This window comes from Schistocerca serialis, chromosome 2 (genome assembly GCF_023864345.2).
Source record: "Schistocerca serialis cubense isolate TAMUIC-IGC-003099 chromosome 2, iqSchSeri2.2, whole genome shotgun sequence".
NCBI classification, from domain to species: Eukaryota; Metazoa; Arthropoda; class Insecta; order Orthoptera; family Acrididae; genus Schistocerca; species Schistocerca serialis.
This window is the reverse complement of record NC_064639.1, coordinates 911639466-912131606: the sequence shown is the minus strand read 5'-3', so window position 1 is coordinate 912131606 and position 492141 is coordinate 911639466. Positions and strand designations below refer to the sequence as shown.

Genomic DNA, 492141 nt, shown 5'->3' with positions numbered 1-492141 from the left:
TGACTCTTCCTTCTCAAAAATAACTCTATTGGTGTCTTTCCTTTAACCTTCGTTGGCCCAGATCGGTTCAGAGTATGAGTAGCTGCATGTACAGCTTCTCCACTTAAAGATTTTGGAATATGCTTTGCTGACTGAAGCCGTGAGCGTACCATTTCGCAGATAATCCTGTTTTCACGCTCAGCAACTCCATTTTGCTGTGGTGTATACGGCACAGTCAAAGAATGTCTCAATCTAGTTGACTCTGCATATCTTCTCACATCATTAGTGTCATACTCCTTGCCACCATCAGTCTGCAGTTCTCTAATAGTAAATTGAGCTTGTGTTTTCACCAACTCAATAAATATTGGCAACTCCTCCTTTACCTCATCCTTTTTCCGCAAAATATATGTCACTCTGAAGCTTGAGAAGTCATCTTTAAAAACAAGAAAATATCGCTGGCCAACTAAATCGTTTTCCTCCATTGGACCACAGACATCAGCGAAGATTAATTCACCTGGGCTAGTTGACTTGTCAACTCTGAACCAAAAACTAGTCTATGATGTTTACCTAGCGTACAACCTTCACACAATTCTTTGTCTAACCTTACATTGATATCATGAGCAGTCAAAAGTGATTGGACATGTTGTTTGTTCTGGTGCCCAAACCTTTCATGCCACAATTGAAGAGTATCAGAAACTTGCTTTACTACACACGACTTCCCTTAATTAATCACTTTCACTGCCAAGCGATAAAGTTCATTCTTGCTTTTAGACAATGCAATAGCAATTGGAACATTGTCTCTATAAAATGACCATACTTTGATCAATACCTTTCTCTGTGGCCTTTTTAACAGAAAATAAATTACAAGTACCATCTGGACAATACCATACATCTTCAAAATATCGTCCTGTCCACTCACTTCCATTAAAAGTTTCAACATCAATACGGCCACTCCCAAATGCTTCGATATGCACATTATTTTTAGCACTGTACATTTTCTGTGGTACATCAAAAGAAGTGTATAAAACATACCAGTATTGACGATTTTTATCGTGATGTGTCGCGCCACTGTCAATATACCACTCGTCACATTCTGATACATCTACATTTCTAGGTAAATTACATACTTTCTACAAAGTTTCTTCTGGAATTTCTCGTGACAATGTTTTCACAGTTGATAACATTGCAGAACTACCACCATCACTAGGACAGTTATTGGAGATATGACCTTTGCTTTTGCATTTAAAACACACTTTGCCTATTTTGCAGTTTTTCGAAATGTGTCCAATCTTACCACATGGAAAACATTTCTTCACATCACGGTTGCTTGAATTTTGCACCTTTTTCACATTACACAATTTAATTTTGCTTCATTGCCGTGTAGATACACTTCCCTTGGTTCTTGAAAACTTTGCAGCAGCTACATTTGTTTCTTCTCTGTCTTGAATTCGCAGCTCATAATTCACCTTTCCTATAGTTTATGTTTTGTCAGCTTTTGGTAGATCATGCCAAGTTACGTAAACGAGATCAAATTCTTTTGGCAGTGTCTGAAGCAAACATGCACACAAATCAGCTTCCTCTATTGTTTATTTAGCATAGACATCTTTACTTGTACTTCTAAAATTTTGCTAAATGACCTTGCTTACCGCCCGACCGTTCCCATTCGATATTGTGAAACTTATGTCGCAACAGGTCGATATTTTCAGCGGACTGAATATCATAAATCTGGTGTAATTTATCCCAGACATCTTTTGCAGTTTGAAATGTAGCTACTCGAAGTAGCGGTTTTGTTTCCAGTGACAAAACAAGACGTTTCTTCGCTTTTGAATTCGCCTTTGTCCAAGCACTTAATTTCGTTACATAATCTTCAGCATTTGTTTCCAGTTTCATAAAAGACCCGCATACAATTAAAGAGCGTCACATTCCAAGACAGCCTTAATGAGAATACACCAGGTAGCCCAATTTTCTTCGCCATTTAATTTTTCAACCTGTTGTTTTTCTTCAGTCATGATGTTTTGCTCCTATTTTCTGTTTACACTTACAAACACGTCGAATAACTTCGTAAACTGTCTGCAAAAAGGCTGATCACGTCACAAGCCGTCTGCTTGAATTAGTCGATTCTGACGCTATTAAACACATCTCAATTATACATCAAATCAATGCTAATCGGAACCATACTCTGCTGCTACCATGTTAGGATATATATATATACACAACCTCTAAATGATTGCGTAGAGATTTATTATAGTGCCAGAACTTAACATAAGATCAACAACAGAACAACTATATATATTTTTAAACTTCACAGATCTCTAATACAAAGAATACATACATCAAACATTAACTTTGCATAAAAGATACTTGCACACATGCAACAGAAGCAAATATGAACTTGTAATATTATGTACAATCCTATACACAACAGGAAGTATTTTGAGCCTGGTTAAGAGTGGACAGCCTTGTTCCAAACGACCTGTCCTGCAAATTAAACGCAAAACTGTCTTTTGTATTGTTTAAATGTTACCGACATGGGGAGAATGTACTATCAGAACAACATGTTTTAGCGTTTTTAATGCACCATGGATTTAACAATAAACATAACTGTGAGACACAGAGTCAGATATCTTCTGGGATGCAGCTCATGCATAACAATGGCAATTAAAATATAAATAAAACATTTCAATCATGATTCTGTCCAATTCTCGAACTTCCACTCGTCCCGTGGTCTACTGTGATAAGATGGTACTACCTTCAAGACCAATCTTGCTGCTGTAATTCACTCTCGCGACAAAAATTAGGGTCACTTTATTACGATACGTTTCGTTTGTTTGGCATTTAATTCTTGATTAATTGTCTTCATTATTTTTATCTTGATGTTACTGTCTTGCGTCCAAACTGGTAAAAATATGGTAAAGCTTTTATCTGCTATTCTAATTTGCAAATAGGAACTGAATTGCTCATTTGCAATGTATCATTACCGCCTCTCATAAACAAATAAAATGTTGTACTGGATTCGGTCAAGTAATATTTTTTGAAGGACAATATTTTCGTCTTTGTCTTATACCTTTACTTAAAAATCAGCATAAATGTTTATATATCCTTAGATACAAGTAGTTTACGGGATCTTGTAAACTAGTTCAAACGCAAGAGGAGATTGTGCAGTGGTAGAATTTAATGCTATTTCCTCCAGTGTCAATTTTAAAGCAGATCAACAGCTTACTGTTGCGTCTAGTTCGCGGTTTCTTGCGTATCTCTTGCACTTACGTGGCGCTTCTCAAATGTCACATTATTGTTCGAACTAGCTCGATACTGTATCGAAAACTGCGACGTATAGGGATATCTCGACTCCGCAGAAAAGAGAGTATCGTTTGCCCAACACATGCTCTCCCCAACTTCAGCCGGTTTCACACACGCAGCTAATGTGGCGCCACAACATGTGGCTTTCTGTAGTGACATAGTGAGCTACCATTCATTGAGGATGTCACAAATTCTTCATAATTGGACAGCTTTCAATACAGCGTCAATTGAAACCATATGGATGGGTATGAATGTTACGGTGCAGTTTATGGCTTTAGATCTATGGCAAGGGTGAAATACAAGGATGACGAAACCTAAATGTTGGATACGAAAATAGATTTCGCACAGGGATAAATCGAGGCCCATAAACACATTTATAAAGGAAATAACACTCAGAGACGAAAATGCTGTCTGCAACAGTAAACTAATCAACAGGTAGCATGTAAATATCACCTACAGACAGACCACTCCTGCAAGATTTTAGATTTTCTTTTTATTCGTCGATACAGGTATAGGTTTCGAACAAATAATTTTTAGTTTAATAGCTGCCACATCGCACTCAGGAACTATTTCCTGCACATAATCCACAATTTATACAATGCTTGGTCTTATAAATCAAGAAGTTTATACAACTCGCGTTTTTGGTTATATATATCAACCTTATTTGTTTATTCATCCAAATATCTTTTAAGATTGTGGTATACATCATTGGTTTGCAAATATTGCCCTACCCCCCCTCCACACACACATGTTTGTGCAGAAAATCAAACATAGGTTGCTGTTCTTGTAGTTACAGAAGCTGCAAAAGAGTACCTGCCATTGTTGTAACTTTTTTCAGTAATGAAATGAAAACACACTGCAATCGAATGGAGTACAGCAGCAATTACTCCATGAAAACTATGATAGAATACTAGTGTTTCGAAATACTGCCACATGGGAGCTTTGGTGGAAGGAATGTAGTGCAACAAAGTACAACCAAGTTGAACTTTTTGTGATCTGACAAAAGTTGCGTCTCTGAAGTTGTGCCACTAAAAATCGGCTGTTCACACATGCAACTGCTTTGTAGCTGTAGTATGTAACTAGCTGCAGCGACACTTTTGTTGTGTATGTGAACCCAGATTTCAGCATAAGTCAGTCAACTGGCCTATTGATCCACCCCAAAGGTCTATTGTTATGTCACCTGGCATGGTAGTCAGACACGTTTCCACAGGTGTAGAAAAGGCCATTTCGGTTTCTGCCCTCATGCACCTCCCCATGGTACCATCCAAGAACTACAGCTGCTGCTGCTAAATGGAGCTCTTCTCATTCTGCATTCGTAGCAAGAAGCAAGTTTTGTACCATGTCACAGTGTAGGTAAGTGAAATTAGTCTCATTGCCAAAAAATGACTTTTTGCTTTAACTATGAAAAAAACATTGTAAAGAACTAACATTTTTTTAAACTTTGTGGTAGACTTTAGGAATTTCATTTCAACATTGAATACTACTAAAGTAACAAAGTATAGCAGTAGTAGTTGGTGCTGTTGTTGTTGCCGTTCTTTTACTCATTCACAGATCATTTCTACGAAGATATTGGTCATGTGTTGGTATTACAATATATGAACAGCAAAAGTAACGTATTTCATACATACATGTATTTACATACTTACAGGTCTGTTTTGACAAGGATGGGATTAGTAGTTAACTGTGACCTTTTAGTAGGAATTATTCTGGCATTTACCTGAAGTAATTTAGGGAAACAACAGAATACCTAAATCAGGGTGGTTGGATGAAGATTGGAGCCTCTACCATTCTTCCAAATACGAGGTCAGTCTGCTTAAAACAGTTTAGTAACGTTTTTGTTTTACCTTAAAGTAGAATACCGTTTTACAAAGAAATTATTTAATATAGTAAAATGGCAGTGCTATACTGTTCATTCATTTCTCACTTCCAGTCAATGCACACATGACACAGTCTATACACACATTTTTCATACTGACAATCAGACAATGTCAGGGCCATAGTTACTATGTCTGTTTTCATTTTAGGTACCTCAGCTTCTCATTTACTAGTCTGAAAAATTGAGTCATCATCCTCTGTGATGAGTAAGATGTTGAGCTCAGGAAGAAGATACAGTGATAGTATTGCACTGTGGTGACATCACTAATCCACATCCCACACTGACTGAGCAATAGTTGGTGTGGTTACATTTGTTTACTCCTATTCTTGTTTTGTTGTTGTGTGAGCAGAAGTGAATGTTATCTGTTAAATAACTGAGCAGTCATTTCATCAGAATAATATATAATACTCAAGATCCCATATTATCTTAGCCTCTGAAGAATCACTTTCTGTAATCTGCAACATCAAGACTGTCCAGCATTTACCAAACTCACCAGTGTCACCACAAAATGCACATACACTACGCAACACCATATCCATGTTTTAACGTTAACCCACTGCCTTCCATCTGCAATATCTTCCTCTAGAGAAGCTTCTTGTGGCGCAACTAGAGTTCTTCTGAAAGCAGGTAATGTGATCAGGGCAGTAGTCTGTTGACCTCTCCAATCCACATGTTTAATTAAAAAGCTAATTTGTGGAAAATTCCATGGTTTCATGTAGTGTATTTATTATTGAGTAATTCTGTGAATGGCTGTTGGTTGGCAGGTAGTTTATGCATGTGGCGTCGGTAATAGTTCAGCGTGCCTAGGAATCTGCGAAGCCTCTTGTAAGTTCTGAGAAAGGGCATCTATTGTACCGCTTTGATCCAATTGAGGAATGATGACAGGCCTACCTTGGACACCATGTATCCCAGGAACTTAACCTAACATTCTCCCAATGCACATTTTGTTTCATTTATAATTATGCTATACTTCATAGGTGGTGGAAAAGATGTCTTTTACAGGTGTGCGATATGCTGTTGCACTAAAGTAGAGAATACTAGAATGTCATCCATGTAGCAATGTAAGAATCACAATTCTTGAAGCACTACGTTCGTGAACAGTTTTCAAGTTTAGGTGGCGTTTCTAAGGCCACATATCATAAAATAGTACTCAAACAAGTCCAATGGTGTGATCACTGCTGTTTCTTTAATGTCAGATGGAGTCATGGAAATTTGAGAAAGCACTTTGGTGCATTATTTCACACTGAATACTTTGGTATTGGTAATGTTGACGTTAAAAATCAGTCAAGTTGGGTATGAGGTACTGATCTGGAACTTTTTAGGAGGACTTCTATAATCAAGGTGGTTGAGGAACCGTCCACTATCACAAGAATAGAAGCCTGAGTGCCACAGGGCTCAATACTGGACCTTATTTTGTAACTTGTATACACCTCAGACCTCCCAATTATGGTATGAGTCACAAAAGTGATCACTGCGGACGACAAAGTCCTCTTCACTCGAAGCAGCACATAGGCTCCAAAGCCAAAAAAAGCTAAGGTATGATATTGACAAAAACGTCGCCAGCCAGTGAAAGCACCAGATATATTTTTGCAGAGCCAACACTGTGATCTCCAAAAGTTTTATATCTTCAAACTACATTCGACAGGAAACAGACGTGTACTCATCACAGCAATGAAGTGCCCAAAAAGATTTCACAGAGTCAGGGAGTCCAGCACCCGCACATTAGCGACAGCTCTGATTTTCTAGTAGTGTGTGGCCTCAATTCCTGTTGTTCATTCATGAGACCAATCATGGACTACAGCTTCACCATTTGGGGCGACACAGCAAATACACATTTCCACAAGCTGCAGTATTTTCAGAATAAGGTGCTGTGAAGAATCTGTCATGTAATAGCGAGCTTTCCCGTTAAGTTCCACTATAAAGCAGTTGAAGATCCCGAAGTGCAGCAACGAGAAGAAACGCACATCCACAACAATTTGGAAGCCGGAAAGACTACCAAGGGCGCTACAAATGGTCCATAGCTTTACTGAACCATTAGTAAGACGATGTGAAAGGGAGACGACCTAGTCTTAACTTCACAACCTATAAGACACATAAATAAAGCAATATAGTCAGTATTACACATAGTGTGAATCGCACTCAGTGCCTTTGGGTAAACAATACCTATTCCCACAACCCCAAGAAGGTAGAAACTGGCTGCCTGAACCCAACTTCTGATCTGTGCATGATGTCATGAGTTATGAACAGTGGCAATGTTGTGAAGATGGCCCACTAAACTGATACCATTCTATGTTATGAGATGTACAGATCGTATCTGAGCTTAGAGCGCTGTGAGATCAGCGACGTTTTTTAAACTTTTCCTCCATTCATGTAAAGGCAGCTGATTTGTCTATGAAGGTTCGTTATCTATCTAATTTGTTGTTATAAAAGGAAATTTAAATGTAACTTAACAGATTGAAGTCACATAGTACCCTGCAAAACGTAATATATTGGTAAAGAGTAGTGTGAGATCTACAAGAAGTACATTTTAGTATTAATTAAATGATATTTTTCAGATACCAGACAAGAGCCGTGTTGTAGAATATTTAAGCTGTTATCGTTCCAGTTGCGATATAAGCTACACCACACTATTCCAGTTCTGAACAGATACTGGCATGTACTTTCAGTGGTTGAAAACAATCCTAAGAAAAAAACTCATTAATTTCACATCGATCCGTGATCTGTGGTAACGATTTTGAAGAAGACGATATAATAAACTTCGATATGTTACAACATATTCTATGAAACGAGAAGAAATGTCCAACTGCATGATCAAAATTGAGAGCTGTTGCAGTACCAAGAGTTTTCGCCAGTCTTCCTAATTACTGAAGCAAACCTCCAAACTCTGACTCTATGAAACACCCAAATGGGAGATGATTGAAGCGAGAGTAAGATCTTCGTAAGACAAATGAAGAGTTGCTTGCAGAAGATGTGAATAAAAGTTTTACAGGCGTGTGAAAATGTAGATATCATTGTGAGAAGTAACATGTGGTACTAACCTATAATTAAAAATTCAGTATGTCTATATAGGTCATAGATAGGAGGCATTCCAAATATTCAAGACAGGAATATTTTTTAAAAATTCAATATATTCGAAAATTTCAAAATTGAGTTATGTGTGATAATACCATAGTGTCAACCTATTACATCAACTCCTAAACCAAGTTTTAGCAAAAGTCGACTACTGCTGTGTGTATGAACACTCCAAGGTTATAGCAAAAACACGGTATATGCATTCTTACAGTTACAGAAAAGGTCGACCAATGCAATATAATTACTCTCTTATGTCTTGGTAGCAAGCAGTTATCAATAATGGACTATAGTGGTTGCTTTAGGCCGTGTTACCCATTGTTGTAACAACATTTACTGGCAGGAATAGTGTTGCAACCACACTTCACTGTCGTCGGAACACCTGCAGCTTACTTTTAGACAAGCATTCACTCGACACTCAACGTGTACATCTACAAAGAAGTACTGTAAGCGGAAGCAGTATGGATGATGATTCCTGTGACTGTGAAAATGGCTTACAGGTTAAAGTATATTCTGATGGGAGAAAATCCCAATTCAAAAAGAGCCTACATCGACATGAAATGCATCACTAGAAATGTAGTAAGTGTGGTAGACTGGAGTGTTAACATTTGCAAATTATATCTCTGATCTTTGTTTACATTCTTATGTTTTGCTTGTTCATTAAACTTATAAATACATCGTTTCTTGTCTTTTATGGTCCTTGTACCATAAATCATAAACCATATTAGTGATCAGGACGTGATAAATAAGAAGTGGAACGCATTTTTGGTTAGTGAAGTGTAAAAATGATCGGCGTCAGCAACGACGCAAATCCAACGCCCGCGTCAGTACAGAACGATCTGGATATTACTCGTGTTTCAGTGAATATTCGGCCCGTCTGGAAGAAAAAAGTAAAAGTTATGGTTTCGTCAAGTTGAAGCGCAGTTTACCACGTTGGGTATCACTAAAGAAACCACGAAATTCAATCATGTTGGTGCGTCACTGGAAGCTGATTTTGTAGAATTAATTTCCGACTTTTTGACTCTACCATTATCTACTAGTCTGTTCACAGAGCTTAAAACAAGACTAATTCAGGAATTTGAAGCGTCAGAAAATAGAAAAGTAACGAAATTATTAACAGAAGTGGAATTAGGTGATAAAAAACCAACTCAGCTCTTACGTGAGATGCGAACTTTAGTTGGTATGCAAGTCAAGGACGATTTTTTGAAAACCATATTTATGCAGCGGCTTCCTGTTACCGGATGTTCTATACTAGCAACAAGTTACATGATCCTGACACCTTAACCACTATGGCTGACAAAATTGTCCAATTCTCATAAATGTGGTCGAATATATGTGCTCAAAGCTTGCAGGCATCATCCACTATTGTAGCCAGTAAAGTAAATGGTACCAGTAACGATAGAATCTCAAAACTAGAAACGCAGATTGCTGAATTAACATTGACAATCAATGAGTTTAAAATATTGTCACGTTCAAGAGGCAGCTCACGTTCATCTCACTCCTCGCCAAGTAGGTCATGAGACAGGTCACGGTCAGCCCAGCGCTTAAATCCTAATGGAGCACTCTGTTGGTATCACTTTAAATATCGCCACAGGTCACAGAAATGTCAGAGCCCATGCTCGTTTCGACCACCTTCCACCCAAAATTCCAACAAACAGTTGAACTCAAAAGCTACATACTAGCGGCGGCAGGTGATCGGAACCATCTTTTACGCCGTCTATTTCTCACAGTCAGTGGTAGCGGAAGTCCTTACCTAATTGACACTGGAGATGAAGTTTCTGTCATTCCGCCTTCGAATAGTTATCGCCGAAAGAATACAGATCGTAAAGTTTATGCTGCAGATGTCACTGGTATTAATATTTGCGGAGAGCGTCTATTATTACTCAGTTTGGGTTTATGGCACAACTTCACATGGAATTTCGTAATTGTAGATGTGCAATCGCCGATTGTCGGAGCCGACTTCATTCACCATTATAATCTCTTAGTAGATCTCAAGAACAGCACTCGTTGACCTGGTAACGTCAGCAGAAGCATCTGGCTCATTGATTAAGGTCTCGGGCCTAGAAACAGTTCATGTAATGCCACCACATCAAAAATGTGCTGCCTTCTAAAGAAATTTCCCAACCAGCTCCAAGAGAACTTCCATTTTGACACCCCAGATACCACTGCTTTTCATACGATTGTCACATAATGACATCCTGTAGCAGCAAAGGCAAGACAAACACCACCAGACAAACTTGAAGCAGCTAAAGCAGTGTTCCAACAGATGATTAATATCAAAATCTGCCAGCTATCGACAAGCGCCTGGGCAAGCCCCCTCCACTTAGTTCTCAAGAAAGACGGATCCTGGAGGCCTTGTGGAGACAACCGTGCTCTCAACAAAATCACCAAGCCTGACGCGTATCCTATTCCTAACCTTCAAGATTTTAACAGCCAACTGTATGGAGAACAAATATTTTCAAAAATTGATCTGGTCAGAGCTTATCATCACATCCCTGCACGTCCAGACGATGTACCTAAGACCACTGTGATAGCTCCATTTGGTTTGTTTGAGTTTTTGCGACTTCCGTTTGGACTCCGAAACGTAGCATAAACTTTTCAAAGGTATATCGACAATATACTGAGAGACCTCGATTTCATGTACTGTTATATAAATGACATTCTAGTGGCATCACAAGACGAAGAAGAGCACAAGAAGCATCTTCAATTGCTTTTCGAATGCCTCAGTAAATTAAATATGAGAATCAATCTGAACAAATGCATTTTCGGTTCAATAGAAGTACCTTTCCTAGGATATGTAGTAACTGCAGAGGGAATTAGACCACTACCAGATCGAGTACAAACCATTGTTGACTATCCGCTACCTACAACAAAAGAGCTGCGCCGATTTCTTGGTCTCATTAATTTTTACCGAAGAGCACTACCAAATTCAGGCACTAAACAAGCAGAGCTTTTGAACCTACTCCATGGGACTAACAGATATGATAACAGGAAAATTAATTGGACAGAAAATCTTTAACAAGCCTTTAATGACTTCAAAAATAGTTTGGCCAATTGAGCGCTTCTGGCTCATTCATCTTGGAATTCACCTCTAATTTTATGGATTGACGCCTCAGATTATGCTATTGGTGCACCTTTACAATAAATGAAAGATAATAATCTGCAACTATTAGCATTCTTCTCCAAGAAACTGACAAATGCAGAGAGGAATTACTCAATCTATGACAGAGAGCTCCTCACTGCCTACTCAGCAGTGAAGCACATTCAGTACATCCTTGAAGGACATGATTTCCTAATTTACACCGACCACAAGCCACTCTCCTTCATCTTCAAACAACGTTTCGACAAAGCTTCTCCACGTCAGATCTGACACATTAGTTCAGTCAGACAGTTCACCACAGACATTCATTATATTACGGAAAAGGAGAACCTCGCAACCGACGATTGTTCACAAATTGCTTCAATCACTAGACCTCCAACTGTTACCATGGAACAAATTGCGGAAAGCCAACAATATGACGAAGAGCTTCCACACACCAAGCATACTAAATCCCTTACATTTCAAACAATAATGTTGCCAAATGGTAAAGAACTTGTTTGTGACATAGCTGGAGATATGATTCGTCCATATGTACCTCAACAACTACATCAAGCAATTTGCAACTCGCTACACAATCTAGCTCACCTGGTGTTCAAGCATCTATTAATTTGGTAAGACAGCCCTTCTTTTGGCCATCGCTAAAAAAAGGCGTGAAGGCCTGGACTTCAGCATGTATTTCTTGCCAATGAAGTAAAGTCTGGAGACACAACAACAGCGCAGTGGGACATTATCCTCAAACGACAACAAGATTCAGTCACATTAATGTGGACATAGTTGGGCCCCTATCTTCATCACAAGGATATCGCTGCATACCAAAAATTATTGATCGTTTTTCCCGATGGCCAGAAGCAGTCTCATTAGCTGACAACACAGCAGAAGCAGTCTAGTATTTTATGGTCCTTCTACCATATACCATAAACCATAAATGGAACCTATCGTTAAATGCAATCATGGACTTGAGGTTTCACTTTCAAAGGCCAAATAAATGAAAGAATGCAAAGCTACTGAACACTCCTATGAAGATATTTCCTGCTTTCATCATCATGTGACATCATTCAATAAAACGGATCAAGATGAGTTTCTGTTTAAATTTCTTAATACTTCTTCACCTCAGTGCAGAGTAATGGATACACAGAATACAAAAAGGAAAAAAAAAACAGTGACAGTGAAATATTTCATTAGAGAAAGGATTGGCGAAGTTCCTGTTTGTGCAAATACTTTCCAAGGAGTGTCTGGCATGTCAAAGAATAGGTTATCCTATCCAGTAAGCAGGTTCCATGTAGGATGAAGATTGCCAAAGGGAAGGAGAGGAGGTGATGGAATGGGGAAATCTACGAGAGGGAGTGTGTGTGCCTTAGAACTCACAGTCAATAAAATGTTCAAGGTATTCTCTGGAGAAAGAAAAAAAATTTAGGACTGAAGTGATGCTCCTTAAAAAAATACAAGCATATAATGTGATTCCTCAATTTCCTTTGTACACTCACACCAGGCTGTTCACCCGAGATTTATTTTGTTACAAGCTTATATTTTACAAAACTTTCAATCTGTCATTCAGGATGCGTCATACTGACACATGCTATACTTGTAAGATTTGTTTAAGGAAAATAAAAACAGAAACATGTCTGCAGAATGTAGTAGCACATGCTGTTATAAAACATAGCAACACGTTTCACTTCCCTTTTACCAGATCGATGAAAAATATGCGAGTGAAAAGAAGACTTTAATTAGCAGTAGCATAAAGAGCATCTACTGTGCCCAGGTTTGTTTGAATTCATGTGCAGATATGAGAAAAAAAATACGGGCACGGCGCATAAAGCGACGATGGATGCATAATTTGGAATGGGCAGTGAGGGGTCACTTGCACTTTGCAGTGCTGTCGACTCCAAAGAAGAAAGGGTCCTAAAGACAATGATCGAGAACTAAACAGAAATGACTGTTGTTATGTATACTCTATGCCATGCTATCTCGAATTACTGTAAGTACAAGCTTACGGTTTTGGTCAAACATTGAAGCACCATGTATGAACATGTTGTCCATAAAGCTTTGTTAATTATCAGTTATTGTGAGATGAGAACTTATTTGAATATAGAAGAATTACAGAAACCTTCTTTTGTGATTTCAGAGTGAGTTGTTTGAATGTACAAGCTCTCTGATAGACATCGCCACTCTGCAATCAGAAAAGAAGTCGGCAGTCAAATACACGGCACTGCATAGCAGGGCCATAACATCAAGAAAAAACAAGATGGCGATAGGAATTTCCGAAAAGAAGATTACTGTTAGAATAGGGAACGCGTAAAGACTTGGCATTTCGCAATATATCGATCACTTAAAATCAGTCCACAACAACAAAAACACCTCAAGAAAAAGAATGAACTACGAACTATACAAACATTACATAAAATTCGTGCAAAGTGGGTTTATGATGTAATGAAGGAATATAATCGTACTGTTATTAAAGTCTGCTTTGACATGCAGGAAAATCAACCTATTCCAAAATTACCAGTTAGTGATGTTTTCTATGCTAGACAAGGATGGTTATACAATCTGAGTATCATGATCCAAACAAATGGCTTGGCTTCTGCTTTCATTCGGTATAATCGGCCCCAATTGAACAGCTCTGTCAGGAGGCTCAATACAGAGCTAAATTAGCTGCTTCGGGTGGCTACCTTGTCATATGTAGGTTTGGTTCCTGTTGATGGTATTGGTATGTGGGACTTTACAAGACATGGCCAGCATTGCACTATGAAAGGGAAGGGTAAATTGGCTGGGATGGTAGCAAAGTCTTTAAGGTGTGGCTCTGAAACTCATGGGAGTACCCCTTTTATTAGCATAAGGACTGTGTCCAACGATTCAACATTGAATGAAATTATGCTTACTGAGAAGCTCAGACAGGCAAATATTAGAAACGTTAAAATGTCGCAAAATTCACATAAAAGTACAGTGGAAAATAATGTTAGTATGTCACAAGATTCTTATAAGATTAAAAAACAAGGTAGATGAGCTTCTTGTTTGTTTAGAAGATTTAGAAATCCAGGGTGGAATAGACATACTGTGCCTGTCTGAATATCACAAAGTCACAGATATGGAAAATGTAAATGTAGGTGGATAAAAGCTTTCAGCACATGTAAGTACAAACACTATGGAGAGAGGAGGAGTTGCCATATATATTAAAATCTATCATAGTGTGAAAAAATTGAGAAACTAAAAAATTTTGTGTAGGGCAACATACAGAAGCAAGTGCACATGATCTTAAACTGAATAATGGTACTCTTATAATTGTAGCCATATATAGGTCCCACTGAGAAATTTCAGCTATTTTTGGAAAACTTTGATTCTTTGTTATGCTGTCTGTCAACAGAGTGAAGAAAATTATTGTCTGTGTAGATTTCAGTGTAGATTTTCCGAAAGACTCCGTTAGAAAGCTTGACCTTGAAGTATTACTTGGTTCTTTCAATCTGACATCAGTTCTTGATTTTCCTACGTGGGTAGTACAGGAAAGCAGCACACTGATTGATAATCTTTTATAGGCCAAGATAAATTTAATCAAATAAAAAATTTTCCTGTTAAGAATGGTCTGACTGATCAAATACACAGCAAGGTACAGTATTTATGACATTGCTCCTTACAGTAATACAAAGTATTGCAGTCAATTAATTATTTAATAACTTATAATTTTAGGTAAAGCTTGCCACAGTTAGACTGGAATGCGGTGTACAGGGAACCTGATGCTAATTTAAAATTTAACCTATTTCAAGGTACCTTTGTGAGTATATCTGAAAACAATTTCCCTAAGAAAACAGTGGAAAAAAGTTTTAAGAAACCATCTAAAAAAACCATGGCTTACTAAAGGGATAAAAATATCTTGTAAACAAAAAAGGGAAATGTATCTTATAGCTAGAAAGAGTAATGATCCAGAAACAATGAAACATTATAAACACTACTGCATGGTATTAAGAAAAGTTACAAAAAATTCAAGAAATATGTGCATTATGTCTGAGATTAACACATCTGATAAAAAAATTAAAACCATTTGAAATATTCCTAAAAGGGAAACTGTGCAATCGATTGCTCAGGAAGACTATATTTCTATAAAACTCAATGAAAAGTTTGTTAACAAAAAGTCAGAAGTAGAGAAAATTAATTCTAGCTATTCATTAGAAAATGCGAGGCAGTACATGAAAGAGGCAATACCTATACAATTTGATAAAACTAAATTCAATCCACCGATCCTACTGAAATCAAGAAAATAATAAATTCACTCAAAAGTAAAAGCTCACACAGGGTTGATGGCATTTCCAACAGTGTACTAAAACTTGTCCCCAATAGATAAGAAGGGCGTTTTTCCAGAGAGACTGAAATACACTAGTGTTAAACCATTGCATGAAACGGGGGATAGCTTTGATGCCAAAAACAACTACTCAATCTCACTGCTTACAGCTTTATCCAAAATTCTAGAAAAAGTAATGTATTCAAGAGTAGTATCACATAGTTGTAAAAATGAAGTACTAACAATATGTCTATTTGGTTTTCAGAAAGGCTTTTCAACAGAAAATACTATATATGCTTTCAGCGATCACATATTAAATGCTTTGAATAACTGAACATCATCCATTGGGATATTTTGTGATCTCTCAGAGGCTTTTGTCTGTGTGAATCATGAAGTTCTTTTAGATGAGCTTACCACTCTAATTCATTAAGATGCAAAGCTAGTTCTTTTTGCTGATCATACAGTTATAGTAATCATATTCAACAAACAAGAATCAGCTGAGAAAACTTTAAATAATGCCATTCAGAAAATTATTAAATGGTTCTCTTCATATGGACTCTCACTAAATTTTTAGAAAACACCATACATATATGTCAGTACAGTGAATGGCATAGCACCATTGATAAATACAGACTTTGAACAGAAGTCTATTGTTAAGGGAGAAAATTCAACATTTTTGGCTGTGTGCATTGATGAGAACTTGAATTAGAAGAAATACATTGATGATCGGCTGAAATGGTTGGGTTCAGCTACTTATACTATTAAGGTTATTGCAAATTTTGCAATATATTAGCAAATTAGCCTGCTATGCCTGTTTTCATTCACTGGCATCATATTTTGGGATAAGTCATCATTAAGAGAAAAAGTATTCATTACACAAAAGCGTGTACTGAGAATAATAGCTCGGGGCCACCCAAGATCACCTTGCAGACATTTAATTAAGGAACTCAGGATATTCACAGTACCTTCATAATAGATATCTTCACTTATGAAATTTGTTATTAATAACGTATCCCAATTCACAAATAATAGCGAAATGCATAGCCAGAACACTAGAAAAAGGATGATCATAACTATTCTGTATTAAATCTGACTTTGGGACACAAAGGGGTGAATTACGATGCCACAAAATCTTTGGTCATCTGCCAAATAGCTTTAAAATTCTGACAGATAGCCAACCAACATTTAAAAACAAATTAAAAGAAGTTCTGAATGACCACTCCTACACAATAGATGCGTTTTTAGATACGAAGTAGTAACTGTAAGAAAAATAATCATATTGAATAAAGAAAACTTATTTTAAACTGACACATTTCACATCATTATGATATGTCGTATTCATCTTCTATGGAACAACATTAATGTAATGTAATGTAATATAATGTAATGATCCATACTAAAGAGCAAAGCAGGGCAACTTCGTTTTCTACACCTGCTTAGAGACAGAGTTTTCAAGAGGATACAGTCAAGTTGCTTCAGATTTGCTGATTTCCTGAACTTTCTTTCTGAGTCAGATAAAAAGACAGCCAATTGATGGCACCAATACTACACATCTGTTCTCATATTCCCGTGGCAGTCAAAATAATAACAGTTGTGTGATGACGATTCTTATAGCATTCTTGGAAAAGACGTCAGTGCCTCCCTGGTTCGTGGTCATAGCTACTTGCCTCCAGACCCAGTGTTTGGTGTAACTGAGAAGGCTTACAGAAAAAAAGGAAGCATCTTGTCTCCTAGAGATTATTACGATATTTTAGAAGAGCATGGTACTCTCAAAGTTCTCAACATAGTCTGCTCTGTTAAAAACCTAAAATATAGTACTCAAAAAGTACTGAAACCCAAGCCACCATTCAAAGTCAGCAGCCAGCGTGTCAACTTATACACTCCTGGAAATTGAAATAAGAACACCGTGAATTCATTGTCCCAGGAAGGGGAAACTTTATTGACACATTCCTGGGGTCAGATACATCACATGATCACACTGACAGAACCACAGGCACATAGACACAGGTAACAGAGCATGCACAATGTCGGCACTAGTACCGTGTATATCCACCTTTCGCAGCAATGCAGGCTGCTATTCTCCCATGGAGACGATCGTAGAGATGCTGGATGTAGTCCTGTGGAACGGCTTGCCATGCCATTTCCACCTGGTGCCTCAGTTGGACCAGCGTTCGTGCTGGACGTGCAGACCGCGTGAGACGACGCTTCATCCAGTCCCAAACATGCTCAATGGGGGACAGATCCGGAGATCTTGCTGGCCAGGGTAGTTGACTTACACCTTCTAGAGCACGTTGGGTGGCACGGGATACATGCGGACGTGCATTGTCCTGTTGGAACAGCAAGTTCCCTTGCCGGTCTAGGAATGGTAGAACGATGGGTTCGATGACAGTTTGGATGTACCGTGCACTATTCAGTGTCCCCTCGACGATCACCAGTGGTGTACGGCCAGTGTAGGAGATCGCTCCCCACACCATGATGCCGGGTGTTGGCCCTGTGTGCCTCGGTCGTATGCAGTCCCGATTGTGGCGCTCACCTGCACGGCGCCAAACACACATACGACCATCATTGGCACCAAGGCATAAGCGACTCTCATCGCTGAAGACGACACGTCTCCATTCGTACCTCCATTCACGCCTGTCGCGACACCACAGGAGGCGGGCTGCACGATGTTGGGGCGTGAGCGGAAGACGGCCTAACGGTGTGCGGGACCGTAGCCCAGCTTCATGGAGACGGTTGCGAATGGTCCTCACCGATACCCCAGGAGCAACAGTGTCCCTAATTTGCTGGGAAGTGGCGGTGCGGTCCCCTACAGCACTGCGTAGGATCCTACGGTCTTGGCGTGCATCCGTGCATCGCTGCGGTCCGGTCCCAGGTCGACGGGCACGTGCACCTTCCGCCGACCACTGGCGACAACATCGATGTACTGTGGAGACCTCACGCCCCACGTGTTGAGCAATTCGGCGGTACGTCCACCCGGCCTCCCGCATGCCCACTATACGCCCTCGCTCAAAGTCCGTCAACTGCACATACGGTTCACGTCCACACTGTCGCGGCATGCTACCAGTGTTAAAGACTGCGATGGAGCTCCGTATGCCATGGCAAACTGGCTGACACTGACGGCGGCGGTGCACAAATGCTGCGCAGCTAGCGCCATTCGACGGCCAACACCGTGGTTCCTGGTGTGTCCACTGTGCCGTGCGTGTGATCATTGCTTGTACAGCCATCTCGCAGTGTCCGGAGCAAGTATGGTGGGTCTGACACACCGGTGTCAATGTGTTCTTTTTTCCATTTCCAGGAGTGTATAATAAAGCAAAGAAAATTGTTAACATTTCGGCAAGTGATACATACTCTGGAGAGCCAGTGTAAGTTGACATTCCGAGACAATAGAAACCATGCCATTAAACAGTACTAACATCCATTCTTTTACAAGAACAAAATATCGTAAGCAAAGAAAAGAAGAAAGATGAGCCTGCCTTGCTAAAAGATAACTGAAATACCAGATGACACAAGGGAGTGTTACAAAGATGTCCTACATAAACAACGTATAGATGTAAGAGAGAACCCTTGATAACAACAATGTGCCTGTAACCTGCAATACTTTTTGTGTTATTCATTTCATACTCCATTTAGCATTGATAACAATGATATATGGTAAATAATTATACTAATAAATTAATAATTCCTTTTGTGTGTATTATGCCACTGTTTTTCTCTTATTTGTATTCTCAATAAAGACAAGAATTATAAATTTAAAAAATGAGACATATAATAATATGTGCAAAAATGTGCATTTTGTAAGAATGCAAGCATATGATAAATGCAACAGCACATAAAAAGAAGTTGTAGAGAAAACTACACAGAATTATAGAAGGTAGCACAAGTGATTCCAGCAATAATTATAAGCATTTATCGACTTTTAATATACTGTTATAAAAATTAAATTTTAACCCATTCATTACAATTCTTTATTAATGTCAGTGAGATGTAGTAATTGCATAAAAACTCAAATGCTCAAATATATCTGTGTCGGTGAAAACAGAAAAACTCATATTATGAAAAACTATACCTGTTGCAGTTAAGAGGTTTCGAAAAATACCCCTCTGTTAGTGTGTAAATCGATAGTTGTATGTGTAATACTGGAAATGACCACCATCTGCAATGGATATTGACTGTAAGCTAGAATATAGCTCTGTGGTCACAGGTAGAGAACATTCTGCAGAGATACATAACCATCGAAACATGTAGTGAAAGTTGTGAGCATTATTGTATCGCAAAACTAAAAAACTGTATTGCAGATTTGGAGCAAAATTTTACTGAAGACAATGGCAACAGTACTCATGTCAGTTTCTTATGTGAGCAAATTATATTATGAAGTATAAATGTATTCTCTCACAATGTTGTTATTCTCTTTCTTAATATATGAATAGCCCAATGCAGCCTACAATGCCCTTCGTTAAATTTTTTTCTATATCTGCCCCTTCCAAAGCAAACACAAAAATTTACCTCTTCCATTTCGCCACAAAAGAAATCGAAAATTGTCATTTGCTTAAGGCTTAGCAACCAGGTTACCTGAAGAGAAAAGAATATGTACGAGGTGTGACAATAAAGTTATAAGACTGATTGTCTTTGCAAGATGTGACAACCCTGCAGGGTTGCATAGGCAAAATATCTTTGACCTTGGTCTACAAGCTGATACTAGTCCTAGCAGCACACCAATGCAACTGCTCAGTCATGAGTTGCGCTGAAATAAGTATTAAGTTAACATGTGTTTCTATCTCTCGTAATGAAATGGAACCGTATAATATTGCGCAACACTATGCCATCTCTTTTTCGTTAAAGTGGCTGAAAACGGGACGACATCTTACGGTAAGCTTCAGAAGGCTTTTGGAGAGCAGGTTATGTCAAGAGCTCAAGTTTTTCGTTGGCATAAAATGTTTAGTGAAGGCAGAACGATTGTTGAAGATAAAGACCACAGTGGACGACCATCAACCTCACAGATGGTTGTCAACTTGGCAAGGGTGCGTGAACTCATGCGATCTGATCGAAGATTATCCGTGAAAATGATTGCAGAAGAACTGTACATCAATCGAGAATCGATTCATCTACTAATAACTGAAGATCTTGGTATGAGAAAGATTTGCGCAAAAATGGTCCCCAAAAATCTCACACCAAAACAGCGAAAACACCTCAAAACAAATTTCATTACTACCACAGCCACCTTATTCACTAGATATCGCTCTATGCTACTTTTTTCTATTTCCAAGAGTCAAAACAGTGGTCAAGGGACACCATTTTCAAACAAGACAAGTTGTCCAAAAAGCTGTGACGAGGGTCTTGGAGTACATTACAGAAAATGAGTTCCAGAAATGGCAGAAGCGCTGGAAAAAGTGTGTGCAATCAGAAGGGAACTACTTTGAAGGAGACAACACTAAACTTGAAAAAAAAAACGGTAAGCAACATTTTTTTCACATCAGTCTCATTACTTTATTGTCGCACCTCGTATTTTGTAGTTGGATGATATCCATATTAATCCAAAATTTCGGTTCAATGGACTGAAGCTACAACAGTATTGACTTTTCAACTAGTAAATTACATTTGATAGCATGAAGAAAAGTGGTTCGTAACATCCAGTGAAAGCATGTCTTGGCAAGAACGTATTTCCACTGTTTGGTCAAAATTTTGATCAAGTTTTAGAAGTGAAGTTTTCTGATGTTGTTAACTTGAGCAGAGCAAAACGATGAGACACCTCCATTATAAAAGCAGCTCCAAAGCTCAATTAGAAAACTGTGTTTCCCAATGGAGTTAAACTTCAAATTGTGAACTTCGTCAATGATGATTTTTCATGATACAACTGTTGCTGCTTTGCTGTTTTACGATGTGCAGAGTGTGTGCACATCCCACTTTTTTACAAATAATTACAGATTGGTGGAAGATAGTGAATGTGAGAAACCCTGTTCACAGATTTGTTGGTAATGATTCCGGGCTACATTTCCAGAAAGTTTCAAATGTTGGTTAAGCATGTGGCAGTCACTAAATGCAAAGCGCTCAACACTTTTAAGAGAAACACATAAAGCATTGCACAACTCTAACGAATTTCTTCTTTAAATTATTATTCAGTTATGTCTTAATAATTTGATATTTTATGTCTGGAAACATTTGGAATAATTTAGAAGCAAGATTTGGATTGAATGGACAACAGTCTTGAGCAAATTACCACATCTCATACATTTTAGAATGTGAAAAACATTTGTCAAGAGTTTACTTGGTATGCATTCACCACATTGTGGGTGTATTTCCTGCAACCACTAGATTTTGAATGGTTACTTTGGAATTGTCCATTCTGACCAAGTTGATGTGGATGACAGTACTTTTGTAGCAAACACAGAATTTGAAGAGTCATATGTCAAAGTCATGTTTATTTTTGTAAGTATGTCGCACAGAAGCTGTATAAAAGAGGTCCTGTGAAACTTGTGTTGCAGTTCTAAAGTCAACTGAATGCTACAGTCTTTATTTTGACACTCTAAATATGGGTGGCTTAACGTTGCCATCCTCAGTTGTTACAAAATTATAACCAAGTTTGAAGTACTGTTTGCATGGTAATGTCTGATTCCCATAAATCACACGTTTTAAAAATGTACAACCAAAAGCAGATTCCTAAGTTAATTTGGAAAAATAATTCTTTTTTCAGACTCAAGTATCAACTTCCGACTTCATGATACTTGTTTGTGAAGTAATACTCGAAGTGACATATATGAAGATGTATCCAGTATAGTATGAAATACAAAAAATTATAGCTTATAGTCAAAATGAAGGTAACAAAATTAAGATGAAGGTTGATAAATTTCAAAGAAAATAAAAAGCTAATTAGTGGTGTGATTTTGCAACCTGTACTCAAGTAATTTTATAATTTGCTTTCACATACCTGATGCTCAGGAAATGTGCTGGACTGGTATGTGAACCCGGATTTTCCGCTTACTGCAAGCAGTAATCCTATTAGGCTATCGAAACACACTTCACAGCCAGAGCCACACTTCAATATTTCGTCAACCATGTGTCTACAACCTGCACTTGTACATCCATTGTGTATATTCGTGTACAGGTGTGATATTTTTAATTGAAAGTCGTTCGTCTTATGTTGGTGGATAAATATGATACATACATACATACATTAATGATTGTTCCATAGATCATGAATTCGACATTTCGTAATGATGTGGAACATGTCACTTTAACATAGATTTTATTTACATCAATTAATTAATTAATTAATTTTTTACATATCTAAGAATTCAGCTATTGAGTAGAAGGAGTCGTCATTCAGAAACTCTTTTAATTGGCTTTTAAATGTTGGTTGGTTATCTGTCAGACTTTTAATACTATTTGGAAAATGACCGAAGATTTTTATGGCAGCATAATTCACCACTTTCTGTGCCAAAGTGAGATTTAATCCAGAATAGTGAATATCATCCTTTCTTCTAGTGTTGTAGCCATGCACTTCGCTGTTATTTTCTAATTGGGATTGGTTATTAATGACAAAGTTCATAAGTGAACATATATATTGCGAAGGTACTGTTAATATCCCGAGCCTGAGTTCCTTAAATAAATGACTGCAAGGTGATCTTGGGTGGGCTCCAGCTATTATTCTGATTACACTCTTTTGTGCAATGAATACTTTCTCTCTTAATGACGAATTGCCCCAAAGATGATGCCATGTGAAAGCAGTGAATGAAAATGGGCATAGTAGACTAATTGATTGATATGTTTATCACCAAATTTTGTAATAAGCCTAATAGCATAAGTTGCTGAATCTAACCGTTTCAGCAGATCATCGATGTCTATCTTCCAATTCAATTTCTCATCAACCCACACACCCATAAGTTTCGAATATTCTGCCTCAGCAACAGACTTCTGTTTTTAGTCTGTATTTATCAATGGTGTTATGCCATTTACTGTACAGAAATGTATAAACCGTGTTTTCTCAGAATTTGCAGATAACCACTTAATAAGTTTCTGAAAGACATTATTTGTAATTTCCTCAGATGATTCTTCCTTCTTGGGCGTGATTATTAAACTTGTTTCATGAGCAAAAGCAACTAATATTGCATCTTCATGAATAGAGTGGCAAGTCCTTAATATATATTGCAGTGATTGTGTTATTCAGAAGTAGGTGCAATGGTTCTCTGGACATTCATGCATACAGTTGATGGTTATCCACCTTCGCAATTATAAATACATTTCAAGTATTTCATCATGGCTGTAGTCATTCCAGTGCGATTTCGTAATGGCTGCAGCCACTGCAGTGCCATTACATCCTACTTGCAAACAACACAGACGCTACAGTATCATATATCTGATCTTTTTTTTTTTGGTTCTTCTAAGTTTTCAGACTATGTTGAGTGATTGCAAATGGATTTACAGGTATTTCATTGAAAGTAGGCTGCTTTTTTTCTTCATCAAAATAGACATGTTACTATCTCTTAAGTGACAGAATACAGAATCGCAAGTTACTATCATCATTTACATTTATTGGTACAGAAAACTTGTTTCTAATGTATGATGTAAGTGCACACATATTATTCAGTTCTATGCTTTACAGCTGCTCAGTATTCTATTTTTGTCTATGATAAATTTTATTTGTTAAAATTCCACTCTTGGCCATTCAAATAGGTAGAGCAATAGTGATTTGTTCTTGTGCAAAACTGTTAATCATAGAATTGGGCTAATGGACGTCCATACCACATGTCCTACCAAGCACTTAACTGCTGTGTATTATAATTTTAGACACTTGTTAAAATTCCATTCATAGCTATATGAATCGGAAAAATATTAGTGATTCATTCTTGTGTGCATGTTGTAATCATACAATTGAACTTATGACAAAGTAAACATGCAACAGGACGTACATTCTGGAAATCCAGCTGCCTGTTTGACAATTGTGCATTGTTGCCACACCAGCGACTCTCAGCTGTGACTGGTCCTGACAACACCTACTCTGCACAAACCAGAGCCTTCTACATGACACCACTGCACAACTGTCAAATAGATAACTGTAATCCCAGAAAGTCTGTCTTGTTGCACATTAAAAATAAAGCTGTACAGAAGAACGAATCACTGATTTTTCCCAATTACATATTCACGGATATACTTGTAACACATGTCAAAACTCATGAAACACAATAATAGAACAGTGTGCACAATGTGGAAATCAAGTACTGTATATGATAGGAGGTGTCATATGCTCATACATAATTGCAATACTACAATTAACACATGTGTACCAGAAGGAATTAGCAATACAATTCTCATGTAAATGGGCAAGAATGGAATGTTATCAAAGGACGAAAATTAATATATACGAAAACTAAGTGTTATGCAGCTGTCATTTATAGTGCAGATTGTGTGGGATACATATACGTAAGATGTTAAAAATTGTTTTTTAACATGGCAACAACTGTACAAGACGATGACAAAATGTTCTCATGTGTTAAAAATAAGACACACAAAGTGGTTTGTAATGTTATTATACAATCACTTAATTCAAAGGAATATCATTATCAGTTTCCTCAGTGTAAACAGTAAAAAGTAGTGAGAAGCCTGTTCTGTCAAGCAACATTTACCTAGTAGGTGTTTTGGTAGATATATTCCAAATGTATCTATATCCAGAAGCAGTTACTTAAATGGAATGCAGAAAACATGTGTAACATGAATGCAACTTTCCTGTAAGTAACGGTTTGAAACGTCTTGTAAGAGAATTAGGTTTTGTGTGGTGTTGGCGTATACTTTGCTTTATGCTGTTTTATCAGGAAAACCAAAAGGTAAAATTAGACTCAGATAACCTCACACAATCAATGACTTTTAACATACAGAAATACTTTATTGCACAAATCAGAAACTACATATTCCGTTAACAATGTAGATCCAGAAATAAAGACAAAGAGTGTTCAGAGATAACAGACTATTTGAATGGTAACATATATCACAGTCGATTGGTAGATTGTGCGGACTGTTGGCTATGGAATCTGTGCAGCAGTGGTCTAGAGTGATGGTGTGGCAAGATGTGGGAAGTGCAGGTGAGGTTTGTGTAACCAGTCCTGCGATGCTTTGGCGGTGTGTTGTCTGGTGTGGAGGAAAGTGGGGTCCACACTGGCTTGATTCAGTTGATGAAGCTTTAGTCTGTGCTATTCTGCAGTATGTCCTTGGTATGGGCTCTTTATCAGAACGCTGGAAAGAGATTCATGTATGGTGGCTGAAGTGGTCATATGTCTAGAACAGTATGGAACATGATATGGGTGCTGTCGATGAAAGCTTTATGGACGAAAATGGGGTGTTCACTGAGGGGCAAAGTGTAGGCCATAGGAACTTTGCAGTGTGACCTTAGAGTTGCTACACCAACTGCAGCAGTTACATCGACACTAACAGAGATATAGAAGTGAGGTAGTCTGCCATAATCTGTAATGGTTCTCCAAAAACCATTTAAGTTAACGAAGCTCCAGTACCAGGTTTGTATACAGTGTGCAGGTCTATAAGGACCTATGGAAGGGCTTCCTTCCATTTCTGACAGTGGCACATGAGAGCTGTCTTTAAGGCTCGATGCCATCAATCTACCATGTCATTGCTTCTAGGATGGTAGCTTGCTGTATGATGATGTTAGAAACTGCACGGTCTGAAAATTTTTGAAAGAGATTCGATTGGAATTGCCAACTCTGATCCATAATGGAGTGCAGGGGGCAACCGAATTATGCTATCCAGATGACGATTAACGTTTTTGTAGTCACCTTGGCAGAAATGTCTGCAATGGGTACAACTTCTGCCTTTGAGTACATTTTTCTGCTGCTGTGGGCAGGTAAAAAAATGAGAGTATGGCATCATTGGCCCAGAGGCCGCCAAGTGCAAGTCTTATTTCAGTCGACGCCACATTGACCGCCTTGCGCGCCGGTGATGAGGATGAAATGACGATGACAACACACACCCTGTGCCATGGCTCACTTGCATGGGAGATGAGCACGTTACCACCCAGCTAAGCAGGAGGACTGTGGACAGGTATTTGTAACCATCTGAAAGTAGAAGGGATGGCCAGAGAGGTCAACTTATAGAAGCGGAAATTTTGCTGGAGATTCTTGAAAATGTACAATACGAAAGTCCGCATCATGTAGCAAGCCACTGGCAGTCAATAATATTTACCTGTTTCCGAGCGGCTAACAGCGAGTTACAGCTAGACAGCGAGAATCTCGCTCCTACATGCTGCACTGTTGCCGAACTTCGCGACAACCAAATTATTCATCCAGCTGTCAGTTCTTTTCCCTGTTTTCTTTTTTTTTTTTTTTTTTTTTTTTTTTTTGTAGCAGTATAGGTGTGAAGTATGTGTACAAATGTTTAAGTGCGATTAAAGAGAGTTAGGCGACGGCAATAAATGTGATGTGCTTCATAAGCAGGAGAGAGGGATTATATACCACATTTATAACGTTTTCAAATGTCAATTTGAAAACAGGTCTTCTACCATTGACATTTTAAGACACAAGAATGGACTCGAGAACCAGAGAACTGTAAAGAGAATTGTAAACGAAAGTGTCAGAAAAGTAGGAACAGCAGAAAAAGATGGTTTTGTGTCGCCTGGAAAGCATCAAATGGATGGGTTTAACAACAATGTTTTAAAGTGCTCCATATGTATGATGAAAGCCCGACAAAACAAAAACGTGTTACAGTTACACAGGAGAAAATTTTCGATACTAAGTGCTTTGTCAATGTAAAGCATTTTAAAAGATGATGGTTCCAGACATGTTAAGAAGAGAGTGTTTAGTTCAAAGAAGTGACATAGGTGCAGCATGAACTATATCCCATAGAAAGATTCACGATACAAGAGGAGTTAGGTCAAAGTCTATTACCTTGATGAAACATGGGTCAATTACAATCATTCCAGGAAGATATGCTAAAAAATGAGTGATGGTAATGACGGTTTTAAAGTTCTCATAGGAACAGGTTCTCAGATAATTATTCTGCGTGCTGATTCTTCTTCTGTTTTTTTCTGAGAATAAACTTGTATTAAATATAAGAAAAACAGCAAAGACTACCAGTCGGAAATGAAGGCTGTCAGTTTCTTGACGTGATTCACAATTCTTGTCATATCTTGCTTCGAAGTCGGCCATTGGCAGTTATAATTCAACTGTTGCAGAGAAAACACAAAGCACAAACACGAGAAAAGCGGATATTTTTCCCTGGCTTAAAAAATGGTTCAAATGGCTCTGAGCACTATGGGACTCAACATCTTAGGGCATAAGTCCCCTAGAACTTAGAACTACTTAAACCTAACTGACCTAAGGACGTCACACACACCCATGCCTGAGGCAGGATTCGAACCTGCGACCGTAGCAGTCCCGCGGTTCCGGACTGCAGCGCCAGAACCGCTAGACCACCGCGGCCGGCGCCCTGGCTTAAAAATAAAAATATTAAGCACAGTATAAACCAGACTCTAGCTGATCTCCTGCAGCTCGTTAATTTATGCAAGTCATGTGACAACGTACAAACGTGAATGCTCTGCACTTGAATGTGGTCTAACAGTTTTACGTTTACCCATGTGTCATTGTCAGTGTAGCTCCATCGAATTAATTTGGGCAAAGGGTGAAGGCTATGTGGGAGACACAAACAAAACATTCAAGATAATATATTTTACACTACATCACTTGTGCATGAGGCAATAGAAAATATCCCAACTGTAACCTGGGCACAGTCTGTGCAGACTGCTGAAAGGCGACAGAAAGAAGAGTTTGACAGGGAAGCAGTGATGGACATAAGCCTTGAACCTATCATCATAAATTTATAATCAGATTGTTTGGAAACAGACTCAAATAGATGTGACGATGATATTACGATGTAGACTTTGGAACAAATTAATAATATATCTTCGTTTTAAAGACTCATATTTTAAAAAAAAATGCGTTTGTCAACATATCAGTTGTATACGTCGTAATAAGAACTTCCTAGCCTTTTTGATTAGGAGTTTGTATGCTTTGAATTATGTAGACTATAATGTTCAACATAGTGCCCAAAAAGAAATTAAGAAATTCGTCACAAGTCCGATGTTTCCATATATAAACCCCTGTCATGTACAAGGCCTGAACTGGATCAGGCCCTAAAATGACAGTAACTGTTACTTCTCGAGATATTGGTGGTTTTCGATGTTATCGGTCAGCATTCGGTGGATTTATTTGCAGATGTTGGTTAATTGTTTCTTTGTTCAATGGATTATAAATGCTGTCTCCCACGGTAATGTCGAACGATTTAGTTTAGACTTATAATGCATGTTAAAAGCGAAAAATATGACAACTTACTGACCATTATTACGATACTCTTTTTACATTAGCCTTTTCTACCACTAATTCTTTTTTACGCTCAGTGATTATACTTAACTATAGTCAAACACATCCGAACACACACACACACACACACACACACACACACACACACACACACACACACACACACACACACCTTACAGATTTTTAAAAAATTGTATTGAGTAGAAGAAGTTGTCCAAGCAAATATAATGATTTCGATTTGTGCTTGAAGCTATTTTTGTTGTAGTAAACGATAATTATTGGAAGCAATTAAACAACACTCATTATAAGAAAAATTATACTTCGATTCTTCACAAAGCTGTGTCAGCTGTTCTCGCCTCCCGATGTCACGAAGAGTAAATCTTTGGAGCAGCGGACGCAATGTCGTCAAGACATGAATTAGTATGTCTCTCATGACGATTGATCGAAATTTCTTTTAATATGAAGAAGAGAATTCTTAAATCTTGGGTCTGAGAGTGGGTTTTGTGTAGATATAATACAGGGGCATCAAACGAAATAGCATCAGACGAAGTAGCACTTGCAAACGAAAAATCCATTCGAAAATTACTTTCGAATCACAAACGCAAATTCCAAGTGCTTATTAAGTGGTATATAGAGCTCTATTAATAAATTCAATACTTATGTGAGGGAGCTAACACATTAACTCCTGCACCCAACATTAGTTAAAGGTGTTCTACGCCGAATTTGGGATTACGCTTTCTCCAAGTGCACTAGAAGACACTGTAATATAGTTGGTGATTGGGCTTGATGTTCCTTTATTAATAACTACAGTTAAGCTGAATTTATTCCGCTACTGGAAACGTTGTTCCTTCCTTTCTTGAATCCATTGAGCAGACCATTGAAGTTGTCAGAATCTGACTAAAGTAACAGGAATTGCATTATTATTCACCATTTGAAGATTGGAGTGCGCTTCTGTGAAACTACAAATTGACTGACTGATTACTCAATAATCCTTGTGTACACAAATATTCTTGCATCAGATAACAGAAATATCACACACATTTAACACAAAAATTCAGAATTCTGTGCTGTTAATTTGCAACGCTGAAATCTTTAGCTACCAGCCACCCTGAATGTGAAAATGATATTATATTCTTGTTAAAATAAACACCATGTTGTTATGGTTCTAGGCCCAAATCTTTTAGAAAAAAATGACACATCATGTTTTCGGTTCTCAACATATGAATGAAATCTTTCACCACATCATTTTGTAGTCACTATTGCCAATCACTTACCATATAGCATAAAATGATTTTTTTGTATTGATGAAGTACATTAATAAAATTATTTTTGTCCAACTTTCAAAAACTATTGTATTTTAAGTGAAGTGCAGGAAATTTAATCTATAACACACATAAATGAACATGACACTTTTTTGCATAACTAGACTATGTATTTGTTACATATATTTCAAACTCAGTCTTTTTGGGTGCCACATGGACCAGCAGACTATTTACTCTAGTAAGATTTTAACACAGTGTTGCTAATGTGGGCATTGTGAAAGCTTGTTTTTGCTTTTGCAGTAAATATATCCCAACTGGTCATGTGATCCCCCATACAATCCACAATTTCAAACAATGCTCAGACTTGTGTATTTGTAGCACTCGATTTCGTTTTTCTATTAAGAAGGTCACTCCTCGTGTAGTTGAATCATAGTCTGCTGATATGCTCTACGAGCCTTGTCACTCCTTATCTGAGCTTGTTATGATGTGAAGTTCAGATGGTCACCACAAAGCCCTGGCTGTCGACTGTTACTAGCTGTTACTGAGTAGAGAGTCCATGGTATTAATCTTTTCGATTCAGCGTTTGGAGTTCCAAAATTCCGTTTTTTGTATGCTTCTATAGCAATGTAAGCTATTTGCTATAGAACTATTGGAAAAGATTTTTAAATACCACAGCACTAAGAAAAATTGGATGGTTTTCCCCACTCTTACAATAAAAACATTCTGTTTTTTCTAGTTTTAGCACTATATCCATTTCCAAATGATTCCTTATGTCATAAGTTTGCAAGTACAGGAATGAGCTTGCCATAAAATCCGACACTGCCTTTAGCAAATTCATGCAGGGCATTGACATGCTGTTTTCCGTGATGTCGTGAGAATATTTCAAACCCATTAATGGAGATTTTTGCTAATTGGTTGAAATCATGTGGTTGAAGGTTTAACAGTATATTTCCTTTAATAGTTTCATTACGACTTATCCACTGACAAAGGGAAAGGATGAACATTATTATGCTGTGTATCTGGAAAATAAATACACAATTCTTTACAAGCAAGCTGAGTTTCAAATTTTCAAATGTAAAATTTATTGTTTCTTAATTATTATTACAAACTGATTTATTAGGGAAAGATTTAAAATTTAATTTTCTACGAATGTAATCCTGGTAATCCTGACACACATTAAAAGCCTTGTGTCATGCTGGCGACAATGACCAGCACTGATGACAAAGCCTCAAATCTAATTAGAAGCACACTGCTGAAGTTTCAAATATTGCATATGTTGTTACAGTAGATTACATTGGGTATGGCTGGCCCCACAAACTCCTCCTAGTCTGCGTGATATGTTATATCCTCAGATGTTATGAAGAATGTTATAACTCCAGATCGAAAGGAGGCAAGTGTTGACAGGATTTGACTGTTACCCAGCCATAGGAGTAACAAGTCATGTTGCAAAATACTGACACAAATTAGATTGTTGATGGTGAATAGTAACCAGCCAACAATTTATTTTACACTCATCAAAAAAAGTTTTTCATAACCTCGTTTCCGAGAGTTCTGGAACCTGTACAGATAATTAGAATGGAGATAAAAATAAACATCATTTCCGCTCTTTTTATTGCTCATGAAAACCACACATTGCAAGTTCTACCACCATACAGCGAGACTTTCCGAGGTGGTGGTCCAGATTGCTGTATGCACCAGTACCTCAAATACCCAGTAGCACGTCCTCTTGCATTGATGCATACCTGTATTCATCGTGGCATATTATCCACAAGTTCATCAAGGCACTGTTGGTCCAGATTGTCCCACTCCTCAATGGCGATTCAGCGTAGATCCCTCAGAGTGGGTGGTGGGTCACGTTGTCCATAAACAGCCCTTTTCAATCTCTCCCAGGCATGTTCGATATGATACTTGTCTGGAGAACATGCTGGCCACTCTAGTCGCACGATGTCGTTATCCTGCAGGAAGTCATCCACAAGATGTGCACGATGGGGGCGCGAATTGTCGTCCATGAAGATGAATGCCTCTCTAATATGCTGCCGATATGATTACACTGTTGGTCAGAGGATGGCATTCACATGTCGTACGGCCATTACAGTGCCTTCCATGGCCACCAGAATCGTACGTCGGCCCCACATAATGCCACCCCAAAACAGCAGTGAACCTCCACCTTGCTGTACTCGCTGGACAGTGTGTCTAAGGCCAGCAGAGTGACTGGGTTGCCTCCAAACACTTCTTCGACGATTTTCTGGTTGAAGGCATATGCGACACTCATCGATGAAGAGAACATGCTGCAAATGCTGAGCAGTCCGTTTGGCATGTTGTTGGACCCATCTGTAACGATGCTGCATGGTGTCGCAGTTGCAAAGAGGGACCTCGCCATGGACGTTGGGAGTGAAGTTGCACATCATGCAGCCTATTGCGCATAGTTTGAGTCGTAACACGACGTCCTGTTGTTGTAACCACAGGAACAAGCCAAGTCTAATTGCAGTACCTTGAGAATAGTACGCAGGAAGAAGTTAAAGTTGTAGCACTGGACGCCAGGCGTGGCCGAGGGGTCAGCCGAGGCGGCAGTCAAACTGCTGGGCAGCGGCGCTTGATAAGAAAGCAAACAGCCAGCAGATACAAACGAAGGTCTGTGTAGGGACTCATGATAAGCAATCAATTAAAAAGTATCAACAGTAAGCATTCCTGGCTAGAGAGAGAGGTCTGGGAGTGGAGAGAGAAAGAAAGAGGGCCCTTGGTGGGGACCGCACTACGTCATGAGGAGCCAATGAAGGGCTCAGGATGCAGTGCGTGACCATATAGGGAGAGGCGCCTCTGCCCCTCCACTCAGCCTCTGAAGAACAATAGCAACAACAATGTTTTAACGATACCAAATAAGGACACGTTGCCTTCGACACTACGTCAGGCCAAGCACTGGCGGGGTCGAAGGGGAAACGCTAACAAAACCCGAGAGCACGCCGCTCTGAGGTCTTGTCATGTCGGGTCTTGTCTGGTGAGGGCGAAGAGTTAGAACGTGATAGCAGCAGCCGACATGGGCTGAGGGACGGGCTGTAGGCAGGCAGCTGCAGATAGTCGCTGGAGCACATCAGGGCGTAGCCGCGGGACTCTTAACGTAGGGTGTTAGGAAACGTTGCAGAACTTCTAGTAGGCAGTCGGAACGGTGGAGTCAGTCACCGTCTCTGTGTTAGACTTGGCCCTCCTGTGAATGCAGTCACCGCGCAGTTAGTGTGAGCTGTATTCAGTTAGAATAAACTGCAATTTGTTAAAGTTATCAAGACTTTAATTTCTACCACCTTCCTAGCCTTGTGAAAACCAGGGATTTATACATCTTAGCCAGATCAAAAGTCTCCCTCTCACTACGGTCAACCGGCTAAAATCCCATCCACGAACCGTGTCGCCCAATCCCTCGCAATACCCACGCTTGGGACGCGACATAAATAAAAACTTTTTGGTGCCAGGTGTGGGGTGTTATCACAAAGGCGCATAGGCTCCTACATCCAGGAGTAATTAGATTTTGCTACAGCGACTGTGGCAATTGGCAGGAAGTTGTGGCGACTCACAACTTTCAGCATTAGTAGCACCAGTACGTCAGAGTCCAGAAAGGTAGTCCTCGCGGGTGCAGGGCGACGCAGGACAGCGGCAGCGCGACGCGGAGCGACGAGGCACAGAGGTGCCTGAGCGTGCCTGAGCAGCCAGCGTTCGAGTCCGGGGGGCCGGGCCGAGCAGCAGCAGAAGCGGCAGCAGCCGTAGCAGCGGCAGCCGAGGAGAGCGACGGGGTCGGCACAGCCCAGCAGAGCGGCGGCCGGCGCATCGCAGCAGCGCGGGACAGCGCGGGCGCAGAGACAGCGCGGGACAGCGCGGGCACAAAGAGAGCGCGGAGCAGCGCGGAACAGCGCGGGCACAAGGAGAGCGCGAAGCAGCGCAGGACGACGCGAGTCAACAGAGCAGACGGCGCACCACAAGAGAAGCGGTACTTGTAAAACTGTATTAAGAATATTGTATTTTGTTGTGTAAAGTATTAACTTAGTTAAGATGCCCCTAACTAATGAAGTTGCGTCATCCTCCACTAGTGGTAAGATGTCAGTAAAGGAGGCCCTATGTATTGTGTCGAAAGTGTTCGAAGGGAACAAGAAGGATTTAAGAGAATTTATCGAAAATGTAGATGCAGCTTTTGAATTAGTAAAGCCTGAGGAACACGAAACGTTATTGAAGTTCGTTAAAGCAAAGATAACCGGTGAGGCCAGGTCGAGATTGCAGGTGCGTGAACGCACAGGTACGTGGCAAGAGGTGAAACGCGTTTTAGAGGAAAATTATGCCAGTAAGCGTACTATAGACTACTACGCATGTAAAATTTTCCAAGCCAGACAGGGACAAGGGGAACCAATAGCAATGTGGGCAAGCAGAATTGATGAAATGCAGAGAGACTTTCGAGAAGCAGTAAGTAGAGTTACGGCCAGAGAAAACTTGAAAGGTGCAATAGAACTAGTTGATTCCTTAGGAAGAGCGTGCTTTATACAGGGTTTAAGTAATGACAGAATACAAACAATAGTGAGAAGCAGAGGCGATGAAATTACATTGACAGCAGCAGTGGAGTTGGCACTGCAGGAGGAGAGTGCGATATTGTCCATGAAAGAGCGGGGACTAGCCCCGAGGGTAACGTACACTCGAAATAAAGAGGCTGTAAAAAACGTGAGAGAAAGTAAACAGTTAAAATGTTTCCATTGTGGGCTGAGAGGTCACATAGCGAGCAAGTGTAGGAAAAGCAGGCCAGAGCATAGAATACGAGCCATGACGGGTAGAGAATTTACAAACTTTTGTTATGGGTGTGACAAGCCGGGACACACAGACATGGAATGCAGGGTGCGGTTAAGGAAAGTTCACCCGATAGATGTAAGGGAATTCAGATGGAATCACAGAGAAACCTATGGAGGGTTACGAGAGTGGAGATGTCCACAGTGTAATTTACCAGGGAACTGCGGAGTTCCGTGCACAAGAGTAAAAGATGTCGCGTGCTTTAAGTGTAAGCGGCAGGGCCACTACGCGAAAGATTGCCACGAAGGGCCCTGGCACGCCTGGAGAAAAGGCAGGGTGCCAGTATCGAGTAAAACAGGAAAGGTGGTACAGGGAAACTAAGAGGCGGCAAGGCCGCGCAGTTGGGCCTTGTTGCGATAGGTAAACCCACAGTGAGGGTAATCGACTGTGCAACAGAAAACGACGTGGTCGTATTGTACTGCGTAGAACTAAGGAAGTATTTAAAGTTACTAATAGACACAGGAGCACAATTGTGTTTGCTAAAGAGGACGGGTATTCCGGTAAAGAGTATGCTTGGAATTAATGAAACAGAAAAGCTTCGGTTAAAAGGTGTAACGAGTGAAGCCGTTAGCACAATAGGCACGGTACAAATAAACTTAAGTATAGACGGATCTGAAAAGGTGAAACAGAAATTTCACGTGTACGGTAGAGGTCTAGACATTCCGTACGACGGATTGATAGGGAGAAATTTCTTAACACAGCATAGAGTCAAGCTGGACTATGCGGGTAAAGTAATAAGACTTAAAGGGCGAGATATACCCTTAGTAGTAGAGGAAGAACCAAAGGGACAAGAGATAGAAGCGGATTCAGAAATAGGCGGGGAGATAGGGCCCCGGGAAGAAAGAATAATGTTGTTGAAAGTGGACGGAAAGGTACCACGGGGAATCGAAAGAGAAATGGTCATACCGAGGCAGGAGATTGCACAAGGGGTACATGTACCTGAGTCCTTAGTAAAAGTGCGAAATGGGAAATGCATAGTAAGTGCATTGAACGTGTCAGAGGACAGAGTTCGACTAGGAAATGTCAGATTAATAACGGAAGAGTTAGAAAGAATAGCGAAAGTACGCGAAGTAAAATGTAGCACTGATGCAGTAGGTAAGACGGAAAGTCGTGCTAGTGTATTGCGAAGGCAGCTCAGAATGGATCATTTGAACGTCGAAGAAAAGAGCGCTCTAGCAGAGGTCTGCACGGAGTACGGAGATGTATTTCATCTACCGGGGGACAAGCTGTCCTATACTTCTGCAGTGAAACATAGCATACCGATTGCGCCGGAACACGCGGGGAAGGTAGTGAACGCTAGACCGTACAGTATCCCTGAAGCGCAAAAGGAAGTGCTAAAAGAGCAGATAGAACAAATGCTGAAGGATGACATACTTGTCGAAAGCAAGAGCGCATGGAACGCACCGTTACTGTTAGTTCCAAAGAAGTTAGATGCAAGTGGCAAGCAGAAATAGAGAATAGTAGTGGACTACCGACAATTAAATGACATCACGGTAGGCGATGCATTTCCACTGCCGAATATCTCCGATATCCTGGATCAATTAGGGCAAGCCAAGTACTTCTCGACGCTTGACCTTGCAAGCGGGTACCATCAAATATTGACGGACGAGAAGGACAGAGAGAAAACGGCATTCAGCTCAAACTATCAACATTACGAATACAAAAGAATGCCGATGGGACTGAAAGGAGCCCCAGGATGTTTCCAGAGACTAATGAACACAGTATTGGCAGGTTTACAAGGTGTTAAATGTTTTGTCTATTTGGACGACATAGTATGTTATGGGAAAAACCTGCAGGAGCATAACGAAAAACTCCGGGAAATATTTGACAGGTTGCGAGAGCACAATTTGAAGTTGCAACCGGACAAGTGTGAATTTCTGAGGAAGGAGGTAATCTTCCTAGGTCATTGTATCACGGACAAGGGAATATCACCGGATATGGCAAAGGTGGAGAAGGTGAAGTTCTTCCCACAGCCGAGAACAACAAAAGAACTAAAAGGGTTTCTACGATTGATAGGGTACTATCGACATTTCATTGCAAATTTCAGCAAAATTGCGAAACCTCTCCATGAGCTCTTAAAGAAAGGAGTAGAGTACCAATGGGGAGAACGACAGAAGAATGCGTTTGAGGAACTGAAAGAGAAATTAGTGAATCCTCCGTTACTTCAGTATCCTGACTTAACGAAACCGTTTATAATCACAACGGATGCGAGTAACGCAGCGTTGGGCGCCGTGTTATCGCAAGGGAAAAAGATTGGCGAAGACTTGCCGATTGCATATGCATCCAGAGCACTGAACAAAGCAGAACTGAACTATAGCACAACGGAAAAAGAGTTGTTGGCCCTAGTGTACGCGGTAAAACAGTTTAGACCATACGTGTATGGGCGAAAATTCACAGTGGTGACAGACCATAAGCCACTAACATGTATATTTAGTGTGAAGGATCCGAGTTCGAGGCTCCTAAAGTGGAGACTGAAGCTCGAAGAGTACGACTACGAGGTAGTATATAAGCCAGGAAGGCTAAACAGTAATGCGGACGCGTTAAGCCGGATAAGGCAGGAAGGAAAGGAAGAGATAAGTTTAAAGCGAAATGTGGAGGCAGAAAGAACCTCAGTAGCACAAGAAAAGGCGGAACAGAGTTCCGTAAACGTGCGGCAAGCGCAAGTGTCAGGTGAGATAGACCAGGAAACAAATAGTAATGAGGAAATTAGCCCCGAAGAAAAGGAAAGTATATTAAAGGAGATGCACGATAATCCCTTGGGAGGGCACCAGGGAATGCATAGGACATTTGAGAGGATAAAAGCGTAAAAGCAGTGGCGCGGAATGAAGCGGGACGTTGAAAATTATATTAGGAAGTGTCCATCATGCCAAAAGAACAAAAATACGCAGATGAAAACAAGGATGCCTTTAGAAATTACAGACACAGCTGAAACAGTATTTGAAAAATGTGCAATGGATATAGTGGGTCCACTAGATGTATCTAGTACAGGGAAAAGGTACATGTTAACATTCCAAGACGATCTGAGTAAATTCACAGTAGCAGTCCCTATTGACAAGCAAGACGCTGAAACTGTAGCAGAAGCATTTGTAGAAAATATAGTACTAAGATATGGGATTCCATCAGTTTTGTTAACAGATCAAGGATCGAATTTTCTGAGTGACATGTTTAAAAGTGTATGTTAATTGTTGAAGGTAAAACGTATAAATACTACAGCGTACCACCTTGAGTCAAATGGTGCTCTAGAAAGGAGCCATAGAACGATTGTAGAATATCTCAGACACTTTGTAACAGGAGATCAAAGTTCGTGGGACAAATGGGTGCCGTATGCAATTTTTGTGTTCAACACTACACCACACAGCAGCACAGGTTATATACCATTCGAGTTAATGTACGGAAGAAAGGTTAACATACCAGGAGTACTGCAGCAAGGAACACCGCAGGTAAGTTACGATTATGATTCGTCTGTAAATAAGTTAAGAGCAAGAATGCAGGAAGCTCATAGAGTGGCTAGGGATTCTATTATAAGGAGTAAGGTAATCAGTAAAGGACAGTATGATCTGAAACAGAACCCAAAAGAATTTAATGCAGGGGACAAGGTGTTATTACACGACGAATCAGTGAGACGTGGTAGATCTCGGAAACTAGATTCGCAATGGAGAGGTCCAATTGAAGTGTTAAAAGTGGAAGGTCCTAACGTAGTTATAAGAGTTAAGGGAAATAAAGAAACAAAAGTACATGCCAACAGGCTGAAATAGTTCTTTTAAATTTAAGGTATGGCACTCAAGTGGCAAGTGGTGCAACTCGTCATAGTGGTAGCAACATACAGCTTCGTTGCATCAGGATACGAAACGAACGATTTCAAAGTAACCTCAATACCAAGTCCATCAGGACTATATTACGATCACGTAGGACAAATAGAGATATACAGTACCACATGGAGAATAGTCACATATGTTAACTTAGATGTAATAACAGAAAGATTTCAAAAAGCAGAGAGGTACGGTAAGGCAGCGGTACAGAGGTGCCGCGACACATTGAAACAATTAAACGTTGGATTAATAGAATGTAGAGTATTAGATCAGCAAGTTACACATCACGTAGAAAAGATTACAGGGCTACAGCAACTCGTACAGCAACTCACAAAACACGAAACCAGAAGAAAGAGAGGAGTATTCAACTTCGTCGGACAGGTAAGTAAGATACTGTTCGGAACATTGGACGAAGCAGACGCAGCGTACTATAAGGAAAGAATAGATGCTATGGAAAAAAACTCTGAAGGGTTGCTGAGGTTAACTAAGGAACAAGTGGCAGTGGTAAGGGCCACATTAGCGGGAGTAAACAGAACAGTATATACACTAGAATCAAATGAACACATTCTAAGGACAGGCATGCAGAGACTAGAAAGGTTCATGAAAGAATACGTGAAGGAAACAGATATGGGTTTCAAACGGGTAGCAACTTTTGCCACTGTAACGGTACAAGTATTACAATTAGCGGCAGTGCTTGGCCAAATCGAAGAAGAGTACGAGCAAATGATAAATGCCATTGTAAATGCTCAAAAGGGAATACTTCAGCCTCACATCATTAATCCAGTGCAAATTGTGAAGTATCTAAGTTTAATCCGAGACGAATTAAAGACGTGAAGTTTCCTGTTCCTCTCGCGGAGTCGTCAGGCTACCTCTTGTTAAGAATAATCGATCTAGATGTTTTCATTTCCGGTAGCATACTAGGGTACGTAATTAATATCCCCTTAATAGACAATAATAATTTCAATTTGTACAGAGTTCTCCCATTACCAAAGGAGATTCCAAATATGACAGGAAGGTATATATACATACAGCCAGAGAAAGAATTTCTACTGATAGATGAATCCAAAAGGCAGTACGCGAAACTTTCTGCAGATGATCTAAAATGTAAAGAATTGAGTAAGAACAGAAGACTGTGCAGACAGTCATTCGCATTGCTATCGACATTCGACCATGAGGAATGCGAAGCCAAATTATTACAACCGGTAAGAGAAATTCCGGAAGATTGTGTACGAAAAATTGTCGCACTGAATCAGAGCCTTTGGACCCATCTAAACAGTAACGAATGGCTATATGTAGCTCCTAAGGAAGAAGGACTGACAGTATTATGTGGAAAGGAACCCCCGAAGGATTTATTAATGAAAGGGGTAGGAAAGATAAGTTTTTATAGCAAATGTAAAGGGTATGGAACGAGAGTATTCATACAAACAGATAGAGTGATTCATAGTAACGTAACAAAGAAAGATATAATCCCTCAAATTAATTTAGAATTTGACTGTTGTGTAGTAAACGAAGAAAAGAAGAATGTCTCAATGCTAACGTTAGATTTACCACTGGAGCAGGTAGTAACACAATTAGACGACTTGAAAGTCGCTGGGAAAAGGTTGGACGATATCCAGCGGATGGCAGAAAGGCAGGAGGAGGAACTAAAATACTCCAGATACTTTACCCATTATTCAGTAACTACATACATAACTATAGCAATAGTTATTGTCATTGTAATAACATGTTGTTGTAAAAATTGTAAATGCTGTAAAGAATGTTTCAAAAGTTTATGGAAGTACTTTGACGATAGTAACTGTTGTGGAAAAGTATGTATAAGAAACACTATAGTAAATCAATATCCAGAGACTAGCTTAAGTAGAAGACAAGCTAATAAAGACACTGAAGAGGTAGTAATATACGAAAGATGTGGGAAAAACCAAGAAGATTCAGTTCTGTTCAGAAACAGGCGTTAAGTCAATTCAAAAGGTAAAATACACTCCTGGAAATGGAAAAAAGAACACATTGACACCGGTGTGTCAGACCCACCATACTTGCTCCGGACACTGCGAGAGGGCTGTACAAGCAATGATCACACGCACGGCACAGTGGACACACCAGGAACCGCGGTGTTGGCCGTCGAATGGCGCTAGCTGCGCAGCATTTGTGCACCGCCGCCGTCAGTGTCAGCCAGTTTGCCGTGGCATACGGAGCTCCATCGCAGTCTTTAACACTGGTAGCATGCCGCGACAGCGTGGACGTGAACCGTATGTGCAGTTGACGGACTTTGAGCGAGGGCGTATAGTGGGCATGCGGGAGGCCGGGTGGACGTACCGCCGAATTGCTCAACACGTGGGGCGTGAGGTCTCCACAGTACATCAATGTTGTCGCCAGTGGTCGGCGGAAGGTGCACGTGCCCGTCGACCTGGGACCGGACCGCAGCGACTCACGGATGCACGCCAAGACCGTAGGATCCTACGCAGTGCCGTAGGGGACCGCACCGCCACTTTCCAGCAAATTAGGGACACTGTTGCTCCTGGGGTATCGGCGAGGACCATTCGCAACCGTCTCCATGAAGCTGGGCTACGGTCCCGCACACCGTTAGGCCGTCTTCCGCTCACGCCCCAACATCGTGCAGCCCGCCTCCAGTGGTGTCGCGACAGGCGTGAATGGAGGGACGAATGGAGACGTGTCGTCTTCAGCGATGAGAGTCGCTTATGCCTTGGTGCCAATGATGGTCGTATGCGTGTTTGGCGCCGTGCAGGTGAGCGCCACAATCAGGACTGCATACGACCGAGGCACACAGGGCCAACACCCGGCATCATAGTGTGGGGAGCGATCTCCTACACTGGCCGTACACCACTGGTGATCGTCGAGGGGACACTGAATAGTGCACGGTACATCCAAACCGTCATCGAACCCATCGTTCTACCATTCCTAGACCGGCAAGGGAACTTGCTGTTCCAACAGGACAATGCACATCCGCATGTATCCCGTGCCACCCAACGTGCTCTAGAAGGTGTAAGTCAACTACCCTGGCCAGCAAGATCTCCGGATCTGTCCCCCATTGAGCATGTTTGGGACTGGATGAAGCGTCGTCTCACGCGGTCTGCACGTCCAGCACGAACGCTGGTCCAACTGAGGCGCCAGGTGGAAATGGCATGGCAAGCCGTTCCACAGGACTACATCCAGCATCTCTACGATCGTCTCCATGGGAGAATAGCAGCCTGCATTGCTGCGAAAGGTGGATATACACGGTACTAGTGCCGACATTGTGCAAGCTCTGTTGCCTGTGTCTATGTGCCTGTGGTTCTGTCAGTGTGATCATGTGATGTATCTGACCCCAGGAATGTGTCAATAAAGTTTCCCCTTCCTGGGACAATGAATTCACTGTGTTCTTATTTCAATTTCCAGGAGTGTATATTAAAAGTGTCTTATAAAAAGATGTAATCAATTTTAGTGTTTTGTCCATTTTGAAACTGTACGTATTTGTTGAATGAAAATGGTATTTTGTATCAATGATTTTAAAAATGTACCTTGATTGTATTTGTATCAAAGATTTGGAAAGAAAAAGTGTATCTTGATAAACGTATGTATAAAATGATTGTCTCTCACAAAGAACTCAATGGAACTAAGTGTATATGAAAGAAAAGAAAAGAAAAGATGTGAAATGTTGATGTAACAAAAGAAAATGTAACCAAATAAAATGAATCACAATTGACGCTACTCTGAGGAGTAACGCCAATTTCCCTGGCGGGGGAGGTGTTGTAACCACAAGAACAAGCCACGTCTAATTGCAGTACCTTGAGAATAGTACGCAGGTAGAAGTTAAAGTTGTAGCGCTGGACGCCAGGCGTGGCCGAGGGGGCAGCCGAGGCGGCAGTCAAACTGCTGGGCAGCGGCGCTTGATAAGAAAGCAAACAGCCAGCAGATACAAACGAAGGTCTGTGTAGGGACTCATGATAAGCAATCAATTAAAAAGTATCAACAGTAAGCATTCCTGGCTAGAGAGAGAGGTCTGGGAGTGGAGAGAGAAAGAAAGAGGGCCCTTGGTGGGGACCGCACTACGTCATGAGGAGTCAATGAAGGGCTCAGGATGCAGTGCGTGACCATATAGGGAGAGGCGCCTCTGCCCCTCCACTCAGCCTCTGAAGAACAATAGCAACAACAATGTTTTAACGATACCAAATAAGGACACGTTGCCTTCGACACTACGTCAGGCCAAGCGCTGGCGGGGTCGAAGGGGAAACGCTAACAAAACCCGAGAGCACGCCGCTCTGAGGTCTTGTCGTGTCGGGTCTCGTCTGGTGAGGGCGAAGAGTTAGAGCGTGATAGCAGCAGCCGACATGGGCTGAGGGACGGGCTGTAGGCAGGCAGCTGGAGATAGTCGCTGGAGCGCGTCAGGGCGTAGCCGCGGGACTCTTAACGTAGGGTGTTAGGAAACGTTGCAGAACTTCTAGTAGGCAGTCGGAACGGTGGAGTCAGTCACCGTCTCTGTGTTAGACTTGACCCTCCTGTGAATGCAATCACCGCGCAGTTAGGGTGAGCTGTATTCAGTTAGAATAAACTGCAATTTGTTAAAGTTATCAAGACTTTAATTTCTACCACCTTCCTAGCCTTGTGAAAACCAGGGATTTATACATCTTAGCCAGATCAAAAGTCTCCCTCTCACTACGGTCAACCGGCTAAAATCCCATCCACGAACCATGTCGCCCAATCCCTCGCAATACCCATGCTTGGGACGCGACACTGTGGCTGCATGAAAAGCATTATTCAACATGGTGGCGTTGCTGTCAGACTTCCTCTGATCCATAATCCGTAGGTAGGAGTCATCCACTGTAGCAGTAGCCCTTGGGCGGCCTGAGCGAGGCGAGCTATCGACAGTTCCTGTCTCTCTGTATCTCCTCCATGTCCGAACAACATCGCGTGGGTTCACTCTGAGACGCCTGGACACTTCTCTTCTTGAGAGTCCTCCCTGATACAAAGTAACAACCGTGGTATTGGCCGTCTAGTCGTGGTTGAACTACAGACAACACGAGCTGTGTACCTTCTTTTGGTGGAATGACTGGAACTGATCGGCTGTTGGAGCCCTGCGTCTAATAGGCGCTGCTCATGCATGGTTGTTTACATCTTTAGGTGAGTGTAGTCAAAGGAACAGTGTCTGTGATACAATATCCACAGTCAACGTCTATCTTCAGGAGTTCTGGTAACTGGGGTAATGCAAAAAGTTTTTTGATGTTTGTAGATTGTTTTAATATAGTTGTAGGCATAAGACAATAACTGTGCACACAAAGATTTACGAAACTTCCTGGCAGATTAAAACTGTATGCCAGGCTGAAACTCCAATTTCGAACCTTTGCCTTTTTAAGGAAGTACTCTACCGACTGAGCTGCCAAAGCACGACTCGCGACCCACCCTCAAAGCTTTACTTCCGCCAATACTTCATGTCCTACCATCCAAAATTCACAGAACTTGCAAGTCTAGTACTCCTGGAAGAAAGGATATTGTGGAGACATGGCTTAGCCACAGCCTACAAAGCCTTATGATGCATTTCTTGTGTAAAGCTAGTATGTTGTTTTAGTTTCTTGTGACCTTATTCTTTTCCAACGCTCTTCGTGTGGAATGCACGTCTCTTCTTTTTGAATTCCTGCTTGCATAAATGCATTTAATCGAATATTTGTGCCACTTTCTTCAGTAGGGCTTGCACTTCTTTTAAATTTTAGACACAACAGATTATTTGGAGATTGCTTGTCAATTTTTCGTCTAGATATTGCGAAATGTAACGAGACAACACACTTTAAATATACAGGGAATGCTTTCAGAATCTTCTGTTGGAGCAAGATTCATCGGCTGCCTCGGTAAAATGATGACTGCATACCAATGCTTAATTTGACAGCGTGTTTGTTATGAAGTCTTGTTGAGAAACCACCCATAACCATACATTTCGTAGATCATTATCAACTGGAAAGACAAGGTAGCTTATGCCATGAATTTTCCTTTTTCAGTCTTACAGAACAGCATACAGCAACGAGGCACCTGTAAGGAATAAAGAGTGTATTTCAGTTATATGCCACAGAAGCGCAGTATCAATGTATCTTTAGCGCAAATATTCAACACTATCAGTAGAATCCAAGATTGTTGTATGAATGCAAATACTACAATAATATTTTCAACACTGTATGTTTTCTGTATTGTTTACCTTCGTGTTAAAAGATGACTGCAGTTAGACGATAATCTTCAAACACAATAAATCCAGCAAATCATCAATTACATATTTGCTGCACACAGCCTACAAAAGCATGTATCATTTTGACACTAACAATTACACAGTCCAGGAATACTTGGGTATAGCCCACTAGTATGATCATGGGTTATGGCCTGGGGAACTGTCAGTGTGTTGCATCACTTGTGTGAAAAATTGCAAACTCCATCAAAAATAGTTCAAATGGCTCTGAGCACTATGCGACTTAACTTCTGAGGTCATCAGTCACATAGAACTTAGAACTAATTAAACCTAACCAACCAAAGCACATCACTCACATCCATGCCCGAGGCAGGATTCGAACCTGCGTCCGTAGCGATCGCTCGGTTCCAGAGTGCAGCGCCTAGAACCGCACAGCCACTCTGGCCGGCGCAATCTCCATCGCCACGGTCACTCGATTCCAGAAAGTGCCACAGCTGTTAGAGTATACTAGCAGGATATGGTTCAATAAACTGTACATTTGTTGCTAACAACTACTTTTTTAGGCTTTTTAAATACTACAAAAGACCTATGATCAATTTGTTGACACGAAAAGAAAAACTATGAGATGGTGTTACAAAATTTAGCCATGAGATGGCAGTCAAAAGATGCTAATCGGTGGTGGAGGAAGGAATGTGGCATTGCATAGTTAAAGTGACTTTAACCTTTATGGCACGTCTAAAGGTGGTGACACTCAAATGACGCCAATGGAATTTGGGTGTTTCCACAAACAACTTTACACTAAGATACAACTTTTCACATCCTATAATCATATGTGCATTTTCACACTCTTTGATAACACTTTTAATCAAAATTTCTGCAAGCCACTCTTCATTTCTCTTACAAAAATCTTGCCCTTGCTTCAGTATTGTTTCATTAGGATCTTTTGACGACTCAGATTTAGTTTTTTTACTTAAATAATGTTGTAGATTGGGAAAAATTCTCTGAGTCACACCTGCATGTAAGTTCGGTGGGGTTCTTGGGAAATTCTGCTGATTTACTTTCTTATCTTGAAAAGTGTTACTGTTTATTAATGTCCTCTTCTGCAATCTACATCTACATGGATACTCTGCAGATCACATTTAAGGGACTGGCACATGGTTCATATGTTTTGCATAGACCATGAATCTCTAGCAAATTATCCAGCTTTTCCTCAAAACTGCCACATTCTTGTCCCTGTCTGTTGAGAACTGGAATTCCACAGTGCAATTCTTATCGCAACAGCAATGACAAATTTTTGCTTATCCAGTAGAAATGTATTTGTATGGCATCTGAAAAATGTTATTTAATAATAATAAACAATTATTATAAAGGCCGATTCACACAAGGTGTCAACTGACCACCATGTCACATCAGTATCAGGCTGTTTTCACAGTGGATGTCATGTTACGTCACTTCTCATAGTGGAATATGGAATTGTGAAAGTGGTGTTAATGAGATACCATCCATCATTTAAAAGGTCAGAATACTGTGTCGGAATTGAGAAACTAACGACGAAAAAGTCTGTTAATGGCCAAAGCAGACTTCATAACAAATATTCTTGATCAGTTTTGTATTGTAAATTGCTGAGAAGGGAACAACGTTTCAAAACAGCATTATTTACTTGCTAGCGAATATATATATACAAACACATTGTAGAGGTAAATTTAGGTGAGGAGTCTCCAAGTAGAATAATGGAGACCACAAATACCAATAATCTACACTTCATTGCAGGATGGAGACACATCCACATACACGCATACACAACAGTAGCCAGTAATGAACTAAGTCAATGCAGAGCTGTAGTGCTGGCACAAAGAGTTTCCTCGCTGGATACCGTTATAACTGCCAGATCGCCATAGAGACCCCCACCCCCCTCCTGGGAGTGTAGAGTACCTGGTGTGGGGGAGGGGGTGGACGATGTTATGGCACAACTTTCCTTACAGGTGCACAACCCTCTGTGCAGTGATTGACTGCTCACACAGAGAATGGGGTTGCTGAGTGTTAGAGGCTGAAGAATGGGAGGTGATGGTATCAAGGCGCCTGTGTCTTGCTCTAAAGGTGGAAGCTGGGGCTGAAAGAGTTTTCTAGTGATCATGACTTGAGAAATCTGTGTTGAAAATGTGAAAATGATTATATCGGGGTCGTTATCCAACAAAAGTCTGAATTTTGAGGAGAATGTTTCTGGAGGGTGTGCTGTCAGGGACTCATTGCTTATCTTGATGTTCTTTTATGATGAGAAGATTGTCGGTTAGTTTGACTGAGATCTCTTTAGTTCAGAACTGATGCAAGTCCATCACACTATAATTTTGATGTCATCCAGATTAATGTTCAGGATGTTGTCTGTGTGGTTACTGATATTTTAAGGAGTACTGGTAGCATTGAGCAGGGTCCAGACCAGTTTAAGTCTGTTGACCGCAACAGTAGTTTAGATTAGATTAGTACTTGTTCCATAGATCATGTATACGGCACTTCGTAATTATGTGGAATGTGTCAGGTTAATAAAAGGTGTCTATACAGGATACTACATTAAACAAAATATTACAAGACACTTAATATTTTTTTGGGTGGGGGTGAGGAAATTACCCACTTACTATATCAAAAAATTCATCTAATGAGTAGAAGAAGTTGCCATTCAGAAATTCTATTAATTTCCTTTTAAATGCTATATGGCTATCTGTCAGATTTTTGATGCTATGAGGTAAGTGACCTAAGACTTTTGTGGCAGCATAATTTACCCCTTCTGAGCCAAAGTTAGATTTAACCTTGAGTAGTGAAGATCATCTTTTCTCCTAGTGTTGTAGCCATGTACACTGCTATTACTTTTGAATTCGTTCAGATTGTTAATAACAAATTTCATAAGTGAATATATATATATATTGTTAGGCTACAGCTAGCTCTTTAAATAAGTGTCTGCAGGATGATCTTATGTGAGATCCAGCAATTATTCTCATTACACGCTTTTGTGCAATGAACACTCTTTTACTCAATGATGCGTTACCCCAGAATATGATATCATACGAAAGCAGAGAATGAAAGCAGGTGTGGTAAGCTAATTTACTGAGATGTACACTCTTTGACATAAAACTTGACCGGCGGCCGGCCGCTTCAGAGGCTAAGTCCGCGCCAATCGCGACATGGGACAAAAAAACTGGCCAACTCCCTAATTCTCTAAGTCCGGTTATCTGCACAATCTGGCAACACTGTAGACTGCGGCACTTCCTGGAGGAAAACTTGTCCCATGATAGAGAAACTCTAGGCTGATTACGCCTGTGGTCTAGCGGTAGCGTGCGTTGTTTCTGTTCATAATGTCAGTGGATCGAGAGCAGCTGGCATAAAATATTTTTATAGCCTCTTCTGTCTGAATGATGAAGACGTGAATGTAATGGTAGCGCAGATTCAATCTATTTCGCTCTGTGACACACCGATATAAAAATTTTATCCAGTAACGATTTTGCGGCAGATTTCCTGCAGACTGTCCTCCTCTGGACGCCGTATGCGGCAAAGCTCCGGGATCCATTTGCTGGCTACTGGCAGCGGCCGTGGCGACAGCAGCGGCGCTGCACTCCCCCGTTCTTTATCGAAAGCGCCTGCTACCGCTCATCGCTTTTGATGATTTAAAACGCTTTATTATTAAATGTTGCTCCACAGAAAATTTCTACAATTTCCATTCACGCTCAAAAGCAACGGAGACAGACGCCCTGATTAGTAGGCGGGTATTATATTACATTAATCGGCAAGAGCTGAGTATGGCCCGAAATTAATTTTATAGACTGGGACGAAATGAAACCACCTCACTACATTCGATGAATTTATAAATGCTTCATACCTCGTTTCTTTTCCTTTCAAACTCAATTATTTGTGCAACTTTTGGTCAATGTTTGGATGTTTTCGTCAAGCCAGAGTGAGCGTCTGTGGTGTAAAGTGTATTACAGTTCTTGTTTCATTCCTTATGGTAAGTCTATGCGATAAACTGTGTGAATACCTTGCAATGCATGCTCTGTAGCAGTGCAGGAACACTGCACATTTGGAGTTCATGAAGTATTTATTGTTTATCGGAAGTGATAGTTAAGGTCATCAGATTTAAACCAGAAAAATTTGTCGTTTTCAAGGTTTCAGAGAACGGAAAGGAATTGCTAACGCCGGTGTTAGAAAACGTCTACAGTTAAATGCTATTGCAAAAATTTAGAAGAAGGGAACTATATTAATGAACATGTGCACTTCATAAACAACCTTCTGACATGTTAGACCTATATGACGAACAAAGCTCAAATTTATATCGTTGACAGTCGGTTTGAATCTTTTCAGGGTCTATTTTACAGTGAAGCACCTTGGAATTTGCAAAGCAGAAATCCATGATATTAACTTAATTTACTAAGTCGAAACCGGACGAAGATTGATGTTTAAAGGCATTCTTCAGATTTCGCACAAGAAATTTTTACTAGCAGTTTGCAACTCCATTAATTAAAATGGAAAATAAAAGTTTGTAGTCAGCGGCTTCTACCGTGATTCGTACTGCTATGTTTTATAGTACAAGCACTGCAACGCACAAGGGAACCTCTGAGCTAACGACACACTGGCTGCCAGAGGCGGAATATAGTCACTGCGATGTTGCCTGAGCCTCAAAACGCAACCTTAAACACACGAACAGAGGAGGTGGAGATTACTGTTTTAACGTCCCGTCGACAACGATGTCATTAGAGACGGAGCACAAGCTCGGATTAGGGAAGGATGGGGAACGAAATCGGCCGTGCCCTTCCTAAGGAACCATCCCGGCATTTGCCTGAAGCGATTTAGGGAAATCATTGAAAACCTAAATCAGGATGGCCGGGCGCGGGATTGCACCGTCGTCCTCCCGAATGCACACACAAACAGGTGTTACTTATGTGAAGAACGCCGTTCTTGGAGTCCAGAAATTAAATATACTTTCTAATTGTGTCATCTTGCAGTGGATTATATCGTACGAGTCTTCGATGTGGAAAACGAATGTCAAGTGAATTTAGCGAGGTAACGCCGACCTACACCCGGAAGTAAATGCACTATCAGAGTGTTGACAAATACTTGCTACGACGCTGCCATTTCTAGGCTCTCTGACGAGGCAGCTCTTCAGCGAAATGCTTGCCGTGATTCTCCGATACGGTTTTTCAGAGTGGAGACGCGCGCGCACGTTTGGTTTTTATGCGGCGTTCTCCCCTGATAGTTTCTGACGTCGCCTTGTGGGCTATGTATACATATGAGACATTCAATTATCATTAATCCAGAATCATACAAGTTTCAGCTTCCGGCGTGGAAGAAGGCTGTTGACGCCGACATTATATCATTTCAATGTAGGGAAAACAAAACGGATCATTCAATGTTTCTCATTCAACATAAAGCATGTGAGATAATTTTCCGTAACGTTCATAATCATCTAAAAATACAAACGAAGTAAAAATACACCGGAAGCTTATTCGAATTGAATATAACGCTTTGCACCTCGATGTCGAATTTGTCCACTTGCAATCTTTTGCAGCATACACATAGAATGTCATGATTACCACGAGAATGAAGAAATATGTTGGTAAGGATGGAAGCAAGAAGAGACGCAGTCAACAAATATTCTATTCCTCATGGCATTCATTTCATTTGACATGTAAGAAGAGGTAAAGCGGGAATTTACTTTCGTTAACACGAAAGATATGCCGCACATATTGATAACGAGGAAGTCTGCGTCTTCATACGTTTCCTCCTTGAAATCTGTATGCTCTATTATATACTAAGTAGCCCGATCATTGTTTCAGTAATGTTACCCTCTTGTTTGACCCCGTAACGATGAACAGATTCCAAATGCATGTCTCCCTTCCTGGGTTGTTTTTTGTGTTTTATTGCTTGGAATTCCTGAAGCAGACCACTGTGCCTTTCCCCCTCGTGGGTTAGGTCTCAAAACTAAACCGCTTTGTATCCAATGGCATAATTTATTCAGACAGCATCAGCATAAGACTATCAAACAAAGCCTTCCATTTACAGTTGCAGCACTCTAACCAGCACTGACCAAAGTGTAATCCACGGTCATGGTCCTAAATTACCAGCTGTCTGCTACTGTGGCAAAGTCCGTACTACACTTTCGATTCCGCAGGACCATTTTATCTGGTAACACTGTGTAGTTGCACAGTTGTGCTACCAGGTCTGTCCTCACACTGTCAACTTTATGTATCTCACTTCTCCTGTAGCGTAGATCACGAGGAGCCGAAGTAAATGAGTGTATTCTGCATGACGTAACATTCAGTATTCCCTTCTTTCATAGCCACTCTTCATGTGCATCGATACCAAATAGGAATGCGAAAACTCTTGCGAGTGAGAGAATGACAATAACAATCGTAACAAGAACAAGCAAATAATGAATGATGTTTATTCCAACGCAGAACGAGAATGGCTTTAAATATAAAAATCTGTATCTATATCCATATCTATTGATCTTTGAGTTGGCACAATGCAAATATATTCTTAGCATTTAGTTACTGAATTTAGTTCTGGATGTTTGCAGAGAAAAGGAAAAGTCGGTACTTCTCGCTAGTGTAATATAATGTGAACCAGCAACTACCCTTTCCGTAGAACACGACTCAAGCAGGTCCTCAAGTAGGTAGCAAGGCACTGCTGCATTCTGTTCCCTGACATTGCTCTGATGACGGTTAATGCAGATAGTTCCGATTATGAAATACAAAACGTATTGCAGGTTAGTTCCTAGGATAGTAACATTAAATTTGCGTTGTAGACGGCACATGAACGTGACGCCTATCCATATTACTCATCAATATAAAAAGACAATATTTTGGGAATTTAGCAGGATTACTCAAAATGAATTCTGAAATTGGGTGACTGACTGCACGGGTGCTAAACGTCGTCAAGAGTATACGATGTCCTAATCGCATTAGGAATATGAAGATCGTCTTCGACAGCTCGCAACTTTCATATTGCTATCTCCACCCTACTCCAGACAGCCCTCGGTGGAGTTGCACTACGTTGCCGATGTTATGGAAGGCCTTCAAACCGACAACGGACCACATATTGAAAAATACAAGCGAATTCTCTTGCAGCGTAAGCTTATTGTAACTAATCTAAAAATTATTGGAGAGGAACATTGTCCTATTCAAAAAAAGTAAAATGTTACACACTGTTGACGTCAAACGGACATTATCTATGTCCTGTCTTGTGTCCTACTCATCTATAATATCAAGTGTACTATGAAAATGATTATATATAATGGATGATAGGGTAATGCATTGATACCAGATGGTGGGGGCCGGCCGGTGTGGCCGTGCGGTTCTAGGCGCTTCAGTCTTGAACCGCGTGACCGCTACGGTCGCAGGTTCGAATCCTGCCTCGGGCATGGATGTGAGTGATGTCCTTAGGTTAGTTAGCTTTAAGTAGTTCTAAGTTCTAGGGGACTGATGACCTTAGAAGTTAAGTCCCATAGTGCTCAGAGCCATTTGAACCATTTGAACTATTTAACACAAAATGACATTAAAAATTAAAGTTATTCACGAGCAGCTAGTTGAGAATATGTATGAACATTAAATGACACGACGAACTGAAATAATATGACGAAGAGTTCAGCGCTCACTGGGAATAGAGCCCCACACATATCGTTGTTGACTACACACAAAGAGACGTCAGCTACCGAATTTTTCTCCACCAGCTGCTCAGAATAGCATCTTGAACTTACAGTCATCTCGCAAATAGTTCTGTGTCTCACTGGGAGTTAAAAACGTCAGATATCGTTAGTGTTGACAACGAATGAAAATACATTAAAAATCAAAATTATTATCCACCAGCAGATAGGTGTTCTCCTGATAGAGCTTGATAATACATAATTAAATCTTTAGTGCCGGGCCAGGATTCGATCCCATTCACGCGTAATATGTGAAGGTGTTGAGGAATCTGCAGATTTGAACAAACAACAAATTGTAGCCGAGCTGTATTGCCATGAAGGGATCAAATTCAGCGTTAAGGGCGGTCTGAGTTGCATTCCCAGTTTAGAACCAATTTTATCGACATACAGAAGCTCAAATAAAAGATGGAATAAGTGTCCTGTGACCATACATAGCGTTTGTGTCGTCACTTGAAATAAATAACTAGTATAAGAAAGGTTACTGGTGATAGAGTTTCTACACGTCGCCACTCCAGACTTTATTGTGGTTCAACCTACCGTCTACGTGGTAAAGAAGGAATATCATCTTTAATGTGAATTTTCAGACCACGCAGCCATTATATCTCCTTCACTTGGTGTAGCCAGGAGAGAATGGAATCTGTCTCTCCCTATCTAAAATCATTGACGGAAGTGGGAATGGAACCCAGACCATAGGTATAACAACCTACCATCCGTCCAACAGACCACGAAATCCTCTTCTCTGCGAGTCATTTTTCTATCGTAACGCAGTTGCGCCACACTGGATGAGAATTCTGACACACAGGCTCCCTGTAGTAATTTGCAGCATGTTCAGTAAATTCATTTACTTGGTTGACCGAATCACCATGAACTAGCTGCCTCGGCTACCCAGTGCATACATTCGACTATTTTGTTATCACAGAAATAAAATCACGTAACTGCCACCTACACACAACTGCCAACAGTGTAGGATGCAGAAGTTTAAATAGGAAGTGTTCCTTTCCACTTGAGCTATTCTATTGCGCTATCTGTTACTAGAAAACGTCGTTCAGTCCAAAAGAAAAGCTGTAACTGTTTGTCTCTCAGAAGTCAAGACCTGGCCATATGCATAATCTCACAGTGCTGTGGAATCCAAAAGTTCTGGAGGAATAGTTGCCGAGCTCTGGAGCTTATGTAGCTACGTGTCAGCTTGTAGCATAGATAAGATGTCGCGAGTTCGAATACATTCAGTGCTACATTTTTTAAAACGCAATTCTGCTCTATGCTGAAGGTATCAATCTAATGGAACTTTGAACATAATTCCCTTCACTTCTCAACCCAAAGTAGTCGCATGTGGAAAAAGGGCTAACTACTGTGACATTTTGTTCTATTCAGGTTTAATAGACAGCAGGCAGCAGATGCATCTCGAAGATGTGCAGGGAGAGCGCATCGTGCCATAATATGTCAGAAAAGTATTTTCTACATTAGCCGTCGTGTGGTAGTGATATTTTACTCTTCTTCAAACTTTGTTTGACAGCTTTAACTCAGAACAAGTTTTCTACATGCATGTAATCAATAAACTGCATGTGCATTGTCAGACTGTCATAGGTAACATCAGAGAATTCGCATATATCGTTGATGATTAATTTCTCTCTCATGTTTACTATTGTTTTAACAACACTAAAGGCAACCTTACGAAAATTGTGCACTGTATTATAAGAAATGAAATAAAACTAACCATGATAACCTTACGACGAAAGTATCTGTACACAAGCATGCCTCTATCGACACGAATTAGTAAAATACTACTCACTTAGATTTTGATTGGGTCTGTGTTTAATTGGTATGCTGTGTCATACTCAAGAGGTATGCAAATGTGGCAATTCATAAATATAGTTACGTATTCCTAGAAACCCAAAATTCGCTTGGCAGCAGCGGAAAGAGGCCTTACCTGTTGTGCAGCATTGTAAGTTTTTCAACATTGCACTATGAGCTGAAAGCATTTTCTTGCGATTTCCTTATTGATGTTTGATCTGACTGCTTGTAGCTCTTTCACAGAAGGGATAAAAACGTTACAGTCAGTGAGACTGGAACTGCGAACCATAACAGACGCTTTTTCACAGGTCAGCACGTTACCAGAGAGCTGGCGAGGAGGTATAAGTCTGAGCTTCCTATTACGAGGGCAATAGGAACTCGAACTCGTAAACCGCTATTTGAAGGTCGAGATTAGTTGCGGTTTCCACCTGCAACGACTTTCCTGGGCTGAAAACCGTAAATTTTCAATCTTTTGTTACCCTTCAAGCGATAATAACTCAGATTATTCAATGGAAATGACAGGTAAAATGAAGTGAACTTTGAGGCTTAATTCCGTGCACACCAGGAAGTAGCTCGTCGATCACAGAGTTGCCAAACATACGTTGCCTTGTTGCCAAATCTCAGTTACAGTACCAGCAGGAAGAAGACGAACCGATGTGATCCTACAGCGGTCTGGGAAGTGACCATAGCTGGTGTCTCCAAGTCGCGGCTGCTACGGCCTGGAATACGTAATGTGTCTGATTCGCTTTCTGTAACTAGGTTTAGGGACTGGAGCGTAGTTACTAATAATAGTCAGAACTGACTGCAAACTGAGCATCATAAATCAGTAACTCTCATTGTTGTTTTTATATTTCTTTCGTAAGTGTACTCAAAACTAAGAAAGTCATTCACAGGCGTTTTCGTGCCTCGCCGATAGTCGAGCACAACATACAAATAAAAATAAAAAAGAATGTGTGTGTGTGTGTGTGTGTGTGTGTGTGTGTGTGTGTGTGTGTGTGTGTGAGAGAGAGAGAGAGAGAGAGAGAGAGAGAGAGAGAGAGAGAGAGAGATAAATAAAAAGCAATGAGAGAGAGTGTAAAAAATTGTTGTAAAGAAATTGAATCATGGTATATTGATGATTAGCCATGAAGAGTCATGAATTACCGAAATTTTGGCCCATACCAGTAACCAAATCTAAACTTGAAAATAAAAGACGACAATTTTTGTAATAAACCGTGACTCCTATCAAGACCCTTTCGTCCCTGTTATCTAACCACGAAAGATGTCTGATATACCTCCATTCTGAAGTAACAAAGTGTGCATGCATTTAAAGATGAAGTGCATGATGTGAAGTTCTGTGACGGAGATACGAACCCAACACGTAATCCGATTGTTAACTAAGAAAAATCAAATGTTACGTATCGGTTTTTCTTACGAGCCGCTAGGTGTCTGAATCTAAAATAAGGATACAAACTTTTGTGCCTAAGCGACAATCGAACTGCACACCTACCGTGCATCCACGAATATAGCTTAAGTATCAGTTGCTTACTCATGAACAGTAAGATGTGCGCGTGTTTGACCAGAAATAACGACACCTGTTGCGATTGTTGGAAACACATGAACAGACATTGAAATTGCGCGTTAATTTTCACTAGCAGGTGGGTGTGCACTTGATAAAGCTAGAAATGAAATTATGAATATTTTTGTACTGGATCAGGTTTCAGACCAACATACTTACCTTTGGAGGAGACCTAGAGAAGATTGCAGTCTTGGGAAAAGGAACGAAATGACTGAACTATACTGTTCCGAGAGATTCAGATCCTCGAAAGAGGAGATACGAATTCGAATCACAGTCCAGCACCAAATTTTTAAACGTCTCTAGTTCAATCAAGTACAAGTGAAATAAGAGCCCTGTCCCTTTAAATGGCTATCGGTTCATCAAATAAAATAAAATTTTCTAATGTAAGTAAGCTTACTGGCGACTGTATTTCTGTTTACCATGACTTCCGCTGTGTCATTTCCCAACGTAAACCGGCTCTGCCCAGTTGGTAATGAAGGAACATGATGTTTAATGCGGATTCTGGATTATAACGTCTTTCTCTTGAGGTTACCACAGGTAAAATAAATCTGTTTGTGCCTCTTAAAAGTAAATGCCTGAACCCACGCATTGCACCTGTGGTAGCTCGTTCCACCATACCATTGTGGCCACATTACCCAGCCCCAAGAGTTTGCTGTAACGGATGATGTGCTTAGCTTACAAAATTAGTCACGGTGGAAAAAATGCGAGTCTATTAAATGGTCAAGTAGAAGCAAGCTTCTGACGCAGAGATTATGCTATTCTCATGTCAGCAGGATGTAAAGACTCTTCTAGGCATCATAGGCTGGATGTGAAGCCATTTTGATTTTTCACAAATTCAGCAAATTTCTTAGTTCGAGAAAATCCACTGTGAAGTGTGAAGTTGCCGGATAATTCGATTATTACTGTTATTATTACTATCATTTTATTCATACCGCTGCTGGAACACGACCGTAGTCTTCAGGTAAAATGCGAGACCAGCTAATATGACGTCTGGCGACCGAAAGCACATATCGACAAAATTTTTATCGCCCCTTTCCTCTCGGTGCTGAAGTTATGAGTGTAATTCAAGCGAATCTACAATACCATATTAGCTGGTCTCGCGTTTTACCTCAAGACTACGGTCGTAGTCAAGAGTAATGTACTAAGACTGGAGTCAAGACTTCCTCTGGGAAGTGCCGCAGTCTACATGTTGCTAGATCGATCATATTGCCAGACATAGAATTCTGAGAGGAGCACGATTGTATTGTTCACCTTACGTGAACGACTCGGCGGTCAATTTTTTGGTCTGAGACTGTATCTACAACACATATTGCACGCTTGAGACCCAGAAGAATTAAAAAAAAAAGTAGTTTATGAGAGCAACGTTAACCATAGCGTTCGAAGTATTCATAGTATTGTATACGTGTGTGTAAACGCCTTCCAATGACCACTCAAGAAAGACAAGGATACACAGTCTAGCTCCAATATTATAAATACGCCTCAGTTTGTGGATGAACTCAGAGTTGTTGTTGTTGTTGTGGTCTTCAGTCCTGAGACTGGTTTGATGCAGCTCTCCATGCTACTCTATCCTGTGCAAGCTTTTTCATCTCCCAGTACCTACTGCAACCTACATCCTTCTGAATCTGCTTAGTGTATTCATCTCTTGGTCTCCCTCTACGATTTTTACCCTCCACGCTGCCCTCCAATACTAAATTGGTGATCCCTTGATGCCTCAGAACATGTCCTACCAACCGATCCCTTCTTCTGGTCAAGTTGTGCCACAAACTTCTCTTCTCCCCAATCCTATTCAATACTTCCTCATTAGTTATGTGATCTACCCATCTAATCTTCAGCATTCTTCTGTAGCACCACATTTCGAAAGCTTCTATTCTCTTCTTGTCCAAACTATTTATCGTCCATGTTTCACTTCCATACATGGCTACACTCCATACGAATACTTTCAGAAATGACTTCCTGACACTTAAATCAATACTGGATGTTAACAAATTTCTCTTCTTCAGAAACGCTTTCCTTGCCATTGCCAGCCTACATTTTATATCCTCTCTACTTCGACCATCATCAGTTATTTTGCTCCCCAAATAGCAAAACTCCTTTACTACTTTAAGTGCCTCATTTCCTAATCTAATTCCCTCAGCATCACCCGACTTAATTAGACTACATTCCATTATCCTTGTTTTGCTTTTGTTGATGTTCATCTTATATCCTCCTTTCAAGACACTGTCCATTCCATTCAACTGCTCTTCCAAGTCCTTTGCTGTCTCTGACAGAATTACAATGTCATCGACAAACCTCAAAGTTTTTATTTCTTCTCCATGAATTTTAATACCTACTCCGAATTTTTCTTTTGTTTCCTTTACTGCTTGCTCAATATACAGATTGAACAACATCGGGGAGAGGCTACAACCCTGTCTTACTCCCTTCCCAACCACTGCTTCCCTTTCATGTCCCTCGACTCTTATAACTGCCATCTGGTTTCTGTACAAATTGTAAATAGCCTTTCGCTCCCTGTATTTTACCCCTGCCACCTTTAGAATTTTAAAGAGAGTATTCCAGTCAACATTGTCAAAAGCTTTCTCTAAGTCTACAAATGCTAGAAACGTAGGTTTGCCTTTCCTTAATCTTTCTTCTAAGATAAGTCGTAAGGTCAGTATTGCCTCACGTGTTCCAGTGTTATGTTTAGAATCCTACACCCTCATGTCATGTAGGCCCGCGGCCTTGCAATTTTTGGTTCCTAGAGTTAGGTTGATAATAATTGTGAAAATTTAGCAGCACTGTACCCATTGGTGTTAAACTCGTTTTCAACCAATGATTCCCACAGAATACTTAAGCAGTGTTATCAGACGAAAAGATCAACCTGACACAAACTGTGGGAAGTTTGTTTTACAACCTTCGTACCTGGATATTAAGCTTTTTCCTATTTGAGATATCTGTGAACGTTGCTGCTTAAGACGTTTTAAGCAGAAACTAAATTCCCTCAGCTTCGACAATGTTTAAAGAAATCGTCTTATTGGCACTAAATCGTGGTTTGTGAATTGTTTACCGGCCGTACTCTGCCGTATTTTGCCGGTTGGAAGGCAAAAGCTTACTGACAAACTTCACACAGAAATTACTGTTACAGTGTACTTATGGAGCCAAATGAGTGAATTGCGTATTTTCCGGTGAGAAAGAGCACTGGCAAACAGTCTTCGCTACATTAGGTTATTTAAACTGGTGTCACTCTGAGCTAGAATTTATGAGCAGCGACTAAGTGTAAGGTCGACGTTTCGGATGCGAGTTTTGCGACTGTGAAATACTTTCCTACATTATAGAAGCGAATATTAAATTTGAACTAATATTGCGAAAATTTTGTACTTGGACAGCTTAGAATGAAAATACTTCTGTTTATTTCAAAGGGAAACAATAGATTTTCTAAAACACTGTCTGTCATCCACAACTTGAAACAGGTCATGTCGACCAAATCATGTGGAAGAACTAACATCAACGTATATCGGAAGGCAGTAAGATCTCTTGCCTTTTGGTTTGTCAGTACTCGATAGCCATTTCTAGGCGAAAGTAAATGAAGAAAGGCAGTGCGTTTTTGTTACCAAGTAACGTCTTCGTCAATTACTTTAGTTTTAAAGTAATCTACGAGTAATTTCTGGTGTTTGATATTAACATGAAAAGGATTCCGTAGACAGGGAAAGAACCTGTTCTTGGGAAACTACATCTATAGTGACCAAAAGGCATTAAATGATGTTCAAGCACTTGTGTTACAGCAGCGGTATGAATAAAATGACATTAATAATAACAGTAATAATCGAATTATCCGGCAACTTCACACTTCACAGTGGATTTTCTCGAACTAAGAAATTTGCTGAATTTGTGAAAAATCAAAATGGCTTCACATCCAGCCTATGATGCCTAGAAGAGTCTTTACATCCTGCTGACATGAGAATAGCATAATCTCTGCGTCAGAAGCTTGCTTCTACTTGACCATTTAATAGACTCGCATTTTTTCCACCGTGACTAATTTTGTAAGCTAAGCACATCATCCGTTACAGCACACTCTTGGGGCTGGGTAATGTGGCCACAATGGTATGGTGGAACGAGCTATCACAGGTGCAATGCGTGGGTTCAGGCATTTACTTTTAAGAGGCACAAACAGATTTATTTTACCTGTGGTAACCTCAAGAGAAAGACGTTATAATCCAGAATCCGCATTAAACATCATGTTCCTTCATTACCAACTGGGCAGAGCCGGTTTACGTTGGGAAATGACACAGCGGAAGTCATGGTAAACAGAAATACAGTCGCCAGTAAGCTTACTTACATTAGAAAATTTTATTTTATTTGATGAACCAATAGCCATTTAAAGGGACAGGGCTCTTATTTTACTTGTACTTGATTGAATTAGAGACGTTTAAAAATTTGGTGCTGGACTGTGATTCGAATTCGTATCTCCTCTTTCGAGTATCTGAATCTCTCGGAACAGTATAGTTCAGTCATTTCGTTCCTTTTCCCAAGACTGCAATCTTCTCTAGGTCTCCTCCAAAGGTAAGTATGTTGGTCTGAAACCTGATCCAGTACAAAAATATTCATAATTTCATTTCTAGCTTTATCAAGTGCACACCCACCTGCTAGTGAAAATTAACGCGCAATTTCAATGTCTGTTCATGTGTTTCCAACAATCGCAACAGGTGTCGTTATTTCTGGTCAAACACGCGCACATCTTACTGTTCATGAGTAAGCAACTGATACTTAAGCTATATTCGTGGATGCACGGTAGGTGTGCAGTTCGATTGTCGCTTAGGCACAAAAGTTTGTATCCTTATTTTAGATTCAGACACCTAGCGGCTCGTAAGAAAAACCGATACGTAACATTTGATTTTTCTTAGTTAACAATCGGATTACGTGTTGGGTTCGTATCTCCGTCACAGAACTTCACATCATGCACTTCATCTTTAAATGCATGCACACTTTGTTACTTCAGAATGGAGGTATATCAGACATCTTTCGTGGTTAGATAACAGGGACGAAAGGGTCTTGATAGGAGTCACGGTTTATTACAAAAATTGTCGTCTTTTATTTTCAAGTTTAGATTTGGTTACTGGTATGGGCCAAAATTTCGGTAATTCATGACTCTTCATGGCTAATCATCAATATACCATGATTCAATTTCTTTACAACAATTTTTTACACTCTCTCTCATTGCTTTTTATTTATCTCTCTCTCTCTCTCTCTCTCTCTCTCTCTCTCTCTCTCTCTCTCACACACACACACACACACACACACACACACACACACACACACACACACACACACATTCTTTTTTATTTTTATTTGTATGTTGTGCTCGACTATCGGCGAGGCACGAAAACGCCTGTGAATGACTTTCTTAGTTTTGAGTACACTTACGAAAGAAATATAAAAACAACAATGAGAGTTACTGATTTATGATGCTCAGTTTGCAGTCAGTTCTGACTATTATTAGTAACTACGCTCCAGTCCCTAAACCTAGTTACAGAAAGCGAATCAGACACATTACGTATTCCAGGCCGTAGCAGCCGCGACTTGGAGACACCAGCTATGGTCACTTCCCAGACCGCTGTAGGATCACATCGGTTCGTCTTCTTCCTGCTGGTACTGTAACTGAGATTTGGCAACAAGGCAACGTATGTTTGGCAACTCTGTGATCGACGAGCTACTTCCTGGTGTGCACGGAATTAAGCCTCAAAGTTCACTTCATTTTACCTGTCATTTCCATTGAATAATCTGAGTTATTATCGCTTGAAGGGTAACAAAAGATTGAAAATTTACGGTTTTCAGCCCAGGAAAGTCGTTGCAGGTGGAAACCGCAACTAATCTCGACCTTCAAATAGCGGTTTACGAGTTCGAGTTCCTATTGCCCTCGTAATAGGAAGCTCAGACTTATACCTCCTCGCCAGCTCTCTGGTAACGTGCTGACCTGTGAAAAAGCGTCTGTTATGGTTCGCAGTTCCAGTCTCACTGACTGTAACGTTTTTATCCCTTCTGTGAAAGAGCTACAAGCAGTCAGATCAAACATCAATAAGGAAATCGCAAGAAAATGCTTTCAGCTCATAGTGCAATGTTGAAAAACTTACAATGCTGCACAACAGGTAAGGCCTCTTTCCGCTGCTGCCAAGCGAATTTTGGGTTTCTAGGAATACGTAACTATATTTATGAATTGCCACATTTGCATACCTCTTGAGTATGACACAGCATACCAATTAAACACAGACCCAATCAAAATCTAAGTGAGTAGTATTTTACTAATTCGTGTCGATAGAGGCATGCTTGTGTACAGATACTTTCGTCGTAAGGTTATCATGGTTAGTTTTATTTCATTTCTTATAATACAGTGCACAATTTTCGTAAGGTTGCCTTTAGTGTTGTTAAAACAATAGTAAACATGAGAGAGAAATTAATCATCAACGATATATGCGAATTCTCTGATGTTACCTATGACAGTCTGACAATGCACATGCAGTTTATTGATTACATGCATGTAGAAAACTTGTTCTGAGTTAAAGCTGTCAAACAAAGTTTGAAGAAGAGTAAAATATCACTACCACACGACGGCTAATGTAGAAAATACTTTTCTGACATATTATGGCACGATGCGCTCTCCCTGCACATCTTCGAGATGCATCTGCTGCCTGCTGTCTATTAAACCTGAATAGAACAAAATGTCACAGTAGTTAGCCCTTTTTCCACATGCGACTACTTTGGGTTGAGAAGTGAAGGGAATTATGTTCAAAGTTCCATTAGATTGATACCTTCAGCATAGAGCAGAATTGCGTTTTAAAAAATGTAGCACTGAATGTATTCGAACTCGCGACATCTTATCTATGCTACAAGCTGACACGTAGCTACATAAGCTCCAGAGCTCGGCAACTATTCCTCCAGAACTTTTGGATTCCACAGCACTGTGAGATTATGCATATGGCCAGGTCTTGACTTCTGAGAGACAAACAGTTACAGCTTTTCTTTTGGACTGAACGACGTTTTCTAGTAACAGATAGCGCAATAGAATAGCTCAAGTGGAAAGGAACACTTCCTATTTAAACTTCTGCATCCTACACTGTTGGCAGTTGTGTGTAGGTGGCAGTTACGTGATTTTATTTCTGTGATAACAAAATAGTCGAATGTATGCACTGGGTAGCCGAGGCAGCTAGTTCATGGTGATTCGGTCAACCAAGTAAATGAATTTACTGAACATGCTGCAAATTACTACAGGGAGCCTGTGTGTCAGAATTCTCATCCAGTGTGGCGCAACTGCGTTACGATAGAAAAATGACTCGCAGAGAAGAGGATTTCGTGGTCTGTTGGACGGATGGTAGGTTGTTATACCTATGGTCTGGGTTCCATTCCCACTTCCGTCAATGATTTTAGATAGGGAGAGACAGATTCCATTCTCTCCTGGCTACACCAAGTGAAGGAGATATAATGGCTGCGTGGTCTGAAAATTCACATTAAAGATGATATTCCTTCTTTACCACGTAGACGGTAGGTTGAACCACAATAAAGTCTGGAGTGGCGACGTGTAGAAACTCTATCACCAGTAACCTTTCTTATACTAGTTATTTATTTCAAGTGACGACACAAACGCTATGTATGGTCACAGGACACTTATTCCATCTTTTATTTGAGCTTCTGTATGTCGATAAAATTGGTTCTAAACTGGGAATGCAACTCAGACCGCCCTTAACGCGGAATTTGATCCCTTCGTGGCAATACAGCTCGGCTACAATTTGTTGTTTGTTCAAATCTGCAGATTCCTCAACACCTTCACATATTACGCGTGAATGGGATCGAATCCTGGCCCGGCACTAAAGATTTAATTATGTATTATCAAGCTCTATCAGGAGAACACCTATCTGCTGGTGGATAATAATTTTGATTTTTAATGTATTTTCATTCGTTGTCAACACTAACGATATCTGACGTTTTTAACTCCCAGTGAGACACAGAACTATTTGCGAGATGACTGTAAGTTCAAGATGCTATTCTGAGCAGCTGGTGGAGAAAAATTCGGTAGCTGACGTCTCTTTGTGTGTAGTCAACAACGATATGTGTGGGGCTCTATTCCCAGTGAGCGCTGAACTCTTCGTCATATTATTTCAGTTCGTCGTGTCATTTAATGTTCATACATATTCTCAACTAGCTGCTCGTGAATAACTTTAATTTTTAATGTCATTTTGTGTTAAATAGTTCAAATGGTTCAAATGGCTCTGAGCACTATGGGACTTAACTTCTAAGGTCATCAGTCCCCTAGAACTTAGAACTACTTAAAGCTAACTAACCTAAGGACATCACTCACATCCATGCCCGAGGCAGGATTCGAACCTGCGACCGTAGCGGTCACGCGGTTCAAGACTGAAGCGCCTAGAACCGCACGGCCACACCGGCCGGCCCCCACCATCTGGTATCAATGCATTACCCTATGTACAGGATGGCGGGTATGGGCAGGCGGTGGGCGTTATGGAATAATAGTGTAATTTTTAGAGAAAGGCCATTTATTGGCTAAAGCATGATGAAAGGGGCTACATAGGCCTAGGGAGGTGAGGGTGAGCCAGAGCTTACAATTTGGCGAACATTGTTCGCGAAGCTAACGAAAGTGGTCGTCTGCCAAAACTAAGTCCACAGTGCCGTAGCACCGGGAGAAGCGGGAGATGTTCAGTGCTACAGGGCGCGCATCCGACTCGCGGGTGAGCAAGAATACAAGAGAGCGGGCCCGGCGACGGGCGGCCGGGTATGTTCGACGCACCACGCGGCTTCCTCCACCCTGATTGGTCAGGACCGAGCAAACCGTGCGGGCGGCATGGAACTTTCCAGAGCGTTGCCTGCTAAGCGACGCCTGGGACGGCGTTACCTCGTCAGCACACGAGAGAGGCGCGTGAACAAGGTGCCCTTTCTCGGTGCTGACTTCCTGTTACTAGATCGTGGGACGAAAGAATTTACAGGCAGCTAACGCTGCCGGCCGTGGCTTGGCCGCAATGGAAAAATGAAGTTACTGGTTGGAGGCTCATATAATAAAGTAAAATCTCCTATTGTCTGGCTCATCCTTTACATTCCTCCCCCTTCCGTGGGAGCGGAGAACGTACGTGAATTCGCTCAATGTAATTATTATTTGAATGTAAACAAATTTAGCTTGCAAAACAAAGTAAACATTACTTGATTAAGAATGGCCCTCACGGAAGACGGCAGGGGTCTTAACCTATGGGAGGGTGTAGAGACTCTAAAGACCTCCTAGGGGTCGCAAAGGGACTTACATCAATAATATTGTGTGTATACAAGAATCATCATAAAACAACAGAACATCATAAAACATCAAAACATCATAAAATCATCACAAAATTAGAACAAAACATGACAGTGTCTGTTAGGTAGACATGTCAAGTGTTCTTGTTGCTAAGTTGACGTAAAAATGTCTTTTTTTCTTTTGTTAGAATAAGTTGAAAATATAAAGATATCACCACTGGTGAGTCACTGCGGGGGCGCCTGGCGCGAGGCGGCGTGGGGTGTTGTCCTCAGCGGGCAGCGCGCAGGCTGCCGGCGGGAAGGGGGCGTGGCCGTGGCCAGGTCCGTGCACTGGAACTCAGCGCAGGGGGAGTATGAGGGGAGATTCACACGTTTCAAAACACAGTTGAAAAGGGAGTTATTACTAAGGAAACACTTCACTACACTACACTAGTTTTTCCACATTAACTGATATCTCAGTTTCACTCTTAAAACTAAGGGAGGGCACATGCCTGATAGGTTCTTGTTTTCTCTTTTTTGTTTGGTTTAATTTGCGACTGTTTGCCATTCATTTAAGTGTGCCAACAGGCGAAAGTAAGAAATTTGTCCTTTCTCATGTTTTAGCAAGTCACCAATGGACGATAGGAGGTGAACATTTGATTTATTAGATAAAGCTGGAAAGTTAGCTGACAAGGGAATCATGAATGAGCTTTCAGGTATAAAAGCATAATTAAAGGGGTGCGAATACTAAGTAAGGCGTAGTGGCATGAAAGGTTATAAGTGGTGTTCCAACGGGAACCGTTTGCTAAAGACCTTCGCGGAGGCTACGTCAGAAAGGCGCGCGGCAGATAACTTCGAAAGCCAGCGCGTCGTCAGGGCTGCACGCGGCAGCTGAGGGGTCTATGACTGTCATATGCCGACTGTCAAATGCAACAAAATAGAAGTGGGATTACGCGTGACATAAAGCTAGATGAGCTGTTACAGTGGGTTCTGTTTAAAATTACATTATGCATTAGTAAGTTGGTTCGTAACCAAGTTCCTATGAAATCCATTTGAGCCCAAACATATTTCTTACATAAACATGAAAATATAAAAATGAAGTACACAAATATCATATTAAATTTACTGCATATTCCATATCAGTAAACAAAGTAAGTGCCTCTTTGGGCTGACTCTCTACGTGTAATAACGTTCACATTATGAGAAGTTTCTCATGCATCAACATTTTTGCTGAACATATCAAGTAAAATTGACAAAGAAAAGTGACACCAGTTTTGTGCAGGTGGGGCGTAGATTGTGTCGTTGGATGTCATCGCTGTTTCTAATGAGGCGAGAAGAACAAAACTCGACGAGAATTTAGAGATTTCCATAGTGGGAACAGAAAGTGTAAGGATTTGAATTAGAGACAACTAAGTTGAGCGTAATTTCTGAAGGACTTTCCCTTTATGAAGGTACAGTGCAAGGCGCGTCGTTTACACGACGTTATCGCCTACTTAACTGTGTAAATGACAATTCTGCGACTCCAAGATAGTTCCTGCGTATTTCTTCCAAAAACTCGACATTTCTCACAAGAAAAACTTCGTTGTGCGACCAAATTCGTCGTCTTTATCCTCTCAACATCTTGCGACAAACTTTACTGTGCGACCAAATTCACCGTCTTCATCCTCTCAACATCTTGCGACTAACTTTACTTTGCGACCAAATTCGCCGTCTTCATCCTCTCAACATTTTGCGACTAAACTCGCCGTCTCTGTAACTCCGTAGTGCTGGCCATCTCGGGCCCAGCTGGTTGCTTAAAACTCCCGTCTATCCTTGCTTGTATCGCAGTGTCCTGGGACACGTCATACAGTTAAATGCTACTACTTCAATAGTCGGTATTCCTTCGGAAAATACAATGGGGAAACAAAGAAGGCTCAAGGTTTTGAACAGAGATTTCCGCTTACTGGCGTTTAGCTGCGGGCTAGACGCGGTTCGCGTCTGACGTTGCCTGATCAGCTGTCGTCAGAGAGCACGGAACACTGTTCTCGTGAACTCTTCTTCGAGATGGAAGATCAAAGTCTGGGCTGAATAGTTTTGTGTCTGTTGAAAGTTGACAGATCAAAGTGGGTAGGATGGACTGTGCCGCGAAACTGAAAAGTGAAGAAACGACACAGACAGCTAAGGGACCGCGCGGGTGCCAGCCGCGTCACGTAAGGCACGTGCCCTTGCGGGTGTGCATGTGGTATGTCCCTCCAGATAAACATTCAAATACAAATCAAAATAAAGCATGGTTACATCCTAAACTACTCTTCCAAAACAATTTATCACCTAAGACATCATTATTATTAACCAGATAATTGGCAGTACTCGGGGACTTACTCTAGCATGCTTGAAATCCTACAAAATTATTATCTTCATCAGTATAGTAACACAGCGACACATGGAAACACTAGGTTGATACAAATACTAAATTACTGGTGCTGGCAAACTCTAGCTAAAACTGTCTAAACATTTGATAATAGCATAAATAAGACCTGGACAAAATGAACAATAGTAAAAATAATACATCGAATTAGTAATTAGACATAACTAATTGGATGTAAGTAACTGGACATAAGCAATTGGACATAATCAATTAGACACAAGCAATTTGACATAAGTAATTGGACATAAGTAATTGGCAACTCGTCATAGTGATATAAGCGGTGGCAAAACCGTAACAAAAGCAAAAGTTTAAAATATTATTTCCTTCAAACAAAACTTCCTTATCCTCCAGTTACATTTCGTAGCAAAATGAATGTAAGCATCCCTTGGTATTCCTTTATGCTCTCGTTTGTGTCTTCATACCAACTAATAGTCTTTGGTACTTTTACCTACAGGAAAACTGTCATTAAGCAATGGCAATGTTATGTGTAATGCTGTGGAATAGTGTAGTGTCACGTTAATACTTCCTGTAACAAGATTCTGATGAAAAATGATTTTATGTCTCCTTCAATGGACAGACCAATAATTATTAAACGTGTGATAAACCGTTTCCTGTGTTGATTTGTATTTGCAAATATTGACGATCATCAGTCACCCAACCAATCGTTCCGGTGTGTATTGGTTGTTCCTTTTGTTCATTCTCTCACTTACCTGCTTCCATATAACCAATATTGGCGGCTCGACGAAGCTAGTTGCATCTCGGAAGACGTCGATATGACTTACCTGTCGGTGCTTTGGTTTTTTATAAAATTAGAGTTCATTTGTCATATAAAGAGTGTGTAGGGAGCAAAGTAAGTTCCTGACTATTGAAAATGTGCATAAAGTTATTCATAGGGTTCGTTATATCATGGTTAAGAATTTCTGTGTTGAGATTCAGTGCAGCTTGAGGTGCTAAGGTGCGACACGCGTCGCGCTCGTGAGATTGTAAGTTGCTGACAGCACAGCTGACACTACGGCTGCTTCCGGTTTCACTGGCTGGGCGGCAGAACTGGCGTTCACGCGGGGTCCGTCCTCTTGCTACGCGTGGAGTTTATCTCTCGGTACTGTCACAAAATTTCCTTCCAAAGTTATCTTATGTTGTTCACGACAGTTATGCATGGAGAATGTTCTTTTCTAAGGGACTCTAATAACTTCAATCGCTAGAGGTCACAAAACTATCGGGTTACAACTATTTTACTTAAACACTCTGTTCTTCAAAATTTAGGTAAATGGCAGGTGTTAGGCTTCTATATAAACTATATTTTGCAATGGCATTCCAAACCCAACTCCTTGGCTAACGCGTTCCCCACACAGCGGTCGTTTACAGGACAGATATAGCGGCAAGTGCCGGCTTTCTTGACGCCATATAGATCCGTTTATTAACCGTGATGGTGATACAACATAGCCGGAGATCGATCTGAAATTCCAACATTTACCAATCCTGATGGTTTAGGCAATGCGTACCAGGAAACGTTCTCTCTCACGATTTTTGTTCCATACTGAAAATTCAAATAGACAATACACATAGATTCCCGTCTTTAGATAAGACTAATAAAATCTGTAGGGCAATATTAAGCTGGTGATTTTATTTTTATAACCATCCCTTTAGGTTTGCTGTTTAAACTGCAACGTACGAATATACGAATGTGTAGCGTGGCTGTGGCACGTGGCCTGCAGGGCTATGGTTGGGCGGTGAGGAGGGGCGAGGGGAGAGGTGCAGATGCTGCACGCACCAAGGACAGAGGCGGTGGGTGGGGAAGGGGGATCTGCAATGGCCGCTCTCTCGGCAGGCCGGTGGGTGGGGAGGGAGGGGGCCGCGTCGCCAGCTGACAGGGAGGGGCGGGACTCGGCGCATGTGAACAGCTGTAGACCACAGTGGAGGTATTTACGCACTCCTTCCGTGGCATTTAATATACAGAAATACGTGGTACCAAAAAACTTACCTCGTTGTCTGTTCAACATCGCATCATGAAAACAATAAAACAGCACTTCAGGAAGACTCCTTTTACTTTAGAGTAGCCTATTTGTTGTTAAACTTGGACGTATTTATTCTTGTTATTATCGTTGTGTGATCATTTAGCAAAACATACATGTAATAGGGCGTCTTTCAAAGTACAGGTAGACGGCTGCATGTAGTCACTGATCTACTGGCAGTTACGAAGGCGTATTAGTATCATGTTTTTATGGTAAAGCTTTAATACCTGTGTTCGTGCACTATTCACTAAATTAACAAGTGAAATGTGAATCTCTTTGAAATATACAAGATTAACTGATTCTTTCTCTACGTGTTCTTTTGACAAGGACAACTTTCCCCTTAATTCCATGATTAAAGAATGTTTGTGGTTTTAATTCTCGACTGCTACGGTAACATGACTGGAGACGTTAAATGACAAGACAAAATGATCACATAACTTCAGTCACTTCCATTAACATGTGACGTCATAAATTCTATTACCAGCTACCAACAGTTGCCAATTCTTATGTCTACTTATAACTAACATGCACAATTTAATTAGATGTATAGTAACTACGGTGTTTTCCCTCAATTAATTCTCTTGCTGCATGCAGGACTTTGCCAACTGTTTACATACCATCTCAGATCTACTCTCTGGAACGCAAATCATAGGGGTTTGACCTTAGAGCATATCTACGTTGCTGTCTAGGCGGTTGTATTACCTTCTTCCTTGCTTTTTTGGGTGGAACTACTGGCGTAATAGGCCTGGTTTCACTGTTAGGTGGGGGTGGCTCGGGTCCTTTATACAGTTTCAGTCTGTCAAAATGAACGATCACTGTGCGTTCCGCTAACTGAATTTCCGCATTTACTGGTGAAGTAAGCCGGATGATACGGTACGGTCCTTCATAAGTAGGTGTAAATTTTTTGGTTCTTCCCTTTTTTACGACTGGATTGCTCAGCATAACTAGGTCTCCTACCTTGTACTCAGGCATTTTTGCTTTTTGATTACTTCTCTTTAGCTGTTGGGCGGTGGCTCGGGCATTGTTCCCTCTTACTTTTTTCCAAATGGATTTTAGACGTCGAGCTAGACCTTTCACATCTTTGGATTTAATTCCAGGGGGCAGTCTGTCAATTTCAAAAGGCGAATTCATAGGGCGGCCATATACTGCTTCATAAGGTGAGTACCCTGTAGCTTCATGGACACGGCTGTTATAAGCTGACGTAACGTATTGAACATACTTATCCCAGTCAGAGTGATGTTTATTAACATAGTAAGACAGCATGCGCATAACGGTGCGGTGGACTCGTTCCAGGCGACCGTTTGCTTTTGGGTGGAACGGTGTCGTTCGCCACTTTTTAATTCGCAATAACCGACAAACTTCGGTAAATACCGCAGACATGAAATTCGTACCCTGGTCTGTGAGTACAGCTTCAGGGCTTCCGTATGGTAACACCAAATGGGTGACAAAAGCACGCGCTACTGTTTCAGCGGACATATCTGGTATAGGAATGAGAATCAAGAACCTAGAGAAATGATCTATAAGGGACAGAATATACCGATTATTTTGGGGGCTCACAGGGAAAGGACCGACAATATCTGCTGCTACTACTGCCCAGGGATAAGTGGCTTCTGGTACCTGCTGTAAAGGCACTTTCGTTCGAGGTGGTAAGGACCTCTTAACACAAGGTAGACAATTTTGTATATACTTTTGCACGTCTTTACGTCTTCCTGCCCAGAAATAACGGGCGGCTATTCGGCAGTTTGTGGCTCGAAGGCCGTTATGACATGCCTGCAGGCTATCGTGACACTGTGCGATAATCTTGGAACGTAATTCTTTCGGGATTACTGCCTGTTTACCCAAGTGGGTCTTTCGATATAAAATTCCATCTTCAACGGAAAATTCAGGCAAAGCCACATATTTCTGACATTCGACGTCTCTTTGCTGTGCCTCCCTTAATTCTTCAATAGAAACGTCATTAGCTACGATCACTCTGACCTTTCGGCTTAATGCGTCGGCGTTCTGATGTAACTTGCCCGGTTTGTGTTTCACCTCATACTCAAATTCGCTCAATTTCAAAGCCCAACGAGTTAGCCTACTACTAGGGTCTTTTAAGCTCAACATCCACTGTAACGCGGCGTGATCAGTGATGACAGTGAATTTTCTCCCATACAAATAACATCGGAAATAAGTTACACCAAACATGAGTGCTAGTAGTTCCTTCTCAGTTGTGCTGTAATTTGACTCTGCTTTATTAAGCTGTCGAGACGCATAACCATTTGGTCGTTCTTCGCCATCTATCTCTTGTGACAGGATGGCTCCTACAGCATAATCTGAGGCGTCCACTGACAGTATGAATGGTTTTTCAAAATCCGGGTACGCTAGTACAGGGGCTCTAGTTAAAACATGTTGAATTTGTTGCATAGCTTTATCACATTCTTTGGTCCAAATAAAACTAACTCCTTTTTTCAATAAATTAGTCAGGGGCTTAGCAAGGGTGGCATAATTATTCACGAAACGTCTGTAGTAGTTTGCAAGGCCTAAAAATGACTGTAGTTCTTTGACATTTGTCGGTGTTGGGAATTCCTTTACTGCGGTGGTCAAACGGGGGTCCGGTTTGACACCTTCTCCACTTATTATATGACCTAAATATTGTACTTGTGACTGGGCGAAAGCACACTTTTCTAATTTTACACTCAAATGAGCTCCTTTTAACCTTTGCAAAACATCCCTCAGTCTTTCTGCATGTTCTTTTACCGTTTTAGAAAAAATAATAATGTCATCTAAATACACCAAGCAGGTTGTAGGTTTCAACCCACGCAGCAGCAAGTCTGCAAATCTTTGAAAAGTGGCAGGGGCGTTTCTCAATCCAAATGGCATCCTTACAAATTCATACAATCCTGTAGGTACAACAAAAGCAGTTTTATGGCGGTCCTGGGGTGCAACAAGGATCTGATGGTACCCAGAACGCAAATCAAGGGTGGTAAAATACTTACAGTTGCCCAATCGGTCCAATGTTTCATCAATGCGCGGTAACGGATATGTGTCTGGTGTCGTTACCCGATTTACTGCCCGCATATCGACACATAGGCGATAGGCTTTCTCCCCATTTACTGATTTCTTTGGCACAACGACCACGGGGGACGCCCACGCACTCGACGAGGGTTGTATGATTCCTGCAGCTAATTGCTGCTGAATCGTATCTTCAACTACAGACTGCAAATGATATGGTATTCGGTAAGGTTTTTGTGCAATTGGCCGAGCTTCTCCGGTCGGAATTTCGTGCTGAACCAAATCCGTAGCCGGTAGAAACTGCCTCTCTTCAAACAACCACGAAAATTCCTCTAATACCGGCTGCAACATCCTTTTCTCCTCACTGTTTAAATGACCTAACTTCTCTGCTAACTGACTCCTTATCGTCGACGCGACATATCGCACTTCTCTAACTGAACATTTCTTTCCTTTCCTTCCTTTCTTATCTTTATTTCGCTGCTTCTCAGCTCCTCTTATTTCCTCAAAAATTTCCTGACCACTGGCAACAATAGTACCCTTCGGTATCACAACATCTTCTACACCAAAATTATCTATACTTACTGGTATCGCAAAACCCTTCTGTCTCCTTTCCGGTCGGCAGATACTTCTCTTTATATGTACTGACTGACGATCTAAAACATCATTCTGGGTGAGCGGGTCAACCAGAATGTCTGTATTAGGCTGTTCTTGATTTTTGACATCTATCCAGAGAATCTTTCCACTTCCGCCTTTTATCCTCACAGGGTCAGTGGTTTTTATCGCCCACATCTGCGGTTTTATAGGAGACTGTGAACGGCGCCTTTCGCAGCTCCCTCGCGTCTGACGGGGGTGCGCACTGCCAAATCGGTGAATTGCTTCGCCGAACTGCACAGTTCGCGTTCGATAATCCACTATCCCCTGATAACGGTGCAGGAAGTCATTCCCTAGTATGATGTCAAATTCACCCTTCTTTAGCCTTACTACCTCCATCATCTGACTGTATTTACCCTCGTCGATTTGCAGGTTCACTACACACGAACCTGCAGGGACAATTACTTCCTCTCCAAGGCCACTGATATGGTACCGGGGTGGCTGTAACACCCTTCGATCATTTTTCTCCACAAACAATACACTAACTTGAGCACCAGTATGAACTAAAATTCTAACTGATTTGTTCCCGAGTACGCCAAATAGACTAACGTGTTCCACCTCTTTACATTTTTCGGTCCTAACCGGGTGTATTATTTTTGTCGGGGGCGCGGGTGGGTGGCGGAACCTGCCCCCCAAGCGTTTCCCTGATTCGACCCCGCGTTGCGGCGGTGGCCGCGCATCTGATTAGAAAATGGAGACTTTGTGGGGCAAACATTATTAGCATGGCCTACTGTCTGGCAAATAGTGCAATACGGCGCGCGACAGCGCATTGCCGTATGGTTGGGCTTCCCACAACGCTGACAAAATACTTCTTTTGCTGGGACCGGTACTGGGTCCGATTGGCGCGGGGCGGCAGCGCAAAAACGCAACACCTCTTCGCGAAGCATTGCCAAACGAACAGCTTCAAACAGAGAAGTGGGGGAGGCTGCTTTGACTTCTCCTCCGATGCGGGGGTCAATACCGCGAACAAATGCATCAATTGCACGCGCTTCGGCTTCTGAGCGCAAAATTCTGTTTTCACTGGCATTTTCACCTAGCTTGTAGGTACGACAAGATACTGCTCGTATGCGATCTGCAAAGGCATCAAAATCCTCATTAGGCTTCTGCCTAAGGGTTGATAATTGATCTCTGTAATATGTGGTACCTCTGGTATCGGTATAACGCATAGTCAATCCGCGGGCCAATACTTCAAATTCGTGCGTGTCACGCAATTCGTCCACTGTTTCTATGAACATTCGGGCTTCCCCTGTCAACTTGAGTCTGGCTACATTGACCAATAGATCATCCGGCCAGGCACACGTGCGACCCACATCACGAATATTTTGTAAGAACATAGCTACATTTTCGTGGGACTTCCCAGAAAAGGTGGGAATGAAATCAGCCGCAGGAAAATTGCTTACAGTCGCCATGTTAGCAGAAATTGTGGCGTTTGTATTAGAGACAGAATTAGTGTTAGTTGCCTCTGTTTGAGCATTTGTTACAGGGGTGGAGCTAGCCACAGGTATGGAAGTTCGCGCACTAGCTTCTAGCGTCTGTTTCAAGACGCGGTTTTGCTCAAGTAGCTTCTGATTTTGTGCGAATAACTGGCGCATTTGTGCATTTATGGCCTCGAGCGGGTCTTGCGAGGCGGGTGCCTCTACGGGGGTATCCCGTTCCGTCGCTCGTGTTCCCATCGGCATGTTTACAATTTTAAGGGACGCTAGTGACCAGAAAAAAGTAATGATTGTTACAAAAAAAGGACGGCCACAAAGATTCTCAATCCAGCGGCGGAAGATCGTCGAAGCTATAGTTGTAAGCATCGCGGCGACTTACATGGTGATGGCGGCGGTGCGACGCATTGGTGGCGGCGACGGCGCGGTGCAGTGACTGCGGCGGCGGTGGTCGGTGGTCGGCGGGCGGTAGCGGGCGGCGGCGGCGGTGTCCGGACCCGTGGGCGGCGGCAAATGTGTTGGCGGCGGACGGCGCTGGCTCGGCCGGTCGGCGATGGCGGCAGGCCCTGGCGCGTCGGTGACAGCGGCGGGCGGCGGCGGCGTGGCGGATGACGGCGGCGGATGACGGCGGCCCGGCCGGTCGGGCAGCGCAGCGCAGGCCCCTCGAACTCAGGCAGCGGGCACCGCGGCGGCGTCCGGCTCACGTGGCTGACTAGCGTGGGCTGCCTCGCTGCAGCACGCGCCCTGTGCGTGTTTAGTGGAGCAGCCACGGCCCACGTGGAGCAAACGTGGCAACCGGTTGGCGCATTCCATGCGCGAGGTTCACGGCGTCTCGCCGGGAAAAATTTTGTGTAGTGACAAAGTCACTACGGGAACGTATCCAAACTTCTGACACCAATTGTACAGGATGGCGGGTATGGGCAGGCGGTGGGCGTTATGGAATAATAGTGTAATTTTTAGAGAAAGGCCATTTATTGGCTAAAGCATGATGAAAGGGGCTACATAGGCCTAGGGAGGTGAGGGTGAGCCAGAGCTTACAATTTGGCGAACATTGTTCGCGAAGCTAACGAAAGTGGTCGTCTGCCAAAACTAAGTCCACAGTGCCGTAGCACCGGGAGAAGCGGGAGATGTTCAGTGCTACAGGGCGCGCATCCGACTCGCGGGTGAGCAAGAATACAAGAGAGCGGGCCCGGCGACGGGCGGCCGGGTATGTTCGACGCACCACGCGGCTTCCTCCACCCTGATTGGTCAGGACCGAGCAAACCGTGCGGGCGGCATGGAACTTTCCAGAGCGTTGCCTGCTAAGCGACGCCTGGGACGGCGTTACCTCGTCAGCACACGAGAGAGGCGCGTGAACAAGGTGCCCTTTCTCGGTGCTGACTTCCTGTTACTAGATCGTGGGACGAAAGAATTTACAGGCAGCTAACGCTGCCGGCCGTGGCTTGGCCGCAATGGAAAAATGAAGTTACTGGTTGGAGGCTCATATAATAAAGTAAAATCTCCTATTGTCTGGCTCATAACCTAAGGACATCACTCACATCCATGCCCGAGGCAGGATTCGAACCTGCGACCGTAGCGGTCACGCGGTTCAAGACTGAAGCGCCTAGAACCGCACGGCCACACCGGCCGGCCCCCACCATCTGGTATCAATGCATTACCCTATCATCCATTATATATAATCATTTTCATAGTACACTTGATATTATAGATGAGTAGGACACAAGACAGGACATAGATAATGTCCGTTTGACGTCAACAGTGTGTAACATTTTACTTTTTTTGAATAGGACAATGTTCCTCTCCAATAATTTTTAGATTAGTTACAATAAGCTTACGCTGCAAGAGAATTCGCTTGTATTTTTCAATATGTGGTCCGTTGTCGGTTTGAAGGCCTTCCATAACATCGGCAACGTAGTGCAACTCCACCGAGGGCTGTCTGGAGTAGGGTGGAGATAGCAATATGAAAGTTGCGAGCTGTCGAAGACGATCTTCATATTCCTAATGCGATTAGGACATCGTATACTCTTGACGACGTTTAGCACCCGTGCAGTCAGTCACCCAATTTCAGAATTCATTTTGAGTAATCCTGCTAAATTCCCAAAATATTGTCTTTTTATATTGATGAGTAATATGGATAGGCGTCACGTTCATGTGCCGTCTACAACGCAAATTTAATGTTACTATCCTAGGAACTAACCTGCAATACATTTTGTATTTCATAATCGGAACTATCTGCATTAACCGTCATCAGAGCAATGTCAGGGAACAGAATGCAGCAGTGCCTTGCTACCTACTTGAGGACCTGCTTGAGTCGTGTTCTAAGGAAAGGGTAGTTGCTGGTTCACATTATATTACACTAGCGAGAAGTACCGACTTTTCCTTTTCTCTGCAAACATCCAGAACTAAATTCAGTAACTAAATGCTAAGAATATATTTGCATTGTGCCAACTCAAAGATCAATAGATATGGATATAGATACAGATTTTTATATTTAAAGCCATTCTCGTTCTGCGTTGGAATAAACATCATTCATTATTTGCTTGTTCTTGTTACGATTGTTATTGTCATTCTCTCACTCGCAAGAGTTTTCGCATTCCTATTTGGTATCGATGCACATGAAGAGTGGCTATGAAAGAAGGGAATACTGAATGTTACGTCATGCAGAATACACTCATTTACTTCGGCTCCTCGTGATCTACGCTACAGGAGAAGTGAGATACATAAAGTTGACAGTGTGAGGACAGACCTGGTAGCACAACTGTGCAACTACACAGTGTTACCAGATAAAATGGTCCTGCGGAATCGAAAGTGTAGTACGGACTTTGCCACAGTAGCAGACAGCTGGTAATTTAGGACCATGACCGTGGATTACACTTTGGTCAGTGCTGGTTAGAGTGCTGCAACTGTAAATGGAAGGCTTTGTTTGATAGTCTTATGCTGATGCTGTCTGAATAAATTATGCCATTGGATACAAAGCGGTTTAGTTTTGAGACCTAACCCACGAGGGGGAAAGGCACAGTGGTCTGCTTCAGGAATTCCAAGCAATAAAACACAAAAAACAACCCAGGAAGGGAGACATGCATTTGGAATCTGTTCATCGTTACGGGGTCAAACAAGAGGGTAACATTACTGAAACAATGATCGGGCTACTTAGTATATAATAGAGCATACAGATTTCAAGGAGGAAACGTATGAAGACGCAGACTTCCTCGTTATCAATATGTGCGGCATATCTTTCGTGTTAACGAAAGTAAATTCCCGCTTTACCTCTTCTTACATGTCAAATGAAATGAATGCCATGAGGAATAGAATATTTGTTGACTGCGTCTCTTCTTGCTTCCATCCTTACCAACATATTTCTTCATTCTCGTGCTAATCATGACATTCTATGTGTATGCTGCAAAAGATTGCAAGTGGACAAATTCGACATCGAGGTGCAAAGCGTTATATTCAATTCGAATAAGCTTCCGGTGTATTTTTACTTCGTTTGTATTTTTAGATGATTATGAACGTTACGGAAAATTATCTCACATGCTTTATGTTGAATGAGAAACATTGAATGATCCGTTTTGTTTTCCCTACATTGAAATGATATAATGTCGGCGTCAACAGCCTTCTTCCACGCCGGAAGCTGAAACTTGTATGATTCTGGATTAATGATAATTGAATGTCTCATATGTATACATAGCCCACAAGGCGACGTCAGAAACTATCAGGGGAGAACGCCGCATAAAAACCAAACGTGCGCGCGCGTCTCCACTCTGAAAAACCGTATCGGAGAATCACGGCAAGCATTTCGCTGAAGAGCTGCCTCGTCAGAGAGCCTAGAAATGGCAGCGTCGTAGCAAGTATTTGTCAACACTCTGATAGTGCATTTACTTCCGGGTGTAGGTCGGCGTTACCTCGCTAAATTCACTTGACATTCGTTTTCCACATCGAAGACTCGTACGATATAATCCACTGCAAGATGACACAATTAGAAAGTATATTTAATTTCTGGACTCCAAGAACGGCGTTCTTCACATAAGTAACACCTGTTTGTGTGTGCATTCGGGAGGACGACGGTGCAATCCCGCGCCCGGCCATCCTGATTTAGGTTTTCAATGATTTCCCTAAATCGCTTCAGGCAAATGCCGGGATGGTTCCTTAGGAAGGGCACGGCCGATTTCGTTCCCCATCCTTCCCTAATCCGAGCTTGTGCTCCGTCTCTAATGACATCGTTGTCGACGGGACGTTAAAACAGTAATCTCCACCTCCTCTGTTCGTGTGTTTAAGGTTGCGTTTTGAGGCTCAGGCAACATCGCAGTGACTATATTCCGCCTCTGGCAGCCAGTGTGTCGTTAGCTCAGAGGTTCCCTTGTGCGTTGCAGTGCTTGTACTATAAAACATAGCAGTACGAATCACGGTAGAAGCCGCTGACTACAAACTTTTATTTTCCATTTTAATTAATGGAGTTGCAAACTGCTAGTAAAAATTTCTTGTGCGAAATCTGAAGAATGCCTTTAAACATCAATCTTCGTCCGGTTTCGACTTAGTAAATTAAGTTAATATCATGGATTTCTGCTTTGCAAATTCCAAGGTGCTTCACTGTAAAATAGACCCTGAAAAGATTCAAACCGACTGTCAACGATATAAATTTGAGCTTTGTTCGTCATATAGGTCTAACATGTCAGAAGGTTGTTTATGAAGTGCACATGTTCATTAATATAGTTCCCTTCTTCTAAATTTTTGCAATAGCATTTAACTGTAGACGTTTTCTAACACCGGCGTTAGCAATTCCTTTCCGTTCTCTGAAACCTTGAAAACGACAAATTTTTCTGGTTTAAATCTGATGACCTTAACTATCACTTCCGATAAACAATAAATACTTCATGAACTCCAAATGTGCAGTGTTCCTGCACTGCTACAGAGCATGCATTGCAAGGTATTCACACAGTTTATCGCATAGACTTACCATAAGGAATGAAACAAGAACTGTAATACACTTTACACCACAGACGCTCACTCTGGCTTGACGAAAACATCCAAACATTGACCAAAAGTTGCACAAATAATTGAGTTTGAAAGGAAAAGAAACGAGGTATGAAGCATTTATAAATTCATCAAATGTAGTGAGGTGGTTTCATTTCGTCCCAGTCTATAAAATTAATTTCGGGCCATACTCAGCTCTTGCCGATTAATGTAATATAATACCCGCCTACTAATCAGGGCGTCTGTCTCCGTTGCTTTTGAGCGTGAATGGAAATTGTAGAAATTTTCTGTGGAGCAACGTTTAATAATAAAGCGTTTTAAATCATCAAAAGCGATGAGCGGTAGCAGGCGCTTTCGATAAAGAACGGGGGAGTGCAGCGCCGCTGCTGTCGCCACGGCCGCTGCCAGTAGCCAGCAAATGGATCCCGGAGCTTTGCCGCATACGGCGTCCAGAGGAGGACAGTCTGCAGGAAATCTGCCGCAAAATCGTTACTGGATAAAATTTTTATATCGGTGTGTCACAGAGCGAAATAGATTGAATCTGCGCTACCATTACATTCACGTCTTCAGCATTCAGACAGAAGAGGCTATAAAAATATTTTATGCCAGCTGCTCTCGATCCACTGACATTATGAACAGAAACAACGCACGCTTCCGCTAGACCACAGGCGTAATCAGCCTAGAGTTTCTCTATCATGGGACAAGTTTTCCTCCAGGAAGTGCCGCAGTCTACAGTGTTGCCAGATTGTGCAGATAACCGGACTTAGAGAATTAGCGAGTTGGCCAGTTTTTTTGTCCCATGTCGCGATCGGCGCGGACATAGCCTCTGAAGCGGCCGGCCACCGGTCAACTTTTATGTCAAAGAGTGTACTCGTATATCGCCAAAATTTGCAATGACCCTAATAGCATAAGTAGCTGAACTCAAACGTTTCAGCAGATCTTAAGTGTGTTCTTTCCAGTTCAACCCCTCATCAATGCATACAACTTGAAATTTGGAATATTCGACCTTAGCTACCGATTCATGATCGAAGTCTATATTTATTAATGGTGTCATTCCATTTACTGTGTGGAACTGTATATGCTGTGTTTTGTCAAAGTTTAATGAGAGCCCATTTTGGAGAGAACCACTTAATGATTTTCTGAAAAACGTCGTTTACCATATCATCAGTTGATTCTTATCCATTGGGTGTGATAGCTATACTTGTACCATCGGCAAAAAGTACCAGCTTTGCTTCTTCGTGAATATAGCATGGCAAGTCATTAATATATATTAAGAACAGCATAGGACCTAAGACCAAACCTTGCAGCACCCTATTCTTGATTGTTCCCCAGTTTGAGAAATCACCAGTTTTTTACATATTGTGTGAACTGCTTATTTCAACATTCTGCACTCTTCCAGTCAGGTATGATTTAAACCATTTGAGCACTGTCCCATTCATACCACAGTACTTGAGCTTATCTAGAAGTATTCCATGATTTACACAATCACAAGCCTTTGAGAGATCACAAAAAATCCCAAAGTGTGACTTCTGGTTACTCAGAGGATTTAATATTTCATTAGTGAAAGTATATATAGCATTTTCCATTGAAATACCTTTCTGGAAACCAAACTGACATTTTGTTAAAACTTTATTTTTACAAAGGTGTGAAGCTACTGTACAATACATTACTTTTTCAACAATTTTGATTAAGACAGTCAGAAAAGAGATTGGGCAGTAGTTGTTGACATCAGACGTATCCCCTTTTTTATGCAGTATTTTAACAATGGCATACTTCAGTCTATCTGGGAAAATGCCCTGCTTTGGAGAGGTATTACATATGTGGCTAAGGATTCCACTTATCTCTTGGGAATAAGCTTTTATTATCCTGCTGGAAATGCCATCAATCCCATGTGAGCTTTTATTCTTGAGAGAGTTTATTATCTTTCTAATTTCAGAAGGAGAGGTGGGTGGAATTTCAATTGTATCAAATTGTGTGGGTAAGGCCTCTTCCATTAACTGCCTTGCTTCTTCTAATGAACATTTAGATCCTATTTACTCTACAACACTTAAAAAATGATTATTCAATATGTTTTCGACTTCTGGCTTGTTGTTTGTCAAGTTTCCATTCGCTTTGATGGTAATGCTGTCATCCTGTACTCTTTATTGTCCTGTCTCCCTTTTAATAATATTCCAAATTCTTTTTATTTTTGTTATCAGAGGTATTAATCTCAGACACGACGCACTCAGTTCTAGATTTTTTAATAACCTTTCTTAATGTAGCGCAGTAGTTTTTATAATATTTGGCTGTTTCTGGGTCATTACTCTTCCTTGTTGTTAGACACAGTTCCCTTTTATGGTTACAAGATATTTTTATTCCTTTAGTAAGCCAAGGTTTTTTGCATGTTTTTTTATAATTAGATTTTACTACTTTCTTGGGGAAACAGTTTTCAAATTCTCTTACAAGTGTATCATGAAATAAGTTATATTTTAAATTAGCACTGGGTTCCTTGTACACCTCATCCCAGTCTAACTGCTGAAGATTTTCCCTGATATTTCTAATTGTTGAGTCATTAATTGAATGCACAACTTTGGAGGGCAATTCTGAGTTACTGAATGGAGCTATGTCATATGCTGTAACTAGTTGAGCACCATGATCAGAAATGCCATTCTCAACAGGACAAGAATTTATGTTATTAAACTTATCTTGGCCTAAAAAGTGTTATCTATCAATGTGCTGCTGTCCCCTACTACCCAAGCAGGAAAATTATTGACATATGTCGCATTGAAAGAACTGAGCAAGACTTCCAGGTCATTCTTCCAATTACACTCTTTCAGTGAATCAACACTGAAGTCCCCACAAATAATAATTTCCTTTCCCCTATCTGACAGATAGAACAACAAGGCATCCAAGTTTTCCAGGAATAAATGAAAGTTTCCTTAAGGTGACCTATAAACTGTTATAAAAGAGCCCTCCTTCAGTTTAAGTTGACAGGCACATGCTTCTATATGTTGCTCTAGACAAAACTTTTTTGTATCTAAGCTTTTTACACAGTGATAACTTTTGACATATATGGCAACTCCTCCTCTCACCTTATTCTCTCTACTCATATGTGCAGCTAGTTTATAGCCACTGATATTTACCTTTTCCATATCAGACACAATGTGATGCTCAGACATGCATAGTATATCTTTTACATTATCAGATTCAATGTCATCTAAACAAACCAGGAGGTCATCTACTTTATTCTTCAATCTTGGAATATTTTGGTGAAAAATGATAACATTATTTTTTACTTTACTTTTGTGAGAATTTACTTTTTTCTTTAATCCACCAATATTTCAGTTAAATATTGTAACATTATTATTTACTTTAGCACCTGCCTGGCTGAACTTCTCATTGGACACTGATTTTAATCTAAGAAAGAGGTACATCCATGAGTACTAGTGTCCCCCTTATGGATTTCGCTAACAACCTTGCCAGTTTACCATTCCCTTTCCTACTGAAGTGTAGGCCATGCCTTGTGAAATCCCCCCTATCAACAGCCTCGACAGGAACCACTCCAATGTCTGACAGAGTGGCCGCCCTACTCAACTGATCCGAAACCTGTCAGAGCGGTTCAACTGGGGCTGCTCATGATCCACAAAAGCAGACACCAGCCCAACATTGGTTTGGGTCGTTGCAGAGGCTCTTTTCACCAGGTCACACTCAATACTGTAGCCCTGATCCCTATCAACACTGTTTCCCATTCCACCCACTGTCATCACATGATCCTGCTTTGAGAAACCCTTGCACAAGGAACCTATATACTCTACCACCCAGCTAAGACATGCACTTGGCTTGAAAAAGTTTGTGACCTGGTACCTGTCACCTAAGTTTTCCTGCAAAATCTGGCCCACACCTCTTCAATGACTGCTACCTAGCAACAGAGCTTTCCTCTTACTTTCTACTTTTTTTTTAAACAGTTGGTTTCCTAGTGAGATTCTGTTGCATCTTAACTACATCTACTTCTGCTGGAGCCTCTTCCTTATTTAACTGCGGTAGCAAGGCAAATCTATTGGTTGTGTCAATTGGGAAACTGTCAGACACTATTCTCTTTCTGTGGCCCCTGTTCCCAGCTACCACTTCCCACTGCTGTTTACCCTCCTTCCCCCTTAACTTCTACAGTTCCTCCCTCGCTCTGTCCAAATCAGCCTGAAGGGACCAAATTTCCCCTTCTGTTCAGCTATAATCCTATCTCTTGAGCAAACCCTGCAAAAGAATGGAAGAGTCTCGTTTGCTTCCCCAATTCCCACGCCGCTACAACTTCCCCAATGAAACCACCTGTCACAACAGCTACACAAAACCCCTGAACTAACTTTCCTACTGCAGCTCACACACTTAGTATCCATGGTAGTTTGGAAATTAGTTAAGAGCTTTACTAAGTGATAACGATAATATTTTAAATACAGATGTAAAAGGACACTAAATATGTTCTGGAAACTAATACGTAAATATGTAAGTAAACTCTTAGCAAACGCACTTAAATATGCATGTTCAAAAATTAGGCCTAAACAGCCGAATGTAACCAAAACGAACTTTTTGCGATTACTGGAAGAATACGCAAATAAAAAAAACCTTTAATGGCAAGCCTGAAAAGCACCCTAATGAACGTATTTAAGCAGTTAAACTATAGCAAATGCACTTACAATTGCGGTATAACACTAAATATGCACACTCGAAAAATTAGGCCTAAGCAGCAGTAAGTAAACAAACGAACTTTTCGCAATTACTGGAACACTACGCAAATAAAAGAAAAACTTTTAATAGTGAGCTTGAAGAGTACACCAAAGAACGTATTTAATTTGTTAAAAGTGTTCAACTACAATTTATTACAGCCTAAATTACTTATCTTTCACGAGAGCTCTGTCTGCGTACGTGCGTCCTTGTGCAGGGCTACCAACACCTGCCGTGCAGCAAACTTCAAAGGTACCGTGTTCCCATCTAATCATTTTATGAGGTTCTGAGTAGGGCAGGTGTAATAACGGTTGGACAATCTCATCGTGCAGTATTACCTGACCAGGATCCTGTAGAGCTTTGTGGACGAAAATTTTCTGAGATCTATGTGCGTTCAAGGCGGTATCTTTTTGTGTGCAATATATTGCTTAACTTTGCGGACAAGCGGCGGCAATTTTTTGTCTGTGCACACTAGTGATCTTTCTGTGAAGTCGGCTGGAAGAGTGAGGGTTTAAGGAGTTCCACCAGAGATGCATGTAGATCTTCTTTATAAGCTGTACGTACGTGTAAAAGCTCCCAAGCAGTGCATTCATCTATTCCCCTTCCTGACACATGAGAGCAGTTTTTACCGTTAGGTGCCAGCTTTCTTCTACAAGACGATTATTTGCTTACCAGCTGTTGTTTGAAGGTGCTGGATACCTCATAAACGACAGAATTCAGTGGAAACTGTTGACTCGAATTGTGTCTTAGACTGTTGTTCATGTGGCAGGAAAACCGAAGGGGAAATCCAAACGTTGACATATGCTTTTGCAGTGGTTTTGGCAATGACGTTCAGAATTGGCGTAACCTCAATGAAGTGTATTACTCTGTCGATCGCTGAAAGAATAGAACCATAACAATTTGAATCAGGGAGGAGCCTAACAAGATCTTAAGTGCATGTACTGAAAATGGCCCTCAGAACAGAATAACCGCCGAGTCATAGTTGCGTATGCCATCCTAATTTGGGACACTGGCAAGCAGTGCATGCTCGCGTCCAAGAATTGCAGTCTTTCTTGAGATTTGGGCAGATGAAGCGGTCTGTGACAAGCTTTGTTGTTGGACGCATTGTAGGGTGTAAAAATCCATATAATTAATCAAAAATGGCTCATCTCATGGTGAGGGGTACTAGTGGACGAAGGCAGTATTGGGAGACATTGCATAGGACTGTTTTGATGTGCCAGGGACGTCACGGCGTTTGGTGTCACGGCGTTTGATGCCTGATCCCACTGCGTTGTCATGTTGGCGTTCACGTAAATGTGCATCCTCTGGCTGCAATATTGCAAGTCTGTCAAAATCAGGATCTATTGAAAGAGTGTTTATCCATAGAAGGAAACCAGCAATGACATTGTCTGCATAAAGTAGATGTCAGACATCTGTCTCGAATTGTGAGATGAAGTCGAAATGACAGAAGCACCATGGGCAACAGCCTTTTGTGGGTTTCGAAATGAATCTGCAAAGGGGTGATGATCCTTATAGACTGTCAAATATCAGCCCTCAATGTCAACTTTAAAGTAGCGTATTGATTTGTACATTGCTAACAGTTTTCTAATATAGGCGGACCACTTATGGTCTGAGTCTGTCACATTTTGGAAAAGAAACAGTGGTTGTTGTGTGCCTGCTATTGATTGTTGGAGAACAGCGCTGATCGCAAAATCATTTGCGTCCACGGTGATTGTCATTTGGGCACTGAGTAATGGATGAGCTAGCGTTGTAGGCTGATAGAGGCAGTCTTTAATTTTTTAAATGCTTGTTGCATCTGTGGAGTGCAGTTAATAGTATTCAACACATTGAGGTGTACCATCACTCGAAACAAAAGTATCAGAAACTAGTTTGAGATGCTCATTGTATTCTTCTTGGGAAGCAGAGAGAACTAAAATGTCATCCAAGTAAGTGTTGCCAAAGGGAAATTTGTGAAGAGCATTGTCATGAATCTTTGCCAGAAGTGTGACGCATTTTTAAGTCTATATAGGATTCATACATTCTGAAAGGGGTGATGATAGCTGTCTTTGGAATGTGCTCTTGGTTCATCTAGAAATATGCTTTCTTACAATCCAACACCATGGACAATGAGGAGCTGCAGATGACATGCAAGCATCAAATGACACTATCCCCTGTGAATAACTTCACATTCTTCAGCTCATCCTGCTTGCAACAACAATGGAGCTTTCACACAATCTTAGGAATTGCAAGAGTGTGTCTTGCAAGATATTGAGTTCAGTACTCCTTAGTAACAATGCCAACTCTTGCCTTTGCTTAAAAGTGAAAGTAACATTTTCATGTGGAATAGTGGTGGTATCGACAATGATCTTGTAACATTTTAATACAGACATACGATTTAAAGTTTCCGATAAGCGTAGAAGCTGAAGCAATAAATTAAAATGTGTGTCACAGCCAGGGCTTGAACCAGGACTCTTTCTTATTAGGCAGATGTTTCACCTATTACACCATCACAGTGTTATACCTATAAGACGTTCCACATAAGAATAAACCTGATGTAAACAAACACAAACGTGATGATTGGTCAGAAACCATAGCACACGTACACTGGTGTTGTCACACTCTTGGAAGTAGGTCCTACTTATGTAGTAGATATCTTATTAATAAGTCACTTTAAATGAAACTTCAAGATGTTCAAATGTATTAACAGCCATCAATGTTTTTCTTAATCACGATTTAGTTACGTAGTTTTTATTTCAAAAATCGTGTACAGTCACAGCCTCTGCAGCGACATGCTCTGATTCTCGCGCTGTTAATACGCAGTATGAAAATGGCTGAGGCTGCTTTCTGTTCCATAGTGAAACACGCATGTGAATCTGTTAAAAAGTGCCGAGAAGTAGGCTGTTCTTCACGTTTTTCACAAATTTATGGAGATAATCGGCTTTGAAGTGTTCCGAAAGTCGTATATAAAGCAACTGATAAACACACCAAGATTGGACGGGTAGCGCAGTTGGTAGCGTAATGAAATATGAATACAATGCGGTTATTTGTGCGTTGGTTCCAATCACCCCACAATCATTTTTTTCTCCTTCAATTTCAAGTACCTACATCTCGTAATTATAAAACTCATAATCATTTTTTATGAATAATGCACGTCTGCCTAATGCCAAATTCCTTCAGACTTCAAGAAGAATATAATAATTCCAATCCCAAAGAAAGCAGGTGTTGACAGATGTGAAAATTACCGAACTATCAGTTTAATAAGTCATAGCTGCAAAATACTAACGCGAATTCTTTACAGACGATTGGAAAAAACTGGTAGAAGCCGACCTCGGGGAAGATCAGTTTGGATTCCGTAGAAATGTTGGAAAACGTGAGGCAATACTGACCTTACGACTTATCTTAGAAGAAAGATTAAGAAAAGGCAAACCTACGTTTCTAGCATTTGTAGACTTAGAGAAAGCTTTTGACAATGTTAACTGGAATACTCTCTTTCAAATTCTGAAGGTGGCAGGGGTAAAATACAGGGAGCGAAAGGCTATTTACAATTTGTACAGAAACCAGATGGCAGTTATAAGAGTCGAGGGGCACGAAAGGGAAGCAGTGGTTGGGAAAGGATTGAGACAGGGTTGTAGCCTTTCCCCGATGTTATTCAATCTGTATATTGAGCAAGCAGTAAAGGAAACGAAAGAAAAATTCGGAGTAGGTATTAAAATTCATGGAGAAGAAGTAAAAACTTTGAGGTTCGCCGATGACATTGTAATTCTGTCAGAGACAGCAAAGGACTTGGAAGAGCAGTTGAACGGAATGGACAGTGTCTTGAAAGGAGGATATAAGATGAACATCAACAAGAGCAAAACGAGGATAATGGAATGTAGTCAAATTAAGTCGGGTGATGCTGAGGGAATTAGATTAGGAAATGAGACACTTAAAGTAGTAAAGGAGATTTGCTATTTAGGGAGTAAAATAACTGATGATGGTCGAAGTAGAGAGGATATAAAATGTAGACTGGTAATGCCAAGGAAAGCGTTTATCAAGAAGAGAAATTTGTTAACATCGAGTATAGATTTAAGTGTCAGGAAGTCGTTTCCGAAAGTATTTGCATGGAGTGTAGCCATGTATGGAAGTGAAACATGGGCGATAACTAGTTTGGACAAGAAGAGAATAGAAGCTTTCGAAATGTGGTGCTACAGAAGAATGCTGAAGATAAGGTGGGTAGATCACGTAACTAATGAGGAGGTATTGAATAGGATGGGGGAGAAGAGAAGTTTGTGGCACAACTTGACTAGAAGAAGGGATCGGTTGGTAGGACATGTTTTGAGGCATCGAGGGATCACAAATTTAGCATTGGAGGGCACCGTGGATGGTAAAAATCGTAGAGGGAGACCAAGAGATGAATACAGTAAGCAGATTCAGAAGGATGTAGGTTGAAGTAGGTACTGGGAGATGAAGAAGCTTGCACAGGATAGAGTAGCATGGAGAGCTGCATCAAACCAGTCTCAGGACTGAAGACCACAACAACAACAACAATGCACGTCTTCTTTTTCTAGCTAATTACATATTGGATATGTAATTCCCATTTCCATTTCAAATATAAATTCTTAATTGTCGATGTTTTATGAAAGACTGTTCATAAAAGTTGTTTAAATTAGGAAAACATAAGTTTAATTTTTAAGGCAAAAATGGAAATTCAAATCCTCATTATTTGGGCTATGTCCATCGTTTTATACCACAGAGATAGATCAGTATCGTAGAAACATGAAAAACAGTAATTTTCACAGCATTGAGCACATCATACAAATGCTGCATTTTTACGTTTGCTACGGTACCATGGCATATTTCAGTCTATTGGGGAAAACACCCTGCTCCAAAGAGCTATTACATACGTGGCTGAGAATCCTACTTATCTGTGGGGAACAAGCTTTAAGTACCTTGCTGGAAATGCCATCAATTCCGTAAGAGCTTAGACTTTTCAGTGAGTTTATTATTTTACTGATTTCAGAGGGAGAGGTTGGCGGAATTACAGTTGTTTCAAGCTGCACAGGTATAGCCTCTTGTATTAATAGCCTTGCCTCTTCTAGTGAAGATCTAGATCCTATTTTTTCCACAACATTTAAAAAATGATTATTGAAAATATTTTCTATTTCTGATTGTTTGTTAGTACACTTGTCATTCAGTTTTATGGCACTAAAGCCTTTCTGTGCTCTTGGTTGCCCTGTTTCCCTTTCAATAATATTCCAAATTGCTTTACTTTTATTATCAGAGTTACTGATCTCAGGCATGATACACATGCTTCTGGACTTTTTAAAAACTTTTCTTAGTACCGCACAATAGTTTTTATAATATTGAACAATTTCGGGGTCAGTACTCCCTCTTGCTGTTAGATACAGTTCTCTGTTACGGTTGCAAGATATTCTTATTCCTTTAGTTACCCAAGGTTTTTTATGTTTTCTTGGAATTATGTTTAACTATTTTCTTGGGAAAACAATTTTCAAATACCTTTAAAAATGTATCGTGAAATAAGTTATATTTCAAGTTTACATCGGGTTCCTTATACACTTCATCCCAGTCTAACTGCTGTAGGCTTTCCCTAAAGTTTGCAATATTTATATTGTTAATTGAATGCACTGCTTTGAAAGTCTGATTTGATATACTGCATGGAGCTACGTCATATACTGTAACTAGCCGTGCACCATGACCTGAAAGACCATTCTCAACAGGATAAGCATTTATGTCCTTAAACTTATCTTGGTCTATATAAAAAGTTATCTATCAATGTACTGCTGTTCTTTGTTATCAGAGTAGGAAAATCATCTACATCTACATCCGTACTCCCCAAGCCACCTGACGGTGTGTGGCGGAGGGTACCCTGAGTACCTCTATCGGTTCTCCCTTCTATTCCAGTCTCGTATTGTTTGTGGAAAGGATTGTCGGTATGCCTCTGTATGGGCTCTAATCTCTCTGATTTTATCCTCATGGTCTCTTCGCGAGATATACGTAGGAGGGAGCAATATACTGCTTGACTCTTCGGTGAAGGTATGTTCTCGAATCTTTAACAAAAGCCCGTACCGAGCTACTGAGCGTCTCTCCTGCAGAGTCTTCCACTGGAGTTTATCTGTCATCTCCTTAATGCTCTCGCGATTACTAAATGATCCTGTAACGAAGCGCGCTGCTCTCTGTTGGATCTTCTCTATCTCTTCTATCAACCCTATCTGGTACAGATCCCACACTGCTGAGCAGTATTCAAGCAGTGGTTCAAATGGCTCTGAGCACTATGGGACTTAACATCTATGGTCATCAGTCCCCTAGAACTTAGAACTACTTAAACCTAACTAACCTAAGGACAGCACACAACACCCAGCCATCACGAGGCAGAGAAAATCCCTGACCCCGCCGGGAATCGAACCCGGGAACCCGGGCGTGGGAAGCGAGAACGCTACCGCACGACCACGAGATGCGGGCTTCAAGCAGTGGACGAACAAGCGTACTGTAACCTACTTCCTTTGTTTTCGGATTGCATTTCCTTAGGATTCTTCCAATGAATCTCAGTCTGGCATCCGCTTTACTGACGATCAACTTTATTTATATGATCATTCCATTTTAAATCACTCCTAATGCATACTCCCAGCTAATTTATGGAATTAACTGCTTCCAGTTGCTGACCTGCTATTTTGTAGCTAAATGATAAGGGCTCTGTCTTTCTATGTATTCGCAGCACATTACACTTGTCTACATTGAGACTGAAATGCCATTCCCTGCACCATGCGTCAATTCGCTGCAGATCCTCCTGCATTTCAGTACAATTTTCCATTGTTACAACAGACATCATCTGCAAAAAGCCTCAGTGAACTTCTGATGTCATCCACAAGGTCATTTATGTATATTGTGAATAGCAACGGTCCTATGACACTCCCCTGCAGCACACTTGAAATCACTCTTACTTCGGAAGACTTCTCTCCATTGAGAATGACATGCTGCGTTCTGTTATCTAGGAACTCTTCAATCCAATCAAACTATTGGTCTGATAGTCCATATGCTCTTACTTTGTTCATTAAACGACTGTGGGGAACTGTATCGAACGCCTTGCGGAAGTCAAGAAACACGGCATCTACCTGTGAACCCGTGTCTATGGGCCCTCTGAGTCTCGTGGACGAATAGCGCGAGCTGGGTTTCACACGACCGTCTTTTTCGAAACCCATGCTCATTCCTACAGAGTAGATTTCTAGTCTCCAGAAAAGTCATTATACTCGAACATAATACGTGTTCCAAAATTCTACAACTGATTGACCTTAGAGATATAGGTCTATAGTTCTGCAAATCTGTTCGACGTCCCTTCTTGAAAACGGGGATGATCTGTGCACTTTTCCAATCCTTTGGAACGCTACGATCTTCTAGAGACCTACGGTACACCGCTGCAAGAAGGGGGGCAAGTTCCTTCGCGTACTCTCTGTAAAATCGAACTGGTATCCCATCAGGTCCAGCGGCCTTTCCTCTTTTGAGCGATTTTAATTGTTTCTCTATCCCTCTGTCGTCTATTCCGATATCTGTCATTTTATCATCTGTGCGACAATCTAGAGAAGGAACTACAGTGCAATCTTCCTCTGTGAAACAGCTTTGGAAAAAGATATTTAGTATTTCGGCCTTTAGTCTATCATCCTCTGTTTCAGTACCATTTTGGTCACAGAGTGTCTGGACATTTTGTTTTGATCCACCTACCGCTTTGACATAAGACCAAAATTTCTTAGGATTTTCTGCCAAGTCAGTACATAGAACTTTACTTTCGAATTCATTGAACGCCTCTCGCATAGCCCTCCTCAACTACATTTCGCTTCGCGTAATTTTTGTTTGTCTGCAAGGCTTTGGCTATGTTTATGTTTGCTGTGAAGTTCCCTTTGCTTCCGCAGCAGTTTTCTAACTCGGTTGTTGTACCACGGTGGCTCTTTTCCATCTATTACGATCTTGTTTGGCACATACTCATCTAACGCATATTGTACGATGGTTTTGAACTTTGTCCACTGATCCTCAACACTATCTGTACTTGAGACAAAACTTTTGTGTTGAGCCGTCAGGTACTCTGTAATCTGCTTTTTGTCACTTTTGCTAAACAGAAAAATCTTCCTACCCTTTTTAATATTTCTATTTATGGCTGAAATCATCGATGCAGTAACCGCTTTATGATCGCTGATTCCCTGTTCTGCGTTAACTGTTTCAAATAGTTCGGGTATGTTTGTCATCAGAAGATCTAATATGTTATCGCCACGAGTCGATTCTCTGTTTAACTGCTCAAGGTAGTTTTCAGATAAAGCACTTTAAAAAAATTCACTGTATTCTTTGTCCCTGCCACCCTTTATGAACGTTTGAGTCTCCCAGTCTATATCCGGCAAATTAAAATCTCCGCCCAGAACTATAACATGGTGGGGAAATCTACACGAAATATTTTCCAAAGTATCCGTCAGGTGCTCAGCCACAACAGCTGCTGAGCCAGGGGGCCTATACAGACATCCAATTACCATGTCTGAGCCTGCTTTAACCGTGACCTTCACCCAAATTATTTCACGTTTCGTATCTCCGTCAATTTCCTTCGATACTATTGCACTTCTTATCGCTATAAACACGCCTCCCCCTTCAATGTCCAGTCTGTCTCTGCGGTATACATTCCAATTTGAATTTAGGATTTCATTACTGTTTACGTCTGGTTTCAGCCTACTTTCTGTCCCTAAAACTATATGGGCGTTGTGACCGTTTATTAATGAGAGCAGTTCTGGGACCTTTCTATAGACGCTCCTGCAGTTTACTATTAGCACATTAATATTGTTATTCCCTGTTGCATTTTGCCTACTCCTACCTTGCCGCGTCTCAGGAGGCGTCTTGTCGGGCCTAGGGAGGGAATTCTCTGACCTAAAAAAACCCCATGTGCACTCCACACGTACTCCGCTACCCTTGTAGCCGCTTCCGGCGTGTAGTGCACGCCTGACCTATTCAGGGGGACCCTACATTTCTCAACCCGATAGCGGAGGTCGAGAAATTTGCACCCCAGGTCTCCGCAGAATCGTCTGAGCCTCTGGTTTAAGCCTTCCACTCTGCTCCAAACCAGAGGACCGCGATCGGTTCTGGGAACGATACTACAAATAGTTAGCTCTGATTCCACCCCGCGAGTGAGGCTTTCCGCCTTCACCAATTCTGCCAACCGCCTGTACGAACTGAGGATGACCTCTAAACCCAGATGGCAGGAGTCATTGGTGCCAACATGAGCAACAATTTGCAGTCGGGTGCACCCAGTGCTCTCTATCACCACCAGCAGGGCCTCCTCCACATCTCGGATGAGACTCCCCAGCAAGCAGACAGAGTGAACACTGGCCTTCTTCCCCAACCTTTCCGCTATTTCCCTAAGGGGCTCCTTCACCCGCCTAACGTTGGAGCTCCCGGTAACTAATAAACTCCTCCCCCCGTGTACCTGCTCGGACCTTGCTGAAGGAGCGGCCACATGTCCACTCACAGGCAGAGCGGGCGATGCCACATGGCCAGCCTCCACATTTACCCTCCGCCTCGTGCGTCGCGAACGCTGCTGAACCCGCCATTCCCGTTGGGGAGAGGGTGGCCCAACCGCGCCCGGTACCCGCGAAGATGTCTCGACGGCAGGGACAGTGGCTGAAGCATGTAACACCTGGGGTGTACCATGCGACGCACCAGACTCCCCACTGCCGCTACACTCCGAGGCAGCAGCCTGAAGATGGCTGACCGCGGCCATCAACACGTTCAGCTGTTCGCGAACAGTGGCCAGCTCCTCCTGCGTCCGTACACAGCAGTCACACATCCTATCAATCCTATGAAATCAGTTTACTGTAGAGAGTTAATCAACTTTTAAATAGACAGCTAATTCACTAAAGGCGGCTGATTGTTGACTAAACTGTGGTTGCTAGCCACTTCTTGTAGAAAACAATGAAAATAGCACTACCTGTATTGAAAACAAACACTAGCACTACTGGCACTATGGTTGACTAAAGGGACTCTCTCTGACTGTATTCAAAACAAACACGAAATCTATGGAACACTATTACTAGCACTCGACAATTAAAGCTTCGTAAAAGCGAAAACACACGGAAGACGAAGTGACAAGTAAGAAAAATACAGTTAATAATTAAATTAAGGTAGCTCGCTGCACAGCAGACGTGAAGCAGACGGCAGTTACGACGACACTGACACTACTGGCACTGGCACAATAAATGACGGAGCTCAAATTGAAAGAACTGAGTAATACTACAAGGTCATTCTTCCTATTACACTCTTTCAGGGAATCAACATTGAAATCCCCACAAATGATAATTTGCTTCCCCCTGTCTGACAGATAGCACAACAAAGCATCCAAGTTTTCTACAAATAGCTGGAAATTCCCTGAGGGCGACCTATACACTGTTACAATTATGAAAGTGCCATCATTTAGTTTAAGTTCAGTGCCACATGCTTCCATATGTTGCTCTACACAAAACTTTTTAGTTTCTAAATTTTTTACACTGTGGAAGCTTCTGACATATATGGCAACTCCTCCTCTCATCATATTATCTCTATTTACACGTGCAGCTAATTTGTACCCATTGATGCTAACCTTTTGCATATCAGTGACAATGTGATGCTCAGACAGGCATAGTACATCTATTACATTCTCAATTTCTATCTTCTAAACAAAGCAGAAGCTCATTAATTTTATTCTTCAATCCCCCAATATTTTGATGAAATATACTAACATTATTTTTCACTTTACTTTTGTGAATATCTTGAACTTTTTTAACATCTTTAGTATTTGCCTGACTGAGTTTCCCACTGGACACTGACGTTACACTAAAAAAGAGTTTCCACCATGAGATGTAGTTCCTCCCCCCTTTAAATTTCCTGCTATCAGCCCAGCCAGTTTACCCTTCCCTTTCTTGTTGAGGTGTAGGCCATGTCTAGTATAGTCCCACCTACAGAGTGAATCAACAGGAACCACACCAATGTGTGACCCTGCACCAGATCCAAGTAGCCGTCCCAACTCCAAATTAACTCTCCTGACATAAGAGTTCAAATGAGGTCGGTCGTAGTGCTCCAGAACCGACACAAACCCAACACTGGTATGACTCGATGTTGATGCAATCTTTGCCAGGTCACACTCTATGCTGTATCCCGGATCTCTGTCAGTACTGTTGCCCGGCCCCCCCACAATAACCACAGTATCTTCCTCAGTAAAGCCTCTACATAGTGAACCTAAATCCTCTGTAACCTAACCCCAGCCCAGCACTAGGTTTAAAAAAACTTGTGACCTGGTATTCTGACCCTAATTCATCCTGCAGAAGTTGGCCCACACCCCTAGCATGCGAACTACCTAGCAACAAGACTTTCTTTCTCTTTGCAATCTTCCCTACATTCTTATTCAATTTGCTGCTGAAAGCTTGTTGAGCCCTGTCTACATCTACTTCTGTGAGAGGCTCATCAGTTTCTGATTGAGGCAACAGGTCAAACCTATTTTGTACATTAATAACAAAGCTGTCAGAAGAATTTCTTGGCCTGTTCCTTATGCCTGTTGCCTCTTCCCACCCCTTAACCTGCCCAGTTCTCGCCTAGTCTCATCTAAATCAGCCTGAAGGGCAGCAATTTTCCCCTCCAGTTCCACAATCTTTCTATCTCTACTGCATAGCCTACAGAAACACTGATGAGTCTCGCTCATTTTCCCAATTCCCACACCACTACAATCGCCCCAATGAAAAAAGTTACTACATCCATCACACCAGACCCCGGAGCTAACGATTCTACGGCACGTCAGGCACTTTACACTCATGGTAAAAATCGATTTTAGTGACAGAAAGACAATTAAGTTACCGGAAAACAATGAAAATAAGTGTACGAAAAATTAGGCCTACTCGCGACTATGTAAACAATGGTTCAGAAGTTTTTTTACTGGAAATTACTGAAGAGATGACGATGCTCTACAGATATAAAGGGGCAGCAAACGTATTTAGCACACTAAACTATCAGTAAATGCACTAAAAATTGCGGTATGAAGTTTAGTTTGAAAGCTCAAAAGTTCGGCCTGGCCGCGATATGTAAAAAAACGAACTTTACGCGATTACTGTGAAAATACGCGAGTAAGACAAAAACCTTTAATGGTACGCTTGAAGAGCACTATAATTAACGTAATAAATTAGATTAAAGTGTTAAAACAGTTTATTACTACTTAAAATTCTTATCTTGTACGAGAGCTGTGACTCAGACGTCCGTATAGCAGACGCAGGGCTATAGAACAGCTCGTCATGAAAGAGAAAATGCTGCACCTGGATTCTGTTGTTGATAGACTCGTTATCAACGTAGCAGGTGACACTTCCAGAACTGAAATGTATTTCTCGGATTCGGATAAGGAAAGTGCTAAGACATTACCAGACGACTGACTGTAAGTAACACCTTCAGTAGCTTCAATATTTAACTAGATTAGATTAGATTAGATTAGATTAATACTAGTTCCATGGATCATGAATATGATATTTCGTAATGATGTGGAACGAGTCGAATTTTCCAATACATGACATAATTAGGTTAATTTAACAACATACTTAAGTTAATATAACAACTTTATTTTTTTTTTTATTTTTTGTTTTTCTTTATTTTTTATTATTTTTTTATTTTTTTAAATATTTTTGTTTTTTTCTGTTTTTTTCTTAATTTATATCTAAAAATTCCTCTATGGAGTAGAAGGAGTTGTCATTCAGAAATTCTTTTAATTTCTTCTTAAATACTTGTTGGTTATCTGTCAGACTTTTGATACTATTTGGTAAGTGACCAAAGACTTTAGTGCCAGTATAATTCACCCCTTTCTGTGCCAAAGTTAGATTTAATCTTGAATAGTGAAGATCGTCCTTTCTCCTAGTATTGAAGTTATGCACACTGCTATTACTTTTGAATTGGGTTTGGTTGTTAATAACAAATTTCATAAGAGAGTATATATACTGAGAAGCTACTGTGAATATCCCTAGATCCTTAAATAAATGTCTGCAGGATGATCTTGGGTGGACTCAAGCTATTATTCTGATTACACGCTTTTGTGCAATAAATACTTTATTCCTCAGTGATGAATTACCCCAAACTATGATGCCATATGAAAGCAATGAGTGAAAATAGTAGTAGTAAGCTAATTTACTAAGATGTTTATCACCAAAATTTGCAATGACCCTTATTGCATACGTAGCTGAACTCAAACGTTTCAGCAGATCATCAATGTGTTTCTTCCAATTTAATCTCTCATCAATGGACATACCTAAAAATTTGGAATATTCTACCTTAGCTATATGCTTCTGATTAAGGTCTATATTTATTAACAGTGTCATACCATTCACTGTACGGAACTGTGTGTACTGTGTCTTATCAAAATTCAGTGAGAGTCCGTTTACAAGGAACCACTTAGTAATTTTCTGAAAGACAGTATTGACAATTTCATCAGTTAATTCTTGTTTCTCAGGTGTGATTACTATACTTGTATCATCAGCAAAGAGAACTAACTTTGCCTATTCATGAATATAGAATGGCAAGTCATTAATATATAATAAGAACAACAAAGGACCCAAGACTGACCCTTGTGGAACCCCATTCTTGATAGTTCCCCAGTTTGAGGAATGTGCTGATCTTTGCATGTTACGAGAACTACTTATTTCAACTTTCTGCACTCTTCCAGTTAGGTACGAATTAAACCATTTGTGCACTGTCCCACTCATGCCACAATACTTGAGCTTGTCTAGCAGAATTTCATGATTTACACAATCAAAAGCCTTTGAGAGATCACAAAAAATCCCAATGGGTGGTGTTCGGTTATTCAGATCATTCAAAATTTGACTGGTGAAAGCATATATGGCATTTTCTGTTGAAAAACCTTTCTGGAAACCAAACTGACATTTTGTTAGTACTTCATTTTTACAGATATGTGAAGCTACTCTTGAATACATTACTTTCTCAAAAATTTTGGATAAAGCTGTTAGAAGGGAGATTGGACGGTAATTGTTGACATCAGATCTATCCCCCATTTTATGCAAAGGTATAACAATAGCATATTTCAGTCTATCAGGGAAAATGCCCTGTTCCAGAGAGCTATTACACAGGTGGCTGAGAATCTTACTTATCTGTTGAGAACAAGCTTTTAGTATTTTGCTGGAAATGCCATCAATTCCATGTGAGTTTTTGCTTTTAAGCAAGTTTATTATTTTCCTAATTTCAGAGGGAGAAGTGGGTGAGATTTCAATTGTATCAAATTGCATAGGTATGGCCTCTTCCATTAGCAGCCTAGCATCTTCTAATGAACACCTGGATCCTACTATATCCACAACATTTAGAAAATGATTATTAAAAATATTTTCAACTTCTGACTTTTTGTTCGTAAAGTTTTCATTCAATGGTAATACTGTCTTCCTCTGCTCTTGGTTGACCTGTTTCTCTTTTAATAATATTCCAAATTGTTTTAATTTTACTATCAGAGTTGCTGATTTCAGACATGATACACATACTCCTGGATTTTTTAATAACTTTTCTTAATATAACACAGTAGTTTTTATAATTTTTGATAGTTTCTGGGTCACTACTCTTTCTTGCTGTCAGATACATTTCCCTTTTCCGGTTACAAGATATTTTTATACCGTTAGTAAGCCATGGTTTGTTACAAGGTTTCTTACGAGTATATTTAACTATTTTCTTGGGGAAGCAGTTTTCAAATGCATTTACAAAAAGTCATGAAATAAATTATATTTTAAATTGGCATCAGGTTCACGGTACACCTCATCCCAGTCTAACTGCTGTAGGCTTTCCCTGAAATATGCAATTGTTAAATCGTTGACTGAACGTACTACTTTGGAGGACTGTTTAGTATTGCTGAATGGAGCTATGTCATATATTGTAACCAGCTGTGCACCATGATCAGAAAGACCATTCTCAACAGGCTGAGCATTTATCTGGTTAAACTTATCTTGGTCTATAAAGAAGTTATCTATCAGTGAGCTGCTATCCTTTACCACCCGAGTAGGAAAATCAATAATGGGTGTCAAATTGAAAGAACCGAGTAATACTTCAAGGTCATTTTTCCTATTACCCTCTTTCAGAGAATCTACATTGAAGTCCCCACAAATAATAATTTGCTTCCCCCTGTCTGACAGATAGCACAACAAGGAGTCCAAATTTTTCAGAAATAGATGAAAATTTCCTGATGGGGACCTATATACAGTTACAATTATAAATGTGCCTTTATTTAATTTAAGCTCACAGGCACATGCTTCTATATGTTTATCTACACAAAACTTTTTTGTTTCTATACTTTTTGCACAATGATAACTTTTGACATATATGGCAACTCCTCCTTTCTCCATATTTTCTCTCATTACATGTGCAGAGAGCTTATAACCACTTACATTTACCTTATCCATATCAGTAACAATGTGATGCTCAGACAGGCATAGTATATCTATTTCATTCTCAGCTTCTAAATCTTCTAAACAAACCAGAAGCTCATCTACTTTATTCTTTAAACTCCCAATATTTTGATGAAATATACTTACATTATTTTTAATTATACTTTTATGAGAACCTTTCCTTATTCTAACATTTGCAGTACTCTCCTGTCTGAGTTTCTCATTGTGCTTAGGCCTAGTTCCTATATCAGTGGTCACATGGTGTTCAGAGAGGCAGATTATGTCAATTGGGTTGGGTGACTTTAATTCATCAATGCAATTACCTAGGACTGAGATACAACTTGGTGGAGATAAAATTTCTGGTGATTGGTGAAAATTTATAATTGATAGCTGTGATTGGTGATCCAATGTGCTAGAATTGTGCTGTTTAATTTCTTTCCTAAACTGAAGATTTGTTTCAATCCTGACCTCTCGTAGAACTTGACATCTTTCTGTCTTACCTATCCTAAAAAAGGTGCTGCTCCAACACCTGTAACCACTGGTATTTTACCATTCATGGCAGTGCCTCCCCCCCTTAAATTTCCTGCTATTACCCCAGCCAGTTTCCCCTTCCCTTTCCTGTTGAGATGTAGGCCGTGCCTGGTATAGTCCCACCTACTGAGATAATCAACAGGAACCACACCAATATGAGCCTCCGCACCCGACCCAAGCAGCCGTTCCAAGTCCAAATTAACTCTCCCAACAGAAGAGTTCAAATGAGGCCGGTCATGGCGTCTCAGGACAGATACAAATTCAACATTGGTGTGTCTCGACGCAATCTTTACCAGGTAACACTCTATACTGTACCCAGGCTCTCTGTCGATGCTGTTCCCTGCCCCTCCCACAATAACCACGGTGTCTTCCCTGGTAAATCCTTTACAGAGTGAACCTAAATCCTCTGTCACCTGATCCAGACTAGCACTTGGTTTGAAAAAATTTGTGACCTGGTATTCTGGTCCTAATTCCTCCTGCAGAAGTTGGCCTACACCTCTGGCATGAGAACTGCCTAACAACAAAACTTTCTTCCTTTTCGATGACTTTCCTACATTCTTTTTCAATTTCCTATTGAAAGTTTGTTGTGTCCTGTCTACACCTACCTCTGCTTGAGGCTCATCAGTTTCTAACTGAAGCAACAGGTCAAACTTATTTTTGACATTCACCACAAAACTGTCAGACTTAGTTCTAGGTCTGTTCCTTCTGCTACCTGTTGCCACTTCCCACCTCTCTTTGCCCTTCTCCCTCCTTAACCTGTCCAGATCTTCCCTAGCCTGATCTAGCTCAGCCTGAAGGGCAGCAATTTCCCCTCCTGTTCCACTATCTTCCTATCTCTGCTGCAAATCCTACATAACCACTGATGAGCCTGATCCACTTTCCCAACACCCACGCCACTGCAGTACCCCCAGTGAAAAAAACTACTGCATCCATCACACTAAACCCCGGAACTAACAATTCTACGGCAAGTCAGGCTTTCTCACTCATGGCAAAAATAATACTTTAGCTAGAATAAATCAATTAAATTACCGAAAATCAAAAAAGACGTTACAAGAATTAAGCCTATTCACAAATGTATATAAGCAAGTTTCTGATTTAAAATTCCGCTTTTTTTCTGAGATCTGTATTAAAACAATGAAGGTATACGCTATTTATTATATATTTCACTCGATGGAATGAAAAAAGGGCAATTAAACGAGATACTTTAACTTTGATTCTCCAAAAACGTTACGAGAATTAGGCCTATAAACAAATGTATATAGGCAAGTTTCTGATATAAAGTTACGCTGTTTTTCTGAAATCTGTATTAAAACAATGAAGTTATACGCTATTTACGGTAGTTTACTTATTTGTTACCGAGAAACTAGTTAAATTACCTTGAAACAAGAAACAAACACGTTTACAAAATTTAAGCCTAAGCGCGACTTCGCGAAGTTACGATCTTTTCGTGTTTTCTGAAAAAATACGCAAAGAAAAGTCAAACCTTTAATGGCAAGACTAAACGATACACTAATGCACGTATTTAATTTGTTGTCAGCGTTAAACTACACGGTGAAATCCTTCAATACTCTCTTACGTTACACATAGCTTATGCAGAAAAATTACTCTGTGTGTAAGTCAGGAATTTTCACCATTCTTGTTTTTAATTACAATATTAAGTTAGCTAAAAACGATAACGTGTTGCGGTTTTCGCCTAGTCGTGTAAGGAGCGTATTGTGGGAGATCTGCAGTGTATTGTTACGTTCTGCTTAAAAATTAAATGGCATTCGAAGCTGTATTGTCCCTTCAGTCGTCCCTTTTTATGTTCGTACTGCAGCTGGCCACATCACTGCAGGCTAGCTTCGAATTTCATAAACACTTGTTAGCACTTGGTGTATAACATGACACTCGCATATTTTTCTAGGCATCTGTGTTACTGGTAAAGATCGTTTATTGACATCTTTATCCTAGCGAAGTTAAAATATTAACATTCGTTCAGTGCAAAAGCGAAATGTAGATTACTACCGTACGTAGGGTCATTTCTGTTTATATCACATCTGTGATGGGACTTACCCAACTATTTTTGCTTTTTTTAGTGTGCGATGATAACACAACGTTTGAAATCACTACAAATGGTGGTTTATGTGAGTCATTCATATGTTCGATATTCGTTTGATGGCTCTGGTTGTTTTCTTATGCCACAAGAATACTGTTAGTGTACAGTATAGTTTCCACAGAGGCTAATTCAAAGAAGAAAATTTTAATGGGGGAAAGTGTAGCATGTAAGCAACTTTCTTTTCACTATCAATGGTTCCTAATACATGAAGAATGAAAGCAATTTTAATAGCTTGCTGAGTGTATGTCTGCCATGTCAATTTGGGATCTAGCTATATGGTTACATGTCTGATAGAGCACACTTATTAACAATGTCACTGAGTTTGTGATGAAATATGTAAATAATAACAGTTTCAATGTTATTTGAAACATGGATGTCATGTGAAAAGAACAAGAGTGCCTATTATCCCTACTTCCTTTCTCATCTTAAATATGACTGCATATTCTGGGGTAATTTGGCAGCAGCTAAACAAATTTTCGCTGTACAAAACAAGGCCATTAGAATCATAAATGATTAAACATAGAAACTCTTGTAAGTGCTTCTTTGAGATTTTACGTATTCTACCGTTATGGTATATTTCATTATGGTGACTCATTTTTCTTTTTTAAAACTAACATAATGGGTAAGGAATAGCAGTCTATTTAAACAGTAACAGTCATAACCATAACGTTTTTGTTGCGGTTTTTGTTATCTTCTGTCCGAAAACTGTTTTGAAGTAGCTCTCCATACTGTTCTATTCCATGCAAACCACTTCATTTCCGAATAACTACTGCAGCCTTTCTCATTGTTAACCTGCTGACTTATTAATCTCTTTAATAGCATACACGATATAAAAAATAAGAAAATTCCAGCAGCAAATATAAAACAAGAAAGAGCAAGCAAAATGAGAATAAGTAAGCGAAATGGGAGTGCGCAAGCATAGCACATGTCTGAGCAGTTACTGTCACAATGGTGGAACACATGTAACTAGGTGTTCTTTGTAGCTGGGTGGGTATCTACATCTACATCTACATAGGTGCTCCACAAGCCATTGTAAGGTGCGTGGCGGATGGTACCCTGCGCCACTACTAGTCATGTCCTTTCCTGTTCCACTCACAAATAGAGCGAGCGAAAAATGACTATCCGTATGCCTCCTTATGAGCCCTGATTTCCCGTATCTTATCTTCGTGCTTCTTCCACGCAATGTATGTTGGTGGCAGTGGAATCATTTGGTAGTCACTTTCAAATGCAGTTTCTCTCAATTTTCTGAATGGTGTTTCTCGAATAGAACGTCACCTTCCCTCCACAGACTCCCATTTGAGAACCTGAAGCATCCCTGTAACACTTGCGTGTTGTTCCGACCCAACAGTAACAAATCTAGCAGATCGCCTCTGAATTCCTTCGATGTCTTCCTTCAATCTGACCTAGTATGGATTTCTAACACTAGAGCAGTTCTCAAGAATAGGTCGCACCAGCATCCTATATATGCTGTCTCTTTTACAGGTGAAACACTCTTTTCTAAAATTCTCCCAGTAAAATGAAGTCTACCATTTGCCTTCTCCACCACAGTTCTCACATGGTCGTTCCCTTCCATAACGCTTTGCAAAGTTACATCCAGATATTTAAACGACTTGACTGTGCCAAGCAGGACACTAGTAATATTGTATTCGAACATTACAAGTTTGTTCTTCCTACTCATCCGCATGAACAGTTTTCAACATTTAGGCTAGCTGCCATTCATCACACCAACTAGAAATTTTGTCTAAATCACCATGTATCTTCGTACAGTTAATCAACTTTGACACTTACTGTACTCTACAGCATCAACAGCAAACAACCACTGATGTCTGCCCACCCTGTCCGTGAGATCGTTTGTGTATATAGACAAAAACTGCAGTTATATTACGCTTCCCTGGGGCACTCCTGATGATACACTTGTCTCTGATGTACACTCGCCGTCGTGGACAACATATTGGTTTCTATTAGTTAATAAATCCTTGAGCCACTCACGTATCTGTGGAATTATTCCATTTGCTGCCAAAGGCCTGCCGCAGTGGTAACACCGGCTCTCATCAGATAATCGAAGTTCACCACTGTTGGGCTTGACTAGCACCTCTGCCCCTCCATATCTGCATCTGATGACAACTATTGGCTGAAGATGACACGCCTGCTGGCCAGTACTGCTGGGCCTTCAAGGCCTGTTTGGTTTTTTCCCCCATATGCTCATACCTCCGTTAACAGCCTGCATTGGGCCATCATGCAAATGCTTTCTAGAAATATGGAATCTGCCTGTTGCCCTTCATCTATAGTTCACAGTATCTCATGTGAGAAAGGGGAAGCTGAGTTTCGCAAAAGTGATGTGTTCTAAAACCGTGCTGATTCGTGGACATTAGCTTCTCAGTCTCAAGAAACTTTGTTATATTAGAACGGAGAATATGTTCAAGGATTCTGCAGTAAACCGAAGTTAGTTGTAATTTTGTAGTTCCGTTCTTTTACCCATGTTATAAACTGGAGTCACCTACCCTTTTTTCGTTCTTTCAAATCTTTCAGTTGTTTCTCTATGCAAGGTTTGCTTATTACTACACTCCTGGAAATTGAAATAAGAACACAGTGAATTCATTGTCCCAGGAAGGGGAAACTTTATTGACACATTCCTGGGGTCAGATACATCACATGATCACACTGACAGAACCACAGGCACATGGACACAGGCAACAGAGCATGCACAATGTCGGCACTAGTACAGTGTATATCCACCTTTCGCAGCAATGCAGGCTGCTTTTCTCCCATGGAGACGATCGTAGAGATGCTGGATGTAGTCCTGTGGAACGGCTTGCCATGCCATTTCCACCTGGCGCCTCAGTTGGACCAGCGTTCGTGCTGGACGTTCAGACCGCGTGAGACGACGCTTCATCCAGTCCCAAACATGCTCAATGGGGGACAGATCCGGAGATCTTGCTGGCCAGGGTAGTTGACTTACACCTTCTAGAGCACGTTGGGTGGCACGGGATACATGCGGACGTGCATTGTCCTGTTGGAACAGCAAGTTCCCTTGCCGGTCTAGGAATGCTAGAACGATGGGTTCGATGACGGTTTGGATGTACCGTGCACTATTCAGTGTCCCCTCGACGATCACCAGTGGTGTACGGCCAGTGTAGGAGATCGCTCCCCACACCATGATGCCGGGTGTTGGCCCTTTGTGCCTCGGTCGTATGCAGTCCTGATTGTGGCGCTCACCTGCACGGCGCCAAACACGCATACGACCATCATTGGCACCAAGGCAGAAGCGACTCTCATCGCTGAAGACGACACGTCTCCATTCGTCCCTCCATTCACGCCTGTCGCGACACCACTGGAGGCGGGCTGCACGATGTTGGGGCGTGAGCGGAAGACGGCCTAACGGTGTGCGGGACCGTAGCCCAGCTTCATGGAGACGGTTGCGAATGGTCCTCGCCGATACCCCAGGAGCAACAGTGTCCCTAATTTGCTGGGAAGTGGCGGTGCGGTCCCCTACGGCACTGCGTAGGATCCTACGGTCTTGGCGTGCATCCGTGCATCGCTGCGGTCCGGTTCCAGGTCACGGGCACGTGCACCTTCCGCCGACCACTTGCGACAACATCGATGTACTGTGGAGACCTCACGCCCCACGTGTTGAGCAATTCGGCGGTACGTCCACCCGGCCTCCCGCATGCCCACTATACGCCCTCGCTCAAAGTCCGTCAACTGCACATACGGTTCACGTCCACGCTGTCGCGGCATGCTACCAGTGTTAAAGACTGCGATGGAGCTCCGTATGCCACGGCAAACTGGCTGACACTGACGGCGGCGGTGCACAAATGCTGCGCAGCTAGCGCCATTCGACGGCCAACACCGCGGTTCCTGGTGTGTCCGCTGTGCCGTGCGTGTGATCATTGCTTGTACAGCCCTCTCGCAGTGTCCGGAGCAAGTATGGTGGGTCTGACACACCGGTGTCAATGTGTTCTTTTTTCCATTTCCAGGAGTGTATGTTGTCCATATGGGAAACTGTCCGATGGTCAAACTGTGGTATGCTTGTACGGATGCTCCTGTGTGAATGATTTCCTGAACGTGAAAATTAAAACTTTGTCTTTCGTTTTTCTATCTTCAATTGCTACACCACATTTGACAACAGACTGAATGAAAGCCTTAGCTCTTCTTAATGTTTTATATGGGAACAGAATTTTCTCTGTTTCTCAGCCAGATATTTTGCTTAGGCGTGACGGTGGTAGTTGTTAAAGCACTTGCCCACGAAAGGCAAAGGTCCTGAGTTTGAGTCTCGGTTTGGCACACAGTTTTAATCTGCCAGGAAGTTTCATATCAGCGCACACTCCGCTGCAGAGTGAAAGTCTCATTCTGATGGTCGTTGTTGTATGCTTTACAAATGCACGAATCCTTACTAACCTTGGTTTGTCGTTATTTTTGCGTTCTCTTTTGAAATGAGAGTGCAACAGCATCTGCTTCCTCAGCATCTTCAGAATTTCGTTATTAAACCATGGTGGGTCTTTTCAATCCTTTGCGCATTTACTAGGCCCTTAACTCTCCAGACCACTACAATCTGCTCAACTTTGCCCGTAATTCCTCTACATACATCTTACTGGAGCTAAATGATTTCAGTTGACTGTCTAAGAGAGATGCTAACAACTGCTTATCTGCTCTATCTAGCAGAAACACTCTCCTAGACTTCTCGAATGACATTAACTTTCGTAACTGTAGTTGCTTTAACGACATCGTGTTCGCCAATCCCGGTTTCTGTACTGAAATTGCCGATAAGGTCCAGCCTGTTTGTAGCTGCAGGGTCAAAGATATTGCATGTGGACCGCCTAGCTAGCTGCTCAAGATAGTTTTCAGAAAACGCTCTGTCTGTACCCCCTGCAGTGAATCCATAGACATCCCAGTCTATACTATATAGGTTAAAGTCGCCTCCAACTAGTACAGCATGCTATAGGTATTTGCGCACTACTGACCGTTAGACTTTCTTTGAATGACTCTAGAACTATCACAATGGAATCGGGTGGCAGTAAAAACATCCAACAATTAACTTGGTCTCACATACACCTGTTATACATGAGCAGATAACTTCACTGTCACACTCAACTTCAACCTCAAGAGAGACAATATTTTTGTCAACTGCAATAAAAACTCCCCTTTCTGTGGCCTGTAATCTGTATTTCTGATGTAAGTTCCACGACTCGCTAAATACCGTAGAGCTTTCCATTTAGAGTTTCAGCCGGTGTTGGTCCCAAGAATAATTTGAACACAAGAACTTTCCTGGAGGGCAGTAAATTCAGGAACTTTATTACGAATACTTTGATAGTTTACTGATAAAATATTGACAGTTAAAGTGTCTTTATGCTGAATGCCCTCTGCATATCAACTGGCGAGTGTTAATCAGAACACCTGAAACTACCGTCTAGCCTAAAAATCCCTGATGTGCACTCCACCCTGCTACCTGAGTAGCTGCTTTCTTTGTGTAGTGCTCCCCTAACCTATCGAGGGGAGTCCTATAAATCTCCATTAGACAACACAGGTCTAAAAATCTGTTGCCAAGACAGTCAGATAGTTGATGAAGCCTTTGGTTCAGACCCTCCACTTGGCTTCAAACCAAAGGACCCAATCAACACTGGGAACAATGCTGGAAATTACGAACTCTGCTTGCACCTCGTGGGCGAGGCCTGTTGTCTTCACCACCCCAGCAGTCGTCTGTGTGAACTGAAGATGGCCTCAGAACCTACACTGTGTATGATCAAGTGAAGTAAATTTCTGGTCCGAAATTCAGCGCAGCCGGGCATCTTGTTAGGGAGAGACACTCCCTGACTGACAGTCTATAGGCCCCGTTCCCACACAATGATCCGTCTGCGCAAATGCCTGCACACATCACATCTGTGCATACAGATCGTTGCTTGTGGACAGGAGTTTTGTGCAGACACGAGATGTTCGCAAACCTGGAAGTTGGAGTTGAAGGTTTGAGCAAAACTGCTCAAATCTTTACGTTCATATCGCATCTGTGCAAAGACGTTGGAGTGTGTGGACAGGATATCGCCGCGAATCTATCGCAAAAAATGTGTTTCAGTCAGCTATTGGTTCACTCAAAGTGTTTGTCCTCTGTGTCTGCAGAGTGAATTTTAAAATAGCAGGTACACGTCAGTGTTCCTGATAGTTCATTGTGAAACTTATTGCAATAGGAGTCATACATGTTTGTGGAAAATTAAAAGCAGGAAATATAGTGATAGGTATAAGAAGGCAGCTGCCTATACTTTTTTAACACAGAAATTACGAGCGGTTGACCTTATGGCAAACAGTGAAGCGATACAAAATAAAAGAAAATCGTTGAGGACTGTTTCCCATAAAGAGCTAAGCAAAGTAACGAAATCTATTCGATCTGGCGCTGGGAGATTTCTAGCATACTTGCACTCAACACTGTCCTACGCCATAATCTAATGTGAATCGTGGCATTGTAGAAAAGAAAGGGCCCTATTTGTTCTAAAAAAGGGTGCAGTCAGGATATTGTGTGAAGCTGATAATGCAACAGACTGGAACAGTACCTTCAGGGACATAGTTATTTTACACTTTTTTTGCTTCCTTGTATAATTCGTGTTTTAAATTATGGAAGCATTTTAACCGCCGTAGGCAGCCAGTTTTATTCCTTTAATGCATCATGCATGCAAATGTGTTGTTCTAAAAAAGGGTGCAGTCAGGATATTGTGTGAAGCTGATAATGCAACAGACTGGAATAGTGCCTTCAGGGACATAGTTATTTTACACTTTTTTTTACTTCCTTGTGTAATTCGTGTTTTAAATGATGGAAACATTTTAACCACCGTAGGCTGCCAGTTTTATTCCTTTAATGCACCATGCATGCAAATGTGACACACACACCACCAATGTCATACATTTGATAATGATTGAAGGCCGAAATTGGCCATGAATGTGATTTGGATGCATAGTGCATTAAAGGAATAAAACTGGCAGCCTATGGTGGTTAATATGGCTCCATCATTTAGATGATACATTGAGGTTGTGAACCTCTACCTTAAGAACAAGTAATTTGTTGTTCATAACGAGAATGATTTAGAGGTGAGGTGTAGAATTCACTAGCATAGTACTACAAGTAAAACTTTCGAGATATATTATGAATCCCTGTGCAGAGTTCAGAATGGAATTTTATATTCTAGTACAAAAGTTACTAGTAGACTTCATGACGGGGAACTGAAAATCCCGACTTACAAGGGAACCTCCCCATCGCAAACCCCTCAGATTTAGTTATAAGTTGGCACAGTGGATAGGCCTTGAAAAACTGAACACAGATCAATCGAGAAAACAGAAAGCAGTTGTGTAGAACTATGAAAAAAAAAGCAAAATATACAAACTGAGTAGTCCATGTACAAGATAAGCAACATCAAGGACAGCGTGAGCTCAGGAGCGCCGTGGTCCCGTGGTTAGTGTGAACAGCTGCGGAACGAGAGGTCCTTGGTTCAAGTCTTCCTTCGAGTGAAAAGTTTATTTTTTTTATTTTCAGACAATTATCAAAGTTCAGGCACTCACACATAATCAACTTTGCTCTCCAAAATTCCAGGACATGTTCAGATTTGCTTGGACATATGCAGGATTTGACGGTCTACACAAGGAAAAATTTGAAAACGTTAAAAACATATGTTTTGACAGAGCACAGGGAAAACTGTGCAACTGTGAAACTGTAGCATTCATTTGTTGCAGTTTATGTGACAAACTCTTATATTTTCATCATTTTTTTGGGAGTGATTATCACATCCACAAGAAAACCTAAATCGGGCAAGGTAGAAGAACCTTTTTACCCATTCATCAAATGTACAAGTTAGGTGGGTCGACAACATATTCCTGTCATGTGACACACATGCCGTCACCAGTGTCATATAGAATATATCAGACGTGTTTTCCTGTGGAGGAATCGGTTGACCTATGACCTTGCAATCAAATGTTTTTGGTACCCATTGGAGAGGCACGTCCTTTCGTCTACTAATCGCACGGTTTCGCGCTGCGGTCGCAAAACACAGACACTAAACTTATTACAGTTAACAGAGACGTCAATGAACGAATGGACAGATCATAACTTTGCGAAAATAAAGAAAGTAAACTTTCCACTTTTTTTATAAAAACATTTACTAAAAAAACAATTTTAGACATTCCAAATACATACTAAGTTAATGTACTAACCATGTACACATGTTATACATGAAGTTATTTAAACAAAACGGTTGGATCATTTCAATTACGTTGATGTTAAAGAAAGACAACAGAAGATCGTGTTACTGACTAAATTACCAGAAAGAATTAAGTTAAACATCAAAAAAAGTTTTTAAAGACATTCAAACTTCATCCTGAAGAAATAAAATCTGTTCTTTGAATTACATAAGCTCCAATCTTTACAGAAGCATAATTAGTTCTTTATGATGGATATCAGCAAGTTGGTGGGATAATTTTAAATATAAAACAATTTAATAATAAAATTAAACAGTTTCTGAAACACTTGAGAATGGCGGAAAGGAGATATATAATAAAGTTGACTAGCCTTCCAACTACACTTTCTGGACATTAATTGAATGTTAAGTATCTGAAGTGATCATACCTATATATTCAGTCTTTTACTGTGAAACTGACTTACACACCACAGTGCAAAAATGAACAGGGCAATGTGCCAGTCATTGAATATTACATTTATGAGATAGAATCTTATGATTTTAACCAATCAATAAGGACATTTCTATAAAACTGTCTATTTCAAGATTTATAATACAAGCCAATGTTGCACCTTTAATGTTTTGTGTTTTGACACTATTAGACACACAACCTCAATGTCACGTACGTTCTGTACATTAGCTTATAAATTTCAAAAACTACATTCTGAAATAGAAAAAGCACACATCATAAATATGCTGTAAAATCTTAAATAAGATCCTTAAGGTAACTACAATACATCACTGTCAACCCAGTCTTCTTTTTTATATTAACCAATGCCCATTCTTTCAAATACAATTTTTAACATATTACCAAACTTTTTCTTGTGATTCAAATACCTTCTAATTTTGTGGAATTCACACAGCATGTGTACCTTGAACTCTATGATGCTATCGGATCCTAATTTGTTAAGGACATAATTAACAAAATTTCCCAGTAACCAGTACACAGCGTTATTTTTTGCTTCTGGGAAATAGTGTGCTTCAGGTCTGTGTATCAAATGGTGTGCTTCAGGTCTGTGTATCAAATGGCTCTGAGCACTATGGGACTTAACATCTATGGTCATCAGTCCCCTAGAACTTAGAACTACTTAAACCTAACTAATCTAAGGACATCACACAACACCCAGTCATCACGAGGCAGAGAAAATCCCTGACCCCACCGGGAATCGAACCCGAGAACCCGGGCGGTCTGTGTATCAATGACAGCGATATATACTCAGGGGATGTTCTTGTAATCAGAGCTGTTTGCTCCCGGATCCACTTCCAACTATTCATGTTACCACTGCAAGTATATCTATAAATTATTGTGTCAACTAAATGGCATTGTTGACATAAATTTGTTTCACAGACTCTGATTGCGTGCGGTCTTTCATTGGTGATAACTATGTTGTTAACTGTCTTGTACCATGACGTTTTTATATCAGACGTGAGCACATTAGAACTAATGTTTTTCCAAATCTCAGTCCACTCAATTTTTGGAAACTGTCGTTCTATTTTGTTCCTTCCTTCGCTCTTCTTTCGTTACCGCATTATGGCTCTCGATGTTAAGTGTCGCGACTGCCTGAGTTCGACACCGACATAACTAAACTCAACATAGAAAATCCTCACATGCTGTAAGCGACTGTTGATATTCTGCACGTCAATTGGCGGAAGCAGGCTTCGAGGTTTAATGATCTCGAAAAGTTGGCTGGTTATGCTTTATCGCGAGTCTTTTATTAAATTAACTTACCTTTTAATAAAAAGTTCAGAGGATTTATCTGTTATATCAGTTAATCCTAGTCCACGATTTTTAGGATCTAAAGTAGCTACTTTAGCAGGTACTCTGAACACTTCACCTCTCCACAAAAAGTTGGTGATTTTGGACATTATTCTCCTCGCTATCATTCTCGGTATTGGAAACAGATGGGCAGTATAAAAAGCTTTAGCAAGGATGCATGAGTTGATATACTGTGTTCTTTGAACTTGGTTCATATATCGAGTTAAATTCTCTACAGTGGGTCCTTGCACTTTATCTGCTGCAACTTTCCAATTTAAAGCCGTCATTTTCATAGGGCATGCTGTCAGGTTGATCTCAAGTGTTTTATGTTGTCAGACTAATTTTGCCCACTCGACGTTGATGTTATCAAAACCTCTGAGATTTAACATCTTACTTTTTTTTCTGTTTCCATTGGCTCCAGATACTCTACAGTATGAATCAGTCACTGTTGCTAGCGTGGTTACCTCGTCATTATTCCTTATAATGAGCCCTATATCGTTAGCATAGGCTCTTAGAACTGTTTTATTTCCTGATAATATTAAGCCTTTTAATCTAGCATGGACATGTCACAGGAAAGGTTCCAGTGAAATGGCGAAGAGCGACATGGACAGAGGACTTCCTTGAGGAACACCTCATTATATTTGCATCAGCCAGGATTGTTGACAATTCACTGCTATTTTAGCATTTATTCCAGTTGCTATGTTCTTAATCAACTGTATGACCCTATCGTTGAAACCTATTTTCTTCAATGTCTGTAGAAGATATTCATGATTTACTACATCAAACGCTTTATAAAAATCTAAAAACAATAAAGCACACTTTATGTTTGTTCTGATGTTGACTAATAATTTTATCTGTAAGGCATGAAATTCTCTTGTTTACTACTCTAGCTATTAATTTATAATCAGAATTCAGCAGTGAAATTGGACGAAAATTATTTAAATCTTTGTTTCCATTATTTTTTGGCACCAGAACAATTTTACTCTCCTTAAACTCAGCCAGAATCATTTTACCCTGAATAATCTCATTTACAATGTCCGTGATTTTCGCACCTACTATTGGCCAGTAACAGATGTAAAACTCTGCTGGCAGACCATCCGGTCCTGGGGATGTTTTTGGTGATGAGGCGCACAGAGTCTCATACACGTCATCTTCACTGACAACCTCGAGAAAATTTTCGTTGTCATCTTCTGTCAGCTGTGGGGTTAGGATATCGAGGAATTCTTCTAAGGAAGTATCACTACTCTGATGTACAGAATATAGCTCGCAATAATAGCGATAAATCTCGTCCATGATACCCTGCTGGGTTCTGAGAATCGTGCTGTGTTTTGTTCGAATTTCATCAATAAAAGTTCTCCCGTTTTTCGTATGCTTCACTAAATGGTATAGGGAAGTAATTTCATCATCTAACATAGAATTTGCCTTCGATTTTATTTTCAACCCTTCCATTTGACTTCTCTTGATATTAAGTAACTTGGCTTTGACTTTTTTTATGTCTGCTATCCGAAGTGAAGAACCTGCTGAGACTTGATCATATAGATCTCTCAGAACAGAATAGTAATATTCCATAGTGCATTTCATTTCCATTGCGCTCTGAGCACTGTATTGAATAAGAACCTTCCTCAACTTTGGCTTTGCCATTTTAACCCACCAGTCAATAGCAGTGGCATATCTACTACAGGCACGCAGGCATATTGCCCATGTTTCTTTAATCAGGTCTTCTAAATCATGATTTACCAACAAGGAAGCGTTCAAATTCCACTGATTCTCGAATTGACGAACCGGCTGTCTTGTTAGATTTATGCAAGCAAAGACACTTAATGGTCTGAAAAGTATGTAGGAATGGTTTCTACTTTTGTCACGGAAGTTTCAAGATTTTTAGAAATATATAGTCTATCAATCCTGCTAAGTGATGTTACCGTGACGTAAGTGAACTCAACAATGGAAGGGTACTTGACTTCCCATATATCCTTTAATTCTAAACCAGTAACTAGTAGTTTTAGTTCACTTGAGAAATTAAAATTTGGTAACTGATCTTTTCGATTTAAAACACAATTAAAATCACCTCCAAGTAATAACTGTCTTGGAGTTTTCCTTAACAAGTATATCAGGTCATCTTTGAAGAAATGTGCCCTGTCAGCTTGATGAGAACGTTCTGAAGGGGCGTACAAGTTGATGATAGTCACATCATAGATATTTAGTCCTAGTCCCCTTCTGGATTCCAGTCGTTCCACCTCGCTTACTGTAATCCCTTCCCTCACCAAAATAGCTGTTCCAACACTTGTTTCGGGAGACACATTTATGTAATTGACAAAACTGGGAATTACCAAATCCGAAATTAGAACTTCTTGTAACAGGGCAATATCAGTCGCGGATTAGTACAAAAATTCCTTAAGCGCCGATAATTTCAAACCGGTCGTAATTTTATTTATGTTTATAGTGGTGACAGAATAAGACTGCGTCATTGTGCTGTCACTATATAGTTGATGAACTAATTTAATTTCCTGTGGTTCAGGGTTCAGTTAAGCTGTAACAGTTTTCTCGGAAGGCTGAACATAGATTAACACTTCCATCAGTTTATTAGTTACTGTCCCGTTTTTTTCTACTTCTGATGTTTTATCTTGTACCGCAAGCAGACTGATTTCCTGGTAAACTTTCTGATTTTTCCTCCAGTGATTCGTGTAGGACCGTTTCGGGCCGAACATTCTTTGAGCTTGGGTCGCCCCTACTGGATTTTCCCTTCTCTTGGTTACGAGCTACATTCTCATTTGGTTGCGTCGGCATTTTACTTCGCGGCTTATCTGGAGCAGCAGCAGCAGACGCTTTCGCAATTTCGGTTGCCGGCGCCTGCTCTGAGGTATTGACCGTGATTTCAGTTTGGCCACCACTTTCTCAGTCTTTATTAATTTCACTCACTTCCTGATCGAGGGAAACAAATGGAGACTGCAGTTTTGTAACCTCTCCCTGAATTTGTTTAATAGCAGATAGCTGCTGATCTTTGCAATCGGCTACTGTTTCTTGCAAATTAATGCTGTTTACACCCCCTTCATTTCCTGGTACCGTATGTGTATTATCTTTCTGTTCATTAGTTTCTATTCGCATTTTGCCTTCAGGTTCCTCTGCCTCCTCATCACACTGTTTTTGCTTGCGAAGTGAGGGAGAGGGACAAGACAGCTCGTCCTCTGAACAACTATCAGTTATCTCCAGAGGTCGTTTTTTCGGTTGCATTTCAGTTTCACGAGTAGTGGCAACAGGGTTTCCTTTTGTTGTTAATGGGGGAAATTGACTGTTATCGTGAAGGGAGACATCAGCTTGGCCCGCTGCGGTAACATCCTCAACCAGTTGATCCGGGCTATTCTTGGGTAACAGATCATTTAAGGTAAGCTTCTGACGCTGTATCAAATTACTTTTAAGAACAACAGTTCGCCGCGGACATTCCTGTCTGAAGTGGCCGGTTTCGTTACATATATGACAAGTAGCTTCCTGACCTGTATAAACAATTTGTGCCTTATACCCACAAACAGTTATGTGAGGCGGAATATTCGTCTTGAAGTCCATCTGTACACAGCGGACCCCGTTAAAACACTGCAGTTTAAAGCGAGGCGACCATCTTTCATTTGCAATTGATTTAACGTCTCCGTAGTTTGAAAGAGCTTCCTTAACCTTATCGTTTTCAATTTCAATGGGAAGATTCAAGACACGAACGGTTTTGTAATGAATGTCCACTCTATAGATGGAAACCTTACTTTTATAACCATTTCTATGCACAAAATCTACTTCATAGCCCCACTTTCGTAACACTTTATCAACAGTCGAAGCACTGATTAACTTGACAAAAATACGGTATTTTTCCTGATCCAGTTGCCAGGTATGGACGGTTTCAGAATTTAGACCAATCACCTGTGTAATCCAGTCATCTATTTCCAGGGATGTCGGCTGAACAGTATGGGATTCCTTGTCAAAAGCAAATGCCAGAGTATTCTTCCTGAGGTTTGTAGCCGTGATTAATCCAGCGAAGCAATTTCTGTTAAACAACTGAAATTCCAATTAGCAGTAGCAAGACCAGAAAGAGCGATCAGATCACAATGAATAGGAACGAACACGGAGATTAACGGACGGACGGCACTCGGCGAAGCACAAATACAGCGATGTAAACACGGAAGTGCAGCGCAACAGTTAACAGCGGCCACTCGCGAGCGCGGCTGAAACGGAACTGCGAAAATAGAGAAAGTAAACTTTCCACTCGAGGGAAGACTTGAACCAAGAACCTCTCGTTCCGCAGCTGCTCACGATAACCACGGGACCACGGCGCTCCTGAGCTCACATTATCCTTGATGTTGCCTATCTTGCCCATGGACTACTCAGTGTATATTTTGCTTATTTTTTTCATAGTTCCACACAACTTCTTCCTGTTTTCTCGATTGATCTGTGTTCAGTTTTTCAAGGCCTATCCACTGTGCCAACTTATAACTAAATCTGAGGGGGGTGCGATGGGGAGGTTCCCTTGTTAGAAACAAACTGAACTACAGCTCATTGCCCACATATGTAGCTTCCAAGAACATATTGTCTCTAAAAGTGTAAAAACGTGATATGTAACTTGTCAGAATTGAGGCACAGTACTTTACTTCACTTCATGAAATCACCCTTCAGGACAGTGTAAATAGCTCAAGATTTTTCTACACGATTTCACTCTATGCTTGTTTAGAAATTGCAGCAACAAATTCTAGATCCTTGTAGTTCATATTGCCAAGAATCCTAGTCACCGTCAGCCGCTCATGTGGAAAAATTTCTCTCCTCATACAAGTTTTTCCCGTCTTATACTAGGAGTTATCAGCGTCAGAAGATATTTGCGCGTTTCTAAATCAATCCTCAGCTGCTGTAGTCGTCGAGTTTCCCCCATAACTTGTGAAGTAAATTTGTATGCGAAAACTTTGTATGCCATTGCTTAAGCTGTTTCTGGCATCCTTGCTTTTTGTTTTCCGCAACACAGACCATAATAGGATTTCCTCCATTTCTGAATAAATGATTGAAACTTTGAGGCTATTGTGGGAGAATCTAGTCACTTGTCACTGAAATTTCTTTTCTACACCAACAGATGGCAGGCTAGCTATAGATTGGAACTTTCGTCATGTCAACATACCACTTTCGCAGCTATCTATTGCCTGCCCAGCCTATGGTGCAAATTTCTGCGCAGATAAATCGTTGCGCGCTAACTTGCCTGAATACAGTGCAAAATCGTTGTCACATACGATGTTCTGCTGTGTCTAATGTCTCTGATTCACAGAATCGTGGTATAGTACTGTGGCGGCGTTGGATTTGGTTGTTGTATGTGTTGATTTCCTCAAACAATTTGAGTTGTGCGTAATGTCATGTCGTATTGCTAATTTAATGGTCTCGTCATTACTCCGTCTACGTAGAGCAGGAAAATTTGTAACACCAGATCGTTTATCAAAGAGAAAATTTCATATAACCAGCAGTAAGTTTTTGCCTATGTAAACATTATGACTATGGTTAACATTTCCGCTTCAACATTTCTTGAGACATGTGGATAATTAAAAAATAAATAAATAAATAAAATCATCAATTGCTTCGAAAGGCGTCAGCAAGAGTGGTGGCTACGTGACAAAGTAAAGTATCAAGCGTAGCCCACTGGAGAGCCGGTTTGTATGCACATAACTCTTTTCCTCTGTATAGTGGGTAAATCAAACTGTCTTATTGTATATTTATTGATCCAGCTGTAACATGCAGTACAGATTCGTGTAAGTTTTAATGGACAGTTGCAAATAACGTAACATGCAGTAGACCTATAAACAAGAGGAAAATACGCAAAACGTTCTTACATTCATAATTTCATCGACATATGTTTTAAGAATTTCAGGTTGCACATATTTAGAAGTTCTTGTACAAAATGATAGCCATGCTTTATCAGGAATACCCGTAGTTTTTTTTTAAAGAATGGCTCGAAGAATTATTAATCTTTCCGGTGTTATTGTATAATGTGGCGCCACAGTGGGTAATAAGTTTCTGATAGGACTACGGCATCGAAAACATTTTTCTGGTATTTGACTGCCCAGTAAAACAATTATCTTTTATATACTTAACAGCACGCAGCCTACATCCGAAGTACGTTTGTTCTAAGACTATTATTGTCGCAGAAAATCAATCTCTCGTGAAATGGTGGATGGATGTGCTAGATATCCAACACGAAGGATTTCTATTCATACCTGTGTTAAAATTTTTGTTAAAGTTCATATCTACATCGTGTAAAAGTTCCATGTATTTTTCCTTAAGAGGTGTTCAGTGCAATATGACTGATAGGATAGTAAGAGGTGTGGTGGTATGTACCACTGTCCATGGCCAGTCGTGAAAGTCATTAGGTACAGGAGTTTGTTCTTAGCGAGATAAATAACATACAGTGCATTTGACAAATAATGTTTCCAGTGTCTTTTTTATACATAACTCATTTCTTGTCAAATTATGGGGAAAATGTGTGATGACAGTTTTTCAGCACATTAGGAGAGTGTGTGTGCGCCATGAAGATTCTAAATTTATGTTACTTCAGTGATCTTCAATAAATGTTGTGCAATGGTAGCAAATTTCTGGATCCTTGCTCTGTTATGCCAGGAACAACAGCATGTCAAACTGCAGCATTTTTTTTTCCCAGTTTCGAATAAGTGTCCTGTGTGCAAACAGCTCATGCACCTACACAAAGTTATAGACAGAGCTGAAACTAGGGTGAAGTTCATGCAATTGTCTTAGGCATATTCTGGAAAATTTTCTTTAAAACTGAAGGTGGTCAAATTGGGAGCATCTTCTAAATTGGGTCACTTGACATGGCATAACCCATTGAGGTAATTTTCAGGGTTGAAGTATATCCCCTCCCTCCCGCTTGTGGTGTCAGGACTGTAGGATAGAGTTGGTGAAGCCATCAGATGTGAAAGCCAAAGGAATGTTGTGAGTAGAGCTGTAGTGTAGCATAATTTTTATGTCCATGACATATTTAATGCACTTCCATCATTTGGTATATATTATGTACATATATCAGTGTGATGAAAAAGGATAGTTGCTACTTACCAAATACCTGGAAATGCTGTGTCGCAGATAGATACAACAGAAAGACTGTCAGAAAATGAAGTTTTTGGCCAACAAGGCCTTCGTCGAAGATAGAACACAACGTACACAAACACAGCTTGCACACACGACTGCTGTCTCTGGTTGCTGAGGCCACTTTGTGAGCCTCATGCGTCTCAGCATCTCTGCTATATGGTGAGTAGCAACTACCCTTTTTACAATATTGTTACACTCTACCCTGTATTTTCCATTATATACATATATTGTACATAAAGGATGAGAAATGGAGACTGAACAAGCTCTGCATTATCTTATATCTGGGTCAATCCATATCAAATGGTACAGCACTGGTTGCTTAACCATCTCAGAAAACTTTTATGTTTGCTGGGTGAATTCCCCAATGTTTAGTGGTCACAAAAATATTTTTTTTAAAACATTGTTTATTATTTTGAAATGGTGGCCATATTTGTTCCAGGCCGCATACGTTTTTTCGTATTTGCAAGCACCTACGTTTTTTACAATTATTCAGTAGTGGATTGTCCTAAGCCTTTCAGATACAATGCATTTAGTTCAACACACACTGGGCTACAAATTAACATCGTTATCACTTAGTTGAATGTATTCTTTAATATATTTTTAATAGTTCAAAGTTATCAGCCACAATAAAAAAACTCAATTTTTGAACAGTAGTTTTCCAAAGAAAGATTAATTTCTCAGCTTTAATATTTTTTTCTGGTAGTACCCTGTATAATATAGTTACTTTGTATAGAGTATCAATGGTGAACAGCTTACACTTAAAAAATACACTAGGCCTATTTTTTAAAAAAAGTTTTTTCTTAATTTTTCCATTTTGTGGCCTACAATCTCTTTGTTGGGGGACCAGATAAATATCTGAAATTTTCACAGTTAATAGACCTTTATGATATCAAACTTTAGTATAAATTTCAACTTTGAGATTCAATTGGAAGTTATGGAAAAAGATTACAAACAAGAGTAAAAAATACGTTTAACATCTGCGGCATCTGGTAGCCTAATCTAATAAAGTATACCAACTGCATAATGTAACACACCAAATTACTCTAGCTAATGATTATATGTCAAAACAGTGCTGTGATAATTGTTTCAGCAGGCTAACAATTGCATCTGCAAGCCTATACAAGTCTAATTGTTGTCTTCCCCCTCACACCAACAATTGTCTACTCACACTTATTTAGCTAGAATCTCTTGAAGTGTGCAGTTAAAAAATGATGTCTCTGTGTTATGTTGATGTTATTAATAAAGCATGTCATTAAAGTGTGTATGGAGTGTATCCTAAAGGCATTACTTTAATCCAAGATTACAGTGAAGAAGAAAAAGTGTTTTACTTAAGTAGGCCCAGAGGCCAAATCGACATGCAAGTACCATGAAATGAAATACTTAAAAAAATTTCATCACCTTTTTGGTCAGTCTTCCATGGACCCTTTTGAGAAACATAAGAAACATATAACAAAAGGTCTGCAAGAAATAACATTTGATCATTATTCTAAAAATAAAAGCCCTTTTTTCAATCTCATACCAGGAAAATCATTGTGTCCAACATGTTATTCTAAGATATTTGTAACTCGCAAGAGAAAGGATAGTGAAACCTCAGATACAGAATTTTGTGACTTATCAGCAACCATTAAAAAAGTAGATACAGCTTGTGAAATCCTGGGTATGTCGCCTGCTAGTAAAATTAGAAAACTAAGTCAAGATAAAAGAACAAGTGCCTTGAACACAAAAATTGAGAAATTGGCAGCTACAATCAAAAAGAATTTGGAAGTTTCATTTCAAAATACAATTTGTACTAAAGCAGACGGAAGTTCTAAAACTTCACCAACTGAATATGATTTGATAGAAAAACTAAACACTAAATGCAGTACTTCAAACAAAGTGGATAAAATTAAGATTATCAGTTTACTGCCGAATTCCTGGAGTTGAGCAAAAGTGATTAATTTAATGTGTCAGAACGTCTTGTTAAGTTAACAAGGCAATTAGTAAAATAACAAGGAATTTTAGCAGCATTACAAAAGAAAAGTGCATCTGATTTGGTAGCTGAAAAAACAATCAAAGTTATTAAGTATTATGACGATGACAGTAACAGCCGTTTGATGTCTGGCAAAAAAGACTGTGTTTCTGTGAAAGAAAATGGTTCTAAGAATCAAAGACAAAAAAGGTTATTAATGTGTAATGTAAATGAACTATTCACTGAATTTAAAAAAGAAAATCCTGATCTTAAAATTGGAAGATCAAGGCTTTGCGAGTTGAGACCAAAATGGTGTATTGTTGCAGGGTCATCTGGCACCCATAATGTTTGTGTTTGTTTCGATCATCAGAAAGTAAAGTTGATGACAGACGGGGCCAATGTATAAAGAACTTTTGGAAGTTATGATATGCAATATCGACAGTTACAATTGTATGATCAAGGGAAAATGTGAAGATTCTCCAGGCAAACAACACTTACTTGCCATATTTGAAGAATCCTAAGAAGATGATTTGATGCCTGATAATATAAAATACGAACATTGGGTGACACAAGACAGAACTGAATGATGACAGTCATAAAATCAAGAGAAGAGTTTTTTGAAGTGTTTGTGGCTAAGCTTGAAAATCTGAAAATGCATCATTTTATTGCAAAAACTCAAAGTAAATTTTTGAAAGACAAAAAGCAAACCTTGGCAGCTGATGAATGCTTAGTTCTTGCTGACTTTTTGGAAAATTATTCCTTTGTTGTTAAAGTTAAGTACCAGGGCACCACTGGGTAAACAAACAGGCCACAGTTCATCCATTTGTATTCTATTATAAAGATGAAGATAAACTAATGAGCCACAGATTTTGTGTCATAAATGACTACCTTGAACACAAGACTACAGCAGTGCATATTTTTCAACTAAAATTAATAAGCTACATTAAACAACACCATTAAAAAAAAAAAAAAAAAAAAAAAAAAAAAAAAAAAAAAAAAAAACTGATTTACTTTTCAGATGGGGCAGCAAGTCAATATAAAAACAAAACAAAAAATTATTAACATCTTTCATAAAGAAGATTTTGGGTTTGATGTAGAATGGCACTTTTTCGCTTCATGCCATGGGAAGAATGCTTGTGATGGTGTTGGGGGGTACAACAAAGCGAGCTGTCACAAAAGTAAGTCTGCAGTGAACTGATTACAATCATATAACACCTCAAGAAATGTTTGAATTCTATAAAAAAACATATCAAAGAAATTACCTATGTTTTTGTACAATGTGAGGAAATATAAGAAGTCTATGATAGTGTCTTGAAGGAAAGGTACAACATGTGTCAGAAGATTAAAGGCACTCGATCTTTTCATTGTTTTGTACCCCATTCACACAAGTTACTGAAGTGTAAGATCACATCAACATTGCCTGATAGTGAACTTCATCACTGTGTAAAACTTGTACAACTGTTTCTTCAAAATAAAGACATAATGGCTTGTGTTTATGATGAACAGTGGTGGATTGGCGAAGTTGATAATATTGACTGTCTAAACCAAGATCTACATGTTGTATTTTGTCACCCTCCAGGACCAAGGACATCTTTTAAGAAAATTGAGAAGGATCAAGTTTGGATACCACTTTAAAATTTACTAAGGAAGCTGTCTTCCATGGAATTTACAACTTTGACTGGGCGAACTTATAATCTAACACCCAAACTGAGTGAACAAATTTCTCAAATGTTCAGTGAGCGATGTACTAAAAACAAATAACAAGAGAACAATGTAATGTAATTAGTAGATATATTTTCAATTAAAAAATTAAGTAATCATAGATATGATTAAATTATATACAGTAACTGATATGTTTTATTCCATAAGCCTAGATACCGCAGATGTTAAAAAACATATTTTTGACTCATGTTTGTAATTTTTCTTTCCATAGCTTCCAATTGAATCTCAAAGTTGAAATTTATACTGAAGTTTGATATCATAAAGGTCTATTAATTGTGAAATTTTCAGATATTTATCTGGTCCCCCAACAAAGAGATTGCAGGCCACAAAATGGAAAAATTAAAAAAAAAAAATTTAACTAGTGTACCATTAAACGGGGTGATTTTGGACACAGTGGCGAATTGGGACAGTATGGCTTATTTGCTCTTTGCTACCGCATAGAAACAAATAGTTACTTATTTTAACATCAGTGTGCCAGTTATTTTAAGTGCAAGGTTGCATTTATCGCTTTCCACTACTTTTATTTTGCGTCAATTGTTTCCCTAGGTGAATAATTGACGAACAGTCTTAGTGTTAAAAATCCATGCATTATCATAAAGTGGAAACTTTATATTGTTGCGCCGAGTGGGAACTTATTGTAACTGTTATTGTCGACGTGCTCAGTAGCTAAAAGCATTGAGACAATTTCTGTACACGTTTGTAGAGTTTCTCATGCAAGGTTATAAAATAATGATGGTTTTTGTTTAACAGTGTACTGTGTGGGGTGATTTCAGACAATGCCAAGAACATACAAGAGCAGGAGAGGTGCTATAGTATGGTGTAATTATGACCGGGAACTTTTAGAGAAAGCTGTTCGTGATATTCAGAGTGGTAAATTATCGTACAGAAAAGCATGTGATTTGTATGGTATACCTAAATCAACCCTACAAAATAAAGTGCAGAAAGCACATCAGAAAAAACGGGAGGAGAGTCAGTGCTAAATAAAGAAGAAGAAATGTTGAAGCAAGGTATATTGAGGGCTGCACATTGGGGGTTTTCCTTCACTAAATTGGATATTAGATATTTAGTTAAAGGCTACCTTGATAAATCGAGCCAAAAAGAGAAGAAATTTCGTAATATCTTCGCAGGAGAAGAATGGGTGCATTTATTCCTCTAACGACAGTCAGAAGATCTTTCCATTCACTTAAGCGAAAATATTAAATGAGCTCATGCAGAAGTTAACAAAGAGACTGTTTATTTAAATTCTTGCAAAATAAACTTATATCATTTCATATCACTTATTCGTAATAAAGGGCTCCCTTAAAATGTGTAAAATGTCACCAAAATAAAATAAAAAGCATGTAGAATTTTAAAAAAGGCAGTAACTGTCCGAATTCGCCCTCTACATACTGTAACTTCGGACAGAGATTTAAAAAATGCATGTCCGAAATCACCCCAATCCATGGGGTGACTTCGGGCACTTTATTTAACTGCCTCAGATAAATATACCTACACATACAATTTCTGCTGAAGATAAGGTGGGTAGATCACGTAACTAATGAGGAGGTATTGAATAGGATTGGGGAGAAGAGAAGTTTGTGGCACAACTTGACTAGAAGAAGGAATTGGTTGGTAGGACATGTTCTGAGGCATCAAACGATCACCAATTTAGTATTGGAGGGCAGCGTTGAGGGTAAAAATTGTAGAGGGAGACCAAGAGATGAATACACTAAGCAGATTCAGAAGGATGTAGGTTGCAGTAGGTACTGGGAGATGAAAAAGCTTGCACAGGATAGAGTAGCATGGAGAGCTGCATCAAACCAGTCTCAGGACTGAAGACCACAACAACAACAATTTCTGGTTCTGGGATATTTTATTCGTTACACGTATACCCTACCACTTCCATAACAATCAATTTAATCTGACAATATATACAAAAGTTACAAAATAACAACAAAACCACTGGAAATCACCCTGTTTGACGGTGTTTTTTAAGTGTAAGCTGCTCACTGTTGATACTCTATAAAAAGTAACTGTACTATACAGTATAATAGCAGAAAAAATATTAAAGCTGAGAAATTAATCTTTCTTTGGAAAACTACTGTTCAAAAATTGAGTTTTTTTATTGTGGCTGATAACTTTGAACTATTAAAAATATATTAAAGAATACATTCAGCTAAGTGATAATGATGTTAATTTGTAGCCAGAGTGTGTTGAACTAAATGCATTTTATCTGAAAGGCTTAGGACAATCCACTAATGAATAACTGTAAAAAAGGTAGATGCTTGCAAATATGAAAAAACGTATAACAAATATGGCCACCATTTCAAAATAATAAACAATAATGTTTTTTTTAAAAAAAATTTTGTGACCACTAAACATTGGGGAATTCACCCAGCAAATATAACATTTTTTTGAGATGGTCAAGCAACAAATATTTTTTTCTTGGACCACTTGGTATGGATTGACCCATCTACTACTTCATTAAGTGATATTTTTTCTGCAGGCTTTCATTTAAATTGTACAACCGAGTGGGGTGGTGCAGTGATTACCATACTGGACTTACATTTGGGGACTGTTCAAATCTGTGTCCAGCCATCCTGATTTAGGTTTTCCGTGATTTCCCTAAATTACTTCAGACAGATGTCGGGATGGGGCCTTTGAAAGGGCATATCTGATTTCCTTCCCCGTCCTTCCCTAATTCAAGCTTGTGCTTGGTCTCTAATGACCTTCTTATCAATGGGACGTTAAACACTAATCTCCTCCCTCCTATGTTGTACATAATGAGATTCTGCTGTGGGAAGACGTTAAATTTTGCATTTGGTAGGATAATGGTTTATTTCACCATTCAGTCATCCAGATTTTGCATTTCCATGGTTTCTCTAAATTTTACAAAGCAAATGTCAGCATAATTTCTTTTAAAAGAGAACAGCTAACTTCCTTCCCCGGCCTGACCATATGGTGTTTGTTATGTCATTTTCAACGGGACATAAAACTGTGATCTTTCCTTCCTTTCAAATTTATGTCAAAGGTAATATAAGTTCATAGACTGTGTGTTTGCTCATTATCGTTGCTTTCCACCTCTGTGATAAACTGTTCCAAGAATATAGCTCAACTGTGTTAGTTTAATCTTCTTTCATGTACTGCAACAGGTGTTTTTACCCTATATCACAGTCTTTACAGTTGTAAAAGACATCTTGGTTATTGTGTGACTGGTTGCAAACTTTATTGGGAGTGTTCTTATTGTCTATATGCACTGAGCATTGTCTCCTGCAAAAAGGCTGGGGTGTGTTCTTATTTATTATCTCCACTATTTTTTTCATATAGATGATTGAAAAGTGAAATTTTGTATACCTCACTCATACCAACTTCTTTATCCAGAACCTGCCATTACTGATCTACTAGGCTAAATGAAGTGTGGTTCTGTATCCCCTTTTATCGCAGTTGGTAAGCTGTGTTTCAAACCCACAAAGGCATTACACTGACTTGTACGTGGGTAAAACTTTTTTGAAATCTTTATATTCCAGATTTAGATTTTACTTACTTTTTCAGAAATGGAAATCGGCCCTTTCCAGAGCCCAATTTTCTGATCAATCTATATTGTCATTACTAGTACTTTGTCTGCTGGCTTGTCAGGAATGGAAAGCTGACTGCAGATATTCTTTCCTTCTCTCCCCCCCCCCCCCCCCCCCTCCCCTTAATCCTTTCTTTCATTTCTCTTAAGATTGTGTTGGCTATTGTTGATTAGCTCAAAACTTTGTGGCATTTATGCTCAATTTGTCATTCTTCAGTGCATGTTATAGTTTATCGTTTATTGTCTCTCTCCCTCTGTACTCATTAGTCCTATTTATTGCAGGATTTATTCCTGCTTTTATTTATTAAAATGTAATTACAATTGATTGTGTGAATTAATTCACCTTTGTGTACCTGTAATTTATCATCCATTCTAAAATGCTTTCCTTTTCACTGAATTTACCATGCAAATATTTCCAGATTTTACATAACGTTTCATCTATTTTTGCAATTAAAGTCAGCCATCCCGAACTCATGATTTGCAGTATGTCAAAATTAATCAAAATAGCAATAATTTAAGTTTCACAACAAATATAAAATACTGGTTGCTCTCTGCAGTAAACACAGTAAATGCCACTTATTACAAACCAACACCAAACAATTCTGCAATACCTCTCATTAATAAATTTATGGAATTACAACTGTATTTAGTAATCACTTCTGAAGTATAATAGAAAGTATAGGGACAAACAATTCAAGAAAAAAATCATATCAGTATGTTAAAAAAGCAACTCTCATACAGTTCATTCACACGGATTTATCACTGACTTCTCCTTCTGTAATTAAGATAAACAAAAGCTCATCTGATTTTGACAGTATTTCCACTGGACTACTAAAGATTTGTTCCCATATAGTAAGCCCCGCCTTATCAGAAATATGTAATGCATCACTAACACGAGGCGTTTTTCCAGAGAGACTGAAATGTATTCTAGAATAGTATTTCACCTGAGCAACAATAATAGAATTGCTATATTGTGAATGCCATTTATGTATTCCCTCATCAAATTTTACAAACATTAAATAACAAAATACCACCAGTTGGTTTTTCTGTGGCCTATCTAAGGCATTTGGCTGTGTGAATCACACATAGATGAACTGAAGTTTTATGGGATTTATGACGTAGCGAACCAAAGGATGATGTCAAAACTAACAAAAAGAATGCAGAAAATTGTACTTAGTAATTCAACATATCCATGTCAATGATAGTCTGCCACAGTTGTAAAAATTATTTCTCAAAAGGAAAGTTCTAGCTGGTTTCAGGGCATATGTCCCATCTGCATATTAAAATGTATCATTAAAATATGTTAAAATAATGCACCCCCTGGTACATTACATGCAAGAGAATATAGTCTTCAATCGTAGGCCTGCCAGAAAGCCTCCTGCACACGGCAACGGGCCGGGCTTAGACGCGCGCCTCACTTGGATCCGCATGAAGACAGATGGGTGGTCTTTCGAGCACAATGCATCATAGACATCCATCAGACTAGTATGACATACAATTCAAAGTTGAAATGCTGGTGGGATGTACCTGTAACATTAGAGGGTTAACTGATTAAGCTGTCTGACAGTCAAAATTTAGATTGTTGTACCCACCAGCAATAGGTCTAAGAAACCACCAATTGTCATCCGCCCCTTGACAACTCTTTCCATTCCACAGAAGAATTTCTATTATTGTAATGTGTAAAAGGTGGCTGATAGGAATTACCCACCCCTGCAGATTTAAAAAATATGAACGCTTGTAAATTTTCAGCATGTTGTTGTATTTACAAATTAAATTGCAATGTGACTGTAGAATGACTCGTTCCACATCATTACAATTTATTGTGCAAATGATCCACGAAAATAACTACATATATACCAATACTGCTGTGGAACAGCCTTAAGACCGTTTTTTTAAATAATCGTCAAATCAAAGCTGGGGTGCTATTTCGATATCGGAGAGACTCGGCAATACTGAATCTTTAAGAAGGGAAAATGGGTTGAAGGTGTGAATTGAAGTTTGTATTTGTGAGGGCATTGGACTAGGGTGGTCTGTGCGGTTGTGGTAGCCGTGATGCTGTGGTGCTGTAGTGGGTAGCACATTTGCTGAGTAAGCAGGAGACATTGGCTCAAGTCCTGGCTGCGCACAAACTTAAATTCATTGCTTCAGCTTCTATCTGTATCAAAGGTAAAGTTGAGACTTGTATGTCTTCCGAGAAATCTAATTCCATCTGATCAATTCAGACAGGGATCAATGGAGGCATCCGATCCCACCTGTTGGCTTTGACCCGTGACATGAGGGTGTTGTGTTGTGTGACGTCATTACAGCGCAGAGTTTAGTTTATGAGTGTGTTGTGTTTGTAGATGTTGTCTTGTTGCGGTTGGTGGTGTCCTCTGGTGGTGTATTGGGTTCATTTGGGTGTCAGTGCTTGCAGTTTGCATTTATCGGTCGTGACTTATAGAACAGAAATTAGTTTCAGTGAGTTAAGAATTAAGTTTCTGTTGTGTAATGTTATTGCAGTGTCATTTGATGTTATTGGTATGCTGATTGTCACTCGGTAAGTCATTTAATTCAATTAGTGGCTTCTTTTGTTAGGTATGGATATTACTTCTAAGTTTAATAGTGCGTGTCTGCGGGCTGAAATGGGGGATGACATGTTGTCTGTTTTTAAGTTTATGCAACTTTATGGGCTTCTTACGGAGATAGTGAACTGCGGCGTATGCAAGCAGAATATGCAAGTTGGGGGTTAGTGTGTAGCGCCGGAACTTTTTTGTGGTAAGTGTTCGTTTTTTTTTTTTTTTGTCTATTGTTAGTGTGTTATGATGATCAGTGGGTTTTTTGTGTGTTGTTGGGTAGGTGTTATTTACTGCATGTGTTGGTTGTTGATGTTTTGGTATCAGCACTTGTGGTTGATTTATGTATATTAGGGGAAGTACAGGATTTCAATTTTTTTTTTGGTATTGTCAGTTGTATTTGAGCTGCATAGGTCATGTGGAGTGTTAGATTCCAAACTGTCATTGTAGCTGTGTGTGTTTTGGTATCGTGAGTTGCTGTTGACCTATATAGGTCAAGGGAAGTGTCCGATTCCAATTTTTGTTGTTTTAGGTGTTGGTTTTGTGGTAACGATAGTTGCGGTGTGTTTATAATTTTTGGAGTAGTTTGTTTTTATTTTGCGGTATCGACAATTGCGGTTGAGCTATGTAGGTGAAGGGAAGTGACCGATTCCTGTTGATATTGTAAGTGTAGCAGAACTTGGGAATTTTGTGGTGTTTTTATGTTGTCGTTTTGTGTGGTTTGGGACCATTGTGTGTGTCTGTATGTGTCTATGTTTAGTTTGTCCCCACCCAAAAACCCCCCAATTTCTCGTGCTGGTCCCGTTAGTTTGATTATATTTTTGGAGAGAGATGTGTGTGTTGGTTTTGTATTTATTTTCATGTTTGTTGTCGTTTATGTAATGACATCATATGTGCCATATTGGAAACATTGAGAATGGTCGTTTCCACCATATTGGTAACGTCATGGGTCAAAGCAGATGGGTAGGATCGGACGCTTCTGTATTCCCTCACACAGAACCTTTTATTGCTAACATTTGCTTCATATTTAATGTAATTATTAGTAACTAAAATTGGTAGTAGTAAGTGATGTAGTACCAGAGAGCAATTTTCATTGAAGTTAAAAGTGGAAGACATCACAGCTGTGTACACCAACGTAGTTCTCGCACTTTGAGGTATATACTAATGTGTGGATGGGGGCGGGAACTGGGGAAAGCAAGGTGGGAGCAGCTGCTTATGGTAGCCATTACCCTCCAGCATCTGCTGCAGTTTGTGTGTGTGTGTGTGTGTGGGGGGGGGGGGGGGGGGGACAGAGGAAAAAATTTGTCACCATAAGGGAAATGACATACTAGTACCATCTACAAGTACCTGTAGCCATGATAGTAACCTCAATTTGGCGAGGAAGAGAGACTGCAAGTTTATGCAGGTATGCTATATTGAGCTGAAACCACTCATCGATTGAAGTCCTGTGGAATTATCAAATTGTGATGATGCTGAGTGACATGCGTCAAATATAGTTGCAAATATTTTCCATATGATTAGAACCTGGTAATTTAGTAGGTGAGTTGAGGTGTGACTTGGGGCTTCAGACAGAGAACATATAAATGCAGCTGGATGAAGGGTGTGTCCACAGCATACTCATTATGAAGATATAGAGGAAAGGGCAAAACTTTCTCACTTAGACTGTTATAATAAACATCCTGGTTTATGTTCACAGTAATTGAATGATCAAGCCAGTAGTTGTCATGGTGGGGGAGGGGGTGAGACCGATCCCCAAAACAACATAGACCATTTCTGGCCTAAACTGTATGCTCTCCACACTGCAGGTTAAACTCCTCATTGGGTCCTTGATACACTAATCATCTTGAAGATAAGCTAAATCATGACTCTTTGTACCTCAGTGCAAACCTTTAGTCAACTGCTGTCTGGTTTCTGTGAGTCATTTAGCCCATTGAAGACTTGCGGTTTTATGCACCACTGTGAGCAACAATCATTTGTGAGATATCCAACTCCAAATGCCCATCGCCTGCATTTACCTTCCCCACGTTCACTTGGAAACTATTTGAGATGGACGTTCATTCACTGACAGCAGCAGTTCCCATTGGCTTTGAAATGATTGTCATAGACAAGACATAACACATTGGACAATCCACATTGATATATCAACAAAATGTAGAAGTGCCTATGCAAACATCCAAACACAATATTTCCTTTCTGCGACATCCCTGTGTTGACTCATTTTGCTGCAGATTCCGTACACACCATGTATCTGCTATGACTAATGTCACTAGTAGAGGATGACATGAATCTCTGTTACCAGTTCTACAACATATGCAGCACCCCATAATAATCACTGGGCTCATTTAAGGGGTGAATAGTAGGTTCATTGAGTGTAGATGGAGTTACTGCTTTTGTTGTCTAAAGTTATCCATGCTTTGTCTCATCTGAAGAAATATGTAAGTATATTAACAAGAAAGTACATATAATCAAAATTGTTAAGGCTTTCGTGGCCACTTGTTGACAAACTGCTCATTGGCTTCTGTCTCAGGTTCTTCGGCCGACGTTCATCTAGTGATTTTTCTGACGTTTCGCCAGCATGAGTGGCTGGCATTGTCAAAGCTTCACCCTCCATTGCCGGTGGTGAACTGGAGCCTAGCTCGCGGGCGCAGACTATATGTACCTGGCACACCAACGTCCGAGGGCTTCTCCGTGGTCATTTCCGGTGCGGTTCTCCTCTTGCTACCTGCGATGGTCGTTCGCTGCAGCTTCTCTGAACAAGCGCGTGTGATAGTGCTTCTCTACAGCCAGAACTTTCGTGTCGGCGAATTTTATTACGTGGTCGGTCTCATTGAGTGCGTGCTCTGCCATGGCCGATTTCTCCACCTGCCCCAACCTACAATGTCGGAATGACTGGACGATCCATCAACACCAGGATCAACGAGCATAAGCGACATTGTAGGTTGGGGCAGGTGGAGAAATCGACCGTGGCAGAGCACGCACTCAATGAGACCGACCACGTAATAAAATTCGCTGACACGGAAGTTCTGGCTGTAGAGAAGCACTATCACACGCGCTTGTTCAGAGAAGCTGTAGAAATACAAAAACACGCGAACAGTTTGAACAAGAAAGAGGAAAGCCTTAAGGTCAACGGATCCTGGCTTCCCGTACTGCAGCAAACGACCGTCGCAGGTAGCAAGAGGAGAACCGCACCGGAAATGACCACGGAGAAGCCCTCGGACGTTGGCGCGCCAGGTACATATAGTCTACGCCCGCAAGCTCGGCTCCAGTTCACCACCGGCAATGGAGGGTGAAGCTTTGACAATGCCAGCCACCCGTGCTGGTGAAACGTCAGAAAAATCATTAGATGAACGTCGGTCGAAGAACCCGAGACAGAAGCCAATAGGCAGTTTGTACATATAATCATTTAGATCTTACATGATTTATTAGTTTGTTTGTATTTGCAGGTGTTTCCCATGGAGAATATGAATGGAAAGATCCACAGTCTGAGGAAGAAGTGTATGTATTTTACTTTAAACTTAAGAAATTAAAGTTGTATCTAAAACATTTGATGAGCAATATCATAACAAAAACGAAAGATAAAAACATGCATTAATTTGTTTTCAGTGTTGCCTGCATTGATCAAAATACAGTCCTCACAAAGTTTATAAAGCTGGGGAAAATTAGGGACATGCGAAGCTGTACAGACCATAGGACTGATCTTAGAAGGTGGATTGAAGAAATTCAAACCTACAGTCCTAGCACTTGTAGAGTGAAAGAAAACTTTTGATGATGTTGACTGGAATATTCTTTTTGAAGTTCTAAAGGTTGCTGAGAGAGAAAGATTATCCACAAACATGTATAGACCAGAGAGTTGTTAGGAGTTGAAGGACATGAAAGATATGTGGTAGTTGAAAAGGGAGTGACACAATTTCACATGGAGCAAGCTGGGAAAGAAACCAAGGAGAAAGCTGGAGAGAGAGTTAAATTTCAGTAAAAATAAATAAATAAATAAATAAATAAAGTGTCGATGTTTGCTGATGACGTTATAATTCTGCTGGAGACAGCAAAGGATTTGGAAGAGCAGTCGATTGGAGTGTCTTGAAAGGAGGGTACAAGACAAACAACAAAAGTAAAATGTGAGTAATGGAATGTAGTTGAATTAAATTGTGCAGTGCTACAGGAATTAGTTTCAGAAATGAGACACTAAAAGTGAGAAATGAATTTTACTGTTAGGGCTGCAAAATAAGTGATGATGGTTAAGTACAGAGGATATAAAATGTGTATTGGCAATAACAAGAAAAACATTTCTGAAAAATTTAATTTGTTAACATCAATATAAATTTGAATTTTAAGAAGTATTTGAGGATGTTTGCATTGTAGCCTTGTACATAAGTGGAATGCGGGCAATAAACAGTTCAGGCTCAAAGAATTTGAAATGTGGAGCCATAGGAGAATGTTGGAGATGGGAAGATTGGATAACTACTGAGGTGGTTTTGAATCAGATTGGGAGAAAATGCATGTGTGGCACCATTTGACTGAAAGAAGAGATTAGTTATGAATAGGCTTTCACAGGATAGACTAACATGGAGCCCCGCATTAGAGCAGTATTCAGACGAAATACAACAGCAGCATTGAAAAAACAATTGTGGTGGAGCAATTCATAGTTAACCGAATAATCTAAATCTCATTGCATTACAGAAAGGCAGTGATAGTCATGTAGGTAAATAACCTACAATTTTTCATGAATTTAATTTTTTAAGTATTAGAATATTTTTATAGTGATAGTATAGGGTTCCGGTCCCAGATTCATACAGTATTCAGGAACAGCATGCAAGATGTCTGATGGTGAGGTCCTAGTTACATTTGAGAGTGCCAGGGAAACTTCATTTACAATAATACATTTATTAGGCAGTAATACTGGATTGTCTTTCAAAGCATCATGCCACAGTTGGATCAGCGGATTATGCCTCATCAGCAGCAGAAAGCCACCATGTGCAGGATGTGCAGTATGGCCAGTGCAACGAAGCATGGGGTGGTGGCAGCAGTATGTCACAGGATAGCTGTCAACTTGCGACATCTGTCTCTATGTATCAATCTCTAAAGTGGTCTTGTTGCATCGCAGATTTGCACTCAGGAGTTACTTGGGGTTGGCTGTCAGACACGCTTTTAGGAGACAGAACCCAGCCGCATTGGTGACTGCCACAGGAACAGGAGGAGCTGCAGCGGCACCCACTCATTCAAATGTGGATGACAAACAGCATACCAGGTCTCACGGATCAGACCTCCAGAAGGCCTACTGGGAAACGGTGGCCTCTGCGCCCCATCAGTTGTGCCTCGGAAGTTGGAAGTGCAGCTGGCAGCAGCAGCAACAACAATGTCCTTCCAGCTGGACTTGTGGTTCCATAAACGATTGAAGACAGCTAGTCGTGCCAAGGGTCAACATCCATAGCCTCTCCTCTTATTGGACTGCTGCAGCTGACACTATGGCTGAGAGTATGCATTGCGCAGTCGTTACTCAACAGCCAGTCATTTGTTAAGAAGGGTGGAGTATTCATGTTGGCACTTCATGTACGCTCTGTGGCAGTGCGGATGGCTATGATATCATGTTTCCTGGTTTTATCTCACTGTCAGCTCTCCTAGTGACTTCGGACTTCCGCACCTGTGCCTTTCAAATGCTTTTTTTTCTGGTTCAACACCTGAATACTTAATGTTGCCTTGTACCTAGCCTTCCTTACAAAACTCTGCTTTGTCACTGGTATGATGTTATATTTCACCTTCCATGATATCATTATGCTTTACTCGCAGATCTGCGTGCTCAGTCGTTCCCCAGTGCTGTGATAACTTCTATGTTTGCCGCAAGTTGCTCGACATTTCCCTCTACTGTGGTGTACTGGTCATTGATTCAGGTGGTTTGGCTTCCAGGAGCTGCCAAAGTGTCAGCTGAGGATACTATCTTGGGGAGTAACAGTATTGAAGTAGCCCCCGTTTCAAGATCTGGTTACAGATTCCAGATGTAGAAACATAGTAATTATCTTTTATGGAATGTTGTTGCTTCGTGTTGAGATGTAACTGATGTAATAGTCTCTTGCAGGAGTCATTAATGTGTCAGCTATATTACTCAAATCATGTCTGCTGACAATTTGAAAAATTTTCCACGAAAGAACCAGACAGTACAGTATACAGTCTCATAACTCATGCCATTTGAATAAAATTTTGAATCAACACTGTCTTTCAGTACTTGAATCCATATATGTTGGTGATTTTTTGAATGTATTTTTCTCAGTTTACATGTGTGGGATGTTTTCTTACTGCCTGTTAACACTTTTCTTTTGGTACACAAGAGTCCACAGAATTGTGCAGGCAGCCTAAACTCATTATCCCTAACCTGCCCATGTGTGAAAGTGCATATTATGACACACAAATACCTTCAAGTGAAGACATCTGCTGCTATACACTTTGATGCTCCTACTGCACACTCACAAAGTGGCTTTGAGAAGAAAGAAGGTAGAATATCGCAATTTGGGGCAAAGAACACATGAATGTTTTGACAGTAAGAAATGAAACCATGTTCTTTTGACATTAGAAATAAAGATTATCACAACAGCATTAAACAAAGTATGCAGTACATTAAAAGAATGTAGGCCACAGACAGTCGTGGAAAAAATTAAAAAGAAAATAAAAACTTTGTTCCCAGTGCTACTGAGAAATATGTCATGGAGACCTGAATGAAAAGTGGTGCTGGCAGTGAGGATGTTTACTTACAAAAAGTATAATTTGATAGACTACGATCCAGTGGCATGGATTCTTATAATTGCCCAAAACTTCTCAGACTAAGTAATTGATGTTCTCATTATCTTGTCTTGTGTTGTTAATTTCTGTTGCACAAGATCTAGTACAAGCTGATAAGTATACTCACTCATCCTTAATTTTGAAATGATTGTCTGTTGTTATACAGATGTTATTTTCGAAGAAATCTCAAGCTTCCCCACTCTTCCTGTCATTTCATCCTTAATTAATGTTTTATTCTTTTCATGTTTATTACTGCAGCATATAATGAAGTGGCCCCAGAGAACACAAGAACTACTAATTTACTTTTAGCACTTGACGCCACGATAGCATGCTTTCTCTGCAAGCTGTATTTGAGCACCTTGTGGCATGTGTAAGCACGTGACTTTTCCTTTTCACTATAGTGTGTGCTTTGTTGTGCACTTCAGGGAATGTGTTAATGGGCACTTACTGGGTAGTCTAGTTGTCATACTTATTATTGTTGATGAAGGGTGGTTTGATTGATTATTCCTGTTTTATATTTAACACTATTAATTATTTTTGTTTTGAATTTCAGAGTTAATGTGACATTCATAGATAAAGACGGAAAAGAAATAAAAGTAAGAGGGAAAGTTGGTGACAATGTCCTATATTTGGCTCATAGATATGGAATTGAGATGGAAGGCAAGTTGTGTTATTCTTTTTTATTAAATTTATTTCTCTATACTAATTTTAGTTGATCTGTGTGGGGGCACACACTAAAGTTGATGTTACCAAGATGTAAAAAGATGGAAGAAGCAGTGTAATTATGCGGTGACTGTTTAAATTTTGTATTAGTAGTAATAAGATGCAGGGATTGTGCTGGATGGATAATGGCTGAAAACTGAATTAAGTGAAAATTAAAATTGGAAATTAATTGAAAAATCATAGAAATGTTTAACAGTAGTAGCAATCGAAAAGGAGAGAAAATCACAGCAAAATGATACAGAAATTGAGGGAAGTGAACGTTGGAAGAAGTGTGAGAAGGTAAAAGAAGAGAGAATTTGGTTAATCATATAGGAGGAGGAGGATGATCATGAGCTAATTTTAGGTGCAAACAAGACAAAAATTTAATGGAAATGAAGACATAGATTCGCTTGTTAGTTGAATGTTCTTGTATGGCAAAATACCGTCAGGCTTGAATCACTTATTACTACAAGACTAATAATTCATAAACAGTGGTTGAGCCCACAGTGAATGGATTGTGTCTGTACGTGCTTATCGTTTAGTGATTGTTTTACCTGTGACATCTTAGTGTCAGTGTAGGCGCATGTTGTTGGTCATTAAGAATTAGTATTGTGTAAATTTATAAATTGGTATGGTGTGCATACTTGTTATGCTGGGAAATTGATACTGGTGTATTGTGAAGAGCTTGTGGATCACTACTGTGACCTAAAGAGAGATAGTACAAATATTCACTGTAATATAAGTGAAAATACGTATTTGAAACTATTGCATCTTTCATGACTTCAGCTTCTGTTAGTATCAATTTTCTTTTTCGCTTTGTTTCTTTTAAAATCTTGTACATTAAGTAGTATACAGGGTGTCTGAAAAGTCTTTCTCTGATTACATAAATTGATAACTCAGGCTAGAAGTAAGATACAAATATGAAACTGGTGTCTAATTGTTTACAAACTATCAAAGTTTTTTTTCACACATCAGTAAACTTCCACTTCCATTGTTGCCCAATGACAGTACATGTCGATATGACTTTGCGGTAGAAATGCTATCACGTATTGAGGACGATGATGGTTATCTCAGACGAATTGCCTTTTCCGACGAAGAATCGCCATAATGTGCGCATTTGGGGTTCACAATCCCCTGCGAGTTCGTGGAGTGCAGCAGAGGCAGTCCAAAGGTGAATGTTTGGTGTGCGCTATTACACGATCGAATTATCGGGCCATTCTTCTTTGCTGAGGCAGTGTATCTGGATATGTTGCAACTGTATGCTGTTCCTCAGCTGCTTCAGTATCACCCCGATATCTTGTTTCAGCAAGACGGTGCACTGCGTCATTGGGGTTTGGACGTCCGTGCCTATCTCGATATGACCTTTCCTGGGCGATGGATTGGTCGTGATGGGCCAACGGTTTGGCCTCCACGCTCTCCTAGCATAACCCCGTTAGACTTCTTTTTATGGGGTTACGTCAAGGACGAGGTCTACTGAACACATGTACCAGATCTTGAAATCCTGCGGCAACGAATAACCACAGTTGTTGAATCGATCCCTCCAGTGATGTTGGCTAATGTGTGGACGGAAATTGAATATTGCCTAGATGTGCTACGTGCTACCAAGGGTGCTCAAGTGGAAGTTTACTGACGTGTGAAAAAAACTTTGATAGTTTATAAACATTTAGACACCAGTTTCATATTTGTATCTTACTTCTAGCCTGAGTTATCAATTTATGTAATCAGGGAAAAACTTTTCGGACACCCTGTACATGTGAAAGGTGTTCAGCTATTCAAAACCCCATTTAAACTGTTTCTCTTTTTATACTAATTATTCAAGGTAATGTATTTGACGTGCTGGTTCTAGTTTTACTGGAAAATCAGTTACTGTACTTGCCCTTTCAAACCCACCAGCTACTATTGTGTACATTAATGTTTAATGTATATTAGCTGCAGGAGAAATATTTTTCCTCAGTGGAAATCTCACGTGCACATCTGCGAACGTTCATTTTCTTCTTTATGCACAAGTACTCCCACCTGTTGCACATCACTGTAAAAATAACTACAAGTGAATGAAGCAGTGTGCAGGAGCCTGTGACCACCAGACTTCATGGAAGTTGTTAGTTGTACTCCACTCCAAAACTTATTATTATTATTATAGATATTTTGCATGGTAATTGACTTGTCAGCTTATTTACTACAACTGTTTTAACATCTTCTGTTCTGTGAGAATGAAACTGACCCCATACTGATAGAGCAGGCTTCTTTAGTAGGCGTCCAGGTCACCTCGACTGAATTTTATCTATGAACGATCTCATTCCTCCTCCATTCATCCATCCAGCCTTTATTGTGTACATTGACAAATACTCCTTTTGGTAATTTTTCCTTAGGAAGCTTCTTTCTTTTAAAAGTCAAAAGTGGCAGCAATTTTGTGCCATCAGCACAGCTGGATAAAGTGACTGTGTACTAAGTCTCTTCCTACCCTGAGTTTTAACAGTAATGCTTTTTGTGCCTTGGGATCCACAATTCTGTTAGAAGGCACATCTAAGATTTGCGGAGTCTAATCTAAATTTCCAATTTATGAAAGTTCAGACTTTTCTGCTTCCACTAATGACAAATCAGTGAAATTTAACAATTTTTTGTTCGCATTTGTCTGGCCTCTGTGATATTTATGTCTTGGTCTGCATACAAAGCCAAGACCTCTTCATAAATCTTTAACACCCTGATGTTGATCCATTTAAGTCGAAAATCCCTTTGTTAGAGGATATTGCTTTTGCTTGATGATCATTTTTTAAAAAAACTGGAATTCCAGCTTGTCTGCTTTGTTAGTTGATATTGCTTCTGCTTGATGAATGATCATTTTCGTTAAAACTGAAATTCCTGCTTGTCTGTTCTCTAAAATCCAAGTAATGAGTTCTGCTTAAAGTATGGGCCACGTAGCAGTTCCAGTTGTCAGATTATGTTTACTGCAAGGTGCTTTCTTTAAAACATCTAGATTCCAGCAAGTTCTTATCACTTTTTTCAGTTGGAGGTGGCCTGAAATGCCTTTCTGCAGCCCTGTTTCTGTGCTCCTTAGCATATGCAGTCAATTGCAGCTTAAATGCAATAGTATAGTGATGCTGTTTTTCAGGAATATTTTGCAAATGAAACCACAGTATAGGTATGACATGAGTGGATCTTCATACTAAACACACACAACAATAACTGGTGCTTGAATGAACAATGTAAAAACTGTATACAATGGCGCAGGTGCATCCACTGAACTCTATACAACTGGAATGGTAAAAATTCACGAGGAAGCTAACAATGAATTGCTTCAAGCCGAAATGTAGAAATTTTGAATGAATGGAGATAATAGGTACCTACCTTAACTAGCTACTGCTGTGTAAGACATCCAGTTTTTGGGCCTACTTTTGAAGGGAAAAAAAGGGCATCTTATAACTAAAAGTTATACCTACTTGAACATTCCACATCATTGTGTGGTAAGAAAAACCTTGTTATCAAACATGTATTTCTGGTTGTAGTGACACCCCTAATTATAAAGATTGGCAGTTCAACTTGCAGATAACATGTTTAAATTTATGTGAAACTCGTTAATTTAAAAGATATTTAGTACTGAGTTTCAGAAATAGCTCCATTTTACGTTGGAGATTTTACCTCTATGCTTGCTAAAATCCGATCTTCGCCATTAATTTTTTGTAGACCTCAATTTTATGCACAACTGAACATACTGAATTTTTATTGATTCTTATAGTCCATCCTCAGCAGCAGAACCTAACCCAGTGATTTTTCAAATGATTGTGTAGTTCCCGAAATAACAGTTTGTTCATATTAAATAATTCGATGTCATTCAGGCAGTCGGTCTGTGCCCCGTCCCGAGCAAGCTATCAAGCTTGCAACACCCATGTCAAGTGTGCTCCCAGTGTTCTCATGCAGTGCCTATGTTCAATTTGTTCATGAAAATATGTGTATCATCTACAAAAATTTAGTAATTTCAATGTTTAAAAGCTTTTAGTTAAACTCAAGTTAATGAATATTTTGACTGCATTGTGTTGTGGTTGATATGAGGTGTGGACTATCATTGTCGTTAGAATAAGCGATTGTCGAGAGAGGTGACTTTCATTAAGGACAATATGGTGCACAGTATTTGTGTAGCTAGCTCATATCTCTCCCTCTCCCTCCCCCTCCCCCCCCTCCCCCTCCCCCTCCCCCTCCCCCTCTCATCGCTCATTGAGTGATGTGGCACAGTGGTTAATGCTCTGGACTCTCATTTTGGATGACAACAGTTCAAACCCACATCTGGCCATTCTGATTTAGTTTTTCCACAATTCCCCTGATTCGCTTCAGGCAAATGCCGGGATGGTTCCTTTGAAAGGGCATGGTCGACTTCCTTTCCTAATCTGATGGGACCGATGACCTTGCTGTTAATCCCTCTCTCAAATCATCCAGCCAACCAATCTCTCTCTCTCTCTCTCTCTCTCTCTCTCTCTCTCTCTCTCTCTCTCTCTCTCTCTCTCCCCCCCCCTCCCCCCCCTCCCCCCCTCCCTCCCTCCCTCCCTCCCTCCCTCTCCATCCCATCCCCATTCCTCTCCTACCCCCGTCTCACTGTGTAGACTGCAGTTTTTAATAATAAAATATGTAGAACAGTCATACCAAGTGTGTATGTCTTACATAGCAATATGGTAAGTTAGCACAGTTACGATAATAAGTTAGCACAATTACCTTAAATGCTTGTGCTAAGGCAATTCACTCAAAAGGTGGTTTGGACGCCACAAGGCTTAACTTGGGGTGGTTCTATTGAGTGAGTAATATGGAGGCCTTCAGTTTAACATGGGCTCCGAATCATGGCTAAACTTAGTCCATGTCACATTGTTGAAAATTACCGGAGTGAAAAGTGGCAGATAAAAATTGTGGGAAGAACTGAGGATTGAACCTCAGACCTTTGTATCTGTGATCTAGCACATAACCACTAAAACATAAAGCCTTTCTTTGTGGGTGTATCAAATTGAAAATTTACTTCAGAAAACTATAAAATTGCTGACATCAAATAGCTGGTTGTTATTTATTGTCGGGGGACGAAATTGCAGTACTACCAGTGGACATGTGTAAAAGTAAAACTCTGTACCTAGCATTTGGAATTATTTGGCCCTCATTTATGGATGAAAGAGGGACAGATTGGAGAAAGTTATAAACGAAGGCTAGATCACTCAGACCTGAGGATGAGAGGGGCACACCTATTGTGAGTATGAGGATAGACAAAGGGGGAGACAGCAGAGGGAGTAGGTGGTATAAGATGGCATATTGGTAAGCACTGTGGAAAATTAGTAAGAAATGAAGATGAATAGAGGGAGAGGACTGGAAAGTGGAATGAATAATGCAATTCACACACACACACACACACACACACACACACACACACACACACAGACAGACAGACAGACAGACAGAGAGAGAGAGAGAGAGAGAGAGAGAGAGAGGGGGGGGGGGGGGAGAAGCAGTGAGTAGGTGGGAGGAAAGAAAATAATGGGGAAAACAAATAAATAACATATATATTAATAAAGATCAGAAAGGAAGGTAGATTGGGGTTTAACGTCCTGTCAGAAAATGGAGGAGTGGTGGCGTTGTATGTTAACAGAGATAGTCAAGGACGAGGGCAGGATTTGAGGATACATTGGATAGGGGGTTCCTATTTCCAGTTTTCAGGGGAACTAGTTGGTAGCAGGCACTTGGATCCCATCAGTGATGCTGCAGGGCATGCCCAGCAACTGGGTACTGATTGTCCCCAAGGTGGGCAATTCCTTATTTTGTTGTTTGTATTATTTTTATAAAGATTTAAAAGCTAAAAGATATTACGAATAACATTAAGTGTGGGCATAAGTTGCTACTGTTGGGTAGAATTGTGATTCTTTGGAATCTTGATGCCATTTTCCTTTAAAACACATTTCATCTGTTTATGTAGCATGTGGGGACCATTGTGTGTTCTGCTAGTATTCTTTGCAATCATGACTTATTAGCCTACTCATTTATCTCCCTAATTGCTACTAAAGCCAACTTTTCCTCTCCTCCACAGGAGTTCCTTGCTGTGGTTGATCACTTCTCTCTGTAGTGTGTTATTTATTCATATACTGTGATCTTGTGTATTATTAGTTCTTTGTTTATAAATTTTCTAATCAGCATTCTGTGAACTTTGTGCTGATTAGCTGATTTAATCCAAGCAGTCTTGACTTGCATGATCTCACGGAGCCTGATAATAAGTAAAACAAATAATAAATATTACTTCTCATTTGCCATTGTTTTCAAAGCTCCCAAGTTCATCACTCTCAACCAGCAACTTTCCTTTTTCGTCAGGTTTCCTATAACCTCATTTCCCACCACTGTTTTCTATTTATGTTACTATAAGAAGTAGACACAGAGTGTTAATTTCCACCTTCATAAAATAAGGCTACGTTATTAATTTTTGGTTTGCAGGTACACATTGAAATCCCATGCCACAGTACTGTAGCATGCCACTGCACTAAGCAAAACCAAATGGCACAGCCTTTCTCTGGTTTAAAAATTGGCAGTATCTTTTTGTTTTGATTACTTTAGCAGAGTGCTATGGTATTGTGTTGTGGGATTTCAGTGTGTACCAGGACTGTGGACATGTACCTGCAAACAAATAATTCATTATGTAAATTTATTTTTTCAAGGTGAAAACTGAAACTACACCTTGTAGAATACCTTGCCATTTCACTCAAAATCTTGTAGCATTTATATCTTGTTTGAACCTTACCCCAGTTCTTGCCCTCATAAGTGTGTAGCCTGATTTTAGTTAATTCAGATCCACTTTACTCTTGTCATTTGGTATGTGCCTTTGTTTATTGGTATAGTAATTGCTTCCAACTTTATTTTACATTTATTCTATTTCCCATTGATCAATCTCCTTTCTCTCCTTCATACTAATAGGCCTCAGATGGGGAGAGAGAAACTGAAGTACAATTTGACATTGCTGCCTCAGTGACATATTGTTGTTCATGCCCAGCTTGCCACATTAAATTTGTCTTATCTTGACAAAGTTGTCCTTATTGCATTCATTCCATATTGATTCCTATTATTTTCATCACACAGTTAAGTTCATAGACATACTTCCTCTTGTCTGCACAAGAAACTTGTGCACTCCCAAGAAAGGTAATAAATCCTTCCATTTTATCACTTTGTGCAGCTTAGCAACTGCCTCATATACACAGATAACTGAATTTATTATCCTGAAATCATAATACTTGTTTCCAGCTGGTTACTGTAATTTTGCACTTAATTTCAAACAACTCATTTGATGATTGAAAAATCTATGGGTGTAGTGCTCTTTCATAGTATCCAGTGGGCACAGTATTTTGGTGATCAGACATGTTGCCATCGACAGGTGTCCTGACTAACTGACTTTGGGTGCAAGAGTAATTTATATCCCCTCCTCCTGTGAGCTGTTCTGTACGCTCATCACACCTAAGGGAGTGCATTGTTGTCTGAGGCAGCAACTGCATTGCCGTCTGGTCAGCGATGCCTGGCAAGGTGGCCCAGTGGCGGTAGCTTGGGTATAGTTACTCTGTCCACCCTAGCTGCCAGAGTTTTGTGTTTGCTCAGTGTCTTCTTCATTACACCCAGTACTGATTCTCAGGCCTTGCTGAGATTATAGCTGTAGTCCCAGTTTAAGATTGTCCCTGATACATATTTTCAGTGTCTGTCTAGTGATGCTGTCCCAATATTCTGAAGTTTGTGCTAATCCAGGCAGGGTTCATGTTCCATCGCATAAGTCATGGACATACAGAGCTCTGTGACCGCCAACTTGTTGGGATACATAACTTGAGTGTGCTGCTGATGTTCTTGGCATCGATGTTCAGGGGTGCACACTGTTTGTCAATCTACATGTTGCCACATTGGCACAGGATCTGTTATACCCCTGCCTTCCATAAACTGAGGTCATCTTTGACTCACCCCAGTAACACCAAACAACATGTTCCACATCCACGAGGATCTCCTCAGCACGAATCTATGGAACGGAAAAAAAAGAACCCTTGTTTTATTGGATGGAAAAAATACAGTTCGTACTGGGTGGGTGCCTTTCCATTGTGGGTCTGATTTTTTGTAGAAGCACGCTGTTGTGTGATAAAAAGCCAGTATGGCTTCCTCTTTCTCCATGACTGTGTGTACTGTTCAGTCAATAACTATGTCAAGAGAAACTGAACAATCACTCCTACGATCAGACCAAATCCCCTTGCGTCACTGATTATGTGCTGCTAAGAAATGTAAGGTTAACGGTCATGACTGTGTGCCTAATATCCTTCCCATGTCCCTGTTTACACTTAAAGACAATTGAATCATCAGTCAAACAATGGAAACTCCAGGTAGGAACATCTGAAAATGAAGGAAGAGAGAGATTGGTACTTACCGTAAAGAAGACACGTCAAGTTGCAGACAGGCACTATTAAGACACTCACATGTAGCTTTTTGGCCACACCTTTCGTCAGTAGAGATTACACACACACACACACACACACACACACACACACACACACAAAAGCACACTTCACGTGGCTGAAAGCTATATGTGCCTGTCTTTTAATTGTGCCTGTCTGCAACCTGACGTGTCTTCTTTACGGTAAGTAGCATTTGCTACATTGTTCAGTTATCAATCATTTAATTCAAATTTACAATTGAGGTGTCTAGTATCTAAAATGCCAGTCACAAAATTTACAGAGATGTGTTAAAGTTATTTATTTATAGTAGAAACAGAATAAAATTTTCACTCTGCAGCGGAGACATGGCTTAGCCACAGCCGGGGGGGATGTTTCCAGAATGAAATTTTCACTCTGCAGTGGAGTGTGCGCTTTCCTGGCAGATTAAAACTCTGCAATATCCTTTCTTCCAGTAGTGCTAGTCCTGCAAGGATTGCAGGAGAACTTCTGTGAAATTTGGAAGGTAGGAGACGAGGTACTGGCAGAAGTAAAATTGTGAGGATGGGCCGTGAGTTGTGCCTGGGTAGCTCAGTTGGAAGAGCACTTGCCCTCGAAAGGCGGAGGTCGCGAGTTCAGGTCTCAGTCTGGCACACAGTTTTAATCTGCCAGGAAGTTCCTAAAGAAGAAATTTATCACTAAGATGAAACAAGAATATACTTCAAAATCTATCATGTTTTCATGTTACAGAGCATTGAATTCTTTGTTGTGCAACAGAATGGGTGAAGGCTTGCAGGCAGTGAATTCAAACTGCCATTTCAAGGAATGAATAAAAATCTTCATGCCACAGCATTTTTCTTTGGAATCTTGCAACATGGCCATGTCTGTAGGCAAAATAATTACTTATGTTGTATATTGTTTGCTGTCATAATATTTCATTTGTATGTTGGCAACAGCAGTCCTTCGCACAAATTTTCGTATTCACAGACTTCATACTATAATTGGCACAAAAACAATCCTGTTTCATGAGTGCTTGTATTTTGTTGTTATTGTGGAGTGTAATGTGTATATTGCATCAGTGGTCTATGTGAAATGCCCGATATTGTAAACTAAATGAGAGCCAGTTGAACTAAAATAACAATGTTACTCAGTATGAATGAACAGTGTCTATCATAATAAGGGTTCTGTTAACATGTTTGATTATTTGCCTATCATTTTCTTCTTATTATGTTAAAGAGCTAAGTGAAATACAAACTTTCATTGAGAGAAATCCTATTTTGTATATGCCTCAGTTTTCTAATGTTGTTCTTTCTGTGTTATCCAATTTGTCAAAATGCTTTTGTATTGCTATAAAGGAAAATGATTGCAGTGTCACTTTATTTTCATTTAATTGCTTTTTAACAAAATTTTGGAATTTAAAAAGAGTACAGTTTCATAAAAAAGAGCAAAATTGTATAAAATAGTGAAAAAAAGGGCAAAGTCAAAACCTAAAATAACAAAAAAGGGGGTTGATCATGCATAAATTTTCACAAAACAAGAGGGCATTTGTGATCATTGTTTTGACTGAGAGTTTGCATCCTTATTGAAAAAAATAGGCTGTCTTTGACTTAGCTGGTTTTGTTGCTAGATGAAATGAAATGAAATCTTTCTAGCTCATCTGTGTAGTGGGCACTGCCCTTCAACCCATGGCTTCATCCTTTGTCGTGATGAGCCTACAGAATGTGTGGCATCATCATTACAGAATGCCATATTTTAACTGAATATTGTTTGTGTACTAATAAGAGGGCGTTAAATGGTTTGACTGGAGATGTGCTTTTTATTTGAAATGATGATTGAGCAGGTGTAGCACTAGTGCAGCCCAGTAGACTGCTTTTGATGTGTTAGCATGTCCCACTCAACTTCTCCAGTGCTATTGACGAGTAACATGGATATCATTGTTGACAACTGAGTGCTACTGACGAGTGTAGATATGCCATCGTTCAGGTACCTTGGATGCTGTTGATGAGTTTAATCATAATACAGACTTTCCACTTGGCTGCTTACTTATGTTCAGATACCCTTGTCTTTTGTGATCTCATTTTACTGCATTCAACTTTACTTTAAATCTTACTATTCACCAGGACTGATATCAGTGTTTTTCTTATCATCTGTTCAGTAAAGGAAATGACAAGTGTTTAGTTGTGAAACCATGAAGGTGTGATTGGCAGTACTGGGAGTGAATTACTCAGTGTCCTGCAGATTGTGGAAGCAACAGCCCCAGCTGTCTGTCAACAGGTGTGACACTGTATACAGTCTTGTTTCAACAAGTGGTCTAATTGATAGTGCTTTCAAATCCGAAGGATCTGAAAGTGATAGTAACTTTTAGAATGGGTTACCAAAAAAAGACCAGCCTTAGGTCTGTGCAGATTTGTAACAACTGTAAATTTACAGCAAAGCTTCAGGTCAGAAACAAATTTTGCACCTACACTATTGTTTGTCTTGGCTGTGACAAATCTTAATGTGGCAGGAGAAGACTTTGGAGATAGCGCTCCAGAAATATTCAGCATAGGGTGAGGCAGGCCACACAGGTAGCCCCGGACCGGATAGAAACCCAAACACACAGTCCGTAGCACAGGAAGATGCATTAGGCAATAATGATGCAGCATTCAGCTCGGCAAGTGGCAGGGACATCTATAGCAGCCAAAAGGTTAAAATTTTGGGGGTAATCATGACTCCCTCCCAGTTGTTGTTGTTGTTGTTGTTGTTGTAGTTGTGGTATTCAGTTCTGAGACTAGTTTGATGCAGCTCTCCATGCTACTCTATCCTGTGCAAGCTTCTTCATCTCCCAGTACCTACTGCAACCTACATCCTTCTTAGTCTGCTTAGTGTATTCATCTCTTGGTCTCCCTCTACGATTTTTACCATCCACGCTGCCCTTCAATAATAAATCGGTGATCTCTTGATGCCTCAGAACATGTCGTACCAACCGATCCCTTCTTCTAGTCAAGTTGTGCCACAAACTCTTCTTCTTCCCAATCCTATTCAATACCTCCTCATTAGTTATGTGATCTACCCATCTAATCTTCAGCATTCTTCTGTAGCACCACATTTCGAAAGCTTCTATTCTCTTCTTGTCCAAACTATTTATCGTCCATGTTTCACTTCCATACATGGCTACACTCCATGCAAATACTTTCAGAAACGACTTCCTGACACTTAAATCTATACGCGATGTTAACAAATTTTTCTTCTTCAGAAACGCTTTCCTTGCCATTGCCAGTCTACATTTTATATCCTCTCTATTTCGACCATCATCAGTTATTTTGCTCCCCAAATAGCAAAAACTCCTTTCCTACTTTCAGCGTTTCATTTCCTAATCTAATTCTCTCAGCATCACCCGACCTAATTTGACCATTCAATTATCCTCATTTTGCTTTTGTTGATGTTCATCTTATATCCTCCTTTCAAGACACTGTCCATTCGGTTCAACTGCTCTTCCAAGTCCTTTGCTGTCTCTGACAGAATTACAATGTCATCAGCAAACCTCAAAGTTTTTACTTCTTCTCCATGGATTTTAATACCTACTCCGAATTTTTCTTTTGTTTCCTCCACTGCTTGCTCAATATACAGATTGAAGAAATTGGGGACAGGAGAGTTGTTAAGGAGCACATTTGAATGATGAGTGGCTGGCTCTTTCTTTTTTGGTCAAATGTTTGAGTGTAACAAAAACATGACTCCTATAAATTGCGCAATAGATTCTTGTCGGATTTTTCACTGCCAAATGAGGAGTGGGTAATGGAGGAAAGGTTTTTGTATTTTCATAACCGAAAGAGTGGGAAATAGATAAATGCGGGAACAAAATGACCAGCGTGAGAGGTAGTTTGGCAAAAATATAGATTAAATTGCTTGCGAAAAAGGATGATTAAGAAAAACATAGTGATTTGAGGGGAAATTGAAGTGTTTTGTGAAAAAATCCGGCTACCTCTGTAAAAAAATAAAGAAAAACTAACTCTTCAGGGCCTAGACCTTTGCACATGTAGAGCCTTGACAACACTGAGACATTACCTGAGAGATGTTTACAAAATCACTTTCCTGGAAATGTCTTGAATTTGGTATGTAGTTCAAAGGCAGCCATTTTGACCATTAAATGTCACACCAATGCAACTATTTGTGTGTGGAACAGCTAAGCCTTGAAGAGATGAACTTTGGGACTTCAATTTAAATTTTCCCTGAAATCACTTAGTTTTTCTTAATTACCATGCTTTCAAGCAATTAAATCTCCTCTCTCTCTCCCTCTCCCTCCCCCCCCCTCTCCCCCTCCCTCCCTCCCTCCCTCCCTCCCTCCCTCCCTCCCTCCCTCCCTCCCTCCCTCCCTCTCTCTCTCTCTCTCTCTCTCTCTCTCTCTCTCTTTCTTTCTTTCTTTTTTCTCCAAAACTACATCTCGCTTTCCTTCCACACTGTTTGGCTACAAAAATTCAGACCAAAAACCTGTGTGTAATTTCTAGGATTCATGGTTTTGTTACACTCAAACCTTTGACAAAAAACACTCATGCATTCAAACAGAAACTTGCATTGTCAACACCACAATGCCTATCAAATGTCTGTCTGACTGCTGAAAAGCATGCTCTCCTTAGATATGGTACACTCGAGTTTCCATACATCATCTGAGTGCTTTATTTAAAGATGGTCCTTCACAAACCCAGAACATTGGCAGGTTTCAGCAATTCTACATGGTGCACAATTTCAAGTGGATCAACGTTATGAAATTTGTGCCGTTAATTACACATCTGCTGCCAGTGGGCTTAGTTTCAAAAGCATTTATCTACTCTGTTACTCATTTAAGACGAATTGGACTCTTTTTTTTGATAAATTTTCCATTCTGCCTTCAGCACTTTGACATTCAGTAGTGACGTTTGTCCTCGTAAGCCCTCACATTCAGCAATACGTTGGCTCTGTACTCAAACCAACTGTTTCTGGATTGTAGTGTTATCCTTGGCACACTCCTTACCCATTTATACGACACAGTTTCAGATAGTATTATTTTGGAAAAAACCCATAAAAACTTTTTTCAAACCAAAATATATTTTTACAAGAAAGAGCAATTCTTAAACAATTTTTCTACATAATTGCCTCCGTTGTTCAGACACTTGTCATAGTGGGAAACCAACTTTTCTATGCTCTCTGTGTAGAAAGATGCTGCAGTGAAGACAGCCACTGCTGATGACTTTTAGTCATCATCACTCTCCTCCAAAAATAATGCTTGCTTACGAACAAGTGGTAGTCAGAAGGTGCGAGATTGTGGCCCTGTGGTATATGGTCAAACTGGTCCCATCCAAATTGCTGAAAAAGGTTTTGTAGTGGCGCCATCAGAATGTGGATATTTGTTGTCAAGAAGTAACCCTGTGTGTTGACTGAGCATTCAACACCTTTTGTTTTGAATTGCATGTCAAACTTTTCTCAGTGTTTCACAGTATTGTACTCCATTGACAGTTTCACATCTGGGAGGGAACTCAGCAAAGAGAATGCCCTGTCTGTCTCGGAACACAGTACACATGATTTTTTTTCCTTTTTTTGTGCTGACTAGATATTTTTATTTTTTGGGGAATCGTGAGTGCCTCCAATCCATCGAGTGTTATTTTGATCCTGGAGTGACATGACAAACCCCAAGTTTCATCACTGGTCACAATTCTGTTTATGAAGTCCTCTCCTCCATCACTGTGCTGGGTGAAAAATGTCAAAGCACTATCAAGTCACTTCATTTTTTGGACATCTGTAAGCATTTTTGGAATCAAGTGAGAAAACAATTTGTGAAAATTTCAGTGATTTGTGACCATCTCATGCAAAAGAATTTTTGAAATTTGTGGAAACTCTTCACAAAGAATTCTTATTGTGAACTGTCAGTTTTCATGAATTTTCTTATTAACTTTCTCCACCAAATCAGCATTGATGACAGGAGCCCGCCCGCTCTATCCTTTGTCATGAACATTGACTTGACAAGAACGTTGACCTGTCATGAACATTGGTTTGTCCATCATTGAATTATCTGCCCCCTTTCTCACCGTTCCATTAGCCATTACATTTTACCATAAATCTGTACAAGTTGGCAATGAATTTCAGCTGGCTTAACATTCTTTGCATTCAAAAATCATATTATGGAACATGCTACAGTCAGTGAGTTCGAAGATTGCCATAAACATTTTGATCGATCACTAAGAAAAGGTAAACACATCGCAATCTGGCTGTAATGACATCATTGGGAAGGCAGTGAACCAGAGAGGTGATCGTGAATGTGCATAACCAAGACACTGTTGCTGCAGTGACTGTAGGATGAAATGGTACTTACTTTCCGGGTGTACCTCAAAACTCCCTACTACAACAAGCTGTCCATTTTGCCAATTGTACATTACAGTTGCTCCTGCCTAGTTTTATTACAATACTCATATCTCCTTTAGCTTCTTTGTATCCTTCCGCATTACTTCTACATATCTAAACCTGTCATTTGTCCATCTGGTCCAGTTGATCTACACTTTGGCCAAGCTCGGCCCGAGTGCTTATGCACAGGTTGACAAATAGAAAATTCATAACTCTGCTGTTGCAAATTACTTTTAATGCTAGAAATGTCATTGCTTCACTGTAATAGGGGTGTATTCGTTGCAACATATGCTCTGTCTTACTAAGGACATATACATGTAATTTGCTTAAGTAATTTTGTTTGTCCACCTGTCCTCTCCACAATGCAAAATGAGGCTTTCGTTTCCATTAATTTGGCGTGCCCCTATTGTGTTGTTTCTGTTTTTGTTCTAACAAAAGGCACAATTAATATGTGATGCTTAGAAAGATCAGTAGTTTCATTGCTCATCTTATCTCTATTAACTGCTGTTTTATTTTGTTGGCAGCTCTTGCTCCATTCTGTATTTTGTGTGGATAGCTAATTTGATTATTATATTATCTTCGTTTGTCAGCCGTTCCCTAATTTGAACAGCCATTTGTGCTGCCAGTGACTCTGCTTTGCCTGTAGAACACTCCTAAGTGCAGTAACTAGTATTCTGTCCAAGGAATACACACATTACCAGTAGTCCACTGATTTATAATATTTCAGTGTGTTATAAAGATGCATATATCATCAAAATAATTGAAGTGGTTAGATAAAAAATCTACTCACCAAGCGGCAGCAGAACACACACACATAAAAGACAGTTGTAATTGGCAAGTTTTTGGAGCCAATGGCTCCTTCTTCAGGCAGAAGAGTTGAAGGGGAAGAAAGAAGCGTATAGGAAAAGGACTGGAGAGGTCCAGGAAGAGTGGTAGATTTTGGGAAAGTCACTCAGAACCGTGGGTCTGTGGAGACTTACCTTACGGGATGGTAAGGTCTTTCCCTTCTCATCCCGTGCGGTAAATCTCCCCTGACCCACGGTTCTGGGTGACTTTCCTGAAATCTACCATTTTCCCTAGACCTCTTCCAGTCCTTTTCCTTTGCCCCTCTTCCTTCAACACTTCTGCCTGAAGGAGGAGCCATTGGCTCCAAAAGCTTGCCAATTAGAACCATCTTTTATGTGTGTGTTCCAACACCGCGTGGTGAGTAGATTTTTTATCTATCCAGTTAAATTATTTTGTCAATAATTGTTTTCATTGCATATATCATCAGTTTTTCAATGCAATTAGTGTGAAGAATATCTCTTACTATAGAAATAATATAACAGCATCAATTTTAAACCATGGGTTTGCTGCGTACTCTGGTGCACCGGGCACATGTGGTATCTGATAAGGACAGCCTTCCTAAAGAAATAGAACATTTGCAATCCGTCTTCAGGGAGAATGGATATTCTACATGCCAAATCCGCACAGCTGTAACAAAGAAGAAATGTAAAGAGAAACAAGAAGAAGAAGAAGAAGAAGAAGAAGAAGACAAAGAGGTGGTCAGGTCCAGGGCGTTTCTTCCGTATGTGGGTAACCTCTCCTCTAAAATAGGAAGGATTTTAAAGAAGCATTGTGTTAAAGTGATCTTCCGACCACCTACGAAAATATCGGCTTTGCTTGGCTCTGTGAAGGACGATCTGGGTCTGAGGAAGGCGGGTATTTATAAGATCCCTTGTCAATGTGGCAAATCCTACATTGGCCAAACTACTCGTACAGTACGGGAAAGATGCGTGGAGCACAAGCGCCACACACATCTACTACAGCCCAACAAATCAGCCATAGCAGAACACTGTATTTCGACGGGACACTCCATGGATTATTGTGGAACAAAAATTTTAGCGACAACTAGATCTTTTTGGGAATCCATTATCAAGGAGTCCGTGGAGATACGATTGGCAAAAGATCTTATTAATGGAGACGGCGGCTTTCAGATGGATAAAGCATGGGATCCTGTAATTTCTTTAATCGCTTCAGAGACATGGGTCTGCATCTAGTGCGACGGCTGACGAAAATTGATTTTATACTTTCGACTACCGCGCCTCAGCTGCGCGAAGGCGCTTTACGACAGATAGCGCAAATGTAGGTACACCACTACGCATGCGCGGCCCGCTTCTGCTGCAGAGCATGCCAAATTAGATAGGGGGCGCGGTATTAGCCTTCTCCACTGCGCAGGCGCCGCCGCGCCAATTTTCTTTATATATAGAACGACGCGCACCAGTAATCTTCAGTCTCGTACTCACCTGAAGATGGCTGCATGTTTGTTAGCCGAAATATCGTGCCAAGATGTCAACGTGATCCAGCTGCAAGCCCGAAATATGATGGACCAATCAATACGCTGGGAAAACTTCAAGATACACATTTTGTATCGTAATAATGATTTACTTATTATTTTCAACTAACAAAATAGACACCTCTGAACCTGTAAACTAAAAACAAAAAAGACATGAATTTAAAATGTAATGTATTAATTTAAAACATAAAAGAAAACTAGGTAATTAAGTATATTGATGATACTCTGACAGCACATTGTGTACGGCCTTTTTTTCCAAAATCAGTACCAGAGAAACCAGCTTTATTACAGATGAATGGATGTGGCATGAAAGCTTCCTTAATTTTTGTTGTAACATAAGTTTTCATTTTACAAAATTAAGTAATGGCGGTGGGGTATTTTGCAAAATTTCATGTTATTGTTAAGTTAGTTATACAGTTTTCAAGAATATTAATTACATTTCACCTTTTATGCGAAATGTGTTTTTTATATATCAGGGTTTTGTAGTTATTCCCTCTAAACCTAATATGCCAAATTACTTTTCAGGGTGTGTTTTACCCCTTAAAAATGAAATTGGGCAAAAATGAAAAAATACGTATTGCACATCTGCCAAGTTTCAGCAAGATTATTTATTTACACTTGAAAATTTTTCCTTGTCCGTGGATATTTTTGGTCTGGAGCAACCACAAATTTTGGGGTGACACAAACACTGACTCCCATCATGAGAGAAATGCTGTAACCATCAAATGTCCATGCATTGAAATCCACGCTGAGAGAAATGTCAACCATTAACTTTCAGAGTTAGATTCATGATGGTTGATACTTCAAATGTGAAGCTTCATTGTATGTGGAATGGAATCTCAGGAACACCAACACATCAGTTAAGTTCCAGGAGTCTTACTTTTTGTAAATTTCTAATATCATATGTATTTGCAATGATGAAAGAAATTAATTTTGGCTCACATCACCCATAATGTCTTGTGCAATTGCAGTTAACTTTGTCTTCCTTGTATCATTTGTGCACTTTTTCTTCAGGAAAACTGTGTCAATAAAAGAGCAAAGTATCTTTGAAATGAGCTCCCTGTAATTTTCGTAGATATGATCGAGTGTGAGTATTGTGTATTAATGAACACCTGGAACCAAATGGCTTTGACAATAAGTTTCAGCTGTCTCCTGAATTGTGTGAAGGAATTGCTCTTCCTCTGGAACCAGGAATCAAATTATTTTGTATCCTGTACTTTTGCAGCATATAATTGGCACTATTTGGATTCTTGGTCACTGGGTTTTCACAGTTTTTATTGTTGGATGAAAGTTGGCTTTAATCGTGTTCATCAGTTCATACAGGGAAAGTTGACAGTCCTTGTCATTATATTTCAGGGAAGAAGAATAGTATCTATGTCACTACCTCAGTTACATCCCTGAAAATATCAGGTCTTTTCTCTCTTCACTGTGTGATCAAGCATTAAAGTATTTTCATACAAAATGTATAATACTGTTCACCTGAGGCTAGTAAGTGTGAAACAAGTTGAAATGTGTTATGGCCTGTCCAACTTGTCAAGTTTCTCAGCTGATTCAACCATATTTTCCTATACTCTGATTCTTGAACACTTTACATTAAATTGCTTAGCCTAGGGAAGTTGGCTCTGTCATTAAGGAACTGTGCTGTTATTCTTGATCCACATAAGAACATCTAGTTTTTGTTGCAAAGGCAGCTATAACTGATGAATGTAACTGTTGGGTCTGATGTCTTTGTTGAACTCTCATTACATGGGTAGAAATAAACTTTTTATTGATGTATTGTGTCGGATACTTGTCATGAACTGTTATTGACATTTCCCCCTTGAGATGACTGCCTTTCCCATCCTTCCTTTTCAAAATTGTTTCACAAAATATTTCTAAGCCTATTTGTTTCACTTCCATCCTTAAACCTCTGTTCTTGAGCTCACTGTCCAAAATAAAACATGAAACTCCTCATGTTTTTAAAAACTGATTGCAAAATAACAAATGTGGGGAAAAGAAAAAGATTAACTGAAGAGGCTTCTTTAAAAGTTGGAACTGTGGAAATGATGATTGGGGAAGGAAAGAGATTCAGACAAGGCAGCTAGACTCTCTACTGAGAGACTTGAAATGCAAATACAGAAACAGAAATGGAGGGAGAAAATGACAGCAAAGGAAGTGAGAGAGAATACAGAAAAAGAAAGCAAGGCAGATAGCGAACAGTGCATCAAGGCATGCGTGCTCCAAAATGGTGCAGTGGACATGGAAGGTAATCAGGATAAAAATGGCAAAGAATTAGTCTTGTTTAATTCAGATATAATGCAGTTGCACAAACGACACATCATTTTCACTTTGAGGGGGGGAAAAAAAATACGAGAGTTGGAATTTTAATAGTGACAACTATTTATTTACAGCTCGTACAAAAGAGATATGTGTTTCAAAGTTTTACTGACCTTCAAAGTAGTTGCCAGTATTGTGTATAACCTGTTGCCAGTGATGTGGAAGTTGTGGAATCCTCTTAGCAGTGCCAGTTGTGCTGGCAGTTCGAGCGGCGCGGTGTGTTGCCCGACAGATTTGTAGCAGTTCTGAAGCGAGTGCCGTGAAATGTTTCCTTCAGTTTAGAAATCGAGTTGAACTTAGGAGGGCTTAAGTCAGGGGAGTGCAGTAGGTGGTATAGCACTTAGCAGCCCCATCAGCCAAAGAAATCGGTAACAGCTTGTACTGTACGCACTTGAGCGTTGTCCTGCAAAATGATGGTCAGGTCCTGCAGAAAGTGTCATCACTTCTGTCTGTAAGCTGGTTGTAGGTTGTGTTTCAAAAATGAACAGCATAGAGACAGAAGTGATGACACTTTCTGCAGGACTGACCATCATTTTGCAGCACGTACAGTGCAAACTGTTACTGATTTCTTTGACTGATGGGGCTGCTAAGTGCTATACCGCCTACTGCACTGCCCTGACTTAAACCCTCATGAGTTCATCTCGATTTCTAAACTGAAGGAAACACTTCACGGCATTTGCTTCAGAACTGCTACAAATTTGTCTGGCAATAGACCGCACCACTCGAACTGTCAACACAACTGGCACTGCTAAGAGTATCCTACGACTTCCACATTGCTGGCAACGGGCTATACACAATACTGGTGACTACTTTGAAGTTCAGTAAAACTATGAAACATGTATCTATTTTGTACGAGCTGTAAATAAATAGTTGCCAATATTAAAGTTAAAACCCTTGTATGTAGGAAAGGCTGTGGATTGGGGCGAGGCTAACCTTTTACATCCAGGAGTTTGGAGGAATGTAAGAAAGACATGAACATCCTAGAAGAGAGAGAAGAAAATTTAAAGAACACATAAATAATAATGAAATGTAAGAAATGGGCAGGGTAATGATGAAATGTAGGACAGAGAGTATGATAACATAAAACAAAACAAAAAAGTGTATTACAAAGGTTTCATTGTTAGTGTGAGCAGGAGGAAACTATGAAGAAGGGAGGGGAAGGGGATAAGATGGAGAAAGTTTTAAGAAAATATAATGAAGTCCATTAAGATTGCAAGAACCAAGTATATGCTTGGAAATCCATTAATTTACAAATCTTGGAAAGGCCAATAGTCAATGAAATTACTTTTGAGATGAATAATGCCCCAAAACCCCTGTTATATGCAATATCGCAATGTTATTTACAAGTAACCATTCGTGTTTATTTCTCCTCCTGTACTCTTCATCTTTAATATCTTTTTACTAGTTGTGGAACCCATCCACAGATCGTTTTCACTGGAATACTATCACAGAAGTGACTTGACTTGTGGTTATGTTTCAACTGCTTGTGCTTGGAGTTGAATTTTCTATTGTGATATGCTTTCCACAGCTGTAATAATAAATTCATCATCTTGACCCCTTTGCTACACAGTGTAGGCTATTTTCCTGTGTTAAAAAAATAGGGCTGTTGTTCTGAATGATTAGAACATTCAGATAGCATTTTTGGTCAATATACATATATCTGTTACTAAATGCAATCAGAGATTAAAAATCATTAATTTTCAAGATTTGGTCATATGAGTGAAAACACTTGGTTATTGCCTGAAGCTCAGTGATGTCACAAGTTAGGAGTAAGACATAGTGATATGTGTGTTATAGGAGTGTTAGTCAAAGTTTGTAGTATTTTTCATACTTTTTCTGCAAACAGTTTAGTTATTTAGTGACAGAAAATGTGTTTACAACTTTTAGGTAACAATGGAAAGTTTTTTTGTGAAGACTGGTAGTGGAAACCCTCCAAAATTTGATGTTTTTATGGTCTCTTTGTTCATCAAGAACAATCTAGATTTTTATTTTACTGAAATAAGAAACTGTCGTTGCATGTTGACTGGGATGACATACTGTGATGCAGCAACAAATTGCTGAATTGTCTTAAAACTGAGGGAATATGGAACTAGGATATTTCCTCAGACCTGCTGAAAAAGTTTTCCAGGGCGACTTATGAAAGCCTGCACAGTGAAACACAGCGGAAACTTTTTCATTCAGAAGATAACTCTGTTAATTGCTATGGTTGTTGCCAGAACTACTACTGTTTTCCAGGTACCTCTTTTCTCAAGTTTCAGATTTTCAAACAGCATAACTCTTAAGGGTAACTGCAAAGCATCATCATGTTTGCTTTAAATAGCTTTATCCACTGCAGTTTTTTTGTTCCTCCTGGACATTACTTTAAACCACTGGAGAATTATGTTCATAAAAAAAAATGCAGTTGACACACCACAACCTTAAAAGTGTCTGTTGTTCTACTGCTTACATAACTGCTGCTGAAACACAATGATTTAAAAATGCTTAAGAGCAGGACCAACTTTCATTTTATCATAATGCCCTGTTATTTGTTTTCCATTTAGGTTCCAAGCAGTGATCTATTTCTCTCTCTATCAACATCATACAGCTTTACAACTAGCTCAATGGAGACTAGTGGAGTGAGAAATTATTATCTTCAGCAACTTTTGTAGGAAGAATAATGTGGGTGGAAATTGTTAAATGGTTTCTCAGATTGTTCAGAATAAGAACTATGTCAGGCATGAAATACAGTTTCGTAACACCATCTTTGTGATTCATCTCAAATTGATTCAGTGTAAAGTGAAGGTATTAAATAAAAATAGATATTAAAATGTAATATGATATAGAATTTAAAGCTCTTACATAACTATATTATGACTAAAATAAATTGATGGGGACAGTAGTATTAAGCAAAGAGGACTGGGAGGGACAAAACCTTGCTCTGAATGAGAATCAATCTTGCAAACATTGCATTAGGATTCCAGCATGCTGCCTAGTATGCTACAAGCAACAATATGTTCATATGGAGTGTTTATGTATATCAAAATGATCCTCACAGAAATACACACATGCAGTGTCCATTATCTCATTTGGATCTCCACGAGCAAGTAGCAACCCCATTTTACATATCTTCTCATTTTTTTTAAACAATCAGAAACCATTTTTCAAGAGTTTTTTATGATGTATTTGTACTATTTGTATTTTATGATATATTTGTACCATAAGGAACTACACACCATTTGTAACCCATTTTCTGAAATGTAATTTCCAAAACAAGATATCACTGTGAATGAGCTTTATAACAGTATGAGCAGTGTGCTACCCAGTGACGTCGCGGTGTAGTGTTTCCTTTCCTTGGGGTTCTGCCGTGAAAATACAAAATAGAAAATCTGATTGGGTTTTGAATTTTGATGGAATAAGTTACGGATAAGGTGGACTTCGCATTACTGATTGAGATAGTGCTGTAATTTTACCGTGCATGGCAGACCGGGTCGGCAACACTACAAAAAGCGACTGTACGGAAATAGACTCAGAAATAAGTTGAACTTTACCTTATAATTCTGTTAGAAACGTTGTATTTATTATAATATAGTCTTCGTGGCTGCGTCTGGAATACTTCTTAATTTTCTTGTAGGATGTCCCTTTTCCCATTGTTTGCTGGTCCTCTTGTTCTCTGTCTGATGAAAATTTCTTTAAGTTGTCACTGTCAGGATTAATTTATAAATTTGGCGATAACCATTTCGAATCACTACTGAAATAACTTCGTTTTGTCATATAGTTTTAATTTCCACTTAAAAGCATATTTAACACAGCGCCGAAAAAACATTTCTTGAACGTATGAAGACAAGAGAGTAATCAGTTAGTTGTTAAAAACAAACACCTATGTAAAAAAATAATTATTTATAAAAATCGGTCACTGGCGCAGCGCTCTTCTGCACGTGCGATCGTAAATCATATCTTTGTATTGGCGGAGGTGCGATGTTGTTGTTGTTGTTGTGGTTGTTGTTGTTGTTGTTGTTGTTGTTGTTGTTATTTATATGAATGCTGAAATTCATGAGGAAAAAAGAATGTTTTGAGCATAAAATAACATAATTAATCTTTTAAGACAATTTCCAGAAAACAATCAAATACCCTATTATTGTTACTATTTGTCTCAGCTGATATTGTCACCTGTAATATCATTGATATGTTTTATTGGCAGGTGCTTGTGAAGCATCATTAGCTTGCACAACTTGCCATATTTATGTGCTTGGAGATTATTTGGACAAACTTCCACCTGCTGAAGAACAAGAAGAGGACCTGCTTGATCTTGCTCCCTTTCTTAAGGAAAACTCAAGACTAGGTAAGAAAACCTCATTATTCTGATTATCAAGTTGCATAGAGCAGCAGATTGTGACAGATATGTACAAAAGATGCTAAATTCAGTAGTTTTTGAAAGTTTGAATGCTTCTGTGGGCAAGGCTAAGGAAATAAATGGAGGAATAGGCAGTTTGTAAGAATCGAACTCGATCCATATCAATAAAAGTGAAACAGGATAGATTTTGAGGGAAACGACAATAAATGCTAACAACATACAAGATCTAAAAACATAAGAAGTTACAAGGGGATAAGCAACATGTTAGAGATATACCAAAAGTAAAAGACAACAACAAACAGAAGCCGAAGCCACACAAAAACAAAAAAACAAAAAAAAAGGGGGAATAAATATATCGTTTACTCTTTGGTGGTTTGAGCAGAAATGTAATTGTTGTGGTATTCAGTCCTGAGACTGGTTTGATGAAGTTCTCCATGCTACTCTATCCTGTGCAAGCTTCTTCATCTCCCAGTATGTACTGCAGCCTACATTCTTCTGAATCTGCTTAGTGAATTCATCTCTTGGTCTCCCTCTACGATTTTTACCCTCCACGCTGCCCTCCGATACTAAATTGGTGCTCTCTTGATGTCTCAGAACATGTCCTACCAACCGATCCCTTCTTCTAGTCAAGTTGTGCCACAAGCTCCTCTTCTCCCCAATTCTGTTCAATACCTCCTCATTAGTTATGTGATCTAACCATCTAATCTTCAGCATTCTTCTGTAGCACCACATTTTGAAAGCTTTTATTCTCTTCTTGTCTAAGCTATTTATCGTCCACGTTTCACTTCCATACATAGCTACACTCCATACAAATACTTTCAGAAACGACTTCCTCACATTTAAATCTATACTCGATGTTAACAAATTTTTCTTCTTCATAAATGCTTTCCTTGCCATTGCCAGTCTACATTTTATATCCTCTCTACTTCGACCATCATCAGTTATTTTGCTCCCCAAATAGCAAAACTCCTTTACTACTTTAAGCATCTCATTTCCTAATCTAATTCCCTCAGCATCACCCGACTTAATTCGACTACATTCCATTATCCTCGTTTTGCTTTTGTTGATGTTCATCTTATACCTTCCTTTCAAGACACTGTCCATTCCGTTCAACTGCTCTTCCAAGTCCTTTGCTGTCTCTGACAGAATTACAATGTCATCGGCAAACCTAAAGTTTTTATTTCTTCCCCATGGATTTTAATACCTACTCCGAATTTTTCTTTTGTTTCCTTTACTGCTTGCTCAATATAGAGATTGAATAACATTGGGGAGAGGCTACAACCCTGTCTCACTCCCTTCCCAACCACTGCTTCCCTTTCGTGCCCCTCAACTCTTATAACTGCCATCTGGTTTCTGTACAAATTTTAAATAGCCTTTTGCTCCCTGTATTTTACCCCTGCCACATTCAGAATTTGAAAGAGAGTATTCCAATCAACATTGTCAAAAGCTTTCTCTAAGTCTACAAAAGCTAGAAACGTAGGTTTGCCTTTCCTTAATCTTTTTTCTAAGATAAGTCGTAGGGTCAGTATTGCCTCACGTATTCCAACATTTCTACGGAATCCAAACTGATATTCCCCGAGGTCGGCTTCTATCAGCTTTTCCATTCGTCAGTAAAGAATACGCGTTGGTATTTTGCAGCTGTGACTTATTAAACTGATAGTTCGGTAATTTTCACATCTGTCAACACCTGTCAAATTATTAGAGACCAGTTACTGCTTAGGTACCATATCATAAACAAATAATTCAAAAGTAATACAGCTGACTGAATTTTAGTTGCTTGCTTATCACTAGTAATAAAACACACACACACACACACACACACACACACACCACCGGATGTTTCCTTTCAGATGATTGAGCATAAAACATGATACATCTGAAAAGGCCACTTGCTGCCATCCAGTGGATGTTCAGTTGCGGTACTGCTGTGCAAATTCCAGCTTTCCTTGCCGATGAACAGCAGTCAGCATGGGTGCATGAACCAACCAACCTGCTGCAGAGGCCCATACATAGCATTGTGCACTGAGTGGTCATTGAGGAGACACTCTTTGTAGGCCCTTGGTTCATCTGGGCAGTCAGTTGCTCAACAATTGAATATCTGTTTACATGCTCACATTTCTGCAACAGTCATTCACCCCTGTCTTCTAAGGCCTGTAGTGGACCACAGTTACCTCGTCACTGGTTTTGAATAGTGCCATTTTCCCATGCACAGTATTCTTTAATAAAGGTCGCATACGAAAAGTTTACAGACGTAGTCGTTTTGGAGATGCTTCCACCCTTGGCCCAAAAGCCAGTGATCATACCCTTTTGAACATCTGATAAATCTCTCCGTTTCCACAATACAATGACGACTGCAGTGTTTTCCATGTATCCCCGACACACTTTACATGCTGTCTGGCGCTAGTGCTGCCACCTGCATTCTGTGAGTGGTTATTGCCATTGATGTTGAACATAGGTAGTGGTCACTTTAATGTGATTGGACCATGTATAAACTAAGAGTAATTACAAATCATGTTCTTCAGTTTCACTTAAATTGTAATTACTTTCCTGTTGAGAAACTATCCAGTGATGATTTGTAGCTTTCTGTGTGGCTTCATAACTGAGTTGTCAGTATGCAAAACACTATGCAAGGGGCCCAGGTTCGAAAACCAGCTGGACCAGAGATTTTCTCCTCTCTGAGACTGGGTGTTGTGTTGTCTCCCTCATCACATCATCCTCATCAACATGCAAGTCACCTATGTGGCATCAACTAAAAGGACTTGCACCAGGTGACCTGTCTACCCGACGGGAGGCCCTAACCACATGACATTTCATTTAATTTCGTTTCATTTCTATCTTTCCCCATATCCAAAGAAAGGGAAAAATAGAAAATGAGGACCAGGACAGAGAACACCTTTCTCAATACATCTACATCTACACACATACCCCTCAAGGCACTGTATGGTGTATGACTGAGGGTGCTTTGTACCACTACTAGTGATTTCCTTTCCTGTTCCACTTGCCGAAGGAGTGAGGGTATAACGATTGTCTATGTGTGTCCATATGAACCCTAATTTCCCTTAACTTCAAGGGTCGTATGTGAAATGTACTTTGGTGGCAGTAGAATCGTTCTGCAGTTATGCTTCAAATGCTTGTTTTGTAAATTTTCTCAATAGTGTTTCATGAAAAGAACTGCACCTTCCGTCCAGGGATTCCCATTTGAGTCCATGGAGAATCTTTGTAATACTTGCAATGTGATCAAAGCTACCGATGCCAAATATAGCAGCATGCCTCTGAATCGCTTCAACATCTTCCTTTAATCCAAACTGATGGGGATTCCAAAACTTTCATTGCAACTAGGAAATCATTACCCCAAAGGACTTCCTAGTTGTTATAAGAGAGTTTTGGAATCCTCCACCAGGTTGGATTAAAGGAAGATGTTGAAGCAATTTAGAGGCATGCCTCCCAGAATAACTTTCTCCATGCACACAAGGTGTTAGTATTTCATAGCCCATGCGACATGACGAAACCCGCCCCCTTACAGAATGGAAAATAACTGTATGAATGAATGGCTTCTTGTGTAAAACATGTACTACATGGTGTGCCATTATCATTTACTCCAATAAACCACTGGTGAAGCAATACATTATTAAGATAGAATAGCTTGTCAACGCTTATGTGATGTATCAACTCAGTGATGAGTTGTCCAGCACTTTATAATTGTGTTCTTCATTTTGGGGCACACAAGAACAATAAATAGACTAAAAGAAACAACTTTTTCCCACTGAGATTGTCTATTCATTCGAAAAAAGTTTTATATTTTACTTATTGTTCACTTCTAGCCATTATGTCATTTTCAAGTGAGTATGTACATACAGGGTGGTCCATTGATTGTGACCGGGCCAAATATCTCACGAAATAAACGTCAAATGAAAAAACTACAAAGAACGAAACTTGTCTAGCTTGAAGGGGGAAACCGGATGGCACTATGGTTGGCCCGCTAGATGGCGCTGCCATAGGTCAAACGGATATCAACTTCATTTTTTTAAAATAGGAACCCCCATTTTTTATTACAGGGTGTATACGACCTGGGACAACCGGGAGATCCGGGAAAAAACTGAGAATTTTTTCATCCGGTAGAAAACCTGGAAAAACCCGGGAATTGTTTAGAATTCCGGGAATTTTTCATTGTTTTGGTTTCCAGTTAAATTTTTGTGATTTTGACTGGTAAGAACAAATACTCTAACAAAGGATATTACTGTATCCCGCTACTGCAGAATAATACTGCAGCAACAAAACATGAACAGGAGAAAAAAAAATAAAGAAAATAAAACTTAAGGTGCAAAGGAAACATGCCGTATACAGCAACAAAACAGTACTCATACAAGTGTCTGCCAACAGCAAAGTGTGTCAAAGGCTTTAGGAAGCCTATGCAATGCTTTGTAACAACAAATTGCCTCCAATGAGCATGGCGTGACAACTGTTTAAATTAGATTCATTTGAGCAGTTGCGGGCGGGCTCTTGTGCATGCACAGTTAAGTTGTGTATGAGAAGTACCTTCTCCCGCTTCTCGTTACAGATGTGTGGTTGGGCGCCACTACTTAATATTGCCCCGGTTCGGAAATTAGTAAATCTGGGGCTGATGCACAGAGCAGTCTGAGCTGTGGTGGGGAGGTGGTTCATCTCCACGTGACCTATGTTTGTGTTTAGTGATTTTGTTGTTTCCTCTTTGTTTATTGCTCTCACGTTAAATGACAACAAAACGGATTTTTGTGGCCGGGAGCTATCAAATGAATTAAAATACGTTCGCGTAATTACGGAAGGCTAAAATATGTTATTAGTTTTAGATTTTCTTTCCACCTTTCTGACAGTCAAACATTAATCGCCTTACAGAGCAATGAAGTTACTTTGGCCAGTTTGCTAAAGGGATTTGGCTTTTATTAATCTTTTCTGTTGAGGCAGTCAATTTATTTGAAACGAAGTGTTTAATTTCACACTATTGCCTAGTTTCAATTGTTTGCTGCATATCAAGTGCACTTATGGCATTATGCCATAATAAAGAACCAAACATGAGATAATACAGTACTGGTACTCCAAGAAAATTTGCATACGAATGTGCATTTTAAGCCGAATTATGTGTTTTAGTATGGTTCATGAAATTCCAACATTCTTGAAGTATCCTCTGATGTCTTGTTTCTTTTAAGATATAATGTAAGATCTTTTAATGTTTTACACGTACGAACATATGGGCTTCCTGTAGCATCGTAGCTGCGCAAGTGCGGTGACACTTGTTATCTGGCGCTCTCTTGCATTTGCTGAAATGAACCTATTTCTAACAGGTTGCGGGAAAATATTGCAAATGGTGGTTTGAAAAGCGTTACATTCAAAGTAGATTTCCTTTTATGTAAGATGAGCTATGTGCGATAATGTACTATGAATTTCTTAAATCACGAAGTGTTTGATTCTCATTTAAAAATCAACGTTTTGAGGACGACCATTTAGAAGAATTTCGAGCCCAGAAGATCAGACATTTACGTCACTATTAAAAATTTCACTGGCACATTTGTGTGATGTATCTTAAAGTATAACAAGCGCAAAAAAGATCAACATTATGTGTGGAAGCTTAGTTTCTCTTCCAGCTTATTAATCTTAGAGACCAATATTATAGGTGAACGGTATGTATATATTAATTTAAACCATTACCTCTTCTTATTTGTGTGTTCGTGCTACTTAAGAGTGATCTTGCTATTGGCTGACTACATCACGTGTCCTATGCTGTCATCAGCTGGTGAGATCACGTGACATAAGCTATGACTGGCTTACAAAAGCGCATCACAATCTCGATTTCAATGCTTCGGAAAGTAATTTGCAGTGTTTGCTGGAATTCAAATTAATACCTTTGTAATACGAAAATATGCAGCGTACATGTTGCTGCACATCAAAGGTCTTTCAAAACATGTTTTTCCACCCTGAGTTGTTTTTTCTAAAGGGCCGGGAAATTCTACTCCGGTATATAAAACCATTAACTTTCAAAGGATTGATGCGTTTTACAGTGCCAAATAAGAGTATAATGTCACTTAACAGGGAAAAAGTGTATTTTCACCTGGAAGAAAGTGTATTTTTAACTGGGAAATCCGGGAATTTTTTTTCCTTGTCCACGTATACACCCTGTATTACATATCCGGGAATTTTTTTCCTTGTCCATCATCATTCATGTACTATGTAAAGAAATATGAATGTTTCAGTTGGACCACTTTTTTCGCTTTGTGATAAGTGGCACTGTAATAGTCACAAACATATGGCTCACTATTTTAGATGAACAGTTGGTGACAGGTAGGTTTTTTAAATTAAAATACAGAACATAGGTACGTTCGAACATTTTATTTTGGTTGTTCCAATGTGATACATGTACCTTTGTGAACTTATCATTTCTGAGAACGCATGCTGTTACAGCGTGAGTATCTGTAAAGACCACATTAATGCAATAAATGATCAAAATGATGTCTGTCAACCTCAATGCATTTGGCAATGCATGTAATGACATTCCTCTCAAGAGCGAGTAGTTCGCCTTCTGTAATGTTCGCACATACATTGAAAATGCGCTGACGCATGTTGTCAGGCATTGTTGGTGGATCACGATAGCAAATATCCTTCAGCTTTGCCCACAGAAAGAAATTCGGGGACGTCACATCCGGTGAACGTGCTTCGACGACCAATCCACCTGTCATGAAATATGCTATTCAATATCGCTTCAACCGCACGTGAGCTATGTGCCGGACATCAATCATGTTGGAAGTACATCGCCATTCTGTCATGCAGTGAAACATCTTGTAGTAACAATGGTAGAACATTATGTAGGAAATCAGCATACATTGCACCATTTAGATTGCCATAAATAAAATGGGGGCCAATTGTCCTTCCTCCCATAATGCCACACCATACATTAACCCACCAAGGTCACTGATGTTCCACTTGTCGCAGCCATTGTGGATTTTCCGTTGCCTAATAGTGCATATTATGCCGGTTTACATTACCGCTGTTGGTGAATGACACTTCGTTGCTAAATAGAACGCGTGCAAAAAATCTGTCATTGTCCTGTAATTTCTCTTGTGCCCAGTGGCAGAACTGTACACGACGTTCAAAGTCATCGCCATGCATTTTCTGGTGCATAGAAATATGGTACGGGTGCAATCGATGTTGATGTAGCATTCTCAACACTGACGTTTTTGAGATTCCTGATTCTCGTGTAATTTGTCTGTTACTGATGTGCGGATTAGCTGCGACAGCAGCTAAAACACCTACTTAGGCATCATCATTTGTTGCAGGTCGTGGTTGACGTTTCACAAGTGGCTGAACACTTCCTGTTTCCTTAAATAACGTAACCATCCGGTCAATGGTCCGGACTCTTGGATGGTGTTGTCCAGGATACCGAGCAGCATACATAGCACACACCCGCTGGGCATTTTGATCACAATAGCCATACATCAACACGATATCGACCTTTTCCGCAATTGGTAAACGGTCCATTTTAACACGGGTAATGTATCACGAAGCAAATATCGTCCACACTGGTGGAATGTTATGTGATACCACGTACTTATATGTTTGTGACTCTTACAACGCCATCTATCACAAAGCGAAAAAAGTGGTGCAACTAAAACATTCATATTTCTTTACGTACTACACGAATATGTAATAAAAAATGGGGGTTCCTATTTTAAAAAAGAAACAGTTGATATCCGTTTGACCTATGGCAGCGTCATCTAGCGGGCCAACCATAGCACCATCTGGTTTCCCCCTTCAAGCTAGATGAGTTTTGTTCTTTGCAGTTTTTTCATTTGATGCTTATTTCGTGAGATATTTGGCCTGGTCACTATCAATGGACCACCCTGTATACAGTATACACATGTAGAGCATGTGTAAATGCGCACTTGAAAATATGCATTTCTGTGGGAAAAAACATTTTATTTCAGGTAAATTGGCAGTGGCAGTGGCAGTGGCAGTGGAAAAATACTGGTGTCTTTCAGTCACTTTAAATTAGCATACAATTACTAAGAGCTAAAACGAAATGAATGGCCATAGGTAAACTGTATGCAGCAGCAACACCTAATGTTTATCACTGAGCATTTTAGGGCTTTCACCATTTGGATCATTTGTGCTTCCCTACTCAAAAATTGCACTGTATCTCCTAAATGTACTTGATTTTTCATTCATTTGATTTTAATTTACATGTGGTTCTGGCTTCTTTACTCTGTTCCTCAACTCCCTACTTTTCCTTATTTATTTAGATTCTTTATTTTAAAAGTAATGAAGTGCGTGCAGGTGTACCCTCATTGGAGATTTTCTCTTCCCTGCTGTTTTAGCAGTATAAACCTTGTGGTTATTTCTCTAAATTGTTTCTTTCTAGTTAAGTTTGCCTTTTATTTTGTTGTCTATGTGATCCCATTTTCTTGTGAAGTGAGTAGATACAACCACTCTCCATACAGTGTAGTGGCATTGAGTGTTAGTTACATTCATGAAGAACTAGAATTTAGTTCAACATTGTGCTAGATTTTGTATTACTGTTGAACTCATCAGGAAGGTAGTGTGTCATTATTTGTGGTTACTCCCATTTCAACTGCACGGACCCTTGGAGTAGCAGTAGTTCCTAGGTTTGTGATGACAGCACATTGTGTGAAAACTGCTGTAAGTGCCCCCATACTTTGTTATAATGGTACTGTTTTTATTATGATACTTGATGGTGTTATTTATACCTGTACATTGCACATTGTGAAATACAATGTGAAGGGTGCATTTTTATACTAACTAATGTCTAGTCAGGGCGTGACACAGTTTATCTCTGTCATGCACATTTCAATGCTGCATAGGTTGCAACCATTCACTGTTCGCACTGCAACAGCATGTACATGAAAGTATACTAACTCCACAGGTAGCAAGGTGAGTTCCGAATAATGTATCACTGACTTGAAAATCCATTCGCGTATATCCTGAAAGTTCTTCAATGAAAATAACCACTTGAACTTTACATGTGATAACTGTCAGTCGTATGTGTGTGCCCAGAACTGATTTCTGATTGATCATTGTTTTATGAGTAAGTTCAGAATACTTTTTTATCTAGTGCTGCGGTAAAGATTATAAATACTGCCATATTGTTGGTAAGCACATTTATAAACAAGAGATGGTTCAATCCCGCGTCCAGCCATCCTGATTTAGGTTTTCCGTGATTTCCCTAAATCACTCCTGGCAAATTGCCAGGATGGTTCCTTTGAAAGGGCACGGTCGACTTCCTTCCTCTTCCTTGCCTAATCCAATGAGACCGATGACCTCACTGTCTGGTCTCCTTCCCCCAAACAACCCAACCCAACCTTATAAACAAGAAGCACAGATCAGTTTCATGTTACTGAAGTTTCTTAGTGCTATGGTGGACATTAACACTGCGATCTACAACACTTCCCATTTGTTAGCAAGTACAACAAATTTCCTTAAAAACATATGCTTTGGTCCAGTTCTTCTCAATACTTGAATCACATTGCTGCAAAGCATTAGTAGAAGTATTGCCAATTTCCACATAAAGTGATTTAATTACAGTATGTCTATTTCTATGTGGTTATGCCATTCCCGACACACACTGACTGCCTTGTGTCGTGCTGGCGACAGTGACAAGCTCTGATGACAATGCCTCAAATCAAATTACAAGCACGCTGCTGATATTTCAAATATTGCATAAGGGTGGATGATAGTACACTCATGTTGCTACAGTAGATTACATTTGGTATGGCTGGCCCCACAAACTCCTCCTAGTCTGCAAGATACATTATACCCTCAGATTTTAAGAAGAATGTTATAAGTCCAGATTGAAAGGAGACAAGTGTTGACAGGATTTCACTATTACCCAGCCATAGGCATAATAAGTCATGGATGCAAAATACTGACACAAATTAGATTGTTGATGGTGAATAACAACCAGGCAACAATTTATTTTGCACACATCAAAAAAAGTTTTTCATCACCACGTTTCCGAGAGTTCCGGAACTTGTACAGAAAATTGGAATAGAGATCAACATAAACATCATTTGCGCCTGTTTATTGCTCATGAAAACCACACATTGCATGTTGTAGCACCATACAGCGAGACCATCAGAGGTGGTGGTCCAGATTGCTGTACACACCGGTACCTCAAATACCCAGTAGCATATCCTCTTGCATTGATGCATTTCTATATTCGTTGTGGCATACTGTCCACAAGTTCATCAAGGCACTGTTGGTCCAGATTGTTCCACTCCTCAACGGTGATTCGGTGTAGATCCCTCATAGTGCTTGGTGGGTCATGTTGTCCGTAAACAGCCCTTTTCAATCTATCCCAGGTATATGCGATAGGGTTCATGTCTGGAGAACATGCTGGCCACTCTAGTTGAGGGTGTCGTTATCCTGAAGGAAATCATTCACAAGATGTGCATGATGGGGGCACGAATTGTTGTCCATGAAGACAAATGCCTCGCCAATATGCTGCCGATATGGTTGCACTATCAGTCGGAGGATGGCATTAACATATTTTACAGCTGTTATGGCGCCTTCCATGACCACCAGCAGTGTACATCGGCCCCACATAATGCCACCCGAAAACAGCAGTGAACCTCCTCCTTGCTGCACTCGCTGGACGGTGTTCCTAAGGTGTTCAGCGTGACCGGGTTGCCTTCAAACACGTCTTCGATGATTTTCTGGTTGAAGGCATATGCGACACTCATCGATGAAGAGAAAATGATGCCAGTGCTGAGCGGTCCGTTTGGCATGTTGTTGGGCCTATCTGTACCCATGCTGCATGGTGTCGTGGTTGCAAAGATGGACGTCGCCATGGACGTTGGGAGTGAGCTTGCACATCATGCAGCCTGTTGCACACAGTTTGAGTCATAACACATCATCCTGTGGCTGCACGAAAAGCATTATTCAACATTGTGGCATTGCTGTCAGGGTTCCTGCTAGTGATAATCCGTAGGTAGCAGTCATCCACTGCAGTAGTAGCCCTTGTGCAGCCTGAGCGAGATATGTCATTGACAGTTCATGTCTCTTTGTATCTCCTTCATGTTTGAAGAACATCACTTTGGTTCACTCCGAGATGCCTGAACACTTCCCTTGTTGAGAGTCCTTCCTCACACAAAGTAACAATGAGGACGTGATCGAACTGTGGTACTGACCATCTGGGTGTGGTTGAACTGCAGGCTACACGAGCTGTGTACCTCCATCCTGTTGGAATGACTGGAACTGATCGGCTGTCAGACCCCCTCTGTCTAATAAGGCGTTGCTCATGTATGGTTGTTTACATCTTCGGGCAGGTTTAGTGACATCTCTGAACAGTCAAAGGGACTATGTCTGTGATTCAGTATCCACAGTCAACGTCTATCTTCAGGGGTTCTGGGAACCTGGGTGACACAAAACATTTTTTGATGTGTGTATATAAGAGCCATGGTCTCCAACCATGTCTGTCTATGACAAAATTGTGCTGACACGAATTGTTTACAACCAAACTTGCAGAACATCAGTTAGGCTTCTGATGAAATGTAGAAACAAGTGAGGCGATACTCATTTAATATCTTACTATTGAACAATATTATGAGAAGGAAAGTTGATACTCACCGTATAGCAGAGATGCTGAGTGGCAGATAGGCACAACAAAAAGATTTACACACTTGAAGCTTTTGTCCAATGGCCTTTGTCAACAATAGACACACACATGCGCGCATGCGCCCACACACACACACACACACACACACACACACATATTCAAGCAAACACAAACACACGACTGCAGTTGTGTGTGTGTGTGTGTGTGTGTGTGTGTGTGTGTGTGTGTGTGTGGTGTTGTTGTTGTTGTTGTTGTTGACAAAGGCCATTGGCCAAAAGGCTTAAGTGTGAAAATCTTTTTGTTGTGCTTATCTGTGTCATAGTATCTCTGCTATATGCTGAGTAGCAACTTTCCCTCTCATAATATTATTACATTCCATCCTGGATTTTCCATTGTTTGATCAGGCTGTATACGACCCGGGACAACTGGGAGATCCCGGAAAAACCCGGGAATTTCTTCATCCAGGAGAAAACCGGGAAAAACCAGGGAATTTTTTAAAATTCCGGGAATTTTTCGTTGTTTTAGTTTTCAGTTAAATTTTTTTGGTAAGAATCGATACTCTAACAAAGGATCTTACTGTATCCTGCTACTGCATAATAATACTGCAACAATAGAACGAGAACGAGAAAAAATATGAAAATAAAACATAAATTGCATAGGAAATGTGCCGTATACAACAACAAAACATAGTGCTCATACAAGCTGTTTGCCAACAGCAAAATGTGTCAAAGGCTTTAGGAAGACTGTGCAATGCTTCATAACAACAAATTGCCTCCAATGAGCGTAACGTCACATTTCTTTACATCAGATTCGTCTTAGCAGTCACGAGCGGTCTCATGCGCATGTGGAGTTGAGTGGCGTATGAGTTGTACCTTCTCCCCCTTCTGACTACAGAAATGCGGCTGTTAGCTGTGTAAGTGTAAGCAGTCGCAGCAAGCAGCTAGATGCAACCGGGAAATATTTTACCGTCGCGCTGAAGCTGCCAGATTCACACATACACAGCAGGCGCGGATCTATGATGACGAGGTGGAAGGGGGAGGGGGGGGGGCAAACCGACGTATCTGACCAGTGAGAGAATTGCGGAGGGGGGCGGGCACCAAATTCATTTTCTTAAGGAGAAAATACGTTGTTTCACAAAGCTCCTAGTATCCAGCGCACGTTGGTCTATCGATTATTCATATGATTTTGAAAAGCGTACCTGTTGGTTTTTGAACACACTGTAAGTTGATTTTCGAATGAAACATAAGTTGATTTTTTGATGCATGCATAGTGTATGTGATGTCTGTCACGGGAATCCTTGTCGCATCTAGAAATAAAATTTCCAGCAGGCAGAAGGGGACCGGGCTATACTTGCTGAGCGGAGTGAAGCCGAACAAGTTATCACCAATCGCTGTCTGATTATGTTGTTGATTGGGTTTGCGAATAATCAGCATTTTTATAATTACTGGGGAAATCAATAGTCAGACTACCAGAGTGGAAATAAACGGCTAACAGAAATAACAGGTAAGAAAGTTTACGTATTATCTTCTCGGTGTATCAAGAAAATGAAATTTTCTGAGAAAATTTTTGGCCAGATCGCTACAGTAGTAAGGGCCAGTTGTACAGTCCCCGTCTAGCAGCCGCTTAAGTTCTATTCTGGAAGTAGCACAGAAAATGGTTTGTACGAAAATACCAACGCCTAACCGGAGAATAATCAGGGATAACTAAACCGGTGATTCTGGCTGGGTTAGTGAAGTTAACGGGCGTATCAGTTTTGACAAAGGCAGGAGTAGTTCCAGAATTAGTCATGACAAAATTGTTTGTTAGAACTAGGAAGGAGAAGAAACGAGCACATCACACAAATTAGGGAACAATGTGATGATTCCAAATTTATATAAAAATCTCGTACTACTACTTTTCGATCTCATGCTCAAGAAACTGGAGCGTATAAATGAAATGTGAAACTATTTTCTAACATAAAGCCTTTTGCTTGTAGTAGACTTAATAGGCATTGTATGTTGGCCTTCGTGAATTATATTCTGTCGTGTTATAAAAATGACCATTTGTACCAAGCCAGTCTCGTTCATTTGGTGTGTGTTACAATTTCTACAGTGTTAGAAAGGCCTATTTTGTTTTATCAAGCAGACAGTGACCAAATAGACGTAATCAGATCGAGAAACCACAGAAGCCTTGGGTACTATTTGTATTAACAGCTTACGCAGTATTAGACAACGATATTTCGATTTTTCATGTAGCAAAACGTTTGACGAACTATCATAGTATTGCCCCAGTTCGGAAATATCGTAGATCCGGGGTTGATGCGCAGAGCAGTCTGAGTTATAGTGGGGCACTGGGTAGTCTCCACATGACCCGTGTTTACATTTAGTGATTTTGCTGTTTCCTCTTCATTTACTGCTCTTACGTCAAATGAAAACGAAACGTATTTCTGTGACCGGGAGCTATCAAGTGAATTAAAATACATTCACATAATTACGGAAGGCTAATATATGTTATTAGTTTCAGATTTTATTTTATTTCCACTTTTCTGACAGTCATGCATTAATCGCCTTGTAGAACAACGCATTCAATGTGTTTGAAACGAAGTGTTTAGTTCCATACTATTGGCTAATTTCAACTGCTCGCTGCATTTCAAGTACACGTTTTCATCTTGTAGCACATATGGCATTATGCCATAATAAAGAATCAAAAATAAGTTAATACAGTACTGGTACTCCAAGAAAATGTACATCCCGAAACCCACACTGAAAAGCTTAATATCAGGTTGAGGCCTACTTCATTGGGAATCTGGACATACGAATGTGCTCTTTAAGTCTGCACTTTAAATGTGCCATTTTAATATGGTTTACGAAATTCCGATGCTCTTGGAGTATCCTCTGATGTCTTGTTTCTTTTATGACATAATGTAAGATCTTTTAATGTTTTACACGTACGAACATATGGGCTTCCTGCATCATAGTAACTGCCAAAGTGCGGTGGCGCCTGTTATCTGGCACTCTCTAAAACTTTACTTTCAGAGTAAATTTCCTTTTACCCAAGTTGAACTATGTGCGAGAATGCACGATGACTTTCTTAAATCACAGAGTGTTTGATGAAGAGCCATTTAGAAGTATTTCGAGCCCAGAAGATCAGACATTCATGTCGTTACTAATAGCAAATTGATGAGGTGCTATGGGAAGTTCTCTCTCCTCTGCGGTAGCTAATTTATTTGTGGAAAACTTTGAGGACAGGTCACTGGACTCGGCTAAAAATTTTCCTGCCACGTTTGTGTGATCTATCTTAAAGTGTAACACGCGCAAAAAATATCAACATTGTGTGTGAAATCTTAGCTTCTCTTGCAGCTTATTAACCTTAGAGACCAATATTATATGTGAAAGCTTTGCTTTTCCTGTAGCAACACTATGTATTTTAATTTAAAACATTAACTTTTCCTGTTTGTGTATCTGCGCTACTTAACAGTGATGTTGCTATTAGCTGACTATATCACGTGTCTTGGGGAATGAATATCCGCTGTCATCGGCTGGTGAGATCGCGTGACGTGAGCTATATGACTGGTTTACAAAGGCGCATTGCAATCACGATTACAATGGTTCCGAAAGTAACATGTGGTGTTTGGTGTAATTCCAATTTATGCTTCCGTAATACGTACGTGTTGCTGCACATCAAAAATCTTTCCAAAAAAGTGTGTTTTCATCCGGGAGAAAGTGTATTTATAACCAGGAAATCCGGGAAAAATCCGGGAATTTTTTTTTCTTGTCCGCGTATACACCCTGTTGATGTTACTTCTGAAGATAGACAGAAGGAAGTCAAACTTACTATTACTACATTTGTAAACTTATTTGAAAATGTTGACTGGAGTACACTGTTTGAAATTCTCAAGGCAGATGGGATGAAATACAGGGAGTGAAAGGTTGTGTACAGCTTGTATGAGTTGAAGGGCCTGAAAGGGAAGTGGCAGATGAGGAGGGAGTGAGACACAGTCAGTAGTCTATCTCCCATGTTGTTCAATCTGTACACTGAGAAAACAGCAAAGGAATCCAATTAGAAATTTGGAAATGGAATTTAATTTCAGAACAAATAAAAACTTCGAGGTTTATTGACCACATTCCTGTTCTGTCAGTGATTGAAGAGGACTGGGAAGATGAGTTTTACTTTTTATTCTGTAACATAACTGAGGTTGGCTGAAGTAGAGAGGACATAAAATGCAGACTGGTAATAGTAAGAAAAAGTTTCTCTGCGAAAGAGGAATTTGTTGTCATTGAATGTAAATTTGAGTATTAGGAAGTTTTTTCTGAAGGTATTTGTCTGGAGGTAGCCTTGTATGTAAGTCAAATGTAGACAATAAGCAGTTCAGAAAAGAAGAGAGGAGAATCTTTTCAAATATGGTATATCAGAAGAATACTGCAGATTAGATGAGTGGGACAGATTTTACTGAAGAAGTACTCTGTCAAATTGATGAGGGAAGGAAGTATCACAAGGTTTGCTTAAAAGAAGGGATCTTTTATTAGGGCACATCCTGAGGCATCAAGGAATCATTAATTTGTTAATGGAGAGTAGCTATGGGGTACAAAAATTGTAGAGGGAGACCAGAGCCAGACTACAATAAGCAGGCTAAAGCGCATGTAGGTTGCAGTAGCTCTAAAGATAGCTGCATCAAGTGTGTCTTTGATATGGAGACAACAACAAAAATGAAAAAGGCTGTATTGTGCAATGTTGGTGTGTGATTAGAAACCAAAATTCATTTGTTCTCTATCCATAGATTGCTTCTCGTTTTGGTATACACACATAATCCCTCTTAGAAAGACTGTACTTTACACTTTTTCCTTGTAATCAGTTTGTAGAGTAAGTTTTTACATAGTAACTTGTGTTGACACAATTCAACTATAAATAATTCTGCAGTTACCTAACCACAGTAAAGCATTAACTTTTTTAAAAAAAGCTGGTATACTGTTGTGTGGAATCATTAATTTGTTAATGGAGAGGGGCTATAGGGTGTAAAAATTGTAGATGGAGACCAAAGCGTGGCTACAATAAGCAGGCTAAAATGCGTATAGGTTGCAGTAGTTCGTACGAGGTGATGAGGCTTATGCAAGATGGACTAGTTTAAATAGCTGCATCAAACGTGTCTTCGATGTGGAGACAACAACAACAACAGTTAAGAAGGCTGTATTGTGCAATGCTAGAGTGTGATTAGAAACCAAAATTCATTTGTCCTCTATCCATTGACTGCTTCTCTTTGTAGTACACTGACTGTTGTTAACACTGTTTCCTCATAATCAGTTGTAGACATTTCAATTTGTAGAGTAAATTTTTACATATTAACTTGTATTGACACAATTCAGCTATAGATAATTCTGCAGTTATCTAAGCATAGTAAAGCATTATTTTTTATAAAAAAAAAGCTGGTATACTGTTGTGTTTCTTAGTATTTGAAAAGATTTGGGTGAATGATGATGTAGCAAATTAAATACAATGTTGTTGGTAGAGCACTTGCCTGCGAAAGGCAAAGGTCCCGAGTTCAAGTCTCGGCCCGGCACACAGTTTTAATCTGCCAGGAAGTTTCATATCAGCACACTCTCCACTACAAAGTGAAAATTTCATTCTACGATGTTGTTGTCTGCTACTTCAGCTGGGGTGGCTGCAGAGAGTACTTTCAAAGTACAGGGTATGGCAATGAAACCTGCCAATTTGAATGGGGCACTGTAAAGGGACTTGTAGTTGGTCAGTGGTGGGGATGGTCTCATTTGATATGGTGGATCGGAAAATGTGTTCACCACCTGCCTCTGAGGGATGAAATAGTGAAGGCAGCAGAGCATCAAGTAGGTAAAAAGACGAGGGCTAGTAGAAATCCTTGGGTAACAGAAGAAATATTGAATTTAATTGATGAAAGGAGAAAATATAAAAATGCAGTAAATGAAGCAGGCAAAAAGGAATACAAATGTCTCAGAAATGAGATTGACAGGAGGTGCAAAATGGCTAAGCAGGGATGGCTAGAGGACAAATGTAAGGATGTAGAGGTGCATATCACTAGGGGTAAGGTAGATACTGCCCACAGGAAAATTAGAGAGACCTTTGGAGAAAAGAGAGCCACTTGTATGAATATCAAGAGCTCAAATGGAAACCCAGTTCTAAGCAAATAAGGGAAAGCAGAAAGGTGGAAGGAGTATATAGAGGGTCTATACAAGGGCGATGTGCTTGAGGACAATATTATGGAAATGGAAGAGGATGTAGATGAAATGGGAGATATGATACTGCGTGAAGAGTTTGACAGAGCACTGAAAGACCTAAGCCGAAACGAGGCCTCGAGAGTAGACAACATTCCATTAGAACTACTGATGGCCTTGGGAGAGCCAGTCGTGACAAAACTCTACCATCTTGTGAGCAAGATTTACGAGAGAGGCGAAATACCCTCAGAGTTCAAGAAGAATATAATAATTCCAATCCATAAGAAAGCAGGTGTTAACAGATGTGAAAATTACCGAACTATCAGTTCAATAAGTTACAGCTGCAAAATACTAACGCGAATTCTTTAATGACGAATGGAAAAACTGGTAGAAGCCTACCTCGGGGAATATCAGTTTGTATTTCGTAGAAATGTTGTAACACGTGAGGCAATACTGACCCTATGACTTATCTTAGAAAATAGATTAAGGATAGGCAAACCTATGGTTCTAGCATTTGTAGACTTTGAGAAATCTTTTGAGAATGTTGACTGGAATACTCTCTTTCAAATTCTGAAGGTGGCAGGGGTAAAATACAGGGAGCAAAAGGCTATTTACAATTTGTACAGAAACCAGATGGCAGTTAGAAGAATCAAGGGACATGAAATGGAAGCATTGGTTGGGAAGGGAGTGAGACAGGGTTGTAGCCTCTCCCCAGTGTTATTCAATCTCTATAGTGAGCAAGCAGTAAAGGAAACAAAAGAAAAATTCGGAGTAGGTATTAAAATCCGCGGGGAAGAAATAAAAACTTTGAGGTTTGTTGATGACATTGTAATTCTGTCAGAGACAGCAAAGGACTTGGAAGAGCAGTTGAACGGAATGGACAGTGTCTTGAAAGGAGGCTATAAGATGAACATCAACAAAAGCAAAATGAGGATAATGGAATGTAGTCGAATTAAATTGGGTGATGCTGCACGAATTAGATTAGGAAATGAGATGCTTAAAGTAGTGAGTTAGTTTTATTATTTAGGGAGAATAATAACTGCTGCTGATCAAAGTAGAGAGGATATAAAATGTAGACTGGCAATGGCAAGGAAAGCGTTTCTGAAGAAGAGAAATTTGTTAACATCGAGTATAGATTTAAGTGTCAAGAAGTCGTTTCTGAAAGTATTTGTATGGAGTGTAGCCATGTGTGGAAGTGAAACATGGACGATAAATAGTTTGGACAAGAAGAGAATAGAAGCTTTCGAACTGTGGTGCTACAGAAGAATGCTAAAGATTAGATGGGTAGATCACATAACTAATGAGGAGGTATTGAATAGAATTGGGGAGAAGAGGAGTTTGTGGCACAACTTGACAAGAAGAAGGGACCGGTTGGTAGGACATGTTCTGAGGCATCAAGGGATCACAAATTTAGCATTGGAGGGCAGCATGGAGGGTAAAAATCGTAGAAGGAGACCAAGAGATGAATACACTAAACAGATTCAGAAGGATATAGGTTGCAGTTAGTACAGGGAGATGAAGCAGCTTGCGCAGGATAGAGTAGCATTGAGAGTTGCATCAAACCAGTCTCAGGACTGAAGACAACAACAACAACAACAACAACAACAACAACACCTGCCTCAGTAGCGACAATTCACTGCACAAGGAAGCAGCACACATTTTCCTTAGATGCCAACTTGTGTAATGGTCGGTTGATTGTTGTTGACAAGTGTACATTTCGTGTACATCTGAATTTTTCTGCTTGAAATTCTGTTCCTAACTGGCAGTCAATTGTTGTGTTGGTTGACACCTTAAGGCAACTGGAAATGTACGAAGAAGAGCAATAGATTTATCACAGTCTTTGAGGTGACAATACGATGGACAAGGGGGGATGACAAAGCAATGAGACGGTCATTTTTGTGATCTCCTCAGTGCTAGACATGCAAGCATACAGCTGCCCATTGTCTCTGATTGTTCTGTGAGCCGGATTCTTCATGATGACCCCAGTTTCCACCCAAACAAGTTGGCTGTGCTGAACAGGATTTGGTTGCATGGCAAAATTCATGTGAAGAATGGCTAGAAGAGTTGCCTCAAAATATGTCTTTTCATCTGTCTGGAACTGTGAATAAACAATAAACAAATCATCTGCTATTAAAGTGATAACATTCCCAGTAAACTTCAGGAGGGGCCCGTTCATTCAGAGTGCTTAATAATTTGGTGTGCATTGTTGAATGGTGGAGATCATTGCGCGCTCTCTCTCTCTCTCTCTCTCTCTCTCTCTCTCTCTGAAAAAACTCCATGCAGTAATTGTGAATGCTATGATTTGTGAACAAGATAACAGCTTTCTTGCCTTGTATTTAACAGATTTGTGACTGTGGCACACCATTCTGTACTGTAATGCATATTTTGCAGTAAAATTCCCTTGTTGTCTGATCTACTTGATGGTTGATCTTCTGTGGCCTGTGTGGTCCCCTGATGTAGCCACTTGTGACCTTTATGGAGATATCTATAACTCGTTGTTTATACCAATCATCCGAGGACTCTTGTACCTTTGAAGGAGAACATTTGCTCAAAAGTAGCCTGTTTGTAATTGACCGGCAACTTCAGAATTTGATTAAAACAATGGTGTAATTTGCTCGATATAATTTTTATAAAAGTGTAATTTTAAATTTCCAGTTATTAATAATGCAAAGCAGAAATCAGAATGTAAATACAATATTTTTTGTTTCATTGACCTTTTAAATTAGCAAGTTTTGTTGCTTCATCCTGCACACACAAAGCTAAAAAATATTGTTCACATGTTGAAACAAACTCTCTCTTTCATAAACTGTAGCAAAAACACTTAAATCGAGTAGCAACATTTTGAAAGAGCTTTAAATCCTGATGTATGGTACATAAGTTTGTATTTTGGATATCACAAGTAAAGTATGTGTAGTCTTTGAAAGCAAATAAGATAGTTACCATTTAAAGGTCTCTGAATTTAACACGTTGTGTTTACAGAAATATTATTACTATTTCACATGGGCAATTACTGGACCCTTCGTTTCAGATACAAATTTTTATGTAGTGACGATGAATAGAAAAAGCAACACCTGAAACTGAAATGAGCTTGGTCTCTGTCAACAGCTCTTTTATTTCCAGGAATGTTGTTGTTGTTGTGGTCTTCAGTCCTGAGACTGGTTTGATGCAGCTCTCCATGCCACTCTATCCTGTGCAAGCTTTTTCATCTCCCAGTACCTACTGCAACCTACATCCTTCTGAATCTGCTTAGTGTATTCATCTCTTGGTCTCCCTCTACGATTTTTACCCTCCACGCTGCCCTCCAATACTAAATTGGTGATCCCTTGATGCCTCAGAACATGTCCTACCAACCGATCCCTTCTTCTGGTCAAGTTGTGCCACAAACTTCTCTTCTCCCCAATCCTATTCAATACTTCCTCATTAGTTATGTGATCTACCCATCTAATCTTCAGCATTCTTCTGTAGCACCACATTTTGAAAGCTTCTATTCTCTTCTTGTCCAAACTATTTATCGTCCATGTTTCACTTCCATACATGGCTACACTCCATACGAATACTTTCAGAAATGACTTCCTGACACTTAAATCAATACTGGATGTTAACAAATTTGTCTTCTTCAGAAACGCTTTCCTTGCCATTGCCAGTCTACATTTTATATCCTCTCTACTTCGACCATCATCAGTTATTTTGCTCCCCAAATAGCAAAACTCCTTTACTACTTTAAGTGCCTCATTTCCTAATCTAATTCCCTCAGCATCACCCGACTTAATTAGACTACATTCCATTATCCTTGTTTTGCTTTTGTTGATGTTCATCTTATATCCTCTTTTCAAGACACTGTCCATTCCATTCAACTGCTCTTCCAAGTCCTTTGCTGTCTCTGACAAAATTACAATGTCATCGGCGAACCTCAAAGTTTTTATTTCTTCTCCATGAATTTTAACACCTACTCCGAATTTTTCTTTTGTTTCCTTTACTGCTTGCTCAATATACAGATTGAACAACATCGGGGAGAGGCTACAACCCTGTCTTACTCCCTTCCCAACCACTGCTTCCCTTTCATGTCCCTCGACTCTTATAACTGCCATCTGGTTTCTGTACAAATTGTAAATAGCCTTTCGCTCCCTGTATTTTACCCCTGCCACCTTCAGAATTTGAAAGAGAGTATTCCAGTCAACATTGTCAAAAGCTTTCTCTAAGTCTACAAATGCTAGAAACGTAGGTTTGCCTTTCCTTAATCTTTCTTCTAAAATAAGTCGTAAGGTCAGTATTGCCTCACGTGTTCCAGTGTTTCTACGGAATCCAAACTGATCTTCGCCGAGGTTGGCTTCTACTAGTTTTTCCATTCGTCTGTAAAGAATTCGTGTCAGTATTTTGCAGCTGTGACTTATTAAGCTGATAGTTCGGTAATTTTCACATCTGTCAACACCTGCTTTCTTTGGGATTGGAATTATTATATTCTTCTTGAAGTCTGAGGGTATTTCGCCTGTTTCATACATCTTGCTCACCAGATGGTAGAGTTTTGTCAGGACTGGCTCTCCCACGGCCGTCAGTAGTTCCAATGGAATACTGTCTACACCGGGGGCCTTGTTTCGACTCAGGTCTTTCAGTGCTCTGTCAAACTCTTCACGCAGTATCGTATCTCCCATTTCATCTTCATCTACATCCTCTTCCATTTCCATAATATTGTCCTCAAGTACATCGCCCTTGTATAGACCCTCTATATACTCCTTCCACCTTTCTGCTTTCCCTTCTTTGCTTAGAACTGGGTTTCCATCTGAGCTCTTGATATTCATACCAGTCGTTCTCTTATCTCCAAAGGTCTCTTTAATTTTCCTGTAGGCGGTATCTATCTTACCCCTAGTGAGATAGGCCTCTACATCCTTACATTTGTCCTCTAGCCATCCCTGCTTAGCCATTTTGCACTTCCTGTCGATCTCATTTTTGAGACGTTTGTATTCCTTTTTGCCTGTTTCACTTACTGCATTTTTATATTTTCTCCTTTCATCAATTAAATTCAATATTTCTTCTGTTACCCAAGGATTTCTATTAGCCCTCGTCTTTTTACCTACTTGATCCTCTGCTGCCTTCACTACTTCATCCCTCAAAGCTACCCATTCTTCTTCTACTGTATTTATTTCCCCCATTCCTGTCAATTGCTCCCTTATGCTCTCCCTGAATCTCTGTACAACCTCTGGTTCTTTCAGTTTATCCAGGTCCCATCTCCTAAAATTCCCACCTTTTTGCAGTTTCTTCAGTTTTAATCTACAGGTCATAACCAATAGATTGTGGTCACAGTCCACATCTGCCCCTGGAAATGTCTTACAATTTAAAACCTGGTTCCTAAATCTCTGTCTTACCATTATATAATCTATCTGATACCTTTTAGTATCTCCAGGGTTCTTCCATGTATACAACCTTCTTTCATGATTCTTAAACCAAGTGTTAGTTATGATTATGTTGTGCTCTGTGCAAAATTCTACCAGGCGGCTTCCTCTTTCATTTCTGTCCCCCAATCCATATTCACCTACTATGTTTCCTTCTCTCCCTTTTCCTACACTCGAATTCCAGTCACCCATGACTATTAAATTTTCGTCTCCCTTCACAATCTGAATAATTTCTTTTATTTCATCATACATTTCTTCAATTTCTTCGTCTTCCGCAGAGCTAGTTGGCATATAAACTTGTACTACTGTAGTAGGTGTGGGCTTCGTATCTATCTTGGCCACAATAATGCGTTCACTATGCTGTTTGTAGTAGCTTACCCGCATTCCTATTTTCCTATTCATTATTAAACCTACTCCTGCATTCCCCCTATTTGATTTTGTGTTTATAACCCTGTAGTCACCTGACCAGAAGTCTTGTTCCTCCTGCCACCGAACTTCACTAATTCCCACTATATCTAACTTTAACCTATCCATTTCCCTTTTCAAATTTTCTAACCTACCTGCCCGATTAAGGGATCTGACATTCCACGCTCCGATCCGTAGAACGCCAGTTTTCTTTCTCCTGATAACGACATCCTCTTGAGTAGTCCCCGCCCGGAGATCCGAATGGGGGACTATTTTACCTCCGGAATATTTTACCCAAGAGGACGCCATCATCATGCAATCATACAGTAAAGCTGCATGCCCTCGGGAAAAATTACGGCTGTAGTTTCCCCTTGCTTTCAGCCGTTCGCAGTACCAGCACAGCAAGGCCGTTTTGGTTATTGTTACAAGGCCAGATCAGTCAATCATCCAGACTGTTGCTCTTGCAACTACTGAAAAGGCTGCTGCCCCTCTTCAGGAACCACACGTTTGTCTGGCCTCTCAACAGATACCCCTCCGTTGTGGTTGCACCTACGGTATGGCTATCTGTATCGCTGAGGCACGCAAGCCTCCCCACCAACGGCAAGGTCCATGGTTCATGGGGGGGGCCAGGAATGTTATGTAGTTAATTAGTTAAGGCTTTGCAGGAATGTTATGTAGTTAATTAGTTAAGGCTTTGCAGGCACTTCTGCTATCTAGTCCAAGCTCATCTAAATGTTAGTTTTATGTACTATTGTATGATTATGTATTTTACTGGTTTGATTTACGCATTTCTTTATCATCAGGTTGCCAGATAATTTTGAAAAAGGAGTATGATGGCATGGTTCTTCAGCTTCCAAAAGCAACCCGAAACTTTTATGTTGATGGACACAAACCAAAACCTCACTAAAGTGTTCTCTTAACTATATGAACATATTTGTGCCTGTGTAGATATTTTGTGTGTGTTGGTTTTTATTTTTAATGTACTCTATGGCTACAGTTTTGTATAAATATGTTGTGCTCCAGCATAATGGGAATCTCACACAGAAAGCTAGTATAGACATAAATGTTGTAAATATATTGTAATGAAGAGTAATTGTAAAGTAATTTGCAACAGTATTTCATGAAAAGAAAATATTTTGTAAGAGATGTAAATATATGTATATTGCAAATTAAATGCGTTGTTTGTGAACTTTATTTAAGAAATGAACTAACATTCCATTCTGTCAAGTTTTAAACCTGAATTATCTTATGCAGTGTACCAGTGATCAATGTTTACAAGACACTAACTCTGGCCAAGTCATAGAAATTAGAACTATTAACGTATAAAGCATTTAGAATATGTGACACAATAATAAACCAATTATTGTGCCCAAGTAAGAGAATCACACCTCTATCTGTGTATCATGCAAGGGGTACTCTAATTTTGACATTAATATAATTCACATGAGTGTCAATGACTTCTCACAAAATAGTTGGCAATGAGAGTGGGCAGCCACATAAAAAGACTGAAAAATGCACCCCGTGCCTCACAAAAGCTCGCATGCATGCACACGTGCACGTACCCACCCGCCTGCCCACCCCCAGCTCCCCCCCCACACACACATGGGGTGGGAGGTGTATCTTCCAAGCTTCTACCTCATGACAACATAATTTACTTGTTTGGATCCTGGGTGGTTCCACAGCATGACATACTCCTTCCCAAGATCTTGTTGAATTAAAATCTACTTATCTTAAGTGTGCATTATATCCTTTTACACCACATGAGTATCCAGAGTCATGTTTGATTTGGGCTCATTTTTCACTCAAGGACTGCTTGATGTTTCTTCTTCTTCATCATGCCTGCTCAACAAAAATTTTTGTATTTAGTTGTTGCTCTCTCATTCATGGTTGGTCTATTTAACTTGTATGTCCATTTGGTTACTCAGAGCACTCCTCGTGCTTCGTATTTTCTGTGTTATCGTGTACTGTTTTTCTGTGACCAATGGGAAGGATAGATAGCTGCTCACCATATAGAGGTGGCTAAGCATAGACAGGCACAGTGAAAAAGAATGCTAGAAATGTTCAGCTTTTGGACTAAGTTCTTCATCATCAAAAGTAGAAAACACACACACACACATGCACACACACACACACACACACACACACACACACACACACACACACAAAACTTGCGAACACGTGACCTCTGTCATCTTTGAGTGTGTGAAGACAGTTGCGCTCTCTCTCTCTCTCTCTCTCTCTCTCTCTCTCTCTCTCTCTCTCTGTGTGTGTGTGTGTGTGTGTGTGTGTGTGTGTGTGTGTGTGTGAGAGAGAGAGAGAGAGAGAGAGAGAGAGAGAGAGAGAGAGAGAGAGAGAGTTTTCTATTTCTGATGATGAAGAATGTACCATCTCAATGCCTCCTCTATGTGGTAACTGTTAATCTATTCTCTCCACATTGTTGTTATTCCATCCTGGACTTCCCATTGTCTTGATAATTAAAGTTATTTTACATACTGATGTTTGAGCACTGTGAAGAAGATAAGTATTGTACACCCAAATCCAACAATGGAAAATCCAGGCTGGAATAATGACAATATTATGAAATGGAGAGATTGCTACTCACCATATAGTGGTGGTGCTGAGTTGCAGATAGACAGAACAAAAAGATTGTTAAACAAATAAGCTTTCAGCCAAAAAGGCAGATCCTTTATTTTTGGCAGTGATTGAGTTTATGCAATTAAGTGTAAGAAATTTTTGTTTAATTAAAACATCAGAGTGAATTAGAAATTCTAACATTTATGAATTTTCATTGATAAGTTATTATAAATATTGTGAATGTATTTGCTTGCATTGACTGGTGCTGTCCAAGTTTGTCACAAGTACATTATTTTATGCCATGTTGCCCACTAAAAATGTCCTCACATGAATGAGAAACTATGTCGGTGGATGCTGTGTGATGAATTCAGATCTAAAAGGACATAACTGTAAGTACAGTTTATTTGTTCCATATCCAAGGGTTCAATCATGTTTTTCATCAAAACCAATGAAAATGTGTCTCAATTGTAACATACAGCAATTTAATTTTTTTACACTATTCACTGAAAATCTTTTGACTTTGCATATTAAACAATGGACAGTCCAGGTAGGAATATCTACAATGTAGGAAGAGACAGATTGCTACTTACCATAAAGAAGACATGTCAAGTTGCAGACAGGCACAATTAAAAGACACTTACATAAAGCTTTCGGCCACAGCCTTCATCAGTAAAAGAGACACAACAAGCAAGCACTCCTCATGCACATATGACCGCCAACTCCAGCATCTCGCACTGGAGTACAACTATCACATGGGAAGCAAGCAGCAATCTGGAGAGACTGAGGAAGGGGAAAGGATGGTAGTGTATGGGTGAGGGAAGAGATGAGCACTGTCTGGTGGAGTGTGGAGGGACTAGACTGCCAACATATGCAGTGTTAGGTGGTTGGGGGGCAGGGAAGTCGGGAAAAGGAGCGGGGAAAGGTGGACAGACAGATTAGATTAGATTTACTTTCATTCCAATTGATCTGTAGTGAGGTCCCAAGTGAAATGATTTTTGAATGCTATGTGAAAGGATCATTTTACAACACTCATTTACTAAGATCATCCTAGTGCATTGAATTTAAAATTTTTTAAAAAATTGTTTTTTTATTTGTAATTTAATCAATATATAATAGAACTACTACAATACTTACTTACAATGGACATTTTACTGCACTGAAATGGTGCAGAAGTTAAATTGTACTTTACACACACACACACACACACACACACACACACACACACACACACACACACACACAAAATCAGTTGGTTCTACTGAAAAATTCATCAATGGAGTAGAAGGAGTTGGCCACTAATAAATCCTTTAGGTTTCTCTTAAACTGATTTTATTCATTGATTCTAAAGCTTTTTATGGCAGCTGGCTAGTTATTGAAAATGTGTGTTCCTGAATAATGCACACCTTTTTGTACAAGAGTAAGTGACTTTAAATCCTTGTGAAGAGGGCTGCAAATAAACCGTGTGGGAGACGAGAATAGGGAGGAGATGATAGGACAAATGGGATGAAAACTGTTGGGTGGAAGGTATGGGGATAATATATTACCATAGGTTGAAGCCGGGATGATTATGGGAATCGAGAATGTGTTTTAAGGATAACCCCAGTCTGCGCAGTTCAAAAAAGCTGGCAGTGGAGGGAAGGACCCAGATGGCATGGGTAGTGAAGCAGCCATTGAAATCAAGAGTGTTATGCTCAGCTGCATGTTGTGCCACAGGATGGCCTACTTTGCTCCTGGCCACAGTTTGACAGTGGCTGTTCATCCTGGTTGACAGCTGGTTGGTAGTCATACCAATATAAAAAGCTGTGCAATGATAGCAGCAGACCTGGTAAATGAAATGGCTGCTTTCACGGGTGGCCCGGCCCTTGATGGGGTAGGATTAAACTGTGACAGGACTGGAATAGGAAATGCTGGGTGGGTGAATTGGTCAGGTTTTGCACCTGTGTCTTCCCCTGCAATATGGTCCTTGTGGCATGCGGTTGGAATTGGGAGTGGCATAGAGACAAGACTAGATTGTTGTGGAGGTTGGGTGGGTGATGGAGCACCACTTTAGGAGGTGTGGGAAGTCTCTCAGGTAGGATGTGCCACATTTTGGGGCATGAAGATAGGTAATCAAAGCCCTGCTGAAGGATGTGGTTCAGTTGTTCCAGTCCAGGATTTTACTGGGTGATGAAGGGGACACTTCTTTGTGGCTGGTTCTTCGGGGTGGTGGGAGGATTGGGGGTGTGACAGGAAATGCCACAGCAGATCTGGTTGTGGACTAGGTCAGGGGGACAGTGCCTGTCTGTTAAGGCCTTGTTGAAACCCTCAGCATCCTGAGCAAGGGAGTTTTTGTCACTGCATATACGCCGTCCTGGGTGGCCAGATTGTATGGCAAAGAGTTTTTGGTGTGAAAGGGATGACAGCGATCAAAATGCAGGTTCTGTTGGTGGTTGCTGGGTTTAATGTGGACAGAGGTATGGATGGAGCCATCAGAGAGGAGGTGGTCAACATCTAGGATGGGGGTACAGTGGGTTGAGAAGGACCACATGTAGTGGATGGGAGAGATGTCGTGATTGGGAAGGAATGAAGGTAAAGTCTTGTGGCCCTGATTCCAGATCATGAAGATATCATCAATATACCTGAACCAAACTAGGGGTTTGCTGTTTTGTGAGGCTAGGAAAGTGTCCTCTAGATGGCCCATAAAATGGATGGCATGGAACGGTGCTATGTAAATGCCCATGGCTGTGCCGTGGGTTTTTTATGTACCTTCCCTTCAAATGAGTAGTAGTTCTGGGTTGGGATAAAATTAGTAAGTTGTGCGAGGAATGAGGTAGTGGGTTTGGAGTCTGAAGGACGTTGGGAAAGGTAGTGTTCAATAGCAGTAACACTATGGGCATGAGGGATGTTGGAGTGTATGGAGGTGGCGTCAGCAGTGACGAATAGGGATCCAGGACGTAAAGGGGTTAGGATGGTGGATAGTTGGTGAAGGAAGGGGTTGGTGTCTTTGACATGGGAGGCTAGATTGTGGGCCAGTTGGTCGGAGGTGCTGCTCAGTGAAGGCTGAAATTCTTTCGGTGGGGGCACAGTAATCAGCCACAATGGGATGTACACAAAAGGCCAGCTACATACATCTGTCTGCATTAAACCCGCTAACAAACAACAGTACTTACATTTTGACAGTTGCCATCCTTTCCATGTCAAACATCCCCTCCCATACAGCACTGGCATTTGAGGCAAACATATTTGTCCAGATACATCGGCACTCTTGCCTCAGACATCACTAGACATAATTATCACAAAGGCCTAGTTCGAAAGAAGATTTCCCGAGCCATCACATTCAATCCTGGTACTGCTGATTCCCCCCCCCCCCCCCCCCCCCCCCCCATGCCGCTGGTGGGGAGGCTTACGTGCCTCAGCGATACAGATGGCTGTACCGTAGGTGCAACCACAATGGAGGGGTATCTGTTGAGAGGCCAGACAAATGCAAATGTGTGGTTCCTGAAGAGGGGCAACAGCCTTTTCAGTAGTTGCAGGGGCAACAGTCTGGATGATTGACTGATCTGGTCTTGTAACACCTTCCAAAATGGCCTTGCTGTGCTGGTACTGTGAACGGCTGAAAGCAAGGGGAAACTACAGCCGTAATTTTTCCCGAGGGCATGCAGCTTTACTGTATGGTTAAATGATGATGGTGTCCTCTTGGGTAAAATATTCCGGAGGTAAAATAATCCCCCATTTGGATCTCTGGGCGGGGACTACTCAAGAGGACGTCGTTATCAGAAGAAAGAAAACTGGCATTCTGCGGATCGGAGCGTGGAATGCCAGATCCCTTAATCGGGCAGGTAGGTTAGAAAATTTAAAAAGGGAAATGGATAGGTTAAAGTTAGATGTAGTGGGAATTAGTGAAGTTCGGTGGCAGGAGGTACACGACTTCTGGTCAGGTGAATACAGGGTTATAAATACAAAATCAAATAGGGGTAATGTAGGAGTAGGTTTAATAATGAATAAAAAAAGTAGGAGTGTGGGTAAGCTACTACAAGCAGCTTAGTGAACACATTATTGTGGCCAAGATAGATATGAAGTCCATGCCTACTACAGTAGTACAAGTTTATATGCCAACTAGCTCTGCAGATGATAATGAAGAAATTGATGAAATGTATGATGAGATAAAAGAAATTATTCAGGTAGTGAAGGGAGACGAAAATTTAATAGTCATGGGTGACTGGAATTCGACAGTAGGAAATGGAAGAGAAGGAAACGTAGTAGGTGAATATGGATTGGGGCTAAGAAATGAAAGAGGAAGCCACCTGGTAGAATATTGCACAGAGCATAACTTAATCATAGCTAACACTTGGTTCAAGAATCATGAAAGAAGGTTGTATACCTGGAAGAACCCTGGAGATACTAAAAGGTTTCAGATAGATTATATAATGGTAAGACAGAGATTTAGGAACCAGATTTTAAATTGTAAGACATTTCCAGGGGCAGAGGTGGATTCTGACCACAATCTATTGGTTATGAACTGTAGATTAAAACTGAAGAAACTGCAAAAAGGTGGGAATTTAAGGAGATGGGACCTGGATAAACTGAGTGAACCAGAGGTTGTACAGAGTTTCAGGGAGAGCATAAGGGAACAATTGACAGGAATGGGGGAAAGAAATACAGAAGAAGAAGAATGGGTAGCTCTGAGGGATGAAGTAGTGAAGGCAGCAGAGGATCAAGTAGGTAAAAAGATGATGGCTAGTAGAAATCCATCGGTAACAGAAGAAATATTGAACTTAATCGATGAAAGGAGAAAATATAAAAATGCAGTAAATGAAGCAGGCAAAAAGGAATACAAACGTCTCAAAAATAAGGAAGTGACAGGAGGTGCAAAATGGCTAAGCAGGGATGGCTAGAGGACAAATGTAAGGATGTAGAGGCACATATCACTAGGGGTAAGGTAGATACTGCCTACAGGAAAATTAAAGAAACCTTTGGAGAAAAGAGAACCAAGTGCATGAATGTCAAGAGCTCAGATCGAAACCCAGTTCTAAGCAAAGAAGGGAAAGCAGAAAGGTAGAAGGAGTATAAAGAGGGTCTATACTAGGGCGATTTACTTGAGGACAGTATTATGGAAATGGAATAGGATGTAGATGAAGATGAAATGGGAGATATGATACTGCGTGAAGAGTTTGACAGAGCACTGAAAGACCTGAGCGAAAACAAGGCCCCAGGAGTAGACAACATTCCATTGGAACTACTAACGGCCTTGGGAGAGCCAGTCCTGATAAAACTCTACTTCAAGAAGAATATAATAATTCCAATCCCAAAGAAAGCAGGTGTTGACAGATGTGAAAATTACCGAACTATTAGTTTAATAAGTTACAGCTGCAAAATACTAAAGCGAATTCTTTACTGACGAATGGAAAAACTGGTAGAAGCCTACCTCAGGGAATGTCAGTTTGGATTTCGTAGAAATGTTGGAACACGTGAGGCAATACTGACCCTACGACTTATCTTAGAAAATACATTAAGGAAAGGCAAACCTATGTTTCTAGCATTTGTAGACTTAGAGAAAACTTTTGTCAATGTTGACTGTAATACTCTCTTTCAAATTCTGAAGGTGGCAGGGGTAAAATACAGGGAGCGAAAGGCTATTTACAATTTGTACAGAAACCAGATGGCAGTTAGAAGAATCGAGGGGCATGAAAGTGAAGCAGCGGGTGGGAAGGGAGTGAGATAGGGCTGTAGCCTCTCCCCAATGTTATTCAATCTTTATATTGAGCAAGCAGTAAAGGAAACAAAAGAAAAATTCGGAGTAGGTATTAAAATCCATGGAGAAGAAATAAAAACTTTGAGGTTTGCTGATGACATTGTAATTCTGTCAGAGACAGCAAAGGACTTGGAAGAGCTGTTGAACAGAATGACAGTATCTTGCAAGGATGATATAAGATGAACATGATATAAGATGGCGCCGATAGAAGAGTGTTGTGACACATCTCAGTCCTCAAAAAAGGTTAAATTAAATAGTTCATCGTGTAGGGAATGTTCGAAACGCGTCATGAAAGGCATCTTTTGTGTGAAGTGTAACTACTGGTTTCATGAAAAATGCGCGAAAGTGAATTTAAAACTCATAAAAGACGAGTTTCCATGGTCGTGTCCACATTGTTTGCGTATGGAGACGGCCGAACTCGTAAGTACCGTGAACTCAAAAGAAGAAATTATTAAATTGCTTCAAAGTGACATTGAAGCGCTGAAGGTGGAAATTTTAGCATTGAAACAAGAAAATTCTGAACTGGTTATTGAAAGAAAATCCTGCGTGTGTAGAAATCAACCCATTACTGAACAAAGTGGCAAACATCCGCATTTGTGTAATACGGCAAATAATACAACAGAGAACTCTGTCAGTGAAACAAGTGATAAGTATAAATGGAAAACAGTTTCCTATAATAAGAAGGGCAAACGTAAAAGTGCAACGAACAAAGAAGATGACAAAAACGATTTTCTGTTAATAGGTGATTCTATATTAAAAAATGTTATTGTGCCGGACTGCAAGGTCGATGTTCGACCTGGAATCCGATCGCATCAGCTCAACAAACACTTTAAGAATGTATTGTCCACGAAAAGAAACACGGGCGAAACTGGTAACAAAACTTTAAGTACCGACGATTACAGAGGTGTCTTAATCCACGTGGGCACAAACTCCATCCGCAGTAACAGTGAGGAAGAAATCGTGAATGAAACGCGGAATCTGATTAGATCGGCGAAAACTGTATACCCAACAGCCAGGCTGGTAATTAGTGGAATCATTCATCGAAGATCGGTAAGTGATACTTACATCAACAGGATAAATACCGGCATTAGGGAACAGTGCAACAGACTCGGTGCAGTATTCATTGACCCAAACAAATTCTTAAACTGCAAGTGTCTGGGAAAAGACGGCCTGCACTTGAATAGATTAGGCTCTGTGAACCTTAGTAAAATGTTCATAGACATGTGTAAAGTCCTAAGAAGCAAGGGAAACTAATTCATTGTGATAGGGGTGACAAAGAAAAAATTCAAACTGAAAATAAAAAGTTTAGGTACCAAACAAAGGATGCACGCGAAATAACTAAAAGAAAAAATGATCTATTGATGCACTTGAATATAAATGGCTTAGGGGCAGAACTACCAAATCGTAAATTCTCAAAAATCGACGAACTAAAAATTCTGCTTTCAGAATCCGTAAATATTAAAATAATCTGCCTAAATGAACACTGGTTAACAGAAGATAGTATAAAAGTACTAAATAGTATTAATAATTTTAAGGTAGCTGCTAGCTTTTGTAGAATAAGCAAATCTCGTGGAGGCTCCTGCATTCTTGTCAATTCTTCCATAAGTTATACAGTAAGAGATAGTTTTCATTATTTAAATGAAGAGAGCGTGTTTGAAAGTTGCTCTGTAGAGCTGAGTGATCTGAATACATTGGTTATAGCAATCTACAGAATTCCTGGATGTGCGGTAACAAAAGTGTTTTTAACCAAATTCGAATGCCTCCTGGAAAAACTCCAGAAAGAAAGTAAGAAAAAAGTTGTTATAGCAGCAGACTTCAACTTAAACGTCTTAGTTGAAAGCAATGATTCCACAAAATTTCGTGACTTAATTCAGAAATCTGGTTTCAAGCTAAATTTTTCTGAAGGCACTAGGGAAAACAGCAGATCAGTGACCTGCATTGATAATATTATTACTAACTACATATTTGACAGTGGAAATAAGCACAAATACTGCTTAGACTTGGGTATTTCAGATCACTCAGCTCTGTTTATTGAGCTCCCAAAAGCAAATAACCTAAAGTCTCCAGAAGTGTGTATAAAAAGGGATCTCAGTAAAAGTAAAATGGATTTATTCCGCAGTAAATTAAGTATAATAAGCTGGCCTGTAGACTACAATAGTTCAAGCTCGATTAACTATGACAAATTCTTAAATTGTTTCTTAGAGGTATTTAATGAATCATTTCCTCGTAGATATAAGCAAAAGAAGGTTAATGGTAAACTCAAATGGATTACAACAGGAATAAAGATCTCTAGTGCCAGAAAGAGAGAGCTCCACAATGAGTTAAAATCAAACAGAAATCCAGATTTTGTCATTTATGTCAAACAGTATAAAGCTGTATTTAGGAAAGTTGTAGCGGCAGCTAAAAAAATGGCAAATAATAAATTCATACGAGAACACAGAAATAAGACAAAAGCAGTGTGGTCAGTTGTTCAGTCTGAACTAGGAGCCAAAGTAAAAATTCATGAGATTTTGAAAATTAGACATGAAAATGAAATTATAGTAAACCCTGTTCAGATGTCAAGTTGTTTCAATGAATTCTTCCTAAACGTAGTAAGATCGGATGTGAATATGACATTCTATCAGGGCATCACAAATTTGGAAAACAGCCAGAACACATCTTTTAAACAATTTGAAAAAATAACCCAAAGGGATGTGGAAAAGGAAATATTGTCTCTAAAAAACAAAACCTCACATGGATGGGATGAAATAACAACATCTGTAATCAAGTATGTGTATGATATTATTTCCCAACCACTGTCAACTATTATAAATCAATCTTATGAACAGGGATGCTTTCCAGAGGTATTGAAGTATGGTGAGATCAAACCTCTATTCAAGAAAGGATCGACAGAAGATATGGGGAATTACCGCCCTATCTCTCTCTTGCCGGTCTTCTCTAAAGTGTTTGAAAAGATTGCAGCAAAACAAATTAATGACTTTCTTACTGTAAATGATATAATTTTTAAAAACCAGTTCGGATTCCAACAGGGTAAAAGCACTGCGAATGCTATAAATGAGTTTATCCAAAAAATATGCTCCACGTTAGATAAAGGTAGAAAGGTCACAGGTATATTCTGTGATCTGACTAAAGCTTTTGATTCAGTGAACCATGCATTACTCCTCCACAAATTACAGATGTATGGAATCAGAGACACTGCTTTAAAATGGTTTAGCTCTTACCTGTCAGGTAGGAAACAAAGAGTAATTTTGACTTCAAATGGAACCAATTATTCATCAGACTGGAAAACAGTTCCCCAAGGAGTCCCACAAGGTTTGATATTGGGTCCCTATCTGTTTCTTTTTTACGTAAATGACCTACCACTTGCTATTGATGTTCATTCAGTCTTATTTGCTGATGATACATCAGTTCTAATTGAAAATGAGGTATCTGAAAATATTCCAGAAAAAGCCAAAAACACTTTAGAAAAACTTGAATCTTGGTTCTATCAAAATGGTCTAAAACTAAATGTAACTAAAACCAAAATGATGCAATTTGAAGCTAAATCAGTAGAAAGGAGTGAAATAAAGATAACTTGCAATGATCAGGATATCACAGAAGCAAACCACGTGAAGTTCTTAGGCCTAAATCTTGACAAAAATTTAAATTGGAAGGTACACATAGATTACTTAGCAAATCAACTGAACAACTTAGCATTTGCAATGTGTATTTTGTCAGGTGCCACAAACATAGATACCAGAAAGATAGTTTATCACTGCTACTTTGAGTCAGTTATTCGTTATGGCATAATCTTCTGGGGAAATTCAGCAAATGTCACTAGGCTCCTAGTATTACAAAAGAAAGTAATTAGAAACATGTGTGTTGCAAAAAAACGGGAATCCTGTCGACCACTGTTAAAAAATTTAAAAGTACTATCTATCCCCTCACTTTACATATATGAGATGGTGGTGTTCCTATATAGAAATCAACATACACTAGACAATTTCCGTTTTGACCACAACTACAGCACTCGCCACAGAGATAACTTCAAACTTCCAACACATCGTTTAAAACTTTATGCCCAAACGCCAGAGTATATGGGGTTAAAAATTTTCAATAAAATAAAAGGCAGTAATATATTTAAAATGGAGATTGGTTCACTGAAAAGATTGCTCTTTATTCTCCTGGTGGAAAAGTGTTATTATTCTGTCGATGAATTCATTGAGGACAGCTTCACAATCTGAACACAGGGATTGTAATACATTTATTATTTTATGTACATGTGTAGCTGTAACTTAGAAATGTAAAATATAATGTAAACTTTTGTAGTTCTCTTAAAAAAGTGAAAAAAGTTTCTTTTGTAAACCTTGACATGTCTCCTGTACATCAAATCAAATGATTTGAAAATTGTATGTAATGAGATGAATAAACCACATAACCACATAACAAAAGCAAAAGGAGGATAATGGAATGTAGTCGAATTAAATCGGGTGATGCTGCACGAATTAGATTAGGAAATGAGACGCTTAAAGTAGTGAGTTAGTTTTATTATTTAGGGAGCAAAATAACTGATGATGATCGAAGTAGAGAGGATATAAAATGTAGACTAGCAATGGCAAGGAAAGCGTTTCTGAAGAAGAAAAATTTGTTAACATCGAGTATAGATTTAAGTGTCAAGAAGTCGTTTCTGAAAGTATTTGTATGGAGTGTAGCCATGTATGGAAGTGAAACATGGACGATAAATAGTTTGGACAAGAAGAGTCTAGAAGCTTTCGAACTGTGGTGATACAGGAGAATGCTAAATATTAGGTGGGTAGATCACATAACTAATGAGGAAGTATTGAATAGAATTTGAGAGAAGAGAAATTTGTGTCACAACTTGACTAGAAGAAGGGACTGGTTGGTAGGGCATATTCTGAGGCATCAGGGGGTCACCAGTTTAGTATTGGAGGGCAGCGTGGAGGGTAAAAATTGTAGAGGGAGACCAAGAGATGAATACACTAGATTCAGAAGGATGTAGGTTGCAGTAGGTACTGGGAGATGAAGAAGCTTGCACGGGTTAGAGTAGCATGGAGAGTTGCATCAGACAAGTCTCTGGACTGAAGAACACAACAACAACAACGACGTCAGATTAAGAGGAGCCTAAAGAATTTGTTGATGGCCAAATAATTCTATTACCCTGACAAATTTTTTAGTAGATCCAACTGATTACATGTTGCGGTGTGCTGTAATGGCGCTGATTGCAATAACCTGCTGTCAGAGAATTTAGCCATCATGTCCGGCCTCTGTATGTAGGTACAACTTCATCTACAACCAGTGGTGTTAATGAACTTCAGTATTACAGCAGGGGAGGTTGTGACACTGGTGCATGTAAGTACTGGCTGCCCAGTTAGCAAGAGGCATTGAATCAGTGACCACTATGGAGTAGACTACTGCTGTATGGCCCAGAGAAGCACTGTTGCTATACCACTGTCTGCTGATGTAGTCATTATTGTCAATAAAGCTACAGAGCCTGTTATATGGGCCAGCTTCAGCTCTGATGAGCTGAGAGTTGAACTAGGACTGTTCTAGCCACTGACCCACTTGGCATCTACTGTCGCCAGTTGCAGTCAGCCAGATAGTGAGGTGTGTCGTTCTCTCCCAGGATGACACCATCCTTGCTGCTAGCCACCGTCGGCAGAGCAGCAACGTGATACGGCTACCATTAGGCTGTGTAAGGCAAGGCTGCATGGCCTACAGTGACTCAGTGTCAGCTACTCCAAATGCCTAACAGGCACTGCTCCAAACCACACTGTACTGTATACAAGCTGTGGCTGGGTTCTTGACAGTACACACATGCTAGGGGCTGTGGATTCAAAGCCTGTCCCTCACCTGCTGTACATGGGCATTGGATCTCTGAGGGATGCTTAACCTAAGAGATTAATCAATAGTCCCAACCTGAGTATGGCTGAATTTGCAGCTGCTCCCCCCAAACTGCACGTTTGTGGTGAATGCATCGACCAGCCTGATAATATTACTTCTGCCCCCCCCCCCCCCCCCCCAATCTAATCTTTGTCTTTTTATCAACCAACCAGCTACATATACAATGTTTGAAATTAAGGGAAGCTTGTACTGAGGAGTATTCAAGAGAAAGAGCAACACATAACTTGACCCAGTGCAAAGAAAGAACTAGGAGTGTTTGTGAAGATCATCTAAACTGTGAATAGTTCTGTATCTTTCATTTTGCTAAATAAGCAGTTATCTGCAAATAACTTAGTCAAAATAAAGTAAGTGGTGTTCCTACGCCATGATAAATAGAAAATGTGGCTGTACATAACAACCAAGCTGTTCATTCTCACCTTACTGAAACTTATTTTGCTGTATTGCAAATCTCCTAATTCACCAAAAACACAAAGAAATGCTTCACTGAAAAATATGAGTCATAGCATTACTTGTAGATGTGTAAACTACTTTTTACATCTCATTCGCTAGGGAATGTGTTTAAAGAACAGCAAAAACAACTCTTATTCTAAAATATGGAAAAATAAAACATAATTCTTAATGCCATAATATAGAAATAAATGAAATGGAATAGAAAAATGGTAACACTTAGTACTATGAACAGTCTCTCAGATGACTACGACTTTTTGAAATGTGATATTTCACTCAGCCCTGTGAAGTGACTCTCCTGTGTACCTTTCTGTTGATAGCATATTTCGCAAGCTAGAACCCTTGCCTTGTTGTTGCACTTTGTTATTTTTGTTCCTTGAGAGGACTCAGACGTACCATAATGTTTCCGTGTCGTGTTTCTGTTGAATGCTACCTTTTCTCTATGGCAGGGAAACCTTCACCGTCTATGAAACGTGTTTCACACAAGACAGATATAGACGTTCAAGAACGACTCAGTGAATTCTCAGATGAAGACAACAATAACGACCTCGCTTTCAAGATATTTAGTGACTGCAATATTAATTTGGAGGAGAAAACTGAAAGTGATGAATGTGTGGCAGCTGATAACAAAGGAGAAGCTTACTTCTTTTGAAAGAATAGATGTCTTTGGTTGAGAAAACAACAACTGCTAATTCATTGTAAATACATCATCACCGCCTTGCAGTTGTAACAGATGGCAAAAAATCTTGGAGGACACCTTGCTGTTTGTAGGTATGGAATCCACTCTTTGCCCAAGATATTGTTGATAGAATCATTCTAAGCTTACAAGGAGAGGTCCCCAATGGTGGGGTCAACTTTTTGAAATCACCTATGTGGTTAAGATCCCAGGTATCTCTCACTGCAACTGTTCACCCTGGTGAGCCCTCATTTGTAGTAATTGATGAAAAAATTTCAGAATTGTAAATGACCCTCAGTAGATTAAAAAAGTTGAATTGCAGTGAGTGGTTGCATGTTGTAAGGGGTAGGGTAAGGGCTTCACATGCAGGAGGTTATGGATCCGAATCTCATCGCGTGCATTAATTTTTTAAAAAAATTTTGAGATCTTTATCAAAATTACTTTGATCATCATTTTTATTCAGTTAATTGATTTAAGTGTAATTTTTGTTTCAGTTCCTTTGCCACATAATTTTAATCAAAATATCAACTTCTTCATTTGTTGTCTTTTTCTTTCTAGCATTCTTTTTCCCATTGAAATCTTTGTTTATGTGTTTTTAATTAATGTTATGTATTAATTTTGATATAATTTCTTTCATTTTTACCATCATATGTTTTTGTCCAGATTATTGCATTAATTATATCTATTTCTCATTTTGCTTTACTTTCATTTTTCTTATAAACCTTTCTTTTGTTTAAATCTTCATCTGTTTTTTTCCCCCCATAGTGCAATGGGAATTTAGGATAAGTTTTAAATGTTTCTATGAAAGTTACTATGCAAAAAGAAATTGAATACTTTGTAACGAAAAATACATTTTTCACACTGTTGCACAGTCAGTAGAAATAGATTATTTCACATTTTGTTTTTTAGCCAATAGATCATAAGTATCAAATAATTGAATGTTATAATAGAAATTCACACTACAAAAATTCCGAGTTGAAAAAGAATGATATAAAAAAAATGAAACAAATGAAAAAATTCATATGGTGATTAAAATGATGTGACAAAGGAACAGATATAAAAAATTACTTTTAAACCAATTAACTGAATAAAAATAATGATCAAAGTAATTTTGATAAAGATCTAAAAATAAAAAAATAAAAATATTAGTGCAACTGACAAGATTTGAACCCACAACCTGCTACATGTGAAGCCCTTACCTATCCAGTACACCTTGCAGTCAGTCTATGTAATATGAATTTTTTAATGCTATTGAGCATCACACAAAATGCAGAATGTTTTTCATCAATTACTTGCAAACAAGGGCCCACCACAGTGAGTAGCTGCAGGGTATGATACCTGGCGTCTTAACCTATGTCATATATTTGGTTTCAAAAGTTGATCCCATCATTGAGGACCTCTCCTTGTTAGAGAACAGTATGCTAATGATCACTTATCGTATCTATAAAATACTGATGTCATTGAATTTAAGGCAGTAATAGGGCTATTTATGGATTCAGCCATTTTCAAATCGGAACAGTTCGGTTTATAGTATATTTGTAACTCATGGAACAGGTGTAGGTGTTTACAGATGCGTTGTTAATAAAGAAAGATTTTTTGTTTGTTTTTCTTAGTGAGTGTAGGTGAAAAGCTTGTACATTTCCAGGGTAGATCTGTTTTTACAACGTGTATGCCAAACATACTATCAAAATATGGCTTCAAAAATTAGTGTTTGACTGACGTGCAAATTAGTTGTAAAATGTGTACATTTATTTCAGACAAGGTAGCAGTGGTCACACTCTTACAAACCATGAAAAAGGTAACAGAGTTCCCACACAAGCTGTTCTGTTGTTGGTGAAAGCTACTGAAAACATGGAGAAGTATCACTGGTTACAATTTGTGCTCACTAGTAGAATTAGTCAATGAACATTCAAAACAAAAGAAGGAACAAATCTCACATGTCGGTATGCTGAAAAGAAAGAAAAAGGAGATTCCATAGAAATTTTTAACCAATAAGAATTAATGCATAAAGCCAACTGTCTGTGGTTTTACTGAAGACATAACACCTGTTTCTTTTGTGTTCAAAAAGCAAAAGCTGTGATACTAGTCTCTTCTATGCTGTGATACTAGTCTCTTCTATGCACCATTCAATAAACAATTACCTAGAGTCAGGAAAAACTGAGAGAATAATGTTTTATAACACGACTAAAGCTGGTGGGTACTGCCTCAACCAAATGTGCTCAACTTATTGATCATGTCACTGAACAAGAAGATGGCCTTTGGCCATTTTCTTCACTTTAGTGGATGTTGCTTGTAGTGTGCATTCTTATGTGTTGTATCAAGCTTATCCAAAGTCACAAGTAATGATGAAATTGGTCTTCATAAACACTAGTAAGAGACCTCCTTGAGCCTCTCATGATGCTCGCCACAAGAGTTGAGACATACCATCAAAAGAGTACTACACATACAAGATGAGCTTCAAACACAGAAAGAATTGTTTGAAAAATGAAAAACCAGTGCCTTTCGCTGTTCCCATTTGAAAACGAAAACAAGATATTCATGTCAACAGTACAATGTTCGCATTACTTTAGAATGTTCTAGGAAGGCCTGCATGAAATGCATGTCGGCTGAAGTTGCTTTAGAAATGGTTCAGGGCTTCATAATAATGCATAATTACTTTCTGCTACATGTTTTAAAACTTTCATAGAACAGTGCAGTGCAGTAGTTGCTCTGTGTTGAAATGATTAGCTGTAAACTCAAAGTTGATTTCACCTACAATTTCTCATAATCGAAATTAGTGTTTTCATATGGTTACATTGCAAATTTATAAGATTGTCAGCCCAGTGATAAATCATGAGTGGGTAGGGTCTTAACTATATACTGTTATTGTAGTAATACGTAAAATAGCTGAGGTTTAGTTGTCAATGCGTTTTAAGTACTGCATTGGTTTTAAAAATTCAGATTTCCATAAAGTCTCCTTCCAAGAAGTGTAATGAAAAACATGAAGTCATGAAACACACATATTCATCAAAACAGTGTTGTCATGTAGAAGTCTGGCTTTGGCAGCCATAGACTATGCTCAGGTATGTGTAAGTTGCATTTGTGTGTGTGTGTGTGTGTGTGTGTGTGTGTGTGTGTGTGTATATTGTCTATTGTGATGAAGGCCTGGTTGGCCGAAAGTTTTGTTTGACAGTCTTTTTGTTGTGCCTATCTGCTACTCATTGTCTCCACTATACAGTCAGTAGCAACTGTGCTTTTGATAAAATCGCCATTAAAAAATTAAAAAGGTGACCTGAGAGACCCTTGCATAGTGACTGATAGTAACATAATGACCATTGTACCTAAGGCATAACATTTCCCTAGAGCAATAGATTAAATAAAGCTGTTTGAGACACAGTATATACGTACATTTTGCGTATATCTTGTAAACATGTGATGAATTGCCTTCTCATAATTATCAGGTAAAGTTTAAGAGGAAGCATCTGTATATTGTAAACAAAAACTTCTTTCAGTTTTGGGAGGGGCTGTATTTCACATATGGATGGAATTGCCCTTCTGTTGATGAATGTTCTTTGTGTTGATGACACTTGCTGTATGACCAAGTCTATTTGGTTGGAGATGTGGCTTGCATGAGATTTCAGGTACACCTCTTTTTTCTACCACAACGTGTTGATCAGGTGGTGCTTTTTGTTAACTGTGGTCCGGAATATGAAACATTAGGCATGGAAACTAACTACAATCTATTGTAGAGCCCTCTAACACAAAACCGTGTCCAGTTCTTGGAAAAAAGCACACATCACAACTGTCTGCAAGAAGGGTAGTAGATATGATCAACAAAACTACCATCCAATGTCCTTGATATCCATTTGTTGTAGATTCTCAGAACATATTCTGAGCTCAAACATAATGAGATATCTTGAACAGAATGATATCCTCAGTGCCAACCAGCATGGATCCTGAAAACATTGATCAAGTGAAAACCAACTTGCACTTTTCTCACATGACATTTTGAAAGCATTGGATCAAGGCAGTCAGCTAGATGAGGTATTTCTTCATTTCTGAAAAGCGTTTGATTCAATACTGCACCTACACTTACTGTCAAAAGTATGATCATAAGGGATATCCGGTGAAAATTGTGACTAGATTGAAGACTTTTTGGTAGAGGGGACGCAGCATGTATCTTAGATAGAGTGTCATCATTAGATGCAGAAGTAAATTCAGGTGTGCCACAGGGAAATGTGTTGGGATCCTTGCTGTTGGTGTAGTATATTAATGGCCTTCCAGACAATGTTAATAGTAACCTCAGACTGTTTGCAGATGATGCAGTTATCTGTAATGAAGTACTGTCTGAAAGAAGCTGCATAAGTATTCAGTCAGATTTTGATAAGATTTCAAAGTGGCACAAAAATTGGCAACTTGATTTAAATGTTCAGAAATGTAAAATTTTTCACTTCACAAAATGAAAAAAAAAAAAAAAAAAAAACATAGTATCCTGTGACTATAAAGCAGTGAACCACTGTTGTAATCAGCCAACTCAAATACATACCTGGGTGTAACACTTTGCAGTGGTAGAATTTGGTTTATTGGTAGAACACTGGGGAAGTGCAGTAGTCTACAAAGAAGATTACTGACAAATCACTCATGTGACTGGTTCTAGAAAATTGCTTAAGTGTGTGGGACGCATACCAAATAGAACTAACGGGATAATGAATGTGTGCAAAGAAGGGCAGCATGAATGGTCACAGGTTTGTTTGACCCGTGGGAGAGTGTCACAGAGGTACTCAAGGAACCGAACTGGAATACCCTTGAAGATAGGTGTTACACCTTGTGCACCACTTGTTAGCAGCAGACACAGTGGCTGCGCCAGAGACTGAGACGGCGTGGAGTTTTACAATTATTTATTGAACTTTCTTTACAATTTCTTCCTCGTTGTTGCTGCCCAGCCCTGCGGATCCCTCCGCCTGGCTGCTGCTGTGTAGATTCTCTGACAATGTGTACAACACTCACCGCTGATCGCACTCGGGAGCCTCAGGCCACTAATGCTCCGCTGAAGCCAGGATGCCCTGTGGTTGAGATGAACTCGGCGCCCCAGTCCAGGCACGACCAATGGAGCCGCTTTGCCATGAGGTCAGCTGCCGACACCTGCTGCACTGGCAGCTGGGAAGCCATCAGTAGCGATGTCCGCAAGGTCCCGTCATGGACGGACCACACTCCGTGGGGCTGGGTTGCCGTGAAGTCCGGGCACCAGTCCCCGGCGGCACCTGTGACCAAGACTGTGCTGTGGCCAGTCCTGCTGGAAGTTCTCACTGTATTTAGTCAGCCATGGTGCCAACCGAACTCAGGCCAACCTCCAGAGCTGAAGTTGACTTCTGACGGCGAACGGATGACTCCTGCAAGCTGGAACAGACTTCCGGAATCGTCACCTACGAAGATTGAACATTCGGACACGGACCACATCCATCCTCAGATCCGAACTGCTTCCTAATGGCTTCTCCCTGTTGCTGCCTGCGCTCCACTATTTATATCCAGCAGCAGGACATTTTTTTTACCCTTGGTGGTAGGTTCTCGTTATTACTCCCGCAGTATGTTGCAGCGTAACTTAGCGTGCTGGCCTCACTTCCCCTTACTCAGCATTCTCCAGGCATCGCTCGGCACTTGGTCTGTGTGCGTCCTTGTGTCAGTCTGTCGGTAGACTGCTGCTGTCAGTAAGGCTATCTGTGCCTGCCTACTTTGCAATGCCTCGGTCGCCGGCGTGCCTCTGTTTTGCTATTCTCCACTGTGTGAAGCAACGCTTACTACGTGTGGCCGCAACATAGGTGTAAACTATCCCAAGAAAGTGTGTTAATGAGGTTTCAAGGACCAGCTTTGAATGATTACTATACCACAAACCCCTACATACTGCTCACATAGGGATTGTGAGGATAAGATTAGAATAATTACTGCAAAAAAAACACACACACACACACACACACACACACACACAGGCATTCAAACAGTCATTCTTCTTGTGCTCAACACATGAGTGGAATGGGTACAATGGAACGTACCTTCTGCAGAGTATAGATGTAGATGTAAATGTAGAAGTATGCCCTAGAGCATGTCTTAGTGTCTATAAAACAAAAATCATCGAGGATGTGAATACTGGCCATGAGAACATGCATTGTATGACAGAACTCCTGTTTCCCCACCACAGCTTCCTCATTTTGACACAGTAGCCATGGAGACCTGCTGCTTGTGGCCCTGGGTGGAGATATCTGTGGTGAAGAGTGCCACTGAATGGAGCCACGAAACAAACAATTCTGTGTCTTAATGTCTACATCATATTGGTTCTAACAGGGAGATCACCTTTCAGTCCCAAACATTCCACTCAAAACTAGTGACATACTTGGTACAATTGCTGCAGATAATTATTCTTTAATGTTTCCTTACACTGAAAATTGTATCAACATATCCATTTGTTGACAACAACAACAACAACAACAACAACAACAACAATAATAATAATAATAATGATCACGTATCTTCATTTCGTCATTCTATTTGTGCTTCCTCGCTGTTCCTGACTGCTGCCTGAGGAGTGGCTGTGACATGCTATTTCCTTGTCCAAGCTCATTCCCGAGCATAAACTTACATAATCTCTTAACTTGTGGTAGAACATATCATAAATATATGGTTTGAGGATTTTGCAATTTATTGTTGCAATATACATCTATATCTGATGTTTCATTCAAGAGCTATGTGAGTTTTAATTGAGTAGTGCATTAGAATTTGAGGTGGTGAGTAGCAACCATGTTCAACCACTGTCATGTAGTGTGGCAAGGTGCACTCGTGGGAGACCACAAGTTTGCTAAGTGGGCGTAAGAGAGTCCTAGAGAGGGCATAAAAGTGAAGCATCTCAAATGTTCTTGAAGTTTGATGTAGGAATACTTCTGTCAAAACTAAGAAGTAAGGTGCATTTAACTGGGAAGACACCCCTCAACTTATCCTTGGCCCTGAAGGGTGGAGGAGGAAAATAGCCCTTCCATAAAAATGTTTTGTAATAGGCGGACCAGTAGTACAATTATTACAAGATGTGCTGTGGGTGAAATTTTTTTGTGTCTGCTGTTCTGCAGCCTAGTAGACATAAGCATTTATCTTCCCATTCTTCATAGATCTTAAAAAGGTGGCTATTTGAACATCTTAGAGAAAATAGAAAACTACACACGTTTGGCAAGAAGTTCAAATTACATTTTAAATGAACAAACAGAACTTAGAAATTTGAGGGCGTGCGGAAAAGTAATGCATGTGACTTCTCTTAAACCCTTTTAAGTGAAACAAATGTTGTTACATTCTTCATCTTTACTCTTCATATCAACGTATTTATTTCTACATCTTCATGATTACTCTGCAATTCACAATTAAGTGCCTGATGGGGGTTCATCAAGCCGTCTTTAATCTATTTCTTTACCTTTACTCTCTCAAACAGCCTGCAGGAAAACAAGCACTTAAATCTTTCAGTGTGAGCTGTGATGGTCATTTCTTTGTAGGTGGAAGACACAAAAATATTTTCATATTCCTTGGAGAAAGTTGGTGAGTGAAATTTCATGAGAAGATCCTGCCACATTGAAAAAAGCCTTTGTTTCAATGATTGATAACCCAATTTATCTTTAAGCTATTTCTTTACCTTTCCTCTCTCAAACAGCCTGCAGGAAAACAAGCACTTAAATCTTTCAGTGTGAGCTGTGATGGTCATTTCTTTGTAGGTGGAAGACAGCAAAATATTTTCACATTCTTTGGAGAAAGTTGGTGAGTGAAATTTCATGAGAAGATCCTGCCACATTGAAAAAAGCCTTTGTTTCAATGATTGATAACCCAATTTGTCTATCATATCTGTGGCACTCTCTCCCCTCTTTCGCAATAAAACAAAACAAAACAAGCTGCACTTCTTTGAAGTTTTTCGATGTCCTCCGTCAATTCTATCCAATGGAGATACCACACTGCACAGCAATACTCCAGAAGAGAGCAGACAAATGTAGTGTAAGCAGTTTCTTTAGTAGCCCTGTTGCATTTTTCAAGTGTTATGGCAATAAATCACAGTCTTTAGTTTGGTTTCCCTGCAACATTATCCATGTAATCATTCTGGTTTAAGTTATTCTTAATTGTAACCTCCAAGTATTTAGTTGAGTTTACAGCCTTTAAATTTGTGTAGTTTGTTGTGTAGTTTAGGAATCATACAGATATCTTGTCTAAATCATATTGCAGTTGGCAATTTGATTTCTGTACGTAGTCACGCTGGCAACAAACACTCCCAACGAGACATTTGTTTGTTTACACAGTCATTGTAGAGTGTTTGACTTTGTTTTATGGAGCCACAGCCTCACCTCTGCTTGCACCACTCTATCACTATCAAAGGGAAGTCTTTGAAGGCATTCTTTAAATTTTGGAAACAGATGAAAATCAGATGGGGCCAAGTCTGAAAAGTATTGATGATGACTGATGACAGTGAACCCAAGGCATCGGATTCTTGCAGGTAAAGATGTAGGATAATAATAACATCTGTTTTACTTAAAAAGCTCTAGGAGTGTTCACATAAAAAAAATTCGGAGGCATTACTTTTTAGCATGCTCCCGTAAAAATATAATGAGAACTTCAACAAAATTCATAGATAACTTAGAACAAAAGAGAATCCTAAATTTTACATATGATATAGATTTAATAACAGACCATACCTTTGACACACAAACTGGTATGAAATATTTGACAAAACAAAAGCTTATCATATTTGAAAATTAATGTATAAGATTTTGTGTCTTTTAATTGTGCCTCTCTGCAACTTAACATTTCTTCTTCATGGTAAGTAGCAATCTATCTTTTCATACATTGTTAATAACAGCTTGATTGTATATAGGTACCACTTGATAATGCCACATTGCTTGAAACTGGTAGCGGCAAATAAAATATTGAAAATGCAGCTTTGGTGGACTACTATTCGATGGTATGAATTTTGTGCTCTGAGTGAGTTAATCGTGAGTTACAGGTGTGGCTCATAAAAATAACCAAAACTTGAAAAAATGACTCCACAGTCTGCCAAAAAGTTACAAACAGCAAACAGGAGTGAGTGTCCTCTTGTTCACAGCATATCAGGATAGGTGTTTTATGATGTCAGGCCATGTATCTGGTGGTGGCTCAGCCTCAGCAGCACTATAAGCTCTGTTGTTAGATAATCTGATGTTTGCAAAGTATGTGTAGTAGGAAGTTGCTCTGATTGTTGCTTACAAGGGAACCTCCCCATTGCACCCCCCTCAGATTTAGTTATAAGTTGGCACAGTGGATAGGCCTTGAAAAACTGAACACAGATCAATCAAGAAAACAGGAAGAAGTTGTGTGGAATTATGAAAAATAAGCAAAATATACAAACTGAGTAGTCCATGCCAACATAGGCAACATCTAGGATAATCTGAACTCAGGAGCGCCGTGGTCCCGTGGTTAGCGTGAGCAGCTGCGGAACTAGAGGTCCTTGGTTCAAGTCTCTCCTCAAGTGAAAAGTTTTTCTTTATTTTCACAAAGTTATGATCTGTCCATTCGTTCATTGACGTCTCTGTTCACTGTAATATGTTTAGTGTCTGTGTTTTGCAACCGCACCGCAAAACCGTGCAATTCGTAGACGAAAGGATGTGCCTCTCCAATGGGAACCGAAAACATTTGATCGCAAGGTCATAGGTCAACCAATTCCTCCACAGGAAAACATGTCTGATATATTCTATATGACACTGGTGAGGGCATGTGCGTCACATGACAGGAATATGTTGTCGACCCACCTAACTTGTACACTTGGCGAATGGGTAAAAAGATTCTTCTACATTGCCCGATTTAGGTTTTCTTGTGGATGTGAGAATTACTCCAAAAAAAGTGATGAAAACATAAGAGTTTGTCACATAAACTGCAGCAAATGAATCCAAAAGTTTCACAGTTGCACAATTTTCCTTGTGCTCTGTCAAAACATATGTTTCTAACGTTTTCAAATTTTTCCGTGTGTAGACCGTCAAATCCTGCATATGTCCAAGAAAATCTGAACATGTCCTGGAATTTTGGAGAGCGAAGTTGATTATGTGTGAATGCCTGAACTTTGATAATTGTCTGAAAATAAAAAATAAAATTTTACGCTCGAAGGAAGACTTGAACCAAGGACCTCTCCTTCCGCAGCTGCTCACGCTAACCACGGGACCGCGATGCTCCTAAGCTCAGATTAGCCTTGAAGTTGCCTATCTTGGCATGGACTACTCAGTTTGTATATTTTGCTTATTTTTTTCATAGTTCCACACAACTTCTTCCTGTTTTCTCGATTGATCTGTGTTCAGTTTTTCAAGGCCTGTCCACTGTGCCAACTTATAACTAAATCTGAGGGGGGCGCAATGGGGAAGTTCCCTTGTTAGAAGTTTTAACTGTGACAATGACTACAGATTCAGACATGGTTAGCTCAGATGAACAAAGCTTATGTCTTGCTATCATTCCATGTCTCCCACTGATACTCATCATTGTGTTAGATAATCACAGATCCCTTATTGTCATGATAGCATGTGTAAATTTACTCTTAGTGTTGATCAGGATGGTAAACAGTATGAGAACTGCCCTCATGTTTTGTTGTAAATTCCTGTGTGGCAGTGTATGCTGTTTAATATCCCACTAGGTCCAAACTTCATTTAAGTTACATTTGGAAGACAATTACTTTGAATCGGTGGCTTCTAAGAAGGCCCTGTGAATTGTGACATGAAGACATGAAGCACATTTGTTTTTGATTGGCAATTGTTGTGGTGATCCACATCATCTTAATTGGACAATGGGCCTCGAAAGTGTAGTTTTTTTGACCAGGTTCTTTGGTTCTTTGTATATTTATTTGTGGCCAGACAACCTCTTCCCAGACTCATCATTTAATACAAGGACTGTGTATGAGCTAGCAGTTGGAGCACAGTGACTGAACGAGTGTAGACCTGGTAAGCCAGGTGAGATTCAACAGGCTGCAGTGTCCCCGATCTGGATCGAGTTGCAGAAATCATCTTGTGGCTCCCCAATAACACTTGACTGTGGGTGCCTGTTGTTCCTCTAGTTAAGGCTACTGAAAGTTGTGTTCCAAAGAGACAATGTATTTTTGTGGCTTTTTCACTGTTCTGTTAAAAATCAATGTGTAAATTAAATGGGCAAGATGAAATAGACTACACACTGATTTCTTCATTATACAGGATGTTTCAAAAAGATTCATGTGATTTCACAAACTCTGTTTTCTGCATGAGTTAAGGTAGAAGAGTGGAACAAATTTTAACTTTCAGTTCGAAACTAGAAGTTACACTGGCAACGGTTGCAATCTGCCAGTTCAATCGGTTCTCAGGTGCAGTCATCCGTTTGTTAACCATTGTGTGTTGAGTTGAGGTGGTGTCAACCAACGCACATAAGCATTTATTTGTTCTCCATTTCAACAGGTCTAATTCAGTTACAACTATGTGGCATGGTTATATGTGAGAGTAGTCCACTGCACCACCTAAATTTTCAAAGCATTTGACTACAATTCTAATATTTTTTGGATGACACGAGACAGTGTGGAACTGGGGTGCAAAACTCACACGTCTCTTGCAGTTACTTATGTATTGTGTGCAGCTGATTCTCTTCTCTGGGTAATCAGCTATGTTGATCTCTAAATGCTTCTTCTCCCAAGACAATACCTGGTTAAAGGAATTTATTAAGCTACTTCTCTATTCTTGAAATAATTTGTGTACTCATGGAACACTTTCAATTCATTCATGGTATATTTTCAACTCTCAACACAAAGAAACATTTACTCTTTTTCACATAAGTATGTAAACTCTGGCAAGCCAACTGGTGTCTTTAAATGTCAGACTTGATAAAACAAGTACAATGTCATAGGTTGTAACAATCCAATAATTTATGGACATCACATGCATCCTGCCTCATGCAGAGATATGAAGTAAGATAAAAGTCTTTAGTTTCAAGCGAGTCCAATACATGACTGTGCATAGAAATCTGTATTCAATTGTTCATTAGTCTTTCTACAATCAACACAGACACTAGCACATCAAAGAATACTACATAATTATTCCTTGAGTTTTCATCACATCTTCAGTGGTGCTGGTGGCAAACACTTGTTGTTGTCAGTGACTCACCCCACTTACAGTCTTCTAATAACAAGCTTCTGACCTGCACATAGAAACAGGTGGATCGGTAGAAATGTTCTCACTCTCCTGCACTCGTACCTAAAATATCGGGTGTTCGAGACAGTGAAAGGCTGAGTGTTTCTAGAATTTACACAGAAATTCTTTAGGCACTACACAGTGCCAACAGTTTCAATACTCTAGTTCTTACTGTAAGGGAAAATCTTTCATGAACTGCACATGGAAACTCTTACTACCACATATCCTTTGTTCCCAAACTCCCCTGACCTCAGTCTGTCCTCTCTTCTCTGCTATCCCTCTTCCCCCTTCCAACCCCCTTCCCCACTACAGCTACCCTATGCTGCACCTAGCAGTGTTATCCGTCTCTACCATGCCTCTGCATGCTCCCATAGGCAGCACTAGCATCTGCCCTTACTCCTACCCACTATCCCTCCCCTCCCCGCTCCATGCCCCTTCCTTACCCCCAATATCCACCACATTGCTGCTCACATCAGATGGTATTGCATTTGAGAGAGAGATGATCTGTGAATTTTTGTGCCTTTCCATGATGGTGTTTTTCCATCCTGGACTTTCTATTGTTTAAAAATAATTAAAGTGTAGTTCCATCACGGCATTAAAATATTATGTAACTGTGATTTATTAATCTCATAATACAGATACCTAAATCATTTGATTCATGTACAGGAGACAATTAAAATTTTGTAATCAAAACTTAATCATCTACAGAGAACAGATATTCCTAACAGTATCATAATACTAATACAGTTCAGTCATATAAAAAAGGCTACTTAAGTCTAATAATAAATAACAAATTGCTCAAATTATCAGTTTGTCATCTATAAATTTGTGAACTGATTATTAGCGCTCTGCTAGAAGGTTTCATATTCAGTCCAATTCTTTTTTTACTGTGCGTATTTGGCTCAGACTGCCATGAGGCCACAGCTGGCCACAACAGAGCCATGTTCTAGATGCCGTGTGCTTGTTGGTGATCACTGCAGAGCCTCACACCTAATACCTGATACTGTGGTGTGACCTGGTGGTGAAACATCATCACAATGCATGTGGCAGTCAACGTGTTAAACATAAAATATACCAATTTACAGATGATACCAGCAGTTTAATCCAGTTACATAAAATGACAAGCCACAGTCTCATGCAGTTGCTATGGCAATTAAATACTATGGCGAGCCCAACTCGCATGTGTTTGCTTCACTATATAAATGCATGGGATTCAGTGGCTCTTAAATGTATTCTGAAATGAAGCACTAGCCATGCATATCACTTGGTAGCTGCTCTTAGTAAACAGCCTCCATGGTGAAGAGAAAAGTTCTTTGTGATGGGGAGGAGAGTTTACTACAACTGCTAGAATGTGCACAGCTACCCGAGTACTCTGTTCGCAACTGTCCAGTAATGAATACCACCACTATGAGACTATTTCCAATACACATACTCCCACTAGAAAAGAAAAAGAATGTCACAAAAGGTGTCTTATGTGCTGCTCAGGTGGGAAAAGAAGGAAAGTACATCACAGTGTTAAAAATGTGGTATTGCTTACATTTAGAAGGCTGTTTGTCACCTGTCGTACCCAACGATCATGATATGTATTAAATCTCATTTCGCAGCAACATGTGAAGCATTTAAAATGATGCCATTGGGCTGATAACAGTAAATATGACTGAAATATTTGAAGATGACAAAGCTGTCCCGAAGAATATTGTAGATTGCTTCAGTACTAACAACTTATTTTTAGACTGGAAAAGAAACTGTTGCAATGGACATATTTACTACACACAATAGGAGACCAGCTAATCCTCACATTGAACCTGTTTCCCTACATTGTGTTCAGTCAACTGCCAACCCTCTACTGGCCCACGGTGAATGTACAGGGGTGAGCCGGGGATGTGAGGTGGAGTGGGATGAGGGATGGAGAGAGGTGAGAGGCAGAGAGGGGATTGGAGGGAAGTGTCTGCTGGCTTGTGTGAGAGTCGAGAGCCATCTGTGGGCTAGCTGGAGGTGTAGGTAGAAGGAGCAGGTGGCAGACAGAAGGCAGATCATTTCACAGACTAGGGTGTGGTGTGAGTTAACAGCACACAAGTAGCTGATGTAGGGACACAAATTGAGCGGGGGTGCTGGGGCAGGACACACAACGGCGCACACACACACACACACACACACACACACACACACACACACACACACACACGCACAAAATTGGGCGATGGGTGGGCAGTGAGTTACCTTAGGTTTAGCAGGAAGATTATGGGAGTGAAGAATGTGCTGTAGGGATAGCTCTCATCTGCACAGCTCAGAATAGCTGATGGTGGTGGAGAGGATCCAGATGGCATCAGTTGTGAAGCAGTCATTGAAATCTCGCATGTTGTGCCATTGGGTGGTCCATCTTGTTTTTGACACCACTTTGGTAGGGGACATTAGATCTAGTTGACAGCTGGTTGGTTGTCAAACCAATGTGAAATGCTGTGCAGTGGTTGCAGCAGAGCTGGTATATAACATGGCTGCTTTCACAGGTGGCCCAACCTCTGATGGGGCAGGAGAAGCCTGTGATGAATGGATCAAGCAGGTCTTGCAGCTGGGTTTTCCATCCCTATGGCATGGGATTGGGGGTGGGACTGGCATAGGGATGGACTAGGATGTTGTGGAGGGTGGATGGCCGGCAGACCACCACTTTCGGAGGGGTTGGAAGTATCTTGGATAGGATGTCCATCATTTCAGGGCTTCATGATAGTTAATTAAAGCCCTGAAGGAGGACATGGTTCAGTCGTTCCAGTTTGGAGTGGTACTGGGTGACAAGTTGGGGCTCTTCTTTGTTCTTGGTTCTCGCAATGGATGTGAGGATCAGGTGTGTGTGAGGATATGGCACAAGAAATCCATTTGTGAATTAGGTCTGGAGGGTACTCCCTGTCTGTGAAGGCTTTGTGAGGCCTTCAGCATACTGGGCAACAGAGTTCTCATCACTGCAGATGCATCTACTACAGGTGGCCAGGCTGTATAGCAGGGATTTTTTGGTGTGGAAGGGGCAGCAGCTGTCAAAGTGCAGGTACTGTTGATGATTGGTGGGTTTGATGTGGATCGAAGCGTGGATGAAGTTATCTGAGAGGAAGAGATCGACAATTAAGAAGGTGACACGATAGGTGGAAGAGGACCAGGTGAGGGGATGGGAGAGAAGGTGTTGAAGTTGTGGAGGAATGAGTATAAGATGTCAGCCTTGGGTCCAGATTATAAAGATGTCATCAATAAACCTGAACCAGACAAGGGATTTGTGGTTTTGGGAAGCTAGGAATGTTTCCTGTAGGTGGCTCATGAAGAGGGGAGGGGGGAGGGGTGCCATGTGGTGGACGCTTGTGACTGTGCCATGAATGTGTTTGTGTGCCTTCCCTTTAAAGGTGAAGTAATTATGGGTTAGGATGTAGTTGGTTAGGTGTATAAGGAATGAAGTGATGGGACTGGAATCTGCAGGGAGCAGGGATTTGTGGTTTTGGGAAGCTAGGAATGTTTCCTGTAGGTGGCTCATGAAGAGGGGAGGGGGGAGGGGTGCCATGTGGTGGACGCTTGTGACTGTGCCATGAATGTGTTTGTGTGCCTTCCCTTTAAAGGTGAAGGCACATGGCAAGGCCCACTTTGCTAACCTTGAAACTGGGTTGCCCATCTGCAGATGCAAACTAATTCGATGTGACAATATGGTGACATGGTTTAATGATAAAACTTGATGATGTCTCAGCCTACATGTGCAGTCTATATAAGTGAGGGATGTTGGTGTAAAGGGAGGCTGCATCAACAGTGATGAGTAGGGATCTGGGAGGTAAGAATGTAGGCGATGGTGGAGAGCTGGTGCAGGAAATGATTGGTATCGTTAATGTGGGAGGCTAGGTTTTTGACAATTGGTTGAAGATTTTTATCAACAAAGGGCCGTGATTCTTCCCGTGAGGGCACTGTAAGCAGCCACAAAGGGATGCCCAGGTTTGTTAGATTTGTGGTTTTTGGGGAGCATGTAGAAGGTGGGTGTGCAGGCTGTTGTTGCAACGAGTGGGGAGATGGATTCAGGGGAGAGGATCTGGGAAGGGCCTAAGTATTTCAGCAGGGGTTGTACGTATCTGACACCCTAGTCTATGACACTGCATGCCCAGCCGTCTGCCACCTGCCTCCTCTATATGCAGCCCTAGCTAGCCCACAGATGGCTCCTTACTCTCCCATGAGCCGCAAGATGCTGCCTGCTGCCTCTCTCCATATTTCACAGAGCATTTCTCCAGTTTGTTACTCACACTATAGGTGCACAATACAGGCTTTGTTTGTGTTGTGGCAAGTGTCAATTTGTGTGTGCAAGTTGTTGATGCGATTTGTTGGGGGAGGCACGAAGCAGCCCACTTTGCTAACCTTGTAACTGGGTTGCCCATCTGCAGATGCAAACTAATTCGGTGTGACAATATGGTGACACGGGTTAATGATAAAACTTGAGGATGTCTCAGCCTACAGGTGCAGTCTATATAAGTACTATAACTGCTGTACCATCAGTATAATGCATATGCTCCACAATTTGATAATTTGTCTTGAACACCCTCTACTTTCTGCTTTGAAACAAAAATGTAGTTCCTTTCAGGTTGATGTAGAGGAGGCTTTTCTTTTCAACACAGAGAGTAAACAAAACAGAAATATGGAGGCACTGATATGGGGTGTGGCATAGGGCGGAGGTACGAAAGAAAATTTAAAGAAGAGACAGTGTTTATGGAAGAAGAGAGTGAGACACTGGTCAGAAGAAAGAAGGGAAAAGAAAGATGATGGTAGAGGGAATTTAAGGGTAAAAAAGGGAATGAACAAGAGATTTGAAGGTAACTACCTAGAATAATTGATATCGAGATATTATGAACAAAATAGATTAACAAGGAAAACTCATAGCCAATTTTGAGCAAGACAGTTTATTATTTTGATGGAAATGTGAGTAGGGTCAGTTTGTAAAATACAGGATTATTGTTAGTTGCATAGACTGTAAACAGATAATAGAAAGGATGGTATAATGTTGAGAGAAAAATGAACTTGTTAATAGTGGGTACCAGTATATAGGAAATGGTATTTAGATCTCTAAAAACATGAATAGCTCATAAATACAGCGTACAGAAGAAAAAGTTGGCAAGTTGGTTTCGAGGAAACCACCCGTATAGTAGTCACAAAAGAGCTACAGATGGAGAGGGGAGGGGTGGTTAGTGAGTGTAGATGCGCCTTATTAGTGGAAAATGGACTGGGGTTTATAAATGTTCATTTGGTGGAACAGAAACTCAGGGAATAGAGTATTTAATAAATATGCAACTGTGAGCTGGAATAATATGGAATAGAAAGGAATTTCCAATGACAATATACCTCTGAAATAGGTAACTTTGGCTGAGGTTTAACAATACTTTTAAAATTTATACATGCAGTTAGGAAGAGATGTTTGAGGTTTCAAAGCCGATGCAACAGTTGCAGTTTAGAAGAACTAAGGAAACTTTGTTATCTTGAATGATGCTTAACAGGAATGCATTCTGTAATGTGAGTCTGTGCTGGTATTGTAGTTCATTTTCTTAGCAAATACAATGAAAGTCCTGTCCATAGGAAAAAGAGAGAGTCTAAACAATTGAATATGTAAATCAAACAATGGAAAATCCAGGGTGGAATGTAACAATATTATGAAAAGGGAAGTAGCTACTCGCCATTTAGCATAGGTGCTGAGTCACAGATAGGCACAACAGAACAAAGCAGTGTTTGTCACAGTCTTTCTGTTGTGCCTATCTGCGACTCAGCATCTCCGCTGTATGGTTAGTAGCAACTTTTCTTTTCGCAATATTGAATATGTAAATCAAAACATGGAAGGAAAAAATCTCAGTAATACTGTAATAATGATAATGGTGGTACCGTAATACTGAAGTTTGATTTAAGAGAAAGAAATGGTAGCAGTGCATAACTTACAGCTGATTGAAATCACCATGCAACCCAAAAATCAAGAATAAAGTGGAAAGCAGAATGCAGATCATACGTAAGAGTCGAAGATTAGCAAAAGAGCAGTGGTAAATGAAGAGTGCAGAATAATGGAAAAGTAAATTAAAGAGAACATTATGAAAAGAAGCAGCAAACAATGTAATTTCTGAAAACTGATCTTTTCTGATGCTGGGCTGCCTACTCATGAAACTGAGCCCACAGCATCCTGAATGCGAGGAAGAATAGATTGATAAATGTGACATTTTGGTTTATAAAAATTAATACTTTCAACTGTCATCTTTCCTGCACTTCAGTAATTTTATGCAGAAGGCTTTCACAATATAATAATAGATGTATTCTCACTAATATAGTGAAAAAAAACTGAAGATTGAAAATTATTTATTTAAGAAAGGTTGAGAAATTTAGCTCAGCATGCAAAAGCTGCCAATGAATATTCTTGTCAAAAAAGCAGGTTACTAGAAAGTAACACCTGTAACTGCTTTTCTGTTTGGACATGTTTTATTGCCATTTTTATTAATGAGGGTACTGATTTTTCTGCTACTTCATTATATAAATACTCTTATAGTTTATTGATTTCTGCTCTTGATGTTTGCACTCATGTACATAAATTTCCAGTTACACAACTGTACTCATTTGCATAGTCAAGAGCATTTGTTGACATGGATATATTAGCATTTTACATAACATTCTACACAATGTCAGGTACATTTTGATACAAGGTGTTTCATGTCAATAATTTAGCATTTTTTCATGTATATGCCACAAGAACAATTAATATAAGGAGTCTGTTAGTGTTGTGATAGTATGTGACACATTTAATATTGCATACTTTAATTTTGTAAAAATGACATATTGTAACACATAAAGCTGCTGTATAATTAAATTAAATTAAAAATAAATTATGCAGTTACATGTTACAATATGTAGTTTCTAAGATCTGTCAAGTCTGTGGAAATCAATCAACATAAGGGATTTAATTTTCTAATTCATCTCAGAATTAGTCACGTTGAGAAAATATGCTTTTATGCCTGTCCACGTGTGTAGCAAGTAGCATACCCTACTGTATCATATAATGTTACTGTTGGTGCAGAGTCATTTCCTACATTTCTTTTTTCCATGAACAGGAAGTGGTCTGGCCATATCCTCAGGATGTTGCAATGTTCTTTGAGCCTAGTGTCCTTGTCTTTGCTAGTAACAGTGCCACTGTGTAAAAATGAAGCTGTCTTGTAATACAATCATTCTCATTTTCATATTCATTTTGAATTTTCTGGAAAAAAATGTTGCAGCAAATGACAGAAATAAATGTAGGTCACAAGAAGACTGCAAAAGCTGTATAAGGATGCCTCATTGCATTTGGTGTGCTGTGCCTGTAAGTTACACAAATCTTTGTGAATATTGCATCACTTCTGATATGACTGACATATTATAGAAAAATACAGTACAATGCAATGCTTTTTCACCTAGTGAACACATGAAAAAGTTATTTTCAAATCCTTTCACATGACATGCGTAATATATTTGCATTCATTTTAATTTGAACTATGTAGGTATCTTGTAAGATGTAGCTAGAAAATAAATGATACGTGTATTAATATAGGGTTAAATTGATGTTTGAAGCAGTAGTGGGAAGGAATATTTGACTTATTTTAATACAATGATAATATTATTTTTTCATATTTCTAATTTACCATTTCAATTTAACAGTTTTTCCCTTTGAATGTATTTACATTTTTATATAACATTGCTATTTTCTTATAGCTTCTTCCTTGTTATTAAAGTAATTTGCTTTTTACCTGCCTAATAAAAAATAATAAAAAATAAAAAAAATAGAGTGAGTGTTTGAAAGTAAATACATTGCTGCAGAAGACAAGCTATGCAGACTTTCAATATAACTTGTGAGGAATGATGATGGGCTTCTGGAATCAATGTTATGTTCTGAAAGGAAGAAACTGGTATGAATTTAGAGTGCTAGCAGTGATCAAGAGCTGCAACCATTACTGTACAGTCTCAAAAATGCTAATCATGAAGTAAATCTCCAGTATAAAAATAAAAGGAATCAGAAGCAATAATAGACATTGAATAAGCTATGTAACACAATTAAAGTTCAACCTTGGAGAATAGCTATGAAACAAATGTTAATTGCTTGAAATTATTGATTATCTTATTTAAAGATTTTTATATTTTCTTCATGAATGTAGACTGTGGTAATAGATATGCATTGTTACACAATTTCCTAACCACTGACACCTCAGGTTTTCATCTGTAAATGCTGTTTATCAGTGAAAGCCATTTTTGATGTATCTGCTGAACACTGTCTTTGTTTTTTAATTATTCATCCTCTTAAGTTGAAGATTCCACCAAATTAGCATTATCAGTGATCAGCTGGTTTATATAAGATTAAGAATGATGAATATGAAATTTCAGGTCTTCATGGAAACAGGCCTCCTTTAATCTACACAAAAATATGTGCTAAAATGAAAATACATATTGTTGCTAATCAGTACCTACATATCCTAAGAAAATCATGTGATATACTAATGAGAAAAAGCATGGAGTTGTGTCCACACTATGAAGTGCCCACTTTTTAAAGGGGGTTCTTTCCTAATATGCAGTTGGCAAATGTTAGTTTTAATGTATTTGATAAAAAGAATAAAGTATCTATAAAATAACACATCTTATGTTGGATGAAAAGATGGGGGGGGGGGGGGGGGGGGGGGGGGGGGAGATTTGGTGAGACATGACTCCTAGGTTTATTAAATATCTACTTCATCATTTATACTCTAGAGGCCACATTATAGTGTGTGTCAGAGAATACTTCTTGTAACACTGTCATTTTCTTCCCTTTCCTCTTCCATTCGTGAATAGAGCATGGGAGAACAAGTGTTGATAAACCTTTGTATGGGCTACAATTTCTCTGATTTTTTCCTAATGGCCATTTTGTTTAACATATGGATGGAAGTAATACAGTATCAAAGACGTCTTGAAACACATGCTTCTCAGAATTTTAGTGTTAAACCTCTCCATCATGCACAACACCTCTCTTGTAATGTCTGCCACTGGAGTTCGTTGAGCATCTCCATAATGCTCTTGGCATTACTAAACTATCCTGTAACAAAACATGCCACTCTTCACTGAACCCTCTCCCCCCCCCCCCCCCCTCTCTCTCTCTCTCTCTCTCTCTCTCTCTCTCTCTCTCTCTCTCTCTTTCTCCTTCTCTTCTGTTAATCCAATCTGGCAAGGGTCTTAGAATGATGAGCACTATCCAAGAATCAATCCTTTGAATATTTTATAAGTCTCTTATTTCATGGATGAATAACATTTCCTTAATCTTCTTCCATCAAATGTGAGCTTGGCATTTGCAATGATATTTATGTGGTTGTTCCAGTTTAAGTCACTCCAGACAACTACTCCTAGGTATCTTATGGCTGTTTCTGTTTGCAGCTGTTAGTCACTGATACCACAATCAAACAGTAATGAGTCTCTTCACCTGTTTAAGTACAACGCATTTCATTGTTTACATTCAGAGTCAACTGCCAAATCTGGCACCAGTCATAAATCTTCCACAGGTCTTCCTGCATTTCACTATAGTCTTCTGATTTGCAACATGCCTATAGAAACAGCATCATCCGTGAACAGCCTCATGCGGCTTCCAATGCTATCTACTAGATCATTTATATTTAAAGTAAATAATAACAGCACTACACAGTTTCTTGAGATACATTCAAAATACCTTTCTATCTGTACCTTTCTTCTCATTAAGAACAATATGTTGAGTTATATCTGCCAGGAAATCCTGAATCCAATCACAAATATGGTCTGATATTTAGTAAGCTTGTATTTTATTCACTAAATGATAGTGCAAAACTGTGTTGAGTGCCCTCTGAAAGTCCAGTAACAAGGCATCAGCATGGTTATCTTTGTCTATGTCACTCTTATTTTGGAAAATCCAGGATGGAAAGTAACAACATTATTAAAAGCAGAGATGCTGAGTCACAGATAGGTACAACAAAAAGACTGTCACAAATAAATAAAGCTTTCAACCATGAAGGCCTTCATCAACAACACACACACACACACACACACACACACACACACACACACACACACACACACATATGCAAACGTAACTCACACAGGCGACTGCATTCTCAGGCAACTGGAACCACAATTTTAGTGAGGCAGTGTGGTTTCAGTTGCCCAACACTGCGGTCGTATGTGTGAGTTGTGCCTGTCTGCAACTCAGCATCTCCACTATATGACGAGTAGCAACTTACCTTTTCATAATAGTGTCACTCTTGTTTTCATAGAAAAACGGACCCCTGCTTACAGAACCCATATAGATTTTTCTAGGCATGATTTCTTTTCCCTGTGTTATGGTTGAGCTTTGAACATGTTCCATAATTCTGGTACAGATTGATATTAGTGATGGAGGTCTATAACTATGTGATATTATCTGTCAACTCTCCTTCAACAAGAGTGAGCTGCACTTTTTCCAATCTCTTGGCTAGTGGGAAAATTAATCACATAAGAATCGCCATAAAATTGTAGTGAGAAGATAGATCTTTTATACAAGTAACTGTGTGTTTATGTTTTATTAAATTGCTTAGGCAGGAATTTAAAATAAGTAATAAATTTAATTTAAATAATAAAATCAATTAAATTGTAATATATTTCAAAGAAGAGAATCAATTGATTCTTATCTTATCCAAAGTAGATCATCAGTGACTTGTAAACGATTTTGTGTCTTCGAGTGACTGACCTAAAAACAGTGTCTACTGTAGTGCCAGATAAATCATGTATGGGAAACCACTTCTTTCATTGAAAAATATTTACTATCCCGACATTTAGATAACCCACTAACATTTGTGTATCACACAAGCATGTTTCTTCCATAAATAAACTTATAAACCAGTCTCTTTGATTAAATAAAGCAGCAAAATGTCAAGTAATCACAATATCTCATTGTGGAAACTGTCACAGAGTTGTGAGAAGATATTTGCAGTATGAAAACTGCCTATGTATTTTTCATGTTGTAGCCTGTGAAGAAATGACCCTGAATGCAAATATGACTGACATTTGCCACTAACTAGTTGTGCTTATCACAAAAGTGTTTTGACAAACCAAAAAGAGCAGGAACATTCTGACAAAATAGGGAAAAAATGCAAGCTGTGGCTATCAGAGTGTTAAAAGGACCCAGAAGATCCTTCAGCTAGGGATTAGTCATGGGAAGGGAATGTCCGAGTCTGTACAGAACTCCCTGGGTAGGGAATACTAGGTAACTAGTACTTTGAAGCCAAGTGCCAAGTGCAGAGCTCAGTGATGACACATGCAGTTTAGGTTCTCTGGAGAAAGATCTTGGTGAAGAACCACATACAGTGACTATTTGGGAGGATATAAAATGTAGGCTGGCAATGGCAAGGAAAGCGTTTCTGAAGAAGAGAAATTTGTTAACATCCAGTATTGATTTAAGTGTCAGGAAGTCATTTCTGAAAGTATTTGTATGGAGTGTAGCCATGTATGGAAGTGAAACATGGACGATAAATAGTTTGGACAAGAAGAGAATAGAAGCTTTCGAAATGTGGTGCTACAGAAGAATGCTGAAGATTAGATGGGTAGATCACATAACTAATGAGGAAGTATTGAATAGGATTGGGGAGAAGAGAAGTTTGTGGCGCAACTTGACCAGAAGAAGGGATCGGTTGGTAGGACATGTTCTGAGGCATCAAGGGATCACCAATTTAGTATTGGAGGGCAGCGTGGGGGGTAAAAATCGTAGAGGGAGACCAAGAGATGAATACACTAAGCAGATTCAGAAGGATGTAGGTTGCAGTAGGTACTGGGAGATGAAAAAGCTTGCACAGGATAGAGTAGCATGGAGAGCTGCATCAAACCAGTCTCAGGACTGAAGACCACAACAACAACAACAATCTTTTCCACATAACTATAATGGAAGTTTTCTGTGGAGTAAAAGGAGTTGTCAAGGAGAAACTTCCTCAGTTTGTTTTCAAATTCAACTTTGACATCTGTCAGACATTTTATGTCATTGGGTAAGTGGCCAAAAATTTTAGTTAGAACATTATGGACATCCTTTTGTGCTAGAGATAACCTTAATGTGGAGTAATGAATGTAATTTTTTCCTGTTATTGTATGAGGGTGGTTTGAAAAGTTCTTGGAATAACCATGAGAGGTCAGCGCTAGTGCAACGAGTTGTTCCTGTGATATTCATTGGACTGTTGCCTGTAAACACGTGCCATGTCAGTGCTCTTGGAAGATAGCTTTATCTGTGACATGGCTCTGTGGTTGTTCCCGCATAGTGATTTGCGAAGTTGAAAAAAATTGAGATTCGAGCAGTGATTAAGTTCTTCATAAGGAAAGGTATGAAAGTAAAGGACATTCATACCGATTTCCAGAATACACTGGGGGATTCTGCTCCTTCATATTCAACTGTTGCCAAGTGGACAAATGAATATAAATTTGCTCAAGAGTGCGTGGATGATGATCTTCACCATGTGTTATACTTACCGTTGGTGTAGTAAACCCAGATGTACAGAACTGAATATGCTGTGTCACTTTAAAATTGAGAATGAGACCATTTGCAGAAAACCAGTCAATGGTGCTGTTAATAACATTGTTTACTGTTTCTTCTGTTGCTGTATGTATGCTTGCATTGATTACAAAACTAGTGTTACCAAAAAAAAAAAAAAAAAAAAAAAAAGAAAAGAACTAGTTCTGTTTGTTGTTTAATAGAGGGCATGGAAAATCATTTACATATTTGAGTAGCAATAGTGGACCTATGATTGAGGAACTCCATTCATGATTTCTCCCCAGCAGAATAATCTTCCCTGATTACATTGCTTCAATGACTAGGTGCAACTTTCTTCATTCTTTTTAGATTCATATATATAATATTATCCATTGGTTGGCTATACCATCAACCCACAAAACCTCAGTTTATCTAGGAGAATGTTATAATTCACACAATCAGACACCTTAGATAGGTCACAGAAAATACCAACTGCTGCTATTTAATGTGTATAAAGTTTGCTGAGTAAAGGTGTAAATGACACTCTTTATGAAGCAACTCTTCTGAAATACAATCTGTGGTTTACTGAAGAAATTATTGTTTCTCAAGTGGGATTCTGTTCAATAATGTGTCACCTCCTCAAAAAATTTTGAAAAAGATATCATCAGTGAAACAGGTTGGTAGTTATAGACATCTCTCCTATCACCTTTCTTATAGAGGTGTTTAACAGTGGTGTATTTCAGTCTCCCTGGAAAAATTCCTTTTGTTAGTGATACATATTTCATGTGAAACATGGCATATTACATTGGAACAAATCTTTAGTCCTCTGTAGGAGACAACATCAAATCCAGATGAGCTCTTATTTTTGAGTGACTGTATAATTTTTTAAATTTTACAATGAGAAGTTGGTGATACATTCATATGAGTGAATTTTATGAGAGTTGCTGTGATTTTTCTCTTGAACTGTTTGTCCCTATATTTTCTACTATTTTTAACAAATGACTGTTAAACATATTTGCTACCTGTGACTAATCATTTGTAGCTTTCCATTGAATTTAATCATGATGTTATCCTGTTGTGTGGCTGATTTATGTCTCTTATTTCAGTACATTCCATATAACATGAAGTCTGTTGCTAGAAATACATATTTCTGACACAATGTGTATGTTCCTTGAATTTTTAATAACTCACACTAATGTGAAGGTGTGCCACTCTTTACGCCCCGAATTTATTTACTTGAATCAGGAGCATACTCATAGGATTCTATAAATTAATGATTTCAGGTAAGGAAATAAAAGGACTTTATGCATATACACAAATACGAAATTGAAATCAAACAGTCATTGCTCAGAAAAAGCAACTGTTATAGCATTTTCTTATGCTGTGAATAACTCTTCCTTGTTGCTAGGATCAGGGAAACATATCTGCTGATACAGATGTTTTGTTGTCTGTATTTCTCCACATGCACACAGTATTGGCCCTTGTAAGTATCCCCATTTCATTAGGTTGTCCTTAGATTTGCCATTGCCTGTAGGTAACCTGTTCATTGATCTCCATGTGGTCCAGTCCAAGTTGTGTCCCACTGTTAAGAATTCTGCTGGCATTATCAGAGCATGGAGATAACCTACACTGGCTATCCAGTGTGTTTCTCTGGCTTTCTAGGCTGATGTGTCTTAGTGCAGATGTTGACAGTAAAAAGCTCTTCCCAGACTTCAACATTGCATGGTCTACCTCTGAATGCTCCCAGTGAGATTAAACATGCGAAAATAATTTATACAAGCATTCAGGGTAACCAGAGCAGTTTATGTCCAATTCCTGTAATTTCCATTATTTTCTATTGTCATTTTTGGGGTAATTTTTTCTGAAAGACATAGCCACTGAACAACTATAGATACAGTTGTGCCAGTCAGTGGAGAAACCAAAAATAGCAGCTCTGATAACACAAGGAGTAACGTTCATAGTATATTTGAACTTTTCCATTAGAACATAAAAACTTTAAGGAAGAATGTTGTGCACATCTGTCACTACAGGCAACTGAAAAGTGTAAAATATTTCTGCAGATGTGCAGTGCATAACAGAACATCAATTGGAAGTCACAGAAATTGGACAGGCACACCTAGGTGGATATAAGTTAGGATACCAGTAAATAGTTAGAATGTGAGTAAAAGGGACTGGTTATGTATGCAAAAAATGGAATAAAACTCTTTGGCTGTAAACTTAAATTGGTAGTACATTGAACAGCTCTTTGAATGCTGTACTTAAATTACAGACTTGGAAGCATACAAGCTATCAATGCTGACAGTGTATGGGCCTCTAACAAGAAATGTTTTAAGTTTGATTGAGTAATTAGAGTGAATGCTAATAAGAGTTATTATAAATATTTGGTAAATAACTGTACTATCGACCAGTATCTCTTTTTCCAGCTTTTTAAAAAATATTAGAAAAGGTTGTGTTTAAGTGTCTTCTTAAGCATCTAACTGTAAACAATATATTGTCCCAGTCACAATTTGGGTTCCCCAAAGGTGATATAGAGAAGGCTTTCCACATGCACAGTGAGAATGTACTTCATTCATTAGACAACAAATCAGAGGCTACTGGCATTTTCTGTGACTGGTCAAAAGCCTTTGACTATGTGAATCACAGCATTCTCTTAAGTAAATTAGAGTATAATGGTGTCACCGGCAGGGCTGTGAAATGGTGCGAGTCACACCTAACTAACAGAAACAAAGAGTGTTGTTGCAAAATATCTGTGGAGTGAACAATTGCTCTTCATCTCACTGGAAATTAATTACATATGGTGTTCCTCAAAGTTCCTTCTTGAGTCCATTGCTTTTTCTTGTATACTTTAATGACCTCTCGTCTGTTACATTGCCAGTTTTAGGTTGTTTTGTTTGCAGATGATTCAAACATTGCAATAAATAGCAAGTCAAGTACAGATTTATAAATGGCTGCTAATCAAATGGTTTAAAGCTAATTCGCAGTCATTAAACTTTGAAAAGATGTGTTAGTCAGTTGGTCGTTTTTGGAATAACCATGCTGGGAGGCAGTGCAACAGCTAACACAAAGAGTATGAATTGGCATGAAATTTATATAATGAGAATAACTACTACTTGCAGTACTGGAATTAGAGCATGGATTGTTGTTGAAACTCAGTTAGTGCTATGAACAGTTTTCCTTGTAGCAGAAGAAAAATACAATGCAATGTACAAATACTGAAGTCACAAAAATGAATAATATACACGGGATAATTTTTCTTACTCTGTCCATGGAGATTTTTAGAATGTCTGATTTTGTAGCAAACTTGGTGCTTAACAAAAAGTCAATTGTTAGATTATTCACATATATATTTAATAGAAGTTACTATTAGGTTTCACTGATATCATTAATTTACCTCTAATTTTCTGTGGTTGCTGATCATACAGTCCATCCATTAAATCTAGATAATTAGCATATATATATTTTAAAGTGTCTTGCAGGATAGAAGAAATTACTGCCTCTTCTGACTGCAGGCAAAAGTCATGCTCATGAACAATCTTGGTGTAATAAATAAAAATATCCTTGTGGCTGTGATAACTTTTAATATATAATTTTGCTTGCATTTTTATACACACATACCATTCACTAAATACATCGTTGAGACATGAGTAAAAATTAAATTTCCTTTTTATGTGTGATCTTAAACATAAGCACTCTCAAGTGAGACTGAAACAAAAGTTGATAAAAAAATTGAATACTCTCTTGACATTGCTCTCCTGTTACAAAGATAATTTTAAAAGACTATCTTTGCCATCTTCTGTGCCAATATGCAAATTTCTTATTACTAATGAGTAAAAGAAAACATTTATACAAATTAATAATGAGAAAAAAATAAAAAGGTGTGATACTGGGAGGTAGTTGTTTAGCTATTACACAAACACCCACTGTATGCAGTTCAGAACTTGTAAGAGATTTCCTTCTGACATTTGTATAACATAGAAGACAAGTGGATCAAAGAGGTTGACACTGTCAGATTTCTGGGATTACAACTCAATAGTAAATTCAGTTGGGAAGAGCATACCACAGAATTGCTGAAGCACCTAATCAAGTGAGAATCATGTCAGAACTGGGAGATATAAATATAGAAAAAACTTGCATACTTTGCTTACTTTCTTTGTATTGTGTCATATGGGATCATATTCTGCAATGAGTTGTCAATCTGAGGAAAAGTTTTTAAGAGTGTAAAAGCATGTAATAAGACTCATTTGTGTTGTAAATTCAAGGACATCATGTAGAAACCTGTTCAAAGAACTGGTTGTTCTAACCACTGCCTCTCAGTATATTTATTCCTTAATGAAATTTGTAGCAAGTACTATTTTCAGCCAGTAGCTCAATACATACAAGGGGCAGCATGTAAACCCAACCCGCAAAGTCAACGAACTCTGACACTGCTCTTCTGTCAAGTTTGAATAAAACTCCTCTAGGATACCCAAATACACGCTCCTGCCCACTGTCATCTCAAAGAATATGGGACACATAACGCTTGTGGTGGAAACAGCACACTGGACACCAATCCTCTCATTATGCAAGGGTATCTGGTGGATCTCATGTTGATTTTCTGTTGACCAGTACCTATTGTTTTGGGAATTTATGCACCCAGACAGGTGGAACCTCACCTTGTCACTCATGATGAGCCTTAAGGGGGCCCAAGACACCACTGGCAACATTTACCAACAGCCATGAACAGAAGGGCACTCTCTTCTGCAGGTAAGGCTTTGTCAGTTATTGCAAAACACTTACCCAGTACAGTTTTAACTTCAGTCCCCTTAAAACATGTCTGCAACTTCTCTCACTCGTATGAACCTGTTGACTCAATGTCCTGGTTGACTTATGACGACTTCTTTTCATTATCTCCTACACCTGCCTCTTTTATTCAGGTGAACAGACAGTTGGTGGACTGTTCCTGGGAGCATTTTGAACTGAACCTGTACACCGCTACTTTTCAGTCAATTCCTGTATGGCTTTTTACTCACACAGAACGTCCTGGGAATTTCTCTTGAAACAAATTCTTTGTTTTCACAAAAGATCCAGTGTAAATGAACACTTCAACAATAGCAACATGCTCAGTTAATGAATACAGCTTAGTCACACACTCTCACTAACCTGGCTTCACACAACAAGGCTTACAATCTCCTGTCAAATGATCAGGGAAGTGAGTATTATATTTAAATGTTGTATGTTATACTTGTTCCATGCCCATGAGAATCATCTCATTTTTGGATCTATGGAACAAAAACTGAATCTAATCTAATCTAATCTAAACTACTCTAATCTATCCATAGTTATTTCAGTAATGATTTCACCTGAGTTAGTTCTGATCGAGGAATCAGACATTGAAGATTTCCATCTATGGCTTGATCCCCACAGTAATATGTCCAACAAGAATAAAGGGATTGTATGAATCTGGCAAAGCCCAGTATAAAATACATGCAAATCTTCTTAACCTTCTGGTGAAAAATAATAAAGTAAAATGAATGCAAATGACAGTAGTACTTGCAAAAAGACACTGCTCAGTGAATAAAAGAAGCATTGTGCAGAAGATGGATATAATCGTTTTCTGCATGCCATCTTTTATATGAATAGCAATGTATCTCTGTATACAGATTTATATTGCTTCCTGGATTATAAAATAGCAAGCTGGAACTAAACCATCTGTCATGATTTTGTTCCTGTAAAAACTTAAATTGTTCTCTTTCTTAAATGTCATCTAAATAATGCCTATTCATGTCTTATGTATACTGTTTATGCCCAAATCCTATGATAATTTTTGATCCACTGACTGGAGTAGTGTATTTTTACTGGAAATGTTATTTATTTATTTATTTTGATCCAACATCAACTGATTACAAAAAAAGGTTTTTTTTGTTCCAGTCTTCTGGATAAGTCAGAGTCTTTCTTACTAGGGTTACATATTATTGGCTGGCACTTTTATCTACACAACTTTTTCTAAATTTAGTTGAGAGAACAGAGTTACATATATGGACTATACATTAAAAAATTGTTATTGCCATACTTAGATTAAGGAATCTACAGCTTGTAGCACAGTATTCATATTTGACATTCAAATATTTACAGTTTGTGACACAGTCTAAGATCTGAGATTACATATATTTTTAGATAGATGGTCTTCCATCATACGAGTGTACTAAATCTAAAAACTCATCTATTGAATATGCAGGATTGTTTAGGAGCCATAATTTTAATTTCATTTTTAGTTTTGTAATGGGCAATTTGGAGATATTAGGATGGAAGCAATTCAGTAGTTTTATGCCTGCATAGTGAGGGCTTTTCTCATAAAGTGTTGTTCTATGAGAGATGATGTGGGGTCTCTCTCTACCTCTAGTGTTGTGATCGTGTATTTCTTTATTAAGTGTTTTGTTACTGTTTACTGCCATAATGATTATCTTCAGCACATACAGGTTTGAACAGTTAGTATTTTAAATTCTTTAAACAAATTTCTTCAGGACTCCCTGGCACATTTCTTTCCCATAATTCTAAGTGCTTTCTTCTATAGGGTATGTACTTTTTCATATTACCTTTACTGCTGGATCCCCATACCTCTATCCCATAACTTAGATGGGATTCAAATAGGGCAAAATATATTTGCCTCAGAGTGGTGATGTTACAAAAAGGTGTCAGTTTTCTTAGGACATATATGGTAGTACATAGCTTTTTGCAAATATCATTCACATGATCAGACCAGCTTAACTCTGCATCTAGTGTGAGGCCAAGAAATTTGGCTGAGTATTGTTTTTTAATGTATTCGTCACCCATTAAGATTTGGTTTTCATGAGTTTTGTGCCTCCCAAGATCAAATTCAATATAGGCAGATTTATTTGTGTTTAATTTTAGTTTGTTTTCATTAAAATACTGCAGAATTAAGCCTGCTGCTGTATTGGATTCCACTTCGATCTGTGAATAGCTTGGATTGCTGCATATTAACGTGGTATCATCTGCATATAAGATAGCTGTTGCATGGTTTGTTATGGACTGAATATCATTTACATAGATAATAAAAAGAAGTGGTCCTAATATTGACCCCTGTGGAATACCAAAATTTATGTCAGTGGTGTTTGTATGCTCCCTTTGTAGTGCTAATAGACACAAACTGCTTCCTATTTGTCAAGTAGGACCTCATCAGATTATGGGATGTGCCTCGAATGCCATAGTTCCACAGTTTGTCCAGCAATATGGTCATATCAACACAGTCAAATGCTTTGTGTAAGTCTAGAAAGATGCCACATACATGTTCTTTATTGTCTATTGCTTGAGTGACACCTTCGATTAAGTTGGATGCCGCTGTAATGGTGGATGACCCCTTGACAAACCCATACTGCCCCTTAGAAATCACTTTTTTGCATACCAGGAAGTTCCAGATTCTTATGTGTATTACTTTCTCAAAGATTTTGGATATTATTGGAAGAACAGAAATGGGTCGAAAGTTTTCTACTAAATTCCTGTTTCCTTTCTTAAAAATAGGCGCAACTTGGGCAATTTTCAACTCATCTGGAAATAGACCATCTTCCATATGAGAATTGATAACTGTTGATAAAGGTGATGCAATTTTATGTATACATTTCTTAAGAGTGTCCAGACTAAGACCATCATATCCTGCTGCATGGGAATTCTTTAAGCTACTCACTATTTTAATTATTTCTTCTTTACTTGTTGGCATCAAAAATATACTGGTGTTCCTCTGAATTTGTATTTATGATTTTTAAGCTGATTGTTTATGCTGGAGCCAACAGAAGCAAAGTAATTGTTAAGTAGATCTGCTATCTTATTCTGATCAGTTTCTATTGTGCCGTTTATCAGCAAGTGATTTTCAGTTGTATGGTTCCCAGATTTACCTATTTCTCTATTTACTAGTGACCAAGATGTTTTGGAGATATTATTTGAGTTCTGAATGACACTTTCAAAATGATTCTGTTTTTCTGAAATTAGGAGGTCTACATAGTATTTCTGATACTTTTTGAACTCTTCTTTTAATTTTTTATTGCTCAAGTCATTTAACATAGCATACTCATACCATCTTAGTTTTTCTCTAGCCTCAGTGACTGAACTTGATATCCAGTTTCGGGTTACAGCATGTGACTGAATTCTCTTTTTTTTAATGGGCAGGCTTGGTTAAGAATGTAGAATAGTTCACTTGAGAATTTACCATAACTATGAATTGTCGTTAGAACACTGTTCCAATCCACATTCCTTAGCATATTATTCAACTGAGTTAAAGGTAATGAATAATTGAACCTATGATAAATATGTGTAAGAGTAGATATGAGTTGAGCTAATAGGTAGCCTTAGAAATATTGACACTATCTACTAGTAAGATCAACATCCAGACTTTACGGTAGCATGTTTCAGTTTTTCTGAAACTCATTAACTTACTAAACAATTAATATTGAAGTTCATACACATCCAAAATTTCTATTGTATTAGCCATATGATTGGTAGATTTCAGCTTTTACCACTATACTTTTGTTGCCCTAATTTTCCTTGGCTGAATGGGACCCTCCATTAATTAATTAAGAAGTTACTGAAATGAACATAAATTATTGTAAATCTAAATATTACTGTCATACTTATAATCAGCGAATTCTCAATGTAGACACACAAAATTGTTCTGTCATTTTTTTCTTTGTTAATTAACTGTTTATTGTGTAAACTAAATTATTATTTGAGAATACATTTCAGTCTGGTAAGTAAAATATAACCTGGCAGTTTTTCAAACTGTTATGTAGTTTCCAAAATATTGAAATGTCCATATGTCACTCTCTATAAGGCAAACCCCACCTCAAAATCTTCAATCCTGCATGAGCTAGCATATGAACTAAAACTATGTAACAAGTCTGCTGTCAGCATTCATACACACAACATTAGTATAATGATGTAGGAGTAATTTTATATGTCATATCACTGTGATCCACCCTGATCAAAGTGCAGTTCACACATATCAATCAACTGTAAAATAATGCTTCAAGGCTGCTGCCCTGTTAATATTCAGGTGATAATTACACAGTGTTAGCTGTATACATTACTGTGCATTATTATTAGGCAACTGTGTCCACTATCTGTATTACTTGATAACAGCTTCGTAATGTCCATCTGTTAGCCTTAATGCACAAAAGTGTGCTGCATCTGCCACTGTTAGTCTGATTAGTAAGACACTGAAAGTGCCTGCCTGTGAAAAACATCTTATGTGAGAGCTGAAACTGATAATCACATGGCTAATAGTGAAAATAAATGAGGAACAAGTCACATTAATTAAAAACTGTGGGGTGTATGTTATTAGAATATTTCCCATAATGCCAATTTTACAGCAATCAAACAAACTTTCTTCGATTAGGCACCATGAGGAGATAGAATTCGCAGTATCTTCTTTTCATTAGAAAGAAGCAACGTATTTTTGTCCTAAAAGAATCTGACAAGCTGAAATCACAAACCAAATTTTAACTTATCACATTCCATTGCCACAACATATTTTCTGCAAGGAGTAAAATAATCCCATCGGATGTATATCCTTTAAAAACGGTAAAAGTAGTTTCAGATTTAACCATTGAGAAGGGATAAATATACTCAATAAAGATTTAACGGGCATGAAAGCTAGCATAAAAATTAATTTTTACTTGAAGAGTAAATGTCAGTGTTCACTTTTAGATGTGTTCTCTATACTAAATGTGTAATTACTGATTATGAGTAGAAAGGGATTAACAATTTAGGGGAATTTACAGATGAGTCCAAGGAAAGCAGAGCAGCAATGTAAGAATTGCTACATGTAATACAAAGTTTGTTTCAATAGTTAGATTAAATCCCTGGAGAAACCAGAAACTCTCTAGAGATTTTCAGTTGAAAGTGAAGTAAAGACTTATAGAGTGACATTAATAATCCATCTTTCTCTTCCTCTCTTTTCTGTATCAAGATGTCTCCTCTTGCATAAAAAAGTATGCTATGATGCTGAACATCCAAAATCAGAGTGTCTTGCATTTGAAGGTGCAGAGAAAAAGCAAAGTATCTTAAAACAGTTTTTCTAAAAGAAGGAACAAAATACTATGAATTTAATTTTATTTGCATAATGCATTTATCTTCACTGGTAGTTGGCAGTGATTTATCATCACAGTTTCTAGTCTTAATTGTATTTGAATGAACCTGTGGCTGTGAAGTCTGGAGATCCAGGATTTTAATTTCTCATTTCTAGTTTCAGCACTTACTACATGATGAAAGTTGATACCTTGTGCACCTATCTGAATTAGCTCTATCCTTTTCAAAATTTCCTTATTAATAGAATAATGTTGACAATTTCAAATTGTAATTTTGTGTGGACATTATTATTTTTATGGCTGAAGAAATACTGTGCAACTCTTTCCACAAAAAGAGTTTTCTGTGAAAGCTTTCATATGATATTCAACTAGGAAAGAGATGGTCAGTGGACATGTGGAGCAAAATCGAATTTTCCGATTAGCTGCTTTTGAAATTCTGTTATGTTTATCATTGTTATTTTAACACTCAAAAATTTAGGACGTATAAAAAGTTTAAAATGTTAAGAACATTATGTGTTATAAATTTTTTTCCACATGGTAGTGCCTGCGTGTATTCACCCACCCATTCACCCTCCCCCCCCCCCCCCCCCCCCCCCCTCCCTCCCACTCTCTACAGAGAGAGAGAGAGAGAGAGAGAGAGAGAGAGAGAGAGAGAGAGAGAGAGTACATACTCTCACTGTTTTGATTTTTTTAGGTTACCTCAGAAAATTTACCAAGTTATCGTTGTGAAGATCTAAATGAAGCAACAGATGACTGGTGCAATCAGAAATATGTAAAAAATCCATTAAATGAACAAGCCATTCCTGTTGAACACCAAAAACCGCTTGGAAAAATCAATGGTTCGGCAGTACAAATTACTCCGCAGAGAGTGGAACTGAAAATGAGAATCGGTATGTACATATTTATGGTAGTAATAGCAGTAGAAGTATGGCAAAAGTAGCAGGAGCAGTAGTAGGACTATTCATAGTAGTAGTAGTAGAAGTTATAGTTGTAATATTGATAATATCAAATGTACTCAGACCATAATCAACAAAAAAATGCAGAATTATTCAAGATTATCAGTCTTGAGCTATGAGACCATCATTAAGATGTCAAGCTAGAAGTAGATGATTAACAGCTATGTAACTGAATGAAGAAGAATGCTTAAAAAAGACAATGAAATAGTAGTTTACTGTTAAAAAATTAATATGTTAAATTTAACCCAACTAACAAGTAATAACAATGACATTTTATACCACTTTAACAATTTTAAATCATTAATTCAATTTTTAACATGTGCTTCTCTTTCTTAATGTGTAAGTTGATTGTTTACACATCCCTGAAAATTATCCACTATGGTGATATGACACACGTTTGCTGGTAATTGTTGTAGAAAGTGATACTGGGTGCCTATTTCTTGTAAATTAAATTAATAATAAAGTTTTGTTTTACATATGTTCTTATTTATTATTTATTTAATATTCATTTTTGTGTATGTTTCAAGGCATTTTATTTGTGGTCTTAAATAGCTTTAGCCTTATTAGGTAGTAGTGACTTAGTAGTTAGTTATTTAATTGGATAGATAAAAAATCTACTCACCATGCAGCATCAGAACACACACATAAGGAGGGAGGGGGAGAGAGGAGAAGGGGGAGGGAGAAGGGGGAGAAGGGGAAGGGGGATGAAGAGAATATTCACATGGGAGAGTGGTCGGAGAAGGCAGCGCACAGTCTGGATGGAGAAGGAGTGGTGTAGACAGAAGCTAGAAGGCAAAAGCTAAGGGGAGGCAGTGAGAACAGGTTAGTACAGGTTTAGTTAGACCAGGGAATTGGAGAGTGCTGGTTACATTGGAGAGACAATTCCTATTTTGTAGTTCAGACAAACTTATGATGACAAGTAACCAACAGTCTGCTCAAATGAATGGCCACTGCCATATTGTGGCACAACGTGAACTTGCCCATTCATTTGCCAAACATGCTGCACACCATGACAGTAATGACTACAATAGCTGCTTCAATATGCAGGCCATTTGGATACTCTCTTCCAGCACTATTTTTCTGAACTATGCATTGGTGATTGTGTCTCCAACATGTCCAGTACTGTCACAGCTCCCTGGTCTAAACCTCCACTGACCTGTTCCACCTGACTCATCTTATCTTTTCCCTTTTTCTCTTCTGTCCATGTCTGTCCTTCTCCATGCAGATAGTGCAACACCTTTCTCCACCACCCTTCCTTTCCCTCCCCCTCCCCTTTCTGCAGGTGCTCTCTCTCTCTCTCTCTCTCTCTCTCTCTCTCTCTCTCTCTCTCTCCTCCCCCCATCCTCCTCCCCCCCCTCCACCCCTCCATTTTTTCTTCCCCCTTTTCACTTTCCAACCCTCTCCCTTCTCATTTTACTCTGTTTCTCCCTCTTGAGCTTCATCTTTCTCTCTTTTTCCCTCCTTCATTTTTCCCTTCCCTTTCCGCATCTCACTATTCCTGCATCTCTATCTGCTCTACCCTCTGTACTCTTCTTGTCTTGTTGTGCGGCTGCAGAGTTATCTGTGCAAAGACCTTCCTCTTTCCTGCTACCTCCAGCTTGCATCCTCCCCTACCCCCACCCCATCTTCATCAGCTCAAGCAACTGCTTTCAGTAATAGAGCATCAATAATCAGTCGTGCCATGGCCATGGGAGTGTATGTTTGGGTGTCTGTGTGGATGCATGTGTTAGCTAGACAAAGACCTAGTGCTCAAAAACTGGTGTGAACATAGTTTCCTGTTATGTGTGTGTGTGATCCATGCATCAATCTGTTATAGGTGAGTGGTTGTCTTCCCTATATTTTACATGTGATTGTAGTTTTCTGTGTCTGGCAACTTCAGATATACATGTAAGGTACCTATGCCGAAAAACTCATTTATCATGTTAGTTAAGACAGCTTGAACACTATGTACTTATTCCTTCTATACCTAAACTGAATCACCAAGACATGCCAACATACATAAATGAATGATTTTCGTTTATGGCAGCTGTAGAGTCATCAACAGATTAGAAGTAATTTCAGGAGTATCGCAGGGTATTGGAACCCTTGCTATTCATGTTATCTATTAATGATCTGACAGACAACATTGATGGTAATCTCAGACTTTTTGCAGATGATGCTCTCATGTATAATGAAGTATTACTTGGATCTTGATAAGACTTCAAAGTGGTGCAAAGATTATCTACCTGCATTACCTCAAACCCCAGTCATGTGTTACATTCTGTACAACAGCCAGGCACATACTGATTGAACTGTTTGTATGCCCACAACATAGGGGTGATGAGGGGCTGTGGCAAGAAGGGTGCTATTGTGACAAATAGCTGCCAAGGAGCTGACCGGAAATGGTGGGAGTTAAAATAAGCCAGATTTTTACAAAATACTATGGTATAACTGGTGGAGGGTTAAAGAAGGGCACAGAAACATAAAATTATGGCTTCTGTCAACTCACACATATAGCTGGCTGTATCATTTTTGTAATGTGAAGTGGAGAATGGCAGGCTTTGTGTCCATTGACAGGATACTGGGAAAATGCAATAAGTCTTCAAATAAGATTACTTCCAAAATTCTTGCACAACCAGTTGGAGAATACTGTTCAAATGTTTGTCACCAATACCAAATAGGACTAACAAGGAATGTTGACTAATGAGTGATCATCATAAACATGCTGAAAACTTGAACTGGGAAATGTTAGAAGATAGACTCCAGTTAGCCTACAAAAGCCTGCTGACAAAGTACCAAGACCCAGAATTAATTGAGAATCTAGGATTATACTGCTACACGCTATGTGCCGTTCCCATAGATCAAACTCGTTACGGGGCTCAAGAGCCTTTTAAGCAGTTATTCTTTCACTTCATTAAAATGCACTTCAGGCAACCATATTTAAAAACAATTATCGCATACACTCTACCATGAAAATTAAGAAAATAAATGTTCAATGACAGCATGGAAAGGGTAGATTGCTACTATCAACATGGAGAGGAGGTGCTGAGTCACAGATAGGTCGAATGAAAAAGATTGCTGAAATATTAAGCTTTGGACAAAGTCGTACTTCTGAAACAGAAAAAACACACACACACACACCACACACATACACATCCACTGCCTCTGAGTCTTGGACCTCAACTATGACACTGTATGACATGAGCAACAGCCTGCTGGGGAGGGTAGTTTGGATAATGAGGTGGCATGGAGTGGGGAGGGGGGGGAGGGGGGAGGAGAGAAGTAGAGAAGAGGAAAAGACTAGTATGAGCATTGATGGGTACAAGACAAGACTGAAGTGGGAGGAGGGAAGAGGATAAGTGAGTGGAGGATGGGGCACAGACTATGAAACAGTCATTAAAGTGAAGCAAATCATGTTGGGCTGCAAGTTCAACAATGGAGTGGTCCAGCTGTTTCATGGCCACATTTTGGTGGTGGCCATTCATGTGGACATACAGCCTGTTAGTTGAATGAAATTTTCACTCTACAGCAGAGTGTGCGCTGATATGAAACTTCTTGGCAGATTAAAATTGTGTGCCGGACTGAGACTCAAACTCGGGACCTTTGACTTTCGCGGGCAAGTGCTCTACCAACTGAGCTACCCAAGCACGACTCACACCCCATCTTCACAGCCTTACTTCTGCCAGTACCTCGTCTCCTACCTTCCAAACTTTACAGAAGCTCTGGCTGTGAGGACAGGTTGTGAGTCGTGCTTGGGTAGCTCAGTTGGTAGAGCACATGCCCGAGTTCGAGTCTCGGTCCGGCACACAGTTTTAATCTGCCAGGAAGTTTCAAATCAGTGCACACTCCGCCGTAGAGTGAAAATTTCATTCAAGAAACACCCCCAGGCTATGGCTAAGTCATGTCTCTGCAATATCCTTTCTTTCAGGAGTGCTAGTTCTGCGAGGTTTGCTGGAGAGCTTCTGTAAAGTTTGGAAGGTAGGAGATGAGGTACTGGCAGAAGTAAGGCTGTCAGGATGGGGCGTGAGTCGTGCTTGGGTAGCTCAGTTGGTAGAGCACTTGCCCACGAAAGGCAAAGGTCCCGAGTTCGAATCTCAGTCCGGCACACAGTTTTAATCTGCCAGGAAGTTTCATATCAGCACACACTCCGCTGTATAGTGAAAATTTCATTCTAGAAACATCCCCCAGGCTGTGGCTAAGCCATGTCTCCACAATATCCTTTCTTTCAGGAGTGCTAGTTCTGCAAGGTTCGCAGGAGAGCTTCTGTAAAGTTTGGAAGGTAGGAGACGAGGTACTGACAGAAGTAAGGCTGTGAGGATGGGGCGTGAGTCATGCTTGGGTAGCTCTGTTGGTAGAGCACTTGCCCGCGAAAGGCAAAGGTCCCGAGTTCGAGTCTCAGTCCGGCACACAGTTTTAATCTGCCAGGAAGTTTCATATCAGCGCACACTCCACTGTATAGTGAAAATTTCATTCTAGAAACATCCCCCAGGCTGTGGCTAAGCCATGTCTCCGCAATATCCTTTCTTTCAGGAGTGCTAGTTCTACAAGGTTTGCAGGAGAGCTTCTGTAAAGTTTGGAAGGTAGGAGACGAGGTACTGACAGAAGTAAGGCTGTCAGGATGGGGCGTGAGTCGTGCTTGGGTAGCTCAGTTGGTAGAGCACTTGCCCGCGAAAGGCAAAGGTCCCAAGTTTGAGTCTCAGTCCGGCACACAGTTTTAATCTGCCAGGAAGTTTCATATCAGCGCACACTTCACTGTATAGTGAAAATTTCATTCTAGAAACATCCCCCAGGCTGTGGCTAAGCCATGTCTCCGCAATATCCTTTCTTTCAGGAGTGCTAGTTCTACAAGGTTCCCAGGAGAGCTTCTGTAAAGTTTGGAAGGTGGGAGACGAGGTACTGACAGAAGTAAGGCTGTGAGGACAGGGCGTGAGTTGTGCTTGGGTAGCTCAGTTGGTAGAGCACTTGCCTGTGAAAGGCAAAGGCCCTGAGTTCGAGTCTCGGTCCGGCACACAGTTTTAATCTGACAGGAAGTTTCAGCTTATTAGTTGTAGTTGTCATGCCTACATAGAAAGCAGCATAGTGGTTGCAGCTTAGTTTGTAGATCACATGGCTGCTTTCAGAGGTAGCTCTGTGTTTTCTGGGAGGAGATGCCTGTGACAGGACTTGCATAGGCATAATGGGAGGATGTATGAGAAAATTTCTGCATCTAAGTCTGTTGCAGAGATATTAGCTGTGAGGCAAGGGTTTGAGAGCAGGGGTGAATAGGGATGAACAAGGATATTGCATAGGTTTGGTGGGTGGCAGAATACCACTGAGGGAGGTGTGGGGTTGATTGTAGGAAGGATATGTCTCACTTCAGGGCATGACAAGAGGTACTTGAAACCCAGGCAAATGGTATGATTCAGTTGCTCCAGTCCTGGCTGGTACTGAGTCATGAGAGGAGCACACCTTTGTGATCGAACAGGGGCTATGTGGGAGTTGGTAGATGGCTGGAGAGATTAGGCATTGGAAATATGTTTCTCTACAAGGTTGGGAGGGTAGGTGGTCTGTGGAGGTTTCAGTGAGAACCTTGGCATATTTGAAGTGAAACTGCTCATCACTACAGATTTAACAACCATTGTTGTCTAGGCTATATGGAAAGGACTTCTTGGTGTCAAATGGGTGGCAGCTATCAAATTGCAGGCATTGTTAGTGGTTAGTAGGTATGATATGAATGGAGTTACTTATATAGCCATCCTTAAGGTGGAGGCCAACATCAAGAAAGATGGCTGTTGGGTTGAGGAAGGCCAGGTGAAGTGAATGAAGGAGATGGTGCTGAGGTTCTGGAGAAATGTGGATAGGGTAGGAGATTGTAAGCTTGGAGTCAGTCAGGCATTGGGAAAAGTAATGTTCAATAGCGGCAAGGACTTTTGGGATGTTAGTGTAGAGGCAGGTGGCATTGACAGTAATGAGCAGGGCTCCTTGTGGCAAAGCAGGGGTGACCAACAATTCGGTTCACAGGCTGTGCAACGGCTCGAGGACCATCGCGCTCAGCCTGGCTGGCAAGTTTCCACTACTGCCACACCATGCTGTCTGGGCATGAGGAAGGGGAAAAAAACAAATGTGCCACAAGCAAGTGCAGCTCACGCAGACACAGCCACCAACTCCAGGACCTTGGGCTAACCCGAATTGCTGTGTGTGTGTGTGTGTGTGTGTGTGTGTGTGTGTGTGTGTGTGTGTGTGTGTGTGTGTGTGTGTTTTACTTATGAAGGCTGTGGCTGAAAGTTTTTATGTGAATGTCTTTTAATTGTGCCTGACTACAGCTTGACATGTCTTCTTTACGGCAAGTATAATCAGTCTTTTCCTACATTGTTAAAACTTTCATTATTTTATTTAGTGATTTTAAAAATACTTATTTGTGATTTGCTCTTCTGCTGGTTTCTTCATAATTTCTGTTCATCATTACATGTAACAATGTCTGTTATAACAATAAAGAACTGCAAAATCTGCAATTTTCATAAATTATATATATCTTTCTAGAAACTTAGCTGTAACAAATTTGTTATGAGTTGTAATTTTTATGCTCTCACTGCATAATTTTGCCTTCATTACATGAATTAGTACTGTAGCTATTAAGTATTTAATTTTTGAAATGAAGTACTGTGATTTCTGATTGTTTGTACCTTTCTTTAGGTGAGACACATACAGTTGAATTTCATTATGGTGTTGTGGAAGATTATCCAGTTGATCTGTATTATGTTATGGATCTCTCCATGTCTATGCATAGTCATAAGAAGCGGCTGTCTGAATTAGGAGGTGCTCTGGCAGCAACTATGCAAAATATCACTGAAAACTTTCGAATGGGCTTTGGTAGTTTTGTAGACAAAGTGGAATTACCATTTACAAGCACTGTTGAATCAAGGTATGGCTCCAAAGACTCAAACGTGAATGTAATATCTGTACATATTTGAAATCATTTTATGTCCTCTTATTCTTTGAGTAATATTCATTTAATTGTTTATCAGTATTTTTTATTTTTTTTATAAATGTGTACAATAAGTGAAGAAGGTGGTATTGAGAGCATATTAGAGGTGATATTTTGGGTACATTCGTATTGTAATACATATTTCCAATAGATTGTTCATGGAAAAGCAACCAATGCCTTACTGCAAAAGTATATGTTTTATTCTAGAGTCACAATTTATTTATTTTGCTGAATGGCTACTGGTTTTGATAAACAGTACCATCTTCAGGATATCCTGTGCCATGCAATTGTCACACTGGCTTCCCAAGTAGCTATGTCAAATACCATTTTACAGTTAATAGTATTCCGAGCAGTGTCAGTTGTATGCTGGGGCTCTCAGCGAGGTTGTATCATACCTTCTCCACATGGTGTCGCAGCTCATCGACCAACCATGGCCGTGGTAATCACCCCACATAGGTAATGAGCAATTGTGAAAGGCTGCATTGATAGGCTTTCATATTAGGTGACCGCAAAGGACAATAAACAAACTTGCTGTCATTTGTACGTTATCATACTGTGTGGCACTGTAATCCAATTATTATATTCTGAACCCAATGATGCTGTATGTCTTAAGTGATGAGACAATATTATGGAAAGAGTAGTTGCTAATTACCATACAGCAGAGATCCTGAGTCGCAGATAGGCACAACAAAAAAGACTGTCACAAAATAAGCTTTTGGCCAACAAGGCCTTTGTCAACAACAGATGACAGACACATGCACACGCGCGCACGTGCCCACACACCCACCCACTCACACACACACACACACACACACACACACACACACACACACACACACACACACACGGCCACTGCTCCTGGTAGCTCTTTGTGATAGTCTTTTCATTGTGCCTATCTGGACTCAGCATCTACACTATACAGTGAGTAGCAACTATCCTTTTCATAATATTGTTACACTCCATCCTGGATTTTCCATTATAACTGATGAGACTATTTGAAGTCCATAGTTACTTTGTGCATCAACAAATTTTAAAAAAATAAGTCAAATGCATTTACGTATCATGGTGCTAGGGCCCCTATAATCTTAAAATCAATCATATATCAACCATTTAAAACTTAGTAAACAGTAGGATATATTAAATTAACTACCATTCATTTGCACACAGTCATATTGTATAGGTTATATCATAGGGAGGGGGAAGGAGAGAAGCAGACGAGGGGAGACAAAAAAGAGGAGTGATGCATTGAGATTAGTAACAAAGTCAGTAAATTGTGTATTGAAGATGTATCCAGTAAGTATCATGATGTGGCACTCTTGTATCCATTTTGTGAAAAGTTCTAGAATTGCTTGTCCCTCAGCTCATTTTGATCATTGAGTACCTTATCTTCTCTACTCTTCATGTGACTGTAAATTTCCACTTCCTCCAAGATGCTCATAGTGGGCCCTTAGGCCAATATGCAGAATTTCGAGATTATTCCATATGTCTTGTATTGCATGCTTATTTTGAATGAGATGTTTACCAAAAGTAGATTTTTCCTTAGTTGTCTCTACAGAATGTTCCTTGAACCTTGTCAGAAAGTAGTGTCCTGTTTGTCCAATGTAAAAACTATTACACTCTTTACAGGGAATTTGACACACCTACTTGGTAAGCCAGTGTGACAATTACATACCAGAGGATGGCCTGGAGATGATATGTGTGCCAAAACCAGTAGCCCGTCGGCAAAATAAATATATTACAATTATAGACTGAAGTATATACTCTTTTGATATTGTAATACAAGTATAATTAAATTAATTTTTATAATATGCTGGGTTAACTTGACTGAATACTCATGAACACATAATAAAAAAAATAACTAAGCTGTCTTGGATCTGAGAATCTGTTACGTTTCATTAGCAGAGAAGTATTGTTTGACAAAGATTACTATTTGTCAATTTGTGATCTGATAACCTACCAGACAGCTGTTGTCTTATTTTTTGAGCTTGAAATATGGATATTATTATGATGACTTTTGACTTCTTTTAACAACCCATGTTGCTGATTATGTGGTTGCATTTTTTCCCAAAATGTCTAAATTGTGATATAGCATTATTGTGTTTTAATGAATGATTGGAGTATTGCTTTCTGTCTACTGGGAGTTATAATGACTTTTGCTGTCCAACATTTATTTTTGTCTATATTACTCTTGTATTCTGTTGGAAACACTATATGAAAATAATGCTGCTAGACATTGTAGAAGCTGTCTCATATGCTATTTACTGCATTTTTGTTGAAGACATCCTTCTACATTTCCACTGATAGCTGAAAATTTAATTCTCTGGGTTTGTCATCACCACACTCTTTCTGTTCAGTTATTTTAGTTGTTGCCCCCCCCCCCCCCCCCCTTTTGTCAACATTTCTAGTAATGGACACAGGCTGAGCTTTGTGGCCATTGTAACTCATGTTTATTATGTTACTGTTGTAGTTGAGGTCACACAATCTGCTGCAGATTTACTTTCAGCTGTTATTCTAAATGGAGAGTTAACTGCTGATGTCTGCATTTAAATCTCTACAGATAACCAGTTAATATCTCATTACATATTATTATTAAGCAGCCTTTTAAAATAAGCAGTGAATATTTTCAAGTCTCCAAACATTAAAATCTACCAAATCAACTATAAACAGTTCAAAATCTTTGTCCCTAGCTAAGATTTGATGTTTTCTATTGCTGTAAATTCCAAGTATTCTTCCACAAAAGTAGCTTTTCAGCCCTACTTATTTTTTCTTCTACAATAAGAATTGGTGAGTTTATATCCAAAAATCACAGTTGACATAATCTGTTTTTGTTTATGCACTGTTTAGTTACACATATTTAGTTCACAATTCGCTAATTCAAATTGTACTTCTTTTGCAAAGACTGAACATTGTGATGGTATTTAAACACATTGGAACATTTATTTGTAGATGACATCTTATCATTAATCCTTGTTGTTTCTGATGGACCACTTAGTCTAAAAATGTTTTCTCCTATTTATTTTGGTGCTACAAGTTACCAGAAGATTTTGTAGTTGGTTATATTACATTTTCTTGTCACTGCTACAACTATATTGACATCTATTCTCTGAAAACCACTGTAAGTGCATGGCAAAGGAAATATTCCATTTTACCCGTTATTAGGTTTTCTTTCCATTCCAGTCACATATGGAGCAAGAGAAGAGTGATTGTTTAAATGCCTCTGTGCATGCTGTAATTATTCTAAACTCGTCCTCACAATCCCCATGTGAGTGATACGTAGGGTATTCTACATCTACATACAGACTCTGCAAGCTACCATACTGTGTGTGGTGGAGGGTACCCAATACCAATACTGATCATTTCCTTTCCTGTAACATTCGCAAATAGAGCAAAGGAAAAAGCTGCCTATATGCCTCCTTATGAGCCTTAATTTCTCTCATCTTCATAGTCCATACACAAAAAGCATGTTGATGGCAGTAGAATTGTTCTGTAGTTAGCTAATGCCAGTTCTCTAAATTTTCTGAATAGCATTTCTTGAAAAGAACGTTACTTTCCCTCCAGGGTCTCCCATTTTAGTTCCTGAAGCATTCCATGACACATGCATGTTGTTTAAACTTACTGGTAACAAATCTAGCAGCCTGCTTCTGAATTACTTCGATGCCTTCCTTTAATCTGTCTTGGTATGGGTCCCAAACATGGAAGCAGTACACAAGAATAGATCACACTAGTGTCCTACACAGGGTGTTACAAAAAGGTATGGGCAGACTTTCAGGAAACATTCCTCACACACAAATAAAGAAAAGATGTTATGTGGACATGTGTCCGGAAATGCTTAATTTCCATGTTAGAGCTCATTTTAGTTTCGTCAGTATGTACTGTACTTCCGCGATTCATTGCCAGTTGGCCCAATTGAGGGAAGGTAATAGTGACTTCATTGCTTGTGTTGACATGCGACTCATTGCCCTACAGTACTAGCATCAAGCACATCAGTACGTAGCATCAACAGGTTAGTGTTCATCACAAACGTTGTTTTGTAGTAAGTGCGATGTTTACAAATGTGGAGTTGGCAGATGCCCATTTGATTTATGGATTAGCACGGGGCAATAGCCGTGGTGCAGTACGTTTGTATCGAGACAGATTTCCAGAACGAAGGTGTCCCGACAGGAAGACGTTCGAAGCAATTGATTGGTGTCTTAGGGAGCACGGAACATTCCAGCCTATGACTCGCGACTGGGGAACACCTAGAACAACGAGAACACCTGCAATGGATGAGGCAATTCTTCGTGCAGTTGACGATAACCCTAATGTCAGCGTCAGAGAAGTTGCTGTTGTACAAGGTAACATTGACCATGTCACTGTATGGAGAGTGCTACGGGAGAACCAGTTGTTTCTGTACCATGTACAGCGTGTGCACGCACTATCAGCAGCTGATTGGCCTCCATGGGTACACTTCTGTGAATGGTTCATCCAACAATGTGTCAATCCTCATTTCAGTGCAAATTTTCTCTTTACAGATGAGGCTTCATTCCAACGTGATCAGATTGTAAATTTTCACAATCAACATGTGTGGGCTGACGAGAATCCGCACGCAATTGTGCAATCACGTCATCAACACAGATTTTCTGTGAATGTTTGGGCAGGCATTGTTGGTGATGTCTTGATTGGGCCCCATGTTCTTCCACCTACGCTCAACGGAGTACGTTATCATGATTTCATACGGGATACTCTACCTGTGCTGCTAGAACATGTGCCTTTACATGTATGATACAACATGTGGTTCGTGCACGATGGAGCTCCTGCACATTTCAGTCGAAGTGTTCGTACGCTTCTCAACAACAGATTCGGTGACCGATGGATTGGTAGAGGTGGACCAATTCCATGGCCTCCACGCTCTCCTGACCTCAACCCTCTTGACTTTCATTTATGGGGGCATTTGAAAGCTCTTGTCTATGCAACCCCGGTACCAAATGTAGAGACGCTTTGTGTTCGTATTGTGGATGGCTGTGATACAATATGCCATTCTCCAGGGCTGCATCAGTGCATCAGGAATTCCATGCGACGGAGGGTGGATGCATGTATCCTAGCTAACGGAGGACATTTTGAACATTTCCTGTAACAAAGTGTTTTAAGTCACGCTGGTACATTCTGTTGCTGTGTGTTTCCATTCCATGATTAATGTGATTTGAAGAGAAGTAATAAAATGAGCTCTAACATGGAAAGTAAGTGTTTCTGGACACATGTCCACATAACATATTTTCTTTCTTTGTGTGTGAGGAATGTTTCCTGAAAATTTGGCCGTACCTTTTTGTAACACCCTGTATACAGTTTCCTTTACAGATTAACCACACTTTCCCAAAATTCTCTCAATAAATCAAAGTTGACCATTCACCTTCCCCACCACAATCCTCACATGCTCATTCTATTTCATATTACTTTGAAGCATTATGCTCAGATATTTAAATGCTGTGATTGTGTCAAGTGGGACACTACAAATGCTGTGTCCAAACTTTATGCATATGTTTCTCCTACTCATCTTCATTAACTTATGTTTTTATATATTTACAGCTGGCTCCCATTCATCACACCAACTACAAATTTTGTCCAAGTCATCTTGTATCCTCCTACAGTCACTCAGCTTCGACATCTTCCCATACACCTCAACATCATTGGTAAACAACTGCTGATTGCTGCCTACCCTGTCCACAAGATCATTTATGTGTATAGAAAATAATGACAGTCCTATCACACTCCCCTGGAGCATTCCTGTTGACATCTTGGTCTCTGATGAATGCTTGCCTACAAGGACAACATACTGGGTTCTATTACTTAAGAAACCTTCAAGCTACTCACATATCTGGGAACCTATTCTATATGCTCGTACCTTCATCAACAGCCTGTAGTGTCACACCATGTCGAATGCTTTCCAGAAATCCAGAAATGTGGAATCTACCTATTGTTTCATTCATAGTTCGCAGTATATCATGTGAGAAAATGGCAAGCTGAGTTTCACACTAATGTCACTTTCTAAAACAAACCTGATTTGTGGGCATATGCTTCTTGACCTCATTAAAATTTATTATATTCGAACTGAGAATATGTTCAAAGATGCTGTAGATAACCGATTTTATGGATATTGGTCTGTAATTTTTCAGGTCCATTTGTTTAGCCTTCTTATACACAGTAGTGCACTTCTTTCCAGTCACTTGGGACATTGTACTGGGTGAGAGATTCATGATAAATGAAAGTTAAGTAAAGAGCCAGTGCTGTAGAGTAATGATTATAAAACCAAATTGTGATTCCATCCAGACCCGATGACTTATTTGTTTTCAACTTGTTTCTCTATGCCTGTGATGCTTATTATTATGTCATCCATATGTGAGTCTGTTCAGTGGTCAAACAATGGTATGTTTGTACAATTTTACTTCATGAATGATTTTTTTAAGGTGAAATTTAAAACTCTGGCTTTTGGTTTGCTATCTCCTACTGCTACACCATATTGGTCAACAGGTTACTGGATGGAAGCCTTAGTTCCACTTAGTGATTTTACATGGGACCGAAATTATTTTGGGTTCTTGGCCAGATTTATTGCTAAGGCATGATGGTGTTAGTTGCTGTATGCTTCACTTATAGATCTTTTCACAGAGAGATGTATCTCTACTAACCATTGTCTGTCCTCCTTAGTGTGTTCTCTTTTGAACTGAAAGTGCAACAACCTTTGTTTCCTCATCATTTTCTGAATTTCATTGTTAAACCATGAGGGGTCTTTTCAGTTCTTTAGGCACATAGATCTTCAAACCACACTTTACGCCCTATTTAAATTTTGCTCATAATTCCTCTGCATCTATCTTATTGGAACTAAGTGATGTCAATTCACTGTCTAGGTGAGACACTAACAACTGCTAACCTGCTCTTTCTAGCAGAAACACCCTCCCAGCTTTCTTGAATGACTTATTAACTTTCACAACCATAGTTGCTAAAATTACATCATGATCACTAATCCACGACTCTGTACTGAAGCTGTCAATAAGTTCTGACCTGTTTGTAGCTACTAAATCTTAGATATTCCCTTGATTGTGGTCTGCCACACTAGCTGCTCAAGACAATTTTTAGAAACATGTTCACAAGTACTTTGCAAGACTGTCTGTCAATAGCCTCCACAATGAATCTGTGGATGTCCTACTCTGTACTCAGTAGGTTAAAGTTGCCTCCAACTGTACTGCATGATCTGGGTATTTACTCACTACTGACCATAGACTATCTTCGAATGACTCTAGAACTGTCACAATGGATTCGAATGGCCAATGAAAACATCCAAAAATTAACTTGTTTTAAACTATACCTGTTGTTCGCAACAAATAACTTCACTGTCACACTCATCTTTGACCTCAGTAGAGACAGTATTTGTGTCAACTGCAACAAACACTCACTATTCTGTGGCATCTACTCTGTGTTTGCAATAAATGTTCTATGACTCACTAAATATCTCAGAGTTTCCTGCTTCAGTTTTCAGCCAGCTCTCGGTCCCAAGAATAATTTGTAGTCATCATTTAAAGCCAGTTCTTGAAACTTTGCCCGTAGGCTTTCTTTGGATAGTTTATGTCTATCTGCCAACTCAGTTTCTTCAGTATCTCTGTGAAACTCTCCCGTGGGTCAGACAAACCTGTGACCGTTTGTGGTGCCCGTCTATGTATAATTCAATATCCCCTGTAAGTCCTATCTGGTATAGAAACCACACACTTGAACAATATTATTGAATGAGTTATATGAGTTATTTGTAAGCAATCACCTTTGTAGACTGATTAACAGTAAAATCAGGCTTTTTCCAGATGATGCAGTTATCTGTAATACAGTACTATCTAAAAGAAGCTGCACAAGTATTCAGTTAGATCTTGATAAGATTTCAAAGTGGTGCAGAGATTGACAATTTGCTTTAAATGTTCAGAAATGTAAAATAGTGCACTTCACAAAACAAAAAACATATATCCTGTGACTATAATTTCAACGAGCCACTGTTGGAATTGTCCAACTCGTGCAAATACCTGGGTGTGACACTTTGTAGGTATATGAAATGGAATGATCACATAGTTTCAGTTGTGGCTAAAGCAGGTGGTAGGCTTTGATTTATTGGTAGAATACTGGGGAAGTGCAATCAATCTACAAAGGAGACTACTTACAAATTGCTTGTGTTACCATTTCTAGAATATTGTTCAAATGTGTGGGACCCATACCAGATATGAAGAACAGGGGATACTGAACATATACAGAGAAGGGTAGTATGAATGGTCAAGGGTTGTTTAAGCCATGGGAGTGTGCACAGAGACACTGAAGGCACTGAAGTGGAAGACTCCTGAAGATAGATGTAAATTATCCTGAGAAAGCCTATTAACAAAGTTTCAAGAGCCTCCGTTAAATAATTACTCTAGAAATATATTAAAACCCCCTATGTATCACTCACTTAGGGATCTTGAGGATAAGATTAGAATAATTACTGCACACACAGAAGTCTACCACCTGCTTTACCCACAACTGAGGCTATGTGATCTTCCATTTTATATCCCTTCAAAGTGTTACACCCAGGTATTTATGTGAGTTGGCCAATTCTAACTGTGACACATTGATATAGCATAGGGTACTACATTTTTTCATTTTGTGAAGTGTGCAATTTTACATTTCTGAACATTTAAAGTAAGTCACCAAAGTTTGCAACACGTTAAAATCTTGACCAGGTGTGTCAGAATATTTATGCTGCTTCTTTCAGACAGTACTTCATAATAGATAACTGAATCATCTGCAAAAAGTCTGGGGTTACTATTAATATTGTCTGTGAAGTCATTAATACACAACATAAACAGCCGGGATCCCAACACACTTCCTTGGGGCACACAAAAATTTACTTCTATGTTGCTGTGGTATTCAGTCCAGAAACTGGTTTGACGCAACTCTCCATGTTACTCTATCCTGTGCAAGCATCTTCATAACCCATTACCTACTGCAACCTACATCCTTCTGAATCTGTTTAGTGTATTCATCTCTTGGTCTCCCTCTATGATTTTTACCCTCCACACTGCCCTCCAATACTAAACTGGTGATCCCTTGATGCCTCAGAATATGTCCTACCAACCGATCCCTTCTTCTAGTCAAGTTGTGCCACAAATTTCTCTTCTCCCCAATTCTGTTCAATACCTCCTCGTTAGTTATGTGATCTACCCATCTAATCTTCAGCATTCTTCTGTAACGCCACATTTTGAAAGCTTCTATTCTCTTCTTGTCTAAACTATTTATTGTCCATGTTTCACTTCCATAGATGGCTACACTCCATACGAATACTTTCATATGTAAATTGTTAACAAATACTGTCAGAAATGACTTCCTGACACTTAAATCTATACTCGATGTTAACAAATTTCTCTTCTTCAGAAACGCTTTCCTTGCCATTGCCAGTCTACATTTTATATCCTCTCTACTGTGATCATCATCAGTTATTTTGCTCCCCAAATAGCAAAACTCAGTTAATACTTTAAGTGTCTCATTTTCTAATCTAATTCCCTCAGCATCACCCGATTTAATTCGACTACATTCCATTATCCTCATTTTGCTTTTGTTGATGTTCATCTTATATCCTTCTTGCAAGACACAAGCTGCTCTTCCAGGTCCTTTGCTGTCTCTGACAGAATTACAATTCATCGGCAAACCTCAAAGTTTTTATTTCTTCTCAATGGATTTTAATTCCTACTCTGAATTTTTCTTTTGTTTCTTTTACTGCTTGCTCAATATACAGATTGAATGACATCGGGGATAGGCTACAATCCTGTCTCACTCCCTCCCAAACCACTGCTTCCCTTTCATGCCCCTTGATTATTATAACTGCCATCTGGTTTCTGTACAAATTGTAAATAACCTTTTGCTCCCTATATTTTACCCCTGTCACCTTCAGAATTTGAAAGAGAATATTCCAGTCAACATTGTCAAAAGCTTTCTCTAAGCGCTAGATGCTAGTAACATCTAAGATAAGTTGTAGGGTCAGTATTGCTTCACATGTTCCAACATTTCTACGGAATTCAAACTGATCTTCCCCGAGGTCGGCTTCTACCAGTTTTTCCATTCATCTGTAAAGAATTCGCGTTAGTATTTTGCAGCCGTGACTTATTAAACTGATAGTTTGGTAATTTTCACATCTGTCAACACCTGCTTTCTTTGGGATTGGTATTATTATGTTCTTCTTGAAGTTTGAAAGTATTTTGCCTGTCTCATACATCTTGCTGACCAGATGGTAGAGTTTTGTCAGGACTGGCTCTCCCAAGGCCGTCAGTAGTTCCAATGGAATGTTGTCTACTCCCAGGACCTTGTTTTGACTTCAGTCTTTCAGTGCTCTGTCAAACTCTTCACACAGTATCATATCTCCCATTTTATCTTCATTTACATCCTCTTCCATTTCCATAATACTGTCCTCAAGAACCTCGCCCTTGTATAGACTCTCTATATACTCCTTCTACCTTTCTGCTTTCCCTTCTTTGCTTAAAACTGAGTTTCCATCTGAGCTCTTGATATTCATGCAAGTGGTTCTCTTTTCTCCAAAGGTCTGTTTAATTTTCCTGTAGGCCATTTTGCACTTCCTGTTGATCTCATTTTTGAGATGTTTGTATTCCTTTTTGCCTGCTTCATTTACTGCATTTTTATATTTACTTCTTTCATCCATTAAATTAAATATCTCTGTTACCCAAGGATTTCTATTAGCCCTCATCTTTTTACCTACTTGATCTTCTGCTGCCTTCACTATTTCATCTCTCAAAGCTACCCATTCTTCTTCTACTGTATTTCATTCACCTATTCTTGTCAATCGTTCCCTAATGCTCTCCCTGAAACTCTCTACGAACTCTGGTTCTTTCAGTTTATCCAGGTCCCATCTCCTTCTACCAGTTTTTCCATTCATCTGTAAAGAATTCACGTTAGTATTTTGCAGCCGTGACTAATTAAACTGATAGTTTGGTAATTTTCACATCTTGCAGTTCCTTCAGTTTTTTGCACTTTTCGAAGTTTCTTCAGTTTTAAACTACAGTTCATAACCAATAGATTGTGGTCAGAGTCCACATCTGCCCCTGGAAAAGTCTTACAATTTAAGACCTGGTTCCTAAATCTCTGTCTTATCATTATATAATCTTTCTGAAACCTTCCAGTACATCCAGGCTTTTTCAATGTATACAACCTTCTGTCATGATTCTTGAATCAAATGTTAGCTATGATTAAGTTATGCTCTGCGCAAAATTCTACCAGGTGGCTTCCTCTTTCATTCCTTACCCCCATTCTATATTCGCCTACTATGTTTCCTTCTCTTCCTTTTCCTACTATTGAATTCCAGTCACCCATGACTATTAAATTTTCATCTCCCTTCACTATTTTTATAATATCTTTTATATCATCATACATTTCATCAATCTCTTCATCATCTGCTATCTGTTGGCATATAAACTTGTACTACTGTGGTAGGCATGGACTTCATATCTATCTTGGCCACGATAATGTGTTCACTATGCTGTTTGTAGTAGCTTACCCGCATTCCTATTTTTTATTCATTATTAAACTTATTCCTGCATTACCCCTATTTGATTTTGTATTTATAACCCTATATTCACCTGACCAGAAGTTTTGTCCCTCCTGCCACCGAATTTCACTAATTCCTACTATATCTACCTTTAACCTATCCATTACCCTTTTTAAATTTTCTAACCCAGCTGTCCGATTAAAGGATCTGACATTCCATGTTCCGACCCGTAGAATGCCAGTTTTCTTTCTCCTGATAACAACGTCCTCCTGAGTAGCCCTACCTGTAGATCCAAATGGGGAACTATTTTACCTCTGGAATATTTTACCCAAGAGGATGCCATCATCAGTTAACCATACAGTAAAGCTGCATGCCCTCGGGAAAAATGACAGCTGTAGTTTCCCCTTGCTTTCAGCCATTCGCAGTACCAGCACAGCAAGGCCGTTTTGATTCATGTTACAAGCCCAGATCAGTCAATCATCGAGGCTGATGCCCCTGCAACTACTGAAAAGGCTGCTGCCCCTTTTCGGGGACCACATGTTTGCCTGGTCTCTCAACAGATATCCCTCCGTTGTGGTTGCACCTATGGTATGGTTATCTGTATCACTGAGGCACGCAAGCCTCCCCACCAATGTCAAGGTCCATGGTTCATGGGGGTGTTACTTCTACATCTGACAATAACTCTCCATCCAAGATTCCATACTGCACCCCCTATAAAAAAAAAATAAAAAAAAAATCCTCAATCCAGTCCCAAATTTCACTTGATACCCCATATAAGAGAACATTTGAGTGTAAGAAAACATGTTACGTTGCAGGCGGGCACAATTAAAAGACACTTACACAAAGTTTTCGTCCAGAGCATTCATCAGAAAAAGAAAAACACACACGAGCTATTCTGATAAGAAAGCACACTTCACACACACATGACCGCTAACTCCAGCAGCTCAGGCCAGAATGGTCTCGACAAGGTCTTGATAGACAGACACTATCCCCCAGCCCTAGTCAGCAAACAGATCTCCTTTGCCATTTCCCCAACCCTCCCAACATCCCCAAGAACCAGTGACAAAGGAGTGTCCCTTCATCAACCAGGTACCACCCCAGACTGCAACAGCGGAACCACATCCTTTGACAGGGCTTCGATTACATTTTGTCGTGGCCTAAAATGAGGGACATCCTACCCACGAACCTTCCCACCCCTCCTAAAGTGGTGTTCCATCACCCACCCAACCTCCAGAGCATCCTAGTCCACCCATAAGGCACTCCCAGTCCCGACCCCTTGCCACAATGTTCATATCTATGTGAAAGCCACAGCTCCAAGACTTGTCCAATCCACCCATCTAGCACAACCTATTCCAGTCCTGTCACAGGTTTATCCTACCCCATCAGGGGCCAGGCCATCTGTGAAAGCAGTCACACCATTTACCAGCTCTGTTGTAATCATTGCAGAGCTTTTTATGTTGATATGACTAAGAACCAGCTGTCCACCAGGATGAACAGTCACTGCTAAACTAGCTAGATCATTCTGTGGCACAACATGCAGCTGAGTATAACATGCTCAGTTTCAATGGCTGTTTCACTACCCAAGCCATCTGGATCCTCCCCTCCATCACCAGCTTTTCTGAACTGTGCAGATGGGTGTTACCCTTGCTCACATTCTCCCCTCCCATAACTATCCTGACCTCAACCTACAGTAACATACTATACCTGCACCCTCCAGCCGGTAGTCTCCACCCACTCTGTCCTATCGCCTCCTCCCCATTCTCATCTCTCATCCTCTTTGTTTGTCACCCTCTGCTAATGCGCCTGCCCATCTTTCCCTGCTCCTTCCTTCTTCACTCTGTTTTCCCCACCTCCCTGCCCCACAACCCCTGACACTGTGCCTGTTGGCATTCTGGTTCCTACACACTACTACACCAGAGTGTGCTCCTCTCTCCTTCCATCCATACACTGCTATCACTTCCCCTTCCCCATCCCCTCCAGACTGCTGTTTCCATCCCATATGATAGTTTTATTTATTTATTAATCCATCTGTAGACAATATACATTGTAAGGATGTCGTCAGTGAATGTACAAATTATGGTATGAAGTCTAAATATTTTCTTAACACATGCCATTTACATTGTTTAATAAGCATAGGTATTTTGACATAGAACTAACATACATAAATACAAAGCCCTGCATACATATTACGTAAATGAAAAAAGATAATTTATATTGTTCAAGTAAGTATACTAGGTCTGTTGATATGGAACTAGCAGACATAAATACATAGGTATAAATACATATTAAATGAATGAAAAAAAAAATGATGTCAGGTATAACTTATGTTACATGTTCCCAACAATTCTTTGGTTTTCATTTAAGATATTCATCCAAAATGTAGAAACAATGCTCTTGCAAAAACAGTTTTACAGTTTTTTTAAAAATAATACATACTGCTAATTTCTTTTATATTCTGTGGCAGTTTGTTATTGATTATCATGCCTCAATAATCAAGACTGTTTTGAGCTTTCAGCTTATTTTTGTATCTAAATGGAGACAATGATTCAACCTTGTGCTATGATCATGAATAATGTTATTCAAGCTATAATTTTCAAGATTTTTTCTGATATACATTATGGTCTGAAAAATAAACTCACAAGGGACAGTTAGAATGCCCAGGTTTTTAAATAATTCTTTGAAATGAGCCCATTTATTTAATTTTGTCACTATTCTTACAGCTCTCTTTTGTAATCTGAAAACAGTTTGCATAAGAGAGCTGTTGCAATCTGCTCCAAGCTGTCAGAGTTGGTGGTCATGTGTGCATGAGGTGTGCTTGCTAGTGTGAACGAATAGTGTGTGTGTCTCTGTTTCTGATAAAGGCCATGGCTGAAAGTGTTGTGTAAGGATCTTCTAATTGTGCCTGTCTGCAACTTAACATGTCATCTTTACACTAAGTAGCAGTCTGTCTTTCCGTACATTGTTGATATTCCTACTGGGAGTTACCATCGTTTGATTTTGCTGAATGTTTTTTCTTCCATTCTACAACCCTGTGGTGTTTCCCTTTGTTACTATTCTCTATAGCATTACCTTTCTCAGTGTCCATTCTTTGTCTTCTTTCCTGTGGTTATTCACCACCTTCTGAATTGCATCTACTTCTGAGCCACATTATATCAATGATCGTACACACACAGTGCAGGCTTCGTGACCTTGCGGACTGTTGATGCAGTATCTGGTACTCCAGATCCTTTCTTCTGATAGTTATAATTATATTCATTCCTATGTATGACACTTCATCCATCATCCTTACGGACTTTAGTATTATATTTTCCACACCCGTCTGTGCCACACGAACTTGTGAGCCTCACCCTAACCCATCGCCCTCCTCCCCTTTTCTCTTATCACAACACACACATACTGCCATACATCATCTGATCCTTTTCTTCCACATTTCTATAGGTTTTTAATGTATCTGCGCATGTTTTTACATGGTTTTATGATTTTACATGTTTTTATGTATTTGTGAATATTTTTATGTATCTGTGTGTATTCTTGCATATCTGTGCACTCCTCTCTTCCCCCATCCATACACTGCTATCTCTTTCCCTTCCCTGCTCCCTCTAGACTGCTGCTTCCATCCCACATGATGCTGCATTCTGGCCAGAGCTGCCGAAGTTGGTGGTCATACGTGCATGAGGTGTGCTTGCTTGTGGGAATGAATGGTTTGTGTTTCTCTTTTTCTTTTCAAGGCTATGGACAAAAGAGTTGTGTAAGTGTCTTTTAATTGTGCCTGTCTGCAACTTAACATGGCATCTTGACAGTAAGTAACAATCTACCTTTTCTTACATTGTTAAAGTTCCTACCTAGAGTTCCCATTATTTGCTTGTGACAATAAGCACAGATGTGCAATATTCGACACAGAAGGCATTCATGTGATTATTTTGACTAATTTTTGTGTTTTCATTTCTTTGCTAAGACTGTTTGGATGATGGCCATGCCTAGTACGAAATCTTTATGGAACACCACTGATATATTCTTAGAATCGTATGTCAATACATATGTGCTATAATGGAACAAAGTCTTTCAGATTGAATATCGGGTGATGCTGAGGGAATTAGATTAGGAAATGAGACACTTAAAGTAGTAAAGGAGTTTTGTTATTTGAGGAGCAAAATAACTGATGATGGTTGAAGTAGAGAGGATATAAAATGTAAACTGGCAATGGCAAAGAAAGCATTTTTGAAGAAGAGAAATTTGTTAACATCGAGTATAGATTTAAGTGTCAGGAAGTCATTTCTGACAGTATTTGTTAACAATTTACATATGAAAGTATTCGTATGGAGTGTAGCCATCTATGGAAGTGAAACATGGACGATAAATAGTTTAGACAAGAAGAGAATAGAAGCTTTCGAAATGTGGTGCTACAGAAAAATGCTGAAGATTAGATGTGTAGATCACATAACTAATGAGGAGGTGTTGAATAGGATTGGGGAGAAGAGGAGTTTGTGGCACAACTTGACAAGAAGAAGGGACTGGTTGGTAGGACATGTTCTGAGGCATCAAGGGATCACCAGTTTAATATTGGAGGACAGCGTGGAGGGTAAAAATCATAGAGGGATACCAAGAGATGAATACACTAAGCAGATTCAGAAGGATGTAGGCTGCAGTACGTACTGGGAGATGAAGGAGCTTGCACAGGATAGAGTAGCACAGAGAACTCCATCAAACCAGTCTCAGGACTCAAGACCACACACTGTTCAGTGTGTCTGGAGTAATTGTGGCTACAACTGCTTCAGTCCTTTTTCTTAAGTTGTTTAGGTCAGCTGGTAGTGAAGGCACATATGTATGATCCTAAAGGACCTAAGGTAAAAACGACATGGCATTAGGTCAGGTGAAAAGGCCATGCAAAATGATCTCTATTATCCAGTTCCTTGTGGCCAATCCAGTGGTCAGACACAATGTTGTTTAACCAATCCCATACTGAGATAGGCTAGTGAGGTGGCACTGCCATTAAAGTTGTTCTTCCAATTGAGGAAAGAGCATCAAGATAAGAAACATAAATTACAAAAATCGAACAGTGGAAACTCCAGGTAAGAAAGTCAACAGTGTAAGGAAAGACAGATTGCTACTTACGGTAAAGAATACACATTAAGTTGCAGACAGGCACAATTAAAAGACACTCGCATAAAGCTTTCAGCCACAGCCTCTCATCAGTAAAAGAGCGACAGCCCCCCCCCCTTCCCCCCCCACACACACACCCACCACCCACACACCCACACACCCACACACCTCATGCAAACATAACCACCAACTCCAGCATCTCAGGCCAGAATGCAACATCACATGGGATACAAGAAGCAATCTGGAGGGGGCAGGGAAGGGAAGGCGTAGTAGTGTATGGGTGGTGAGAGAGATGAATACTGTTTGGTGGAGTATGCAGAGACCAAACTGTGAACAGGCACAGCATCAGGAGGTTGTGGAGCAAGGAGATGGAGTAAAAAAAGAGCAAAAAAGGAGACAAGCAAGGAAAGATGGGTGGATGTGTTCGCAGGGGGGTTGCAAATCAATAGGATGGGAGATGATAATTGGGAGGGGATGAAACTTTTCACCAGGATGTGCCACAAAAAAAAAATATTCAATTTAGGGGAAGGGAAGATTCGTCTAAAAGGAACTGCTTCAGATTTTCTTTAAACTTTGGCATGTTTCCAACCAGTTCTTTAATGTGCGGTGGGAGGGCATTCAAAATCTTGGTGCCTCTGTATAAAACCCCCTTCTGGACCATACTTTTCGTTTTTAGCTCATAATGGATATCCTGTTTCCTTCGGGTGTTATAACTGTGGTATGAGCTATTGATTTTGAATAAGTTGCTGTTTTTTGAAACAAAGCACATCAGGGAAAAAACATATTGGGCAGGTGTTGTAAGGGTTTGTAGACCTCTAAACAGATCCCTGCATGAGTGCCTAGGATGTACTCCACACATAATTCTTATTGCTCGCTTCTTTTTTTGCTATTGGTTGATTTCCCCAAAATATTATATAGGCCATAAGTTGGTGAAAATAGCCATTACCATTTTGACCTTGATAAAAATTATCATTATCTCTGTTTCTGTAGTTATTACCATTGTGATATCTATCATTCCGGTTGTTATGGTGCATACTTTGTTCTACTGCTCTATCCACTCTGTCAACATATCATAAAAATTGTTCAAGACAATCGTCAGGTTCATGTACTAACTCCTATTGAACCTTTATGGTAATCTCCTTTTGAGTGCATCAGTCAATGTCATTTCATCAAATGGTTTCTCAAGGTGTGTTAATTTCTTAAGTTGATTCTTACAAAACTCTTTCAGAGTACCGTACCTATTCCTCTAATTAGGACCATTCAAAAACTCACTTTTAATTCTCCCTTGTTCAGCTTCTGACCAAAATTTATTTAAAAAAACGTTTTTCAGAACTTTGATATGTCTCCCATTGACTTAAATTTAAATGTATGCAAGACAGAGCTTCATCTTCAAGACATCTTTTAACAACTTTAATTTTTTGTTTGTCACTCATGCCTGAGACAAAACTATCTCTATAGTGGTGCAGAAAATCCACTGGATGTAAATTGTCTGATGGAGAACTTTTGATTGGAATGTTGGACCTCACAATACCATTGTTTGAACACAGATTTTTGTGAATACAACTTTCCTGAACTGCTGAAAGTTTTTGATTGAAAGCATTTACATTAATTTGCTTATTGTTTTCGACATTTAAATTTTTTTTTATCTGAACTACTAAAGTTCTGTTCCATTTTTTCCACAATGGCCTTCTGTTCAGCTCTGATGTCATTAACATTCTTCGTCTGTCATGCAAATTCACTTACTAGCACATTTTCCAAAACAATAAATTTATTTTCTAAGACATCAACTTTTTCATTCACACCTCTGACAATTCATTTTTTAGCTTCAGAATCTGATTACTAAGTTGGTCTATTTGGTATTGTACCCTGTCCATTTTACTATTGCTTTCAGTTTTCAGATTATATAATTGTTCTTGTAGTGACGTAAATTTTTTTTTTTTTTTCACCGGCTGTTGTGGCCGAGCGGTTCTAGGCACTTCAGTCCAGAACTGCGCTGCTGCTAAAGTCGCAGGTTCAAATCCTGCCTCGGTCATGGATGTGTGTGATGTCCTTAGGTTAGTTAGGTTTAAGTAGTTTTTAAGTCTAGGGGACTGATGACCTCATATGTTGAGTCCCATAGTGCTGAGAGCCATTTGAACCATTTTGAATATAAATTTTTCTGTTAACTGATCATTAACTGCCCTAAATTTGCTATTATTCATCTTCATTTCCACAAATTTTGCCAAAATCAACTGCAAAATATCAGTTTTAACTGTTTCTTTGCTGACTACACTTTCACTTGGTTTAAACATGTCCTCAGCTGTCAGTACATCACTGCTGCCCTCATGTTTATTCATTTTCCTAGAAATCAAATGGGTCAAAATTTAAAAAAAAATACTTTCATAAGTAGTTTGTACTTACCTTTTCTTTTTGATGTCTCTCATCGTAGATGTAAATTTCTCTTTCAATTCATGTGGCATTATTATCTGGTGTTTTCTGGCACTAGAGGAAGCAATGAGGTGCTGGTATGCAAGACTCACATGTCCCCTTCATCATTGGACATACTTAGAGGTGCTTTGCCAATCTTCTCCTCAGGATAGCCAGCTGCGCCAATCTGCCCAACTTTTTCTCCGAAGATATGATGCTGTTTGGAGGAATTTTCTCTACTCTTAAAATGATTGCATACACTCAGGATACTTTTAAATCAACCCTACTATATTTTACTTCCACAAACAGAACACCACATAACAGTTTCATATCGGTGAGCCATATTTCGTAAATCCAATGACTCCCGGTCCGTCACAAACTATTGATTACTTTTACAATAAATACAGTTCCAGGGGTAAGATGGATACTGCCTACAGGAAAATTAAAGAGACCTTTGGAGAAAAGAGAACCACTTGTATGAATATTAAGAGCTCAGATGGAAACCCAGTTCTAAGCAAAGAAGGGAAAGCAGAAAGGTGGAAGGAGTATGTAGAGGGTCTATACAAGGGCGATGTACTTGAGGACAAGGAAGAGGATGTAGATGAAGATGAAATGGGAGATATGATACTGCATGAAGAGTTTGACAGAGCACTGGAAGACCTAAGTTGAAACAAGGCCCCGAGTGTAGACAACATTCCATTAGAACTACTAACGGCCTTGGGAGAGCCAGTCCTGACAAAACTCTACCATCTGGTGAGCAAGATGTATAAGACAGGCGAAATACCCTCAGACTTCAAAAAGAATATAATAATTCCAATCCCAAAGAAAGTAGGTGTTGACAGATGTGAAAATTACCGAACTATCAGTTTAATAAGTCACGGCTGCAAAATACTAACGCGAATTCTTTACAGACGAATGGAAAAACTAGTAGAAGCCGACCTAGGGGAAGATCAGTTTGGATTCCGTAGAAATATTGGAACACGTGAGGCAATACTGACCCTATGACTTATCTTAGAAGCTAGATTAAGGAAAGGCAAACCTACATTTCTAACATTTGTAGACTTAGAGAAAGCTTTTGACAATGTTGACTGTAATACTCTCTTTCAAATTATGAAGGTGGGAGGGGTAAAATACAGGGAGCGAAAGGCTATTTACAATTTGTATAGAAACCAAATGGCAGTTATAAGAGTTGAGGGGCATGAAAGGGAAGCAGTGTTTGGGAAGGGAGTGAGACAGGGTTGTAGCCTCTCCCCGATGTTATTCAATCTGTATATTGAGCAAGCAGTGAAGGAAACAAAAGAAAAATTTGGAGTAGGTATTAAAATCCATGGAGAAGAAATAAAAACTTTGAGGTTCGCCGATGACATTGTAATTCTGTCTGGAAGAGCAGTTGAACGGAATGGATAGTGTCTTGAAAGGAGGGTATAAGATGAACATCAACAAGAGCAAAACGAGGATAATGGAATGTAGTCGAATTAAGTTGGGTGATGCTGAGGGAATTAGATTAGGAAATGAGACACTTAAAGTAGTAAAGGAGTTTTGCTATTTAGGGAGTAAAATAACTGATGATGGTCAGAGTAGAGAGGATATAAAATGTAGACTGGCACTGGCAAGGAAAGCATTTCTGAAGAAGAGAAATTTGTTAACATCAAGTATAGATTTAAATGTCAGGAAGTCATTTCTGAAAGTATTTGTATGGAGTGTAGCCATGTATGGAAGTGAAATATTGACGATAAATAGTTTAGACAAGAAGAGAATAGAAGCTTTCGAAATGTGGTGCTACAGAAGAATGCTGAAGATTAGATGGGTAGATCACATAACTAATGAGGAGGTGTTGAATAGGATTGGAGAGAAGAGAAGTTTGTGGCACAACTTGACTAGAAGAAGGGATCGGTTGGTAGGACATGTTCTGAGGCATCAAGGGATCAATAAATTTAGTATTGGAGGGCAGCGTAGAGGGTAAAAATCGTAGAGGGAGACCAAGAGATGAATACAGCAAGCAGATTCAGAAGGATGTAGGTTGCAGTAGGTACTGGGAGATGAAGAAGCTTGCACAGGACAGAGTAGAAAGGAGAGCTGCATCAAACCAGTCTCAGGACTGAAGACCACAACAACAACAACAACAACAACAACAGTTCCAAAAATCTCTCAAGGTTTTCAAAAGTCCACCATCCACAACTCTAGAGAATCAGTAAGTAAGTAAGTAAAAGTAAGTGTCTTTTCCTTTCTTTTACACAATTCGACTGTTCACAATAATGACTGATGTAGCACCGTCACGGAGTAAGGCGAGCTTGCTACTAGTGCTGGTCATGTAACTTCTGTGACGAGTGAGGCAACTATTTGCCCACGCTGGTCAACCATTCACCTTGTGGCATTGTCTTGATACACGTCCATCCTGCACATACAGAAAACCCACGTGAGGTAGACACTCTCCTGTTTCTCATGCTTGTACATAAAATATCGGGTGCTCGAGATGGTGGAAAGTGGAGGGTCTCTAGAATTTGCGCCAAATTCTTGGGTCTTCTTTCTTCACGTGCTTGGGACTTCATTCATATATAAACTGCAAATGACACAAATCACTGACCTTTCTTCTTCTGCAACAGACAAAACTTTGTTATCAGTCAACTGATCCCAGATGACATCCAAAATTGTAATCTTACCCTCCCACACATCACCAGTAGTTTTTCAGTCTCTCGAAAAGGATTAATTGCTTTGTTTCAAACACTTTGAGAGGAGTAAGATGTACAAATATTTTTGTGACTTATCTTCATTTTCTCGTAGTTGGCTGCAGTTCTACCTGTTTAGGGGTATATTTTTCAGGCTGAAATTCTTTAACTGTGTGGGTTCCAGTTGACATAATAACTGATGAAGTAATTTCTGTTTCTGCAATTTTTTTTCAATTTTATCCTATTCTTCTATGTCACACTGACTTCACAATCTCCAATTTAGAATTCAAATTCACATTTTTCTGCCAAAATTAAAACTATGTATGATTCCAGACAGAAGAAGTATCTTCACCAAGTTATATCATTATTTTTTAAATGACTCAAGAAATAAATTTAATAATTATCATTAGACTGTGGAATTGATTATATGAATTTTAAGTGTGCCAGATGTTTCGTGATTTCAAATATTTCTAAAAGAAGAAGAATTTTAACTGTACATACAGAGTTAGTATGTATCAATAGCAACAAATTAATTTCTTTTTATGCATTTTAGCCTGAAAAATACTACATTGTATACAAAATCAAATGAAATTAATTTAGTTAAACAGCTGAGATAATGTTCACCTAAGCAAGATTCAAAAATATTCCTGGTATCGGCTATTTATATATAGAAAGGTAATGTTAGAGGAGGGTGTCCCATTACAAATGCCATTGTTATTTCTTGGCAGGTTATCTCGCTGTGGTGGAGATAGTGTCAGGTGGGGTGGCTAGAAGGAGAGGGAGGTAGAGAGTGGCTTGGAGTGAGGTATCAGGTTTGCCGGCTAGGAGTGATGGAGGAGGGGTGGCAGGTATATGTGCTGGCATGATTTTAGTGGCCGGTGGGAAAACACTGAAGGCAACATGGGGACCTGAATTGGAGAGGGTGACAGGAGAGAGGAAGGGGAAACTGAGATTGAGACTGGGATGATTACAGGTGTGGAGGATGTGTTACAAGGATAACTTCCATCTGTATAGCTCAGAGAAGATAGTGGTAGAGGGAAGGATCCAGATGGCCAAGATTGTGAAACAGCCATTGAAACTGAGCATGTTGTGCTCAGCTTCATGTCATGCCAGTGGCTGGTCAACTTTGTTTTTGGTAACAGTTTGGTGGTGACCATTCATAATGATGAACAGCTGGTTGGTAGTCATACCAACATAAAAAGCTGTGCAGTGTTTGCAGCAGAGTTGGTATAAGACACGATTGGTTTCATAGGTGGCCTGGCCCCTGATGGTGTGAGATAAGACTGTGAAAGGACTGAAGTATGAGGTGCTGTGTGGGTGGATTGGGCACATCTTGCATTTGTGTCTGCCACAGGGATCATATCCGTGGGAGTGGCAGTGACACATAGATGGACCACAATGTTGTGTAGGTTGAGTGGGTCATGGAACACCACTTTAGGAGGAGTGGGAAGGTCCTTGGATAGGATGTCCCTCATTTCAGGGTAGGATGAGAGATAATCAAAGCCCTGGCTAAGCATATGGATCATTTTTCCCAGTCCAGGTTGATACTGGGTGACAAGGGGGCATTCTTTTGTAGTTGATTCTTGTCACTGGTGGGAGGCCTGGGGTTGTATGATGATATGGCACAGGAAATCTGTTAGTGGTCTAGGTTTGGGGAGGGGGCATTACCTTTTGGTGAAGGCCTTTGTGAAACCTTCAGCATACTAGGCAAGGGATTTTTGCCACTGCAAATATCTTGTACTTGGGTGTATAGGCTGTGTGGAAGATATTTTGTGGTGTGGAAGGGCTGGCATGTGTTGGAATGCTTGTACTGTTTGTGGTTAGTGGGCTTAATGTGGACAGAGATGTGGAGGGAGCCATCACAGAGGTTGAGGTCAACACTAGGAAGCAGGGTGGAGGAGGACCATGTGAAGTGTATGGGAGAAAAGTTGTTAAGGTTGCGAAGGAATGTGGATAGGACTGGAATAAGGCTAGGTCAGTGGATTGGGCAGGTCTAGGACCTGGATCTTACACAAGGGTATGATCCCTGTGGCAAAGGGTTGGGATTGGGAATGGCCTGGAGATGGACTAGGATGTTGTGGAGGTTTGGTAGGTGACTTGCCCAATCCACCCAACCAGCACCTCCTATTCCAGTCGCATCATGGGCTTATACTACCCCTCATCAGAGACCATCCGTGAAAGCAGCCATGTTATATACCACATCTGTTGCAATTATTGTTCAGCTTTTTGTATTTATGTGACTACCAACTAGCTGTCCAAGAGGATGAATGGCCACTGCCAAACTGTGACCAAGAGCAAAGTGGACCACTCTGTGACACAACATGCAGCTGCACATAACATACTCGATTTCACTGGCTGCTTCACAATCTGGGCCATCTGGATCCTATCCTGCACCATCAGCTTTTCTGAACTTTGCCATTGGGAGCTGTCCTTACAAGACTTATGCTCCTGAAATAAACCCAACCCCAGCCTACCAAAACCTACTGTCTCTACACCTTCCACTCATCTGTTTCCACCCTCTCTGTCCTGTCACATCCTCACAATAAGCCTTCACTCGCCCTTGTGTGCACTGCTCTCTGCCAGCATGTCCACCAATCTTTTCTTCTTATCTGCTCTTCTACTTTCCACTCCCCAGTTAGCCCCCTCCTTTCCCTCCCCCACAGCCTCCCGTTACTGCACCTTTAGCCCTGTTATCCCCATCTAGTTCCTGCATGCTCTGCCAGGCAGTACTGATTCCTCTTCCCCCATCTTTACCCTGCTATCCCTCCCCATTTCCAACATGCTCCAGATTGCTGCTCCCATACAATGTGTTTCTCTTCCAGTCTGGCCAGAGTTAGTGGTCATGTGTGTGTGTGGTGTGCTTACTTGTGTGAATTTGTGTACATTTCTCTTTTCTGAAGAAGTCTTTTTGCCAGAAGTTTATATGAATAGTCTTTTCATTGTGCCTGTCTGCAGCTCAACATGTCACCTTTATGGTGAGTACCAGTATATCCGAGACACTCTTTTATTTGCTTGAAGATTTGTTGCGTGCAAGGGGTCCACTCTAACTTGTGTCTGCCAGTTGTGTTTTTGCCCATGAGAACTCTCGTGAATGGTGCCTGAATGGTAGCTACATGAGGGAAATGATGTAATTTGTGAAAGTCCTATGGTAGTGGCATTTGGCATATAAGATTGGTTCACTGTTGTGTATGGTAAGTGCCAGCTTCGTTGAGTGTCAGTCTGCAAAAGATAACTTCAAGCTGCTGAAATTGGCATTTGTCATCATTGATCACTATGCTATTGGCGACGAGTGCCTCAAGAACTTGTTTAAGATGCAGTTCACAGAGTTTGGGTAGGTGAGAAGATCAGAATATCATCCAGGTAGATATAGCAAAAAGGGAGTTTTAACAGAATGCTGTCAATTAACCACTGCCAAGTCTGAGCTGCATTCTTAAGGCCATTTTGGATATATAGAATTCATATAAACCAAAAGGTGTCAGTCGCACTTCTGTGAATTTCCTCTGCACTCACTGATATCTCAAGATATGCTTTCAGGCAGGCTAAGATACTGGAACCTGAGGTGTAGGCAGTGCAATGAGTGAAGTCTTGCATGTCTGGTACAGAATATCTGTTACTGGTGTGTGGATGATTTCACACAGTCCCATTCTCCCATGTTTCTTGGGTGCCATCTACATGGTAGAAGCCCACAAACTACCAAAAGGTCTCACAGTCCCAGGCTGTAAAAGTTCATCATCTTTCACTCTGGTGGTCCAAAGCTTGTTTTGTAGTAACCAGTGCAACCTGTGGCAAACAGGAGGGCTTCGGTTGGTTGTAATCTTGTGTTGAAAGTTCAGATGCAACTAGCATGTTTCATAAATAATACCTGTGATTGTGCAGGAGGAATACTCGAAGTTACAGTGAAGGACACAAGAGGAGAAAGCATTTTACTGACCTTGGCCATATGTGGAGGCTGGGTGGACTTGGATGTTACCAGGGAGGACGCCATTGTCATGCTGAGATCGAGTGGGGATGGTATAGGGGAGTCATCCTGAACAGGGGTGAGTGAATGTAACAGCTGAGAACCATACAGATAGTGTTGTAGGGTGCTGAGTTCCTCCAACACCTGGCAGATTTTCCCTTAAATATAATGATTCCAGTTTCTTGCCAAAATATGCAGTTGAAATTGTTGCAGTTGGATGAGGGGTTTGATGCATTCTTGTAGGTATCATCCAATCAAGACATGGCAGAGATGTGCTGAGCATTGGTGGGCATAACCGAGGACACCAGTAACAGAGTGGCCACTCACCTGATGGGTCAGAGTGCCATGTGTCAGGTCCAATAACAGCCAAAAATGATGAAGCAAGCTGGCACCAAGCACCAGATCTCTTACATCTGCATTAAGGAAGTTCCATTAAACATTTCCCCATTATCGAGATTGAGGGTAGGAGACTCAGCTGTATACGTGGAGTTGTGTAGCAAGAAAGGTACTTGACACCGAAGGTAGACCTTGAGGTGAGGTACTCACATCAGAACCAGTGTCAGTGAGTAAATACTGTTGATTGAAGTCACATACAGCCTACAATGCAATGGTGGTGTGAAAGGTGTTTTGTTAACATGAGGGGAAGTAAGGTTCTTGCATGGCCTTCATGATCCAGTGCACTACTGAGAACTTCGCATCACTTTTGGGTAGTTGCATGGTGGGCAGCACTTCCACATGGCTTCAACAAATTGGATGTGGAACCAGCAGAACTGTTTTGGTATCAACATGTCAGCATGCAGGGCATGGTTGCCACTTGTGGGGATTTTCTTGTGGTCACATGAAGGTCAACATCCCCTGTGGTGGAGCTGATATCAAGTTTGATGGTGGTCAAGTGAGCACAGTCTGGCTTGGCTGCAGTGGGGCAATGGGTGCAATGTGGCTCCTATGGGCTATGTTCAAGGGCAATGTTATCAGCCAAATTTATACATTGCTGTTATTGTAGTATTGTAAAGACTCTGTATGCCAATTTTAACTTGTGATCCAGCAATTCATGTTGATGCAAAATCATCCCAAGTTGAACTTGAGGCGTTAGGATCCAGAGCATGTGATCCTGCATCAGTCTGAAACCCACTAGTGTGTCTAACTGGCACCAAAACTTTGAAGGTGTCCTGTCCCCCATTTTTTCTTCATGAATAAATATTGTACTTGTTGCTCCTGTGACTGTGAGTTGCATTGGAGAAGAGCAGATTTCACAGATTTGTTGTGTGTGGAGGGGAGGAGGGGGAGGAAGGGATAATGTCACTGATCACATCAGCGTGTTCACTGATGTGACTGCGTAATGGGACAAATTTGGCACTGCCACTAGGTGTATCATATGTACCAAGGCTGCTCTCAACAATTGTGAACCAGAAAGTGGGTTGATGTGGGCAAAATGATGGTGGTTTAGAGAGTGCATCATAATGGGCATGGTTGTTGTTGTTGTTGTTGTGGACTTCAGTCCTGAGACTGGTTTGATGCAGCTATCAATGCTACTCTATCCTGTGCAAGCTTCTTCATCTCCCAGTACCTACTGCAACCTACATCCTTCTGAATCTGCTTAGTGTATTGATCTCTTGGTCTCCCTCTACGATTTTTACCCTCCACGCTACCCTCCAATGCTAAATTTGTGATCCCTTGATGCCTCAAAACATGTCCTACCAACCGATCCCTTCTTCTAGTCAAGTTGTGCCACAAACTTCTCTTCTCCCCAATCCTATTCAATACCTCCTCATTAGTTACGTGATCTACCCACCTTATCTTCAGCATTCTTCTGTAGCACCACATTTCGAAAGCTTTTATTCTCTTCTTGTCCAAACTATTTATCGTCCATGTTTCACTTCCATACATGGCTACACTCCATACAAATACTTTCAGAAATGACTTCCTGACATTTAAATCTATACTCGATGTTAACAAATTTCTCTTCTTCAGAAACGATTTCCTTGCCATTGCCAATCTACATTTTATATCCTCTCTACTTCGACCATCATCAGTTATTTTACTCCCTAAATAGCAAAACTCCTTTACTACTTTAAGTGCCTCATTTCCTAATCTAATCCCCTCAGCACCACCCGATTTAATTTGACTACATTCCATTATCCTTGTTTTGCTTTTGTTGATGTTCATCTTATATCCTCCTTTCAAGACACTGTCCATTCCGTTCAACTGCTCTTCCAAGTCCTTTGCTGTCTCTGACAGAATTACAATTCATCGGCAAACCTCAAAGTTTTTACTTCTTCTCCATGAATTTTAATACCTACTCCGAATTTTTCTTTTGTTTCCTTTACTGCTTGCTCAATATACAGATTGAATAACATCGGGGAGAGGCTACAAACCTGTCTCACTCCTTTCCCAACCACTGCTTCCCTTTCATGCCCCTCGACTCTTATAACTGCCATCTGGTTTCTGTACAAATTGTAAATAGCCTTTCGCCCCCTGTATTTTACCCCTGCCACCTTCAGAATTTGAAAGAGAGTATTCCAGTTAACGTTGTCAAAAGCTTTCTCTAAGTCTACAAATGCTAGAAACGTAGGTTTACCTTTTCTTAATCTTTCTTCTAAGATAAGTCCTAAGGTTAGTATTGCCTCACGTGTTCCAACATTTCTACGGAATCCAAACTGATCTTCCCCGAGGTCCGCTTCTACCAGTTTTTCCATTCGTCTGTAAAGAATTCGCGTTAGTATTTTGCCGCTGTGACTTATTAAACTAATAGTTTGGTAATTTTCACATCTGTCAACACCTGCTTTCTTTGGGATTGGAATTATTATATTCTTCTTGAAGTCTGTGGGTATTTCGCCTGTCTCATACAACTTGCTCACCAGATGGTAGAGTTTTGTCATGATTGGCTCTCCCAAGGCCATCAGTAGTTCTAATGGAATGTTATCTACTTCTGGGGTCTTGTTTCGACTCAGGTCTTTCAGTGCTCTGTCAAACTCTTCACGCAGTATCTTATCTCCCATTTCATCTTCATCTACATCCTCTTCCATTTCCATAATATTGTCCTCAAGTACATCACCCTTGTATAAACCCTCTATATACTCCTTCCACCTTTCTGCCTTCCCTTCTTTGCTTAGAACTGGGTTTCCATCTGAGCTCTTGATATTCATACAAGTGGTTCTCTTCTCTCCAAAGGTCTCTTTAATTTTCCTGTAGGCAGTATCTATCTTACCCCTAGTGAGACAAGCCTCTACATCCTTACATTTGTCCTCTAGCCATCCCTGCTTAGCCATTTTGCACTTCCTGTTGATCTCATTTTTGAGACGTTTGTATTCCTTTTTGCCTGCTTCATTTACTGCATTTTTATATTTTCTCCTTTCATCAATTAAATTCAATATTTCTTCTGTTACCCAAGGATTTCTATTAGCCCTTGTCTTTTTACCTACTTGATCCTCTGCTGCCTTCACTACTTCATCCCTCAGAGCTACCCATTCCTCTTCTACTGTATTTCTTTCCCCCATTCCTGTCAATTGTTCCCTTATGCTCTCCCTGAAACTCTCTACAACCTCTGGTTCTTTCAGTTTATCCAGGTCCCATCTCCTTAAATTCCTACCTTTTTGCAGTTTCTTCAGTTTCAATCTGCAGTTCATAACCAATAGATAGTGGTCAGAATCCACATCTGCCCCTGGAAATGTCTTACAATTTAAAATCTGGTTCCTAAATCTCTGTCTTACCATTATATAATCTATCTGAAACCTTTTAGTATCTCCAGGATTCTTCCAGGTATACAACCTTCTTTTATGATTCTTGAACCAAGTGTTAGCTATGATTAAGTTATGCTCTGTGCAGAATTCTACAAGGCGGCTTCCTCTTTCATTTCTTCCCCCCAATCCATATTCACCTACTATGTTTCCTTCTCTCCCTTTTCCTACTGACGAATTCCAGTCACCCATGACTATTAAATTTTCGTCTCCCTTCACTACCTGAATAATTTCTTTTATCTCGTCATACATTTCATCAATTTCTTCATCATCTGCAGAGCTAGTTGGCATATAAACTTGTACTACTGTAGTAGGCATGGGCTTTGTGTCTATCTTGGCCACAATAATGCGTTCACTATGCTGTTTGTAGTAGCTAACCCGCACTCCTATTTTTTTATTCATTATTAAACCTACTCCTGCATTACCCCTATTTGATTTTGTATTTATAACCCTGTAATTACCTGACCAAAAGTCTTGTTCCTCCTGCCACCGAACTTCACTAATTCCCACTATATCTAACTTTAACCTATCCATTTCCCTTTTTAAATTTTCTAACCTACCTGCCCGATTAAGGGATCTGACATTCCACGCTCCGATCCGTAGAATGCCAGTTTTCTTTCTCCTGATAACGACGTCCTCTTGAGTAGTCCCCGCCCGGAGATCCGAATGGGGGACTATTTTACCTCCGGAATATTTTACCCAAGAGGACGCCATCATCATTTAATCATACAGTAAAGCTGCATGGGCATGGTGTCATCAGTGATTGGTTGTGCTGATGACCGAGATATTATCTGATGTAGTGCAATGGACAAGTGCTCAGCATCTGTATGCAGCACGGTACTAGGTGCAGTGGGAATGTCCAGAAATTGTCTGGCAGGCTGGACCACAAGATGCAGCGTGAATACATTGAATGAGCTTGGACATGGCATGGCCGACACATCAGCAGCAGTGAACACTTGTGAATGTGGCTGTTTGAGCAGCTGATTCACAGTATATGACTAACATGCATGCAGAGTAGAGTCCAGAATGAAAATGCCTAATAAATTGTCTGTAGAATTCCATTGTTCAAAACCATTGCTACATTTGTAACATTGCACTGATGGAAGTCATGTTCATTTTTGACAAGAACAAGTTGCCTTGGAGCCAACTGCAAGACACGAACTCTTTCATATGGAAATGCAGTCTATGGTAAATGCAGAATGGTTGCACTGTCCATGTGTAATACCCAAATCCAGAGATATAACAGCACAAAAATGAACCATATATGGTCATTGTGGGTCACCAATGTGGAATCTTATCCCAGGATAAGATAAGGGTGACAGTTAGTAACAACCAGGTGCTGGTTAGAACAGTCTTTATTTACCATATGGTGTGAATAGAAAAGCACCACACTACTTGCTAGCCATAATGCAAACTGAATCTACCTTACAAAAATATGCTTGGAAACGATGCAGCCAGTGATCAGAGAGGTTCCTCTCTAGCAGTGTCCCCAAAACTCTAAGAAAACAATGAGGCTGATTAATGAATAAAATATTGGAGATTTTAAAGAAAGCTTAAAAATGTTGACTTGGGTGGAGTTTTCAATAAACCTAATGCCCTTAAATTAAACATATTTCTTCACGACTTTGTATTGATTTTTGAAAGCAGCCTTTCTGAAAAGATAATTAAATGTAATAATGACGAGTAATTAATGAAACCCAGGATCACTTCAGGTATCAGAGACTCTACACAATAAAGAACAAACTTGTACAAAATAGCCACAGTATCTTGTGCTACTTCCTGCCATGCTGTTGCATATTGGTTTAATTTCATTTATCTGTGCACTCCTGTGTCTTCCCCATGGTCTCTCATCGAATGACTTCTATATGTACATTAATAATGACTTTTTAAAAATAGATTAGAAAATTGATGCAGATAGTACATTGAAGAAGCAATACAGAGGATATTTAATGAAATAAAAATTAATATCACATCCCCATCTGAAATAAGGAAGCCCATCATGACTCTAAAAAGCAGAAGGTCAATAGGGGGTGCATAATATTTCCAATAAAGCAATAAGAAGTTGTGGGCATATAATATGCAATGTACTGAGTCATATGTGTAATGCATTGTTAACTCATGGTGTTTCCCCAGAAAAATTGAAATGTGCCACTTTTAGGAATCTCTATAAGAAGAGTGACTCCACAGATGCCAATAACTACTGTTCATTGTCACTTATTACATTGTTTTCCAAAATTTTGAGAAAGTAATGTACTTCAGAGTTGTAACACAGCAGTGGGATACTTAGCCAATCACAGTTTAGATTTCAGGAGGTCCATTCCTATGAGTCAGGTATTTATACATTTACCGAGCATATAATAAAATCTTTAAAAGATAAAATATCATCAACTGGGACCTACTGTGACTTTTCAAAGACATTTGTTTGTGTTGATTGTAATGTTCTATTAGAGAAATTATGTTTATGTAGAATAAGTAGTTCAGCAAATGCCTACTTTATACATATTTAAGAAAAAGAATGCAGAAAGTTACCCTTGGCTGTTTGAGTAAAACAGAGATTGATGCTACACCACCTGCATGGGGAGAAATCACAATAGGAGTCCCACAGGGATCATTGGCTCCCTACTTTTCTTGTTTTATGTTATTGATCTGACATTTTATTTGAACCAGGAGGTAGAATTTGTCTTGTTTGCAGCTGATACAAGCATTATTTTTAGCTGATCAAAGAAGTAGCAACAGAGAAAATAGTAAATGATGTTTTCTGACAGTTACTAAATGATTTTACATGAATGGGCTATCTTTATACTTAGAAAGAATGTAATTTATCCCATTTTCTACTGTCAAAAATATCCCCCCTCCCCCTCCAACTACCCTGATTCACCAACAAGAAATAATAAATAGGGTAGAAGATTCTAAGTTCTTAGGTGTGCCTGTGAATGAGAATTTAAACTGGAAAAACCATATAACAGACTTGCTAAAACATTTAGTATCAGCTACCTTTTCCATAAGAATAATTGCCAATTTTGGGATACAGAAGTCAGTAAGCTGACACATTTTGCATGTTTTAATTTGTTGATGTCTTATGACACAATATTCTGTGCTAACATCTTGCTTAGGCAAATAGTATTCATTGCACAGAAGAGAAAATAATCTGGATTATGTGCTGTAATGGGACACCCTTTCCTAAAATAACCTTTTATAAATGCGACACCAGGATTAATCCCGAATCTGATATAGGTGAACATTCTTGGCTGTTTCACTGAAAGAATTTCATTTGATTTTGTATACAATGTATAATATTTCAGGCTAAAATGTATAAAAAGAAATTTATTTGTAACAGTCGTTGTTGTTGTTGTGGTCTTCAGTCCTGAGACTGGTTTGATGCAGCTCTCCATGCTACTCTATCCTGTGCAAGCTTTTTCATCTCCCAGTACCTACTGCAACCTACATCCTTCTGAATCTGCTTAGTGTATTCATCTCTTGGTCTCCCTCTACGATTTTTACCCTCCACGCTCCCCTCCAATACTAAATTGGTGATCCCTTGATGCCTCAGAACATGTCCTACCAACCGATCCCTTCTTCTGGTCAAGTTGCGCCACAAACTTCTCTTCTCCCCAATCCTATTCAATACTTCCTCATTAGTTATGTGATCTACCCATCTAATCTTCAGCATTCTTCTGTAGCACCACATTTCGAAAGCTTCTATTCTCTTCTTGTCCAAACTATTTATCGTCCATGTTTCACTTCCATACATGGCTACACTCCATACAAATACTTTCAGAAATGACTTCCTGACACTTAAATCAATACTGGATGTTAACAAATTTCTCTTCTTCAGAAACACTTTCCTTGCCATTGCCAGCCTACATTTTATATCCTCTCTACTTCGACCATCATCAGTTATTTTGCTCCCCAAATAGCAAAACTCCTTTACTACTTTAAGTGCCTCATTTCCTAATCTAATTCCCTCAGCATCACCCGACTTAATTAGACTACATTCCATTATCCTTGTTTTGCTTTTGTTGATGTTCATCTTATATCCTCCTTTCAAGACACTGTCCATTCCATTCAACTGCTCTTCCAAGTCCTTTGCTGTCTCTGACAGAATTACAATGTCATCGGCGAACCTCAAAGTTTTTATTTCTTCTCCATAATTTTAATACCTACCCCGAATTTTTCTTTTGTTTCCTTTACTGCTTGCTCAATGTACAGATTGAACAACATCGGGGAGAGGCTACAACCCTGTCTTACTCCCTTCCCAACCACTGCTTCCCTTTCATGTCCCTCGACTCTTATAACTGCCATCTGGTTTCTGTACAAATTGTAAATAGCCTTTCGCTCCCTGTATTTTACCCCTGCCACCTTCAGAATTTGAAAGAGAGTATTCCAGTCAACATTGTCAAAAGCTTTCTCTAAGTCTACAAATGCTAGAAACGTAGGTTTGCCTTTCCTTAATCTTTCTTCTAAGATAAGTCGTAAGGTCAGTATTGCCTCACGTGTTCCAGTGTTTCTACGGAATCCAAACTGATCTTCCCCGAGGTTGGCTTCTACTAGTTTTTCCATTCGTCTGTAAAGAATTCGTGTTAGTATTTTGCAGCTGTGACTTATTAAGCTGATAGTTTGGTAATTTTCACATCTGTCAACACCTGCTTTCTTTGGGATTGGAATTATTATATTCTTCTTGAAGTCTGAGGGTATTTTGCCTGTCTCATACATCTTCCTCACCAGATGGTAGAGTTTTGTCAGGACTAGCTCTCCCACGGCCGTCAGTAGTTCCAATGGAATATTGTCTACTCCGGGGGCTTTGTTTCGACTCAGGTCTTTCAGTGCTCTGTCAAACTCTTCACGCAGTATCATATCTCCCATTTCATCTTCATCTACATCCTCTTCCATTTCCATAATATTGTCCTCAAGTACATCGCCCTTGTATAGACCCTCTATATTCTCCTTCCACCTTACTGCTTTCCCTTCTTTGCTTAGAACTGGGTTTCCATCTGAGCTCTTGATATTCATACAAGTCGTTCTCTTATCTCCAAAGGTCTCTTTAATTTTCCTGTAGGCGGTATCTATCTTACCCCTAGTGAGATAAACCTCTACATCCTTACATTTGTCCTCTAGCCATCCCTGCTTAGCCATTTTGCACTTTCTGTCGATCTCATTTTTGAGACGTTTGTATTCCTTTTTGCCTGTTTCACTTACTGCATTTTTATATTTTCTCCTTTCATCAATTAAATTCAATATTTCTTCTGTTACCCAAGGATTTCTACTAGCCCTCGTCTTTTTACCTACTTGATCCTCTGCTGCCTTCAATACTTCATCCCTCAAAGCTAGCCATTCTTCTTCTACTGTATTTATTTCCCCCATTCCTGTCAATTGCTCCCTTATGCTCTCCCTGAATCTCTGTACAACCTCTGGTTCTTTTAGTTTATCCAGGTCCCATCTCCTTAAATTCCCACCTTTTTGCAGTTTCTTCAGTTTTAATCTACAGGTCATAACCAATAGATTGTGGTCAGAGTCCACATCTGCCCCTGGAAATGTCTTACAATTTAAAACCTGGTTCCTAAATCTCTGTCTTACCATTATATAATCTATCTGATACCTTTTAGTATCTCCAGGGTTCTTCCATGTATACAACCTTCTTTCATGATTCTTAAACCAAGTGTTAGTTATGATTATGTTGTGCTCTGTGCAAAATTCTACCAGGCGGCTTCCTCTTTCATTTCTGTCCCCCATTCCATATTCACCTACTATGTTTCCTTCTCTCCCTTTTCCTACACTCGAATTCCAGTCACCCATGACTATTAAATTTTCGTCTCCCTTCACAATCTGAATAATTTCTTTTATTTCATCATACATTTTTTCAATTTCTTCGTCATCTGCAGAGCTAGTTGGCATATAAACTTGTACTACTGTAGTAGGTGTGGGCTTCGTATCTATCTTGGCCACAATAATGCATTCACTATGCTGTTTGTAGTAGCTTACCCGCATTCCTATTTTCCTATTCATTATTAAACCTACTCCTGCATTACCCCTATTTGATTTTGTGTTTATAACCCTGTAGTCACCTGACCAGAAGTCTTGTTCCTCCTGCCACCGAACTTCACTAATTCCCACTATATCTAACTTCAACCTATCCATTTCCCTTTTTAAATTTTCTAACCTACCTCCCCGATTAAGGGATCTGACATTCCACGCTCCGATCCGTAGAACGCCAGTTTTCTTTCTCCTGATAACGACATCCTCTTGAGTAGTCCCCGCCCGGAGATCCGAAGGGGGGACTATTTTACCTCCGGAATATTTTACCCAAGAGGACGCCATCATCATGTAATCATACAGTAAAGCTGCATGCCCTCGGGATAAATTACGGCTGTAGTTTCCCCTTGCTTTCAGCCGTTCGCAGTACCGGCACGGCAATGCCGTTTTGGTTATTGTTACAAGGCCAGATCAGTCAATCATCCAGACTGTTGCCCTTGCAACTACTGAAAAGGCTGCTGCCCCTCTTCAGGAACCACACGTTTGTCTGGCCTCTCAACAGTCAATATGTACTAATGGTTAAAATTATTCTTGTTTTAGAAATATTTGAAATTAGAAATTCTAGCATACTTAAAATCCACATTATTAATTCCACAATCTAACACTAATTATTAAATTTATTTCTGGGTTCATTTACAAAATAATGATGTAGCTTAGTAAAGATTCTTCATTAGTCAAGGAAGTGTCTAAACTCTGTTGCTTTGTAAACTCTTTGGAATATTGTGGGTACTGCAGAATGTAGTAGTAGTGGACATGCCTCTGATGGAGACAGACATATTTATATGATCAACACTAACAATGTAATTTGGAATATTAAGTGGAAATTGTAAAAACAGTGTGATATTTATTAATGTGACAAAGAAATATACAGGGAAAGTTTCATCAGTTATTTAGTCATCAGGAACCCACAATGTTAAATCAAAATTTCAGCTGCAAGCATGTACCCCTAGATGTGAAACTTGGAGCCAACATCAAGAAGAGAAAATGAAGATAAGTAAAAAGTTTTTTTTGTGCATATCTAATGCCTCTTGAAGCTTTTGAAACTAATGAAGACGCTAAGAAAATCTAATAGTGATGTGTGGGAGGGTAAGATTATAGTGTGAAATTCACGCACATTCATCTCATAGGTATTCCATCAAGCAGCTGGGAATATGAATCATAACATCACAGTACACTTGTTCACTTATGAATCTTGTTGTCAACAATTCCCCTAAATTTGAGAATAACAGAGATATTCAGAAGTAAGACACTAGAAGAAAAAAATAATGCGCATTAACCCTTGAACAAATCAAACTTTTGCATAGAAAGGGGTGAAATATGCAGCTATAAAACTCTTTGACAATTTACCCATGCAAATAAAATGCTTGACTTATAACAGAAGTGCTTTCAAATGTAGATTAAAGACATTTTCTTTTGACAACTTTTTCTATACCATAGAGGATTCTTGAGTTGAATAATTAGCTGATACAAGGACAAAACAGAAAAAACCCTGAAAACCTGTAAGTGACCAGCTTATAGCTGTATAAATATTATTTATTATTGTTTTAGTTATCTATAAATGTTCTGTGTTTGTTCTGTTGACACATTCCAAATCATAACATACAATATGAAATTCATATATGGAACAAAAAACTAACTAATTAAATTGTGCATCAAGTACATACAATGTAAAACTGTCAAAGAAATGTACAGTAGAGCCCTGTTAATCCGAACTAATTGGGACCAGACCTTTTTTGGATTACCTATTTGTTCAGATTAGCTGGAATTATGGTGATGAGTTTCTAGAGTGAAGTATACCAAGCTGATAAGTAGGTACACCATGGTAGCAAATGGGAACAAATGTGGGAACTATGGCTCACTTCTCACTCCCTGCCATTGTTGTTGTGCATTGTTGAGACCTTTGTAGGGTCTGAGGTCAGTGCACTGCCAGTGGATTCGCAAAGCGCTTGGTTATATTAGTTATTGATTGCTGGCACACGTAATAGTTGTACTGTATTCATTCAGGTGTAGTGGTGTGTTTATTTTTGCCATGAGTAAACGGAAACATACAACATTAACTCTCAAAGAAAAACTAAATGCTTTGAAGCAGATAGACAATGGTGAGAATGTATCTAAACTGGCGATGGAACTGGGTGTTGTTAAAGCAACCATTTGTGATTGGAAGGAGAACTGAGTGAAGCTTGAATAGTGCTGTGCAACATCTTCGGGAAGAACATTGGAAATTCGGCATACTTTGAAACAGACCAAGTACGATAAAATGGATGAAGCTCTTTTCCTTTGGTTTATGCAGGAAAGAGAAAGGGGAACTCCTTTGAGTGGAGCACTGATTCAGGAGAAGGCTGTTTACCTGAACAAGTTAATAAATGGTGATGAGTCTTTTAGTGCGAGTACGGGTTGGTTGGACAGGTTCATAAAACGTCATGGAATCCATCAGCTAACAATTGCTGCAGAGAAGCTTTCTTCTGACCATGATGCAGTGAAGGAATACTTGGGTGAGTTTGAAAAAATGATAAGAGAGGGAAAGTATTCTCCTCAACAAATTTATAATGCTGACGAGACTGGCCTTAATTTTAAGGCATTGCCAACGAAAAGCCTGGCATCAGAAGCAGACGACCATTTCCTGGTTTTAAAATGTGCAAAGATTGTGTGACTTCATTAGTGTGCAGCAATGCTGCTAATCACAAGCTGCCTTTAATGCTTATCGGCAAATCTACTAGGCCCAGGGCTTTTAAAAACTGCAACATGAAGTCCCTGTCCATATATTATCGCAACCAGAAAAAAGCATGGATGGATGGTAAGCTGTTCAAAGAATGGTTTCATGGCCAGTTTGCTCCCTCTGTTCGACGGTTTTCTAAGGAAAATCATTTGTCTCCCCATGCAATCCTTTTGATTGATAATGCGCCATCTCATCCCAGCACTGAGGAATTATGTGATGGAGAAATTGTGGCAAACTTTTTGCCGCTGAATGTTTCACCACTTCTACAGCCGATTGACCAGGGCATACTGCAAACATTAAAACTGATTGACAGAAAACAATTTTTAAGAATCTGATCCAAGATGATAGCATTCCTTTAGTGAACAAAATAAAAAAGACCAATGTGAAGGATGTTGTTTATTGGGCCGCTGAGGCATGGCAGAATATTTCAGAAAATACTCCAAGAAAATCGTGGAGAAAACTGTGGAATTTCAGGACAACCTAGTTGAAAATGAAGAGGAAAATCTGTTACAAATGATACAAACAATCCCTGGATGCGAAGAAGCTAGTGAAGGACATGTGGATGAGTGGATGGGGCACGTGTGGGGTACCATACTGACACTGATTTAGTTGCTGCTGTGACTCAAGACCAGGAAGAAGTGGGCTACTATGACGGAAGTGACAATGAGCCTGAAAGCAACAAAGGAGAGCTGGTGCCACACAGTGACGTAGCAGAAGCTCTTGACCTCGCGCTACATTATTTGGAGCAACAGTCCACTGCTACACCTGCTGATCTGATGTTTATGAGACAATGGCGCAACTATGCATCATATAACAGACAGTCTTCATTATGCCAAAAAACAATGACTGAGTTTTTGTCATCTAAAAAGTAGGGATAAAATGTCCACTGTATTTTAGTAAGTTTTGCAGCTTTTCTTTCATTGTTATGCATTGTTTAAACCTAATGTTTTCTTGCCAATTTTTCTAATACATGTTTACTGTACTGTGTAAATTAAAATAGTGTATATGTACAGCAGTTTACCTCACAGTTTTCCATACTTAGACTAACTTTTTTCATGTTCGCATTAATCGAAAGTTTGGATTACCAGGATTCGGATTAGTGGGACTCTGCTGTAGTTTGGGGCTGATCAACAATTGTATATTGTAAGCTGATAACATTTAACTACACAAGTAAAAATATTATCCTTATAAACAGTAATTTAAAGTCATCACATATTGGTACTCATTTATAAGCACATTCCAGTTTTTAATTCCAAAAAGAATAAAGTCATTCAATAATGTTGTCTATGACTTTATGACATGTCATTCTGTAATTGTAAATTAGAAATACGTTGCTGAAACTCTTCTCCCTGAAACACCCCACACATAAAGTGCACAATCATCCAAAGTTAACAATTTACATTCGATTTTAATATGTGTAGTTCTGTGAAAATTTTTTTCTCTTTTCCAGTTTAAAAGCACCATGTAGTCTAGCTGATGGTACTAAATGTGCTCCCCCGTACAGCTTCAAGAACCACATGTCTCTCAGTAATGACACAGAACAGTTTTCTGTAAGTATAATCTTGCCTCTGCTTTGCTCTTTTGCTAGAAAATATTTCCTGGACAGTTCTATTTTTCATCTAAAATAACGAAAAATGTATTCAATTATGTTTGTATATAATAGTATTGCTCCATGTTGACTCCTGTCATTTTTAGCATAGTAACTAATGTAATCCAAGAAAAAATAGGAGTGTTAGTCAATAGTGAAAAAGAAAAGTAGACTTTAATCGTCAGTTACTAAAGCAATGGAAAAAATAATGATAAATAACAAAGACATGAGTCAAATTTGAAACAACGTGACCTGTTGTAACAAATCTGGCGCTTTTCCACAATGCAGGGGGGGGGGAGGGGGGAGAGGGAGAGAGAGAGAGAGAGAGAGAGAGAGAGAGAGAGAGAGAGAGAGAGAGAGAGAGAGAGAGAAGGGGGGGGGCTGGGGTGGAGGGGTAGAGGCTAGGATTGGTGGGGTGTGGGGAGGGGGGGAGGGGGGGGGGGGGAGAAGAATTGAGTTAGTGTATTGCCAGCAGGTTTAGGTACTTGAATTTGCCACTAATATGTCTTGCTTGGATCCCTATGCACCAATGAAGTTATTTCATGATGTAATGCATTGTTCCATTCAGCATATCCTGACTGCTTATTTATATCCACAAAATCATGTTCTTGACATGGGGTACAAGTTATAGCAATTGTTGAAGAAGCACATACTTTTTTGTTACAATATTTTTTTAATATGCATGCACTGTAAAATACAGAGTATATGTGTCTTTTTGCTACAGGAATTTTTAAGTAGATGTCTATGATAGAGGACAAAGGATAATATCAACATAAGAATAAATTTTATGTTAACCGCTATAACATTCAAGATTATTAAATTGTGGTCAAAATTAAAGCTACATTTGATATAAATTGATTTATATAACTTTGTAAATTAGAAGTACATTGACATCTCATGGAAATCGGGTTTTCTGCCGAATATCAGCGTCTTCCAAAGACGCTGATATCCGGCAGAAAACCTGATTTCCACAAGATGTCATCAAATTGCCAGGAAAGTCTAAGAAATTACATTAGAAATACATTGCTGAAACTCTTCTCCCTGTAACACCCCACATATAAAGTGCACAATCATCCAAAGTTAACAATTTACATATGAAAGTATTCGTATGGAGTGTAGCCATGTATGGAAGTGAAACATGGACAATAAATAGTTTGGACAGGAAGAGAATAGAAGCTTTCAAAATGTGGTGCTACAGAAGAATGCTGAAGATTAGATGAGTAGATCACATAACTAATGAGGCACAACTTGACGAGAAGAAGGGACCAGTTGGTAGGACATGTTCTAAGGCATCAAGGGATCACAAATTTAGTATTGGAGAAGATATAAAATGTAGACTGGCAATGGCAAGGAAAGCTTTTCTGAAGAATAGAAATTTGTTAACATCGAGTATAGATTTAAGTGTCAGGAAGTCGTTTCTGAAAGTATTTATATGGAGTGTAGCCATATATGGAAGTGAAACATGGATGATAAATAGTTTGGACAGGAAGAGAATAGAAGCTTTCGAAATGTGGTGCTACAGAAGAATGCTGAAGATTAGATGGGTAGATCACATAACTAATGAGGAGGTATTGAATCGAATTGGGGAGAAGAGGAGTTTGTGGCACAACTTGACGAGAAGAAGGGACCGGTTGGTAGGACATGTTCTGAGTCATCAAGGGATCACAAATTTAGTATTGGAGGGTAGCGTGAAGAGTAAAAACCATAGAGGGAGACCAAGAGATTAATACACTAAGCAGATTCAGAAGGATGTAGGTTGCAGTAGGTACTGGGAGAAGAAGAAACTTGCACAGGATAGAGTAGCAAGGAGAGCTGCATCAAACCAGTCTCAGGACTGAAGACCACAACAACAAACAACAACATAACTTTGGCAGCAGAATAAAAATAACTTGTGGACCATTATTCGGTAATGTTCTTTCTGAAGCAGTCCTTATTATTTTGGACTGAGCAAGGTAATTCAGTATGGAGTGTGAGTCATACATGCCCTACACTGTCATATCATTTACTCACAAGGTAATATTCTCAAATGTAAACAAACAATCTTGATGGAACTTGGTGGGTTTGTAGAAGTGGCAAAATTATGCAAAACGTATTTTTTTTATTTTTGTCCAGTTTTACTTTTTAGCATTAAAACATACCTTGAAAGATAATTTCACATTTTTGCATTTAGAGGGAATATGTTCGAAATTGTGAAACAGTAGATCCCCAATATTTTGAGATTCCTTCTAATTCAAACCGGTCATAAGAAAATCAAAATTTTACATAAAACTAGAATAAAAACCTGTTTTCGTGCTTTTTCCACATGTATGTTCTATGCATTTTTGAACATTTTGAACTTTCTTGCAATTTTCCATGTATTGGCCTCAGACTGCTGAAGCATTTCTATTATAGATGGACAGGTACCATTAGTTTCTGAGGAGCATGCTCGCTCTTTCTTTGTCAACACTTTGCTAACTGGGACTACCTGACAATCAGTTGTACAGTGCATACCATCTGTACTGTTACCCATATTGTTGTGCCTACTTAGAAACAGTGGTCATTACGACACAGTGCCTAAGTAACAATACATTACACATTTTACAACCTTGGCTGACCATTGTTGTATGTACTGTAGTTGGTTGTGTAGCAATATTTATACTGTAATGGTCCCACCCGAGTCACGTTAATTTTAAAGTGTTGTTTGTATGTACAGTGTACTGTACATATTTAACTGTGTGTTTCTTAATGTATTAATTCATGCACTGCAATGAGTGGTAAAAGTAAGAGAAAATTTGTGCTGTTGATTGGAAACTAGAAGCTTTGAAAAGACTAGACAAAGGAGAAACATTAAGAAAACTTGATGCTGAGTATGGAGTTAGTGAAGTGACATTTGGAGATTGGTGTAGAAACAGAGACAAAATTGAGAAATTTTCATCAAACAATTGTTCTATTTCTACTCACCAAGTGGTGGCAGAACATACACATAAAAGGTGGTTGTAATTGGCAAGTTTTTGGAGACAGTGGCTCCTTATTTTGGCAGAAGGGTTGAAAGATTAGGAACAGGAGTAAGGAAAAGGAATGGAGAGGTCTAGGAAAAGGTGTAGATCTTGGGAAAGTTACCCAGAACTGTGGGTCAGGGGAGACTTACTATACAGGATGAGAAGGAAATACTGATTGTTGGGGACTGCATTGGATGAGATTTGAAAACCTGAGAGCTTATAGGTGGAAGACAGGGTAATATGCAGAGAGAGATTACTGCTTAAACATCATGCATGAGTTAATAAAAGTGAAAAGCTAAGTGCACTGTACGTAACATGGGAGGGGAGCACTGAAAAATAGATGGGAAAGGCAATGAAAGATGCAGAAAACTAAAAAAGAGGAAGCAAAGAGTAGTTACGGTAAAGAAATGCTGAGATGGAAGAAATTAACATAAATTAAGTCCAGGTGGGTGGCAAGAAACAAGGACATGTTGTAGTGCTAGTTCCACCTGTGGGGTTCCGAGAGACTGGTGTCTAGGGGAAGAATTCAGGTGGTGCATGTGGTGAAATAGGTGTTGTAAAGCATGCTCTGCAACAGGATATTGTGAGTTGCCATTATACACCCTCTGCCTATACCCATTCATCCTAATTGATAACTTGGTGGTAGTGATGCCGATGTAGAAGGGTGAACAGTGTTTACGTAACAGCTGGTATATGACATGTAATTTCGCAGGTGGCTCTCCCTTTGATCATATACATTTTGCCAGTTACAGGGCTATTGTAGGTGGGTGGTAGGAGGCTGCATAAGCCAAGTCTCACACCAGGGATGGTCACAGGGGTAGGAGCCATAATGTAGGGAGATGGGTGCAGAAGCTGCATAGGGTCTGACAAGAATATTGCGGAGATTGGGAGGGCAACAGAAAGCAATTCTAGGTGTGGTGGGGGAAAATTTCAGACAGAATGGATCTCATTTCAGGGCATGAGTTTAGGAAGTCATTGCTCTATCGAAGTAGCTGATTAACATATTCCAGATCAAGATAATACTAAGTCACCAATGGTGTCTCCAAAGATGTTTTTTAGAGGAATCAGCAGTACCAGGACTGGATGTGACGGCCTGGGAAATCTGCTTTTTAACTAGGCTGGTGATGTAATTACGTGCAGTGGAGGCTGAAGTGAGAATAGTGGTGTATTGCAATTTTGCCCACCACACTTACAATAGCTTTCCGTCACCCTCCCAGTCTCCACAATATTCTTGTCAGACCATAGGCTCCTTCTGCACCCACCTCCCTACTTTATGGCTCCTACCCTTGTGACTATCCCCACTGCAAGACTCACCCTATGCACCCTCCTATGACACACCTACAATAGTCCTGTAACTGGCAAAATGTATACTATCAAGGGGAGAGCCACCTGCGAAACAACACATCATATACCAGGTGTTATGTAAACACTGTTCAGCCTTCTACATTGGCATGACTACCACTAAATTATCAGTTAGGATGAATGGGCATAGGCAGAGAGTGTGTACTGGCAATTCACAATATCCTGTTACGGAGCATGCTCTGCAGCATGAAATTCTTGACCTCAGCACCTGTTTTACCACACGTGCCATCTGGAGTCTTCCCCAGTTTCTCAGAACTCCACAGGTGGGAACTAGCACTACAAAATGTACTTAGTTCTCACCACCCACCTGGACTTTAATTTATGTTACTTTCTTCTATCTCAGCATCTCTTTACCGTAACTACTATTTGCTTCACTCCATTTGTTTTATACATCTTTCGTTGTCTTTCCCATATATATTTCACCGCTCCTCTCCCTCCGCTGTTACTTACAATGCACTTAACTTTTCACTCTTATTAACTCATGCATGATGTTTAAGCAGTAATCTCTCTCTGATTACCCTGTCTTCCACCTATAAGCTCTCAGGTTTTCAAATCTCATCTGATGCAGTCCCCCACAATCAGTATTTCCTTCTCATCCCCTACAGGAAGTCTTCCCTGGGTGACTTTCCTGAGATCTACCCCTTTTCCTAGACCTCTCCAGTCCTTTTCCGTTACCCTTCTTCCTTCCCCTTCAACTTTTCTGCCTGAAGAAAGAGCCAGTGGCTCCAAAACCTGCCAATTACAACTGTCTTTTATGTGTGTGTTCTGCTGCCACTTAGTAAGTTTTTTATCGTTCCAATTAAATAATTTTGTCAATAATTGTTTCCATTGTTATAAGTGTTTTGTTTCATCATTTAAATGAAAGTCAGTAGAGAAATCTGAGTATGAAAAAATGAGTGAAAATTTTTTCATTTGATTTTCTCAACAAAGACAAAAAGGAAATTCAGTTTCAGGGCCTACTCTACAAGAAAAAGCTGCATTTTTCTATAAATGAGTTAAAGGAAGGTGAGAATGATTTTAGTGCAAGTTCAGGATGGTTGGATAGGTGGAAGAAGTGGTACAGTATAAGGCAACTTGAAATTTGTGGTGGAAAACTTTCTGCAGATTCTCAAACTGTTACACAATTTTGTGAGAAGTTAAGAAAAATTATACATGAAGAAAGTCTTACTCCTGATCAATTGTAGAACTGTGATGAAACAGGGCTGAATTGGAAATGCTTCCATCTAAAACTCCAGCCTCAAAAGAACAAAAGGTTGACCTGGGCTACAAAATAAATAAAGAGAGGTTAACAGTTATTGCTGCATTGAATCCAAGTGGGGACTTCAAATTGAAGCTACAGGTAATAGGAAAGTCTGCTAAGCCTAGAGGTTTAGAAAATATTGCTGGCCGGGGTGGCCGAGCGGTTCTAGGTGCTTCAGTCTGGAACTGTGCGACCACTACGGTCGCAGGTTTGAATCCTGCCTTGGGCATGGATGTGTGTGGTGTCCTTAGGTTAGTTAGGTTTAAGTAGTTCTAAGTTCTAGGGGACTGATGACTTCAGCTGTTAAGTCCCATAGTGCTCAAAGCCATTTGAACCATTTTTTTTTTTTAGAAAATATTACTACTTCTGCACTGCCTGCTACTTATGTCCATCAAAAATCTGCTTGGATGGACAAAAATATTTTTAAGAAGTGTTTTTTTGAAGATTTTGTTCTAGAGAACAAAAGATACCTAAAGAAGTAGTGCTTCCCTTCCAAAGCAGTCTTAACACTTGACATCATTGCTTCACACCCCGATGAAGAAGAAGTACAATGTGACAGTATTTGTGCAATGTTCTTTCCCCCTAAAATTTACAATTCTCGGGAAAAAAAAAAAAAAAAAAAGAAAACTATGTTGAAAGATGTAGTTTACTGGATAGCTGATTCATAGTTTGACATAAAGGCACATACACTAAAAAAGTCATGGAGCAAGGCTTTATGTGCTGAAATGGATACTGACAGTACAGATGAAGATGACCTACCATTGCAAAACTGTGAAAAAGCTTGCAGGATGTAAAATGTGAATATAAGTGATGTTTCAGTATTTATGAACAGTGATGAACAGTTTGAAGTGAGATATTTTGCAACTGTTGAAATGATTAGTGGACCTGCTGAAGAAAATTATGATGAGAAATTATGTGAAGAAAGTATACCAGTGATCACTCACACTGAGGATTTGGCAACACTAGATGTGGCATTGCATTATATCAGGCAACAGGTGGAAACTACTCCAGCTGATGACATGCTACTTAGAAGATGGCGTGACACTGCTGCTAAAAAATGAGGTTCTATTTTAAAACAAAGGACTGTGTACAATATCTTTAAAATTTAACTTATATTCTGGCAACTTGCAAATGTGTGCCTACATACGCACACGTAACACAGGTACTGGTATGTATTATATTGGTTTTTTTTAAATTTATTTTTTAATCATTATTGTCCTCATTAAACAGTGATTTATTATTTGCCCATAGGGATGAGGTGAAGAGAGGGTAGGGCAGCTAGTTGCTGTCGTGACGTTAGAGAGAGGGTGGTGGGTGGGGGGTAGGGGCGGATAGCAGGAAAGGAGAGAAGTCAAAAGACTGTGGGTGTGTTGGTGGAATAGAGGGCTGTGTAGTTCTGGAAAGAGAAAGGAAGGACAGTGACTGATGGAGGTTGAGGCCAGGGTATTATGGGAATGTATGATATATTGCAGGGAGAGTTCCCATCTGTGCAGTTCAGAAAATCTGGTTTTGGTGGGAAAGACCAGATGACTCTGCCTGTGCAGCAGTCACTGAAATGGAGAACATCTTGTTGGGTGGCATGCTCAGCAGTTGTGTGGTCCAGCTGTTTCATGGTCATAGTTTTTTGGTGTACATTCATGAGGACAGACAGCTTGTTGGTTTTCATGTTCATGTAGAATGCAGCACAGTGGCTGCAGCTTAGCTTGTAGATCACTTGACTGGTTTCACAGGTAGCCGTGCCTTTAATGGGATGGATGATGCTTGTGACCAGACTGGAGTAGGTGGTGGTGGGAGGCTGTATGGGACAAGTCTTGTATCTTGGTCTATTACAGGGATATGAGCGATGAGGCAAGGAGCTGGGAGTGGGGTTTTTTGTACGGATGGCGTAGGATGTTGTGTAGGGTTGGTGGGTGGTGGTATAACACTGTGTGTGTGGAGGGGGGGGGGGAGGGGGAAGGGGAGGGAGGATACTAGGCAGAACTTTCCTCATTTCAGGGCATGGCAAGAAGTAGTTGAAAAGCTGATGGATACTGTGATATAGTTGCTCCAGTCCTGGGTGATACTGAGTCCTGAGGAGAATGGTTCTCTGTGGCTGGAGTGTGGGACTTGGAGAGGTGGTGGTGCCTGGAAACATAAGACATGGGAGATCTGTGTTTGTACAAGGCTGGAAGGGTAATTACAACTTATGAAGACCTCAGTGAGACCCTAGGTATATTTGAAGAGTGGTCACTCATCACTACAGATGTGATGGCAGTGGGTGGCTAGGCTGTATGGAAGGGCTTCTTGGTATGGAATTGGTGGCAGCTGTTGAAGTGGAGGTATTGCTGGTGGTTGGTTGGTTTGGTATGGACAGAGGTACTGGTGTAGCCATCTTTGAGGAGGAGGGCAACATTGAGGAAGGTGGCCTGTTATGTTGAGTAGGACAAAGTGAAGCAAATAGGGGAGAAGGTATTGAGGTTGTGTAGGATTGTGAATAGGATGTCCTCACCCTCAATTCAGGTCACGAAGATGTCATCAATGAATCTGAACCAGGTGAGGTAGGAAAGATTCCTCTAGATGAGTAGGTTGGCCTAGGATTGTGCTATGCTGTTGCTCATAGCAATACCTCAGATTTATTTGTAGCTGATGCCTACAAAGGAGAAGTAATTGGTCATGGTGGCTAGGAATGAGGTTGTAAGTTTCGAATTTGATGGGTGTCTGAAAAAGTAGTGTGCAATAGTGGTAAGGCCATGGGCATTGGGGATGTTAATATAAGGGGAGGTGGCATCATTAGTGATGAGCAGGTTACCATGTGGTAAAGGAACAGGAACTGTAGAGAATCAGTGGAGGAAATGTTCGGTATCTTTTATATAGGAGGGATGTTGCAATTTGTAGGCTGAAGGGGTGGGTGTAGAATGTTACCACCGGCATAGGTGTAGTGACCATGCACATCATTATTTGCCTCAAAGAGATATCAGTTCATAGTTAGATATGAAACATTTTCTAAGAAGTATATGAATCAGATAGGCAATTTATCCAAACACTTGGCTAGATAGGTGCATGTGGTGGCAATCATGTCATGATCTTGACAATTCATTGTTGCAAAAAAAATATTTTCATGTGTATTGACCCTAGAAAGGAATGCCATATGAAATTACTGAGTCAAATAGAGCAAATCATACAGTTCTAATGGTACTCAAGTCACACCTTTGATCGAGAACTCTAAAGGCATAGCAGAAACTACTCATTTTGCACAATAGTTTATTTCTGTAGATATTCCATTGTAGTTTGTTATCCACAGCATGAGGAATTTAGTCTGACTAACCTGTTCAATAACTTTAGTGCCTATGACTAATGGTTCTATATGTTTTGTGTGGTTCTTCAGTAGGGAGAATATCATATGTGCTCTTTTATCCATGTTAAGTTATATTTTATCAGAGAGCCAATACAATAAACTGTTCTCAACTAAGTCAGTTCTATCTGCCATGGAGAAAAGTTATAATAGAAGAGGTCCATGACATTCTTGAACAACAAGGGTACTATTGATGGTAGGTTTTCTGGGAAGTCATTAATGAAGAGTGAAAAGAGGAGGAGCCCCAAGGTTGAGCTCTGTGGGACTCCTGAGGTAACTAGTATTATATTACATTACATTTTTATTGGTGCTTTTGATCATTTGTTGTACAATGTATACAATATGATATTGGACAAGTCATAGTGATTTACAATACATGTTTTTAAATCATACTAGATTATTTACATTGATCTAGGCTTAATATAATCACAACTGAAGGTATTATCTAAATGAGTTATTCTTCCATCATGTGTTGTTATTTGTATCAACTGCCCTCTGTTTGCTAGATATAACTGAAACGACATCATAACATACTCTTCTTGCAACAAAAGCACCCACTTTGTGTAGGAGCAGAGTGTGACTGACTAGTTCAAATGCCTTCCTAAGATTAACAAAAAAGTCAATAGCATATTGTTTTTCATTAAATGCATGTACTATCTGGTTAGTAAATGAATAGAGAGCCTCTTTAATAGATTTGGTTTTCCAAAAGTGAAGCTGCGCTTCTCTTAGTATGGAGTTACTTTCAGCTAAGGGCATTACTCAGTTAAACACATCAAAAAAAGTTTTGATTCACCTCGGTTCCAAGAGTTCCAGAACATGTACAGAAAACTGGAATAGATATGAACATAAACGTCATTTCCGCTCTTTTTATTGCTCATGAAAACCACACATTGCATGTTGTACTACCATACAGTAAGACCTTCAGAGGTGGTGGTCCATGTTGCTGTACACACCGGTACCTCAAATACCCAGTAGCATGTGCTCTTGCGTTGATGCATGCCTGTATTCATTGTGGCATACTGTCCACAAGTTCATCAAGGCACTGTTGGTCCAGATTGTCCCATTCCTCAACGGTGATTTGGCATAGATCCCTCAGAGTGGTTGGTGTGTCATGTCGTCCATAAACAGCCCTTTTCAATCTATCCCAGACGTGTTCCATAGGGTTAATGTCTGGAGAACATTGTGCCCATTCTAGTCAAGCGATGCCATTATCCTGAAGGAAGTCATTCACAAGATGTGCGCAATGGGGGTGTGAATTGTCATCCATGAAGACGAATACCTCGCAAATATGCTGCCGATATGGTTGCACTGTTGGTTGAAGGATTCACTTATGGTATAGCCATTACGGTGCCTTCCATGACCACAGCAGCATATGTCGGCCTCACATAATGCCACCCCAACACAGCAGGGAACCTCCACCTTACTGCACTCGCTGGACAGTGTGTCTAAGGTGTTCAGCCTGACCAGGCTACCTCCAAACATGTCTCCGACAATTGTCTGATTGAAGACATATGCAACACTCATTGGTGAAGAGGAAGTGATGCCAATCCTGAGTGGTCCATTCGGCGTGTTGTTGTGACCATCTGTACCGCACTGCACGGTGTCGTGGTTGCAAAGATGGACCTCGCCATGGACATTGGGAGTGAAGTTGCACATCATACAGCCTACTGCGCACAGTTTGAGTCATAACATGATGTCCTGTAGCTGCACGAAAAGCATTATTCAACATGGTGGCATTGCTTTCAGGGTTCCTCTGAGCCTTAATCCATAAGTAGTGGTCATCCACTGCAGTAGAAGTCCTTGGGCAGCATGAGAGAGCCATGTCATCAACAGATTCTGTCTCTCTGCATCTCTTACATGTTTGAACAACATTGCTTTGGTTCACTCCAAGATGCCTGGACACTTCCCTTGTTGAGAGCCCTTCCTGGCACGAGGTAACAATGTGGATGCAATCAAATCACATTAGTGACCGTCTAGGCATGGTTGAACAACAAAAAACATGAGCTGTGTACGTCCTTCCTGGTGGAATGACTGGAACTGACTGGCTGTCAGACCCCCTCCATCTAACAGGCACTGCTCCTGCATGGTTGTTTACATCTTTGGGTGGGCTGAGTGACATCTCTGAACAATCAAAGGGACTGTGTTTGTGATACAGTATCCACAGTCAGCACCTATTTTCAGGAGTTGTGGGAACCGCGCTGATGCAAAACCTTTCTTTTATGTGTGGTATATACATTGCTTGACAGTTGCTAAGGAACTGAGATATCATTGGACAGGAGTATTCAAAGGCAAAGATGGATGACATGAAACACAATACATATGTAATAAAGGTGGAGTGATATTTTTATAATGAAAAATGGTACAGATTACACCCCATGCGAGAGCAGGATGACACACTAAATAACATTCATGTTTGACACAGGTCAGACTCCCATAATAAAGGTTGATAATGGATTCTTAGTAAGGGATATACCCTCCTTGGGCACCAATGCACATTTTGCACCTGTGGGTTATGCTGGCTACCAAACTGTGGGAGGAGTCCTTGATGGATATTGTTCCCTTCTCTCTCAAGGCAGTTTTCAATTCTGGAATGATTCAGGGAGGGGGTGTTCATTGAGAAAAACATCTGCCAAAAGCATCCCAGGCATGTTCTGTAGGGTTTAAGTCCAGGAAGTATGTAGGCCGTTCCGTAAGTTCAGCATCTTCATTTGCCATTATGTCCGATACTTCAACTGTCTGGTATGGGTGGGCATTGTTGCCCATAAACTGAAAGTCAGGATCTACTGCACCTAAAAACAGATGGACACGAAACAGAATAGTCTTCCTGCAATAGCACTATGCTGTAATGATACAACATCCAAAGATATGCAATCGTGTTCGGCCATTGTGAATTATGCCTGGCCACACCCTTATGTCTAGGTCATACTAATGACATTCATGAACATTCAGTGATTTGTAACATGTTCCCCTTTCTCTTCATGTTAACTGGTGGCCAGAATCACTTGCCACAGTGAAGCAGGAATCGTTGGAGAACATCGCTCTGGACCACTGTCGCTGACCCCAAACCAACACAATCCCTGCACCAATGAACTCTTTCTTGATAATGGCACTGTTGAAGAGAGATGCATTTAACAGGCTTCTCAGCATACAAACCAGCCTGATTTAATCACTGTGAAATGATTCTGACAGAGACACATGTACTGGTAATGGCTGCAAGATCTGCAGGAATTTGTCTAAGAGTGAGAAGTCTGTTCCTTTTCACCACTAGGGCTATGTATCAATCCTTTTGTGTTATGGAGGTTCTTCTATGACCACTGGCATGCTTTCATGTATCATTTAAACCTTCAGTTGCCTATGTTTTAAAATTCAGATGACACTTTTTGGTACACTCACTATTGTGAGCACAACAATGACTCTTTGACTGGCTTTGATCTTTCCATATGCCTGCCCACGTTCATAGGCATGCAATTGATGTCTTGCAGACATATTGCCATACCACACAGAATGTCAGACTAATTGGTTCCACAACAACCTACATCAAAGCATACTGCATGAAGTGCCAAATGCATACAGAGCGTTCATGCACATGGTTCTCTGTAGTTAACACATCCTGCCCTCTATACATTTCCTTTTACTGTCATTGGTCAGATGTTATGTAGCAATTGTCAGTTTCTGGAGCAATTGGCAGTTGTTCCTTAGCAAGTGTCAGTTGTTTCTCAGCAGTTCACAAGCAGTATATAATTTTTACAGATGCAGCTGGTAAGAGTGACATGGTTTGATAGATGTTGAGCTCATATTTGTCACCTGTCTTGTGTAATGAAACTATCTTGGGGCTTTTTAGTGGTTGGCAGAAAATGCCAGTACTCATATAGCATTTGATTAGCATTACAGCTTGGAAAGCACTGTAAGAAATACATATCAGAAGACCGTGCGCAGAATTGCAGTTGTTTTTTTTTTTGGGGGGGGGGGGGGGGGGGGAATTGTTGCTCAGTTTCTATTTGGGCTAGGTTTTGAAGTGTTCCACTTCCATATTTTAAAGCATTATTCAGTTCAAACTGTGCATGAAGGTAGATAAATGAATGAAGTCAAAATGAAATGTTTTCAGTCTAATAATCTTTATTATTGTCAATATGGTTTGAAGTTGAGCTAAATGTAGCAAGTAAAATTTGTTTTTACATAAATTGAGTGTGCAGAAACAGTTTAAAGTGAATTAGTTAAATAAAAAAATACACTGTTGCAATAAAATTGAAAAATTGCTTTCAAAAATCTAGCTTCATTTAGATTTTACATTTAAAAAAGCTGTCATTCAAAAGCTATTAACAGAAATTCCATTTACTTCAAAACCATCAGACACACAACTACCACATCATCAAATCATCACACCATTAATAAACCAACTACTGCAAATAACAGCACAAAATTAGTTCTCATTCTGCTCAAAACATACATCAAGCTGACACAATGAACATGAAATATTACAATTCAGAACACATAAAATCCCTAACTGTCATCAGTCTAAAATAATCAACATCATCAACATTACTATTACTTCCTGACATCATCAATACAACTACTTGCTTCAAAACTCATCATCATTAACTCAGACTGCTTCCATTATCATAAACTATAACCTCATAATCTCCACAGTCATCAACCTAACCATACAATTCCTCAGTTACACAAGTGCTGTGATAACAGCTCCCATGTCACATTCATATCACCATAGCACATATTCCAAACAAATGACCTCTCTCTACATTATCCAACAGCATTTCTCCACATTATTGTCTTAAGTACCAATATAACATGTAGCCTCTCGTCATTCTTTGTAGATGTAGTCTAATAATTTATTTTTTATAATCAAGAGGCATCTCAAAATGACCCAGCGATGAAGGGCATTGTTGACACAATTTGCAAATATGCTGCGGATAGATTATCGTACATCACAAGATTTCTTACTAATAAGAGGTACTAACCAAAGTTCCCAGAATATATCAATAAATAAATTACACTTAACAGCTTGATGTTATTTATCACCACCACCTTCAGAGTAGTCCTCTTGGGGCTGTATGCACTGCTCCCTGGGGCTTTTCCATGAACTGATAGCTCCTTGGAATACATTTTTCATAAGCCTCTTTAGTACCAATTGCAGTTGTGTATGAATCTCCTTAAACATGTGAAATCTTTGGATTTTTAACTTGAATTTCATTGTGGGAAATAAAAAAAAGTCACTTGGTTCTAAGTTGGTTGAATTTCACGGATGAGGAACAATTGTCATTTTGTGATACTGCTGATATTTGATTTATGGGCATAAGGCCATGGCCCAAGGCATAATTCTGTGCTTAACCTTTTATCCTCCACTGCTGGAGATTTTTATCAGAGGCTTTAATGACTCAGAAAGTTCTTACAGACTCAAATAAGCTCAGCAGGTGGTGATATAGTCACAGGGTACTACATTTTTCTTTGTTTTGTGAAGTGCTCAATTTTACATTTCTGATCATTCAAAGCAAATTGCCAATTTTTGCACCACTTTGAAATCTTATCAATATCTGACTGAATATTTATTCAGACAGTACTTCACTATAGATAAATGTGTCATCTGAAAATAGTCTGATTTTTGTATTGATATTATCCACATGGTCATTAATGTACAACAAGAACAGCAAGGGTCCCAACACACTTCACTGGGACATACTTAAAGTTATTTCTATATTTGACAGTGGCTTTCCATCCAAGATAATATGCTGTATCCTTCCTACCAAAAATCCTCAATGCAGTCACAAATTTCACATGATACTTCATATGATTGTATCTCTGACGGTAAGCATACATGTGGTGCTGAATCAAAAGTTTTGTGGAAATCAAGACATACTGCACCTACCTGACTTGCTGGATCCAAAGTTTCCATTGTTTTATGTGAGAATAGTGTGAGTTGGGTTTTGCATGGCTAAAACTGTACAATTAAATGTCATTTTGTTTTTAACCAGGAACTCCTGGGTGATCAGTGCAGTGGGTGACCTTCCATTGTCATGAGAGAGGAACCATTTGTCTGTACACCACTTTTGTTGGACAAAATCCTCTGACACATCCCATAAGACAGCCCCACATCTTTGCATGCATCCTGAATGGTATCCTACTATCTTCCATCACCATGTTCTGACCAACAGTTACATTTTAAGGGCCAATTCTTATTGACAGCTCTCATGAATGGCAATCATTTTCAAACAATGTTCTGCCCTCTTGCGAATAATTGAAACAGTTGTAAGTTTGACTGTGACCTAAGGTGTCTTCCCCACAAACCTACATCAACATATCATGTGTACGTGTAGTAGTTTTTCTGCATCTGAAACAAAGATTTATGCACACACATTGTTTCCAGACACCTGCCATCATTAATTTCAGAAGATGCATCATAAACAAGAATGGGGAACTGTACATAAAAACTAAATGTCGCCACCCAGCACAAAGTCTCTTGAACCACTAACTTTCAAAGGATGTATGAGGTACCACCTGGTGGCATTTCATCATACTAGCTAGATTCACCAGCTACATATACATTCTGGGACCTTTTTGGTAGTAGTTCATATTTCAGGTGTTTTCATAATATCTACACTCTCATATGATGATACACAGAATGTTACAGTAAATTTCCAAACAGTCCTACAAGCTGTCTTTTATGAAAAAAATGAGAGAGGCACCAAATCTCATGAAAATTTACAATGGTTCACCAAATCTACACATTAAATCAGACAGGAAAAAATATAAAATCATCTAGTGGAAAGTTTCTAGCAAAATAAGTAAAATAAATGGATTCCTTCAACACACTGCACTTCAGTGTATTTTATAAGTGTTTGATCATTAAAAAATTAAGTTTTTCTTCTAAAAACTACAAGCAGTTCATCATTATTTTCTGTGTGCATTACATACTTCATTGTCCTCATTTTAGCATTGTGATGATTGTTCCTTTCATTTAGTGTTTGTTGTCACATTCAAATTTGACCTCATCTCATCTCACCTCACTTTCACTTAGTTTTTATGTCCATGGTAGTAGTTCATAACAGCACTTACAGTCAGTTTGTTTCTCTCCTATTTTTAATTGGTATTTTCAGTCCCACTTGCATCAGTAAAATATCAGCTAAAGAAACATCATTAAATTACTTTCTGGTAACATTACTAGTCTATTAAAGTAAAACATACAATGTATAGTTTAAAGATTGAAATACATTTTAAACAAATATTCTCTCAAAATTATTAATGTAAGTCAACACATGATCCTATGCAGAAGAAAATTCCTGCTATCTAGACACTTGTAAAAACACACTATGGGAATTCAAATTGAAGAGTTCAGCAAATGGTCAAAATATATACACAAGAAATTAAAAATTACACATTATTATGATTCAGTTTTGCTAAGACAGAATAGTCAGAATAGTAAAAATTGTAGAGTGCATGGGGCATCCATCATAAGTCATTCTCATCTTGATACATGATGTATTGTTTCACATTCTTTATCAGTTTGTGGCAACATAGTGACTATACATCACCTCTGACTGACAAATGAAACATCACTGCCCTGTGTGTAGAGTGAACAATAAAATCTGTGATGGTTTAGTATGTGTCAAACCTTTGATTGGTGTAGACCATGAAGTAATTCTGTCCAGCAAATAAGGTAAGGATTTGTCTACCACATTCCATGTACTATTTATTACTTGTGAACTTCTGCTGGTATTGCATTTCTTACAGTGGTGATCCCATCTACTGAACCGTGTCATGGTTTTGTGCAAATCTGCTGCACCATTTGGGTACCTGATAATGTTGCCATTGTTTGCCGCATTTCCTCACCATGTCAGCAATGGCACCGAGGATATTTCACAAACAGTGCCACATGTGATACAAATATTTCATGTGACAGTTTACAAAGTAACATTTGACCTGGACTAGAGGAACTTTACTGCAGTGATTTAGAGGAACACAATTCACTACCAAACAGTTCAAAGAATTCCAGGCATGGGTCAGAAAGCTATAAGCAAATTGTATCCATTGTGTGAGGGACCATTTCTAGTAACTAAAATGCCACACCCGAATTCAATAGTATTGACTGATGCAGGGATGGGTAAAGATAAAGGGATGTATAAACATTCAAGATTTGAGGCCATTTGTAACTGAATTTGGGGTATAAGAAATATATTGCAAAGCTTCTAACAACTTACTGGGCCCTTGGGTAAAGTGTTACAGTCTGTCTCGTAAAAAGGTTATCGTTACTTAAATGTGATTCTATATCGAGGTACAGAGGCACAGTTCATGATAATGAAGGGATATTCTGAAGTTGCTATCCCAATGGTTGAATAGTGAGGAAGTATTTTGTTAGAGTATGCCTCAGCAAAGGGCCAGTATTTAATGTATACTTATTGTATTGTGTACATTGATGCCGAGGTTCATAGGAAAGCTTAATGTACAATGTCAGGTTAGGCAGTGAACTGGTTGATTTATTTGTAAATTTTTCTGAAAGGGTTTTTACCCAACTGGTGAGAAGTAGTGTGTGTTTTATGTGTGAGTTTGAGTAACAGCTCTGGGACAAGAGACATTTTCCATGGTGTTGAAGGTTTTGTTCTTGTTATCCTTGTGTGAGGGGCTTCTAAGGTCTCACTTACTTTGTGAAATGTCTGTTGTAATATTGCAGGCTTGATAGTGTGAATTACCAGAAGTGTTATTACTATGGTTAGCAATAAGACTGAATGAAACAAGTTTATAGTTATTGTTGATCAGTAAATCACTAGCGCATTCCTGATTTAACTGGCTGACTTCTGCCACATTATCTTCTCCATAATGCGCACCTAGATGTATTAATTCTTTGCCTAGTTCTCTGAAACCTTCACCGGAATCAGCATTAAAAGGTCTGATATCGTTAGCACACATTGCAACACACTTTGCTGTAATACTATTTTTATTACTGCCGGTATCCCTGAAGGAGCTGCATCTTTGTGAGGTTTCTTGCAACAATGTTTCTTTAAATGAGTGGTTTCCGACTGGAAACACACTAATGTGGAGCAGTTTATGCACGATACGTACCCAGTATACGCACTGTTTTCGTCTACAACTAACAGAAATGTAGTCCATACTTGGCTTTTTAGACCTTCCCGTTTCTTCAACGTGTAAACATTGGTTTCAATCTTACGTCTTACTGCACTGGCTTCCTCGCGTTGCTTGATTACAGAGAGACACACACACACACCACAAATGAGAAGCCCATACTGGCTGCAGTCCCACATGGATAATGACACGCGTAATGTGTTTGAAGTTAGGTGCTACGTATTCAGTCACGGCTTCTATGCTTGGTCACGAGAACTAGTGCGGGCAGCCTATCCAGTTAGGGTGTGCTTGCCCCATCTTGTACTTTGTACTCGGTCATGCAGGACTCTAGTAGCCACAATATCTAGTCCAATGATACTGAAATGATAAATACTGTACCTAACCTACCAATGATTTGAAGAGTATGAATTTTTCTTTGGATTATAGGGGAAAGAAAGTAAATTTAAGAATTTTTTTTTAGTTTTGTGCAGCAAGATGTTGAGTTTTGTAGAGGAATTTTTTTTTCTGTTCTTTTCTAACCACACCTGGGGATGGTTTCTATCTTCTTGGGGAGTAGAAAGCTGTGCTTGAACGAGTTTTTTAGGGAAAGACATTTTTTAAAATATATGGCATTGATTGTGTGAATATCTTTTAGTGTTGTACTTTATGTTAAGTAGAAACCATTCTCATGCTACAGAAAGGAGCAGTTATCTCTGAATCCTTTGATTAATTGGCTGTATGATCTTGTTAGCCTTAAGTTTCCTTTTTTTCTGTTCCTCTTCAGACATCAAACTAGGTAACTGCACTACACTTTCCATTGGCATTCCATAGTATGGGTTAGGGATCATTTTTCAGAGTATGAGGTGGTGAAACTGGTGATGTCTGTTTTGTAGTCTTGATGAACAGCACTATTCTTTGTCCCACCAATGAAGAAACTTCCCCAGGAGGGTAAATTGTGGTGGAGTGGAGTGGAAGAGTACCAGTCTTTGGGGCCTGTCTTAGATAATGATGAGCACATCTTTTACAAGTTTTCTATAACCAGAGTGCACTGTGTTAAGAGTTTACAAGGCAAAAGGAATGGGCCATTCAGAAGAATTGATTCTGTGGGAGAGCACAGCTCCAATTCCATAAGAAGATACATCCACAGCTAATGCAACAGGCTTAGCTGGATGAAAAAGTATCAAATACTGACTTAATAACATGTCTTTTAAGTGCTGAAATGTGTCCTGACATTCTTAGGACCACAAAAAAGGAATGTTTTCCCAGCACAGCCAGTTCAGCATGGCAGCAACTTGCGCAGCATTTTTAAATGACTTTGGTATATTGATTAAGCTTCCCCATGACATCTTGTATCACTTTAATAATACAGGGTGCTGGCAGGTCTCTGATTGAAGACAAATGTGAAATAACAGGACAAATTCCCTCTGCATTTATTACATGTCCTAAATAGTCAAGTTCTTCTTGGAAGAAGGAGTACTTTTCTTTGTTTAAGCTAGCTGCAGGAAGAACCTGAAACAAGCAGTCTACATTTGCTGAATGTTTAGCTGTTTTGTGACCCATATCAACAATGTACAAATATTTTGTACAGGAAGCAACTTTTCCTGTTCATTATTCCAGGAGCTGTTGAAAAATAGTAGGTGCTGAAGCATTTCTGAGCAGTAGTCATTGAAACTGCAGTGAACGTAGGTGAGTGTTTATCACAAAATATTGCATGAACTGTTCACCCAATGGTAACTGAAAGAAGGCCTCATGTAAAACAGTCTTGGAAAAGAATTTATCCTGTTCCAGTCTATCCATTAATTCCTCTGGCCATGGGAGAGGAAAAGATTCGTGATGGTTTATGCATTTACTGTTGTCTTAAAAGTGAGCACACAGATGTAAACCTCCTGATGGCTTTTTGAGAATTACCAAGGGCACTGCCCATTGATGCAGAAATGGGTTAGTTAACACCACTGTCTTTCCATTTTTGCAGTTACTGAGCAACCTGCTCATGTTTTGCATGAGGGACACACCTTGCATGAAAAAATAATGGTTGTGCATTGTCTTTAACAGTAAAATGCACTTCAAAACCTTTAGCCCTTCCTGTATCTGTTTCTAGAACTGAGAACATGAAATGATACACATTTCGCAACTCCATGAAAAATAGCTGGCAAAATGTGCATATCAGGTACTGGAATTTTGTGTTTGTTGTATGCAGACAAAATGGAAATAGGCTCCTGAAGCTGTGGGCTACCAACCTGTTATACACACAGATGCACAAGTATCTAATTGCAATTTATTTGGTCTTTGAGCCACTCCTAATTGAAAAAAAAGTTTGTTCTCCTGTCTGTGTGCTGCAGCAGAAGAGTACTGTGATGCAAAAGTGAAAGCCTTTGTTTGTGCTCGCTTTAATGGCCTCACCAATACAGAATGCACTTTTTGATAGCTATGCTGTGGTTGTGCACCCTCATGGACTCAATTGTTGCTCAAGTCTGGCATTCCTTGTAAATACATTGTTTGAATATGAATTTGCTTTCCACAATGGAAAATTCTGCATCTTGACAAGGGCAGCCTTGAAAAGCACTAAGGACTTGTCTTCCTCACAGTATTCTGTAGTATATGTCTGTGTACCACAAGTCTGAAAGTTTCCACCTCTATGTTTACTGTTTGTCTTAGCTCTGAACTCTAGCATTAATTTTAGACTGAGCATATTGTGCTCTCTGAACAACAGAAATACATAGAGTCTCACAATTGTTGCTACAATTGTGGGTTCTTTACTATTCTTTGGGAGGAGACCAACTGGATACTATAAAGCATAAAATATTATATCAGTTTATTACAACATAGATAAGATGAATTACTTAACTTTGTTCAATCCACTGTCACAGGAACATCATGAGTATTCATAACTGTCTCTTAACATAAACATACCACTTATACAGGCAAAATACATGTCTCTCACTATGTGTAACAATAACTTTTTATAGTGTTCTGCATAATGCATAAATCACACAGCTAGCCTGCTAGAAGATGTGCTGTCGTCTTATTCGAAATTACAAACTGAGGCTGAGTGGTATTGTACTAGGCTGTAAGTAGAAGATCCAGTGTGGCAGTGTAGTGAAATTTGTGGGTGTAGTTTATTGATCAATGTGACTTGCAGCAACTATCTTTTCTTACAATTGTATCATGAGGCACCAACCTTGCTTTGGCACCTCACTCTTTGGATGACACCACATTTTCTATCTTAATGCTTCTGCAGTAGAATGTATATAATACATTTAAGATTTGTTTACTGATAAAAGAAAAGAAGCAAATATTTTTGTAATTTGGGAAAAATATCTGTGTATAAAGTGGTCTGGTTCTCCAAGTACATCGGGTATCCTGAGTATTTGTATGTATGAAGTACTCAGGTTGCTTATGTGTATTGACAAATGCAAAATATAATGCAAATAAGTCACTGTATTGTTTATGTAAGAGACAATTTTGACTTGCTTGCTATACTTGAGATTCATCTTTTGTAATGTTTCTTGTCTAAGTAGATTACATTACATATCTATAACACAACAGCTGTCCAAAGCAATGGCAAAAAGAAACACAACCATTTACCATACAGATAAAACATTAAGTTTCTCTCTCTTCCCCCCCACCCCCCCCTCTCTCTCTCTCTCTCTCTCTCTCCACACACACACACACACACACACACACACACACACACACACACACACACACTACGGTACTTCCCTTATGCTTCTGATGGGGCTAAACTGAGTAGATATAGGAGCATTTGTAGGTTTTGCAAATAATTGTGTGTTTATGCACTATTCAATACCTCTGCCATAGATAAATGAATGTTTTTCTTTCATTAATTGGTAAATTTTCCATTATTGCATTAGTACAACCATACAAACATTGTTCTGTTTTGAATACTGAATTATTTAGATAGAAGTGGGAAATGCAAAAGTCTCAGGGAACCTGGACAGCCCAGAAGGAGGATTTGATGCCATTATGCAGGCCATGGTGTGTACAAAGGAAATTGGATGGCGTGAGAAAGCCCGACATCTTCTTGTATATTCATCTGATGCTCCTTTCCATTTTGCTGGTGATGGAAAGGTAAGCAGTTCCGCCTTCTGAAGCATTAATCATACTGAAAGATACTTAGTTCATGTGAAAATAGTTATAATATATACACTCAATAATAATGCAGTATCACTCTATAAAGAAAAAAATTGAAAACTTATACATATTTTTACAGTTTGGTATCTTTTCATAATCTGTATATTGCTTTCTTAAGGAGAATTCTTTTCAGGGAAAATATCATACTACCTGGAAATTAATTGCATTCTAAACAGAACATTTTAATATTAAACCTCACATTCTTTCATTCCTTTAACAAGTCCTTAAATTAGGATGGTTGGTTGATAAATTAAATTAATTTATTTCAGTTAGCTGGCATTGTGGAGCCACATGATGGTCGCTGCTATATGGAGAATGGAGAATACACACATAGTCTGGTCTTCGACTATCCATCTGTAGGCCAGGTATAGTTTGCAGCATAAACATCTTTTAATGTAAATATACAGCTAATTTCTATACAAAAGTGGCTTTAATGAAGAAAGAAAGATTACAAATTTAACTACATGTGGATTAATAGTGAAAGATATCTTCTTTATCAGTACCATGATCACAACTGTGCAACAGGAAATAATAAAACACACACACACACACACACACACACACACACACACACACACACACACACACACTCAAACACACACACACACACACACACACACACACACACACACACACACACACACTCTCTCTCTCTATTTTAGATACAAATAAAATGGGGAAGTAAATGGCAATGAAACAAGCAAGTAATCCTAATAAGCATAGATCCAGGAACCCAACAGACGCTAACAGTGTTGTAACATTGACATGATTATACTTGTGAATATGTTGTAACAGGGAAATCATTGGTTTCTGGACCTGTATTTAGTGAGATTATTTGCTTGTTTCATTCTTCCTTTCTTGTTCCTTTCATTTCTACCTATAATGGCCAAATACACTTTAACTAAAATGTTTGAACACTGAAGTCTACATTTTTTCATTCTTTTATCAACTAATTGGATTACGATGTGTGTGTGTGTGTGTGTGTGTGTGTGTGTGTGTTTTTGAAATGTTCCCTTGTGTTAAGTATGAATGTACTTAGATAAAATGGCGTGCTCACTGTTAATTATTAAATCTGACCATCAATCTCTTTATTTTGATAATTGGAATAATCATGCATATTTCTTCATTGTTGCAGACTTTGATACCTCTGCATCTTCTTCTACACTGATAACTGAAATGTTTTCTCAGTTCTAGAGCACTACTCAGTGATCTTGACCTGTCTCCAGACCTCATATATTCACTTTTGCTTACAACCAGGAAACACTTTGTAACAATTCATGCTAACACATGTGCATGACATGAATGACAGAGCTCTCAAATCTGAATGTCAGTTCAACTTCTCTGGTTCCCATGACATTATGCAAATTTGCAAGGTATTCATTGCTCTATGGCACATAATGCATCTCCAAGCTGGAATGAAGCTGCATGGAATGAACTGTCCAAATCAGCAAGTACCACAGCTATGGTTGTCTTGCCTTGCAGAAATGCTGTCATTCTGCACCAGATTCCATGTTCAAACAGTGAGACAACACTCCCAAAGAGCATACAAGTCTGAACTTATTATTCAAACTAATATATATTTTTATAATTCGTCAGTACTATAGATATTGTGCAACATACCATTCACTGGAGTGAGAGAAGAGAGAGAGAGAGAGAGAGAGAGAGAGAGAGAGAGAGAGAGAGAGAGAGAGAGAGAGAGAGAGATTATGTTATTTATTTATATATTTAATCGTGTCCAAGCCATAGACAACCCACATATTAAATATACACACAAATACAAATACAATACATATATGTATAAGTAAAACAAACCCAAAATGGGGAGTCACATTACAATATAAAGACAAACATAGTATATATATCATATCACGTCGCGCCAAAATTCAGCGCATTTAACTGCCACTGCCGTAGCGTTTGCCAGATCTTCTTTCCTGCACACTTCCCCCATGTTGCTGCATTCCAGGAGGTGGTCCATTGTTTGGGTCTGTCTGCACTGGCATGTGTCCATCCCGTCTCGGTATCCCCATTTACACATGTTTACGTTGCATCTGCCCACCCCAGTTCGTAGGCGGTTGAGGGTTCTTCACAATGGCCATTTTAGTTCATTTCCAGAGGCCAATTGTTCGTTGGGTGAGATTAGAGGTGCCTGGTCTCCTGTAGGCAGTGTTGCTTTCCATTTTGACAATCTGGCCTTTTGTTTTGAGGTTTTGATCGGTTGAACTGAGGTGAGGAAACTCCGTCTTGATTTTAGACGTGTGTGTGGAGGGTTTTGTCCGAAGAGAGGATGGCACTGGTCGCCAGCTGCTTGAGGCACTCTGCTTCGCTTGCTATAGCTCATCTGATGTTGGGTGGAACTATGCCACTAAGCAAATAAAGTTGGCTAGCAGGGGTGGGTCTTAGGCATCCCGTGATTATGTGACAGGCATCGTTCAGCAGAGGATCCACTCGTTTCGCATGCGCTGATCTTTCCCAAACTGGGGCAGCGTATTCAGCAACCAAGTAGCAGAGTGCAAGTGCCAACGTACGTAAAGTATGTGGGTCGGCACCCCATTTTGTGGAGATGAGCTTACTCAGAAGGTTGTTTCTTGTTGATGGTTTGCCCCTGACCTTGTCTACATGATGTCTGTAAGTAAGTGTGCGATCAATGGTGGTGCCTAAATAACAAGGAGTGCTGCTGAACGCAATCCGTTGGTTGTTCCACATGATGTGTAGGGTATGTTTGGCGTCTCGTTTTCGAAGATGGAATAGGCAGGATAATGTTTTTGCTGCGTTCGGGTGTTGGCAGTTGGCTTCGTAGTATGGCGTTAGACCGTTGAGGGTATTCGTAAGGCTAATTTCTATTGCAAGATCATCCGCGTAAGCAAAGCTCCTAGTCCATGGTGCAACTGGTTGATCATTCACATATATGTTGAAAAGAGTGGGTGCGAGGACACTGCCTTGGGATAGTCCATTTTTCTGTATACGCCATCGGCTTCGTTTCCCTCCTAGGTTTACGATGAACCGTCTTTTGCTGAGAAGAATTGATATAATTTGTATCAGCCTGAAATCATTAGTCATAGTGTATATTTTAGTGAGCAGCAGTTTGTGATTTACAGTGTCGAATGCGGATGAGAGGTCGACAAGTATGGCTCCAGTAATTAGACGGTTCTCGTACCCATGCTCTATAAACTGGGTAAGATTCAAGACCTGTCCAGTGCAAGTTTTCCCAGGGCGAAACCTCGCCTGTTCGGGAATTATCTGATGATCAATATTAGGCACAAGTCGATTCAGCAGCATGCGCTCGAACACCTTGTACAAGCAGCAAAGTAATGTTACCGATCTGAAATTTTTTGGCTCAACCAATGGTTTGCCGGGTTTTGGAATGGCTATGACCTTGCCCTTTCTCCAGATTTTCGGGATGTTGTTTAGCCAGATACAGGTATTGAAAAGTAGGAGCAGCCAGTTTTTCGTGTACTCGCCAAATTTAAGGATCTGTTCATTCCTAAGGTCGTCTAGCCCTGCTGCTTTGCCAGGTTTCAGAGATTTAAGTGCAGACTCCAGCTCTTCAATGGTAAATGGACGGCTGTAGTAGTTCGTGTCACTTTCGCCACTTCTTATTGGGATGGTTTTCGCTGGAGTCTTCATTTTCCCATTAAGAACGAGTTGGTGCGCTATTTGGTTGGCTGTTACTCTTGGTACTTCCGTTTGCTGCTTAGGGTCATTATTTAGCTTCTTAATTGTCTTCCAGGCAATCCGGCTAGAATGTTTCATGTCTACACTTTCAATTAGATGTTGCCATTCTTCTCGGCGCTTCTCGATTAGCTGGTCTGTAAGTGCATTTGCAAGTTCAAGAGTTTCTTCAGAGAATGGGTTCTCCTAATACTTTTCCTTATATGCATTGTATAGTTGCCGGCTGTCTTTCGTTAGGCCCGGTACAAACTCCGTTCTGCAGCCCCTAGGGACAGACTTTCTTGATACATTCTGGATGATTTCTATGAACTTATCGTAGTTGCTGGGTGTTGGTTCTAGAGTTTGCAGCTTTTTGTCGATTCCAATTGCAAAACCTTCCCAGTTTGCCCTCTTGAAATTAAATCTTCGTCGAAATGGAATCTGCACTGGCACCACTGCTGAAGTAACTGTGAGTTTGATGGGTCTATGTTGGGAGTGTGGAATAGGACCCAGGATATCTTTCACGCACTCAGTTACCAAGTTCTGGCTGATGAAGACGAGGTCAGGGTTGTATCCCCTTTGCCACCTGCCGCTGTTAAAAGATGGGGGGAGTTTGGCGTCGTGTATGAGACAGAGTGATTCAGCATCTGCCCATGTCTCCACCTTGAGTCTGTCTTCATTAGATTCATTGTATCCCCAGCGTGTATGGTGACTATTGAAGTCTCCCATTACAATACTGCCCGTGGGAAGGGGAATATTGTGCGGCAGGTCATATTCGAATGGCGTATTTGGAGGTTTATATATTGATGTTATTGTCATATGATTAGTCTCAACTCTGAGAAGTTCAATGTTGTTTTTGTCTGAAAGTTGAAACCCATCGTAGGCTACTCCCTCTCGTATGAAAATTGCACTTCTGTATTGATCGTCAGGCCATTCGATTGCCGGTTTCATGCCCGCAATTTTAGGTCTATTGCTGTTTGGGCCTCGGTGCGTTTCCTGTAGGCATAGGACATGACATTCATTCGATCTGCACAAATCAGCCAGTGTATCCTGTTTGGCAGGTGATAATCCCTCCACATTTATGGAGATGATAGTCAAACGTGTTTTTAAGAAGGACCGATGATGAGAGTCGTCATGCATTTTGTTCTTCCTTGTAATGGCTTGGTGGTAGCAGAATCAGCAGGACTACAAGTAGTCCTCCCAGGGCTGCGACGTGGACGCTTCTGCTGTGGCCCCATGAGAGTATGTTGAAAAGGCATTTCACCATTAATGATCATTATTAGATAATGTCCCAGCAAGTCCCTGAAGTTAATATGTTTTTCCCAATGTTAGGAAGTTATGTTTCCTCCAAGCCTTTGCCTGTCAAGTGTCACTCTTGTTCATCAGTTTTCTGGCCTTTTCTTCTTTCATATATTTAACCTTTTTTGGTTTAGAAAATAACTTTTATTTCATATGCACAATTATAGATTAGGATCTACCTTTACCTTCTTTCTGTCAGTATTAAATTTAACATTATAAGTACTCCATAGGTACTTTAGAATGGGCTATTTGAAACTCTCTTGATATCTCTCCGCCAGTGACAGACTGCTTGCATGTTGCTGGAGCTGCCCATTCCTGCCTTGGTTCATGACTCCCCAGCAACTAAGGTGTGCATGGTCCCTTGATGACTTAGTGCACAATATTTCTAAAATTTTCAAAAAAATTCTTTTGGCCTGAAAACATAACCATTACAGTAGTCTCCTCTAAGACCAAAGAGTTTGCTGATTTTGAACAATTTTACCCTGGAAGTTAGCTGCACAACTCAACTAAAGATAAATTTTGACTAATTATTATTTTAGTACAGTTTCAATGTGCTGTAGTGCTTTTAGTACACTATAAGAGCAGCATCAGGTTTGACAAATGTGGATGTTGCCATAACATGTCAGGATTGTAGGTCGGTGTTTCACTGGGGGGGATGCAGTAGGGAAATCAAAAAACTGTGAGATGAGGCTGTTGCAAGGAGTAGAAGATTATGTAGTCAAGACTGCCCTTCAGGCAGAATTAGAAATAGTGTATTATGAATTAGATAAGTTGACATGGGAAAGACACAATGTGAACTGGAAGACACAGACATAACAAGAAAGCATCAACAGTCATATTTCAGATTCCAGCTAGCAGTCAGTTTGACGTGTTACCTGAGGTAGGAGAAGAGCCTCAACTGCATGTTGAGCAAAGCATAGTGCTACAGACTCATATATAGAGGGAAACATTCCACGTGGGAAAAATATTTCTGAAAACAAAGATTCTGTAACTTACCAAACAAAAGCATTGGTACGTTGATAGAAACAATAACAAACACACACACAAATTTCAAACTTTCGCAACCAACTGTTGCTTCATCAGGAAAGAGGGAAGGAGAGGGAAAGACGAAAGGATGTGGGTTTTAAGGGAGAGGGTAAGGAGTCATTCCAATCCCGGGAGCGGAAAGACTTACCTTAGGGGGAAAAAAGGACAGGTATACACTCACGCACACACACATATCCATCCGCACATATACAGACATAAGCAGACGTATGTAAAGGCAAAGAATTTGGACAGAGATAACAGTCGAGGCGGAAGTACAGAGGCAAAGATGTTGTTGAATGACAGGTGAGGTATGAGCAGCGGCACCTTGAAATTAGCAGAGGTTGAGGCCTAGAGAGGATATATCAAAAGGCAAGTTCCCATCTCCGGAGTTCTGATAGGTTGGTGTTAGTGGGAAATATCCAGATAACCCGGACGGTGTAACACTGTGCCAAGATGTGCTGGCCGTGCACCAAGGCATGTTTAGCCACAGGGTGATCCTCATTACCAACAAACACTGTCTGCCTGTGTCCATTCATGCGAATGGACAGTTTATTGCTGGTCATTCCCACATAGAAAGCTTCACAGTGTAGACAGGTCAGTTGGTAAATCACGTGCGTGCTTTCACACGTGGCTCTGCCTTTGATCTTGTACACCTTCCGGGTTACAGGACTGGAGTAGGTAGTGGTGGGAGTGAGCATGGAACAGGTTTTACACTGTGGGCGGTTACAAAGGTAGGAGCCAGAGGGTAGGGAAGGTGGTTTGGGGATTTCATAGGGATGAACCAAGAGGTTACGAAGGTTTGGTGGACGGTGAAAAGACACTCTTGGTGGAGTGGGGAGGATTTCATGAAGGATGGATCTCATTTCAGGGCAGGATTTGAGGAAGTCATATCCCTGCTGGAGAGCCACATTTAGAGTCTGATCCAGTCCCGGAAAGTATCCTGTTACAAGTAGGGCACTTTTGGGGTTCTTCTGTGGGAGGTTCTGAGTTTGAGGGGATGAGGGATGGCTCTGGTTATTAGCTTCTGTACCAGGTTGGGAGGGTAGTCGCGGGATGCGAAAGCACTTTTCAGGTTGTTGGTGTAATGGTTCATGGATTTTGGACTGGAGCAGATTCGTTTGCCTCGACCTAGGCTGTAGGGAAGGGACCATTTGATATGGAATGGGTGGCAGCTGTCATAATGGAGGTACTGTTGCTTGTTGGTGGGTTTGATGTGGATGGATGTGTGAAGTTGGCCATTGGACAGATGGAGGTCAATGTGAAGGAAAGTGGCATGGGATTTGGAGTAGGACCAGGTGAATCTGATGGAACCAAAGCAGTTGAGGTTGGAGAGGAAATTCTGGAGTTCTTCTTCACTGTGAGTCCAGAACGTGAAGATGTCATCAATAAATCTGTACCAAACTTTGGGTTGGCAGGTCTGGGTAACCAAGAAGGCTTCCTCTAAGCAACCCATAAATAGGTTGGCGTATGAGGGGGCCATCCTGGTACCCATGGCTGTTCCCTTTAATTGTTGGTATGTCTGGCCTTCGAAAGTGAAGAAGTTGTGAGTCAGGATGAAGCTGGCTAAGGTAATGAGGAAAGAGGTTTTAGGTAGGGTGGCAGGTGATCAGCGTGAAAGGAAGTGCTCCATCGCAGCGAGGCCCTGGACGTGTGGAATATTTGTGTATAAGGAAGTAGCATCAATGGTTACAAGGATGGTTTCTGGGGGTAACATACATGCAGTCTCCCATCCTTCATCAAAGACACCAACCACTTTCTCAAACGCCTGGTATCCTAACCCAATCTGTTACCCCCAGAAACCATCCTTCTAACCATTGATGCCATTTCCTTATACACAAATATTCCATACGTCCAGGGCCTCACCGCGATGGAGCACTTCCTTTCATACTGATCACCTGCTGCCATACCTAAAACCTCTTTCCTCATTACCTTAGCCAGCTTCATCCTAACCCACAACTTCTTCACTTTTGAAGGCCAGACATACCAACAATTAAAGGGAACAGCCATGGGTACCAGGATGGCCCCCTCGTATGCCAACCTATTTATGGGTCACTTAGAGGAAGCTTTCTTGGTTACCCAAGCCTGCCAACCCAAAGTTTGGTACAGATTTATTGATGACATCTTCACGATCTGGACTCACAGTGAAGAAGAACTCCAGTATTTCCTCTCCAACCTCAACTGCTTTGGTTCCATCACATTCACCTGGTCCTATTCCAAATCCCATGCCAATTTCCTCGACGTTAACCTCCATCTGTCCAATGGCCAACTTCACACATCCATCCACATCAAACCCACCAACAAGCAACAGTACCTCCATTTTCACAGCTGCCACTCATTCTATATCAAACGGTCGCTTCCCTACAACTTATGTCTTTGAGGCAAACGAATCTGCTCCAGTCCTGAATCCCGGAACCATTACACCAATAACCTGAAAACAGTTTTCAAAGCCGGCTGGTGTGGCCGTGCGGTTCTAGGCGCTTCAGTCTGGAACCGTGTGACCGCTACGGTCACAGGTTCGAATCCTGCCTCGGGCGTGGATGTATGTGATGTCCTTAGGTTAGTTAGATTTAAGTAGTTCTAAGTTCTAGGGGACTGATGACCACAGATGTTAAGTCCCATAGTGCTTAGAGCCATTACAGCTTTCGCATCTCGCAACTACCCTCCCGACCTGGTACAGAAGCTACCCGGAAGGTGTACACGATCAAAGGCCGAACCACGTGTGAAAGGACCCACGTGCTTTACCAACTGACATGCCTATACTGTGAAGCCTTCTATGTGGGAATGACTAGCAACAAACTGTCCATTCGCATGAACAGACACAGGCAGACAGTGTTTGTTGGTAACGCGGATCACCCTGTGGCTAAACATGCCTTGGTGAACGGCCAGCACATCTTGGCACAGTGTTACACCATCTGGGTTATCTGGATACTTCCCACTGACACCAACCTATCAGAACTCCGGAGATGGAAACTTGCCCTTCAATATATTCTCTCTTCCCGCTACCCACCAGGCCTCAACCTCCGCTAATTTCAAGTTACTTTTGCCTCTGTACTTCCCCCTCGACTGACATCTCTGCCCAACCTCTTTGCATTTACATATATCTGACTGTGTGTGTATATATTTGTGGATGGATATGTGTGTGTGTGTGAGTGTATACCTGTCCTTTTTCCCCCTGGGGTAAGTCTTTCCACTCCCGGGATTGGAATGACTCCGTACCCTCTCCCTTAAAACCCACATCCTTTCGTCTTTCCCTCTCCTTCCCTCTTTCCTGATGAAGCAACCTTGGGTTGTGAAAGCTTGAAATTTGTGTGTGTGTTTTTTATTGTTTTACCAAACGAACGCATTGGTATGTTGATAGACACACAAACAAACACAAACACACCCACAAAATTCAAGCTTTCGCAACCAACGGTTGCTTCATCAGGAAAGAGGGAAGGTGAGAGAAAGACGAAAGGATGTGGGTTTTAAGGGAGAGAGTAAGGAGTCATTCCAATCCCGGGAGTGGAAAGACTTACCTTAGGGGGGAAAAAAGGACAGGTATACACTCGTGAGCACACACATATCCATCCGCACATACACAGACACAAGTAGACATAGCAGATACGTCTGCTTGTTTCTGTATATGTGTGGATGGATAAGTGTGTGTGCGCGAGTGTATACCTGTCCTTTTTTCCCCCTTTTCGCTCCCGGGATTGGAATGACTCCTTACTCTCTCACTTAAAACCCACATCCTTTCATCTTTCCCTCTCCTTCCCTCTTTCCTGATGAAGCAACCATTGGTTCTGAAAGCTTGAATTTTGTGTGTGTGTTTGTGTGTCTATCAACATACCAACACTTTAGTTTGGTAAGTTACATCATATTTGTTTTTATATATACACTCCTGGAAATGGAAAAAAGAACACATTGACACCGGTGTGTCAGACCCACCATACTTGCTCCGGACACTGTGAGAAGGCTGTACAAGCAATGATCACATGCACGGCACAGCGGACACACCAGGAACCGCGGTGTTGGCCGTCGAATGGCGCTAGCTGCGCAGCATTTGTGCACCGCCGCCGTCAGTGTCAGCCAGTTTGCCATGGCATACGGAGCTCCATCGCAGTCTTTAACACTGGTAGCATGCCGCAACAGCATGGACGTGAACCGTATGTGCAGTTGACGGACTTTGAGCGAGGGCGTATAGTGGGCATGCGGGAGGCCGGGTGGACGTACCGCCGAATTGCTCAACACGTGGGGCGTGAGGTCTCCACAGTACATCGATGTTGTCGCCAGTGGTCGGCGGAAGGTGCACGTGCCCGTCGACCTGGGACCGGACCGCAGCGACGCACGGATGCACGCCAAGACCGTAGGATCCTACGCAGTGCCGTAGGGGACCGCACCGCCACTTCCCAGCAAATTAGGGACACTGTTGCTCCTGGGGTATCGGCGTGGACCATTCGCAACCGTCTCCATGAAGCTGGGCTACGGTCCCGCACACCGTTAGGCCGTCTTCCGCTCACGCCCCAACATCGTGCAGCCCGCCTCCAGTGGTGTCGCGACAGGCGTGAATGGAGGGACGAATGGAGACGTGTTGTCTTCAGCGATGAGAGTCGCTTCTGCCTTGGTGCCAATGATGGTCGTATGTGTGTTTGGCGCCGTGCAGGTGAGCGCCACAATCAGGACTGCATACGACCGAGGCACACAGGGCCAACACCCGGCATCATGGTGTGGGGAGCGATCTCCTACACTGGCCGTACACCACTGGTGATTGTCGAGGGGACACTGAATAGTGCACGGTACATCCAAACCGTCATCGAACCCATCGTTCTACCATTCCTAGACCGGCAAGGGAACTTGCTGTTCCAACAGGACAATGCACGTCCGCATGTATCCCGTGCCACCCAACGTGCTCTAGAAGGTGTAAGTCAACTACCCTGGCCAGCAAGATCTCCGGATCTGTCCCCCATTGAGCATGTTTGGGACTGGATGAAGCGTCGTCTCACGCGGTCTGCACGTCCAGCACGAACGCTGGTCCAACTGAGGCACCAGGTGGAAATGGCATGGCAAGCCGTTCCACAGGACTACATCCAGCATCTCTACGATCGTCTCCATGGGAGAATAGCAGCCTGCATTGCTGCGAAAGGTGGATATACACTGTACTAGTGCCGACATTGTGCATGCTCTGTTGCCTGTGTCTATGTGCCTGTGGTTCTGTCAGTGTGATCATGTGATGTATCTGACCCCAGGAATGTGTCAATAAAGTTTCCCCTTCCTGGGACAATGAATTCACGGTGTTCTTATTTCAATTTCCAGGAGTGTATATAGCACGAAGTTCAGCCAGGTGACAGAGAACATAGGTGCCTTTTGCAGAGATTTTAATGGAGAGGACAGGTATTTATAGTAGGAGGAGCAGTAAACAGCATGGCTAGCAGATTAGAATACATTTTTAAAGGTGTCCTGGAAGAAATAGGAGTAGCAACAGCACACACTCGAGTGGGGTTTGTGGAGTTTTTGTAGTGACGTGAGCAGTCCTGGGTTAACGCGGCCATTAGCTAAGTTAACAAAGAGCTGAGCAAATTGGTTTTCTCTGAAACAAAGTCTCATCCCTCTGCCATGCCTGTTGCTGCAATTGAGAGATGGGGATATACAAATAATGGTCTCCACCTGAACAGGAGGGGGAAGGAAATATTAGCCAAACATTATGCAGAAAACACACAAGACAAAATGCCTGTGTTTCCTGGAGTCAAGGGGGGACATTTTTTAGGTTAGAGTCAGGTTACAGACAGACAAAATTGAAATTAATTAGAGCAAAACAGGGCCATCATATATGCAACAGTTTCCAGAGAAGTAAGATTAATTTGTTTCATCATAGCACTGAGGGTTAAAAACCGAGATAGATGAGCTTCTTGTATGCCTAGATGATGTTGCAAATTCTGAAGTGATAGATGTTCTGTGTCTCTCTGAACACAATGTAATCAGAAGGATGGAGAAATTAAATATCAAAGATCATAAACTTGCTTCATTTTTGTGTTGAGGTAACATGGAAAAACGAGTTGTAATAAATGTAAAAGTTGGGCACAAAGTAAAAAATATTGAAACAAATATTTTTTGTGTTGTCCAGAATATATAATCATGTGCTTTTGAGTTGTTACTGCAGTGTACTTCTCTGATAATTGTAACAGTCTACAGATTTTCTCTAGGAAACTTTCAGATGTTTATGATAAATCGAAATGCTTTACTGAGCTACCTGTCAGACCAGAAGAAACAATTAGTAATTTGTGGACATTTCAATACAGATTTCTTAAGATATGGGAAGGAAAAACGAACTAGAATTATTATTTGTGTTTCAATCTAATTTCAGTTGTCAATTTTCCAACTCGTGTGCAACAAAACAGTAAGTCGTTGATTGATAACATTTTTATAGACAGTGCTCAAGCTGAAGCAATTAATGCATACCCATTGTTAATGGACTATCTGATCACGATGCACAAGTAATGGAAATGAACAATATGGCACCTTACAACACTGCGTCAGGTTCATACAAAGCAGCAAGGCGTATTAATGAGAACAGGATACAGTGTTTTAAGAGTAAGTTAAAATGGGTGGTGTGGTATGTGGTACATACAGAAAGAGATGATACCATCAAGTTCAATTTATACCATAGTAAATTTATGCCAATATTTAAAAGTCACTTTTCCAGAAAATGAACCAGAATGTCTATTAAAAAAGTAAGTAAGCTGTGGTTAGTCAAGGGAATTAAACTCTCATTTCAGATAAAGAGGGAAATTTGTGTCAAGGTACTTGACATACTGAAAGCTTTGGATCAAGGCAGTCAGGTAAATTCAGTATTTATTGCTTTCCAAAAAGCATCTGACTCATTGCCCCATTGTCAAAAGTGCAGTCGTATGGGGTATTCGACAAAATTTGTGAAGGATTGAGAATTTTTTGGTAGGGAACATACAGTGCATTATCTTGGATAGAGAGTCATCATCAGACATAGAAGTAACTTTGGGTACACCCCAGGGAAGTGTGTTGGTACGATTGCTGCTCATGTTGTATGTTAATGACCTTGCAGACAATATTAATAGTAACCTCAGACTTTCTGAGGATGATACGCTTATCTATAATGAATTACCATCTGAAAGAAGCTACATAAATGTTCAATCAGACCTTGATAAGATTTCAAACTAACCTGAGAAAGCTTACTTACAAAACTTCAGGAACCAGCTTTAAATGATAATTAGATGAATATACTACAACCCCTTACGTATTGCTCCTGTAGGGATCATGACAACAAGATTTGATTACAGCATGGACAGAGGCATTTAAACAATTATTCTTCCTGCACTGAACATGTGAAGAGAACAGGAAGAAACCCTAATAACTGATAAAATGTGATATGTTCTCTGTGATACACTTCACAGTGATATGTAGAGTAAAGATGTAGATGTAGACAAGACAGAGTTAAACAATTATTGTATAGTTCTTTTACTGACATCCTTTTCCGAAATGTTAGAAAAGGTAATGTTGTCTCAGACTTATGTGGAAACAATGAGCTTAGCATATCACAGTTTGTATTCCAGAAGGGTTCCTTGACTATTTATACATTCTTTCATCAAATAGCATAAGCCTTAAATAATAAAATATCACCAGTTGGTATTTTTTGTGCTCCTTCCAAGGCATTTGATTGTGTACTCCCGTAGAAAAACCTCAGGTTTTATGGAATTGATAGCTTTACACACAGTTGGTCTGAATCATATGAAACAAGTAGAATGCATAAGATTGTCCTGATTATTCCACCAAATGTGGAAGGGTACATAATTTTAGTGACTGGAGAGAAATCTCTAAAAGGGTACTACAGGGTTCAGTTCTGGGTCCACTGCTATTCCTCATATATGTGAATGATCATCTACTTAACATTCAACTAGCAGATTGATAATTTTTGCGGACAATGCAAGTGTTGTAAAAAAAGAAAATTTAAGATGGAATACAGACTGTATTATGAAAATGAAAGGTTGGTACTCACTATGTACAGGGTGTTCATTTTAACTGAAGACATTGAAATATCTCAAAATCTTCATGTTGGATAAAAAAAGTTATAATTCCAACATGTTTGTCTCGGGGGGGTCCAACTATAGCACACTCAGCCTGTCATCCCACCCTGTATGTGGGTGGCAGGGGACAACTTTGAAATCTTCAATGGGAACCCCTGTTTTTTTTAATTGCAAAGTATGATTCTAAGGCAAAATCTACATAAGTTTTGCCTGAAGCATTTTCTTCATTTTATCACAAATGGTGCTGCAATCAGAAGAATAGAAATGGGTACACAATCATAATTTATGACATGCTACTCAGTGGCCATTGAATATCCAATGGCAAATGGAACACCAACTCCATGCTTCCAGGGAAGGACAGGCCAGTATTTCATAACTTATCATCCAAAACCCCATTTGTAACATTATATTCCTCTTACATATCAAACAAGGGACTATGTAACGTGGCACCATTGCCATGTAGTGAACTATGACATATCGTAACAGGCAGTACAGTGTGACTGGAGCTCACATATCATGCAGTTATAGAACAGATAGCGGCTCTAAACATTACAATACTTGCACAGTGTTTATTGCCAGGACATCTGCCTATCATTTGGAGAACAGACATGCAAGTGATGATGAATGTTGCAACCACAGAAGAAAAAATTGAAATGATCCAGATTTGTGGAGAATGTAGCAGAAATGTTGAGACTGCTGTTGCCTTGTATGCCAAGTGTTTTCCAGAGAAAGCTCACTGTCATTCATTCTTTTATAAGGTAGGGAACGCCTTTATGTCTGATGGCAGCATACAGACCAGCAAAAGGAAACAAAGTTAACATGTTACAGGAGGAGTTAATGAAATAGCTATACTAGTGACAATGCACCACAACCCATGGATAAGCACCCAGCAATTATGCCATGATTCCGGTATGTCCGTTGGTAGTATTGTCACAATATTGCATTGTCATAAGCATCATTTATACCATGTGTCACTGCATCAAGGTCTTTATGACACCAATTTCCCTAACTGGATAGTGTTTAGTGAATGGGCACATCATCAAACATTTTTGGAATAGGAACTACTGGTACTATTGCACGATGTTGGCCTGGATGTTCGACAACATATGTGGTTTCAGCATGACGGTTGCATGACTCATTACACAACTGAAGCATGGGAAGTATTAGAAAGTGGACCAGCAGAGTTGGCCCTATTAATTGGCTCACTTGGTTGCCATATTTGACATCACTGGATTTCTTTATGTGGGGATATTTAAAAGATAAGGTGTACCAACAAGTGCCAACAGGCTGCGAAGACATGGTTGACCACATCAGAAACATTTGTGCTGACATTCCCACATATATGCTTCTGTCCTGCATATGGTCATTTGAAAAGCAGATCACTGAGTGTATTGAAGTTGACAGTACTATGTTTGAACATTTACTCTAATTGGTAAAGTAGAGCAGCGTTCGCCTCAAGTCACGGTCATAGTGGTGTGTCAAGTATTCCCCTGTTCAAAATATTGGAGGAATACAAGGTTGCAAATGGGATTTCCAATTAGAAGTTATGAAATACTGGCCTGTCCTACCCTTGCACCATGGAGGTGGGGTCCCATGTGCCATTGGATGTTTAAGGGCAATTGAGCAGCATGTTGTAAATTACTGTTGTGTACCCATTTCTATTCCTCCGATTAATGGCCATATGTGGTGAAATGAGGAAAATGCTTTAGACAAAATGTAATCTGCGATAAAAAATGGGGTTCCCATTGAAGATTTCAGAGTTGGCCTCTGCTACCCATGCAGATCTGATTAGTAATTTTTGAGGTACTTCAGTGTCTTCTTTTAAAATGAACAATGTGTAGAGTCAGCCTCTCATGTAATAGGAGATGCTTGTGACTGGCCTGGAGTAGGTTGTGGTGGTGGGAGGATGTATGGGACAGGTCTTGCATCTAAGTGTATCACAGAGATATAAGCCATGAGGCAAAAGGCTGGGAGTAGGGGTGGAGTAGGTATGGACAAGGATATTCCATAGGTTTAGTGGATGTCGAAATACCCCTATGGGAGGGGTGGGAAGGGTAGTGGGTAGCATATTTCTCATTTCAGGGAACATTGAGAGGTAGATGAAATGCTGTCATAAAATGTGGTTCTGCTGCTCCAGTCCTGAGTGGTACTGAGTCATGAGAGGAACACTACTTTGTGGCCAGATTATGGGAATGTAGGGGAAGTAGGTGACTGGAAAGACAAGGCATGGAAGATCTGTTTTTGAACAAGGCTGGGATAGTAATTTTGGTCTGTGAAGGGCTCAGTGAGGCCCCTGGTGTATTTGGAGAGGGACTACTGGTCACTACAGATGTGATGGGCACAGGTAGCCAGGCTGTATGGAATGGAATTCTTTGTATGGAATGGGTGGCAGCTGTCAAAGTGGAGGTATTGGTAGTGGTTGGTAGGTTTGATATGAATGGGCATACTTATGTAACCAGCTTTGAGGTGGAGGTCAACACTGAGAAAGGTGTTTGTTGGGTTGAGGAGGACCATGTGAATTGCATGAGAGAGAATGTGTTGAGGTTTTGGAGGAATGTGGATATTGCGTCCTCACCCTTGGTCCAGATCACAAAGATATCACTGAATATGAACCAGGTGAGAGGTTTGGGATTGTGGGTGAGGGGAACTCCCCTCATGCCTTAGTATCACCAGAACTGGTGCAGCTGAATCACATTCTCCATCAAGGTTTTGACTGCCTCTCGCAGTTTCCTGAGATGAGGAACATCCTACCTACTATCCTTCCCACCCCTCCCATAGTCATATTTTGCTGCCCACTGAACCTATGCAATATCCTTGTCCATTCCTACTGCGCCACTGTCCCCAACCTCTTGCATCATAGCTCATATCCCTGTAATAGACCTAAATGCAAGACCTGTCCCATACATCCTCCCGTCACTATCTACTCCAGTCCTGTCACAAGTATCACCTATCCCATCACAGGCAGGGCTACCTGTGAAAGCAATCATGTGATCAAAAACTAAGATGCAACCACTATGCTGTGTTCTATATGGGCATGACAACCCACAAGCTGTTTGTCCACATGAATGGCCACCAACAAACTGTGGCTGAGAGACATTTGGACCACCCAGTTACTGAACATGCTGCCTAATGCATTGTGCTTCACTTCAATGATTGCTTCACAGTCTGTGCCACTGGACTCCTCCTACCAACACCAGCTTCTCTCCTTTTTGACCCCCTCCCCCCTCCTGACAGCACCTAGCTGCCCCTCCCTGCCCCACCAAGTTCCTGCATACTCGCACAAGCTGCTCTACACCCTCCTCAACCCCTACCCTGCTATCCCTTCCCTTCCCCACACCACCCTCCTCCTTACCCCCACCACCCAGATTGCTTCTTCCATCAGGTGCAGTGCTCACAGTCTGGCTTCAGTGGCCATTAACAGTGATCATGTGTATATGAGTTGTGTCGGTGCGAATATGTGTGTGTTTTCCATATTAGAAGAAGGCTTTTTTGTCTGAATGCTCATGTGTATAGCAGTGTTTTGTTGTTCCTGTCTCCAACTCAAAATCCTCTATAACACAAGAGGAGGAGTCAGTAAATAGGGTAGAATGCTCCAAGCTTTTGGATGTACATGTTGTTGAAAACTTTAACTGGAAGAAGCATGTTACTGAACTTCTCAAATAATTAAGTTCACCTTTATTTCTGTGGTAACTCATCACTTATCAAGGAAAGTATTGATTGCAGAAAAGTGAGCGGTAACAACAATATGTGCTGTTCCCACATGAACTACTTGTAGGTACCTCTTCATGGAGCTGGGCATTTTAACTGCTCCATCACAATACATATATTCAGTTATGAAATTTGTGATAAATAATAAATTGAGAAGAAGAGTGGTGTCAATACCTACAACACTAGAGGGAAAAATGATATTTATTTCCTATTATTGAATCTGTTAGTGGCTCAGAAAGGAGTTCAGTATGCAGCAAGAAAAATTTTTGATCATTTACTCAATAACGTTAAATGCCTGTTAAGTAGGCTGAATCTGACTTAAAGTAATCTCTGTTCCATTGACGAATTTTAACTTAAAAACCTGGTAGGAAGAAGAAACTACTTATGTTAAGTGTTGTTACATGAGTAGGACTAAAAAATTGTGTGTTCATTAATGTTAACACTAATCATGTATACATATGCTGACTCATTCCACATCATTTCAATAAAAGAAAAGAGAATCATTCAAATAATCTCCAGAACATGTAACTAACTGACTTACTTAGCAATACTGTAAATGCTGATGACTATGTCACTCATCTTGGTTGCACTATGGAGGCAACATTACATGATTTGACTTGGAAGGAACATTCAACAATATGGTATGGGTATTAATTTTTGTCTCAGTTAAAGTGATAATGTGTGACCTACATATCTTAAGATTTTAGTAAAGGCTCGCCCCCCCCCCCCCCCCCCCACCCCGCCCCCCTCCCTCCCATGAACCATGGACTTTGCTGTTGGTGAGAGGGCTTGCATGCGTCAGCAATACAGTTAGCCATACCATAGGTGCAACCACAACAGAGGGGTATCTGTTGAGAGGCCAGACAAACATGTGGTTCCTGAAGAGGGGCAGCAGCCTTTTCAGAAGTTATAGGGGCAAAATCTGGATGACTGACTGAGCTGGCCTTGTAGCATCAACCAAAACAGCCTTGCCACGCTGTACTGTGAATGGCTGAAAGCAAGGAGAAACTACATCCATAATTTTTCCTGACGGTATTTAGACAGTATTTAGCTCTACTACACCTGCATCTACATCTATGTCTACATGGATACTCTGCAAATCACATTTAAGTGCCTGGCAGAGGGTTCATTGAACCACCTTCACTATAACTCTCTGTTATTCCAATCTTATGCAGTGTGCGGAAAAAATGAACACCTGTATCTTTTTGTGCGAGCTTTGATTTCCCTTACTTTATTATGATGATCATTTCTCCCTAAGTAGGTCAGCATCTACAAAATATTTTTGCATTTGGAGGAGAAAGTTGGTGATTGAAATTTTGTGAGAAGATTCTTCCACATCTTGAAAACATTTTTGCATTTGGAGGAGAAAATCAGTAATTGAAATTTTGTGAGAAGATTCTGCCACAACAAAAAATGCCTTTGTTTTAGTGATGTCCACCTCGAATCATGTATCATTTCAGTGACATTCTCTCCCCTATTTCACGATGATACAAAACATGCTGCCCTCCTTTGAACTTTCTTGATTTACTCTATTAGTCCTTTCTAGTAAGGATCCCACACCACGCAGGATGGACAAGCATAGTATAGGTAGTCTCTTTAGTAGATCTGTTACATTTTCTAAGCTTTCTGTCTATAAAACACGGTCTTTGGTTAGCCTTCCCCACAACATTTCTATGCGTTCCTTCCAATTTAAGTTATTCATAACTGTAATTCCTAGGTATTTAGTTGAATTTACAGCTTTTAGATTTGACTGATTAATCATGTAATTGAAGTTTACTGCATTCCTTTTAGCACTCATGTTGATGACCTCACACTTTTCATTATTTAGGGTCAATTGTCAATTTTTGCACCATACAGATATCTTTTCTACGTTGTTTTGGAATTTGTTTTGATCTTCTGATGACTTTACTAGTTGATAAATGACAGCATCATATGTAAGCAACTTAAGACGGCTCCTCAGATAAATTATTTATATTCATAAGGAACAGCAAACGGCCTATAACACTGCCTTGGGGAACACCAGAAATCATTTTTGTTTTACTCGATGACTTTCTGTCAGTTACTACTGGCTGTGACCTCTCTGACAGGAAATCACGAATCCAGTCACATAAGCATCACGATATTCCATAAGCATGCAATTTCACTACAAGCTGCTTGTGTGTCACAGTGTCAAGAGTCTTTTGGAAATCTGGAAATATGGAATCAATTTGAAATCCCTTGACAATAACACTCAACACTTCGTGTGAGTAAAGAGCTAGTTGTGTTTCACAAGAATGATGTTTTCTAAGTCTTTGTTGAGTGTCGGTCAATAGACCACTCTCTTTGGGGTAATGCATCATGTTGAATATTATATATATGTTCCAAAATCCTGCTGCATATTGATGTTAATGATATGGGCCTGTAATTTAGTGAATTACTCCTACCATCTTTCTTGAATATTGGTGCGACCTGAGCAACTTTCCAGTCTTTGGGTATGGATATTTAGTCAAGCGAATGGTTGTATATGATTGTTAAGTATGGAGCTATTGTGTCAGCATACTCTAAAAGGAACCTAACTTATATACAGTCTGGACTGAAAGACATGATTTTGTTACATTATTTAAGTTGCTTCACTACTCCAAGGATATCTATTTCCACATTACTCATGTTTGCAGGCTGTTCTTGATTCAAATTCTGGAATATTCTCTTTATCTTCTTTGGTGAAGGAAATTCAGAAGGCTGTATGTAGTAACTCTACTTTGGCAGCACTGTCGTTGATAGTATTTCTATTGCTGTAATGCAGAGAAGGCATTGATTGTGTCCTGCCACTAGTATACTTCACGTACAACCACAATCTCTATGGATTTCTGTGAAATTTTGAGACAAAGTTTCATTGTGGAAGTTATTGTAAGCATCTAGCATTGAAGTCTGTGTTAAATTTTGAGCTTATGTAAAAGATTGTCAATCTTGGAGATTTTCATCTGTTTTGTTTCTCCATTGTTTCTGCAGGAGTGTTCTGATCTGTTTTGTGTGCCAAGGAAAATAAGCTCTGGCATTTGTTAATTTATTTGGTATAAAACTCTCAATTGCTGCCAATACTATTTCTTTCAATTCAAGCCACTTCTGGTCTACACTTACATTGTTAATTCAGAAGGAGTTGAAATTGTCTCACAGGAAGGCATCAAGTGAAATTTAATCTGCTTTTTTGAATAGGTATAGTTTTCATTTATTTTTGGAGGATTTGGGGGTTACAATATTCAGCCTCACTATGACAACCCTCTATTCACTAATCCCTGTATCTGTCTTGATGTTTGTCATTAGCTCAGGATTACTTGTTGCTAAGAGTTCAAGTGTGTTTTCACAACCATTTACTATTCATGTGGGCTTATGAACTAACTGCTCGAAATAATTTTCAGAGAATGCATTTAGCACAATTTTGGAAGATGTTTTATGTGTACTTCTGGATTAAAACATGTATTTTTGCCAACATATGGAGGGTAAATTAAAGTCAACACCAACAATAATAGTATGAGTTGAGTACTTGTTTGAGATTAAACTCAAGTTTTCTTTGAACCTTTCAGCAATTACATCATCTGAATTGGGAGGTCAGTAAAATGATTCAGTTCACTGTGCTGCATTCTAAGTAGGCATGACTACCAACAAGCTGTCTGTCCACATGAATGGTCACTGACAAACTGTGGCCAAGAAACAAGTGGACCACCCTGCTGCTGAACACACTGCCAAACATGACATCCTTCATTTCAATGACTGCATCACAGCCTGTGCTGTAAGGATCCTCCCCACCAACACCAGCTTTTCTGCACTGTGCAGATGGGAACTTTCCCTGCAATACATCCTACTTTCCTGCAACCCTCCTGGCCTCAACCTTCATTAGTCACTGTCCTCACCCATCCAGCCCATTCCCTGTTCCCATTCCAGCACTACACAGCTATCATTCTACCACCACACCCAGTCTTTTTATTTCTTTATTTCTTCCCTTTTCCACTACTCCCCCTCCCCCCCCCTCTCTGCTCGCCTGTCCCCTGCCCTCCATCTGACCTGAAGCACTTCACTATCTGCCACCCCAACTATACTATCCCTCCCCACCCCAGCCTCCTCTTTATCCCCACCCAGTCTCCACTCCCATCAGGCACTGGTGCTGCTGCTCGCAGTGGGGTTTCAGTTGCCTCAGACTACATTCATGTGCATGAGTTGCATTTGCATGTGTGTGTGTGTGTGTGTGTGTGTGTGTGTGTGTGTGTGTGTGTGTGTGTGTGTGTATGTGTGTGTGTGTGTGTGTGCATGTGCATGTGTGTGTCTAATGTTGATGAAGCCTTAATGGCCGAAAGCTTTAATTGTGAGTCTTCTTGTTGTGCCTATCTGTAACTCAGCATCTCCACTATATGGTGAGTAGCAACTTTCCTACTCGTAATTGTTACTTTCCAGCCTGGATTTTCCATTGATTGATTTTTGCCTGACAGCTTTTCTTCGATCCTAACTCAGTGCTGTTTTCATTTGTTATTATTTTCTTTTGCATCACTGTACTCAATGTCCATCCTTCTTTCTCTTCTTTTGTGTGTTTCCATTTTTGACTTACAAACTGCATTGCACGCTCTACTTACAAGCCACATTGTATCAACCATCTCAGCCATGCACAACAGATGGCTACAAGACCACACTGATTGTTGGTGCAGCATCTTATGTCCCACATTACTCCCACCAATATAATTAATCCTATACTTTCAAACTGATCAATGTCCTGCGTCATTTCCTGTATTTTTGTGTGTTAACTCCTGCACTTTTCCAGTGCCACACAACCTTGTATCTCATCCTATGAACTCCCTCCACCCCCATACTTTCTCCATTCTGTCCTATTTTGCACCTACGATTCCACCATCCAGTCACATCTGCTGTCCCCCTTCTTCACACTTATCCACCCTCAGACCCACAACCTACAGTAATATGTATATATTTATTAGTTATTCTTCACTTTCATCCTTGTAACTTCTCACCAGTTTTAGTGAGTTTTTGCCTTTTGCTATTGTTGACTACCTCAGATTTCATCTTTTCATCTTGCTTCCCCCTTTTGCATCCATTTAATCCTTTTTGTGAATTTTTGTGTGTATTTGAATGTGTTTTTGCGAAATTTTTTGGCCATAATTCTACATTATTTAAGTAATTTTTCGCATTTTTCCACCAACATGGATCCTTGCTCCTTCCATCTGCGTCAATACAGAAAAGTTTCCTTATCCATGATCAGACCCCAGTCCCACATACTGTTCCTGCATTGTTACTTGGCACATGGAATCCCCCCTAATACCCTTACCATCAAATTACCCATTTCTGGTTGCCAACCCTCGTTCCAAAATGACCTCCATCTGTTCAGATTCTGCAAATCCTTAGCCCTCACTAACACAGTCCTGCAAAACCATATCAACCAAGCCCAAACCTCCTTGCAGTACTTTCTCTCCATCCACAAAATTCCCCTGCTATGCAATTCCAAATTCTTGGAACCCATAACACACATTGAAACTCTTGCCCTGCAGGAACTTGAGCAACATGCATAATGCCACCTCAAAAAGCTCTCCATCCTGCTCACTTCCTACTCCCACTTTGGAGTACCACCTTCCACCACCTCTACAACAACCTCCAAACCTCCCCTACGTCCCCTTATAGCTGACAAACTCTGTCTCAAAGACCTACTTCACTTACCCCACCCTCCAAAACTACCTCCCACCACTGCACAGAATCCAGAATCGAAACAGACACACAACACAGTCATGAACCTTTCCTCCAGAAGCCTTAGCCCCACAGAAATATCAGTCCTTCTCAAAGGCCTCACCTTTTGCCCCATTCCCAAATTCAATTATGCTGGACTTAATAAAGATTTTATCTCCTTCTCCTGGTCCCTACAGTGAAAATACTTTTGTGCTGCCAACCCTACCAATCAGACTCAACCAAAGACAAATATTGAACCTTGCCTAACTCAATTCACTCCTCCATCCAACCGTGATCCACCCCCACTGCCCCAAAACCACCCTCTGATAACTTTCCAGAATTTCTTAACCTCAAACCTTGCCTCATCATCATTCCCCAAATCTGTCAACATGCACAGAAAGAGCTGCAGTCCACCATCTACAATCTGATCCTGATTTTATAATCCTACCTGCAGACAAAGGCTACATCTCCATTGTTTTGAACCACAAGGATTACCTGGCGGAAGGAATCTGCCAGCTGTCAGATACTTCCAACTACAACCCCTTCCACAGTGACCCCATTCCAATAATTCAGCAGTATCTCCATTCACTACTCCAATCCTTAGGTCCATCCCAGAACCTCTCCCTGGAGTCCATCTCTCTACTCCTACCTTCTACATGCTTCCTAAAGTCCATAAACCTAATGACCCAGGATGCCTCAGTGTGACTGGTTACTTGCCCCCACCAAGAGAAACTCTGTTCTCATAGACCAACATCTTCAACCTATTACCCGGAACCTACCCTCCTATATAAAAGATACCAAACATTTCCTCTACTAACCCTCCACAGTTCATCCCTTTACCACACGGTGCCCTGCTCATCACTACTGATGCCACCTCCCTCTACACTAACATTCCTAATGCACATGGCCTTACCACTATTGAACACTACCTTTCCCAGTACCCAAGGATTCCAAACCAACAACCTTCTTCCTAATCGTCACGACCAACTATATACTCACCCACAATTTTTTCTCGTTTGAAGGGATTACCTACAAACAAATCCAGGGTACAGCTATGGGCACCATGCCAACCTATTCATGGGACATCTAGAGGAATCCTTCCTAAAAACCAGAGTCCTAAACCCCTCATATGGTTCAGATTCATTGATGACATCTTAGCTATCTGAATCCCTATCCACATTCCCCCAGAACCTCAACTTCTCCCCCATTTTCTTCACGTGATCCTACTCAACCCAACAAGCCACCTTTCTAGATGTTGACCTCCACTTCAAAGATGGCTACATCAGTACCTCTGCCCATATCAAACCTACTAACCACCAACAGTACCTCCAAATCAACAGCTGCCACCCGTTCCATACCAAGAAGTCCTTTCTGTACAGTCTAGCCCCCTGTGGTTGTCACATCTGTAGTGATTACCAGTTCCTCTCAAAATATACCAAGGGTCTCATTGAAGCCTTCGCTGACTGTAATTATCCTCCCAACCTTGTACAAAAACAGATCTCCTGTGCCTTATCGTTCCAGTCTTCCACCACCTCCCAAAGTCTCATTGTCCAGCCATAGAGGAGATTTCCCTCGTAATTCAGTACCACCCAGGACTTGAGCAACTGAGTTACATTCTCTGCCAGGGTTTTGTTTACCTCTCGTTGTGCCCTGAAATGAGAAATGTTCTGTCCACCATCCTGCCCACCCCTCCCATAGTGGTATTTCACTGTCTACTGAACCTACACAATATACTCATCCATCTTTACACAATCCCTACTGCCAATCCCTTACCTCATGGATAATACCCCTGTAATAGACCTACACTCCTGGAAATGGAAAAAAGAACACATTCACACCGGTGTGTCAGACCCACCATACTTGCTCCGGACACTGCGAGAGGGCTGTACAAGCAATGATCACACGCACGGCACAGCGGACACACCAGGAACCGCGGTGTTGGCCGTCGAATGGCGCTAGCTGCGCAGCATTTGTGCACCGCCGCTGTCAGTGTCAGCCAGTTTGCCGTGGCATACGGAGCTCCATCGCAGTCTTTAACACTGGTAGCATGCCGTGACAGCGTGGACGTGAACCGTATGTGCAGTTGACGGACTTTGAGCGAGGGCGTATAGTGGGCATGTGGAAGGCCGGGTGGACGTACCGCCGAATTGCTCAACACGTGGGGTGTGAGGTCTCCACAGTACATCGATGTTGTCGCCAGTGGTTGGCGGAAGGTGCACGTGCCCGTCGACCTGGGACCGGACCACAGCGACGCACGGATGCACGCCAAGACCGTAGGATCCTACGCAGTGCCGTAGGGGACCGCACCGCCACTTCCCAGCAAATTAGGGACACTGTTGCTCCTGGGGTATCGGCGAGGACCATTCGCAACCGTCTCCATGAAGCTGGGCTACGGTCCCGCACACCGTTAGGCCGTCTTCCGCTCATGCCCCAACATCGTGCAGCCCGCCTCCAGTGGTGTCGCGACAGGCGTGAATGGAGGGACGAATGGAGACGTGTCGTCTTCAGCGATGAGAGTCGCTTCTGCCTTGGTGCCAATGATGGTCGTATGCGTGTTTGGCGCCGTGCAGGTGAGCGCCACAATCAGGACTGCATACGACCGAGGCACACAGGGCCAACACCCAGCATCATGGTGTGGGGAGCGATCTCCTACACTGACCGTACACCACTGGTGATCGTCGAGGGGACACTGAATAGTGCACGGTACATCCAAACCGTCATCGAACCCATCGTTCTACCATTCCTAGACCGGCAAGGGAACTTGCTGTTCCAACAGGACAATGCACGTCCGCATGTATCCCGTGCCACCCAACGTGCTCTAGAAGGTGTAAGTCAACTACCCTGGCCAGCAAGATCTCTGGATCTGTCCCCCATTGAGCATGTTTGGGACTGGATGAAGCGTCGTCTCACGTGGTCTGCACGTCCAGCACGAACGCTGGTCCAGCTGAGGCGCCAGGTGGAAATGGCACGGCAAACCGTTCCACAGGACTACATCCAGCATCTCTACGATCGTCTCCATGGGAGAATAGCAGCCTGCATTGCTGCGAAAGGTGGATATACACTGTACTAGTGCCGACATTGTGCACGCTCTGTTGCCTGTGTCTATGTGCCTGTGGTTCTGTCAGTGTGATCATGTGATGTATCTGACCCCAAGAATGTGTCAATAAAGTTCCCCTTCCTGGGACAATGAATTCACGGTGTTCTTATTTCAGTTTCTAGGAGTGTAGATGCAAGACCTGTCCCATACATCCTCCCACCACCATCTACTCCAGTCCAGTCACTAACATCACCTGTCCCATCAAAGACAGGGCTACCTGTGAAACCAGTCATGTGGTCTGCAAACACTGTGCTGCACTCTACACAGGCATGACAACGAACAAGCTAACTGTCCACATGAATGGCCACCGACAAACTGTGGCCAAGAAACAAGTGGACCACCCTGTTGCTGAACACACTGCCAAACAGGACATCCTTCATTTCAATGACTGCTTCACAGCCTGTGCCGTATGGATCCTTCCTACCAACACCAGCTTCTCTGAATTGCGCAGGTGGGATGTTTCACTGCAGTACATCCTATGTTCCTGTAACCCTCCTGGCCTCAATCTTCGTTAGTCACTGTCCTCACCCATCCAGCCCCTTCCCTGTTCCGAATCCTTTCTTTCAGGAGAGCTAGTTCTGCAAGGATCACAGGAGAGCTTCTGTAAAGTTTGGAAGGTGGGAGACGAGGTACTGGTAGAAGTAAAGCTGTGAGGATGGGGCGTGAGTCGTGCTTGGGTAGCTCAGTTGGTAGAGCACTTGCCCGCGAAAGGCAAAGTCCCAAGTTCGAGTCTCGGTCTGGCACACAGTTTTAATCTGCCAGGAAGTTTAATATGAACCTTGCCTAGTATGTTGTGTATGTCTAAGATTTGTATGATGTCCTTACTTTTATAGTATTTTTTTTTAACATGTTATTAATATATTGAAGTAAATGTTTCATCATGTAATTTTATGTGTCACTCCTGTGATTACAGATAAATGAAAAAGCAAAGGAAAACAATATAAACATCATATTTGCAGTAACAGAGCTACAGAAAATGGTCTATGGAAATTTGTCACAAAGAATACAAGGATCTTCTTATGGAATATTAGATGACAAGTCTAACAGTGTGATAAAACTTGTGCGAGATCAATATGATGTAAGTGGATAATCTCATGAAATTGTACTGCATGAATAACCCTTGTTTCAGGTATATTTGAAAGTTTATATAGTTATTTACTTTTTATCTGCTGATCACTTTTTTAATGATATCAAATAAGCCAGGGTATGCATACATTAGATGCAAAACATTTAAGATTTATATAAACATAAGTTATTATATTGTGAAGTTGTAGCCACAATCAAGCCCAAATCTGGAAGCAATTTCATCACTGAAGTACAGGATGCCTAACATTTTTGACACTGATTTAAAGTGTGAAGTAGACATACAAACTTCCCACTTCTTTTATCTGAGGTGACTTACTTGAGATTCACAGCCGATCTTATGGGCTGGCTAGCTGCCTGCTGGAAAAGTTTCTTGGCATCTTTAGGTAAGGGAATATTTAAGCATCTCTCTCTACTTGTGAAATAAGTAGATATGTGAACTTTATTTTTCATCAACTAACAGTATATTTGAACTCCATACAGAATAAAATTCTCATTTTCCACATACGTATATCACTTACAGTAAGTCACTCTCTCTGTCCAATGTCAGAAACAAATTTAATTATATATATAAAATAGTTGGCTTAATAATCATGACTCTACTTCAAATGAATCATAAAATAGGTCTTGCCTCTAAGAAGGCTTACAAGATTACTTTTTCAACTGTTCTTCTTTCACATAACAATAGTCAATGACACAATAGGCACAGAGGTGCATAAAAAATCCATGGTTCTTCCTCTAAAACATCTACAGATTGCCCGACCAGTACTTGTCAGTGCTGTTCGACCGCTGCATCTGCTTTCTTCCTGTGACTGATTTTAAACCTGCCCACACAAACATGTGACGTGCAATAGGTAGGATTTTATCATCCCACACTATATCTAGAATATCATGTGTTCGAGGTGGTAGAAGGCTGAGTGGTTGTAGAATTTACACAGAAATTCTTGAATCAGTACATATCCACCCCCCCACACACACACCCATCCACCTCCCTCAGATCAAACACATGATATTTTATACATAATCATTATGCAAGTAATATCATTAATAATAACATTTCATATCTTAACAATATACATTTTTTACATAGTTTTATATACGCATCTCTCTTTTCTATAACAACAATGATTTTTATTTTACTTTGACATTAAAATATGAGCATTTACTCATGGTTTTAGTCAGCTTCTCTAATATTTAGGAATTGTGAGGACTTTTTTCTTTTCTTTATTTTCTTTTTCAATCAAAAATTTCAGGTGTTTATGACACATGAGTAATCTATTTTCTATTCTTATTTTTTTGTACTACCTTTTTCCTAATATGTAATATTTTCACTTTTTTTGTAGTTTGTATTTTGGAGGAACTCTGGGTGAACTGAAAGTGCTATTTTGGACACTCATTTATTTCTACAAAACATAATAATGCTATTGACTCATATAATTTATACTTTTCAGAATAATTCCTATAAAATTTGTGACTTTTGTCACAATATTGTCCCCTTCTCCTAGGATCAGCACCTATTCCTTGCTTGTGGGTTTACCTTATGAGAGCACTTCCTCTTTCCATTCTGGTAGGTACACCCCTTATAAAACATCCCTATTTTTTAGGCCACAGGTTGCTCTATCTCCACGCAGGTATTCCTGCCTCTTATACTTAGTGAATGCTGGGTATGCCCCCCTTATCCTTTCTGAGTAAGCCTCACAGTTCATTATCCTAGTATACGTTTCTATGTATAGCATAATCAAATATTTTCTGGTAAAGATATAAATCTATCTTAAGCTTCACATTTATTCTTTAATACATCATTTTCTCCCCAGAGTCCTCCTGTACTTATCAGCTTCTATACTTTCAATAGATACTGTGTCAACATGTACTATTCATGTCCCACTATCCTTCAGTTCATTAGAGTGTTTATTATACTGACATTACTTATTGATAATCATGATTAATGTTCTCTTCTGCTTTTGTTTTCTCTCTTTTCTCATGCCTCATTTTTAGTTTATATACACCTTTTCTTATGTATATTTGATGTAGAACTGTCATAGCTTCCTATGTATGTGTGCGTATTTCTAGATGTACCCAAATTTTCCTCTGCAACACTTGGTGGTTCTCACATCATGACAGGCTTTCTAGTCTGTAATTATATGTTTGTGTCTAAGTGTATACTTGTGTATATGTGTATGTGTGTTCGTGTTGTGTGATTCCTCAGCCTTCTTATCTAAAGATAAGATGTAGGTTATTAGAACCACAGAAATAAGGAAAGACTTCAGCGACAAGAAGTCACTCGACCAAGGATCTTCTAAAAACACCTAAGATTAAAAGTACAAGTGTTATGACTCAAAATAAAAAACAGAGATAAACAAAACATTAGGCCCATGTATGATGTTGATTAATAATTTAACACAAAACTTCTTTTTAAATACGTTAATCAAAAGAATTAACTTGAACAGACCAGACCTAGCCTTCAGTGTAAGTGTTCTGGCATGATCTCTCGAGAATCCCACCAAAGAAGACATATTAATAGTAAAAAGGGTTTTTTGTTGTGTATCAGGAATGACTGAATATAGAATCACATACAAATCAAGGGGAAAGAGCACAATTTTTGTTGTGTATCAGGAATGACTGAATATAGAATCACATACAAATCAAGGGGAAAGAGCACAATTCTGGAACACTACAGTGATGCAGATTTTGGAGGCTGCTCAAAAACAGGACTTCTTGTGTAAACAGTGCTTCCAGATTCAGAAATAAATAAGTATTTGAAAACCATACTCACCACTTTTTGTCAGCATCTGAACTTTATTGAGAATAAATAAGGTTATTTTCTCAACAAAATACAATAGTTATACCATAGTATAGAGATTTTCTATTTTGTATAGAGTATTTTATACCTTTTATGGGATGTGATATAAATGGGAGGGTTTGTATAAAATTCTGAAAGGGGTGGGTATTATAGATAAGAGCATGCACAGATAAATCATGACTAACACAAAACACACAGCACACATTTCAAACAACCCTCACAAACCAGTGTGCCTGATTCTTCATCATTTGCTGTTACCATAGGGTTGCTAGGATTTCCTTCAGGGACTTTGACAGTGAAGGTGGGACAAGTCCATTCTGTAGGAGCCAATTTAAGAGGGAAAAAATTGACAGGTCCTTAAATGAGAAGTAAGAAAGGAAAAAATAGATGTGGATGCAAGGATCAAAGAAGAGAAAGAAGATAGCCCCAAAGACAGGAAACCCTTCCCATCCCCCTTCCCCAGGATCCCTACTTCTCAGGTACTTGAATGAGACGCCGGAGGAGGTTTGGTATTAAATCGGCTCCTACAGAATGGACTTGTCCCACCTTCACTGTCAAAGTCCCTGAAGGAAATCCTAGCAACCCTATGGTAACAGCAAATGATGAAGAATCAGGCACACTTGTTTGTGAGGGTTGTTTGAAATGTGTGCTGTGTGTTTTGTGTTAGTCATGATTTATCCGTTCGTGTAAATTGTGCTGTTATCTATAATACCCACCCCTTTCAGAATTTTATACAAACCCTCCCATTTATATCACATCTCATAAAAGATATAAAATACTCTATACAAAATAGAAAATCTCTATACTATGGTATAACTATTGTACTTTGTTGAGAAAAAAACCTTATTTATTCTCAATAAAGTTCAGATGCTGACAAAAAGTGGTGAGCATGGTTTTCAAATACTTTGATTTATTTCTCAATCTGGAGGCACTCTTTACACAAGATGTCACTCGACCAAGGATCTTCTAAAAACACCTAAGATTAAAAGTACAAGTCTTATGACTCAAAATAAAAAGCAGAGATAAACAAAACATTAGGCCCATGTATGATGTTGATTAATAATTTAACACAAAACTTCTTTTTAAATACATTAATTGAAAGAATTAACTTGAACACTTTCCCTTGTTAAATAGAAATCAACGAATAGGCAAACCCATAAAACAAAACAAAACTGAGTTTTACAACAGTCCCATTTGATTACACAATATCTTCATATGTGTCTTTGGTAGAGATTTTGTCATGATGCCCACTACCTGCTCTTCAGATGGGATTTAATGAACTCAAATTCTTCCTTCATAAAGTTTGTCACAAATAAAGAAATGCTTGATGGCTATATGTTTGGTTTGGTGATGAAATTCTGGATTCTCTGCCAACTTCACTACTGCTGAATTGTCAATTTGGTTAACTGGAATACCAGATAATCTTGTTGTTTCTCCAAATAGATGAGTTAACCAAATGATGTCATTGAGAGCTTCATTTGCGGCAACTAGTTCAGCTTCAGTTGTAGATGTTGCTACCATGGTTTGTCGCTGACTTAGCCATGATATCGCCCCTCCTGCATAGTTGATGACTACTCCAGATGTTGATCTGCCTGTTTTTGAGCAGCCTCCAAAATCTGCATCACTGTAGCATTCCAGAATTGTGCTCTTTCCCCTAGATTTGTATGTGATTCCATATTCAGTCGTTCCTGATACACAACAAAAAACCCTTTTTACTCTTAATATGTCTTCTTTGGTGGGATTCTCGAGAGATCATGACAGAACACTTACACTGAAGGCTAGATCTGGTCTTGTGCCAAGCATCAGATACATTAATGCTCCAACTGCTTCTCTATATGGAAAAGACTGTTCTACTGTGTCATCTTTCCCTGACTGTGAAACATCTGTAACTTTCAACATTGGAGTAGAAACTCTGAAAAACTGAAACATTTTAAAATTCATTGTGCATAAGCCTTCTGGTGAATCCTGATACAGCAATCCTTTCCATGTTCAATTTGCAGACCTAAATAATAGTTTGCAGGTGCCATTGTGATCTTGATCTCCTTTTGCAGTTGTTGAAAGAAAATGCTCAAATCATATGAGTCAGTGGCAGCTACCACCCTGTCATCAACATACAAAATTACCAGAACTTCTTTGCCATTTTTATTTTGAATGTACAAGCATGGATCTGCTTGGCTTATTCTGAAATCTAAACTGACTACAAATTCTCTGAATCACTTGTTCCAGCATCTTGGCATTTGTTTTAAACCATACAGGCTTTTCTTCAACATGCAGACTCTGTTGGTACCATTTTCATAGCCTATTGGTTGTGCCATATAAATTGTTTCCTCAAGTTTTCCATACAGGAAGGCTGTTGACACATCAAACTGTCCAAGATACAGTCTTTTAGTTGCAGCAACACTCAGAATAGACCAAATCATTGTCATTTTTGCACCTGGACTAAAAGTTTGACTGTAATCTACACCTTCTCACTGACTGAAACCCTTGGCAACCAGCCGAGCCTTAAATTTTTCGAACTGACCCTCTTTATTTGTTACACTGTATTGCCTCGGCACCCTTCAGTAAGTCTTCAAGCTCCCAGGTTTCATTTTTGATCAGAGATTCCCTTTCTCTGTCCATTGCTTCTCTCCATTTGATGCTGTCATCTTGTCTATGTGCATCCTCATAGGTTTCAGGAACTTCAGTTATGAGAAAGAAATCTTCTGTTGTCATTGCATAATCATTGAGGTATTTTGGTCTCTTTAATCATGAACAATCTCTTAACTTCACTCCTGTTTCCTCTTTGCAAGTTTCCAGAATGTCATCATCAGAGTCTGTGACTGAACTAGTTTCATGCTCCAAACTATCTTCTGAGTGTGTATTTTCCTCACTCTCTGATTGATTTTTAATATAATCTGGTCCCTCAATGGGCTTTTCAACATCTTGAAGTGGTAGTGTAACTTGTTCAGTACAGCATCCCGGTTTTTCTTCAAATTGCACATCTCTGGACAGCACAATTGAATTACTTTCTTTTATCCAAATCCCGAAGCATTCATCACAATCATAACCAATGAGATGTCCTTTCACAGCTTTCTTGTCCATTTTCCTTCGCTTTTCATTTGGAATGTGTGCACAACATGTTGAGCCAATAATCCTAAGATGTTTAGTTCGAGGCTTTATCCATTCCCATAACTCATAAAGACTGACACCTTCTGCAGATGACTCGCCTGTCCTATTCAAAATGTAAATTGCTGTGTTAACCAGTTCAGCCTATATCTGTTCTCGATAAGTGACATCTGGATTTAATACTTAAGTGGCCATCTCAACAACTGTTTTATGAATTAAAGGAACAACCATGCGTGTTTGAGAGAAATTTCACAAAGAGTAGTGACAAAATTGAACTAGAGGCATTAGTAGTCAAATAAGGTGTACAAAACAAAATAAAAATTCAAAGTTAAAGGAAAATGTAACTATTGCAAAGAACCGGGCCACTGCATCAAATATTTTAAGAAGTGGATTGCTGATGGAAGACCAGCTAAAAATACAACTGTGCAGAAAAACATGGACAAAACTGTAGGAATGAATGTAGCATTGTTTACTATTTGTGGCGAGGCACAAATACCATTTTGCTCGGGAGTATAGGTAGCAGTCAATGGCTGTATTATACCATTTGAACTTAAGATGGATATAACCTCTTTGTTATCAAACTCCTTGCCATTGTCACTCACCATCTGTTTAACAGAGTACCCCAATGCCTTTGTATGTGAGAGAAAATCTTTGAGAATTTTACTCAACTCTGATTTTTTTGCAGCGGAATAACCATAGCGAAACTTGGTGTAATTGTCTTTGAACAAAATGAGGTAACATTTCTTCTGGAATGACTCATGAAAAGGTCCACACAGATCAAATGATATCAACTCAGCAGGCATTGTTGACTTTTCTCTAGTTCCGAATGGTAGATGATGCGTTTTCTCAAATTTGCTTGGTTCTCAGATCTCCGCCCCTTCCTTAACATCAATGCTAAATTACTTTTTGAGTTTTGTTTTAACATGATGCTTGTCTTGATGACCCCATCTCTCATGATACAGTTGAAGTACATCAATTCTATCTTCTACTGAAAGATTCACAGTTGCACCCTTCTCTGGCACTAAGGGCTTAATTTCTGCTTTGCATAAAGTGCCACCAACTTTACAGTTTCCACACAGTCTCACTCTACCACCAATTGTCAAAGAGCAATATGTAGAACTGAAATATGCTATTTTTGTTATGATCTTGGGCAGCTAAAACAGAAATAAGGTTTTTGGAAATTTTTGGTATATACCAGACATCAACCAGGGTCAGGTCTTCACATCTGCTGCCAACTTTTGACAGAAGCCGAATTTATCCTCTTCCTGTTGCTTCTAGAGACTCCTATCCAGCGGCCTTTATATAGCAGGGATTGTTGAATGCTTCAAAGCTGACAAAGTAATCAGAATTATTTGTCATATGTTTCATTGTGCCATTGTCAATCCACCAATTGTATACACCCACTTCTAATTAACAAGCCTCGCCACAAATAGTAAACAATGCTACATTCATTTCTACAGTTTTGTCCATGTTTTTCTGCACTGTTGTATTTTTAGCTGGTCTTCCATCAGCAATCCGCTTCTTACAATATTTGATGCAGTGGCCCGGTTCTTTGCAATAGTTACATTTTCCTTTAACTTTGAATTTTTATTTTGTTTTGTACACCTTATTTGACTACTAATGCCTCTAGTTCAATTTTGTCACTACTCTTTGTGAAATTTCTCTCAAGCATGCATGGTTGTTCCTTTAATTCATAAAACATTTTCTTATCATCTTTTGTTAATAACATCCAACCCAATTTAAAGGACTATGTAGGTAGACTATGTAAAACTTAACATACCAATATCAGATCAGGTAGCACAGTTTCTCCCTTTGCTTTAAGCCTGTTTTTCAGTTCATTCCACAGACTTGTTAACTTCGCTATGTGTATGGAGATGTCTTCTCCCTGAGTCCAATTAAATGCGAAGAAATCTGAACAAATCTTGAACAGCTGATCCTTTGATGATGCTTCAAAATTCTGCTTCAATGCCTCCCATTCTTCACAAGCCGTTTCTTTGTCCATGATCTTCTGATACACAGTATCTGTAACTGCACTTGTAATCATTGACTTGGCATGACTGTTGAATTTACAATAAAAATCTGACTTGGATTTATGATCCTTTATTGCCGCATCATTAGCACTTTCAGACAGTGGCTCAGGTTTTACTGACTTGCCATCAATTATGTCTAAAGCTCCTTCATGATAGTCAGTTAGATCTCATATTTTTCTCTTCCACATTGGCCAGTCAGTTTCACTATTCAGTGGCTTGATATGTTTTGCCAGATCCATTTCAACTCTAAAACCAAAAACACACTCTCAAATACAAGTAAAAGAAAACTGTATCTGTCACTTTTTGCACTCGTTTTTACACATGTAACTGGGGCCCATAACCTGTTGTATTTTGTTGAGTAAAAAAGCTTATTTATCCTCAATAAAGATCAGGTGCTGACAAAAAGTGGTGAGTTTGGTTTTCAAATACTTAGATTTATTTCTGAATCTGTAGGCACTGTTTACACAAGAAGTCACTTGACCAAGGAGCTTCTAAAAACACCGAAGAGTAAAAGTGCGAGTGTTGTGACTCAAAATAAAAGACAGAGATAAACAAAACATTATGCCCATGTATGATGTTGATTAATAATTTAACACAAAACTTCTTTTTAAATATGTTAATAAAATAATTTACTTTAACAATAACAATTGTTCAGCTAGTCACATCTTATTATATTTTCTATAAATATAATAATCTATTCAGTTTATTTTGTCTAGATATAACTTCTTTTTGGGTATTTTCTTAAGTTGTTCTCTATTTTATAGTCATATTCAGTTTTATAAGCAATAAAAGTCCAGGATAGTTCTAGATTTTGAAGGATAGATGACAGAATAGTTTAAGATTTTAAAGGAATTTGGTGCAGGAAGACTATTTTAGAAGAAACATCAAAAACAACTCGGGATCCAACAGTCATCACGCCGCCTGTTAACTCATAATGCTAACGTCCCCGGGGGATATACAATTTTACATCTTTTATGTTGTACTTCCCCTTCTCTGATCCAGTTGTGAGATCTACTAAAAATAATGTCTTAGGATGGATCACCGTTTGTACTCGGTATGGTCCCTCATAATTTTGGAAAAACTTCTGGGTCTCTTTCTTCAGAGTTTAGCTTTGAAGATGTTGTTTTATAAGGACCAAGTCATCAACTTGCTACTGAGGTTATACAGCTTTTTTGTTATGCTTACTCTTTGTTGCACTTTCTCAACTAAATTCTTAGAAACTACTTCCTGATTTACTTCATAATTGATACTCGGTTGTTTAGGCCAATTAAAACATTTAATTAGAGGTTCTCCTATAAAAGGTTTGGCTATAACTTCTAAAGGTGTCAACCCAGTCAATAAATGGGGTAAATCATTTAGGATAAGTTCAAAGTCTATAATTTTTGTTGTCCACGAAGTATGTTTTTCGTGGCAGTAAGTATGACATAATTTTACAATGTCCGTCATGACTCATTCGCATGTGTTTGATGATGGGTTATTATTGGATATTAACACTTGTTGAATACCTTCCCATGCTAGGAATTCTCTAAATTTGTTACTCACAAATTGTGGTCCATTATCCGTAAGAAACCGTTTTGGTTTACCTACTCCTAGGAAGTATTGTTGTGAACAGTGTATAACCGTTCATGTATTTGCTTTTTTAATAGGATATAGTTTAACATATTTTGTCCAGCATTCTATGATAACCAAAAATTCCTTGTGGAATTGGTCCAAAAAAGTCTGCCACTGTGAGGTCATATAATGACTTAGGAATAATAGGATACATTTTGTATTTCACATGAGTATTATTCTCTTTTACTTTCTGGCAAATTTCACAGGTTCTAATCAAAGATGCTAGTCTATGCCCTAGATTCTTAAAACAATAAAACTTATTCATATGGGTTATACACTTTTTGATTCTGAAGTGTCCATATCCTGTATGAACATACCACACAAGTTCATCTTCTATTACCTTCGGAATGCATAAGCGCCAAAGCTGTGAGGTTACACTTTTAGATTAGATTAGTTTTTGTTCCATAGATCCATGCTGAGGAGATCCTCATGGGTGTGGAACATGCCAATTTTTTTTTGTATTTTTTTTTTAAAGCTGAAATAACAATACTAATACTATGAATATATACAATACATCATTTGTTTCTATTAAAAAATTCGTGAATGGAGTAGAAGGAGTTGGCCTCTAGTAAGTCTTTCATGCTCCTTTTAAACTGATCTTTATTTGTAACTAAATTTTTTATGTTTGCTGGCAAATTATTGAAGATGAGTGTTCCTGAGTAGTGGACCCATTTTTGAACTAAAGTAAGTGCTTTTAAGTCCTTGTGCAGATCATTTTTGTTCCTGGTATTGTATGTATGAACTGAGCTGTTTGTTGGAAAAAGATATACATTATTTAGGACAAATTTCATTAAGAAGTAAATATACTGAGAGGTAGTAGTTAGTATACCCAGTTCTTTGAAGAGGTTTCTACAGGACGTCTGTGAATTTACTCCACAAATAATATGTATTACACACTTTTGGACTCTGAAAACTTTTTTTTGACTTGAAGAGTTACCCCAAAATATTATACCATATGACATCATGGAATGAAAGTGGGCAAAGTATGCAAGCTTTTTCATTTTTATGTTGCCTATGTCTGCTAACACTCGAATTGCAAATACAGATTTGTTAAGGTGTTTCTGCAGTTCTGTGGTGTGTTCCTCCCAACTGAATTTACACTCCTGGAAATGGAAAAAAGAACACATTGACACCGGTGTGTCAGACCCACCATACTTGCTCTGGTCACTGCGAGAGGGCTGTACAAGCAATGATCACACGCACGGCACAGCGGACACACCAGGAACCGCGGTGTTGGCCGTCGAAAGGCGCTAGCTGCGCAGCATTTGTGCACCGCCACCGTCAGTGTCAGCCAGTTTGCCGTGGCATACGGAGCTCCATCGCAGTCTTTAACACTGGTAGCATGCCGCGACAGCGTGGACGTGAACCGTATGTGCAGTTGACGGACTTTGAGCGAGGGCGTATAGTGGGCATGTGGGAGGCCGGGTGGACGTACTGCCGAATTGCTCAACAGGTGGGGCGTGAGGTCTCCACAGTACATCGATGTTGTCGCTAGTGGTCAGCGGAAGGTGCACGTGCCCGTCGACCTGGGACCGGACCGCAGCGACGCACGGATGCACGCCAAGACCGTAGGATTCTACGTAGTGCCGTAGGGGACCGCACCGCCACTTCCCAGCAAATTAGGGACACTGTTGCTCCTGTGGTATCGGCGAGGACCATTCGCAACCGTCTCCATGAAGCTGGGCTACGGTCCCGCACACCGTTAGGCCGTCTTCCGCTCACGCCCCAACATCGTGCAGCCCACCTCCAGTGGAGTCGCGACAGGCGTGAATGGAGGGACGAATGGAGACGTGTCGTCTTCAGCGATGAGAGTCGCTTCTGCCTTGGTGCCAATGATGGTCGTATGCATGTTTGGCGCCGTGCAGGTGAGCGCCACAATCAGGACTGCATACGACCGAGGCACAAAGGGCCAACACCCGGCATCATGGTGTCGGGAGCGATCTCCTACACTGGCCGTACACCACTGGTGATCATCGAGGGGACACTGAATAGTGCACGGTACATCCAAACCGTCATTGAACCCATCGTTCTACCATTCCTAGACCGGCAAGGGAACTTGCTGTTCCAACAGGACAATGCACGTCCGCATGTATCCCGTGCCACCCAACGTGCTCTAGAAGGTGTAAGTCAACTACCCTGGCCATCAAGATCTCCGGATCTGTCCCCCATTGAGCATGTTTGGGACTGGATGAAGCGTCGTCTCACGCGGTCTGCACGTCCAGCACGAACGCTGGTCCAACTGAGGCGCCAGGTGGAAATGGCATGGCAAGCCGTTCCACAGGACTACATCCAGCATCTCTACGATCGTCTCCATGGGAGAATAGCAGCCTGCATTGCTGCGAAAGGTGGATATACAATGTACTAGTGCCGACATTGTGCATGCTCTGTTGCCTGTGTCTATGTGCCTGTGGTTCTGTCAGTGTGATCATGTGATGTATCTGACCTCAGGAATGTGTCAATAAAGTTTCCCCTTCCTGGGACAATGAATTCACGGTGTTCTTATTTCAATTTCCAGGAGTGTATTATCAAGTTGTAATCCTGGGAATTTAAGACTGTCAACCTCTTCTATCTGCTCTTCTTCATACTTTATGCATATGCTGGGTGAAAACCTCTTACAGGTTCTGAATTGCAATTAGTGCGTCTTTTTGAATTTTAATGTCAGTGAGTTGGCTTTAAACCATTTATTAATATCCATGAAAATATCACTAGCAGATTTTTCTAGAACTACACTTGACATACTATTTATTGCAATATTTGTGTCATCTGCAAACAAAACGAACTCTGCTTCTGGCAGTATAACTGATGAGAGATCATTAATATACACAAGAAAAAGCAATGGCCCTAAGATGGATCCTTGTGGGACACCACATGTAATTTCTTCTCATTCTGATGATGACTGATGACTTAATTCACTAGTCCCTTGCACTGACACCCTTTGTTTCCTGTTAGCGAGGTATGACATGAACCATTTTGCAGCACTGCCCATGACACCATAGAATTCTAATTTATTTAAAAGGATGTTGTGGTTCACACAATCGAATGCCTTTGAAAAATCACAGAAAATACCTGCTGCTTGTAACTTGTTATTTAATGAATTAAGTACATTTTCACTGTAAGTGGAAATAGCCTTCTTGATATCAGAACCCTTCAGAAATCCAAACTGTGTTCTTGATAATATGTTATTTGTGATCAGATGGTTGAGAAGCTGCCTGTACATTACTTTTTCTAAAATTTTTGAGAATGCTGGCAAAAGTGAAATCAGTCTGTAGTTTGATGGTATCTCTTTATCTCCTTTCTTGAATACAGGCTTAACATCTGCATATTTTAGCCAGTTATAATTGACTGGTTACACAAGTAACTTAGAATTGTACTAAACTCACAAGAACATGCCTTAATTAACTTTGTTGATATTTCATCGTAACCACTAGAATACTTTGTTTTTAAAGATTTTATTATGGAAGTTATTTCTTTTGGTGAAGTGAGTGACATATTCATGAACCTGAAGCTATTTTTAAAGGCTAGTTTCAGATATTCAAGGGCATTATTTACTGATCCTGACAGTCCCATTCTATCAGTAATGGATATAAAGTACTTGTTAAATAGATTTGCCACACTATGCCCATCGGTTACTAATGTGTCATATACCCTTAGTGCTATTTGCTCCTGTTCCTTTCTGGTTCTACCAGTATCCTCTTTCACTATATCCCATATTGTTTTTATTTTGTTCCCTGACATTGCTATCTTCTTCTCATAGTGCATTTGTTTCGATGTCTGAATTTAGCTATCTCCCCAAAACATGTTGTGATCTATAACTTTCCATTTTCATAATTGATTAGGAGGTAACGAGTTCTGGATACACCTATAAAATATTTCTGTGAAATAGGGATCATGATGGATATAATCTGTTATTCTTTGAGCCATTTCCTGTACTCTAATGTTCGGATATTCTGCTGACATAAAATTAATGGCAAAAATAATGCCATGTCCTTCCATACATTTCAGTTCTTATATTCCTATGGGTAGCCTCGATAATGCATCACATACTATATTTTCAGTACCTTTTACATTTTGTATCTTGATATCGTACCCCTGTAGCAAAAGCATCCATCGCATTAACCTACTATGTAGTAATCGACTACACATCAGAAATGATAAAGCTTGATGATCTGTATAAATTTGTATTTCTGATCCCCATACCAGTGTTTGATATTTTTGAATACTCCATACAATCGCCAATAGTTCCTTTTTGGTAGCTGTGTAATATAGTTCATGTTTATTTAGACTACGGCTAGCAAAAGCTATGGTTTTGTGGTCTACATTATTTGAATTCCATTCTCCTTGGAACTGTTTGGCAGCAACACCATAACCAGATGAATCTGTCAACAATTTAAATGGTTTGCCCATAAGTAGATGATGTAATATGGGTGATTCAACAAGCACTCTTTTAACGTTTTCAAATGCATCATTTGCACCTTGATCCCAAGTCCACATTACTCCCTTGTTTAACACACGTAAAATTCTTGGGTCATTTAGCTCTTGTCCTCATATGTACCATCGATAGTATCTGACCATACCTATAAATCCTTTTAATTGTTTTACATCCCTGGGGTGCGGATATTCTTTGATAGCTCTGATGTGTTCTGGGTCTGGTCTAATTCCCTGTATCCCTATAATATGACCTAAGAACTTCAGTTCTTGGAGTGCAAAAAATGATTTAGACAGCTTCACCGTAATACCTTTCTCTTTAAATTTTTTCAGAGTCTTGCACAAGGTAGACAATGTTCCTCCCAAGTAGCTGATATTATTAGGATATCGTCTATGTGTATTCAAATCCTTCAATAAATCTCTTCTTAGTGCTTCATCTAACACACGTATAAATACAGCCACAGAGATATTAAGTCTGAATGGCAATACATTGAAATGATATGATTTCCCATCAAACAAAAATGCTGTATACTTTTTGGATTCTGGATGTAATTTTATTTGCCAATATCCCACAGTCAAATCCATTGTGCTAAAGAACCTTGCATTTTCAAATTTGGGTAACAATTCATCAATATTAATCGGTCAGTCTCTCTCTGTCTCAATATGTCGATTCAATGTACAAGCATCTAAAACTAATTGTACCCCACCTGTAGCTTTCTTTACCATGACTAGACGATTATTCATTATGCTGGAACTTCATTCTATAATATTATTATCAATCATTTTGTTGATTTCATCCCTAACTGCTTCCTTCAAACTCACTGGTATTGGATATGGTTTACAAAATAATGGAGTGTCATCCTTGATTTTGAACTTACAGATATAGGCACTGATGTTACCTGGAGAGTTGGAAAACACTACTTCATACTCCATTAAAATTTTATATTCATCTTGCCTTTGTTGATCAGGAAATATTAAGGATTCATTAATTTTGTCTTGTATATCAGTTCTATGTGTTCCTTGATCTACATTATTGATTTCTGGTAACAATTGTGCTTTAGTGTTAATCACAGACACTGACACTCAGTTGTTCGTTTTCCAATGTAACTTTCTGTCACAAATGGTGTCCAACGTCTACTGTCCCCTCTAACAAAACAGAGAAGATTTTCATCAAAGTTTAAGATGACTTTAAACTCTAATAACCAATCTAAACCAAACAATATATCTCTATTAATATTCTCAACTATTAATAGTGTTTGATGAAATAATATATTTCCAATAATGTAGTTCACTTGAGTTTCATATTTCACAAGTTTACTTTTTGTTCCTGTTATACTGACTATGTACACTCTGGTCACTGACAGCAGTGGTAAGTGCTGTTTATTCTGTATTGAGTTAAAGAATGTGTTTGAGATGAGTGATACCTCACTCCCTGAATCTATAAATATGTTAACCTTGGAATTTTCGACTGTCCCTGCTATTATAAATTGGGGTTATTAGTGGCTAAACTTGGTTCTTCAAGCAGCAACCATTCCTTTGTGCATATTTTGTGTGTAAAATTAACATACTTTTATGGAACAAGGCCTCCTAAGGTGTCTCCATGACCAGGGCCCTGGCCCTGGATCCAGGTCGAACAACATTTCCCTTATTACTACTAATTACAGGTTGGTTACAGTAACGAGGTGCTACATTCCCATTTTGTGTTATTTGATTACTTGGTACAAATTCTTGGGAATTTACTGGATCTAAATTTGAATGTGCATGCTTCTTTTGATAATTACCGTTACAACTTTTCTTATTGCACTGGTGTACTTCTGCTAAGTTTGACTCATGCCTTTTAAAATTGTTTGCAGTATTCTTTTTATAGTTCAAACTTTCACTTTGGTGTAAAGTTTCATTAGTTCCTTATTTATTGCATCAAGTGCATCAACAAAAGACAACTCTTCTACCGTTTTCTAACCACTACATAAGATGTCTTTTCTCTCATAGATGGGCAATCGTCTAATTAAAATACGTATCAATCTCTCTTCTTCCATTGGCTTATCTAAATACTTTTCTCATGTTAAATGCCAATCAAAATATTTCTTCATAGTACCCCAAGTATTACTGTAATATTTTGGGTACCATAGATCTGATATAAACTTTTCTTGGGCACTGGCAGACCAGTATTTCTCTTTAAATTTCTTTTGAAAGTCCTCCCAAGAGGAAAGATTCTCAATATTTACCATTCCCCATTCTGAGGCTTCTCCTACAAGGTATCCCACAGCAAATTTGATTTTCTTAGAATCTTTCCAATTTTTTGGTAATGCTTCATTAAACCTTTTTAAGAAATGGATCAGATGTACATCTCCCCCTCCCGCCCCCCAATTGTAAATCAGTCACAGCTTCACTAGTTAACACCACATTAGGTGATGTTACCCTTTTTTCAGCTTTATCCTGGACAAGCTTGAATTCTCTCCACAAGTCGTCTATACCCTTCCTGGTATCACTAAGTTCGGAAGACAGAATAGGCGATAAGTTTCTGGAGGTTATTCTCTTGGTAACTTTTCAATCTATAATTTCTTCAAGTTGTTCCTCCAAACTACTTACATTTATGATATCAGAGTTCATTATTTTCTGTTTGAAATTTCTTTCCACTTTATCTACTCATGTACTGACACCTGTAATTTGTGATTGAATAATCGGTATTAATTCATTATTCTTATCTACAATCTCTTTCAAATTATTCAATCTCTGCTTTACAACATTAAACTTAGCATAGCACACATTTTCAAAAGATCCTAATTTTGGATTCCATCTGTCCTCAATGTTAAATTCTAACCTTTTTGATAAATCTTGGAAATTGTCATTCTGTTTCTGACTAAGGTCAGTAAACATTTGATTTACATGAATGGTCAAGGAATTAGTCAATTCATCCTTTAAATCTATTTTTAAATTCTCTACTCTACTATTATAGGTGTCAAATTCAGTCTTAAGAGCACCCACGCCTTCGCATAGATTACTAAATTCTTTGCTTTGTGAGTCGACTTTGGCATTTAGCAAACCTAGATTCATCGCTTGATTATCTAGAGTTTTACTCTGGGCATTCAAAACTTCACTATGGGTATTTAATTGTGAATTTAATGAGTTTAATTTAAGACTCTGAGCATTTAAAGCTTCACTCTGGGTACTTAATTGAGAATTTACCAAGCTGTATTCTTTCTTTAGAGTCTCATTCTGAGTATTTGATTGCAGATTCTGAGCTTTAATTAAATGTATCAACTCAGCCCAGTCAGGTGTTTCTTTGCTAGCTCTCATAGCCATAGCTGGTTCTTGAGTGTCCTCAATTTGTTGTAAATTGTCCACGCTTTTATATGCTTTAGCCCTAGTTAGCATTTAAAACTAAATTTAAATACTATAATTACACAATAAAAGTTCACTCAACAGCATGTACCACTTCATACCAAAGTAATGAAGTTTTGTTTCATGCTCACCCAACATAGAAGTCTCATTGTGTAGGTGAGCGGATGTAGAGGCAGGTCAGCACCGGTGAACAGCAGCTGGTGCCAGCGGCGTCGGATGTAGGTTGGTTTCCACGTCTGTGTCCCCACGAGGTGTGTGAGCGCTGTATACTCCCTGCACTAGATCTTCTTTGTTGAAGTGTTCTACGCGTATTCCTGTGAATTTTCCATGTCTTCACCATTTTTCATTCAAATTTTGCATCATTGGATACTTGAACATATTCCAATGTCTCAGAGTGAATCCCTTGTTGTGTTGTGTTTGGTTGCTAGGGCAACACATAACAATGTCTTCTCTAGTTTTTGAATTAAAATTCCTTTTTTCTCGGGTCCTTTCCCACAGGTCACCACGTTCTAACGTTTTTGATGCCGATTTAAAGCATAAGTAGATGTACAAAGTTCCCACTTCTTTTATATTACGAGGTGACTTACTTGAGATTCACAGCCGAACTTCTTGGCTGGCTAGCTGCCTGCTGGAAAACTCTCTTGACTTCTTCTCTGTAGAATGGTGCTAGGTACGGGAATATTTAAGCCTCTCTCACTACTTGTGATGATTTCCCTAAATCACTCCAGGCAAATGCCGGGATGGTTCCTCTGAAAGGGCATGGCCGACTTCCTTCCCCATCCTTCCCTAATTCGATGAGACCGATGACCACGCTGTCTGGTCTCCTTCCCCAAACAACCAACCAACCAACCACTACTTGTGAAATAAATAGATACGTGAACTTCACTTTTCATCAACCAAAGGTATATTTGAACTCCATACAGAATGAAATTCTCACTTTCCACATACATACATGACTTCCAGTAAGTCACTCTCTCTGTCCAATGTCAGAAACAAATTTAATCACATTTATAAAAGAGTTGACTTAATAACCATGGCTCTACTTCAGATGAAACATAAAATAGGTCTTGGCTCTAACAAGACTGGATTAAGAGTTTACAAGAACACTTTTTCAACTGTTCTTCTTTCACCGTCACCTGGTGCCTTACCAATTCTGGATAGAGGAAGTTGTTTAACATTTTGATGCAGGGTGCTGATGTCACAATAACTGTGATTCCCCTCCTCCAAATAAGTGAGGATCAACAATCCTTGTCTTGTAAACATGGCAATACACAGTTGCTTCTGAGCTGTGGAGAGGTTTCTTGTATAGTTCACGTGTGTTCTGCAACATCAAGTACTGACAGTTCTATATATTAGCAGAGCCATCCAGATGGAATTGGGCTTCATCACTTGTCAGTATTAAGACGTCTGCATCTTGCATAAAAATGGCATCCATTACACCACAGGATTTTTTGCATTGAACAAAATCCCTTTCACTTAGCTATTGGAGAAATATCATTTCACATGTGTTACATTTGAGAGCCTCATGTAAGATACAGTGAAGCAAATGATATCACATACCCAGCACATCAGCCTGATGCCTAGTGGAGTGTTTCATACTAGCAAAAATTGCCTGTCTCACTCTGTCTGCTTTTTCTGGAGTTTCAATGGAATGGTGAAGACCAGTTGGTTTTTTTTTTCTTCATCACATATTCAGTATTTCAAAACACTTCAGCCCATCAGAACATGGTGTTTCAATCTGGGACTGCACTTCAACTATCAACCTTCAAATTTTGATGAAGAATACATTGAAATTTGGCTAAAGCATTATTGTTTCTAAAAGAAACTGCCTTACACTGAACACATGAGACTCTATGCTTCAACCCTCCATAGTGATTGAAAGTGTGTTGTCTGAGTTGTCTGCTAGAGGACATCAAAGGTCAGAACCCCCCCGCCCCCCTCCCCTACCCCTCCACCACACGGAGTTTCTTTTATTATATTTTTTTTTTTTTTTTTTTTTTTTTTTTTTTTTTTTTTTTTTTTTTTTTTTTTTTTTTTTTTTTTTAAAAAAGTCATCAGACTTATGGCTGGTTTGATGTGGCCCACATAAATTCCTCTCCTGTGCCATCCTCTTCATCTCAGAGTAGCACTTACGACCTACATCCTTAATTATTTGCCGGATGTATTCCAATCTCTGTCTTCCCCTACAGTTTCTGCCCTCTACAGCTCCCTCTAGTACCATGGAAGTCATTCCCTGGTGTCTTAACAGATGTCCTGTCAACCTGTTCCTTCTCCTTGTCGGTCTTTTCCAGATATTCTTTCCTCTCTGATTCTGCTCAGAACCTCCTCATTCCTTACCTTATCAGTTCATCTAATTTTCAACTTTTGTCTGGAGCATCACATCTCAAATGCTTCAATTCTCTTCTGTTCCAGTTTTCCTACAGTCCATGTTTCACTACCATACAATGCTGTGCATCAAACATACATTCTCAGAAATTTCTTCCTCAAATTAAAGCCTATGTTTGATACTACTAGATTTCTTTTGTCCAGGAATGCCCTATTTTTGCCAGTGCTAGCCTGCTTTTGATGTCCTCCTTGCTCTGCCTGTCATTGGTTATTTTGCTGCCTAGGTAGCAGAATTGGTTATCTTCATCTACTTTGTAACCATCAATCCTGATATTAAGTTTCTCACTGTTCACATTTCTGTTACTTCTCATTACTTTCACCTTTATTTGATTTATTCTGTATCCATATTCTGCACTCATTAGACTGTTCATTCCATTCAGCAGATCATGTAATTCTTCTTCACTTTCACTCAAGATAGAAATGCCATCAGCAAATAGTATCATTGATATCCTTTCACCTTTAATTTTAATTCCTCTCTTGAACCTTTCTTTTATTTCCATCATTGCTTCTTTGATGTACATATTGAACAGTAGAGGTGAAAGACTGCTTCCCTGCCTTACACCCTTTTTAATCTGAGCACTTTGTTCTTGACTGTCCACTCTTATTATTCCCTCTTGGCTCTTGTACATGTTGCATGTTGCCTGTCTCTCCCTATAGTTTATCCATACCTTTCTCAGAATTTCAAACATCTTGCACCATTTCACTTAGTCGACCACTTTTTCCAGGTCAACAAATCCTATGAATGTGTCTTGATTTTTCTTTAGCCTTCCTCCCATTATGAGCTGCATAAGAATTGGCTTTTTGGTGCCTTTACTTTTCTTGAAGCCGAACTGATCATCATTTAACATGTTCTCAATTTTCTTTTCCATTCTTTTGTGTATTATTCTTGTCAGCAAGTTGGATGCATGAGCTGTTAAGCTGACTGTGTGGTTATTCTTGCACTTGTCAGCTCTTGCTGTCTTTGGAATTGTGTGGATGATATTTTTCCGAAAGTCAGATGACATGTCTTCAGACTCCTACATTCTACACACCCATGTGAATAGTCATTTTGTTGCCACTTCCCCCAACAATTTTAGAAATGCTGATGGAATGCTATCTATCCCTTCTGCAGTATTTCACCTTAAGTCCTCTGAAGCTCTCTTAAATCCTGATTCTAATACTGGATCGCCTATCTCTTCTAAATCGACTCCTGTTTCTTGTTCTATCTCATCTGACAGATTTTCTGCCTCACAGAGGCACTCAGTGTACTATTTACACCTATCTGGTCTCTCCTGTGCATTTAACAGTGAGATTCCCATGGCACTCTTAATGTTACCATCATCGCTTTTAATTTCACCGCAGGTTATTTTGAATTTCCTGCCTGCTGAGTCAGTCCTTCCAAAAATAATTTCTTTTTTCATTTCTTCACATTATTCATGCAGCCATTTCATCTTAGCCTCCCTGCACTTCCTGTTTATATCATTTTGTAGCGACTTGTATTTATATATTCCTGAATTTTCGTGAACATTTTTGTACTTCCTTCTTTCATCAATCAACTGAAGTATTTCCTCTGTTACCCATGGTTTCTTTGCCGTTACCTTCCTTGTACCTATATTTTTCTTTCCAATTTCCATAAGTGTCCTTTTAGAAAGATCTATTCCTCTTCAACTGTACTGCCTACTGAGGTATTCCTTGTTGCTGTATCTATATCCTTAGAGAACTTCAATGGTATCCCATCACTCCTTAGTACTTCCGTATCCCACTTATTTGTGTATTTATTCTTCCTGAATATTCTCGTAAAAGTCAGCCTATTCTTCATCACTACTACATTGTGATCTGAATCTATATCTGCTCCTGGATATGCCTTACAATCCAGTAGCTGAATTCAGAATCTATGTCTGATCATGATGTAATCTAACTGAATCTTCCTGTATCACCTGGCCTTTTCCAAGTATACCTCCTCCTCCTCCTCTTGTCATTCTTGAACAGAGTATTACTGGATTTATTACAGAACTCAATTAGTCTTTCTCCTCTCTCATTCCCTGTCCCAAGCCCACATCCTTCTATAATCTTTTCTATTACTCCTTCATGTACAGTTGTATTCCAGTTCCCAATGACTATTAGATTTTCACCTCCCTTTATGTAATGTAGTAATTTTTCAATATCCTCATATATTTTCTCTATCTCTTCATCTTCAGTCTGTGACGTCGACATGTATACCTGAACTATTGTTGTCAGTGTTGGTTTGCTGTTGATTCTGATAAGAGTAACTCTGTCACTGAACTGTTCACAGTAACTCACTCTCTGTTGTACCTTCCTATTCATAATGAATCCTACTCCTGTTATACCATTTGCTACTGCTGTTGACATTACCCTATACTCATCTGACCAGAAATCCTTGTCTTCTTTCTGATTAACTTCACTGACTCATACTGTATCTACATTGAGCCTTTGAATTTCCTTTTTCAGATTTTCTAGCTTCCCTACCATGTTCAAGCTTCTGACTTTCCATGCTCTGACTGATAGAACATAATCTTTCGTAGTAACATATTATGAGAAGGAAAAATGGTGCTCACCATATAGCGGAGATGCTGAGTCTGTGACTCAGCATCTCCGCATATGGTGAGTAGCAACTTTCCTTTTCATAATATTGTTACATTCCAGTGTGGATTTTCCATTGTTTGATTATTTAGTCTTTCATTGGTTATTCACTCTTTTTCTCATGGCCACCTTTAGCAATCCCCTCCCAGAGATCCAAATGGGGGCTATTGGAGAATCTTTTGCCAATGGAGAAATCATCATGACACTTTTTCAATTACAGGCCACATGTCCTGTGGATACACATTATTTCTTTAATGCAGTGGTTTCCATTGCCTTCTGCATCCTCATGCTGTTGATCATTGCCAATTCTTCTGCCTTTAGGTGCAGTTTCCCACCTCAAGGGCTAGAGAGTGCACTGAACTTCTGTCTGCTCTACACTTGCTGAGTCCTAATAATTAAAAAAATAATAATTTCCTGCATTCCAACCTGTACAACATGGTATCACAGAAATTATGTATATTACGGTCACCAACTTACAGACAGAACTGCCTCATGAACTGAGCGTGCCACTGTTTATACAAACATTGAATATTCCAGAAAATGCAAACATTACAAACATAAAGAATTTTGAGAAACTCATAGAAATGAGAAATAACATGTGTTCACTGTTGATGAGATTTTAGCTCATGACCTGCACCATGCCAGCAAGTGACACTAGAGGCTACTCACCCATGTGTACAGCACAGTGCATGGCATTGCTCTATCTCCTGAAGAAATAGCGACCTGCCATTTCAGAGGTTTTTCTTGGAGCCAACTACAGCATCATAAGTGTACGTCAATGATCCTCCATATGACAGAGCTTGAGGTTCCTTGCATTGTGGTCTTGTTGTCACAACCTCTTCACTATGATGAGCATTGGAGATAACCCCTCCCATCAAAGCCTTTTGACCATAGAGCAGGCATGGGGTGTCCTTGAACAAGATCTGTGCCTCAGGCATTTAGAAGGCTCCATTTGGAGGACACAGTGCTTCTGTCTTAGTGCTTCTGTCTTCATCATGAAGGCTCATAATCCTTGACTTAATTTGTGATGTCCGACATGTGATGAAGAGTATGATATGGCACAAAATAACTTTCTGAATAATCTCACGTTCCATACTGGCATAAAAATCCTTACTGACTCCTGGGCTGTATCTCACTGGCCAGTGCTTGCTGTTATAGCAATCTCTCCTCCTGGGCATCCAGGGACCTTATGCAACCATCTGTCTTGCTTCTTTGATCCTGTTGATGAAGTGTTTTGTGTGGTCACCTGTGTATCATCCAGTTTAAACTGGAGTAGTGCATCCATTGTCATTTTGGCCTCACAATTATGGAGCAGAAAGAGCAGTTTTGAAACCAGTAGTGTTTTGTTTTCGTGTGTTGTATACAAACATCATGAATGGCAGAATTTTCTGCCAGTCTCTCTGCCTAACATCAACATATGTTGAGAGCATATCTACCAATGCTTTATTGAAGTGTTATGTGAGACCATTTGTCTGTGGGCGGTAAGCAGTTTTCATCTTATGGGTGGTGTCACAATGTGAATTTACCTTTGATGCTAGTCATGACTGATGTAATATAACCATATTTAAGTGAACAAATGGGCCATTATAGTTGAATTCTTTTATCTTGGCGGTTCGCGCATGCCCGCCCAGACGCGGGAGATTGCTGCGTTGCCAGTTGCACACGACGCACATGCCAATAGAAGCAGCGCCATAGTATAGCATAGTTCGCAAGCTTACGTTTAGGGGGGAGCGTGCAGTTTATGAAGTAAAGCCACCATGGCCGCATTAACCCTTTCGCTGCTACAAAGACATGCTCCCTGCATTCCGCACTGTGCGCGATTTTGTCACTGCACTGCTCGCCTGTGCAGACACATTGTGTTCTGACTGCTTTGACACTCTTATCAATCGATACCACAAAAACTATTTGGCCCAAAAATTTGATTTTTACACATCTTCTTGACTGATACCTTCCCCCCATAAATGATTTAATTTTGTTTCGATGATCTACACTGTTATTGTGCAGCATTAAATGTAGTAAACCATTGCACGAAATTTTGAAGAGTTTGCAGAGGTAGAAGTCCATAGGGTATACTTTCCGTATGGTCAATTTTAGTTGCCACAATGTTGAGAATGAAATGTGGACAAGATACCTAAATTTCATATAAAATTTACTGTATAACAATAGCTCAACCTTAACCGTTACGCTAGGGCACCTCGTTTGACTACATAACACCATGAGGAATATAACTCGTCATGCAAAATACTCACAAACACTGTTGGTATGACTATGAATTACTCATGCTTCGTCGAAGTACAATAGGAAATAAACAATTACCGCTGTTCTTTATTGCGAAAAAGCGGTTCGTGAGAGTGATACAAACACCTTTCCTTGCTATTGCCTGAATTAGGAGTCTTATTGCTTGTTCGGTTTAATTAATTAATAGAATATGAAGCAACTGGTATAAAGAATGCTTTTTCCAAACTTTCTATAAAAGAATGTCTGCTATCAAGACATTGCTTTAGTTCAATTACTTTATTTATGACTGAACGTTTCTAAAACTGAAGACACTTGTCCGTGCTCTGCACTGCAGTCACGATGTGGCAACGTCGTTCTCTGTTCATTGGCTGACTGTGTTTTGTGACGTCAGATGCGCAGAACGAACCTAAACTCGGCCACCAACATAAATGACGCGCACTTTAGTTGCTGTGTCTCCATTGAATCTGGATAAAAAGTGGTTGTTTAACATCTGCTGTCCAGTTACTTTAACTGCACTTTGTTGTTAAATAACCTCTAGTTTATGACCAGACACCTATTCTCATCTATATAAATTATGCACAGTTAACTGGCCAGCCATATACTGTGATTGACTGGTGTCGTATATTCTGATTTTTTTAGGGTAGTTACCTAACACCAAAGTGACACAAAGCTTCAAATGTGGCAAGTAAATCATTAAAATATTGACCAATTACACTGTCTTTCTTACTGGATAGTCAAATAAAAATGAACATGCTATGCACGGTAAATATAATTTGGAAATAATGCAGTTCACAGCCCATTAGTATCATCACAGTTTGCAGAATGCATTATTGAAGATTAAAACAGTTCAGAACATTGTCTGCAAGTTCAGTTCAATCATTAGAAACAATCACTGAAGAAGAAGAATCTCTTGGATGTGGACTTTACATGAAAATTGGCAAATTGTACAAGTTGCAATTTGTGCTAACTCTTCTGTGGTACATTTCCCCTTATTGGTGAACATGGATCTTGCACGTTTCATAATCTCCCACAGCCTGACTAAAATGGCTTCTAATGAACCTCTTTTATAAGATTACAATAATTAAAGCTGAATTTAGCTATTGCTATTTTGCTGGATTTTCCTGATGCAATTAAAAATTTATGTTTCTGAGCAAATAAGTAGTAAAGGAAGATTCTACTAAATGTGGACTTTTAGATACAGCAATAATCTCTGTTGAATTACAGTGTCTAGTTTGCCAAAATGTGGTATTCTATTTCAGTAAAAATATTTTAGTTAAGAGTACTAATTATTCTGAAGCTAAATGAGGGCAGAAGTTGCTGACATTCTCAGCTGCATTATCAGGAAGTTAGCAATCAGGTACATGGTTACACATAAAAATGAAGCTTTATATTACTGGTATGTGTAATTAACACAGTTTTTAGATAAACCATTTAAACTTATGAGTTCCAGTTAACCAAAAAAATGTAATGGATAATAAAGTTAAGTTTACTAAGCCTTGAGTTAATATTCAAGATTTCTGGTACTGTGCTCGTGTCATATAGATAACACCATGAGAGGTATCTGGGAAAAATTGTGAGGAAAGAAACATAATGGGAGGAAAGAATCCCCCTGCTTTGTTGCCCTGGAAACAGGTATTCCATTCTTCAAAATGATATCTTCTACAAGGAACCTTGCTATTTCCAGTGCTTCAGCAGTTAACACAGCTTCGGTGACAACATAATGGGTGATATTGTCACTGCAGACTGATTCACATCTGTCAACTTCAGGAATCATCCCTAGAGGTCAATTCCAATCTGGTGGAATGCCTTTGCTGCAGGTGTAATTGGTAGCTGATGCTCCGGAAGTAATTGTGAGACGTGCTTCCTTCACTGGCATACCTTACATTGGTTCAAGTGGTGTCTAATGGATTGGTAGATTCTTCACAAATTGTAGGTGACCAGATGTTGGAGCATTGTGGAAATACTTCAGCACAGCTAATTGTAAATGTCCTGGGATTACAAGCAACTATTGTTGTCTCATTGGATTATAGTTCCCCACATACAGTGTTACATTTATTAATTGGAATTCTCCTTTGGTTGGCTCTTCATCCTTCAAGGCTTCTACAATTTTAAGTAGTGCTGCTATGTTCCTTCTGTTCAGCAGCAATATCATTTACTTTAGTAATGACTGAGCTTCATCTGCACTGCTGTATTTCACCAAATGAATTTTTGAAAGACAGTTTACATCTTTTTGTTTGTGTCTGCTTTTGTAAACCACTGACATTGTAACGCTGAAGTCTCAGTGTCTCATGCCCACCTTGTCAGTTGACCTCAGGCTAGGCAGCTGGCATAGAGAATGATCACCCGTCACAATGATGTATGGTTTGCCAATATGGCAGGAATTTGTTGATGGCCCAGACAACTGCAAGATACTCTTCCTCAGTTGTAGAGTAGTTCCTCTTTGAATTGGAGAGTATTCTGGAGGCGTACACTATCACCTTTTTGGCACTTCCAGAATTCATCCTAGGTCTGCACCTACCCTGCAACCACTAATGTTAGTGTGAAGGTCTGTCTTGACAATCTTATCATACAATGCTAGAACAGAAGAAGGTAATTGTGCCTCCTTAAGGAATAGGAAAGATCTTCCACTTTGTTCCAGGAAAATTTGACATCTATGCAATACTTCTTGTAAGAGACATTCTGAGTGTTACCAGTTGAAAATTAACAAAATAAGAAATATCATAATCATTGAAAATAAAGAAACTTTGAGATACTATAGGTAATTTTATAGGAATAATTGCTAGTATTCGAGGTTTGTTCAAAAAATTCTGGAACACTTGTATTTTCATGCAAATGATGTGTTGGAATGAAATGCATTTGGCCTCCTTGCACACACCTGTGTTTAATGTTACATTGTTGTTTGCCTGTTAGTTATTGTTCAGTGCTGTATTGATTAGAACATTGTGTCACACAGATTATGAATTTTGAGATGGCAGAGTTAGAGGAGCAATGTGTCTGCATTAAATTTTTGTTTGAAACTCAAGAAAACCCTTACAGAAACATACCAAATGATGCAGGAAGCCTATGGTGATGAGTGCTAACACTCTACTCAGTGCTACAAATGGTTGACATGGTTTAAAGATCACCCTTCGACGACTACCAACAACACTCATGTCAGGAATGTCAATGAAATTGTGCATGCCAATTGAAGACTGACTCTCCAAGAGGCTGCAGAAGTAATATACAACAATCACCATTTTACATATAACTGCTTAAGTTTGCATATAATTTAATTTATAATTAAAAATTATGAATCTCCCTAAGTCTAATTCCAGAATTTGGTTTAATAAACTGTAGTAAAAGTTTACATAATACAAAACTTGGTAAAAATATGTTTTCACATAGAAATTGTAGAAAATACCTTTTGTAAATAATAACGTCAAATTAATTCTGAATTACTTTCAACAATTTGTTGTACTAATGTGTTTACTGACTGTTGGACAAAAAGTGAACAGTTTATTATAGTCAGATGTTCATTTGTTCCTTTGTACATATTTCTAAGCTAGTTACAAAATATTGAATCTTCTAGAATTATCCACCAATCATGATTTTATATATAATAATAATACTGAATTTAAACACAAAATATGGCCAGATCAACAGAGTAACAAATTTTAAGTACCTAGGGGAAGTGCTCAAACCAACAGGAAAGGAGAAAATCATGCAGAACACCAAGTTACTGAAGATGAAGAGAACCTTATACAAAACAAAGAGTATCGACTACAAAAAATGTCTGTCCACCTCCATCAAAATTCATCACTACAATACTGTAATCAAACCTGAGGTGCTATACGGCTGCGAGACACAGACCCTGCACACCAAGGGAGACCTAAAGAAGATCCTCACAGACGAAAGAAAAATTTTCAGGAAAATTATTGGACCAAAACTCACAGACGAAGGATACAGGCTTCATTCCAGAGACCCCACAGAGAAGTTGTCCAACATCGCAGCTGACATCAGAAAAAGACAATTAAATTTTACGGCCGCATGAGCAGACTCTCACAGACCAGACTCATCAACGGAATACTCAGATTCATACAGAGGCTCAATACCACTACACCTAGGATTACACAAGTCAAAATTGATCTGGGAAAAGCACAGGTAGAGTCAGTGGTCATCACAGACAAAAGCGTCTGTAGGCACAAAATACACAAGTGGGAAGTAATGTCAGAGAAGACAGCACCTAAAGAACAAATACCAAAGTGGACCAAACAAATGGAAGTGTACTGGAAGAACAGGAAGAACAAGTACTCATAAATGCTTCACATGGTCTGATAAAGACCTGTAACATGTGTAATAAACTAATAATAATAATAATGATAATATGGTATCATCTAGCCTATGCTGTAAGTTTGATTTATATCCTGGTACAAAATCATAATTTGAAGATGACAACAGTGTACAGTAAATACAAATGTGTAAATAATTTTGATCTTTGTTTTGGGTTCTTCATCAAAATTAGGGGATCAGATTCTACACCAGTCTGTACCATTATAAAGTGCCATTGTACAGAACTCCTTCATGGATCACAGACTGTACAAGCACTGAGAAACTGTCTGACATCACAAATGTGCTGAGGAGGCAGAAAATCTGTGACTGCTCTTATTTTCTCTGGACAGGGACAGACTCATTTGCCATTAACTAGATGCCCTAAGATTTTTATTTTTCGGGCAACAAAATGTCGCTTTCTCTGATGCGTGTGGAGACCTGCAGTTTGAACTTACTTTAACACAGTTGTCAGTCAGCTTATAAGTCATTCAGTTAGCTTCAAAAGAGCAAGCTCATCATCCAGGTAGAAAAGACACATTGTTGATTTAAAATATCAAAGCAGCTTGTACATCATACACTCAAAGGTGGCTGGAGCATTACATAGCCAAAACAGAGTAACTTTGAACTTATGAGGCCATTGAGTGTTATGAAGACAGCCTTTTCTTGTTCAGTTTCATCAGCCATGATCTGCCAATAGTTTATCTCCATGTCCATAGTTGAGAAATACTTTGCTCCTTTCAAGCAGTCTATGGCAGGCTGTTCCAGCTCGTCGGCTCCGTTGTGAGCCACGGAGTGCTCCCTGCTCCAGGGAGCCGTGTTGCTTGCTGTGACCATTCAAGTGGGCCAGCACGCCGGCAGGTGGCACGGCAGGTTGAGGCAGGTGGCAAGGCAAGCGTTTTGATGTGCCAGCTGCATCTTACAAGATCGACAACCTCATACTCTTAGCTGCTAAGATGTGGTGACATGCTACACTAGGAAATATGATGTTCAGGAAATAAATAAGAAACAACTGTTTTACAAGAAATTGCATACTAAATTTATTGGGCCTCTGTAGCTTGACTTTTCTTTTCATTACAAGATCGAAAATATCAGGCGTCAAAGTGTTCACAGCGTTAATGTGGAGAATGGCCTTCATTGTTGCATCCTGAAGAAACAATCATTCCTTACTTTTTACTCTTTTCATTGCTGAGAAAAGCTGCTCACAACAATACTTGGGAAATGTTTTTTGCTATAATGAATGATACCATAATGACAAATCCAACGTGTTGTAGTACCTGTCTTTCAACAAAGTTGAATTTTGCTAATCAATAATCTCCAAATGAAGTGATGATGACAAGTCATCGGGGGAAACTGAAAAAGGAGTGCTGAACACCTTAAGTTCCATTTCGAAACTAGTGAGATCTCGGAATCGTGTTTCAAAGGACGTGATGAGCTGCTTTAACTTTGCTTGGTAATCACCGAAAGTAGTACTTTCAGGTAGTTTTTAAGAAACAAGACGATTGAAGAACGTTAAATGTCCATTATTCATATGCCTCTCAAATAAATGTAACTTTTGCATGAACGGTTTGATCTGGTCATGCATGTCAACGATTAGCTGCCCTTTGCCCTGCAATGACAGATTTACATTATTTAGATGCATAGTTATGTCAGCTAGGAATGCCAGCTCTGATATCCATTTTATATCTTTCAGACAACGCATTTCTTCCCCTTTCATTTCGAGAAAAAGGGTTATTCCCTCATGAATGGCAAAGAAAACATCAAGAAATTTTCCCCAACTCATCCAACGAACTGTACTGTGGTAAGGTATATCCCCATACTCCGCTTCCATATCTTTCAGGAATCATTTGAATTGGCGATGATTCATACCGTGACGCCACACAACATTCACACACTTCACAACATCTTTCATTACGCCACCTAGCTCTATTGTTTCAGTGCAAAGTGCCTCCTGGTGAATAAAACAATGAAGAGTCAAAATGTCTTTCCTGAATTCGTCCCTGAGTTTATTTTTCAAACAAGAAGCATAACCTTGGTGACACCCGATCATTTGTGGTGTACCGTCTGTCGCTACAGAATGGAGCTTATCCCACAGCAAATTCATATTGTCCACTGATTCACAAACAGCTTCAAAAATGTCACGTCCTGTTGCAGTGTAATCGAGTGGTACCACATCCAAGAGTTCTTCAGTTACTTGCAGCTCCATGTCGACACCATGCATAAAAACTGCAAGCTCAGCACATTCCGATATGTCGGTGCTTTCGTCAAGCACTAGCGAAAGGCAACAAAGCTCTCTGCCTTTTTCCTGAGCCGTGTCTCTAAATCCACTGCCATGTCCAGGATTCGACAAGACATTGTTTGCTTCGACAGGGAAACCCCTTCAATTGCCTGCACCTCCCTTGGAAACAAACATTCTGCAACGGCTACCATGCACGATTTTACGAGTGGTCCCACCGAAAATGGCTTGCCACTCATCGCAATGATGTGAGCCACCCTGTAGCTTGCTTGAATTGCAGACTCAGTAGTGTTTTCTCCACTCTCATTCACCTGAAAATTGTAAACGCATTACAGATCACAAACTATGTTGCATGTTTTGATACCCTCCATATTACGAAACCATTTTTAAACTTAACGTCTCCTGGTATGTCGTTCTTAAGCCTGACCACCAGTTCTTTGCTTGCAATGCCTTCTACCTGATCGTAGTGTGCTGCATGAAGACGTGTATAATGTCATTGTATATTGTAACTCTTCGCAGAATTAATTACTTTATGACATACTAGACTCTGCGGACGACCATCCCTCTCAATGAATAGAAAGGTATCCTCCAATAGAGGTACAGGGCTCCCATTGCTAATCATAGCTGTCATTGAACATGGATTATTGCGTCAGTTGCGGCTGCATGCGGCCAGGGGGCAGTGAGTTTGCTTTCCCCCTCCACGTGGGCTCCAAGCTGCCGCAGTGAGCGCTCCGGAGCGCTCCGGCTCCCTGGAGCTCGGTTGGAACAGCCTGGTCTAGGGTGTCATGAATGAACAGCAATGGGTATACATATTTCTTTGTGATTTAGCTCAGTCATGGATAGCTGATGCAGAAATACCATATGCCATTCTTCTTCTTCTTCACAGATACTGCTAAATCTACAGAGCAAGAACCAATTTGTTTTGCCAACTTATTTATTATGGAAACTACAATAAACCATCAGCAGTGACCCACTCTTCAAAACAAACAAAACGATAAAGACCTCTTCTGCAGATCAAGCAAATAACTACTACATCCCACAATCAGAGCGCCCTTTGACTCTGTACCCATACAACTGTTCCATGTTGAAGTTGGCTGTTAGCAGCTGGTAGATAGCATACTATGTCGGAAGTGACATAGCACAATCATTGTGAAAGAGAGAATGCTCGAGGTGGCACACTGCTGGACTGGACAATCTTCTCTGCACTCGGCAAGTTGAGAACTACCTGCTGAATGGCCAGGCCCTGGCTTATCTAGCCCCAGGCAGAAGGATATTTCTGGGACTATTTGCACATACATGATCACCAGGAAATAGTTTGTTGATCGTCATGCCCCCTTCCTCTGCTGCTGGTTGAAGCCCTCTGATGGACATAGGCCACACCTACATGGTTGTTGTCAAATGTGGTACTTGATTGTAAACGCTCTTGTGTTGACCAGACTTTGCAGCAGAGTCAGCAACCCGTGTTGCTGGTCTGTCTGCTGTGTTGCCGCTGCAATGGGTATCTGTGGTGACTATAGCAGGCACCACCAGAGATGACCAAGGACACTCTGAAGGTTCACTGACATCATCTTTTTGCATCATCTCTTATTCCTCCAAGATTATCTATTGTTCAGCTGGTGACACTATATGTGAACATAGGCTAATTTGTGGGTGATCTCCAGTGTTGGTATGCTGTTTTATTTGTGGGACATTTTGTCTATCTCTCCTCACTCCATATTTGAAAGCATCCAAAAATGAGATGCATTGCTAACCATCCTGTCAAACTTTATCTGTGAAGCAAACAAAGCATTCTATGCAGGAAAGTACTAGAAACAGTTTATTGCCAGTGTACCAGTCCAAAAAACCGTATTGGAAAGTAAGGGGCGTTTGCTGCTAGAGAGTCAAGGATGACTGATGTTAGGTCAGTATGTCACAAGAAAGACTCATTTGTTTAACTTTATTGACATCTTTCAATGTGTAACAAAGTGCAGCCCACAGATTGCAAAAAATGTATATCCAAATTTTAGAAAATGTTATTGCAACCCCTATGGTACATGCTGGGGGAGGCACAATATAAGCCACATATGTGATCAAATCTTGTGAAATGGATTCACCTTGGAAACAAATAAGTCAACTTCATGACATATTTTTGCATATTTCCGTTTAATAGTGTTATATGGATTAATTTTCTGGGTCAACACATCACCCAGGAAGAAAGTATTAATTGCACAAAAGCAGACAGTAAAAATAATATGTGCTATTCATGTATTGTCATCATGTAATTAGTCTTCAAGGAGCTAGGTAGTTTAAATCCACCACCACAGTACATATATTCACTAATGAAACTCATCATAACCCATCACAATTTGAGAAGAATAGTGATGTCCATACCTAAAACAATGGAGAAAAAAATGATCTTCATTGCCCACTATTAAAGCTGTCAGTGGCTCAGAAAGGAGTTCAGTATGCAGTAACAATTTTTTTAAACTGTAACTGCATAAACAGGACTAAGAATGATGGAGTTATTAATGTTAACAAAAATCATGTATACATACTCTGTAAACTGACCTGTTCCATATCATTACAATAAAAGAATTGTTCAAGTGATCTGTGGAGCATGATAACTAACTAACCAAGAACAAAGCCCATTGAAGACATCTGATATCACTAGAATTTAAAAAATGTCAGTTTTATGGAGAAATCTTACAGTGAATATGATTTTGAACAGTCTTTTGAATGGTATGTTGCAAAAAAGTTCTATTTATTTTTATTTTAATAACAGATAAAAATAAAATGTTTATGAACCCAAAAAAAAGTCAAGCCATAAGTTGAAGTAAACACAATCAACTACACAACAAGAATCAGCTTAATTTTTCAAGGAATTCCTCGACAGAATAGAAGGAGTGACCCATGAGGAAACTCTTCAGTTTTGATTTGAAAGCACATGGATTACTGCTAAGATTTTTGAATTCTGGTGGTAGCTTATTGAAAATTGATGCAGCAGTATACTGCACAACTTTCTGTACAGGAGTTAAACGAAGTCCAATCCAAATGCAGGTTTGATTTCTGCTGAGTATTAACTGAGTGAAAGCTGCTTATTCTTAGGAATAAGCTAATATTGTTATCAAGAAATGACAGTAAGGAATATATATATTTAGAGGCCAATGTCAAAATATCCAAACTTGTGAAAAGGGGTTCAGAAGAGGTTTGTGAGCTTACACCACTTATAGCTCGAACCACCTGTTTCTGAGCCAAAAATATCCTTTTAGAATGGGAAGAGTTACCCCAAAATATAATACCTTATGACATAAGTGAATGAAAATAAGCAAAGTAGACTAATTTTCATGTCGAACGATCACTCACTTCAGATACTGTTCGAATAGTAAAAAATGGCAGCATTAAGTCTTTGAACAAGATCCTGAACATGGGTTTTCCATGATAGATTACTATCTATCTGATCACCTAGAAATTTGAACTGTTCAGTTTCACTAATCATACCCATTCTGTGAAATTAAAATGTCAGGTTTTGTTGAATTGTGTGTTAGAAACTGTAAAAACTGAGTCTTACTGTGATTTAGCATTAGTTTATTTTCTACAAGCCATGAACTTAAGTCATGAACTACACTATTTGAAACCAAGCCAATGTAGCACACAACAGCTTTTACTACCAAGCTAGTGTCATCAGCAAACAGAAATATTTTTGAGTTACCAATAATACTAGAGGGCATACCATTTATATAAATAAGGAGCGGGACTGGCCCCAACACTTATCCCTGGAACACCCCCCACTTGACCGTACTCCACTCAGACTCCACATCACAGCCATTCTCAACACTGTGAATAAGGACCTTTTGCTGTGTGTTGCTAAAGTAAGAGTGAACCAATTGTGAGCTACTCCCTGTTTTCCGTAATGGTCCAACTTCTGAAGCAATATTTTGTGATCAACACAACCTTAGTTAAATCAAAAAATATGCCTAGCATTCAAAACATTTTGTTTAACCCATCCAGTACCTCACAGACAAGAGAGAATATAGCATTTTCAGTTGTTAAACAACTTCTAAAGCTGAACTGTACATTTGATAGTAAATTGTGTGATATAATGTGATCAATTATCCTTACGTACACATATCCTTATAGACACATGAGCTAGCAGTACTGAAAGCATGTAGGCTACCAGTGGAAAATCTTGTCAGTAGAGAGAGTAATAACAAGGTTATGTTTACATTACAGGAAACTGATTGTTAGTGAATTCTTTAATGTTGATGATATGCCAGGTGGCAGCACTGGCCATAAACATCTTGATACCCAACGTTGGATTATTGACCCTTATAATATTTTCAATAAGATGTAAAGGACCTAACACTAAAGACAATGACATGTTATGTTAGACCTTAATGCTTTAATGATTTAGATGCAACAATAATAATGTAAGAAGTGAGAACTTTATGCAGCATCTTAGATGATATGAACTGAAGCTATAGAACTTACTTTAAAATGTTTACTTTAAAATGTTAAATTACACTACTGGCTATTAAAATTGCTGCACCAAGAAGAAATGCAGATGATAAATGGGTATTCATGGGACAAATATATTATACTAGAACTGACATGTGATTACATTTTCAAGCAATTTGGGTGCATAGATCCTGAGAAATCAGTACCCAGAACAACCACCTCTGGCCATAATACTTGATACACCTGGGAATTGAGTCAAACAGAGCTTGGATGGCGTGTACAGGTACAGCTGCCCATGCAGCTTCAACACGATACCACAGTTCATCAAGAGTAGTGAGTGGCGTATTGTGATGAGCCAGTTGCTCGGCCACCATTGACCAGACGTTATCAATTGGTGAGAGATCTGGAGAATGTGCTGGTCAGGGCAGCAGTCGAACATTTTCTGTATCCAGAAAGGCCTGTACAGGACCTGCAACATGCGGTTCTGCATTATCCTGCTGAAATGTAGGGTTTCACAGGGATCGAATGAAGGGTAGAGCCACGGGTCGTAACACATCTGAAATATAACGTCCACTGGTCAAAGTGACATCAATGTGAACAAGACGTGACCGAGACGTGTAACCAGTGGCACCCCATACCATCACGCTGGGTGATACGCCAGTATGGCAATGATGGATACACGCTTCCAATGTGCATTCACCATGATGTCACCAAACATGGATGCGACCATCATGATGCTGTAAACAGAACTTGGATTCACCTGAAAAAATGATGTTTTGCCATTCGTGCACCCAGGTTCATCGCTGAGTACACTATCGCAGGCGCTCCTGTCTGTCAAGGGTAACTGCAGCCATGGTCTCCAAGCTGATAGTCCATGCTGCTGCAAATGTCGTTGAACTGTTCATACAGATGGGTGTTGTCTTGCAAACATCCCCATCTGTTGACTCAGGGATTGAGACGTGGCTGCACGATCCATTACAGCCATGCGGATAAGATGCCTGTCATCTCGACTGCTAGTGGTACGAGGCTGTTGGGATCCAGCATGGTGTTCCACATTACCCTCCTGAACCCACCAACTCCATATTCTGCTAACTTTATTTTTACAGAGGTGTGAAGCTACTCTACAATACATTACTTTTTCAAGAATTTTGGATAAGGCAGTCAGAAGAGAGATTGGGCGGTAGTTGTTGACATCAGACGTATCCCCTTTTTTATGCAGTGGTATAACAATGGCATACTTCAGTCTATCTGGGAAAATACCCTGCTTCAGAGAGCTATTACATATGTGGCTAAGAATCCCACTTATTTCTTGGGAACAAGCTTTTATTATCCTGCTGGAAATGCCATCAATCCCGTGTGAGCTTTTATTCTTGAGAGAGTTTATTATCTTCCTCATTTCAGATGGAGAGGTGGGTGGAATTTCAGTTGTATCAAATAGTGTGGGTAAGGCCTCTTCCATTAACTGCCTTGCTTCTTCTAATGAACATTTAGATCCTATTTTATCTACAGCATTTAAAAAATGATTATTCAAAATGGTTTTGACTTCCGGCTTCTTGTTTATCAAGTTTCCATTCACTTTGATGGTGATGCTGTTATCCTGTACTCTTGGTTGTCCTGTCTCCCTTGTAATAATATTCCAAATTGTTTTGATTTTGTTATCAGAGATATTAATCTCAGACGTGATGCACATGCTTCTGGACTTTTTAATAACCTTTCTTAATGTAGCACTGTAGTTTTTATAATATTTGGCTGTTTCTGGGTCATTACTCTTTCTTGTTGTTAGATACAGTTCCCTTTTGTGGTTACAAGATATTTTTATTTCTTTAGTAAGCCAAGGTTTTTTGCATAGTTTCTTATAATTAGATTTAACTACTTTCTTGGGGAAACAGTTTTCAAATTCTCTTACAAGTGTATCATGAAATAAGTTATATTTTAAATTAGCATCGGGTTCCTTGTACACCTCATTCCAGTCTCAATGCTGAAGATTCTCTCTGAAATTTCTAATTGTTGAATCATTAATTGAATGCACAACTTTGGAGGGTAGTTTTGAATTACTGAATGGAACTATGTCATATACTGTAACTAGCTGAGCATCATGATCAGGAAGCCCATTCTCAACAGGACAAGAATTTATGTTTTTAAACCTGTCTTTGGCTATAAAAGTGTTACCTATCAATGTGCTGCTGTCCTTTACTACCCGAGTTAGAAAATTAATGACAGATGTCAAATTGAAAGAACTTCCTCCTATTACACTCTTTCAATGAATCAACATTGAAGTCCCCACAAATAATAATTTGCTTTCCCCTATCTGACAGATAGCACAACAAGGCATCCAAGTTTTCCAGGAATAAATGAAAGTTTCCTGAAGGGGACCTATATACTGTTACAATTATAAAAGAGCCCTCCTTCAGTTTAAGTTGACAGGCACATGCTTCTATATGTTGCTCTAGACAAAACTTTTTTGTATCTAAGCTTTCTACACAGCGATAACTTTTGACATATGTGGCAACTCCTCCTCCCACCTTATTCTCTCTACTCATATGTGCAGCTAGTTTATAACCACTGATACTTACCTTTTCCATATCAGACTCAATGCGATGCTCAGACAGGCATAGTATATCTATTACATTATTAGAGTCAATGTCATCTAATCAAACCAGGAGCTCATCTACTTTATTCTTCAATCCCAGAATATTTTGATGAAAAACTGTAACATTATTTTTTACTTTACTTTTCTGAGAATCTACTTTTTTCTTTAATCCACCAATAATTTGGTTAAATATGGTAACATTATTATTTACTTTCCTGTTGTGAGAATTTTGTGAGTTTTGAGTACTAGTGTCTCCCCTTATGGATTTTGCTAACAACCCTGTCAGTTTACCCTTCCCTTTCCTATTGAGATGTAGGCCATGCCTTGTGAAATCCCCCCTATCAATAGCCTCGACAGGAACCAATCCAATGTCTGACAGAGTGGCCGCCCTACGCAACTGATCCAACTCCATATTTACCCTCCTGACAGAGCGGTTCAACTGGGGCTGATCATGTCGCATGAGAGCAGGCACCGGCCCAACACTGGTATGGGTCGTTGCTGAGGCTATTTTCACCAAGTCACACTCAATGCTGTAGCCCTGATCCCTATCAATACTGTTTCCCACTCCACCCACTACCATCACATGATCCTGCTTTGTGAATCCCTTGCACAAGGAACCTATATCCTCTACCACCTGGCTAAGACTTGCACTTGGCTTAAAAAAGTTTGTGACCTGGTACCTGTCACCTAATTTTTCCTGCAAAATCTGGCCCACACCTCCTCCATGGCTGCTACCTAGCAACAGAACTTTCCTCTTACGTTCTACTTTTTTTGGAAACAGTTGGTTTCCTAGTGAAATTCTGTTGCATCTTAACTACATCTACTTCTACTGGAGCCTCTTCCTTACTTAACTGTGGTAGCAAGGCAAAACTATTGGTTGTGCCAATTGGGAAACTGTCAGACACTGTCCTCTTTCTGTGGCCCCTGTTCCCAGCTGTTTGCCCTCCTCCTCCCTTAACCTCTTCAGTTCCTCCCTCGCTCTGTCCAAATCAGCCTGAAGGGCTCTAATTTTCTCCCCCTGTTCAGCTATAATCCTGTCTCTTGAGCAAACCCAGCAAGAGAATGGAAGAGTCTTGTTTGCTTCCACAATTCCAACACTGCTACAATTTCCCCAATGAAACCACCTGTCATAACAGCTGCACAAAACCCCTGAACTAGCTTTCCTACTGCAGCTCACACACTTAGTATCCATGGTAGTTTGGAAATTAGTTAAAGAGATTTACTAAGTGATAACAATAATATATTAAATACAGATGCAAAATGACACTAAATGTGTTTTGGAAACTAATATGTAAGTAAGCTATTACCAAATGCTCTTAAATTTGTGGTATAACACTAAATATGCACGATCAAAAATTAGGCCTAAACAGCCAAATTTATCCAAAACGAACTTTTTGCGATAAGTGGAAGAATACGTAAATAAAAGAAAAACCTTTAATGGCAAGATTGAAAAGCACACTAATGAATGTATTTAATTAGTTAATCAATACCAAATGCACTTAAGATTGTGGTATAATGCTAAGTATGCACACTAGGAAAGTAAGGCAAAGTCACAAAATATAAATAAAACCATAACAGAATGAATATAAGCAAAATACATTAATCTGATACATGAAACATCACATATTGATGTATAAATTTGGAGAGCATAGCATGTTGTAGAGATTGTATTGCAAAGTATTGTTGCATGTTCTTCCCACCTTAATTGGTGGGCAACAGGATTATCAGAAATTTTATGCTTTCTGCACATTGTAAAACTTCATTATTTATTTTCAGGTTTTTATAATCTGGCTTTTTGTTTATGTAGGACTTCTTAGTGCTTGTTTTCTTTATATTAAAAGTGTCTTTATTGTTTATTGCCCATTCGTATATGCTGGTAAGTGTTTTTTCAGCTTTCTATCTTAGTGCTTCTAGTGATTTGTCAGTGATCAGTACATTAGAGTCATCTGCAAACAGTGTTATTTTTCCATGCTTGATTCGTTCTGGAAAATCATTTACGAACATTAGGAACAGTACTGGAGCTAGCACACCATCCTGTGGTATCCCTATATTTATATATTTAGGGTCAGAAGTATATTTTTCAGTATATTTGGATCTACTTGATATATGTGTAATTTTAGTCAACTGCGCTCTTATTTTCTAGATATTAGTGAAATCATTTTTTAACCCCCCCGCCCCTCCGCCCCATTCCCATTTCATCTAGCTTATTTCACAGTATTTTGTGGTCAACTACATCAAAAGCTTTGGGAATGTACCTGCTGTATAATTCCCTTTATCCAATGCATCTATGCAAGTCTTATTAGATATGCTATTGCCTATTCGGTTTCTTTCTCTGATTGGAAACCAAACTGGTCATTGAAAAGAAGGCTGTATTTATTTAAATACTTCATAAGTCTATTTTTACCACAGTTACTATGTTTGCAAATTCCTTTGCTGTATGTACATAAAATGTAATGTATGCTTCACATTATAGATATTATTTATAAATATATAATCTGAAATAAGTAGAAGAGTGAAGGTCATATGTAGCATGTAAAATGGTGTATAAATATCCTACAATTTTTTTGTATCTCAGCCTTGGATATTGCTACAGCATTAAATGATTGCCAGGGCTACAGTAAATTACTACTGGCCCATCACCCAGTAGAGTTGGAAGTGGAATACACGAAAAAGTACACATTTACACATCAGTTCCCATGTAAACCAGTCTCTATGCAACACCTTCTAGATACAATTGTGTCACTAGCGAGAACTTTGATTTTCAAACCCAGTCAAGCTGTATTCCATCAGGAAAGCACATATCACAGATTATCTCATTGCTTCATTTGTTAGTGATATGTTGGACTTCAGTTTTCAGAGAATAAGAGCAACCAGTGAGTTCATAGCAACAGGAACCAGACTAGTGGAACAGTACTTCCAAACATCATACGATACACATTAGCTGGCTGTCAAAATTTTATTTGTGTTCCACCTTTACAAGAAGAGTGAATTCTGTAATATTTTAATATCCACTCAAAATCTTGTAATTTCAAATGTATCTTTCTGCTTTGTTAGCCAAGATATTTGTAAATTCATGATGGACATGCTGTCCATATTTACTTTTGATTTAGTATTCTCTCTTTCCAAGCATTTATCCCAACTTGCAGGGTCTGCTGTTATGGTTAACCAGATTTGGAGTGTTAATTTTAAGGGGTGGCTGGATGCCCATCCTGTCACCACTTTTGATTTAGTATTATCTAGTTTAATTGTTAATTAATTAATAAAATCATTCCAAAAGAATCATCAGACATTCCTAAGAAAGTAAAATGTCTTGTTTATTTAAAAAAAAAAAAAAAAATGTGGCTTTGATAGGTCACATCGACCATGTAAAGTATGATCTTTGAACTCTAACTGCTCTGACGAGCCGCCATGTTAATGGTCTAGTCAGCCTTTGTACCTTGTACAGTGTACACGTGTATCTTTCTTTGTGCTGAAATATATGTATGTATACACATTTATGGGAACAGTTTGTTGCATATACAGTTATCTGTATTCCCATTTCCCATATTGGTAACCCCGATGTTTCTACATCTTTCGCGATTTCTGCGCTGGCTGTGTGGAATCAACAGATTTTACATTTGTTGACATGGCTGCCTCACTCAACATTTTATACGAGGATTTGGACGCTCAGGTACTACTACCAGGCCACACCAATCCCCTGCCATCAGTTGTTACGCCGCTAACGGACAGTGATTTGTGATCTCCAATGAAGTTAACCTCAAACTTTGCAGCTCTACAACAGCCAAGTGTTACGCTGTTACCTCAAACAATGGACTCAGGTTTCGTGTTGCCGGGCTGTGCACGCCAACATGTGAAAGGTGAAGTGGACGATTTCCAGAATCGTGTAATGATTCGATTGCTCGTGTAGTGTTCAAAGGGACCCAAATTCGCTCACGTGCTTTGATCCTCTACGCACCACAATCTCAGTTACAGTAGTGCCATGTGCAATGCCTCCTTCATCCAAAACACACATGTGGTCAGCTGCTATAAAGCTATGCCAGTTTTGCCTTCCTCACAATTTAATAATGCACAGTTTTATACATCAAGTTCGCCAGGCTCAACCACCAGATCTGTCGCCCAGTTTCTTGACCATGTGGGTTTAAGCACACCCGATGGCACTTCGCCATCCAGGAGCATTGTACCACGACAATGTGAACACAAGCAGGTTTCACCAGTGATCTATGGTCCTACCACACAGGGTGCGTATCCGATGTGCACAGAAAACTCCTGCTGTTGCCACAGCAAGTACCAAACACCCCCCCCCCTCCCCTCACCCCTCCCTCACTCACGGGAGGTCCTGATTCCAACTATACAGCAGCTCACTCCTACCACAGTACTGTTATGTACCTGCTGTGCCGGCCTTCTGCGTCATTTCTGAGGTGGACAATTTAAGTACTGTGCCTTTAACCTCCGGTCCAGTTTATGGGCCTACATCATATGTTGCTCACCCGTTTGTTCCAACTGTGCCAGCCATGTCATGCTTCCATGATTCATCAGGGACATTGCAACCAGCCATTGTTTGGGATGTGTTTGCTAGTAACACGCTGTAATGGATCTGGGAGATGTGTTATTTTTTTACCGGATTTGTCGATACCAAATTGTAAATGTTTTCTTATATTTTTTGTTAGAATTTATTTATTGTAATTTGCCTTATTATATGTTAATTTACTTATATTTTTGAGAGTGAAAGCATATTGATTACTATTAGTAAATGTATCGAAGAATAGCAAAGAGACTGATTACAAGTGGAAGCTTGTGTGTTGTGTAAAATGTCTTTGATGCTGGAGTCGTCTTTGACTATAGTTAGTTGGCAGTTAACTCTTGGTGTGTGTTGATGGTAGAAGAATGTGCAGGTCGCTGTCATAAATAATTTTGAATTTTGTTACTATTTTTTTTATACAAACTATAAGAAGGAACTACATTCGAAGAAATGGTATTTGAAGCACCAAAAATGAGGCAAACACATTGAACCAGGTCATTTCTGCAGTCGACAAAGATGCATTGTGGAATCATACTTCCATTAGACAACTGAAGCCAAGACCAATATCACCTTGTAAACATTTAACGGAAAAGGTACTGTCACAAAATATGCCAAATCTAAGTAAATAAAAAAAAGTAGTGACCATATTTCAACTTGTGTCTTAGCCGGGATAGCATATTTCAACTGGGGGCTCAGCCAGGATTCCATATTTCAACTGGGGACTGTAGCCGGGATATTGTGTTCACGAGATCTTCAACAATGCTACGAGGAAAAAAATTTTTGTGTGTTAATACCAGTTTTTTCAGAATATGTGTTACAATATTTGTGTTCATTGGGAAGTAAAAGTTTTGGAGAAGTAATGTTTCAGCAAAAAATGTAGTTCATGACAGAAGAAGTAATTTCAAGAATTTTGGTCAACAGTCACATGGATGGAAAACGTGGATTTGCAACAGTAGAAGAGTGTTCCAGATAAGTCACAAAACCCTCATATTTTGTTAAAACAATCTTTTTATCTTGTTTTGTATTGTTGTGTATAAATTTTTTTTCTTCACAATGACTTACGAGATTTTCGAGAGTATTGTGCCTAAAGTAGAAAGTAGTAATTTAAAAGACCTCGAAAATCAGGACAGGTCAAATGAAACAGAAAGAACCGATCAATTTGATTTAAAAAGTTTTCTTTTAAATTTCACGAAATAAATTAAACAATCAGTTGACGACAATAAGACTTACTGGGATGAAAAAAATTGATAACATTTTGTTGCAAGTCCAAGCAGTCAATACCCAAGTGGGTGATCTTTCGAACAGAGTTGGCAGTGTTGAGGAAAAAATTGAATCTGTGGAAGCAAAAGTAAATGAAATTGATGCTAAATTGTGTGATGAAATTAATACTGTAAAAAATGAGTTACTGGCAGATAGGAAAAGAAATTTAATTGATTTTAATGAGATAAAAGGGGAAATTAAAAATTTGGATGAGAACACAAAAGTTTTAGTAAAAAATGTAGAACAAAAAACTGACAATCGTTTGGTTACTCTTGAAAATAAAGTAGAATGCAATGGTTTAGAATACAAAAAATCTGTCAAAGAACTTAGCGAAAAAATTGAAAGTTTTGACATTGAATTTCAAAGCAAAAATCACAATGTCAACACATGCAATCTTGTATCTAATATTCCAGTGAAGCACTTTTCGGTAGATGGACCCTTACATCCCGTTGATTTTATACAGTATTGTAAGGATTGTTTTTTACCTCACTCACCAGATGATATGAAAATTAAATTTGTGAAAAAATTCTTGGAAGGGGAAGCTTTGACTTGGGCAAACCAGATTGTAACTTTGGGGATGACTTTTTCAGAATTTGAATCAAAGTTTCTGGAAAAATTTTTGGGATGATCTTAAACAAACTAGAATCAAAAGTGAATATTTGAATGGGAGAAACTATACAGAATCAGATGGGAACATGAAACAATTTTGCAAAAGTGAACTTCAAAAACTTATTCATTTAACAAAACCTTTGGATGACTTGATCAAAATTGATACCTTAAAGAGAAGATTGCCATCTGCAATGCAGTTGAGTTTAGTTCATTGTCCTGATAGTAATGTAGAGCAGTTTCTCAATTATATCGAAAAGTTGGATAGGGTAACAACAAGAACACACAGTGGGTTTACTCAGAAAGGTAATGACCAAAATTGGGGAAATGATAACTTTCAGAAAAGGGAACAAAACAATTATAATGGTGTCAGTCAAAATTCAAGGGGATATAACAATTTTCAAAAGAAGGACCATAATTTTTATCCAAAACAAGAACAACATTTTCGCGGAAATAATCAACAAAATAGAGAACGCTTTAGGGATCAAAATCACAGAAATTTTGCTAGAGATCAGTACAATAGAAACTACCAACAATCAGGTAATGTTTGGCAAAGGAATGGGAACAGAAATGTTGATCAGAGACATTGGCAGAACCACAATCAGCAGTTCAAGCAGGAACAAGTTGTAATTCAGGAAATAAAAAACGAGTAGACGCCCCCTTGAAGGTCCGCAAGGTTGAGGCAGAAGGTTAGCATGATGAAAGGACCAATGGATGTGACTATCATAAACCCAAACATGACAGTTCCAAACCTAAGCTATCACATGAGGTTATTAGTTGTTACTTATTGAAGAAATTTCAAGAGGAAAATAATGATGATATTGATAAAGACAAAATTTTCAGTACACAAGAACATACAGTAGATAAAAGTAATTGTGATTCATTTAATTTAACAGAGTTTTACACTTGGGCAGAAAAGAACAACACTTTGTCAGATGATGTAATTTGTAGTAGTTCAGAGACGTGTGTGAATGAAAGAGAGAATGCATGCTGTGAGAATGAAAATATTGGTGAAAGGGATCTGTTAACTTTAGAAAGGGGAAATGATATTTTAGGTGATAATTTGAATGTGTATGACCTGAATATGTATAATGATAATGATGTTGATAATAAAGTTGACAATGATAATAATGGTATTGATGATGATGTTGAGGAAAGATGTTTCATTAGTTTAAATAGGGAGTTGGGTATACACATGGTTGAAAATGGATTAAATAGTGAAAATGTTATAGAAATTCCCAGGGATGTTACCAGGATGAATAAGGCTCATAAGCTGGGTGTATGTAAAAGTGTGAATTTTGATGTTGTTGGTAAAGAATCTAACTACACAAATAATGATGACACATGTATAACTTCTAGCCTAAGTGAAACTTTTACAGATACTAATGACACACACACATTTCTTATGAATCTATGGCTGAGCAGTGAAACTATTTCTTTTGACAAGAACTTTAGAAAGATGCTTATTAATGTATGTGAAACTGTATGTCCTGAGTGGTGGAAAAAGATGAGATATTTTATTTTTGAAAAGCTGAAGGATAAGTACTTCAATAGTATACAATGTGATTTGGATGAAAATTCTTGGCTATTTGAGATAATAGAGAGTACTAATGACAATTTTGTATCTTGTGCAAATTTTATAACTGTGACAAATAATACGTATAATGATATACCATATGATTCTGATAAGTATAGGTTTGGGGAAATTGAAAGTGATTTATTACATGAGGATACAGGTTCTGAGAAAAGTGATCAATTTTGCAGTCCTTATATAAAAGTTCAAATTGGGTCATGGATTGGTAAATGTTTAATTGTTACAGGAAGTGAGATCTCAGGAATATCTGAAAGGTTAAGCAAGAAATTGAAAGCGGGGAAAGATTATGTTGAAATGCCAGTTGTTGGGGCAAAGATAAGAGGTAATACTGGGAAGAGCAATAAATTGGTAAAAAGCCAGGCTTTAGTGACATTTTTAATTGAAGGCAAGTTGTTCACACATGGATGTTTGTAATTCAGGAATTTAATGAGGATTTTCTTTTGGGTATGAATTGGATAGTAAAAGTAAATACAGCATTTGATTGGGTTGGAAGAAAACTTTTGATAGAAACTAGTGAAAGGGAATACATTCAGACAAATTTTGTGAACACACTTGGTGATCAGAGTAATGGAAATTTTGACAGTATCAATTTATTAAAAGAAAATAGATTGGAGAATATTGAAACTCATAGATTTGATACTGATGAAGTTGAATTTGGGAATTTAGTAAATTTGAAAATTTCAGAAACACAAAATTTATCTGGGGAGCAAAAACAACAGTTAGAAAATCTGCTGTGGGAATACAGTGATGTTTTCAGTGACATACCTTGTAGGGTAAAGGGTTATCAGTGTTAGCTTCAGGTAAAACCTCATGAACCATTTTTCATAAAACCATACGGTATTGCAATATCAAAAAGACCTGTTGTTGAGAAAGAGCTGAAAAAGATGGAAGGATGTAATATATTAGAAAGGAGTATCAGTGCATATAATAATCCTCTAGTAGTAGTTTAGAAAAAAAGATGGTGGAGTAAGATTGGTTTTGGACTCTAGACACTTAAACAAAATTTTGTTCAGACATACAGACCATCCCGAGAATATTGATGAGTTACTCTATAAATTTACAGATATAAAATACATGTCAAGTTTGGATCTAACTTCGGGTTTTCATCAGGTCCCACTTTCAGATAATTCTAGAAAATATACTGCTTTCTTGTACAATGGTAAGAGTTACCAATATTGTGTAGTGCCATTTGTGTTAAATTCTTCTGTTTCCGAATTTATAAGAGCTTTGGATCATGTACTGGGGCAAGAACTTGTGTCTAAACTGATAATTTATGTAGATGACATTTTGGTTACAGGGCAAAACTGGGAGGAACATTTTTCGAATTTGAAGTCAGTTTGTGAAAACTTAGAAAAGGGGGGATGACATTGAAATCAGAGAAATGTAAATTTGCAGTTTCTGAATTAAAATTTTTGGGTCATGTTGTCACAGACAAGGGAATTTTGGCACATCCAGAAAAAATTAAAACAATTTCAGAAATTCCTATTCCTAAGACTAAAAAACAATTAAAATCAATCTTTGGGTTATGCGGTTATTACCGAAAACATATAAGTGATCAGAGTCTGAATGCACCATGTTTAAGTCAGTTACTTATGAAAAACACTCTTTGGGTTTGGAATAAAAGTTGTCAGGAAGAGTTTGATAAAATAAAGCAAGAGTTGAGAAAGCAGCACTTATTACATAGACCTGATTTTAATTTACCATTTTGTTTGAACACTGATAGCAGTAATTATGGGCTTGGAGCAGAGTTATTTCAAGAAAGAGTAGAGAATGGAGTTAAGATACATTGTACCATAGCATTTGCAAGCAGAATGTTGCTCAAGCATGAGAAAAGTCATAGAAAATCCACACCCTAATGCTTATCGTTTGGTGTATCCTAAGTCAAAGAAATTATTTGGTCACAGGAATGTTGTCTCTTTGAAACTGTATAAACAGAAATCATAATTTCAAAATTTAAATAACCTATTATCATCTAAAACAAAAGTCCTCCACTGGAATATGCTTGTTAGAACAAAACTACCTGTACAACCAAGTATGTATATTTGCATGTATAAATTAATAATTTGAAGTCACATGTTAATTGAAACTGATGAAAAAACACTGTTGTAACAAAAAATGAGAGAAAGATTTATTTTTACTTTTTTACAAAAAAAAAGTCTCCCTAGTGAGCATTTCTGAATTTTTTCTAATTTTTGGAAGCTAAGTCTTCCCTGTGGGTGAAGGCATGCATGTGAGGACATGCATGCAAAGGTATAAGTTTCAAAACCAATTTTAGATAAAGCCTCATGATATATGAGTAATTTATTGTTGTTTATACTGATGTTGTGGGGAGCGAAAGTACTCTTCACAAGAATGTGACTTGTAGTAATATTGTAGTAGAGAGGCAAGTGTACATAAATAATTGCAAAAAATTTAGATAATACTGATGTATCTTCAGCTTTACTAAAAGAAGAAAATCATGATAAAAAAAATACAAAACAAAAAAAAATATACAAAAAAACATGAGTAAAAAAAAATTAAAAAAACAGAAGTGCAGAAGTGTGTGTGTGTGTGTCTATATATATATATATATATATATATATATATATATCAAAAAAGAAAGATGATGAAACTTACCAAACAAAAGCGCTGGCAGGTCGATAGACACACAAACAAACACAAACATACACACAAAATTCTAGCTTTCGCAACCAATGGTTGCCTCGTCAGGAAAGAGGGAAGGAGAAGGAAAGACAAAAGGATATGGGTTTTAAGGGAGAGGGTAAGGAGTCATTCCAATCCCGGGAGCGGAAAGACTTACCTTAGGGGGAAAAAAGGACAGGTATACACTCGCACACACACACATATCCATCCACACATACACAGACACAAGCAGACATTTGTAAAGGCCAAAACACAAGAACTGCCAAAACACGTTAAAGGGTGGAGAAATTAATATATATATATATATATATATATATATATATATATATATATATATATATATATATATATATATATATATATATATGGTTATAATAGAGGGAAACATTGTGTCTGTATATGTGTGGATGGATATATGTGTGTGTGTGTGTGTGTGTGTGTGTGTGTGTGTGTGTGTGTGAGTGTATACCATCCTTTTTTCCCCCTAAGGTAAGTCTTTCCGCTCCCGGGATTGGAATGACTCCTTACCCTCTCCCTTAAAACCCACATCCTTTCGTCTTTCCCTCTCCTTCCCTCTTTCCTGATGAAGCAACAGTTTGTTGCGAAAGCTTGAATTTTGTGTGTATGTTTGTGTTTGTTTGTGTGCCTGTCGACCTGCCAGCACTTTCATTTGGTAAGTCACTACATCTTTGTTTATATATGTATATGGTTATAATAGAGGGAAACATTCCATGTAGGAAATATATATCTAAAAACAAAGATGATGTGACTTACCAAATGAAAGTGCTGGCAGGTCGACAGACACACAAACAAACACAAACATACACACAAAATTCAAGCTTTCACAACAAACTGTTGCCTCATCAGGAAAGAGGGAAGGAGAGGGAAGGACGAAAGGATGTGGGTTTTAAGGGAGAGGGTAAGGAGTCATTCCAATCCCGGGAGCGGAAAGACTTACCTTAGGGGGAAAAAAGGACGGGTATACACTCGCGCACACACACACACACACATATCCATCCACACATATACATTCTTATTCTAGGAAATGAGTTTTACCTTTCTATTATTTTCAATCTGTATGCTGTATGTTAGAATATTTCTCATGTATGTTTCATGCCATGTATATTTGTCATGTTAAATAATTTCTTTACTTGAATTTTTTGTGTATGGGATTGATGGGGAAGTATCATTGCAACAACAACCAGTAACAAGTCCACAGATTCCAAGAGTCCAAATTTGGAAGACGTTATCAGACTGCATCATTAATGTACTAATTGTGTAATACAGATCCATTACTGAGTGTGTTCGGGATTTTGTTGTATATGTTCATAACTACAAAAGCCCTGGGGAGCAGTTGTAATGGATCTGGGAGATGTGTTATTTTTTTACCAGATTTGTCGATACCAAATTGTAAATGTTTTCTTATATTTTTTGTTAGAATTTTTTTATTGTAATTTGCCTTATTATATGCTAATTTACTTATATTTTTGAGAGTGAAAGCATATTGATTACTATTAGCAAATGTATCGAAGAATAGCAAAGAGATTGATTACAAGTGGAAGCTTGTGTGTTGTGTAAAATGTCTTTGATGCTGGAGTCGTCTTTGACTATAGTTAGTTGGCAGTTAACTCTTGGTGTGTGTTGACGGTAGAAGAATGTGCAGGTCGCCGTCATAAATAATTTTGAATTATGTTACTATTTTTTTTATACAAACTATAAGAAGAAACTACATTCGAAGAAATGGTATTTGAAGTACCAAAAATGAGGCAAACACATTGAACCAGGTCATTTCTGCAGCCGACAAAGATGCATTGTGGAATCATACTTCCATTAGACAACTGAAGCCAAGACCAATATCGCCTTGTAAACATTTAACGGAAAAGGTACTGTCAAGAAATATGCCAAATCTAAGTAAATAAAAAAAGTAGTGACCATATTTCAACTTGTGTCTTAGCCGGGATAGCATATTTCAACGCCCACACCAGTTGTGGCAGGTTACAGGACAGCCTATCATACCACGGGGCAGCAGGCCTTCCAAGACAATGTTGGAGCCTTGGAGCCACCCTCATCATCCCTCCCCCCCCCTCCCCCCTCCACCCCCCCACCCCTGGCCGTCTGCTGAAGCTGTTGTTGTTGTTGTGGTCTTCAGTCCTGAGACTGGTTTGATGCAGCTCTCCATGCTACTCTATCCTGTGCAAGCTTTTTCATCTCCCAGTACCTACTGCAACCTACATCCTTCTGAATCTGCTTAGTGTATTCATCTCTTGGTCTCCCTCTACGATTTTTACCCCCCACGCTGCCCTCCAATACTAAATTGGTGATCCCTTGATGCCTCAGAACATGTCCTACCAACCGATCCCTTCTTCTGGTCAAGTTGTGCCACAAACTTCTCTTCTCCCCAATCCTATTCAATACTTCCTCATTAGTTATGTGATCTACCCATCTAATCTTCAGCATTCTTCTGTAGCACCACATTTCGAAAGCTTCTATTCTCTTCTTGTCCAAACTATTTATCGTCCATGTTTCACTTCCATACATGGCTACACTCCATACAAATACTTTCAGAAATGACTTCCTGACACTTAAATCAATACTGGATGTTAACAAATTTCTCTTCTTCAGAAACGCTTTCTTTGCCATTGCCAGCCTACATTTTATATCCTCTCTACTTCGACCATCATCAGTTATTTTGCTCCCCAAATAGCAAAACTCCTTTACTACTTTAAGTGCCTCATTTCCTAATCTAATTCCCTCAGCATCACCCGACTTAATTAGACTACATTCCATTATCCTTGTTTTGCTTTTGTTGATGTTCATCTTATATCCTCCTTTCAAGACACTGTCCATTCCATTCAACTGCTCTTCCAAGTCCTTTGCTGTCTCTGACAGAATTACAATGTCATCGGCGAACCTCAAAGTTTTTATTTCTTCTCCATGAATTTTAATACCTACTCCGAATTTTTCTTTTGTTTCCTTTACTGCTTGCGCAATATACAGATTGAACAACATCGGGGAGAGGCTACAACCCTGTCTTACTCCCTTCCCAACCACTGCTTCCCTTTCATGTCCCTCGACTCTTATAACTGCCATCTGGTTTCTGTACAAATTGTAAATAGCCTTTCGCTCCCTGTATTTTACCCCTGCCACCTTTAGAATTTGAAAGAGAGTATTCCAGTCAACATTGTCAAAAGCTTTCTCTAAGTCTACAAATGCTAGAAACATAGGTTTGCCTTTCCTTAATCTTTCTTCTAAGATAAGTCGTAAGGTCAGTATTGCCTCACGTGTTCCAGTGTTTCTACAGAATCCAAACTGATCTTCCCCGAGGTTGGCTTCTACTAGTTTTTCCATTCATCTGTAAAGAATTCGTGTTAGTATTTTGCAGCTGTGACTTATTAAGCTGATAGTTCGGTAACTTTCACATCTGTCAACACCTGCTTTCTTTGGGATTGGAGTTATTATATTCTTCTTGAAGTCTGAGGGTATTTCACCTGTTTCATACATCTTGCTCACCAGATGGTAGAGTTTTGTCAGGACTGGCTCTCCCACGGCCGTCAGTAGTTCCAATGGAATATTGTCTACTCCGGGGGCCTGGTTCCAACTCAGGTCTTTCAGTGCTCTGTCACACTCTTCACGCAGTATCGTATCTCCCATTTCATCTTCATCTACATCCTCTTCCATTTCCATAATATTGTCCTCAAGTACATCGCCCTTGTATAGACCCTCTATATACTCCTTCCACCTTTCTGCTTTCCCTTCTTTGCTTAGAACTGGGTTTCCATCTGAGCTCTTGATATTCATACAAGTCGTTCTCTTATCTCCAAAGGTCTCTTTAATTTTCCTGTAGGCCGTATCTATCTTACCCCTAGTGAGATAGGCCTCTACATCCTTACATTTGTCCTCTAGCCATCCCTGCTTAGCCATTTTGCACTTCCTGTCGATCTCATTTTTGAGACGTTTGTATTCCTTTTTGCCTGTTTCACTTACTGCATTTTTATATTTTCTCCTTTCATCAATTAAATTCAATATTTCTTCTGTTACCCAAGGATTTCTACTAGCCCTCGTCTTTTTACCTACTTGATCCTCTGCTGCCTTCACTACTTCATCCCTCAAAGCTACCCATTCTTCTTCTACTGTATTTCTTTCCCCCATTCCTGTCAATTGCTCCCTTATGCTCTCCCTGAATCTCTGTACAACCTCTGGTTCTTTTAGTTTATCCAGGTCCCATCTCCTTAAATTCCCACCTTTTTGCAGTTTCTTCAGTTTTAATCTACAGGTCATAACCAATAGATTGTGGTCAGAGTCCACATCTGCCCCTGGAAATGTCTTACAATTTAAAACCTGGTTCCTAAATCTCTGTCTTACCATTATATAATCTATCTGAAACCTTTTAGTATCTCCAGGGTTCTTCCATGTATACAACCTTCTTTCATGATTCTTAAACCAAGTGTTAGTTATGATTATGTTGTGCTCTGTGCAAAATTTGACCAGGCGGCTTCCTCTTTCATTTCTGTCCCCCAATCCATATTCATCTACTATGTTTCCTTCTCTCCCTTTTCCTACACTCGAATTCCAGTCACCCATGACTATTAAATTTTCGTCTCCCTTCACAATCTGAATAATTTCTTTTATTTCATCATACATTTCTTCAATTTCTTCGTCATCTGCAGAGCTAGTTGGCATATAAACTTGTACTACTGTAGTAGGTGTGGGCTTCGTATCTATCTTGGCCACAATAATGCGTTCACTATGCTGTTTGTAGTAGCTTACCCGCACTCCTATTTTCCTATTCATTATTAAACCTACTCCTGCATTACCCCTATTTGATTTTGTGTTTATAACCCTGTAGTCACCTGACCAGAAGTCTTGTTCCTCCTGCCACCGAACTTCACTAATTCCCACTATATCTAACTTCAACCTATCCATTTCCCTTTTTAAATTTTCTAACCTACCTGCCCGATTAAGGGATCTGACATTCCACGCTCCGATCCGTAGAACGCCAGTTTTCTTTCTCCTGATAACGACATCCTCTTGAGTAGTCCCCGCCCGGAGATCCGAATGGGGGACTATTTTACCTCCGGAATATTTTACCCAAGAGGACGCCATCATCATGTAATCATACAGTAAAGCTGCATGCCCTCGGGAAAAATTACAGCTGTAGTTTCCCCTTGCTTTCAGCCGTTCGCAGTACCAGCACAGCAAGGCCGTTTTGGTTATTGTTACAAGGCCAGATCAGTCAATCATCCAGACTGTTGCCCTTGCAACTACTGAAAAGACTGCTGCCCCTCTTCAGGAACCACACGTTTGTCTGGCCTCTCAACAGATACCCCTCCGTTGTGGTTGCACCTACGGTACGGCTATCTGTATCGCTGAGGCACGCAAGCCTCCCCACCAACGGCAAGGTCCATGGTTCATGGGGGGGAGCTGAAGCTACCTCCTTTAAATGAGGAAAACTCCATTTCATGATTTGTGCCTTTTCGAGTTACATCAGGTGACTGACGATAGCTCTAAATTTCTATGTCTCGTCACGCACCTCCATTACCACTCAGATTTAATTTGTAACCTCCTCCTTTTGCCACCGCTGCCACCAAAATACGAGTTTGCCAAGAAGACAATATTGAACTGACTCACCTGCTCGCTGCAGGAATTAATAATCAAGATCCTGTATGAGGAACAGCTGGGGGACCGCACTCTGTCACAACTATGGCGCCGCCTTCGACTACTTGTGAGTGAGCACACGTTGCCGGACGTTACCCTGTGGGCAGTATGGTCTGCCAAGTTACCTACTGACCTGCAGATACAGCTGCTACTGCACTCCTTCAAGTCTATTGGCTCTTGCCTTCGCATCGCAGATCAGTTGTATGCACTACTGCGACAAAAACAATTAGCACACCTCTCACCGCTAGTTGGCACTATGCCGCCTGTTTACCGGCTGTCTGCAGGCAGAGACAGGGCTCATTCTGCCTCCACACCATATACACCACCAGGCAGTACTCATTCACTCTCTCCTCTTTCCGAGCACTAAAGAATTGCACATGCACCATACGTCCCGGCTTACATTCCGGAACAGATCAACAAGGACAAACCTCCTCTGCTGTCACAACCACCGCTACTGCCACATCTGGCTCATCTGTACCGTTGGTACCACAAGATTTTTGGGGATGAGGCCAAGAATTGCAAATTACCTTGCCAGCACCCAAACACTGACCACAGGATCTAAAAGATGCTGGGTCCTGTGGGGAACTTCACAGGCATCCTCAAACATTGCACTCTGACCACGTGTCCTCTCGGCCCAGTGGTCATTTATACAGGACCGACATTTTGTCGCAGCTTGTTTTCCTAGTCGACGCAGGTGCTGACGTGTCCATCATACCTACATTGTTGGCTCCTCCCATTTTTTCACTGAAGAAGTTGCTTCTACGCTTTGTCAATGAATCAACATTACAAACTGTCGGCTCTGCTAAAGTTATGGTGCATCAATCTCCTTCTCTATGTTTCCCATGGACTTTTTACATCACCAATGTTCACAAACCAATTCTTGGTATGGATTTCTTGTCCCATTACAAACTCTCCCCAAACACAGTTCAAGGTTCAGTGCTACACTGCCCTTCTGACACTCAGATACCATGCTCAGGCACTTATGCTCGTTGTTCCATTTCCGTCGTGACGTGTGATTTGGTTCACGAGTGCTTCACCCTCATGGATGAAATTGTGACCTGCATTGCTAATCTACTGTCAGAGTATGACACAGCAGCGCAACTCCGTTGGCAAAACGACAAGTTGAAACAATGCATTGCTCACATTTTCAATGAGCTCATCATGGCCTGTACCTCGCTGCTGCAACTGCAGTCCACAGTTCCTTCAGCTGATTGACCTTCATCAGCAGACACCACCCTGGACAGTCATCAGGTTAGTTCAAAAACTTTCATTGCATGTGACGATTCGCGTTCAGTGATCTCTGCACCCACCTCCTGCTATGTGCAGAGCCATGTGTTTCAAACAGTGCTTCTAATGACAGTCACGCATGCGCTACGAACACACCTACCACACAGGCAGCCACCCCGCGTGTTGGTAAACATTCCCCCTCTCTTGCATGGCAATCACGTGATTTGGCAGCCATTGCCATTCCCCACGCAATGCCAGTGCCTCTCATCTGCGCCGGTTACTCAAAGCAAAGCTGACAACAGACAGTCACTGCACGCTCCAATCCGCTCTGTACAGCGCATGCAGCCGACCTCTCCAAACAAGCCCATGCCGCGCTCACATAATAGGCATGAGACTTTTGTGCTGCGTTTTCCCACTCTTTCCCACTTGCTCTAATGGCTACACCTCATCATGCCCGACTCGTCCCAAAACTTCATGTCAGATGTTACTCAGCCTCATGTGCAGTTGTCAGTCTCTTCCATCACTGATGGAATGACACACAAAGTAATCACCACTGCCAGCCCTCCTATTAGGCACAAGGTTAGACACCTCAACCCCATTAAGTTGCTTGCAGCCCAGCAGCAAATTAACGAACTTCTGGAGGCAGGCATTCTACAGTCATCAGACAGCAATTGGTCTTTACCGATTTACCTCATCACCAAACATGACAGTTTTTTCTGAAAGTGTGGTGATTACAGATGCTTAAATGCTCGTACAGTCATGGACAATTTCCCAGTGCTGAACATAAATGATTACACCCATATGTTATCAGGTGCCACAGTCTTCAGTGTGATTGATTGTAAACATGCCTATCACCAGATTCCCATAGCACTGGAAGACATTCCAAAGACTGCTATCATCACGCCACTCAGTTTGTTCCAATACAACTTCATGCCATTCGGCTTACAGAATACGGCACAAATGTGGCAAAGTTTCATTGACTCAGTCTTACAACAGTGCAGGTTCTGCTTTGCATACCTGTATGACATCCTCATTTTCAGCAAGTCGACTGAGGACCATGAAGATCATTTATCCCAGGTCCTCCAGACCTTGAACTCCAATGGTGTCGAGGTCAACAAAGATAAATTCCAATTGCACCAGTCTTCTGTGACATTTTCAGGTTACACCGTCTCCGCAGACAGAATACAGCCTCCCAAATCCCGCATGCAGGCTATCTCATCATTGCCACCCCTGGCTATGTACAAAGAACTGAGATGTTTTCCTGGGTACTATGAATTACTACTGCCGACATCTACCTTCTGCCACCGCCGTACAGGCCCCGCTGACAGACTCACTGTCTGGCAAACAGACTTCAAGCCTTAAGCCAGTCTGTTGGACTGAACCTATGCTAGAGGCCTTCAGGGCTCTAAACACATTGTTAGATCACGCTGTCATACTCACCCACCCCGATCCATCTGCTGAGTTGTTCATCATTATGTATGCCAGCGACATTGCGGTCGGGGTATATTACAGCAACGCAAAGGTGACATGGTTTCACTCCTTCATTTTTTCTCTAAAATGCTATCTACAGCACAGAAGAAATATTCTGCTTTTGATAGAGAACTTCTGGCGGTCTATGAAGCCGTCAAACACTTCTGCCCTGACATCAAGGGCCGTTCTTTCTTTATCCTTACTGACCACAAACCACTGGCGTACACATCCTGCAACCCTCCCAAGCGCCCCCCCCCCCCCCCCCCCCCCTCCCTGGTGTTTCCACCACTTTGATCTGTTCTCTCAATTTACTATGGACGTATGCTACATCAAAGGCACAGAAAACATCAATGCTGACTTCTTTTCGTGTATCAATACTGTCTCACACATCATTGATTTAACCAATCTCGTCACTCTCCAGGCCTCTGATGAGGAATCTCAAGCTCTCCTCACAGGTCCTCAGACATCACTTGTGTTTACCAAAGCCAAGTTTCCCGTCATTCCGGATGAAGTGTGGTGCGACTCTTCTGCCGGCACTCTGTGGCTGTTGCCCCGTCCCACATTGCGCCGACAAGCCTTTGATACTTTGCATAACCTTGCCTCCCCTGGCGTCCACACCCCCACATGCCTCGTCACCGAGCATTTTGTTTGGAAAAATGTTAAGCAGAACTGTCAAACCTGGGCACACAGTTGCGTTTCCTGCCAATGCAACAAAATTGGACGCCACACCTCTCCTCCCCTTGGCAAGTTTGACATTCCACATGGACATTTTCATCATGTACATACCGACCTTATCGGCCCTCTGCCACCATTGGAGGGCCACAAATATATCCTCTCCACAATCAACCACATGTCTCGTTGGGTGGAAGCTGTTCCTTTACACAACATCACAGAGGAAACTGTGGCCAAGGGATTGGTCTCATCATGGATCACTAGGTTCAATTGCCCGTCCACCATCACCACCAACCAGGGTCAACAGTTTGTGTCTGCACTTTTCACGATTCTATGTAACCTTCATGGTATTAAAAAAATACATACAACAGCCTACCACCCTCAAAGCAACTGTTTAGTTGAACGATGGCATCACACCCTTAAAACAGCACTCAGGTGCCATGACTGCCTCTGGACTGAGGTGCTTCCTTGGGTGTTACTGAGGCTCCGTTCGACCTTTAAACCTGACTTACAGAGAACCATCTCGAGATTCATTTTCTGTGAGAACCTGGTTCTACCTGGGGATCATATGCTGCTTCAAGCACCTGAGGATTTCCCCACCTCCCCAGACTTTATTGGTAGAATGCTCACCCACTTTAGACATGCACGGCTGCACCCCCTGTCAGTCATTCCCTGCCAGACACTTATGTGCCAACTGCACTCAACACATGCTCCCACATTATGCTCAGGGACAATTCCGTTAGACAACCCCTGCAACCCCCATACCTCGGCCCCTTTGAAGTACTCCAGAGGGGTGAGACGACGTTTGACATTATGGTTAAAGATTGCCCGCAGACCGTTTTGCTGCACAGGCTCAAGCCTGCTTTTATGGACTGTGACACCCCTCTGCCATCCCAGTTGTATCATCCGGACGAATTTTCCATTGCTGAGCCCAATAATGAGTTAGCTCATCCTATGGTAGGGTCTTCTCCTTCTGATGATTCATTACCGCAGTTCACGGGTTTCCCAAGCATGTCATCATCAACCCCATATGCAGGTTTTGATGATGTTTCATCTACTGGAGAGACTTGCTCCCTAAATTTCAACTTATGCTGCAATGTACCACCTAACCGCATCAACGACGTGTCGATTGTCACTTTCGATGACCGTGTGCTCGTGCTCCTTACAGACACTGCAGACTCGACACTCAGTGACGAACTAGATGTCAGGATAGTGCATAGCCAATCCCTCCCCCAAGAGTGCAATCCATCAAGAGTTCATGCGTTTATCTCCTCGGATGGCTCGATCTGCATTAGGGGCAGGCACGCTCGCACACCGCACCCGTCCCCACACCTCTACTCCTGGGCCGACTGACGCATCATCCACCCCCGCTGGCTGTCTGATTACGATGTGGACCTGCAGCCTGTCACTGCGCCTTCACATGCCACCCTGACTGAGCTGGAGCTTACCGTTGTGCGCCTGCTGCCTCACACTACTCACTGCAACACTGATGCCCACACAACCTTCCCTCAGGCCTCACAGGCCGTACTCTGTACTGTGGGTGGAGAGGGGGGGGGGGGGGGGGGGGACTGTGTGGCATCGATAGGTCACATCGACCACGTAAAGCATGATCTTTGACCTCTAACTGCTCTGGCGAATCACCATGTTAATGTTCTAGTCAGCCTTTGTACCTTGTACAGTGTACACATGTATCTTTCTTTGTGCTGAAATATATGTATGTATAGACATTTATAGGAACAGTTTGTTGCGTATACAGTTATCTGTATTCCTGTTTCCCATAAATTCTTGTTTTATAATTTAAAGAAAAAGTAAATTTCATTGTCAAGTAAACTCCTTGCACAGATAAGAAAACAAAATGTGTCCAATTAGCTGATGTTACTACCTTTTAATTAAGTTCCTTTGTTATGTCTTATTTTCAGAAACTACTTGAAACTGTGGAAATAATTGACAATTCCACCCAGTATATTTCAGTGAAATACTTAACAAATTGCCTGGAGAAGAACAAGAATGTTTCAGAAAGAAGTACATGTGGAGGACTGAAATATGAACCGGGTAGATCAAATGTAACATTTCTGGCCAACATCACTGTAAGAAATTAACATTAAATTTTGTTGTGAAAATAATCATTTGAAAAGTACACAAAATAAAATTATCAAATGACTGGAATTAAGTAACTACTTTTACAGTAATCAATGTAGTATGATGATATTTTTCTTCTAAATCATCTTATAGAACAGGTGCCATTAATATGAAAACAAGTATAAACAAACTATTGCAGAAAATATTTATTAAAGATGGCTCTAACATACATGTAATGGTAAATATTGATACAGTGGTTCATATTTAGTAAATGTAAACTGGAAAAACTTATTTTACACAGATTAAATTCTATCTCCAAAGAAGTTTCAGGTTTACAGTGGGTCATCATTGACTGCACTCCATAACATTTCATCTAGGCGCTTGCTACTCATCCTCAGGTGAGCCATCGAAGACTGATAAAGACTTCTCTCATCCTGCAGTTTATTAGTGCACTTTGCGTGTTCTCTGCATGTATGAAGATTGTGGTGGCAGGCTGAACACACTGTCCAACAAGCAGTGCTGTCACTTGTGGAGTGAAGTGGTATAACACATCCATCAATTTATCCTCTACATGAAGCCACACTATGGAAGTATCATCCATATACCTCCAAAACAGAGTTGGTTTAAGGACTGCTGATTCCAGTGCTCTCTCCTTAAAGTCCTCCATGAAAAGGTTGTCCACCAGGGGAGACAGATGATTACTCTTGGAAACACTATGAGTCTACTCAAAATGTTCATAGTTGAACATAAAACAGGTTGAAGAAAGGGCATGCCGAAACAAAGCAGTGATCTCCACCTGAAACTTATTACCAATTAGCACCAAAGACTCTGTAAGAGGGGCCTTTGTAAAAAGTGATACTATGTCAGTGCTAAGTAAGTGGCTCAAACAGTGTAAGTGGAGAGCACCAGGCACAGCATTCAACTAAGCAAGCTGGTAATGTGGTAGCCAAGAGCATACTTTTAAAATTTTGTGCCCTGTATTCAAACCCAATTTCATATCTTTTTTGCCATTGTATGGTAGTTTGCATCATCAATAGTGATAAAAGAAATAAGCCGAGCTTATATTACAAATCTTTTACAATTAACAGTAACTGAAAATGAAAAATATGTAAATTCGAAAATTTCAATTTCCGTTTTACTTTTTTTCCTTAGGAGAACCAGTGCACTCCCCAGAGTGACAGCTGTCATAAAAACATACAAAGCATAATAATTTGGAGCACCATTTTTTAGTGTGACATCATTAGGACAAGGAAGCTCATTAACATTGCTAAATATCTCATGAATTGGCAATAATTCCATAGTAAAAGACACATATCATAACACTTTCTGAAAGCTGGAGCTTGCAGCTGATAATGGATCAAAGCAGATTTTTAATTTTGTAATACTTCTACTTGTGATTTCCCTTTGCTGTGTGATGAGAAAAGGAAACTTCTGTAATTGGCGACTATAGTTCTTAACCTTTTGGTAAAAACGAATGTTGGAGGGTTAATGGAATGGCATACATTTTGGGGGAATTGCTTTTAATGAACACCTTGGTATTCCAGTTGCATCAACATACAGCCCATCATATAAGGAGGGATCACTTCACCCACCCCAGTGAGCAAATAATTAACAGAAATCATTCCACTTTTATAGAAGGGTACAAAACTTTGTCCAAAAGCTGATGGTAGGTATCATTTGAGAGATTTCTAGGTCTTGTGGCTGTTGTGTACTCATTCTGATGCCAGTCCATTAACTGGTTTATACAGGGTGTCCCATTTATCTTGACCACTCTAAATAACTGTCTGTCCAGATGCAAATTACAAAATGTTTCAAGCAAATGTTCTTTAGCTGTCAGAGGGACATCAGTCACCTTGATCGCCTTCATTGTAGCTTTGTTTTTTACAAAGATATGAACAGCGGTATGATGTTTTTAAATGTCACCCTGTATTTTTTATTTGGTATTTAATTTCCTCTCCTAAAGCCCTATTCAAAAATGTATCACAGAGTACCATTCACTGAAACACAATGTTATTAATTATGTAACACAACATTGACATTGATGCTCCCAGCACTTAGTGCAGGAACTTGGGGTAATGGAACATATCCACATGCTGACGTTGACAGAGGACAAATGCAAACATAAGTTGAAATCACACCTGTAATTCTGTCAACCACCGTCAGTTGAAGAGTTGTGTGAGTAGAATGTACACCAACGAAGAGAAGGTAGAAATGCTACTCACCTATGGGGAATATAAGTTAGCAGAACAGTAATTGCAATACTGTTTTTTTATTTATGGGTACATTTAGTACAGTAGTTTAGTCCTTTTAAAAACTGTTGTGTAGAGTAGGGATACAGTAAAGGCTGTCCTTCCGACAAACTGCATCACGCTAACGTTTCTTTTATTGTTGTTGGTGAAGTTAGGCGAAGTGCTATCCAAGCAGTGGGACTGTACAGAGAGCAATATCCTGACAAGAACCCACCTTCCTGATGGATGTTATCTCATCTTGTTGTGATGCTTCAGGAAATGGAAGTTTCAATCCCCGACAATGCAATCATCATAGCACTCACACATATGAAGCTGTCGAAGTTACTGTTCTCGCTTCTGTTGCTATGTATCCACATGTGAATACATGACAGCTTGAACATGAGATTGGCATTCCTAAAATCAGTGTACATTATATTCTTACTTGTCACTGGTTCCATCCTTACCATGTGCACCTACATCAAGAATTGCATGGGAATGATTTCCAGAATCATGTACAGTTCTGTCAGCGGGCACGGCAGTAAATCATCACCAACGTGAACTTCTTCTCCAATGTTCTATTTACTGATGAATGTTTCTTCACAAACAAAGGACATGTAAATACAGGGAACAAGCATTATTGGTCCAGCGACAACCCAAGATGGCTTAGACAGGTGGAACATCACCATCAATGGAGAATTAACGTCTGGTGTGGTATGCTTGATACTACAATTATTGGCCCTTATTTCATCAATGGTAGTCTCAACAACATAGCATAAGCCAACTTCCTCAGACAAATTCTTCCTCCTCTTCTGGATGAAGTGCCATTAGGAACCAGAATGCTTATGTGGTATCGACATGATGGATGTCCAGCACATAATGCCTTGCATGCATGTCATGTTCTGAACCGAAGGTATCCTGCCTGATGGATTGGTTGAGGAGGAGCAGTTACTTGGCCTGCTAGGTCTGCTGATTTAAATCCTCTGGACTTTTTTCTTTGAGGATGCAGTAAAGACATTGTCTATTGTGATATTCCAACAACTTCAGAGGACATGCAGGAACGTATCATGCTTGCTTGAGCAGGCAACACTGGAAGCAGTAAATAATTCTTTCATTAAAAGAGTGCACCAGTGTATCAGTGTCCAGGGTCACCACTTTGAGCACCTTTGAATGTTCTACCCCAGGCAATGGTACAGGAACGTCAAAGTCAGTTTTGTGTTATGTTTTTACTTGCTTTTCATTTGTTTCTGACAACTCCAGCAAGTGGATGAGTTTGTGATTCTGGGCTCATAGTCAACATTGTGTTGTGTAATTAATAACGTTGTGTTTCAGTGAATGGTACACTGTGATACATTTTTGAATAGGTCTTTAGGAGAGGAAATGAATTACCAAATAAAAAATACAGGGTGCCATTTAAAAAAAGTCATACTGCTGTTCATATTTTTGTAAAAAACATAGCTACAATGAAGGCAGTCATGCTGATTGATGTCCCCCTGAGAGCTAAAGAACATTTGCTTGAAACATTTTGTAATTTGCATCTGGACAAACAGTTATTTAGGGTGGTCAAGATAAATGTGCCACCCTGTATATTGTTGGATCTGAGGACCAAATCTGTCACTGACTTTTTGGAGACAACAAAATATGCCAGTAACAGTTTTCTAAAAAGTGTTATTCCCATAATGGGCAGTGTATGAGGGTGCAAGGTTACTCATACAAAACAGCTATTTTGAAAGAGGAGCCAAGGGATTAGTGGTGGATCGACTCAAGACAAATACAAAATGATTAACTGATAGTTGTTCAGTCATTTTACAGAGGCTAGAAACAGGGGACATTGGGCTATTTCATGGGCACTGTGACAGTGAGCAATGGCTGAAGCAGCCTTGTTGCAGTCATAAAGTTGTAAATTTAGCCTCAAACATCTGGTGCAATTCTTTCAAGAAGAAAAACAGGATCTGGTAGTGTCGTGTCACCAAAAATGTCAGCACTAAAGATGTGTTTTCTGAAAACTGCCTCAGCAGTTAGTTTGGCAGTCCACACCCAATGGAAATACCTTAGATGTTGCTACAGACATACCTTGTCAATATAGAGACAGGTATTAGTGATCATGATATCATAGTGACTATGGTTACAAAAGTTAATAAACTAGTTAAGTAGGGTAGGAGGGTGTTTCTGCTAGAAAGGCAGATAAGCAGTTGTTAGCAACTAACTTACACAATGAATGCAATCATTTAGTCCATGTATTATAGATGCAGAAGAATTATGCCTAAAATTTAAACAGATTGTACATTGTGCTCTGGACAAGTGTTCGCGTATTAAGTGGATTAAGGACGGAAAGGACCCACCATGGTTTACCAATGAAATTTGGGAAATACTGTGGAAGCTAAGGCTGTTGCTCTCTCAGTTCAAAAGAGAACACACAAACGATGACAGGCAAAGAACAGTAGAGATTCATGTATCTGTGAATAGATCTATGTTTGAAGCATGCAACAACTACCACCATCATACCTTGGCAAAATATCTGGCCAAGAATAAAAAGAAATTCTGGTCCTATGTAAAATAGCTAAGCAGACTAGTCTTGTGTGGCAGTTAAAGATAGCAAAATGAAATTTGAAGTTTTAAATTCTGCAGTCAAGAAATAGTTCACACAAGAGAATCATACAAACATACCATTATTTGACCATCACACAAAGTCCTGTATAGACCCTGGTGTAGAGATACTACCTGAAAGAGCTCAAAACAAATAAGTCTCCAGGTCCAGATGGAATTCCAAAAGAGTTCTCTAGGGCTTTGGTCCCTTAATTAGGTTGCATTTATCACAATTCCCTCACCCAGCGCAGAGTTCCAAGCAACTGGATAAAAGCACAGTTGACTGCCGTATATAAGAAGGGTAAAAGAACAGATCCACAAAATTACATATCAATATCCTTAACATTTGTTTACTGCAGAATTCTAGCACTTATTCTGAGTTTGAATATAATAAACTTCATAGAGACCAAACAGCTCATGTCCAAAAATCAACACTGTTTCAGAAACTATTGCTTTTTTGAAACTCATCTTGCCCTTTTCACACATAATATACTGTGAACTGTGGATGAAGGGCAACAGGTGAATTCCATATTGCTATAATTCCGAAAACAATTTGTCACAGTACCCAACTGCAGATTGTTAATGAAGGTTTGAGCATGCAGAATATAGACATCTTAAGTAATAGAATCCAATATGCTTCACCGAGCGAGATGGTGCAGTGGCTAGCACACTGGACTCGCATTTGGGAGGACGACGGTTCAGTCCCGTGTCCAGCCATCCTGATTTAGGTTTTCTGTGATTTCCCTAAATTGCTTCAGGCAAATGCCGGGATGATTCCTTTGAAAGGGCATGGCCGACTTTCATCCCCGTCCTTCGCTAATCCAATGAGACCGATGACCTCGCTGTCTGGTCTCCTCTCCCAAACAACCCAACCCATCCAGTACGCTTCATTGATGGCGAGTGTTCATTAAAGACAAGGGTATTATCAGGAGTGCCAGAGGGAAGTGCGGTAGGACTGCTGTTATTTTCTGTATACATAAATTATCTGCTAGACAGGGTGGGCAGCAATCTGCAGTTGTTTGCTGATGAAGCTGTGGCGTACAGGAAGATGTTGAATATGAGTGACTATAGTATGCTACAGATGACTTAGACAAAATTTCCAGTTGGTTAGATGAATGTATGAAAATGTAAGTTAATGCAGATGGGTAGAAAAAACAAACCCATAATGTTCAGATACAGCACTAGTAGCATTCTGCTTGACACAGTCACGTTGTTTAAGTTCCTGGGCATAATGTTGCAAGGTGATATGAAATCAAACTAGCACATGAGAATTATGGTAGGGAAGTTAAATGGTCAACTTTGGTTTATTGGGAAAATTTTATGTAAGTGTGGTTCATCTGTAAAGGAGATTGCATATAGGATGCTAGGCAACCTATATTAGGCCTCATACACTGCTTGAGTGTATAGGATCTATAGCAGGTTGGTTTAAAGGAAGACACTGAAGAAATTCAGGGATGTGCTGCTAGATTTGTTACTGGTAGATTCAAACAACATGCAAATGTTACAGAAATGCTTTGGGAACTTAAATGGGAATCCCTGGGGGGAGGCAATGTTCTTTTCGAAGAACACTTGTGAGAGAATTTAGAGAACTGACATTTAAAGCTGACTGCAGAACGATCCTACTGCTGCCAGCATACATTCTGCATAAGGACTATGTAGATAAGATACAAGATATTAGGCCTCATACAGAGGCATATTGACACTTGTTTTTCCCCTGCTCTATCTGTGCATGGAAGAGGAATGGAAACACTTAGTAGTGGCATGGGGTACCCTCTCCCATGCACCTGATGGCGGCTTGCAGAGTATGAAAGATGTAAATGTAGAAGCATCTGTCTGGTGAATAATTGGAAAAAGCAAGACTGTTTCAATCTCAAACTTCCTTTACAATTTCGTAATTCAATTCTTATTTCGTTATAAGCACAAATGAAAAAGAATGTGAATATCACATCTCTAATAAGAGAATGCTATTGTTTCAAGATGAGAAAACTCATGAAAATAGCTGTTAGCCATTTGAATCATGTGACACCCTTACACACTGCCCAGTATAGATTGACAATTTCAGGAAAACTGTCAGCAACAGTTTTTGTTTGTCTTCAAATTTGGTTCTTGAGTCTGTCAAGATGTTTACCAGTTACTGGAAGAGGAAAGGATGAGTACACAACAGTCACAAAATCTAGAGAACTCATAAAAGAAATCTAGCATCAGTTTTTGGACAAAATTTTGTGACCTTATGTAGAAATGGATCCATTTCTGTACATTATTGGCCCATGGAGTGGGCAAAGCAATCTATTCTTATACAATGGGCAGTATGTCAATGAAATTGGAATAAAAGAGTTTTCACTAAAAGTAATTCCACTGAAGTGTGCACTTTTTTGTCAACCCTGTGACACATACTTTCATCAACAGATGAAGAATTGCATTCACCGATTACAGAAGTGCCCTATTCTCATCGGCCAGCAAAGGAAAATCACAAGTAGAAGTGATACAGTTAAAATACATACTTTGATCCATAATCAATTTCAGGCTCCAGCTTTTAGAAAATGCTTCTATATGTGTGGTTTGTTGTGAAATTATTGAGAGTTCATGAAGTATTTAGAAATGTCAATGAAGTTGCTTTTCATAATGATATCACACTAGAAAATATGAGTGTGGTGTATGTGCCTTTGCATGTTTTAGGTGGCACTCCGAATTACCATGCGTTGAATGTTTTTATGACAGATATCAGCCTGAGGAATGCAATGGTTCTCCTGAAGAATAGAAGTATAAACGAAATAGAAATTTTAGAATTTACAGTTTTTCGTTTTCAATGACTGCTATTCATATAAGATTTGTAATGATAAAATCTATTCTTAATAAGATATGAAATGCTTGTTTCCTCTGTTAATATTGATGTCATGTACTTCCACACAATGAAATGAAAAAAAGCAATGTGAGATTGTATTTGAAGACATGGCACAAAAATTTGAAAGTATGCTCTTAACGAGTATGCTAACAGCTCACTAAATATGACACAACATGTGATATTGTTGAAGTGGTGTCAAAATTCTGAATGTCATTTGTCAGAAACTGTTGAGTGTTGGCATCTAAACCAAACTAGGTGATCCTATATTTTTACCCTTCAAAATTTCAGCTGTGTCAGGGAGCGGCCAATGGCAGCTTCCCTTTGTGAGTTACTTATGTGATGTGATTATTTCCCTACCAGTGGTCTCAACAAGGAAGCAAAAGATTTGGCTACATCTTATGTAGGAACACCTGTGTTACTTTCTATTGGCCATAAAGGTAGTCCCTCTTCTCTATAAATTTTCAGAAGGCCCTGCAGTCTGGTTGGTATGCAACTGTATGTTCTTAATTTCTTGGTTGCCTATTGCAGTAATAAATTGTGGCAAGAGAGATGTCTTCACCGGTCTTCAGTGGATCACTTGAAAATTACTGGTAGATGCACAGTTGAAATGTCAGTGATTATAGTTAATGACAACCGGTTGCAAACCTGGAATTAATCTGAATATTCAATATGCCAGGAAAGTTTTAAAATTTACAGTTTAAATTGTTTGTTATTTGTTACTGTTACAACTTTTTCCCAGTCATTTAATACCATGGGTATTTGAGATACAAGTGAGGTTTCCTGTTGTCTTTGTTATAATAAATTGTAAGTGTATGCTCCTTTCCTGTATGAAATAGTGTTAGATTTCTTTTTTACTTTCAGATTTTGAACTGGATTTGATAGTCATTTATTCATTAAAATATCATTTCAGGTCAAGAAATGCCCTGAAAACGAAGCAAACTGGACCCAGTTCATTGAAATAAAGCCAACAGGGGTGAATGAGAGTCTTATTCTTAAAATTGACTTACTATGTGACTGTGACTGTGAGGACACACAGGTAAATATCTAGCATTTCATTGACTGAGGAATTTATTTTATGAAATATGTAAAACTGACTGCGTCTTATTGTATTATATTTTTAGCTGAAATCATTTTATTTTTGAGGGACATAAATAGTACAGATGATTAAAAATTCAATATATACTATTTTATAAAAATAGAATTTCAGGATGAACCACTCACCTGCAGATGATTAAATGGGCATACATAGATACAAATAACAACTCTCCAAATTTTTATATTCTTTGAGTTCTCTCTCTCTCTCTCTCTCTCTCTCTCTCTCTCTCTCTCTTTCTTTCTCTCTCTCTCTCTCTCTCTCTATCTCACACACACACACACACACACACACACACACACACACACACACACACACACAACAGATACCCAAGTGGAAATAATGCAACTTTTCTTCCAGTGTGTGTGTGTGTGTGTGTGTGTGTGTGTGTGTGTGTGTGAGTGAGAGAGAGAGAGAGAGGTAAGGGGGGTAGCCTAGAAAAAGAGCAGAAACTCAAATGATAGTGTTTATTCTGTACATTATTAACGTCTTCTTAAAGGACAGTGAATAAATTCTCAGAAAAGCCATGGCACCTTCGTATGCCCACAAGTTCATGCACTACTTGGAGGAACCCCCCCCCCCCCCCATGCACCCAACACCTTAAAGCCCATATGAAATTCAACAGTTACCAGCAATACCATACCAAAGCAATGACAGCTATAATCTTTCTGCATCAATGTCTACATATTCTACAAATCACTATGAATTGCATGGCAGAGTATACTTAGCATGCTACCACAAGTCAGGGTTTCTTCCTTGTTCCAGTTACATAGGGAGTGTGAGGATAACGCCTCCGTGCATGCTGTAATTAGTCTAATCTTGCCTTAATGGTCATTATGGGAGTGATATGTGCCTTGGGTCATGAAGAATTTCTGCAGATATTTCCCTTAATACTGGTTCTCAAAACTTTTTAAGGAGGGCTTCATCAAAGAAGTGATGTCTCTTGTCAAGCATCTGCCAATTCAGACATCTCTGCCCAAACTTTTTGCCTTTACATATGTCTGCTTGTGTCTGTATATGTGTGGATGGATATGTCTGTGTGTGTGCGACTGTATACATGTCCCTTTTTCCCCCTAAGGTAAGTCTTTCCACTCCCGGGATTGGAATGACTCCTTACCCTCTCACTTAAAACCCACATCCTTTCGTCTTTCCCTCTCCTTCCCTCTTTCCTGATGAAGCAACCATGGGTTGCAAAAGCTTGAAATTTGTGTGTGTGTTTGTGTGTTTTTTATTGTGTCTATCTACCAGCACTTTCTCATTTGGTAAGTCACTTCATCTTTGTTTCTTAATATATTTTTCCCATGTGGAATGTGTGTGTGTGTGTGTGTGTGTGTGTGTGTGTGTGTGTGTGTGTGTGTGTGTGTGTGTCTTCTTTTCTGAAAAGGCTTTGACCAAAAGCAAATGTTTAAGTGTCTTTTCATTTTGTCTGTCTGTATTAATGTAATTTTTATGGTGAGTAGCAATCTATCTTCCATGTATGTCAATTTTATGTTTCTTAATATTTAAAGCAAATTTCCAGTCTCTGCATTACTTTGAAATTGTGTCAGGTTCTGGCTGGATATTTGTACAGCTTTATTCAGATAGTACTTTATTACAAATAACTGCAACATCTTCAAAAAAGTTAAGGTTACTGCCACTATTGTCTGCCAGCTCATTAATATACAATATTAACAACTAAGGTCCCAAAACATTTCCCTGGTCCCTACTTGAAATAACTTATAATTCTGGTGATGGCTCTCCACCTAAGATAAAAAGCTGAATCCTGACTCACAAGAAGTCCTAAATTGAGCCACAAATTTTCTTTGATACTCCATTGCAATGGGTGTGGTGTTCTCTGATGGAGGATGTGGGTCAGAGTGAGTAAAAATCTGCTTGATGGCAGCAGCCTCCCTTTACTACTTTCCAACAATTTGTCCCTGCATTTGGTGGGCACTGGGTGTGGTCATCAAACCCACAGATGTTGTTGGCGAGCATTATCACGTACACTCAGTAGCTGCTATACCTGGCACGGCCTAGTAGAAGGCGTCCTTGCATGATCATCGTACCTTGACAGTGTCATATCAGGTGCTGACACATTGGTTGGGAGTTGTTTTGCTGCAAGCACTGCAGCTGGGACATGCCCACCTATGGTGAATGACAGAGACATAGGCATCCAGTCAAGCATCTTGCTGACGTCATCTGGCACTGGCAGAGCCCCATGTCTCACTGGCAATGAGGGCCTCAATTAGACCCTCAGCCCATTAGTTCAGCGTCTGGTCACCCTGATAAGCATTGCTGTAAAGGTGATGGTGGACCAATAGTGCCCTCACAGTGGAAGCCAAAACTACAGTGTACACTGACTCAATAATTTACCATTTTGATGACTTACCAGGATGGAAAGCTTGTATTTGTACATGCCAATGTGAGGTTGTTGTGGTGTGGCTGCTGCAATGTCATGTACACCCTGTGTCAGAGCGTCCCTGTTTTTGGTAATATGTTGGTCACTGACCAAAAGGTGTGCAGCAGCATCTACATGGATGCCATGGCATATTGTCATGCCAGCATGCCTGTGGAAAATGGGTTTTCTGGCATTAGGCTCAAGCAGTATCACCCTTTTCCTCTTGGAAGAATGCAACCCTCTGCTTTCTTCCTGCTGCTGTGCCTGGAACTTTCACAGTTCATCTCAGGCACCATTCTGTTAGTCTCTGGCATCTGCAACACTTTAACAGCTAATGTTCCTATTGATGGGTGCTGTCATTATTAGTATAAGCATGCAGGGAGGTTTGTAGAGATGGGAGTCATGTATTTCACACCTGAGACACTAATGGACAGTGCCTATTATTAGCAAACTTATGAGTGTAATGGATGTGGAAGTTCCCCACACAATTAGTCTTTGATGCTGTCATACATGCTCAAACAGTTTCTCCATCAAAATCCACCCATTCTGTGGGCAGCTAGCACTCAGTCTATGGAAGTGAGATGGGTAAAGTCTAAGGTAATGCTCAGGTAGATTTTTTTTTCATTTTTTCTTTAGGGAGAATTTTGAAAGGAAGCTCAGGTAGGAAGAGTAAGGAACAGGAAGTGTTTAAGTATGTGGTGCTGGTAATGGTACTGGGTAGCCAGAAATAAGAACCCATGATGTCACAACAGGTGCTACTATTTATCAGGCTTTGCCCTCAATGTTCTAATTGTTGTGTGTTGCTTAACCAGCTCTGGTTATAGCTTGTATAGATGACAACTACTGAGTCTGCCACTGAAAAGTGCCAATGTGAGTCTGTCCTTTGGAACTATTTGTTTCTGTGTATAATCACTTCTCAGGGACTCTCATAACTGGGTTTCTTGGCACAGAATAGTTTCAGCTTGCATGACCCTGGAACTGTATGCACTAGCTTTCTAGGGCATAACATAAGTCACTCAGCTTGACACTGCAACAGTTCTGAAGTGGAGAGTATTGCGTGGAACTTCCTTTGGGTAGTAAACTGTACACTTTCCATCACATGAACATCCTAACTAATATTTCTTGTTAAATAAGATTTGTAAGGTAACATTATTAACTACTATTCCTGAGTTCAGGACACTCCTGTAGCCATTACCAAGCCTGAAATCATTGTTGCTAAGTCTCTTCATACCATTAACAACATTACACATTCTTCGTAAATAGAAGTCTGACCTTTTAATATATTACCTTAATACATACTTTAACTACAATAAAATCTGTCCTTTATGCTGATTTGTAAGCCTCTAGCAGAAATGCGAAATCTTCTGAGATTTGAATTTCAGTACTTTGTAATCCATACAATCTTAAACATAATCATTACGCATATGCACACATTTTCCCAACTAACAAGAAAAACACAGATAAAATTCACATATGTATTGTGTCTCCCTCTAGGAAGAGGAAATCCTTGCTTAGCTCACTAGGCTACTCCATGGTCTTCTGACATATGGATAAATTGGAGCATTTTAGGGGTAATTCATTCGTTCTTCACCCCCCCCCCCCCCCCTCCTCCTTCGCCCTCAATGTATTCCCTTCCTCCTTTGGATGAAGCTACCAGTAAATGAGACAGGGCTTCTGGGACACCCTTCAACAGTCACACTCACCCCACAAGTACCAATCATCACAGTAGTATGAGTCAGGGGTTGTTACTTCACATTGACCAGAAAGGTATTTCAGTTACATGGTAAGGCCTTTGGTATGGTGTAATGAATTTCTTTGTCTGTCTTCCAGAATATAGGGGTTGGTCAACATTACCCATTGCCCTGCAGGGTACTTGGGCAGATTGGCCTTCTCCTTCCTGCCAATCCAGGGCTTTTGTATTTGTTATCTTAACCCAGTTTCAGATACTCCTAAACCTCTTAGCAAAATTACGAACAATTGATATATCATCCCCAGGAGAAGGTTTACACAGTTAAAAAGGGGAGAGCATCTTCTGACCATAAGTGACCTCATATGGTGATAATCCTGTACTTTGGTGCGCCTTTGAGTTATAAGTTGCTACCACATATAGTAGTAGAGCAGCCCAGTCACTACAGTGACTGTTCACTTAATAACTTAACATTTTCCCTGCCTTTCTCTGTACCCTTTCTGTTCTTCCATTTGCTCTTGTCCATAACTTCTGAATTCATAAAAGTCTACACACCTTTTTCATTTACTTTGAAATGAAACTGGTACCCTAATCAGTTTCCACAGTTTCCAATGTCCCAAATTTTAGAATTCTTTGCTGTTACCTAAGATGCAGTTTCTGTCTGCTGGTTTTTCACAGCAATCATAACCAAATAATGGGAAAAGTGATTAATTGCAGATAAGCCATATTGAGTCTCCCTCCAGCACCTGTGCTAACTGGCAGAGGGCATCCATACAAATCATCTTGAAAGGTCCATTGGAGTCTGGCAACCTTTGTAATGCAATTTGCAGTTAACTTAACTCAAACCTTTGTGCACACAGTACACTGTTTTTCACATACTGCTCCAAGTCTTACTTCCATGTTCCCCACCAATAATGTTCCATAACACATCACTCAGTAGCACAGCAACCTACATGCCCTGCTAAGACAGTACTTTGTTATATAAATTTGCCAGCATGACCGTATGCCGCCAACACTTTGTTCTTTTGCAAAGCACTCCATAATCAACACAAAACTAGGTTTGTATAGCAACTGCTGACAGTTACAGTCAGCAGCCAGAGCATTATACCACTCATCTGCAGAAATACCAACACATTCCATTATACGTATCTTGTGAAGCAATCAGCTAGTGTTGCCATTTATTTTCTCGAGGTAGTGTACTACCTCAAAATCAAACTCACTAAGCCATAAAGCCCATCAAGTTAGGTGTCCAGTTTGTTCTTTGAGGCTCATCAATGTGATCTGTCATGACTTTGAAACATCCACCATAAAGATAGCAATGGAAATATGTGATACCATAAATGAGGCTGAGCATCTCCTTCTCTATAGTTAAGTAATTATTTTCTGCCTTGTTTATCTTCTTGATGCATAGGTTGCCAGGTGCTCTGCCTTGTCTGTTTGTTGGTGTAATGCACACCCTAAGGCATGGTTCCTGGCATCACAAGTTAGTATGAACCACTTTTGATATCCATGAAGTGAGGACAGTACAAGACATCAATAGGACTCTTAAATGCACAAAGGGTTGTTCACAGTCAGGAGGCCAATGAAACTTTATTCCCTTCTTTAACAGATGTGTAAGTGTCCATGCTATGTTTGCAAACTTTGGCACTCCTGTAATAAAAAGCCAATCCCAAAAAGGAGTGGTGGTGTTTTATCTAATGAAATCGTGAGGTTTCAGAGACTTTTCAAGTCTCAAACATCTATGATGCGTATAAACAGACTGAAGCAATGAATGAAAATTTGTAGCAAGGATAGGATTTGAGCCCAGCTGTACTGCTGGGTGCTAACCAGTAAGACACCCTGACACAGTGGCTTTGCTCAGTTGCATGGACTGCCCTGTCACACCTCCTTCCTTGATCCAAATTGCTGCTCATGCCCCAGTCCACTTGGTATTCCCCTTAAACTTGAACAAGCTTGCAGTGTGTCTCCAATTGTGTTGGAATAGCACCTCAGTGTCCAATGAAACAGGGGATTGTGCCTGAAAGCCAGACATAGGTGCTTTATTCTAATGAAACTATATGGTTCCAGAGACCTTTTCAAGTCTCAGACATCTGGGGTAGTTCATGGTTCCAGAGATCTTGTCAAGTCTCAGACATCTGGGGTAGTCCATGCAGTTGTGCAGAGCCACTGTGGCAGGGAGGCATAGTGGTTAGCACATGTGCCTAGTGAGCATGAGACCTGGGTTTCATTCATTGCTTCAGTCTTTGTACATACATCATTGATGCTCTTTTTCCATAGTAGGAATAGGGAATTCCTGCATGGCTTTTATGAGCTGTGGGTCTGTTTGCCCATGATCCTGACTGATAACATGGCCCAAATAACATATTTCTTTTGATAAAAAATAACGCTTTTATAAACTAAAAATAGTGCTGCTCACAAATGATTAAAGATGTCCCACAAATGTACCATGTGTTCTTATATGTCTAGAAAATACTGTAATATTATCTAAGTATACCATGTGTCATTGCAGTTTCAGGCCTCATAATTCCCCAGACAATAGGCTTTGGAATGTCACAGGGGCATTTGTCAACCCAAATGGCATTCAGTGGTGCAGTTAATGACCAGAACTGTAAATGTGGATTATATTCATTTTCTGGCACTACCGACGATGGATGGTACCCACTTCATCGATCCATAGTTGCAAAATAATGGCATTTCCTCAGCTTATTCAAAGTATTTGTATTGTGTGATACTGGGTGTGCAGTGTTACCATATGCTGATTCATTATTGATAGTCACAACTGAATCTATATGCCCTACTGCCTTCTGAGCTATTGTTTTGGTACAAGAATGACTGATGCTCCCCCCGCCCCCCCTCCTCCTCTCCTCACCCCTCACCAGCCCCATTGGCTGGTACTCTCTTCTATTATTCCATCACAGAGATGTTGGTTTACAAATTCCTCCATCATTGGTTTGAGGTAATGTGGAATCTGGCATAGCTTCCTATACACTGGAAGTTCCCAGTGGGAATTCTCTGCTGCATAAGTGGCCTAGTTGGAAATGGTCTTGGAAGGTTGAATAATTCTGCATATTCCACAAACAATTTTTCCATTACCTCCCTATCACTTCCGTGCAAATATGACACTTTCCCTCACAGTGCAGCAAAATTGACAGACTGTTCAGGCTTAGTATACTTTATACTGATTTCTCTATACATCTCTTTTTCCACCGACTTTTCCAAATTGGTTATCAGTGCATGTCATGCTAGCTTTACTTCCACTGATCCAAAATTATCTACACTGATGGGCACTACATGGCTTTGATCAACTTCTCATATGTATGACAAATTATGGCATACAAAGCACTGTGCTTTATCCAACTCCTTGTTTTCTGCCTAGTGTTCAACTATGCATAACATATTAATTGGAAAATCTGCTTCTCCATCTACTTAGACTAGCATCCCTGCACATTTTGGTGTTTTATCCTCCAAGTCGAGTGAAAGGGAGTGTGCATACAATATAGTTGGCTTCCCCTGACCTAGGAGATTTTCTCAGGTTCAGTTTAGCACCTGCAGATTCGAATTTCTGAAAAACTTTATTTAAGATTGCCATATGTTCATTCCATGTATTGCTTGCAATCAGAATGTTATCTACATACAAGGTGATGTGCTTCAGTAGATCTTGACCAAAAAACTCTATACAATATATTTAAAAACATAGATGATGTGACTTACTATACGAAAGCGCTGGCAGGTCGATAGAAACACAAACAAACACATACATACACACAAAATTCCAGCTTTTGCAACCAATGATTGCTTCGTCAGGAAAGAGGGAAGGAGAGGGAAAGACGAAAGGATATGGGTTTTAAAGGAGAGGGTAAGGAGTCATTCCAATCCCGGGAGCGGAAAGACTTACCTTTGGGGGAAAAAAGGACAGGTATACACTCACACAACAACACACATATCCATCCGCACATACACAGACACAAGCAGACATTTGTAAAGGCAAAGAGTTTGGGCAGAGATGTCAGTCGAGGCGGAAGTACAGAGGCAAAGATGTTGTTGAAAGACAGGTGAGGTATGAGTGGCGGCGACTTGAAATTAGTGGAGGTTGAGGCCTGGTCGATAATGAGAAGAGAGGATATACTGAAGGACAAGTTCCCATCTCCGGAGTTCTGACAGGTTGGTGTTAGTGGGAAGTATCCAGATAACCCAGACGGTGTAACACTGTGCCAAGAAGTGCTGGCCGTGCACCAAGGCATGTTTAGCCACAGGGTGATCCTCATTACCAACAAACACTGTCTGCCTGTGTCCATTCATGCGAATGGACAGTTTGTTGCTGGTCATTCCCACATAGAAAGCTTCACAGTGTAGGCAGGTCAGTTGGTAAATCACGTGGGTGCTTTCACACGTTGCTCTGCCTTTGATCATGTACACCTTCCGGGTTACAGGACTGGAGTAGGTGGTGGTGGGAGGGTGCATTGGACAGGTTTTACACCGGGGGCAGTTACAAGGGTAGGAGCCAGAGGGTAAGGAAGGTGGTTTGGGGATTTCATAGGGATGAACCAAGAGGTTACGAAGGTTAGGTGGACGGCGGAAAGACACTCTTGGTGGAGTGGGAAGGATTTCATGAAGGATGGATCTCATTTCAGGGCAGGATTTGAGGAAGTCGTATCCTTGCTGGAGAGCCACATTCAGAGTCTGATCCAGTCCCGGAAAGTATCCTATCACAAGTGGGGCACTTTTGTGGTTCTTCTGTGGGAGGTTCTGGGTTTGAGGGGATGAGGAAGTGGCTCTGGTTATTTGCTTCTGTACCAGGTCGGGAGGGTAGTTGCGGGATGTGAAAGCTGTTTTCAGGTTGTTGGTGTAATGGTTCAGGGATTCCGGACTGGAACAGATTCGTTTGCCATGAAGACCTAGGCTGTAGGGAAGGGACCGTTTGATGTGGAATGGGTGGCATCTGTCATAAGGGAGGAACTGTTGCTTGTTGGTGGGTTTGATGTGGACGGACGTGTGAAGATGGCCATTGGACAGATGGAGGTCAACGTCAAGGAAAGTGGCGTGGGATTTGGAGTAGGACCAGGTGAATCTGATGGAACCAAAGGAGTTGAGGTTGGAGAGGAAATTCTGGAGTTCTTCTTCACTGTGAGTCCAGATCATGAAGATGTCATCAATAAATCTGTACCAAACTTTGGGTTGGCAGGCCTGGGTAACCAAGAAGGCTTCCTCTAAGCGACCCATGAATAGGGTGGTGTATGAGGGGGCCATCCTGGTACCCATGGCTGTTCCCTTTAATTGTTGGTATGTCTGGCCCTCAAAAGTGAAGAAGTTGTGGGTCAGTATGAAGCTGGCTAAGGTAATGAGGAAAGAGGTTTTAGGTAGGGTGGCAGGTGATCGGCGTGAAAGGAAGTGCTCCATCGCAGCAAGGCCCTGGACGTGCAGAATATTTGTGTATAAGGAAGTGGCATCAATGGTTACAAGGATGGTTTCCGAGGGTAATAGATTGGGTAAGGATTCCAGGCGTTCGAGAAAGTGGTTGGTGTCTTTGATGAAGGATGGGAGACTGCATGTAATGGGTAGAAGGTGTTGATCTACGTAGGCAGAGATACTTTCTGTGGGGGCTTGGTAACCAGCTACAATGGGGCGGCCGGGATGATTGGGTTTGTGAATTTTAGGAAGAAGGTAGAAGGTAGGGGTGCGGGGTGTCGGTGGGGTCAGGAGGTTGATGGAGTCAGGTGAAAGGTTTTGTAGGGGGCCTAAGGTTCTGAGGATTCCTTGAAGCTCTGCCTAGACATCAGGAATGGGATTACCTTGGCAAACTTTGTATGTGGTGTTGTCTGAAAGCTTACGCAGTCCCTCAGCCACATACTCCCGACAATCAAGTACCACGGTCATGGAACCCTTGTCTGCCGGAAGAATGATGATGGATCGGTCAGCCTTTAGGTCACGGATAGCTTGGGCTTCAGCAGTGGTGATGTTGGGAGTAGGATTAAGGTTTTTTAAGTAGGACCAGAAGAAGCAAATGGGGGAGAAGTTGTTGAGGTTCTGGAGGAATGCAGATAGGGTGTCCTCACCTCCAATCCAGATAGCTAAGATGTCATCAATGATTCTGAACCAGTTGAAGGGTCTAGGATTCTGGGCTTTTAGGAAGAATTGCTCTAGATGTCCCATGAACAGGTTGGCAAAGGATGGTGCCATGCAGGTGCCCATAGCCATACCCAGATTTGTAAGGAGAAGTAATTACGGGTGAGGATATAGTTGATAATGGCATCTAGGAAGGAGGTTGTTGGTTTGGAATCCATGAGCATTGGGAAAAGTAGTGTTCAATAGCAGTAATGCCATGGGCATTAGGAATGTTAGAGTACAGGGAGGTGGCATCAATAGTGATGATCAGGGCATTGTGTGGTCAGGAACTGTGGAGAGTCGGTGGAGGAAATGGTTGGTATCTTTTGTATATGTGGGCAGGTTGCAGGTAATAGGTTGAAGGTGTTGGTCAATGAGAGCAGAGCAGAGCCGAGCAGAGAAGTTGCATAAATATTCATTCAGTTCTTGATAAGATTTCAAAGCATTCCAAAGATTGGCAAATTGCCATGTCTCCGCAATATCCTTTCTTTCAGGAGTGCTAGTCCTGCAAGGTTCGCAGGAGAGCTTCTGTAAAGTTTGTCAGGTAAGAGACAAGGTACTGGTGGAAGTAAAGCTGTGAGGATGAGGCGTGATTCATGCTTGGGTAGCTCAGATGATAGAGCACTTGCCTGCGAAAGGCAAAGGTCCCGAGTTTGAGTCTCGGTCCGGTGCACAGTTTTAATCTGCCAGGAAGTTTCATGTCAGCGCACACTCTGCTGCAGAGTGAAAATCTCATTCTGGGAATATTCACACCTGTCAGCATCTCGTTTATTTGGAATTCTTGAAATGTGAGGAGAACTTGCACAACAGATGCATTAGTTTTGTGGTGGTTGGTCCACACAAGAATCATAGGGAATGTCATCTACTCCAAGTGTCTTGTTTCAGCTTAAGTTTTTTAGTGCTTCATCAAATTCTTCTCACAGTATCACAACCCAATCTCATAACATCTAATTCTTCTCCCTTTTTCACAATATTGCCTTCATATTTCTATTGTTTGTATGTCTCTTCTGTAGATTTATTCTACCTTGCATTCACATCAAAGAAAAGCACAGACAGTAGCTATCACTTCAATATGTGTTCAACACTCTAAGTTAAAGAAGAAACAATTCTTTCTTTTGCAATGAATTACCAGTATAATAGGGTGTACCTCAGGACACAATTCGAGGACCTCTACTCTTGTTGGTTTATGTAGACAATGCTGTTGAATATTTGAGTCCCAAAAAACCATCCTATTTCCCAATGACACCAGAATATTGCTCACTGGATCCAGCCCAGAAACACTGCAGTCAGTAGTAGGAAGTTCTATAAAAAGACGTTCAGTGTAGTTCACCAGAAACAAACTCATTGTAAATACTAGATAAACCATATGTGTCAACTTTCATTTATTTCAACCATTAAGGCAAATGTTCGTTCAAGAAACACTAAAAAATGGTCCTCTAGGAAATATAACTATTTCATAAATTTTTGGGATTTCGGGTTGCAACGTACCGGTGGAAAGAGGAATGAATGAGTTAAGCAAAGATCGCTTTTTACTATCCCAGATGAGACAAACCACATGTGACCTACTGGGAAAGAATATGATGAAGACTAGTATTGGGAAATGTATGGCTCAGATTAGATATTTGACTTAGTATTGTCATAGAGGTTGAGCAACATACATCAGCTTTAACAGCCTGCAGCAGTTTGTCTGCATAATATACATCAATTGCCATTGGTCTTACAGCCTAATTTACCAGACATTGGCAAGTCATTGTGAATAATAAATAATATACAGTGCAACTTGTATTAAATAAAATAAATGATATCAGGTGATGTCACAATTAAATAACATTGTCAATCAAGAAGATTTTAACTGAAATGATCGTTTTGTCATTCAGCAGTACTTTGAAATAATTAAAGGTGTGTGATGAAGCAAGCTGGGATATTTTTAATTCCCCTCTTGTTTTGCCATTTGCCTCCTTAAATTAATTTTTTTCCCTTTCTACAATATACCATTAACGAACATGACTATAATCTGTATTTTCAAAAAAGAGAAAGGTTGGCCCTCAGTTCTAAAGGATTTAACACCAGATCTCATTTTGTGCTTAGTTTTATGTATCTAATTGATTTTCTGATTTATTTTGACTATTCCTAGTTAGTATTGTTTGTTACAGGGTGAAATCAGTAATTGTTTTGTAACTTAAATTCTATTGTTGACATATAAACAAATATAAGTTCTGTAATAATTGTAAATGTTTGGAAGACGAAATGCTAGTAATCTTAAAGTATCTGAACATGACTATAATCTGTTGTTGTTGTTGTTGTGGTCTTCAGTCCTGAGACTGGTTTGATGCAGCTCTCCATGCTACTCTATCCTGTGCAAGCTTTTTCAGCTCCCAGTACCTACTGCAACCTACATCCTTCTGAATCTGCTTAGTGTATTCGTCTCTTGGTCTCCCTCTACGATTTTTACCCTCCACGCTGCCCTCCAATACTAAATTGGTGATCCCTTGATGCCTCAGAACATGTCCTACCAACCGATCCCTTCTTCTGGTCAGGTTGTGCCACAAACTTCTCTTCTCCCCAATCCTATTCGATACTTCCTCATTAGTTATGTGATCTACCCATCTAATCTTCAGCATTCTTCTGTAGCACCACATTTCGAAAGCTTCTATTCTCTTCTTGTCCAAACTATTTATCGTCCATGTTTCACTTCCATACATGGCTACACTCCATACGAATACTTTCAGAAATGACTTCCTGACACTTAAATCAATACTGGATGTTAACAAATTTCTCTTCTTCAGAAACGCGTTCCTTGCTATTGCCAGCCTACATTTTATATCCTCTCTACTTCGACCATCATCAGTTATTTTGCTCCCCAAATAGCAAAACTCCTTTACTACTTTAAGTGCCTCATTTCCTAATCTAATTCCCTCAGCATCACCCGACTTAATTAGACTACATTCCATTATCCTTGTTTTGCTTTTGTTGATGTTCATCTTATATCCTCCTTTCAAGACACTGTCCATTCCATTCAACTGCTCTTCCAAGTCCTTTGCTGTCTCTGACAGAATTACAATGTCATCGGCGAACCTCAAAGTTTTTATTTCTTCTCCATGAATTTTAATACCTACTCCGAATTTTTCTTTTGTTTCCTTTACTGCTTGCTCAATATCCAGATTGAACAACATCGGAGAGAGGCTACAACCCTGTCTTACTCCCTTCCCAACCACTGCTTCCCTTTCATGCCCCTCAGCTCTTATAACTGCCATCTGGTTTCTGTACAAATTGTAAATAGCCTTTCGCTCCCTGTATTTTACCCCTGCCACCTTTAGAATTTGAAAGAGAGTATTCCAGTCAACATTGTCAAAAGCTTTCTCTAAGTCTACAAATGCTAGAAACATAGGTTTGCCTTTCCTTAATCTTTCTTCTAAGATAAGTCGTAAGGTCAGTATTGCCTCACGTGTTCCAGTGTTTCTACGGAATCCAAACTGATCTTCCCCGAGGTTGGCTTCTACTAGGTTTTCCATTCGTCTGTAAAGAATTCGTGTTAGTATTTTGCAGCTGTGACTTATTAAGCTGATAGTTTGGTAATTTTCACATCTGTCAACACCTGCTTTCTTTGGGATTGGAATTATTATATTCTTCTTGAAGTCTGAGGGTATTTCGCCTGTTTCATACATCTTGCTCACCAGATGGTAGAGTTTTGTCAGGACTGGCTCTCCCACGGCCGTCAGTAGTTCCAATGGAATATTGTCTACTCCGGGGGCCTTGTTTCGACTCAGGTCTTTCAGTGCTCTGTCAAACTCTTCACGCAGTATCATATCTCCCATTTCATCTTCATCTACATCCTCTTCCATTTCCATAATATTGTCCTCAAGTACATCGCCCTTGTATAGACCCTCTATATACTCCTTCCACCTTTCTGCTTTCCCTTCTTTGCTTAGAACTGGGTTTCCATCTGAGCTCTTGATATTCATACTAGTCGTTCTCTTATCTCCAAAGGTCTCTTTAATTTTCCTGTAGGCGGTATCTATCTTACCCCTAGTGAGATAGGCCTCTACATCCTTGCATTTGTCCTCTAGCCATCCCTGCTTAGCCATTTTGCACTTCCTGTCGATCTCATTTTTGAGACGTTTGTATTCCTTTTTGCCTGTTTCACTTACTGCATTTTTATATTTTCTCCTTTCATCAATTAAATTCAATATTTCTTCTGTTACCCAAGGATTTCTACAAGCCCTCGTCTTTTTACCTACTTGATCCTCAGCTGCCTTCACTACTTCATCCCTCAGAGCTACCCATTCTTCTTCTACTGTATTTCTTTCCCCCATTCCTGTCAATTGCTCCCTTATGCTCTCCCTGAATCTCTGTACAACCTCTGGTTCTTTTAGTTTATCCAGGTCCCATCTCCTTAAATTCCCACCTTTTTGCAGTTTCTTCAGTTTTAATCTACAGGTCATAACCAATAGATTGTGGTCAGAGTCCACATCTGCCCCTGGAAATGTCTTACAATTTAAAACCTGGTTCCTAAATCTCTGTCTTACCATTATATAATCTATCTGAAACCTTTTAGTATCTCCAGGGTTCTTCCATGTATACAACCTTCTTTCATGATTCTTAAACCAAGTGTTAGTTATGATTATGTTGTGCTCTGTGCAAAATTCGACCAGGCGGCTTCCTCTTTCATTTCTGTCCCCCAATCCATATTCACCTACTATGTTTCCTTCTCTCCCTTTTCCTACACTCGAATTCCAGTCACCCATGACTATTAAATTTTCGTCTCCCTTCACAATCTGAATAATTTCTTTTATTTCATCATACATTTCTTCAATTTCTTCGTCATCTGCAGAGCTAGTTGGCATATAAACTTGTACTACTGTAGTAGGCGTGGGCTTCGTATCTATCTTGGCCACAATAATGCGTTCATTATGCTGTTTGTAGTAGCTTACCCGCATTCCTATTTTCCTATTCATTATTAAACCTACTCCTGCATTACCCCTATTTGATTTTGTGTTTATAACCCTGTAGTCACCTGACCAGAAGTCTTGTTCCTCCTGCCACCGAACTTCACTAATTCCCACTATATCTAACTTCAACCTATCCATTTCCCTTTTTAAATTTTCTAACCTACCTGCCCGATTAAGGGATCTGACATTCCACGCTCCGATCCGTAGAACGCCAGTTTTCTTTCTCCTGATAACGACATCCTCTTGAGTAGTCCCCGCCCGGAGATCCGAATGGGGGACTATTTTACCTCCGGAATATTTTATCCAAGAGGACGCCATCATCATGTAATCATACAGTAAAGCTGCATGCCCTCGGGAAAAATTACGGCTGTAGTTTCCCCTTGCTTTCAGCCGTTCGCAGTACCAGCACAGCAAGGCCGTTTTGGTTATTGTTACAAGGCCAGATCAGTCAATCATCCAGACTGTTGCCCTTGCAACTACTGAAAAGGCTGCTGCCCCTCTTCAGGAACCACACGTTTGTCTGGCCTCTCAACAGATACCCCTCCGTTGTGGTTGCACCTACGGTACGGCTATCTGTATCACTGAGGCACGCAAGCCTCCCTACCAACGGCAAGGTCCATGGTTCATGGGGGGGGACTATAATCTGTATTTTCAAAAAAGAGAAAGGTTGGCCCTCAGTTCTAAAGGATTTAACACCAGATCTCATTTTGTGCTTAGTTTTATGTATCTAATTGATTTTCTGATTTATTTTGACTATTCCTAGTTAGTATTGTTTGTTACAGGGTGAAATCAGTAATTGTTTTGTAACTTAAATTCTATTGTTGACATATAAACAAATATAAGTTCTGTAATAATTGTAAATGTTTGGAAGACGAAATGCTAGTAATCTTAAAGTATCTGTTTGGCTCTATTCAGAAACATGTTAGCAAAAGCACCCCTTAGTTAATTCCAAAGTAATTAACAGTTTCGTCCAAAGTATTGTTTGCATAACAATAATTGTTAATTCCTTGATTTAAACAAATAATTCAGCCTAAACCTCATAGTAGAAGAAACTGCTAAAAAGAACCAATTTTTTGATGTAGTCAGTTAATTTAATAAAGTAAGATTTAGTTGTAATTTCTGTAAATTAAACTTTGAACAATGTGCAGCTTCAGCACCTATTATTGTGATGATATATAAGGACCCGATTTTTGGTCAGGAGACAGTCAGTCCATGGCCAAGTTTCAGACAAGAAACCTGTACTGGTTATTACAACAACAATGCTTCAGATCAACTGTGGAATAAGTGTTAAACAATTAGGCTGTATGTAAAAACAGTGACAATGTCTGCTCCATATGTACCTGATTATTCTTCAGGAACTGTGAACTTGGTGGTTAGTTGTTACTGCTCATAGATGTTCAACAAGAAACTATTGTAACAGTGTGTGGAGTTTCACCTGCAAACTATTAATGAGGCTAATGGAAAGTTTAAACAATAGTGCACTGGCCATACACATTTAACTGTGTATTATTAGGGGGCTGTGCAAAGTGAAAATTAAAGTACTGTAAAATGTAACTGTGTATCTACCAGCTACTTCATTTAAAGTAGTCAGTGTCTGAATCCACAACCCATTTTTCAGCTGTACGTCAATACTGAGGACAACAATCAGCAACCAAATAAAATTAAAGCAGGTGAAACCACCACAGATGGTGGTCCTACATAATCATTTAAATAATTCATAATACGATAAATTCCATAATAAAGCTTACCATTGTGTATTAATGTGAAAATGTATGAAGTCTCCCAATACCCCATCATAGACCTCAACTTGACAGCATGTCTCAACTCCTGAATGTTGACTAAGTCTCACGTCATATGAATATTTTCAGAGTCCCATCAATTGTTATGGTATCTAGTGTGACCACATGTTACACAAGTGAAACCATCACTTGAAAACTGCTCTTATGACTTCCAAAACATAGCTGTTTTTTTTCCTGCCAATAATACGTGCAACCACATACAGGTCCATGCCACTGGGCCACAGTCTGTCTCCCTTCCAACTTACAGTCTTCCTTAAATCTAATGCTTAATAAAATGGAATGCTTAATAAAAGGGATTGCTTAGTAATGGACCACCACACTTTCCCTTATACTATTACAAAAAATGGTTCAAATGGCTCTGAGCACTATGGGACTTAACTTCTGTGGTCATCAGTCCCCTAGAACTTAGAACTACTTAAACCTAACTAACCTAAGGACATCACACACATCCATGCCCGAGACAGGATTCGAACCTGCGACCGTAGCAGTCACGCGGTTCCGAACTGAGCGCCTTAACCGCGAGACCACCGCGGCCGGCTACTATTACAGTAAAAGTATTTACAGTGTGTAAAAGTTCAGTTCTTTTTGGTTTAAACAGTACCAGACAACGTATGTTACATTCAGTAATTCCATATAAATAATTAATTGTGTACTTCCATACAGAACAGTATTAAAGAAATAATCAACAGCTAGATTGCATGGATGATTAATGATGAAAGTATGGAGCTGGACTCAGTGTTCATGTGGAGGACATGATGATCTGACACTGGTATGCACTACATCTATGTTTTAACTTAACACTAGATTGATTCTGGCTGTGTAGCATCCATGACTGATAACTAGAATGCAGTGTTACAGTTCAATACAATCTCTGTCAAGATCATGTGTAGTGCTTACTTATGATTAACTTTAGATAGTTCTCAATTTGTTTGCTTGCATACAAAAGCTAATTTCTATATTATTAGAGATATCACAGATATCAGTATTTTGATGAAAGCATTGTAACTGCTTGGTGACCTTGGTGTACTCAGATTAGTTCTACAGAGAGTGGTTGAATTACTATTGTGTGTTTAATATTTGGATATTCCTTCACTTTTAAAAATAACAGAAGTTAGCTCTGGCCAAGCATCTTGTCCTTCAGTGCCTCCTTAATGGGCAGGGAACTGCCTGTCTGCTACCTACCCAGGCCAGTTGTTTGTTTCAAATTGCTAACCACCACTGGATTAGAAATTTTCCAGTGCCACTCAAGTTGGTGGCCAGACCATCACTGTCACAGCTGAACAGTACATTTGTGCTCTCAAGAGTGTAGCACCTTAACTTAGCTGGCTGGGCCTTCTACAGCATGTGTGTTATGTTACTGGGTTTGACAGGGCTTTAAATAGGAAACACATGTAAATAACTTATCATAGAAGCTCTCATCCATGTGATACAGTCTAAGAATATTGTATTGTACAGAAAGCAGAACACCTGCACACTGTTCTGCTCCCTGTTCTGATATGGGATCATTTTTTGAGCACACAGCGACTGACAGTATAAATGTTTTTAGAATTCAAAAATGAGCTCTAATAATAAGTTGTGGCCTTAGAAAAATTGAGCCCTGTTAATTTTTCCTTGCTGAAAGTGGTGTTCTGAACATTGCAAGGCAATTTATTTATGAAAATATTTTGTTATCTGGGGACTATATCTTGATCAATAATGTACACAACTGTTATATGAGAATATCGAATATACGCTAAATACATTACAGAAAAACATTCTGTCAGGGGAGCATTCTTAACATTGGTGTCATATTACACCAAAGATACTAGAGGAAGTAAAAACCACTAGATATTCAATATTTAAAATGAAATTAAAGGCATGTCTCATAAAGCACTGTTTCTATTCTGCTAAAGAATTTCTGAATATGTAAAAATAAATGTTTCCTGAACAGTTACTGATAGACTTAGACAGTAAGAATGGTTATCTATTTTTAATATGCTTACTTATTTTGCTGATATATATATTACTATATCTTTATTTTGGCTTGTCCTTAAGCAGTTAGTGACACACTGATAAACTAATCTGGGCTGCCAGAGTTGGTGGTCAAGTACGCATGAGGCATGCTTGTTTGTGTGTATTAAGTTATGTTTGTTTCTCTTTTGCTGATGAAGGATATGACCGAAAACTTTTTGTGTCTTTTAATTGCGCTAATTTGCAACTTAATGTGTCTTCTTTACAGTAAGTAGCAATCTGTCTTTTCCTCCATTGTTGATAAACTATAAGAATATATACCTACTTACTATCACATCTTTTTTTCTAATACTAAACAGTGCATTTCAAAGTTTTTATATCAAAAATCTAAGGCTGATATATCAAATCATGGTGAACAACTTTTCTTAGAGACAAAATGTTTGCTGATGCTTCCCAGTAACACAGAGTGTACTTTTTAGCCATTACATCCATGAGAACCAGCAGAGTGTAGGCATTATATGACTCCTATATGCCTTGTGTGTTGCTTATAATCCAGTGTCCAGCTTGGTGTGAAGGCAGTAGGGCCAGCATAAGTGAAGTTCCTGATTCACTTCTAAAATATCTTTCTTCACGTAGTGGCAGCTATTTCTACGGTTTTCTTGTTGAAAATCACTCAATCAATTTACTGGATTAGGTGTTACACAGCACACATGGTTAACAGATATTTCTAATTCAGTGCAGTCTCATTTTCCCAGGGTGGATGAATGATAAAGAATGCCTAGAATTGCCAGGAAGCATTGGCGAACATTTGGTCTCCGACAAATATGTTCCTTATGACATGATCTATTACTCCTAGACAGTTGATGCAAAGTCCTTGAAACACTTTGTGTAACTGCATCCTTATTCTGATGTGTCTAATATCATTTCTACAGTTTGTGTTGCATGATGAAACTGGACAAATAAAACATCAATAAAAAAGCTTTCCCTTCCCTACATTTTATTTGCTTGTCATCTGAACTCTTGCAAATGTCTGCTCCCATTTTCTCCAATGTTCTTTATTTTTCCCATATGCAGCATCTATATTTCATGTAGTCACACATGCTTCTATACACAGCTTAGCATTTCTCTTCTAGCCACTCCTGCTTTGCAATTTTACAGTTTTTGTCAATCTGATGTTTTAGATGTCTGTATTCCTGCAGTATTTTCATATATTTTCTGTTCATAAATTAAATTTAATACCTGATATGTTAGTAAAGGTTTCCTATAGGGTTTCATCTCCTTTTCCTAGGTTTTTATTTGGTGCCTTTGCTATTTCACATCTCAGAGCAACCCTTTTATCTTCCGCTGTATGTCTTTCAAAAATTTCAGTCACTTTATGCAACATCATTGTGTATTCAATAGAGGATAGATAATGATATGCATAGATATTCCATTGCTGTGAGGAGAACCTCTGTTAGTAAGCTGATGGTTCATTCATTAAAAATTACTTAAAAATTTACATGTGCTCAAAGCAGCCAAACTCTTTGTTATATTTGATAGTAAGTAAATGAATGCATAAATAAAAGATACCATTCATATATAAAGATAATTTTACATAAGATAAGGAAACTGCAAGCACTTACCTGTAGAGAACTGGTGTGTGGCACACAGAAACACATAATCAAAAACACACACTACCCTTCTACCCCCTTTCTTGCCTCGTATGTCCTTACCTACCCCCTCTGCACATCTATCTACACAGGTAACTGTTTTTGAGACATAGTATTCAATTATCAATCTCACTGGTACTACAAGTGTGTACCTTTGGGTGTCTGTGTGGTTGTGTTGTGTGTACTCTTATTAGAACAAGAGCAAGAGCTTGAAAGCTAATGTTAACTGTGTTGTAGTACATTTTTCTGTACTTCATGCACTAGTAATTTGTAGGTAAGTAGTTGCTTTTCTCTTATTTTATGTATCTTTACATCTAGGAATTTCCATTATTGTTATAATAATCTAAAATCATCAATTTTCATTTAACTATAATGCATTTGGAAATATATGTATAATTTTTTCTGCATTTTCATCATCAGACTGAATTAAGTAGATCTTCAATGTTTACAGTTCATAACACATGCCATCTACCTTACATTTGCTTCTGGGAGCTGTATTACAGAGGTGGATGCAAATGTTTCAATATGCATTTCCTCTCATATTTTTTTCCAGCCAAAGGGATCGCCTGATGCCTGTAATAATGGTGGAAGACTAGAATGTGGAATATGTGTATGTGAGTCTTCTCGATCTGGGAAACGCTGTGAATGTCAAAGGAACAGTACCGCAGCAGTAGATCAAAGTGACTGCTACTCAAATGTAACAGGTCTTTTGTGCTCAGGTGCTGGCATATGTAAATGTGGAATTTGTGAATGCAAGACCAGGAAAGATCCATCTGAGGTAAGCCTTAAATTTCACAGTGCCTGAAATCTATCAGGACAAGTAAAGTGCTTATGAGACACAAAAAAGTTTGTAATGAAGATTGTGAATACCATGTCACCTTCATGGCTCATATGACCACATCTCAGTTACTAAATAGTTTTCAGACCATGATAAGAACAGATATTTTCTTTATTAATTTAAATAATTTTTACAATTAAAAAAGACTAATATTGAATGGCAGTTATGTCTTTTTTTTAATGCATGTACTTAGGTCACAAATGTCATGGGATAGTGATATGCACATATGCAAATTGTGGTAGTGTCACATACACAAGGTTTTAAAGGACAGCGCATTGACAGAACTGTAATTTGTACTCAGGTGATCCATGTGAAAAGGTTTCTGATGTGATTGTGGCTGTACAATGGGAATTAACTGACTTTAAATGTGGAATGGTAATTGGAGCTAGATGTATGGGGCATTCCATTTTGAAATTGTTTTGGGTATTCAATATTCTTAGAGTGTACCAACAATACTAGATTTCTAGTATTACCTCTCACAATGGACAATGCAGTTGCCGATGACCTTCACTTAATGTCTGAGAGCAGCGGCGTTTGTGTATAGTTGTGAGTGCTGACAAACAAGTAACACTTTGTGAAATAACTGCAGAAACCAGTCTTGGATGTACAGTGAATGAATCTGTTAGGACAGTGCAGCAGAATTAGATGTTAAAAGACTATGGAAGCAGGTGACTGACACGAGCACCTTTGCTAACAGCACTACATTGCCTGCAGTGCCTCTCCTGGGCTCATCACAATATCAGTTGGACCCTGGATGACTGTAAAACTGTGGCCTGGCCAGATGAGTCCTTATTTCAGTTGGTAAGAGCTAATGGTAGGGTTCAAGTGTGGTGCAACCCCACAAAATCATGGACCCAAGTTGTCAACAAGACATCATGCAAGCTGGTGATGGGTCCACAATGATGTGGGCTGTGTTTACATGGAATGGACTGAATCCTCTGGTCCAACTGAACTGATCACTGACTGGAAATAGTTATGTTTGGCTACTTGGAGACCATTTGCAGCCATTTGTGGGCTTCATATTCCCAAACAATGATGGAATTTTCATGGGTGACAATGTACCACATCAGCCCACCGCAATTGTTCATGACTGATTTGAAGAACGTACTGGACAATTTGAGCAAATCATTTGGCAACCTAGATCACCCGACACGAATCCCTTCAAATATTTATGGGAGATAACTGAGAGGTCAGTTCATGCACAAAACCCTGCACTGGTAACACTTCTGCAGTTATGGATGGCTGTAGAGGCTATAAGGCTCAATATTTACACAGGGTCTTCCAAGAGTTGTTGTGTCCAAGTCATGTTGAGTTGCTGCACTATGCCAGGCAAAAGAAGTTTAACACAATATTTGGAGGTATCCCATGACTCTTGGCACCTCAATGTGAGTGAAAATTGATTATCTGAGGAAGATTGCCAACTTTGTGATTATAGTAATGCAGTCAATGATAGAGACTGTAGAAGCTTCTGTCCTTATGTCTGATAATAATTCTGTCATTAGCTGCTTACTTTACATATGCAAGGAACAGATATAAGCAACTGGCTGTAATTATGCAGCTTGAATTTTTTTATAATGTGTTTAAGGGTCTGACTAACTTACTTGACTAATCTGTTGCTTAAGATTCCGTAATTTAACACTGGTTAGTGACACTGACTTATACCAATGGCATATGAAATAAATGCTTAAGGTTTGTATTTACATTAAATTATTGCCATTTTACATTTGCTCATTTACATGTTGTATACTTTCTGTTACCATCATGAGGTGTTGAGAAGTCCATAGGAACATTGCTAGCTTTTGGACAAATTGTTCTTCAGAGCTAAAAAGATCACATATGGAAATGTACACCTGCTCAACTACATTGTCCTGGCGTTGCATTAGGCTTGGGTGAGGGGTTGTGTTGTGTCAGTTGGAGTGGGCAGGGTGGAGAGAGGAACCAGCCAGCTGGAGGGAGGGCTAGACAACAGTGGCTGATGGCTGCCAGGGAGGGGTAGCAGCTACATGGGTCACAGTTGTGTCACTGGTGAGTTCATTTCCGCCACAGATTTGTGCACAGTGCACAATGACATTGAGGATTGGTTAGAGAGGGTAAGAGAGAACAGAGGAAGAGGGACACTGTGGAGAGGAATGTGTGAGGGCAGGATGAGTGAAGTAAGGTTCATAGGGCAAGGGTTGAGATGTGTCTAAGGCAGGGGCAAGACTGGGCCCAGAAGGACTGCAGGATCCAAGGATTTGTTGCAAAGGCAAAGCCTAAGAGGGTGGGCTGAAAGATAATGCACACATGCTTGTAGAACACAAACAAAAACAATTAGGAAGATTGGGCGAAAATGACATTAAAGCATAATTCTTAAGATTCAAAGTCATAAATTTTTTCAACATAGTCACCATAAAAACTAACACATTTCTCCCAATGTGTGTTTTTTTCATTGAATCACTGAAAAATTCTTTCAAATTCTCTCAAAACCAGGACTTGACAGCTGCCCTCACCTCATTGTCTGAGGTGTAATGTCTTTCTTGAGTAGAGGAAAACAATAAAAATCACAAGGTGCAAGATCAGTGGAGTAAGGAGAGTGTGGAATTGGTTGAATCTTCAGGTTTCACGGAACCTTCTCAGTTACGCATAAGGTGTGTTGACAAGTGCTGTCATTCTGCAAGATTATTGGTGCAAGCCCCTAACACAGCAAACACAATGTTGGAGATGTTTTAGAGTCTCTAGGTACTGAGAAGAATTTGCCACTCCTCCTCCATGCCAGATAATGAGTTACATAAATTTGCTAAGTGTCCCAAAAAACATTCAAAAGCATTTTTTAGAGGTGACTGTCTTTGAACTTCTTTGTATTAGCAGAAGATAGATGATATTCAGTGCTCTGTCTTTTATCTTCTGGATCATAATGATGGATCCTTGACTTGTTCACCATCACAGTATTTAAAAGGAAGTCATCTCCTTTGTCATTATATCACTACAAATGTTACTCGCAGCATTCCAATCATTGCCATTTGTTCTCATCTTTTAGATGGCATGGCACCCATCTTGCACAGATGTTATGGTATCCTAATTGTTCAGTAATGTAGCTGACACATTCCTTGGATGTTTGGATGTTCCAATATGGCATGTGATATGCTTTTGAGTGATTTGACGGTCATATTGAATCAAGCCATCCATGAGTTTTTGATGTTTACTCTCTATGGTAGTGATCAAATGTCCACTGCGTATTTCACCAACAGTTATGGCTTTTCCAGGCTCACAACCATGAAATTTTGTTATTGATTGAGTTACAGTAGACCTGACAATAGCATCATCAACTAACAGCCTATAAATGATGATGAGTCTCAGTCAGAGTCACGTTTTCATCAAATAAAGATTTGATAACACCACACTGTTTAACATGTATTAATGCAGCACTAGAAAATGTCTCCATAGTTCCTCTACTCAAAATATGCAGGATGATTGCAACACATTCAAACTACACACATGCAACCTGGCACATTCCTCAAAGTTATTTAGGTCATGTTATACAAGCATTTGTGCATTACTTTTCAGCCTACCCTCATATCTACACAATTCAGAGAAGTTGTTGGAGGGAAGGATCCAGAGGGCATGAATTGTGTACCAGTCATTCAGTCAGGCATGTTGATTTCAGCAGCAGGTTTCACCACTGAGTGATCAACTCTACTACTGGTCACAGTTTGGCAGTGGTTATTCACTTTGGTGAACAGCTGGTTGGTGGCCATACTCACATAAAATACTGTGGAGAAGCAGAGCAGAGCAGAGCTGGTATATTATAGGACTGTTTTCACTGATCTACATCTACATCCATACTCCGCAAGCCACCTGACGGTGTGTGGCGGAGGGTACTCTGAGTACCTCTATCAGTTCTCCCTTCTATTCCAGTCTCGTATTGTTCGTGGAAAGAAGGATTGTTGGTATGCTTCTGTGTGGGCTCTACTCTCTCTGATTTTATCCTCATGGTCTCTTCGCGAGATGTACGTAGGAGGGAGCAATATACTGCTTGACTCTTCGGTGAAGGTACGTTCTCGAAACTTTAACAAAAGCCCATACCGAGCTACTGAGCGTCTCTCCTGCAGAGTCTTCCACTGGAGTTTATCTATCATCTCCGTAATGCTTTCGCAATTACTAAATGATCCTGTAATGAAGCGCGCTGCTCTCCGTTGGATCTTCTCTATCTCTTCTATCAACCCTATCTGGTACGGATCCCACACTGCTGAGCAGTATTCAAGCAGTGGGTGAACAAGCGTACTGTAACCTACTTCCTTTGTTTTCAGATTGCATTTGCTTAGGATTCTTCCAATGAATCTCAGTCTGGCATCTGCTTTACTGATGATCAACTTTATATGATCATTCCATTTTAAATCACTCCTAATGTGTACTCCCAGATAATTTATGGAATTAACTGCTTCCAGTTGCTGACCTGCTATTTTGTAGCTAAATGATAAGGGATCTATCATTCTATGTATTTGCAGCACATTACACTTGTCTACATTGAGGTTCAATTGCCATTCCCTGCACCATGCGTCAATTCGCTGCAGATCCTCCTGCATTTCAGTACAATTTTCCATTGTTACAACCTCTCGATACACCACAGCATCATCTGCAAAAAGCCTCAGTGAACTTCCGATGTCATCCACAAGGTCATTTATGTATATTGTGAATAGCAACGGTCCTATGACACTCCCTTGCAGCACACCTGAGATCACTCTTACCCTAATTGTGAAAGGATAGGTTATGCCTGCTACAGGTCTCGAGTAAGGTGTGCTGGGTGACCATATTGGACAGTATACACAGGTTTTCCACATGAGTTTCCACTGTGGTTACGACCCATGTGCAATGCACTGGGAGTAGGTGTGTCATAGGGATGGATTAGGATATAATGCAGAATTGGTGAGCTGCAGAACACCACTTTCAGAGGGATGAGATAGGTTGTAAGTGGGATGGTGCTCATTTCCAGGCTTGAGAGTACATATTCGAAATCCTGATGTAGGATACAGTTAAGTTTTTCAGGGCTGGGTTGATGCTGGGTGCTGAGTGGGGAACTGTTTTTGTATGTCCGTCCTTGTGATTAGAGGTCTGAGAGACCTCAGTAGTTCACTTACATAATAAAATGGAACACCTACAGCCATCCTTACAATGTTATTTATTGTATGGCTACCAGTTTCGGTGGTTCAGTGCAACGTCTTCAAGGCTTAACTTATGCTGTATACATGATTCATCAGTGGAAAACATCTGTAACTAGTTTCTGCAGACTACCTGTAACAATGATGTTGTCTCTCCAACCATCAACTATGATGATAGTAATACTGGAAGTAATTTTCATCACTGGACTTTGGCTGACAGCTTCAGAACAAGTAATGGTATAATGTTGTTGATCACAAAACAATGTGCCAATATTTTAAATCTTGAATGTGTCCACAGTATCTCATCAAGTGAGGCACTGAGTTTCAGCTTCTCTCATTCTCATTAACAACAAACCAAACATCACCATGTGCTGCCAATCCATGCACTCATCACAGATTCGTATACTAAACACTAATATTGTCATTTTTTATGTTTTCTGTTGTTTCTTAGTTGATGATGTGGTCCATCTGTGAAAACAAACAAAAGACTGCTTGGTTTGTGATAAATGCATTTCACTCCTCTTTATTTATGAAGCAATTTGTGATCATATTAATCAACATGTGCTGCCCTGGAGTTGTACTTAGTTGGTTTGTGTACACCAGGATGTTCAATTTTTGGCATTTTTCAAAAACATTTCAACTGAACGTCTCACTTTCACTGTTCACTGTATGTTGGTTATGTGTTTACTGTATCTTGTGTTGCCAGCTAGTGATTAATAACATTTCTGAAAAGGAATGGTTTGTGCTGATGTGCTGCAAACCTTATAAATTCATCTCTATACGTCATAACATAACAATGAATGTTCATTAGGATTCACTGGATGACAAGTATGGCATCCATACTGAATGATGAAATTTAGTTACTGGAAGTTATGCAGGTCTTTAATTAGTGAAGGTTGTTACATAATATGAGTGTCATTTGCTGCAGAAACTTAAGGTTAACAAAAGTATGTAACTAAATCCATGAATGTTATGGTACTTTGGTCATAATCTGTTCAGAAAGTTTGGGCTAGTTGAAATTTTTAATTAAATATCTGAGAAACTAATTAAGTTTGGGCAAATATAATTACATTACTTTAATCAGGGAAAATTACTCTTTGTTGTGAATGGGGTCTTCCCTTTAGATTTCATATATTAGCTCACAGTGTTTTTATGGATAGCTGGCTGTATGAAATTTTATAATTACAGTAATTTTTGAACTATTGCATTTCTAATGAAACTAGTTATTACAATACCATCAGAAAAGTAAACAGTATGAACTGAATAATAAGGTTTCGAAGGGGATTTCTGTTTATTTAAACCTGACATTTTGTGTAACATATGCACACTATTGTAATATTACCATTACTATTTGAATAAGAGTATTAGGAAAAAAAAGTGTTTTAACTTATACATGAGGAATGAAGATAAAATAGGATGATGTCGGCCAATCCCTTTTGGCAGCAGGTGTGTCCATGCTGGTAATGGAACCCCTTACTTAGTTGGAATGTTTTCTGCAGCCCATCCACATGGGCTAACCCTCCAGTACGTAGATATGGGGAGTGATAGATGACAGAGTGGTAACAAGTATGCAACACAGTTTATTTTATACAAACTCAATACATACAAGAATACGCAATGTGACCCACTCAAGTCATGGACTGAAGTAAACTGCAACTGTCATCAGAGATAAGACTGAAAGGTATTTCATCTACCCAATGATGCTAATGTTCCCACAGAGTCCCCCCCTCCCCCCCCCCCCCCACCTCTCCTCCAACTCCCCCTGTCCCACAGTAGTGTGGAGAATGGCGTGGAGGTGACAACCGAGACAACTGGGCAACCGGGAGTTTGGGGTAGGGGGGAGTGAAAACGTTGGCAAGGATGGCCTTGTGCAGGATTTAGAGATGATAATCACAGAAATGGGTGCATGGATGGCGTGACCTGCATGGGTGAGCATGGAAGGGGGAGGTGGGTAAGATGTATCTCCTGGTATGTGTGCACTGGGTGGGTCCTTGAGGAATTTGCTGACCAGAGGGGATGGGTGAGCAGTGAGATGGCCAGCTATCATTGGTGAAATGTACGTGCTGTTGCAGCCATTCAAGAGGGGGCAGATATTGTGAACAAGTTACCCATTAGATGTCAGTGGAACTATGGTATGCTGTTGGAACATTTTGTTCAGTGCAGTAACATTGCTCTCCAGGTAGCGCAAATACTGCAGTATGATGTTAATGAGGGTGTTGTTGCATCTGGTAGGTGGTCGCCTTGGGTACCATCTGAGATCTGGCATGCACAGTGTGGGTCACACGACATGATGGTGATGTGTGCATGGCCATTGGCGCTTGGCTGCGGAAGAGCCGAGATGCTGGTGGAGCCAGCATATATGTGTGGCACTTGGCAGGAGATTGATGTCTGCTGCACAAGTTGTTTTGCTGTCCAGCAGACCTGTTGGGAAGTGTTGTCCCCTCGCGAGGTAGTGATCGGGCTGAATCATGTTGTATCAGTGTCATTTGGGTGGACGCATGATGCATCAGCTGACTGCCTTGGTGAGGAAGGGACACCAATGATGGTTGAGCAAAGTTGTGATACCTCGGCCTGCTGGGATGGTGTGGTGATGAGGGTGTTGTGCTTGGTGACAGTCAGTTGCATTCGTGAGAGTTTGGATTCCTGCTGTCATGAGGTGAGTGGAGGTTGCAGTGAGGCAATGTGGCTGCCATTGTTGTTGGCATCAGTTACAAATTGTCAGTTAAACAAAATACTGTAGTAGGGTGGAAAATAATGTCTGAGCACTGTTCAACTGGTTAAAAGACATAATCATAAAACATTCACTATCCAGACACTGTGCAAAACATTAGCATTGATAAGAGCATGCTGTGTAACTAGTTGGATAGCACGTCTCTGTCCGGCATTGTAATGACACTTTGTATCTGAATTTAAATCCCTTGGAGGATATTGGATGTGAAATTGTGAAATTGTGGAGTACCAAACATCCATATCCAACAAGTCATCTCTTGCAGAGATGGAGAGCAGAACACTGAAAATGCTCTGGGTGGTCAGTACAATGCACAGTTGTCAGTTTTTCAAGTACAAACACACTTTGTTGCATTGAACATGTGGTAATTGTTATATGTCATAGAGTGGCATGTAAAACAATAATGCAGGGAAATTAATGCCACTTCACATGAAATGCATAGTGGCGTAATGCAGTAATGACGGCATTGTGATTGCACAGTACTTTGATGCTTTGAACATATGATAAATGTTATATGTCATAGAGAGGCACGTAAAACAAGAATGCAGGAAAATTAATGCCACTTCACATGAAATGCGTAGCAGCGTAGTGTGATAATGACTGCATTGTCATTGTGTGGTAACCACCTTGGTAGTAAAGCACGAAAATAATGTGTGATGCCGTAATCGGGGGTCATCAGTGTAGAGCTCCAGTACATAGTGATAGTGAATGAAAGACAACATGGTACTAGTGAGTATGCAACTGTCTTTATCTTATAGAAACTCAATACATACAAGAATGCATGACATAACACACTCAAGTCACAGATCAAACTAAACTGCAACCATCAACTGTCAGAGATAAGACTGTGAGTTATTTTCTGTGGCCGGTGATGCTAATGTTCCCACATGTGTGTATAACTTCGTGGGTGTCCATGGTCAGGGTCAATAGACATAAAAAGGTTTCCGGTTATGGCACTGTGTCATATTGTAAGTAACTGTCACTGATGAAACTAATGTTTCTGGCGAGCTTACAGTGCCATTTTGCTTGGTAGACCACGAAGAATGCCACTGCAACCATGGCAGAGATTTGAGAAAAAGGAGACACTTTTTAAAGTTTGTTAACTTAGAAAATGTGTTCTAAAATATAAAATGGCGCAAGATGTCTGAAATGCTCAGAAAAGCTATGGGAAAATGGGTAACACATAATAAGTATTACTAATGCAGCCAGAAGCAATAAAATGGAAAACCAAGAGAGAAGTGCATAATGTGGGGCTACAGAGTTTCTCCCCTTTTGTTCAATGTATACATTGAAGAAGAAATACTGGAAATAAAACAAAGGTTCAGGAGTGGAATTAAAATTCAGGGTGAAAGGATATCAGTGAATGTAGAAAAAATAAAAACTTTGAGGTTCGCCGATGACATTGTAATTTTGTCAGAGACAGGAAAGGACTTGGAAGAGCAGTTGAACAGAATGGACAGTGTCTTGAAAGGAGGATATAAGATGAACATTAACAAAAGCAAAATAAGGATAATGGAATGTAGTTGAATTAAGTCGGGTGATGCTGAGGGAATTAGATTAAGAAAAGAGACACTTAAAGTAGTAAAGGAGTTTTGCTATTTGGGGAGCAAAATAACTGATGATGGTTGAAGTAGAGAGGATATAAAATGTAGACTGGCAATGGCAAGGAAAGCGTTTCTGAAGAAGAGAAATTTCTTTACATCGAGTATAGATTTAAGTGTCAGGAAGTCATTTCTGAAAGTATTTGTACGGAGTGTAGCCATGTATGGAAGTGAAACATGGACAATAAATAGTTTGGACAAGAAGAGAATAAAAGCTTTTGAAATGTGGTGCTACAGAAGAATGCTGAAGATTAGATGGGTAGATCACATAACTAATGAGGAGGTGTTGAGTAGAATTGGGGAAAAGAGGAGTTTGTGGCACAACTTGACTAGAAGAAGGGATCAGTTGGTAGAACATGTTCTGAGGCATCAAGGGATCACCAATTTAGTATTGGAGGGCAGCTGGAGGGTAAAAATCATAGAGGGAGACCAAGAGATGAATGCGCTAAGCAGATTCAGAAGGATGTAGGTTGCAGTATGTACTGGGAGATGAAGAAGCTTGCACAGGATAGAGTAGCATGGAGAGCTACATCAAACCAGTCTCAGGACTGAAGACCACACCAACAACAACAACTACATGTCTGCTTTACAGGAAGTGCATCCTGGGTTGTTGGAAAACCACAAAAGAAGAGAACTGAAGCATTTGAAATGTGGTGTTAAAAAGAAAAAAAAAAAATGCTGAAAATTTTATGAACTAATGAAAAATGAAGAGTTTTCTGTAGGATAGATGTGGAAAAGAATATATAGTAAATGATGACTAGAAGGAGGGGCAGATTGATAGGACATGTGTTAGGTCATCATGGTGTAGTCTCTATGGTATTAGAAGCTGCAGTACAGGGCAAAAATTGTAGGGAAGACAAATAGTTGAATATATAGCAGTTGTTGGTTGTAAGTGCTACTCAGAAATTGTACAGGAGAGAAAGTACTGCTGACTTCATTAAATCTGTCAGCAGACTGAATGTGTCAGTTGAAAGAAGAAAAAAAAATCTTCTGGTCTGTCATAGGCCCTCAGATCCCCTCTGCCCCCTGGGTCTGGGCCTAGCTTAAACAGGCAGTTTTTTTGTTATAATTCATATTTACGGATAGCCTGATGGTTGTGACACCAGTATCATAAAGTTGTAGACATGAATTTCCAGTCAGCTGGCTGACAGAACGTCCACAAATGATGGGAAAGGTGGTATGTAAGTTGATCTGTCAGCTGACTTGTGAATCTTTTCTCCTCATTTAGTGTCACTGCAAGCTATTAATCAAGGAATTAGTCAGAACCAAACTTCCAGCCCCAGAAAAATAAAATTTCCTCTGATACAACATGGTAGGGGGCTAAAATAAATAGATTTATTTAGTTACTTCTTTGCTAAATTTGATTTTGGTATCTTCTGCCAAACACCATTGCTCCCAGATTATGAAATATGACAACTGACTCTTAAACATGTTTGTGTCTATTACTATACTCTTATTCCTACTACTCTCTTCCTGCTTTGCCCAATATCCTTGTTGGTATTTTTTGCATATTTTACCCTTCATCTGTCTGTAGCATTTTAATCTCTGTTGCTTCTTTCAGTGTGAACTGAACTATTTATAAATGTTTTAACTCCTGTTGTCATAGTCTCTCTAGTCTTCTGATAAAGTTGTTGTAGTCTCTTTGCCCCACAAAATCTTTAGAAGAATGTCTTCGTGCTGTACTTTACCTTTTTAATTAATTTCATAGTAGTATAGATACTTAAATAATAAATGTATGTGATAATATAAATTGTCATGTGTGCAAGCCCAGAAATTTTCAGCTGTATTTCAGAAAAATGTTAGTAAAATAAATGTCCCTTTGATAATGTATAGTTGCCACAAAGAAGCAAAATAATTGCATAAAGCTTGATTTTGAAAAATTTTTCCACAATGTTAAATTGATTATATTTGCCTTAGGGAATAATTATAGCATTGACAAATAATCTGAGGTATCTCCTATGATATAATGTTCAGAATTGACATTGTCTTGAAAAGAGGGTAGATGAACATTAACAAAAGTAAACCAAGAGCATTGGAATTTACATAGTCAAATTAAATCAGACAAAGCTGAGGGAATTAGATTAGGAAACAAGACACTAAAAGCAATAGATGAGTTTTGCTGTTTGGGCAGTGAAAAAATTTATGATGGCAAAAATAGAGAGGATATAAAATGTAGAAAGTTAAAGGCAAGGAAAGCATTTCTGATGAAGAGACGTTTGTTAGCAGCAAATATAAATTTAAGTATTAGGAAGTCTTTTCTGAAAACGTTTGTCTGGAGTGTAGCCTTGTATTGAAGTGAAACATGGACAAAGAGTTAAGACAAGAAGAGACTGGAAACTTTTGAAATGTGGTGCTACAGAAGAATGCTGAATATTAAATAGATATATCATGTAACTTATGAGAAGTTACTGAAACAGGAGGATATTTTAATGTGTTCAACAACAATAAGCATTTTAGTCAAATTGTATACACTATTGAAATAACTTCTTTTTCACATAGCATAATATATACTATTTCTGTGACATTACAGCAGACATAGGGGTTTGTTGTGTAAAACTTGATATCATTCATGTTTAATCAAGATACCTGTCACTGTTATTCAGTTTTGTCTGTGATTATTTGTCTCCTTATCTTCAGTACTCTGGGAAATACTATCATAATTTCATTTGGTACTTATAGTCAACATCATGTACCTCTTCCCCACCCTTATTTGGAGGTGTTTGCGATTTTCTTCTGAATTCCAATTTTTTAGAATGTTTGATTTGTTATAAATTACTTTCCAGGTCATTTATGGGAAATACTGTGAGTGTGACAATTATTCCTGCAAAAGAGGAGCAAACAGACAGCTCTGTTCAGGGGAGAATCAAGGATTATGTGTCTGTGGTTCTTGCACTTGTCTTGCTGGTTGGTCAGGTGAAAAATGTGATTGCAGTGAAAGACTGGATAACTGCATTCCAAAAGGAGGAGGACCTATCTGCTCAGACAGAGGAAAATGTGTCTGTGGAAAATGTGTTTGTGACTCCACGAGTTATGAGGGCCAATATTGTGAACTTTGTCCTGTAAGTATAGTGAAGCATCATCTTTCTCAGTGTCTGCTTAATTTATTTCTTTGCGCAAACTTGAGCATTGCAGGTAATGTATGATGTGCAGAAGTAAATATTTTCCAAGTTATAATAAAACTGATCATGTGTTTTTGAAAACTTTCCCAACATTTTGTGGCTCTTAGACTTTGTGCAAGTGCTGTCACTGAATATTTGCATTATGTCAACTGAGGATTTGCTCACCACCCTTATGCCAAATGCAGAGGCAATTAAGAAAGTCAAATATAGTAGGAATGTTATGGTAGAATGTAAATAATTTAAGGAAAACAGCAGAAGCATTGAGTCATAAATAGGCACGCACATGCGTGCGCGGGTGCGCACATGCACACACACACACACACACACACACATACCTGTGTCCCTTCATGGCATAGGCATATGTGTGTGAGTGTGCATGTCTCTGTGTGCTCCAGAAAGGGTTTATTCATATTCAGAGAACTAGCAAGTTGTCTTTCTCTTTTTTGTGTGCCTGTCGATGACTCAATCTTTCTGCTATTCAGTGAATGGTCTCCTTTACTCCTAAATTATTGGAATTAAGAAGGTTACTCTTTCAGGCCTTCCAGTTTGAAGCCAATGTCAAAGCCTAATTTTGTAACCCTTCGACAGAGTTGACTGATTGATGTGCCAGCGATTCATCAACATTATCTTTCCAGTGATCTTTTGCTTAATCACTGAAGATATTTTGGTCTGAAGACAAATTGTCAGTTACCATTGTACTATTACCTTAATTTCTTCATACGTTAGGTGTTGTAACAATCCACTACAAATGGTGATACAGTCATAATCAATAAACTTAATAACTATGTGCTTTGCTTTTTATAGGTAGAAGCTATATTGTAGGGGAGAGTCACATTCTTAATATTTAACTGGTGATTGATGCACTGAGGGTTATCTGATCACTATGTTTAAAAAACTATATCACTGAGAAACAATGCTATAAGACCTCCTCCTGGACACTCTTTTGAATAAAAATTGTGATATCTCATTTTCGACAGCTCATTTAACTGGCCTAACTTTCGTCAGCATATAAACCAACAACTCTGCCTCAAAACTGGCCTAGACTGCACCTAACTGGAGCAATATCAATTAGCATTAACAAAGTGTGGGAATGTTAATCCACAATACAATGATGCTAATGAATGAGCTAGATTTAAGAAAAACACTTTAATACAGGGCATGCCACATTGGTAAGTTATTAGAGCAGACATATGTAAATAGAATTAAACATAAAGTTACCTACTCATAGGTATTTATTATTGCCGTCAGTGACCGTGTATCACAATCAAAATAGTCTTGCTGCTACACAACACCCTCTGCCCTCACCCCACACCCCACCCCCCAACCCCCGGCCCCTCCCACTGTGGAGCTCGGGGAACATTCCTGAATATGTTGTGAACTTGATGAGCAGATCTGATGAAGCCAGTAGCAATGCTTTGATGAACATGATGTGAGTCCTGATTAGGCAGCTGTTGTGTAGGTAATGCTGCTATCGGTGGGTCAATGGCATCATTCATTGCGTGCAGTGGGGAATCGGTGCTGAGTTTCTATGGATTTTTCACTCTTTTGCTTGAAACTGTTCTGGTTTCTGCTTCGTATCCGAGTTTGGATACACCACATTTTTCAATTTTGAAACTTCACTTGTATTTGTACAAGAACACCCCACCCAGAAGTAGTGGACATAGGAGCAGATGACTGCACAAGAATCACAGACTGTTACTTTGTAACAGCTGTTTCAGCTGCTGCTGCTGCTGTTTCTGCAGCTGTGGATGCTGATGCTGCAGAGGTTGTGTTGTGGAACCTGTGCAGTAACCGTGATGTTCTGTAGACTTGGTAACAGATAAGGCTGTAGTTATTGGTGACATTGCAGTTGTGGGGTAGTAATGGATGAGCTTTTGGATTCAGAAACACTGCCTAACTGCCTTTTAACTGTTTCAGTTCCCATTCAGAGTTTTGCAGAGTGTAATTTTATTTTGATACCATGATGATGTAAGAAATTTGCCCCCAATATGCATTCAGTAACATCTCCAAAAACAAAAGTCCACTTACATGGCCAGGGGAACCAAAACCAGCAGTTACTTTCCTGCTCTCTATAAGTAGAAATAATTGAGTTATTGACAGGTGCAAACTGTGTACTGGTCTTTGTTTGGTTGTGCTGCATATTCAGAAACATGCTAATATCCAAACCGCAATCAGCTAGGAATATATGTGACATACATAAGACCTAGGCAAACAAATGGTCTGATCCATATGTTGTGTTACATGTAGGAGTGTCATGAGGGCTTACAGTGCCAATAATTTGGGTGGTGAGGTTGTAGTGGAAGGAATTGGAACTTTTATTTTGCTGCAGGCTTTTTGTGATGGCTATGGTGATAGTAACCTTGGATTTGTATTTGTTGTCACTACTGGTGTGATGGACATAGAGTAGCAGACACTTGTTAGTGACCTTGGAAGTGGCCACATCTGATTGCTGGCTTGGCACAGTACACAGTATGACGCATTTTGTTGCTTGGGCTCTGATATGGCTATGAAAACAACACACAGGCTGATTTTATGTCCACTGCTGTTTGTTTACATTGTGGTGCTTGGAGTGGTGGAACTGCTATGGAGTCCTCTTGTTTGGCACAAGCACGTATTTTGTCTTCCACTTCTGTCATCTACAGCATAAGCATATCCACAGCATTCTGTAGCATGTGTACTCACTCAGAAAGTGGTAGGTGCTGTGTATGCATGTCAGACATCATTGATTGATTACGTCACATGACACATGCGTGACACATTGATGATTAGAAAGTGGTCTTGACTAGTAGCAGCAGTTGGCTATGCCACACATCCTGCTGTGTGGACCATTACCTGTTTGGAGGAGTTATAGGAGTACTTTATTGTTGATTTATTCAAATTAAAATTATTTTACTTCTGCATTCAGAACTACCATCTATGAAAGGTACTCTTTCACAAGGCATACATGCCAAGCCAATCTGTCATTCAGGCAGAGGCAGTTCATTTAGGTAAGGAATATCAACAATATAGGAAGAGATAGATTGATACTTACCAAAAAGATGACACATTAAGTTGCAGGCAGGCACGATTAAAAGACACTTACACATAAGCTTTCAGCCACAATCTTCATCATTCACACACGCAAGCACACTTCATGCACACATGACTGAATTGGCTGAGGGCAGCAAACAAAGAAGGTGGTGAACAAGAACACACACACACACACACACACACACACACACACACACACACACACACACACTGCACAGCTTTTTATATTCATATGACTACCAACCAGCTGTCCACCACCACCCTGTGGCACAACATGCAGCTGAACATAACATGCTTGATTTCAATGGCTGCTTCACTATCCAAGCCATCTGGATCCCCCCTCCGCCACCAGCGTTTCTGAACTGTGCAGAAATTATCATTATGACTCATTCTCCACTCCTGTAACTATCCTGGCCTCAACCAACAGTAACATACTGTTCGCACGCCCTCCAAAAATTGCCACCCCCTCATCCTATCACCTTCTCTCCATTTTTGTCTCCTACCTTTGTTGTTTGCTCTCCTCTGTCAGTACACCACCAATATTTTCCTGCTTCTCTCCTTTTTTGTCCCATTTTCCCCACCTCTCGGCCCCATAACCTCCTGATGCTGCACCTGTTGGCAATCTAGTATCTGCACACTCTGCCAACAAGTGCTCCTCTCTTCCCCTACCTGTATACTTCTGTCCCTTCCCTTTCCCAACCCCCTCCAGATTGCTGCTTGCATTCCACATGACAGCTGCATTTTCGTCTGAGCTGCTGGAATTAGGAGTCATGTGTACATGAGGTGTGCTTGCTTGTATAAATGAGTGGTGTGTGTTTTTCTCTTTATTTTTCTGATGAAGGCTGTGGCCAAAACCTCATCTGAAAGTGTCTTTTAATTGTGTCTACCTGCAACATAATGTGTCATCTTTATGGTAAATAGCAATCTACTTTTTCTTACATTGTTGAAATTCCAACCTGGATTTTCCATCATTTCGTTCAGGTATGGATTGCATAAAGGCTATGCTTTACTTCAGCTTAAGCACTTAAATGGCACCAAAACTATGAAAATGATTTATCACTGATGCCTTAGGCAACCAGTGAAAAATGTGGTTACAATATCATCAGAGACATGTCCAGAGTAGTGAAAAGAAGGCACTCAATTCCTGTGTATACATTACAGAGATATGCTTTTTCATGTTTATCTTGCAGATCTCCTGTTCTTATTACAACCTTATTGGTTACCTATTCCCTTCTGATGCCCATCCTCATTCATCTTGACGAGGCTCCACTTTGACACCTTTACACCACAAAGTTCTATCTGTTACTCTATCTTCCATAACAAAAGCACTTAAATGGCACAAAAAAAGAAAGTGATTTATTGCTGATCACTTCACTGTGCAGTACTTGTTGAATACGTTGATCTAGAGATTAGTGCACTCTTTGCAAAACATGTCTTTCAGATTTTGATGTTTACATTCTTGAGGTGTGTTATGAATAATGTCTGGCACCAAAATTAAGGTATGGACAGCCAAAACATTGACAGTAAGTATAAATTACATATTGTCACTGTCCGTGCCATAAGCAGTGAAGGAAAGTTCCAAAATTTTAAGCCACAATTCCAGTTGCTGTGGCAAATATGGTGGCAACCCCACTTTGAGTGGAGTGTGGTTGAAGTGAGGATAATAGCAGGCAAAATGTTCATAATTGAATAAGTGACCCAAAACCCAGTAGACAGCCGACTGGAGCCGAGTGAGTGCAGAGGTCACTATTTGCACTGACCATTGCACCATTTGGTTGCCCCTCTAGAACATTATCTATTGCAGCTGACTTTGTTACTTGGCACTTACTTGTCTATTCAGTGTTCATCTTCTTCACTGGGCCACAGTAAGAGATATGCATATAATGATGCAAATGAATGAGCTAAATTTATTTAACACTCAAGTCTTACACATTAATACAGGACATGCCACATAAGCAATTTAGTGGAGCAGATATGTGCCAAGAGAATTAAACATAAGTTAGAAACTAAAACAAATTTCCAGAATGAGATTTTCACTCTGCAGCAGAGTGTGCACTGACTCTGCCAGTGGCTATGTATCATAACCGAAATAATCTCGCTTCAATGACAGACTGACCACTTTGGGCTCAGGTACCCTACTGCAGGGCAAGGCAAATAAAATGACCCAAAGAACAGAGTTCCAGGGTACAAAGAAACATAACAGAGGAAAGGAAATACAGTACTAACCTGACTGTAGCAGATGTTGAAAGTGAATACCAGTCATCTCTTGACAGTTTTGGGTCCTGCTTAGCAAGTTGCTGAAGGCAGAAGAAAGCTGGACTGCTGGAACTGCTGCTGTCTCATCTGAGATGTTCTGCTGCAGTTCTTTTTGTGATACACCTTAGACTTGAGGGTGCCCAACTCAAAGTAATTGCACACTGACAGATCAGGTGACCTGGGTGGCCAGCTAGGGCCGCAACCAGATTGACCCCTGCTAACAACTAGTAATTAACATAAATGAATACACAAATCCATGAGTTTGAATATTTTATGTAACGAGATAAAATGTGGATAGGTTCTTTAGTACATCTGGTATTTGTTACTTCAGTGTAGTGTCTCTTGTTTTGCTACTTTACACATCATTCCACTGTTCATGTATTCTGTTAAGTATATGCTTTTCTAAGGCTCTGCCATTCTTGTTGCCTGAAAGAGCTGATTTTATCCCTGTCTGACATAAGGGAATCTCCTCCTTATGTAATGTGCTGAAGATGCAAAAAGGAAAGAATAAAGGAACACTTGGGATCAGTAAACTGTAGAAAATGAGATCGTTAGAGGCAAAATACAAGCTTGGGTAACTGTTCCTTTAGGAACAGCATTACACCTATCTTAGCCAATTTAGGGGAACTACGAGGAGCTACATCTGGATTGCCAGATGAGAATTTGAACCTCAGTTTTTCTAAATGCAAGTCCAATGGTTTAACCAATATTCCACCTTGATCAATGCTGAAAGAATCAGTTACAACACTGTGAAAGAGGATACACTGCTACTCACCAGACAGAAGAGGTGATGAGTGGCAGACTGTCACATGTAAAGTACATTTTAAAGTAGACTTAGCTATCAACCAAAGTCATTATCCATCTATGTCATTATCCATCTATAGACACACACACACACACACACACACACACACACACACTCACAGAGCTGTTTCTACTATTAGACAAGAATAGGCGGCCACCTAGAGTGGCAAAGGCCAGAGAAAATTAATTTCAAATCAAACAGCAAAAAAATTGAGCAAATGAGGTGCAAAAATAAAAAAAGAGGAAAAATTAAAACACCAAATTGTTTTCAAAATCATATGGAAAAGTTACTTAACCCTCAAGTGGGTGCACCTATGTATAAAGTGCACCAACCACAAATAATTGTTTTGCACTATTCCATCATTGGTTCACATTTGCAAGCCCATACAACGTCCTTCATTACTGCTTCAGTCTACATGGTGATAACTTGTGTTGTCATGTATCCAAGAGTGCAGCAGTAATATAAAATAAACAATGAGCTAGGTAAAATAAAAATTTGTGATCCATGCATGAAAATGACCCAGATTATGACCTGCCTTCACAGTCTACAGTTGCCTACAAGATAATAAGAAATTGAATAAGTGATTGGCTGGAATCTGATGCAGCTGCTCTGTTTAAGCTTAGCATGGGTCATTACTAATGGGTAACATCTGTCTGTGGCAACAGAGTGATATAATGAAAGTTTATTTCATTTTCATTTAATTAAAGAGTGCTTTAGCTCATATTAAGTAAGTTTATTTTTTGTTTAATTAAACTGAGATTAAAGTGCGATTTTGCTCATATATGTTTACCTTGGTAACCTAAAGACAGCTATTCTTTACAAGTGTAAATAGCATGCCCTGCATCCATTCACGTTATGAAAAACTGCATGTCTCCTCAAGGGTTAATATGTCTTTATTTACTCTCACGGAAGTAAGCACAATGGCTCTACCTACCTCAAAAGTAAAGCAGTCACTACTGAGTATGAAACTAAAACAAACATGACCTAGATTCATCTATGTCAAGCACTGATCAGATGCCAACAATATGGACTATTGCGTGATTGTTTTGGATAGTAAAAGTTGTAGAACTCTCAATATGAAATGTAAATGAGGCATCATTTATTTATTTCATTTTAAGAAAGTGGACACTGAAAAAGATGAAATTCATTCATCATTCTAGAAATATTTTAGTTAAAACGGAAATGAAACAACACCATGATTATCCAGATGATCTAGTTTGATGCTTCAGCATGTCTCCCACCAGTATAGCTTAATTTCTAAATTCAAGGAATAATTCATGAACACTAGAAAATTGTCCCACATCTTTATTAGTCCTGTTTCTTGCAGTAAGTGATCCCAGATTTGATTGCACTGGTACATTCAGTTGAGTTCTAGTTTAAAAATAATCCTATTTCATTTATTTTGGAAAATTTCAAAAACTGAGGACAAAACAAGAAACTGAGGACATTTGCTGTCTCAGTTTGTTTTAAAGGAATTGAGGAGACATTTTGAAAACAGAGAACTGTCCCCAGAAAATGAAGAGAGGACTTCTGGTCTTCTTAGTGTAATGATTATTGTTGAGCCATTGGATGTTGGTGGTTGAGGAGAGGTGATGGGGCGGGGGGGGGGGGGGGGGGGGGTTGGAGGGTACTGGGGAGATTTCAATTCTCACCTATGGCAGCAAAATACACACACACACACACAGCTATCTTTAGCTCCAGGCACTAAGGTCTGACTGTGACAGTTGGGACACAACCTCTTGAGATGACAATAGTCATGTATTTGTGAGCTGTGCCTGTATGCTTTTTGCCTTTGAGGAAGGCTTTTGTCTAATAGTGTAGTCTGCTTTTAAATATCATTAAATGTGCCACTCTGCCACTCAACACCTCTTTTGTGTGGCGAGCAGCAATCTATCCTATTTCATGCAGTCCTGCATTATTCATTGTTTGATTTAATTGGCTATTTCCAGGTTCCAGCAATCATAATCATGATGTGGAATGAGTCACTTTTACAGCTATAGAACACTTTCTCAGTAAAAAATATGCAACATGCTCACTGTTTACATGATTGTCTTAAGTTGTGTTTTTCTGAATTTTCAGCGATTTATACTTAGCTATGATCTCTCTCTCTCTCTCTCTCTCTTTCTCTGCTTGTGTGTTCTTTACATCACTGGGTAAGTGGTCAAAGACTTTTATGGCTGAATACCTCATTCCTTTCTGCAGTACACTATGGTTGATTGTTGAATAATGTGAACTGTTCTCATTGTTACATTATATTTGATTGTTACTGTTGGTTTAAAACTGTAATTGGTTGTTGACAACAAACTTCATACTATAAGGTTGTTGGCAGTATGCCCAACTGTCTACAAGTGGTTCTGGAAGGGATGCTACATATTATCCTGATTACATACTTCAGTGCAACAATCACTATTTTCCTCAGTAATGAGTTACCCCAGAATATGATGTCATCATTTATCGGTGAACAAAAATACTTTTTTACCTTTTTGACATTTTCTTCTCCAAAATCAGATGTTATCTCCAAGGCAAAAATTGCAGAACTTAGACATTTAAGATGAGCTGTAATGTTTGACTTTCAATTCTGGTTCTTAGGAATATAAACATGTAATAATTTACATAATTCTGTTTCATTTATTGGTTTACTCTCCCATGTTATTTCTAATGATGTAGTCAGGCCATGTTCAGTACTGTGTTTTACCTGAATTCAGTGACAATCCACTTGAATGTAAACTTAACTAACTAAAATCAGTTATAATTTTCAATGAAATGTTAATAACATTTTTTCAAATATTAAAGTTCATCCATTAGGCTTAATTATAATACTTGCATTGACAGCAAAGAGATAAAGAGAGTATAGCCTGTTTGGTTTCTTTTTCTAGCCACTCTAATCTTGTGGTTACTGTATCTGTATTAAGGATACAACACCTATTTCTTCCAGGGACTGTTTATAATGTGTATGTTTTACAGATTTTTTGTTGATGTCAGGTAATGCAGCACACTTTCTAAACATAATGAACCTGCTTGTAGGGTTATTAAAAAAATTACAAAGAAATTGATGCAATTTTTTTTCCAAAATGCATCCTCAAATTGAGGTACCATTTAATCCAATGTTATATTGTACATTTGAAGGAGACCAAATTTTTATCAGATATGCATGATATGATGGCTGCAGTACTAGACCTATTTAATTCCACATTTTATGTATATTACAAGGATATAAAAATATCCTATCTTACATTTTAATTTTTATAATTTTTCCCTGATAAAAATGTTATTTTTTCTATAATTTAGTTGATTCAGCAATAACCCTTAGGTGTACTACATAAGTATGGACTATTGCAAGTTACAGAAGGAAAAATAGAGCAATGCTTTATAAACTTTAGGAAATATTTGTATATGAATTCTGAAAAATACAACTTGCAGGAAATCATGACTGAAGATATGAGTCCAATTAAACTGTACCTCAGAACATTCCTGAAGCATAGTCTTCATCATGCAACATTTCTTCATCTTCAAGCTTCCTCTTGGCATTCCTTTTAGCACTTTTTGCTTCTTTGGTAACTTGAAGAGCAAATCTTTCAGCTTCATTCACACATTGTCTGTCACATGCAAGCAATTGATCTTCCATATTAGAGCAACATTTTATGCCTAAATTTCTCAGGACTTCCAACCTTCCTATCAATCCATCATTGAAACATATCACTATACCTAGTACACCAACTTTTAATGTATTTAGTCCTACTAAAACATTCTTGGGTAATCTTTCCCATACGCAGTGGTTGAAACTTTCATCCCCATGAAGACATAAACGAAGCAAAACAAGGTCACTCGGGTCTCTAAAAATTGGTTTTATTTCACTCATAACAGGTTCAGGAAGAGAATTCTTATGATGGTATATTTGACCACTTTCTTTTGCTTTTTGGTAACTGCACCAAGAATCTGCTCCTTTAGGGCAAAGTCCGTGAACACGGTGGTCATCTGTGGACAACTTATGAAAGTAGGTGGTCCATACAGCTTTTCTCATTGCTGTAACATCATTCAGAGGTGCAGTTCATCTAATGGCCAGTCTATAATAAGTCTGAAGAAGGTCTATTTCAGTTTCTGTCAATCTGCCTTGGCCAGACAGAGATTTTCCATCACATAGCAACTTTACTTTCATTTCTCTTTGTAGCTTCCTCAATATAGCACCCATCCTCTTTTACACATGTCCACAACACTCCAATTTTGTTGCCAAGGTATCACCATAAACATTGAACTTATTAATTTTATTGAAAGCCTTAGAGCCCCCATTGCCTAGGTACTTCATATTCTGATGTTATAAATGGGCACTGACCTCTGAAATATTTTTAGAGTTCCATCACTTTCCATACCTCCACTGTAACCATCACAGTAAGACTCAGTTTTTACAGTTTCTAACTCACAATTCAACAAGAACCGATATTTTGATCAGACAGAATAGGCATATTATAAGCGAGACGGAACAGTTCAAGTTCCTAGGCATTCGGATAGATAGTAAGCTGTTGTGGAAAGCCCATGTCCAGGATCTTGTTCAGAAGCTAAATGCTGCTTTATTTACCATTAGAATGGTATCTGAAATAAGTGACACTTCAAAATGAAAAGTAGTCTACTCGCATATTTTCATACGCTTATGTCGTATGGTATTATTTTTGGGGTAATTCTTCTGATTCAAAAAGGGTATTTTTGGCTCAAAAACGGGCTGTTCGAGCTATATGTGGTGTAAGTTCGAGAACCTCTTGTCGACCCCTATTCAAAAATCTGGGAATTCTGACATTGCCCTCACAGTATATATTTTCTTTAATGTCATTTGTTGTTAGCAATATTAGCCTATTCCCAAGAGTTAGCAGGTTTCACTCAGTTAATACTAGAGTTAGCAGCTTTCACTCAGTTAATACTAGGCAGAAATCAAATCTGTATGTAGAATGCACTTCCTTGACTCTTGTGCAGAAAGGAGTGCAGTATTCTGCTGCATCCATTTTCAATAAGCTACCACAAGAACTCAAAAATCTTAGCAGTAGCCCAAACTCTTTTAAGTCTAAACTGAAGAGTTTCCTCATGGCTACATCTACATCTATTACATCTACATTTATACTCCGCAAGCCACCCAACGGTGTGTGGCGGAGGGCACTTTACGTGCCACTGTCATTACCTCCCTTTCCTGTTCCAGTCGTGTATGGTTCACGGGAAGAACGACTGTCTGAAAGCCTCCGTGCGCGCTCTAATCTCTCTAATTTTACATTCGTGATCTCCTCGGGAGATATAAGTAGGGGGAAGCAATATATTCGATACCTCATCCAGAAACGCACCCTCTCGAAACCTGGTGAGCAAGCTACACCGCGATGCAGAGCGCCTCTCTTGCAGAGTCTGCCACTTGAGTTTATTAAACATCTCCGTAATGCTATCATGGTTATCAAATAACCCTGTGACGAAACGCGCCGCTCTTCTTTGGATCTTCTCTATCTCCTCCATCAAACCGATCTGGTACGGATCCCACACTGATGAGCAATACTCAAGTATAGGTTGAACAAGTGTTTTGTAAGCCACCTCCTTTGTTGATGGACTACATTTTCTAAGCACTCTCCCAATGAATCTCAACCTGGTACCTGCCTTACCAACAATTAATTTTATATGATCATTCCACTTCAAATCGTTCCGCATGCATACTCCCAGATATTTTACAGAAGTAACTGCTACCAGTGTTTGTTCCGCTATCATATAATCATACAATAAAGGATCCTTCCTTCTATGTATTCGCAATACATTACATTTGTCTATGTTAAGGGTCAGTTGCCACTCCCTGCATCAAGTGCCTATCCGCTGCAGATCTTCCTGCATTTCGCTACAATTTTCTAATGCTGCAACTTCTCTGTATACTACAGCATCATCCGCAAAAAGCCGCATGGAACTTCCGACACTATCTACTAGGTCATTTATATATATTGTGAAAAGAAATGGTCCCATAACACTCCCCTGTGGCACGCCAGAGGTTACTTTAACGTCTGTAGACGTCTCTCCATTGATAACAACATGCTGTGTTCTGTTTGCTAAAAACTCTTTAATCCAGCCACACAGCTGGTCTGATATTCTGTAGGCTCTTACTTTGTTTATCAGGTGACAGTGCGGAACTGTATCGAACGCCTTCCGGAAGTCAAGAAAAATAGCATCTACCTGGGAGCCTGTATCTAATATTTTCTGGGTCTCATGAACAAATAGAGCGAGTTGGGTCTCACACGATCGCTGTTTCCGGAATCCATGTTGATTCCTACATAGTAGATTCTGGGTTTCCAAAAACGACATGATACTCGAGCAAAAAACATGTTCTAAAATTCTACAACAGATCGACGTCAGAGATATAGGTCTATAGTTTTGCGCATCTGCTCGATGACCCTTCTTGAAGACTGGGACTATCTGTGCTCTTTTCCAATCATTTGGAACCCTCCGTTCCTCTAGAGACTTGCGGTACACGGCTGTTAGAAGGGGGGCAAGTTCTTTCACGTACTCTGTGTAGAATCGAACTGGTATCCCGTCAGGTCCAGTGGACTCACTCCTTCTATTCTGTCGAGGAGCTCCTGGAAGAGCTAAAAAATTAAGCAAATTCCAGTGTTGCATTGTTGATTTTCTTCATTTAAACTTATGACTTGTCACCTGAATATATTTTTTCATATTTCATTTTATCTGTTTCTAATGTCGTGTTATAATTTCATGTATTGACTTGTTCCATGACCATGGAGACTTCTCCTGTATTTGATCCCACAGAACAATAAATAAATAAATAAATAAATAAAATAAATGTTACCGGAGCAGGTGTGGCAGTACTTAGGTAAGCACTCAACATCAACAACTTTTCCATTCTCAGCAAAGTAGCACTTACACCATTCAAGGAATGATGTCCTCAACATAGCCATGCCCCATCAAGTGCAACAGCAATGTCCCTGGTTCCACTAATATTTACAGTTTCTTTTACTGCAAATTTCATAGATGCTTTAGACACAACCATCAAGGTACCTAAAAGTATTTTTATGTACTTGCTGGACCTACTGGGTGGAGGAGGAAGGTCCATCAAACCACAAAACGTTTGAGCAGTCTTTTTTCCTTTTCCTGTTGCACACATTGCATTCACTAACTTCAAATTCACATCATATGAATTATGTACAATGTTTAAAGTCATTTTCGAGGTAGATTTATTGTAGGATCTACACAGAACAACTAATTTTCACGCTAAGCCCTTCTTGCTACTTTGTTGTTCAGTTATTTCCAGACAGTGTACACCATCACATTGTTTACATTTCACCACTTCTTTTATCAAAGAAGATAAGATGCCTACATCATCAACAACAACAAATCCACTACAAACAGCATCATTGTTAACACAAAAATTTGAATCATGGAGAGGCATGCCATGTGGGAGTTTCTTTCCTGAAGAACTGATACATAGGTTACTTTCAACAGTGTGGCCTGCTTTTTCTGTGAAGTGGTTACCATGGAATTTCCTTTCATTGAATTTCTTGATGCGTGGCGTAGTTCGTATTTATTGCACACTAAAGGATATGTACTTCGACAAATTATGTATCATTTGGGCAACAAACTTTCAGTAACACGTGAACAAACTGCTTCAGTGAAACAAAAGTAGATACTAGAAAAGATAATCATTTACATACACTAGAAACCTGCACTGTTACCAACATGTACAATGTATCATACGTATAATCACTGGAAACAGAAAGTTCACAGTTCTTCTTGAAATAATACTGGTTTCTGTAACATAAATAAAGGGGGTGTGGTGGCATACATGACTGTAACTTTAAAATTTGGTGCATATATAGGTCATTTTTCATTTGAAACCCTATAATGTGTATATCAATGTAATCAGGAAAGACTATAGGATTTAATAAAGTCATAAAATTTTTTTGATTTTTCCACCATTTATAAGTACCCTGTATCCTTAATGATTTCATTATCCACATGAATGTCTTAAAAGTAGTTAAATCTGTGTATCACCAACAAATCTTAAAATACTTGTATATCTACATGTTGCAGTGAAATCTTTTAGAACAGTTTTACATGAAATTTTGTCTTGTCCATCACTTATGGGAGAACAGCTCTTTGAATCTGTTGTGATGCAGTTACAATCTTCCATCATGATGTCATGACTGGAAACATAAATGCTAGTGAACAGAGTTATGGTCTGAAATTTTCAGTTACGTAACGAATAAATGGGTCTGAAAGTCATAAGAGTGTACTGGATTAGTGAAAATGCTAAAATTCCTTATCTTTAAGATATTTGAAATCTGCACCTCTGTGTAACAGTCTCCTTGAAATATCAAACAGCAGAAACTCCAGGTTGGAATATCAACTATATTAGGAAAAGTGTTGATTGCTACCGGTACTCACCATAAAGATGACCCATTGAGTTGCAGACAGTTACAATAAAAAGGCTGTTACACATTATAGCTTTCAGTCAAAGCCTTCTTCAGCAAAGAAAATACAACATGTTCTCACAAGCAAACACACCTCATACACACATGACTGCTACCACTGGCAGCTCTGATTTCTTATGTTCCATTGGCTTGAATATCAGTTATGTAGTCAAAGCATTGACCCTACATTTGAATTTCTGCACTTTATGATTTTGAGGTAGGTTAGTATTAGTAGCATCAGGTCCTGTCATCCATAATGATTTTTTCTGGAAAAGAATAATCCATGTTTTGCATTTCAGTCAAGTCATAGCAGACATCCACACAGCACTGCTGAGGAGTTGAGGAACGTCGGACAAATTATGCACACATATTTCTCTTCTTCAAAACATTCTGGAGAGTGATTTGAATACTTGATTTAAAGACATTGCTCCATTATAGAAATGCAATGCCATTGATAAACCAGTGCCAAACATTCACTACTTAAAACTACCTGCTCACAGCTGACTGATTGATGAACATGTGTTGTTAGTTCAATATGCCACCATATTACTGCACTGATGCACTTATCTGCCAGGAATGAAATCAGTTGTGGAACTTTTTGGATGGATGGTGTAGACCACTTAAGTAAATGTTATGTAACAGTTTATTAATTTCAGAGTTGCACTAGATGTGTTACTTTGTTAGTAACAGACTAATTGTGTTTCTGTCAGTGTAAAAGAGATGCTTCGAATTTCATGTTTGTTCTCTGAAATTACATATTTTGTGTGTGTGTGTGTGTGTGTGTGTGTGTGTGTGTGTGTGTGTGTGTGTGTGTGTGTGTGTGTGCGCGCGCGCGCGCGAGCATGCGCATGATGTGTGTGTGCGCGCGAGCATGCGCATGCACGAACGTGCATGCAGAAATTGTGAAGTGTTCGAAAGATAGAGGCATAATTCAGTTGGGTACAGGATAAAATCATGAAATTTATGTTGAATTTACAGATATGTCCAGGAGGAGCCTGCAATGAACTTAAGGAATGTGTAGAGTGTGAAGCTTATACCAAAAAGGATTGTCAGAATTGCACTATTGGACTTACTGTCATTCTTCAGGACACAGTGACAGGTCTGTATTTAAAATACTGAACATTTAAATCTTCTAAGGCACATGATGAATCTAAATACAGATTTTTAATCTGAAAACAAAATATTCTGTTAATGATCACTTGCATTTTTATGACAACTGCTGTTTTTCCATGAACACTGATGTAACAAAAGGTGTGATTTTTCAAAAACAATCTTTTCTAATTTTCCCACTGTATAGTAATATATGCTGAGTGTAGTGTTGGCAGAAGAGCCAACACTGTGTTTCTAGAGGAGGCTGAAATGCACGCGTTTAATTACACGCTGACTGGCGTGAGGTCTGGAACAGGGCAATATCTTGAGAATTGCAAATAAAGTACGTAGATGATGTAATACTTAACTTTAATCCACAATTGTAGAACATCTCTCTTGATGATACATGCTTCACATAATAAATATCAATTGAATACGGTGCCTTGCTAGGTCGTAGCAAATGGAGCTGAAGGCTATGCTAACTATCGTCTCGGCAAATGAGAGCGTATCGGTCTGTGTAGCTTCGCTAGCAAAGTCGGCTGTACAACTGGGGCGAGTGCTAGTAAGTCTCTCTAGACCTGTCGTGTGGTGGCGCTCGTTCTGCTATCACTGACAGTGGCGACACGCGGGTCCGGCGTATACTAATGGACCGCGGCCGATTGAAAGGCTACCACCTAGCAAGTGTGGTGTCTGGCGGTGACACCACATTGAGTTCCTTCAGTTGCAACTGGTAATGTTTAATCAACAATGGCATACATATGAACTGATTACTGTGGAGCTCAAATTCTACAAATCTGTAGTGTACAGTGCACTCCTAAATTACCTCAGCTGTAACATCATAAACATTCTGTTCTGCTGTACAGTGTCTGCAAGCCTGCAATAGTACCAGTCATGACCATTGTATAAAGCTGTTACAGCATCCAGTGCTTGGTCTCTATGTAGCATACTGAGTCATCATTAATTCCTCCAAACACAACAAATAATTGAAGTATTTTAGTCACTGTATATTATTGTGCACATAATTGCAAAAATAAGTATTCCATCAAATTCGTGTGCATGTCCTTGTAAAGAGTTACCCATAGAATATTATGACAAAATACAATAAACGTAAATATAATTTATTTCTCACAAAACATACGATGTTCAGATAGTCAGATTTGTCATATACAAGACACCAAAAGTTGAAAAAAGGAACATAAATACCTTTTTAAACAAAAAATTAAATAAACAAAAATAAAATGAAAAAGAATGAGAAATTTGATACTAGTTTTTGAGCATTACTGTAGTACCATTTGTGAGAATAATTTGTTGTACTGGAGCAAGTTTACAGTACAACAAAACAGAAAGTCTTTTTTTGTGTACACTGTGCAGTTCTACATGTTTTTCAAGTTCATTGTACTGCAACAAATGCAATACCATTTTAAATGCTAATCTAAAAAAATGTTTTTGTTCAAATTGTCTCCCATAAATTCTTCTGTGGAATAGGAGCAGCTACCTACTAAAAGATTGTATGGCCATCATTTCAGTGAGCTAAGTTTCATGTTAATTATATTCCTTGCCTTTAGCTTATTATAAATCTTTATAGTTTTGTAGTAAACAAGGTGTTTCATTGTTTCTATTTTGAGCTTCTAGGTGTTTTAGATGGGACTTAGTAGATAAAATATTTATAAGGATTTCATCTCCACGAATGTACTGTTTGGATATAAAATAAGTGTGAAGATCAGATCACTCTCAAATCTTCCACTTTGTGATACATACACAACTGTGTAGAGGGTACAGTCACAGTCTCTGTTGTAATTATGACATCACATACGACTTTCGTCCAGCTACAACAATGACTGTGAGAAACTGGTATGTTTTGAACTAGAAGGGTTAATTGTGGTGCTCCATGAATGCACCACTCGCTCAACTTTGAGAACATCCTTTGTCATGTAGGAGACAATGCAAAGACAACTACTAGAGACACTGCCCATGGGGCTCCTATAGTACACACGGTCAGAGCTCATTGTCTCCGCTGTGTGCATACCAACAAGTGGGAGATTTGAGAATAATACAATCTTCAAATTTATTTTGCATCAAAATGGTACATTTCTGGATGGCAGTTTCTTATCAAAACTTTATCTACTAAGTGTTCTCTACAACTCATAGATCCCTAATCAGAATTTGTGAAACACTCAGTGTAGTGTCTGTTGTGTTGGAAGTTTGAAATTCTTTCATGACAAGTGCTATAATTAGACTTTAAATTGTAATTTGAAAATATGTAGTGGTTGTTTTAGATGAAAATCAAAATCTCTCTGTAATTCTTCAGGCTTTCTCAGCGAGGTGTTGGCATGTTGAAACATGTTGAACAATCAGATTTCTGCCGGCTATTCATGTCTTTCTTGCATGATATTTCAGCTGTGCAACTCACAGTCTTCTTCAGGTGCTGTCTGATAGCAATGACAAATGTTTTTTTTCTAGCCATGGCTGTTCAAAATGCTTTGTGTGTACTTTGTGGTTATTATCCAATCTCAAATTGCTCTATGGAGTTCAGAATGACGTCCAAGTCATGCTAGACGTTTTATCTTCTGATTGTCATCATTTAAGCCCTCCTGTGATATAGGACTTTCTGTTACCATGATGCACCATGTCAGGCATTCTATCCAAGGTTTATGCCTGCCAGGAGGGGCTGCAGTGTCATTTTCAGGCTGCTGGTGTTCAAGTTCCACTTGAGACTCGGTAGAATATCCTCAGGTATTGGGCCTGTTGTTCGAGAAACCATTTCACTTGCATCCTTTGTAGCATGTACTGGGCTGTTTTCTCTGACTCCATCTTCATACTTGGGTTTTCTGGGGTCTTGATATTGCCTGTATTGCATCTTTAAAATATCAAGAGCTGGGTTCCATGTGGAACTGGAAACCAGTGCAAGTTGCAAAGGCAATCTATTTGATCCAAGAAAAATGGACATTCCATTTTGTGTCAGCACCCTTTCAAATATGTGGATAAAATGGCTAAAAATGTTATCATAAATAAGGGGTCATATTGCTGCAGATGCCAATGTCTCTCCGTCTGTCATCCAAAGCTTGTGGACATGATACAGGCCAGCTACTGCCAGACCATCGCAAGACAATCTCAGAAGGGCCACTAGAGCTACTGTGTCTGGTCAGACTGTAAGGAACAGGTTTACAAGAAAGGACCTAACAATCCAGATGTCCTGTTGTTACTCTGCATGATACAACAAGATCTCGAAGCCCGGCTTCAGCTCTGCCATTCTCATTTCAACTGACAACTTCATCAATGACTTCCTCTGATGCAAGATGATGGCCATGTCCATGTGTGTCAATGTTGTGATGAGTGATACCTGCCAAATTGACAGATTCAGCCAAGGTTCTGTGATGGTGAGGGTAGACATCAGTGTTGACAGCTGCATGGATCTTGCAGTTGTCCATGTTCACCTTAGTACTAGGCAGTACATTGAACAGGAGCTGTTGAACCAGATGGTGGCTGCTACATATGCTGATAGCCCTTAATTCTTTCTTATACATGATACTGCCAGAGTGCATGTGGCAGGCATTGCCAGGGATGTGTCGCGAAGCCTGGATATTGAAGTAATGGAATTGCAGCATTGAGTCCTGACCTAAAACCCATCAAGTATGGGTGGGATATGCTTGACAGATGTTTTTGTTGTTGTCCTGTTCCACCACAGAATCTCCAAGAAATCTCAAGGGCTCTCACTGAAGAATGAGAACTAATGCCACTGGGTAGCCTCTGTGCACTTATACGGCGCATGCTATGTGGGTGTCAGGTGGTGATAAATGCTCACAGAGGGTATACACATTATTGGATCTCTCAAAGTCCAGTGCAAAGCACCCAAGCTGATGGGATGAATGATTTTTTTTTCCACTTTGTTTTTGGCATGTGTCTGACATTTCAGTTGTTTTTATGTAAATGAAAGAGGATGTAATGATGTTTTGTTGTTTACCTAATTTCTGAAAGATAAAGATATAATTTGCTAACATAGACAGTCCTCAATTATTGCCCAAAGTCACATTAAGCAGCATATTTTTTGTTTGAAAAATACCGTCATAAATCGAGTAAATACATAGTTTCCAGTAGCATCTAAATAACAGGTAGAAAATGTAACTGAGGAGACAGTCACTTTTTCCCAAAGTAGCAGCTTTATTACTAATTTACTCAATAAAATTTAGATGGTATAAGCATGAAAAGTGTTAAGGAATATTGTGATAGTTTGCTGTCAGTGACGCATACAGATTAAGTTTTTATGATATTCGTAACTGTTGTTAATGTATAGCCACACTCATTCCACATCCCTGAAGGCTGTCCTCCTGGATGAGATCTACAGAAAATGATAAATGAATGAATACTAGTTTTTATATTCTGGTTTTCTCTAGTGATCATAGTAAAACATTTACACATTTATTAAGACCAAAAATATTTCACGTTTGCAGCAACATATAAAAATGATGGTATCACCATACTTTTCAATATTTTCTACATGTTAAAAAGTTTTATGTTCAGCTGCAATTTCATCAATGACTGATCATTCCACTTTCAGAAGACTCTGTTCAAAATGAAGAAAACACTGGATTTTGCCGCTTCCCTGATGAAAATGACTGTACCTTTTCTTTCATATACAGAAAAGTAAAAGGTGCAAATATGTATGATGTGATTGCAGAAAAAGAGAAACGATGCAGCAATGTAAACATTTTAGGTTTGTATTGCACTTTATGCAGCATCTCATTTCTTTCCACAATTTATAGCAGTATGTATTTTCTGCAGAGGTATTATAATTCCTGTAATGTTTAAGCTAATGCTAGACACTTCTTTTATCAGCATATATCTACTAATTCTGATTTACTCAAGATATTGAGCTATATTTTATTGTGTTAACCATCGAGCAGGTTCACAGTTTTTTATAACACAAGCAGCCATATGGCTTAATCTGTACACATCTAACGGATAGCTGTCTTTATTATTACCAAGGTGAAAATGTATGAACAGAATCACAGTTTAATTAACAATGATAAAATAAACTTACATTATATGAGCTGAATCACAGTTTCATTAAACTATAATAAAATAAACATTCATTATATCACTCTGTTGCCGAATACAAGTGTTTGTTGTTGTTGTTGTTGTTGTTGTTGTTGTGGAGATGGTGTTCAATCTGAAGACTGGTTTGGTGCAACTCTCCATGCTACTCTATTCCATTCAAGCCTCTTCATCTCCGAACAACCACTGAAACTTACATTCTTCAGAATATGCTTTCTATTTTCATTTCTTAGTCTCTCTCTATGATTTTTACCCTACACACTTTCCTCCAGTACTAATTTGGTGGTTCCTCAATATCTCAGAATGTGTCCTATCAACTAATCCCTTCTACTAGTCAGTTGTGCCAACAATTTTTTTTCTCCCCAATTCTATTCAGTATCTCCTCATTAGTTATGTGATATACCCATCTAATCTTCAGAATTCTTCTGTAACACCATATTTCAAAAGTTTCTATTCCCTTCTTGTTTAAACTGTTTACCACCCATGTTTCACTTCCATACATGCCTAAAATACTTTCAGAAAATATTTCCTAACACTTAAATATACCAGGTGTGCGTAAAGTCCAGGAACATTTTCAATTATTTATTGCACAAGAACTAAATAATGAACAGATGTCATACATATTGCATTTTGAAGAGAAGCTCTGAAAGCTTTTTTTTTTTTACAAACATTCAATATGCGAACCGTGAGTGACCCGGCTCGATTTCTTGCCATATCCATCCCAGGATGGCATCATCAACTGTGGCAGTCACTTCCTGTATTCTCTCCTGGAGCTCTGCTACATCATGTAGTAGAGGCAGTACATAAACCAGATCTTTACTGTGTCCTTGTTGATGGCTTCTTACCATACTTGGTTCTAAACATCCGATAAACAGCTGTAGCACACTTGTTTTTGTCGAACTCCAACACACAGAAAGCTCGCTCTGCACCTGAACTCGCCGTAGTCCATTAAATTTTGAGCATGGAGCCACGCAAATAAAACTTCCTCCACTGATACTTCAGCTGCGTATCATCCGGCCATCCTCAGAGTGAGTCCCAAGACTGACGACAAGATGCCAAGCACGGCCTCATATGCTCCACCACGATGGTACTGCGCATGCAGGTCACAGATGCTGGTCGACGGCAAAGGAATATGCTTACACTTGTGCCACCTTTGGTGAAGGCATACAGACATTCGATTAGCTTATCGATGTATGATCATCAGCGGTGATACCATGATGACTTCTCTTCAGTTTAATTACCCCAAGAGCCGGATTCCATGGTTTGTCCAAATTAAAACCATTATCTCTATTTATTAAATCTAATTTCTACAGCTTCCTTGAAGATTGATTCCCAAAAGGAAGAAGTGGATGTTAAAATCTTCACATCACTGTAATTCATGGAATGCCCTATATCAATACAATGTTTGGCCACAGCTGACTTGTCTGGCTGTAATAAGTGAATGTGTATCTTCGATGCTCCACACATCTCTCATGAGCAGTGCATGTTGTTTGACCTGTGTATGACTTCTCACAATTTCCGCAAGGAATCTGACACACATCCACTTTACGAAGCAGTAAATCATCCTTCACAGAGCCGAGTAAAGCTGCAATCTATGTGGGGGCCGGAAGATCACCTTAATACAGTGTTTCTCAAGAATACGGCCTATCTTCAAGGAAAGAACACCCACATAGGGCAAAAATGCACTACATCTGAAGGAATTAGTATCTTCTTCCCCATCGCATACCTGCATTCTAGGTTTTTGCACTGAATGCTCTACAAATTTGTTGCGGAGAAAATCCATTCAATTTAAAAATGCTCATGAGATATGCAAGCTCTTCTTGCAAATTATCTTTATCAGATATACAGTGTGTCCTATGCACTAAAGTCTTAAGGACACCTATGGTCTGTGAATGGTGATGGCAGCCACTGGCATGTAGATATAAGTTTGTGTGTGTTGATTTCCGATATATGGCATGTTCTAATGTGCCATCAACTTTACGGTGAATGACAACATCCAGAAAGGGGAGGCAGCCATTTTTTTCTATTTTTGTAGTAAATTTGATACTAGTATGGATAGAGTTCAAATTCTCAAGAACTCGATGTAATTCATCCATCCCATGTGGCCATACCACAAATGTGTTGTCCACATACCTCCAGAAGACCGTTGGCTTGAAAATTGCTTAATCCAGTGGCTTGTCCTCGAAGTCTTCCATGAATAAATTAGCTACCAGAGGTGAGAGGGGACTTCCCACTGCAAATTTTATTTGCATGGCTGCGTTCCCGAAATTTAATGGACTGTTCATTATGCTATGAGAAGTTGAAAATGCACATGAACTCGCCATATTTGTGACTATTGGCAAATTAGCAAACTACACTGTGGCGGTGTACATGAAAACAAACTTTCAGGGTTTCTCTTGAAAATGACATATGTTTGATATCTGTACAATGTTTGGCTCTTGTGCAATAAATAATTGAAAGTGTTCCCAGACTTTATGTACACCCTGTATATTCACTATTAACACATTTCTCTTCTTCAAAAATGGTTTTCTTGCCAATGCCAGCCTACATTTTATATCCTTATTGAAATCACCACAAGAGGTCAGTGCTAGTGCAATGACTTGTTCACATGATATTCATTGGACTGTTGCCTGTAAACACATGCCATGTCAGTGCTCTTGGAAGAGAGGTGTGGCGGTGACGTGGCTCTATTGTTGTTCCCGCGTAGTGATTTGTGAAGATGGAAAAAATCGAGATTTGAGCTGTGATTAAATACTTCTTAAAGAAAGGTGTGAAAGCAAAGGATATTCATGCCAATTTCCAGAATACACTGGGGGACTCTGCTCCTTCATTTTCAACTGTTGCCAAGTGGACAAATGAGTTTAAATTTGTTCAGGAGAGCTTAGATGCCAAGGTGTGTCACTACTCCAGAAATCATTGCAAAAGTGTCATGGAGGATTGCCGATTGAAAGTATGTGAAATGGCTCACACTTTCCAGATGTCATCTGAAAAGGTATATCATATTTTAACTGAAGAATTAGAAATGAAAAAATAATGTGTAAGATGGGTGCCACGACTCTTGACGCGCGTCCGCACACGTGCTGTCGCCATGGCAAAATTACACGAAGGTATGAATTGTTGCCACACCCACCTTATTCACCTATATGGCTCTGTCAGACTTTCCATATCTTCCCAAAACTGAAAATTTTTCTTTGTGGATAAAGATTCACTTCAAATGAAGAACTGATAGCTGGAGTTGACAACTAATTTGCAGGCCAGGAGGAAACTCATTTTTGAGGTGGGATCAAGGCACTGGAACATCATTGGACCAAGTGCATTAATCTTCAAGGAGGGAAAAAGTTTCAGTGATATAAGTACTTTTTTCTATTCTGTTCTGAGGACTTTTCAAACCACCCTCATACTTTAAGTGTCTTGTTTCCTAATCTAATTCTCTCAGCATCACCTGATTTAAGTCGATTACATTCGATAATCCTTGTTTTGCTTTTAGTTGATGTTCATCTTATAACCATTTTTCAAGACAATGTCCATTCCGTTAACTACTCTTCCAAGTCATTTGCTTTCTCTGACAGAATTACAATGTCATCAGCAAACCTCAAAGTTTTTATATATTCTCCCTGAACTTTAATTCCTTCTCTAAATTTTTGGTTTTCTTTATTGCTTGCTCAATGTACAGAATGAATAACATTGGGGATAAGCTATAACCATGTCTCACTCCCTTCTCAATCGCTGTTTGCTTTTCGTTCCCCTCAACTTTTATAACTGCTGTCTGGTTTCTCTTCAAGTTGGAAATAACCTTTTGTTTCCTGTTTTTTACCCCTGCTACCTTCAAAATTCAAAAGAGAGCATTCCATTCAACTGAGTCAAAAGCTTTCTGTAAATCTACAAATGCTATAAATGTAGGTTTACCTTTCCTCAACTTATCTTCTAAGATAAGTCATAGGGTCAGTATAGCCTCACGTGTGCCCACATTTCTCCAGAATCCAAACTGTTCTTCCATGAGGTTGGCTTCCACAAGTTTTTCCATTCTTTTCTAAAGAATTTGTTTAAGTATTTTGCAATCATAACTTATTAAACTGATAATTCAACAAGATTCACACCTTTCAGCACCTGTTTTCTTAGGAACAGGAATTACTACATACTCCTTGAAGTCTGAGGGTATTTTGCCTGTCTCATATGTCTTACACACCAGATGGAAGAGTTTTGTCATGGCTGGCTCTTCCAAGGCTATCAAAAAGTCTGATGGAATGTTATTTACTCCCAGGGTCTTGTTTTGGCATAGATTTTTCAGTGCTCTGTCAGATTCTTCTTGCAGTATCGTGTCTCCTCTTCATCTACATCCTCTTCATTTCTATAATATTGCCTGCAAGTTCATCTCCCTTGTATAGACCCTCTATATACTCCTTCCACCTTTCAGCTTTCCTTTCTTTGCTTAGGGCTGGTTTTCCATCTGAACTCTTGATATTCATGCAGCTGCTTCTCTTTGCACTGAAGGCCTCTTTAATTTTCCTATAAACAGTATCAATCTTTCCCCTAGTGATATATGCTTCTGTATCCTTACATTTGTCCTCTAGCTATTCCTGCTTAGCCATTTTGCATTTTCTGTCAGTCTCATTTCTTAGATTTTTGTGCTCACTTTCACCCCTGCTTCATTTTCTGCATTTTTATATTTTCTTCTTTCATCATTTAAATTGAATATCTCCTGTGTTATCCAAAGATTTCTTCTAAGCCTCTTTTTTACCTATTTGATCCTCTGCTGCCTTCACTATTTCATATCTTAAAGCTATCCATTTGTCTTCTACTGTATTCCTTTCCCCTGTTCTAGTCAGTCATTGCCCTATGCTTCCTCTGAATGTAACAACAACCTGTCGTTCTTTCAGCTTATCGAGATCCCATCTCCTTAATTTCTTACCTTTTTGCAATATCTTTAGCTTTGATCTACAGTTCATAGCCAGTTAATTGTCATTAGAGTCCACCTGGAAATGTCTTACAATTTAAAATCTGGTTCCAAAGTTTCTGTCTTACGATTACATAATCAGTCTGAAACCTTCCGGTGTCTCCAGGTCTCTTCCATGTTTATGACCTTCCTTCATGATTATTAAACCACGTGTTAGTGATTAAATTATGCTCTGTGCAAAATTCCACCAGAAGGTTTCCTCTTTCATTTCTTTAACCCAGTTCATATCCACCTACAATTTTTCCTTACCTTCCTTTTCCTACTATCAAATTTTAGTCTCCCATCATAATTAAAATTTCATATCCTTTAACTATCTGCATAATTTCTTTTATCTCATCATACATTTCTTCAATCTCTTCATCACCTGTAGAGTTAGTTGGTATATAAACTTGTACTACTGTGGAGAGTGTGGGCTTTGTGTTTATCTTGGCTATGCTGTTCATAGTAGCTTTGCTGTTCATAGTAGTTCACTGGCATTCCTATTTTCTTATTCACTGTTAAACCTACTTCTGCATCATCCTTATTTGATTTTGTATTTATAACCCTGAATTCAGCTGACCAGAAGTCCTGTTCTGCTGCCATTCAACTTCATGAATTCTCACTATATCTAACTTCAGCCTACCCATTTCTCTTTTTAAATTTTCTAACTTACCTGCCCGATTAAGGGCTCACAATCCATGATCCAAAATGTAAGATGCCAGTTTCTTTTTCCTGATGATGATGATGATGATGTCCTTGCAAGTAGTCCTCAACTGGAGATTCGAGTGGGGGACCATCTCACCTCCAGAATATTTTATCCAAGAGGATGCCATCATCTTTTAACCATACAGTGGAGCTGCAGTCCCTCGGGAAAAGTTACAGATGTAGTGTCTCCTTGCTTTCAGCTGTTTGCAGTACCAATAACAAGTGATATACCACAGTCATTACTCACTGGATGCACTAAGCAGTGAAGTTGCAGCAGATCCCAGCCAGCCAATTATTTGACCGGTAGTTATCTTGTAGACAACTGCCTTATTGTGGGACTGCACTGCTAGCTCAGAATATGTGTTGTTCTCTTGCATGGATCATAAATTTCTTCTTTTCTATCTCACTGCTCACTTGGATGTATGACAGCACAACTTACCACAGTGTTAGCTGAAGCAGTAATTAAGGAATTGCTGTGGACTCACAATTGTAAAACAACAAAAGAATAGTACAATACAATGTTATTTGTGGGTGACACACTTCATTTTTATAGGTATTCCTGCTTGAGAGTTTGTCTAATTAGATTATTAAATTAAGTGAAACTGAAGGTTTCACTTCAAAATCAGAGCTGATTTTAAGTTAGAGTAGGGAATGAAAATATCATTTAAACTGCTTTAGAATATTTAGTGAGAATGTATAAAAGCAGATGTAATAAATGACAAAAGTTTGGATGTAGAGAATAGACAAAACAAATAGATTCCAGACTACCAGCCTTGCAGACTCAAAAATATCTTCTTTCCACGTCTGGATGTGAATTTTGGGAAAAAATTTGGAATTGTAAAGAACATACCATCCAAGATCAGAAGAAACAAATGGACATGAAATGAAAATACTTACATACCACTAGAAAACAATGATATGGGGACCACTAGTTTGGTAGTGACATGCTTCAGTAATAAAAATAAAATGTTTGCAAAATAAGTGTACTGCCACTGTAAAAATAATGAATATTACAACTAAAGGTTTCTTCACAATAGAGGTCATTAGAGATGGAACACAAAAGGACAAAATTACATGTGGCATTGAAGGACTTACTCTGTAATTTTCCGGAAGTCATTTATGGAACAACAGGAACATAATTGATTTAAATAAATAAACACTGCACCAGTTGTCTATTTTTTCATGCTTCATATGGCATGTTTCAACAATTTATTCTCAATGTCAAGTACAAATATTTAGATAAGTATTTTATGTGATGTTTCCATGTGTGTTGTTCTGCCTCACTTACACTGTAGTCATAGAGAGGCAGAACAACAGACATGAAAACACTATCCAAAATACTTATGTAAGTATTTGTACTTGACAATGAGAATGAATTCTCAGAATGTGTCATACTAAGCATAAAAAATACATAACTTGTGTAGTGTTACATCATTTAAACCATGAATGACACAGTTGCAGGCATTCCAAAAACATTGATTATGATGAATGAAATTAATGAACCTAACTGTCAGTGGCTGCAGGAGAATTTGAAACTAGATCCTCTCAAATATTAGCTCATAGTCTGTACCAATACACACCTCACTTAACCATTGTCACAATACTTCATGGTCACCTTGCATATCTGACTTGGTTCAATCACAAAAACACAATATATCTCAATAACTTATAAAAAATGTGGTGGAGTAGAAGACAATCTACTCTCTTCAGAGAAATTCTTTAATACAATAAGAGGACTTATTAGTAACACATTCCTTTGAAACCACCTTAGAACAGCCTCCATTTAAACTCCTCATATACTTTGGTAATTTGTTAAAATTTGTCCATGTTTGATAGTGTCTGTTGCCTGTGCCTTTCCTCTTGTGCCTTTCTGGGTGATAACCACAACCTCTCCTACTACTATAAATATTTACGTCTTTGCTCAAACTGCTGTATTGCTTCTATCTTAAAATTAGCTGTATAGTTGTAGAAATGGATAGTGAAGGGCATGTAAATAATTTCTTACTCTTGAATATGCCTTTACATGACTCATTATACCAGAAAGTGCACATTCCCAATTGCATTTATTGTAGGTTAATTGCACTCTTAATATGATTGGATGCAGCATGCCCCCATACTTCAGTTCCATATGAGTTGTATGGGTACACTGCTCTCTCTCTCTCTCTCTATCTTTCTCATTTGCTCATAATACAGAAATTGTTACATTATTCTCATTGCACAAACTGGCATAAAAGATCCATTTAATGTTCCCAACCCTGTTTAACATTGTATGAAGGAAGACTGTTTCATCATCAAATTCTGTTTCTGTACAGTCATCAGGTACAACATTCCACTGCACTGGATGATTTAGTGGAAAGTATATTTGACTTGTTTTGCTATAATTTAAGTTTAAGAAATTACTTTTCAAATAATACCTCAAGCCATTTAAGTCACCAGAACAATTCAGCAACAGATCATTTTCATTTTGTCCCAGGCTAATAGCTGTTGTGTCATCTTTGTAGTTAAATATCTTTCTACTGTGCCGTGTGACTAGATCATTAATGTATAATATTAACAACAAGGTCCCAAAACCAAGCTTTTGAGGCACAGCCCACCTCACTGTAGCTAGACTGCTTAATAATACTAGCTTTTCAGTGTTCTGTATGTGTCACCTGACACCTGTCTTGTAAGTATGGTTGTAGGAGACATTTAGCTATTCATCTGAGAACATAAGTTTCCATCTTATTAAGTAGCATCTCATGAGACAGTGCATTAAATCCATCTGATAAATAGGAATGAACATGTCACCCTTTCTTTGTCATTTAATTTCATTAATGTTGTATGTGCTAGATCACATATGGCAGATAAAGTTGAGCAACATTTTCTAAATCCATGTCATTTTTCTTGTAACATGGTTTCTTTGACGAACTCAGTGTAATAATTTTTAAAATATAGTACTTAGATTGAAATTAAGCTAATTGGTTGCTAGTTTTCAATTTTGTCAGTGTGCACTGGCTTGACTGCTTTATTTAAACCTTTATTGAATGGAAGAACTAGAATAGACACATGTAAACATCTACATCTATTTAAAATGACCGATGAAATTTTATTTTGCATTTTATTTGTGTTTGTCTCTATTTTAGGTGTTTCTCTTTCATGCATATACAATGAGTTTTCTAATTATCAGGATGAGAGTTCATACCAAAGCCTCCTGAATTAATGAAACAAAAATAAATCCCAGAGGGCCATGAGATGTCAAATGGCTGCTGTGTCATCCATTGCCACTGATATCATCTGGATGCAGTGTAGGGGGGATGTTACATGGGGTCAGCACACTGTTTACCCAACTATTACTTGGCATCACAAGGCTGAGTGGGAATTAGTAAAATGGTTATTAAATGTGTTAATGGTTATACAAGTATCTTTAACATTAATACTCTCGTTCTTTGTTGGATGTTGTTAATGCTGGTCTTTGAGAGGTAGACAGACATTATCAGCCTTCAGACTAAGTCTTTCATCAAATACACACACACACACACCCACCCACCCACACACACACACACACACACACACACACAGAGAGAGAGAGAGAGAGAGAGAGAGAGAGAGAGAGAGAGACAGAGACAGAGACACTGTCACCTCCCTGAACTAAGGCGTGACTGTGACTGCAGCTGAGATGAGTTGGTTAGCGATGTTTCCTGGGGTGGGCAGCAGGGGTGCTGAGGAAATGTGAGCTGAGGAAGGGGAGGAATAATGGAGAAATGCTTAGTGCTACCAATGGGAGCATGTAGGAATGTTGGAGAGACAGGACAGCTGGCTGATAGGGGATAGGTGCAACATTAAGAGGCTGGGGAGAGGTGTGGGGGGGAGATTAGATTAGATTAATACTAGTTCCATGGATCATGAATATGATATTTCGTAATGATGTGGAACGAGTCAAATTTTCCAATACATGACATAATTAAGTTAATTTAACAACATACTTAAGTTAATATAACAACTTCTTTATTTTTTATTTTTTTATAATTTTTTGTTTGTTTGTTATTTTTTTCTTTTTTTTCTTAATTTATATCTAAAAATTCCTCTAAGGAGTAGAAGGAGTTGTCATTCAGAAATTCTTTTAATTTCTTCTTAAATGCTTGTTGGTTATCTGTCAGACTTTTGATACTATTTGGTAAGTGACCAAAGACTTTAGTGGCAGTATAATTCACCCCTTTCTATGCCAAAGTTAAGATTTAATCTTGAATAGTGAAGATCATCCTTTCTCCTAGTATTGTAGTTATGCACACTGCTATTACTTTTGAATTGGGTTTGGTTGTTAATAACAAATTTTATAAGAGAGTATATATACTGAGAAGCTACTGTGAATATCACTAGATCCTTAAATAAATGTCTGCAGGATGATCTCGGGTGGACTCCAGCTATTATTCTGATTACACGCTTTTGTGCAATAAATACTTTATCCCTCAGTGATGAATTACCCCAAAATATGATGCCATATGAAAGCAATGAGTGAAAATAGGCATAGTAAGCTAATTTGCTAAGACGTTTATCACCAAAATTTGCAATGACCCTTATTGCATAAGTAGCTGAACTCAAACGTTTCAGCAGATCATCAATGTGTTTCTTCCAATTTAATCTCTCATCAATGGACACACCTAAAAATTTGGAATATTCTATCTTAGCTATATGCTTCTGATTAAGGTCTATATTTATTAATAGCATCATACCATTCACTGTACGGAACTGTATGTACTGTGTCTTATCAAAATTCAGTGAGAGTTCATTTACAAGGAACCACTTAGTAATTTTCTGAAAGACTATTGATAATTTCATCAGTTAATTCTTGTTTGTCAGGTGTGATTACTATACTTGTATCATCAGCAAAGAGAACTAACTTTGCCTATTCATGAATATAGATTGGCAAGTCATTAATATATATTAAGAACAACAAAGGACCCAAGACTGACCCTTGTGGAACCCCATTCTTGATAGTTCCCCAGTTTGAGTAATGTGCTGATCTTTGCATATTATGAGAACTGCTTATTTCAACTTTCTGCACTCTTCCAGTTAGGTACGAATTAAACCATTTGTGCACTGTCCCATTCATGCCACAATTCTTGAGCTTGTCTAGCAGAATTTCATGATTTACACAATCAAAAGCCTTTGAGAGATCACAAAAAATCCCAATGGGTGGTGTTCGGTTATTCAGATCATTCAAAATTTGATTGGTGAAAGGATATATATGGCATTTTCTGTTGAAAAACCTTTCTGGAAACCAAACTGACATTTTGTTAGTACTTCATTTTTACAGATATGTGAAGCTACTCTTGAAGTGCTGGATAAGAGTGAAACAGAGAAAGGAAAAGCACTGTGGGGGAACAAGGAAGGGGATAGGCAGGTGAAGTGGTTTAGCAAAGGTTAAGGCCAACGAGGTATGGGAATGTAAGGAGAGTTCCCATCTGCACAATTTGGAAAAATTGGTGTTGGTGGGATGAATTCAGATGGCACAGGGTGTGAAGCAGTCATTGTGTTGGGCAGCATGATCAGCTACTGGGTGGTCCAATTGTCTCTTGGCCACAATCTGACAGTGGCCATTCATGCAGACTGATTTTTTAGTGGTCACACTCATGCAGTATGCAGCACAGTGGTTTGCAGCTAAGTTGGTAGACACCATGGTCACTTTCACATGCATTGATGGGGTAGGAGATGCCTGCAACAGGAATGAAGCAGTTGGTAGCAGGATGGTGTATTGGAGAAGTCTTGTATCCGCAGTAGGTCTGTTGAAGGGATATGAGCGATGGGGCAAGGGGTAGAGAGAAGGAATTGAATAGGATATAGCATATGTTAGGTTAGTGACAGAATACCACAGTGGGAGGGGTGAGGAGAATGGTGGGAAGCGTTTATGCCATTTCAGGGCACAGAATCAGAAATCTCCTTTTCTCTATAGAAAAAAAGAAAGGAATGAATTGGAACAGAATAGTTGCAGAAGTATAGAGAGAAATGGGGAGACTTATATGCAAAAATAAAGACCCAATCAGTGGCTGTAAACTGTTCTTGATGATAATGCTGATGTTGATAATGATGGTTAATGTCTGTGTAAATTAAATTTTTCAAGATGCTGAACTTGTTGCCTAATTTAATCAATTTCAGTTTCTTAAATCCTCATAATCTAAATTTCTACCTTCTTGCTTGATGAGTCTGCTGTTTTTTTAGCCCTGTATCTTGTTTTTACTCATTGTCTTAAAATTTATGACAACTTCAAATTGGAAGGTACATAATTATTACATTCCATTCTATATTTTTCTAATTCAGTATTTATTTATCTACTCTAAAAGTAACACTGTACATCAGGAGCCTGTAAACATGAGAGTGACCCTAACTAGACACAAAACAGACACCAACAAATCTTCCTCAATCTATGTTAGAATATACAGTACACAACCAACATTGTTGGTAAAAAGGAGCTCACATTTTAGTGGAGGTTATTGTTTTTGCTGGAACACTGCATTTCTGGAATATTTAACCTGTTCATCATTAACAACCATACAGCAATAATTAAGTTAAACAAATAAACAGAACAATAAATAAATACTATCATGAATATAGCTTGCTCAGTAGTTCATTATAAACAGTATTGTTTCTCTAAAGAATATGACTGTCTAAAATGGAACTACAACTAATTGAATACAGGGAGAAAATGTGCACTTGCTTGCAGGAGATGCACACATAAACTGACAGAATGACTGGCTTTTGGTGTATTCAATTTGTTCAGCTCACAAAACCAAGAAATCAGGAACTATGGGAAAATGATGTACCAAGAAATAAGAAAGTCATACAAAGTCAGTCTGTGTTCTTTTTTCACTTGTTGTGCCTGTCATGTCTCACATAACCCACAGTGACATACTCAAATGTAACACATTTGTGAAATGTGAAACATTTCACAACTTGTATCCTTTAAAGTGTGTATTTCAAGACTATATGAAACCATGGATTTCTGCTTCAGTGAGCATGATTAAAACTGTAAAATGTGTTTTAAGCTACACCTGGGTGCAGGTTTAAAATAGAACAGAACTGCTAAGATTGTCTTTCTACTTGTGTTTGATTGAGAGAAGTTAGATTTGATATAATCAATAGAAAAACAAATGTAATTTAATTTGTTTTGTGCTTTAGTTCAGTTACTGTAAGAAAGACTTATTATTAATCCTGAGATCTTATATATATTTAGCTATTGTACTGAAATAAGAATTACTTAAAAATGAATACAGTTATTGTGGTAAATTATACTTTACTGAATTTTCTTTAAAACTTTTCTCTCTCTTTGGCAGATGTAAATGGGTGATATAATGACAACATGTGGTGTTCAACTAGAAACTATATATGAGGTGACTAAATGTTATTTATTTTTAGGTGTCATTCTTGGTGTTATTGGAAGCATAGTGTTCATTGGACTGCTGACTCTTGTCATATGGAAAATAGTAACCTCTATACATGATGAACGAGAGTATTCAAAATTTGAAAAAGAAAGAGCACAAGCTAAATTCAGTCGTGTAAGTATGAGTTCAAAATATAACATCTCCAGAGAGTGGATGTTTGTGATGTTATGGTCACTAACAATTGAAAATAGCATTATTTTATGATGAATGCAGGCAATGTACATTCCAGCAGAAAGGGAAAAACTAAATACGAAAAATATGTTGCTTATATTATCTGCTACACTAGCATAAAACACAAATGCCAATTTACTACAAAATATGTTTTGCAAATAACTTGTAACTTCCAATAATTTACAAAAGTATATAAGATATGCACTGAAATTGGGGGTCGATGATATTTTTTTCATACTACTGCTAATATTGTATAAAATACAGATGTTAATTATAACTGATACTAAAGCACAGAATACTTTTTTTGTGCCACTCAGTGTGGAGAAATATGCAATTTATAATGAGTCATCTATGACTTCCAGTACACTTAATATTGAAGCATGTCTAAATTTTATGTGAATTTAAAGCAATGGAAACTCCAGGTAGAAATATCAACAATGTAGGAAAAGATAGATTGCTACTTACTGTAAAGGATACATGCCAAGTTGCAGACAGGCACAATGAAAAGACACTTACATGTAGCTTTCAGCCACAGCCTTCGTCAGTAAGAGAGACACACACATAACATTCACGACTGCCAACTGCAGCATCTCACACCGGAATGCAACATCATGTGGGATGCAAGCAGCAATCTGGAGGGGGTGGGGAAGGAGATGGGGAAGGGATAGTAGTGTATGGGTGGGGAGAGAGACAAACACTGCCTGGTGGAGTGTGCAGGTACTGTACTCCAACAGGTGCAGTGTCAGAAGGTTGTGGGGCAGGAAGGTAGGGAGAAAAGGAACAAAACCCATGGTAACCTATGGTAATCTATTGTCCCTCACCCTCACCCAACAGTTTCCACCCCTTTGTCCTATCATTTCCTCCACATTCTTGTCTCCAACCCTGCCCCACAACCTCCTGATACTGTGTCTTTTGGAGTCTAGTCCCTGCATACTCCACCGGACAGTGTTCGTCTCTCTCCCCACGTGTACGTTACTATCTCTTCCCCTTCCCCTTCCCCTTCCCCTTCCCCTTCCCCTTCCCCTTCCCCTTCCCCTTCCCCTTCCCCTTCCCCTTCCCCTTTGCTTTCACTGTCCCCACCCCCTATAGATTGCTGCTTGCATCTCACATGATGTTGCATTCCAGGCTGAGATGCTAGAGTTGGCGGTCATGGGTGCACCAGGTATGCTTGCTTGCTTGTGTGTGTGTGTGTGTGTGTGTTTTACTGACAAATGCTGTAGCTGAAAGCTGCATGTAAGTGTCTTTTAATCATGCATGTCTGCAACTTGACATGTCCTCTTTATGGGAAGTAGCAATCTATTTTTTCCAACTTTTTTTTTGTGATTCTTTTTATCCTAGAATTGAAACAAATTTATCTGACACCTGTGATTTTACTCAGATACAAAGGAAACACCAGAAATCAACTTATATATGTAACTATAAGTAAATAAGCTCACAAAATGCACAGAGTTTGCACTTAGCTGTTTTCATGACACCTTCTACTCTAGAAGACCAAAGATGAACACAATAATGTCAGTGTACCTCTCTCTCTCTCTCTCTCTCTCTCTCTCACACACACACACACACACACACACACACACACACACACACACACATACACAGACACACACACAAACAGAAACACACAGAAAGTGTGGGGCACTATGAAGCATGTCTTTCACTAGGGGCTGCTAAGAAAGATTCTTGTGGATGAGCCTCATACTCTACACAGAATAAAGTACACAGAATTGGAGTGTGCAGAATTACTTTTTATTTCAAGCAACACACATACAGGTTACCAAGCATGACATACACCACAGTCAGTTGATTGATTGATTGTCCTCCCCCCTCCCTCTACACTCTCCCATAATGCGAAGCACTTGGAATGTAAGGAAATGAATTTTATTTGCCATCCAGCTGTTGTGCTCACTGTGGGCCGAGCATCTGTGCAGCTTGAAGCTGCAATGGTACAACTGCTGACTGATGGAGGGGGATGGGGGGTAGCTGCATGTGAAGTCTGCACAAGTGTCTGAGTGTGGTGAGGCTTCCGTGGCATCAGCATGGTGCCTTGTGGGGGTGAATATAGGACTAATGCTGGCTTAACTCACTCATTGCAAACCTTTATGGTTTTGCAGTTTTGTGTCATCTATGTGGTGTTGTCTCCTCATCACAACTCTGGAAAGTGACTAGTGTACAATGCTTAGAGGAGCAATTTGATGAGCCCTGTGTGGAGCAAGAATTGTTCAAAGCTTTGTGAACAACAGTAGGGAGTTTGCCATGGTGCAAAGCAGGTGGGAGTTGGATCTTGGCTATGTAGTCTTGGAGGTGTTGCATTAACTGTGGCAGTTCCACTGCAGATGGTACCAGTGCAGTTGTTAGATAGGCTGCGAGAATGCGTAACAGCTCTCCCTGCACAATTTCTGCTAACAGTGTTCCAGTATGTGGCAGATTCCAGTTGCCAGCCTGATCTCTAGTGACATGGAGGGGGCGACCAAATCGTGCTATCCAGGTGTTGACGAAGGTCTTGCTGTTGTCTGGGCAGATATGTCTGTGCCAGGTGTAGCTTCTGCCCAATGAGTACATCTGCCCACCCCTATGAAACAAAACCTGTAAGCATTCACAGGTAGAAGCGGGCCTACGAGATTGATGTGGACATGGCTGAATCTTGATGGAAAGCACTGAAACTGCTGGATGTCAACATGTACATGTTGTCCCTCTTTGCATTGCTGGCACTGAAAACAAGAATGTGCCAATACACAGGCATCTTTTTTATCAGTGACTACACAAAAAGGATGATTCATAACTTGATGATCAGGTTTTCTCCTGGATGTGACAGATTGTGAAACACTGTTGAAAGATGGTTTGTGGCAACTTGATACAATGTAGGTCCTTGGCTTCTGTCAAGAGACATCACACCATAATGTCAACATAGTGTCTGACATTGGTGAGTCACAATCCTGTCAGGGGGTTTGTCCTGTAAATGCTATAGTTTGTACTCTACAGTGCAGTCTTTGTTGTCCATGGGGTTTGCCAAACCAAACCTCAGGTGCACAAAAAATAACTGACCATGATGTTTTCTGCTCTTTTTATGTGGCACACATCAATTGTAATTTGGCTGACGAACTATGTCTGAACTACCATGGGGGAGCACTTCTCACCATTGTTTGGGAAAGTAGAGACTGTTGGTTTGTGGTCAGTATAAACTACCCTGGGACAAGCTTCAAACTGTGGTCAGAAATCAGTAACAGAAAGTAGTTCTCTCTCTCTTGTTGTGCCACTGCTGTTGTACTGGTTGCAACTTTTTTGGGAGGAAAAAAGTAGTGGATGCCAATGTTGGTTGATCTGTTGGTGAACTGGTCTACAGCTGTTCCTATTGCATTTTGGGTAGTATGTACAATGATTGACAGAGTGCAGATAGGACTGAGGAGCAAGGAACACTGCACTAGTTAGGCTCAGCTAAGGGTTACAGAAAGTTTTTTTTCCATCTTCAGAGTCCACTCAAGAGATCATCAGCCTGTGATTGAGCAGCAGTTGTATAGCCATTGTTGCTGGAAGGTAGTGGAAATAAAAGATCATTCTCAGGAAATATCGTAGCTGCTGGTAGTCGGTCTGCTTCAAAAGGGCTTTCAGAGCTGCTATCTTCTCCTATAACAAAAATCTGCAATCTGCTGGAACTACATATCCAGGAAGGGCACTTCTGCTTTGCTGATGATGCATTTGGAATCATTTAAATATTGTGCTGTACTTATGCATCCATTGATGCACTGTCTGCGCATCTCATTTACATAGCTGCGTGGTTAGTGAGAACACTATGATGTCGTTAGGGTATGCAAAGGAAAACACAAGTCCCTTTAACACTCCATCCACAAGATTTTGCTGTGCATGTGCCACATTTTTCAGACCAAATGGCACAAATAAAAATTTAAATAGGCTGTAGAGTGTAATTGCTGCTATCTCCAGAATGCCACAGGGCACCACAGTTGCACTGTGCAACACATTTAAAGGATCAGTTTTTTGAAAACCTATAACTGCCTTCCATTTTAATGCAGAAATTTGAAATTTAGCTCAAAGATGCCTAAAACCATTTTTTCATCACCCTTGAACTCACTGTCAATTCAGACAGCAAGTGTTGACACTTGGGGGGAAAATAAAAAATAAAAAAACCTGAGTTTAGAAGTTCACATGAGGTATAAAAAATTGCCACCAAATTTCACCACAATTCTACCCAGCACTGTTGTGGATGTGTCACACAATGTGGAAGTCATCACACCCCCTCTTACTCACACATCACCCCCTCTTTTGATGCCTGCACAATGGAAGTGAGAACCACAATGCTCAGTGTTGAATTTCGTATGGTCAGCTGAATAACACTTCAGAAACACTGCCACTCAGAATCAACACAAGAAGGCATCAGAAGACAGCATAAAGGATGTTGATGAAGCCACCCTTGCTTTGGGGCATTGATTCTCATATTTTTGCTGTCAAAACTCAATTCACAGTGCAGTGAGCAACAGGATGAGACCCTTGACAAAGTTTAATGCTGTTTACACCTTCCCGTATGATTCAGCCTTCTCTAAGGGCATTGTGAGGCTGCAGTGCAATTGAATGTGATCTAACCCCTTTGGAGTGTAGTGAAACTGCAATTTTTGCTCTGGTATTATTAAAAAAGAAAAAAAAGAGCAAATGTGATTCAAAGCTGCAAAGGATTTTTATGCTTTTTCAGCCCTCCTGTTCTGTGCGCTCATGCGGTGTAATCACAGTGGGAGGGGGAAGGATACAACATTGACACATGCGTGAATAAAATGCAAAGGGCCTCTCTAATACCCCACCAGTGCAATAACACCCTCAGTGCCACCAACATGACATTATTAAGCACTTTAAAATGTAACTGTACAGAGATTTTGACACCTATTCAGCTGACTGTGCTCTGCTGTTGTATTACTGCTTGAGAACAGGCAACCTTTTCGATACCCCTTACATTCTGCATGTAGACTGTCAGTTTCGACTGAAAAGCGTGTGAAAATCAAAGACCAAAGGGAAGGGGAGGTTACATTCACACCCTTTATGCCACCTCCTAAGGTCTTTTCCTATCAGTTCTGAGGGCCAGTGTGTATGAAATGTTTTCCTTAGCCACCCATAAGAAAACTGCGTGATTTCAATGCTGGGCATCGCAGTTCTGACACCCATCACAGAAGCATTAAAACAAGGAGTGAACTGTGCATAAGAGGGGGTGTGACACCCTTTCCATCATGTGACATATCCACAGTGGCATTGGACAAAATTGTGGTGAAATGTTTTGCCAGTGTGATATCATTAACCCACACTGCATCTCACATGAAGTTCTGAACTCTATCCTTTTCTTCAGATGTGTCAACATCTTGCACTTTGAAGTGTCAACATCTTGCACTTTGAAGTGTAACATGGTGCATGAAAAGATTTTCCATCTATGTGAACTAAAATTGCAGTTGGTTAGACTTGTAACTGCAAATATGGCATGAAAAAACCACTACAGCCAATGGACACACAGTTCATTTCTCCTGAGTGTGGTTGCAATGCTGAAGAATTCATCAACACAGTCAACATTTTCAAAACTGGCTTAACATCACCTCCTGGCGCAGCTGCAAGATAAAATACATAGCAATGTGTAGTTGACATTGTTTGTGTTCACTGAATTGATGTGGGACTGTGCACTGTTTTTACATTCAGAAAGGGAGAATTCCAAAACGCATCCCATTATGAATTTGTTGAATCTTATCATTGATGGCTTGTGAGTTTCTACCATTGTTGTGGCACCTGTCCACAAAATAAACTCTTAACCCATTCTACTTGTTTCTTCATTGTCATGGTCACTAATTATATAAGTGAGTCTTGTACCTCACGTAAAATACAGCACACAAAGTTAAAGTGTGCAGAATTAGTTTTTATTTCAAGCAACATACTCATTAATAAGCAAAAACAGGTAATTTGACTAATCAGAGTAACTTTAAAGATAACCATTTTATCTAAAGTAATACACCCTACAGTTGGTTGCCAGATCAATTATTTTCACATACTTATCATATATTCTGCAGCAATTGTAACTTGCAGACACTGATTTACCATGAAATATGTTACGTACATCGCTCATAAGTGCCAATCACTACTGATGCCATAATATGAAATACATTGCTTTGTGGCACTCAAGGTCCAAAAATATATAATGTATCACAAAACAAACACAAGTTTTGATACATCAATGTGAAAATGATCTAGGTTTTCAAAGCAATTTTATCTGAAGTGTGATTTTACTTAGACACAAACAAAGTACTGGTAGTCAGTTTGTGTCTGTAAATAAAGGATGAAAAATGTGTACCAAAAATAAAATTGTAGAATCATTTTGTAGGACTAAAAAAAAAAAAAATCATGGATCACAAAAAAGCAGGTCTTCCACATGAGTCAGTTAACAGTGTGCTATAGTGTGCACAGTTCCATTTGTTTACAGGTACCAAATTCAAATATTATTTATGTACTCATGTAGATTAAGAATCTGGAAAGTCATGTAACATTTTCATACTGTTTATTGAAGTTCATTGTGAAACTGCACTATTCTTATGTTGGACCTTCATATTATTTTTCCCAGCTTTTTATACAATGTGAGATGTATCATTTGTCAGAAAATTGGGTATTCAATAGTGTTCATGTTATTATTTGCATAGTAACTGATATATCAATTTTTTCCTGACAATATTTTTATTGTAGTGTAGGAACACTAAATAAAAGCAATAACTGTTTTTGCCCTCATGGTGATTCAGATGTTTTTTCTCTTTTTTTGCAGGATGACAATCCACTTTATGTAAAGGCAACAACAACTCATGTGAATCCTACATTTCATCCAAATTAACTGTAGTGGTTGTGAAATGGTTGTGACAGGCAGAAAATGTAAGCTGTGTAAATACTGATGCCTAGCTTCATAGTGTAGCAGGTTCTTTGTATTAAGAACACAAAATATGAAGAAAAGTACTGCACAGTCAAATGTTTATACATAGAAAACAGTGTAGATCAATTATTTTTTCAATTTCATTCATTGGATGAAAAATTAAAGTGTAAGGTAGATATGAGTAATTGGCTTATGGTTCTCAGCAGTTCTAAATGACATTGAAAATAAAATAATTTGTTACTTCAGTGACTTGAAGCGTATTTTTTACTCCTCCTGGCATCAGGCATGAATTTCATCTTTTACCCCTTCTAGGGTAAATTTCATTTAATGATAACAGTGTTGTGTAAAAATTAAATAATCTTTACAGTACTTCTGACCTTTCCAAGTTTTATGACTCATAATGACATCACAGAATAGCTTCTATGTTACTAGAGGGAGCTGCACAGTGTAAAAACTCTAGAGAAAGACAGAGATGTGGATACATCCAGCAAATAATTGAGGAGGTAGGTCGCAAGTGCTGCTCCAAGATGAAAAGGTTGGCACAGGAAAGGAATTTGTAATGGACAGCATCAAACCAATCAGAAGACTGATGAATCAAGAGTGTATCACATTTTTTTCAAACTGCTAAGCAGCAGTTACCCACATGAAAACTTCTTTGTTATGAAGGGTATGTTTTGTTGAAATCAAATTACACGTTTTTGCTTCAACAGATGTGCTTGCAGCAATTTTAACTCTTACTCCCTCTCTAATTATTTTCTCCCCTTTTTCTATTTGGTGGAAATGTTATACCCTGCAATTTTCTATTATTACTGGTCTGACTAACTGATAAGAAGCAGCTCACCAGTATTTAAGGATCTTAAGTTTTCCAAGAAGGAGCTTGGTTAGAGTCACAAGTGCGATGATCCAAAAATGTAAATCTCTAATTTGCACATGAACTACAAAAAAGGTACTAGAAAAAGCTTACGAATAAGGTTAGTAAACTGCCCAGGATGCATTTGATGAAACCAAGTTGTTTGAAATGGTATCCAAGAAGTATTGAAATTTGTATTTTGTGCAGAAATTGTTGTTGGTTGTTGTTGAGCATGCATCCATTGTAGGATTTCAAAGAGCAGTATTTGAAACTTAAGGGAAACACTGCAGAAAGTTTGTGGTAAGATAGTTTTAGGTCAGGACAGGTTGGTACAAGCATTTCAAAAACAGGCAACCGTTGACTGCTGATAATGACTTTTTGAGTTGGCTATCAACTGGCATTAACACCAGAAAATGTTCAGAAAGTGAGTGATCTAATTCCCCAGGATCACTGACAGGTATCTGCAACTTCTTGAGAATAGGCTATGGTAGATGTGAAAGTAATCTGTACTGTGTCAGAAGAATTGAACACAAGAAGCATTATGCAAATTTTGTGCTACAACTGCTTCAAGGCAAGCAAAAACAATGTGTGGAAGTTTACAAGGAACATAAATAAGTGCTTCAAGTACATCCAAACATTCTTTTAAAGATTTTCACTGGTGATAAAAGTAGCATTTATGGCTTTGATTCCGAAAACAACCAGCACTCATTACAAAGGAAGAGTCCTTGGCCTCAGTGGTAGCACTGCTGCTTCCTGGTGTTTGACTCCTTGCTGTAATTTGTTTTAATGAGAAGTTTGAACTGATTGACACAAAACTGCATTAATTAGGTTGGTGCCTTCAAGATTTTTTGACACTCATAATAACATGATGATCAGTTTGACTATGGTAATTAATGATGAAACAATGGAAAATCTAGGATGGAATGTAACAATATTATGAGACGGAAAGTTGCTACTCACCATATAGCGCGCGCGCACCCACCCACCCACCCACACACACACACACACACACACACACACACACACACACACACACACACAACTGCAGTCTCAGGCAACTGAAATCACACTGCAAGCAGCAGCACCAGTGCATGATGGGAGTGGCGACTGGGTGGGGGATACCAGGAGGCTGGGGTGGGAAGGGGCAGGCATAGTATGGTGGGGATGGTGGACAGTGAAGTGTTGCAGGTTGGGCAGCAGGCAGTGGAGTGGTGGGCAGGGGGTGGGGGGGGGGGGAGTAGTGGAAAAGGAGAGGAATAGAGAGAAATAAAAAATTAATAATGTATATTCAGCATAGGCCATCACTTCTATTACACTATACAGGACTTGATAGTGGCAACATATATTCAATACAATTCTCGCCCTCCAATTCTGACTGACACATAGTATCAAGTTGGGTTTGTTTACATACTCACTGCATATAAAACCTGTTTAATTTTCATTATTAATTGAGCATATAATATTAACAAAATGAGTTATTTGCTCACCAGAAATCTCAATGTCGTGTGTACTGTAGAGACAGAAAATTCTGTATAAGCTTTGAAATAAATTATTTCCAGCTAATCTAATTATTCCTTTGTCATTAGAAATTGGGAAATTACTCTGTGAACAATAAAGTTATGTAACTGAGCAGTATAACTGTAGCAAATGCAGGTACCCCTACCATGCCATGTCTCATTAATCCTCTTGGATCATACAGATAAATGTTACCAATGCTACCTGGATAATCCCATGGGGGGAGGGGGAGGGGGGAGGGGGAAGGGTGGGGGAGAATTATACATGTTGCCATTTGCTGATTGCATTTATGAGAATTATGTAACTATGTAATTTACCTTCATTTCTATGTTCTTATTCATTCTTAGACCTTATCCCTATTTTATTTTGTATTAATAAACCTGTACTCACCTCACTAGAAGTCCTGTACTCCCTGTCACCACACTTTCACTAATTCTTTCTATATCTAACTTCTACATATTCATTTTGCTTTTTAAATTTTGTAACCATCTCCTATCCAATTAAGGTATCTAGCTTTCCACACTCCTACCGACAGCATATTGGTCTTGTGTTTCCTGATGACAACATGCTCCCAAGTAGTACTTACATGGAGATCAGAATGAGGGACTATTTGCTTCCAGAATATTTTGATCAAGATGATGTGATCATCATTAAGCACTACAGTAGAGCTGCATGTTTTTGGGAAATACAACAGCTGTTATTTCCCCATTCTTTTAGATGTTTGCAGTACCAACATGACTATGTCATGTTGATTAATGTTACACAGCCAGATAAGTCAATAATCCAGACTGATACCCCTCTTCAGGAACCATATCTTAGTAAGGTCTCTCCACAGATACACTTCCATTGTGTTGGACCTACTGTATGGCTATACATAGATGAACCAAAACGTTATGGCCACCTGTTTAATAACAAGTTTTTCCACATTCTAGACACAGTACAACAGACAGTCTACTTAGCATGAATTCTACAAGTACTTGGCAGGATTCCAGAAGTATTTGGCACTAGATGTCTATGCACAGGTCAAGCAATTCCCACACATTATGGGATGGTGGTTTACAGGCATGCAGCTGGCACCTGATATATGATCCTATTAGTACAGGCACATTTGCTGGCCAAGACATCAATTTGAGTTCACTATTATGCCCCTCAAATTGATGTAGCATGATTCTGATTGTTGCAGCATGGACAGCCATCCTGTTGGAAGATGTCATCACCATTGGGGGACATTTCAAGTTTGAAGCAATGCAGGTGGTACACAATAATGTTCACTTAATTCACTGGTGTCATGATGCATTCAGTTATCACCACAGATCCTATGGAAGGCCAACTCAATCTACCCCATAGCATAATTCTGTTCTACCAACTTGCATCTGTGGCATGGTGTGCATTTCATGCAGCCAGTCATCCATTCAAAACCCGCGTCCGGCCATCCTACTGTAGGTTTTCTGTGATTACCTTAAATAGCTTAAGGCAAGAGTCAGGATGGTTCCTTTGAAAGGGCATGGCCAACTTCCTTCCTCATCCTTCCATAATCCGATGGGATCAAAGAACTCACAGTTTGAGTCTGCTCCCCCCCCCCCCCCACCCTCCCCCCAAATTGACCAACAGTTACTGTTTTCTATTTGTCAAGTATGATGATAGCCAACTAAAGGATTTTCCTTGAAAACCATAGCTCATCAGTTTTTGAGGAAGCTGGTCATGATTTACAGTGTCAAAGACTTTGGTAAGATTGCAAAAGATGCCTGACACACACATTCTATTATTGAGATAACTGCTAACTTTTGTGACCAATTCATTTATTGCATGGGTTGTGCTGCATCCTTTCCTGAAACCACACTGATTGCATAAAATAATGTGGGATTAATTATAATTTTGTATCTGGTAACTTTGCAGCTCCTTCAAATATTTTTGAAAAAAATTGGTAACAATGATATAGGCCTATAGTTTACTATTTCATTTTGTTTGCCCTTTTTATAAATTGCAGAACTTCGACATATTTTAACCAATATGGAAAACATCCCTCTTCAAAAGACTGATTGATAATGAGGGAGAGTGGATGTTCAAGACTATGATGTACTGTTTTTATTATTCTATTGGGAATCTCATCCCAACACACTGAGTTTAAATTTTTAGGGGCCTTATGGTTTTAATGATATCAGAGCTTGAAACAGGTGAAAACTTAAAACCTGGGTAATTCTTCTCTGCTAGGAATTTATTTGGTGGTGAGCAGTACCCAATTTTGTTACAGCAAATGAAGAAATTATTGAAGGATTCACATATGGCACTGGGATCTGTAACTGTCCTACACACTTATCATTAATTTAGAGGGACATTGTCTCTCCATTTCACTGCCAACCTCACTTCTTATAGTAGACCAGATGGCTTTGGACTTGTTTTTTTGCATTTAAAATGAATGTATTGTTTGCAGTATACTTTGCTGGTTTATCTACTTTGTCAAATTTTTTTGTATGTGCTTTCACATTTAAGCAATTCAGGTTTTCAATTAATTTTTGCCTCCATATGCTGGAACTCTTAATTCCTTTTGTTACCCAGTATGAACTTTTATGAGAGTCAGTCTGTCCTGTTACAAAAGGGAAGCATTCATTGAATATACTTGTGAATTTGGTTGAAAAATTATTGAAGTTGTCATTTGTTGAAATGTGTTTGCTGACTGACCATATAGTCAGGCTTAGTTTTTTAATAAACTTTTCCACATTTTCTTGGTGAAGTTCCTACATTTATTTGTTGTGCAGCCTGAACTTAATTTTGATAATGGTACAAATAGTGCTGTGTGGACTGATGTTCCTAATTCTAAAATTCATTTTTCTTTGACATTGTAATTATAACTACTTAATAACTTATCAATACATGTTGATGTAGCCCATTTGTGGCTATTAGATTCTTTAAATGCAAAGCAAATTTGTTGTCAGTTCATACATCTTTGTTGAAGTCAGTACATATATCTAGTTTCTTATGCAGTTTTTCAGTTTTTAATTTATGTAACATAGTTCCAAATTTATATAAGAACACAGAGCTTATATGATACCAGGAATGTGATATATGCAGAGGATTAATGTGTTATATTCTTTAAGTTCTATACAACAGCTTTCAAAAGAAAGTTTGTCATTTAGATGGCTAAAATTCTGTCTGATTTCATACTTTTCTGAGGAATTAAGTAATATGCAAGGGCCTTCATACACATTTGTTCTACAAAAGCTGGTGGTCAATTTGTAGCTTGGAAGTTTGTTGAGAAGACTGATATTTTCAGTTATAAGCTAATGTTCATTTAGAGATATTATCTTTACTGACTGTTTCATACTTTCTAACAGAAATTGCATATCATAAAAGCTTGCTGATCATTCCTTCAGATGGACCTCCAATGTTCAAATGCATAATGAATTTATTATTGCATGCATTCTTAGGTAAAGCATCTTTAAAACTAATTTGTTTACATAGTAATGGAACTTCCACATGTGTAGTGAGTTCTTCTGTATTGTTAGAGTTGGGCCAAATCCAGTTGGAATTTATTGGACCAAATCCAGTTGGAATTGGCCCCTTTCACCATTTTCCTAGCTTTTTCATAATTGTTAACATTGAAAAGTCTTATGTTTTAAAACTCTGAACAAAATTGCTTTAATTTTTCATTCATTTGTCAAATTTCACTATTTGCACAAGATGAGTCTGTCAGATTAAACCTCATAGATAGATTCATTACTATAACATTTGTAGTTGACAGCAGCTGTAAGATAACAACCAGTTTTTTAGATACCCATTGGCCTCATTGCAGTAAACATTGTTTGATCCTGCTATGAGAACAATACTGTCACTTTTAGTAGAAGTGGCACAGTCTTGTTCGACACTGGAAATTGCATTGTTGAACTTTGCTTCTGGTTTAACAAAAGCTAAGACATTCACATCTTTGTAATGTTCCCTTAAGGTTAGGGTCAACAGCCATAAAGTATTTTATAAAATGCATTTTTACCATCAGCTGTTTATTTGTCCCACTAATCATCAGTTTCAGTTATTTACCATCATCTAGGATATAGGGTGCAACAGATTACTTAAAAGCATGCCATATTTCTTTGAAGTTGAGCAATACTGAAATTATCCAGTGTAGTTGTACAAACACCTTACATAATTTTTATTAGAATACTGACAGTTGTATCTCATGTCAAATAGATAAACATAACAGGAAAACTAGATGAACAACTACTGGAAAATCAATAATTGAGATAGCCTCTCTTAGAACTATAATCTATTGTAGATTCCTCGAACAAGAAACTGTGCCCAGTTCTTGGAAAAAAGCACAAGTTACCTCCATCTACAAGAAAGGTAGTAGTAGAAGTAATCCACAAAACTACCATCCAATATCCTTGACATTGATTGTTGTAGAATGTTGGAACATATTCTGAGCTCAAACATAATGAGGTATCTTGAACAGAATACCTCCTCAATGCCAACCAGCATGGATTTCAAAAACATTGATCACGTCAAACCCAACTCACACTTTTCTCACATGACATACTGAAAGTTTTGTATCAAGGCAATCAGGTAGATGCTGTAGTTCTTGATTTCCAAAAAGAATTTGAATCAGTACCACACCCATGCTTATTGCCAAAAGTACGATCATATGTGGTATCAAGTGAAATTTGTGACTGTATTGAGTACTTTTTGGTAGGGAGAACACATGTTACCTTGAATGGAGAGTCATCATCAGACGTAAAAGTAACTTCACGTGTGTCTCAGGGAAGTGTGTTGGGACCCTCGCTGTTCATGTTTTATGTTAATGACCTGGCAGACAATATTAATAGCAAAATGAGGCTTTTTGCAGATGATGAAGTTATCTATAATGAAGTAATATCTGACAGAAGCTGCATAAATATTCAGTCAGAACTCAATAAAATTTCAAAGTGGTAGAGAGAATGGCAACTTGCTTCAAATGTTCAGAAATGTAAAAAAATTTGCACATCACAAAATGAAAAAATGAAGTATCCTATGACTATAATGTCAATGAGTTACTTTTGGAATAACTTGTACAAATACATGGGTGTAACACTTTGTAGGGATATGAAATGGAATGATCACATAGGTTCAGTTGTCTGTGAATTAGGTGGTAGACTTTGGTTTATTGGTAGAATACTGGGGAAGTGCAATCAATCTACAAAGAAGATTGCTTACAAATCACTAGTGCAACCAGTTCTAGAATATTGCTCAAGTGTGTAGGACCCATACTAGGTAGGTCTAACATGAGATATTGAACATATACAAAGAAGGGCAGCAGGAATGGTCACAGTTTTCTTTAATCTGTGGGGAGCATCACAGAGCTACTGAAGGAACTGAACTGGAAGACTCTTGAAGGTAGATATAAACTAACTCAATAAAGTCTATTAACAAGATTTCAAGAACTGGCTTTAAATTATTACTCTAGGTGTATACTACAACTCAATACATATCACTCACAAAGTGATCATGAAGATAAGATTAGAGTTATTATTACACACACAGAGGCATTCAAACAGTCATTCTTTCTGTGCTCCATATGTGAATGGAACACAGAGAACCCTAAATAACTGGTACAATGGGACATACCCTCTGACATGTACCTCATGGTGGTTTGCAGAGTATAGATGCAGATGTAGATATCAAGACTTGTCTATGTATGTTGTTCACTTGCTGATAGCTCCTCAGTTATTCTGTCACTCTTATTCTCAATCACTTGCTGATAACTTTGATTACAACCATAAATGCTTGCTCTACTGTTGCAATTTGTTGTTGTATCCTGATCAATTTCAGGTGACATGGTGATCTTGGCACCTTTTGAGGAACATCAGAACTTTCAGCAGTTTCACTGAACACTTCCTCAGTAATTCCAGCTTCCGTATGTGATGGTAGATTTCCTGCCCACATGGGTCACAGCCATAACTACATAGGCTTCCACAGCTGGTCTTCTATGTGTTACACCATGTCATTGCATAAAATACTTCAATTGCCAACTATAAAACCAAAGTCTTGATGGTATTAGAATGACCTTCTTCAGGGCAAGACTAGGTTTTGCAGGAGGAGAGGTGCCTCCATTTATTGTGGACAATGATGTGTCAGTAGACAAATTTGTGAAATTTTATTGGCCTCCTAACATAAGAGGTTAATCATAACCAAAGAGAGAGGCTAGGACTATGCATGGACTATCCAGCTTGTCAATGATTGGCAACAGTCTGAAAATCAACACCTGCCTTCTTTTGGGCATGTCTTCTCTCTGGTGTGTGTGACAGTTTCTCTATAGCTGTTTGCTTAGGCTGTCGCATCCATGTCCGGTATGACCATTCATTCTGCCATTCTCTGTATATGCTCAATACCTCCTGTTAGTCCTACTTGGTACAGGTCCCACACATTTGAGCAGTATTCTAGGATGGATCGCATGAGTGATTTGTCCATTTATTGTTGCAACCGTATTTATAGTTACTCAGCAGCTCTGTCACTTGGAGCATTTACCTTAAATGAGGCATAGTATTATAAATAACAGGGATTGGGCAAACAGTGTTCTGTTTATACTGAAGGCTTCTGGAAATAAGTCACAGCAGACAACTTCTTACCGGAAACATTCAGATGTAGACCATGTTGTGTTCAGTGCAACGTATCAACCACATTCATATGTAATCACTCCTGTCAGTTGTGTGGCTCATGAAGCTCTATATTTACATGCTCAGTGGAAGTTTTTTGTTTTTTTGCACCATATATCTTACTTCCATTCAGTAGCCATAGACCTTTCCTTTTGAAAAAATAAATGGATATGGAAGTAAATAAACTGTTCCTCTTTTGCCCCACTCCTATCATCCTAAACAACTACTGCTAAAATAGAAAGTGTTTGTAACATTACAAGCATGTGGATGAGTTATTCATCCACCTAGGCATGGTATTGAGGAGAGATGAAGTTGTTGCACAACTGAATGCTAGCAGGCCCAGGGGACATGGCATGCCGCAGTCAACCTGGCTAGTTAACAGTTTCCGGCCAGCCATGTAAAGAGATGAGCAGCATCAGTGGAAAGAGGTAAAGAATCTGAGTACATCTGTGATCTCAGAAAAATGAGGCACATCCAACGACACAACAGCATTTTAGTATCTTTAAACTAACAGAAGTTAATATTTCACTTATATAAACATGTAATAAATAAATCTTTGAATTAACAACTTTTAATCATTTCATGCGATTTCAACAAACTATATCTCAGATGAGAGCTTTGCACTGTAACTATCATCCCTGAAAGCAATGTATCTGTCTCTATTTTATTTACTGATTTACAATATTTTTTATCTATGTATTATAGTCTTCAGTCAAAAGACTAGTTTGATGCAGCTCTCCATGCTACTCTATCCTGTGCAAACCTTTTCATATCCGAGTAACTACTGCATCCTAACCGAGCGAGGTGGCGCAGTGGTTAGACACTGGACTCGCATTCGGGAGGACGATGGTTCAATCCCGCGTCCGGCCATCCTGATTTAGGTTTTCCGTGATTTCCCCAAATCGCTCCAGGCAAATGCCCAGATGGTTCCTTTGAAAGGGCACGGCCGATTTCCTTCCCCATCCTTCCCTAATCCGATGAGACCGATGACCTCGCTGTCTGGTCTACTTCCCCAAACAACCCAACCCAACCCAACTGCACCCTCCATTGATCTGAATCTGCTTACTGCATTCTTTTTTCACATGATATCTTGCAAACCATGGATGAAGGGTATCAGATGGATGCCATTTTCCTTGACTTCTGGAAAGCGTTTGACTCAGTGCCCCACTGCAGACCCCTAACTAAGGTACGAGCATATGGGTTTGGTTCCCAAATATGTGAGTGGCTCGAAGACTTCTTAAGTAATAGAACCCAGTACGTTTTCCTTGATGGTGAGTGTTCATCGGAGGTGAGGGTATCATCTGGAGTGCCCCGGGGAAGTGTGGTAGGTCCGCTGTTGTTTTCTATCTACATAAATTATCTTTGGGATAGGGTGGATAGCAATGTGCAGCTGTTTGCTGATGATGCTGTGATGTACGGGAAGGTGTCGTCATTGAGTGACTGTAGGAGGGTACAAGATGACTTGGACAGGATTTGTGATTGGTGTAAAGAATGGCAGCTAACTCTAAATATGGATAAATGTAAATTAATGCAGATGAATAGGAAAAAGAATCCCATAATGTTTGAATACTCCAGTAGTAGTGTAGCGCTTGGCACAGTCACGTCGATTAAATATTTGGGCGTAACATTGCAGAGCGATATGAAGTGGGACAAGCATGTAATGGCAGTTGTGGGGAAGGTGGATAGTTGTCTTCGGTTCATTGGTAGAATTTTGGGAAGATGTGGTTCATCTGTAAAGGAGACCGCTTATAAAACACTTACATGACCTATTCTTGAGTACTGCTTGAGCATTTGGGATCCCTATCGGGTTGGATTGAGAGATGACATAGAAGCAATTCAGAGGCGGGCTGCTAGATTTGTTACTGGTAGATTTGATCATCACGCGAGTGTTACGTAAATGCTTCAGGAACTCGGATGGGAGTCTCTGGTGGAAAGGAGGCATTCTTTTCATGAATCGCTACTGAAGAAATTTAGAGAACCAGCGTTTGAGGCTGACTGCAGTACACTTTTACTGCTGCCAACTTATATTTCATGGGAAGACCACAAAGATAAGATAAGAGAGATTAGGGCTCGTACAGAGGCATATAGGCAATCATTTTTCCCTCGTTCTGTTTGGGAGTGGAACAGGGAGAGAAGATGCTAGTTGTGGTACGAGGTACTCTCCGCCACGCACTGTATGGTGGATTGTGGAGTATGTATGTAGATGTAGATGTAGATCTCCTCCTATGATTTTTACCCTTCCTCCCATGTTTCCATCCAGCACTAAGTTGGTGATACCTTGATGTCTCAGAATGTGTCCTACCAACCAATCCCTTCTTTTAGTCAGGTTGTACCACCAAGTTCTCTTCTTCCCAATTCTATCCAGTAACTCCTTATTAGTTATATGGTCTACCCATCTAATCTTCAACATCCTTCTGTAGCACCACATTTCAAAAGCTTCTATCCTCTTCTTGACTAAACTGTTTATCATCCATGTTTCACTTTCACACATAGCTACACTCCTTACAAATAGTTTCAGAAAGTATTTTCTGACACTGAAATCTATACTTGATGTTAACAAATTTCTCTTCTTTAGCAACACTTTCCTTGCCATTGCCAGTCTACATTTTATGTCCTCACTACTTCTACCATCATCAGTTATTTTGCTTCCCAAATAGCAAAACTCATTTACTACTGTAAGTGTCTCATTTTCTAATCTAATTTGCTCAGCATCACCTAATTTAATTTGACTAAATTCCATGATCCTCATTTTGCTTTTCTTGATGTTCATCTTATATCCCCCTTTCAAGACAGTGACCATTCTGTATATCTTTTTCAATATGCAAATATTTGTCAGAACATCATATCCATCACATATACACAGCAAATGAACGTAGCATCAGTACGTCATAGTTTGTCATACTTGTGTTTTTATTTAATAAACAACTGAAAAGACAACCAAAAGACACTTCTGCCAGATGGCATAATTGATTTTTTAAATAATATTTAATGACAATTCATTGTCTTTTAATGTGAGTATACTTGCACAAGAATACTACCTTGTTTATTTGAAATTATTGTGAGTGTTCCGAGTGTGACCAATACTACCTTGTTTATTTGTAATTATTGTGAATGTTCTGAGTGTGACCAAATATTTATAACATTTCTTTTATTTAAATTTTGTTGTAATATGAAGTTTAGTGTGCAAAACTGATCAAGACAAATCAAATTATGTCTGCAGCACATAAGACAAATATATCTTCAATGGGGATAGCCTTCAGCCAATGGAGAAGCAGACATTAATGGAACACTATGGGAGTCAAGTGGACTGGGACTTTTCAAGTGAAGACTCAAGGGTGCGAATCTGGACACTTGGTGTCAGGTGCTGGAAGAAGACAGACCTCCCTATGGCAGTGTGCATGGTTCACTAATATAGGTGATTAATTCTGGGGAGTGAATGGCTGCTACAATACTCTGACTTTTGAGGGGATTTTATATTTTGAGAGACCCAAATGTGTTCCAGAGTAGGACTCTAACTTATTCCACTAGTATTTCAGAACTGAAGATAGAGTTATGAGTTACTAATCATTGTATTGTGTGTTTCAATTTGCGAATCATCATGCTGAACTCTGAAATGTTTTGAGCTGATGTATATTTTGTGTATTATGAGCATGAGATGGAATTATTTTGGCATATCTTTGATCACTGTTTAGATTGGGGATGTTGCTACCATTCTCATAACACTCTCAACACAACTTTACTGCAATGATAAGGGTATTTTCTGTCTGGTTTTGATTGACTATCATGGACACTTCCCATTTAGTTGGGATGACCTTTCTTGAATAAAACTTATTCAATATAATTCTATATTGTCTACATCAATTACAGATGTTAGAATAGAGCCTCTGTTGTTAAATTATTCATTTAACTTTTATTTTGTATTTATGTGTATTTTATTTACTCGCAATTCTAGCCCGTGCATACGCAGTTTGACTGAAGGATCATAGCTACAAGTTATAATTTGCAGTGAATTAGCTGTTGGACATGAAAGCAGATGCGCACAGCTCAACCCCATAACTACATCAACACTTTCATTTTAAACAGCTGTGCATCACCCAACTACCTAAAGTATGAGTAACAACAAGTAAAAAAGCAATTCATTTGCTCATATGGGATGCTGCTTGGAATGTGTTTGGATGGCTGTTTTGTTGTTGTCACAGTATGTGTACTTACATAATAAAATGAGCATTGATTCAAAAGCTAGTTAAGTCTCGAGGCTGTTATGTGTGGTTTATGAAAATATATCAGTCATCTAGAGCTTAATTGTTGCTAATTGTTGCACTTTTTCATTTGTACTAAATATCAGGTTTCAATTATGTTTCTGTTGTGCTACAATGATGTCTGCTTGTCTCTATAACTGCAGGTGACCTACTTGTGTCTACAGAGTATACTGCCTAATGGCTCATCCAGTATACAGCAGGGGGGGGGGGGGGGGGCTAACTTAAGAGAGTTCTCAGGTACATGCTACATATATTCTGCTACCTGAGTAGCTACTTCAGCTACATGTATGAACTAATGCGGGGGACTCTAGATTTCTTCACTCAGTAGCACAGGTGAAGAAACGTGCACCGAAATCACTTCAGCCTTCCACCCAGCTTCAAATTTGAGGGCCACACACAGACCTGGGATTGACACTAAAAATCATGTGCTGTCGTTATATCCCACGAACAATCAAAAAGAATGAAGGATGGTCTGTAAACCCAAGAGACAGGTATCCTCACTGGGTCTACTTCCTGACCTAGTTACTCTTTCTGGAGCGGTTTAATCATCTGCCTAATATTGAAGCTCCTGTGACAAGTTACTCCTTCATTTGTTCAATTTTGGTATTAGAAGGAACTAATTAAGTACTTGAAAGTATTCCAAAACTTTAGCTTATCTGACCTCATAGTCTAAATAACTGATGTGAGACACAATATGAGTGTTGTTTGAAAAAGTTCTCAGAACGGAATAGAAAAAAAAAAGTACTTGCATCACTGAAACTTTTTTAATTTTTCGATGTGGTCTCCTTGTAGATTAATGCACTTGATCCAACAATGTTCCAGTTCCTTGATCCCATCTCGAAAATGAGTTTCCTCCAGGCCTGTAAAATAGTTGTCAACTCTGCCTATCATTTCTTCATTTGAAGTGAATCTTTGTTCACCAAGAAAAGTTTTCAGTTTTGGGAAGAGATGGAAGTCTGACAAAGCTGTATCAGGTGAATAAGGTGGGTGTGGCAACAATTCATACCTTAGTCTGTGTAATTTTGCCATGGCTATGGTACATGTGTGGGCATGCATTGTCTTGATGGAAGATGGCTTTCTTTCTGGCTAAACCTGGCTTTTTTCATGTATCTTTTGTTGCGATTTGTCCAGAAGGTTAGCATAGTATTCTCCAGTAACTGGCACAAAAAATCTTGTTCATTTCTACTAAAATAGGCCAAACAATGTTCCAATTTGTCTATTCTCATGCGTTTTTGATCCAGCGTCAAGAGTCACGGCACCTATCTTGCAGATAATTTTTTCAATTCTAATTATTCAGTTAAAATGTGATATACCCCTTCAGATGACATCTGGCAAGCATGAGCAATTTCACACACTTTCAATCGGTGATCCTCCATGGCCATTTTATGCACTTTTGCAATGATTTCTGGAGTAGTGACACATCTTGGCCGACCACTGCACGGATCATCATTTACCTTCTCCTGAGCAAATTTAAATTCATTTGTCTACTTGGCAACAATGAATATGAAGGAGCAGAGTCCCCCCCAGTGTATTCGGGAAATTGACGTGAATGTACTTTGCTTTCATACCTTTCTTTAAGAAGTATTTAATCACAGCTCGAATCTCGATTTTTTCCATCTTCACAAATCACTACGCGGGGACAACTATAGAGCCACATCACCGCCACACCTATCATCCAAGAGCACTGACATGGCATGTGTTTATAGGCAACAGTCCAATGAATATCAAGTGAACAACTCATTGCACTAGCAATGACCTCTCGTGGTGATATCAAGAACTTTTCAAACCACTCTCGTAAATACGGCTTAAGATGGCTAAGCTACTGTGCACTGATAAGACCTAATGTGTGAACCTATTGCTTGCAAAAATCAACAAACTCATAAATAAAAAAATACTTCTGAATGTAGACAACAAAGAAAGAGTTACTGCTAAATTCTATATATAAGCGGATAGTACTGCTCCTATGGCTGCTGCTCACTGCTCAACATCTGTTGCATTACAAGCAACTTGCAGTTGCTGATCATTTGCACATATGATCAATTTTGAATGCTGATATAAAGAACTGCTTTCAGAATTTATGTATTTCAAAAATGTAGTTTACATAATAGGGTTCATGATTAGCACTGTTTGTCTGGTCCTACAAGTCTTCAACCTACCTTCAAATTTAGTTATTATAAATTAATTAAATATGACAGTCATTGTGAAGCAGATATATTCCTATGAAAACTTACTTTCAAAGTTTAGAGAAACAGTACTAAGTGAGGAACCTAGGAATGTACTACAAGTCCGTAAATACTGTTCCTGTAAGGACCATTCAAACATGATTAGATGATCACAGCACACACAGAGGCAATACTCTTCCTTGCAATTCACACTGGTCTGAGTAGAGATGTGCATGTACATGTTCTTGGAATCATCTGTATTTGATATAAGGAAATTATTAAATAGTTATTGAAGAACAAAAATTCAATAACTTTTTTTTCTAATGATTTCAGAGTTATTTGTCACCTAGAGTACTAAATAAATCAGAAATTTCCATGTTAAATGTAGCAGCTACTATTTGATTTCTGTTTCACAGCTCAAGGGTTCTAAATTGTGTTTAATTTGTCACCTTTTGTGGTTTTTAGGCAGTAGAGGAAGACTACATAACTGGGCAGCTTGCAACAAAAAGTATCTACATCCATATATGTTCTCCATAAGCCACCACATAGTGCATTGTGGAAGGTACCTTTTACACTGCTAGTCATTCCCTTTTCTGTTCTACTCACAAGCAAAGTGACAGAAAAACAAATGTCTCTATGCTTCTGTACATCTTGTCCTCATGGTCCTTAACACTAGACGTACACTGATCAGCCAGAACATTATGACCACCAACATACTATTGATATAAACCCGTCAAGATGATACAGCATCACCTGGTGAGGAATTACTGCTAGTCATACACATGCAGAGTGCATGTAGTATCATTTAGCGAGTTGTCTGTGTGTAGAACGAGAAGGCACACAATCTGTCTGAGTTTGACCGAGGGCAAATTGTGATGGCCCAGAAGTTTGGCACAAGCATTTTGGAAATGGCACAACTTGTTGGGTGTTTGAGGAGTGCTGTGGTGAGCATCTTCAACACATGGCAAAACTAAGGTGAAACCATATCCAGATGTCATGGGGTTCAGTAGCCATCCCTCATTACAAATGTTGTGTGTTGTGGGCTGAGCAGACTGGTAAAACAGGACAGGCATTGAACTGTTTGGAATTAAAGTCAGACTTTTTGGTGGGCAGAGTATAAGGTGTCTGAACACACAGTGCACCAATCGCTTCTAACAAAGGGCCTCAGCAGCCGATAACCCATGCATGTGTCAATGTTAACACAACGACATCAGTAACTACAACTGAAATGGGCACATGACCATCGGCACTGGTGATCGACACAGTGCCAAAATGTTACTGTTACCATCTCCATCACGCCAATGTGAGGATGCAAATCTGTCTTGTTCCAGGTGAACAGTTCTATAACACCTGTATGTTGGGACGGAGTCTAACTGGCGGTGGCTCCATTATGCTCTGGAGAACATTCACATGGGCATCCATGGATCTAGTGGAACTCATGCAAGGCACCATGATGGCCAAGAAGTATCATACACTGGTTGCAGAGCATGTATGCCCCTTCATGACAATAATGTTCCTGACAGCATTGGCATCTTTCAACAAGACAATGTGCCATGTCACAAGACCAGGACTGTGATGGAGTGGTTTGAGGAACACAGTGGCAAAAGTCCAGTTTATGTGCTGGCCCACCAACTCTGCAGATCTCAATCCAATCAAACACATCTGGGATTGTGACTAAACGTGGCGTCAGAGCCCATTGTACCCCTCCACAGAATTTACGGGAATTAGATGATTTGTGTGTGCAGATGTAGTGCCAACTCCCTCGAGTGACCTACCAAAGCCTCATTGCTTCCATGCCATGATGCATCACTGCTGTTATCTGTGCCAAAGGTGGACGTATCAGATATTTGGTAGGTGGTCGTAATGTTCTGGCCAATCATTGTATGTTAATGACTGTAGGATCATTCTGTATGGTACAATAAGTGGTGATATAAAATGTATGTCCTTGTTGGAACCATGAGCTATACTAGAAGTTGTGATGTCAATTAAAAATAAAACAGCAGTGTACACACATATTATTGCACTGATTACAAGTGTAATCATGTAAACATAGGTATGTTGCTA

General features: G+C 39.5%; 2 protein-coding genes across 4 annotated transcripts; both read left to right on the top strand.

Annotated features, from left to right (window-relative positions):
- The first annotated feature begins 117590 nt into the window (after positions 1–117590).
- Positions 117591–185170, top strand: LOC126458274 (adrenodoxin-like protein 1, mitochondrial). Of its 2 annotated transcripts, XR_007585606.1 has the most exons (6): positions 117591–117831; positions 132681–132732; positions 136559–136665; positions 160292–160432; positions 167749–167960; positions 184800–185170. XR_007585606.1 is itself a non-coding variant. In XM_050095203.1 (5 exons), exons 1-5 carry the CDS (start codon positions 117720–117722, stop codon positions 184901–184903), a joined length of 516 nt encoding a protein of 171 aa, XP_049951160.1. In that variant the 5' UTR covers positions 117612–117719; the 3' UTR covers positions 184904–185170. The 2 variants fall into 2 exon arrangements, 1 of the variants encoding a protein (XP_049951160.1); XM_050095203.1 differs by lacking the exon at positions 167749–167960 and having other exon boundaries at positions 117612–117831.
- A 33442-nt stretch (positions 185171–218612) lies between these two features.
- LOC126458271 (integrin beta-PS-like) lies at positions 218613–474920 on the top strand. 2 transcript variants are annotated; one of them, XM_050095198.1, is made up of 15 exons: positions 218613–218816; positions 234738–234933; positions 241651–241879; positions 281542–281641; positions 303578–303748; positions 304081–304176; positions 331233–331397; positions 391049–391216; positions 399772–399897; positions 421021–421245; positions 433553–433828; positions 449390–449510; positions 454059–454211; positions 467580–467719; positions 474570–474920. In XM_050095198.1, exons 1-15 carry the CDS (start codon positions 218661–218663, stop codon positions 474633–474635), a joined length of 2388 nt encoding a protein of 795 aa, XP_049951155.1. In that variant the 5' UTR covers positions 218613–218660; the 3' UTR covers positions 474636–474920. The 2 variants fall into 2 exon arrangements, with proteins under 2 accessions (XP_049951155.1, XP_049951154.1); XM_050095197.1 differs by having other exon boundaries at positions 454056–454211.
- Positions 474921–492141: the final 17221 nt, after the last annotated feature.

Coding starts and splice junctions, on each gene's coding strand:
- LOC126458271 (XM_050095197.1), top strand. CDS start 218,661: ATGAAGCTGTCTTGTAATACAATCATTCTCATTTTCATATTCATTTTG. Junction 281,642..303,577: donor ATGACACAGAACAGTTTTCT/GTAAGTATAATC, acceptor TGAATTATTTAG/ATAGAAGTGGGAAATGCAAA. Junction 304,177..331,232: donor ACTATCCATCTGTAGGCCAG/GTATAGTTTGCA, acceptor CTGTGATTACAG/ATAAATGAAAAAGCAAAGGA.
- LOC126458274 (XM_050095203.1), top strand. CDS start 117,720: ATGTCATGTCGTATTGCTAATTTAATGGTCTCGTCATTACTCCGTCTA. Junction 117,832..132,680: donor AAAATTTCATATAACCAGCA/GTAAGTTTTTGC, acceptor TTGTATTTGCAG/GTGTTTCCCATGGAGAATAT. Junction 132,733..136,558: donor CCACAGTCTGAGGAAGAAGT/GTATGTATTTTA, acceptor TTTGAATTTCAG/AGTTAATGTGACATTCATAG.